The sequence below is a fragment of the Strix aluco genome, chromosome 8, assembly GCF_031877795.1.
Source record: "Strix aluco isolate bStrAlu1 chromosome 8, bStrAlu1.hap1, whole genome shotgun sequence".
NCBI classification, from domain to species: Eukaryota; Metazoa; Chordata; class Aves; order Strigiformes; family Strigidae; genus Strix; species Strix aluco.
Genome location: NC_133938.1, coordinates 9,364,570 through 9,941,285, shown reverse-complemented (window position 1 = coordinate 9,941,285; position 576,716 = coordinate 9,364,570). Strand labels below are relative to the sequence as shown.

General features: G+C 42.7%; 1 protein-coding gene across 2 annotated transcripts; it reads right to left on the bottom strand.

Annotated features, from left to right (window-relative positions):
- Positions 1 to 100,941: 100,941 nt before the first annotated feature.
- TRABD2B (TraB domain containing 2B) lies at positions 100,942 to 396,555 on the bottom strand. Of its 2 annotated transcripts, none has more exons than XM_074832091.1 (7): positions 396,083 to 396,555; positions 395,051 to 395,611; positions 235,974 to 236,120; positions 218,371 to 218,545; positions 150,888 to 150,978; positions 126,404 to 126,673; positions 100,942 to 106,160 (listed from the first exon to the last, which is right to left on the bottom strand). In XM_074832091.1, the coding sequence occupies exons 1-7, from the start codon at positions 396,188 to 396,190 to the stop codon at positions 105,938 to 105,940; spliced, it is 1,575 nt and encodes a 524-aa protein (XP_074688192.1). In that variant the 5' UTR covers positions 396,191 to 396,555; the 3' UTR covers positions 100,942 to 105,937. The 2 variants fall into 2 exon arrangements, with proteins under 2 accessions (XP_074688192.1, XP_074688194.1); XM_074832093.1 differs by lacking the exon at positions 100,942 to 106,160 and adding an exon at positions 123,252 to 123,299.
- Positions 396,556 to 576,716: the final 180,161 nt, after the last annotated feature.

Genomic DNA, 576,716 nt, shown 5'->3' with positions numbered 1-576,716 from the left:
CGTGGGAGGAGGTGCTGGTGCTGTCAGTGCCCACAGGGGAGCAAGGCGCCATCTCACTGACCAATCCATCCCGGGCTGCCAGGTGGGGTCAGAACTGGCTCCATTCAGCGATGGCTGGTGGAGGTTGGGCTGAGGCAGGGGGTTTGAGGTGTCCTTGTGCCCCCTCCTTGAGTTCCTGGCACCCCATCTTGAGTGTCTTGTTTGGGGACAGCCCCTGTTTGGGGGTGGCCTGTCCCCTGGAGGTGACATGGGGTTGTGAGGAGTGAGCTCAGGACATGGAAACAACCACCCTGTCCTTGTAACTATTGTTGTATTCTGTTACCCACATCACAGGGAAAGTTTTCAAAGCTGAGCATTCACTGTGCATGTGCAGGAGCTGTTTCTTAAACATAAATAGCATGACCATTAACTGAGGCTTTTCCTTTTTTTGTTGTTGTTGCTTAAAGGCAGTTTGTATTATGTAGTCAATGTTTTTCAAATTAAACCATTATTTATCCAGAGGTAGCCAAAAATGTAGCCGAAAAACCACCTCTGATTATTTTTGACCTCTCTAAGGCTAATAATCTGCTAAAACGTCTTTAAACCATCTTAAAGAAAACAGAAACACCACTGCTGACAACTCACATACCTACTTTTTAATGCAGTGTTATTTTAAATGGCTGCGTTTATAAACCTCTAAAGACTGAGGTTTGTAATAGAAATGCTGACAGATCCTTAACACTCCATCCCATAATAACAAAGTTTCAAGAAAGAATGGGACTGTGGACACCACTGTCCCTGTTACAGTGCTGGGAATTTCTTTCCCTTTTATTTCTTTAACTCATGTAGCCAGAAAACTATTTCTCCTGTGAGTTTGGGGTGAGCACTGAAGCAAAATGGCAGGACCCAGATGTTGTTATGGGGTGGCCGAGAAGCTCAGCTCTGCCTCCACCAGGGGCTGGCCCCACCAGCCTCTGGTACATGCTGAACCTCTGCCTGCTGCCCGGAGAGCAGCACTTAAGCCAGAGGAGATCTTCAGAAATGAGGAACTGGGCAAAATTTTTCCTTCTACGTCCCTATTGCAAAAAAACCCAAGAAACAGGAGTGAGTCAAAGTGATCGTCTCGTGGTTTGAGGGGCTCTGCACAAAATGGACCACATTTCCAGCTGGTGCACATCAAGCTCCATGGTCTTCTGCCAGCCTATAGCCTGGCATGGAGAGTTCAGGGAGAGGTATTAAGCACGCAAAACTGCAACATCTGAGACGGGAGGCTTCTCAGACTCGCTACCCACATAAGAAGCTCCTTATACGCATCCGGGTGGATCTCTTTTTCCTGCTCTCTCGCCTGTAAAACTCCCTGAAGGGGAAGAAATGCTAAATGAGATTTATGTCCTCAGAAAGCAACGTGATAATTTGTGCTGTGCAGTGGAAAGGGGATGCTGCCATATCATCATTAAATTAAGATGTGCAGGCCAGATGTGAAATCTTGATAAAGAGCTTCATAGGGCAACGTGGCTTGGTTTGTGCTTAGCTTCACAGGCAGAGCAAGGGGAGCTGCGTGAGCTGCAGGCAGCTCAAAATGCCTCTGTGTCCTCAAGTCATCATCTTGCTCTGATCGCGGGTGTATTTGATCTTTGTACCCTGTGATCTCGCCCTTGCTCAGCCAGGTCTCCCATAAAGAGCACCTACGTACTGTGGGAAGTCCGGGCTGCTTAGAAACATGGATGGTGTGTTTTTGTCCATCCCACCATGGTCAGGTTGTTTCTGAGGGCATTCCTTTGGAAAGAAGGCTTTTTGAATATTATTTTTCTTTCATTTTATTTTTAAATCTGGTCATCTGGTTCTGTTTCTTTTTCCTTGACCGAACTGGAAGACGTACATTGAATTTCTGTGGGCTTTATTGTTGGACTATCAGTGTCATAAAAAATAAAGGCAGTGGCTCAGGAAATGCAGGCAGGTATCTTTACAGCCCTTGTCCAGGCTTGCTGTGCATCATTGCATCAGTCTCCAAATTTCTGGTATGTCAGGAAGGAGAGGCAAGTACTTGCAGCACAACACATTTTCTTGTAAAACCCCAGGAAAAGGGACAAAGTTTCACAGACCAGTGGCAGACCCTTGGGCTGCTCCTGCAACGTGCCCAGGTCATGGCTCACGCCTGGGAACCAGCCCCCCCACACTGTGTCTGGCAGATCCCAGCCCCAGTGTCCTGAGTGTTTTCCCTGAGGACCTTTCACTCTAGTCTGGGTTTTGATGAACAGAGCGTGGCACAGATCAGGACAGACCAAATGCCTTTGAAACTGAGGGGTTTTATGCCTTTGAAGATCATAGCCTCAGCTTTCCCCCCATGTTTTCCTGTGAAATGTAAAGCAGCCCCAAAGGCTGCAAACAAGCCCCTGGGTTGGTTTGTTTTGGGATTTACAATGAAGGGAGAAGAAAAAGATAATGAATTAACTGCCAAAAAAAAAAAAAAAAAGGGCGGGGGGGAGAGAGAGAAAAGAGGGTTAAGACACTGGAAGAGATCATTCAGGTATTAACTTGTGTCATTCTCTTACCTGCAAGGACAGCACAGCATTGTCAGACCTGCTTATGAAAGCCACAACACTGGGCCAAATCAGGAGCAAATCTATACATCAACAGTATTTCAATGCAAGTTTTTCCTTTACCATAACCCTTTAAGCACCGAAGAACAGGGAACAGCTTTTAGCTTGTTTTCCTGTAAACAGTGTTATCACCACAGTTGCTGGCATGTGATGCCAAGCTGTAATTTTAAGGGTCTTGTTTATAATTTTGCAAAGTTTTCAGCAGCAGGGCTGTATTTTTGACTATGTCTTTGGCTTGGCTCACCACATTCAACCAGCTGGGATCACTGTGTATGTGTGTGTGGTCAAATTTACTGTGAACCGATTAGGATATTAAACAAAATGAAATAAACATGTAAGTCTTAAAAAACATCTTGGAGTTGAGGTTTACTTCTATAGAAAGAATACAGATGGAAAAAGTAGCAGAAAATTAAAGACATTCCTGATGGCAGGCTTTTTTTTTGCTGCCACTATTTTATTTTCAAGGAAAATAAATAGAAGGAAAATAATTTAAAGGAAAATAAATAGAAATTACACTTTTTATAGAAAAGGTCCTGCATCTCTAAGGAAAATGTTGTGTGGTAGAAAAGCTTGTTTTAAATAATTATATTGCTATATGTATTTGCGTTCTCCACCATGTGATTGAATATATTTAGGCAGGCAGAGAAAGAGAAGGAAGCTTTTATTGATTTTTTTTTTTTTTTTTCATCTTCTTGGTCCCAAAATTTATCAGCTACAGTCTTAGCTGGCCAAGAGCAAAGCACCCCCTAGATTTTCAGCAGACTGACAGGGAATCTGATATGATCTAATCTAATCGATCTACGGATGAGAAAAAGCTTTTCTTTTCATGCCAGTTTGTTTGCTTAGCAAAAATGTGACTCTAAGAATGGCAGAGACCACCAGGAATAAAGGAAATATCCTTGGAAAGTCAAGTCCAGTTCTCTTTTGCTTTTTTGGGTGGCCTGTTAAAGATTCAGATTTAATGAAGTGGTTGGATTTTTAGTAAGACAGCTTTATCAGAGCATTAATTATTTGTGACTTCTGGTGCTCTATAGAGGACAGGTCTGCCCAGCAAAAATTTGAAACTCAAAGTCTGGCTTTATTCTGCTTCTGCAAAATAATTCTACAACTTTTAAATTTCTCACTAAAGGAGGTTTCTAAATCCCTTTTGATCTAGTTGTTACTTTTTAGCCTATTTTAAACTTTAAAAAAAAATATTAAAATGTGGTGTTTGATTTTAATTTTTTTAATTATTCAGTGTATTACATATTATCTAATTACTAGATATATTTAAAAAGGAGAAATAAATTTTCTCCCAAAAGAAAAATCAAAGCATCAATTAAAAATGCTGAAATGAAGGTTTATAATTTTCTCACAACTTTTACTGTTTTGACTTCTCCAAAATAAAATTCCAGCTGGCTTTGGTGGCAAGCAGATACTCTCCCTGCAGTTCTTATAACCATAGATTAAGATTTGCTGAAAATTAATAAAGGTGGAACCTTCTTTCTTCGGTAGCATCTTTTTCTCTGTCTGCTATGCCCCTTCAGGGATCTCAAATTTCTTTCAAGATGTGGCTTTCAAAGCAAGCCAGTGCTTTCTGTTCTCCCTTGACAGTTTTCTGGGATGTGGATTTTCCCAGTTACGTTACATTTTGACAAATTTCTGCCTCAGCTCTGCTCCCTAGTTTTCCTGCCAGATCTCCTCCTTGCATTAGTGCTGTATGAAAGCCCATGGTATTATTTATAAAATGTGTTCCTTGGGGTTTTAAAATGAGATCTTTTGGCCTAGAAATGCCAATGATGGGCTCAGAAGACAACTCTGGGTCTAGTCTACTGCTTTTTTCTTTTCATCTACATGGAAAGCCCTCCCTTACTTGTTGCTACCCAACAAAAGTGGGGGCACCTTTATTAATATGAAGGTATGATGGAATTAGAAAAGACTAAACTGTTTTTGTCACATGTGGAATAACACATTCAAAGTTCCTAAATTTTTAATTTTTTTTAGGAAAAAAGAAAAGATTGTATTTCTTCATTTTTAACCATTGTTAATGTTGGATCCTAAAAATGCCTGTAGGAAAAGTGCAGAAAAGAGATATTAAATTTCATCTCACTGGGTTGTTTATATGAGTTACCTTCTGCAAAGTCTTTGAAGAGAATCTGTGGGTCTTCAGCTTCTAATCTGGTTCCTTTTATGTTCTTGCTGTGTACTATCTTATATAGGTGGTTTTGCTGAAAAGGTCAAAAATTCTGACAAATATGTGTTACTAAATATGTTGCCCTGGATTTGCATTTTCTGGTGAATGAAAATATGCAGTTCAAATTTTTATTGCAATTTTGATATGGCTTTTTAATAGGAACACTTTAAAAAAAAAGGGAGAATATAAAATTTCTCTTGCTATTTTAGTCTGATGGAAAATAGCTTGGTGTGTCAAATATGTGTGTGAATTCTCTTTGAGTTATCTTGGACCTTGTACTTAGCCTTTGGTGGTTCTTTTGCCTTTCTCATTTTCTTTAAAAAAATATTTTAACACCTGACATTTCTGCTGCTTAGCCACTGAGACAGTGGTAACTTTTGAACTTTTTGATATGCTAGACGGAGGGAATTCCTTAAATTTCTTCAGTCTTCGAGTCATTTCATCGCTACTGTCTGTCCATCTCAGAAAGATCTTACGTCTCAGCTATAGCAGTCAGAGTCCAGGAAAAGGAGAAAAGTGAAAGCCTGCACATTGGGCTTGAAGCCCACGGATGTCTTAATAGGTCTGAATCCCATTTTCACTCTGATATTGATCCAGCCTCATTTCCATGATGTCCTTTTCACACATGCTTTTTCAAGAGTAATATTTTGAATATGAATATTTACATGTGTATGCAGTCTTCAGTAACACTTGCAAATGAAAAATTCAGAATGGCATAATATGGAGAAAAGACCACATTTTTTTTCTGGAGAAACTTAGCTCCCCCTTTCTTCAGCCTTGTACATGAATTCTGTGATCTTGCGACAATTTGGGAGTTATTTAAAACAGTCTCATTCAATTGTTTTGTTTTCTTTCCTTCTTTTGCATAATGTCTGTGCTGCTTTGTTCTTTGAGAACCGATTGCACTACAGTGATCTTTTCATGAAAAATCAAACACAAGCTTTAACAGGAAAAAATGATAAAACATACTTTAACAACCGAGGGAATCTCTTGCAGAACCTGATCTCCTGAAATTTCTAGGATAAACTGATCTGGATACATTTGTATAAGTATCCATCCATCTCTCCAATAAGTCACATCTCCCCAGGGAAGTCTCAAGAAGTGTAGTTTGTACTCTGCAAGCCATTTTTGCCAGAACCTGAAGCCCAGTGATGCAAGTTTAGGGTTTTGTTACAAACTCCAATGCAGGTGCACAGGTCAGCAGATGTTGACAAATGGATTAATTTAGCCTCGGTCAATGTTATGGTTTTTCATGGGAATGCAACATGCAGAGCTCTAATGGATGTCTGTGGACCTGGTGCAAGATGTGAGGAACAAAGCTATTATGTCTAAAATAATCTTTTACAATTTAGGCTTGTTGGAAGCTAAAATTTATGCTGACATCCTGGGTGGTTCAGGGCCATGTAAATCAAAAGAGGGGATTTCTTCCCCAAAGGCCAGGTTTGTGATCTGTGAATGCCCGTTTTGTGTTGTTCTGTCATGGGTTCCTCATTTATTAGGTCTGCTCTAGGAGACGGATTTAAAAATAAGACCTTTGAAATCATGAGCATCATGAGTTTCTTCTGAAATAAACTCAGTGCTGTTTTCACTTTGGTTATGTTGATCAACAATGTGTTTGGTATTCTCCATTACATATGCAGTGTCTAATGGACCAACCAGTCCCCACAGAACTAGAGTTGAAATTAAATACGTGAAGACTTTCTGATGAAATACATTGGAAATCTAAACAATAATGCAATAATAGTAATTTCATGCAGAGATCAGCCATGTCAAGCATTTAGATCCAGCTCTGAGCAGAAAATTTGTCTTATTTTGTTGGATGTCCTCTGTCCTCCCATCTCCCAGATCTGTGTTCCTGCAAAAGATAATCCTATGATAAACAATAGACCTAAATATACATAAATACATATGTCCTTACTCCTAGAGAGATCAGACTGTCTTTAGTCTCAAACAGATCTTTATTTCCTTTTTCCCCCCTCAGCTATCCATTCAGATAGATGGATGTCGAAAAACTTAAAATGAATTTATTGCTCTGCAGGAATTACTGAGAATTGTGAAAAATACTCTCCTTGTAATAAAAAATAACACTTTTATCAGCCATTTGTGTTATAAGTGTATGAGAGTGTGTATCAGGTTATTTCAGGGAATGGCAAAATGGATGAGCCAACATCGAGAATACAAATTTCCACTTCTGCAAATCCTGACAGAGTCTTGTGTGCTGTTGGTCAGATCCAGGATAGATTTGGTTGACATCTATTAAAAAGAACAGCAGTAGGTAATAATGATAACAGAAGCGAGACCACATCTCTGCTTTCCCAGTTAGCTCGTAATATGTTTAATCCAGGAAGATGCCATGTCATTGTCTCCCGCAGAAAAGGAAAATGCATGCTGAAAATATCTATTTTACTGTTCTACTTTGTACCTTGTGACCCTGCCACATACCAGAATCCTGTGGCCTCCATTGTCTCCTCTGCACTCCATTGTTCTCTTGCATTCTGAGATGGTGCACACAGCATGGGTTGACACTGTTCACTGCATGACATAATTTAGGTTAATCAGCATCAGTTACACCATATGGAAAGGGAATAGCTTCTTAATACTTCATCGCTGGAAGTCACAGCTCTCTGCATAAAGTGGTCTTCCTTCAGTGAGGTTTACTGGTGGCCTAGAAAACCTCTAGCAGGGAGCTGGTAGACATGCTTCAGGGTTGGTTTTGTGGACTTAGAAAAGTTCAGAAGCCCGAAAGAACTGCTTTCCTGATCAGTGACCATCCTCTTCTCCTGGACTTCACATTTTCAATGTGCTCCTGCTGCCCTGCCTCATCGAGCCCAAACCTTCCTTTCCTCTCCCACCCCCCTTGCAGAATTTATTTGACAGTTCTTGTGTCACTTCATTTCATTAGTAGATTGGGATGGAAAGTTTATAAGACAGCAATAAAAGCAAACAGATTATTACTTTCAGGCAGAATGGGACTTTAAGTGATTTAAGCGAGGAGGGATCCAGGCCCTGGCTCATGCACATTATGCAGATGCTAAAATCATTATCACCATGTAAAAATATATCTATAAGTTTCCACTTTTGCATTTCCTTGCTGCAGTGTACTGTGGGCTGTGATGCCATTTTCCACTGATTAAGAAGTCCAGCAGCTGCTTCATCTCGCCCCACACTCCCTCCCTAGTCCTTTCCATGGCTTTTTCTGCTGCCTCTTGTGCTGTGCTGGGTGTCTGCAGGAGGCCAGGCTGGCCTTTCCTCTTGAGCTCCGTCAGCAATTCATCACGCTGCCAAGAGTTGAGTAGTCCCCAGTGCAATAAATCCCGCTCATCTCTGCTTTCCTCTCCCTATGTTCATGACGGTTTCTTAGCAGCGTTGCTTAATGAATAGACTAAATTAAAGAGTTGGGCAGCGTGAGCAGTGGTACCATTGCTAGTTGTGGCTGTCGTGGTGTGAAAATGGCACATTGAGAGGAAAGGGTTGCTCTGCCAGCTGGAGCAGGCACAGTTGAGAGACCTGGGGGACTGATGAAGCCTTGAATAACTGTTTGGAAAATGATGATGCTTTGCACAGATAATTATTTGCTTAGGGTTGCTTTTTTTCTGGGATATGAGTATTAATATTCTGCTGCTTCTCCATAGGTTTCCCCCTCATTCTGTCTCTTTATTTCTAAAACAGTGCAGGAGACAGGAGAGCAAGAAAAAGCCTTCTCAGTCCTCTTCCATCCTCTGATTTATATTTATTTATTTTCTCCAAAAAGTAAAGAAAGGAAAGAAAAAAGTGTATTAAAAGAAGGAAGGAACATTCAAAGAACAAAATATTTAAGCAGTTTAGTAGCAATGTTGGAACAGTAACATTAGGTTAAATTGTCTCTGTAGTGCCCTTTAGCTCTGGTCTCCTAATTCTGGGTATGAAACAAAAGGTGCAACTGCAGCCAAAGGATTTACATTTCTCTAGGTAAGATCACTCAAAGTTCAGTTTTCAATAACATTGCTCCTGTTTTACCTATAAAGTAATATATGCTGTTAGCCTTGTAAGACACTTAGATCAGGAGCAAGTTGGTGGTGCCCCTGAGAAACTGAAATGTGTTAGGACTGTTTTGAATTGGAAAGGATGACTACTTTAAAAACCTTTTGTGAAAAAAGAAATGCAGTATTGCTTGGAGCGAGTTCATTGCCTTGGAAAACTCTCATATTTTGCAGCTCTCTAATGAATCCTCCTCCCATAGTCTGTCAAAATCTATGGTAAAAAACATAGGAAGAGTTTATCTCTCTAAAGATAGACGTGATGCCTGGAAAGGAATTCGTCCATTGTGATTTTAAAGATGGTTTTAATTATGTGTGCAAACATCCATTTAAAAGTAGCTGGTTTATCACCTAACAGTATCATTGAAGAAAATGCTGTCACACATCTGTGAAGTCACTGGTGAAACATCTTGCGAAGCACAGATTTGTGATTTGCACTCATGCATGACTTGCAGGGATATCCTTCCATGAAGAAAAACAAGAGTAATGTATTGTCACACACATTTGTGGCAGATGTATGATATACCTCTTTGCCACACCTAAAATAGTACCTTAGGAGTTACTAAAATCAGATCAACTTTTATTTTTCATTTACCAACTCTGTATTTCATTGAACAGAAGCTTTCTGTTAAACTGAAACAGATGATGTTTTAAACTAATACTAATTGATTCCATTCCTGGAGTTCACAGTGGTAGCAAGTAAAATAGCTCCCTGACCCTGCCGGTAAATTCAGATTTCAGACTGTGCAGTGCATTTTGGCTTATCTTTTTCTTTTGCAATGTCCACACAGCCCTGTGTTGGCTCCCAGCATCACTCACAAAAACACCGTGCTGCTTAAAGCAGAATGGGTTGGACCGGGATGCAGGAGGTATAGGTCAGGTTCCCAGCCCCACTGGGGAGTCACTTCATCAGTGCTGGAGTTCCACCTTGGTGTAGTAAGGGTAGATATTTTCTTCCTTATATAAAGGTAGGACAAAATCCACTGGTGATTATGAGGGCCTTTGTTATAGTGAGGCCTGTATGCGTCACCTCATATATCTCATTAATAACTGAGGTTCCCTGTCCTACAAGGGAAGGAATTAGGTGCTATTTTTTCTTTTCTCTGCATCTGGTAATATACCCTATGGTCAACAATCCAAAAAATACCACCCAAATCCTCTCAAAAGTGTAAGTTTTAGGGATGCTTGCCTTGGTCTTCAGAAAAGACCTATAATTCTTTAAGCCATTCATGTCATAAAAATGTGAACAGTAATGCTGGGAATAACATGTCCTTGTATTATTAAGGTAGGAAAGTCAAGTGTCTTGCACTGAGAGCAAGTGCTTTGCACTCTCTAGGTGCTATGCACTTACGATGCAGTCTTTAAATCAGTGTCCCTCCAAAAACCCCTGTGCTGGTGTGTGGCATGGGCAGTCTTCTGACCCCTCATTCCCAGTCTGGCTATGGACTAACAGGGCAAGACCAGCCCCATACCTCTGCAGTGCATTTATGATATTCCTGGGCCACCCTGTATTGAACAGCTTCTCTTTTAGGAGAAGCTAGTCATGATCTGGGACAGTGGGAGATAATACAGAACTTCACACTGCAGAAGCTAATGGTTCACAAGGATCTGTCTGGCTGGCTGTCCACGCATCCCTGAATCTTTTCATGTGCATCCAAACTGGTAGTAACATGTCTGCCTTCTATTGAAGCCATGTGCTCTTGAAGCTGTCGATATGTCCAGCTCTTCAAGAAGGGCTCTTTAATGGAAATGTTGACAGCTTACCAGAAGCTCTGATGTCAAAACACATGTTTCTGGGATTGTGCTGGGTATTTTTTTAACTATGCAGGTTGAAACAGTTAAGTGCTGGAGTCAAGCACCATTGGCTCTTTGTGAAAAATGTAAAGCAGATCTTAGCCAAGGAAACCTCTTTGAAAAGCCTTGTTTTTGTTACTGTTACAAATGAATCCCCAAATTATTCTTCACTCCAAAAAGAGGCAAAACCATCTTTCCTTCATGTGCCCAACTTCACTCTACTTCCACACACACTTTTTAACTCACCTCAGGATCTACTCAAATTGGTTTCTGTATCAAAGCCTGAAGTTTTCAATTAGAGATGTTCAATAAAAGAAGAAAAAAGCCTGCCCTTTATTTAAGACAGGTTTGAAAGAGAGGCATGAAAATGTGAGGACCACGATGGGACCATCTGTCATTTCCACTATTATACATCTGCGATGATTTCCTCTACCTGAGGAGTACATGGGGGCAAGCAGACACTTTGCCTCTTAGGAAAGCAAAGTGGTTCATCATTGACGCTGAAGGGGTTGTGTTCTGTTTGTTAGAGGAACAAAGCACCTTTCCCCAGGGAAACAAATTACTTTTACTGACCATGAGACTGACTCTCCCAAAGAACTGAATGGGCTATTCCATCCCTGTGGCTCCACAGGAGTGGGATGCTGCTGGGCAAAGGCTTGAAGGGGAGCACCAAGGGGGTCAGGCAGGGAAGCACCAGGACATGTTGTTGTGGTGCAGAGCTGCTTGTTTTTGTGCCACCCAACACCAGCCCCATCACTCAGAGACTCTCCTTAGCCCCATGGCTGCCTGAGCTCCCACCACAGAGAAGGGGAAGAGCCTTTCTGTTGGGTAACGAGGGAGCCTGGGTGATTACAGCCCTGCTGGCTGTGTCCACAGCTGGGTGGCACAAATCCTATTGAAAGTGTCCTAATTATATTATAATGTTACAGGCAATTAACTTCCCCTCTTCCACACACAGAGATTTCATTGACGAGCCATTTCTATTTCTTTGATGCTCCCTTGGTGTTTGCTTTTGTTCTCTTTCCAGGATGGGGCTCAGATCAGGCCCTTTGGTGTTAAATCTGGCTAGAAAGTCCCCAAATGGATCAAAACAATCTTGATCAGTGGAAAGTTTTTGACATGGAGCTGGATTTTACAGAGTGCATGTGTGCCTGAAGTGTTTCTTCTGTGCAATGTTCAAATAGAGGGTTCATTTCACTTTAAGATCATAAAAAATGGAGTTATTTAATAGGGCCCTTGGTTGGGTAATTACGAAGCAAAGGAAAAGCAGACAATCCGCCCAGGGGGTGTGTGTGTTTTTTCTTCAGTGGTGTTAAATACTATTTGGATTATTCACTGAATAAACATTAAATAATGTAATTTGGAAACCAGGTCCCATTAGGGATTTAAATGAGTAGCCTGTCACTGGTAAAGGATTAAGATATTAGTGTATTAATGTAATATCAAAAGCTGTGGATTCCTTCTGTGTTGCTTAAGTGCTTTCTGATCAAACATGTCTGAGCAGGTTTTGTTTTTTTTTTAAAGTTGCTTGTTTCATGCTGTAATGAAAGAGAGATGGATATAGCACAGTGTTTTAGTTTGCCTGCTTAGCCTGGAACTCTACAAAACTGAGCCTGTAGGTATCCACTGTAGTCTGAGATTGGAGGAACTTGGCAGACCTAGACCTTCACCTTTGTTTACAAAGAGCCTGTCATTCTTTGGCATTGTAAAACTCCCTTTTGCTGCATCTGCCTCCTCCACTCCTGCTCCTTCCCCTACTGCCACGTAAACAATGCTTTATGCTTTTGACATTTCTGCTACATTTCATCTTAGAGGTTTCCTGGGACAAGATGCTTCTACAAGGCACAAACAATGAAGAGTAGATATGGCTTTTCAGAGATTCAAAGGCTTTTGAGTCTGACTCAATCCTATATCGAGGCTAAGACTGGAAAGGAAGTTGAGAGGCCCTGAATGACACTTCAGAAGTTTCAGGAACTTTTTCGCCTACAGCCCATTTTGGAAAAGGGTCTTGTATGAGTTCAGTGCGTGAGGTTATTTCTATCCCTGTGCAGAAGTATGACTATATCTATGCTGTTAGAGGTGGAAAATACAGCTTGATTTTGCAATTAAGTTCTAACATTTACACCCTGGAGAGTTTTCAGATGTTTATTTTCATTGACCATCAACTCCTAGGTGTCTAAAAATGCTTTTTTTTAGCTTGTGTTTATTCAGTTCACCTGAAATGGCCATTTCTGTACACTGGGGAAAACCCAACAGCAGATATTTTGGAGAGGAGTCCAAAGACAGGAGCATGTCAAGACCTTCTTAAGCAATCCCTTAATTATTTGAGCGCTTTGGATTCCTTTCCAAGTGGCAGACACTTTACTGCTGAAGGAGGGTGAAAGTGTGGGTTTGGCAAGTTGGATTTGCTTTCATCCACTCAGGACCTGAGCTGAAGAGTGTATTACTAGGGCAAATATAAAAGAGCGCGTGAGAGAGAAAATATAAAATTATACTAGCAAAAGGACCAAGACACCAATATCATTGGAGACTCTAAATGAGTTGTAATGATGATGTTTTGTGAAACAGAGAGAAGCTACTGAGATTTATTCACCTATGCTTTTTAGTAAAGACAGCTAAGCACAAAATGTGTCCATCACAGAAGCATTCCCTCATGAAATTGCTTTTGTTCTAAACTGAGCACATCCTATTGGCTTCTAAAGAAACACAAAGCTTAAAATAAAATGTATGTGTTTGTTTAAGCTGTGTTAGTGGTGAATCTAACCCAACAGTTCATCCAAGACAAAAAATGTGTGTTCAAAATCTGTAGACAATCAAGCATTTTATTTTTGATAACCAGTCACTGTTTATTGTAATATACAGTCATGTTTTAAAAGGAACAAGTGTGTTCCTGCTCACTGGGTCAATTCCAAGTACTGCATTTCAGCAAATGAAGCAGGAACTCAAGTTGATGAAATTTGCAAACAAATCCCCATGGAACCCTGTCCATTAAAAATTAGCTCTGAATTAGATATTACAAACAGTACTGAAAAATAGTCTCTGTAGCTATTGTCTTGAAAGTCCTTGGTGTAATAAAAATTTCACATTTTCTATAAATGAGGGGAAAAAACCAGAGTTGATGGAAAACACTTCAGTTCACCTAATTGGAAAATATAATTCAAATATTCATAATGATTCCTCTTAAAAATGGACAAAAAGAACATTCTTGAATATTATTTTGGAAGCAAGCCAAAATATGCACTTGTCGTTACTATGGCAATAAGCAAAAAGAAGAGAAAAAAACACCAACAACAACGAAAAAACCCAGGTTTGAAAGCAGCTTGCCATGTATGAATTATTTTTATGATCACAAACCCCTCACAGCAACCAATTTACTGAGTATAAGTGATCTAATTGAGGGCAATCGTTGTCAGAGGGACCAAAAATATACTAGGCCTCCATTTTCATATTAAAATGCCGTGCCTTGGTTTAACATTTCCAAGTGGTTATTTTAGTCCTTTTTTAAAAAACAAAAGCCTGTTGAGGATAGGGTAACTCTGTTGACCAGTATATTATTGAACTTGTTTATCTCTGGGAAATGGGACCACCTGATCTCAATAGAGTTTTTCTTTTTTTGTTTTTTTTCTCCCTCCCCATCCCCCTTAACCCCCCTTCCACCCCCCCCCCCCCCCCCCAATTGCTTGAAACATTTCACAATTAAAGCAGAAGAGGCTTGTTCTGCGGTTCTCACCTTTTGTCCTGAATAGCCTGGAAACAGAGGGACACTTTCCCCGTTGAAGTCTGGTGTAATTTCCCCTTGAATGGGCTCTCATGATAAGAACAGGGGTCACTGGATGGGATGGTATGCAATAAAGCTTGTGATTGCATGGTTCTTCATCATCACAAAACAGCCCAACACTCTGCTTTATGATAGCACAATTGGCACACACAATGGCTTGGGTAGAAAGCTAGAGAAACAGAGAGACGGGTATAGATACTAAGATGGAGATATCAGTCAAGCGATTGTCCCTCTTGGTGTGTTTCAAGTGCTGAAATGTACAAGTGGCTGAGAACAGGGTCCCCAAACATTACACTGAAAAGCAGTGAATGAATAAAAAGGGATGGCAGGAGTGGATGAATCTTGCCTATAGAATGCACCTTTGTGGTCAAATGTATAAGATAATATATAGCAGCTGTGTTATAAGCCAGCAAAGGGAATTGAACTTACAAAGCACAGGCTTTCAATAGCTTCCCTTGTGGGAACACCAAAAGTTTAAGAGGTGGAGGAGGGCTTATTGCTGACTAACGCCCACGCTTAATAATAGTTGTCTTGCATGCTGTGGAACCTATCCATTGGGCCAGTTCCTAAAGTCCTTATTTACTGCCCCTAAGTGGGAACTTTGATTGAGTAAAGGCTGAGTAAAACCTAGATAAAGACTTGGGAATTGGCTGTATGTGAAGTTGGTTACAGCAAGCCAGCATTTAGAGGGTCCAGTCCTGGAAGGGCTCGCAGTTCCCATGGACTTAAATGGGAGCTGCGAGGGCTTAGTGTTAGAGGTGGTTTTAACAAATACTGGAACTTTTTAACGTTAATACTGAAAATGGAAACATTTGCCCCCATTTCTTCTTTCAAAAATTTTTATTAAAAACAAACCAAAGCACCAAAAGCAGGCCTTCAGTTTTTCAGGAAAAAATCTCGCCTTCTTCCTCCAGTTCCATAAATCAGTGATAAATAATTTTTATGAGTTCAGGCAGTACTGTGTGCATCTTGGCTCCACTAATGATTAGGAATTGCCATCTAGGAATTTCATCTAGGATGAAAATCTTACACCATTTTTGTTTTGCAAATCTCCATTCTAACCTTCCTGGAAATCTTCTGTAAGTGGCGAAGGTTGGAGTGAGGTCAAGGGAAGGGTCTGTTAGAAGAGGAGTTACAATAACTCCTGAAGGGAGCTAAAATACTCTGCCTTTGAGTCAAATAGTGAGATATTCATAAAGGACCAGCTGCTTTTCAAGATAAACAATAGAGAAGAAAAAATAACAATGGAGCATACTGCTTTCACACCAAGGTCATTGACAAAAAGAGCTTTTAAAGTAAGTATGGTATATTGGCTTTTGTTCTGAGCAAATCTGATTGCAATAGATATCTACAAAATTAGCTGAAAACTCTTCAGTTTCAGAAATGAGCTGATGGGATGGGTTTGTTCTGGGCTAATCTCAAGACCAAAAACAAGGTCTTGCACATAAGCACAAAATAATACTATTGCTACATCCTATTAACTGCTGTACATAAACAGGGATTGCAAGTGTTTAAAGGCATCTCCTGCCTGGTATATGAATTATGGGCTACTGTTTTGCTATTATCATTTTTGACTGAGTGAAAGTTTCATGGATGCACAGAAACTGTTGAAGGCTGGTCACCTGAAAGAGGATGATTTCTTATTTGGCTCTGTGAGTGCTGAGGTCCTCTGGTAGTTGTTCACCCTTGCAGAGAGGAATTTCATAGTTTAGATTTGGCTTCTGTGTCAGAGATTTGTTTTGTTCTTGGGAATCTTTGTTCTGGACACTACATTTTTGTCTAGCTGAACCTTGAGATTGCAAGATGTCACAACACAAAAAGTGTTGCCTCAGGTAGAGAAGAGCATTTCCAATATGAAATTGTCATCAGACAGCCTGAAGCGACTTCTTTTGGGGTGATATTTATTTGCAACAAACCATAAGCTCCAAAACCTGCAGGTGTTTTTGGAGTAGAAGAGGTTTACTCTGCTCTTTACCATGTTTGTAGCAGATTCTACTTACAGTACAACTGCTAGTTTACAGCTGCAGTGTAGGTTTTGAAGAGTCCCTCCCAGGTATCAATGGTTCTTATGTTGTGTTGAGTGGGAAAGAAACTCTCCATGTCCTTGTGGGACCCTGGTAAAGTGGGCTAGATCTTAGTGGGCCTTCTGACCTTAGCGTGTCCCTAATGAGGCAAAATGTGCCTTCCCCAGGCAATATCTTCCTGTGGAAGAACACATGAAATGTGCTAGCACAGGGGAGGGTTCTCTGTGACCAGCATGCTTGGAACTTCTAGCAGAGGTGGACATGAAGTCAGGAGAGCACATGGTTTGTCAGACTCAGACTTTGGCTTTTCTGGAATACCTGGGAGAACATGGTGATGGATTTTTTAAGAGTTGGTTACATGGTCAAGGATCTTGATGGTTTATTAATCCTCTTTATAATCATAAAGGGACATATAAATTGCCACAATTATACAGTGTGTGTTTGGATGAATGTAACTGCAGGTTAATGTATGATGGATATGTGCTATAGCCCGTGTCTTCAAGAATAAATATCCCAGTCTGAAATTTGATAGGGCAACTGTTATACAACAGAAAGGCAGATCACTCCTCTGGTTTCTGCTATTTTCTTAAACCAATTATTATATGCTTAAAATGAATTAAATGAGGACTCAAAGATACATAATTTCCAGGATTCTCACTTTTTTGGAAGACTTCAAATAAAGGGAATTCGTCTGTGATGTAAAGATTTGTGCAACTTCCTCTTGGAAGTTGTTGTGGTTATCAATTTGAATACAGGTTTTCAGGAAAAGATATCTATTTATCTCAACTGAGTATATTAAAAAAAATCCACCTTGATTTCCCTTGGTTGAGGAGGGAATTCTTCACCGATCATTGTTGTTTACCTGCTGGTTTGCAGCTGGAGAAAAATAATTAGTTCTTCTGGTGAAAGGAAGGTTATTTTTTAATCTCAGTAAAAAGAGTTACAGAAAACACTTCTTCAGATAAGGGGAAAATTTTATATGATACAATATAGTCATTTTCCTAGTACACATTTCATTGGGAAGCAATCATTCGCAGCTATTTTTCTTGCAATCATGGTTGATTGAAATAGATTTCTGAAAACATACTGAAGTGAAAAGAAATAATAATGCCCCACAACACATATAGTATCTTAGGCTTAGTACTTTGAAAAGTACTGAGGTCTGGATAACTTGTGTTCTTACCTCTTTCCATACATTTATTCTCTGTGGACCTGGTCCAGAACTGACAGGGCAAAGTTGACTCCCACCACACAGGTTGTGTTTGCAGCATCTTGTGAAGTCAGAGCACATTATACTGATCTCTGTACCTCAGAGGGGTGTTGTCAAAGCAAATTTCTACCAGTGTAACATTCTGAAAATGAACAGTTCTGAAAATTTTGTTTTCTAAGGCAGTCTGTGGCCAACCCAAGCCAGAAAAGCTTCACAGTTCCTCAAAACACAGAAGGTCTTTGGACCAGAATCTGAGTATGATTCAGCGGAGAAATTGCTACTGGACATGAATCGCTGCTCATTCTGTTTTCTAGAGACAAGTTTGAACTGTGAAAGTTGGCTTCAGACTTCAACTCTTTCAAAGAAGAAGAGCATTTATGTCCATCCCAAATCAGTGTCTGATTATTCTCAAGTTTTTTATAATTTTTATCATGGTAGAAATTAATTAAGGCAGGAAGACTTTGATCTTGTGGAAGACAATCCTTAAAACAACATCAGTGTGATATATGTAATCAATGGCCATGCTGCAAAATAGTAGAATAAATACAGATGCACATATACATGTACAAACAGCATATTTTGTTTCATGTATCATATGTATTTTGTACTCAGAATATATATCTAAACTTGAATCTTAAATAATACAAAAAGCCACAAAAATAAGTTCCTCAAAAATACTTGGTTTCAGTAGAGCCGTTTGTCCAAAACAATTAGGACAAGCAATGAAAAAAGTACTTTGACCTACATGGACTGAATGCAAGAAGAACCATTGCTGGAGAAAGCAATTTGAGTGGAAGATTTTGGGAAACGATATAAACTAAGAGCAGAGGAAGAAAATATGGAACAAACCAAATGAAAATGTCCGCTTGGGAGAGCAGAGTGCTGCCAACCAGACCACACTCCTGGCCAGACATCATCTTAAATAGATTATTCAAACAAATATTAATTTATGTTGCTAGGATGGAATATCTGGTTTAACTGTTAGAAAGCACTGTATTAATGTGCAAGCCAGTGATTAATAACAAATGTACTCCCACAGAACAAAATGTAAAATGGAAGAATGTTGTATGAAACGCTCGCAAAGAGTGGGATGTACTTGCTCCAAACGGTTTCAAAACCAGCCCAGGACTCACAGACTGTGTGGTCACACTGGGTTTGCCTCAGTGCTGGCAATCTATCCAAGGCTGTGAGCATCACCAAAATAGGCACTTTAACTGGCTCAGTGATGAGGAAATCCAGTCTTCTGCTTTCCTACCTTGTCAGGATCTCAGACTGAAGGGGAGAAAAGGGAAGCAAAAGAAAAAAGGCATGGTGTGTGTGTGTGTGAAAGATGCCTCATGATAGAAGGTGAGTGTGCAGGATAAAACCAGTGCCCTTTTACGTATATATTGATTTTTCACTAAACTTCCAGGCACTGGCTTTTGAACACCACTTTATGGTCAGAGGGTGCAAAACTAGCTTAAGCCAAGAGACAAGGTTAGATTATTGTTAGTATTAAAGGCTTCACTCATCCTGTGCTCTCTAGGTGTTGAAATTTGCTGCTGAAACACCTAGAGGTGAATTTTTAGTCCTCTTATGTAGTCTACTTGAAGAACCTAAGCTCTCCAGGGAGGTGATCGAAGTTTCTGTGTCATATCTGCTCTTGAGTCCTTACTCCAAATTACCAGCTATTCCTTCCCACTAGGGTTAATTTGGGACAGTTCATAGCATAAAATCCAAGTGAGGCTCCAACTGGCACCTTTGGACCTGTAAGAAACCCCCTCAACCACTCTGTCACTCTCTTTCCTCACTGAGGAGGAGAAAAAACACCCCTGGGCTGTTCTGACTTAGTCCTGAGACCTCAGACTGGTGACAGGAGCTAGCAGGAACCCATCAAATCCTTCCCCAGCCTTATGATATGGACCTCTTCTCCCTCCTGCTCCAGCTATGAAATCTCCTGTGTGTTTTGTGAGGGAGGCAGATCATCTTTGTCACTGAAGTGGAGCCATCAGGCTGGTGAGTACCAGGTCAAGAAAAATAAAGCATCACCCAAATTACCAAATCTGTGTGTGCAACAACAAAGAAAACCTCTTTCCAAACAGAGGCCCCCTTTCAAAGCAAAATCCCTCAGCAGGGGCATTCAGTATGAAAAGAGCATTTTAGGTAATGGTCCTTAGAGGGAAATGTGTCTGGTTTAAAGCTGAGCATCCCCCCTGGGGTTACCTGATGCTTCCAGTTTTTCTCCCTCCAAATAAAAAATCTGAGCAGCTTCACATACGAGCTTAAAAGAAGAGAGCTGGTGGAATAAACTCAAGAGACACCATGTTGTTTTTCTACGTGATGTTTTATCTGAAGAGTCCAAAAAAGATATCCAAGTTGTTGGGGTTTTTTTTATATCTATTTTTTTTTAAGCTGGAAAGAAACTTCAATTGTATTTCAGTTCCTTTAATTATTTTGTCTAGCAGTGAGATCAAAGGCCTAGGTCTCTGAAGGAATCAGTCCTGGGCCAAGCACTCCAAAGTGGGTGCTCCAAGTTCATAAAAAAATACCATATTTAGTCATCTAACTTAGTCTGCTATTCAGAAATACTTGGGCCTGCTGCTCCCTAGCCAGACATTGTAAGCTGCCCCAAGATTATCAGATGACATTTGCTGAATGAGTACCAAGTACTTGTGAACCTTTTTTTGTGTGGTTTTATTTGGGGTAGACCTAGATAATCCAACAGGGTTGCTGTTTTCTGTTTTTCAGTATCAACTTAGTCTCTTTCTGGTCAGGTCTCTGTAGGGGTGGATGTGAGTGAAGGATTAGAGGGAGGTACGGGAAACAACAATTTCCTCTGTCCCCTCTGATACAGCTCCACTTGCCAATGTGGTGATGCACTTTTCAGATAATGCTTTTATCTGGCTCTTTTTTCCATACCGCCTCTGTCCCTGCATTTGTTATTCTTTGCGAGCATGAATAAACAGAGCCTCTGGAAGGACCTTGCAGAAGGATAATACCGTTAGCAACAGTTTAGAAAATGGAGGCTCACAGAATTGAGGCCAACTTCCCAGTTTTCAAAGTGGGCCTTATAGACTGTAGGAGGGTTTTGTTTTTGGAGCTGGCCATGGGTTTGTGCACTGAACTTCAGGCTGCCACACTTGAAAACGTGGGTCTGTATGACTAAGGAAATTGATAGCAGAGTCGAGATACAAGAATCCAGGTCTCCAGACTCTCATTCCTGTAAAACAGGCTATAAATCTAATGCCAAAATCACCAACATCCATCACAAAGAGCTCATCTCTTGAGTTGCACTGGTTATAAGGAGGACTGCCCTAGGAAGGAAGCAAAGGAGCCGAATTCCTCTTATTTGGGTTCCAGTATTCCTGTCTCGTCCCCATTCCAGATCTCTTCCAACTGGTGTGGGTATTTCCCAGCATCCTGTTCTTTCCGTGGCCATCACTGGCGTCAGTAATTTCCATTTCATATCTGTCTCTCTGGGGTGCTGTTGCTTCTGCAGCCCATACTGCTCCTTCATCACATATTTCATGTCAAGCTCCTTCTGGAAACCCCATGGGTTTTGCAATACTTAGGCATCAGCCGTCAGCCCGTAGTGTAATGAATCCCTTGCAGCACTTCTTTCCCTAAGCAATTGTCTACAAATCCATCATATTGGGACCATATTTTAAGACTTAATTGAAAGTGGAGACAGGAGGGCTCTAGTGTGTGTGTTCCAGGATTGACACTGGTAATGGCCGATAGGGGCTGAAAGGAGTCTCTCTGCACAACCTCTGTGGGCTTGTGGGGGCTAGATGAGATCTAAATGATGAGCCTGTTTGTAAAAAAGCTCTCCCCTGGGGATGTCTGTTTGGCTTTGGGGAGGAGAACCATCTTCATTTGTTACTTGCAGAGCTGAGGATGCCACCACGCTCAGACTGTACAGAACAAGAGAGGAAACATTGCTCCATAAGCTCCAAACTTGCTTCAACTTCCTTCTTGTGTGCCTCAGAAAACATCAGGGTATGAGCATATGATCTCTAGAGTCTGGGAGATGGTGATCTCCAACATCTATAGCAGCATGAGGAACTGCCAGCAGCCCCACAGCCCCCAAGGAGCCGTGGGTGCAGGTTGGTACTGATTTGGACTCCCTGTTGAAGGTAACCATGGTTGAAGGTGACAGATGCAGTTACTGTCCTCACAGCTTGGGGCAGAAAACCCTTGCCCAGAGGCATCCTGCAGCAGATCTGTCCTGCTGCAGCTCCCAGCCTGATGTATTAATTGAAATAGAGACTATTGATACACTGTCGAGTGGCAAGCTCTGGAGGTGTAAAAGCAAGCAGGTCTCCTGTCCATTGACTTCCACTGGAAGGAGCACAGATTCCAGGGAAGGACTGGGACCAGAGCTTGGGTCTAGGTACCTGGGAAAGTAGGTAGGTACCAAAGCCCATAGCCTGCTCTAGTGACAGGGTAAGAAGCCTTGGCTTAGACCCCAAAGAAGGCAGGTTTTGCAGGTGTAAATCTTCCCTGTTTCAGTAAGAACATCCATATAATTGGTGACCATGGTCCAGCCAGGTAGTGGTAGCTCATTGAACCATGTTAATTAAACACTATTCTAGTATGTATTAGCTACTGGACACTGTAATGACTCCCTTAGAGCACTTTCTTCTCAGACACCCTTCCTGCTGTGTGCTGTGCTATCTGCAAAGAATGTCCTGTAGTTTTAACTTCAGGCTGGGATGTTTGGGATGTCCTGTATCTGGGTGACTTTGGAGAACTCTATCACCATGTCATGCTCTGCTAACTCAGTGCTGAAGTTTCTTACCTCCTGATTTGTAAGACTGAATCAGTATTTTCCTCTCTCTTTTCTTCTCATTCCAGCTGTTTCTTCATCTATTTAGTCTGCAAACTGTTTGGGTCAGGTCTCCTTCTCACTAAGACACAGTGGTGTTTTGAGCTTGCCTAGGTCACCTCAGGTCTCCTGTGTTACTCTTGATGATGATGGACTGGGTTTTGATGTATCTTGTGACATTGGGAATCTGTGATAATCCAGCTCTTGTGCTAAGCAACTATTTCTTTCTCTGTTCCCCTGGGTGCAACAGTAAATTAGAAGTACTTTGAGGCAAGGACAGTCTTTCAAATAAACATCAGTAAAATACCCAGCACATGGGTCTCTGATAGACATTCTTAGGCTTTAGTGGATATAAGTATTTTATTAATACTGGCAATAACAAGTGTATTATAATAATAGGAGTAATAATAACACCCACAACCTAACATAAAACCACTTTCTGTCATTTTGAAGCCAAACGACTTAAAAACTCCCTTTTAATGTTTATTTGAAATATGTTTCGCTTTTGTTAAACTGCAGCTGATTTAGATTTCAAGATTCTCAGTTTTTTACTTCAAAATTTTATAGATTGATGGTTTGCAAAAAATATGGAGAAAGGTGAATGCTTTATTTTCAAAATCTAAAATTTCACTAAAATCTTGAAAGCGGATGTCCAGCTCTGTTCTCTGCTTGAACATTCTTATATGTAGCATTTGAATGCCATACGCTTAGTGTGAGAGCTAACATTTTAAATGCTAAAAATTTTCTCTTTATTACAGAAAGTATATTCTCAGTCCACTTCTTTCTATAACTGCACCCCAGAGTTTCCCTTAGCAAAGCTAAGACCTCCACATGCACACAAATTTCACTTACTAGCAGGAGGAGAGTATGTTCATGTGTATGTGACTTTTTCAGGATCACCGTGATTGAGTATGTGTGCTGTAACAACATTAAGTGATACAAGAGTCAACATCTGTCCAGTTACTTTTCTTCAGACACTATAGAGTTGTGCTCTGTATCTCAATTTGTACCAGCATAGTGGCTTATGTTATTGCTATGCCATTTTGTCCTGAGCTGTAACTCATGCCTAAACTTCTCAGGTGGCTCTGGGCCAGACTTCTGCTTCTTGGGTGTTTCAACCAAAGCTTGCACAGCAGGGGCCCAGTCTATGACTGAAGCCACTCATCAAGTAAAGAAATATTGTTGTAGCTAATAAAAGAGGAAGGAACTATCCCAAAGAGGTTGGGAACATTTACGACAACTTACGATGTTCGCTGTCTAGTTGTGTGGAAGTGTTAGTGCTCTGGTTAGATACTGGTACCTTCTGAATCACTTGCATAAGCACCACTGAAGAGATTATAACCTAGTAAAGAGATGTTTCTCCAGTGCTCATTGCTGCAATAACTGAACCTTCAACGTGTTCCAGAAAACATTCTTTCTCCCTGATAGTTTGTTATGAACATATGAAGCTAAGACTACATGCTAATATAAGCATAAGTGTTGTGCTTCCACATGTGGGGATGTCTTTTACTCCATTCTGTTGCATTCTTGAGGGAGCTTTAATCATCTATTCTCTCTGCCTTTCTCTTCTTTTTGTGAAATTATTAAGTAAATTGCTGCATGTAAATAAATTCCTCTCAAGGTCCTGAGCTGCAATTTTCTCATGCGGAGGGCAATGGGTTTCCATGTTACTCGCTCAAAATAAGAGTACTTCTAATTCAAGTCTGTGACGCTGTATGTTCATTTTCCTTCAACACCCATTGACCGAAACTTGTTGAAATTAATTGTGTTGCACCAATTTCATGTCACTGAAATATGAAGGAGAAATATTCATCAGTTTATTAAAAATCCAGCAAATGTCAGAGTATTACCAGCCCTAATTAATATGTGTTTAAATTCTCTGCCCTGGGCCCTCTAGTCTTTTATTTTGTTTAAACTGAAGCTTGACATTTTCAGTCAGCGCATTATTGTCTAACAGCGGGAGAGTGAAAGCTATACCCTTTTCCTTAAACACACCAGGCTGTGGAATGTGCTCTGTCTCACTTCCATTCCCCTTCCATTTGTTAGGTACTGGACACGGGACCCTGACTCTGTCTGAGAGATCGCTTTCCTTTGGACTAAAAGGACTCAAACCTTCCTTGCAGCCAGAGCCCAAATACTGTATTTCAGGGATTCAGCAACAGCAATGGGTAAAATCCTTTAGTGCTGTCAGGAAGGAACTTTTTGCTGTCAGGAAGAACAAAACCACCAATAACATGTATGTATTGGTTCTGAGTTCTTCAAATTTACCCCATAAATCCTAACTAAAAATCTGAAAAAAATTCCCAGGTGATAGCAACTGATGGTTCTGTCAATAAAAATGGACATGAGCCAGCAGGAGTATTTTCATGCCACCCACAAAATATTTTTCCTAGGAGCAATTTGACCTTCTCTAAAATTGTCCCAACCCCACTGTTGCACAGTCCTCACCTAGCGTCTCTATTAGCACTTGCTTTCTCCCTTGCTTTGGTTCTTCCAAGTAGTCTCAAAACTGTGGGGCAGTGGCCTCAGTTCTGGCATCAGGTACTAATTCTTCATGAGCACATATGTTTTTGTCCTAAGCCTGATCTCAAATGGTTTAGCTTAATCCCGCTTTGGAGAAGGGTTAACCTAAACTAGAATAGAGAACATTCTGCCTGGGGCACTGCTGTGGAGTTGTTACTGAGACTGCGTTCATACCCTAACTCTGTGGCATTAACTTCTGGGGATTTCTTTGTGGAGATATGTGTGTCTGTCATTTGACAAGGTGAAATATAGGACATATATTAAATATAGAGATATATTGAAAATAAGACACAGGCAAGTGGGTGTATTATGCTTGTTACTTAATATTCTTCTCAGTTGGCCAGTCCTTGTTTTCATCAGCTGTTTCATTTACTCTCACCAGTTTGTCAACCTTCATTTTCCCTTGGGGAACCATGGATTAATCCTGTCAAACACTCCAGAACAGCATCCTATAACTCACCTCCCCCAACCCCATTCTTCAGTTGCACATTCAGGCTTGTTCCAGCTCAAATAAACCATTATAATGGCTGTATATGGATAGTTGATTGTGATCCTGGGTCTGTGTATGAAAGTAGTTTGGTCCTTTCTGGTCAGATGGGCCATGAGAATTACACCTGGCTCTCCAGGCACCAGCTGAACCTGCTTCTCAACCTCCCTGCTGCTGTTTACTTCTTTTTCTGCTGAAGTACCACTGGGTTTAGATTGACAAGTGTCCTCTCCCTCCTCTCCTCACCACCTGTGCATACTTGGTCCCAAAAGACCCTGCTTCCATGACCCGTGCTGTGCTTCATCTTTACCTTCCAACCCCAGTTTTCCCTGGCTTCTCTTCCTGTACTGGATGATGTTGAAAGAAAAGGCCTCCACTGCTTCCAGCTAGCTGGAGATGGTGCCCATAACTAAAATGTGTTCAAGCTCCTTTCCCTCCTGAAATGGGCACCTTTTATCCAGTGCTACTAAACCTCCCCAAATGTTTTCTAGTTTTGCTGTAACTTTCCATAATCCATCCCCTTTTGTCTAACCTGGCTCTAACACAGTAAAATTTGATGAGATTGTCATCATTCCTCTCCCCATGTGCCTGTCTCCCCATGCATCACACCTATATGGCTCCCACCAGCACAGCACTGAACTGCCTTGTGCTCTCAGTGCCTTACAGACACATTAAAGGACTTGCCTTTGACAAAACAAAAATGTTATGGTAGAGACTGATTTTCTGGGCCATGGGTGAACCACATAACCACAAAAACACCGTTCCTGACACTCTGGTGTGTCTCTGTTTATCATCACACAGGCAAGCGTGGATCACATCCAGTGCTGCCCTGCGTAGCCTTTCCTAGCATGCTCCACCCCACAGCAAGGACTCTGCAGTGTCAGGGAGTGGCAGCAGACAGAAAGGACGTCTGGACTGTGTAGCATCAGCCTGTTCACTGAGCAGCGGGACTTCAGGAGTCGTATGTCCTGCAGCTTTGTGTCTTCTGGTTGGATTCACTCTTGTCCGAGGTTGGGGCACTGTGGGTTTCTTCTGTGCCACAGTTGTTCTTGAGAATCTTAGTATTTTGGGAGATCAGACAGGTAGAAAATCTTACTCAGTCAATCCAGTCATTTTGTAATTCTGTGCAAACTGGTAAATGTGGCAGAGTGCAACACTTAATGGTGTTCAAATAACAGTCAGCTAAAAAGTTCACTGCTGGTTTAAAGAGTGGGAGATAGCTCCCTTCTCACACTCAGATAGCTTTGCGGATGTCTCATTTCAGAGGGAAGGAGTATTTTTCTTATGCTAATGGCTTCATCTACATAGTTTACTTGTACTCTGTGGTTGCTGGAAGCAACATGCTTCATTATGTTTCCCTAGCCATGTAAGGTACTGAAAAAAAACCCCTAGAATCTGAAAACCCTGAATTTTGGGGTGCTTGAAATCCAGATATGAATTTATCACCTTGTGCTCCTTTCTAGAAACAAACCACAAGTGCTGAAAAATTACTTTCATGATTAAAGTCATCCCCTCCATCAGTTCTGCATTTGTGCATTGCTTTCTTGGATGGCTGGCTCTTTGAGGACAAGAAATCAGCTCCACTATTTATGCTCAGCCGTGCTTAGCAAAACAAGGCTCCCAACCTGAAGGCAGCCTCTAAGCCCATCCAAAAAGAGAAATACAGTTTAAATATTCCTCTACTTTAAAGGGTTTGATACAGCCAGCTCTGGGAAAACCTGGCTTGTTCCCTTCTCTCTGCTAATGTTGGATTGGGCTGTTTTCATTTCTTCTCTCTTCTGTTGGATGAGGAATAACCTCCTTTCCCCCAGAACCTGGTATCTCCCAGATCTTGCTTTCCCAGTCATTGCTGAAGCCTATGACACCAGAAAAGTGCCATTTCTTGCACAGCATCGCTCAGGAACAAAAAAGGAAAATAAAGCATCCAACTCTCAATCCCACCTTCTCTATACATGAAATACTTTCAGGAGACACAGAGTCCTTGTTTAGAACTACTGCTACTCTGAGTACTTAAGTGAGGGCTTGTAAGCAAACATCACTAATGGTTTCACTGCAATAACCATCTTGAGAAACCCACTTAACATTTGGTTAACATGGCAGAGAGAAACTCTCCCCCAAGCTTAGCTGAGAGAGATGAGTCATTTCCACCACTGCCTGGGACAGAAGGAGAGTTTATTTAGTGTAGCTCCATTTGATGGTTTTGTGCTTTGTGAGTCATCAGGGCTTTCTTTTCAGATGGTCACCAACAGAGAGTGGCTTTGTTGACAAGTGTGCAAGGGAGAGATGGCCCTTGCCATGAGCAGCTGGCTTTCTCCTCTGCCCCCTCAGAGCAGGGGAGCCCAAGCTAGAACACCCTGTGCAATAGTCTTGTCACACATCTGGTGGTAGATGTGGGATTTATGGAGGGATGGCAACTTGCTTATTTAAGTTAACTATGGTTTTAAGAGATGTAATCCCTCTGCACTGTGATTGGTCTCCCTCCAGCTCCATCTGGTTCTACAGCATGCGGACCTGAATGGCACATGGGAATAGCCTGCAAAACAGATGCTTAACATTTATTTTTAGTGATGAATAAACTTTGTAAGCATCTCATTATATAGTCGCCTGGCCTAATTAGTAACATTCAGACAAGCATTAATCTGCAAAACTGCTTAGTGGTGCTGGGAGTACTCAGTGGAGCTCTGAGGAGACATCTTCTTTGTGGAGTGAGGGAGGACATTAGTGGAAACAAATTAATGGCTGGGGATTTGATGGGGTCTGGTTAGGTGTTCCAGGAGTTTTCAATGAAATGGGTTCTCCTGAGAGATTTAAGTGCAACTCTTTGCTGAACTGTATCACATTTCAAGTGGTTTCACTTAGAAAAGTGAATTTCATTTTGGCCTTATGATTTGCGTCATCATCCTGAAAAGAACAGACCATCAAACAATTTGTATTAATCTACAGTGACGTTCATCCCTCCCTCTGCTGCCTTCATCCCACTGCTCTGAAAGCGTGAACAAGGGAATGAATGCGTAGACAGAATTGCCAGGTCTGCAGGCTCTTAGTCCTATCCCAAGCTCAGCAACCTCAGCAGTCCCTCACACCTAGGTCTCATTGTGCCATATCTTGTGCCTGTGAATGAAACCTGGACCCTGTGAGGAGCTCCATGCCGACAAAGCCCTGGTGTCACCATGAAACCACTCTTTCAGGATGCTGTCCCTCTTGGATATCTATCAAACCAAAAGCTTCTCATGCTGTTGGATAGAAGACGAATACACCGTTATCTTTTGCTGGAGGAAAGCCTGCATTAGAGTAGATCCACAGTCCTGCAATGTACACAACCAGAGTTATTCTGAGAGGTAAAGCAATAACTCTAATGCAAGACAGAAGACATAACAAGCAAGTGGAAATTTTTACATAAAAGAAAATATCTGAGACTACAACAGATATTAATGAACTGAGAAAACAGACAGATGTACGTTAGGGATTTGAGTGATACCTGGGACCATATTTTATTTTATTTTGTTCATATTTTTACATCTGGCACTTTCACCATATTAATGATTTAAGGAATAATTATTGTAAGGTTGAGTTTCCTTTTAAAAACTTTCAGTGTTCCATCCTGGAATTCATTCCAGATGCCGGTAACTAAAACTGAAGAAACATGCTTCAAAATGATAGTCTTCTCCAAGTCAGGATGACAGCAAAATATGTAAACGACCAATGGCTCTTCTAGCCGCTTGGTTCTTTATGAGCTATCTGATTCCCTTCCAGTTTGTTTAAAATTTTTACCATGCAGATGTTCCTTTGGGTGACCAATTTTTATAGTTTTGAAAAGATTATATCAGTTTTCCATGGTATTGTGTTACTGTATTTCTTGGATTTTTTTATAGCACTTGAAAGGCTAATTTCTTAATCAGACATTACTAGTGGAATGTAGAAAGAGAGGTTAAAAAGCCAAACTGGCACTGAGAATTAAACACAGGTTCGTAATAATATGAAAGGAAAACAAAAAGCATCAACTCAAGGATGTTGTTATTGAATGAAAGTTGAGAAAACTGCTAGGAACATGCATTTTTTATTATTATCAAAGGTGTTAAAATATATACATAGCATATGTTTGGCACTGAATTGTTGTTACACAGTTCTGTAGTATTCAGCTGTCTTGGATAAAAACTATCACTTTGATACTGGAAAATTATTATGAAAATGTTAGTTTTGGGCCTACTAGTAAAAAGCAAAGATTGTCTTGCATGCCAGTAAGGTTTCAGTGGAGGGTTTGCACTGTTTCCAGAAACCATCTTTGGCAACCACTGAGTTTCACCTCCGTCAACAAGTCTGCATAACATTTTGTCCTTCTTTATCCTTGTCAGGAGAGCTGATGGGGAGACAAGAGATTCGAGTTGGCTTCACACCCTGAAACTCAGAGACAGATTTCAAACACCACTTCAGGATTATAAGTAGCAGCTGAAACAGGATTTAAGAAATGCTGGTGCAAACATTAAGAAGTGCTCAGAAAGAAAGGAAAAAAAAGTCACACTATAGGATTATTCTGTTTGGGTAAGCAGGACTGCTGTTACATTGACACACAGCTCATGTAGATGCATGGCGTGGGTTTGGTCCAGTGCTACCATGATTGTAACAGTCAGACCAGAGGTAGGTTGTGTTTTTTTAAAAATTGATCCCAAACTCCAGGTTTCTTCAGCTCTAGGTTTTGAGCTGGGCTCATCCCTCCAACAGGTATGCTGTTTCCAAATTCTTTTGAGCGGTATCTTATTTCTGGAAGCTTAAGCTTCAAAATGTGCCGCCTGTTTCCTGCAGAGTAGTTTCCATTGAGTCATATCATGTTCATGGGAACAAAAAAACAAACCAGAACTGTGTTAGTTTATAATATTGTGTAAATGTTACGTAACTTGGCTTCTGAGAGTTTTCTTTGCTTTCTTCTGGAGCACTGGAAATTGGCCACAGCTAGAGGCAGGACAAGGTGCTGGTAGTGTTGGCTCTCCAGCTGGTGTTAGCAATTTCTCTGGAGCTTAGTCAGGGAGTCCTGCTCACACGACTGATACTAAATCATCAAGCTTAGGGTCAGGCATAAGTGTTTCATCGATGACAGAGGCAGGGATCTGTCACCTCTTCTTTGTCTTCAGCCACAGCACAGAGTCCAGGCCGCTGCTGAGCATCACCTGGGAATTAGCACCTAACAAATTCCCTTGAGTTTGCAGGACCCCTAGGCATCTCACTGCCTGTAATCTTTCATGCTCTCCTCCTGTTTTATGTTGTAATTTGTGGCTTTTGGTCTTTTCTGCAGCTTGTTTTAAGCTTTTTACAAGTTTGGAGGAAATGTTTTGCAGCTTCCTCTATGTATGAATGGGAAAACAGGAGCAGAAGTGCTGTATTTCCTACATTTCTATCATTTTTGCAATTGCAGGGGACTTGATCTCACTTTGGTCCTCCATTCCTAGGTAGAGGTGTCCTTTGCAGCAGGAAATGTATCAGTGTGATACAGAAACATTGATCCTTGCCACTCTGGGGACTTAGTGCCTGACGTGTGTGAAAAACCAAGTGCACGCTTTACTTGTTGGATTGGGGATGAGTACAAGTCCTCAGATATGGTTTTTTTCCTAAACTAGTGGGAAACAGCTTTACCACCTTACTTCTGCTCCCTGCTCTTTAAAACACTCCTTAGTGTCGAATAGTTGTGTTGTTGCCCAAAGATCTCTGCCTGCAATACCATGCAAAGGATTTTGGAGCCGATGTGGTGTTTGGACTGAGGAGATGTGAAACTTCCTGGGGGAGCGTCTGCCCAGAGCAGGGCTAGCACTAGCCAAAGTTACTAAGTGCCTCATTTCCACTGCTATGCAATCCATGCACACAGAATGCTGCAAGCCAAACCACAGGTTGCAAATCAGATTTTCCTCTAAAAATCAGCACAGCCCAAGCTGGTGTTTTCTTTTTGATACATTTTATTTCTCAAACTCTTGGGGAGGTGGCTATCTTGACTTCAGCTCAGTAGCCTTTGGAGTCAGAGCAGTTGCCTGACCTCAGATGCACATCCCAAAGGCCGTACCTGTATAGACCTGTGTACTGAGTGGGGGTGATGCTGAGAAGGCCAATAAGAGCTGAACTAAATCCAATACAATTAGTAATAAATCAGGCACTTCTGACCCTTCCAATAAACTTGATCAAAACATAACACATCCACTCCTTTTTCTCCCCCTCAGTCTGAATTAAATGAGAGCATCCATTGGTTCACATGAGGAGGAGGGCTGTGCAGTTTCCATGCCAGACATACGGTCTTTCACTAGATTTACCTGGAATGGGCTTGTTTGGTATGAAAAACTACCATTAATATTATGATCAGTATTAAGTAAAATAAATAGATTGTAAAGAACCCAAAAACTGGGACCTCTGCCACTGAAGGAAGAGGATGATCCAACCATGCTGTACGAGAAGGGCAACAATGACATGTTTCCTCTGATCTGTCTGAATTTGAGGGGTGGTAGCTTGATAGTTTAGGGATATGTCTAGCTCTCTAAAAGGTATTTACAAATACCAGAATGGTATTTCTAGTTGCTGGGCCTGCATTTTAGACCTGGTACTTCTGTTCTCTGCTATTAAGATTCCCATATGCTGGGGTAGAATTGAACTTTTGCTGTGCTGGTCTGTATGCTGTTCTCTGAGGGAAGAGAAATGGGGACACTTCAGGTGGCATTTTGTTTCCTATACAATGGCCATTTAAGTGACAAACCAAGGAGCTGACTTAAGACAGTGAAGGAAAATATGGATATTTCTTTAAGTATAAAGTATCTTGCAAGAAAAAAATTAATTGGGAATTAATGTAATTTTCTCAAAAATTCAAAATAATTTGTATTGAAAGGGTTATTAGGGTTGAGAAAATAAACATTTCCTGTTGTGGTTTCTGCAAAATATCTCCAGTGGCAGTTTTAGAGTCATCTATAATTCGTGTTCTCTAGGGAAATATTTCTGTGATTACATATAGGTCTGGAAGTTACACTAAGTATGTCTCTCCTGGATCAATGCGCCCTGGAAATCTTTATCTTCATTAATTATAGCCTCCATCATTCCAGTGCTCTGAAGAATACATTTAAAGTATCAAGCATAGTCATTATAATGCAATAGGAAATAGTCTAATAAATTATCTGTCCTGTTATTGTTTCTAGGACAAATATTGGATGTAAGAAAGATTTATTAGATGGATATATTTGTGAATTTATCTTATAAATTAATTTTTTTGGAAACTGGGTCTATTCTTCACACCAAGACCCCACAAGGATTTAATTAAAGGCCTATTAGTCAAACTAATTCCTGACATGGCATAGGTTTGTATTACACAAACATATTTGACTTTCCAAACACGCTTGCAAGATTTGGCATTTTGCTAAGAGATACCTATTGATAAACATAATTGGGAGAAATTACTGAAAATAAATTCTGGCTTCCACTGGACATAAAAACTACCTTGTATTACTGGTGCCTGAGAAAAAAACTTACATATTGTAGAGTAATCTACAGCTATAAAATCACTTCTACTAAGACACATGCAGAATATTAGAAATGACCCTTTATTTAGAGAACGAAAAGATAAGGCCCACACACACTTCAAAACCAGACCCAAATTTTCAGGACGTAATATGAGTGTGAAAAATAAGTCTGTGCTGTAACAGCAAAAGCAAAATGTCAAGAGAAGTGCAGCACCGTCACAGCGGCGCAGACCTGGGAGTCGGGACATCAGAGCTCCCCTCCTGTCTCAGTCACAGATTTCCGTATGATATTGGGACCTAAGCCAGGGTCCTATTTGAACCTTGTTTAGGACCTTCTGATTGCATTTTTCCAGGGCTGTAGAGAAACCAGGCTCGGCATGAATATTTCATCAGTCTTTTAAATGCAGAGATACCTCCATGGGATAATTGCAGGGATAGTTGTGTCATTTCACGCTTACCTGTAGAATAGGTATAACAGCATTTCCAGCTGCTTCTCTCTGTATGGTTTTTAGAACAGAGAATAGGGAAAGTTGAAGTCATAATGGGGTTTTGGTGTCAGCTTTGCTTCTGTACCAATAACAGCATCAGTGGATACAGATAAGAGACGGGTAACTGTGTACTGTGAATGAGCCCACTGTCGGAAGTCAGACCTGACAGAAGTTAATAGGAACAAACATAATCATGGCTTTTCTCCTTTCTGTCAGGGGGTTTGTATAGTGTGAGTGGACATTGCTGAGCCTGGTTTAGGTTTAGGCACAGCTGATCTGCCTTGGGGTCTATTCCAGTGCGGGTTTCTTTGACTCTATTAGATGTTTTCACACAGAGGTTTTACAGTGACTGCTGATATATCATATCTCAGCTAATTCAGCAGACACCTTGGTACAATTAGTAAGAAGATATTCCCCTATCGCATCTAAAATGAAGCTTATTTTACAGCTTCTTGGCACAGAAAGTATTTTGCTAACCTCTTACTCCAGAGCCATAGAGGTAGAATTCATCAGATTAACATTTTAGCTTTGTGGCTTCATCAGAAGGGTCTTTTGCTGTCTTTGTCTCCTGAAAGGACAGTGATCCCCTTCTGACAACCATGTATTATCTCTTGAGCACATCAGACACATTTTAAAGGCAGCCTTGCTCTTACCAAGATAATAAATAAGGAAGGATTGCTGCATTGGTTCCTATCTACAACCCGAGACCAAATCTGAGCCAGTCAGCTTCTGCGAGTTTAAATCATGCTGGTTCAGTTTTGGTGAGTATGACACCAGCAGAAGAAACAAACCTTGCCCTCCCACCACTGGTGCGCAGATTGTGCTGATGGTGGGTGAAGGTGCCACATGGTGTGGTTCAAGCCCGCCCTGGTAACAAATTGCTTGTGGAGGAGAATGGGTCTGAGCCAGCACATTTGGCTGGGTGGTTTTCAATGAAAATTTAATTAATGAAAAAGGTTTCTGCAACCATTCTGTGTTCAGTAAAAGTATGGCTTGATTTTTAAAAAGTTTATCTGAAGATACTTTAAAATAACCCACATTTTTATCCAAGCTATTTTTTTTCCTTTACTAAAATCCATATTTTTGAAAACTAAACATTGTAGTTTCCAGATTTTTTTGTGGACAAAGAAAAGTCCTTCTCTTGTCCTGTACCCCTAAAAACCTCAATCCCTAAAAACACCTACAGAATTTCATATTTAATTTCATTTATTTGTTCACATCCGTTGGAACAAGACCAACCTTTAAAAAAAAACCAACCAAAAAATATAGGCTGAACTCTTGTTTGTGCTGCCACAAATCCTGTTGATGAGCCTTCAGTATGGAAAATGCATGGGAAGCAGAGTGGAAACTGGGAAAAAGTATCATTACTTTAGAGAGCTACAGGGATGACTGAAGTCATTGACCATGGTCTTAGCCCTTCCCTAGACAAAAGAATTCCAATTGACTCCCCCTATCAGACAAATATTAGCCTCATCTTCTTCAGCAGGGCCAAGTGTATGGAAGCAACTCCATATACTGTGAAATAAGTGAGGACTGGAACATAACTATCATGAGTAGCCTGGGTAGATGAGAAGAAGTAAAAGAACTAATGGCACAGAAATTGGGAACTCAATGTTTTTTTCAGGCCTCATTTAAGTCAGAAGAGGAAAGCAGAAGATGTTGGCTCTTGTCCTGGCAGTGGTGGTGAAAGTGAAGGCTGTTTCAAGCCCTGCAGTCCTGTGTGAGAAACTAAAGGAAATTTCTCTGCAGACTTTAATGGAAAATGTTCTCTGCTTTTCAGTCTCATTCTTGTCGAAAGTGGAAAATTATTCTAGAAATTAAACTTCAATGGAAAACAGGATTTTTGAAACTTTGAACTCGTCTGTTTTCCAGGAAACCCTTCATTAATCGCCAGCATTAGAGAGGACAGATGAGTCATGAAAACCTCAAGACATTTTAAGCATGAATGAGCAAAAAATGAAAAAGAAACAAATTGTGTAAGAAAGTGATAGAACTTATTTTATCTGCTGTCTAAATGGCCATGATGTGGAAGATTTGAGCCAATGTGAAGCACCTCTTCTGACCCAGAGAATGAGATTAAATTCTTCTCCCAGCCTACTGGGTGACACTCCTTTTCAGTTACCTGCACTGAGCCAGGTCACACCAGCCTGCCATTTGGCCCTAAATCTCAGGATAACATGGTGTTTGACCATAATCTCTCCCTGCACTCTGGCTAGTTTAAGAGCAGGACTTCAGGAGATTATAGTGATCACAGAATCAAGGCAGAATTCATACTATGTGGTTGCAGTGCAACTTGACCTACAGTGTACCAGAAAGAAAATTATACCTTAGTAAAGTTAATAAAAGCAAACGATCTTATTCATTCCTTTATTTTCACCTGACTTCAGCTCAGGGACTAGAATTCATTTGTGGCTGATGCATATAAATCTCGGACTTAACTACAGTTCATCCTCCTAATCTTTCCAAAGGGTTGCAAAATTCTCAGTGAAAAGTCTCAGAAGAGCACTAAATACCTTTACTATTGCAGTCCTAGGTGCTACCGTCATCTCCATCAATTGTCAGGTCTTCATCTCAAGACTTGTAGAGGTGAAGGTGCTGTTGTAAAACGAGAGAGGTCTTCACACCAGCAACCCTGGTGACTCAAAAGGCTAAGGGAAATACACCGATTTCAAAAGGCATTCAAGCATCTTTAACATCACAGCTATTTTGCACCTTTAATGGTCTTCATCCCCTCTTAGGGATTGATTTTCGGGATTAAAATACTTCTTTGTCCTTTGCCAGATGGTTGTGTCATAAATGTTATTTATTTTTCCTGGGAATAATCTGCTGAATCCAAAGGTTGTGTAGTGACTTCCACCTTTCATCCTTATTTTTACTGTGATGAATATTGTCAAAGATATTGCCTTTTACTGCCACAGCCCAGGGTCTTGAGGGCAGCACAATTGCAAGTCTGTTGAAGACTGATCTGGGTATCCCAGAGAAAGACTGCTCCTTCCAAACTCCTTTAGAAATACCAATCAATGTTGCCATCTGGAGGACACACGGCTTTACAGTAGACCCTGTTTCCATTTTATGCTGCTGCTGTGATACCCCTATCATGAAAGCCCAGCTCACCACAAACAGTTGTTACTCTGCTTTTCATGTCCCAGACTTTCTTCAGTTCCTTCTGCAACTGATTATATTTGTTAGTCTTTTTTGTATGTTCCATGAAGCCTATCATTACTGTATTACTTTTACATCTGAGAAATTGTTACTATTATCATTATTAAATAATAACAACCGTATCTGATATCTTGATTTGACAGAAACACAAAGAAACCAACCCAAACCCTGTGTTTCTTTTACCAAAGATTTCTGGTGTCTTGGAAAAAGCATTTCCCCTCAAGTAAGGACTGTGCAGTGCTGCAGACTCCAAGCAGGCAGAGCTCTGACTTGCTCTCTTTAAGAAAGTCAAGTAGCAGATTTCTCATGAAAGTGGATCATGGATATAAAGCACTGGGATAGAAAGGGTTTTTACACTGATCAATTTAACCCATTCATTTGAAATATTTCTAAGGATAGGATATCACCTCCTGGCAGAGGTGTAGATATTAGATGTCTAATATCACATAGACTGCTTCCATAACCTGTATGATGAGCGTGGCATCTCCACGGGATGGTTCATCCAGCTTAGCTAGACATCTGCTGTAGGAAGGAATGAAGAGCTCTCCAGAGGTGTGAACCTTTCTCCACTGACTTTAGATGGGGGTCTAGAGGGGTCTTTTAAAATAGATAGCTGAAGGTAACTGAGGTGAGCACATATGGCTGCCAAAGTTGGGTTAAAACATTTACATACCTTGAGACTCTGACATTACTAATCTAGACCAAGGCAGTCCTTCTTGTTCTGGGCTGAGATAGTGAATCCTTTGTGATATAAAGATAATATTAACCATTATAAAGCTAGAACATTTGTAATTGGTTTTGTAATGATTTTATAAACAGCCTCAAGAATGAAAGAGCTATTCCAGACATGCCTGTGTTTCATACTAGGTACTTCAAAGAAATTCACTACTGCGGTTCACCAGTAATTGCAGTAACTTGTATCACGGAAGTGATTCTGCAGCTGCCCCCCAACATGCACATGATATTCTGATATTACGCTGAAACCTAACACAGTAATTAAAAATAACCCCTTTGGATTTTCTGCTTCTGAAGTGCTTTCTCTTCACTCAGGCTATTTCATGTCTGACATGAACTCCATTGCTCCAAGAGAAGCTTTCTTCTGACCTCCGTGAACCCTGGATGTGGGCTTGTTTCCCTTTCTTGTGCTTTGCTTGAGACTGGCTGGAGGAAATGTGGTTGGTGTGACCATTCCAGCCTCTTGGGTCTGAATTATTTAACTCTGGACGGCATTTTGAGTAAGAACCTTTTAAGAAAGACACTCAAGCCAAAGCACCACAGGTTACTTGAGCAGTATTAGGAACAGACAATAGTGCTGTCAATGTCCATCAGAGGTCATCTTTGTCCACTTCCTGCCTGGAGCATGGTGCAACTCTGTCTAAGCCTTTTGGTCAGATGTTTGTTTAACCTGTTCTTAATGGCCCTTACTTGCAGAGATCCCACCACCTCCCCAGACAACCTCCTCCAGGCTTTCACAGTTCTTCCTGTTTAAAAGAGCTGTTCTTTTTCCCTAACATTTTATCCAAACTCTTTTCCTGCAGTATCAGCCTATCACTCCTCATCTTATCCTCCACTGACTCAAAGTTAGAAATTGCAGAGTCAAGAAAACAGAACAGTGATTTTTCTTTACTAGTTGAGACAGAGACATCAAACACAGTTGTCAACGTCAATTTGGGCAGCACAGATGGCCCTTCTTCAAACATCAGTCAGCTCAGAAAGTGATTTCTGGTTCTCAGTGGAAACAACATCCCCAAGTTGTTGTATCCTGTGAGCTCCCTGGGATAATAGCTTCCAGCAACATATACCACCATGTGTATACTTCAGTGTGCCAAAGCTCCCGTGACCTGAGGGTAATAACTCGAGTAGACAGTGGCAGAGGATGGATATTGCAAGGTTCAGTGGGAGTGGTCCTTGTAAAAATTAATTGATTTTAGAACAGATTGCATCCCAGAAGATCTTGACAGTAGGATCCCAAGAGGAAATGGGCAACCATCCATTCCCATTTCATAACCTCCACAGATTTTGTCAGCTTGCAAGTTAGGTTCCCTGATCCATCGGGTGTTTATAAATCGTATGTAGGAGCCTGTATGGACACATATAGAGACATATGGAAACCTCGTGTTCCCTGGCTGAGGCTCTTAGAAGAGCCAGTGTCCTTCTAACTTAAAGGAATGCCTCTCTTCCTAGCTGGCCTTTGAGTGATTCTCAGAGTATGCCTTCAGGATTCTCATTTTAAAATTTGAATGCAAGTTTAACAGGGACAGTTTTGTAAACAGAATAATATTAATTTCACAGAACTGAAGAATTTTTTTTAAAGACAACAGAACTTCTTACTTAGTGTCCTTCCAAGTGGTCTTGTAACTAATTTTTTTCTCTACTTGATATGGTGGAGTTAAGTACAGTCTTAAGTGCTTCAGTTTCTACTTTTATCTATTAGCATCTTTCTTAGTAATACCAGTTTGTAAATAGTGTGAAGTTGGAAACTCTGGCATGCTCACATAGTTTCAGCCACATTGTGATACCATGTCACTTGTAAATCTCAAAACATGCTATAGCAGGTTTTTCCTGTGGCTTGCCTCAGAGCACTGATGGAAACTGAGGCACAGTGCAGAGATGTGATATGGTCCGACAAGGAGTCTTCAAGCCATGGCAGAGCCATGAAGACCCCCCAGAGCCCTCCTGTACTCCTCTCTGTGCCAGTGTCCTTGCCCAGGGTGCTCAGGGATTTAATGATGTTGGTACCAATTTCATGCTTTTGTTTCTGCCACTAAATGATGTGCTAAATTCAGTTGAAATATTCCAGTGGTCTCAAAAAGCATAGAGAAGGCCCTTGTCTGCATCTCCAGGTAGATGTCTGGACAGGCTGACACACACTGAGACTGCATTAAGAAAACCCTTGGTGGAACCACTTTCTGCTGCCTTGGAAATTGCAATGTTTAAGGAAATAATTTTGTTATCACCACTGCTTTCTTTTGTATCCCTCCCCCAAAACAGAGCAATATTTCACCCCAAATGAAATGGGCTGTCATGTTCAGAACAGCACATTTGACTCCTCTGTGTGACTTTGCCATTTTTGTCTTGTTGAATACTCTGTGTCGGAGGATGATGAATGATTACAGAGCAAAGTTAAAAAAAAAGAAAGACTGAAATCAAAATGTTTCAGCTTTGTTGAAAAAACACATTCCAATTGAGCCAAAGTGGGTTTTTCAAGGAAGTTTCCTAATGGGGAAATTGTAATTGTGAGCAGGGGGAGTTGTAAGCTGCTCCAGGGATTTAGTAAAAATATTTATTTTTGCAAAGGATCTTGCAGAAACCTTTTCCATAAACGACCCCCAACAGAGATGCACTAACCCCTCTCCTCATCCCTATGAGGATCAGAACATTTCTTGTGACTTTTGGGATTCAGATGGGGTTTGGGAGCCTTTGGAGAGGAGTGTGCAGTTCTCACTATGCTCTACCACAATATACTGTATTTATCCAACTTCAGTGTGGAAAGTGTGTCTTTAATTTCCAGTGAACAAAGATTTGGTTTCCAGTTTTGCCTTGTTTTCACCATATATTTTCCAAACACACTTTTTTTTTTTTCATTAATGTTCACCTTTAACCTATTGATTTATTATAAAAACAAGCCCTTTTATAAAGGAAAGGTAAAAGGAAATGAGGGAAAACATAAACACATTGCAAAAGTAAGGATTTCCCAGAACAAACCCACATATAACACAAATATATGATGTAGCTTCTTTTATTAGCACTGTAAAAAAGAAGGCAAGGAAAAATGTGAAAATACATTAGGGATTTTAAAGCCAAGCAAATCAATTAGTCATTACTGACATAAATTTCCCTTTCTTGGGGACGTTCAACCTTCTCATATCCCGTGGATGAACTCTAAAGCACCTGTAGTAGATCTGTTTTCAGTAAAGAGATTTAAACTACTGTAGATGTTTTTCCAAGGAAAATACAATGTTGACAGAATAATGCGTGGAAGAAGAGGCTACTAAGGCAGCTGCTATAAATTGCCAGCGTTGTAATCCCTCTTGCAACACGCCCAACTTCACAGGATGTGCATTTGTTGATGCTCTACATATGGTTTTGAGTAAAAGTAATTTACCCCCCCCCCAACATGACGAAAACTAAGTATGCCCTGCAATTGAAAAGGGAGGGTCCTCCCCTCACTTCCCTCCCCTCCCTGAGCACTGGAACAATGATGCTCATTTTGAAAAGCAACCTCACATTTTCACAAGTATCTCCATAACCTGGACAGATGGCTGTGGCACTGGCATGGGTTAGAACATGAGTGTTTCCAGCTGCCCTGGCAGGTCCTGACCATGTGCTGAGCACTCAGATGGTCCCCCCAGGATGACCAAATTTGCTTGTGCTGCCACCAGAGATGAGTCTCAGGTAGTGTCCCCCTCCACGGACACATGGTGATTTCTGTGGCCCCCTATGTCTGTCCAGGCAAGGGAGCAACCACCTGGGTGAGATGGTGGGAACGTCTTCCACCTTCCTGGTGTAGTTTGGCTGTTGAGCCTTTCCACTCCTACTTCCTTTTCCCCAAAACAATTTTAGCATCTTAACCTTGGACACATTAAGGTGCTTATAAACCCTTCTGCATAGTCAAAGTTGATTCTGTGCTAGTATGGGCTTTTTTTAAAGCAAATGTTCTAATTTCAGCATCCCCAGCCCTTTCTCCTTGTGGATGCACCCCTAAACCTCACTCTTTGTAGCTGGATTCATTTTCTGATGAATCATTTCCCCTGTCTTCTTCATCGTGTCTCTGCAGAAACAGCTGCCCATGGTTGGTTCAGCCTGACTGCTGCTGCTTGGAAAATTATTGCCCAGAGCTTCTTGAGCTGGGATAGGTTTTGGACCCCTCAGGGGGGATCTGTGCATGCTGATCCTAAGCACATGAGTGCTCTGAATCTCTGAGCTTGCAAAAATATGCCCAGAGCAGAACTGTAAAACAGACAGGGGAAAGGGTTTTGTAGCAGAGCCCATTTGTTGGGTGCGGAGTGCATGCACCATGAGTGCATGGGAGAGGAAGAGTAGGAGGATGAGGAGGCAACCTTCACACTCTGCCTTCCCAAAAGTTTTTCCTTCACAGGATCCTTGCTCTGGCTTCTCAGCTATTCTCGTCTCAGCTCCAAAGACTGTTTCTACTATGGCTTGTAATCCAGTAACTTTTCCATGTAAAGTGTTTTAGCAATTGCAGCAATGATCAGCACCCAGGGCTCTTCTCCAGCACCCTTGAGCAGATGCAGCCAAGTCAAATTCCCTTGTTTGATCCCTCAAGATCCCTTGAGCTGTCTCCTACATGACCACACTGAAAGGGCTGGGGATGCTCCCACCCTGTTCCTGCTGGTGTGCCTTCAGGGGCCACCAGTTCGAACCTCTTCCAGACAAGGTGGGAGCTGAGACCCTGATCTCCCTTCTCCAGTGCAAGAGCCCAAATCATGAGACTGGAGTGAGAGATCTGGGCCGTACGATTTGTGGGAGCAGTTCAGAAGCAACTCCCACACCAGTGCTGCTGCATGGGGGAAGCCGAATCCCAGCCACGTCAGTAAGGGAGCAGCTGGGGTTCTGCAGCGAGCGGTGCCCCAGCACTGCTGGGCCCAGCTGCCCACCAGACCTGTGCACTGCACAGCACTGCTGCACCCCAGGAGAGGTGTGAGAATAAGGGTGATAAATTAACTGGCATCAGGCATCAAGAGTGCTTGGCAGGGGAATTTGCATATTTTAGCCAGGCAACAATTTTTTCTCTATTTCTGGTATGTTGTTTTTTCATTACCCCTAAATAAATAAGGATTATTTCCCACAGAAAATAATTTCTGTAGGAACAAAAAAAAGGATATTTTTCACACACACATACACACACAAACCATGCAGTTAGTGTGAATCCCAATTGTCTGTAGAAAAACAATGTAGATGGATGTTTCTGGCTGTTTGCAATGAGCCCCCAAGCCAATGGCTCTGATCTGACCCTCCCCATCATGAAAGTCACAGGGGACTCCTTGCGTTATTCCATTTTGGAGGTGCTGCTACCCCCATAGGTGCTTTTCTGGGAACTTTGGGATGCCTGTGAGGAGGGACAAAAAGCTGGCAGGACCTAGGTGTGGGAGCTGAAGAATCAAATACTCTAGATTGACAAACTATGCATGGCCGGGTTGCGTATGGCAATAAGGCTGCTGCGCAATGCTGTTTGCCCCAAAGTTTGATATTTACCGGTTCACACTTGCTGTATGGGTCTGTGACCTTTTTTTGAAACTTTTTCTTTACGAGTTTGTTTTGGCTGGGCTCAAGCATTCATAAAATTCCTAGGGAACGGGGGGTTTGAAGCATGGCTTGTAAAAGGAGGAGAGGGGAGGTGGAAGAATGGATTGAGGAGGAGAGTTTTCCATTACCCTGTCATAGCCTCCCTAATGTGGGTCTTACGCCTCTGAGCTCCTCTCCAAAACTGCAGGCTTCTGAGAAGAGAGCAGAGAAAGGGAGAAGGGAGGGGAGAAAGCTTCCTTCCCTGTTTGGGAGGCAGGATCCATCCCTAAGTAGATAGGTCTTTCTCCAGTTTCCCTTGTCAGTCATCCTTCTGCAGCTTTTGGTCTTCGCAGCAGGTCAGCAGAGTTGGTGAATAGCTCGGCAAGCACAAGGCATCTGAAACAAATTAGATCTCTTATAGCCACCCAGAGACTGATGATGGATGGAGGTCTGTATTTACAGCAAAACTAATTGGCAACATACACAGACATCCAAAAAAGTATATTATTTTGCCAGACTTTGGAGTCGCTAGGCCCTTTATTTTTTATTGTAGAACATTATACAGCTAGAGATAAAAAAGAACAGTGAAAGTTTTAAATCTAATAAAAGCATTTGACTGCAGAGTAAAAATAACATACACAGAGAAGTTTGATTTGGAATCGAATTTTATTAATGGTCTTTTCTCCGCAAAATGTTTCCAATTAAAAAACAATTCTGAAGTGATGCATTAATAAACTGCTTTCCCCCCCCTGCCCGTCCTTTGGAGGGCCTAAGACTTTTAAAGGCTGAGGTAGATAAAAAAAGCCATTGGATGTTATTAAAACATAATTTAATATAACCTAAATATAGTGCTTGCATACCATGGAGAGAAAGTCGGCTGTATAATTGAATTTGAAACAATGATAGTATGTTGACTTTTCAAAGAGAAATATTATCAGATTGTGAGCTGCTGTTCAAAAGATGGGTCTTCTTTAAACACTGAGGCATGTAAGAAGCAATAAAGAGCAAAATCAGCCAGGTTTCCCTGGACAGCATGTGGCAGATTTAGATTACTCAAAGGCATGAATAGATGTGAAATTGGGAGATGCGGTAGATGAACTGTCTGGATTCCAACAAGTCATTTGTTTGATTTTTAGATGAACGGCACCTTGCTTCAAAAAAAATGAGAGAAGGGAGAATATACAGAGAGACAGACACATAAAATGGATGTTGCAGATCTGGTCTCCAAAAAGTGTTTGACAAAATTGTTTATTTCTATCTGTCAAGCTCATTTGGCAGAGTCTGGCTATGAGTGATGAAAGCTTGTGTAAAGTGTTTTCACCCGGCTGAGAGCTTTGTTCCCTGATATACATATTTGCATGAGAAATAAGGGAGCTCTAGAGAAGGTCAAATGCATGATGAGATGGGAGGGGGTTTTGGGGTGGGGAGGGGACTCTGATTCCCCTGACCACTTACACTTCTGTCCTCTTCCTTGTTTTTGTTTCAAAGTGGGGATGAGCAGAGAGTGACCAAATGATCTGAGTTATCATCTTTCTGTGCTAAAACTCCAACTCTCTCTTTGCTCATCCGAAAGACAAAAGAACAAGTTCCCTGCCCTACCCCAAACACCAGCATCACCAAAATCTCCATCATGAGAAATCCTCCTCCCCAAGCCCAGACAAAGCCAGGGGCTGCAGCAGGCGCAGTGGGACTGGGGAGCATCCGCATCCTGTGGCACTTCTGCCATCACAGAGACGGGGGAAAGGGGTTGTCCTCAACCCCCAGGGCCTCGTCCCACCCCAGCAGGGTGAAGACCTCTCTATGCACAACCATGTCATTTGCATCCACTTCAACGCCCCTTTCCCTAGCAGCACCGTGTGAAGGGATCTTAGTGCAAATAAGAATTAGACCCATGATCTTCCTCCGAAGGATTATCCCTGATCGCCCATTATTACTATTATTACTGTGTTTGCCGGGGCGGGTTTTCTTATTCTAAGCTTTTTTCTTTTTCTTTTTTTGGCTGCATCTGGGAAGCTGTCCTTTGTGTAAACAGCTATCAGAGTGAGCAGGGGTATGTGATCCATTAGCTCTGCTGAAAACACAATCATTGTGTTATTCCAAGCTGATGAAAATGTCCTCTGTAGTTTTCTCTCCCAATGTCCACATGCCAATCAGCGTTTGTCAGTGATATAATTTTCTCGCATAAACACATTCGTTGTGCAACTTCCACTCTGGGTAAATAGATATAATTCCAAAACCAAATAACGCACTTGGAGGGGAACGGGAGATTAGACAGACAAGGAGGTGGAGGGGGAGTGGAGGGGAGCGAAGCTGCAAGGAGGGATCAGCTTTAATTGCAAAGGGGAAAGACGGAAAATTCTCGGGAACAGACAACACGGCTGGTTTATTTCTTCATATGGCAAAAAAGCTTGGGAGGGCGAATAGTTAGGGCTATTTTTTTAATGAACATTTGTGAACGAGGACCACCATGAATTGCTGAAAGAAGGATGGCTGTTGTTTATGGAATTGAGAAAACATTTTTTTTTCCCAATTTGAAACAGAATAGACAATACGCTATAAGTGGGGAGGTGCCTTTCCCCTTTTTACCAGAAGGCCTGCTCAGACATTTTTTTCACCTCCTTGTTCAAAGCTTACATAACCTCTGGGTAATTGTATCTTTGAATCCAATATTGCAGACTTAGGCAAAAGAATGTTTTCCATCCCATATGTTTCCAGTGCATTTGTGTGTGTGTGTTTGTGTGTAAGGAAATCTGTAAAATAAATCCTGTATTTACATGAGTCCCCAGACTTGGCAGAGTATGGCTGTGCCATGTGCATTCATACAGTATCAGTCCATAACTGTATGTAATATATATTTAAATATATACCCTGCCTACCCACTGTACAAAAGGCATATGCGTACATCAGAAAATATTATATGACTGCAGAAAATACGTCTTTCCTTTAGAGGAATGTCTTATATGTGGTCCTATAGGAGAATTATTCAAGAAAATAGGCTGGTGCTGAAGAGGGAAAAAAATATCTATAATTATGTGTGCTTGTGTGCGTATACATACGCCCTTGTGTGTCTCTCCAGGTCACTGCCCTTGGAAATCTGGAGTCTAAAAGGGCTTCTACATGAGACAGGATCTACCTCTTGTCCTGAGACAGAATAAAACCTATTAACCATTTCCTGAACTGATTCACACTGCTGAAGGCATGTTTCTCTGTTCATATTTGTGTGGGCACTTCTCTCCAAATACATAAATTTTAAATTCTCCTCTGCCTCAGAAAACCAGTTGGGGTGATTTCAGAGGCAACCCAACCCTGGTGGGCCAGCAACTCAGTCCCGTGCCTCCCTACTTGGGCAGGCAGATTGCAGTCAGCTGCCTGTACGCACAAACCACACAGGCCGGAGATGCTTTCCACCTCTTTCCATCTGCATGCCATCCCCTCCTCCTGCTGGGGAGATGCTGTGGGTGTCAGCCTGTGCATCCGGGGTGTTTGCTGCAGGATAGCTGTGCTGCAGCACACGGGTTGAGCATCTCCCCATGTGGGAGGGTGAGAGGGGCTGAACCAGGGTCCCAGTGAGGTTTTGCAAAGCTTCTCCACTCACCAGGAGGCAACAATGTCCCTCAATGCCTCCTGGCTGCTCTGTTCCCAACCATGATCATTGCTCCTGCCAAGAGCAATATTCGCTGTCACCATTCTTGCCTGGAGCACCAGCTATCCCAAACCCACTCATGCCCCTCCATTGCCAGTGCCCTGTGCAGGGGGTGCCAGCCTGCACTGCGGGGGGGGGGGGGGACGGGGGGGACTTTTATGTGATCCCATGGGAACTGATCTGGTTTCAGACACAAGCGTTGGATCACCTGATTTGCATTTTTTCCCATTTGAGGGTCCCAGGCTAGGGGAGGGGAGAGCTGAAACCCTAAACCGCTTTGTGCTTATTTGCTTTATGATCCTGTTGGGTGCAGTGTTTACTCAAATCCGGCAAGCATCTGGATTAGATAATTTGTTGGAAATTAGCAGCGTTTGATGGTTATCAGCCCTTGCGTGATTAAAACCCGGCTGTCAGCGTCGTGTTTGGGTTTCAGGAGAGCAGGGACACCAGCTGCATGAATCCCCATGCTCAGAGCTGTGGAGAGCAGCAGGGCCCCAGAAGGGATCCAACCAAGAGCCCCCTGCACTGATGTGGGACTTTCCAGGAGAGACAGAGGTGCAAAACTACTGAAAAAAATCCTTTCAGTCCCCAGGTGACATAGAGGAGGAGGAAGGGAGGGGGTGCAGGCTGCTGCAGGCTGCATTTTCCATCTCATAAATTGTTCAACTGCTTGTCCAAGGTCTGTGTTTTGCTCCTCATGTTTACACCAAAGGTGGGCACAGCAGGAATGCAGAAGAGCTTTGCTGACTTTCTACACTTCACTTTTTATTTCTCATATCTAGGGAAGAATTTGCGCATCCCTTCCTACCCCTGCACCCCCACATCAAAACACAAAGAGCATTCACCCTCTTTCCTCCTCTTTCCCCTACCCTTCACTTTGGGGTTGGATCTTGCTCACTTTAAGCTAACGGGTTTTAAATCTGGATTAAATGGTGACAAACCCAAACCCTGCAGGAGGGGTTTCATCATCACTGTATTAATATGCACATTTTTTACAAGGCTTCACTAAGCAGTACAGCAAAACACCCATGGCATAGCAGAGGTTTTGCTGGTCACAGTGGGAGGATAGTATTTAAAGAGAGTGCTTCATCCATTCATGGCCGGTGGGGGTCAGCGACTCAAGTGCACAAGTGACTTTTGTAGAAGAGGGTCAGGTATGTTTGTACCCTGTGCTGGGGGGAGAACTGTGACTGCTCCCTGCCAGGGCAGCTGGATGGGTGCCCTGCATGTACACTCTGCCTGGTGGGATATTTGACAGCAGAAGAAACCAAGTGAAAGTGTAGGAAATTGGATAATTACAGAGACACCTTTTCTCAGATATACCAGATAAATGATTGAAAAGCAAACTGTATGTATATTTTGCAGGATAGGGAGAGATGTGCATTTATAAGTATATATTATGTATAATATATAGGATTTTAAAGTATCCTTCCTCATACACAGACTCTCAGGAATTAGTATTTCCAGCTATGCACGTATGGATATATTCAATGGATAGTATACAACAACATAAGATTGACCCTATATGCTGTACACATTTGAAGAAGGGAGTTAGTTCTTTCTTAAAGCCTTAAGAGAATGGCTCTGAAAGTATAAAGATAATATACTATATTACTTTGAAAGCTCTGCAGCTTTTTGTTACAGTGTCATAGTAAATGAACAGAGCTGAAATATAAAGGATTTGTTGTTTTTCTTTTTTTTTTTTTTTTAAATATAATGTAATGAGCTCTCTTGAGAAAGGACTCCAAATAATAAATGATCTCTCTGGTTAAGTTCTGAAAGCTTGTTTTTCGTGTGTGAGTACACAGCTGCATTCATGTCAGGGATATGGAAAGCTCACACAACCCTCCAAATGCGCTATTATGATGCTGGCAACAGCATTTGTGATTTACCACCCTTTTCTAAATGCCAGTATTTCAGTCTGGTGGTATATTTTGTCAACAGATAGAATCAGCAGGTAAGAAAAATCATGAAGAAATTTTTTATAAAAACTAAGGGACATTTTGTCTCTTCTTCCAAATAAAATCTTTGCACTAGGATGAATTTTGAGTTGATGCAGCTTCAGCCTGGATCATGGTGGGATACCTCTGAAATCCCATGCTATGCAAGAAGAGCAAAACAAGATTTTGAGGTGACTGACAGCCACAAGACTTAGCCTCCACCTGACTCACCTGAGTTTATGGACTGAGTTTTGGGGTGGTTTAGAGGCAGGAGGTGAGAGAAAATTCCCATCAATCCTTTATGGGACGGAGTGGGGGGGCCCCCCACTGGTCCCACTGCTTGCTCCTAACAGTGTCTGCTGCAGCAGTGCCTGCCAGCTCTCCCTTACGCAAGGGAGGTGGCAGGTTATTTGGTCATCTTTGCATCAGCACAGCGGCATCGCCAGGGGTGTGCCAGTGCCATGGTGGGGAACACACACTGGTGAACCTCGTGCAGACCTGCAGCCTGGTTCAACTTGGGCTTCCAGTCTTGTCCATTCAGGATCTGAGCATTATACATTTATGAAAGCAAACCCAGAAGGAGCTGCGTTATCATCTAGGGATGGGAATTATCTTTCATGTCTTCATTTTCAAACTGTTGTTGTGGATTTAAGAGCCATTTGTCTAGATTTCAGTAGCCAATTGTGGGACCTCCATAGCCCACAGACCAACAAGGCCTTGAACAGACATTACCTGGGTCTGTCTGCAGATATCCCTGCCTGAGATGCCCCTAGGTAGGTCCATCCCATGTCAGTATGTCCATACGGACCAGTGCGTGGCCATGCAGTACCTGCGTCCAGGGCAGTTGGGATATGGGGCAGCCCTAGACCATACTTTGTATGTGTGTGTTCTCTGCAGGCTTCTGGACTAGGGAAATTATCAAATCATCACCCTCTAAACCTTTCCAATCACTACCCGCCCACAGCTTGATTTCTGAGGCCTTCAGATCTCCGGGCAAGTTTGCTGCCTTGCACTAATGAATACCGCGCACCGAGTGAAAACTCTATCTGCACATCTTTAAATTAAACCAAACCACACACACGCACACACAAAAATAATTTCATCCTACCCAATGGGTTTTTGTCTTGCTGCATGTGCAGAATTTCTTATTGATGTGGGAACCATGCAACAGAAGAAACTCCTTAAAAGTGCATCAGGAGTAGTAATTTCTCCCTGTCGCCTGCAGCATGGATTCAGACGATATGATCATGAAAAAGGGAATGATTTCCTGCCCTGTGGAATTTAATTTTATGAATGGAGCCGTGTAACATGGCATAGTAGATTTAAAAAAACACTGTAAAAGACATGACAGGAGAAACCAAGTTATACACTACTCCGCTGTACGGAAAACAAAGCTAAGTTACATGGTTCGCCTTCCTTGTTTGCCCTTTCATTGTTCCTTGATGGCAAAACTCTTGCGTTATGATTTTCAGAAGCCATAGCACAGAATGGTTTATGATGTTTACTTAGCATATAGGACAATAGATGGAAAAGTGCCATAATTTGTGACGCTGACTGCAAAATAAACCTATCATCATGCACACAGAGTGCTGTTCCCTTGGATAAACAGCCACGTTGCTGGTTGGCAGGAACAGACTATCGCCTCCTGGGTCCTCCTCACTGGAGCTGCACATCTTCGGGCCTCAAGCCATTGGTGTTTGAACAGAGATGCCTTTTGACTCCAGTGGGGCAGTGCTGGCACTGCACAAGCTCTTTGTCCTTATTTAGATAAAATAAAGATCCCTGAAATGCTTCCCGGCACAAAAAACCACTCATGTGGCTCTTCACAATAGCTGCCGACATGGGAAAGTTGCAGGGAGACCCCCAACCAACAGCTTAGATGTAAACATCTTGGGGCTGGGAGCAGTTCAGATGTGGAGCCAGGTCTACATTGTACCCTTGTCCCCAACTCTCCTAGGCCTTCCCAGACCCTCAACTATCAGAGTGTCCATGTTTGATTTACCAGGATAAGAAATCTGCTCATCCCCACTTTGATTTATGAAGCTGACTTTAGTGCAACAAGGTGGGTTGGAGTCCAAAGTGACCAAACTGCATGGTGATTTTTCCACGAGACTTTAGGTAAGGCCTTCTTTGAAGAGCAGAGGTTATAGTTAGGAACTGAATCATGATTGTGTCCAGTCAATTTTACATATGCTTGAATTACCAAATTCTAAAAGACAGAGTGAGAAGGGACCTTGAGAAGGTATTGATTTGTCCTCCTCATCCAGAACCTAAACAGTCAGACCTAACCCATTCTATGACACATGTACGTCAAACCTCTTCTTAAAACTCTCTAAAGATGGAGGTACCATAAACTCCATAAGCAACCTCTTCCAGTGCTCCCCTGTCTTCACCTTGAACAGCTTGTCTTGTAATGTCTAATGTCACCCCCCCCCCCTTTGCTGCAGCTTAAGGGCAAGACTTTTTGTCTCCTTCTTGTAGGAGACACAGAGGTCTATAACCTCCCTCTTCTCATTCATGGGTTTGTGGACTGTTAGACTGTGTCCTCTGCATTTTCTTGACTGAACAAACCCACTCATTTTCAACCATTTCTCATATATTATGTTTTCTAGATTTCTGACCCACTTTTTGCGGCTGTTGCACTCCTCTGGATTCAAGCTGCTCCATGCCTTTCTCAAAGACCTCCCCCCAAGTCTGACTATCCCTGGATTTGATCAGCTCTGATCAAAAGTTGGTTATAGACCATCTTTGTGGTTTTGACTTGAGCTGAATCCAAAGCAAACAAATCCCATGGCATTTTTTCCCATTGGTCTCTTGGGATGTGGCAATTTTAAAGCAGTAGCAGAAGACAAACACAGTGGAGACCTTCCTGGTAGTGAGCAGTGGGACAGGCTTAGCTCATGTGTCTTGCATAAGATGCCCTGGTTTATTAATTTCAGCATGAGGCTGAGTTTTTCTCTTTGATATGTCACACTGGCTTTTGATCAGACAGGAGCAGTGGCATAGAGGAGAGGGAGGGACTGTACAAGTGTTGTACTTTGCCCACAGCCTTACTGGAATAACAGCCTTCCTGGTTTGCTTTGTCACGCGTCGTCCAGCTCACGAATAGCAATTTGCCAGACCTCAGATAGACTTTATAAAACCCCATTCAGTATGTCTCATTTGACATGGGTCTGCCAGTGTCCACTCTGGAAGTGGTTTTTAGCTGGTTGTAGCATAAATAATATAACAGGCTATCAGCAAAACTGCTTGCACACACACGGTTGATAAGGACCAGACAACATGGATTTATCCAATCTCGTGTCAAATCAGTCTAGATTTTTCTCCTGACAGGGTAATAAGTTCTTGTGGGCAGGGAAGCTGCAGTTGGGGCCTTTCATCTTGACTTTAGCATCAGCCCATGTGATGTTCCCATAAATATAACAGTTCAGTCAATATGAGTTAAGCTGTACTGTTGCTCTGGGTGTGGAGGGAAGTGCAGCTAAGCTGACTGCTTCATAAAAACCATTCTGAGTAAAACAGACATTGTTCACCTTTTCCAGGCTATTTTATTATTATTATTCAAAGAGCCTGTCTTCTGAGAGTAGGAACTTTCTAGTTGCACTTTAGTGTAAAAAAAAAAAAAAAAAAAAAAAAGGTATAATAACACCCCTAATAAAATAACCAGGAAAGTTTCCTCTAAGAGCATGTCATGATGTCAACTCTGTTCAGCAGGGAAGCATTGCATTCAGTAAATATATATTCGGGAGCTACTTTGTGATCATTGACATTTGACATTGTTCTTGTATCTCTCCCTATTGTCATGTTTCTGTTTGGAGTGTACTTGACCTATTTCAGAAATATTCCTCATCTTTTCCCATTATTTACTGAGCAGCAATAACCCTGGAAAGAACTATTACATTTTACAGGCTGCAAAGTTTCATGGAAACAAGAGGCCCCTCTTGTGTTGCTCAAGTAGCTCGTCTGTGAAGATAAATATATTCCTGGATTTAATTTGGAGTTGCAGTATTAATATTTATGCAGATAAAACTAGGTGGGGAGGGAGGAGAAAGAAGAGGGAGCAATGGCGTAGTTGTAATTGCTGAAATGAACCGACCAATTCATTCTTCGTCAGGGACACTGCAGCCAAATCTCTGAGATCTCTTGCATGTAAAACCTGTTTAACTCCTTGCTCCTGTTGGAGGACTGGGACCAAGTCAGGGGTCCAAAGACACAGCCTGCACCAAAGGCTTGTTTTGCTTCATGTTTAAATGCTATTTTTCATGCAGAGACAAATTTGAAGGCCAAAGGACAGTGTTTTGAACACAGATCCTCTAGGGACTATGGAGAAGGGAATTTCAGATGCTGGAGCAACAGGAGACATTTGATCTATTTTGTCTCACGTTGGGTATGATTTTCATGTGCTGCAATACTCTTCTAGATATTAGTGGGTTTTGAGTCATGAGATGAAAAGTCAAAATCTTCCACTATTTTGTGACTAATAATGGAAGATAAAGATTCAGCCATAGTGCTTGTTTGGTATTAAGATTTTGAAGCTGTAAGATTTTTAAGTACTTTCTCGATATAGTTTTCAGACACCTTTTCATCTCCGAAGTGTTGAACTGGGACATATCGCCCATTTTCAAATTCTCATACACAGAAAAACGATTTGAGTCTGCACCGACCCTTGAAACCCAAAGACAGATCAGGTCTTTCTGATCTCGTGTTTTCACACCCAGAAGAGATAGTAGGAACCTCATGGCTTGGACCTGAGCTATTTTATTCTCGCTCTGACCTTGCGCCTCTCAGTACAAAACTTGGTTGGGAACGGTTTGGAGGTACATAAAACAAGGGAACTCAGCATCCATCCTTTATGAGTGGTGTCATTGTAAGCTTAAATATGAGCATGAAGAGTTCAAAGGTGGCATCTCCCATATTCATATAATGTGTGATGGAGAGTCCTGGCACATCAGAAATTAGAGATCACTTGAGAACACAAAGCTGTGTCAAAAGCAACAGGGAAAACGTGCTCTTTTTCGCTCAAAGAGCAGTTCACCTCTTTGTTCTCCCTTTTGTACCCAGGCTGCACCTGGCCCTCTTTGATTTTAATTATCAGGTACGCTGCTCTGGGGGAGCTTGGGCTGACTGTGTTAGAAAGCATCACCTTCCCTTCAGGCACAGCTTCAGGTCTTTGTTCTGCTCTCATAGGGTAATTGGATGCTAATAAATCAGCTCTCTGGTTCACAATATTTAAAATGCTTCTAGTGACTGGAAAAAAATTTACACTCTTTTCTCTTTATTCCCTTTCCTTGGTTTGGTCTGTGCTTTTCTTTCGTTCTTTCTGTCAAGGTCAACACCTTGTTACCTCCCTTCTGAAGATCAGCTTTTGCTCTTGTACAACTCAGTTACTTTTTTGGACAGAAAAGAAGGTGCTTCAGCCCCAGCCCCTCTCTTCTGCTTTATGTTCCCCTGGGGAAGATACTTGCATCCAGCATGGTGCCACAAGTCTTCCCCACTCCAAGGTCCTACGAGGCAGATGTAGGAAGCTGGAGATGACCACCAGCTCCATGCAAGCCTGAAAGCAGTCCCGTGCCCCATGCCTGCCAAGTGACATGGGGTGTCCTTCCATCACGTGGCAGGACACGGGGCATGTTGCACATATGTTCATCCCCTCCCATTCACTGATTTAGGGGCTGCAGCCTTTAAGTTGCAATACAATAGACCATAATCTCATCCTACCACTCTGCAAAATCTGATGCCAGTAGAGTTACCTGCCTTGGGCAGTGACTGTAACTGGGGGGAATGAAGCTGTGTCCATCCTTAAGAATAGACTAAGCCAGGATGATCCAGACCTTGGAGGGAGCAGCCTTGGCTCCCCGGGAATGGCAGAATCTGGCCATAAATAGTGTGCACCACAAAGACACGCAGGGAAAAAAAAACCCACTTAGCAACAACAGCAACAGTTGCCACTGCAATTATTCTAGCAAATGACAGTAATTTGTGCTGACCACACTGTGGTCTGCCTATACCTTGCCAACTTGTTCCTGCTCCAGCCATTAATATCAGTTTATTTTGCACACAAAGAAAATAGTTCTCATTTAAAGCTCCCTGCGTACTTTGTGAGTCATTAATGAAGTCTCATGATATCTATGACCTAAAAAGAGCACTGTGAGGTACTTTTTCTTGAGCAAGAACCATGATCCGCTGGTTGTCAGAGGAACTCATTTATCACTTCTTGTCCCTCATATTTGTGGCCCCGTTCTTTGGAATAATAAGAGCTTGGCTTGAGGAATGGGCATGAAATGTGGTTGTGTTTAAAAATTGTTTATTTTCATTGTTTTTCTTTAGCTTTGTTCTTGGAGCTTGTACAATAAAGGCAAATAATTTAAAGGACACAGAGGGCCGGAGTTTGGTTTTATACAGAGTGTGGGAGGCTGACAGAAAAGCTATAGCCAAGTGAAGGGATTGCATTCAGTGAAGCCGAGGTGAACTGAAGTATTTAAAGACTCTGGAGGACTTGGAGTTGGAATAACTTCCATCTTCCCTCTCAGCTTGTAACTCACACCCGGCTCACACCCAGGCTGAACTCACACCCGGCTACTGCTGGGGAAGTTACACCTCTTAAGTCATCGGCTGCAAAACTGGCTCAAGCGGCCAAAACCAGCTCAAGTTGGGCAAACTCACCTGCCGAATCATGCGGCCAGAAAGCAACAAGGAAGAGACACTAAGCCGGTATGAATCACTGCTAATCACTCTCTAGAGCTAATTGACACATTCCTAAAATTCCTCTCGAGGTTCTTGGCAGACTGAGCTCCATCGCTTTCTTCATCCGTCAGCAAAGGGAAGGGCATATAGCCGTGTCAGAAAATCTTATATTTTGTAAATAGACACCATTGCTGCATGTGAGGGCTCCAAGGGTTGCATGACAGTAGCCTTACCCCAGATTGCATTTATGAGACCTGGGGGTGATCCTCTGCTCCCCTCAGCTGCTCTTTCCCAACCTACTTGTTTCAGTGCCACTGCAGCTGCTTCAATGCACTTAAATCTGCCCTCACCCAGGGAGGGTCCCATCAATCTTGCTCACCACCCAACCAACAACACAGTGATGTCCTTCGCTTTGTAAAGCTGGTGCCCTAAAGCCCTGAGACCTCTCAGGTGGCTTATGCTGAAGCTGTGGTACAGTACCTCAACCGTGGGCAGTTTCTAAGCTGCTTATTAACATGGAGCTCGTACCATTGCTGGCATTCGGGTCAGCTCAGCTGACCTGTAGAGCTGGTTAACGGAGAGATGACAGCCAGCAAGTGCAAGGAGTGTCCTTGGCTCAGGGTACGCATTGTGAAACCTTTGACTGCTTCAGAGCCAGACCAGACCATGTCTTCTGGGGAAGGACTCATCTTTCTCCTGTGCTTCTCAACCCACAGTGTGATGATCCCAGAGGCTACTATGAGATGCTTTCAAATGCCATCTGAGAGAGGCTGGTCCATCCTCAGGAGTCTTGAAATTATTGTCCTGTCGATCTGCAGGTTCGAAATGTATCAGAAACTGCTTGATTAGTGTCAGGTAGTTTGACTCCCTCTAAAATGAGTGAAGAGGGAGGTGGCTCCTCCAGACAGATGAGAGAGACAAACTGACTTTGGAGATGATGACTCAAGCACTCATTCCTATGGCAGAGTCCCACTTAAGAGTTCCAATCTCCTCTGCAATGCTAAGAACATCTTAAAGTACTGTCCCCCTAAGCCAGCCCACTGAGCAGTGAGTCACCAAGTGAGCATGCAGACAAATGGTGATATTAGGGTTGTACCTGTAATCCTGTTCTGTTTTCTGCCTTTGGGTTTTACACATTGCTTCTGGGAGGGATGCCCCTCTGGAAAACAGACTGAGAGCTGCTTTTGGCTGTAGATGGTGATTAAAAGTCAGTTTTCTGCGGCCAGGCAGAGGATCACTCCTTGCTATTAAAACACATTCAGAGAATAGGGAGGAAGCAGACCTCCATCCTCTGTTTTTATGTGGTATCTGGGTAGTGACTATGTTTGCCAGTGATGGGGAAGGCTGAGGTTCTGTCCCTGCCACTGCTGATGTGTGTCCGAAAGGACTGCTTTAACCACTAGCCAGGGACAGCTTGGAAGCACACACCAAATACTACTGAATCTGCGGTAGCTTTGGAGGAACGCCTGCATGTCTCTCCTCCTGCAGCCCTCCAGCATGGCTTTTGGAGCCAGAAGTTGTCTCTTCATTTTTGTGTTGATGATGTCTTTTTTTCTTCCAGTATTTGCCCTAATTGTTTTTTGAACTGTTTTTTTGGACCTGTGTCAGTGAGCTCTGCAGTTCAACAATGCACCTTGTGAAAAGCTTTTCTTGTTTGTCTTAAAGCTGCTCGTCCCTAATTCTTGTAAACTGGGACGGTTCAGTGTTCCCCATCCACCTTCTCTGTGAGGTCTGGGAGATGTGTACTAGTGTAAGCACACAGGCAAAAATAATTGTTACTAACAGTTTTAAGTTGGTATTCTTCCTTCCTCAGATGCTCTCAACACACATACGTGTAGATTGACCCTTTTCTGTCTTTACTGGCATATTTCTTAACAAATTATTTTATTTGTAATAACTTAACAAGTTATTTTATTAAGATAAATGAATTAGGAGAGATAGGAGATGGTCTAAGTAAGTTTTTAAGAAACCAGTTGATTAAGGTCTATCTAGATTTACTGCATGGGATTCAACCTGATTGTAACTCACAAGCTGAAAAATCGCGTTATATTAGGTGTCCTCTTTCTAAAGCAATGGACAAATTAAAGCGCCTATATTCCCTTAGTTTTTCTAACAACATATTTCTCTCAATGAAACAATTGCTATGACTACACTTCAGCTGAATGAGTTCCGTATTGTCCTTTTAAAAAAGCGCTGAGCTCAGCACAAGGCACTGCAAAGTTGCTTGGTTTGTTTTTGTCTCATTTCAGTTTAGACATATGGCTAATCATGCTTGAAAACCACGTAATCTTATCCAGGGCAAAATTCATATCATTATGTAGGGAGAGTTCAAGTGTTTCCCCCTTATTTTAAAATAATGTTAAACTGGGATTACGCTGTATTATGTTCCTTTTGGACCTTAAATGTCCATGTGCATTCATATCAGCCGTCTGGCTGTCACATCCATACTTACTGCCTCAGTGAGTAACAGAGAAGGAAACCAGCATATTAGCTCCTGGAACAAATGGGGTCTTTTCTTTATAAGAAGATAGCTGGGACATAACTTAATATAACTGCTCCCTGTTCTTCTTAATGGAAAGCTAAGTGACATGACAGATGTCATGTCAGGTGACAGATAAATGAGTATTAATGATCTCCCAGGCTGCTGAAGTTTTAGAATATAAAAACGCATTCCACCCTCTTAAGAAAATTCTCATTGTACATTTCTGAGTTAAAAGATAATATTTTTGAGCAGCACGTTAATGTGATTTTTTTCTTAGATGTAAAAGTAGCCCATATACTACAATAATAAATGCACGGCCATCTGTGCCTGCTCCATCCAGAATCAATTGTCCATTTTTGCAACTGAAATGTATGCACAGAACTATATGAATATATAACACAGACATCTAAACACATAGATTTGTTTTGTCAGACATGCAGAACTATATGTGGTGTACACACATATTCAGCACTATTACTGTGCCCATAGACACACACCTCTGCGGGTACCTGTAGGTAAAGTTGTGTAATTATCCGCATCGAGGTCTCATGGCAGAGCTCTGAATTTTTTGATCTAATTCTCTGTGGAGAGATTACTGGTATGTATCTTTGTGGTGCGTATCTATTTATAGATCGTGCGGTGCATGGTGCGTATGGCAGATTTAAGTGCTGTACTTTGCCCGTGCACACACCTATGTTGGCCAGGACTGGTACGGCAGGTACAGGAATATCTATATAATATACATATCAGTGCATTATGAGGAGCTCATTGAGTTTAGCGCAGTACTCCTTCTGCTGCTTTTGTGCAGTTCATTATAGAAACATACTTGAGTTTGCTCAGTTGCTTATCCCAAAGGCCAACTTTTGATCTTCTCTTGGGAACCTGTCGCACTGCCTTGGTTTCTAGGTACCACAGCCAATGTGTTTACCAACTCTTTTTCTCTTTCTCGCCCTTTCTATTATGCGTCCTCTTTTTTCTGCCACACAAAAGCTCTGTGCGGTGCTTGTGTGTGGTCCCCAAGAGATGCGGGCCCGTCGAGGAGCCGGTTTTCGGCGAGGCGCTGGGCTGGAGGATCTGTGAACCCGTGCAATTAGCAGTTTAGATCCGGGACCCCACGTGTGGGAGCGGGGCCCGCGGTTGTGCCGGAGCGATGGGGACAGCCGCCCTCCAGGCGAGTGCACCGACCCCTGGCAGAAGGGTCACGCCGCGCCGCAGACAGCCCCCGAGCTCAGGAAAAACCCAGAGATCAGAGCTGCAATCTGTAGCGGGGTGTCCTTCCCCCCCCCCGCCACCCCGTGCACAACACATGGATTCAGAAAGAGATCATTTGGAAAGCATTTGCAAACATATGGGTCGTTTTTAAGTCAAGACTTCTTTAATTCACTGTGTTTCCTAGTTTTTTTGGAGGGAGGAGTTTGATGGAGTGTTTTGGGGGGGTTGTTTTGTTTTGTTGGGGGGGGGGGGGGGGGGTGTGTGTGCAGGCTCTCACTGCAAAAAGCCTGGCTGGGAAAAAAAAAAAAAAAGAGGAGGGCTGAGTAGTGGAATAAAGAGCACACCAAAGCTACCCCAAAGCAGCTTGTCCTAACTCATGTCCCTTACACAGAGATTAAAAGAACAAACACTCCGCTCTTCTTAATGATGGCATTACCAAGTATAATTAATTAGAAGGGTAGCAAAAGGAATCAGATCCCTGATGCTAATTACTTTCCTAAAAGGATAATATGCTCTTATGTTACCAGTCTAGATCTGACAGAAATATGTCTATTACTGCTACCACTGCTAATAATCAAGTGGTAAAATAAAATACTCAAGGGAAGTACATGCCTGGGTTCATTTATATGCATGCATGTATACATACACGTGCATATAATGATACACTCACTATATATAAGCATGATGTGTACAAATACACATGTGCTATCACTTCATGTTTATATATTTATAGTTAGAGTGTTTCTTTAGCCATATATGTTGACAGACAGCCAGGCAGAAAGACAAATATTTATGACACCACTTCTCTGCAGCGCTACCGCCAAGGGAGGGGAGCGATAAACAAAAGCTCCCCCACCTTTGCCACCCTTGGCCTGTGCAATTAGGTCTGGGGTAGGAGCGGGGCTGTGTTTTCCTTTTCTTGGGTGGAGATGCGATGGCCCATTAGGCTGGTTCGTGAAGAACTAATGACTGGATGGCATTGATTTGCAGAGGAATTTTAGCTGCAGCAAATGATCGATGTCCTTCAGCCAAAGATTTGTTTCAGCAGGCTGGACGTATTTGGCGTAGCCTGCTCTGGTTACTGTGAAGGATTGCTAAATAAATGGTGGGTTAGCAGTTAAAACACACAGGGTTTGGGTATTCAGTGGGAGACCTGTGTTGTGGAGTTGCTATTATCACTACTTTAAGAAGTTGGAAGGGATGTATAATGCAGCCTGAGTAAAATCCTGGCTCTCAAATGACATTACTGTGTACTCATACAGTGCAGGGGTCTATGGTTGTTACTACATCTACCTGTTTATCTACATCCTTCCCCCACCTCCTTGTTTGTGTGAGCACACAGAGGTGATGGGCCTGGGGATGTGAACATATATATGCACATCCTTCTGTGCACACTCGTACCCTCTGTATATGTGTGTGTGTGCAATACCTGTGTGCACAGATGTGTTTCAGTCTAAGCATATGTGTGCCCAGGCTGCACGTTTGTGTGTGTATATATATGTGTGTGTAGGTGCATATATATCCCTATGCATTTTGCCAGCAGGAGAAAACCCACATATATATAGATCTGTGTGTGTGTGTGTAGGTGTGCGCTACATGCATGAGCATAGATTTGACATGTTATTTTTACTTGTTTCTCATCTTTCCAAATTGCTTCCCAAAATACCACTGTTTCTCCCCATTTCTGCCTCCTGATCCTGCCATTCCCCCAGACTGTGAAATTTCTTCAGGACTTGAGGGCTTTGCCCGCTGCTCCTCAGTGAGCAGAAAGCAGTAAGTGCAATTTAATGTATTATTTATGAGTGGTGGGAAAGTCTAAGGGGGTTTTAATCTCTGCTTCTCCACTTCCTTCCCAGCTGAAAACCATTTCACCTCCCTTCCCAGATATTCAGCTCCAGTGTGCTCCCCCACCCCACTCCCATCTGCGCCTTATTTGTACAAATGTTCCCGTGTCTTTAGAAATCATCTTCAAAAAAAAAAAAAAAAGAGAAAAAAAAAAAAAGAAAAGAAAACCCCTCGCCAAACCCATATTGTACTTAAACATTTGTGAAGATTTTGTTTCTCTCAATATGGAAGCGAGAGAAGGGGCTCTGGGAGGGGCTTTCGTGGAGAAATGTCTCATTCAGTCTGCTGAGCCCCCTCCTTGAAGTTTCTTTTCAAGGCTGTTGGAAAGTTGGGCAAACTGAAAAGCAAAACAATAATTAGAGATAATTGCTTGTGTCCAAACACAGGCATCAAAGCCTCGGGGGTCTCATTTGTGATGGGCCTTGGTGTGTGATCCAAAAAAAAAAAAAAAAAAAAGGGAAAAAAAAGGTGACCCTTATTTTATTTATTGAGTGGGGGAACAGAGAGAAAGTGCCAGATGGAAGGACCTCAGAGCAATCTCCAACGGCTCAGCCCTGCCTGCTTGGGCGAACAGGCACTGAGGCCAGGATAAAAGGGATAGAAAGCAGGGTCAGGAGAGGTTGCATAATTACTAGGGTGGAGGTAAAAGGGGTGAGGGGGGAGACAAGGGTCTCTCTGGCCCCACCATGGGGATCTGTGCAGCCCCCCAGCTCTGTGTAGCTGGTGACTTCCCTTGTACCCAGGATAGGTACCAGGGATGCCACAGGATGCCACATCAGGGGTGGTACAGGAGTCCTGATTTTTAGGGGGCTGAGTCATCCCCTTTCCCATCCTTCAGGCTGGATCCCTAGTGTGGATCCAAGTGGATGCAGACCCAAGAGGCTCTGCCCCAAATTCCTCCCCAGTGGAATGCACTGCCAGCATGAACATGGCCCCAGGTTACCCACAGCACAGAATCCCTGGTGTTCTACCTGAAAACATGTCAGTGGGGTGGACTGGGAAGAGGTTGTAAAAGGTGGGGTGGTGTAAAAAAAATCCACCAAAATGAGTGAAACGATCTCATCCCCTAGGCCTTACTGGGAAGATGAGTTGCCCTGGCTGAAAATCATGCAAGAAGGGGTCCAGGCGAGGATGGGGGTGTTGGATTTAGGGGGACTGAACTCCTTTCGAGGGGGCCACAGGAGGCTGAAGGAAAGCAGCAGATGAGAGCAAACGAGCAGGGGGCATCCCTGTAGGAAAGGATAACCAGGAACTCTCCAGGGAACCCTTGTCGTTTCTCTGGTTTTCAAAGGCCCTGGTTCACATGATAAGACGTGGCCAAGGTTTCTCCTCGCCCCGCCTGTCCCTCGGTAATGGGCTTGTAATGACCTAAACGATTTGCTGATTAGGGACAATAAATCTGCCTTTCCATGAGGGGTGTCCCTCACCTGGGTGGCAGCAGGGAGGGCTGGGACCAAGGGGACTCCCCCGTGCCCGAGCAGGAAGGTGACAGTGTTTGTTTATTCGGGCTGCTGGGAATTTGGCTGCAGAGCTGGAGACATTTATCTCAGCATCTGCCCCCCATCTTTCCAGGGGGGCAATACGAGGGCTCAGTCATAGCCGGGGAGGTGACTGCCTGGGGGAGTGGGGGAAATGCGCGGGGCGGCTTTGCTGGGCTCTCTCCTCCGGAGAAAGGGGAGGGCGGGGGGGAAATAGGAAAGAAACCACGAGTAGAAGCCCCGCCGGCTCTTCCTCGCCCCGGCCCGCAGCGGGCAGCCCCTCCGCGGCCCCCCCGACTCGGCCCGCGGCGCCGCGCGGTCCCGCTGCACCCCCTGCGCCCCGCCGAGGGAAATGCACCGGCCCCGCGCAGCCCTCGGGGAACCGTGCTGCTCTCGGATGCGGAAAATAAATTAAAAAAAAAAAAAAAATGTAGGGAAAACAAACATCTCACTGCATTAGCTTAAAAGGGCCGGATCCTGCAGGACTTTCCCTATCACAACACCCGGTTCATGATGGGTGTCAGGATGGAGTTGCTGGTTTGGGAAGGAAGGGGAAGGGGAGGTGTTTGGTTCCCCCCCGGTGCAGGTGCATGCGGGAAGGCGGCTCCCGCCGTGGCACCGCAGCGGGGCCGCCAGAGACGCCCCAAACGGGGAGGTCTCCGGGCGGAGGAGGGCGGCCGTGCCCTCCCGGCGCTGCGCTGAGGCGCCGGCATCGCCAGGCACTTCTAATTAGCAAATAAAGATGTTGATCATTAGCGAGCAGCAAACCTCCAAGGCAGGCAGGCTCTCCCCAGGGCGCCTCGGAGCCGGGCTGCGGGGCCGAGGGCTGCGTCCTGCCCGCCGTCCCGGCTCCTATCGCCTGGCGCTCAGCTGCGGCTCTCATTTTTTTTTTTTTTTTTTTCTCCTTCTCCCCCTACCCCGTAGGGTTGCTGTAGTTGAGCCGAAATCCGCCTCATCCCCAGTCCTCCCTCAACACCCCGACCCTTTTCACCGCACAGCCCCTCTCTAACTGTCGTTCTTCTAATTTACCATCTTCCCCCCGCCCCCCGCCCCGCTTCCCTTTTAGCATCTCTCGGCCATCCTCCATCTTTCTATTTAGCAACACCGCGGCACACCTTCTGTCGTTATTCTATCCTCCTTCCACCGACCTTTCCTCTCTCGAGCAGAGGACAGACATGTACCTCCGTTCGCGGGCTGGATCCGAAACGTTTTTTTTACACAATTGCATCGGCTGATGCAAAATCATTTTACAAAAATGTCGAAAAACGTTCGTCCCGAGTCAGAACAAACCAGCGTTTTTTTGCTCCGATTGATTTTTGCTGCAAACAACGAGTGGCTTTGGATCGGGCTGGTTCCGCCGGGAGAGGCTGTTGGGGTCCGTTTCTCTACGATTTTTTTTTTTTTTTTTACTTTTTTCATCTTTATTTTAATTTCCCTGCAGAGGTTTGTTTGCAGCTCTTCCCGCTTCCTCCTCCCGAGAACAACCGTGTGGAAACACAGCGTTTGCGCTCTCGCAAGCACCGTTACCTGTCCGGGGCAATCGCGCCAGGGGCTGGCGGGGACCCCGGGGGTCCCGGGACCCTCCTGCCCCCCCCCGCCCCCCAGCTCGGGGCTGCTCCGCCGGCGGGACCAGCGCGGCTGCCCGCGGTTTGGAAATAACATTTCTCCCGGTGAGCCGAGCCAGGCTCCGAAACAAAATCAGCGTGTTTATATCCCCCCGGGTGGGTTTTCTTTGATAGATGGCTGCCCGGGGCTTCTGCCTCCTACTTCGTCCTGTTCGTTCCCCGATAATGTACAAGTTCAGCGCGCACGCACACACAATTATACCTGTGTGTATATATATGACACACATGACAAATTCGTAAATTCATTACACGACACATTTGTGAAGCATACGATGAAATATGCCTCATGCGTGCGAGGCACGTTATAAACGCATTACTTGTCATTCGAAATTGTTGTGTATATGTGTATAAAATATTTCGAAGTAAATTTATGTATATCCTTAAGTATATCCTTCAGCTAAATATAGTACATATATTTAGATTAATTATGCTATTGAATTGGAATGATAAATTATAGAAGTGGTATATTCGTACGATACACACAATCACAGATCTTAACCAGACTTACAACATAGGCGAATACAGACATACACGATATTTCAGGAAGACTTTATCAAATATACGGCCGTTTGCACGTGTATGTCCATATATATATATAGAAATGGCCTCAAAATACATATGTATACGTGTATATTTTTACCTCTAAACGACCTTTGAGCTGTACATAATTACCGAAACGACCATTTACACACAGGTACGCACACAGCCTTGAATGACCCGTTCGCAGCCCCGTGCGCGCACCCACGGACACGCACCGTGGGCGGTGCGAGGGGGGGCGGGAGGGAGAGGACGGGACCCCGACCCCCTCCCGCCGGGCGCCAGCCCTGATTGCCGACCTGCCCGCACCGAAACGCGCCTCTTCCTCCTCCTCCTCCTCCTCCTCCCCGCCCGCCGGGGAGCGGAGCCGCTCAGCCCCCGGGCAGGGTGGGCTCCCCAGTGCTCTGGGCTCCCGTGCCCCCGCCCGGTGCTCCCCCCATCCCCGGTGCTTCCTCCCTCCCCGGGGCTCCCGGGCGGCGGCGAGGCACAAACCGGCCCGCTCCTTCCAGCGGCGCCGGCGGGGAGGTGCCGGTGCCAGCCCGGCCCCCGTTACTGCCACCGGAGGGGGACGCCGGGCTGGAGGAAGGAGGAGGAGGAGGGTGCAAAGCGAGTAACGCAAAGCTTCAAGCTCAATACCGCCGGCGATGCGCGTTAAGCAAACGTTGTTTTAGGGGCGGGGGTCGGCTCCAAGCCCGGAGGCACCGGCTCGCCTTGTGCTTGGGACCTGGCAGGCGAGAGCACGTGTGGGCTGTGGGCTGTTGCTGCTGCTTCTTGGCCCCCGAAGCTCCTTGTGAAAATCACGAAATCATCAGAAATCCCGCTCCTTTTCTCCTTCCCCAAGGATCTAAAGGTGGAGTCAGTGATTGACACTGAATTCAGGTACTTTAGCGTCAATCAGTGAGGCAGAAAGTTCCCACTCAGCTGCCACCCGGGCTGGCTGTTGGCAGTTTCCTTGGCCGACAAATCTGATTTGGCGAAGGGGAGGCAAACCCGTTTAATTTCTGCTGCTAAATGTGCCTCAAGCCGAGCCGGGAGCAGGCAGGCTGCCTGCTGCAGGGCAGGGAAGCCAAAGGCTGTCCCTCCCCAGCCGCTTTCTGGGCTTGGGCACACACGTTTTGCTTTCGCTTGCCCGCCTTGTGTCTCTCCGCTCTAGAGGCTCAGACACTGTTTGGAGCAGAGGAGCAGTGAAAGCCACGTGTAGGTTTTGTTTTAACACACTAATGGGTGAGATTCAGAAAATTTGAAGTGTGACCTGTGTGTAGCCAAGCGACCTGGCCAGAAACCCACCCCGTCTCCCCACTTTCTCCTTCTGCAGGCAGGGAAAGTGATCCCGACCACGCTCAGTAGCATCCTGCCCCTCACACGCTGCGGTGTCACCTGTACCTGCCAGCACTGCTGGACTTTGGGGTTCCTGCTTTTAATGGATATTGTATGCTTGTCATCAGTATGGTTGGCATCCAGTCCTTGCTTATGTACAACTTTTCATAATATGTAATATAAAGTAAAATATGTATTACATGCTGTGTAATATATATAAGAAACACTACACATCATAAAACACCATATTCCGTATAATACTGAATCTGCAGTAATGGGAGGCATATAGTAAGGTGTGGGATATTGCAAGATGCTACGTCTTGTATGGGTCTTGTATGTAAAGCTCATATTAGAAGCTATTAGTTAGGTTGTTTGGTGATCTTAAGATCATTCATAGTCAATTAACCCTTGGGACTAAATTATCCCACACTACTTCTGCCTCAGGTCGATATCGACATAATCTTTCAGCCCTAATACATCAGCTGTTTCTGAGGCTGAGGCACGCAAAAATGATGTGTCTTCTCCCCAGTTTTTATACATCCGTATATGTGTGTGTGTAGTCACAATATATAGTGACTATTTCTTTACAAAGCTGTATTGTGTGTGTGTAGTCACTGTATATGCATATGGATACTCTTTCTTTGTAAAACTGTGGAAGTTCAAGGTTGACAAGTTTTTTTTGTTAGGAATGTGCATGATTTGGACATACACTCAAAGCTGCTCAAGCTAAAAGCTCAGAGGGAAAAGGAAAATCATTGTGGAGTTAAGGTGCAGCTGAGCCAGAGCAAGGCTGGCTCACAGCTTGCACTTCTGGGCTGTGATGCCCATGCAAGGACTGGGCAAAAAGCTGGAGGCTTCTTTTTCCAGCCTCTTCAGCGACCTAGCCCACATGAAGGAGAAAGCTATGGGAGCTAAACCAGCAAAGAGAAGAGCTAGCGTGTCTTTTGGTATGTTGTTAAAGCAACTGTGAGCTGAAGCCAGGGATATGTGTTACAATTGTCCTTAGGAGCTCAGTTTTCTCCATTGTAGCTGTTCAGGGCAGTAGGAAGAAAGTCTTTTAACTAACATCATGGGGTGCTGCTTTAGAGAACTATTTTCTTCTCATCTCTTCTAGTGTTTCTTATGTGATTTTTGAAGAAATCTTTTAAACTGAGAATTTCCAACAAGAGTAATACTAAGTGCATATGAGCTGGCATGTGCATGTTTATAAGTCACAGACAAACACCCACGTGGATCCCACAACCATCAATAGGAAACACGTGTACATCCACAGAAAATCAGTTTACATTTTGGGCAGGATATCTGTGTGTGAGAGAAATACAGAAAAATAGAGTAGGGGTAGACACAAACACATCAACTAGTCACAGCTTTAAAAAAATAATTTGGGAAGACAGTAAGGGAGATCTTTCTCAAAGGCTAATCTATGCAAATTGACAGAAGAACCAATTAATGTTAATGGAGTATCAAGCTGTAAAAACTCATGCAAAGTGGAGTTTATTCTCTGCATTAGTTACATGGTATAATATTTCAATTTCAAACTCTGTAATTAGTTGGTCACTAAAGAGCTCTGTTTACTGCTTGGCCATGGCTCAGAGGCTACATTATGATCTCTGATGTTGGAAGCTTATCGTTCTCTTCTGATCACTGGTAATATTGCATATTTCAAAAAATGCATGAATTATTTTATAATCTTTCCTGCCTTCTCCTCTAAATTTAAAACCAAATTTCCAGCTTTTGTGTCTAGTTTGTACTGAAAATGACTCATACTCATCAGACCAGGCCTACTAATTTACTTGAACTGTTGTTTTTGAAAGGAAAGAACAGAAGTTTCTTTAAAGTACCATCAAGTGTGTTTCTTTTCCGCTCCCTAGTGAAATAGGAAACATTTTTTTTGCCTTGTGATCTGTGTGCAAAATAATCAGAAACAAACTGGTGGAGGGAGAGGGGAGGCAACCAGAGAGTTGTTCCAACCTTTGACTTTGACTTGTCTGTCTTACAAAGAAGGTTTGTGAGAGTGTTTGTGCAGCACCTTGGCTGCAGGTTCACAAACTTTTTGGGCTATTTTCTGCCTCAAGATGCTATGGTTCAGCTACACACTGTAAAGTATTCAATGTTTATCTATCTGATGGGCTCAGGAACAAGGGATTTATGACAAAAACCCTTGTTGGATTACCGCCTTCCAGTCATTTAAGGGCTTAAGGAGTAGGATCAGGAAGCCTGATTTATTCTCCAAACTGTTGTCATCTAAGTGCTTGGAGATCTCCTCTTTGCCAAGTGCAAGCCATAGTCTCTGCTCTACAGTGATTTCTATCTGCTTCTGGTTTCTGCAACCATGTAGTGGGGAAATTGCAGCTTTGACCTTGAGCTTGCTAGAGGAAAATATGCATACCTATTCTGTATTAATTACTTCTCATTTCCCCCCACTCTTTCTGAGGAGGAAAACACCCAGGGCCATATAGCACCCAGAATTAAAGAACATTTACTTGTATTCAGCCTGGGGCTCTGGGGGCTCAGCTCTGTCTGGAGAGGCTCAAGGCTTTGCTCTGTGAGGGTGGGGAATCTCTGTGGAGGCAAGATGACTTACTGATTATATCATTAATATTCTAGCATGATATAGCCTCATCTGAGTCCAAAATATTGCTTTAACCATTTAACCATCAGATATTACATCGCAGGTTAGTGACCCTGTTGGAAAGCAGAGACCTGACATGATTCAGTCCCCTTTGGTCTTGACTTACTGATCATCAGATCAGATAGGGCACATCAGATAGGGCGGGAGTCTATTTTGACACCAGAAACACAGTTCCCATGTCATGGATCAGTCCACCAACATTACTCACTGCTAGGGGCCAGTGAATACCACAGAAATGTTCTCAGGGGCTGGGCCTTTCTCTAGGGTGGTGGCACTTTCCTTGGTTGGAGTTTGGCTCCTGTCTCCCTCCAGCCCTATCAGCAGTGCTGCTGAGCCTTATCTGGCATGGAAGTGCCACTGGCCAAACTCTTAGGCAGTTGCTAATCCCAGGGAAATACCCTGCACCTCAGCCCTGGCTGTTTAATCCCAGTCTCTGCAGGTTTATTTCCTAAATCACAGCTAAGCAGTGTGGCTGGATAAAGCAGCAGTTACCCAGCTGTTAACTGAGCAGAGCCACGGGGAAGCCAATAATGTGTTAGTGAGATCCGGACTTCTGGGCTTTGCTGCTCATTTCTCAGGGAAGCGGGTTTTATTTCTGCATCTGGAGCATGGCTTCCCTCAACCTTTTCTTCCTTTGTGGGTATTGCCACTGGTGAAAATGCAGTTGGGAAATGCACCCTCCTGGCCCCGGCAGCCCCCCATTCTGCTTTGGAGTAAGTACCCCCTGTAATGTACTGCAAAGGGTGTGTGTGCACCCTGGGCTGGGATGTCCCTGGTTTAAAACCTTCCCAAGCTTCCAGCAGAGGCACAACAAAGCATCCCACTGACTTTAGTGAAAGTATGGGACTGGTTCCCAAGAAACAGGGATCCTGCATTGCCCTGTGGCTTTTGGGAGGGATTTGAACCAATGATTGAAATTAGAAAGCTGCCTGGAGTGAGTTGGTTTCACTCCCATGCCGTCCCAATTTTAGATTTTCATCTAAAATCTCATTTTCATTGTGATTATATATTATATATAATCATAATCTGTTTGACAAGCTGGGGTTCTGACTTCAAGCTCTGCTGCCAAAGAGCCATGGATGGAAATAACCAAATAACCTTATGTACCTCTGGCACAATGTAGCGTGCAAACAGAGCACAAACACCCCAAATCTGTTGTTCTGTCTTTGATTTTGATTGACTTCGAAGCAACGTTAAGAATAATAATGAGAAGCTGATGACATCGCGGCCTGAGGAATGCACCACTGCTAGAGAACAGATGGTGCAAAGACATTTTTTGGAAACTGTTTTTAAAAATTAACTTGGCACCTGGGCCTTTCTTAGGATAAATGCTCAAACTTGGAGCAACTGCAGCACTTGGTGGTTGGGATCCATAGAAAAGTATTGATTTTGCTGCAGAAGAATGCAGCTCTAGCAAGATATACATTTCTTTCTTGGTGATCAGAAATATTTCTTCTTTCATGTCTGAGAGGGCTCATCTCTTTTCCTGTATTATAATTGGAAGAAAATAATGTATTTTATTAAGTTCAGTGTTTTCTGCTCTAATTTTTCACTTAGCAGTCCCACAAGCATTTTCAAGTTAAATTAATCTGTAGTAAATTTAATCCTATTGATAGTACAGTGGCTTTTCTCAGTCTTAATTCACTGGCTTCTTATAAATAGTTGCAGCCTCTTAGATGACTTCAGGTTCAACAACTGATGTCATTACTGTTATACTGATCCCAACAAGTTATGCTAGACAAAAGAATCTTGTGAGGAAAAGCATCTGACCTTGGTCTAAAGACTTTCAGTGATACAGTTCACCTCATCCTTTGATCAATGGTTCCATGTTAAAAAAATCTATGCTTTATTGCTTATTCAAATTTGTCTGGCATTTACTTCCAAACAATGAATCTTGCTTGGCATTTCTCAGCTAGATTAAAGAACCATTCTGTACCTGGTATTTTCTTTTTCCAGCTGTACTTGGACATCCTAGTGAAGTCACCTCTTAAGCTTCTTTGTGATAGACTAATCAGATTGAGCTGCATAAGTCTCTCACTAGAAGGCATGGTTGGTTTGGGGTTTTTTTTTTTGTTTTTTTTTACAGCCCTCAAATCATATGGATTTCCATATGGCTTGACATCAGTGAGGATTTATGCTAGCTTGGAATTTGGCTGTATATTTCAATTACTGAGAACATTTTGTGGCCTGGGGTGGAACGCTCCTAAGAGCATGACAAATTATTTGTAACATGCATATCTGTTGAACTTGGTTTAGCAGTCAAATGAACTAAAATTCAGCTGCATGCAGATGATCAGCAGAAAGCCCATGTCCCATTAAACAGTTTTCATGGGCTTATGTTCATCTTAAGTGCAACTGAGGCCATGGGAGCAAAGATAAACATCAGCCATTGAGACAGATGCTTAACTTATGCACCTCATTTTTCATGGCCTCAGTGGAGTTGTGCTGATTTACACCAGCTGAAGACCTTGGCCCACAGTATGCAGCACAAACTGATAAGAGAGTCCAATTCTCAGCTGGCCGCTTATATGAGAGCTTGAATGCAACCTCAGTGCTTGGTAATATCTCATTAGAGCCTGAGTCAATATGGAAAGGGGACATAGTTAAAATAGAGCAAAGCTGCAGCAACTTCACAGAATTCTAACTGCTGTAGGGCTTCTGAGGGGGAATCTGGTCCATCATTTTGGTTATTAGTTCCAGGCAGTAGTTTTCCCCTTTAAATTGATACAGAGACAGAGGTGAGTGAAATCCAAGGGTTCAGCTGACGGAAGTTGTTTGGATCCCATTCAAATGCTTTCCCTTGGTTATGGAAGCCACCCAGCAAAGTCCTGGGCAGCCATGGGACTTGATGACATGTGTAGCACGCTTTGTAGTCCTGGTTTTCCACATATGTTCATTTTCACACATACATTTTGGTACATACATGAGCATATGGGCTTGTATAAATAATGCCCACACAAATCATAGCCATTTATGTTCACATATGTGTTGTAAATATGTACATCTAAATACAGGAATGCATACATTTATATTTTATGCAGAGGGCTATAGATAAGACCGATGCTGTGGATAGGAATGTGTGTGTGTTTGTGTTAAGCTGATGTCTGGTTGTGTACACTAGTATGATCAAGAGAATGTGAATAGAAGCGTGTGTGTTTATGTATGCGTGTGTGGAGCTGGTGTGGGGAAGGGCCACTGGGAAATAAATGATACGAAACGTCTGTACATTCCAGGGAAATGTTCGGATCCCTGAGGTTAAGGGATATGCTCTAGTCATAAAAATAAACACACTGGTGTAGCATGCCATTGATATGTGGATAAACTCACTAAGGACGGGTAAAGTTTCAGCTTTCACCTCCTTCTGATGGTGAGCTAGCTGCTTCCCTTGCTGCCTCTTTTGACAGTTCAAAGTAAAACGACGTTTTAAATAAGAGGTTAAAGAGCAGAGGAAAACAGAGGTTTTCTGCTTGAACCAGGGGAAATTTGATAAACCAGTCTTCCAGAGATGCCAGCGATTTCAAAAGACTCCATTTCCTTTTGATAAGGTTTTGAGAGAGTAATTCAGAGTAGGATCTGTTAGGCAGAGCTCTTAGCTGCTAAAATGTCAGATCAGAGGCTGAGCTATTTCCCCAAGTCTAATGGTTATTTATTGCAATGTATAGCCTATTGTACTAAGCCCCTTACAAAATCTTTGCACCATCATTTCTACCCTGTCTTTAAAATCGCACTTAGATTTGCAATGGTCAGAGGGTTTTAATTAGGCAAGACCTGAAGAAAGGCTCATGTGCTTTAAAGCTTGACCTACTTTTCCCAACTATGTGTGGTCTAATAAAAGATACTACCTCCTCTTGCAAACATTGCCTTGTTCATACCCCCACACCATGATGGCTGCACCATCGGTCCCTCAAGAAGAACACGAAGCAGAGAAACACCCAGAATTGTAGTGGGTGGAAGTTCTGACCTGTCACCATTGGTTGTGCTCGAAGTTCAACTGCCCATCGTTTATCAAGTTTCCATTGATAGAAGTGGTTAATCAGTGGTAGAGAGATGCTCTGATACTGTTCAGATACGAGTAATGTGTTTCATCAGTGGTTATAATCACATTAATAGGAATGGTTATAGCTTGTTAAATATGGTCTTAAATAGGTAAAAAGGGTATTAAACCCATCCTACTGGTGTGTATGAAACAAGACCATTCTATACTTATACTAGTTCACAATAATGTATATCAGCTCAAATTCTGCCTCTAGGTCCCCAGCAAGAAAATTTGGAAGAATGGGACTGACTCACCTTTGAATTCAGGTCTAACAATGGTGTAGATACAACTGGTTTGAGCCATTTTCATCTGTGCACTGACACCTACAGCTCCAACCCCATGTTGGCAGCATGAGCAGAACTTATGTTTCTAAATCAGCAGTGGATAAACTGATCACTGTTCAACTGCACCATGGCTTGAAAACTACCTTTCCAAATAACTTAGAAATTCAGCAGCACCTGGGAACCGATTAGCCCTATCTAAGTCACAAAGCCAAGTTTTACAGCTGAATCAAAAAATATCTAGACTCTTTTCCTTGACCCCAAAAACTTTCAGTCAGGGCTTTGTGGCCATCCAGCTACTTTGAAACCTGCAGATAGATGTTCTCTTTTAGTGGTAACTCTGCAAATCCATAAGGCTTGGGGAACTCTTTTGTATTGCTGGCAGGAATTAGTGGGCATATATGAATATTCCACAGGCCAACAAGTGGATGTTGTTGCCATCAGAGGTCTAATGCATAACTTTTTGGCATAACTCCGGGCATACAGGAACAGTAGAACTGTAAACCTGCTCATGTAGTCAAGCTTGTAGACTATCACAGTGAAAGAACAAATGCATTGGAAGCCTCTTTCATCACTGATCTTCTTTTGGTCTTTAGAAAGAAGAGGACAGCAGTGAGAATTTGAACAGAATATGATTTGCTGTAGCTTTGGGGAAGGAGGAAACCTGACATTTCTCATGCTGTGACACTAACTTGAGGTGACTGTTTTGTCAGTGTTAAAAGGAGTGGCAAGTTATATTATCATATGCTTTTATGCACTTTTCCCAGGATCAGAGGGTGAGAATGGGGGTGTCAGAACACCAGTGGGTTTCTCTGAGTGACAGAGCAGTTATGGCATGGCTGCAAGAGCCAAACTTTTGACCAGAATGGTCTAGCTCACTCCATCTGAAGACAATGGAAGACCAGATACACTAATCCTTCCTCTGTCAGGTGCATGGAAATGTGACCAAACATTTGAGCAAACTTCAGGTGAGCAGACTTCAGACATCCCCATCATCTGATGGGACTAGAAGAGGTCCCCAACAGATCATTCTGCACTACCTGAGGTGTATGCCAGTTCTCAGCTCCTGCTGGGGTTCATGTGTGACCTACAAGGAAACACCTCTCTGTTTTGGCCATGTGCTGAAGGAGGGAGTGCAGGACCTTTTGGAGAGGCAGCAGTGGGGAGACGTTTCTGAAGTGCTCCCTGGAGTGGTGGGTCCAGCCTTGGCCATACCTGAGGATCTTCCTTGGAAGACAGCATCATAGCCCATCGTGTTGTTCTGGTGGAGCATGCCTGGGCTGAGGGGCAGAATTTGGGCAGCTTTGCTGTCAGGTAGAGAGCTGGGTTTGGAGGATGGAAAAAGCATATCCTGTTGGCTGCTCTCTCCCAGGTTTCCTGCGTTACACAAGCCAGTGGCTTCACAGCTCTCTGATCCACTTTCTCCTTGTCCACAAACAACTTTATTAAGCCCTTGGGTGCTCCAATGGTGGCTGAAAAACTTGAATGTGTGTGAAAGCAGGGAGAAAAAAGAAACAGGGCATCCAAAATGCTGTCAAGAAAGAGTCAAACACACAGGTGCAAACCCACCACCCTGAAAACACTGAATCTATCCTTGGCTAGTCTGACTTGTCAAAAATATTAATAGGACTATCCTGATTCACAGCAGCTGAAAATTTAGCCCACCACTCAGTTTTATAACTGTGTGGAATAAGAGATATGCAGGCTATATAAACATGCATCCTATAGATATGCATGTGTGTGAATAGTCTAGGTAGAAAGATAGAGGATAGAAAAAGGTATCTGGCTAGGAAAATACGTATAGCATCTTTCTGTAACAGACTGGAGCATGACACGCTCAAGATCCCCGTTACGGGTGCGACGTACAGCAAAACCCTGATTTTCATTCAGGTTTTCGCAATCACTGCTATCTTAACTCCAAGCCTTGTTAAATCAACCTCAGCTGAACTGTGGTACAATGTTACAGAGCAGATACTCCTGTTCCCCAATGGGAAACTAACTTGGACTCAGGAGCCGTCATTTAACCTTGGAGTCTCTGAATCAACAAGGCAGTTTCTGCAGAGACACCTGGCAGCACACGCATTTTATGCTTTAACATGGCTGGTAAATCCTGGGTGGTTAAGTAAACTTAACCTTCATTTATGAAACTTGCAAACCAAAGGGTAAAATGTGCCTTGTGCAAGTAATTACGTAAAGGTCTTAGAGAGTGGAGTTATCACTTAAAGACGCCGGGCATTGCTAATGAGTTGACTGAGAATTGATCTCTCTGTAATTTAGTTATTTATATGCAGTTCCTGTTTTCCATGCTCAGCTATAGGTCAAGCCCACTTTGAACTGCTCAGAGACCCCCAAGTTTGTCAAGCAAAGTCCCAAAGCCATGGCACAATGATATTTTAGAAAAGTAAATATTGTCCTGAGGGGCTTTAAAAAGGAGGCAAAGCTGTTTGCTTTCTAGCTGGTTCTTTAAACCGGACAACTGCTTCCTGTTACTAAGGGGTCTCTCAGCAGCGTGACTTTGCTTCTGTTAAATAGAAAAGAGCTTCAGGAAAAATGTCAGTACCACCTTCCAGGTATTTTCATATCCCAGTGAGCTGGGTAGGAACAGTCTTGGGTTTCTGAATAGAAATATGTTTGCATTATTCTGCAAAAGATGTAGTATGGGGTATAACAGATCCTGAGTTGGAGGAAGCAATGAAAAAACTCAGTCTGCTAAACATTACCTTCAAGTCTAATTTTATGCCAAATGGCTGTGAGCAATGTTCAAAAACCTGTTTGTTGCCCTATATATGCATGTCTGGGCATATATGGACACATCACTAGGTGTGGGTGTGTTATCCCATGTTTGTAGGTTCAGGTGTGGACTTATTGGTGCTGCTGCTGAGAAGTTCATGCAGATGGGCTTTCATTTTCACAAGGGCATCTTGTGGTGAGGAATAGGTGATGCACCACTATATAAAGGTACATTTCGAATGCCTGAGCCGGCATATGTGCACCATGAACACCACACTCACACTGGAACTGGGTGCCTGTGAGAATGCACATATGCTCTGCTCCTTTCTGCAGACTTCAGCCACAGGTTCCTTCAGTCTGGACAGACAGAGCACATGTGAATTTGAGCACACCTGGGCCCAAGTAGCCGGCATCACCCAGATGACCAACTGAGCTGAGGTTTTTGAATCCAGTATAGCCAAGAACTGTAGGATGCTGCTCATGCCTAAATGTGGTTCTCTATGAGCTGAGCTGCAGACTGGCCATGGCCAAAGTAAAGCCAGCAGCTCAGATGGGGAGCCTGGAAATCACAGGGCTGAGCTTGCTTCAGTCAGTTCTTTACCTGACAACACAGACATCTGATAGAGGGCTTTCGTCCTCGACTTGGTGTTACTGAAAATACTGGTACTTGTGGGTGAGGAGCTGTTTGCAAATAGCTGAGGCTGTGTAAGGGACTCTGGCTACAACGGTGCGAAACTTGCCTTGTAAACACTGGTGACTTGCAAGAGCAGGATATTCCTGGGAGCCAGCTGCTGCTGAAAACAGGGCCAAAATTACCTTCCTCTTAACTCTCTTCCATAGCTGCTGCGTTGGTTTATGACTCATTAGTGCAGATGAACACTTTCAAAATAGTCTTGCTTGACTCACAGCTTCATCTCTCTCAAGTTTTTTTAATTTATGTATTTTGGGTTTTTTTGGGGGAATGACATCTTTGGCTTGTATCCAAGTCCTGTAAATAGAGCATTGCCCTTTCTCATGCTTTCTTAGTTGTGGTTGAGAGACTGAAAGTACCTGGGGGAGCCAAGTCTCCCACTCTGGCAAATCATGAGGTTTGTTCAGCTTTAACAAAGGCAGCCTCTGTGGAAGGACTTAAATCATGTTCTGCCATGCTTCTGCCCCTGTTGTTGCAATCCTGCATCTGCTGACCACCCCTGGGACAGCAGAGGAAGGGTGCCATGAAGGTGACGCACAGCTTTCTACATGGGCAATGCTCAACCCATGGCAGCAGCAGAAGCCTTGCACTGAGACTTCTCGTGGCTGATGGACACTGTCGTGGAGCATTTCTGATAGATAGCTGTAATCTCTAAAGGGTGATTTTTGGCCAAAGAGCACTTCAGGGACTCAGGATGAACTAATGCCTGTCTGTACTATGCTGTGTCCCCCCTAGATAGATTTGAGGGACAATGTGGGTCATGTCAGCTTAATCCTGCTGGTGAAAAGACAGGGAGACTCCTGAAGGTTGGAGGAAAGCTGCAGAAGAGACTCACTGGGATATCTCTTTCCCCACCAGTTCTTGGTAGCTTGTCTGAAGGTCCATTTCAAATCAGGTGAAGAGGGGAGATTCTCAAACATGTGGCACCGTCTTTTAAAGGAGAACCTTACCACCATTTGAACCTTAATAACTCACCCTCCCTTCCCCTGTGCCTTTAGCAGGCTCCAAGTGTCTCCCCTAAATCTTCCCTCAGTGATCCAAGCCCTTTTCTCCATCCCCAGCAGCATCCCTCGTTGCTTCTGCAGGAGCTTTGCGGGGCAGCCACTCTGCAGGGAGGAAGGCAGCCTTCGCCATCTAGTGAGCAATGCACACCATCACCGGCAGCTGCAGCTGAAGGAAGGGCTGATGTAAAACCCTTTTTCGCACTTCTGGAAGAACATACTAACATAACTAGCTGAAATCTATATTGTACTCTCCCACCCACCATCATTAACGTCTTGCTGACAAGCTTTTGTAGACAGCAAATTACTCTTACCTAGAATTTAAGCATTTCACCTCCTGGGAGGACCACTGCTGCTAAAGCATGTGTTTTCTCTCTTGCTCTGCTTGGGATTGCAGTCAGAGCAACGGTAGCACCAAGGGAATGGTGAGACAGATCGGTGTGACATGGTCATTTAGCTATATATGTAGTACAAAGTCCACAGGTGGGCTGTGGCTGTATTAAGAATAGAAACAAAATTCTCTGCGACACACAATGCATGCACTCAGAAGAGATTTTTTTTTTTCCTTTTTTTTTCCTTCTTCTTTTCTGGGATGCCCATAAACATACAGGGTCCAAATTCCCTCTGTCTCAATTTAAGAAATGTCTGATAAATGAACACTTCTTTGGAGGGTTGCTAAAGGTTACCTGACATCTGCTGAGAGATGCTAATGATCAGGAAGCAGGGCAGGAGCTATTGATAGATCCATTCCTGCCTTCCTGTCTGGTTTTCTACTGCCTGTCCCCTATTTTTAGCCTGGTTTCCAAAGGAAACAGGGGGTTGTGTGATTGCTGTGCCCGCATTGGTCTATCAGTCCCTGCCTAATCACTCAAACAGGCAGGTTTAAAACAGGTTTGTGTGTGGAGGAGACTCATATTAGACCCCTTAGTGTTTTGTGGAAATAAAAAGCCAGGGGAGAGGGAAGGACCCCAGATCACTGCTCTAGCTGAAGGGAAGGTTGTTGAATGAGCCCAGCATTTCATCAAGTCCTGGTGAAGCCACATACAAATGGGATTCAGATAACGGGATTTCATAAATTCAACTACAAACTTACTTGTTATTATCATGGATAATTAGTATGTTAATATATAAAACATTTTATATAATGCTATATTATTAACTGTGTTGCAACAACACCTTTACAAACCCTGATTAGGAAGGAGATTCAGTGTGCAGTACAAGTGTGTAACCCGCAGATGATCCCAGTGCCTCCAGCTTGGTGTTTTTTCAGGCATCACATGCCACAGCCACTGTACTGGTTTACGACGCTGTCGAATTCAGGAGCTTGATGCTATTTTAGAAGGCTTATTTTAGAAAAATAAGGAAGGTTTGTATTCATTTTTTATTAGATCTGAAGGACATCATGAATTGGAGCCTGGGCAGGGCTAGAGAAAAGCTCATTTCAGCTGAGGATGATGATATGATACTGACCCAAATGCCTGTCACTCAATGTTGCTGAGACCCTTCAGAAAGAGCTGTTGCAAAGCAGAAGTCATGTGTTGGGCTTAGCCCTCCAACTGCTGTAAACCAGCTTTTAAGTGAGTTACTGTGACCCTTTTCTGCATTTATCCTGTGTTTTTCAGGGACTGGGGGAGAGGTCAAGGGCTATCTTGAAGGTTAGGAGATGTCCTCACAGCCAAGGGCCATTCCTGAACAGTGTCAATATTTGGTCTTACACAGGAGATATGAGCATGAGATAAGAGGCTGCTGGGACACATCCGCTGGGAAGGTGAGGCCAGGCATCTAATGAGGAGGACGAAGGTGGGGGCAGTGGGGCAGGGGATTGCCCATAGCCCCGTGTCACAATGGTGGCACTGCTTTGCAGCTCATTGGTGTTTGTCTTTGCCAGGGCACGTGTAGGTGGAGGAGCCTGGTTGTTCCTTAAAGGAAGGAATAAGCAGCTTAGCCAACGTCAAAAAACAAATTCTCATTAAAACCCAGAGTCTCTGAACTTCAAACAAAAGTGCAACCCATTTCCTCCCAGTGTTATAAATGGGGAGCCCATGTATCCAGATGCAAAGCATAGTGCTCTTTGGGGTGCAGCATGGCAGCTGGTTGCCCATGTACCCTGCAAAGCAGAGGCATGTGATGGTTTGGGACCTAATGGATCCTATATTCATTGGTCACTATGGGAGGAGGGCTCGGTTCCCATAGTTTGAGCAATCTCAGGATTGTTGTTCTGGGAGCTGGAGGAGATCTCAGAGGACTTGGAGGATGGGATGTAATCTTGAGTGTTAATATGGGGTTAAAATCCTGCTCATTTTTAACTGAAGGGGAGAAATCTCTCTTGGCTCTTCCTTTATCCCCAGCAGACTGAGCCTGATGCCTGTTAAATACCAATTATGTAATTACAGTATATATTGCCTATTTAAATGCCTTCTGTCATCTGATTTACATGATTGGGCTATTCATTCTTCCCTTTTCCACCTGTTTCTTTGCACTCCAGAGCACCAGTAAATAGCCTGCAAACTTCACCAGAGGAATAACTGCAGCCCATAGCAAAAGAGCCCCTTGTCTGTAAGTGGCAAGTGGTTTTAAGGTGCTCAGTGGCTTGCAATGAATCCTGGGCTCTGGGAGCCTAACTCCTTCTGAAGACAAAGTTCAATGTGCTGGAAAACTTTGCTAAGGTGTGTTGACAAAGGAATCCTGTCCCTGCACCTTGGCTGTGACTCAGGAGTTACTGAAGTCTGATGGGCAACGGCTTAGTCTCTTGCACAAAGAAGCAAGTGGGCTGGAAATCTCCTTTTACAGTTCAAACGGATGTTTCCCCAGGCTCGTAAAATGCACAGTTTAAGTAGTAGCTATATTTCTAAGGCCTGTCCCACACCTGCAACTACCTTGTAAATGGCACTGGGATATATGGCTTTAAGACTCCTTGTAAAAAGTAAGATCAACACAAGATTTACACAGTTTTATGGAATTGTTTTATAAGCTATTTTGACAATGAATCCTGCTATCAAAATCACCTCTGGTGTTAATCATGGAGGAAGCATTTAGCAGGAGCCAACAAAGATTAATTTAAACCCCTTTCCTAGCTAGCTGCGGGACTGAGCTGTGTATCTCTCGAAACCTAGGACATCACATCAGCAGTGCGTAGAGTCTTGGAGGTGGTGGGCCAGGTCTTCAAACACTGTGGGGGGGTTGTGTTTTTGGATGTTTCACTGTGCTCGGAAAGGGATGGGGACTGGGCAAGGAATACAGGAGGTAAAGCCAGAGCTCAGCCTCAGTCTCCCACCCTCTCCTGCCCAGGGATGGGGAACTTCAGGATGGGCGTCCATGCAGGCAAGGGAGCAGGAGGGGGTACTTCATAGCAAGCCAAGACCAAGAAACATGCTATTGGGGTAGGTGAGGATCAGTGTCTGTGCATCAGCTTATATCAGGAGTGTTTCCCTTACAGGTGTACACTGGGATGCCAGCTCCTGCATATTTGTATTCTACTTGCTGCAGGAGGTGGCGGCCACAGCAGGGGTCCAAGACATGGTCATTTTCCTGAAGCACGTACAGCCAACACAGTGAAGCCACAGGGAGCAGGTCTGCCTCACTGGTGGCTGCAGACCTGGGGAGGTGCACAAGGGTGTCCTGGTGTCCAGACCCCTCCTCATGCCTCAGGTGGTGACATTGGCTTGCTTAAAATCATGGCTCAATCTGATGTTCAAGAGTGTGCTGGCATCAGCAGAAGCTTTTCCATGTGGCATATTGACTGAAAGTCTCTGGGAGGAGTGTGGGTATTTCAAATACTTAAATCTCCTCACCTTAGTGCAGGGCTTTGGTGTGCTGGGTCTCACTGTCACAGGTCTGAGCAGAGGAAGGTTGCTTACCAGAGTCCTGCCATACATTTTGAAATGAAAGAAAACAAGGGGAGAGTCAGGGAATAGAGGTAAATGAGACTTATTTCAAGCTGTTTCAGTGGCTGAGAGCAGGCAATGTGTCTCACTCCCAGCACAGGGGTATGACAGACCTGCAGTGTTTCACCCTTTCTGGGTGACTGCTGGGGGCTGTGTGGGTGAAGGACAGCAAGGGGTTACTGGTTGAGAGGAGAGCAGTAGTACTGGCAGTGGGAAGCAGTGAAGGTGGCCGCTTCCCAGTGAGGTGGGAAACTCTACCTGTCCCATGCACAGCAGCATCTCAGACCTGTGCTGGCAAGCATCCCTGAGAGTCCCAGGCACAGGATGCAGCCCCGACTGGCTGCCAGCACTCTTGTATGGAGCAACGTGCAATGAGGTTTTCATTGCACAACTGTCACAAGCCACAGACTAAACAGAGCCTCACCACTCATTGCTGATGAGTTAGAGCATCCTCCTGGCTGGTCTGGGCAGCCCCTTGGCTTCCTTCTTCTTCCAGTTCACTTGAAAACCCTGGTGCTGAGCCTAACCTTACCCACATTAAACTGAGAGCTGAGGCTCCACGCTGCCAGCATGCTCTCACTGCTCACCTTCCATGTCAGCTCTCAAAGAGAAGAAATCAGGATCAAACTGACACCTGCTCCATGCTCCCAGGATGCTCCCAGTTTTCTTTGTAACTTGACGTATGAATGTACAACCAGCTGTGCTGGGTCACAGCTAGGTCTGCCTAGTGCCATATGCAGGGGTCCTGCAGTAACCATGTGCAGAAGCCTCAGAAAAAGCAACAACAGGGCAAGGACATCTTATTTTCCTTAAGTGCTTTCCCAGAATGACTCTCTGCAGCATGGGGGATTTCCAGACACTGCTGTGGTTTGTTTGCTAGTTGCCCTCGGTGGAGCTCTGTTTTCCTGAAGTTTGTCTAATCTTTCCTTCGCCCTTGGTGGACTTCCTACATCCCCAGTGCTGTTCAGCAACGACTTCCTCAATCCTCTGCCACTCAGGAGCAACCAACTCCTTCCCCTCCTGCTTGAACGTGGCTCCCAAAAGCTTAAGCTGGTGGCTCTCAGTCCTGTGCTGGAAAAGGGTGAGCAGCTGCTCCCTTTCTGGTTTCTGCTAGTGACTCGGGATTTTGTAGTTCTCTGCCATCCCCTGCCAAGCTGTTTCTTTCTTCAGTACTGACAAGTCCCAGCTAAATGCACAGGGACATAATATGTCTATAATAATATGTCTATATTTCTAATTTCTTCATGCTCAGAAGGCACCCAGAGAGAATGGCTGGAGGCTGAATTCGATGCACAGTATTTTGGCATCCTCTGCTGTTTCACCCAATGTAACTAGTTGTTAGGCAGTTCTTGGCCCCCTGCACACAAGGGATGTTTCATGCACAAAATAACTCTTTTGCAGTATATGATATGGCCACGAGATGTCTCTTCGAGCCGTACACAACTCCAGCCTGGTAAACAGGGACCCACACTGGACCTCAAGCTGAGCAGAAGCTTCTGGGGCTCGCAGCTGGCACCATCCCTGCTAAACACCCCCCTGCTGTAGTTAACAGGATTGGAGAGCAAAGCTGAATGTGTAGGCAGAGCTGATACCTTTTATTAGACTTGCAGATATGGGTGAGAGAAACACTCACACACACTCCCCGTCCCCCCTTGCCCCACCAGACCAAACAGCTAAGCTTTCAAACACACAAGGTCTTTTTCACTCCAAAAATAAGAACTGCCATCTTCAAACTAAATCTTAGCTGAGAATAATTGCTCTAATTGGATTTTGTTAGTTATTCAGATTTGCAGGGAGAAAAGTCTGATTGATACCTGTGGAGAAAAGGCAATGACATTAGCGAAGAGAGAAGTGATAAGATTGTTGGCCAAGGAGAGAAAAAAAGAGAGGAGGAAGGAGAGATGCATGGTTACTATGTGTGAGATAATAAAGGCTTTACTGCTGCTGGTTTTAGGGAAATATATGTGCCATAAAAACTAGTGAGTCTATGAGTTCTAATATGCAGCAGATTTTGGAATTTAAACTTATCTTTTAATGATATCTTGTAGGTTTCCAATGAGGCTCTGGACCAGAAATCCAGAACTGGCATGTTTGTTTTGTGAAAAAATGTTCTCCAACTGGCAACTGAGTGCATCAGATGGGTGGTAATACCATGTAACATTCAAATACTAATTTCCAGTAGATTATCTTAAGCATCACAAATAGGCAACAACTTCCCAGCACAAAATTGACACCAATCAAAAACTTGCCTGTTGCTCTGGACACTGTCAAATGACCATTTTACAGTTGAGAAAGTGGTGATGGCCATGCCAGGAAAAAATACTCATCAGCCAGTCTTTAGCTGGTTACCATCCCAACTAGGGACCAGAACCATTTCTGCAAGTAAGTGGCAAAATGTTTATTTGATCTGATAGCTGGAGCCCTTTGTCAGGAGCTCACAATGTGTGAAAAAAGAGAGAAGAAAAGCTCTGGCTCTAATGCAGTTGGAATGAATGCTTTCCTTGCTTGCCGATCAGAGCAGATTATAGTTCACCTGCTGTGAACTAATCTGTCGGGGAGAGGGTCAGTTGTTTGGATAGTGTTGCTAATGGAAGGCAAAACCTTTCTCCACGTTCCCTCCTTCAGTGCTCAATCTGTTTAGGAGATGAGTCAGTCCTGGGTTATTCATCAACTTAGTTAGGAGCTATCCATCCAAGTTCACAAGTACCTCTAAAGTGCTTTACAATTACAGGAAATTATACTTAGGAGCTAATGTTAAAACACAGCTATCTGCTCAGTTCTCCAACACGAGAGGCAGAGTGTCAGATTCGTGGCCTGCATTATTTCATTGTGTTGGAGAAAATACGTGGGAGGAATTTATTCCCTACTGCAATGTTCCTCTTTGTGGACCTGAGCCCTGCAAATGCTGGGGGGTCATTTTCCTGAGGGAGGCTGTGGAGGAGGTGAGGCAGCGCGGTGAGGAACATTTCTGATGATTGCACCATGTCCTTGGCTTGCTGCAGAAGAGCACGTCAGATCAATGATTTGGGCAGGGGGCCCTGGTAGCCTGTCTGGCTCACCAGGGTGCAGTGTGACATGTCTCATTACCAGGGCTCAGCCCCACATCAGGAGAGAGGATGGTGAAAGTTCCCCTCTTGGTCTGCATGCTTTTACTCCCTCCATGTCCCTCATCTTCAGCCCTGGGCTCTTCACCGTAGAGGATTTTATGGGCAAGTACCTTTTGCTTGTTTTATCCATAGTCCTGTTCATGTAGGACTGAGAAATATGCAGGATTCAACCAAAAAAGTCCCTGTGTCAGGGCAGGAGGTTCCCTCTGTGCCCCATCAGTCCCTCTGGCCTGTCTCAAGGTCATGCTCTGGACCCTGCTTGAGAGCCAGGTCCTCAGCTCCACCTTTCCTTTGATTTAGGGTAGATTCAGCAGCAGGATATGCTCCATAGGGTTGTTGCTATTTAGGAAGTGTCCTCTGTGGATCACCCATCTGCACGTGGGGAAGTATTGTTTGGTTGGTTTCTTATTTTTGTATCATTTGCAATGACTTGTGTCAATGCAAGTCAATAAATGCACACATGAACGTCAATTACTCACACTTTTGTCTCAGAGACAGACCCTTTGTTTAGACAGTGATTTTTAACCACACTTTAACCCACGTAGTCCTAAGCAAATGATAGTTTAAAATCTTCTATATGGTCTTTGTAACTGCTTAGTAGATGGTTTGTACTACCAAATTTTAGTGAGAGATGTTTGGAAATAGAGTATTTGTTCAACAATGACTTGCAAGACTTAGTTAAAGACAAAAATGTTGAAAAGTGAAATATTTAATGCTGTTCCTTTTAGCCCTTTATTGTTTTACTGCTGGACTCTGCAACATCAGTGTTAATAGCCAAGGGGTCTCAGGAGGGTGATTTGCCATTGTCGGACCCACCCACCTTCAACTGCCCAGCTTTGAATGTTCAAGATGCCTCACAGGCAAAAGCAGGCTCAAAAATCACATCTCCAGATGCTTCTACCATGTTCCCATGTACTCTGCCCTACAGAGATATACAGAAATACTCAGTTGTGGACCTATTTTTGCTAGACAAGATACTACTTCTAGGACAATGAAGCTTTTCCTCTTCCCCAGCAAAACCAGCTCATCAGTGGGATTTTGGTCATGATGTTACTGTATTTTCTTTCCAAGTGACCAAAAAGGTATTTTGTGTTCAAACCCTTTTTATAGGAAAATTTATAACCATGGGTAATGATAAACCTTTTAGGGATGTACAAAAATGTGTTTTGCTCTTGTGCAGCCATTGAGTGAGATCTGTATTTTATTGCCTTCTGTTTAACCCATCTTTCTCCTTGGGACACCCAGATGCAGTGCCACATAGATATTTTGCCATCTAAGGCCATTTGCCTTAGGGTTAAGAGGAGGTTTTTCAGTGCTTGCAAGACGATCATCAATTTTATCTCCTGAAATTTCTCTGTCCTTAACTTTACAACTTTTCCATAATCTGCCTTTGACTTAGTAGCTTAAATTTGTCTGTAAATCTGTTCTGGGAGTGTAAGAAAACATCTTCTTTAAATCATTCCTATGTGGAGAGACACTTGCAATATTTTTTATTAATATTATTCATTACTTTTATGACAGTGCAAGCCATGGCTGAGGTACTGAGCAACCACACAGAGATCTGAAGAGAAATTTAAAAAAAAAAAAAAAAAAAGAGTGATAAAGAGAGAGTAGAGGAGTCATTGTCAGCTTTCTGTATAGGAAGCAGAGAAACTTAAGACACAAATGTTACAGGTCCTACAGTGTGTATAATACAGCTGGAAATCTGGAATTAAACCTGTATCTTCTTTACCAGCATGCTATTTTCCCCTCCAATGTGACTAAATTTTTAATTTTCACTTCTGTGAAGTGACTTTTTTACCCTTCAAAATACTTGCTTTACTTCAGATTGTCACAGGGACATGAGGATGCTAAAACATCTGTCACAGGGACATGAGGATGCTAAAACATCAGAACAAGTAGCAAGTGTTTGTGCTCTCTCAGTCTGCACTGGGTTTTAAGGAAAAGCTAGTAGTAATTCTAATAGTGTAATGTTATTTTTGTGGTTCAGGTACCACTGTCCCTGGAGTCATGCACAGAAGTGTCCAAAGCTGTTTGGTGCGGTGGGTGCCCTGGTAGCATTTTTATGTTAATAAAGAGCTAATCATGATGAGATCCCCATCCTGTGGAAGCAGGACAAGAGTAATCCTGACAGCCCTGAACCCAACAAAAGTCTTTGCATTGGCCTCAGTGGTGCTTGGCGCATAATATTAAAATTAAGGGCTTCTGGACTAGTAAGCAATAATCATTGCTGGGATATGACCATATAAACCCTCAAACAACATTAAAAGCTGTCCTTAGCAAGCAAAATCCCTTTAATTTCTTTAACTGTCTCTAGATGGCACTATAGCAGTAGAAGTTTTACAAGGAAAATTTGAAGGGAATAAGCCAGGACCCAGGAGGCTGCCGGTTCCTGCCCTCAGCTACGATGTTCCTGGGCTGCAGGGAGAAGAGACAGTATCATTTTTTTTTTGAGTGCTTCACAAGACATCAGTCAAAACAAGTCAACTTATTTCTTTCTCAGGGGTTAAAACTAGTTTTATGATCTGGAGGAGATTAATTTCTTACAGCATCTCTATGTGCTTCATAGGTGGGAGTAGGGCAGAAGTGAATCCATTTCACCTTCACCATCCTTTACAAATTTTCCATAAAGTATTCCCCCCGAGGAAATATTCGGTTTTGTATACTTCTTCCCACCTTACATCAGGTTTTCAGGTGTTATTTTTCTGCTAGTATCAGGTGCTTCTCTGTGACTTTCCCACTTAAACTGTCAAGAGCATGGAGATATCACTGAAGCCTGAATTTCCCACATTAAAAGTTGGCTTAATTAGTGTCCGGGTGGGACAAAAATTCTTCTTCAAGACAAAAAGTTTGGTGGCAAATCATGTTAATGAAGTATTTAAAAACCTAAGAGAGACAATACTTAAAGGGCTAACAATAAAAGGATGACAGTGGAACAGGGAGTGTACAAATAGCAGGGTGGTATTGCATTTTCAGTTTACATATTGTTTTATGTAATTGCAGCATTGTTATTGCATCTATCAGAAAATCACTTATGCTCCTGCCAGAGCAATTGTAATGCTCTGTGAGTTTAAGCTAGCTTTATTGTCTTGCTTTTCAAATGCTGTTTGATTTTTCAGTAGTTAGACTCAAGGGATATTTTCTCCCCAGAACAATGAATTGTTTTACTTCTTTCCTAATAATTAAAAAAAAAAAGGAAGCAATCTTACTTCACAGCTGCTAACTTCAGTGCTGCATGAAGCTGAAGCATAGCCCTGTCTGGGCAGATGAGCAGATGTGTCACAGTGCATTTGTTGCCTTGGGCCTTTCCCTGCAGAGGAAGAAATGGCATCCCGGGCTCAGCAGCTGCAGGACTCACCACTGCAGCAGCAGAGCTGGGTTTAGTTTCAGCACCCTGTGATGAACTTTGGGATGCTGAACTTTTCCCAGGGTGTTCTCACAGCCCAGTTTTAGGAATCTAATTGAAGTATGGCCATCAATGTCTTCAGGTAGGTGCTTCCAGATCGTGAGTGAAAGCATCCAAATTCAGTGTTTTAAGGTAGAAATGGCTTATCCTCCTTCCTAAGTTTAGATTGTCCCAAATTATTTCAATGCCTCCCCCACCTTGAACTTCAGTGGGAGCTATGGACCTAGATCTATCTGAAGAGGTGAGCCTTGGTCAGGGGAGGGTTGTGCCCATAAATTTAATTTCAGCTGAGCCATCAATCTGCTTGAAGAAGTCAACAGCCAGATACTGAAACTGGCATGAAACCCATGAACAGTGAAACAAAGAAGCAGGAACATTTCTTTATAGGGAACATTAATGGAAGATATGAACTCAGTTCACTTCCAGGATATTTATTTTCACAAACTTCTTGATTTTAGATTTTAAAAGGCATTTTTCTCCCATAATGAAACACCTGCAATATGCAGTTTCCCTTTCCAGATATGTTACTTGAGTTTCCCAAGGAGAATGCAGTTGTCCATTCCCCCTTTCAGTGGTGTTGCACTTCTGAGATTCAATTGCCCCTTCAGAGCAATGATGCTTCTGCTACAATGGGGACAGCTGAGGAAAATTAAGATGACAGCTCCAAACAACTGCAGAGCATGTGCATAACATGTGTGGCAGTGGTTGATGCTGTGGGACGTGTGTCCTCGTAAGCCTCCAATCGGTCCCCACCACCACACTGCTCTGGGCCCTGCTGTATGTTAGTTCCTAGGAGCTGTGTTGACACACTATAGGTTGTTCTTATAGCATCTCTTTGTGCAGATGAATTAAGGTTTGGGGTCTATTCAAGTTCTGTTCTCATGGAGGTGTCCTAGAGTGCCAAAATCCTCTGCTTCCCTGCACTTTACATTCATACTCTACTGCTGCTCCCCAGTTAGGGTCTCTGCTGCTCTTCATCCTTGTGGTGGCCTCAGTGCACCAGTGTTCTCCATGCCTAAAGCTACATGTGTTTTTCTTGGTAGAATCAGTCTGCTAGGAGCCATCACCCAGGTCCTGGACATCACAAGTGCCTAATGCAAAGCAAGAAGTCAGTTGCTCAAAAGGTTACGGCGTGGCTTCACTCTCAGGTCATCTGCAGCAATGCTGCTGAATAGGGCAATGAGAATCACTGGTCTTCAGCTAAACTGGGGAGCTGGGACACCATGCCTTTCTTTCAGCAAAATGTGAGGGGAGGTGCACCATGTATCATGCAAAAATTAGTTGTGCCTTCTGACCGCTGGTCTTTGGAAACAGTGTGAGTGTGCAGCAGCTTCAAGCAGCCAGCTGCAATGGAGCCGTTATTATCATTATTAGATAACTGCAGCTCTCTAAGACAGTCTGTTCTTCACTTCTGCTGAGCAGCCACTGTTTGGGATGTAAGAAGAATGTTATGACAATCAATACATTAGGGGGTCTTTCCATTAAGCGATGAGTGAAACCAAAGAAGGAATTCATGCTTTGTACTAAAAATCCATTTAGCCATTAGATCACAGTATTGAAAGCACAAAGGAAGGGTTATTTTAACTTTCAGCTGGCCAGAAAATGCCAGTTGGAAGACAACAGGAGGCTCCCTTTCACAATGTAAGAGCCCTTTCTTCCCTGGATGAAGGAAGCATTTCTGGCTGTGGCCTCCTGCTGCTTGTGTGTGTTTCATTCTTCTTACTTGGGACTGAAATGCTCCTGTCAAAAGGTGGAAAACAAATTTAATTGCACATGACATAAATAAAGTCTTGCTGTATATCAGCACAGTATTTATCTGGAATAATTTTGAAGTGATTATTATGTTGCTTTTGCTGTAAACTAAAGCAATTTCCTTGCAACAACCAAGTCCCATCCTTGCACAAAGCACACAATTTATAGGGAAAATTAATATAATGCCCATCACTGATAGCCAAAAGGATAAATAACGTGTCACAAGCCATGGTATAGATCACATCTGGATCTGACCTGCTCCAGTGCTGGTGCTAGACCCAAGCTGATCAGCAGATGCTGATATCTGCTGTCTGAGTGCTTGCTGCAGTTTGCACTATTAGACCACAAGTGAAAAATGAGAGATGCGGAGGTTAAAAACTACCTGCAGGGCAGTGCACTGGGGATTCAACCTTATTACCTGGGCTGGAGATCCATGTGCTTTGCTGTCCCCCACTCACTTTGTGCCTCAAGGATCCAAATTACCTGGCAGCCCCTGAGGCAACACCTCTCCTGCTCCTGTGCCACAGCCCCCACCCAGCAGCAGTTCTTGACCTGTCTTTGAGCAACACATGCTTGAAGAGCAGCACTTCGGCTGCCCTCTGGAATTAGGCTTGAGGAACGCTGTGGTTTTGGGGTGGAGGATCATCAATTTTCTGTTATTTTTACAAAGGACAATGGGTGTTTGGGATAGCTCTTTTCCCAGTCTTCGGCTCTGCACTTAGCATGAATTCCTCCCCAAGCCACCCACCTACACAAATTGTTGATGTCAGAATGCATTTATGTGACAATATTTAGTCTACAGGACAGAGCTGCACAGTGTAAGCCTTAATCTAGAATCAGGGTGATTTAACTGAGGACTAATTACATTACTTTTGGAGTTGCAATACGTGATAGAAATTATGGACCCAGTGTAAGACTTCCAAGCAAATGCTTTCAGTGATGTGGAAATATTTCACCAGTATATTTTTGAAATTGCGCCATTCCTGAAGGCTGTGTTGGTTGTGTGAGGTTTTCTTCACTTGCTCATCTTGCAATGGAGCACTGGATGCCTAGGCCATGAGTCTGCCCTTAAAAATCCAAGAGCTGATTGGTGCCAGCACAAGGATTTCAACAGGGGCTGAGATGACTCATGTCAGAGTCTTCTCTCAAGCTCTCTTAGTCACTAATGTGTTTCCTAACAGAAAAATATTACATGTTAATTGTTCAATACATACTGGCACCACGAGTTCTTGGTTTAAACTGTAACCATTTATAGTCAGCAATATGCACTGTCTGCTTTGTTGTCCCCAGTGTTCTTTGGGTGAAAGAAGTGACCATCTATTGCTCTCTGGGGAGCTGCTCCACAGGGTAGGAGTGAAACAGCAGATCTCCACGCACCTAATGTCATGTGCCTGAGCCTTGAACTCCAGGCCCTTGAATTCAGCAGGAGGGACCCACCGGGATGGGTGGTCCTCATCTCCACCACACTCTTCCAAGTTTGCGGTCCATCATGTCAGGAGCTCATGCCATTTCACTCACTCATGAGTGCTTCTTCTCCATGGCAGTGTCACTAGGACTAATTGGGTAATGATGTTGCTGGAGTGTGTTTCCCTTCCCCTGAACCAGCTAAACAATCATTGCTTTTCATTGCCACAATCTGGAACCACCACCACCACATCCCTCCCCTGACTGTGGTTTTGGCAGTTGAGAGACTTTTCATTTGTTTTTAAACATAGTACCTCCTTTTTTTTTGTACTACCTCTCTTCTATTGCCGTGTTCTAGCTTCCAGCACCAATGACTTAATTCAAGGGCAGCCATTTAATTGAGAGAGCTGCTTGCAAGATGGAGCTTTCAGTCATCATTCATGGAAAGGGAATGATTCCCATGACAGTGAAACAGAAAAACCTGGGGTCTAGCAGGCTGGTGATGTAGCTCCAGACAGGAATCTGTTTTGTTTGTTTATAATAAAATCCCATCCCTCCTCCTTGCATAGATCAGTAAGACAATAATCAGGTTTTACAGCAAAACATTTCCATCATTTTTTTGCCAGAATTTTGGGTGCAGGTCCAGCATCACAAAGCATCTGTGCAACCTGTTGCTTCACAACTTCTATGTTTTGTAAGATTTTCAGACCTCCAAGCCTAGTCCGTATGATTTTTGCACTCCCTCAGTCTGTCCCAACTGGCATCAGAAAGTTTTCCCAGGGGTAGCTGGTAACCTGAAACAGAGTTGAGCTGTGTCTGGTCATGCTTCAACTCCACCTACCCCACATTGGCTTTGCAAAAGACCCAACTTTTTAAAGGAATCTTTTACTAATGAGTTCATTCACCTCAATAGAAATTACTCTGCAGAGCTGGGGACTAGCTTTCATCTGTCCTTTGAGCTCACCAGCAAAGCACACAATCACTCCCAAAGCAAACACATTCCAGCGTGGCTACCAGCAGATGAAATAGCAGACTCTGTTGGCACGGATGAGGTTACTGCTTGAGAAAAAAATTGCAGGATTGGACCCCTAAGGAGTGAAAGCCGAGTAGAAGACAGAGCTGACAGGATGTTATGTGTACTCTGCAGTTCCACTGTGTCCACTACCCACTACATGGCCTGCTAACATTTCACCCTTGCTTTTTTATGAAACAGTCCGTAAGCTTTCAGCTCAGAAATAGACTTCTTTTGAAGTTTAAAAGCAGTTATGTCATAGCTGAAACAGCTGTTCAACAACCACCCAAGCAAGAAGCAGTTCACTGTGCTGCCTTTTCAGTGCTGAGCTGGCTTTGTGCATCTGTGTGTCCCAGCACACAGAAGAAGCGTGAGGAAGCATGACAGGCTGAAATGGTACTTGAGAGAGTGCCTGTGCATGAGTTTAAGCTCCACAACATGTCCCTGTCTGAAAGCTGGTGCATAGTGGCTATTGCCTGCTTGTGCTGCCCTGTGGTCAGCGGAGACAGACAAGACATGGGCTCTCCCCCACTGTTTAGAGGCCTCTTTCAAGGTGGGAAGAACTGGCACATTTGACCATTCCATGGATTTCAGAACACTGTTTCAACACATGTGTGCAACCCTCGAACCTCTGCACCTGTGCATTCAGGGAATTTAGGACAAGGTTTCTTTTATTTCCCCACCAGTGCTGGCCCAGGGCTCTTGCCTTGCTAGTGTTAGCCATGGCATGGGCTGAGCAACCCTAATGAGGACAGCGTGGCCATGCATAGCCCTTCACATCGCTCCCCAAAAAGCTCAGTCCCAATGCACAGAGACCTCAGAGTAAAACAAGACCCTTATAGAGATCTTCTACAGCTTGTAGCTCCCAATCAGAGCTCACCACCCACTGCTGCCACGCCAGGCTTCATTTCCTGCTGAGAGGCTGGTACCTGGGCTGCCTTTGCACAAGTCAGGCAGTCTTTTTGGTACCTGTAGCATGTTAGCAGCACCTTGTAACTTCACCCGATGCTCTAAGCGTAACTTCAGACTACTCTCATGGAAGAAATTGTGGGTAAAAGAGAGTACAGTTTATTGAAATGAAGCTGGAGATGGTGCCTCATTTCTCCTAATAAAGAGAACAGAGGGGCTGTAGACACCTTCATCTTCAAACACTGAGTCTTACTTGTGAACCTTGTTTTTCCAAACAAACCACAAGCCGATGACCTCTGGCATGTGGTGTATGTGCCACAAGATGTGAATAACAGCATTCCTGCCAGCCTGCTTATGGCCATTTCTCATAATATCTTGGAACAGCACAGAAGACCACACTGAATATGAAGTTTCCATGATTAACCAATGGTTTCCAGTGCTGTGATTATGGTTTAACCAAAGATTATTACTTTGTGCAGCTCAGCACTTCAGCATCATCATCATCAAATTATCACGTTGCAATTACATTTTGCTCCACACAGTGATTGCATTCAAGGCAACATTTGCTAAGAGAGAGAACTGAGTTGAGGTCTTCAGCAGTCTGAAATACGGGAGAATTACAAGAAGTTTTGTTTAGATAGAGCCCATCCATTAGCAATTATTCTTAATAACAGGCCTTACAAGCTCAGAAGGAGGGAGTACTTAAAAGGCCCTAGTTGTAGAGGCCTGTACAAAAGCTAAGCAAAGTCCAATTCCTAGCTTCAAAACCAGGATGAGCAGCAGAATGATACTGCTAGGAGAGGTGCAAGTCAGCAATGAAACTATAATACCAACACTGTAAGCAACATTTTTGTCTAGAGTAGAAACGTTGATTTTTCCATTCCTTGACATTTAAAAGTTTCTGTTGTTTATCAATGACAGATGTATTATTATTCTGGCACTTAGAAATTAAAAACAAAATTGAAAATTGGGTTGTTTCATGTAAGGCTATTTATTTTGTACCAAGCCAAACCATGTTGCTTTTTTTCATTCTGATCTTATAGTATGAAAGCGCATTGTTACAAGAAGTCGTTCCAAGCCAAAGTTAAAAGCTACACATTTCTGTCTTACAGTGGACCATTTTGAGTTTACCTGATATATATATATATATATATATGTTCAATAAAAATGACACCTAAGGTTAGTAGCATTCACTGAATGTCTCAGTATCACTCGGTCCTGCAATTCTGACCAAAATATGTTGCGCGAACAATGATGATGGGCTCTAATTCTAGGAAACGGTAAGTTTTGACATGGCCAAGCTCTGGGCAGATCCTGCAGCGGAAGTGTTTTAGGTGGGGATTACAGCTCATTTTGCACTTTGTCTAAGTCCTAGCTTGCCTGGCAAGTTCTGCCATAACTCATCCCCACCACATCAGAGATATTTTGCATGGTCACAGCAAACGGTGGAGCTGCACAAACATTGAATATAAATCAGCCATTGTTGAGTTTTGTTTTTTTTTTTTTTTAAAAAGAAGTTGGTCACCCTTCATAGGAGACAAACCAAAATGCCTTTGCAAACATTACACATATAACAGCATTCTCAGGGCAGAAGCTGACTGGGACCAAGGACAACAGCATCTGTTAAAATAGCTGATAACAACTCATATAAGCCAGAAATATTTCTCTAAGGGAAGAGAGTCTGGGTGGCACCACTGAAGGAAGCAAGCTTGGGTGACAGCTTTCAGACAGTGCATGGTACGTGAACTGAATCCCACCTTGCATATTTTTGAAGAGAGAAAATGAGGAGGCAGTGGACTTACATGCATTAGCTTTATGCTTTTTAAAGAATTAATCTCATGTGGTTGGAGAAACCCATAATCCTGCAATGCTTGAGTGAACGTTGTGACAGGAACCAGTCCCTGGTTGAACCACTTGACTGGTATTACACAGAAAGACCACTCCAGAGCTGAACTGTAAGGTCAGCCTTGTCTAAGAAAAGATTTTTAAGACATTTAGTTTTTGTTCTAATCCTCTAGGTTATTCCTAAATTTACTCTTTTGGGCAAATTTCACACATTCTGCTTTTATGGAAACAGCTTCTTTAAACACTAAATGAAAATGATGCCCTTTGGTGCTTTTAATTCACTGTCTTTGCAGTAATTCGTGCCAAAAAAAAAAGGAGGCAGGGGAGCACTTATAAAGCTCTATTAGTTGAAATAAATGAGCCATGCTTCTGGAAACAGTGTACCATAGAGGAAGGGCTGCCTTTTGAATTCTGCCTCCGTAGCTCTCCCTTGTGATTTCAGGCATGTCATAAAATCCACTGTCCACCCCATTTTCCCACCTTATTAAGATGGGGCTGAGGTTGTTCTTTACCTGACACCTCTGGGTGTTGTGAAGTCTAACTCAGTGCTTCAGAAGTACTGTGAGGAACTGGAGTTTTATTTTGAAAACCATAGCAAGTACTAGCCTTTCCCAAAGAGTGGCATTTATGAGAATACTTTCATTAGTCCCTTAGTTTTTTCTTTTTCATTTTGAGTCTGGAAAAGTGTGGTGAAAATAACTTCACTGAGTCCTCTGGGAGAAATCAAGTTTCTTGCAGAGTGGGAGCCCTAGGAGATTGCGGAGCAGCAAGGTCAGCTCCCCGAACCCACCAGACAGCAATGGAAAGCCCCCCACTGTCTTTAGGCTGGACCCAAAGCCCCCAACCGGCTTTAGGTTGGACCCAAACACTTGATTTTTCCCCAACTCTTTTATTTGCATGTTCAGGCTCAGAGAAAGGAAAAGGTGAGAAAGGCACATAGAGAAGTATGTGTCTGCTCCCTTCTTCCTCTCCTTCTCCCCAAAGATCATTTCCATCCATCCAACTTTTTTCCCAGATATGCTATCAATTGCTTCTGTGACTAATCTCTGGGCAGGAGAGAAAAATTAGTTTGAAAGTTCAAGAGAAACATAAGCCAGCACATTTATGAATGTTTTTCTCCTTGTCCCTGCCTCTGAATGACTAGCGTTTTATTATTCTTCTTGACTGCATGCTGAGATAGGTACTTTCCTTTCAAGCAGAGCCTGTTGCTGGCAGCAGGCTACAGAGGCTCCAAACCTGGTATACACTTTTGTCTTCATGTCTGAGTCTTCCATTAACACCAATACTTTAGCCTTTTTTCCCCCCCTCCCTTAGTGTTAATGCTCTTGGATAAAGATGGTCCAGAAAGGCTGAGGTTTCAAGGAAAGCTAAGGTAACCAACAAGGTCTCAGAATTTTACTCTCTCTCCACATGCATCATGATCTCACTTCACGTGTCTTTTTACAGGCCTGCTCAGCCACAGGGAAAGGCCCAGGTGTTGGTGTGTCATCATTAAACCCTCAGCAATGGGGAACCAAGCCTCATCTCTAGCCCCAGGCTCTACATAGAGAGTTGGCTCCTCTGCCCTCCATCATGGACTCAGTAGTTGGCAGATCAGACTCAATGCACATTGCCACAAACAGGGTTGAGAAAAAATGTTTGGCTCCTCATGAACTGCTTGCCTTTCCCTTGGAGGAAAAGGCAGCAGCAGTATAAAGTCATTGTGTGGGTTGGATCCTGTCCTCAGGGCCAAGCTTGGCCCATGTACAGCCAGCGAACACAACCAGCATTGTCCACCGTACAACCACACAACTGCTACTATTGTGTTTGCAGTGCACATGTTATCTGAGCTAATGTGTCTTCAGGAGGATGCTTCTGGTTGAGAGGTGATATCACAGACTCTGTGTCCACTTTTGGTCTGGACCGTGGCTAAGAGAATAACAATTCTTGGCAAATTCCTCCAAGTTTGGATGAAGACAGTTTGTTCAAAAAGATGGGTAGGTGTGAGTTTCTGTCTCTTCCCCTTTTGAGAATTATTTTTGCCAGTACAAAATAGAAGATAATAATGCTCCCATTAAAAATGAGGTGAGTGCTCAGGCTGACTTGAGTGGGTGGAAAGGACTTCACATAGGATGAGGCTGAGGACAAACCTACTCTTGCCAAGACAAACAGCTGCAGAGATCTCTGGAAAGAAAAAGGGACCTACTACACTGCTGTTCAAATACTTCAGCCACACAGAGCTAGTTGGGGCTGTGTATCCATCATGTTATAATTAAAACCAATAGCTTTCATATGAAGAAAGAAAAGGTGCATCGTAAGTCACGCAAGAGGACTGGAGAACTGATATCGTTAGGACAACAAACTGATATTCCTTAGGACAATAAAGATATGGGACCTGTGCAAATCAAAGCAGAAAGCTCCCACTTTCCTTCCTGCATCTGTCTTTCATTTGCTTTGCCTCTATCTGCCTGTCGTTGATGTTTTCTCACATTATCTTGATCCCTTTGTTCAAACTGCATTTCATTCCAAGCAGGCAGGGAGCTCCAGGTGTGAATGAGGGCTGTTAGCATGAACTCACTGTCGCAGTTATTATTGTTATCATTCCTCTGAAAATCAGCTTGATGGAGGTTTGGCTCTGTGTAACTTGTTCTGCTGTTTTAACTGTATCCTTGTTAAATGTGGAAAATAGAATGAAGTGCAGTGCTTTGGATGATGGCTTGCCCCCAAAGGTGCAGCCTAACTAAAAGTTCTGGCATGCTGTGGAGCAAGGTATTTGAGACTGCAGGATTGGGACCCGTTGCTCAAGTGAATCAGGTGTTCAGGACTTAATGCAAAGCCCAGGGCAATCAGTGGAAGGCTTTTGACTGGACGTTGGCTTAAACTCTCACCAAAGCTGCACACATAGTGCAGTTTACCAGGTGTTAAACCTGTGGTGAGGGCAGAGTGGTTTGTTAGGTATACAAGCTGTTATGTAGACACAGGTTAACTCATAGATGTACCTGTTGGGATTTTGAGTCCTGAGTCATATTTTTACGACTGCAAAAGTATGGTGGCAATGTCAGGACCCTGGCCTTAAGGTCTGTCCCATCATCCTGAAGTCCTGGCACTTGAACTGCACACAGCAGTGCTCTTGAGACATTCTTGTGCTGAGACAGAGAGCATCCTTAGGTGCATGAGGTGGTGTAGGTGTGGCACATGTGGCTGCCAAGCACCTTTTTATCCCAGCCTGCACATGTTTGCACTGCTGTTACTATCTGCTCTTCCAAAACCCAGTACCTGAAACTCACTCACTAAATGTACAGGGAGATACTAAAAAGCTCTTCTTTGTAGTGGGAGAAACTGTATGTTAAAAAAGCTAATACAGAATTTGTAATGCTCAATAAAGTTTCAATGTTTTATATTTTAAGACCCCAGTGAAATTAAGTAATCATACTCCCACCATCCAGCTATTTAGCAGTCTAAACACATGCTACTTTTTCCATTACTATGGATTCCATTACTGGCAGTAGACTTGTGGGTGTCTGTTTTTTTTTGTCTTTGGACATCCCCTGTAATTTTTGGAGTTCCTCTGGCTCCACTTGTACATCCAACAGGGCCCTGATCTTTTAATGTATTTCTCAGTGGTCCCCTCTGCTCCAGTTAGTGGAGATGCCGTGGAGCTCCTTTGTGTGGCTGTGTTAGATGGGCACATCTTTGGGATGAGTCTGGAGCACAGACTGCCATAACGTTCAGCTAAACTCCAGCTTTCCACCAGCAAGGTATGACTTGTTCAGTTCCTCCACAAATCGGGTGCAGTAGGAACAGCTCTGCCCTGATTCAGTGGTGATTAAGTGCACAAGCAATGATGTGTTTTTCTTCAGAAGTGCTGCCTCAAATACATTTGCCTGTAAGTCATACTGCAACCTCATTTCTAAAACGATGATGGTTATGTGATTGTGGTGTGCTGGAACTGCCTCTTGGCTAGCAATTTTTGAAACTACCTACATGGGGTTGGAGGTCTCAAATACAACAATTTCTAGGAGTTTCATGAGAATAGGCAGCAGGCCATAGATAACAGGGAAGCTCTATTAGCACCTCTGCTCAGGGAGAGTTACTAAGTTCAGTCGTTAATAAATAGTGGTAAATCTGCAGTGGGGTGAACAGGAGAGATGTGCTAAAAACCCCAAAAGACTTCATTAGGTTTGTTGCTCACAGAACAACATGCTTAAGAAAAAAGAGATTGCCAAAAGATGAGGACACAAAGACATTTGATGCTTGAGTTCTCTGCTAGAAAATTACACACACGCCCAAAAGGCAAAAGGTATTTTTCCCCATTTAAAGGTTCATCAGAAAGAGAGAACCAACAACACTCTGTATTATAATTTAAGCTCAAACTGGTTAAAATAAAAATACAGGAATAAGTGAATGAATAAACAAATATGGCAGCAGACTGCCGTTGCGGACTGCTGCATTGAGCTTCTCTGCAGAAGCCATCCATCCTTAGCCTGGGCCAAAGATGAGTGCAGGACAGTGGTGAAAAACTCCACTCAGGGACATCTGCTTGTGGTCCACAAGCCCTTGGGGATCCCTGGCCTAATTCTACAGTTTGTAGTAGACTGAGAAAAGGTGTTCTATACATTATGAGTACAGCCAGGGGTCTGCACTCTCAGTGGAAAATACTGAAAGGTCACAAGCTGAAAAACTTGGAAACCACCAAGCAGACTGAACCATGGAGAGCGTGCTGAGGCTTCATTTAGCTAAATAGTCCCTCCAACCTGCTCAGTGTGGGGAGCACTTGTGGGTGGCACTCAGGTGTTTTGGGACCTGGAAAGCACTGATCCAAAAAGGCGATAGGCTTCTGGATGGCAGTACAAATACTAAGCTATTCCACAAGAAACCCAATCTTCTGCTGCGAACTTTTTTCATCACAGCTTCCTCTCTTCCTGGTGCAAATCTATAAACAGAAAAATCTCAAGTTAGAGTAAAAAGCTGCAATTAGAGTCTAGGAGTACAGAGAGAGGTCAAGGGAAGGAGAAGCTTAAGCAAATGACACCACTGAGCCAGTATCTGGCTCTGCTGACTGAAGGTTTATATCATTTTCAGACCTGTGGCTGAAGAGGACCCTTAGGAGCAAAATGACTTGACAGATTGGGACTGGTCAGAGCCAGGGATAGCTGGCAATGCATGACTGGTTGGGGCGGGGAGCGTAGGGGTAAGGATTAAGACCATGGCTGGACCACATGGACTCTCCTGCAAGTCCATGCTGCAAGTCCAAAGATCGAGATGGCAAGCAACTTTGACTGTCTGGATGGTATTTCAGTAGTGGGCTCATTTTTAAACTATATTTTTAGAGAGGTTGCCTTCTATGTTGCAACAGCAATTCCTTCCTGTGCCACAGTTAGCTCAGTTCAAACCAGCTCAAGTGTTTATACCTCCCACTGCATTTCCTACAGTGGATATTTCTAAAACAGCTTCACTGGTGGAGTTCTCGCAAAATAGTATATTAAACAGCAGATGATTTAGCACATAATTAAGAAGCAAACAATGATGCTGCGATCAGCAAGAAGTCTGCAATGTCAGCTACAAGGCAGGATTTGGATGAGAGAAAGAGGAATATGCCAAGAAAAATGAGTAAATATCTGTGTCTCCGTATCTTGGTGCAGAGAGGTAGCTTCTGCTCCATCCCCAACAGAGACAGTTCCAAGGTTATTTTAATTTCCAGCAGCAACAACAGTGGTTCAAAGGACACCAACTGTTTCCACTGGAGAAAGCCACCAGGAGTGAACGCAGATGATTCATCTGGGCTTTTTCACACACTCCAGCTCGTTTGTGCAGAAGGGCTGGCTTCCAGGCCCTGCTGCCCCTGGCCCCACGTGAGAGCTTCCCAGTGGCAGAGCTTGAGGACTAACAGCAGTGACAGAAATTAGTGTTGCTGGTGTAGTCTCATAGCTTGCAATGTTGTTTTACAACTGTACGGATTTAGTAGCAAGGGAAGAGAGTTAAAAGGGAAGAGCTTGGTTCTGCTTTCACTCAGGCTGACAGTGGTCCACTGACTCTGCAGAAACTAACATTGTCTTGAAGAGGCTGTCAGGGCATTTTCTTGCCTGTCCCTTGCTGCCGGGAAGGGGAGGTGAATCTGCTTGTGGTGTTAAGCCTTGCCACACTGGCAAAGCTGCTGTTCTTAGCCCTGCAGAGCACTTTCTGGCTGTCCATGTACTCATCCTGTTCTGTGTCCCAACCGTGGTCCCACATGCCCCCGTGTCTGGCCCAAAGGCTGTGGGACTCGCCATGTGCTACCCTGGGCAGTGTGCAAATGAACAGCTGTAAGAGCGAAACACCCCAAACCTCTCCCTCTGCTGCCTTCCCCCCAGAAATCGGGTTAATGTCTCTTAAGACCCCTGCTCCTACATTCCCTCTGCCCAAGCCCGACTCAAAACACGCCACGAGTTTAACCCAGTGGCTTCTCTTGAGTAACATGGATTGGAGGCTGAGGTTGCTCCAGACTCGTTACACACCAGGGGCAGCAATTTCTCACCAATGAAAAGGTACATAGAGAGATTCTCTACATCTCCACAGGAATGGACTTGACAAAACCACATCATTTTATGAGGAACCTTCCCCAGAGTATGATTTCCTCCATTCCATGTTGGTCTTGGGCAAAAGAGAAGCAGCATGCATAAACTCTACAAACTGAATGTTCCCAATTTTCAGGGATTCCCTAGCATTTAGTGCAAAGGAAAGAACCTATACATACAAGATTCTTGTGCTATGGATTTATAATAACATTTTATTAATATATTATGCTACAAAAATATTTTGACAAAATAATATTAGAAAGCATCTTTTTATTACACTCTTCAAAACAGTTCACGAAAGCAGGAGGCGGAACAGGAAAAAATATTTGAAATACATTTGAATTGAAAACTGACAAACATGCAATTTAAAATTCAGTGTGGGCATGAATCTGCAGGATAGTTAATCATTCCTGTAAGGTACTGACTACTTATTGGAAAGATCTCTCTGCCTTTAGCTAGATTAACGTGCCTCCTGAAAAGCTAGTCACAGGAAAGGTTGCATTTGGGTTGGAACAAAACATATGCACGCAACACGCATACGTGCACATATACATGCACGCGCGTGTGTGTACACACACGTATACCCTATGATCTCAAAATCAGGCAATTATCTTTCTGCTTCAGCTGAAACAAGCTTAAATTGAAGCTGAACTTAGAACACTCCATGGAACATTGATCACTTTGGAGATATGACAAACCCATATACTTTTTGGATATAATATAGAAATATGGTACTAAGCAAAGTTTGGAATGATAACATTTATGCTGAGATAATAACTTTGGCACTTTGGTTTCTCTAACATAAATATATGATGGGAAATTCCTCCCTAACAGTGGTATATGGTAATGGCTGGGTGATATCATTTGACTAATCAATGCACTAAACATAGATTAACTTCTCCCTCTTTCCATCTCTCTCTCTCTGCAATTGTATATTGAAGAACTTAGATAAATATACAATTCTGTACCTTGGGTGTTCCTAAATTACAGCGGAGCTTGGAGGAATGGGAAGGGAAGTTCAACAAAGCAGATTTTTGACACCTGTATAAAGCATAGTTATCATAAATCATGTTCATCATTTATTGCCAGAAGAGGTATTGCATTATTCAACAGCCCGAGGGATTGCAGAGAAACTACATCAGTCATAAAATATAAAATACCTTCTGTCCCAGCTTACTAACTGGTTCTCCAAGTGGCAATGCATGTTAATATAGCATCCATAGTTAAACATAGGCAAGAAAAGCATTAAAACAATGAAACAGTGGAAGTTAGATCTGTTGCTGGTGGTATGGAATATTTATTCCACCAGGGCAAGAGCTTGGCAGATAATTAGCACTCATTTATAATGTTACAGCTACATTTAATGTGAATTGTATTGGTGTCAGTTGTAGCAGAGTTGAAAAGATGAATCATACAAACATTCAGCTTTGGGCTCAGCCAAAATCACGTCCTTGATTGATAGACATTGCATGACTCCCTTGATTGTGTTTCACAGAGGTAAATAGTATCACTGGTGTTTGCTATTATATATAGCGGGCATGGATATTTTTGTTAGATCTCCTTCCCTTGGAATTTTGTGATTACATGGGAACCTGAGCTTTCATTTGGAAGAAAGAAAACAGTCGGTTCCTACTTTTCTGAGAAACTCACAGAGAAAACTGAAGTCCCGTGAAGCTGGTAGTTAGTGTTACTTCAAGAGCATGTATCAAACCTGATGCACTCTTTTTAAAACTCATGGTGAATATAATCGTGATCCATTGCCATAGATGTGCATAGATCTGTGCTAACCAGTATTAGTGTATTTTAATTAATACTGGGCCGCTGTAGCTGATTACTAAATAATACATATTATAAATCACAGTGAGGGTCTCATTTTCCAGTATTGGTATGCTTACATGGCATGTATTGTAAAAAGTTACCCTAAATTCTACTTTAGGGTAAGACAACAGAATGAAATAAATGGTTAGAGGACTGTGCTGAAGACAATCATGTGGGGTTCCTGAGCTCGGATCTACAGGAAGCTACTTAATCTTGTATTTATTGTAGGTCATGTCTTCTCCCTTAACCAGAGAAAGCTCAGATGACCGAGTGAGCTAGATGCTTTTAGGTGGCAGGAGTCAGGTGTGTGGACCCCAAAGCCAGGAGACACCTCGCTTTGACATCTGCACTGCAGTATGCCAAACACGGGGCACCAGTGCAAGGGAAATTTGGTGAGCTCCAGTAACATTCATTCATTTCATGGAATTACGGACAAAATGCCAGAAAATGCAAATACATTAAAACATACTTTGATATCCAAGCTATTTACATACTGTGATATCCAAACACACCATGATATCTGAGCTAATAAATACTGAATATTACTGTCCAGTAGTGGAGTGACTCAGAAAAAAAACTTCATTAGTGACGAATGGAGTGACTATTCTGAGCAATATGATGACAGCTGTGAGTGTGGAGATATCTGTGTGCTCCTAATGTTAAAAAAAGCCCCAGAGGCTTATGGAGAAAGCCACAGGTTGAGAAACTATAGAACTGTAATTTCTAGTCCTGGTCCTGTTGGTGGTTTTCCTTGCAGTCTTAGACAACTTGTTTCTGTTTTCTGCTCTTTTCTCTCTCCCTTATCTTTATGTGGTCTTGTCTATTTGTACCGCAAGTTTTCCAACACCTGGAATTATTTCTGGGATGGTACCACAAAATCATTTCTGGATTTGATCAGATTACAACACATAAAATTCAATGGGTTTTGGTTCGTTGGCTGTTTACTTTTACTATGTAGCTTATCATCACCCTTAAGATTTGCATACCTTATTTCCAGTTCCATTTTTGTAAATAAGACATTATAATTCAGTTCTGATGTCTGTCTTGAATACAGCAGGAGAACCAATCATCTTTTAAAATGCATTAAGGTTGAATTTGAAGGTCTGTTAAGTCATTATATTCAAATGAAGGCATTTCTAGGCTAATAGCTCAAATAAAATAAAAATGAAAGTTCTCAAAAATATGTTTCCAATATTCAGGCCCATGCAATAAATATTATGCAAGGTGAATGGCTTCTGTCCAAAACTAACATCTCTAATCTTCTGCTAGCCAAAATACACAATATAGAAGTATGCACAGGGCATGCTTGAAGCTCACATTTGGGCAAAGCTCAAAGTTTTCCATTCAGCCTTATCAACTGTTTTGTTTGAAAAAAAAAATAGGGGTAGCTTATAGCACTGTCTGCTGTACCCACTTAAACTGACCACAAACCTATACAACCTTCTGTCAGAAACAGAGCAAAGGCTGGAGGTCATGGTGCACAGTAAGCCAAAAAGAATTTATCTGTATTCTCCCTGGCATTTGCAATGGGTTAGGCTGCATGATGGAAAAGCTCAGTATTTCATCATGGTTTCAAATAAAATTGCATTCCTTTTGTAGTCTAATTATTTTCTAACCTACTTGCCGGAATTAACTGGTATGATGACAAACAAACAGTGAATCCTAAACTCCCTCTCACTGCAGAGACTCGAAGATTGCATGGAATCATCTGCAGTCCTGGAGACCAGGGTGTAGGACTGGTGGGAAACAGACACGACTGTTTTCAGTCAGACTTTTATCACTATTATTATTATAATCATCATCATTATTATCTGATATTTTTTTCAAGGTGAAAAAGCACCACTTTTTTGTACAGAAAAGTTTGCATTGTATTTTTCTGGTTTTTAATTTTCTTTTTAACTAAGATGTTTTCATCACTTATTTTTGATTTTTGGTTTGTAGATGACTTAGAAAGAAAAACACTATTTCAACCAAAATTAATTTTCTGGTTGAAACTCTTGCATCCAAAGGGATTTTTCATCACATTTTGTTGGGGAAAAATATCAACATGCCTTATCAGACATAATAGTTTTTAAGATGGACATAGTTTTTTCCCATAGATGTTGTTCATCACATTCATGAAAAGTAGCTGCTTGGATAGGGGGCAAATTTTTCAGTGAATATAAAGTGTCATAACTTTTCCATCTAAGTCAACAGAGGTACCATAGTCTACAAACGGAGGAATGTTCTGTATGTGTCCATGACACGGGTGTTAATTTGGTTCCTGTGGTCTTGAACAGATTTTGGACAATTCAGCACGGAGATATCAGCTCTAAGCATCATAATAGCCAGACGAAGAGGAATTTGTAGAGGTTTTTGCCCTCCAGGTTGTCCATCTGCATTAATACAACTGGTACAAGGAAGTTCTATAGATTAACAGGATATTACATCTTTATACCCTATAGACAGACCAAGTTCTGTTCTTATTTACACTGGGAAAGGTTGTAGGCTTGTGTTTGTATAAAATAAGGGAGAGAAGAAAACAATTCCAGTGGGATTATTCCAGATTTAAAAGCAAATTTTTTATCAAGAAAAAGGTGTCTTAATTTGTGTTAGCTAATGAATTAATCCCAGGGCAAAGAGGGAATTTGGTAATTTCCAAAGAAGTTAGATAGTTTAGTTAAAGACAACAAGGGAACTTAGAGGGTCATCTTGACTCATAACTTACTAAGTCATATAAAAATAACCGGTATTTTAGGCTGTAGCAGCTAATGAATTAAGAATGCACCTATTTTTCTAATGGGCTTAGGCCACAGAAAGCAGGACCTGCTTATTCAGTGTAAGCTATGCTAATGAGATTTAGAAAAGTAAAATAAAGAGGTTCAGCAGAAATGTACTTATTGGACAGTTGCTGTAAAAAGTAATGGTTAAAGAAACAAAGGCGGCATTCATTTGGTGTCAGTTCAGACATTTGCACAGTTGTCAGTTAGAAAACAAACATAGAAAATATTAATTTATCTGTTTCACCATCGCTACTGATTAATAGGGATGTTATTAACATATACAACAAGAAAAATAAGTTTACCAGTCGAATAAATACAATTTTCTTTTTCTTTTTTTTTTCTTTATATGAACATGTATATTTTACAAAACCCCATAGCACTATGGGAAATAAAGATCCTTCTACAAAAAGAAGATGTAAGTCAGTGTTACAATAAAGCTTTAGAATTTCAAAATGTATCTGGGCAAAGAGACAAAATCAGCTAGAAGGCACTACTGAGTCACTGAGAAGGTCCAGCTTGTAACTGTTGTTGTCTTAACCTCCAATTCATTCATAAATTATCTCTCTTCTCTATTCCAAGGGATTGCACGTAATACTAATGTGGTCAGGAAGGCTGCAGTAGATTCAGGAGAAAAGAAGCTATGGCCACGCAGAGAGGAGAAGTTATTGATGGCCATAAAAGGCTGGCTGAAGCTGAGCTTGTAGGCTGAGGCTGGGATGGGCGATCTGAACGCGGTCTCTGATCCAGCCGGTTTGAAATCCAAATGGGAGGTTTGACTGTGATGTAGCCATTGGTTATCCTGATAAAGGAAGGCAACGTGGTGGTGCTAAAAGAAAACATGAGAGAAGAAAGTTAAACAGGAGAACCCTTATCTCTACTCTGTGAGCTGTCATTCTACATGGTAGTAACAACAGCAATGACAATCACTATTATTATTATCGTTTGCACGCATTAGACACATGGGGAGACCCCAGGGGCTGATAAGTGCAATGATCTGGAAAGAGCTCTGATTCAGGATGTCCCTCAGCTTCTGGCTGCTGGTAGAATATAGCCAAAGGAGGAATTACTCCTGATATATCTAACTTATTGCACCATTTGTTTAAGCATCCATTATTGGCCAGCATCAGAGCCTGTGATAGATGTATCTTTGTGCTGACCCTGGATGACATCATTCTTACGTTCTTAGGTACCTTCTTGCCACCAAAGGTCTCAAAATCTGTCATGTCTCAGAAACAAATCTTACTTACCATGGACTGGATACTATGTCCAGGAAGGTCCACAAAACACATCCTTCCCCTGTTTCACAAGCCATAAAGACTTTCTCAGGATCCCCTTACACAACTGATAACCTTGAGCACAGAAGACCAAGCAGCTTTTTTTCTTCTCCTGGTTTTAAGCCATTTTGGATCAAATCACAATGCCAAAACCAGACTCAGTGTGAAGTTTCCCTGTTTGTGGATTATGTCTCAATAGCGGTGTGATTGCTTACTGATTGTAGCTTGAGTTAGTACTTTGATTTGAATTTGCAGGTTGGAATTCGTCATGATTCCCATGACACTGAAGGTCAAAAAGGTCCATTTACAATTGATTTGGAAGTTTTAAGTTGCAGTCTCCGTTTCATAAAATGCTTCCATTGCATCCATTATTGGATGATCCATAATCCACCAGTTGTGTTGAGCAGCACAACTGAGCATGCAAACTGTGCAAAGTGGATTCTGGACTTAAAGCTAGCATTCTGCTGGGAAGCGAGGAGAAAAAAGACAAGCTCCCCTGAAAATAAGATGTGACACTAATACCTGCAGATTCTCTGTGTTGCTGTCTAAATCTTCCATAAAGGGGATTTGGAGATACTGAAAATGGCCATCAAATATTTTTTTATGGGATAAGAAGCTATGCAGTCCTATGAATATTTAGCTACAGTATCTGAGACCCTGACCTTGGAAGAAAAAGGCTGTGTCTTGCATAATATCAGGAATAAAAGGAACAATACTTTGCTCCAGACTCATGCACAGAAATAGAATTTAGTAGCACTAAAGGTTTTTGTCTTCTTCTGTCTAAGCAGTACTAAGATAGCTTTTAGCTTAGATACTTCAAAAGTGTTGAGTCAATCACAAACTGTGAGAAGATCAGAGGGCACTGGTAAACACACATGTGGGTCAACATCAAATCCAATAGACAATCACTGCACATTACACTTCACCCCAGGTTTTGGGATAATTAATTTCATTTCTTCCCTCATCCTTTATACTGTCACCACATCTTCTGGGTGGGATAGTTGTTCTGTAGCTAGAAGTGATCTTAACTAATGTGCAATGAATTAGAGTAAAAAGAAAAGGCAGTCTTGAATTAAAGACATGGGAATTGCTTCATGGGAGTGGATAATCCATCTAACCAGCATTAGGACAACTTTGACAGTGAGAAGCGGTGCTTGTTCCAGAGGAACAAAATGCTGTAAATAGAGAATTCTGAAATCAAGCCTTACCGGAGAAAGCTCTTATCTAAATTCCCATGGTGAGCAGTTGGTTTATGTCTTGAACTGATGATACAAGACACATAGCTTCAGAGCTTCTGCTATGGTGCATCAAAACCACTGCAGTCACTAAATACAAAGAGTTGATCTGGGATAAGCTAATGCCGCTGTTTCAAATTTGTCCAACTCTTTTGAGCGGTTAATTTAGTGCTGGCAAGAATGATAGCAGATTAGGCACTGTGTATCCAAGCTCCTGTAACATGCGTAACATCAAGTATGAACAGCATTCCCACAGTGAATACAAAGCATCATTAAAGCATACTTCTGACAAAACTAGGTACTACATGCTCTGAGTAATTCAACAGAAATGCAGTCATGCTCTGACTTCTGCTCCAGATCTCATTTATCCTGTTGAGTGATGCTGTAGTGCACAGATCTGGCAACATGGACAGTAGGATCACAGTTTTGGGGTTTTTCCCCCTGTATCAGTTTTCCCTAAGGTAAGTATGGGTAGGTGCTTGTACTCATCTTTTGGTTACTGTTTGTCACTTTACAGAACTACATAATTTAGCCCTAAATTAAATTTTAAACTGCAAGGAGGGTCTGGTTTTCAATTTCAATTTTAAAAAAACTTCGCCAAAATGCACTCAGACTTGTAGTTTGGGTGTATCCTGCTCCTGACACATTCTATGGGATAGATCCTCCAGTGAGATTAAACTGTCCCTTGTGCAAACTGTCTTTCTGCACCTCAGGGATGTACTGTGTGAGATGTCCGATGTGGGACACAGGCTGGCCAGGGAACCCGTAAAGGAATCACGAGTCCATTCATCAGCCAACTATATCTAAGAGATTTCTAAAGCAGTCTTAAATCAATATGTTTCTGCATGATGTTTTCATTTTCTAGTCATTTGCCAGAAATGTTTTGTGGTTTTCTGTTGATTTTTTTTTTCTCCCTTGAAAACAGGTATTTGTTAGGGAAAAAATCCCTACAGTTTACTTAAAATCCCAGCATTTCCTGTCAAAAGACTTGTGAATTTTTGACCACTCTTCTCCTCAGTCAGTGAAGTAATTTTCTGTTTTCAAGACATTAGATTTCTATAAAGACTTCCTTGTTAAGATAAATACTGTTAGGTGGTGTTGATTATTTTTAAAAAATCCTTAAGTGCTTTACAAGAGACAAACAGTGCATTTCCACTAATGTGTACAATGCATGGTAATAGCAAATGAATCACAGTTTATCCATATAAGACATTTTCTTAAATTTTCTAGTCGACTGCCAAGGTGGTTTAAAGATATTTAAAGAGAATGATACCTTTTACCAAATGCTACAAAATTCCTTGTATAACCTCTGGCCCAAGTTTGTAACTAGTCTGTTTCTGTAGTGAGTGGGGAGAGAAATCTCTCCAGGAGGTGGTCCACCTCATTCCAGTGCAGATCTCTAGGGGGTACTTATTCTTGCTCGAGATCTTTCTCTTCCTAGGGGTTACAGAGGGTTAGATTGCAACCTATCTTAAGAGGTGGCCCTGGTGTCAGGAGATGACTTCTCCAAACTCCCTCTGAGCATGTTTGCACATGCACATAGGATCTTACTGACCCCTGGACCTTCCCTAAGGATGAAAGCAACAGCAGAGCCCCTGAACTCAACTGGAAACCTTCCATTGTCCTCAGAGAGGTTTTGATAATTCCTGAAATGAGCATAGAGACTAATAAAAACAAATCACAGATTTGAGGGATAATAATCTAAATTATTATCATGCCTTCTCTTGTCAGCCTAGGATATTCTGTATTTCAGTCTTTCGTGTCTGAGAAAAGTATCTTTAATGAAACATTCCACATGATTTGTGGTGAACAGGCAACCACTGGCTCCACTGTTCATACCTCTCTTTTTTGCTTCTGTGTATGGGATTGTTTTAAAAATTTGGAAGACTCCAGGTATCTTTTAGCCAAATGACCTGCGGTATCATATTCATGAGCTTGTACTTTTGATCAGATAATAGGGCAGTTTTTCAAATCAGTGTATTAGTCATACATTGTCTTACCGTCATTAGAACATGCAAGACTTTCCCCCAAAATGGGGCCTCAGGCACAGGCTGTGTGAACAGACCCTACTGAATGCAATTACATGATTCAAGTCCTCTAGGCTGGGGGCATGGTGAAGCACCTTGATGATTTGGGAACATTTTAAAACTGAAAAATAAAACAAACAGACGTGCAATCCTTTGGGGGAATTTCTGTTCTGGTTTAGCTTGCAAGGACCTTGCAAGGACCTCACAAACTCATTTTTAGCGTGACTTGGTTTATCCATAAAAGCAGGGCTCATCTAACCACTAGTGACAGAACCACAGGAGATAGGACCAGGAGGGACTTTCTGGCCCATCTGTCCCAAAGACAGGAACAAGATCTAAACCCCTCCTGACATTTATGTCTAACCCAGTCTGAAAAAGCCCTACAATGACAGCAATTCCAGACTCTCTGCTGACATCTACTCCAGCGTTTCACCATTCCTGACATCCAGAATTACTGCATAATGTTTCACCAAATCTCCCTTGTTACAGTGCAAGTTTGTGACTTCTCCTGTCCCCATGGACAGGTTTATTCCTTTCCTCTTCTCAACAGCCTTTTACGTGTTTTGAAGACTTAACCATGTTTCACCTCAGTCTTCCCTCTTTTCAACAGACAATTCCCTCCACCTTTCTCTGCAAGTCCTCAGGTTCTTTCCCTCCATCCTTTCTTTTGCTCTTCCCTGGCTCTGCCTATCTAACCAGTGTCTTCTCTGGAGTGAGTTGCCTAAAACTGGAAACAGTAGGTCTAGCTGAGATATTGCCAGCCCTATGCTTTGTGCAGTAGGTACCACTGCTTCTTTATTTGCAAAGCAGAAGAAAGTGCATGAAAAATATGCAATCTCCAGGAAGACGGTCTTTTCATTACTTTTTGCCCCCAAAGTCCAAACCGCCTTTATGGTCCCAGTAACTGTTTTGAAGCTCATGGAAAACTGATGGTGCTCTGAGGGGGTGAGGACCAACCAAATTCTGGTGATACTTCTCTGCATTTTTAGTCTGCTGCCATGCCTCAGTCCCAACATAGTTTCTGTTCAGGGCGGAGGAAGTAACCCTCTTAAGCATAACTTACAAAGTGTTTGGGGATTTTTCTGGATCAAAGGAGCTATATAAACAAATGACAACTATTTTTAATAAATGTAAACAAATGTGGACTCAGACAGCCTTTCTTACAATAGCGTCTGATGAAAGAAGCTTATCAAGACAACGTGCCAGCATAGATTGAACCCTGAAAAAATGCATGGTTCAGTTGAAAACCTAAAGAGCTAGTAAACTGAAAGAAAATTTTTGAGTAAATACAATAATGGCTGTTTTGCATTTGTGATTTGATGTTAACCTTATGATGGCTAGGGTTTTTTTAAGTGATATTAAGCATATGCTTCCTGTTTCTTTTCAAACAAATTTTGCCCTATTTTTTTTCCTTTCCATTTAATGAACAGATGTGAAAGGAGTTGATCACATTATTTTTCTGGTGATCAGAAATAATGTTCTGCTAGTGAAGACAATTATTCTTGGAACTAACCAGACCTATTTATGTCACCAAAATTTATTAATCAAGATTTGAAAAACACATCTGCTTAAAGCGCTGGGATCAACCCGCTGCAGTATGTAAATAAGCTGGCTGGCAAGAACTCTGACCACACGTTTGAAAGAAAAGAAGAGGTGCTCAACCAAAAGGAAAAAGAGCGTATGTTGGTGGGGGGGGGGGATCACACTAGAAATAAGTCACAGGGATTTCACTGTGAAAACCACTACAGTAACCTCTTAAATGGAATGTGAAGTCCCCATGTCCTGAAATTTTAATATTATTATTTGATGTGTTTCTGGAATAGATTCTATAGACCAAAATAGGCTCCATTTCCCTCCATCTCTCTCTTCCTCATTGCCTTCCTTATGGAGACTGTTCTTGCAGCCTGAGGAATAAATCCTGCAGGATGCTGAGTCTCCTGGTTCCAGACTAGCAGGATGCTAAGGACTGCAAGCATATGAGTGCTTCCAGCAAGGCTAGTATTCACATACCTACAACTCAGCACGTCCTAAAGCCCTTTGTGGGATCAAGGCCAAGAGGCTCATGCTTTTGCTAGGTTCAGTTCATTAAAAAAAAATAACCCAGCCTGGATCTGATTAAGGAATCCAGTTTTGGTCCAGAGGAGGCCACTACTTATTTGCAGTAGTGTAGTAAACTGCCTTTGCATGTCTGAATGAGTAAGCAATATCACACACTGGTTTGTGGCCAACAGAGAAGACAGGGGACGAGCCAAAGAGCCTTATCTCTACCATTTTCCCTTTACCCCAGGGTTATTGAAAGCCCAGATCTTTGGCCATTTTCCACACTGCAAGCATCCACCCTCTCTGCAAGCAGCACAGCCACAGTTGCGGGGAGGCAGCTGCAGCCACGCCATCAATAGAGGGGTCAGGCAACAACATTGGGAGTATTTCAACAACCCGTCACTGTCAATCTGAGCTTCCCCTTTGACGAGACTCAAATGGGAACCATCTTTCCACCTGAGAGCAATGTCAAGCTCTGATCCAGCCTTATTTCAGTGGTCTGGCTCCTCAGGAGACTGACAGCAAGCAATTCCCCTCCTTGAAGCAGGCACCTGTGAGCTTCCGACCCCTGTGCAGAGGCAAAGGGCACTGTATGTCCGCTGACAGAGGTCTGTTCCCCCAGCCCTGGTCTTTGTTAGGACCACGTCTGCCATGGATTATCTCTAGGAGAAAGAAGAGGATATCAAGGGAAAAGAGAGAAAGGGAAGCACAAGTTCCACCAGACATTAGGTCTGAAAGGACAAAAAGCCGTGAACAAGCATGCCAGGACCCTGAGCCACACTGTCACCACGTACTGGAGAGCAGGAAGGGTGGTGGTGGGCAGCAGGACACTGCGCACAAGGGTGAGATGCTTGTGGGGGTGAATGGAAGTAATGTGAGGCACCTTCACCTCCTGAATGTGCAGGACCGAGGCTGTCAGCAACACCTGCAAAAGGTGCCATCAAGAAGAATCACAGGCAGTCCTTCAGATGCCCTGGCCTTTAATAGGATTTAAAAGGTGGGATTAATTGTAGCTATGTCAGATGTAGGCTTGTAGCTGGAGCTATTCAACTGTGTTCCCACTACAGTTTGTGGGGAACAAGATGTCTTCAGAGTACAGTCCTTCCCCCAAAAGGCATGTCTCTAAGGCAGGAGAGATGAGCTCCTTCTGAAGATCTCTATCTCTGGAATTCAGGTCTCCTGAACCCCAGTCAAGCTCTTGCCCCAGTAAGGGCTTCGACTGGTAAGGATGGGTTCCTAAACTGGGATGGGCCCAAAGGGTGAGGAAGAGAAAAAATGCTGATTCTGCAGCACAGAAAGCAGCAGCTGGTGGGGACACAGCTCGCCTCCGTGGTCCCATAGTGGCTCCCCAACATGGGCACGGCAGAGCTGCAGCCTGCTGTCCCCTCTTTGGGGTCTTGGCTCTGAGGTTTTGGCATGAAGGAGAAGGTGGCTTACTTGGATCAGGGGCTCCACGGAGGCCATGATGGTGTAAGCAGGAGGAAGCTCAATGTTGAAATGCAGCTCAAATGCTCTGGTGAGTTTTTGGCCCCCTCTCTGGATGGGCCATAGGCTAGAAGCCAGGAGATTTGTTTTTTATCCCTGTGTCACTCACTGAGGAACCATCAAAACCTTGTTAAATCACTTTACTTCTATTACTTGCCTGACTCTGATCTGAGTCAAGACCTTGAAGCATTAGTGTGATGTCACCAGCATTAACCCAATGTGAAGCATTTTGCAGGCTCTCGCTGTGATCTGCAGGTCCCGATTGCCCAGGCCACCTGCAAAATACCTCTGCAATGACAAATTCAGCCCTGGAGTGACACTGGCCTGCAGCAAATCTGAGCATCGTAAAGCCACCGGTGGGTCACGTTGTTGAGGCAAAGTGTATCATCTGCTGTGGGGACAGGGATAGGACAGGAAGGGATGGGGGCCATGGGGACTGCTGCATGAGAGACGGGAAAGAGGAGGAGAGGAGCTTGCTGTCACAGCAATGCAGCCTGAGGGTCCCTTGGGCATGGGGACACAGTGATGAAAAGGTGGGCATGAGGACACATCTAGCAGGGTGGGAAGGAGCAGGTGAGACACACCAATTCCAGCACAGCCCAAGGGCCCTTTTCTGAAGTGAACTTCCAGCGCGTGGGAAAGTTTCCTGCACCTCACGATCAGGTTTAGCTTTCCCCCATCCCAGGAGGAGACTGTGTATGGCCCTTTTCAACCTCCTTCCCTGAAGTCCTTCAGGAAAACCCTGCAAATACAAATCCTGCACCCACACATGTGGCAGCAGCAGAATCAGGCCCACTACTTCTTTCCAGACAACTGCAGAATGGTGTAAAAACACAGAATGTTGTAAAAACCAATAACCTTTGAAGCACACCCTCTGAGTAATTACTCCATTCCCATCTAATGACTTAAAGATGTTATATTGCTCTCTGATTTGGCAACAACAAAGATTTCGACCTTATTAAAACCAGCCCATCAGGAAACTACATGTCATCCTTTAAAAAAAGAAAAAAAAAAAAAGAAAAAAAGAGAGGAAAAAAAAGAAATTAAATTCTTTAAAATCCCTGTGAACAATAATTCAAGATACTGTAGCTGAAGACTCATGATTTGTTGTAGACTGTCTGGGTGGTCCCGAGGCAGGAGATGACAACATTAGCTCTTTCCTTTGCCCTTCTAAGAAATGCTTTGATGATTCTCTAATATCCTAAGCATATCCCCCCATGACTCTGCACTGGGACAAGGCAATCACAGAGCCGGGATAATGCATCCCAGTTTTACCCAGGGCCTGGCTCTTGCTAAGAGGGGATAGCTCAGAGCCCTTTGTTTTACCAGTTCTGCACTGACATCTGAGCCAGGATGTGTTCATGATAGTCTAAATAGTGATGTGGGCTCAAAAACATCCACAAACTCACCCCCACCTACTGCACACATCTGGCTGTGTACCTGATTTGTATGTGCAATTAAGGCACTCATCATCATGGCTCAAATAACCAAGTACTTGTTTCACTGGTCCTTGGACAGATGATGATTGCAGTTTTTACAGCCAAAGTAAGCAAGAAAATCAAGGGTACACAAGCAGATGGGCTTAGTATTGTAAAAACCTTACTAGTGATGCAATCTGTGAAGATTTTTGGGCAACCTGCTGATACACAACATGTAAAGAGTTAATTTGATGGTGCTGCAATCAGGTGGTTTTGATCCAAATCCCAAGCATGAGCAGAACATCTAACTTTTGTCTGTATTTTGCAAATTGCCTGCTCTCACCAACACAGCCCCACAAGCACAACAATTTGTGTTGTTGGGGTGGTCAAAATCATAATCCATATTTTATGTCTTGGGCTCAACCTTTCAATTAATTAGAACCAGAGTGACTTGGTCTGCCCTCTCCTATGTGCACTCAAGTGTTTGTTTGGCATTGTGTGGGCCCTATGGCTCAAATATTTTTTGCAGATGCACAGAATTAACCATGCATGTTTAGATGTGCTTGGGGAACACATACATTCATAGAGATGTATATATTTGACCCTGTCTCCTTCTTGTTAAACACTGTAAAAGATATCGACTTTCCCCTCCAGATTTTAAAATGATTTAGAATAGGCAGTAGTGGGGAAATACCTAAAACATCCTGTCAAATTAAGTATTTTCTCCAAGACTGTTCTCTAAGACACACAATTACTTCAGCTAAGAAGATGCCTGTGCAATATATTAAGGAACAGAATGAACAACCAAAATATAAACTGGCTTAAATGGATGTCCTACATACTGCATTTTTTCCATTTGATTTTAATTTTCTTTTTCCTTCTCCCTGTTCTTTTTCCATCTCCGCATAACAGTTTTTCTCTCCACTTAGTCTGTATCACATTTTTCTCTCTAATTCACTAGGCTCACTTTCCTGCTCACTGCTTGCATTTTTCCAGAATCTCCCTTAGTAAGAATAATTAAGGTTGAGTCAGATCTTTGAACCTGTTATTTGGAGCAGTATTGAATTCAATCTTGTTCCACTGAACAAAAGCACTGGCTTCTTTTTCTTTCCAACAGACTCACTCTCAAAATAAAAAAAAGGTTCATAGGGCATATCTACCAGGCAGAAATGCCAAGGACACTAAATTGGTGCATTGCCCACAAGGTTTGGGTTCCTCCTGTTGCTTGCAAAGCAACTACGATGATACCAGCCACAGCATAAACGCCTTCCCCCCTAGCACTTCCAAACCTCTGAAAGCCTGGAGAAGCCATCGGTGGCTCATAAAAAGCTGCTTGCTGGCCTGCAGGCCTGGAAAGGCTGCAAAAGCTTTCCCTGCCGGGTGTCATAACTTGGACCCTGAAGCGTCTCTGCAGAGCTGAGCTTTTGTGAGCATGGTCTGCACCACGTCTCTCCATGGTACTGCTATGTGAGGCATCCCTGACACCTAGCAGCTCACAGGCAATAGTCTTGGCTCCCTTGCCTACCAGCATTGTGGGCTCAGGCCCCAGGTATAAAGCTTACTTTGTTCAGTTAAGTTATTCAGGAATTGTAAAGAAGAGATCTGAGTGAAATCGGAAGTTGGCCTGGCATTTTCGTAATTGCAGGAACCCGGCTTTTATAGCATTAAAACCATATGAATTTAAATAAATTCTCCTTCACCCCAGTGAGCAACTGGACTTAGACCACAGCTGCCCTTCGGGGTCCTGCTGGGTTTTCAGCATGCAGCGCAGCCTGTGCTGCCGGGAGTGTCAGGGAATCAAATTTCCTCCCATTTCACTCTACAATGAATCTGTCATCTTAGATAAACCCACTACCACAGTATAAATGTGGTTACACCCCTCTTATAAACCAACTGCCCACCACAACAATAATGTCATCTTCCTCCCTGTCATACTTTTCTTCACTTAATATCACAGGGCATGAAACTCACTAGTCAGAAGGGGCATAGCAGGACCAGAAATCAAACCCATATCCCTTACCCTTTTCCTTTGGGCTAGCATTGACAGTGTTGTGTGTTTGCATTTCCACTGAATTTTAAAGACATTTCTTTTTCTTTACGGTAACTCATGTGCCTTCACTGGAAGATGAAGTTTTTTACATTTTATGGATTTTATGCAGCTCTGATAAGTCTGGAACTTTACCTTGAGGAACAGCAGATTTGCAATCTTTCAGGGCTTAGATACTGCTAGATATGAAGATCACTCAAATATGTAAGAAGTCCAATTTAGGGTTGCAGTGTTTGAGAAAAAAGTTTTGTTCTGGCTTTCAGATGGTAAGTGATCTCTTCAACATATCTGCGTATCCCTGGGGCAGAGACGCAGACAGCCATTAACACAGCAGGCAGTGTCCTTTCAGAGGTCCCATCTTCAACCCAAACCCAGCATTTGAGATGACTCTATTAACTTTTCTCCCTGATGGGTGCAGTGCAAGGAGCAGCCATGGCATGGATGGATCTCTGCCGCTTCCATAGCCTGAGTAGTGGGGAAACATCTTGCTCCTGACCCCTACAGCTCCAAACCTCATGTGCACAGGGGTCCAACCTCCCTGCAGGGTCTGTGCTGGCTGTATCAGTCCAGGGAGCAATTCAGTTTGCTCTGAAGAAGATGGAAACAGCCACATTTTGTCAGCTGAGTAGTGCTGCAAGTTAGGAGTCTGAATGTGCAGCTGGCAACCACCCCACTCGATAGGGAAAACACAACACTTGCTAAAGGAAAAACCTCTGTATCAAGAATTGTAATTGAGGGAGTGCAGGTGCTTTACTACCCACTTCAGCGTTTAAGGAATCCAACTCAGCTGGGCATGAGCCCACTCAGCACTTCTTACAGTGTCTGCAACTGCAGTCAGCCCTGCAAGTTTAACACAAACCACACTCTTCACCCACCCCAAACAGCAGGGTAAAAGTGCTACTGTGTATTGAATTTTCTCTGCCTGTTAAACCAGACAACTTCTTTTTCAGCTGAGTGAATGTAAAGAGTTTTGTAGAGCTGCATTAAAGTGCGTTTCAGTTTTAGAAGAATTCCCTTCACCTGAGGGTACTCAGTGCACTTTCTCTTCTTATCTCTTTGATAGGAGACAGAAATACAGTTCTGGGGTTTTTTGTGTGTGATAGACAATATGCCATGAGGAGTCATAGTTAAAGGCTCCAAGGAGCCAATCCTTAGAACATCTGGCTAGTGAAAGCCCTGGATATGGAAAATATAAATGTCAAGGCTCATATTTATAAATTGGAAGGGCCATGACGACATCTGCTAACAAGCTTTCTTCCAGAGCCCATTTGCTGTACATGGTTATTCACAGGCAACAATAAACATGTGCATGGATCACATGTGCGGTCTGCCTTTCCTTTCAGTCGCCGAAGGAACACACGCTCCAACAACACACAAACGCTCTGTTCTCACAACACAGAAATACAAGTGTTTGCAAACCTCAAAGCTCTTGCATAGCAGACCACAGTGAGATACACTGCTGGAACAGACTAAAAATAGCTGGAGAAAAAGCCTTGCATGAACACAGAAGACAGTCAAACTCACTTAGTGTTAACTCTTTTGGTGGAATAAGCACTCTCCTTTTTTGCCTTGCTCCACAGGAGACACTGTGTACTATAGGTCCAGTCCTGAAACCTTATTTTTATGACAGTAGTTGTGGATGGGAATCTCAAGACTTAAATAGAGTCTAACCTAGTCAACCATGGTAGCTTAATATTAACATTAAAACAAGCTGTAGGTAAAATAAACTTGCATTTATACCCACTGGCACCTTTTCTCCAGCTTAATGACAACTGTAGGTGCATTTCTGATGCCTGAGAAATAAAAAATTGATCCAATGCATAAGTGGAAAGGTTTTGCTAATGACTTATTATTGTAGGTATCTAGACCACAGTTCACCCCCAACAAGCCCCCAGCACTACTGGCATTGGCCACCATTGCAGAGACTGCCCATAAGGCTGTCAAGTTGTCAAGGGAAGAAAGCAGCAAGAGCCTGGACTGCTTTATGATGTCTGTGAATTTAGCAAAGAATAAATGGAGCCAATGCTGACTGTCTTCTTCAGTCTGCAGTGTTCTTGACCACACATCTGTGTGAAAATGGTAGGAAAAGCAAAGATGATGAAATAACATGGAGGAGATCTACCTCCTGGTAAAAAAATGAAGAAGGATGCGTAGCTATGCCTCCTACCTACTGCAGTCTGCAGTAATGCCAGATGACAAAGACATGCTAGCTACAAGTGAGACATGCCCCTATCTCAAAAGGGTTCTGCTGAAGGCTGTAGGCTCCAAAAGCCCATGCTTTCATTGGCACGGACTGACTGCAAAGTGCAGTGCAGTGTTTGTAGGATCACAGCCTCCTACAAGGTGAGCTCAGAGAACTGGAGGCGAGTGAAGAGGTCTGGGGATGAGGATGGAGATGCTGGAGGGGTCCCTTCCAATTCCTTCCTCCAGGGCCCATGACTAGCACATGCAGCCAGAGTTAAAAAGGGCAGGTAGAAAGAGTATTGGAGAAAGAGAAAATTTAAGCAGAAAGTGGAAAACCATGGAACTGAAAAGTTGTCCAAAATCAAGAGGAGTCCTGGCACTGGGTGAGGAAATGAGACTGCGCTGGCTGAGAAAGAGTGGAACAAGTGGGGATGTGCATCATGGAGGAAGAGATTATCATCTTGGCAGCTGCTCCTTCTTGAAACTGAATCCTAAGCAAACATTTTGTTTGTGCTGCATCAGACAGATCTTAGGTGGCTTAACAAAGCTAGCAAGGGTAGGGCTATGTTCAGCCCAAGTCACAAATACACCAAACCGGGACAGATACAAGCATATAATATAGACTATCTTTGCTCAACACATCCCAAATGAAAAGTAGAAAACAAGAAAGGAAGAGAAAGCTCTTAATAGGTTCCATAAAAACGTCTTGCATTGTATTTTCAATCTTAATGAGCACTGAAGAGGAAGGAGCAGAAAGTGGTCTTGGATATCCAATGCTGAAAAATACCTCAGTGTTCCAAAATCCTAGCTTTTGTGTGCTCCAATTTTGTTACTTGCTTGCCTTCAAAAATATGGATTTAATATTCATGTTGGATTTAAATTTCACAAAAACAAAACACTAATGCATTACCAATTAAGAATTTAGTTTCATGAAATAAAGTTGAAATCCATATATAAATTACATCTCTGTTTCCAAGAGACGTACATGTTATTTATCTCTAATTATTTTATTTTCAGGTATTTAGAGCTTTCATTAAAATAGAGTTTGCATACTACTTCATATTAATTGTTTGTACTGGTGGTGAGACACTTAAGCAATAGTAAAAGTAAATATGCAAGGCTTTTGATTATTTTTTTTAAAGTTTGTCTGTGTTTGTTTCATCACAGAGTGGCAGCACATTATAGAGAACAACAGAACAAAGTAAAACATACAGATCTTTTTGCGTGCCTAGCAGGTGAAAGTGTGGCTGCACATCTTTTCAGCCCCATCTGGAGGATAACAAATTAACTCTTTGACTTTACAAGGGGAAAGAAGTTATTACTCACAGCCAGCTGACAGGGAGGGTCTATTAGCATGGAGATGCTAGAGTTTTGGACATGAATGTCAGGACTTCCCGTCCATTACTGCGATGCACGAGAGAGTTGTGTGCTGAGCCTAGGTTTCACAGCTTTAATTAATACATTCTGTGCACTCTGACCAACCTGATAATCCAAGAAGCCTCAATAAAAACCATCTAGGGAGGGAGGATATGTCATCACCGTATCATATGTTACAGTCAGGAGATTTACCTCTTATTTATACCGCACTGAGTAATACTGTGCTATTATTTTACTTTCACTGGAGAGCTTGTGTACTTGGGGCTGTGCAAAGGGCATGATGAAAGAATTGCCAACATCAGTGCTTGTTTAAAGGAGGCATCAAGCTATCTGCTCATCTTAAAGGGGGATCAAATGGAAGCAGTAAGAAACTAAGAAGGGGAAAATGCAGTATTCCCCACACTTTGCTCTCTGCTCAGGAGGAGTTGAGAATGCCTTCACAGAAGCAAGAGCGCATGTTTGAGAAAGCCATGCAATGTGGGGAGAGAGAAGGACCAACTGCTTCACTGCTCAAAAAGTCTTCTTCTGGCCCGTGTATATCCACCAGAGTTCGTAAAAAACTGGGCAAACTAAGCAGATTTTAGGCCAGTTCAAGATATAAAGGTTCAGCTTCCACTGAGGAACCAGGATGGAGCACTTGTCCAGGAGAAGTTTTGAGACCACTCAGCGTGACAGAAGGGTCTTGTACCCAAGCTGTCAAACCATGAGATTTTTCTGATGAGTAGATATTTGTATGCCATACCCTGGAAACTGGGGGCAGTCACTGGTAGGGACTGTGATCATGAAAGTTCCTTGGGAAGGAAATCCTGCCAGAAGAGCAGTGAAGGAAACGGTAGACAGAAGTGCTGGAGGAAAGCCAAGGGGCCACACAACACAGTTAAGCCCCAAACAGCAAAGAGGTGGGACAAGGGAGGGAAGGTGGGGCTTCAACACACCTATGCTCCTGCTGTTCCTGGCTGCTGTAGTGGTCCCTTTGGGAGACAGGTTCACTAGAACAAGTTAGAAATGTCCTGAAGCTGCGTCCTCATCCTTGGTCGAACACAGGGCAAAGAAACGCAGTGGTGGCAACTGCTTACTTGGCTGCACGGAGACAGGCTGGAGGAGGGAGTGATCCCCCCTCCCCATGAGCATCAGTAGGCATGTAGTCTCCAAGCAGTATCCGTACCAGGGAGGTGGATAGAGTAATTTAAACAAACAAGGCCCCAGTGATGGAAATGTCAAGCTCAAAGCTGCCATATGGAGGGAAATCATCTGACCACAATTTACCTGTTAGACTTCAAAAGTGTCTAGGTCTCCTCTAAAGAAAAGCAGTCTTTTCTTTAATGAAGTTAAGTACTGTATTTCAGCACCGTGTGTTGTGAAAAGGAAGCAATTTGGATTCATTTACTGAAATTTACCTTTCAGATGCAGTTAAGTGAAATTAAAAGTTTGTCTGAGTTGACAGAGTTCTGTTTTCCATCACTGCATTGTCTTGAAAGAAAGGATAACAGGTTAAGTGCTTAAATTCCATTCAAACTGATAAGGTTCACGCTATACAGGCACACTTAGTGCAGTTTATTACACATTGTCTCCCTTCATCCATCACTGGTATAACTTTTTTTTTTTTCCCCCCCCTAAAATAACTGTTGTTTCCAAAAGAAGTTGGTATTTGTGATGTTATTGCATTCATCAGGGGTTGAATAGTCAGCACAGGGCTATCAGAGAAATGCCACTTCCAACTACAGGGGGAATTCATTTCATTTCCCTCTAATGACAGGTTTTTCAGGGATGAGCTTGCATCTGGGACAAGAATTTATTGTTTTCTCTTCTGATAACAGTTCTCTTCCTTTAATTTCTTTCCTGTGCAATGAAGCATCTGTGTGTCCTCAGCGTCTTTCCAAACACCATCTTCACCCTGATCTCTTCCTTGGCAGTGGGAATGAGCTTCTGAGTTTGCCCATTACATCCTCTCTAATTCTTTCTTCCCACCACTGTATTTCTCTCTTTCACATCTTGCAGCTCCCATCATTCCTTCCAAACCTCACACCTCCTGAAACACCCTCCTATTTACTAACTCGGCTCCCACCCTTTTCCCAGGAGCTTTCCTCCCACCCTGCCTTAGGGCCCCAGGAGCTGTAACGCTTCCCCCCCCCAAGCTGGGAGAGGTTCTCTGTTCTCTTGGGCTGGTCTTGTTTGTAGTCTTAAACTGTTTGCCCACTAGAACAAAGGTGTGATCCTGATCTGGCCTTCACTGACTACTATGAAACGTCACAGACTTTTCTCTACTCTAATTAACTGAGCAGCTCATCATGAAAAGCCAGTGAATGATCTGTAATTAATTATTTATATTACAAGAGGAAGCTTAGCTAACACAGTGTCAACAGGAACAATAACACACTCTGTATGCCAAACTGCAGCCTTCCAGCCCAAGGGTTTTGCCTCCCCTCCCTACTGCCCCAGCTGACTTTTGGCTATGGGAGCTAGCTAGCATTTAAGTTTTGTCTAAGTACAAATTCCTCCCAAACACAGACTTTAGATCTGCACATTTCTGTAAAATCAAGGAGTTAAAGAGAAAATCCTGCTACTTAAAATCTCCATTTAATTTTGATTTTTGACAAACAATTTCAAACACAAACTGCAGCCAGGCAGGACTTTTCCACTTTGTTTAGATTTTGGGGGAAGGAGGCAGAAGGGAAAGGAAACCACACATTTCATCAGCATTTTTTATTTTTTAATAGCCTTCAGTGTAGCCAATTACCCAGGAGATCAGCAAATCTTAGCTCTGTCAAAGACAGGGAGAAGACTGAGCAGAAGCTTTCTCATCCTCCACAGCGGTACTAACCCTCCAACACACAAATCTAAATACCGTCCACTCAGGGTGCCAACTCAAATGCCTCAGCTGTTAAGACAGAATAAAAAGGAAAGGACAATCTCCAGGGTATAACTGAAAGTAAATACTAATAATGATGTGTGACATTAAATGATGACTCATTTTTCACGAGTCCATTTCAGATTGTAGCTATAACCTCAGATCAGACCTGAACGACTGTGTGAGCTGAAGTCTTAGTGGAACCATTAATTATGGATTTCCTGGCTTTTATAGGTTGGAGTCAGACCTTTGATGTTCCTTTAAGATTGTTCTCCTGTGTTCATTTCCTTTGTTTCTGTGTTGGTAGCTTAAAAAAACACCCCAAGATTTCCATGGAAGTGTATGAGATAGCCTAGAAATGCATAGTCCATAAAAGCCCTGCACTTCATGGCTCATAAAGTCCTCTAATCCACGGTCAATAAAGCTTTGGAAAAGAGCTGTATGAACCACAGCCATTTCACAGTTCAATGAGGTTCATACAAGAATCAATAATCTGGTTTAAATTCGCCTGGATTTGTCCTCCACCTGTATATTTCTCTTTGACTTTTCAGGTTGAAAGGCAGCTGAAACAGCTGAATGCCGGAGACCTCGCATGGAAACACTGAGTTTTATGCAGCTTTCACCCAAAAGCCGTAACAGTGACCTAAATCCTTCTACTTTGTCTCAAAGGTGAATAAGTCAAGTTTCATATGACAACAGGTGAGTTAGGAGACTCAAACTGGAAGAAGAACTATTTAGAAATATGAGGCCATAGCTCAAGGTAATGCTATATGCAGAGACCTCAGTCCATATAGAAGACAGAGGCCTCAAATTTAAGTATATGCAAATGCACAATGGATCTATGGGACAGGCCAGAATGTGACCTGCTAGTACACTGATTATCCTCCAAAAATGAGTGCTAACAGTCTCACTGTTGAGTGCTGGTGATTACTGAGGCAACACAATAAAAGTACACGTTACTCTCCTGCGCAGGTAACACTTCATTGCCCACATTATTAGCCATCCTATCCATTTCCTCCCAAGAATGATCACGCTACAAAGTCTGGTGACAGGCACACATTTCTGCTCTTTTCTTGCCAGTCAGAAAGGGACCAGTTAGAGAGAACTCACTGTTTATTGCCTTGTGCAAGGTCCAGCTTGCAATTAATGCTGATGAAACCCAACTGCCAAAAGCACAATATGCAGCAGCTGGTTTATGAAAGTTGAGACCCCATCCAATTTATGGGGAAACCAGAGCTGGTTGTGAGTCTCTGATTGAACTGAACAGTTTGTATTTTTTGTTTTGTTTTGTTTCCAGGAAAACACCAGAAGTTACTCCAGAACTGTAGAAGCACTGAAACCATCTGAAAGCACTAAGGCAGACTTCCCTTCTTCCAGCCTTTCCTCATTTCTAGGCCTGTGATCTCCCACTAATATCTCCCTGGGATCTTTCAGCAAGGCAGGCGACATACAGCGTCTGGTTCATCACCAGCGTTGTGGGAGCGGAAACTTATGTTTCTTTATCCCAATCTCCATCCTTACGAAATGGAAGTAGAGGGATAAAAGGTTTTGATCCAGATGAAATCTCACAGGAGCAGAAAGCGAATAATTTAACTCCGACTTGGGGAACTACCCTTTCAAATACTTTTTCTAGGAACATTTCTTACTGAAATAAAACCAGCAAAAGGCACAAAAGTCCGCCAAAGCTATGCAAGCACCACTGCTTTAAGCCCTCAGCTGCACATTTCCACAGTCATATCAGGCCCAATATCCAATATCCTTTCTGGATAGATAGGACAGGGGGGCAAGAGGATTGTGCCTAACTGCCAGGCTCCCACCAGATCTATTTAAGCACCTCACTAGTATGACACATATGGACCAGACACCCTTGTGAAATGCTGGGACATCATGGGACACCACAACTCAGTGGCCCCCAGGCAGAAGAAAGACAGAGAAGTCCCTTGTCTTCAAGGCAATCAACTATGTTGACCCAAATGCCTCTGAACACACTTTAAGAACAAAACACATTAATCCTTCTTACCAAGACTGGCATTAACCTCCAAAATAACCTTAGTATGTTAAGATTGATATGCACCACCTTAATAACAACCCTTACATCACTCACCCTGAGAATACAATAAACTACAAAAAAATGAGGCAACAGCTCCAATAAAAAGAATGAATTAAAAGAAAAATCCCAAAACACAAATATGAGGAGTTTTTTTCCTTAGCAAAAGGAGAAGCCTCTGAGAGACTCTGACTCATCTTATTTGCAAGGAATTTAGGTGCTATGAAAATATGAATAAGAGTAATGCTCAAAGACAATCATTACACGTATAAGTGAGCAGTCAGTTCCCAACAGATTATTTCATTCCTTTTACTTGTTAGGAAAACTACAAACATTGTGGCTGTTTATCTGCCCACAATTTGGCCTGGATAAAGGCACTAAGAGCTTTCCCAATTTTAGAGATGGGAGAATAAATTGCCTAGGAATCCTAAAAGCACACATCAAGAAGCCCTGGTCAAATACGAAGGCTCTTATTCAAACACCGAATGGGAGTTTTTAACCTTGGACCAAGATTGGAATGGCCACAGAAATGTGTCTACCTCCATTCTCTTCACACAGAGGCCTTTTAGTTAAGTATTTCATTTTGCCTCAGTTTGCTGTTTTCAATGCAGTCTGAGATGTTAAAACATTTCAGTGCCAGAACACACTTAAGAAGATCAAAAGTCAGATATGTCAGAATCTTAAAAACTCCCAGGAATATTCTGCATGGTTGGAAAATGGGCGAGTCTTTGAGTTGAAAACTAACAGTAAAGATTGGAAAATAATTAATGGAAGAAAGAAGGCAAACACAGAATATTTTCCATTGACATTTTTTTCCTGTTTTTACTCTGACAAGTCTTTGTTTCTGTATATTTTAAATATTCTAAGCATTAGGTTTTTTTTGCTTTACTATTAGATCAAATGTGTCTATGAGTCTTCCTCCTAGTTCTTCATTAGGCTCCAAAAACATCACCTCACTCCCTGCTTCTCCCATTTAGTCTTTCTTCAACCCTCCTTATGGTCTAATCAACAAGAGCTGGGATCTGTGAAGGGCAGCTAGCTAGGAGATAGCAGGAAGAGGACAGGGACCATAAAAATTATGACTCACCTGTCTTCTATCCGAACCCAGAGGTCATTGAATTGCCTCTGGCGATAGTGTTTGTGCTGCTTCTTGTGCCATTTCTTCTGCCTGCCAAACTCTTCCAGCTGGCTGATGCTATCTGGCAACAGGAGGTGAGGAGACAGGCTGTCTTCTTCATCCATCTGCAGGGGCTTCAGGGAAGGAGATGTCAGTGGGACCTGCTCAGAAAGCTGGACAGCAGGCAGGGCTGTTGCTGAGGACTCTTCCAAGGCTGGGCTTGTCTTTGTTGTCCTTGAACTGCAAAACATATTTAAACATTTGATGAATAAGCGAGGGATTGTGTTAAAAGAAGTGAAAGCAGAGGACTACACTACTTGGTGGGAGCTCCTAACTGCTAAGAAAGTGTGCAAGGAGACAGGCTATTGCTCTGGGGCAGCAACTAAAGACAGCAGTGGCATTTCCTAGCAAGCTTTCAAATAAACACTAAACTGAAAAAGGGGAAAAGGCAGCTGATACGCTATTGCTGTTTTCTGGCATTTTAATTACTTCTTACAGGTTTTAGAGGCTGCAGTAGGGGTCAACGTCACCTCCCCCTCTGGGCTGAAGGTTAAATGGCAAAACTGTGACTTTCTCTGAGGAAAACAGATACCTTAACAGAAGCTGATATTAAATTAATGAGGTAACACTAGTTTCCTCCTTTTTTTTTTTCAACTTGGATATCATCTGTGGAAAACAAGTCATTGTTTTGACTGCAACAATAATTATGCTTGTTCATCCAAGTTAGGATTGGTGACAGGGAAGCCCAGACTGATGACAGAAGCATGGTCTAATAGCTAGGCTGCTGGGAACAGATACGTGACTCCTGAACTCTAGCAGTTTTTGTATAATGGAGAAATGAAGAAAAAAAGGGGGTAAATGACCTGTCCAAAGCCACCTTGAAACAATGCTGCCAGAGCTCTTCATTCCTTTTTGAAATACTACCACTGCTTGCTTCTGACTGGAACTATGCAGAAAAAGGCCTTTTATTGTTTTCATATTCTAGAGTTTCACTAATTTTAGAAAAAAGTCAATACAAACGCTCTCCTTTGATATGTGGCCATATGAATTTACATTTGTGAGCTAAGATATCTGAAACAAAAATCTAATAAACCAGTAAGGACGCAAAGTGATTTCCCCCCCCCCTCCCTAACTACAGTAGAAATTCCTGTTTGGTCTTAATTGCAAGAGAGGAACTTTTTCTGTCTCTGGGATGGCCCAGTGAGTTGTAAGCACATAAAATGGAAGAGAATTAATAGGCAATATGAAGCTGTGGTCTGCAAAACTATTTCTATTACACGGATGCTATGACTTTTATGACAGAAACAATTAAAGCCACGTGAAAAGTTTTGCCTCCTGAGTGAAACCAGTAAGACATTTTAATGAAAAAGTAATAAAAAATCCTAAACTTCATTGGTGACAATGTACAAAATGTGCTGCAAGTGAAACCACATGTTTCTTTTATGGAACATTTTGTTCTCTTCCAAAAAAGTCACATCTACTACTAATGGCAGCTTTTTTTCTTTTTGATTTTTTTGAAGTCCATTACAATAGCAGTCAGATGGTCATCTCTATTTCCATTGATCATGTTTCACCCAAAGGTCCTTCCAATAGCTACTGAGAATCGTTGCTACTACAAGACTCACTGGCAAAAACTACAGTAACTTTGTCACTCATAGCCAACATTCATGAAGTTCTTCAGAGATCATATGACAGATACAGAGAAGAAGGACACTTGTTTAAACTAATTCTAAAATTCTCTAAGGTTGCTTTCATTAATAAAAGACACAAGAAAACCCCATATTTTTGCTAGCATTCAGACTCTCAAACTCCTTCATACTCACTCCATGCTCTATTTTACATCACAGAGCGATCTGCTGGTTCTGGATTTTTCTCCCCATTAAGGCTTTCTTCCATGATTCATGTTGAGGATGAGTTTTCATCAGTGAAGCAACTTTCTTTGGAATATCTTAGTGTTCTCCAAAGCTTTCAAGGCTTCCTGGGCTGTGACATAGGCTCATGGCTGAAGCAAAGCCATCTCCAGATTAATGTAAAAGGAAAGGCTCGCATAGGTTTGCACTGGGCATTGGGTGGGTCCCTCAGACCACAGCAGAGAGTTCTTAAGTTTTGTGCAACCATGATGGTGAATCAGTGAAGTATCAACATGCAAATGCATCCATTTAGCAGCTTGGAAGATAACACAGTGTGAACTTGGATAGGATGGGTTTGGCAGGTAGGAAGGACCTGGACCAAGCATCTACAAACATCGTGTCGGTAACTGCAGTGGCAATACAACCTGGTTGAGATTGCCCAAAGACAGCTTGTTCTGGTACTGCTCTGGATACCTCTGCTTTTCACTGTGTGGTGTGAATTCACCCAGGTCTTCCTGCAACCCAGCCATCCATCTGCACACCGGGGAGAAGAGCACTACATTGGCCGCAAGGCTGTGGTGGGCAGAAGCATGTTAAGAAGGCAGGAGCATGCAGCAGATGTGAAAGCCCAAAGTAGACAACTAATGTGATCATTACAGCTGGAACTGAGCTGTTGCCAAGATTTCTGTTTCCACTGACTTTCTTCTTGCCACCAAAGCTGTGTCTCATGTTCTGATCAGTCAGTAATTCCTGGAGATGCTGAAGGTAGGAGCAGCCCCCACATCAGCCCACATCTCTCAGCTCAAGGCTGGGGCCGTCATTTAGTTCCTTCAATGGTCTCAGAGACATCTGAACACATACTTTCCACCTTTTAACACCTACTATTTTGTTATATGTGTTTACCTTGCTCTGAGCTCCTAGTAAACTGGAACCAGTAGAGAGGTGTTTTTATGGGTTGAGATTTTAGAAACCACTTAAGACGACTGGCAGCTCACTTCTTATTAAAATTAATGAGTTTGGGCATCAAAATCCCAGTGGTGGCTTTGAAAGCTTCTAGCTTAATTGTTTCCACTACCATCACATGAGCCACAGGTTGTAAACTTGATATTTCAGAACATTCTTTGGGAAGAGAATAAATAAACACTGAAGAAACGTTAAAATGTTGTAACCTAAAGAGGGTTATAAACTAACCGCTTGTACTTTAGAGTCGACGCAGGGGGAATAGCTCCACTGTGGCAACTGCATATTACATTTGGTCGATACTTGTTCCATTATTGCTGTACCACTAATAACTACCCCAAGACCTAGGAGGGACTGTTGAAGGCTGTATGTCAATGTATGCTTGCTTCTTCAAAAAAAAGAAATTTTTTAAAACTGATTGTTTTCAAATGTGATTGTTTTCAGATCTGATCATCATCCTATAGACATTCAACCAGAAGTAAAATCAAACCTTTTAATCCTGCAAAACATGGATATTTAATCCAACTATAATGTAAGAATATTTAAATATTTTAATTCAGAGTAAGGTAGACTTCCTATCAGAAGATAACTTTTCCATTGATTTCAGTAAAAATTTTATTAATACAAAGGACTTGAGTTTATTAATATTCTAGACTTTTTTCCCCCTTAAAAAAAAGACAAAAACCTCCCATCTGCAGTATGATACCTGGACAATAGATCTCTCCATTGTGTGAAGTTTTACTATTTGATTCAACTGATCGTTTCATGGACTATTTCATGATTTTCCTTTGGTCCCAATCTCAATGCACTCTGTTAGCATGGCTGCACTGTATAAAACCATGGGGATGTAATACACTTTTCTTGCAACTCCTTCACTACTGCTGAGACAGCTTTTCAAAATACATAGCTATTTTTAAAGCCACAGAAAAAGCAGGGCTAGTTTTCAGTTTGTGAGGCCACAGTGCCTCTTCTGAAGAAAGAGTGAGAATGTACCACCCAAATATTTTGGTCCACACAAAGATCTCAGAGATTTTTCATTAATAACTTGATACAACTCCAGGCCTAGATGTTCCACCCATTTTTAAATCTATCATTCCCACACAGGGTGGTCTTTGAGCAACTAATAGTATTTCAGGCCCTTAGATGGGTTTTTCTCATCTCTGACCTTAATTTCCTTCTCTGGGATGCACAGTTCTACAAAATAAATTCTCTAAAGTAACAGAGTCCAAATAAGAAAACTTGGGAGTCTCAGCAAATATCCTACGTGGCTTGGTCCTAAGGTACAGAAAACAGAGTGAAAACAGGAAAACATTTATTCTTGCTATTTCTTGAAAATGCTTAATCCACACAGACCCCTGTGGCTTTGTTTCACTTCTGATGAAATTTGCCATCCTTTTCTAATTCTTTTTGAGAATTAAAAGAACAAAACAAAACACGCAAGTAGTTTAGGCTGAGCTGTATGCTCCATTAGGCTGTCTCAGCATTTCTCTCTCTGCCTTGTGGTCTCTAGTGTCGCTCTGTGCTGGCACTGACAATAGCGATTTGACTCATCATTGGGATTTGCTAGGGTTATTGAGTGGATCTGGTCAGAAAAATGACGTTAACATCATAAAGTCCTGTAATGCCTTATTTTCATAATTGCCAGGCTTAAAATTGTCCAGGTCCCACTTTCATTCAACCCCAAACCACCTGGCAATCTGGCCATGCCTTTCTCTCTGCCCAGGCAAGCACCTTCCTAGCCCTCACATCAGGTATCCAATTTCTGCAGCTCAGAGGGCTGTGACCATCTCCAGGCGTGATAACCTCCCTGTAGGGTGTATCAGAGCATCCATGTTTCATTCCCTCTCTGAATAGCCCTTGTGAATAGCCCACCTTTCCCCACAGGTGGAAGCTGTGTGGTGTTAACACTACACCTTGCACCGCACCTCGTCCATCAACAGGGATTTTCGCAACCACCGATTCATTGACAATTGTCTAAGGGGAGCATCAGGCAGAGTAGACCCCACTATTGCTTCTGCCCACTGACCCTGCTGGAGTAATGCTAATAATGTTTGGGGCGAGTCCCATCCCCTGGGCTTCAGCAGGGCCAGGAATCTGCCCTTGCTTTAGCTCATGAGAAAGGACATGCCTTTGCTGACCATACACATCTTCCACACAACTAAATCATCAATCTATTTTTTCAGCAATCTTGCGGTAACATTTCTGTTCCCTCAGATATGTGCAGAATCTTCTAAAATATAAGTTTGCCAATTTGTTATTTGCATCTTGTCTTTGTAGTGCGAGCAATGGAAAACTTTTGCTCAGAATACTGCCATGCTTTGCATGCGCTTCCAAGTACAGCAACATCATCGCTGAGGTTTTCTTGCTTCAATTTTCAGAACTGTCAGACAAGGAAAGATTTTGTTTCATCAAGAGAGAAGCTGTGGTGATAGTAAGGAATGTAGATGTGTCAGCTTTATCCTTATGCCACTGTTCTTGGGATGCACCCGGATGACAGCCAGACACTAAGTTAAGAGCATCTTATTATAGATGGATTCTCATAAATTCCAGTTTGGGAGTCTTTGTCAAGGCAGGAATTCATCAGTCCCTCGCACGCATCCTTGCTCCCCTTGCCACAGGCCACAGAGACATCTGCTTCTTGCTTTTTTTTTCCTTACGCATCTCAGAGAGACCAGTCATGCACACCCACAAGACGGGCACCAGAATGTCCTGTCCCACGAGAAGTTTTACATTTTTTTCTCTTCCATGCTAGGATGAAACTCAGATTTTCAAAGCTCTTGGGAAAGCAGCAAACAAAAGGAAAACAGAAAACCAGGCAGAAATCCTAACCCACCCCAGCATAGCTTACAGGGCCTCTTACTAGTTATGTGAAGTATGGATTAGACCATGGTCTCTCACATAACCAAGGGACACCAGTGCCTATCGTCATGGAGTTCATCTCCTTCAAGATGAAAGCATATATATATGTATGTAAAATTTTTTTTTGCTGCAAAAGAGAGTAACTCCAAAGAAGAGATTGGAGAATGAGATTCTCCCCATACCTAATTTATCTGAGCTGCTTCAGGTAAGTGCCGTAAACTACTGAGGATGAATTTGGGCTCAAGAGACAGCAAAAGAGAGTATCTGTGAAAGCCCTGATTGGCTTAATTATAATGACTTATTTTATTCCGGATGCAGTTGTCTTAGGCCTGTACACTAAAGTTAAAGCATTTCCACTTCTTAACAGAATTTGAAAACAAAGTTTTTTTCATTTTTGCACCAGACTTAACTACATTTCATGAGCAGTTAAATTAGGTGAAGTAGGTAAATTAGATTATGGTCCACCCCAAACTTGGATGGTGTCTCTGGACTCAGAATCCATGTCAGACCATGTCTCTGGGAGGAATCACTGTTGTTCAAGAACTGTGGCCTTAGTTTGAAAGGGAATTTGGTCCTCAGTATGCACACATATATATGCAAACCCTCAAGCCTGTGCATAAATGAAGTGAAAAGCTTGTAAGGTCAAGATATTCCCATGGATGGTGATGTTTTCCTTCCCAGGTTGAGAAACTATGAAATAAGAGAAGGGAGTAAAACTTCTGTTATCTATTCCATTTCATTAGAAGTGGAGTTGTTCTAGGGCACAGGAGAAGAAATGCAAGCTTTCTGCAACTTGAGAGGTTGAATTTGCTGAAAAAAGAGAGGACAGCTGAAACATTTGTAACGTTCCATTTCCACATTTTCATATGAATTCTTTTACTTCAGAAAACTCAAAATGTTCTATTTCAGCACTTTCTGAACAAAGCTTTTAATTTTTCTTAGTATTCTGTTTTCAAAGACTTAAACGCTACAAAGAGGCCTTTTTTGTTTAAAAATTGATCTCAATTAAAAAGAAAAACCCAACTAATAAATAAAAATGACAAACCAACAAAACCCAACCCCTGCCTTCAAAAATGTCCTCAAAATGTTCCACTTCAGATTGCTCCAAACTTTTTCCCCCTTCTCAACTTTTTGGTTCAATTCTTGAACTGAATAATACTTTGTTCATGCATCTTTAGTGTAAATCGTGTAAGCTGCACACTCCTGTCTCAGAAGATGGGCTGTCCCTCCAGAGGAAGGATGGGTCAACTGTCCAGTCTTGCTTCCATCTCCCACATTAACAGCAAATAAGAACCTTCTCTGCTCATGGCACACAAAGCCTCACCTCAGACTCTATTCCCTAAATCTTCCCTGTCTTGCTATCACCATAACAATTTACTGCTAAGCTATTTCTGCCTGGGTAGTTTGGTTTAAGCAAAATATTCATAATAAAGCTGCCTTTGGTGCCTCACTGTCTTACGGAAATTATATTTAAAGCTCCTTGGACAGAATACCTATCCCATAGATCAAGATGGGCTTTTTTCTACTCAAGCATCCTGGTTCAACATGGGAGCACGCAGCTATACAGCTGTCCTGGGACATCTGGTTTGTTCTGGAAGTCTACTTCACAGAGGAGAGAAAGGGCTTCACATTCTAATTTCAACTCCTTTATGTCCACGTACCACTGAAAGTCTTGCCACAGAATGTTAACTGAAATGTTTCAGTGTCTTCTAATAAATTTTTGAATGCTGACTTTGCAACGACTTTTCAATATTTCTGCTTTGCCTCCCTGATTTTGGACAGAAACAAATGTTGGAATATCAGCATTACCTCTGGATTGGAAATCCTTACTTCTGTTCAAATTTGCCAAGAATACACAGGCTTTCTGATGAAATCTAAAGTGATGGTATTACACCACAAAAGAAGACTTTAGGGTTGCATTTTTATTGAACTGGAATATTTTCAAGCTTTATTCCACGCATTTTTTTTTTTTCTGTTATTGCTTGAAAACCATTAGTAACAAGAATAAATATATTACTCTTTCCTTTTAGTAACTTTTTAATAAACACATATATATTGCTTTAATAAAGAACAATGGTGGACTTATTACTGGGCAATGTAATCTCTGTTTCCTCTTTATAAACTCTCTGATCCTTCTATGTTTCTGCAAGGTGATGTCATATTAATTATACACAGCAGACTTCTCAGCTGCTGGAAATTAACTTCCATCATTCAACAGGTTCTGCAAAGCATAAAATTCTTACCCAGTTTGGCCCAATCTGCAACACCATGTTTCTTCAGGTCTAATTGTGACATTTCCAAAGTTTTTGTCTGGGCTTAGGTTTTGGGCCAGTTCTGAGTCTACAGTGCATTTATAGTGGTTTGGGAAGGTCTGAGAAACTGGACAATGGTGACTGAATGCCACCATCTCATCTTAGCAGTTACGAACTCAGACTCCAGTGCCCAGAAAGCAAGTCAAGGGCTGGACAAATCCTTCTTTCTCCCCCAGCTGCCACAATCAAACTAGAAATACTCACCAAAACTTGTCTCCTACTTCCATTTTAAGTAAATAGAGCTTCTGATGTCTGGGGCTCTCTGCTCCTCTCTAGCCAGTGTCAGCTTTTGGGACACTGAGGTGTATGGCCATGCACAAAAGCAGGTTTGCTAACTCAGTTGAAAAACTATTCTCATCTCGTGTTGTTATTCCCAAACCACTCCTGACCTCGGTTTATGCATAGGAAAGAAAGCAAGGATGCATTTGTTCTGTCCCAGTAGTTGCCATCCAGACAAGTTTCAAGATTAAGAAGCTGACTGACAAAGAAAACCCGCAAACTAGCTGCTTGATTTTGACTCCTCAGTAGAATTACAGCTAATACATAACTGTCATCTGTATCTTACTCATCTGCAATCCAAATTGAATTCTGCTTCCAGTTTATCTCCTTTGGGAATTGGTTTTCCTTCTCTGCCTGATCCTCCAGAGATAAGAAACATCTGCAGAAGTCCATATTTTCCATCACATCTTAAAAATAAACTCTCTGTAGAGACATCGACTGAGCAAGGTACCAAACACCTAGCTTGAAGGACTAAAACATTTTCACTGACTTCAGACTTAAACTAAGGGCAGATTCAGTGTATGCCTGGCGCTGTTTCCTGCACTTCCCTCTGATGGTCTTGAAGCTGGGCCCTGGCAGAGATGAGATACGGGGTGGATCACAAATCTGTACAAACACAGCAACTTGTCTTCCTTAAGTACCTTTTTCAGTCCAGGCTCTTACAATTGGAAGATGACAGATAACGTAGGCACATAAGTAGCTGCTATCACTAGGAGAGAGACATGGACCACTTAAACTGAGCAGCAGGCAGAAGTGTGGAACCAAAGAGCCATAAGACGACCATGCCTGCAAGAGATCCCACATCTCTGTTTCACTGAATCCACTTTTCCTTTCTGTAGCTGACAGTGTAAAACATTTGATCTGCTTAGCCATTGATGGCTGCTGAGCTAAAAAAAGGAACACAGAGCCAGTCTGCCTTTCTCCAAAATACTGTTATAGTCCATCAGCATTGTTTTTATCACAGGGCCTGAGTGTTTCCAAGGAAAGAACAAAACAGTTGTCAGAAACCCTATTCAGACAACACTTCAGCCTGTCTGTGGGCATTTTTACTGTGCAGTAATGGACAGAGCCCTTGAAACATGATGAAGGCAGAAGAGTTCTTCCTCTAAACTCCATTTGCTTTAAGTCTAATGCTGTTCTATCAACTCTAATGTTAACAGAATTCACATAAGGTCTCTCTACATATTAGCCTGATTTCACCTGGGTTCCCTCTCTGTATTAACTCATGCTGATGAAACTGCTTGTATCAAATACTTATTTCTGTCTGACAAATCCATCCTTAATTAAAATTCTTCATTAATGAAGCATGCACATTGCTGCTGAAACCTTAAGGAAGAAAAGAAGGTTTTATATTATCTTTTTTGTTTGTTAATTGAAAACCATGAGATTAGACCTTGAACTACAGCTTAAAGATCTAGGAGGCATCTGAGGCCACAAGAAAGATTCAGTTTTAATGAACTCGGGCAAATCTCACTGACTAGTTACAAACAACAAGGTCCAGGTCTTCTCCCCTAAAAACAGGACAATTTGCACTGACCTCAGAAAAATCACTCTCTTTCATTGCAATGTCTATTATTATTTTTATTGGTACATTTAAGAATCTCAGAAATAAACTATGCATGCATCAAAGAGCTCCATCTCAGCAAGCTAACAAGTGAAGGGTATGAGACGATGACAAACAGATACAGCCAGTGCATCATGAGGATATAATGACACAGCACTCAACCGTACAAAGGTGAGAGCCTTTGCAGCCTCCTTCCCTGAACTCTGCTGTAGACCTCATTGCAAAGGAGCTTTGGGGCTCACCTGCTCCAAGGAGTTACCAATACAGCTAAAAATGCAGGAGGAGGAGGGTCTGCATAAAGGCAGTGCTTCCTTCCTCCTGCATCTAACTGGTTAGCACTGGCCACCAGGAGTCATGGAGGTCTACCTAGCTCCTCTACTAACAGCCCCTGCTGAGAAAAGGGGAGGAGAGTGATGGGTCTTTGGAGCAATTTTGGTGCTGGTCATCTTCCAGTGGAGGAAAGGGGGGGAATGTCCATGCATGGCTACCAGGGGCTTTCTGCTGGTTCAGCAGAAGAATTAGGCCAGCTGGCTTCCTTGACCAGAGACATGTCAAGATCCTCAGGTGTCCTTCATGTAATCTCTGCAGATTTAATATGCCAAGGAAAAATAATAAATTAGACTGAAGACTGGCAGTGGTTGAAACCTTCACTGGGTGTGCTTTGTGAACACGAATGACAAATGGCTCTTGTCACAAGCTTGAGCAGAACCAACTCCTACATAAATTGTTTATACACACACACAAACATACACAAAACCAGGGATTAAACTCAGCTCTCCTCCCATGAAGAGAACCCCACACAGCAGTAAGTGAAACACCAGGAAAATGAAAACCACTTGTTCTGCTGCTCCCCAGAGCACAGTAAGTCAGTTAGGAAGCCTCCTCCCTCCATTGTATGTGCATGTGTGTTTTCTTAGTTGGTGTTTATTTATTTGTTTGTTTGCCTGGAAATGCTTTATCTAAGTGCCAGTTGTTTGAGAGGGTATCACAGCCTAGTATTTGTAGCACGCACTACCTACTGAAAAGCATGTAATATCACAAGTCTAACAGACGTCAGAGACTCATTAAAACTATGCTTGGCATCTGGCATGGGTTCTAGCAGTCACGCTAGCTTCTTATCACTATGCAAAGCTGGAACAGTTTGAGAAACTAGGACATCTCCTGAGGCAGCTCAAACTACAGAAAAGCCAATATTCCTTTGCTAGCAGAGGGCTTTTTATCCCAAAATCACTCTTCTATTCTCAGAATAATTTGGTAGTTTAAAGTTGGGGTTTTTTAGTGTACATTATTAAAGTGAACTGTCTTTATCCATGAAGACTGTGCCCTCCTATCAACCTCATGGGATCAGGTTGCCTCTGCACCACAGCCCTGCACTGGAATACACACTTAATTTTCAAAGGGTCTGGAGGAGCAAGGGTTCAACTTCTATGATTGCAAACTTCACTCAGCTTTTGCCACTGCTTCTTAATCCATACTAAGTATCACTCCTTACTAGTTCTCCTGCAAGGACTTCATATTTTAATAAGTAAGGACTCCTCTCTGTCTCAAACCACCTCCCACTGTAAGAGTTGGATTTACAGCACAGGATAGGGATGCTGCCTTAGCCAAAAGGACCCCTAGGGAACTCCACTTTCTGCTATGCTCTCTGCACAGTACAGCTGAATTTATGTTGGTGTCAGACCGAAAGCCCTTGAGTTTTTTTCTGCTGTGCAGTCTACCCTGGCAGCTAAGATCAATCCTGGGTAGGTGACATCTCCATACCACAAGTGCAAGATTGACAGTCACGTATCAGGGGATACTAAGCCCAGAAACAGAAAGCCCATACAAATCCTCTACTTTCATTGGAAGCAGCTCCACACAGGAAACGTTTGTACATGAAAGTGCTGAGAGAAGTGGGTGAATCTCAGGCACTGTGAAGGAGACTCAGATGACCTCTGCATCATGCTCTGCCGTGGCCGAGATATGTCTCGTATTTATTTGGAGCAGCACAGTGCTGCCAGTGCTTTCACAGCTCTCCTGGCCTGAGTGCTGCCCATCAAATCCCAATAGGGGAGGGATCGCCCAGTGGTTAGTAGTTTAACTAATGCTAAACTAGCTGCGCTGTCACATCTTCCCTCAGGGAGTTAAAAAATTCTTTATGCTCCAGTTTTCCATCCACCCATGAAGATAACTCCCCAACTTCACATGAAGATAGTGAGAAGAAATACAGAAAAGACTCAGAGATGCTGTGCTGGTAGGGCCATATGAGCATTACGGACAGATAAGCATGGGCCAGACTGCAAAACTGTCACCTCGTGCTGTTGAAATGCTGCCCACATAAGATGTTTTAATTAAAACCACAGAACAATTCATCTGACTCATCTCTCTACAATGAGACTAAGCGCTTAGGGCTGCCCCACCAGGCCCACTGACACCAAGACGTTAATTCTGAACAGAAGCACAGGTTACTCAAGGAATGCTCTTTCACAATCAAGTGATGACACCCTGTACACACGCCTTCTGTCTCTGCCCTTCTCTAGTAAGACTCAATCTGACAGCCAGTTGTAACTGAATTATCCCAAGTAGCATAGAGATCAAAAAAGAGTGTATGTCCTTATTTATATGAAAATAAGAAGGAAGAGTCAGGCTCTATGAGGAAAGGCTCAGGTATGAGCTCAGCCCTTTCCTAGATACCAGAGTGCAATGATTAGAAAACCCATAGGACCCCTAGACCTCATCAGGTCTGTCATTCACAGACTGACCAGGGGTTTCTTGGAAAGGCAGGGGAAGTAAAGAGCGAGGGAAGTGGCACGGTGCACCCAATAGTGAAAGAAGTAGTAAATAAAATCAGTCTCCTGCTCCATCATCTCATTTAAACCAGGCCTGTGCATTTCATTTGCTGCCTTTCACTGATTTGAGTAGGAACTGCTGACCATTCAGCAATGATTGCTATCAGTATGAATGCTTGAATACATAGAAATCGCCCTAAGTTCATGGCTGCATTTGCAAAATGAACAAACTGTTAACTCTTTTCTTTCAAGTCTATGCCCTTTCTCCCTGAGGGGGATGTTTCTAAAAAAAACAATGTTAAAAACTCAACAATGTTAAAAACTCAACAATGTTAAAAACTCAACAATGTTAAAAACTCAACAAAGTTAAAAACTCAACAAAGTTAAAAACTCAATGCCTCCTAAATGTCAATGGAAGTTGCACTTCCCAGTTTCATTTTCAACCCAAAACCTAATCTACATATGTTTGATGCTCCTGCAAAATTAGCAATCACATGCTTCTAGGGGAAGAAAGATGATTCCTTTGTCACAAATGCAAAACAGGGTTTACTTTGACAAAATGGTGGCAAAAAGCCAGTCTTGTGCATCTATTGCATCCACTGACTGTAGGCCAATGAGTGGAATGACCCGCTGCTCCTGGGAAGAGGTCTTTGGTCTGGGTGGCACTACGTAGAAAGGCAGGAGGCACCCAACAAAACCACATGTGCCCAAACTGGAGTTCGAGGTGAGGACACAACGAGGTACTTCAGATCTGCATCTGCCAGGATGGGAGAAGCAGAGGAATAGCCACCTACTGACCTGGACCAAACCACCACCAGTATTACCCTGGTGTTAGACAGCCTTGATTCTTAGCACTTCTGATTTCAGAAATCAGCTTCTTCTGTCCAAAGTTCATGCAAGGACTTCTGGATCTTCCCTGTGCTGGAATACGATGCCTTGACTCTGTGGGTGTTAGGAATAATTCCTTGAAATGACTTAAAATGCCTCAAATGTAGGCAATGTTACAACCCAAACCCACTACAGCAGCAGAGGTTTACTGCCCTCCTTGTAGACAACCACGTGAGTTTATTTCAGCTAGCAATGTTTTTTTTTCCCCTTCAGAAATCAAGAGGAGACAATACCACAAAAGTATTTAGATCCATGTGAACCTTGTTTAGCCACTGTGGATTGGGATTTACATTCCAGCGGTATAATGAACTCAGAGATGCAAAGATGTGGGCACATGTTATTAAACCCTTGAAGATTATCCCAGTCTCACTCAATAACTTAGCCTTTTCTTAATGATGCTGGCATGTATATGAACTACAGCCTTTAGTAAAGCTCAATGCCAACAGAAACCAGCTGCTCTGCAGAGGCTGAGCAGCAGCCCAGTGTAGTCCTCTGTGTTAAAGCTCTGGACAGGCTGTATCGTTTTTCTTCAATGGAGGGGGAAAAGCGTTTATCTGGGAAGCGTTTCACATCAAGGACAATAGGGAACTGTTTAGCTTTCCACAAATAGGCTGGTATGCAACTTCCGAGCACTCTCCAAGGAAAACTTTGGAACACTGGCCACGTCTTTCCAGCAGGGATTTCATGTAAAGTAGTTAATGCCCCACATCCTTCATCCTGATTTATTCCCGCTTCATCCGTGTTTCAAAGTGCTGCACTCACTTCAAACACAACATGGGGCTCATCTTTCTGAATATGCACTTTGATCGCTGGGGACTCCAGATTCGTATCGGCCGTTCAAACATAAACAGGGATGTGCTGTCTCGACAGAGGTATTTCTGTGACTGCCTTTATTTTTGCAAGAGTAATTTGGAAATGTGAGGCTGGGGTCAGATGACAGGAGATTCAAATCTAGTGGCCAGACAGGGCACTGGATACCAAAGCACTCGGAGCCTGTCTACGACTTTGCAGCTGAATTGCTGCAGGTTAGCAGGAAAATCTTAGTATGCCTCACTTGACACATGTCCTAGGAGTCAGTGGAGAGAGGCTTCAGGGTGCTTTTACCCCCAAATGAGAGCATCAAATTAGGAATCTCTTCCTCTGCAAGCTGTCATCAGCAGAGTGGTACTGCAGAGTTGTGAGCTGATCTGACGTCCCATGTGGCAGTAGAAAGGGCAGACACCTCAAATCAAGTCCTTCTGTCAATGCTGGTCCACTGTAGGACCAACTTTTTTCTCATTGAAATCAACAGGAGTTATGACCATGCTGGGTGTAAATTTAGGCTAATTCTTGGTGCTGATGACAAATTCTGTTCTATGGTGGAGCTACAGATGAGATAGACAGATGGACATAGCCAGGTCCACAGCAGCCATGATGGGGTAAATCCTCCAGGTGCTTCTCCTGACCAACTGGAGTCTCAGAGGTCTGTGACAGTGGCAAAGGATACAATTTTTCCCAGGCAGAACAACTGCTGTCCATGTGGCCACCTGTCTGAACAAGAGGTCAGCGTGGAGACCCAAACAGATAATTTAGTTTCTGTCAGACACTCCCCGTACCCCAGTCTTTCTCTCTAATTTGCACACATTAATTCTGAAATTGCATAACTGTAGTAGCGTAGTTTTAACAATCACGACTGCAGGAAATTGTCTTAATTCAGAATGTTCTTCCATCGTATCAATTGACAGCCACTGTGTCTATATCCATATACGGCATCTGATCCATTTTTCCTCTGTCCTGTTTCTATTCACAGGTCCACTTTTCTTTCTCCCTGGAATGCAGAGCATTTGGGATTGTAGGTGGAAAGCCAAAGTCTTTCAACACCCACTAATAGAAATTTGTTTTATTAATTAACTTTGTGGGAAATAAAAAAAAAAAAAAGAGACCTGATCCTCTGCTCTGAAATCATGAATCACTGCGCAAGAGAAGACATGTCCTCTGAGACACCAGAGGCAGCTTCAGACAGAGTGAGTGACTGAGTTGCTTTCTTGGGAAGTTCTGAGTCATCAAATACAGCAGTTTAATCCCCAGGAAATGGGAAACATATTGGCATGATGTTCACTTGCATGGAGCAGGAGCTCCAGAGAAGGGTGAACCTCCAAAGGTTCTGGAGATCAGTTTAACTTGTGGAAGGATTTTAAAACCTTAAAGCTTCTCTGAAATATACCTGATCTGGAGCTGGGTGCAGTATTCACAACACATGATTTACTGGATGAATTAAACTCTTTACATACTTTACAGATTACATACGAATTTACTTTGACTTCTCATAAAAATGATTCAATGATTATGACATGAAAATGTATTCTGGCTTCTAAGTTATTTACTGTGACAAGTGCTTCATATATTCACCATTCTTAATTTACTAGTCCTGTTATAAGAACTCGTTTTTTTTGGCATTCCAGCTCCTACTACTAGCACTTAACTAGGAAGAGCAGCTGATATACATGCTTCTCAGTCTGACCCTTCACAATGGTTCTCCTAAAGGGACACCCACACAGTAATTCAGACTCAAAGCTGGGTTGCGGCCAGTGTGCAGCCACCTGTCTTGGCTGAGATACCACAAATTGTTAAAAGTGAGACTATTTTGCACTGAAGTGGACAAGAAATGGCACAAGATCGCATATGTATGTTAGAGTGACCTTCTACCTGTGGGGGCAATTCAGAAAGGTTTCAATAAATTTCACAGCTTGCCACAAGAAGATTCACCCACAAGGAGTCATTTGGACATGCCACCAGTCACACAATGTTGTTTTGGAGGGCTTCTAACTGCATTTAAAGTGTGCAAAATGTTCCTATGAACACCTGATCACTCATGAAAGATGAAAAATGTATTTGTCAGTGTATTCCTGTGTAGAAAACTGTATCCCCAACTGTTTTCTTTTAAGGCACTATTCTTGACGAAATTTTAAGTGAAAGTGTCAGTGAAAAAAAGCCATTGACTCCCTTTCTTCCTGTTCCTTTTTTAGGAACTTGTGCATGTTAAAGAGCTCCCTGCAAGCAAAATTACTAGCAATTACACTCATGCTGAATCAAGCAGCTCTACTGATTGCAACACAACCCACAGACCTCTTGCTGAAGGAAAAAAAGTCAGCTCTGGAAGTGGAAAAGCTATCTGTCCTAATGTGTGAGGTCTCTTTGCCTGACAATGTGATAGTGAAGGTAAGGTAAGTTGACGCTGCAAAGACAGAGTGACAGCAAACAGACCACAAACTTCCTTAGATAAACGACATCTTTCAAACCACACAATACCACTTGATACCTTTGTGCCCCTTGAACTGTTACAAAGTGCAGCTGCACTTCAGCCCAGATTGATATCACTTGGGATGGAGGCCATCAATCCACAGAAGTGCAGGCTGAACACACAAATACAAAACTCACACAATCTCACTGTTCCAGTATAACACTGGAGAGGGGATGGTGCAATTTTTCCAAAGGCTTAAATGTGTCTAGTGACACTGTCCGACTTGAACATGGGGTCCAAGTCCTTCAAATAAGAGGGGAATTCATCTCACAAAATGGTTAGTCATCTAAAACTAGCCAGACACCTACTGCAAGCTAGTTGGGACAGCTAAGACACCCATGTCTTCTGGAAAAGTCAGTCTTTTTATGTTGACTATAGTAAGCATCTGCATAACTGTGTGAACATACTCTTAGTTTTCTACTAATTCCCTCATGGCTCCTGACAACCAAAGACAGGAGAGAATCAGCCACAATCTCATATTAACAATGACCTCTAAAAGCTACTAGCACCAATGGAAGCCTTGTTGTTGACTTCAGTGCAGTTTAGATCAGCTTTATCTCTAGCAACTATAGACAATAATTTTCATCTTATACTAATGACCTTAGGTGAAAAGATCTGCATTAGAGTTGGCTGGAAACAGAAAGAAGATGAAAAATCAGCTGCTTCTGTGCAAACAAGAACTCCAAAATTTCACTAGGAAATAAAGTAAGAACTAGCTCTGAACTTTTGAAGTCTCTAAGGTGCTGTAAGTCGACTATTGGATAGTTTATGGACTATGAGACACAGACCTCCTAAAACCGATGGGCTGCAGAGCAGCAAAAAAACCTAGAAACCTTAAGCACTGGCTTCAGGACAGCTCAGCAAGCAAGCTGCCCTTGAACAAAAAGAAGCAAGCCCAGGTTCCCCAGTGGCCCTGTGTGCAAGTTCCCAAGGAACAGAATGATATGGAATATGAAACAATTTTTTCAAAAGAAACCAGAAATTTTGCCAAGGATAAAATCTGATTATAAAGAAAAGTGAATGTCCCACTGGGAGAACTAGTCAAGCACAAAATTCCTGAGAAGCTTTGTTCCATATTCTTTCACCAACACCATGAATTATCTTGCTCTCTCCCAGATTTTTTTGTAGCAAGTTGCTAAATTCCACTCTTTCAGAAGGTGTTCAGCTTTTAAAGGTGGACTAAAGAACATGCAGATGCACTGGCCCTAAGCAAGATGTTGCTCAGGAAGTGACAGGATAATTGTTTCTAAGGCTGGGAACTTGTAAGTTGACTTTGCTTCTCTACCCCATCTTGGAGATTTTATTCAATTTCTTTCCTCCTAAGAGTTTGTTTGACTGCCTCAGACTTTGTGTCTGTAAGGTAATTACACACACAAAGACAATTAAATGAAAAGGAGGATATTTTAAAGGCACATGGGAATCCCTTGAAAATGTAATGTGCATGTTTTCATGACTAAATATTTTAAGCATTAAGTAGTCATATTCTCCACTGTTAGATGAGGCAATAAATTTGCCAATGCATGCAGATGAACCCCATTTAATCTCTATACACCTCTTCTGCAAATTATGCTGTCAGAGAAAACCCCCTAAATAACAGGTTTGCTTTTCTTCTGAGGGAAGGAAGCATGATCTTCAGGCTCATATCATGTGAGAGATCCAAAGGTTTACAACAGGATTAAGAACTGCAGCATCCCAATGGGGAGTTTATTCCACCCACAGAAAAAAAGAAAGTGCATTTTTCCCCATCTCAGAAGAGATGGGGATCCAGAATGGGCTAACATCTCCCCAGCTCTTCTTTTTTTCTCAGTTAACTCAGTTGTTTCCAATGAAAGTTTCACAGCTCTCAATTTTTTTTCACTTGTTTCTTTTCTAAATAAAATTCTACTCATTTCATTACAACTTTTAACATTCTCCCAAACATACCCTGAACATTAACATCTAAGCAGAGTGGAGTAACCCTGCCAGGTTGACATCAGAAAGGCGAAGTTTCTTGGGCATCCCAAGGAAACTGGCAACTACTGGGAGACTCCTGAGGTCTGATAGCATCCATAAGTTTCTGGGATGCAATCTGTTGAACTGTCACTTTTACTGATCTGGGGCTGTGGGAAATGTTATGTCAAACATTTTCCCATCTCTGCATATCACCTTGTGAAGGTTAGGGAACCTGATGGAGTGAAATGGCTGCATCACTGTGTGGACTGGGTGTGGGGAAGAAGAAAGCATTCATAGTGGAGCAAAGACTTCCAGCATGAGACAATGCTGAGTAGGAGAGCCAGGGTCACACCTGTCGGATGCTATAGGAAAAGGTGAAGGAACAAGCTCTTTGCTTCAGAAAGAAGAAAAGGAATAAGTTACAGCAGCAAAGTTGCTTCAACTGGACCAGGAAGTTCAAGCATAAGGAGGAAGGGTAATTAATTTCTACAGCAGCTCTCAGATGGGCAGAATATGGGCAGAAATAAAAGCTTGTCCTGAATTCTCCCATTCTGAATGAAGGTAGCATTGAGCATAATATCAGAAAGAGCAGTCTGATGGAAATGAGCAGTGCTGCATGTTTTTCTGGCTGAGAGAATGGTGTGCAGTACGTCAGGGCTTGGCATGTGGTAGAAGGTCAGAGCTGATTCTGAGAACCCAGTAACAATAGAGTCATCATGGACACAGGTGCTTCCGGGATTGATCTTGCAATTTGGCTGTTTCCAATTAAATGTGAAGCAGCTGTGGCCCTTTATCTCCTCAAGTCACTGCAATCCATCTGAGAGGAAACTTTCTCCCATCTCTTCCTCTCTCCCCACTCCAAGCATGCAACTCTGTTTTCTGAAGACAGAAAGAGGAAGGGACAGCCAGTTGGCAGAAGCCCCACAAAAAAAAAAGTTGCCTTATTTCAGGGCAAAGCAATGAGATACTGATTCAGCCATTCATTTTCCAATGCCTTTATCTGGGGACAAGGAGGACAGCCAGCAAAATAAGAAGCAAGTATGAATGCTGTTGAGGTTGTCAGACAAACAGATTCGGGACACTCCCTCAGGCAACAAAATAAACAAATGAAGCCACATTAGGATAAGTTCTCAAGTGTTTATGGCATTGTTTTGCATGCTGAGTACAAGAAGGTTTCTTTTACAGAAAGAGATTGAGCTTTAAAGAAAGTGTTTTCAATAGTCAGCTGGTGAGATTCTAGAATAGGCTCAAGAAGGTCAACAGTGGGCCAGCAGGCAGATAACTGGAGCTAAGGGATTTCAGAAATCCAGCCAGTGAGAGCTCCCAAATAGCTCCACATCAGATAAATGCACTTTATATAAACTTTTCTTTGCCAGTTCATTGATTCTGGAGCCATCAAACCCCTCCAGTTCTTGGCTATCTCTTCCAGCCTGCCAAGGTCTCACTTTACTTTTCCCCAGTACCTTAAGAAAGGGTGATCTTGGCTCAGATTTATGCCTGTCACAAGACAACAGAAACGCGAGATACTAGGTATTCATTTTGGTCGGCTTAAAGAGCAGCCATTTCCCAACCCATGCTTAGCATTTTGGACAGAGGAAGCCAACAATCTTCGGGCTTTACCCAGCCTGTATGTAACTGAAAGCAATAGCTTTGGTTTTTGTCACCTTTCACTCTTCCCAAGGCTTTTCTGATACACAGGAACAGTACTAGCTATTTTCTAAAAAGGTATTCTCTTGTCCTTTCTGAAACTGAAATGGATGTCAGAGCTTAAATGTCACAGAATCACAGAATTGTCTAGGTTGGAAAAGACCTTGAAGATCATCTAGTCCAACCATTAACCTAACATTGACAGTTCCCAACTACACCATATCCCTCAGCACTATGTTGACCCGACTCTTAAACACCTCCAGGGATGGGGACTCCACCACCTCCCTGGGCAGCCCATTCCAACACCCAACAACCCGTTCTGTAAAGAAATACTTCCTAATATCCAGTCTAAACCTTCCCTGGCACAACTTGAGGCCGTTACCTCTTGCTCTATCGCTTAATACTTGGTTAAAGAGACTCATCCCCAGCTCTCTGTACCCTCCTTTCAGGTAGTTGTAGAGGGTGATGAGGTCTCCCCTCAGCCTCCTCTTCTCCAGACTAAACAACCCCAGTTCCCTCAGCCGCTCCTCGTACGACATGTGCTCCAGACCCTGCACCAGCTTCGTTGCCCTTCTCTGGACACGCTCGAGTAATTCAATGTCCTTTTTGTAGTGAGGGGCCCAAAACTGAACCCAGTAATCAAGGTGCAGCCTCACCAGTGCCGAGTACAGGGGTAAGATCACTTCCCTGTCCCTGCTGGCATCACTATGTCATACCAGACTACCCCACCTATTTATGCTACCACTGCTTCATTATTATTGAACAATAAAGATCAGACTACTAATCATTTCAAGAATAATAATAATAAACATACTGTTCTAGGAACAAAGTTATTAAAGAAAAATAGTATTTGCTTGTTTGGCAAGGCAGCATTGGTAGTAAGTAGGATGTAGCATGAGTGTTTTGCTAAAGTTACTTTCATAGTTTCAAATAATGGGGCTTCAACCTGAGAAAGACTGTCCTTGCAAATTACTGTCAAGAAATCATTGATATTCAGCCAGAACAACCCCCAGTTTCAATATGATATACCTCCAAACATTCTTATGTGCCAGCTCAAATTGTTCCTCCTCGTCCTTCTGTGCACAATCCATCCACAACAATCCTTTTCTGAATTCCCTTGGCCAAAACATAAGCATGCAGCTGCTTCAGTTTTTTCCAACCTTTGCATTTTTTCCATGTGCTGTCCACCCCCACCAATCCCTACATTGGAGTCCAGCTGATCTTCCCCGAACACCATCCAATTTTTCAATTGTCAGGGCCAGAATGCAACGAAGTGGGCTTGACTCCCTTATGCAACTTATTTGGAAGTAAAGCAGAAATGTCTCTTTTGGGTTTCAGCAAAGGAAAGAAATACCTCTTATTTCATGTATGGCTCCACAAGAATCAAGACGAAAACACCTGCATCTCTATAAACCATAAAACAATTTTTGCTTGCAAGCAGCTCAAAATTTGTTGAGCTTCTACTCGTTGATTCTATGTATACATGTGGCTAGTATAGCCACTATCCCCAAGTGGTTCCTCTTCTGGGCCTTTTTAGCTGTTTTCAAATGTTTTCATTTCATCTTTTAAAAAGGAAGGAGGAGAGCAAAAAAAGAAGGGTAGACAAAAATGCAAGGTTCCTTAAGACTCAATTACAGCACAACAATTAACCGGCTGTGCTTTCAACTTTTGTCATAACTGTTTAACTCGACTGTCTTTTGCAGCTCGCCCGGAAATCATAAAATACAAGCTATTCTAAAAAAAGAGAGACAAAATGGTTTGCAGCAGCCTCCTCATTTCTAAGGGGGAGCCCCAAGCACTTTTGATGGCTACAGCCCCTGCTGTAGGACAAAGAAAATACAGTCCCTGATGTGCAGGTCTGGGAGTCTCTTTTTTTTCTAAAGGCAGCAAGCTGTTTCCTGTGAATATATTTAAATTCTCTGTATTTAAACTTTCTATAATCTTCTACTGTTTCTGCACCTTGAGTAATGCAATTTTGTAGCAACTCTGCATTTCTTTACCACACCATTTATTTTTCTTTCTGTATTCTCATCTAAGACTGGCTGATCTGCCTGGATCATCAGACCATAGGGAAACATACAGAGCACCTAATCTTTATGAAGTACAACTATATGCTCTCTCTCAACTCAATCCAGCACTCACGCAAAACAGCATACCCTTTAATAAGGCTTGGTATGTTCACTGTTCAGAACAAACTGCACTGGAATTAGGGTGCTAGTTCAGACAAAGGGACCAATCTGCCCAATGCTCTGGTCTGGAGCTGGGAACAGAAGCTACCAAGTGTAGGATAATTCAACTGAGGACATATGCATTGTTCTAGGCGGCAGGCCAAGTCCACTTGCTTTCAAGTACATTTTCCCCAGGGACTGACAATTTTAGGGAAGACGTCATGAACAAGAGACACTGTTGCCAAGGTAAGGGAATGCATACACAGAGGTGCCCTATATTGCAAGTAAGTCAACATTAAGCAGTGGCTTTGTTTCAAGTTTCTTGCCCCATCACATTATTTCAAGTCTGTGATGACGTGTATAGACATATCCCAAGACCATAAAGAGCAGAGACTATTCTTGAACATCTCTCACACTACTGTATCTTTCTTCTCAAGGGCTTGCAAACAGCTAATAAATTAATAGTTTCACAATTTCCAGTTGAAATACTTTTCATGGGAAGATGATACTTTCAACTAAATTAAAATTGCTGAGGGAAGTGCCTGCTTCCCTGAGAGGAAAGTTTCTTTGTCAAAACCTAGGAACAGTATACCTCAGCTGTTTTGGAATAGTTTGTTTGGCTTTTCTGTTTTGCTGTATTTTTAGACACCGGCATTTTTGTTGATTTTAGCCAAAATTTCCAGCTCCAGTCAGTTACAGTGTTTACTGCTCCTCCCTGTGCCATGCAGACTCTCCTCCCTTGCCAAAGTGCTTCTTAAATCTTCTCTGAATATATGGTCTTCCTTGTGTTTGAGAGCTTTTTCTTTGTCTTTTACCCATTGTTATTTAAGACTGTGCTTTTATTGCTCAACATATTCCAAGAGGCATTTAGGATAAATGCTGTGTCAAAGACACTTATGTACAGTGGAGCCATATTATATTCTATATGAATTATTGTGGATGTTTCACAAACAAGGTTAAATCAGCTGGATTTTCCAACTATATTAAACATAGCTTTTTCAGACATGGTCTATTAGGCCTGCGATAAATCCTCCATATTGAAACTCACCTCGTATTTGGACCATGTCATGTCTGCCCACCAGGGACAGGAGCATGCTGCTAACACTTTCTCCTAATGAGGATAACAATCCTATGACAGAGCAATCTTGACCAATTTTTACCTGCAGAATGCAGGGGAAAGGTTAATTTTGCAAAGCTAGATGGTCTCTCAACATCCCTCACAGTTTTATTGTCTATGATATCTTTAGACAGAGACCTCATCTAAATCACCAGAAAAAAGTCTAGGGGAGGAAGGAAGTCTGTTTCACCAACTAAGGACAATTTTGTGACGTATTTTATCATATACTAATGAAGATTGCCAAGAGCCTGGTAATTAATCATCTTGCTTGCTTTACTTGATCAGATAGATGGAGAAGCTCAGGGAATATTGAATCGCTTTTTACCTACCCACCACACTTTCCAAGGTGCATGTGCTACGTTAAATCTAATCCTTCAGGCAAAACTGAAATTCCACCTGAAGAAAAGCAGCCCGACAGAGAGGCCTGAAAAATGAAGTCGGTGGTAGTCTACTGCCCTGCAATGGGGAAGCAACTAAAACCCCATGGAGAGAAAAAGACAAAACAGCTATAGGGGAAAACGAGCTGAATGAGATATTTCTGGAAAACAGAAAGAAACTGTGGCACTTCTGATCTGGTATAGTGAAGCAGCTGTGACATGAATAATGTCCCCAAGTGAAAAAAACAGTCACTGAGGCTCCATATGTTTCCAAACTCACACAATGGATGCTTTACAATGCACTTTTTGTCTGGAACTTGAGTGGGAAAGGGAGGTTCCTCACTCCCTCATCCACCTCCTATACTAATGCAATAATCTTGCCTAGTCACAGAAAAAGGGAGAAAAAAAAGAAAAGGAGAGAAAGTGATTAATAATCTGTGGGCAGCTGCTTACTTTCCAATTGGTTGTCCAGGAGGGGTGTGCTCCACTTCAAATCCTGCTTGTCTCAGTACATCAATCACAGTGTTGTTACCCAGGAAGTGACCTAAAATACAGGTAGAAAATAGCACTGTCAATCAAACTGCTCCTCTCACTCCAGTTTCTCCTGTTGGAACAACAGGTTTGGGAGGCAAGGTAATTGGAAGCTAGACCAGCTTCAAAAGCAAGAAAGGCATGTTATGCAATTTGTTATAATTCAGACTCAGCTATTTACCATGTAGCCCACTGCAGCCTTTGGCAATAGCCAGAGGAAGAGACAGTGTACAGCCTGATATGGTCTTCTTCCAAATTATTTACCCCTCCCTCCCCTCATGTGGCCAAGGGACTGGGTGGATAAAAGAAAGCCTAGATGAATTGCTGGTCTTGTCTTCCACTGTGTCCATTTTTAGTATGTGCATGGACTAAATAAACTTCTAACAAGGATATCAGAATGACCCTGCAGTGGCAAAAAGATATTACTAGGGCTTTGACTCATGAATTGGAAAAACTTACAACCCCAGATGTCCACCCTGTCCATCATCGTTCATGGATATCTGCTTATGAAGAAGCTCTGAAGCGGCTGTACTGCACGCTCAGCGCTTATCTGCCTAAAATGGCAGTGATTCAGGAATTGCTTCATCAACTGCTCAGCCACCTGCATGGCAGGGATGGGAGGAGCTGGGATGGTAACCTTATCTCTCCCCAAACATGAAGATTTAGTCCTGGAAATCAGGGCTCTTCACTATAAGTGTAAAGGTCGCATTCCTATTCACAGAAGTAACAAAGAGCCCAGTAAGTACTGCAGTGCGTACAGGCCTTGAAAGAGTTTACTTAAGGGAGTCCTATATACTTGAGGTCTGAACCAAATCCCACTGGAGTCAATGGGAGCCCTCAAAGGGCTTTGGGTACAGACTCAATAAGGCAATGTAATCCCTCCAAAGCTTTCAATTTATTGTCAGAGTCCCACATTGTTTTCAGGATGGGTTAAACATATAGAGTAAGGAGTCAAAAAGACCACTAACAGGTTTATTAAAATCAGTGTAGCCCAGTAACTTGTCTCCAACTCTAGCTTGTGGTGAATGTTAAAGGTATATAAATATATACATGAGTGACACTGAGAAAGGACAGAACAATCCTCCTCCATTATGTCCATTAGCTTCCAGCTCTGCATGGCTGGGTGACCCCCATTTACACGCAGGTCATTGCATCTCACTGCCAGCTCTGAATAGACCAATTCACCACAAATGTGCTTAAGCCACTGCCTCCATGTACTTTTTGCCCCATGACATCTTGCAGCAGGGAGTTCCACCACGTGCCGTGTGTAAAATTGCACTCCTCGGGTTTGCTGCTGCTTGGAGAGTGTGTGCTTGCCTTAAGCACAGTGTAAGTGTTTGCAGGAGATGTTTGGAACTGCTCAGCTCCATAGCAGAGCCAAATACTTTGCACAGAAAAAACAAGGCAGGCAGGACATGGCTGAGCCTCTCTCCATGCATGCCACTGTGTAAGGAGCTGGCATAACCATCAGCAGAGTCACCCCTAGGACACTTCACCCATACTGCACACAGTCGCTATGCATTTGAGAGTAATTCAGTCCCCGGTATTCACTAAGTCTGCATCTCTCTGCTCACACTGCCAACAAGGGCGCTAATTCGCATCAGTTGTGGGAATGATGTAGTCTTTTAGTGCAACTTTCAAGCACTGGTAAGAGCTTTTAGCCAAAAGACTTTTCTTTAAATGATTAAACGTACATTTGCAGAGCCCTAGTGTGTTCCAGGATTCCTCCACTTCCTTTTAAGAAAACTCCAAATTTCATTTTCCCCTGACTAACTTATTTATAACAAAAGCCAAAGGAGCAGAGATCAGTCCCAAAAATGTGTTACACACCCTCAGAGATTCAAGAAATGAGACATTTGTGAGTGATTAACTAGATTTGATCATATCCTGGTTTTTTATGCAGTGGCCAAGGCAAACAAAAGTCCCCATTCTGTCACTGGCAAAGTGGCACTTAGGAACCAAAATCAAAGGTGTCAAAGTTAGAGATGTTTCCGAGTCCATGGTACAATGTTCTACTTTCCCTGAACTGGAGTCTTAAATGCCAAGAGATTTCTTAGTGTAAACAATCATCTGAATCCAGCAAATCTTTGACATCATGACAGTACAAAAGAACCCAATTTTAACTGCTTTAAACCCAGGAAAAAAAGTAACTGCAACAGTTCTGATTCCCAATCCACAAAATGGTAGGACTGTCAATGCCAGCTCCTCAGCAAAGCCCGTGAGTCCCTTCAAGTGATGAATGAAGACCAAAACGTGATACCTCCTGGACTTCCCGGTCCTGCCCTCTGTGTGGAGACCATGATGAAAGCTGCTAGCTTTCTGGACTGGTGATCTGCTGTGCACGACAGTAGAAAAACGTAAGTGTGGTGAGATGCGTGTTTCCACAGGGTAAGACACCCTAAGCCCTTCAGTCCTCTGCCATACCTCTTTTTTTCTTGGGAGCTGTCCTCCAGCTGTCCAAGAGTTTGTGTCAGATTTGGACTGCAATTACAGGGAACAGAGGAGGTTTCTATAAAATATAAAACCTACCCATGCGGGGAATGAATGTCCCCAGGACCTCTTCTAAGACCAGGGACTGAATTTCCATATCACAAATCTCCTTACCCTCTGCTCCAAACTTGAAGCTTATTCCTTTAATTTTGCCCTTCCTAAAGAGTACCAGCTTCCACTAAAAAAACCCCACCACACTCCAAATCCCTGAATAAATGAAAAATCTTCACTACAAACCTCAGTGTGAACACAGTTATTTCATTTTAGGTCCACAATTCAACACATACTAAAATATTTTCAAAGCCCCAGTTCAACCAAGAGAAAAGAAATCAAACCAAAAGAAATCAAAACTAACAACTAACTTCAAGCTGATCTCCCAAGTAATTCTCCATTCCACACACATCAACAGAGCCTGAAGCTTTAACAACTGCTCGGAAACAGCATGAGCAGGTCTTTGCAAGGCTTTACCGTTAGATTCTGCTTAAGATTTTCCTGTTTGCATTATCTCACGTACATCTGGGAAAATCACCACCCATCTCACCATCAGCTTGCCCTGTTAATCCATCTTTCCCAACTGACTGCAAGATTTCTATGTGGACCAGCTCTGACTTCAATCTGTTTTACCTTCTCTGCTCAGTCAGAATTCACATATTACGATTGGTTTTGTACCCGTTTATCTTACGTCACAGTAAAACTCTTCTAGACAACTCATTATTTCATTATGCACACTACAAGCAACTTGAAGTCATGCTCTACCTCAGTGATGGAAAAACTGAAAACAGGCATGCTCAGACCAGCAGCCTTCCCACCCAACCCAGACATCTTCCCAACAGTGATCCATGGCATCCCCATGGCAAGGAGCTCCTCAGGATCACAGATATGTGGAAGAGGAAGGTTTGAGTTAAAAGGTGGCACTTAAGAGGCCCAGTGCAGGTGGGTACAGTGAAACATGAAAACACTCTGGTGTCATTGCTGTACTTCCAGGGTTAAGGAATTCCTGGAAGAAATGTCTTGTCCTGCCTCCTGCTGCTAAATCCATCATCGTTATCCTTCCCAGTTTTAAAATCCAGGAAAACTTTCTATATGAGAAATTTCTTACATAAAATGACTCTCCTTGGTGACATACAACTTGAGATGAGCATTCACTTGTTAGATATTGACAATATAATACTTTTGACAGCTTATGGCATGAAACGAAAACCAGTTTAACCTGTGTATTAGAGACAATTAAGGTCAGCATCAGTAAAAAACATCAAATCCCTGCCTCTAGCTGCCCATATGTGCAAACAGAATATGTAATAATTGCCAGATCTTTTTGTAATATCAGCGGATTTAATTTTTATTTATAGATATTAAAAAATGAACTTTATATATATTGGGGGGGTATGCTTCTGTTAAGAACTTTTAAAAATTTCTCTGCCTGGCCTGGAAATTTTGATTAAAAAAAATCAAGGAAGTATAATTATTGAAAAGTTAGTGCATCTAGAGACATATAAGACAGATTAGAGAGACAGGGGAATGCTCTTGCTTCTTCATCACTATTCCCTCTTCAGTCTAAACCTGAATAAACTATTCCTGCAATATTAACCAAATTTACCTTGACAGCTGATGAAAACTGGATCCAAGAGGTCAGAACACCAACTGTGTCAGAAAATCCATGAGAGTATGGGAAGAGGAGAGAAAACAGACATAAAAGATTCTCTAGATAAGGACTTGAAGTGAAAGTCTGTACTTGGGCATGGAGATGTGCAGTACAGCCTCTCTTAATGGTTTAAGATTTAAAAAAAGGTGTGGATGCAGTTGTTTCAGCCTCTAAGGATAAGGGATTTGTTTGAGGACAAGACCCAGTGCTAAACAGAGTTGTTTCGTAGTTTGAACACAAATGCAGTGGAGTGGCTAGTATGGCTCACTGCATGTGGGGGGTGTTTCTTCATTAAATTTGATGAGGCCAAGATTATTCTCCTTTCACTCATGTCTTGTTTTTTTGAGACAGAGGATCCGGAGACACTGGAGGAACATGTTATACAGCATGGTTGCTAACATTAATCAAACACCTTTCATCCCTGTTTTGCTTTTTTATTTTTATTTAAAAACTGTGCTTTGGACTACACAAAGCATATGCATGTAATGCATTTACTTATCTCCCCAAGGTTTCATTTTTTACTGGAAGAAAGAAAGAATAAACCACTTTGCTTTTTTACTAAAAGATGAAAAATACATGGTTTCCTTAAAGCATGCACGTTCACACGCACACACACTGCTGAAAAAAAAATCCATTTTCTTCCTTTCTTAGTGGAATATCCTGAGGCAGAGAGAAATACACTTCTCAGCCAATTCCAACAGTAACAGCCACGTATTTTGTAACTGACCACAGAAACTAAAGCTCTTCTTTACCATTTCAGACATTCTGGTAACCCCCATCAATAGCATACCTAAGCATAAGGTTGCATCCCTCAGAAGTTAAATGAACTTGGGTGTTCCTACACAGAAAAATATAACCTTGATTTGATGACAGAAGCAGAAAAAATGTTTTTAAGCAAATGTTATGTACTTTATCTAGGTCTAGAGATCTACTACAAATTACTTTGTCTCTTCGTTTCACAATTCTTTGTTCCATGGCTTAGAAGGATAAAGGGGTACAAAGGAGCAGGAGATAATTCCCTCACAAAGGACCTCCATTGCCAGAGCCTTTGAAGTTGTGCTAAAAAAGCCTTGCTAGCCCATTAGCTGACACACAGCAGAAACCTGAACTGTTTCCATGCACACTACAAGCAGAGCTATTTTCTGCACAATTAGTCATAAAAAGGGCCAATGTAAACTGTGTCGGGAGGTCTCAATTCTTTACATTCTCCACACAGTGAATCAGACGTTATGTATAATGTTTTGTTGCCATTTAGACCTCGGGCTGCTTTGCAATCAGGAGGCAGCAGTCTCTATTCCTCCTTCTCTCTCACCGCTGATTTTCAAGCCTCTTGGCACTACCACAGTGTTTATGGTAGTTAGGCTTCACAAGAATTAGGGTAGGCAAAAATGCAAATGCCGAAAGCTGCGTGTTCACAGCTGGGGCAAATACTTACTGCTTCCTTTGCTTGCTGCCTCCAAAAGTATGCCTCCATTTCTCTTATTCTAAGAATGGTCAAACTGAGTACTTTGGAAGCTGAATGATAAATGTGTCAAGGAAAGGCTGTAGTAAGGAGCTACAGCAAACAGTTCAGGCAATGAATTTTATCTGAATTTGCTAATTTCTCCATTATAGCATTCCACTCTAATCCAATGGTCTCTGGGTGGCAGCATGAATTTACTGGGGGGAACCACATGACCTCCCACATTACTGTTTCCTGCCATGGCCTATGTCCCAGACCCATGACGGGGAATCAGTTTTGTGGATAAACTCTCCAAATTTTAAATTCCCTTCCACTCTTCCTCCAGCATCATAGCTGCTTCTATCCCCGCATCCAGCTATTCTTTGCTAATGAATATCATCCTCTAAAAATTGGAGGCTCTTTCATCCTTTCCCACGAGGACTCAGATTTAGACTGCTGTCAGTTCCAGAGGATTGCTCCTCCTTCCTCTTAAGTCACTTACTTTCCTGAAATCTCACTCTAGTGGTAGGGATTGCCTTGAATCAGTATCTTGAGTGCACTTTGACAAGGAGTAAACGTTGGATTTGTGCACAGATCTTTCTTTTGCAGGTTGGATCTAGATGTATCTAAGAGTTTCCACCAGTCTGAGTACCCTTCTAATGTGAAGTGTCTTATCAGAGTATAAAGAATGACACCAGGTGACACCATTAGGTGGGTGATATGCAGCATCTAGCGATAAGTATGATGTTAGGACTACCTGAAAATTTTGATCTTAGACTTTACTGGTAACATGAAAAAAATTAATGCTTGTGGGGATCCAGCAGGAGAATTTTCTGCGAATGGCTGGAAGGACCCCAGTGTCCCCCCCTCCTCCCCCAGTTAGAATGAAAAACATGAGCTATACTCCATGCCAGAGGATGAGACATGCAGTTCACATATCATCAGCATCCCAAATGCATCCCTACCCACACCTCAGACAAAACAGATATTAAAAAAACTTCCTAGATGCTGGTATTCAGGTTCAAATCAAGAGCTGCGTGTGGGCTTTCCAAAGAGAAAGTTACACAGCACAGAACTGAGAGTGCCCTGGCGCAACTCTGGGATGTAACATCACCCAAATACTATGGACAACAGACGCTCTGAGAAAGAAGCTCATGGCTGAGTGAACTGGCACCCCACAGAAACTCAGCAGCCTCAGAGACCACCCCTACTAGGTCTGTTGATGCTACCTCAAATATCTTTGCCATAGAAGAGAGTGCTCAGACAAAGCCAGGAACTCTGCACCCCAACTTTCAGAAAAGTCTGTCATCCCAGGTTGCTGGCTTTTGCTCTGCTGCAAGACATGGTTTTGCACTTGGAAATTTCAGCATTATGCAAAAATCTGGGGAGGAGAACATGCAGAGAATGATCTTTCTTCCTCCCCTGTTTGGCAGGAGCATCTGAGCCCAAAGCATGCCTTAAAAAATACTTTGTACAAGCCACATGCAATGGTCTTGTAAAGCAGGCTTACATCATAGCCTCCTTACATCATGCCACCCCTTCTCCAAGGCAGATGGAGAAATCATTTTCTCTCTCTTGTTTGATGTTGTTATTCTCCGCAATTGTGAGGAACTGACTCATAGCCACTTTCGGACAGTCACGGGAAGCAAAGCAATAAAACATAAAAGGCCAAAGTGTGCAGCACTTCGAACATCCAGTGATCCTCCCATGGCTCTCCTTCATTCTTTCCTTGCATGTAATCACCTCTCTCCCCTCTCACCCGTGAGCACTTACAGAATATGCTCTGCAGAAAGGCCACACCGTAGCCAGGGGGAGAATGAAGCAACGAGGGGCCAAAAGTTGAGGGGGTTATTCCAGATTGACGCCAGGGTAATGGAGCACAGATTTGTGTTTCCCTGGGGTGTCTTTGAGATCTGCAGTACAATACTATATGCAGAGCATCTCAGTCTGAAGTACAGACAGACTTCCACAGACTTCTACTTTCTTGCTGCCCCTTGATATAATAAACTCCCCTCATAACCTTCCCCTTCTGCTCTTTGTCTCTGCTCAGCTCCTCCAAGCATCCCTCCTGTTGAGGGCATGGAACTATTCTGGAGGCACCCAAATGTCACACACTGGAAATCGCTCTCTGGAAGTGGCCTGGAGTGCAGTGCACAGAGCCTTCGACAGGCTCAGCATGAGATGGGCCTGAGTTTACCAGTTTGGGACTGGTGCTATGCTAGCATAACTCTCCGCTTTCAGACCCAATACAGAGCCATCACCTGGGCTCAGCCACTCAGTTCTATGCTATCTTTTAAGTCTTTGCACACCTTCACTAGAACACTCGTCCTAAGTATCTGATGAGGAAAACAATAAAATGATTTTTTTTTTTTTCTTTTACAAAAAGCTCGATTTTCTTCAAGTCTAAACCAGCTGTTTCACTTAAGAAAAACAACACTAGCAAGAACTTAAGTGAGGTCACCTCCCAAGCATCTCCTATGGCCTCTGTGTCAGAGCACAGCAATAACTGAGCTGTGTCAGACCAACACAACAACAGGGTTCATAACTGCTTCAGACATTTTAAAAGGAAATGACTAGTCCAAGCTGGTCAGTCTCACTGGAGAGGACGGGCAGCTTCACAAAGCAATTCACTCTAACATCTCAAATATCTGGTTTGGGAAGAACATAAGCCCTCTGTGCAATTCTCGCTCCATTGACCATGTAAGTTTAAATAGTTCCTTTAGCTTCAGCATCTATCAGACATGGCATGACAGATGACCCACCAAGCTACCCTTCCACTGCTCAGAAGCTCCTAAACACTGCACAGAGCCCATCCCTTCTCCCCATCCTTCCCTCTTCTGCCCTGTCCCCCACCTTTCTTGTTGTGCCACAGTTTGCAAGGGAGAGGGACCTGTGTTGATCTGTGCTGGACAAGGTGCTCTGGTTGTTTATGGGGCCTTTTGGGCTATTTCATGTTCTAACTTTACTTACATAGCATTAGAGGAGTCTTCCACAGAGAGAAGGTCCAACAGAAGGTGATCCTTTCAGTATATATTCTTAAAGAAGTAATTCACTGGATATCAGGAATCCAAGTTTAAAGGGCAGAGGAAGGTGGATGAGTATCTCACAGTATCCTATTAGCTCAAACCAGTATGTTTGATGATGAACTCATGACGAACTGAATCCCTTCATGACTATAATAAGGAAAAGGTCTCTTGGGGAGTAAACAACAAAGCCTACAGATTTGAAGTATTTTGTTTCCTAAAATGTATTTGTTGTGTTTGCTGGTATAAGCTTGAACAATTTATCAGGACAAAAAATTTGTAGGAAGAAAATGAGATGGGTAGGGCTGAAGTAAAGGTTCACCTGTTTGGCCCCAGATTTGACTGAGTGAAGACAGGGCTTGCTCAGTCTAAGATATTGCATGGAGGATGATTATTGGCATTTTCCCAAACAGCAGAATGTCACAACTGCATGGATTTTATGCCCCTCCCCCCCCGCCCCTTTTTTTTTTTTTAAGGTGCATGCTCCTCACTGAATCATGTTGTTGGGAACCCACCTTTCTCACAAAGTTGTGATGTGTGACTGGAGGCATGTGCCAGCCACGGAGCTGTGTGACAGGGAAGATGTCTGTGTCCCTCATGTGATCCTCTCTAATGGACAGTACCAATATACAAAATCTTGGGAACTTCACCCATCCCCATCACTGCAGTAGGAGACAAGGAGATGAGTCTGACAAAAATCTTGAGAAAACCCAGCATCTCTAAAAGTCTTCTCAGGGTGCTGAGACATCTCTGAGACTGGCCCAACCACCTAGGACCATCAGATCACCTAAGTGCAGAGAGTCTAGTATGAAACGCACTGTCTTTATGTACAATATTGTTTGCCGATTGTCAACACCTCAAGCAGTGAGGAAACTGGTGAAGAAATGCAGTCTCTTTCCCCCCCCCCCCCCCCCAAGGTGCCTCATTAGTGTGCTTGCAGCCTTGCTGAAGTAGACAACACACTCCCATCTGAACCAAAGTTATCAGCTCTTTTCACATAAGCCACTGCTGGGCCCCCCGGACAGCCACCACACTAAAGTCCCGACAGCTGGCGCTAGGCAGGTAGCCTCTGAGTGAAGTGTTTCATATCCCATTGCAAATCCCCCGAGCCATCCCAAACTAGTCTGGAATGCATGTGGACCTGCTTGCCAAAGCCAGGCAAAGGTTGGGGTAGGAGGGAAAAAAGCTTGTTTCCATACCTCCCTGCTCCATACTTGTACTTTGCAAAGAAGGTAACTGCAAATGGGTTACTAAAACACCTACAGTGACTTGATGGAGTCTGAGCTCAGGGCAGCTTCAAGCCTTGGAAAGCTCCTTGGTCAGCAAACAGCTTTTTGCATGCCAGAGTATCTCATTGAACTCGTGAGGACATTTCTGAGGCATGGCCCAGCAGGGACCTGATCTTGTAGGACCTCAGCTTTTCTTAGGACACAGTCAGTACTATGAAATGCAGCATCTGTGCTTGCCTTAGGCAAAGACTTCTGGCAGGTAATAAGGATGTAAATAGTAGCTTGCTGTAAATAAACAGTGGTGAGGACCCTGGTATATTATCGCAGGCTCTGGGAATCAGGAGCTTAGTGACTTCCAGAGGTGAACTACTGAGTTTTGCCTAATCCCTTTTTGGCCTCATGGATGCATTTGGCTTCCACAATATCCTGTGGCCACAACGTAATTACGCATGGTGTGAAATAGCACTTCCCTGTGTTTATTTTGAACCTGCCTACTGATCATTTCATTAGGCTCTCCTCAGTTCTGCCAGTTTGCACAAGTACAGCTCTAAACTGAATAAAAAAAAATAATTTAATCTTGCTCTCATGTGAGATTAAACCATGCCAGGAAAGTTAGTTGGGGGCGATGTCTGTCAAATCTGTGAAATTACTTCAAAAGACTACAAGAGAGGCTGTCATTTTCTGTTTGAAAATTAGTTTGAAGACCACAAATCAAAGCTCCCAGTTGACAGGACATGGATTCTTGCTTGTTTCTTCTGGTTTTGACCTCGCAGTCAACTATTTTATAGACTACACTGGTTTCTTCATCTTTTCCAGGAGCCCTTTTCTGGTGGTTTATTTGGATTGTGGATGTCTCACAAGTGAAAAACGTGGTGATTCCATAGCACAAAATACAGTGATTGCTCAGCAGATTGCTGGCCCCCTGAAGTTTATGGACACAGGACAAACTCTGTGCTGGAGCAGAAAGTACCGTCGCTTTCTAGCTCGCTTCTTGAGCAGTGTCCTGCTAGCATAGGAAAATAGAAGCCATTTTACCAGACTTTTTAGAAAAATAAAATTCAAGAAAACCAAAACCTAGCTTCCCTAAGTCAGTATCTTTCTAAATATAAAAGCCTCACAGTGTTAAGACTGTCGATGGTTCACGCTTTTCCCAGAAAAATCCAGCTGACCGCTGGATGTCACTGTTGTTGCAGAAAAACACACCAGGAAGTTCACAAATCAGGCTGTGAATAAGGTGAGGTGAAATGGCCTTTTCTTTCAGTTAACCAGCACAGTGCCGGTGACACTTGGAGGCTGCCCTGCCAGCGCAAACAACTGGAGGCAAGGCATGCTCAATGGCACTGAGGTCTCCATCACCATCTGAGGACAAATCCTCTGTGGAGTTCATGGGCCCGGAATCACCCGTGCCCAGAGGTGTGTCCCCTCTTCTTTTTAGCTCCCCTCTGGTTTTGCTGACATGTGTCGCTGCTGAGCCCCTGGGTCTGCACAACACATCTAACCCGGTCTCTAGTTTGGACTCAACCCTTTCTCTTCTGCCATATAGTGGAGTACACTGCAGTGAGCACATTTCGAAGCTTGTCCTTGATCATGGATTAAAAGCAATCACACATAGTTTTGCTCTGTGGTTTTAGCTGGCGCTGCTGGAAGGGCAGTTTAGTGTATCTGCATGACTTTCAAGGTTTGAGCTAATATCTCTATATAATATAAAGCTGGTTTTGATAATTTGCCTCCTATGAATTACACCAGGCATCTCCCCACCACACAGAGGAAACCTGCCCAAAAGACTTTCCTGAGCCTTTTAATTCAGCTAAGGATGCCTTTGCACCATCATGGTGAGCCTTGCCAGTGCAGGCAATGGACTTTAAGGAGTGCTTTGAGGCTGTAGGCTGAGGCCCTTCCCTCTTTCAAAGAAGGAGAAACAACCCCCAGGAGTTCACAAAACCTTTTCAGATTGGGGTCACCAGGTGCAGATGGTGCTGCTGTGGCATTTCAGAAGGAGTAAACTGGGACTTGCTTCCCACCTTACACTCCAAGCTCAAGGCTTGCTGCTTGATTCATGCCTACTCTAACACCAGGAAGCAAACCCACAAAACAAGGCAGATCAAAACAACAAACTATTGCCCCTGAGGAGAGAAGGAAGGCAGGAACACACTGCAGGCATTTGTTAAGCTCCTTAATATAGTGTTGCAAGACCCTCAGATACATGTGGTGTGGGAAGAAATCTAGAGTACCTACATCTGGAGATCTCTCTCTTTTGAAGTGCAAAGCATGCACAGGGCTGTGGAATAACAGAAAACTAGCCTAGAAAGTACCCATTTCAGTCCATCTAAATGTCATAAATCAGGATGAACTCTGCCCAGGCATGATGGATCAGATCAGCTTTGACATCAAGGATGTTGGTATAAATTAGGAAAAGGATCTCCATAGGACACTTTGTTTGCAATATTTTTAAAGCCTTAGGAGATTCCTTGGCTGTGTCTTTTCTTTATTATTTTTTCTTTCTTTAAAAGTAAAACAGAAGAAAGAAGCGCTTTGGGAAGAAGGGACAATCCTTTGGCTAAAGGTCCTGTGGTGGAAGAAGTGGGGGTTTTTAGCCATCAATGACAAAGACTCTCCTAGGAGGGTCAGTAAATCTTATCTGTCAAAGAGACCATCTGTGTAGTGGGAAAAGAACAGAAAACAGTCCTGTGGTATGTGGAGATTCTCAGCTGTAAAGGTGCAGTACGAATACAAACTGTGGCCATTCCCAAGCTCATATGCCACCTCTCCTGGACACCACCTGTCACAACCCAACAGTGATCAGCTCCATCCTGCAAATACTTCCATTCATAAGATACTTTGTGCATGTAAACAGTCATATCAAGCCTCCACATCCCTGTGCACAAAGGATACCTTGCTCACAAATGTTAAATTTAATTGACCAAAAGTAACGGAAAGCCGTATTTCTGAAGTACTAATTTATATGTGTTATGTCTGCAGAGAAGTTCTTTTTATTACAAATGTATTCTTAATTAGACTATCAAATGTGTATCTACATTCCACTCATTATTATTTATCTTTGTGAATTCCACCCACACAGATCTATTCTCAGCCACATGACCAAACATCCTGACTAATTTCAATTTAGTTTTTTTTCCTGTATAAATGTATAAACACACAGATTTTTCTATATACATCCATGTTTCGAGCAAGCAGAAATATTTTATTTGAACCACCATTGCATTACTCTGGTTTTACACTGGTATAAACACTAGTGGTTTTCACTGTTATCTCCTGCCACCCAGCTGTGAACATTGGGGAAAAGGAGCAACAATGCAGATAAGCACAATTTATCTGAATCTCTCTCTTCTAATATTGGCCCAGGGAGCAGACTTCTAGTGAAACCAAAAAGAGGGAGATTCAGTGATCCTATTAGTTTTCTATGACACAGCTGTCCACTCTGACACATGGTCACATCCAAAAGTTGAGTAAGTTATTATGGAAGTTTAGAAACCTCAAAATATACACAACAGATTTTTGACAAACATTGTGGTTACGTGGGTTCAAGCACGCTTAAGGAAAATGTTAAAATCCAAGCAAACAATCTACGCCTTCGCCCCCTTTCTGTTAACACACGAGTGTGTGCACACATCACCAAGCTTGCATTGCAATTTGTAGCTGTTATTCATAGCCTTCATTAAAGAATAACAGCCCCTGTTTGAGTATCACGAGTCAAAATTGTTCACACATGTGGACCAAATAGACACACCAAGGCTGCACCCTTATGGTTTCTGAGTGACAAGCTTAATAAGATTACGCTTGATCTTTCTCTTAATAAAGCTGGATGACATTCAAGCAAAGCCTGGGTTTTGTTTTAATGGTACATTAAGGGAACCCAGAGTCTGGCACAGCTGGAGGCCTGAACCATCGAACAAAACTTGGCACTGCCATCATTCCCTTACGATCTCAGACCTCACATAATGAATATTTATATCTATATATACACACATGCACATATATTAAATACCTATCATTAGCTGGTCAAGGTCAATGCTCTGGGTAACAGAGCTGGATGTAATACCAAGAATGATGATGGTTCTTTTTTTCGTGTTATGAATCACACAAATTAAGCAACCCACAGTTTATAGAGTCTGCAACATGATGGACTGCTTTTAAACCACACATACCAAAAGGAAAGAGAACAACTCCAAGAAATAACAAAAGCAAGAGAGAAGTGTCATCACCTTACTGTTTAAACCTGAACACAGCAGAACACGGAGACTCCTGCTTAACTTTAATAACACCAGCAGCCTTAGCCGACTCCAGGGGAAGCAGTCATTTGCTTGAGATAAGTCAGGGTTCACATGTTTTGAAGCATTATGGGTTAGAAGCTAAATAGTGTTAGCTGAGTCACACTGATTTAAACCATCATTGCAACTGGCCCAAAGATTACAAAAGACAGAACACAAAAGAAATCACTTAGGGAAACAGGGAAGATATAATACTGAATTTTTATTTGAGGGGGGGGAAAAAAAACCCCAACCCTCCCCAATGAAGATTTTACTTTTAGAAAAGCAAAGCTTCCTTAAGGACAAACTAAGCAGTCCCATCTTCTCCTTCCCTCCTCTCTGTCAGCTGTCATACTAAGGGTACAGCTATGCCTCTGCATGAGCTCAGGCTGCATGTCTGTGTGTATGTACCAGTCCTACAGAAAAGTCAACGGGTCTCAGGCATCAACGGGGAGTTCATGATGGAGCTGGGAACTGGATGAACATGGTTTAGACTGAAATTTATCTGCTAAAAAATTCATTTTTGAGATAAACAAAACAGTTTCTAAATTACATTTGCTGAGGAATACTGATGAGGAATTTAAGAGTACTGAAATGCTGTCTTTTGCTGTTTCCAAAACAAAACCAAAAAAATAATCACAGTTTTATTTCAAAGAATTCAGAAATAATTTACTGAAATGTAATATACATACATTTCATTTCAAAAAGAACACAAACACAGACATTAAATTATACAATTAAACAGTTCACACAGCCTGAATTTTCTTCCAGGCTTTTGTTTTGGTGAGAAAATGAAAACATTTTTGTTCAGCATTGACCCAATATAACTTTTCCTTCAATCATCTGGTTCAGCCGACAAAACAAGACATAAATCATTTCCACCACTCTAGATTGAGCCCAGGTCTCTTAACGTGGATGAATTCCTGATCCTCAGCCTCTCTCTCTTCCTCGAGACCTACGGGCAGTACCTTAAAGCCTGAGCACAGTGGTGGGACCTGCCCTGGCTGTTAAGGACATATGTGTAGACAAGTGGTTCATGCTAAGGCCAATTTAATGTCTGACCATGAAGAAGTGGGCCAGGATGGGTGCTTGCCAGAGCCAAAAAAAAAAAAGTTTCTTTATAGAGTCCCATCTTTTCCCCTTAAAGTCAATAATGAGACTCCCACTGAATTCAAGGTGGTTGATCAGAGCTTTGTGCTACAGAAAAAGTATATGAGGAAACTGCTTCGTTCTGTCTTCAACTCGAAGCACTCAAATTCACTTCTGGGGCTATGTAACTGTCCAGCCTAGCTCTTTAGTCTTACAACACTTAAAAGTTTCCCCTTGTGTCCAGTCTGATCAGAAGCTCACTGAAGTCAATAGAAAAATGCTGAGAAGCCATCTCCTGTGCAATCTGTGGTCCTTTCGTCTGGTTTGAAGATGACAGAGCTCCAGAGCACATGTATTTAGAGGTGAGCAGAACGTGAACGGGGGACAGAGGCCCATGTTAATAAGTACTAAGAGAATACGCATTCTTGCAGGAATTCAGCCAATAATTATCCGCTTCAGTAATTATCTGCTCCCTTCACTGGATGAAGCTGAGATCATCCTTGACTGAAATAAGAAATCCACTGCCGGCCCTATTGGCATTTTTTTTGTCCAAATCCTGCAGTACTTTTCATCCCACCAAACTTCACCTATAAAGCTTTCACACTATATTTTGGCTGACTATTCTGGGCTATTATATAAGCCCTTTGGCACTGGCCTGTCCCAGATTTCTCCCAACCTCCACAGTTTTTCTCACAGCCAAGTTTCTGCAGGAAACAAAACACTTTTCATTGAGGCCAATTAGCTCAAGAACGTCAAAAGAAAAAAAAATATCAAAAGGCTTTGGGTCAGTGACAAGAGCAATAGAGAGGCCAAGAAAATGAAAGGGAGTTGTTCTGAAAATGTTTTTTACTATGTCAGAGCCAATTCCCAATGGAGTGAAACAAGAAAAACATTCCTAGAGAGATTCGAGATCTGTCGTGAATTCCCAAGGCACATTAAGAAGTCTTCTTTCCCCTCTCTCATTCCTTTTCAAGGTACATCATGGGGCTCCAGAAAGAGAATGGTAAGTCAAGAGATCTGTACAGTGGTCTCAGGCATTCAAAGTCACAATGGACCAAGGGTTGGGGAATCCTACAGAAACGCTCCAAAATTTCTCTTATTTTTGGAAAAAAAATTGGAATCAAAACTCTGTTTGAAAGTATTTTCTTTGTGGTTGAGATATTGGGACTGCTTCTCTCAAGAAACACTCACTTGGTTTCCTTGCAAAGTAACTGGTCTGTGCCCCTGTTGCCCCATCTTTAAAGGAAGCATGATCCACTTTCCTTCCAGAAGGACATTATTTGTCCCATTACATGCCTGTATATTGATAAAATTACTGACAACTGAACTTTGGAATGAACTTCAGGATACCGTGACCACTGCCTTTCCCACCATTGCCACAATGCTCATCACTGACTTGACATCAAGGACAAGTCGTCCCACCAGAGCAGCAGACACCTCTTTTTTCCATGCTTTTACATGTCAGACCCACAGACTTGTCGGTATTAGAACCAAAGCTCACCTTTCAAATTGTTTGAAGTATTAATTCAAAGGATTACGAAATATCAGTCTTAGAGGGCCCAAGGCTGCTATCAGAGGGAAAAAACATCACTGTTTTCCAGCTGAGCTTTAGCTAATGATAGACTTTGCACTTTCTGATCTCTTTGGAAAATAAATGCCACATGGCATCATAATATACTGAGCAAGGGATAGTCAGGCTTCCAGCAAATAATTCATAATGACATCTTTTGGGTAAGTTTTTATGATGCTCTTTGAAGGACAATGCCATGAGTTGATCTTGAATATTTCACCATGAGAACAAAATATTCCTCCTGACATCTAGCTCTGTGTTCACGGGTTCATTTTTTCTGATGATTAATTCTGAGTTCATGCAGAGTGTGTTCAAGATTACACGGATTCATATTCAGTTGACCATATCTGAGAGGATTATTTTAGTGTGCCCCAGTTTATGGCCCATGAAACATGATCCCTCTTGTCTCTCTGTTTCTCTCACTCTGCCAGCAGTATTATTCTAACAACCATTACTGGGAACTCATATTATCAGCATAACAGCAGAAAACAGCTATTTTGCTCTATGAAAAGCAGCTTTCACTCACAGTGCCTTACACTTGTCCTGTTCTCAGTGCCAACGGCCAAACAGAACCCATCAAAATGCTTTGAGGGAAATGCCCTTTAGACTAAATCAGCATTTCAGGTTTGCCACAGACTTGATCATTTTTGGGTGCACCTAGCACATATTACTGCTGTTACCAGTGATACTGACCTGAACAAGACAAAGCATAGTGGAAACACCCTGATGCCAGCTGAAGACATTGCTTGTGTGTCTCTGAAGAACTGTGACCCACATTACCTACACTGGAAGATGTTTCCATCTCTACCCAAGACAGCTGTACTGGCAGCTCAGCACTGATCCTGGCATACAGCAGGCAGATGTGCTGTCTGATAGTTCTGGCAACATCTGACCATATTTCCTATCATGGTATCATTACCTTGAGCCAACTGCCAGCTGGCCTGAATGGTGCTTGACGCACAAAACGCAGAGGAGCTTTCAACTGACAACACCCTGTAAATTATACATAGCAATATAATTTCCTGTGCAGCCCCCAAAGATCTCAAAGCAGTTTAAGGACAGAAACTAGGGTACAATGCTGTGACCCTTACTTAACAAGTGTGAGCTAATTAGAAAGCTGTCCCATTGAAATAAGCAGAGTTGCTCTCAGAAGTCTGTTTAATGTGCAGCCACGCAATTTAAAAAAAAATTATTTATACTGTGGTTGTTTCTCAAAGCCATAGCCCAATCATATCTCCTGGTGCTGTACAAAAGTAACTGGAACATGGAGCGTTCCTATTCCAGGAAACCCCCATCGCTGGTCAGTAACACAGTTAACTTTGGAACCAATAAATAACCATTTCTCCAGATTTGCAGGCAACAAAGCATAAGTATGTTGGAGGTTAAGTGGCCTAAATTCACACCACACCATAGCTGAACCGGAGCTGCTGCTGCATACCACCTCACCTGAACCAACAGGCAATGCAACTTGCTCACGAGAAAGAGAAGGCTTTGAACTATAACCTTAGAAGTAAAATCCCCATAGAAATGAACCATATTAAGCTATTGTTTTCAGTATCACTACTGCTGTGACTGGAGTTGCTGGGATTTTCTTTTGGTATTATCATGCATCCCTTCCATCCCATGTCACTGTGACTGCACACAGAAAGCAGAGGTTATATACACCGTTTTATTTCAACAGAGAGTGCCTTTCACAACTCCTTGGCAATTTTATTTTTCTTTGACTGATGCTGTCAACACGTTATCTGAAGTCTACCTCTGAGTGCAAGAGCTCGGTGAGAGTGTTTGCATTGCACTTGTGCGTTACGCTACACCCATGCTTGGGCACCCTCTGCCCCATCACTCACCGATCCCGCTTTCTGATCACTTGACTGCCATTTGGATGAAGCCCAACTCCAGCCCCTCTCTGAGTGCAGAACACAGTCTAAGAAGGAAAGATATTTCAGCTCAGTTTTCAGCTGAGATTCAGCAAGTTTTGCATGTATTGCTTCTCTTGAAAATAGAGCTTTTCTGTAAATACTATGCTTACGGGAAACACCAGATCCCACAATTTTTTCACTCATTATGGGGAACTGCAATATGGTCTCTGCAGCATGCTTCTTTTGTAAATGAAGACAGGAATGAGACTATCTTTCAGTAACTAATAAACATATTTTCTTTATCAAAAGATCCTGAGTACAGTACTGCTATGCAGTAGCAAACCAAGCTTCCTTTCCATTACTGTCTCTAAACGTTATTATTATTATAGTTGATATATTCAGGGAACTCTTCAGCTGATCACAGAAAAGACAGCCTTCCTTAACCTTGACTAGCTGACAGTCTATGATGGTGAGCAGCAAGGAATATTCTGTGCATCTGGAACTGCAGGGAAAATGCATTCCATCCAATTTTCCAGGAAAGAATTTGGCCAGGACATCAGAGCAAACGAGTCTCTTTGCAAAGTGTGCTACTGAACCATTAGTCACTGTCCCAGGCTCCTGAATCACCACAAAAGAAAGGACCTCACCGACCCCCGACGGCGTGCGGGGGAATGGCCAGTGCTGATGCACGAGGTAGAGAATTTCTCCTGAGTGCCAACAGCTCCCTCAGCACCTGGTTTTCTTGCCATGGCCTTCTTCCATCTGTGGCCTGTGCCCACAGACAGCAGTTAAAGAACAGCACTAATGAACAGCATTAAAGACCACTTGTCAGCCTGTGCCACTGGGGTGGCAGAAGTAAGATGCGAGGACAGGATTGCCACAGCAGGGATCAGTTTCCTTTCCAATGTCAAGCTTCTTTTCCATGACGCTGCTTTGCTGTATTCAGCATCCAGTACCTTGATCCTGAAAACTCATAAGATTAACAATTCCACATTCACACAAATGCAGATGTACTATATACAGAGATACACAACTATGTATATATTTTCCTGTAGAGGAAATACGATATTTATGCTTTATAAGATGAACAAGGAGAATAGAAACCCAAGAATTCTGGGCTATCGCCCAAACCACACAGCTTTGAAATCAGCAGTGCATTGAAAAAAAAAAAACCCCAAAAAACCCAACAAAAACCCCACACAACAAAAAAACCCCTACGCTTCCTTCCAAGAAAAGTGTCTAAGTTTTCCAATCTGTTTACGACTGATGTCTGCCCACAAGAGACTAAAATCTGAGCTGGATGAGACTGGACTGGCATACAACATCAAAACCTCTCCTTCCTGAACTGGGGAACAATTCCGTAAGTGTCTGTACACAGAGGCAGACCTGGTATTGCAGAACTTTTTCCCCAAACTGTTATATCTGCTTTTAATTTCCAATGAATCAGCGAACACATCTGTGGGCTACTACTCTTCCAGACCAATCCTCTCTATTTTTTTATTCTCAGAACTCATCTCTCTTCCCCAACACCTGCTCCTGCTCCCTCTGAAATATAGTTCAGAAGTACTCAAGTACTGAGAAGAATTCAAATTTCTTTCTCTGAAAGAGGCTCTCAGGCTCTCTTTAGCTCTGGCTTTAACTAAATTGTATTATATGTGATGTAGAAACAGGTGAATTAAAAAATGGAGTAACAAAGGCAACTCTAACTCTCTAACAGAGAAAGTTAGGATGCACAGTGATCTCCAAAGGCTGGAGTTAACTGAGGAACATGATAAATACAGTTCTGCACAGAAACAATACCCAGATTACATAAGTGCAACCACGATATATCTCTAACTGACCCAACCTTTGCTAAGCAGTATCTAACCCTAAGAGTCTCTACCTATATTAGTGTCATTTCTCTGGAAAGCTCAGTTACTGACTACTGCAATGGAAGTATTCCTCAGCATCAGCTAGATTTTTTTGTACCTTCAGCTCTGAGCCTAAGAACTGCGTATGTGAATCCTCCCTAAGTCACAGATCCATCAAGGCATTAGAAAATGGTCCTAAACAAACGCCATCACTTCCCACTTTCAGAATGCAGGCATAAACCCAGAGGCCAGATTTGGAGAAACCCTGGTTTGTACCCAAGGAGCTCTGAGGGAACATCATCTGCTCCTCAGGTCCCGGTACTGTTTCTAAAGCCATTGTGGAGTTGGTTTTCCTCTGTGGCACTGCATATCTGACACCGCAGGTGTGCTGGAGCATCTGAGCAGAGACCAAACTCCTGCTAATGGCTTGTTCTTTCACCTGTGCTTGATTGATGATGCTACTTCGAAAACTTCTTTGAGTCAGGAAATGAGGCTGGGTCTGCATGAAGAAATGAACTGCTGTTTTACCTACCAGTCATTGCTGGGGTGATTACCCAAGACCTTGCAGCCTCCAGGTTAGAGCTAAGAGCTGCTGGTGGGGAGGTGTCCATGGGAGGATAGCATTACTGCTTAGATCACTGACACTCTCTTTAATGCAGTCTCCAAACATTAGTGTGGCATTAATGTTTTTTGCAGCAGAGGAGGGAATTGTACCATCCTTACTTACAAAAGGGAATCCAAAGCATAGAGAAGCTAAACACTTGTCCTGGGACCAACAGGTAACCAGTAGCAGAGCAGGAACATGAATATAGATCTCCTGAGACTGATGCTCGTGTCTTGAGCTCTCAGAGCATGCTTTGCATGCTCAGCTAAAGCATGGCCTGATAACATTATGTATGACCATTTCCCTGCTTACGCTGGGGCCTTTAATCTGTGAGACTTCACAGCTCTCACTGTCCTGTGTTTAACCTTGTGCTAAGCAGATAATTTATGACCATACCAATTCCAAAAAAGAAAAGGAAAAGCTGTACTACTATATTTGAAGTGAAGTCTGGCAAGACGTCCTCCTCTCTCTCTGCAAGCACTTTATGGCAAAGCCTGAAATGGTTTCCCAGGATGTAGTATATCTGGCATGAATCCCTGCCAGGCAAAATCTTGTCTCGTTTAATTAGCTCTCACAAATTTTCACCATCCTGCTTTCTCACTGAGGTCTGAACCACAGCTCCTGCTGTCCAGACAGCACAGGGAGTGAGACACCATGTCCAAGGCCACTGCTGGTGGCCCGCTTGTGAAAGTGCCTGATGGAAACTCATCTCATTAAACTTTCGAAAGATGGATGCTCTGGCATTGGAGCAGCTCTGAGCTCTCAGCTGGAGTTTCTGCTGGCCTCCGACTCTCTCTTTGTAATATTTTAGGTTTTGCCTGCTGGAAAATGACTTGTAAGAATGCTCTTGAGCGCCAGTGTTTGGAACCAGAGCTGTTTCCAGCATTCTCAAATCCTGGGATGCTCAGAGATGATATGCTGACTCAGATCACTCGAGACAAGCAAGTTAGTGAAAAGTTCAATCCAGTGGTAATGAGATCTGGTGAAATTAGACCTCTGTATGATTTATTCAGCATTTTGTAATCAGCGTAGAGTGTTAATGTCATCCATTTGCTCCCAAACCTCTGCTTGGAAAAGAGCAAGGCTAGTCAAAGCAAATGCCTCCCAACCTTCCAGCATCAGCCTCTTTTCTTTGTGAAAGGAGTGGTTCCAGATCTCTGCAGAGGTGCCTGACAGTTCAACCCAATCCTCTGAATTAGCATCTTTACTCCTCTTGATTATAATAACATAATCAGTTCAGCCACATGATAGTTCCCAGCTCCCTGCTAGAAAGACTGAAATTTTTATAAAGCATAACAACAAAACTCACCCAACAAGTTTTGAGATAAAAGTTATTATAATGAAATACAGACATTTTGTGAAAAATTCACAAGTTTCACATGGTTTTGAAGATTCACAACAGTAAATGATAGCATTCGGTGGATCCAAATTATGGCAAATTATCAGGGTTTCCCAGGGCTTACACCCCTTCAGTTGCCTTCTGTACACCAGAGAGTTTTCATCAATAATTCCTGGAAAACACATTCTTGTCTCTGAAACTCTGTGGTCTCCATTACATAGCTTTTTCAGGGCCCAATCTGTCATGTTTAGAATCCAGAGAGAATACGCTATGGAACAAGAAAGCTTATGGCTGTGGTAATCGGGAACATCCTCTAGCACACAGCAAAATACCAGGGATCATAAGGGAGCACCAGGGCTTGCCACAAGTGTACAAGGAGCTAGACATGTTTGTGGATCAGGGAGCTTACACTTTGCCTTGTTTCCTGCAACTCAATAGGAACAAGAGCTCTTCAAAGGACATCTTTGTCTGCAGTTTTCATAGGAAGGCAAAGTTAACGGTGAACGATGATCCCTCTTACTATTCAACAGGCTTGTCTCCTCCATTAAGTCAAAGATTTGGAGCTTCTGCAGTGAACTATCTTATTTCTTTAATTGAAGCCTACACGCCATGCCCCAGTTTTTGAAACACAAAGTTTTATTTTTTTTCCCCTACACTGCTCATGATCAAGCTGGTATCTTTCCTTGCTCCTGCCTATATTGCTAGATGTTTCCCTTGGTTGGTTTTGTTTTGTTTTTATTTTTAATCTGCACTCTACACTTTCATAGGAAAAGAACGACTGCTAAAAAAATCCATTAACATGGTTTGGCCAGAGTCCAAAATTTCAGCTACCAAGAATGTTAAATCCTCCATCTGTTTGTTAGTTAGATAATGTTACCTTTGAGCTTTCCTTTGGCTGCTAAAGACACTTTATCTGCCTTAAATGTTGCAGAAAATTACACTTTAGGTCAAAGCCTGTGTGCCATTAAATAAGGCAGGGGGAGGGAAAGGTTCTTGCTATAAATTTCCACCTTTAGTTCCTCCTAGCTCTTGGTACATTCAGACACAGAGAAGTCCCGAGCTGAGCGTAATCATATTAATGACCTGGATAATTGATGGTGAATGATGGATATGTTGAGCTAGACTCTAATCCACTCTTAAATATTTGCTTGACTTTTTAAAAATCAAGGGAATACCCTGAAGGGAAGGAAGTTCTTTCACAGAGGAGAAGCTAAGCAGCCACGGTGTGCTTGAGCGAACATTTGGCTAAGACATTACCTCGTGCCTCAGCTGGGGATGTAGACTGGGCAGCGAGGGCCAACTCACTCTTTAGTGCCAAGACCTGGCTGTAACATCCATCAGACACCTCCGGGGAGAGGTGACTTCACTGCTTTCATCGACATGCTCCCACAGAGGGCAGGCCAGGAGGTGACGTTGCATAGTCCCTCTCCACCACCATTCATCTGCTCACTTCTTGTTAAAGCTGATGTGACACACAGTTGGCCACCTTCTCCCTGAGGAATGTGTCAGATGTGGAACTCTCAGAATTGACATCCATGGGAGTTCTCCTCATGGCTTCAACCAAAACCTCTTTACACCTGGGATTTCACCAGAGAACATGGGTTGCTCTCAAGTCACATCATACTTTCCATCTGCCCACGACCCTGCTCCACTCCCCTGCCTGATGCAGCAGGTGCCTTCCAGATGAGTGCTGGAGATGAAAAACTACAGCCGCTCAAGCTGTCTCCAGCATTCCCCAAGGCAGGAGCCGCCCCTGCTGAGAAAAGCTAACAAGGAACCACTAAGCATAACTGCATGGGACACTGACAGCTACTTATCAGGAAGGATTAAAACAAGGCCCCAAACCCACAGAAATTCTGGCACTGCATTTAGCAGAGCAAACTCACATCTGCCTCTACTTAGGCCTATTATATACTCTCCAGGGGTGGATGGCTGGACAGGATTGGTCAGAAATGGCAACAAATGATTGGCCAGAACACAAAAACCTGACATGGGATTGGTCAAAATCAGAGGCAACTTGTTTTAGGTCAGCACACGGATCCTCACATCACACCATCAGGAGGACAGCAGTGTGTGCCTGGTCCTGCCAGCCTGACCTTGGCTGGGAGAGGGACAAGGGAGCGGGAGACAGGGGGATGGGGCTTTGAGTCTGAAACAGAAGGTACAGACCAGCCGTCTCTCTCTCTGCAGCTGGGAGGAAGGTTTCCTTCCAGCCCTGTTATGATAGTTTCCCATCATCCAGCCAAGTTTCCTTAGCAGCAGCTGAGGGACTTAATTTTTAGGGCTAGAAAGAGATTTCTAGGCACAGAGCCCCATCTGCAGCAAAGTCAAACTGAACTTGACAGCCACTGTGGGAGGTTAAGAGAAAAATGACTATGAAATAGATGGAGTTGTCACTTCATTAAGCAATAGAGAAAGCACCGATGTAAGCATGAAAGGCATGGAGGTGGGAGGACCAGAGAGATACTAAAAAGGTCATCCTTCAGCTCAAAGTCACAGGTCCAAATCTGGCCTTGTACAGAGGAACCAGAATTCATTAGTCATTGCAGTAGCTTGTGACTGCCTTAGGGAAAAGTCCCTGAGTAATTTCTAATGGAGAGACATCTGCAGAAGAGCAGTTGTACAAGGAAGATAGCTGCCCAGTCCACCTGATTCCAGGGTAAACATAGGGTCTCAATGATTACCGGTCCATCCGAGTATATCAAATGCATGAAAAGAAGAGCAAAGAGAACATGTGCCTAGATTGTTCAAATCCTTTCCTCACTCAATAATAGACCAGCATCATGTAAATGACCACAATCAGTCCTGCTCATTCCACAGAGAAACCAAGCACTGTTGCTACCATTGACCTAGGAAGTGTGAATGAACCGTTTGTTTGGAGAGAGATGAAAGGAAGCGTGCAAATGAAGCTTGTCTCCATCACCAGGACAGATTTACTTCTTTGAGTGGCCTCAAGTAGCCTTGGAAAGGAAATCTGGAATGTTGTAACATTCATAAATATTTGACTGTTCTGTCTTACCTTGAAAACCGGCAGAAACCCTATCCTAAAGAAAGCACTCCCAGATTGAACAGTCATTTTGTTAAGCAGGCCATGACCTGGGGAACTAGGTATTGGTGACGTTTAATCTGTATCCATATCTATGCACATGTACAAACACACACGATAAAATGCAGTGGTTGTCCCAAGAGAAAGCCTGGGAAGTGTTCAAAAACAAAGCTAAACCTAAGCTTGGTTACTTAGATTTACAAATGAAGTTTTGTAAGGTTTAAAAGCAAATCAGAAATATTTTAACATGTTAGAGGAGATAAATCATTATTTCTCCTTTCTTTTAGATACCCCTAGAAAGCTACAACGTTTTATTATTTTAATTAGAGCACAGTGTCCAGTGTCTTAGGTGTCTCCTAGCTGATCTAACACCAATCAGACAGTTATGGCAAGCTCCCACCTTTCGTTCAGACTTTCCACCTAGCTGCCACAGTAGAATTTGAGAAGAAACAAATAAGAAGTGCTTGTGGAGAGGAATGTTGAATAGGTATTTTAAGACGCACCACGTAATGTGATCTGCAATTTAAAATCTGCACCACTGCACAGATCCAACACAAAGAAAATAAGATCAAGGACTTTTCTTCTTGAGATAAACATCTGAACACACTCAATACAAAACCCCCTGCCTTCAGTGGGTATGAACTGCATTTAAAACTGTCAGAGTTTAGTTGCTGAGCTAATGAAAGATGCTTATTCTTTAACTGAAAAAAAAAAAAGTAATTTGGATCCACAGGAGATTTCCCCTACCAGCTGGTTTTGAATGCTGTGGTATTCTCTCCTCTGGGTATAATTAGATTCCTATAATCTAAACAGCCCTTCCAGTCCCATCATTTTAATGTCCCCCAAGGTGGTAAACAGCATTAAGGCCTCATTCCCGTAGCCTCTAGATCAAGAAATATGTATGATTATATGTATAACTTAAATGCTTTTCCTTGCAACCACAGAATGAGCAACAATTAGTTTACTGAAATGAATTGTAAAATCTGACATGCTCTGGCTTAAGTCTTTCAAAACCTTATTAGCACAGGATCCACATCTTACTCCGCATGGTATGGCACCAAGTTCAATGGAGCCATGAGCTAGTTTAGCCTTCATGTCAAGCAGTAAGAATAAAGAGGAATGACAAAAAAAGGAAAATAATTTGCCATATCCCAAGCGCTTCTTGTATGAGAAAATACACTGGGCATTGAGTATCTAAATAGGTGTGCATAGATATTGATTCTTCTTTTTCCAGTTCACAAACTATTTTGGTAAATCAATAAAAAAAAAAATATACTGGTTTGGTTTGTTCAAGACAAACATTTTAAAATGTATTTGTGAAATTATTTTGGATCAGTCAATTGTTATGTGAAATATTTTGTTCTTGGGTTTCTATATTCTTCTTGTAAGATTTAGAAATTTTCTTTTGAAAAAATAATAAAAATCAAGGTGCCTCACTCTGAATACATTGTAACAAAACTTTGGATTTTCTGAGATACATCCCTTCTCCAGTGTTTTCTGTATTTCCACTATTTCTTTGTCACCCTTGACCCAAGTTACTACGTAGCTTTCATTGCATCAAACCAAGATTTTTAGGCAAGAGAACTAGTTCCACCTTTAGCATAATTATGTTATTTGAGTAGCTCTGGGATTGAATCTGGTTACGTTTAGGAATTCTCTCTAAAATAAAGGGAAAACATAAGTTATCTAAAATACTGACGTTGTGCATCAAGGAAAAAAATAACGAGCACATTAAATCTGTAATTGATGAGAATAATGTAAAGACACTTTGGAATAAAAAAAACCCCCAAAACATTAAAAATTGGATAAGCACGCTATTACATTAGTAACTTCAAAAGCCTTCCCTGAAAATTTTAGGATTACATTTTGCTGTTCTGTAGAAAGGCTTTGTTACTGCTTTCCATTTGAGAGGAAAGAAGCAAAACGCTTTTGAAAAGGAGCAAGTTTGCAACGGAGTAATAAGCAGGAAATAAGAACTCTTTTCTTGTTGAGGTTTGGGGTTTTTTTGGGTGAGATACTTGACAAGGTCAAAATATATAAATGTGGGAAAATGCATATCCTGCAACTGTTTTTGCATGTATGTCATTTACACAAACAATTTATGTGTGGGTATAGACATACACACGCACATAAATATTTTATATACATGTATGTACACACACAGAGTTTACAGAAAAGGTCAAGCAATGTGAAGACTGTGCCTCTGAATTTTAATAGCTATTTTTCAGATATTTTCCTTTGCTGAAATTTCACTAGTGAAAGAAAAATCAACTCCTGTTTTCTGCTATTTCTGAGATGCATAGGCAGCAAAGGCAGGAGACTGAAGAAGAGGTAGAAAAGCTTCAGCTGAAGATTAGAGAATGCTATACAGATTTTTCCATCTGAGCACGGAAACCTTTCAAAAATGGGCTGTAATTCAGGTGGAAGTACAGATTAGAAATTCTAGTTCTTTTACCAAAGACACAGCTTCATACAATATTTTTCATAATTAAGCTAACATCCACCTGGTTTTGCCCAGAGCTTCTCCCAGAGGCTTCTGTTTTACCTGAGCCAACTAATGCTGAAAGAGCATCCAGTCTGTCTTAATTACTGGCCAACCTACATCATTTGTTTCTTCTGTTAATACTGGCTTTGAGCTAAAATTGTTTTCCTCTCTTCAGAATCCTCCCTTTTGTGGCAAACATATTCCCTGTCTGTCCTCTCTGCTTGAGGAGAACTTTAAAATTAGTCTTCTTCTAGGTCTTCAGTTTGGTATCTGTCCGAAGATGCTCACGGATTAAGCGTTTCAGCCCTTCACAAACACGGGACTATGCTCCTGCTCATGCTATGCATGCTGCAGGGTTGCAGAGATAGAGTATATATCTTTTCCATGAAGCTGCAAAGGTTATTTTGAGAAAAAGTAACATGGGGAAGATTCATTCCCACCAAGAAAAAAACCCTAACAGTGCCCATTCGGCAAGCAGTAAATTGAGGAAAAGTGGCAAGAGATCTAAATAAGGAATACAGTCCTAGGCTAGGATGCATCTGATGATGAAAGTTCTCCAACCTAGCAACTGAAATTAGGAAAAGTCAGTGCTTGAAGGTGCAACCCATGTTGATCATATTGTTCATTACTAAGAGCAGTTTGTTCTCTAGTGGAACCTAAAAATCATTTACTTTCATACTGTTTCAGTTGAAGACTGAAGTTTGCTGTTCTGCATTTCTAACCTCAGCCTCATTTACAAATAACCCTGCTTGGAGATGCTGAGATGGAGCCATCTGTCCTCCTTCCGTTGCTCTAGCTAGAGCTCCAGCCCACAGTGTAGATGATGGACGATATCTGGACTGTTGTTTCTTATTAGCTACAGGGGAACACAAGATTTATGAATAGTGGTATTGAAGGGACATACAGTAAATTTCACATGGGATTAAAGAAAGTTGGTTCATTAACTAGATTTAGAGAGAGGGAAAACCAAAATGATTAATCAATGGAAGACAAAAAGGAAATAATATTTAGCCCAGGAAACCTATACATATCCTGAAGGCATATGTTCTCTCACTTAAGTAATTTTGCTAAACACTCAAAATTTAATTGAACAAGTGAGAGATTCTGCAATAAATTAGACACAGAAATGAAGATTAAATCCGGATCTGAGAAAAGGAAATGCATTTAAGTTTCAGTTTTCTTGTGCTGTTAAAGTACTTGATATTGGAAAGAAAAGAGAGGATTTGCAATGTCACCTACGGCATTATAGAGTTCAGGCAAGCCAACAAACTGCTCACGATACAGGGGAAACAAAGAAACAATTTCCAAGTTTAAGTCAGTTTTTATTTCAGTTTAGTTGACTTTGGTTGAATTAACTAGTTTGGAATAAATCCTCAAAAAAGAATAGGGATATGGGAGGATAGAGCACTCACTGAGCAGAAAAGATCCTTAGGAAAGAAGATAATCTGTGGTGGTCAATATGACATTAGAGAAAACAGTCATGTCAAAAAAAACAACTTTACTTTCTGAGATTATTCAGCATTAGTTGGTAAAACTGCGTTAATTTACAGTAGTAAACCAAAGGAGATTAAGTTTCTGCTTATAGAACTAGAACTAAGTAACATTCATAGAAAACACCTCAAACAGTTTGAAAACTGACTATAATGGAATCTGACATGACAGTTTTCAAAAAGCAGCTGTAAAAATGGAGAATCATCTGTGGTGGGAGCTTTTTCTAGAAAAAAAATTTATAGGTATTGGTAATGAGCCCAACACTAGTCAACATTTTCATCCGTGATTTGGAAGTTCCTAAAACACTGCCAATAAACTCCACACACACGAGACAAACTGTCAGCATGGTGAATTATGAAGACATAGAGCCATCTGAACAGATTTGCCTCTTGAAACAAGGCAGGCAGGAACACAACCAATGCCCAGAGAGACTTCTGCAGATGGAGGATACTGGCTAGAGCTCTCAGACGATGAATCTGGATGCTCATTGGTGACCACAGAGCCCAGTTTTCGCTGTACTGCTCTCCTGGGCTGGACGTACAAGGTATCTGGTTTGGTATCTGAGTACGGTGAGACTAAACTGACCATCACGCACAGCTCCAGTGACCAGCCTTCAAAAGAAGCACCATCAGGAACAGCGTAACTCAAGAAAATTAGTTTTGGCAGGTCATTCCAGTATGGATTTTTGGATACCTGATAGTGTCTGAGCACACATGCTCCAGCTTCTCTCTCATTAGGGCACTAATAGGATTTCCCTTCTCTTTCTGGCTGCGTATCTTCAGGTAACATGTGCAGCCTAAAGATCTTTAAGACTCTTCCTGCCTTTGTGAAATTAATCAAGGGTTAACAGGGAGGGGGAAAGAGGGGAGCAGGCGGACACATAAATCCACTTTCAGTATAGCCACATAAGCCTTGTTTTCTTAAGAAACCACAAATACAAAGAAGATCAACAAAATAATTCAAGAACTAGGAAACAGGCCTCACAGTAGGAGATTTAAGTAGCTTGGTCAATTTGGTGTGAGACAGAGATGTACTGTGCAGTTATACACATCTTTGCTAGGAAAACTTGTGAATGTGGAAAGATTCATCAGTTTAGCAGGGAAAGGCACAATCCAGTCAGTTAGAAGTTATGAGACATTCAATAGAGAAAGAAGGTACTTTACCTATTTATTTATTTTGCCAGTTACAGGTAAAAACTACTGGAAGGGCTTATCAGAGGGAAGTGGAGAGACATGACTCCATGCCCTTAAGGTGACTCTAGATGCCATGAAGGTACATTTTAATGGACTCCACATTGGTGGTTACATACAGAGCAATAGCAGGTGACAGTGCTCCACCTCATCCTGGTATTTTTTGTGCCATCTGTTTGCCTTAGGGCCACACTTCAACTCACACAGGATGCAACTCCATAGGGGCACTCCCACGGACTCCTACAGGTTTCTCCTTAAGAGCTGGGATACGGGTAGTGCCATGTACCTTCAAAATGAGAAGACAGGACAAGCTTGACAACTGCTGTCTGAACGGGATAGTTCTGCAAGTTGGATTTTCATTGGACCTGAAGGCATTTAGCACCCTCTAAGATTTGGTCTTAGATGCCTTGCTAGGTTTTCCTATCCTCCCCTGGTTCATCCTCAAGTCAACCCAAGCAGTGAAGCGACAGCTTGGGGATGGAAGACGCCTAGGAAACAGCCCCATTCCCAAAGCTCTGTTAATACTCAGTACTGCTCCTGTCAATACCATTAGCTCTTTTTCTATTGTTTCAGTGGGAGGAAGATCAGGTCTACATCATTTTCCCAGGGTAACATTGCAGAAACGCTACTCTGCTAAAGAACGGCTTTGATTTGTCACAGGAAAGGCCTCACAAACTGACAATTTTTGTCTGATTTTCTCTGGGCAGTGGGGGAAGGAACACATTTTCTCCTCCAAAAGCATTCAGCAAATTTGTACTGCAGTCAGCTAATTTTATTACTTCTCATAAATGTCTGTTCCTGTAATGCTCTCAAGGTATTTTCATAATTCTACCTTGGGAATTACAAATCAACTTTCTCTTTGATAAAGTAACCTGCAGTATTTTATTTTATTTTTTATGTTATGAACAGCTGAAAATGTATGACATCCCATAAAATGTCTGGGTTAGACCTTTGAATATTGCTTCTTTTAAGAAGTCTTTTAACATTGAAGCAGAGAAATACAATCCTAGGATTGGAGTCTATTAGGCAAAAAGAGGGAAGGAAATCCTTAAAGCCAATGTCTAGAGTGCCTTTAAAGTTGCTTTTCTGTATTCCAAAGGGATCTAACTTCCATTTAATTAAATTTTTGTTTAAGAAAAAGGAACCTGGATTATTTTATTTATTTATACATTTTTGCAGAAGTTTATGATGAAGTATATTAGGGAGGGGAGAGCGGAGAAGGAGGTGTTCCCCAAAGACAAAGCATATTTAAGTAATGAAGTATTTTACTAGAGAGCCTAAAAATTGGCTTCATGGCCCCAGAGTCAGAGCCACAGCTTCTCTCACATAGCAACAACTGAATGCAGAGGAAAGAGTCCTCTACACTTAAACAAGCCAGGCTGCGTTTTCATTTAGTCACCAAATCACAGGCTGGGGAGCATCGCCAAGGTACTCGGCCAGTTCTTTGTCATGCAATTGTTACGGGAATTTTACAAGGCTAATTTTGGAAGGAGGTTTTTTTGATCAATTTATACCAAATCCCTAGTTAAGGCAGTAACACATCTGTTTATAAACAGGAGAGGCTACAGTATGGAGATAGCCAGTAATACTTTTACTACATTTAGGGATATAAATGACATTTGAATGATATTATATTTTAGAATCAACAAGCAAGCCATTTTCCCCAGCAGCCACTCTAGCCCAGGATCTACAGAGTATGTCTGTGCTTAGAGAAACAGTAGAAAGAACACATATGTCACAGATGAGCATTTCTCAGCATAGTCTTCCACTCTCTCTACTTTAGGGAATTGCTGAACCAGAGGTTACACCTCAGTCATAACTTTAATGAGCCACTGGTGAACTTGTCTTCTACGAACACGTCAAAACTTTCTGTGTATCCACTAAAAAGAGAGCAATTAATAGAAAACGGTTCACCAGTGCACTCCTTCCTTGACACAACTATCCCAAAGCAGTGATGGTCTGCAACCGCATGTCCTCCTCTTTTGCTGAGGTTTGCATAAACAGCACAAGAGGTAAAACTTCAAGTTCTCTTAAAAGGTGGTTGTTCTGTTTAGGTCTCCATAAGTTTCACAGCATCAGATCTGGCAATTGCTCCCTCTTTTTGTCACCTACATTTGGGGGGCTGGTGGTCGGATGTAATTAACTGGTTTCTAACTACATAATCCCACCTCTCTAGCAAAGTTCAAGGATGCTTCCTCACCCATGACGCCTTACCCATCCATAATGAGTGCACTACAGACACAATTTATCAAACAAATACCTCAATGTTCACATTTCTGGTGCAGGACCTACATTATTTAAAGGCTTGCAACTTCCTAAGACTAATTAACTTTAAAAATGCTGTAGATCCATCCAAGCCTCCTTGGTTTAACATCACTAAAATGCACCACTCTGGAGTTCAGAATGGAAAGACATCTCTGGCATTGCACCTGGCTGTCATGGGTCTGCACACTTATAGCTAGAGGAAATGGCAGTGGCCTTTAGTACACGTCTGGAGCAAATGTGAAAGCCAGTCCTCGAGGTTTACAGCAAACTACTGTAACCACTCATGCATCTTGTCTTGGAAATCATTTCAAGCCTGCATAAAATACCTGAAGCCCCCATCTGACCTGTGGAACCAATCGTGCAGAAAGGCTTTGTAATCACACGAATCTGCTGGGTTAGTGCATGCCACGCTTCCAACAATACACACCACGCCAAGCACAACACTCCAGTTTCAGGAGAGTCAAAGGGATTCCTCACACGTTCAGAGTTAGACACGGCAGGAAGCACTTTGCTGAATCAAATCCTCATCGATTACATAGAAAAATCAGACAGCACAAAAGATAAGCAAATACTGAAGTTTGGTTTTCTAAAATCCTTTTTTATCTTGAACTTCAAGCAGTGCTTTGGTAAAAGCATAGTAATCAGCAATAATTCTCAAAGACATGAATACTGCATGAAACTTCTGATGGTCTTTCTAAATACACCTATGCTCTGGGAAGCTAATGTTACAAGACAGTATGTGCAGTGCCTGCTCTGCTTATGCTTGCCCATGCTTTGCAAATTCAAATACGAGGAGATGCCGCTTCAGTGCTGCTTGCAGGGGGTGAGGGAGGCTGCGAATTGGTGCTTCCAGTCCACAGCGAGGACAAGTCAAACTGTGGGGCTATTTTTCAGTAACTTCCCACAGAAATGAAGCTTCTGTGATTATGTTCTCTCCTGGTTTTTGTTAGAGACCTTCAAGTGATTTGGCTACTTCAGCAAAGTTTAAAAACAGAGTAGTAGTCTCAATAACATTAAATATTGACAGCTTTCATCCAAACAGACACATAGGTAGAGAAAAGAGGACTAGTCTGTTCTCTCTGCAGCAACCACCTCTTCTTTGGTATCAGAGAAATCACTACAGCTGCAAACAGAACTTCATTAATTGCTCTCTTCACAGTAAGACTTGTAGTTTATAGATTACATTTGAAATAACTCTCAGAGACTTTGCCAAATGCTGATTTATTTAACCTGAAGATCCTAGCCACATTTTTCCTGCTTCCTGCACTAGTCCCCTATAAAGTTTATAAAAAATAGCTGTAAGGTCATTATGAAACTGCTAACATGTTCCTTCATGATACACAAAAGAGTGACTTCCTTCCTTACTCACCTGGGAATAGTTGCATCGACCATATGAGAAGAGGAAAAAAAAACTGCCTGTTAGTAAAATGTTGATAATAGAGACACTTGGCCATCAAGCAAATCTTTGATCAGGGGATGATCAGAAAATTCCTGAAAGCCAAAGAATTTTGCCATGTTTCAAGAACTCCCTTAGCACAATAGGGAGATCTACAAAAACCAGTGACTAACTTGAGGGCAAACTAGATAGGACCTATGTGGGATAAAGGATAACTCCATGATCATTGAGTTAGGCTATTAATTTGGAACAGAAAGCCATGGAAGAGCTGTGAGCTACAAACTGCTACAGGTGATTTCTCACGCTGGATGAAAACATTCTGTATGGCCCTGAAGTCTTGCAAAGGGTAGCAGCACCCACCTCATTTGCACCACCTACTACAGGTCTAAGTTAGAAAGCCAGTCTCCCACCAGTGGAGGAGAGGGGCTCCTCTGAAGGCAATTCACAGCATCTAAGGTCATCCAGAAATGTACATTTTTCTCCTCCAACAAAGCAGCCTATGCCTCCTCCTTAGTCTTTGGACTAAAAAGGTAAATTAAGGATACACACACATTGCGTTTTGAGAAAAGGCAGGGAAAATCTTTCAACACCCCTGTTTGGAGACTTCCTTTCGGAGGATGCAGACACATGCCTGTGTATGCCAGGCAGGTTAACAGAGCAGTTAACATGACATCAGGTACTCAGCACCAAGACACATGGTTGGGAAGACTTGGTGTAGATGAGAAGCCTGTGGAGCTGAGAAGCCAAGATGCTCTCAAGCTTGCTTTTTAAGAGTGATGTAGACACATCCTGTAAATCTAAGTTAACTCAATAAGTCTGGGGAGTCAGACTCCCAAACTCAGTTCAGGACTAAGAAAGGCTTTTCAGCATTAGCTCATTCTAAACAATCAAACCTGTTTCTTGAAACATTTGCGTAGATTTATGAGGCTCTGGTGGGTGGGAACCCGAAATAGATACCGTGCTCTTCTCTTCAGTGCAAGAATGATTTATGCTGCCAGGCAGCTTCTCGGCACAAAGCCAAAACAGATCTATCAGATGTGACTAACAAATGTTTTAAAACTGAATAAACCAACTGCAATGTGAGCATCAGTTCTCCAAGCACGTGGGCCCCAATGGGGAACAACAGGTGCATAACATAATTACAAGCAAGAAGAAAAACAAGAGGTATGTACAGAGACAAACCTCGCAAAGTTGCATTCATTCCCATAAATCACCGTGACAGCTAGAATACCAACCAGGAAAAGGAAAGGAAAAAAAAAAGGAAAATAAAAAGAAAAGAAAGGGGAGAGATACGTGCGTGGAAAAAATGTCACAGAACATCGAACAACAGAGCAACAGAATTGGAAGCAGCCGTGTTAATCCCTTATGGACTATCTCACCATAATGATTATTTATTCCTTACAAATGGGAATTCTAATCTGCTGATTTTGTGGTTGCATTTTTGTGGCTTAACATTCCACATGTCACAAGAAATATCGGCCTCCCCACCCTGCCTAAATCCTCCTCTGGTTAAATTGATCACATGTGTGGCACACAAACCGAATGGCCACATGCAAACATCTCGCCCGTGATGGACTGAATCTTGCTTGTCCATAAAATAAAAGGGAGTCTGATAATCATATCTTCACTTCTGCAATGTGATTTTCTTCCTGAAATGCCACTGAAATCATTTTGTCCACCATAAAAAGCCCTCAGAAAAAACCCAAGTAAACATTGTAATATTATCCTGGATCCCAGCAGCTATTTACTAAACATTCCTGTATCTAACTAAAGTAAAAAGACCACCAGCACCATGCCTCCCCACACACATGTAAGAGATCTGGATGTGATCTGAGTTGGAGTGGTGCTCCATTGCCCATTGGTTTGTAGCCAGGACAGCACTCAGGAATAGTGACCCAGGAGCTCAGTCTCCTTCAATGAATCCAGAATTTGCCTGCCTACAATTAGACAAGCAGTTTATTAGACTCCAAAATGATGAGAACCGGGTCAGCACCATTTGAAACCTTTGTAGTTTAGTATCATGAGTTGCTAGGAATCCCATCAACCTCACCAAGTCCTACAATGCCACAGATTACTCCATGGCAATTTCTCCTACCAGCAGTAGCCAGGCTTGTCTCTGCATGGGCTGGATGACGCTCAGTGTCCGAGAGGGACCTTACACATAAATTATCCTTTTGTGGCATGGGAAGGCTTCCATATAGTTTGACCTTGAAGATTCAGAGCAAAGCTCACTTGGATATCCTGCTGCTGGAGATGTGACTTGCCCTTCTGAGATGAGTAGCGCAATGCCTGGCTCTACTTTCTCACTCCTTCTAAGGTATAAAAGGAAAATCTCTCTACTGCTCTCAGGTTTGGAAAAACTAGCATAGTAAAAACTAGTTTAATAAAAAACAGTCTCCCAGAATCACAGAAGATCCATGAACCAACTTCCTCAGCCATGCTGCTCACACTTCTGGTCTTTACCACACAGTCTGGGGGCTTTTTCTAAGCTTTAAGTCACGTCAGGTTGCACAAAGCTCTGAAGCCACAGGAAAACTAGCTCTGTGCTTCCCAGCAGGGCTCTTCTTGCAGGGTATGTGTGCACTACTGCACAGAAACTGGCCAAGCAGCTCTCCTGATCACTGTGCACCTCGTCATCCATGCAAGGGACCAGTCAGCTCACTCCCTATTCCACTTTATAGCGCCCCAAGCATGACGGTTGGGCATGGAGGGGTCCGTGCTGGGAACTGCTCCAGAAGGCAGTATCGATACAGTACTTGGTTCTGCTGCTCTCCAATGATATTGCAGCAGATGTTGCACGAAGGTATCCTCTTGGATAACCAGAAAACCAGCACAGCTGCAGCTGACCACGACACAACTGGAGGTCCTCAAAGACACACACCCACTTGATAATCTCCATGCACCAAGCACACGACCCAGCATTCAGACACCTGTCTCCCTGGCACAGCACACAGCATCTTGCGTACCCGCATTCCTGTAAACAAAAAGATCTGCCAGACTGTGATGGAGAGGTCTGACAAAATTGACACCAGATGCACCTCCCTCCCAAGTCAGCTAGGACAAGCTGATGAGATTGCTATCCCATGACGTCTTACAGCTGGAGGCTCCATCAGCATGTGATACTAAAGTACATGTGATAAGAAGGGTGTGCCAAATAGTTAAATTGTAGCCTTCCTCTAACATACCAAATAACAAGGCAAACTCAAGCTAAATTAGAAGGCAAACAGTGGATTAAGCAGTATAACAATTGTCATATGTATTAAATTTGATTTTTTACTACAGCAGGATGTTAGTAATGAAAACAATCCTTTAGCTACTCAACCTTGTAAACCCACAAAAGAAAGTGTGTTCGTCAGATCTCTCTTTCTCCTACCATCTAGGGGATGGTTTGTAGCAGGAGGCCATGTGAAAATGAGAGTAAAGATAAAGACAAGTACAAAGTAGGTTGAAACACTACCAAATTAGCTGTCTGCATTCAGTTACATCAACAAGAACATTTCCAACCCAGCTGGTACTCGGCTGCTACAGGAGGTGGAAAAAGATGGTGAACCAGAATCATAGTAATTTATTGATTAAAAGAGGCACTTAATTAGATCATTCCGCTATTAAATTCCACATTGTCTTTCTCTTACAAACCTAAACAACCATCAATTTTCATAATGTGCATTGAATCTGCTTAATGAAATAATTTTTTAAGCAATGTTTTTCTCCTGGGAAATGCTGTCTCAGCTCTAAAACATTTTGCAGAAGATGTCAGTTTTGACAGAATTACTGATAGGGAAAATACGGTTTCAACCATTTGGACATTGTAATATCATTGGTAGAATTTTCATAATTTCTTTCTAATAGCATTTATATATTTTTTGAATAGCATTCACTTTTGACTGCCATGTTATTTTGAAATTTGAATATCAATGTTAAAATGATTCCACAGATCATACCTGTGCATGATGGCTAATCAGTTGTATTCAATGCTTGACAGGGTTTGGCCATCCTCAAGATGGAAACACAGTAGGGTTTCCACTGAAGTTCATTTTGGAGCAAGCTGGAATTTCTGTTCCAAACCGTTTTAAACAGTGCTTTTTGATTCAACTTAGAGTACAAACACATTTCTTTCCCTGGAAGAGAAATCCTGCTTTTCAACATCCCACATGTGTGGTGATGATAACAGCATTCATTTCCACTGATTTTCAACCACTGTCTTGGAAGGAGTTTAGAAAAACACAAGGAGAGTTTTCCTCTGGTGGCACAGCCGTAGCGATTACTCCAGAATACACACCAAAGCTAATGGACACCTGCAGTTTTAAGTCCTTTAATAAAGCTTCTTAAAAAGGCCTGGCACACCTCCTCTACTGGGAACTTGTATGTAAATAAGGATTTTGCAGCCTTTTAATTATTACTATTACTCTGCTACACCACAGTAATTCCTTGAACCTCAACATAAGATTTTGGATTACACTACAAATGCATGTTCATATCCTGAAGCCAAGGCAGAAAGAAAATATTTCAGCCCTTCTAACAAACGCAGAAGCCTAGGGGTTTACCCAAGGCCTGTGGCCAACACATGAACCTTCCCCACATCACTTGCTAACTAAACCAGCTCTTCATGGAGGAGCATCCCCTTCAGCTCATGCAGTTGGGCACAGGGATCCCAGCACCAGACACATGGGAACTATGGTGGCTTATTCAGGTTATTCACAGTGAACTTTTGCACCAAGTTAGATGCTTCTTAGACATTTCAAAGTGAGGCTCCTCAGGCTTCCTAGTCAACAAAGAAGAGTTCAACCAAGGGCAGCCCTGCTAGACAGGTCTAGATACAGGCGGTGAAGAACAAGCATACAGAAGAATGAGACTTCGCCTCTCGATGAAGCAGTTTCCCTTCATGTCCTACTGATAACCATCCAGGTCATGAAGCCTCTTCAGCTTCGAAGCTGAGGAAAGCACAGTGACTATCTCAAAGCTGGGGACAGCATAGAGTAAATGAAGTTGGGCAGCATTTTCTCGCTCTTAATTCAGACAAGGATGGAACTATCCAACTATCCAAGCTGGAAAACCAAGAAAGAGAACGCTTAGCAACTTCTTTATTGGCTATGACATGCTTTTCTACCATTTCATATGGTAGAGCTGTCATATATGCAAAGAAAAGGTCTGTGAGTGAGTCTGAAAGCTGCTACCCTGATAAGTTAGCAGACGAGTAACCTCCAGAGGAGCTCAAAGAGATCTTTTTACGGTAGTAATGTTGCCTTCATACTGCAAATGCATCAATCACAGTAATTATGCTTTGACATGCCACCTGCTATTCTCTTTATATTGCTTCTCTTTTCAATAATTCACATCACTGGCAGGAAAGAAACATCCCCTGAACAACCTACCCACTGTGAAAACACAGTGCTTGATTATGCAGGAGGAAAATACCTGTAGAGAATATAGCAAAAGTATGGACCAATCTACAAATGGCCCCTTTGAAAGGTAAAATGGTGATAAAACTTATTATCTGCCATGCCATCACGAGAAAAAAAATTCAGTAGAAGGTCTATGTTTTGAAATGGGAACTGTGGGAGGGGGACTGGGTGCAGAATCAGTATGGACCAAATTATAAGGCTGGGTTACAAATAAAGACTAGATACTTGCAAAGGGTAATTTAATACAGCTACAATCAGCTATTTGCCAGAGACTCAAAACTCAATAAACAAGCCTATCTGGATTATTATTAGCTTATTTTAATTTGTTTTTTTAGCCCAGATGTTTTTGTTCACCCATTCAGTCTCCAGCAATCAGGCAAGAAAACCCTTTGAAAAAACACCCAACTAGCCAAAATCCCTTCCAACATTATAAAAAAAGTCCAGGGAGTTCATGGGAAAAAGGTGAAACAAATGTAGAGTCACTGTGGAGATCTGCAGGACCAAGCTGGGCATCACCCTACAAAATTAAGTCCCACTGCAGGACCTTTTCTCTGAGTAAGGAGTGGATGATGGGAGGAACATGGTGTGGTGCAGCAATGAGAGAGAAGCTGCAGAAAGGAAAATAAGTCTACAGCAAACAAACAGCAAGGCTATGAGGAGAAAAAAATCCCAAACAACTAAAACCAAAACATACAACCTTTAATCTGTAGCTGGCCTGAAAATTAATTTTTGAGCATTCTTTAAACAAACAAACATTACCCATTTTTAGTTCCAGGCACAGGTTAGAGTAGGCCATTTTTCAGGAAAAGGTTTTAAGATTTCCCCCCATGAAAGCTTCCCCAAGAATCTTCCCCCAAGTTTCTGTTTTAATGAATTACTGCACTTTTCATTTTTGAAAGGGGAGTGGGGAAAAATCTGAAATATTTGGGAGAAGTTTTTTGTTACATATTTAAAAAAGACAGTAATATTTTTTTTTTTGACAAAACCCCCCAACTTTCTCTTTTCTTTTCCTGACTCGTTCCATGTTCAAAACATCAACTGACAGGAGAGGAAAGCTGCTGTGTAGTTTCCAGAGAAAGCTATGGTTTTATACTAGTGGGCCACAAGATCTGAAAGAACAGAAACAGGTATCCCTGAGCAAGATAAAATATCTGTTTGGTGTCTCACATTCCCATAACGGGCTGCCTGGCAGGTAAGTGACTTCTTTAAGCAAATCATGCACAAACACCTGTTAATAGGGGGGGAAATCACAGCAAACAGATGTTCATGAGGCCTGAGAAAACTTCTTTAAAGCTCTTCTTTTGTACGATTTCCAAGCCCTTATCTATTGTATATTAGATTGTGAGAAGTTGAAGTCACTCATGACATAATCCATTAAAGACCAGCAAGGTAGACTAAGTGAATTTGGGCCAATGACTGTCACTACAAGGGCAATAACACAAGGGCAGATTTTTACGGTTAAGTTGTACAATGTAAAACTTGTAAGTGCTGTTAAAGATTCAATCCTCTGCCTGATGCAGCAGTCAGTGCGACGATGAGCATTCAGAGGTCCTAGGCTTTAGCAAACCCCGCCTAACCCAGAGAACGCTGCTGCAAGACCACTACATGGCTTCCCATTCCCCCTATGAGGAGCTGCCAAACACCACCCAAGAAGCCCCCTTTGACCCCAGGATGTCTGTGCATAGCAGAGCTCACGGTTAATCCCTCTATCACACCACAGCCTGCTGAAAAGGGAGCCCACTAACTCTATCACCAGAGATAACCATACTTGAACATGGATTATATTCTTAAGACATTTGTTCCTGGCAGGATTTGCTCCTGGATTTTCACACAGTGGGACAGACAAACTCAGACAGGCTTGAGGCACTGATATACAATACAGGTAAAAAAGCAGATGCAATGAATGCTACATGTCCTTACAATGAAATTGGGACTTCTTCCCCTCTGGCACCTCTGTAATAGGCATGCAGTGGGGCAGGGCTGAGACAGGCAGTGGCACCTCTGTGTCCTCGCAGGAGCTCTGCTTCCTGGTCTGTGGGGAAAGGAAACACCTTCCTACATTGCTGTGTGTTGGGTCAGGGGTTCACAAACAATATGGCACAGCAGGTCCAAAATGTAGTCTCAAAAGTTTTCAGTCCCCCAGCCCAACTCCCTGATTTTCACCAAACTCCCATTTGCAATGGTAAGGAAGGAATGGAGGATTAAAAACAAGCAAGAACTCTATTAACACATGCAAATATCGGTAAGCTAATGAGATTCCAAAACTACCTCGCTCCCAGACAGAAATTACCCAAATCAGGTCAATCTGAATAATAATGAGATGACATTTTCTCCTCATGGGAGGCCACAGCTGAAGCATGTGAAGCTGCTTACAGCCCTCTTGTCTGAATGACCACATCAACCTAATAAACTTCTGTTACATCAATGTTGTTCCTGTCACTGCATTTAGCATAATTAATTCAGATGCAATCAGGATGGAGAGTAAAACACTCTCTGCAAGTGCCCCCCTCAGTGCTGCAGTCATGCTGGCATTTTAAAAGTGGATTTAATCAAATGTTAATCAGGAGGGAGAAAGTTCAGGCAGGTGCAGCCGCAAATAATCCAACAAGATTAAGGACGTCTCGGTGACTGATTATCCTGCAGCACAGGAAATACACATCGTGAGGAGGATGACAATATGTTTCCATCTTCTCCTTTAACAAGGGGCATTGTAATTGCTTGAATATTTATTTTTCCAACTGGAAGTATCTGAAACATTTTGCAACATGTGACCTACCACCTCTCTTCTCCTTGTCTGTGCAAAACAACCTGAAGTTAGAGTGACCCAGTCAAAATGAATTTGTATGAGTATTTTTCCCTGCAATAACTTATTTGTATTATCATTTAATGAAATTCTATTATTAAATATATGTTATTTTCCCCTTCAGTAACTTACTATCAATAATGTTAAGGCATAGCTGCATCAAGAATTTCCATGCAAGACTAGTGTTTCAAGGAACACTGTGGATACTGCCATACTTTTGCCAGCACCAAGGGAGGAGTTTTTAACAAGTCTGAGCTCCTACAGAGACCAGGGCAAGCAGAGTGGTACATACCGAGCCTGACACGTAGGTTTCAGTCAGTCCCTGGGTCCCTGCCCAATGTTTATCTGCGCACAAACCAGGGCTTGGGGACCTTTTAGCTCCTGGACATTATTAAGGCTGGTATATGTCACCAGCTTTACAGCCTGCTCCTCTGGCTCGTTATCAGTCCAAGAGGGAAATACCAATGGAATAACTCTGGGTTGAGCAAGAAAGGCCCATTTAGCAAAAGCGCCAAGGGAGAGAGGGAGCAGGGATGGTGGGGGCACACAGACAAGTGTTTCCATTCAGATGCCAAAACACATGTGAACAGACAATTTATTTACATTAGCCATTTTCTGGAAGAAGAAGTGGAAAGGGGGAGAGGCTGACTCCACTGTGGATTCTCATGTTCTGCCTCAGCAGACGCAAGCAGTTGGACCCCATACTGTATCCCCTTAGCGCCATGCCACTGTCGGCCGGCACAGGGCCAACACATCCTGAACAAAACATCACAGCCCCATGGAGCCCTTATTTCTCCCAGACCACTTTGCTGTTGGTCTATACAGTCCCATCCATCTCCTTTCACTCAAAGTCCCACCACTGGCCTCTTCGAGGCTGGGCAGGCTGCCTCTGGAGGACTACCACTACCTTCAGCTCAGGGGGAGCTGGCTTGCAGACTCTGGTTCAGAGGCTGTGCGATGTAGAGCTATGAGGCTTCATCCCAAAGGGGTTTTAAATGCTCCTGGTGCACCTCTCCAGGCCATCGACAAGGGAAGCAGAGATGAAAGTGAGCACAGCAATTGGAGGCTGCAGCACATTTACTGCAGGGGGAAGTCACAGGCCTGAAAAGATATCAGCAACCCCATCAGTCACACAGCCTGCACCTGAATGAGTATCAGCAAATGGCCCCAAACTCACACCTGGGCTTCACTTTCAGACATTTCCTTCCCATAGGGCAATGAGACACCTTACAATGCCATTATAACCTGGAGCACCCACTGCATCCCTCAAGGACCACCTATGAAAACAGGAGCTGGCTCTAGATCTTAGTTTCAAGCTTCTCTCAGCTTGAGGGTGCTCAGGTTTGCAGGTCTGAGTTTGGGATTATCTGGACTAAAGAAAGCAAAGCTAAGTCACAGATCACCTTACTAGAGCTCCTACAAGTGGGACATGAATGACTCTTTCAAATGGAAGGAAAGTACCTCTTCAAATGTGATCTAGACAAAAGCGCAGTAGCTACATTTACTGGAAAAACTCCTTAAACAAACCCAAGGACATTGCCCAGTGGGCCCAAGACAGGTCCAGCCTGGAAGAACAAGTTGCATTTCAAAGATGGTGGGAATTTGTGCAATTTTGCCTCTCCAAGGCATGAGCTTATCCTAGATGTATCACAGGAGGAAGCAGCTGACTAAATAGTGTCATGTGGCTGATAAGAACCAAGAAACCAGAGGCATCTCATAGGCCCGGAAGGATGAAAATAGCTTTTGAGGTGCACTTGTGAACTAATTTTTTAATATGTGATGTTGTAAAAATCAAAGTTCAAGACGAAAGATCATTCTACAGTTAACAAAGTAGAAGTGCTCATGTTAGTGTCCCAGTGTAAAACCTCCAACTAAACTTCCTTCACAAAATACAATTTTGCCAGATTAAACCTATGAATAATTTTAATTTTAAGCAAATGACATGTTCTGAGAGCAAATGATTACCTGGAATTTTATGCACCAGGTCTTGTTTTCAGTTTGAAAAAAAAAAACTTCAGCAGAAAAAAAAAAATCCCCAAATTCCCCATCAGACTTTAAATTTAGTATCTGAAACAAATCCAGTACTTTGTGCTCCCTGTCTGATCTTACAAACTGCTGAACTCAGCCCCATAAAACCCAGTATGTCTATTCTTGGGAGAGCTCCTTGTAAATCCTTAGACCTACTGGGGACTGGACAGGTGAGATAAGTAACGACTATGCTTTTTCTATTTCCCCATGTTCCCCCAGCTCAAAATACCTTAGGGCTACAGTCATCTTAGCTCAGACACATGCTAAAGTTGCAGAAGCAGCTGACTGGAGCCAAAGGGAACATCTTGAATTGGAAACCAATGCCATAAGAAGTTCCATCATCCATGGTTGCAGTGAACACTGTGAGCATTCCCATTGCCCAATGACCTGGGGCAAATACTGGCTCACCCCACACCAAGCCGCCCATTACAGCCAACTATACATGTGCTGGCTAAGAACCTGGTCCCTGGCAATAATACGTATCATAAACATGAAATATTCACCAGGGTGACCGGGCTGAGAAGGGTCTATGCTTCCAGCACCTCTAAGCACACTCAGCCCCTTATAAAATCAAGATCAGCAAGTCTGACAGTTTCTTTTAAAAGTGGCGAGAGACAACTTCTGCTATTTAGAAGGACAATTTAAGGGAAGTTTTAGGCACACACCTAAGTCCATTTTTATCCAGCAAAGCCCGTGAGCACATGTTAAATTTTAAGCAACGTTTATGTCAAAATGAAGTCAAGTTGAAGGTAAGCATATGTCTAAAGTGCAGCAGGTGTTGAGGAGTCAGCAAAGGGGAAAGGACATCTGTCCTGGGAGTGGAACATGTTTCTCATTTTATAGTCCTTCCTGACCTCCAGACTAGCAGGTCTTGCCTCTGATTCTAGCTACTCCTCTGCTACAGTTTATAAATGAATAATTGCTAGTAAAATAGAACTGCTGATTTTATTTTTTTAAAAAAAATTTTTTAGCCACAGCTGCATCTATTACCCGAGTGTACAAATATTGTGTTAACAAGATCACCTGATGCAGCTCTGTTTTTTATCACAGCAAGCATGTTACAGATCTATAATCAGAACCACGCTTCTCAATATGATTTGTGGATTCTGTTAACTGTTTATGCTAAAAATAGTCTTATTCTTTTAAATTTAGCAGCATCACAATATCCCATGAGACTGTTGATGTTGGATTCTTGAGCATTCATGGCACTGCAGTTATTGGAAAGTTGAACAAAAGTTTGAATTCATGCTTCATGCTCCTTGATACTCTGCAAGAGCCCACCCAGGCTCTTCTCCCTCTTTCTGGGGGAAGTTGTATTGTCAACTTGTAGCTGATTCCTGGGACATGGAAAGAGTCCACCAGGGTTAGGCTGAGCCCACCAGACAATAAATACTTTCTATTGTAACAACCTAAGAGCAGAGGTACTGGATAACCCTAAAGGTCCATATAAATCATCATCCCACCACTGCCAATGGCCAACACAAATGTCTAGTGAGGAGGACAAACACCAAGGCAGCTCTGTAGGGGTCCTTTCCCCTGATAGTCTCCCAGCCTCCAGCAGCTCAGGGGCTTCCTGAGCCAGGTAATGTCTTTGGATTCAGTAATTCTCTGTGGATTTATCCAACATCAGCCAAAGATGGGTTGGACCTAACAGCCTTTTTGTTAAAAACTGTACATTTCAATAACACCTGACAACTACAGCATGAGGAAATGCAGGTGTATCTTAACAGCAATTTTTATACATGTATATAAAAATATTTTTTATATGTCTACATACACACTGATAACAATATCTTAGAAATATATATTTTGTTTGGAAGGTTTGTAAAACATCAGCTGTGTGCTGCAGCAATGGCATGCAAACAGTTAAGGCCACAACTGGACTTCTGAACACCCACCATCAGTTCCTAAATCTGCCACAGACTTTCTGTTTTGCTTTGGGCATATTAGTTTAGTCTCTTACCTGTCAACTAGGAAGAATTACAATGGTTTGTTCCCCTCATAACATCCTTGGGATGTACAAATTCCCAGCCTAGATTTTGCCTAACTTTAATTAAAGTGCTGTGACTAAATACCTAGAGTCCATTACAGTCAATGCAGAGAGACAGACGCTTTGAGAATGAGATCAATCTCTTAAGAGAGTTGAAGCCTTCTCTGGAGAGGTATACTTCCTACTCCTGAGATATGCATGAGAAATCCTATAATGTCTGAATAACTAATATAATGACCTTGCTCAAGTACCTGGAGTCAGCTACCATGAATATCCAGGTCTCAGCATTTAAAACGATGAGCTAATATAAAGAATACTTCTAACAACAGCACTGAACAACTACATCCCATCTGCTGAGCTACAAACAAGGGTAACTACAACTCAAATATACAGTCATGGCAATGCTTGAGGATAGCAGATGTGAAACCCAAAGGCCAAACGCATCCGGATGCAAAGCACTGGCTTTCCTAGCATCACACTGACTCCCCCACTGATATTCTCATCCAACTTTTGCTCTGCACATAGGTTACAGTCCACGGTTTCTACATCAGTTACATTTATACTATAGTGACTCATTGGTCTAATAGTACTTCTCAATAAGCACTTTGGTGCAGTTTAGGTTCATTCCAGCTTATGTATCTAGTCAAATGCTATACATATGCTCTAGGTGTTTGTTTTCTTTTAAAGTCACCTTTTTGGGGGTGGGGGTGTGAAGGCACAAAAGAGACGGGGGCAGCGAAGGCAAGAAAGTGAAAGAGGAGAATGATGGGATCTAAAATTAGTTATTTAAACATTCCATATGTAACTGAATAGAGGTTTGATAGGGCTGTCAAACCAGACTTCCTCCTATACCTTGAGCAAATAAATAAGCACATAAAGGAACTAAAGGAAGCCCCAGTGCAGCTTGCCTGCACAGCAGTTCCATTATGGCAAGAATGTATCGCAAGAAGTCCTGAGACAGTTTGACTGACACTGCAGCTACGACACTGACAGAAGAATTTGGCATTTGGCTAATTGCCTTTGATCTAAGTTCAGATTGCACATAGTGACTTTCAGACTGAAAAGTCAGGGGCAACTATGAGTACAGAAGAAACTCAGATTAGATGGTATTTTTGGAGAGATTAATCCCACCCAGCATTAGCCATCTAAACATTAGATGTCTAACTTAGATAGTTGTGTTGGCTTTCTCTATTGTCAAAGGGAGCAGCAAAACGCAAACAGAAATTCAGTTTTGGCATCTTAAAGAACTGTACTAGGATGGGTGAAGTAACTTTGGAGATGCCCATTTCTGCTGGCTATTGATGAAACACGTGTATTTTAGGTAACTAACTCATTTGAGATAAATCCATTGCAGAAACAGTTTGCTCAGTTGTAGAGATGAGATCCTGACAGGAGCAAGGAGAAATCTCACTTGCAGTGGACAGGGTGGGGGGACCAATTCTCCACTGCAGTTTCCACCAATCAAGCTATGTTTGTGTACACTGAACAGATACTAAACCCTACAGCATCTCTGCTCCACTAGTTTAAATTTTTAAGTGCTATGGCATTCACTCCAGAGTAGACCAGAGAACCACTTCTGCATTAGCTCAGCTACTTGGTCATAGCAAAGCGAGTCATCTCCCCGCTCCATGGAAACTAGGACCCGTTCAGAAGCCATAGTGAAGCTGTCAATTCAAGAGCCATCCCATTCTCTGAGGCCTCCCACACTAAGGGTGGAGCTAACACATAGCTATTACCAAAAGTCATGACTACAGAACAAAGAGACATGTCTCTGTTTGCTTGGACTAATGTCCTGGATGTGACTCCATCTCAGACCTGGACCCTGGAATTACACAGGGAAGTTAGATAATGAGCAGAGCATGGGAGTGATTTGTTCATGAGTGGTACAAGGCATATTGACTGGTAACAGTTTTACATAAGGTTGAGATTTGGTCAGGTGCATCAATCTCACTCTCAAAACTGAGCTGTACCAGACATCTGGGATGTGACAGTGCCCCACTCGCAGCAGCCAGTTCTGTGCCAGACTGGAAGATGTGCAGTCTGAGTTGGAAATTGAAGGAGAAAGAGTCCTATCCAGCTGATATTTACTCTCACCAGTTCTTAATGCAAAAAGGAAACAGCAATGAACCAACAGCACTTAGAGCCTTTACATGTTAGCTGAATCCACAATGAAATGCAGCTCTGGGGTGGAGTGTTTTGATTTTTCCCCATGTGAAAGATATTTTATGCACCTGTTCCATGGCTAGAAGCACAGAAATAAAGGGTGGCCAGATCCTAATCTCAAAGAGGAGAAAATTAGGAATAACTCCATTTAATATATCTGAACAACTATAGGATGCAGCTGGTAAAAAGACACCAGAAACAAGATGTCCACAGCTTTTATCAAGAGATGAATATTCATTGCCCTAGTCAGCCTCAATCTACACTGCTCTGGCAAGAGCCCAACTACTTTCTGTAAAGACCATGACTAAGGCATAGATTTACTTTATGTTCTCTGCCCTGCTGTTCATCTGTAGCATAGCTTGTTTATCTCTTAGTATATATTTTGCTACAGCCATAAACCTGACCTCAGCAAGAAGCATCTGAGCAGTGCTTGGATGGGGAATTGTAAGCAGGCATGGCAAACAGCAGCCATCTGGCTCACATCCCAGTACTATTCCATTTGAGCAGCTCTGTTCTTTGGTGGCCACTTAGAGTTGTATTTTATTTATTTAGTGCTGCTAAACCTCATCTTTATTTGTTCATGTAAATTGCCTGAGTGGCCCTGGACTTGGAAGGGAAACATTTTCTTTCCTAACAAAGAAACAGATGATCTCACTGGCAAATGAGACACATACGGCATTGTGTTTACTTTAGAGTAAGTTCACTTACAAATCAAGCCACTTGACTTATCAAACTGTCCCCCCTCCCCCCTTTCTATTATGGGGAAATCTCCATCAATGAGAAGAGGATGTCCCTTCTTCACCTCACATCATTTCCCATTCCCCTGCCGTTGGGGTTGCTGCCCTTGTTGCCATGGCAGTGCTCTTAAGTATGGTGCTAACAGGTCACATGCTGAAGAGGTCTGATCCAGCCCTAATGACTGCTAAAATCAATAGGATTCGGTTCCTCCTAATGAAGGCATGAACTTATAAGACAGTCTGTCCCTTTGTGCTCAATGAAGATATAAAAGGTTCCTAAAGCCAGGCTCGCACTGAAATCCAGCCAGGTTTTCAAAACTGCTGTCTAAGTGCTCAGGCCTTCTGAAAATCCAGCCCTCATCAAAGGCTCTGGTTACCGAGCACTTGAGTTCCATCTGCCTAAAAAGCCAAACTGTCCTAAAATTCTGGGTACTTGGAAATCTAGCCCTTGGATCTACATGTACTGCATCCTAACAAAAGCAATGCCATCCAATGAAATTGGCCACGATAAGTAACATGCAATAAGCTGCTATATGATAACATTTCTGGAAAGCTCTTCCTGGGATGCTCCATCTATCACTGTCCTCCTCCTGCACTAATTACATGAAAAGCAAATCAAACACCCAATTCCTTTCATTAACTCAAGAATCAGGAATGGACATGAACTTCTGTTTCCCACACCCCAAATGAATCTAGCAACCACCAGGCAAACAGCTATTTGCAAAGGAAAAAGTGAAAAGTCTCAAGGCATAAAATATATATCTACTATGTTGTGTCATGTGTCTCCCCCTCCCTGAGAACCTGTCCTACAAAAAGCCACCATGAATTGGCATTCTGGAGTGAAGGACCATTTTGTCACAAGGTTGTCATCCAGCTCTTCCCCAGAGACTCTGGCCCATTTCTGGATAATGGACACGTGGCCACCCAAGACTTCACATCCCGTGGAAGGCTCATCCAGCCATTTAACTCCACAACATTTCCCAGCAACTCTGTTCAAAGTTCAGACAATCCTTCCAGTCCACAAAACATAAGGTAAATTTCCAAGTCTTTTTTCCTAAATTTTCTCTGTTGCAGCTGATACTCCTCTGACTTACAGTCAAAGGACTGCAAATAAATCAACCGAATGACAGAGTGGAAGAAATGAAAGACTCATCACTAGTTTGTGCATTAAACAGCTGATTTTCCAAGATGCATGAGCACAGTTACATAGGGAATTGTTTCAAAAATAATTCTCTGCATACAGAAGACGTGACCACAAACGCTCCTCTCCTAATTCATGACCTGTCGCTATGACACTCTACATAACCTCTGTTCTTAGCTGTTATTAATTAACAGGACAGTTTTCAGCCTGGGGACTGCTGCCATGAGTGTTACCACAGCTATGAGCTAACACATTCGTAGACTCAGTTAAATGAATTGCACATGCTACCTGGTAGTACCATTAGAGTCAGGGGCTTTTTACAGCTTTTTTTTTTTTTTTTTTCCCTTTTAATTCTTCTTTTCAAGAACAGACTTTCTGGCAATTGTAGACCTGTTGATAAATCCATGTGAAATCTGCTCATGTGAAGGGATGCAGAGAGGCACTGTTTTGTAAGTGCTTGCACAGCTGCATATACATTTTATCCCTATCTATGTGCTGATTCACTTGTTTATCTGGGGTATCCCAGGCATAAAAATATCTGTGAGCACACAGGAATCTCATGTTTGTTTGCAGGTCAGCACAAGAAGCCTACTAGCAGAGGGGACAGGACCTATAGCTCCCCAGAGCACACAGCATGAGCCAGCTCTCTTGAAGGTACTGAAAATAATTCTGCACTTCTAAACAAACCCTAACACAAAATTTCCCCTTGTAGCTGTTGTTCTGCAACGTTGTGGAGCATTCCCCCGCAGAATATCTTTGTCAGGCAATGTTACAGTCCCTGCAATTCACCCCGCTGCCCTGTATTACGCCACAGTAGTCAACAGAACATGCAAAGAGCAACACACCCTGCTCTTCTGCAGATGAATTACTGTACAACGTCTTGGAGGCAGAGTTCATAACATTCCTTTTATACATCCGCCTCAGCTTAAACCCATTTCTGGTGTTATCTGCATGTTGCAAGGAGGAGCAGTGTGAAAACAGCTATGAGATACGGTTGGGTGCATGTGGGTGAAGGGTGCCTTTCCATGGCATCACAACCAATTGTATTGTAAGTGTGCAAGAGCCCTGGTCAAAGCTAATTAAAGCCAACAGTCAAGTCTTCTCAACCATACAGTTCACCTACAAAATCAAAAGAGCAATCAAGTGGGAACACATTCTGCTGCACTATTTCAATTGTATGCTCCAAAAATCCTGACTGATCTTCCACTCAGGGGAAAAAGGGAAAAAAAAGGAATAAGAAATTCCTACAACATCTGAACTGAATATATAGCTATTGGCAGCTTTTGGTTTTGTATTTCACCCTGGGCTTTCACTGGCAGGAGACAGCAAATTCATGAGCTTTTTCCGAGGAACTCAAGAGAGGAGGGAGTCTGCTTGACAGAGTTATATCTCTGGCGAGGAGCAGTGCTGATAATCACTTTCACTGGAGATGCTGTAAAGTGGCTCATAATTCATTCCTTTTACACAATAAATACAGGACAATTAAATCCAGCTCTCTTCGATACTACGCACAGAACTCCAGGACTATCCATCATTGCCTGCTTATGCACAACAGTGCAGAATTAACCAAAAAAAAAAAAAAAAAAAAATGTGCTTGGGTACACTGTCTCATCACATTTTCCCACAGTTACAGTGATCCAAGGCTGTAGCTAGACTGCACTTAAAGCCCCTTCCCTTTTAAGACTCAAGTTTTATTTTCCTATATTCATTTCCCTTTCTTACACAGCAGGAAGTGATTTTCAACACAATTGTGTTTGTATTTTGTTAATACTAGGCTGGTGCCTGTACCATACTGAACTGGTACCCAACCTCCTCTCTGCTGGCCCCTTGGTGAGACTCAATCACGTATCTCCTTTGTTTCAGCCAAGTTTTGGCAAAGCCTCATTTCATTCTCTGGATCCAGTGCAAGCAGATGAGGAGCTGAGAGCCTGCAGAATCCTAAACAGTTAAGTTTAGTATAAAATAGCATTAAAATACAAGTTTTTTCCTGATCAGTGGAACCAGCAAAGTGTGTTTTCCTACAGACCTGTGTTTGGAGAATGAACTCCTTTTCCAATACCTAGTAAGGAGTGAGTTTGAGTTTACATCACAACCTTTTCCTGAATGGGAACATTAACAGAAACTTCCTCCTCTTGCCAAAGCCCCCTCTTTCCAAATAGGAACATAGTCATGTGAACTTCCACTTTCTATCAAATTGAAGGGAAATTAGCCTATGGGTTTAAATGTTCCTAGTAGAGATGCCTAGCGCTAGGCTAGTCCATCTGATGGGAAACTGCAACTTGATTCCTCCCTTACTACATGCTCCCACCAAATTTCAGAGTTTTCACCTCCCTGTTGTTACACTTCTCATCTTGTCATCTTTGGCCTCCTGTGAAGCTGGCCAGAGCACTTTGGTACCCAGATCTGCTCAAGAAAGCTCTGAATATTAACACACAGTCTTTTAATGGTTCTTTGAGGAAACGAAAGATTTTAACAAAAGGTCAGTCTAAGGCAGTGGTCCTTGTCCAGGATAAGAGCCTGTCAGGGCCTTGGTTAACACTGCCAGAGACAACAGTCTTCAAAAAGATTTCAAACCAGACCTTTTCAAGTGAGACATTTTTGTCAGATCCAAAGAGGGAATATAAATGAATCAGGGCCACGTAAGCCTTCGTGCCACACATGTCTGAAACCAGGCTGACAGGACTCAGTAATCTGGAGATGAAAAGCAGTAATGGCAAACTCACAGTATTCCTGCTTGCAAGCATTTAAAAAAATAAATAGTTTATGTGAACATATTTCAGTCTATGACTTGTTTGCAAGCTGTCAGCTTTGTGTTATTTGCCGCTCCTGGGATGCAACTAGTCATCAGCATCACTTGGCTTCTTGATACTGTGACTAAGATTAAAAGCAAAACCAAAAAGAATAACAAACAGGACAGCAACTAACAAGTAGCAAAAGCACATCCACAAGCCAGTATCTTTGCATTCATTAGACCACTGATGTCGAAGAACAGAACAATTGCTTTCCTCCAAATGGAAATAATCACACTCTTATTATGGATGGCAAGCAGCAAAATACTTTTTCATGTTATTACACAAAAGCAATTCTTCAAGATGTGTTTCTATACCTAACCTATAAAAATGGACTTGCAGATCATTTGAGAAAGCCACATTTGTTTAATTAAATATTCCTCAAGAAGAAATTACTAAAGAAATGATCAAAACCATTTGGTGTCCTCAAGTTGTGCAATATTTACACTACATAAATATTGCAATTTCATTCTAATGTTGTTTCCAAAGAACATGATGCTTACAGGATCCTGCTGTCCCTCTGTGCATATGCTTTTGTTTTTATGATCGCCCCTGAAATATTCTGAACCCATGGGCAAATTTCAAATCTATTAGACGGAAGAGTAGCTGTCTCCAAAATAGTCCTTTCTTATATATTTTATGAAAACATATGGCTGGATAGAGACTCACCAATCTCTCCTGTGGAAAGAAAAGTTGCAGGGTGAGCCTTATTAGGGACATCAGAGACCTATAAAGATAATATGAATGCCCTAATTAATAGAAATACCTCAGCTACAGTTCAAACCTTATTAGACTGCTGGGAATTGAAGCAAATGACCTAAAACCATAGGAGACCAAGCTTCATTAATGTCACTGCTCATGGAAACTGTAAGTGTTTGAGGATCAGAGCTTAAAATCCAAATGGCTCCATGTGGACAGACCTTTAGTTTAGGTGGTTCATTGCCCCAGCCTGGGATCTCACTTACTCTGTGCATCTAATGCATCCAACACAACAAAGTCCTACCTGGGGGTCCCTCTTGGGACTTCTCTGTGAGTGCAACCTTGGCTAAACTACATAAGAGTTCAGAGTTCTCATGGGCAGTACACCAGCACTTATTTCACATAATTTATTAAGGCCATCCTGCAAACTGAGCTTTTTAAAAAAGTTTTAAAAAAAAGTTCAAGGCAAAACTGGGAGCTTTTTCTTGAAAGGGAAAAAGTGGATTCCTCCAGCCATCTTCACCCTTCAGTAAAACCCAGATACACTTTTAAAAGCTGCTTTTTCATTATTTAACTTTTTAATATTTTATGTTCTAGTACTTTATTTTCCATGCCCACACAATACTGAAGGAGTTTAAAAAAAATAAAGGTTACTTGTGACCCTCAGAGGTTTGAACTCAGTTAAAACACACGCTATTAGGATCCACAGAAGAACAGGATGAAATTCCAGATGAGATTGATCTAATGGTCTCTTCTTGCGTTAAAAGTTTTGAGGCTATCTCCTGAGTTTATTTAATTGATTGAAACAATCTTTCAAATATTTATAACTATCTAAAATATTATTAATTTTTCTCCTTTTATAAAAAAGCAAGTGGATGTAGGAGTAAGGAAATTAATCCTGGATTCTACTAAAATATCAAGCGGAATTTTACCAAATGTCAGTCTCCTCAAGCTGCGTGTATTTATTTAAAACATTTTGGTTAACAGCAGACTGAGGGGGCAACTTTCAGGCTAGGAGTTTTGCAAATATTTTAAGTAGAGTTTTAATTGACCCAGTTTGACATTAAAAGCTCTTTTTAAACTCTTGATATTGTTAGCCATTTAAGATAAGTGGCAATAAATACAGATTAATTGTAACACATGAAATGAAATCTTCGAGCTGCGGTGGGCCAGTGAAAAGGCCCTTTGTGTGCTGGGGAGGTGGAAGATCATGTGTTAGGGTTAGGCTAACAGAATACCCCGTCAAGCTCAGCGAGGTTTTTGGTAGCTCATGCTGTGACCAACTGCAAAGACAACAAACTTTGGGCAAAGGCAAGCAGGGTGATTGGCAGGCATTAAGAAAAACAAAAACGCCAGGAGGAAGGGCTCCCTTTTGACAGGAGCACTGCACTGCGCAGAAGTTAAAGGCAAGCCAACACTGGAGCTTTTATTGTGTGGGAGATGATTGAACTGGGAATGTAAATTCAGGAAGACAACTTCTAAGATGCTGGTGTTTCAGGGAGATGCTGAGTAAATACTACAGACTCAGCAAGTCTCCCCTGTGGGGCCACTATCTGGCAAGCCTCTCCATAATATTAAAAAAACAAAACAAAAAACCCACCCACACACCTTCCTATTTTTCCCCAAGTCTTAAATGCAAAAAGACATGTTATATCAGAAAGCTGTTTCAAAGGGTCTCCAGGTCTGAATCACTCCTCACTGACAGCGCTTACGCATCTGACCTGGTTGCTGCTTTAAGAGAACAGTCAAAAAATCGGCACATGGTATGTCAAATTTTTTTTTTTTTTTTTTGGTTTTGACTGCTTGCTTCTTCCCTTGCAAGAGGGATAACTGTCCTTGACCAACAGAAAAAAGAGCCTGCTCTCTTGTCAGCAGTTGTTTCCTTTGCACAGCTCCAGGCAGGTGAGGCTTGTGAATGACTGCACTTGACCCAAAGTGGCTTTCTCTCCCTACAGACAAGAAGCGAGGAAAGATGGAAATGCTTTACCCTTCTGCACACCTGAATCCATCTCTTCTGTGGAATCACAAAGATGGACAGTTTGCTCCAAGCACCGGGGCTCACAGGGGGATCTGAACGCTGAACAAAATGGTTGGTCAACCTTGGGCTTCAACTGTATTACATGATAGGATGCAAAAGGTGTGCACTGCTATGGGGTTGGGGGGTGGGTGTGTTACAGCTCTCCCTCTCCAACAACAATGAAACCTGTCCCTGATGAGTTTTCTGGAGCTGGTGGCAGAGGGCTTTCTTTTCCCCTAGAGTCCATGCCAAGATGTTCTCCAGGGCATGATGGAAAGCAATCCTGTCTCAGTCTTCTGCTTGCAATTTTTCTTCAGGACTACTAAGGCTCTGCCATTGGCAGCAACACAAAACATTGCTCAGGGAGCTCTTAGTACAGCAACTTGCTCAAGGTCAGGTAGAGGTAAGGACAAAACACCCTGAATTCTTGACTCCTGCTCTCAGGGTTCAACTAATCCCACTCATCTGAAAGTCAGGCATCTGTTGGAGGCCAGTTTTCTATGTTTCCTCTGTAGTCAGTGGAAAGATGTCTCCAGAGGGCAATTTCTTCCATCTTAAAATATGCATCTGAGATAAGTGGGAGGATTTGTCCTCTGGGGTTTTGAAAGGAACCTGATGATCTTACACAGAAGATGCACTGAACTTTCAGACACCTACAGTTCAAGAGGGAGAGTCCCACCCCAACAGTTATCACTGTTACCAAGATACTAGATACATAATTTTCAATCTCAGGGAAAGAAAAAATAAATTAAGAACTAACTCTGGCTTGGCTTTTCTGATCCCCATCTGTATCTTGCTCTGGAAAGGTTTCAAGTACTGTCCTCATCACAATGTTTTCTGAGCATCTTCTCCAAATGCTAAGTGACACCCATCCCCTTGTCTGATAAGCTAATATTGCAAAACTGCTTTCCTCCAGGTCATGCTTTATTCTTTCCTTTATTTCTTAATTTTGTTCCTCATTGCCATGAGCTGTTTCAGCTCTCAAGGGAATGACCTTTATTCTGGGGAAAGCGTTCCTGAACTTTGCACACAGGAATGCAGCCCCAGGCTACCTCCTGGACTCATAGGAGTTTCTGATGCTCTTTTCACCCCTTGGCTACTTAAGAACATTTTTGGGCATGGTTGATGGCACACTTGGCCAATTAGCAGCAGTGAGGCTGCACAGTTTGAGTGCCCACGACTCATTAGGTTTATAGAGAGTCCTGGAGCCATGCCTTGGTCACATTTACAAACCTGCTCCCTGATATTGCTCTGGCCTTGAGAATGAACACCTCATTAGAGGGCAGCCCGGACATAACACATGGTTCCTGAAATACTCTAGATAATAACTATTTACTCTAAACATCATTGTTCTGTTCAAACCATGCCATGACCGATATATGTACTACACACTACATCCTCCCACATGCAGAGGAACCAATAAAGTGCAGTTGTCTATGGAGATGTGTCTCACTTCCCTCTCCCACAGGGATTTTCTGAGATCTAATAAAAGTTGAGCTCATGCTGTGCTCTTTCAGTGGATGCGCACTATGAATTTCTTTTTCATCTATCCAATCACTTATTTTCATGAAGCACGCAAGAACTTATTATCTTGGAGACTCTAGCCATCTGTCAAGTTTGGTTATGATCAGCCAACAGATGAAAAATTTAGGAGAGGGAAAGACATATTCACACACACCTATATACACACACACACTCACAAACACCATGATTGCTTAAGTCTCATTTCCTTAGGAAACCAGATTAAAAATAGCATTGATGTCAATAATGAAGTCTTTATTTCTTTGGCAGACTTCTGTTCCTTTTAAACCAATCCTCCCAGTGAGAGGTACTGCAAAATTTTCAACTGGAACCAGACCAGATCGCTAAGTGATAAGAACCTCACAGCAGTTTCGCTGTACCTCAAACACCTCAAGGAAAAACGCAAAGTGAATGTGAATTCTGTATAAATACTGAAAACTGGTGCCGAATTTCATCCTGAGTTAACCCAGTGGTGGCATTTGATTTTTCTCTCCATTTACCTTCAGTGTATAAATACAATTTTAAAAAGTTTGCAAACCTCAGTATTTAAGGTATTTCCCATAATAAAGTACAGAAAAATACTAAAAATATTCAAGTTATTTATATTAGATACAAGTCACATAGGTTTCAGTCCTGCAACATTATTCCAGGAAAGTGATGGAGATTTCACTTTTCAGCCAGGTATAGATCCAAAGCTGAACTCCACCAAAGTGCTGTGTTTAGATTAAAAAGGTGTTTGAAGTTCTCTGGCAGAATAATTTTCAGTTGATGAATAACAGTTTATTGAAACCAAAGCATTTGCTAGGTCTCACTGAATATCTCTCAAAAACCAGAAGAAGTTCCAAGACAGATTCATCCAGCTTTCTGCTTATTCATTTGCCTCCTCTTTCCCACTGCCTGCCTGGAAATCAACAGGAGTAAAGCCTGTTAGTTCTGAAATTGTATTTTGCCATGTTTCAGTTCACAACTCTTTAGCAAACTTGCCTACCAAGAGCTAGACCTCTGGGGCTACCTACCTCCAAGCCAGTCACCTGTGGGCTTCCAGCAGCCACAGCTCTGGAGCTTCTATCAAAAGCAGCACCCCAGTACCAGAACACCAGTGTGCTCCGTTTTGCTAAGAATTCCTGTATTTTCAAATTTTGCTACTAATCTTTTAAAAAACTATTTTGAAACAACATTTTCCCTGGATTGGAGCTCTTCTCACTCCCCATCAGTCAAGACTCAGGGTTTCATTAGGTCTATTGCACAGAGCAGAAAGGGAGCCGAGATTCAAGCATGAACCCAAACTTTTTCCAATTTCAGATGGCAGCTTAGCTATTGGACTTGGGTTTGAGCCCAATTTTAGTTGCCACCAGAGCAATTTTGTCCAACAGACCTCTGTTGCTTTCTACAGGCCTCTATAAAATGGCTGAACAGTGGCAGAGTTTGTGTTTTGAATGTCTAGGAGAGGTGAAAAACTGAAGTTTACGACATCTCTTCTTGGTGGCTGGAGCTCTAATTATTTCCCTTCTGCCTCTCTAAGTAATTCTATCTTCACTTTACATTTCTGATATTTAAATATTTTTTTTGGACAGAGGTATATTTCACACACATTTTCTTTTCCTTGACACATCTCTTCTGATCTACCAGAGAAAATAACAATGAAACTGGGATTTAATAGTCTTATAAAGAGGGCATTGATGTTTTCCAGTAATGTGAAAGTAGCAGCCTATATTAAAGAACTGGAATGACAAATAAATGTTGTCACATGCCAGTCACCTTGATGTCAGTTGCAGAACTACCATTAATTCAGTGAGAATAGGATCTGATCCCAAATCCATAAATCCTTTCTCAGTGAGTTTGCTCTGATGGTATTCCTGGCATAACCATGACCAAGAAAACCTGGAACTCTCACAAGAACGCCCAGTTTAATGAGATTTCCAGTTCCAGTTTCCATACCAGTAAAAATCCTCAAGAAACCCACATAAATTACAGCCAGGCTTTTTAAAGCTTTCAGTTTCACATCTACTTTTGCAAAACAACTAACTCCAGCCAGCAGTCATGCCTTGCCTTTCCAGTGCATCAGGAAGATCACCAGTTCTTCCCCTTATGCAGTCAACCTGCAACTTGGCCCTGAAACTGGTCAGAAATTAGTTGAACCTGTAGGAGACCAACACCACAAGCAGTACAAACTGGTTCCTTGCTCTATTAAATTCCCTTTCCAACTCCTGCTCTAATAGCCTGAGGCTCTGACAGTGGAGCTTCAGGGGATATGGCTATAGTGGTCTAGGATGCCTTGGGACACCCTTGCTCCTCCACTGGAGTAAGCACCCTGGCAGGAGGGGCAGCAGAAAGGAACATGAACCCATATCAACCCCATCAGCTTGCATTAACGTGAACCACTACTGAAGGATTTATGCTAGCATAACCAGCTCTGAATTTAAGGAAATTGAGGAGCCAAATTTCCTTCTGCTCTGGGACGACAACAACATGCAGCAAGGTGACTGGAAGTGCACTCGGGTGCAGAGACATCTTAATCACTGCAGGTAGCACACAAAGGTATCCCAGCTGAGACAAGATCCTTGGGTCCTTTGCAGTCTGTATCCTGTTTGCCTTTTCACACAAGCATCCCACAGAAAGCTCAGTATTAGAGGAACATGGCCAATCTTTGGGTTCTCCACATTGTCCTTTTAAAATCTTCCCAACAGCACTGTTAAAGCTGGTTGGGAATTTTCTGATGAGACAGTTTTGGGATGGAAAGTGATGAATTGTCTGGCATCCATATATTGATTTCAACACTCCCGTTGTGAAATCTAGATTTATATGGGACCTCTGCTGGTCTCCTGAGAGCTTACAGGGTGGCCTGTGAATCTACAGCAAGTTCTTGTGTGTGTGGGGTGAATGTGTATTTCATCCCATGTTTAAGCCCATTCCTGTTCAGCAGAGTGCTTAAGCCTGGGTTTAAATCGGTCATGAGTCTTTGCAGTTCTGAAAAGAGAAAAATTTCCTGAATTATGTCTACATTTTTACATCTCAAATGTTGAAGAGAAATACAGCAAGGGCATAGCCAAAATCTCTATATTATAGGACAGGAGGGGCCAATATAGCTTTCTTTTCTTTGAGAACAGGCAGGCAGAATTAGACTTATACAGTAGAACTTGGCACAGGCATAATAATAAATATGATATGAAAAAGTCAGGGACCCAGAGGAGCTGACATTAATGTATGCATTTCTTTAAACCAAAATCCTACTGCGTACATGCAACTTTCCCCATTCATCACAGGAAGAATTACACCAGAGATGGTAAACATATACACTGCAGATTGCAAGGCCCATTTTACTTGCTTTTAACATTTACTTGAATACCCGCAACTAACAAACATAAAGGCCTGGATCTGGGCTCCTCCAGTGGAGCTACGATGAAAGCAGGACCCCATCGAGCATGATGGATTCTCCACCAGACCACCAAAGGAAGTCCAGGGCTTGTCCAGCGTCCCTCAACAGTTTAGGCGGTGACACACCAGTATAAAAAGCAAAGTGCAAATCCAATTACACAAATCTGTTCTTTCACCTGTTATGTGTCCTGCCTTCCTTGCTTGGTACAGGTGACAGCAGCCTCAAGATAGCTCTCACCATTACATATGCTATACTGTGTTTCTACAATTAGTATCTTGTTATACAACAGGAGTTTTTCTTAAATCAGAATTACAGGAACCAGTCTTCAGGATAGCAGTTCCCTTTTCACAATAGGGTAGTGCAGGCAGGTTTATTTTGGCCTCCATAACTCAGGCACTCTCTATTTGTCGATTTAAGCTTCAGGTGAAAAGCAAATATTCAGGGGCTTCCAAACCTCCACATTATACAAGATCAATATACATTAAAAAAATTTCCCCCCCCTTTTTTTTTTATTTTATTTTAAAAGGCTACAGTCTGGATTTGCACTTGGAACAAGCTTTTCCCTAGTGGAGTATCTCCTGATTTACAGCAGAGTGTCTGAAAAGAGAATCAGGCATTGCCTGTTTAATGCAGACTTTTAAATGACTCAATTACATGGTTTTGGTCAAAATTAGCATGCAAGTCTATTTTTAAAAGCAAAGTGATACTTTGCCTTAAAAACTAATAGTAAAAGAAGTCCATACACAAAAACAGGCCGACCTCACTATAAGCATCTGGATGCCCAAATAAACATGAGCAGAGGGAATTCTAGCATCTGCAAACTGTTAATTCACCCTTTTCTTCTCTTTTGTAGGCTCGCCAAGTTCAATCTCCTGGTCGCCAACTTCTTGCTCCACTGAGACAACCTGTTGATGAACTGTGCTAGTGATGTCAGTAGCACCACTAATCAGTGTTGGACCAGTACGCCTGACCCGGGGGATAAAGTCTCTTTATATTCCAGCCTGCAAGTGTTTTCTTTTTTCTTTCTCCTTTTTTTCTTTTATGTTCTATGAGGATACAAGACAAAGAATGGAAATGGGAAAGAGCTACACAATCCTGGAAGACAGAGGACCGGACTTCCGATGCCAGGCTGAGATCACTCTCAGCAGCACAAGAGTGGGTGTAACTTCGTGCCTGATTTGCAGCAACACTGCATCAGTTGGGAATGCAAAACAGCTATTTGCATATTCAACATCTGTAAATCCCCAGCCCTCAGTGTGCAGTTGGATGGCAGCCTCAAGGCATTTCCCTTTTAAAAAACCACTTTCAAGTAACATATGTGAACCTGAGTGCCAGATCTGGTGGCAGGTGCTAATGGATTTCACAAAGGCTCTCTGGATTTTAATTACTTGTGTTTAAGCTACATATAGTACCCATCACTTCCTTTCCTTTCCCAAACTACTGAGTAGAAATATGGTTTCCAGTAACAAAAAAGTCCCACCTCCACCTCCCACCATCTTTCCCCCACCACCCAAATTCAACAGCCATCATGTTCCATCTCAGTTGTGGTCACCTTCTCAGCCACGGATGAAGCATATTCAAGACAGCTACCTCATCTGGGTATCTCCCCAGGCACGCTCAGTGGTGATCAAGACCAAGCAAGGCCTGAGCCACCTTGGAGACATCTGTCACTCCCTACTCACTCCAGAAGTTGAAGGGTGAGCCTGTTCCTATCTTTAGTATCTCCAGTATCTAAAATGATGTGTGCTGAAATTCCCCTTGGGAATCCTTTGTAGACAGGACAGAAGGGAAAGAGCTAGAACTGAGGACTAGGGGAAGGAGATTTTATATTCTCGCTGTGCTCTCACACCAACCCCATCCTATAGAAAATTTGCACAATTCTCACTTTCCCTAGTGAAAACAGTGCAACCCACTTCTGAGTCCCATTACGAAGAATCACCAATAACATTTCCAAAAGACTTTGGAAACAATATGTAACATGTATTATTTGACAGGTTGGACTAGATGACCTTTAAAGGTCCCTTCCGGCTCAAACTATTCTAGTATTATTGTTAACAGTTTAATTTATGATGATCAGAACCATTACTGATGATGCTGTCTGCCCAGTGCTGGCTCAGAAAACTCTACAGTTTGGTAGAGGGGAGGGAATTCACCTGTTCTGGGCATAGAAACAAAATCAGAATTTACTTCTGCTGTTCCTACTCTGGGACAAACTCCTCTGCTTTCATGGGAGCACACAGACATCTACAGAACCTGTATCTTTTTTTTCTTGCAGAACATCTCAGAAATTTAAACCTAATCCATCAACAAGTAGGTAACTAATCTCCACCACTGAAGCCTACAGATGAGCAAAAGAGGTCCAACTTTCACATGCATCGATCCCTGTTAACACACACTGACTTCATCAGAAGCTGCGGTCACCAGCCCTCTCCGGCTTCCACCACACCATGGACAACAGCCCAGGTCTCCTCTGACCTCTCAGATGCAGGGGGCTGCCTGGACCTGGTTGGAGTGGGAAAACATGTGCTTTCCTCCACTGCAGGTCCAGAGACAGTTTGATTCCCCTCTTGCTGGAGAAGATGCTATGGTACTTGCATTTCAACTCTGTCTCAGCACTAAAGGAATGTTCTCCATGATATATTTACTATTTTAAATAACCAAACCCACTGCCTTAAAGCCTACTGATTTGGCTGCTAATAAACATCATGAATTGGAGCAGCATCCGAATTTCTGAAGCAGTAAATCCAGCTCTCAGCTACAAAACTGACAGCTCTCATAAAAGAAAGAAAGAAAGAAATGCAAGTAAGTAAAACATCCTAAGGAAATTATCGTTCAAATTAACTGCAGACATAAATTTATCCATCTGTTATCATAAGTGTTACTTGAAAATTATTTGCCCATAAAAATGAAATAAACCAGAGTGATTTTGTTCTTAAACATTGACTTCATGTGTATAGTCTTAGTTGCCAAAATATTAACTCTTTTTAACAGCCCATGTGCTCTTGGCTGTGTTTCTCTTGACTGTAAATGGACCTTTATAAGTTGCCTGTATGTATCAGGTCTAAGATGCTGCACTGCTATTACGGATCAATAATTCCTAGTAATCCAGCATTTTTGAAACACAAAAACCAAGCAAACACCTAAATTTTATTTGGAAGTACTCTATTTAGCTACCTTTATTCATTCAAAGGGAAGTTACCATTACCTGAAAAATATCATTTAACTGCACAAACAATAAATGCTGTTTCATTACTTGAGTATAGTTACTGTGAATATAGGTATGGTGAGATTTTTCACATTAAATCTGAATACGGTAAACCCTGGCAGGAGAAGAATGAAGCGTACAGAGCTGCGTATAGAGCAGGGTTCCATTTTACCCAAAGCCTGTATTTTTCTTGGAGAGGAGAAAGAAATGCAAGTAGAAAGAATAAATGGCTATTTTCACTTCTGTGTGTTTTATAAAGGAATAAATTAAAAGTCTGAACTGCTCCAATGCATTAAAATTGTGAGTAATGCCATGGAAGGCAGGGAAGGGGGACTCTATTCAGAAGTCAACTTTTTATTTTTAAAAATGTCAGAAAACTGAAAAGCTCTATTTAGAATTGTGTGTTTTGTTTTAATACAGGAACAAAAACCCCAACTTTCAATAGCATAAAAATGTTTTGCTTCACTTTGTGGATCTAAAAACTGGTTTATCTCAGCTTGCTTGGATATTCAAATGCCTGTCCCCTTACAACTTCCACATCCCCAAGACTTGTCTGTTTAATGTTTCGTAGCCTCGTGCTCAGTTACAGACCAGACTCTGAACCACCTCTCCTACAATGCACCACGAGGGCTGTGCAGCACAGCAAACCAGTTTAACTGAGAATCCTAGTTTACAGAGGAGAACAACGACATGCAAGCACTTGGGATTCTGAACTATGTCTGCAAGAAGTGGACTTGCTTTTTCAGAAGCAAACAGAAAAATTCTGTTTTCCCCAAATGCCCCATTTTCTACCAAAATACTATCAGCTGAAAGATTTTGATCAGCCTTCATTTAAAAGCAAGGCAGGATGAAGAAGGTAGAAATTCTATGTGTAAAATAGCTAATAACCAGGCCATAAACATGCAGAGTTGCACAGGCAACTAAATTAATTGCCTGCTATATTCCAATCAGCACAATGGCCACTGCTTTACTGGAAAATAATCATTCTTTAGAGAAACAGCAGAGCTTTTCCCAGGGTGACTCTTGCTGTACCCAAGTGGCGCTCTGCACCAATTTCCACACAATTTTTATTTGAATTCATGACCCAAGCACAATTTGAACTCATGACCCAAGCCCATACCAAAAAACCACCCTAAAATTCAAGAAGTAGATATAATAATGCAAAATACAAAATGTAGAAATAAAATACACTCTTATAATGCAGTGTGTGGGGGAAAAAACCCAACAAAACAACAAAAATCTTCAGGAGAAAAACTGCATTTGAATCATAAGAGGAAATTAACTTGCTTGCACTTCGGCCACATAAAAGTTTTGGCATTGAAAAATTAGTAATTTTCTCAGTACTTACTGCACAAAGAATAAAACACCTGAGAGAAGAATTAACTGTACTTAAAGTAGGGATGGCCCGCTTTAGTGAGAAAGGCCAAAGGGATGCTGGAACAAAGGACCCAAACCAAAAAGCTTTCCTCAGCATGTCCTGTGCCCCGGTATTCAATAAATCCAGCTGCATATGTCTGCTCTGTCCTGCTACAGTCACTGCTGGGAAAAAGAAAAAAACCCAGCCACAAAGGTGGTTTTCAACATGATAGAAAATGGCAAGTAAAGGACCAAACGAGACTTGTTCTTTACAAGCCAGCTTTCCTGAGTGATGCTGCCGGGGAGTTTCAAGTAGATCTCTGACAGGGACAGCAAACGAAAGCTCAAACTTCCCACAACTTAGATGTGACTTTCTATAGAAAGCAATGTATAATTAGTATCCATTTGCTTAATTTCATTTCTGTTATTAGCACATACACATAGCTGCAGTGGATTGGATCCATGACCCATCTAATCCAAGATCCTGTCTCAAGCTGTGGGCTGTAACTGATATCCAGGAAAAGGTGCAAGGCAAGTGGGCAACAATGCCCAGTTTATCCTCCCAGCTCCAGTATATCCTAGTTAAGGGAATTCCAGAACTGGAGACTACATCAAAACTATCATGTTCAATAATCTCTGATAAACCCTGCTCCATCAGTTAGACAAGCTGTTTTTTATGAACCCCTGTCCAATTATGAACCACCATGATGTATTTTCCTACTGTAAAAACAGTTAAGCAAAACTCCTTGTACAGAAATATCAGGCAAGCTTGAGATTAAATAAACTTGAGAAAATTCAGTCTGGATGCACTCAAAAAATTAATACATCAAAATGCATGTATCTCTGCTAAACCCCACAGTCTTTAATCAAAATTCCCACCGAAGTGAGTAGCGAAAGGCAAGTTGTTGCCAAAGTTCATAGTGAGAGTCATGGGATGAGAAGCAAAGTTCTGTCAAAAATGAGAAATTGTCAAGGAGAGGGAACAGGAGGAGCGGATCGGTTCTCGGCACAGCAATCTCAGGCTGCCTTGAAGTTGAGGGAGCTCAAAGAGCCACTTAAGCAGATACTCAGGATTCTGCTGAACTGGTGCCTGAACAGTTATTGTTTATACTTTTATCACACACAAATGTGAATTCCATTGGAAAGGGAAAAAAAAATAAGAAGGGAGAGAAAGGACAGTAGCACGTACTGTTACAGACTTGCAGAAGTACCATAGACATCTTTGTTCTGCAGACTTCACAGAGAGAATTTAAACAGGCAGAGGGACACATTGGATTTTTACTTAATGATTTAAAATGCTGGTATTTAGCTACACACATAACTCATACATTTGTGCAAGGTCCAAAACCAGCCAGTCTGTACAGACACACCACCAAAGTAGTTAAGTCACCCATTGAGAAAGCCTAACTACAGCAACCCCAAAAGGTTTGAAGCCCCAGTGCAGCACCCTGAGCCACACGCACATGCTTATGGCACAGCGAGGTTTGTACTCCCACAGTCACTGCCATCAGTACCTGGGCTTGCAAATTCAGAGACACTTCAACCATCTCCCACACCTGCAGCCACAAACACAACTGTGATGTGAACATAACCCAAGCAGCTCACAGGCTGAGCCGGGAAGGGAACAAACACAACAGCATAAAAAGCATTAACAGCTTTACATTTCTATAACTGGATGGAAAGCAAAGGAGTGCAGACTGTCCACAGCCTGGCCGGACCCAGACTCACCTCCTACACCAACTCACTGCATTTTATAAGCAGGTTTAGACAAACAAAAGCCCTTCTGCTTCAAAGGGAAGTCCCCTAAGAAATCTTCCTTCAGGACTAGAGACAAAATCCTGAAGCGTTCAAACCACTTCCAATCATAATAAACAAATAAAACAGAAAAATTCATGCCATACCTGCTCCAAAGGCAAAGAAGAAACTCTTGTCTGTGTTCTCCCTTAAAAGTGCCATCACTCTCTTCCCCATCCTCTCATTCCTCTTGTAGATGAGCTCCTGTCTGAAGTAACTGTCTATCTCCTGAGCTGTCACCTGCTCATGGGGTGGGAGTGTTGTGTTGATGAAGTTAGGGACCTGAAATAGAGAGACATTGTTATTCAGGTGACAGCGGTTAAGTAATCCCCAAAACACTCAATGTTCTAATCCAGTGTTATTTAAACCACCTGAACATCACTATCACACACACACAAAAAAAAAAATAAAAAAAAATTTCTCACAAGCCACTGGAGGGTAAGAGCTTGTGGGGTTGCTGGGAACTCCACAAAGAAAAAAATAAATCACCAACCAACACACCTTTTTTTTAAAAAAGTGAAACTAGTATTTTACTAAAATAAATTTAAGTTAATTTTGATTTTTCTCTGTTTCTTCAGCAGAATGTAGCTTTAGGTGTTATGTTTGGGTGAGTTACTAAAACCTTCATTCTCTGCTGGTTCAACACAGTTCATTAGCTATTTAATACCAGAACAAGTCCTGTAATCTGTTCTTGGCCAAGGTCACCATGAACTTGAGTAAGGACTGCAAGATTTGGCTTGGATAGGCTACTTTTTAATAACCTAACAGTTAAAAAAATAGGAAAGGTTAGCAAACCCAGACATAGGAAGATGTGAACAGGGTAAACCCCCTCATCTTTCTTGCAGCTTTAGATGCTAATAGGTCTCACCAGAGAAGACCATGCATTGCAACACATAAATCCTTGAAACATTCCTGACACTTCCAAGAAGGGGATTTCCACAAGAACTGCTCCTTCAGTCTCTGTTTTTATGAGGAGAGACATTCAGAGGCACAGAAGAAAAGCTGAAACCACAAGGACCATTAGAGTCAAGGCAGCAGACGCAGGAATCGGCCAAGACCTAAGCTATAATGGACAGACAAGCCAGAAGTCTCTGCCTATTAGGACAGGCAATTTCTTTTGATACAGTGAGGGTCCAAGGTCTACCATGAGAGTTCAGGAGCCTATGGGCCCTGCTGTGAGAAGTGTTGTAAGTGGGCAGCGTTTGATGACTGCTAACAGGACCCAGGCACCTTCCAGAGATTTTCTGTGCCTCACCACTGGAAAGCAGGTTAAGCTGCTAAATCCAGATTTGGATTTCTGAGTCCCTGGGTACATGTAAAGCTGCCAGGATTTCCAGTGTTAATTTGAGTCAGTGGTAATGATATTGCATGCACAGCCCATAAGGGGAACATCCCTTTCTCACTGTGATGAAATACTTGATGCAAGGACTCTATTCTTTGGTGAATTGTTTCTCTGGTTTTCTACTATACCAAATTCCTGTACTCGTTTTTTAAAACTTGCCTTTAGTCTTTGTTTTTCAGTCCACCTCTTACCTTCCCACTTGGTGACATGCTTTTATCACAACAATTTTTCTCTCTTCCCACCCTCTTCACTCACACTGCCTCTTCAAAAGCTTTCAGCCAGTCTTAGGGAAAGAACTGATTTCCATCTTCTCAGCGGCTCTCCTTAAAGCTTTTTCATTGCAGCCTGAGCTACAGCTCTCCTAATGTCTGGGGGACCGAGCAGTATGCCTTATGCAGAAGGTCAAGTCTGGGCCTTGCTCTGGATTCCCACCAAAGGCTGTACCCAGCGGGGTGAGACAGAAATGGGCACCACATCTCCTGAGCCAGGGGATCTCATGAGGCTGGAGAATCCTGCTTCTGATCGAGACCTGCCCCAGGCCATTGGGCCACATGGACCAGCTGGACCTTTCACTTTCCAAACAACTTCTCAACCTGCTTTGCCAAATCACCACACTTCTCCCAGCACGTCCCTCCTTAAAGGTTCAATTGCATTACCCTGAGTCATTCCTTCCTCCAGGCTTTCCAGCGCGGCTTGGCAGCTTGGCTTCGCCACAGTATCTTGTGAACTCCTCAGAGCATGCAAGTACTTTGCACCTTGTTCTCAGTTTAGCCCTTTGCCAGTACTCAAGAAATAATAAGTCCCATTAAGCTAGACCTATCGGAGACACCAGTTTCCTGTTAATACACAGGGAAACTGCCTCAATGTCTGGCAAGAATGTGCGTTTGTCTCAAAGGGACGCAGGAGCAGCCTGTTGGCGTTGGAGGGGTAAAATGCTGCTGGCTGCGGCAGCAAAGGATGCAGTGGCTTCAAACCCTGGTGAAAGACAGGGAGATTTTTATTGTAGGAATAAAGTCTGAGGAATGAGTAGCCATTTTACACTTGCAATAACCTCTGCAATGCAAAGCTGTAAATCAGTTGGTCCATGCAGTTATCACAAGCCTTTGTATCTCCTCTGTACTGAAGCTCTGTGTTTAATGGGTTGGTGTAGCTGAGCCAGGAGTCAGGGGAGCCTTCAGAGACCAAAATGGAAGGTGATATTTTTTGGTAACATCTGAAGGTTCAACAGAGAAGTGTCTTCTTCCCTGCTTTTGGCTGAAGGGGAGTGAAGGCTGGGAACTGATGGGACCTGGTCTCGAAACACCTGAGATGCTTTGGGGGAAGAAAGGTACAGCATTGCCTGTGAGAACAACCTGCTCTTACACAAAACAGGAGCAGCAATGCTGGGGGATCAAATGGCTTTGTGAATCTCACTCCAACTAGGGGAAAGCTCTGACACTGTAAGTCTAGATAGCCCAAGGACAGAAGTTGTGTTCAGACCTTGACCAAGAGTCTTTGCCAAGAAGGAAAGCACCTTCCTTCAGCTTGTGCAACTTGTCCATCACTTGCAAGCCTACATCCACATTTAACTTAGTTTGTTCCTCTTCTTTATCTAATCTAAAATACAGTCCACAAAATGGAGCCATTTACTTGCCTTTTTTCCCTCCTTTTCTTTCTTCCTCTTTCTGTGGGAAAGAATTTGCCAATGGCAGAGAGATAAATTTAAAATGAAGGACTGGGTTTTGTCAACATTTCTCATGCTTGTCCAAGGAACAAGACAAAGGAAGGCATCTCCTCTAGAGGCACATCATCATCGGCTACAGGTCCCACTACATCTTGTGCATTCCTGTATTTCTAATGACTGCTCCATCACTGGCAAAAACAAAACATGCATGTATGTTTCTGTGTGTGTGTGGCAGAGGACAGAAGATAAATGATTGAAGTAAGTATGCCCGTACACAGTAGTGCAACCACACTCTGAGCTACGACACTGGCCCCATTAATCACCTCCGCTCCTCCTTGTATCGCAGTTCCTTTCCACAGTCGGTGACATACACCATGCCTGGCTTCAAGGAGGCAGCTGCTCCTGTTGATTTAAGAAACCCTTTGGATTCCTAACCACCAGACAGGGATCAGGAAGTCAAGAAACAGTCACATGCAATTAGGAAGCTGTTACCTGCAGCCAGAATTCAAGATTTTTTTTTGAAAAAAGAAAATCCATTGTTTTAAATGGATGGGCTAAATAAAGAGGGATGCACCTTCCTTCTTCCACTTTATCAAACATTTTTGTTTCCATTCAGTGTAAAAATTAATTTCAACATTTTAATGATAGGTATTTGTTGTTTTGAATGGGGAGTGAATGGATGAGACATTTGCTGTGCCAATGAGTGAGGGACTGATCACCTGATAATAGCTGAATATTGTTACTAGTATTTAAATGTATAGTGAGATGGATGATGTGACTGTTGAAAAATCCTAACTTCTAATTTTGCTGTTCATCTAGGAGAGTAGCAGTTGGATCAGCAGAAAAAAAGAGTGCTACCCATCACCGAGGGTGTGCTCACTTTGTGGTGGATACACATGAGAAGTTCTTTCTGTCCAGTCTGCAAGCCATGCAGTTTTCTGAGAATCCAACCAATTCATATATATATAAAAATACACACACTACATATTTCCCATGGAAATTCAATAATATATTTTATTCAGAGGTGTTCAAAAGAAAGAGTATTTTGTTTGACTGAATCAGCTAGAACTCTTCCTTTTTTCTATTCCTATTTATTTTGTGTTACAGCTCTCCTACGGACAGTATAGATAGACCTCAAACTCAGTTATTATGTACACCCTGCATTTCTTAGTTAAGCTTTTGAGATTAAAGGAAGAGAATATGAAATCAAAAAAGAAGTTAAGTCCCAGCCTTACAGAAATTTCTTTCCCTCCACACTGCCTGTGTAATTTTACTTGAGTCAGTATCCCTGATGGAATATATGTGTGGGTAAAGCTCTGCACACACGTCCGAGCTCACAGTGCTGTGGGATGCGGGCCATAATTCTTCATCTTTGAAGTCAGTGGGAGCTTTAGGAAGAAAAAAGAGGAAGGACTGTGGAGTGGTTATGACACTACCCTGAAAAAATGGTTCTGTTCCCATGGGCGAAACAAATCTCTTGTATGATCACAAGCATGACATTTGGGTTTAGACCTTCAAAGGAAACTGAGCACTTAACCTCCACTAAGTATCTTTGAAGCATTTGGCTTTATTCCTCCTGTCTCTCAAAAGTCCATCTGTAAAATGGGGACAGCAAGACATTCTGACTTGATGTTACATACAAGACACTGGCTGAATCTAGCTGTTGAAGGCCCCAAAGGAAGACCCAAAGTCCAAGACAATGCTCAGTGGTAACCTCTCTTCCCACAAATACTTTGTGGAAGGAGGTTGGGATTGTGCTGTAATCATTAGCATAAGAGCTAACAACATACTTAAGCTTAGAAAAATGCATAAGCCATATCTCAAGATCTAGGCTATGTTGTCAGCTTTGTCTACAGAGACAGAGAGAAAGAAATGGAGGGGGGAAAAAAAAAAAAGAGAAAAGCAAAATATATTGGTGCAGAGTCTTTTATCACATTTAGGGCTTACTGCCAAAGTTCAGCTGAAAATTCATAAACACCAGACTACATTTAAGTACATTTTCTTATTTACTATTTTTTAATATTTGGACAAATATTCTGGGCAGAGCCATGATGCCAGAGTTGTGAATATCTATCTGCGAATAAATTTTTTTGGACACATATAACCACCATCAACTTTGGTTAGCATTTTTTTTTCCTGCTGTGGATCTATTGGCTACAGTGGAACTTCTCTAGATTCAGTCCAGTATCAAATCTCAATCAGATGTGTTATCGTTCCTACTCCTATACACTACATTTCCCAAACCTCTGATAACCTTTTTTAGCCTCATTCTGTTCCAGTGATGCTTGCCTATTTCTGGAATGTGCATTCAAATTGTAAGATTATGTCAATGAAAAACCAATACTGCTAACATTAGATTAAAGGGCTGCGTGCCCTTTCTTGCCTGCGTGCAAGCAGAGGTGGTCTTCAACCATAAGTCTATCTGCAGATGAAGAAGAGGAAGCTGAGAGAGGGAAATGGAAAGCCAACACTTGCCATGGAAAATATAATGATTCTAAAACCATTCCTGCCATTATCTTCCTATATCTTGGTCAACACTCTTGGCTTCTGAGACTCATTTCTCCCACCATCTCCTAATCAGCAGATAACTAATTGCTTTGCAGTCTCACCTCCTGTGCAATGCCCAAACTCCAGAGCACCATAAGTGCAGTATCATCATTAATCCTTGAAGGGGAATCTCTTAATAATAAAAATGCCTTATTTCTCCTTCTCTCCCCTGAGCATTCACAGGTTAAAAAGGGAAAATAGGAGGAGGCACATCCAGGGTCACAAGGGACATCTATGGCAAGGTGGGGAGTTGGCCATCAGCTTCCCGAGTCCCAGTCCAGCACCTCAATATAAATCCCATCCATCTTTTGCCGACAGGAGGGCTCAGCCTCCGTGCTAGTAATCCTTATCTCCAGTTGTTAGCAGGGAGTTGTTCCCAGATCACGCCAACTACATTCATTTTTTTAAAAACATGATAAAGATTGGGTTCTCTTTATTAGTCTTCTAATTTATGAGCTTTTCATGGGCAGAGGCTAGAAGACAAGTAAAGGATCATGCTTTGAAGGATTTTCCCTGTACCACGTAGGTCAGGAACTTTTACACGGTTGACAGCACTATGCAAGATAAGGATCTCAAGAGCTGACAACATGGCTTACGGCGGCTGCCAGGGAGCCAAAGCAGCATCCCAAAACCCACTGGCTCCTCTGACAAAGTGAACAGACCTAAATTCACACCAGCCCTTCTCAGGTCAGAGGCTGACATCTGAGCTCGAGTTATCATTCGTTTATGAAGGGAGGATACCCTCCCATTAACCAGTCTTGACAGGGCATTGTGGTTTTTACTGCAGTGCTGCAAAATATACTGCTCTGGACTTGGAAGACACCTGTTTCCCTGGGATTTATGGACCCTTCTGGCATCTGGGAGAGCACTATCCACTTACTGCAGCCTCTGATACGAACGATTCAAATAGCGCAAAGTGAATGGGCTGCAAGAGCAAGCATCTCCCTGACGAGGACGTGGCTGCTGCAGAGACAAACGCTGCTGCTGACTTGACTGGTTCTCCTATAGCAGTCCTGAGCTTCCATCCTGACAGGGACCTTCACTGGCCAAGGAGGGGGGTGTCTGGTCAATCTGATTTAGCTCAAAGCCCAATGTTGGCAGCTGCCAAGAAGATGAGCTTCCAGCTTGTTATGGAAAAAGGAAATCAGGAAGGAGCTCGGCAAAATGGTGTTCAATTCAAGCATGTTGTGATTAACCCATTATTTCTTTATTTTAAGCACCAAAATATAAAGTAATATATTAGAAGCCTGAGTGGACTGTAAAAGGAGTCTTTGATCTTCAGGATAAGTCAGTTCCATCACTCCCTTCCCTTTCCTAGGGCAACTATCTACCCAAGATGGGACTTGAGAATATATTACAGGCACATCCAGCACATTTTGGAGGTTGTAGTCAGGATAAATACGTCAATTTGGTAGATTCTGGGCTGCTGAATGATTTATTAGAAGCATACCCCGACACCAAACTCGGATACAGACTCAGAGTGATGTGAAGTCACAGAAAGTGTAAACATATCCCCAGCCTGTGCTCATCCAGTTTTGTACCCACCCCTTTGAAGAAAGCTGAGCAGTTCACCAGGGACAACTCTCACTGCAGCCAGAGGCACAGTTTTTGAGTGCACATCAAAAAGTCAGTCACACTTCTCCCACCCACACTCGCCCACCAGCCATGCTGGCTGGCCACAGCCATCCCTGCATCCCTGTGCCATGGAGGCCTCCGTGAAGCGCTGCTGGGGGTTGGACCAACTCAGTATTTCCACGGCAGGATTTTCCATCATGCCCCTTGGCTTAGCAGGAGCCTGTAATGTCCCAAACCTCCAAAGGCAGGGAACAGCCCTGAAAAAGGGACAGCCACCTCTCACTCAGTGGAAAGTATGGTCTTGAGAACTGGTGGTTGACCGGAGTGGGGCTTCATGAAGCCTAAACTATTTTCTGGCTTTGATTCATTGCAACTGGCATGAGTTGCTGCAGCTTCCAGCATTTCTGCTCTGCTTAGTCATGTCTAATCCTCTCTGAGCTAAAGGCTGACAACTCCTTTTGCTGGGCTGCTCTGCACTGATAAGGTCCCCATTCATGTCCTTCGGGGGGGTTTTCAGGCTCCCGGAGTAGCAGGTGAGGTTGGTGAGTCTCACGTCCCCATGCTAGCGAGCCCAGCTGCTGTTTTCCAACACATTGTTTCCTCTGTCTGCTGAGAAAGAGACACATGGCTAGTGACCCCAGCAGCCTGCCTGTACCCTCTTCCTTGGAAATAGCAATGAAGAGAAGTCTCTCCTCTCACAAACCCAATACTGTAGGGAATCAGAAACCCACAGAAAATACCTGGATGAGGCTGGAGGGAAAAAAAGGCAAAAATACTTTTTGCTTGAAGGGAAGTGAGGGAGGAAAGAAAGTCCAAGAGCACAAGGAAAGCTAGTGTAAAAGCAAGTACATTTCTTGTGACCAGCCCTGGGGAGCCACTTCTGGCTGTGAGCTAATCCCTGCCCACCCACATTACTGCTCAGGGTCCATATAAGTTGCAGATACATTGCAGCTCATGCCAGCAAGCTTTCTGTAATTGGCCTACCCGATTTAAAGCTAGCTTGGGTACCTCTCAGCATGGCGCAGCAACTGGAGTGTGAACACAGCAGTCTTTGAGTTTCAAATTGGCTAGCTGAGGTCTGTAAGCCACTGGAGGTAAAAATATAGAGGAAAATTACAAATAGGAGATGTGGAAGGGGAAAGCAGGATGAAAGCTAGTGAAGTCGCTATGGATAGTGCATGATACTTTTAAAAAACAACTCTGCAGGTGGCACAAGAGCTGTAGGAGTCATTGCTGGCCTGAGTGTAAACTTGCCTGCAGGCAGGGTGGGCTGCAGCCCCTGAAGAGCCTGGACACCATGTCCCTGCAGCTTCAGCCCTCACTGCACCTGCGTGGAGACCCCTCCTGGGAGCCCCAAACCCGTTCTGCCACTGCTGTCCTCCCAGGTGACACCTGGCCAAACGACAGTCATGTGCCCTGCCTGGTTTTACCTTCTCCTCCCATACATTTGGGTTGAAGGAAAGCATGTTTTAAAAAAAAGGGGGGGGGAGGGGAAGCAGAAAGGCCACAGAGATGGGATGCACATCTCACAAACAGCTTGGGGGGTGATACTTTTATCCCTGTTAAAAAAGACTTTCAACAAATCCGTGAGAAGTCATGACCTCCATGTATGTTTTCTATTTGTTTTTCCACACCAGTTAAATAGTTGCTTTCCAAGCACTTAGGGGAAAAAAAAAAAAAAAAGGCAAGCAACAGCCCCTCCCCCAAGGCCTCCTTCCCCACCCCAACCCCATCCCTGCTCCCCTTGGTAGCGATGCCAAAATATGCAGCCGGCCTCTCTATCTGAATGAATGTTTTGATTAAAGAAGTCTTAACATAACACAGTCAGAACAATGATCCCGGCCCCCTTTCTGCAAGCTTCACCCAACTATGCAGTGTATATTTAGGACCAGATTACAGGGACCTGTTCATTAATTGAATAAGGATGACAAGCCTGCAGTGTATGCAAATAAACGTTTGGGTTTCAGTGGGGAGGGTAAATCTTAACTACCTAACGATACTCCTGCCCCATTTAAAACCCCTTTAACATTAGGATTTTTTTGAGGCCAGCTTTCACGAGCTTGCAAACATATGGAAAAGTTCAAGTTTTTCTATTTCCCTTCCAAATGCTTTGTTTCGTTTGACAAAGAATATTTTTTTTTCTGTTCTGACACTAAAACCATCACCTATTATATTGCCATGACACCCAAGTAAAGATACTGATCAAAGGGCAAAGCGGGGCAATAAAGTGAAAAAACTGGGGCCAGAAGGTTTGGTTTTGGTGGTGGTTTATTAAAGTATTGCAATTTTTTTTCCAAAGGTATTTTTCATTTTGTCTTCTGTTACACAGTGGGAGAACAGCTGGTCAGTAGCGGGTACAAACTCAGGTTTGCTTGTCCTGAATATATATTGTTCAGGGCTCTTCAATAAGTTTCTTCCCATCTCTGTCTAGTAAGATGCTAGGGAAAGCCTGAATGTTTATGTGAAGTTTGCAATATGATTTTAACACAAGGCAAGTGGGATCCAAAAGATACAGTTTGCAAAATATAACATAACTTAGCAAGGAGCAAAAAGCTAGTTAACAAAACAACAGCAGCTGGACTGGACACGAGACCTCTTGAGCCGACACCACAAGACAGTGATGTGAGAAGATGGCCCTGTCCTCCTGTTCGGTCCTAGCAAAACTCCAGGCTACTCCCAGTCCAACCAGCTTAAGCTTTCTCGTTACAATGGCATCTGGAACAAATGGGATGATGACTTTTGAACCAATTTTAATTTTTTTTTAAGGTGGGGTTGTTTGAGAGGTCTAGTACAGGACATAAAGATGCAGAACATCTCCAAGAAAGCATTTAGAAATGGAACAAGGACCAGTCAGGAGAAAAATAAGGAGTAATTCAGATGAAGTCAGTGAAGCAGAGACAAATTAGGTTGTCCTTGACACTGATTTCTTTGCATCTAAGATGGTGGATCTGTATAAGCCTTGACTTCGGGTTTATCAGCAACCAACTCTCTGCAACGTGAGGCGAGGCAGAGAGGAGAGAGAAGAGAGGAGAGAGGAGAGAGGAGAGAGGAGAGAGGAGAGAGGAGAGAGGAGAGAGGAGAGAGGAGAGAAGATCCAGGTCTGAAGTCAACATCAGAGAGCACAACCAGTTTACACTGCAGAACCTGATCTTCGGTGTTTGTTATTCAGTAATGCACGGTAATAGTGTCAGACCAAGGAATGTTGTATTAAGGAGTGCCCAAGAACACAGTCTTTTCAGATAACGTCTAATACTAATCCTACCAAGTAGCCAGGACAACCATATTATCCCCTTGTCCTGCTTTTTTCCTCTCCCTGTCATAATGAGGTGACAAATACATCTTCTGGATAAAACACAAAGGGAGAAAAAGCATTTTGTACATTCAACCCACAAGATATTGTTTAAAAAAACTAACAAGTCTTTTTCATTTCTCTTGAACAAGTCTTTCCAAGAAACACTTCATAAACCAGCTCTTTAAAAAGAAGGGATAGTAAATGCTTTACAGCAAACATACAGCAATGCACAGAAAGCAGCATGCTACTGCCTTGAATTCCAAATGTTTTTACCAATCACTCTTCCATACTCTTTTATAGTTTATTCCCTTACTAATAAATACAGGTAGTCAACAATCCTTAAACGTTTTTAATGTAAATCAGTCCTTTTCTGCAGGTGAATATGTTCCTTTTATAATAACGCAGCAGTCTTTGAAAGAAAAACCTTTGCCTTTAAATGTCTTGTTCCAATTTCTCTCTGTCTTTCTCTCCTCTCCCATTGCTTTCTCCATGGAAACTGGAAAGAGGAAGGAAGGAACTTCCAAGGTAAGACAACTCTAAATGCAAACATGTAATGAAAAATTTCAAGCAAGAACCTGTTTTTAAAACCTATAGCATGAAAATTATCTGGGCATGTTCCAGATTACTAATAAGAAAATAATCTCTGCAGTGTTTTCCCCAGCGCTGTCATCAACAAGTAGACTTAATTCTCACAATCTGGATCTGTAACCAATTTTCTGAAACACGTAAGCCAAACTATAATATTGCTCCAATCTGGAATCCTGTTCTGACATAATATGAAAATTAGACTCTGAAAATTTTGGCTGCGCTTCTGTTTTTTCACTTCCAAATGCTCACAGTATACCAAGACACAAAACTGTAACTCAGGTGCAAGTGGAAAGAAAGTATGATCCCACCACAGCTGATCAGGAGCTCCTCTGAACTACAGGAAGGCAACATCTCTCCAGCAGCGTTCTGTGCTACAGGCCAAAGAAGAGAAGGTGGGAGACACGCTCTGCTCGCTATCGGGGCACAAGCGGCAATGAGCACATGTGTCGCCAAACACCCGTCAGGACTGCCACCCATGTCATTTCAACAAACACTCCTGGAAGCATTACTGACCCTTTGCCTGGACCCAGAATGAGAAAGTTGTGGGACCGGGTCCTCTGGTGCCCGCGACAACCTTGCACTTGCTTCACTGGAAAGCCTGTAATCATTTTCCCTGGAAGAACAAGAGGCTGTGCCAGTTTGCCTGCACTTTGTTACAGCTGAAAACGATAAGATGCTTCTAAAGTGTTGTCTTACAATAGCTAAGCCTTCAGTTTACAGATTTATCTTCCTTTGCCCTAGATAAAACTCCATTCCTTGGACAAATTAGGTCTGCTTGTCATTCAACACTCTACCTAATGGTCTCAGCTGTGTGTTTCTGCAGTTATTGAAGCTGGGGCATTCCACAGATAGTTTTCATTGATTTGAAAAGTGAGCCAGAAATCCAGTTGTATTTTATCCAGAATGAGAACAGGGAAAGTTAATGATGTAATTAGAATTATCAGGACCCTTAAATCTTAAAGGACAGGTTTAAATGCAGGATGATAACATTTTTAAAGGGGTACATAACACAACCTGATGATTTATAAACAGCAAGTGCGTTGTGAAGTGAGGCACTAAACCTTTTTTTCTTTAGTTTAGGGAGGCTGACTACTGATGTGGGGTTAGTGTATAGATCTCTTAATGTCATGTTATCAGGACCATCATATGCTTTTCAGAAGGCAACACCCACTAGCTAAACACTGTATGTCCACATGAATCCATGGGATTTTGAACCACAGAGGCAACTCAAGATACGGGTGACCTCTTTCTACTAAGTTATACAAAAAACTCAGCTGTTTCTCATGGATTCAGCTTGAAGAAGGAGGCTCAGTGATCCCTGAGCACCTGAAAGGGGTTGAGACATGCCTGCAGGCTGTGGTGACCGCCAAGCAATTTCATTGCATAGCTTGCTGTTCTGTGTAGGATGAAGCCAAGACCTTACCTCTCCTGGCAACAAGAAGATCATTGCATTAGGTGAGCATAATGCCCACAAAACAGGCTAGTCACTGGCCTGCCCTGATTTCTTCATTTTTATATCCAGTGATGGCTGGGTCTACTGGGACTCATACAAGGCCTGCTGAAGGCTTGGAAATATTCTCCATTATTTCAATGGGCTTTCAATACAGTCTAAAACACAAACCATAAAGGCTCTCTAGATGAAAGATGCTTTATAAGTGGCAGGTATGACTCTTGCATTGTACTGTTAACCCTAAATGGGACAGGCAAATAACAAGTACACAACCAGTAGAACCTTGCTTGGAGAAAACTGTCTACAAAGTAAGCAGAGAAGCTGTAGGCCTCTGATACGCCAGATCAGCAATGAGAGAAGAGAAACCATCTTCTCCTGAGAGAGAAGCCTGTCCACAGGTCAAGAAAATGGCTGAGGATAAACAATAGCTGGAGACCACAAGTATAGTTTTTGAGAAATGTTGAAGGAGAAAAATCTCAGCCTTGGCTTTTCAATTTTCCTCTTAATAAAGTGTACATAGGAATACAAGGTAAGACAAAACCAGCTAATACCATGCTGGCAAAGATGAATCTGCTTTACAGAATTGTCCTTAAACAAACTGAACACCTCAGAAAGGACCACAGGAAGTAACTGGTGCAAGATATCCCTGAACCCCAAACTTAAATGTTTATGTTTGAATCAAGACCTTGACATCAGATTTAAGGAACAAAATGCAAGATAAATTGTTCTGCACCCTACTTTTTCTTCACCAAGGCTTCAGGTCATTAGGCAATTTCTTAGCTGTCTCAGGTAAGAATAAGTATCCTCTGGAGGCAGATAATTTTCTAATTTTGCACTAACAGATTTTCTGTATTTTAACGCATCTGGACATACTGACGTCAATTCCCTTGTGAGAGCATCAGACAGAATACAGAAGTTAAAGCTAGTGATTTAATCCAATGAGTTTTTTGCTCATAGGGAACTTTTTCCAAAAGGAGGGAAAGAAACTGACTTCTTTGAGGGTAAAAAAGTCTGAAGAAAGAGCAGAAAATACACCTATCCTATCTTTAACTTAGAATACTTTCTCTTCAGTATAATTTTGACTCTCTGCCCAGAAACTCCAACATAAGCCTCTTGATTGCAAAAGTCACAAGAAAATCAAGTGTTTGCAGAAGGCTGTAGAAGAAGGAGAGATGTTTCCTACTCCACTTTTGGGTCATAGTCTAACTGAGTAAACTCAGCCCCTTAAAGTTTTATCAAGTTTAAATAAGGATTTATACATTTGGAAAAATGGTGCTTGGAAACAAAATTTAAGAAAAAGTGTGTGAGAGAGAGAGGAATGAGGAATGTAATATAACCACAGGAAAGCAGAGGTGTTTCCCCCTTTCCCTGTTCTTAATTAAAATTTAAAAAACCCTCCACAGCACTGAAACTGAGAAGGATTTAGTCCTCCACTGTCATCCGTGCTGATGGCTCTGGGAAGGAAAACATCAGGGATGTGGGGCCCTGCTCACACCCCTCCATTTCGGGCACCTTACCCTGGCTAAGCTGGGCTTCCCAACCCCAAGGTGGGCAGCATCTCCCTGCGTCCTTGTCCCCAGGTGCCGAAGGAGCTGTCCTCTGACCTGGTGCCCAAACTCCTGCTTTGGTCTAGGAAAAAACTTTCCCTGCACTTTTCGTCCCAGCACTGTCCCTTCTGTGCACCCCCTTGGCACAGACTCCAGTCTCAGAAGGACGCTCTCCTCTTCTCCAAAACATCATCGGAGTCAACAGGATGACTGGTGCTGAGAAACTACACGTTTCCCAAACTCCCTCAGGGAGGCAGACGAGGCTCAAGAAACTGATCCATAACACCTCAAGTCAATAGTATTAGTATTTCTACTTCTGGTCCTTCTTTCCGCTCCAGGATGAGTTTTGCTCTAAAGGCATCTCAGCATCTGGCAGACAGCTACTTAAGATGCTTTGTCTCCCAAGATTCACGCTAGAGGAATTTAGGAAGTTACTGCACCTAGACAAATACTCACCACCACCGCTGTCCCTGCAGCAGTGTTAGACTTTCCCAGATACTTCCCAGTTCATTACAGTGATCTAAACCAATGGCTCTGAACTGAGGCAACTGATGGACAGGTTCACCTTTGTTCTGCAGTTTCCACTAACCTTCAAGGGATCAGCAGGCACTAGTAACCTTATAAACAGCCCCCAAATTAATCCTCAAAGAGTGAGAGTCACAGCCTTCTGCAGGTCTCCCTGGCCACACAGAATGGAGCTGAATTCCTGGCCTACACCATTCATGTAAGCGTTGAGTCTTACAACTCCATTCCTGATCTTCTGTTGCTTTCTACGCAATATTTCAAAGTTGTATTAATGGTACCAGCTCCAAGGACTTGCCAGACCTCTGAAGAGCTGGGCCAGTAGCTGGATATCATGGAATAATGGGCACACCTAAAACCACTGTGACACTCTTGTCTCCCAAGACTGTCATGGGTACCTGTCCTGAAGTTTAAGTGATGATACATCTCACTCGGAATACTCATAGTTTTTCTGCACTTGTAAACCAATTGTTTGTTGTCATCTGATGAGACCTGCAATACACTCTCAGCACATGATAAATCCCTGTGCCCACATTTAATGTCTCAACAGAAAGATTCCATCGGGGGTGTTTCATGTGTAATATTTAAACCAGGCTAATCTAATTTGGTAGCCAAAATGCAAAGACTGTCTATGGCAGAGAGTCTATCAACCTTGCAAAAAAAGACACAGAATAAACTTTGGAATTACCATAATTGGCAAATGTTGATCTGAATAGGGAGTTTATTTTAGGTTTTAATTTTCTATTTTGTTCTGCTTGTAATTAAAAATAAATGGTATAAAGCTGGTTTATAAAAACACTACCAAACAAAAACCCTCTTTACCCAAATTAAAAACAACAACCCATAAGAGGAAAATACTCCACAACATTTAGAGTTCTACAGGGACTAGTATACATATAGGGATTTTAATTTTCCATGGCCTGTAAGTGTTATAATCTCTATCAACTGCGTGCACTCTGGGACCATGACTAACACCAGTGCTTGAACTCTGATTGGTTGTTGGCTCCTTTCTCCTTTCTTTAACACTGTTTTTAAACTCACATTTGATCCAACAATTTGCAGGGATAAAGAAGTTTTTACAGCAATCTGTTCCTCTCAAGTCTAACCCACCGGTCTGTTATAGGACATTGTGTCAACAAATTACAGATGTCTGTGAGTCAATGCAACCAGTATGAATGGCCACAACTTGTCTCAGGGACAAAGGCTTTATTGCTGGAGAAATTACACTGACAGAGATTAAAAGACGACACAGGACATTCAGATGTCAGGACTGTCTTCATGGTTTTACCTACTAGTAGTTCTTCCTTTGCATCTATAGTAAATATACCACCACACTTGCAAGAATTATTTCTCCAAAATCATTATGTGTTTATCTCATGTGCTGTGCCTCAACATTGCAGGAATAGTTATAACCATTGACTTCTTCAGAATCCTCTAAAGCCATGAGCTCTCCACCTTTTCCAATCCACACACCCATCTTTAGAGTTACTTTCTCCTTTTACTTTTCAGTGCAAGGCTGTCCAGAATGAACAGCTCTGGCAGCTGTGGTACTACACAGACTTCTGTTTCAGTACTGCCATGTTAACTATCCAGTTATGTCCTGCTTAGTCATGCTAAAACAGTGCTTCACTTTCTAGGACTGGATTAACTGGGACAGAAAAGAGGTTTTACCCTATTCATTACTATCGACCACTCTTTCTACTATCTCGAAATGATAACCAGATAGGGAAAAAGAGGAGACATGACCATCTGTCCAGATTTTAAGGACCTCCGATTGTCCAGGTTGGTATCTTTCTGCTCCTAGGACAGGCTAGTTCTGTGATAGGTGACATGGAATTGCAGCTCCGCAGCTGGGTGTCTTTTACATTTCTACCTTGAACTTCTCAGAGGGGCATACAAGACCCCTGGGAAAACACCCATGTCGTGGAGTGTGGCTGGGAGACTGTTACCTTACAGCCAACTTGGGGCCCTCCTCGCTTTCCCAGCTGTGCCTCTGAGAAACAAATGACCCACACAGCCCTGTGCAATTCAAGATAGCGATGGCAAGAGAAAATGTCTCAGAGACCTCTGCCTCAGTCAACAGACTGAGCTTACCCTATCCCAGTTCTCTCCTGAAGTCACATAATTATCCTTGATTTGTATTTGCTAATGGTAAACTGCTATAATGATTTAATAGGCTTTCATTGGCAAAACACATATAATATTGTGGCTGCCAAAGTTTATACAGGTCCCCTCCAAGTAAGTCACTGCACCTGAGACAGGAACATAGGAACATTTATCAAAAAAAGGAGAGGTAGGAGATGACATCCAAAGACCAAGTTCCCATAGAATTAACAGGAAAGGAGAAAGAGGAACCAACATATAAAACAAGAATCTCAGAGTTTGCCACGAACTATCAAACTGGTCTGGAAAGCAGATTTCTGCTCCATTGAGAGTTTTTAATAGCACTGGATAACTAAGATAAACAGAGACTGAAGGGCTGCCTGAGACACATACAAAATTATTGAATTATGACATGTTTGAGAAGTTATTTACTTTATAGAGTATTTACATAAGGTTCACTTCCTCTTCATATATAGGCTCAAATATTACAAAGATTTTTTTCCCCCCCCTTAATGAGGGGACTACATTCAACAGCCCCACAAACATCCATGATTAATTTTTTTTCAGGCACATTCCTAGGAAAGTTTTCCAGGCAGTCCATTCCTTGTCCCAAGTAACACGCGTCAGGACAAGAGGAAATGGCCTCAAGTTGTGCCAGGGGAGATTTAGATTGGATATTAGGAAAAATTTCTTCACCGAAAGTGTTGTCAGGACAGACTGCTCAGGGAAGTGGTGGAGTCACCATCCCTGAAGGTATTTAAAAAACGTGTGGATGTGGCAGATAGGGACATGGTTTAGTGGTGGACTTGGCAGTGCTAGGTTAACAGTTGGACTCAATGACCTCAAATTCCTTTTCCAACCTAAACGATTCTATGATTCTACAATTCCCTAGAGCCCAAGGAATACCAAGGAACCCCCACTCTCTCACCAGGCAAACAAGGCATGTGTGGAAAGAAAACACAGGGCAGCAAAAGGAAGAGGGGAAAGAGGAGATGGAGTATAAAGTGATAAACTGGACGTTGCTATTAAAACAGCTGATTTGTTCTCAATTAGCTGGCCCACCTGAAACACTTTTGCTTACCTGAGAAGTGTCATGGTTGAATATGACAGCATTCAGGTCTCCACAGTTATAATGCTTGATGAGATCTTCAGTGGTATATGGGGCCTGCAAACTACCTGCTCGGAGGCTTTCATGTTGGAGCAGAGTTTGGTTTAGAGCAAACAGCACCTGTAGAAACACAGACAAGAAAAACAGAGAAGTTAAAGATATTAGGAATCAAAGCAGCAAAGCATAAAAGGCCAAACTTTGAAAAACCCTCCTGCACCTGAAGTCTATTGACTCATTCTGGCCCACAGTAACAAGGGCTGGTCTTTAGGCATTCCCAACTGGAAGGGGAGTCAGACACAAGGTCCCCTACTAGCAGAAGACCTTAGTAGAAAAGCCTTGATATTCCACATAAAGTATTTCACAACACATACACGTTGCTCAGAGGTCATGGTCTGAAAACTTTTAGGCTATCTGTGCTGACAACTTGGTTACATGAGAGACACTGGAATGGAAAAGCCCCTAAATTAGGAAACTTCTATTGCCTCTGACTGTTTCCTGTCTGCTAGCTTAAATCCAAAACCCAAACTCAGTTGGAAGGTTTTTGATAAAAATCAGAATCTTCTGAACTTCTGAAGTCACAGTTGTTGTATTGGGACTTTATGCATGCTTCTAGTAGCAGAAACTTTAGGAAATTCATTATTAGTCTCCCTTCTCTAGTCATCCCACCTTCACCCACCCTTTTGGAAAGTGAACAGAGATACTGAATTGTAACACTGTCCCAGCAAACTAGTCAGATGTCCCCCTCCCAAACAAGCAGAAGCACTCTACTCTCTAAATTTAGGTATCCAAAAAAATAAATATCCTTGAAGATTATTTTTTTTCCTTGTATTACCAAAAAGGCTTCTAAATTTCACATGAATTACCACAAATCTTTTTATATTTGTGATAGACTGCAGGAGTAATTTATACTAGTTACTGAACCACCAAGTCTGGGCTTTTCATGTTCAGCTTTCCAAGAACGTTCCAACGAAACTTGATAAAAAGTAGATGAATAAATCAGAAGAATAACCATTAAAACAGTTTGTCACAAATTATATAAATAAGCAAACACAGTTTTCCTAAAATAAAGTGATATGTAGTGACTACAAATTCAGAGTTCTGAAAAATTATACTGATGTGTCATTTTTCATGCATCCCTCAGCCTTGTATTTCACCACATTTTCAGCTTGTCTCATTTATAACAGCAGTGCACTATCCATCCCCAAAGAATAACCATCATATGAAAATCTGGGTAAAGTAACCCATGCTGAGCTCCAGCTGTCCCATCTAGGTTGCAGTCTGTGACAAATATTCTTACTTACTGTCTTAACTTTAAGCAACTGAACCCACTTTAAGAAGTGAACCCCAGAGGAGTTTACAAATAGCAATGTACATAGGCATTTGCAGGATGAAAGTTCTTATTAGTTGAAAATTATGATTCCCGTATGATTCAAGTTTATCTGAAGTAAAGGAGTCAGTCAATTGGATTTACTCCTGCAAAATCTCACGTATATAACAAATATGATCTGAGATTTTAAAAAAATAATAATAAAAGTATCTCCAGGGCATTAACAGCCTCTTAATACAAAGAGGTTACATGCTAACAAACATACACAAATTGGTTGAGGAAAAGTAAACGTTATTTTTTTAATTTACTTTTAAAAAATATAATAATGGTCTTTCAACTGAACCTGTTATACCTCAATTCGGCAATCGGTTCCCCATTAAGGTTCAAGCCTAAAAGATTTCCTTGTCCAGATCTAAGGGTCTCTTCAGGCTTTTCTACAAAGAGATCAATCTTTCCCAGGACCACAGCCTAAAGTTAAGCATCTTCCTAACTTATTTTTTCTCTAATTTAAAAAATCTGCAAAAAATACAGTTTGAAAAATTTCTAACCTTTGAAAGGATCTCAGCTTTTTCTTTTTCCCCTAAGGGCAACAGCTCTAAGAGGAAATGCTTCATCCCAGGATTTCCTGAGGATTCTAAACATTTTGGCTAATAAAAATAAAAGCTTAGAAAAACATTGACAGGAAAACTCAGAGCAGAGGTTTTTCCAAAATGCTTTTAGTAAAATCCTTCTCATTTTTGATTTTTTAAACAATGGATGTTGCTGGATTTTTATATACAAAAATATGTATACACACAGGCACACACATATACAAACCACCAACAAACCCTGAGGATAAGACAGTGTGTTTTATGATAAAATATTAAGGCGATAAACAAATCTTACTTAACTCCCAATGCCTTTTTTTTCTTTATTTTTTCTTTTTTATTCTGGCATCCTGGGGAAACCAGTCCTGTGCATTAATGCTTTGGGTCAGTCTGTCTGTCTCCTCCTAATAAATTTGGAACCTATTAGCTGATTTCAGTCACATTGGCAGGAGGTTAGAGGTCTTAAAGAAAATTGCCTATATGTTCCTTGAAAATAAGTGCCAGGCTACAGAAAAGCCTACTGTACGAGTTCAGTTCTTATAAGACACCAAAGACTCCACATGAGAGAGGAGTTATCTGGAGTTTACAACAGCAGATGGACCCCCATGCACCGGACCCCAGATTTCATTAGTGTCAGGATGTTTATGTCCCTGCTTTCTGCCTCTGAGCAGGTTTGGGACCTGAAGGTGATGCTGACCATCAGCTGACCTCCAGCATGCTGCTACCACTGTGGGGGAGCTCATCACTGCATTCAAACTCCTGTTTGAAAAGCAACTCGAGATTTTATTTTAGGAGGGAAGTTAAAATTAGAAACTCGAACACTTGAATATGCTAAAGGAAAACTGTAACCACTTAAACAGCTTTCTAGAGAAGTCTTGCTTAACCAAGACATAACCACCATGGCTTTTGGTTGGGCAGCTCAAAACAAAGAGAAGTGGGGTCTTGTCACAGCCACCTGCTCGTTGGCTGGATTTGTAGACCGTTTCCTTCAGAGTCAGGTTAAAGCCATCTTAAAACCTGAATTTATTTTTCCTTACTGTTCAGATAATGCCACAAAACCAATGCTGTTTTCTTTCCTTCTCTCTATCTTAGTATCAGTGACCCCATGACCTCCAGCCTAAACCTCTATCTGAGTTAAATCTCCCAGAGGTGCCTGAGATTACTGAACAACTGATGACTTCAAAATAAACACACTTAGAGCGACTGCCTATACACAGTCCCACCTAATAAATATAGCAGACAGTATTTGTTCTGGGAAGTGATGGGAAGTTATGACTTTGGCTCTGGGAAAGTGCATTTTTATTCGCACAATTTATGGTCCTCACATTGGCGCTCTCTGAAAGTCATTTTTGCACGGCTGCCTCTGGCCCCCATTTGCGACTGATCAACCACTGACAATAGAAAGGGGTTTATCCTGTCAGAAGGAAGCCTTTTTATCCGAGCAGTGTCACTGTCTTGTGCAAAGCAGCAGCCCAACATACAGATTTTATCTGGGTGTTTGGAGACACCAACTCAGCCCTTAGGGCAGACCTATCGGTCCTGTTTTACTGCCTAAGAGAGTGCATATGACTAATCCTACATAGTGCCAGGAACCACTGGTCCAGACTTTTTAGGAGCTCTTTTGCACAGACTATGGCCATCTCAAGGACAAGGGGGCTCGAGCAGCCATTTCTGCCCTGGGAAGGTCAGAGGGGATGCAGCAGAGCTGGGACAGGGGAGAGCTCTTGCATCACTGGTGACTTGAATGGAGGGATCCCCAGCAGGGGGTAGGTGTGCAGGAGGCCCAAGTTTCATTTCTTGGTGAACAAGACTGGGCTGTTTCTTATATTCGTGCCAACTGTTCTCATCATCACCCAGCTGTGCTGCTGCCTTGCTTTAACCTTTGCTCTTTTGCCTCTATGACCTCGGACACTTCAGTTGCAACCAGATTCACAGAGACCAGCCTTTGCCACTCATGTGCAAGCTCACTGCAGGCCTTGATTACAGACCAAACGAGCCCAGTGAAGACTGTAGCTAACAGCTTTACTGATTACCTTGACACTCAAACAGTATTTTTCCCCAACATGCCTCTGGATTACAGAGCCAGGAGTCAGACATGAATGGAAGGCATGGGTTACAAAAGTCTACCTCACATATAAATCAACTTGAATGTTTAAGGCGTTTAACTTTCAACTTCAAAAAAGATGAAACATTAGAAAACCTCCAAACCCCTCATATAAAGTGAGCAGACACAACTGCATCGGGTCTCAAGGCTGGAATTGCATAAAAGCGTCAGTATCAGCAGTTGTGCAAGTTGCCTTGGGACAGTTTGAACTTTGTTTTGCAAGCCCATGGGAGAGGCTGGAGCTTTGATTTTATGTGAGATTTTAATGAGACTTGGCTTGTAGGCAAGTAAACCCAATCCGCAGAAACAGATCCAAAAAAGCATTGCCACCTTTTCAAATAGGGAGGTGAAGTGAATAGACTGGGCTTAGGGACACTTGAGCCTTTCCACCAGAAATTGTGTTCTTCATTGGTTTTGGGAGAAAAGCTGGATAAAAATCCCACTTGTTCCAAGGTGCTCTCACAAACATTCATGTATTGTGTTTTATTGTGCCACAAGTCTGCAACTTCAGACTGGATGTTTGAAGGCTCTTGAAGGCAAGGAACATGATAGTGCTGTATGTGATAGCTAAAGAGAAGAAATCATGGCCTTTATATAGGAGAGATTTCTCCTTATTCATCTTATGGGCATTCGTCCCTAGCTGAAGAGAATAAAAAAAGCCCAGAAAACAAAAAACAAGTTAACCCTCATCAAACACAGCATCATGGTCATGCCTGGTTTATGTCAGCTGCTTGTGAGGTCTCTTGGTCATAAGGTCCTGAATGGCATGAAAGAAGAAATAAGATGCTTACTTTTCCAAAAGATGCTATTCAGTACATGGATTCTTTGCCATGATCATTACTGAACATCAGCTCAAGGATGCAGAGTTAGCTGTACCCTTTCAGCTCTATATTTTTAATACTTTTGCATAGGTGAGTGAGTTGACTTTGGTTGATTGTCCTGAATGCTCATATGCTTTGTCAGAAATCAATTTCTGACAAGCTCTGACAGCAGCTTGTCCGTGCCTGTCACCTCGTCTAGGAGGCAATACTATGGATTTCTAACCAAGTGAAAAGGTTGCCAGGTCCACCTCTTCAGCTTGTCTGACTAAGGTCCCAAATGGTGCCACAATGGAAGAACAGCTTCATGGGGACATCTAAGAGACCATCCGAAAATAAGGCAAGGAAACCTTATTACCAGATAAAATACTTGAGTGGTCCCAAACCTTCTTATGAAATATATTGCTAATAAAATAGACAACAAATTCAGGAATTACAACAGAAGAAACAAATTATGTGTTAAGCTGAAGACAAATGGACCTGTGTTCTTCTGGTGTGCTTGCTATACATGAGTCTTGAAAATGAAAGGCAACCCTGAGAAAACTCTCAGGCCAAACTTTGGTGCTCAGACAAATTTCACTCTTATGTGATGGGGGAGAAAGGACTTTCCAGTCCTAAACTTACCAAGGCTGAACTACAAACATTGCATTCACAGGACTCCAGTAGCTGGAGTTACAGGATGACCCCTGCATAGAACCATGATTAATAACAATACCACAAAAACAAGTACTTAAATTTCATACTATGATGTCAGCTCTTGAGCAGGCAACTATTGTTTTCCTTTGCTCTCTCTTTTGGACATGTGCCACCACAATGCAAATACTAAATAAGCATTACTGGAAGTGTTTGAGTGACTATATCCTGTCAGTGTCCAAAGCGCAATTCTGGAAAAGAAATGCCCACCCGCCTGTCTGGTTCAAAACAAACTGCCACAAATATTGAGGTATAGGGTTCTTCAGGGGTTCTTCTTTTGTTGTTTTCCTTCTCTGTACTCAAATAGAAAATCAAATACACAGTTTCAGGTCAAAATAGTGACTTGGGGAAAAAAAAAAAAAAAGAAAAGAAAACTCAAGTCCCTGATTTTCCAGATTAATGAAAAGCAATAAAAGTCTTTGCCCAAATCTGTTCAGTTCCATTGGTTTCCAGAAGACGGGTTTCCCCTTTCCTTGAATCTCTTGTGCTGTTGCTAGGAATTAGTGAGCTGTGAAACTCACCTAATGAGGTCAGCATCAGGAAATAGCTCTGAAAAAACAGGTCCTGAGGGACCTACTAAAGGACTCCCCCAGTGTCCAAACGAAATCCTGGATGCATCGGCACATTGTACAGCTGGGGCTGTGGGAGGAATGCACCCGACTTTGTTGTTGTTGTTCCTATAAAGGGACAGCTAAGGAAAGTGAAACTATTAACTCATCCACTGGAATTTCTGCTCACAAACCGTGCCCCCTGTTAAAGCTCCTCATAAAAGCCTTTCGGCTAGTTGGTTCCATATGTTCCCCAAACCCGCAGTTATTGCTTCTGAAAGGCAGGAGTAGTTAACAGTCTGCGGCTTGGCACTGACCAGGGAGACCTAAGGACCTCGCTTTTTCCCCCTCCCTTTCAAACTGCCAATTAACGAGTTTAATAAAACAGTTTGAATCTGACCAAGGCGCTTGGAGAAACCCCTAACCACCATCTATCCTACCAGCTTCGCCACGACAGTGACACACAGGCATGGCCTGCTGCGGAGCAGTCACGTTACTAACGTGCAGCCCCGGGACTAAGATTCGTTTTCTTGATGCTGAGAAAGCTGCAGGGAGATTGGGGCTCCAGCCTTCAGCCCTGCATACCCAAAGCTCCTGCCGAAGTTCTCTTCCAACAGCTTGACTTCAGCCTCCTGACTTTTCTCTTTATGCAAATCTTCCCACGATGAACTTGCATGTGTGAAAGTCAGATTAGTTTTTAAAATGTTTTCTGTTTTGATTGAATCAAAGCATTCGAAAACAACAGAAACGATTTCTAGACAGAAAACACTGCAGTGTGAATGAGATCACCATTCCCTTAGCCCCAAGTTCCCCAAACCAGAGAAGGGCTCTCCTGGTTGACAGCAGCTCTCACACATTCCCTGGGCTGACCCTCCTATACTATTGCTTCTGCACCAAGTTCCTGGCTTCAGCAGGGCCGGGGCAGGCACACCATTAACTCAGAGCCTGGAGAGCTGTTGTTTGGGGTTTTTGTGGGTTACCTGATAGAACAGGGGAGCTAGCTATAGTTTGTGCTCTTAGGTATGAGTCTTCCCTTGCAGAAGGTCATTAAGACAACAAAGACCATGGAATTAATTTCTGTCTTGACAGCACTTTAGAAACATTGTATCATTCCCAATACATCTACTATAAATACCACACCCACCTTAAATAGGTCAAAACACCCCAAAACAAGGTCTTAAATTTGCAAACTGAAGTCAGCAGCAGCTGTACCACAGGCACTATTGGAAGAAGGATAAGATACAAAACCTTTTCTTCTAAATGCAGTGAACTGTGTTACTTTCTAAAGGTACAGAGTGCAGATTAATTTAGAAGAAAGGGAAGGGGAAAACAGAGCTTTGATAGGGAATTTCCATCCTTTCCCCTTTTGTGTGGTGTAAGTATGTTTTAGTTTCAATGCCCTCACCACATCATCAGCACTGTCTCTTTTGCCAATAACTCAGCTTGATGTCCAACCAGTAATAGTGCAAGCGAGCAGTAACTCTGCAGGATAACTCTCTGCTTTGGTCAATGCCCAGATTTAAGCTTAGGCAAATAAATTAAGAAATAACGGGAGGAAGGATTTGCAACTTAATGAAAACTGAAACACTGGAAGGGATAGAATTACCTCTGTTGAATTTGCCGCCTAAATGTATGGCTTTCGTGGGTTTTGTATGCAGGATTTACTGGCATCCAGTCCTGTTGCACAGGTCCAGTTTCTCAGTTCTGCTGAGTTCAGATGATTAATTTTGATGAGTAAACCTACCTAGAAGGCTAAATATTTGCACCAAAAGAGTTACACCCTGAGCAGTCTCATTCTGCAAGTATTTTTCTGGTTGAAGTGCAACAAGTTCCAGTAACCAGCACCTTGCCCAGCAGTGCTGGCTCGCAGGTCCAAGTGCCACCAGTTAGACTTCTGGACTGCAGTCTTAGCTCTTGTAGACAACAAGGTAAACAGACAGTAAAATCAATTCATACCTCTGGCATAAGACCACACTCTTTAAGGGAGACAATTACTTTTTTTTCTTGTTTATAGCTGAACCAAGAGTCGTTCAGAAGAAAATGCCTTCTCCTTGGAACTCACCTCAGCTATTGAGTTATGTGACTTAAAGGTCTGTTAACCTGCTAGACAACAAACGTATGAAATGCCTACCAGTAATCTAAAAATCCCATATTAGTTTTTAATCAAGTCAGACATGATGGTGTAAATTCTTTCCTTCTGCTTCTTTCTTTACACCCTTCATGTTAATCTGTGGCAGAAGAATAATAGTTCTTCCACGGCTGAGAAGCTGGCAACCGGGTTTGATTTTAAACAGACTCATAAGAGATCGGAAAAACCATTATGGGGACAAAAGGCTGGAGTGCTCAACTGACGTGAATGGACCCAACTCCTCAACAAGAAAGGAAATGAACTGTGTGATACTGGATGATGGCTGTCTAAAGCACCTCCAGACCACGTGAAATCCATAGGTGTAGAGGAAGGCAGAGACATTTCTCACCCAGACAAAGCAGGCAGTGGTCCAGCAGGACAAACTGGACATGGCTCTGCTGCCTGTTTGGTGATGCCCTGGGCCTGACTGCAAGCCTGGCTCCTGCATGCCCCTTGGTCCCCACTCTGTTCCTTCCTGTGCCATGGCCCCAGCCAGCCTGGCACAGCCTCTGGCTCCACGCAGTTATTCCTGTCCTGTGGGCATCTCACCGCTTACTAGTCAATAGCAAACCCCTATATTCAGAAACCCAAATGCTGCCTCAATGTCAGGGAAATGCCCCCACATAACGTAAGAGTTTTGTGCGCACTAGAAGTTTGTGAGAAGGTTTGTGGAGAACAGCGCTCCAGGAGAGGTGCTGCAGGGGCTGTCGCATGTTGCTCCAAAGGTGTCATTGAAACAAGCGCAGTCATCCCAGATAAGTCCAACACCCCCCAAAAGTGTTTGGTAACAGATACTTTGGGAAAGAATGTAAGAAATGAGGTGAGCAGAGGGTGAGCTTTTCTCAGACAACACTTCCCATCTTTTGGAAATCTGCCAGTTGGGGAACTTGTGGTTGAAAATACCTCTTCTCCTATCACCCCTTCCCACCCACCTCCCTGCTCCCCATGGCTTTACCTCAAAATTATCACTGTGCTTGGTTGCACCACTCTATTTAAGAGTAGCCAGCTGCCTGATCTATGCACAGAGGAGGTCACAGCCTGCTACTTTGCTCAGCAGTTGCATTCTCCAAATTGATGCCTGGCAGGATGCCCGAAGGGCAGTGCCCACGATCGCTTTCCTCCACCTTAAATGGGCACATTGTCCTTGCTTTTGGGATCATCACCTTCAAAGGAGGCACATGAAATCCTTCCCAAGAACCTGAAACCACATTTGCGCTCTTGACTTGCAAGTAAAATTGTTACCGGGCCCATCTGGGGTTTCGATTTTACTTTTTTGTCTCTACCGTAACAGGAGGAATGTGGGAACATGCCCTGAGCAGAGCGTACCAGTTGGCCCCGGTGACGAGTGAGCTGCAATGAAAGGGGCACCCTCACAGAAAAAAGCAAAGCTCTGGGGGGTTTGGGGAACTCCCGGTTTTAGGCACCCAGCCTGAGATATTTTTTTAAAAAGGCTGGTTTCCTGATACACTAAGCATCCACCCATTGAAAAATGCAACCTGTCCTGGGTGTATTTAATTTGGGGTTTTATTCATATTACTGCTTAATTTTGAACTGTTTCTTTTTAATTACCAGCTGAAGCTACATAGTAAAATGGACTAGCCCCACAGGCATGTTTTTCTTTCTATTATATTACAGTGAGGCAGCAGATTAACTCCTTCAGCCATCCCAGCTTAACACCTCTCGATGCCAGCACGGCCCCTTTCCAGACTGCTGCTCCTGCAGCAAGAATGGCTGAAGGGGACATGAAGATATATGTCCTGAATTTCCAACTCCCAGCCCTGGGTATCAGCACAAACAGGTGCCAATTTCAACATACGTCAGCATGCTGGAGCATAAATCACAGCCCATCAGGAAGGGGAGCACTTTCCAGCAGGCCAGATGGAGCTACAACCTCTGGCCAAGGACAAACACTTTGGGGCAACAACTGTCTCAGTTTTCCAGTCTCCCTGTGAGCACGACCAAATTGGCAGCTGTAGAAAAGGGAACATTTCCTAAGCCTGAAGGTGACTGCATCCTCATGAGGTCAGCAGGGAAAGAAGAAGGAAAAAAAAAAAAAAGAGAAAGTGAAGATTTGGAACAGCATGAGAAAAGGAAACCTTCAAGAGGAAGCAGGACACTGAACTCATCAGGGATAAATACTTATTTTGGACTGTGGGTTTTTTTTAGCTTAGAATTATCTCAAGTTTGAGCTAATTTTATTATGCAAGATGTTCTTGTCATTGGAGGAAACTGTGAACAAGCATGGGATACCCCATGTCTATTAATAAACACGGGGCTTGCTCTTGCAGCTGGCTCAATTCAGGTCTTCCTCACCTAGAGAAAAACCCATGTGGTTAATCAGGACAGCTGATGGGATCCCACCTGCGCCAGCTGCTATGGGGCACAAGCCTCACCAGAGCTGCCCCTCTTTCCTCCTAGAAATTCATAGATGCATCCTCAGGATCAGCTTCAACGTTGTAATGCAGACCTTGTAAAGCACATAACTTGGGGAGCACTGGCAGCAGCTCCAGCCCTTCGTGCTTTGATATAGCAGCTCTGGGAGAGGGAGAGTGCACAAGGGGTGCGTAGCACACTGCCCATCACACCAGCAGCCCGAGCAAAAGGCTCATTTTCTTAAAAGTATCAGAAGAAAGAGCCCAGCACAAACAGCGTGATTTTTGTGACTAAAGATGCTACAGTGACCAAGTGTCCCTGGGTACAAAAGCAAGGGTTCACCCTGATCCTCCTGCTGACAGTGAGAGGGTTTTTGGGTGCAGAAGCAGCATGTGAGTGAACAGCCCATGCCCTAGGCCACCTCCTTGTCCAGCAAAAAGCAAGCACAATTAGGCAGTGACGTTACAGCCCTGGGTAACAACAGATGGCCACAAAAGTCCTACAGACAACTGCTCGGAGGCGTATTTTATCAAAGCCTGGGAAAGGGCACTGAAGGTGATCAATCATAATTCACTAGGAAGACAAGCAGGCGCTTTGCGGGAGCGTAAGCCTGGAGCTACACCCCCATGCTCCTCAAAGGCAGCCTGCTGGGGTTCCTCTGCGGAGCAGCAGAAAATGACCCTTTAAAATGCTCTCACCGATCCATACGCTGCGGCTGATACATGGATGTTTTAACACAGAGCTGCAACCCTCCCTGCAAGCCCCGCGGCCAGCCAGCACTGTGCTGGAGGAGCAGCAACCACCGGCCACATCCCCAGGTCCTCTGTCGAAGGGGACAGATAGGAAAAGCTACAGATGCAGCCAGGAGTTTAACAAGAAATAAATGCAGCAACTCCTGCTTCAGCTGCCGTTCTGAGGGAGATGCAGCAAAGGGCAAATGTAGAGGCAGAGATGCCCAAGACAAAAAAAAAAAAAAAGTTATTTTGGAGCTCAGCGCACATGGGCAAGAGAAGGAGGCATCAGATCTATACACTGCTGTCCTCATGGCCTGGGGAGTGCTGTATGTTCCCCACGTAGTGTTACAGCCCTGTTGCAGTCTACAGAATTTTGGCCTGGAAGAAGCAAGTTAAATAAAAATTATTCAAAATTCAGCTAGCCAGGGAAGGAAGGTGACCCTACCCATCAAATAACAGCAGCTCAAATTTCTAATATCATCTACGTGTAGCCAAGCACTTGCCTTCAAACTAAGCAGAGGCCAAGAATAATTACTTACTATTCAGCAAGTTATTTACATCAATTATTCAGCAAGTAAGTTCAGCTAACAAATAGCTTCAAGGAAACTGCAATCTATTCACAGTAAAGCTGCCATGATAGAAGAAATTTATAAAATTCATTATTTGTAACAAACTACTCTGTTAACTTTCAAGGTCAGAACGATAAATACAGACACTTTATTTTCTACTATATATTAGGCTCCCTCAATGTAATTCTGTTGCTTATGAATTATGGGAGGTAATCTTTTAAGAGACAGCTATAACTGCTATATTTTCATTATCACTGGAACTAAAAGATCCTGTTGTTTGAAGCTTTTTTAAGCCTGGACTAAACAATCTCCACTCCAATCAGAGAATGCCTATGAAACCGGCTACCGGTGAGGATATGCTGCTAAGGAATTAAGAAGAGTCTTCACAGATTTCTGCTCTCCTCACTAGAGACAAGAATCAGATGTTGCTTTAAAACATTTACATAAATTGGCAAATTCTGAAGAAAGCACTTCATTTAAGTAACATTTTGGTTTTTTCTTCTAACTAGGAAGAAAGGATCTAGAAGTATATTCTTTGCACAGCTTCAAATATTCCTGAAGCTGGGATATCTCCCCACGTAAATAAATAATAATAAAAAAAGGTAATTAATACTGTTTTCAGGCACTATTCTGGTCTACGCACAAAAACAGTAGAGAAAATACCTGAGAAACAGATAAGCCTCAGGTTCACCTTCTACCCCTTTAGCCACATCTCCCCACCCCTTAAATGCACTCCCAAGAAAATCCTTTCCCCCTCCCCTCTTTTTCTTTGCCCATTTAACACTGATGCTCTGTAAATACACCCACATGTAAGCAAGCACTCTCTGTCATCCCCTGAAATGCTCCATAAATGTTCAGTAGGCTGCTCCCTCTACAGCTGTGCTTCACCCAGAAATCCTACAACCATTGAAGACATCACACATGAGTACACAGCTCTGACAAGTCCTGGAGCCCCCAAGGTGAAAAAAAGCAACTCCCCAAAGCAAATTTCTTTGCTGTTGCCCTGTAATTATATAGATAAATAGCTGCCTTTTGCCTAATCATGACTGTGGGGCTAGAGCTCAGGGGTTTCAGCCCACTATTCTATCTCAGGACAGTAGGGAAGACATCTAACAAACAGTCCCAAAGCAGCGGTGTGGGTACTAAGCAGAGCATAGAGGATCACTTCCAGGTTTGATGTAACTTCTTAAGCCTAACTCCTAGGAGCACAATGAGTTTCAGAGCCAGTCTCAGCTTGTGTAATTTAGCATCATTCTGATGATTTACACCCGCTGAAATCCTGCCTGCACGCCCTGGAGGAGGAGAAGGAGATGATGCAGGGGGTAGGAAATGACATCCTCAACAGATCTGTGGGGGATCAGCTCATTTTGAAGGTAACATCTGTTCCACATTTCTTCCCTGCTCATGATCTTTTTTACCCTCCCTAAAGTAGGTAAGATGGGGAGTAGGTTCAGGTGGTTTTATAGACCAAGTTCTTTGCAGATGGAAGTTGGTCAGCTTAGTTTGTCCCAACTGTACTTTGCTAATTCAGTGAATTTTGCCCCATGTTTATATTTTGTACAAAGGCAGTTATGCTTGCCATTTAATTGTTCCTCAAATTTTGATATATAATTATGAAATTTGAAGAAATTTAGCTTGGATTTTGAATAGCAAATGCTCAGGACCACTTAAAAATGAACTGCAGGTCTGGAATTATTCAGTAAATTACTCCAAACCATGAATACATCTGAGAATATAGAGAGGCAAAAATTGAATAGATTGCAAAAGAAGTTACCCGGGGAACATTCTTTACTGAGCTTTGGTAACTAGAAGTTACTGGATTCAAAGCATTAGGATACAAACATTACTAAGACAAAGACTTCATGGAATCTTGTTTAAACTGCAAATTCTGACTCTTTTTTTTTTGCTGATGGGGTGACCTCTCCTCTTTGCTTTTAGGAAGCTAAATTACATTTTAGTTTGCCTGTTTTCATCACATCTTGCTTAGGGCACAAATGACTGAGAGAAAAATCTCTGCTCTTTCTACACTGATAGAAATTGAAAAGGGATTAACCAAAAAGCAATAAACTATTCCCTCTGAATTGCTAGCCCTAAATTTTCTTATTAGTGTCTACCCATACTAGTTTGAAACTTAGCAATGCTGGTTTTCTCCAAAGCTGTCAGCTGAAATAAGCTATTTCTGTTCCTTGTAGGCCGCATTTGCCAAAGATCTTTCTGCTTTCAAAACACGCACTGTCCACCAAATATATCAAGATTGTTGCCCTTTTCAGAATTTCCCATAGGTACATGACGATGTCAAAGAGGGAGTAAAACCAGCATGGTATTTTTCAAGTCATCATCATGGGAATGCTTTGTACACAAGAATGTCAAAGCAAAGTCAAGCCCTGTGCTCAGTGCTGAAGGTAAATGGATGAGCGCATGAGTTGGTTACTTGCAAAGATTGCAGACCTAAGCCATTATAAAGAGTCTTGAGAGGACAGCAAGGACTCCTGATGCAAAAAGATAGTAGTTCTGTGAAAGATCCACAAAATCTCTTTCAATTACAATGGGAGTTGCTCAAGAAAAGCAATCCACATTGTCTTCTCTTTGGACTTGTCATAAGAGCACTGGGAACGGCAGAGCAGAAGTCCCTGTAGCATCATATAAAGTCCCCAGTCCATCCCTAGCCATCTTAAGGCACTTTTGCCAGTCTCCTCTAATAAATTCAGAGGCTCTGCCACCTAAAAGTTTCCAGATGATATTGCAAGCCACCTATTCAGGACTAACTCGAGTTCCCTTGCCAAAGTTGTATTGCGTGACTAAGAGACCAATTCCCAACTGGCACTGGCATTTCTCAGAACTGGTCCTGCTGCCTGCCATGCAGTCTTGGGCATAGTTTGACCCTTTGTATTCACAACTAAATGCTACCAGATGGACGCATCAGTTCAAAGGCTGGTGGAAACAATTAAGATTACAGGAAGCCACGTTTATCCTTCCACCTATAGCACTGAATTAATCACGGCTGATAGGGATCTAAACAGAGCAACAAGGTCTTGCCTTCGTGTCCCACTCAAGCCCCTGATTTATATCACTACCTGTCAAGAGATGGCAGAAGATTGCCCAGTAGCTGCTGAATGCTTCTCTCCCACCAGGAGAGGGAGAGCTCTCCTGGGGAGACAAATATAAGCCAGGACATTCCTGCTCTGCTCAGGATGCCATGAAACCTAACCTCATGTTGACACAAGCATTAGGCCCCAGGACTGTATAACAAGTCACTGACAGAAAGATATAAGATAGAGCTTCCAAATTTGGCTGGCCACACACAGGCAGGCACTGGAGCACAAGTATTGCTGCCTCTCAGAGCTTGCATACCTGTGAAGGAGACTCAGTAGCTAATGTACGCCCACGGGCACAGCACTCATCAACCCATTTCTCAGTTGTGTCTTCTGGTAGGTTCAGTGGCTGATGCTGCTTGAGATTTTTATGGGTTTTATGTTATGTATTTCCTTACTAGGCTTCAAAGGTTGAAATTAATTCTAAACACAGCTATATCCCTATAGTTGCTATTAAAAGCATGATAAAGAAGGGAGTACCAGAACCCATCCATACTGGATGGGACTGGGTGTTTGAATGCCCACATATGAATTTGAAAATTTGTGCTCAAATACATTAAACCTTCAGTGCTCATCTGCCTATTAGAAGTCTTATGTCAAGGACCCAAAGTGGAGTCTCAGTAACTGCGAGCTCAGTGCTTTCTTTGGAAGCAGATCTCCTGAAGCCTGGTTCCTCCCTCTTCCAGTGACACACTGATGCCCACATTTCATGTCAACCATGAAATGGGAATGGATCTGTTACCATATGCTAAGCTTTTCTCCATCCGTGGGAGCCAAAGCAAAGACAAACAAGGAGGCTTGAGTCAACACAAGGGTTAATTCAAGAATTGAGCTTGCTTAAAATAAAAGTTGTCACCAACCAAAAAGAACAAGTAGCCATTGAAGAGGAAACTGTTGAGATTTATGGGCCCCATTCTAGAGACATAAAAGGGGAGTCAATCATCATTTGAAGTTTATTTTTTTAATAAGAGCTCCTCAAACATTCCCTCCACTTTTCATTGCCAGAAACGTAAGCTTGTGGCTGTTAAAAAGTTAAAAATTAGGGGTTTCCTAAGTGGGAGCAGAATGCATGGTTGCTCTGTATGACCCCGGCTACTCTAACAGCTACTGCTAATTCCCAGTGGAAGCATCAATGGCTTGTGAAATAGACTCCTTTCTTTTCTTGTACAAATTATTCCTTTATATTTTTGAACTTCTGAACCTCTGGGCTTAATAACAACTCCACAAGAAAGAAGGAAAATGATTGAGTGTTTATAACAACACGCATCTTTTTTGATTATCATTCCAGGCTGTGGCACTTTCAGTTTAGCAAAACTTAGTCATAGGTGCTCTGCAAAACCATTCAGAAATGGGAGGAGGAGAGGGATGGGAAGGACATCTCTTCCTACATAGGAACTGTGGTCATTGGACACTTTGAAAAATTTCCAAACATTTAGTTTTATGGTCTTCCTCCATTCCCTACACTATAACCTACCCACTTATTACCTGTTTGTGTTACAACCAGAAATTAAACACTGCCCACCCTTGTGAGCTCCAGCCTCGCAGACTGAAAATGAGCTGCAACACATCAGAATGTGGACCATAAAAAATTGCAAAACGAAGCAAGACAAAAACTTTAACAACCCACCCACACATGCAAGCAAAGAAAGAAACAAATCAAGGGAAAATAATAGGAATAAACAGTCTTTAGCCTTTTTTTTCCCAGTTGTAAATGGAAACCAGTGTGACAGTGCTGCAACAGATAACAGTCTATTTATTTTCTCTAAAAGATCTACAGTTGCTGGATTCTCCACTACCTCCCAAAAGGCTTATACAGCTTTCAATTAAAAAAGGCTAACACTAGAAAATGTGTTTTGCTCAATAGAAAATGGCAAGGCCAAGCTCAGGAAGCGCTCATCTTCCTCCAGCAGTCAATTTAACAAGCATTAAATCACTGATCATTACATTCTAGATCCTTTGCTGCCCAGTACCATCACTTTGTTGATTAATACCACGTTAACTCATAATAATGATAGATTCATAATAATAAGCTTGGCAATTCATATTCTGAACTAGATCCCCAGTCAGGGCACAATCCTGTACCCTCTCAGATCAGTGGTGCAGCACAACCCAATCCTTTTAAAGGAAGATTATGACAAACCTTAACAACATCAGAAGAGCTTTGTAAGGACCTGGTCTGTATAACCCAGCAGCACTCAGCATTTCCTTGAACAGGCTCAAGTAAGAAATGCCACCACTTACGCTTTAGCAGAGTCTACCGCTCAGAGACATATCTTTATTTGACTGTCAGCAAGGAGAAATGAAGCCAGATTCACTGGAGCAGTTTCATGTCAATAAAACTCATCTCACACCAATACTGTTTTGGCTGAAATTGAGCTGTGCTAAATTAGAACTTGGCATCCCTGAGGTTTTAAACATTCACCCTTGCATCAGTTACTTACAGGTTATATTTTTTCAGGTTCTCACTGGTATAATCTAGAAGTAACCCTTTCAAGCTGATGGATTTGCACCAAGCTACACCACTCCACTAATTACACCATGAAAGTGAGGGACTCCTACCTCTTTTGCCTATACATTACAAAAATTGACTGAAGGGACAAACTGAAAAGGACCAATTTTAACAGTTTCTTATGGGTGATGGAGATATTTCCTTCAGAGAGTCACATTTACTTACATCCTTCCTTTCTCCTTGGTGGGGGTTCTTAAATGCAGCTTCAGAAATCCCAGAGACCAGGCTAAACCCTTACTAAATTTGCCTCATTAAATGAGGTCCATTGTGGCTGGAACATGTAGATGCTGCAGGATTCGAGTGGCAGCCGCCGCCTGCCACTATCCCAACCACTGGCATTTAAATTGAAGCCCATTCATCACGTGCTTATGGTCAGATCTAACCCTAAATGAGCCGCTCCAACCTTGTTCTAAAATATTTCTTATTTCTGAGTTAGTACATTAAGATGAAAAATAAAAATCCAAACCCTAAACCCAAAACAAGAATCACAACACTTGCATCCCTGCAAAAGGCTGAGCAGGAAGGTCTTGGGCTACTGTTCGCCTATGTACAGGATATGTAAAGATTCCCCTCATTCCCATCAGTGGACATTTATCCTTCAGGCTGTACAAAGTTACTAGTACAAGCTATCAAAAATGTGATGTAAACTATAAGCTTCATTAACTAAACAAGGTTTAGAGAAAAAAAAAAGAAAAAAGATGAAACACCCCTAAGTTTATTTTGATTTTTTTACTTGCTGAAGTAAGTGGATGATTTCCATCATATTTCTTTACTCTCGAAAATAAAGTGTATGAGGCATTGGAAGACTGAAGGGATGAGAATGCATTTGTCCCTGTGTTAGTTCTGCAGCCTTCTCGTTCAAGGCTACTGAATTTATTGCCTGTTCTTACAACAGGTAATGGACAGGGTAAAGGTCTCCAAGCAATTATGTTCCTACAAATCCTGAGAAAAAAGGCGATGAGGCAGAGAAGATGTGAAGGGAAGGTTGAGCAGTAAACTCATCCCTCAAGGAATCAATGTAGGACTTCATACTAGAGACACAAGCCATGGAGAGATGATGATTCCCCCTGCTCTGCTCTGCACAGGCAAAGTGTTTGGGTTTCACAGCTGGGATTGAATTTGAAGCATGGTCAGGCAGGCTGCTAGCAGGTGGCACATTTTGTGTAATCACCCTACATGTAATAACCCAACCAGATCCTGACATGCAAGAGAGCTCGAAACTGCATGGGTGGCCCAGAGCTGCAGTAGGTACTGAGGACCCGTGGTGGTGAAGGCTGTGAAAATCCCAGTAGACTGCAGGATACTGAATGACAGAGGATTAGTCTCAGCTAACAAAAACTAATTACCTCAGCTCAACCACCCATACAATTATTCTGCTGTTCTAGCTTTGTGTAGGTTTGCATAAATCCCCTTTGGTAAGAGGAGGGTGAGACGCAATGAGTTTACTTCTTGTGAAGAGGTGACAGTAAGATGGAGATGAATCACTTGGTACAGCCTCATGAACCCATGTCCCAAAGGACTGTGATGCACCAAAGTGGGAAGAGCCAGTCACAGGGAGGAGCTGTCTTCAGTTAGCATGGTATTTTCTGCCACAGCATCGCTGCTTTCCAGGCCAAAGCCTCAGACACTGCACAGCAATTGGTCATCAAATGGTGGACATCTCATTTCTTCTGAGTACTCAAGTGGGACATCATTCACACCAACTTTTCCACTTTTTTTCTTTTTTCTGCTGAGTGAGAAAACTTCCTTTAGCAAGTACTTGTATCACTTTTCCTCCTCATGTACCGCTAAATATAAAAAAGTCCCAGCCATCGTTTCTCAGTCAGTAACAGTAAGGAAAGAACATTAAGCAAAAAAATCCAACACAGAAAAACACAACAGAAGTGGTTTGTTTCTCATGATATAAATTGTTCTTTTAAATTGAGTGGGCAAAAATCCACAGAAATGGGCCAGAGGAACAGGAAACTTCTGCAATTTAGTCCAATTCTATTAAAGTATATGGCAAAACTAAGACTGATTTCTATGGGTCTTGAATCAGGCCCACACAGAGAGAATTCAGCACTTTCCATGTTAGAACAGAAGCTCTACAAAACCACCTTCCCATAGTTCATACCAGGTTTTGGTTTCAGAGACGTGATCGAGAAGGCTTTAAACAATGTTGAAATTCCCATCCTGAAGTCCAAAGGGGAAAATGAAAAGGGGCTCAAACAATTCCAAGTGAAAAAGCCAGCAAAGTTGCTGAATCAGCCATCTATATCCTTCTCCTGTGCGCTCCAGCCCAGGTTTGTATGTGAGTTGTGTCCATAAAACCAAACTCTATTTGCTACAGCCCTGGTAAAGTCCAAGGGTCATGCTTGCAACAGAAATCGAGATCCTTCATTTATTTTCAATATTGCCTTCTCTCCAGGGTTTGTTGCCCCTAGACCTTGTCTTTCTCTCTCACTCTTTTTCCCAGCTCCCTTTGGGCAACTAAATACAAACCTCATTTTTGTGACTCAAGGCCACGTCCTGCCTCCTGAGGCCTCATTTACAGAGTGCTCTCATTTTTTCAGACCTCACATCTGTGCAAGTTTTTATTCCTCTTCTTCTGTGCTGGCTTTGTGAGCTATGACTGAACGTGTCAAGAGATTGACCCACAGACTGCGTAACATTGATTTCTGTCTCTTTGGGTGGGATTTTGGAGGAGCACTCAGAGTTGGTTTCACAGGGAGCTGAAGTCATTGAGAGTTTGGTTGAGAAGTTCTTGGATAAGACAACCAAAGAGATATTTGGGACACTCTACTCATCCTGTTTCTCAATTTTAAGACATGTTTGCATAAAAGACACTACCAAAAAGCCCCAACCCACATAAAACCCATGACCCAGTTGGGATTATCACTACCGCCACTCTGGAACAGCGTAAAGATAAAACTTTGAAGACAACTTCCAAAAAACTCACTAGTGGCTTCATACTGCTGTTTTCCTACTTTCAAACTCAACCCCACAAAAGTCTCCACCCCCAGGCTTTCAAACACCACAAGACTTCTCGTAACTTCTTAGTTTCGATCTGTGTCATTGCCTTAACCCTGGCTGTTATTAGAGCCATGGTGTCTGGCTATGAACAGCACAGTATTAAACAATACATCACTGGCTGCTTGCGAAACCCTCCTTCCCTCCCCTCCACCTCCCATTCCTTCCAAGTGCCACTTCTACTTGACCTTATCGCAGCAAAGCACGGCCCACCGAGCGCACTCTGTCACGCAGCACAGGGAGACCAGCTCCAGCCTGCCGTACATGCCGGGGTTTTCCTGACTTCCTGACACTTTTGATCTGATGGATTTTGTAGTGGTCTTGTAAATGGGAATTAGTCATGCCTGGAGGGTCAAGGTTGTCAGACCTCATGCTGAAGTGCACATGTATTCCTGAAAGGAAAACTAACAAAAGCAGATTCTGTGCCAGGCTAGGAGAGGAAGAAGATATCAACAAATTGACAGAAAAGAGCTTCTGTGGCTTTCCAGCCCAGCAAGGACCAGACGGCAGGCCTAGGGAAAAAAACAGAAAGAAAAGGGGAGAAGGGGAAAGGAGGAAAAGGGGAAAGGGAGAAAAGGGAAAGGGAAAGGGAAAGGGGGGAAGGCGAGGGGAGGGAAGGGGAGGGGAGGGGAGGGGAGGGGAGGGGAGGGGAGGGGAGGGGAGGGGAGGGAAGGGAAGGGAAGGGAAGGGAAGGGAAGGGAAGGGAAGGGAAGGGAAGGGAAGGGAAGGGAAGGGAAGGGAAGGGAAGGGAAGGGAAGGGAAGGGAAGGGAAGGGAAGGGAAGGGAAGGGAAGGGAAGGGAAGGGAAGGGAAGGGAAGGGAAGGGAAGGGAAGGGAAGGGAAGGGAAGGGAAGGGAAGGGAAGGGAAGGGAAGGGAAGGGAAGGGAAGGGAAGGGAGAAGGAGAAGGGGAGGGGAGGGAGAAGGAGAAGGAGAAGGAGAAGGAGAAGGAGAAGGAGAAGGAGAAGGAGAAGGAGAAGGAGAAGGAGAAGGAGAAGGAGAAGGAGAAGGAGAAGGAGAAGGAGAAGGAGAAGGAGAAGGAGAAGGAGAAGGAGAAGGGAAAAAAAGGAAAAGGAAAAAAAAGGAAAAGGAAAAAAAAGGAAAAGGCTCTATCACTACTCAGTGTATTGACTGTCAGGGAAAGAAGCCTTACTTTGGCTATGGTAATCACATACTAGCTAATCACTCAGGATCCTTTACTAATGAGGAAGGACTTAAAAGCATTGCAAGACTTGATGAGCTCAGACAGTCTGGATAATATAATCCTCTGGCCTTGCAATAATGCTGTTAGCACAAAATATATTGGTAGACAAATAGGGGTGAATATGAAAATACAGCTAACGAAGGAACAGTAGACTTAGTTGGTGCAAGTCACCCTAAGTCAGCTAAACAACAGTCAAAAGACTCTACGATGACAATTTTCCATAGCTCATAGTCCAACTTCACAGCCTCTACTCAAATGAGTAAATCCTGCCCCTGTGAGTTGCACAAATTCACACTGACTACAGTGAAGTTGTGTGAAAAGGGTTTCTTGTAATGTGTGAGATGGAGGAGGGGCTGGGGGAAGCTATCAAAAAATCCAAGTCTGAATTGGCTAATTTGGCAAGTAGTGTGGCCCAACAGGAACGGATCAGGGGAGAGGTGGGGCCTGATATAAACATTATATACATTTCAGGAGGTTTATTTTGGCTTAGCACAAGTCTGGTCCCATGGACTGAATGCCTGTTGAATCCACAATAAGCACCAAGGTGCAGCAGGGGTAAGGCTGAGGGATATATTTCAAAAGCAAGCTCCTAATCCAAACTAAATGGTGATGTGGACAACCCCAAATTTATTTTCATGTGGAGACTAGCTTAAGTCCTCCTATGGTTTATAAGCATTTTGGGGAGGGATGGGGTAGGAAGGAGTCTCATGCGCTAAGAATGCAAACCACAGTTGAAGTTACTGCGATGTAGCGAGTTAGCGTGTCGGATAAAGTGTAAATAGCTGTCTGCATGCCAACCCTTAGCCTGTCACAACTGCACAGGAAGGTAACTTGACTTAATCATCATTTAAGAGCACTCATGCAGCCTGTTAGGGAGCTCTGCAGGCAGGCAGCAACTTACTGAGTTCCCAAAGGTCCCATATACCTGAACTCCTCGATGTTACTTTTGGGTGGGTTGCCAGTGCTGAAGGGAAAGATTAATACGAGAGATCCTGACCCTGCAATAAACACTCAACAATACTTCTTCCTATTAGGACTTAGTTAAACCTATACTGGTTTATCTGCTGAACCACCACATTTGGTGGTCCCCCTCTGAGTGAGGAGATCAAGTTTGATCATGATAGAAGATATGAGAAGGTTTTCCAGATGGATGCCAATTATTCACTCATGGACAGCAAGTCAGAGAAGCTGCTAAAACCAGAGACTTGTTCCACTCAGACATCTCCTTCATGCTTCGTGGTGGGCTGCAATGCCCCCCCTGTACAAATCACAGGGCTGACATACAGCCCCAGAGACGGCAGCAGGATACGAGCTCTTATCTAGTAAAAATACAGAACAAAATCAACACTGTAGAAGCTCAAGATGTCAGACACTGTTTGTCTATGGTGCTTACATGACCTTCACTACCAGCGTTTCTGCTCAGTGCCCTAGCTGGTATTGCTGGGAAGGCTTTGAGGGGCTTTGCTGGCCGGTGCCCCATACATTAGTTATGGACTGCATGCACAAGCCCATTGCAATGTGCAAACTTCAGCTTTCTAGTAACAATATGAAGAGGAAAAGATGATCTGGGGCCCCTTCTCAGAGAAGACAGACATGCTTTAACCCATTTACCCAGAACCACATAGGAAGTCTGTGGCAGACCATAACTCCTTCAGGACTGAACTGACAAATCTTTATTTTCATGGTGTAGCAAACTACAGTCTCAATGTATCTGATTATTCATTTAGTGTTGGTTTTCCTTGTGCAGAAGGATCTATCAGCTTCATCCTGGGAGAGAGTGCCACTTCACTGTGAGAGATGCTGTATATTATCTACATAATGGGAGGATGAGGCCAGTCCTGGACAGAAAGGGTTTTCAAAGAGGAGGCAAAGCTATATAGCGGCTTGATGCTTCTGTGATAACAGTAGGGTACTCAGCTGTCTGAGGTTGCTTTGAACACCTTCCCAGTCATGAACCACCCAAAGAGCTGTCAGAAAAAATCCCAGTCCTCTGACACTTGCTTTCATGCTGATATGAGCCCAGGAAGCTGAAAGAGCAAAATCTTTCACTCTCAGATGTGACAAAACAGAGAACATCACCTTCTCTGGTGGCAACAAAAGGGGCAAATTCAAAACAGTCTCCTGACAGCTCTCACGCAGATCTGCCCTGGAGAAGCAGCATCTCTGTATTTCCTGGAGTATTACTTTTACCCTGAAAAAAGTTCAGCCTAATCTAAAATCAGGTCCAACAAGCAGACCACCACACACTCTAAGAGGGAGACCAAGGTACACATGGGACACTCGCAATCAGAATAATAACAGCTGTTACCCACTATTGCAGAAAGCACCAACCTGCCCCACTAAGATGCCACACTCCCCTTCCCTTTGCTCACAACCAGACTGAAAGGCCTCCTTGAGCCAAGCAATAATCCCAAGCAGAGAGATCTTAAATGCAAGAGGGCCCACCTGTGCCTATAAACTATATTGAGGGAAAGCTGCTCATGCTTATCAGTGGTGATAGTCAGAAGTGCAAGTGAGGCCCTTGAATGGCACAAGTGTTCCTGCTTCGGTCACAAAGACATCATTTCCCTGAATTTTATTTTATTTATAGGTATGCTTTTATTTTAATAGCTTTTTTTTAAGACTGTAGTCTAAGATGGCCTTGCTTCCCCAGGGGTCTCACTAAAAGCCAAACTGCACCCGACTCACCAGTGTAACTTAAAAAGTTAAGCAGTGGTTAGGGACAAGCCACCTCATTCTTTCCAGCCCTGGAATCTTAGTGCATATGAATTTTGGATACTGCTGCAAAAGTGGCACATCACAAATTAGCAACAGTTTAGTTTATTAGTCCCCAAGTGGACTTATTTATGGCACAGAAAATATTGCTATAGGTTCCCTGAGACTGGGAGTGTGACGTCACTGAAATTAAAAGGGATTTCATGTGTAAGGCTGTGCCAAAATGGACTTACTCCTATTGTGCTTTCAACATGTGGTATTGTTTTACCATATACTTCTTCAGCTTGATGCTTTCACACCTTACAAAGATCTCCTGTTGCAGCAGTTGATGGTGGATTCTGCTGAGGTTACTGCCACGGGCATGGAGAGAGCAAAACATAATGAGAACCTGGACTCTTCAGCCCTCCTTCCACTTCTCCAGGGAACAGGCCAGTACCACTTATGACTCTCAGACAAAAATATGGTGGAAGCACTTTTTGCTTCACATAGTTTCTTCTCAAGGCAAAAGGAGTAGACTCCTTCCTAAGTTATGTGGGCACACATAGGAATCGCCCCCAACTTGGTTTCTCACTTGAGACCTCCATCCTTACAGAGACATCAGCACTGTCTGCTATTCACAGCAAGGGTTCAGGACTTCAGGTGCCCTTGACTGCTCAGAGACAATAGGGTCACATAGGTTTGCTAGCAGTGAGGCAGATGGAAAGAGGTTTCCATCCAGGGATTTAGCTTAAGCAATGTCCAAGCTACAGTAATTCATTCCCTCTTGTTAGAGCAATGAAAAAAAAATCCCTTCCCTCTTACAGCTGGGGAAGCTGAGGCACACAGCTCTGCATATGCAGCACTATTCGCTAGATCAATTGCCTCTGATTAAGCAGTATGTCCAGAGGCTGTCTCAATGAAGTTTAGTTTCCCCGAGTTTTCTAAATGAGGAAGCAGCCAGGTTCAGCCACTGTTGTCCACAACCTATAACGAGCAGCTCCAACATATCCAACAGTCAGAACAGGGTCCTTCACCATCACAAAACACGCACCCAGTAACAGAACCAGCTCTGGACAGGTTTAGGAGCCCCTCAAGCAGATTAACTTCCAAGCACAGCTCCTAAGCATTGCAGAGAGTGGACGGGGGAGCCAAGGAGCTTCATCCTCCTTCATTCCCACACCGCCATGCAGCATCCCGTTATTAATGCAACTCTTTTCTGTCAGTTAGATCAGCCCCATGCTTGCCCTGAAAGAAATAAGTCAATATATGAAGTTTCAGTAGCTGGTGCAATTTGATGACATACCTTATTTTCAAAGAATTGGCAAAGAACAACCTGTGAACTCACATCTTCATGTCTGGGATAGAAAGTGATCTGCAGGATTCACATGTAACACCCTTTATTTTAATGTCTTCCCTCTGAGCTGCTAGTATAAGAGGTTATACTCATTAGCAAGACACCACTGTTTATTCCAGCTGTGGCTTGGCCCTTCAGCAACGCAGGTGTCACTTCCCCATCCGACAGAAGGAAACACCGCCGCACTGCAGAGCTAAGTGAGTCTTCCAAGGCCACACATGCAGCAAATGGCAGCGCCAGGACTAGAAATCAGGAATCCCAAGCGCCTGACCACAAACACAATCTGCCGAGACCACAGCTGCCTGACACAGCCAATGCCCACTCTCATGGACTGTAATAAAATAAGTAAAAAAGCAGAGTTTGATTTTAGCGCTGGCTGGCTTTGCTGGACCAGCTCCCAGCTCCTGGGGAGGGAGCAGAGAGGACATCAGTGCTTGCAGGGGACAGAGGGAAGGTGCCATCCCCAGGTGATGGCAGTCCCAGTTTTCTCCATCACTGCCTGTGCAGACCGAGCCCATGCAGTGAGCCTCTGCGTGGACCCAGCGGCAGGAGAAATACAGGGATGGGTTACGATGGGATACCATCAAGATTTGGGTCCCTTTGTAGGCTTTCCTGCAGGGGTCATATGTGTATGAGGCTGGCTGGTGTGAATTCCCATTGCTGAAGATGTTTTGGGCTACCTGACTGTGTCCCTGCCACTGGCTTCCCATCAAGGAGGGAGAAGATGCCGAGCAGGATGGGAAGGTGGAGGTTTTACTCCCTTCCTTTGCTCGCTCTCCTAGACAAGGGTGAAGTTGATGTCAATCTGGTTGTCCCCTGAGGAAACCAAATCTCCTCAGAGCTTCCTCACCCACTGCTGAACTGCAGAAGAGTTAAAGGAAAAATTACTTTAACAGCAGAAAGTGGCTTGCACTGTGTATGCCAGGGCGTGGGCTGTGTAGTAAGGCTCACTTCAACTCCATGGACAGATTTCAGGGACATCATCTTGATCTCGATCACGAGTTGTTACTCATAACATTTTAGGCCAAGTCGTGGCAAAGTTCACACAACCTGTTACCTTCTGCCTGGGATGGCAGATGACAAGATTTGACTGAAAAGTTTGGCTTCATCCCCTCCCACATGAATCAACTGGATGCACTGAATTCATCAGAGTTGCCTCAGTACAGGTCCTCACCATCAGCCTCCTTTGTTTCTGAAACAACTTTTGGAGTTATTTAGTACATCTGTTTCTAGCGCCCAAGGCCAAGATGCTGATTACCAAATTGCTAATTTTAATTACTACCTGGCATGTAGAAAACAAAACCAGCTACATGTGCCATTACCACAAGGAGAAAAAAACTAAATCAAAACTAAACAACAAAACCGAGAACACTGCGTTGGAAGAGAAATCAAAACTCCCTCTAACAAAACAGTTTCTGCGGCATTCCTCCCTTCCTGTGTTTGTGTTTCTCTTTTTCCTAAGGGCTATAAAATTTAGCATACTAGGAATTGTGGGTTGTTTTATGAAGCAAACACTTGGGTTTGCTAGAATAATTTGGCTTGAAAGGGGTATTTCTTTCTGATGGCTACCTGCCTACCCCAACTAGTTTGACACCTGCAATTTATTGATCTTTTTCTTCCCAGAACACATGCAGGTCAAGAGCAGCAAACTTAATTCCTCTGAAAATTTGTGCCTGAACATGCAGTTCTCTCTGTTGAGAGAAACATGAAAATAAAGCTCTGCAACCTTCAGCACCTGCCAAGGAACATCAACTCTTGACCTTTTCTGAATTATTTTAAACCAACGCTCTCTATCTCTCTCCCACCTCCAGATTCTGACTTCTTCCTTGCTTCAGAAATTGGAACCTGGCCTCTTTTTTTCTAGCTTTTCATCAGCTGAGAAGAAAATTTCCATCCAATAATCTGCAGTGTCCTGTTTTGTCTCACTGAAGGGGGTAAATTCACACGCCCTGGAAAAATTAGAAATTTCTTGCAAACAGATAAACGATGTGTCGTTGGAGTCTGCCTTCAGTCGACTTGTTTCTTCCACTTGCACAACCCTCTGCAGTCTCTCTTGATTATGAACTGACCTCAAAAAATCACTGCTGTTTGCTCTCCCAGTCACTGAAACTGCAGAGCTATAACGTCCCTCTGTCTGTCTCTTCACTTCTGCTCTCCACCTCTTTTGTGGCACTGAGTGAAGCAAAAGGAACAGGCAACAGCAGACCACTGCTTCAAAACAGGGGTTTTGGTGGGTTTATTTTGTAACCGGACATGGATCAAATGGATTTGAATTGTAATTCCCACTCCAAGCATGTTGTTTTTTCCAGCTGTTAAAATCAGTTCACCTGAGGGCTTTTTCTCCAGAGATGTCAGTATCATTCCATTGTTTGTTCTCCCTCCACAATGCAAGGAAGCCACATTTCTGCTTAGCTGGAGACCAAGCACGAAGCCTGTCTTCATTCCAAATTGAGAACAAAAACGGCAAGTTTTCAAAATCTGTCCTGGAGCAAAACTTGGGGAATAAAAAGAAACACAACAACAAACAATGCATTTTGAACCTGCTGAAGCATTTCATTTCAGTAACAAGAAAATTGTTTCCTTTTCCTTTGATAGACTAACAACATCTAATTCTAATTCTAATTCTGGAGTATAACAGATGAAGATATTTTATGTCAAAATGAAAAAAAATTAGTCAAATCAATAAAGCTAAGCTTAGTGCAAAGCATTAGTGAAATGAAATATGAAGTCATTCATTTGCCATCAAAATCAACACAGGCCAGCGAATCATACTCAATGTTAATGAATGTGCCTTATTTTTAAGAAAAACTGTTCAGTCAGGATTTAATTGATCAGTTCTCATCACTTCTCAGATTCCATTGGTGTTGACCTATTTGTGTCTTAATGAAATAATGCTAGCATTAATCTTCTTTAACATTGCAAAATTACATGGAGGGTTTAGAAGCAGGACAAGTTTTGTTGGAAGAGACAATATGTTTTCACTACAACAGCTGCAGTACTTTGAAGAAATAAACAAAGCATTTGGGTACCCAAGCGCTTCCTTGGCTAACTTCCCTCATTCCTCCCAGACTCACAGATTTAAGGTCAGAAGTGATTATCAGATTATTTGATCCAACATCTCCTCAGATAGTTAAACCTGAAATAATGTAAACATAAAATATCACAAGTTCTCAGACTGACTGCATTGTTTCAATATGGCCTTGAGGTTACCACCCCCCCCACCCCGAAGATACAGAGGATGTCTCTTCCAGGAAGGCATCGGGTTGAATATGAAAATCACACCCACTCTTGGGTGACTTGTCTCAGAGTGGGTAATCACATTGGCTGTCAGAAACAGTGCCCTTTTTTTTTAATAAGAGTTTCACTACCATCTGTTTGCTGCTGGTGGTGCTAGTTATGTTGTTCTTGGGTACACACAAGTGTCACTTGGTACCCAGTACTTGTACCTGGTCATGGAATCAAGGTAACTCCTCACCTCCAACTTGGCACACTAAACAGAAGGAGCTCTTCACATCTACCAGTATTAAGAAATTTTCCCAAGTTGCAGTTGTTTTGGCATGACTCCTTTTTGCCATCTTAAAATGTTCAACCTCCTTTTTTCAACAGGAATGAAGGATATCAGAAAATCCTTCAAATGAAATTCACATCTCTAAGCAAAGCCAGTCACCGGTGCACACATCTTGTGCTAGACCTCGACATAAAGGACACCTTCATCTCTAGAGCAGGACTTTGACAACGCTACAGTAAAAATGTCCTGTAGGACCCTCTGTGCCTATTCCATATAGATTATGAATTAATTATTCCTCTGAATTGGAAGACGTAATTAGTTATATATTAAGTAGCACATAAGCTTTCAGGTTCAAAACTTGCTATTCTAACCAAGGTGGTTCATCACAGTGCAGTCGGTCAACAACATTGCTCATTATATACAACATTAGGCTTCGTTTCACCTCCTTTTCCAGCCATGAGCTTCACTAGAGAGCAGACTGGGGATGTTAGTTAAGCAGTTGTATTGAGTTCAGTGGGTCTACCCAGATGATAGAGGAATGACAGAATCAGTCATCAAACAGGCGAAATTCCCACTGGTTCCATAAAAATGTCAGGACTATATCATACTGTAAATGTCACTGGCTTCTGCCAATGTATTTTTATTTGCATTGTTTCTAGTATAAATATTCTTTTCTAAAAATGTCAGTGAAAAATGCCAGTTAGTTTCTGACAATGATGACAAAGAGAAGATACATGGGAAGCTAAGTAGTAGAGTTTCCCAGAAAATCGTAGGGGATTTTTCTAATGGAAAATATTGCACTTTTGTTGAAAAATCCCTAATCCTTTGGCCACCCACCAAAGTCTCTTGGAATGAACAATACTAGGTTTGGCCAATGGGCTTTCGATATGGATCCAACTTCTCACAGAAAACAGACACATATGGGTAAAAAGAGAAAACCCCAACAAGTTATACTGTCAAGAACTCAGCTGTCCACTATAAAAGTTTTGATACCATTTTTAAAATGAGCTGTATCGAATATGTCAGCAATATTGACACTAGAGTCAATGAACTCACTCCACCATAAAGCATTAGCACAGAGAACACCAGGGATCTTCTCTGATCTGTAATTCAGCCTGGCATTCTGCTGATGAAGATTTTCCAGGGAAAGCAGTAACCTACACTACTTTGCTCTAATGTTGCTGATTTTTATATATATATAAATAAAACATATATAAATAAAACATATATATATATAACACATATAGATTCTGAAGTGTTTGATTTCCTTTATTTTTTTATAAAGAAGTGTCCCAGGAACAGTTTAATGTGGTTATAAATTTTCATTGAGGATTTCCCTGCTTTTATAAGCAACTATATATGAGATTAGCACTTAAGAGAATAAAAGGAAGCTTTATGAAGAGCTGGATCATCCCCAGTCACTGCAAATTCTGAACTATGAAACTTCCAGTATTTCCTGCCTGTGGTAAAGATGCAAACCTAGATTTACGTAACTTTTAAAAAGTAATTTTATTCTTATCCCATATTGTCTTATTTTGACAAAAATAAGCATGTTTCTGATGATTTTTTAACTGCAAAGTCTGATTTTCTACCTATATCGACTAGAAATGAGTGCAGCATTAGCTACCTACCATGGATTCACACCACTAAAAGTGAGCTATGCTATTTGTGCTGCTATACAGTTTTCACACAGCAAGAATTAAATGTCATATCAAGTCCTTCGATGATGCATATGTCATATGATGTCTGTGGTGTGTGGTATGCCAACCTAAAAAAGAATTTACGTAAATTGAATATTGCTTGTCGTATTTATGGAAATCCAAATGTGGAAAGCAAATTCTTTAAGACATAACTTTTTATTTCAGGGATATACTCTAGAACTGGGTATAAAGGAAAAAAAAAACCCTAAACTATTTACAAAGTACTTGATCTCTAAAATCCTTCTTTTTGCCCTTTTCCATTAAGGCTGAGAGTAGTTGACAGTAATAATGCCTAAAGATCAGGTGGGCAGAAGCAAAGTCAGAACAGCCCTTCATGGTCCCAGAAACCCCATATAACTCATCCTTACAAGTTTTGGCATCATGTAAGGAGCTATTCTGGAAACAAGCTCTTGCAAGGCATAATCCAATGCGTGAACGTATCTCAGCCCCTATGAGGAAAACAACTGCTCCTAGATTTTACCCGAGCATGGATCTGAAAGCCAACAGACAGGGATTATACTCAAAAATCCTCTCTGCTTCTCAAAATCCCCAGTGTTGTCTTTGAAAATCTGCCATTTCTTGGGAAAAAAGCACAGAACTCTGTCCAGCTCAGTCTCAGTAGCACCTCCTAAAGTACCCCAGCTCCTAGGAAAAGCAAGCTTCACTTTCCAAAAGCACCATGTCTACTTTATTTCAGGCTCTGAATCTGGCAAAAAAAGGATGCCTACGCTTCCTAGAGTGAGGTGGAGGCACTGCACCCTCGCTGCTGTGTTGCTGTGCAGAGGGAAGCCTCCAGCATATGGGATCACTCCCCATGTTGAGGTTCCTCTCCCTCCATGCCGAGCGGAGCTGACCCCACGTGAAACCTAAACAGAGCTGAACTTCCTACTGAGGAAAGGTAACTCTGACAAGGTGAGAGCTTAAATTCCCCGTCCTGGTAAAGCCGTGCTGTCCACACCTGCCGATTAGGCTGGAGGCAAGTTGCGATGCCATATTCCCTTGTCTTGCACGCCTGCCAGGCTTTGACACAACTGTGCTCCAAAACCAACTCTTCATCAAAGATGCTTTACATTCAGCTGAAATCACAGAGCCTGAACAGATGTCTCTAAATATATTTCCTCCTTGTAATGATGGCAAATAAAAGCAGTGTCCTCTAACACGTTCTGTACAGCATCTGTAATGCTAGTGCCGCAAAGGGAAATCAAAAGAAATGGGGTAGGATGTTATGTATGCTGTGTGCTCGGAGAATATTTTAAACTCCCTTAGCCTCTGTAATGAAAACCACACTGTCTGAAAGTGAAACACTGCTGATTGTTAACTGTAGGTCTGTTGGAAATAAAGTGAGGGACACAGGGAAAGGGAGTTTCACGTAAATCTAATTTCTTCTGTGTCAAACAGCGCTACTGTATTTCCTTCCATCTGCAAGGATACCCTATGAAATGTGGATGAATGTTATTACAGTCTGCAATAAGTAGAGTTCAAAGCGGGGAAAATTTGGTTCAGATTTGGATTCAGCAGTTCAGAAGTTTCTTCACACTTTCTTCAAACGACCCGGAAAAAAAAAAAATGTCAAAGCTTTGACTTGCCAATCTTATATAAAAACTTTTACATGAATCAGGTTGCTATGCAAAGTAGCTAAGATTTAAGCAAATATTTATAAATTTTGCTTTTTCAGCAGAACTAAACTGGATTATTTTTCAGGTAGGATACTGACTGGGATGAAAGAGAGCTACATCACAGTTCCCAGTTCTGTCTGTGACTCCCTGGGTGACTTTGTGCAAGTTATTGCTTCTCTTTGTGCTCCATCCCCTTTCTGTAAAACAAAGAGCCCACTTTTCCTCCACCCTTTCTTTTCCTTAACGACAGCAGTAGCCTGTGCTATGTGAGCAAGCAGCAGAAACCACATGGGGATGGTGGGCTGGGAAGATCTGATGTCTGCTGGGACCTCTTGCTGTTATTGTGATGGCCATTAATACCAGAAGCAACATAAGAAGAGCTCCTTGTAACAATTTCCACCCAATTCTGACTCTCCTAGGAGATAAGCAAAGGGGAAAGCTAATGTTCACTATGTCTAACTGAACATCCAAATTAAGGTTTGAAATGGGCTTTTAGTTCCTGAAATATGGGCTTTTCTGCCTGTCTCTAACAGAAGATGCTGTTTCCACACCCCCATGACTCTGGGCTCCTTGTCCTCCTTGGATGCCCGGTGGCAAAGTCCAAACAAACACCCCGAAAGGTCCATTAACAAAACTCAAAGCCAAATCCTGACACGCTCCTGGAGCTTCTTTCTTCTTAATATCCCCATTGGCTTTCCAGACTCTTTCCCACACACAGTTCTGGCACCAAAAGTAAAGCATAAGCTGGTAGACATCTTCCTACTAGGAAAAAATTGCTGGCACCTCTGTTTTCATGAGCAATCTTGGCTGACAGCAGAGAGGGTTTTGGAGACAGCCTCCTGTCCTTGTTCCGAGACCCACAGGTCCCAACAGCCCCACCAGCTGTGGCTCCCGGGAGATCTCTGCTCCCTCTACATCCCAAAGCCTTCACCTTGGACACTGGACCTACTCACCACTCAAGTTCCCGCCAGGGACTGCTAACTTTTCTTTCAGTTTTTATTTTTTTTGTCAGATGGGTAGAATAAAGGCCCTCAACACATGTACAGATCTGTTCAGTCCTGAAGGGACTTGGAGCTCCCTCCTCAGTCTTGAAGGGACCAACATATCCCCTTACAAAGTCCCAGACTAAATTCACTCCCAACAAAAAGTCATCTCCCTTTGGACGGGTAAAGTCTACCTTTTGAAATGTCCACATTTTGTCTCAGCAACTCTACTTTATGGCTGTTTACATTGGATAAGAATTGGAACACAAAGCAACATTGAGATGAAGAAAGTGCTCAGAAGTAGTAAAATACTGTGTTATCTATTTTTTTAACTGAATAAATTGAGCTTGCTTTGCATTATTGCTGGCTGTCTTAACCCAGCTCTGAAAGTGAGAGAGAAAGAGAAAGGGAATCTTGAAAGGCAACTCCCAGGAGGACACTAATATTTTTAATAGTTTGTGGGTTATGAAACAAATCTGTGTTAGCAGTATTATATATCTCAGCCTGAACCGCTGGGGTGTTTCCAGGCTCTTTAATGAAACTAAAGCACTAACACAGCATTGCCAAGAAAGTAGATTTATTCACAAAGAAATGTTTGCTAGCAGCAATGAAAGCATAGGCATGAGTGGGGCTGTAGCATGCTAATGCACAGTCTTGTCACTCACATTGCCCCTTATCACACCAGCTGAACTCCGTTGTCGCTGCTGGATCACAGGTCGCACCTTTTCCCCCTTTTCCTGCCATCTGATCTTGCCTTTTCCCTGGTTTTTGGAGTCCATAGCACAGCAACACATCAATATAGGCTGAAACCTGTGCTAACAGCAAAACTTGATCTATAGCCGAGGAGAGCCGAACATAAAAAGAAAAAACATACACAAACACTAGGGACTTTTTTTTTTCATTTTACAGTGTGAAACAGGACCCAAACTAATCAATGGAGCTCAGTGGGAGTGCATAATTATTAATAGGCCCTACATGGGGCCTCAGAAAATATGCAGTTCTCTTGGAAGTTTAAAAGGTCAGTGTGAATAACTAAAACATACTTTTCTTGGTAGTTATTATGCAGTAAAAAAATAATTCATAAGGAAATCAGTTTAGGAAAAAAAAAATTCTCATGTTCTAGCAGGGTGGTTTAGGAGTCGTTCCTATGTCTTCCATGTATCTTTTCTGGCAGGTTAATGGACCATGTTTTATTCTCTGACTTACTTCCTAAAGCTCACAAAGCCCAGTCCTTTTTCATTGTTTGTTATTGCAGAACTTGACTGGATGCTGCCCGGCTGAGAGAGGGAATGAAAAATGGTGTCCCCCTGGAACAACCCACACCGGTGGAGAGCAAGGCGAGATGAAACACCTCTGCATGGTGCTACTGCTTAGCCTTGTTTACTAATTACACAGCAGCCTGAGGGGTCTAGTTATGTACATGCTACTCTTCAGACTGATTTCTGGTGGCGTGTAAAACAGAGGACATGATCGGTATCATTAAGGGTTCAGATCTTTGAAGGAGCTCTACATCATGTCTAGGCATCGGAAAACATTTCAACGAAAAATGCTGAACAAACCCCAAGTCCTCCTTGTAACAGTCTGTGTTTAAAGCTGAAACCAAAGAAGTTATGTTCTTTCAAGAAACCCTGGGAGGTTGTGATGAGGCAGGAGGAGACTCTGGCAGCTCTCCTGGGACACACATCAGGCACATAAGGTGACCAGTACGAGAAGAGCCTCCTGGCAAGATGGATGATGACACGTAAGAAGAGATCCCACACTGAATGGTTTAAACATGCGGCAAGGTGGCGACTACAGCAAAGATCCTGATGGAAGCAATAGCTGCCTGGCATGAGGCAGAGCCCAGGCAAGAACTGCCCAGAGCCAAGACAACGCTGCAGAATATTCCCCAGGACTGTGTAGCCTAGGTGAAAATCACCCCTGGGAGAAAGACTGGCATGGATCTTACAGGGCACGGAGGCCAGGTCCCACCTCAGGACAGGGATAGCTTTCTTCCTCACTTCTCAAATGAACTGCCTTCAGTAATTCATCCTCACACCTTTTTCTGGATTCAGTTCCAACATCTACCTGAGTGATGCTGGAATACAACATACAGAGTTCAGCACAAGTGAATTCTGAATTTGCATGAATTTCAAACAGAAGAAACTGCACCAGTCTGAGGGGACTGTGGATGATATCATGCAAGATGGACAAAACAGGTTTACCCTTACCTCATACCAAGGAATGAAAGCTGAGTCATGTGATGTGCCACAGGGCTGCCACCATGTGTGGACACGAAATGCATGGAGAGCTAAACACAGTGCCACAATACAGTGGTGGAGCACAGTGCCAGTGGGGGCTGGGAGCCTGAGCAAGTAGATGTCTTAACTCTTAGACCTTAAGGGAAAAGCCATCAAGTGATATTTAATACAAGCACGGCCTCCATCTGAGGTGAGCTGCACACCGTCACAAGGTAGGTGGGGATGGGGATGGTGTCTGTGTGTCTACCTATAAATGTGCTTCTAGCCACTGGAAGCTGCACTAGCCAGATCCTTGCCCAGACCTGGTTTGATAATTTTAATCTTGTATTGATGTTGTCATCTGCTCTGTTGGGCAGCGTCAGGAGGTGCAAACAGCAAACGCTGTGACTCGGTACAGGAATACCCACTAACAGGCCAGGTTTCAATCTGAGCATTTTTCTCAGGAGTGAAGTCATTTTATTACTATGCTCTCTACCCAGGCATGTGTAGCATCTGGTTAATGTATTTCTGGGTAGTTCCTAGTTCTCTGAACGCTCCATCCCTGCCATATTGCAACACACACAAAAGGCAAACTTTCCAACACTTTGCTTGGGTACCTGTTCCAGGCACTTACAGACCTGGTTAGGAGTATTTTCCAAGGAGCCAGTCTGCATTTTCCCATGCTTAATTTAGTTATTGGAATGTCTGCCATTTATATGTGTTCTCTTTGGCTCCTGCACAGGTCAGCTACTATAAATCAGCCCAGTATCGCTGACTGTAACGGAGCTACAGTAACTTACAACAGCTGAGTATCTGGTTTATGAATGCAGTTCCCAGAGCTTCATGTTAAATACAGCCCAAGGCTGGGGCATTTAAACAAAATGAAGAGGTTATGAAAGGTACATACGCGTCTTCCAGTTTAATATTGTTTGTCCTAGATACTTACTAGGTGATGAAAGGATAAATAAACAGACCCCAGGCATGGTGATGTCAAACACTGGTTTTGCCAGTGATATTTTCTCTGTAAAAGGAGTGCATGTGAAACAAATGAAGAAACAGGTGAGAGCAAAAGTTTGGCTGCCAAACTTGGCCATAGATAAAACATAATGAAGATATTAACCCTGTGGACTGGAATGTGCATGGAAGAATACCTGGGGAGAGAAAGGAAATCACCATGGCCATCAAGAGTCCTGCCTAAGTACCTGCTGGCAGCTAATGAGGAGGTGTGCAAGGAAATTCACTTCTGAAGCCACATCAGGCATGATCCTTAACACCCTGATCCCACCTGGCGGGGCAAGGAATTTACTTCTCAAATTCAGTTTGTTATGCTTTTCCCCAATCTTGCTCTTCTCCAATTCTGTGTAGACACAGAACTGCATCCAAGTCAGGCTGCACACACCTACATGACAGGAGCTTCATATTCTTCATTCAAAACTGTTTTTCTCCAGCAACAACAGAAAGTAAAAAAGAACAGATTGCCTCCCACTGAAATGGAAACCACATGGAAGACATCTCCATCTGATGGAGTTTTGGTACAGCTTGGTTTTGCTTTGGGTGGGTGTGTGTTTTTTAAACACTGGAAACAAGCATATTGGATTTCTTGAAACTACATAATTCTGCCCAAACTAAACCACTTTCAGATATGGGGCAGGAGCACCCATTGTACTTCCTGCCTCTTTTAACCTTTGCCTCAGACACAAGTGTGAAGGGCTGAGCTTTCAAACTCTGTACGAGCACAGGCACAGAGGCCACCAGAGCAGGGCAGCTCTTGGTGCAGGAAGGACACTGCAGCTGGGACTTGGAAAAGGCTCCACACCTATTTGTGTGCTGCCTCCCTGACCTGGGAAGGCACTTGCCACCAGGACAGCCCCCATCTGCCAGACCTTCACAAGCCCACCAAGCCTGACCTGACAGCCCCATGTGGGGAATGTCCTCCTGAAGACGAGATACATAGAAGCATAAAACCCACTACCTGTGACTGTGATTTGAAATCAGCTGCAGGATTTGACACAGCTAACCTGAGCCGGGAGAGACCCCAGCTGGCAGCTCTGCCCATCCTAGTGCTGCAGGAGTGAGCTTTCTGCTCCAGGTGCCTCTCTCTGTCCGCGAATTAGAGAGGGAAACTAAACGACCGGCTTAGACCAGACATCTAATGACAGCGAGCGGGGTAACTCCCATGAGAACTGGAAATACTGTGCTAACTTTCCTCAAATGCAGCAAGAAGCGATCTCTTCCTGCAGAATTTACTATATATTAATTAGAACAGCAAGTTGACATATCTCTGGCTGGCACACATTAAAACAACTCCACAAGTATTTACCAGCTGAGGTCTAGGAAGACGGGGACTAGAAAGAAACCTAAAAGATTAAAAAAATAATTCAGCAAAGTGGGGCTGTGGCAAATTGCCCTACCAAGCACAGCTACTCTGAGAAGCTCCTTCTCCCTTCTGCCCTGTGCAGCGTTTTCCACCACTGACAAAGGTGCAAAGGGCAAACTGTGCCAACCAATTTCAGCCTAGAATAATGACAAATAAGGAAAAGACACCCTTAAGCTTGTGATCAAGAAGGAAAATATTGATATGTGTGGCTAAAATACCTTCCATCTTGCAACCCTTTAGTTATTCTGGCGCCTGACATTTTGGGAGCAAAGAAAGGGAGCAGGACAGCATTCTTCACCGGAATCAAACAGAAACAATATCAGCTGTTTCTTGCCTATTAAAGTAATGTCACCAGTGATTTCACTTTCTAACTTACTATTTCTGTCATAATATACAGAAAGCATCTGGCAAACTTTGCTTATGAATTTCCCAGAAAAGAAAATGCCAAAGCTACTTTGGCAAATGTAACCACAAACATTCTCCTATGTTTTAATAAGGATAAGAATAAAAGGCTCTTTTCTAAATCAGATGACTTTGCTTTAAAAGGCAAGTAAGAGTCTAATTTAGAGTTACTTATATTCAGACATCAACCAAAAATCCTCAAATAATCTTCTGGTTATTATTTACAGCCTCCTCTCTCCCCCTTCTTTTTCTTTCTTGTTTTCAAAACGGACTTTAATGATGATGAAAAATTTAGAGCATTTATTGACAGATCAAGTATAAGCAATACAAGCACAGAAGATGGCTGTCTCTATATTTAAGGTTTTGGCAAAGAAATTGGGCTTATGTGTGGCTTGGGCACACTACTTAGAGACACGTTTTCTGTCAGGGTTTCCCAACCACACTGGTTCAGCCATGCTTCTGGTGTCACCAACCTGATTTACAGCACAGCCCCAGCACAGACATGGCAGGATGAGACACGAACGATGCTCCCGCGGTGTGGATGGAGAGGGCAGGGACGCCGGCAGTGAGTGCACGGTCACAGCCTGGCCTCCACCATATAAACACTGCCATTCCCAGGATATTTAAAAGCTTCGTCCCTTGATACTTTTGAACAGTTACGCATTATTTTTGCAAAGAGGGTGATAAATTATAAAGGCTGATTGATTTACTACATCAAGGTAGCAGCAAGTGATTTCCCCCAGAGCAGCTGCTCTGCTGTAATGCCAGCAGAGCCAGAAGAAAGGCACACATTTCTAGAAGGCAGCAGAGCACCAGAGGCTCCTTTTCCAGAGCTATTTCAGTCTCCTGATGACTGTATAATAGAGGTAGAACCAAAGTCATCTGCTTTCCCATTTTACGCAAGGTGACTAAGAAAGTCTTATTTGGTTTGAATAGATTTCAAAAGTGTACATATATATATTTATATATATATGAATAAGGCTCTTTCATAAGACTTCATGAATATTTCATGGCTTTCCCCTCGGGTTTGTAAGTACCTGGTTTGCATGCTTTACTAAATACAATTTACTGCCACCTGGGCTCAGGAACAGAAGATTTCCACTGGATTCTGCTGTGTCCATCACTAGCCACCATGTAAGGGATACTATGATGCCAACAGCTCCATAATCCTCTCCAATGATATAAGAGCCTTCTTCAGACTTTGTTGGAACAACCAGGTGACAAAATGACCTCCCAAGATTGTGTAGCCCCATAAGCTACCAGTCAGTGTTGCCCGGTGGGTCTTTCTTTCCCTGGTTGGCTTTGAAAGAATGTTTTCTTTACCCCAGTGCTTGCCAGATGCTGTCCAAAAGGAGCAGAAAGTACAGGATGACCTGTGGAATTAATCTCTCATTGCATCCCTCCACTTTCCATGTATTTTTTAAAAATGTAAGCTTGGATAGACAGGCCAGTTTGCTGTCATATCTCCCCTGTGCAATTGCTGACAGTCAGATGTTCTTGCTTACTTTAAGGTTTGATTTATTGTCTGCAATTAGGCTAAAAATGGATTTAAAATATCCATTTATACAAATACAATATACAAAGGAAATCTTTGATTAGTTGTAAAATGTAGCAAAAATAGAGACAGGAGAAATTATTTCTTTACCCAGCTTGCCAGGCATGAACTCATTTGCGTTTTCATCTCTGTGAACCTGTCGGAGGGTTCCCTCTACTCACGTCAGGGGTGCTCGTCTTCCTGAGCATCCCATCAAGATGAATGAATTTCAGCTCAAACCATCATGAACTGAAGTTTCTGCTAATCACTGCCCACACTGGAAACACCCTCAACTCTAACTGGTTCATTCAAAATGCTGGCAGAAGCTTGGTGGTTTTGATGGGCCTTGGAATCTGCTGAAATCCAGGTCTCAAGTGTGATGCTGGTGAGATTGGTGCAAGAACTGTGGCATGGACCACTGTGAAAATGAGAATTCAGCTTCCCAGAGCCATCTGCTGTGAGATGCTGTGGCCAAGTGATGCAGCCAGACCTGGAGGGATACAAATCAAAGCCGAAGGCTGGGGTGGGATCACTCCAGCTTCCACCGGTTCCTCAACTGTATCTCAACATCCACCTGAACTATGCAGCCCACTCTGCTCTCTCCCACAAGTACAGGACATCACATGTGAACCAGAAAGGTGTTTTTGTGCTATCAGTGTTTGATTTATTCTGAGGGAGCAGATGAATCCAATGTAGCCACCTTCTTTCGGGAAATTCAGAGCACATTCCAGCAGAGCAAGAGTGAGTACAAGCACCATCTCATGTAATGCAGCTCATGGCCTTAACATGCTCCACCTGCATAAGTGCTTGGCAAAGGCTGAGACTGAAATGCAAAAGGGTTTCAGAGCATAAAGGCCTTCTAAAAATGAAGCTGGATTTAAGTAGCCAGGCAAAACCCTTGCATATAATAAGGGGCATGAGAAAGGTTATGCCTACTTCACAGAGCAGATTCCAGCACACAGATCCCTTTTCTTGGCCACCAAAGATGCAGGACTCTGTGCAGTTTGGTGTTTATTTATACGAAAATAGCCTTCATTTCTGTTCCATGCCTTGGGGCTGTGCAAACTACGATAGGAGAGGCATGTTTCCAGCAGTGATAAGCAGCAAAGGGGCAGTATTTTGTCCAACATCTGTTATCACACCCCTCCCAACTTGAAGAGAGCAAATTAAAATTATCAAGACATTAAAGAATTAACACTATAAGCATTTATGACCAGTGTCAATCATTCACTCTCTCCTGGAGCATGCATCAGGGTGAACAAGTAATGCTGTACTCCAGGGATTAATGGTACATGACTTAAGTCCTGATTGCTGTGGGCTGTTTAGTGGTGAAGCACATTTTCCCTCAGCCAGGCAAAAGGAAGTAATGAGCTGAAATAAAAGAAACGGGAAATATGAGTTGGATAGGAGAAAACATCCTAACAAGCTGCCAGGGGAAGTGCTGGTTCACCGGTCGGGTCATTTCAAATTGGACTGGATAATGCATTGGAAAGCATCCTGGTTTCTAGGAGGCTGGGCACTGAATGCAAAGGATGAAGGGGTAGAGCACATTTCTGCCTCTTTGACATGGTGTCTTCCACGATCTGCTCTTCAAATAGCTCATGGTTCAAATCGAGCCCAGGCTTATCTTCTACCTGCAGCACAGGGTAATTACTGAGGAAAATAACAAATACGCTCACCATCCATACCTGGTATTAGACTCCCCGGGTAGCCTTCACCTCCTCCCCGTAGCTGCAGCATTTCAGAGTCCTCCACAGCAGTTCCAACTAACCCATTTTAATCCGCACTTACCACAGACTGGCAATGCCAACGAGCAGTAACAAGCTCTCAGTCACTGGTGTCCATGTGAACAACCTTGGGACAACACAAAAGACCTACTCAGGGTTCTCCACAGACTCAGCTGCCTCTAAGATTTTCCTCTCCAAACTGCTCGACCTGTTCTTTAGGTCAGCAATACCCAAACTAGAGCTGGGACCCCATGGGGCGCTAGCGCAGTTATTAATGGTGTTATGAGCCTTGCAGAAATATAATTCCTTGGACAGGTATTCAGGGATCACACATATTTTCTACTTGGAGGTCGTCTGGCAATCAGAAAAAAAATGTTGGGGGTCCTGCTATTTTATATCCCTTTTCCACCAGAGAACAAGGAGGCAATATTCATGCAAGGTAAGCCCCCCCCCAGCCTCTGCAGGCAATGAGAACTCATTTATTTCTATGCTGATAGAGGGAACGGTGGTGATTTGGGAATGAAACTCAGCCAGCTTGTGACATTACATGCCCTTTTCAAACAGGAGCGATACTGCTTTCACATCTGACATGCATCATTAAAAAGCAATCACTTTAAGCAAGGCTCGTTTTATTTATCACGAAAAGAAATGGAATGGGAAAAAGTGAGAGATAATCATCATTCAACCCTTTCCCTCCTGAAAAGTGAAAGCCTGTGTCCAAGGAGCAAGACCACCCATCTCGAAAGGGTTTTGTAAGATTTACACTTGGCCAGCGTTTTAAGAAGCAGCCATTCCTATGCCTTGCACACACGTTCAGGGTGATAGTCCTGAGAGTCCGATATCCTATCTCAGAGAGTAATAAAAATCAGATGCTTCTACGTAATAGATAATGATATAACAGTATGTCTATTGAGAGTGCTCTGTCCTACCTGTAGACAGTTAGGATTTGGCTTATATCCTGGACAAATAGTGTTTATACCACTTACAAACGTTTACACAATGTCATGTAAGTGAGCAGAGCTATGTAAATGTCCAACTTTCCTTGCCTTTTCCCCTGTTTCCAGAATGTACTTTTAACAGAACAATCTTGCAGAGATAGCCTGGAAATGCTGAAGCCATCAGCAATATTCACCTTTCTGGCAATGTTTTACAATTTTGGCAGGAGCAGGAAGCCTGAAGGCTTGCAATGTGGTGGCACTTCTGGGTGGAAAAAAATTCAGCTACCTCAGAAAGTGATCTTTATGTTAATTTGATACATGAATTGTATTTCTGCTCATGTGAAAGGCGTAGGTTAATATGGTATAAGGGAAAAACTCCTAATATAAGAGCTTGGAGAGAATTTTTTCCATCATCAGTTAGGAATTTTGGCCTAATGTGCCTTTGCAGACTAAGCAGGTATTTTGACAGCAGCTATGCAGTGTAAGCGTTGCAAATCTGGGTGCAGGGAATGAAAAGATATCTCCCTGGTCAGCCCATCCCCAGTGCTTCTCCCTCCCCTTCACTGTCTGAAGCCTGGGACTCAAGTCCCATGAGCCCTGAGGCACCTACACCCCAGGCTTACGGAAAGCACAGCAGTGCCTAGAGGTGACAGACAGGAGCTTCTCAAGGAGTTCAGCAACATCTCATTGATTTCCATTTGCTTCCAGATGTAAAACTAGAGGTTCAAAGATGGGAATCAATTTTCTAGGTGCCATGTGAACCAACTTTGCAGCAAGGGAACTTCTTTTTATCAAAGATACAAAAATGAACAAATTGGAAATCCTAGCAAAAGATCTGATCTTGACTATGAGATTAAAAACGTCCTCCTTAGTATTGCTCCCATAGAAGTCCAATCCCACCTTGCACATTAAATTACCTCTGAAATAAGTCCACCACCTTCAGTGGTGAGATTCCTGGTCTAAAGTTGAAAGCAAACTGTTGAACCTGAGGGTGATGCTGAGGTCTGGTGCTGCTCTCAACTGTAACAGTAGCAGGGTCCTAAATTCAATGGCTTAGTCTGACCTATTCAAATAGTATTTTCTCTGCCCACATAACTGATCCTTAATGAAGCTATTTATGTAAGGAAATTAAATTAAAAAGGAATGTTAGTCACCTGGGTGTTGCCACATGGCTGTAATGCGTGTCTGGGAGACCTGAGACTCATAAATTGTATGCAACACACTGAATGAAGGTCTTTAGCCTGTATAATTAAGTGGCAACTAGTTTCATATTAAAGATATTACACATACACAGAGGCACAAACAAAATGTCATATTCTCCATTTCCTGTGTATAAATCTCTGCTCACAGCAAAGCCGAAGAGCGTGGGGTAGGAGCGAGGGGGTTATGATACCAAGGGAAAAGGGTTGGGACTGAAGAGTGACCTATGACTTTGCGCCCACAGCTTTTGGGGCTGGAGGTAAGAGGCAGACACCAATCCAGAGGCACAAGTCATTGCGGCCACAGTTACAGCTTGCATCTTTAGAGACTCAGGGCAAAGTAGGGTGCTCAGCATCTCCAAAAAATAAATCATCAATTGCCCAATGCTATCAAGTACAGACCATCATATTAATGGAGAGGGGAGATTTTAATGCCAGATTATCCTCCCTTTCAAAAACCTGTGGCCAAAGATGCAGCAGCTGCAGGATGAGAGAAGGCAAAGAGCCGCTGACTATCAACTCACATTGGAGCTGGCTGCTACAACCAGAGCTCAAGCTATACATGGCTTGCCTGGGAAACACATACACCATCTTCCCTAAAATATAAAAAGCAAATCTGTGTACCAAAGCAGCTCAGATACCTCACAAAACCTGGCTGTGTACTACAGAGCTTCACCATGGCTCTGCAAATGCATCTTGACTTCAGACTGGAATAGCTACAAAATACATAAACGCACACAGCCAATTCCTGAGCACACCTATGCTGCCAGGCAGGAGCCGTTTTGAATCACGGGTGAGGACCCCAGTCTGGCTCTGCATAAACACAACACAGACACACAGGATTAGCTATCCAGGTCCTACCTCCATTCAGCAAAAAGCAAACCTACCTTTAACATGTCTTAGATATGTGGACTATATACATGCCTCCTCTACTTCACTACCCACTGAGGAGCCGTTTCAACTGTATTAGCTCCTAAATGGCTGAAATCAGGTGAGATACAGTCCCCTTTCACCCTACCTGTAAGCCTAAGCCACAGCAAGGCTTCTAGACACCTCTGTGACCAGCAAACTCCGAGCCCAGGGCCTTCTCTCCTTCAGCACACTGAGGGACCTACTCGTCATCCTGCAAACAGCCACAGCTATTGCTAATCCCCAGGAGAATACAGCCTCACTTAGCAGCCAGTCATCAGTTTACACATGAACACATCTTAACCCCAGCAATCACCGCAGTACCAGGCTCCAAGCACCCCAGGAAAGACAGTTCTGGTGCGAAAAGGTTTGTAAGACACAGGACTGCAACAACCCATTTGCCTTCCCAGAGCTCTCTGCTGGCACGTGGAGCCTACGCTTAATTATTGTGAGTGATTTATTAACTTATAAAGTCAGATTAAATGGGTATTTGGAGCTGAGCGGTTCAGAGGCTTTGAAAGGGGAAAGTGATTCATGCTATTTATCCAGCTGAGACAAAAGTCACGTGGCGTGAGCCCACAATACTAATTTCTCCAGATTAAAAGTAATACATTTCTAGGAATAGGACATCATTAGCATTGAGCAGATGTATTGATTAGGAGGAATACCCGATTCATACAGGCACACTGTCCACATCAATTTCTAAACAGAGCAGAGGACATTATTTAAGAACCTATATCTTCTCTAAGGCAGTTTTGCTTTTACTCACTGATTGCATGGGGTCTGTGGGGGCTTCAGACCCACTCAGGCTTAACTGAAGCTCCAGTGGCTTCTAGAGCAGATCACCATCACTCAGCAACTGCATCCATGCCCAAGACAGGGTTCTTATCAACATGTAATTTCTCCCTAATTGAATAAACAACCTAATAGCCAGAACCTGGATAAAAGTCCTCCCTCTTCCAAAAGGAAACTTTGGAAATAAAAAATGGGGAAAGCAATAGAAAGCAATATTTATGTGTTCCTGCCTATCACCCAGTTATTTTGTTTTCTGTGATGCTTGTTAGTGTGGGCAAAGCTTGCATCATCTTATGTGTTAAACAGACCTGTGACTAGATTGCAGTACTAGCAGGGTACACTTCTGATATACAGTCACCAGGACCTGGGGAATTGTACAGAGCAATTAATGGTGCCCTTAAAATTCTTTTCAGCTTAACTGTATGTAGGGAAGCTTATCAAAGAAAGAAAGAAAGAAAGAGAGAAACAAAGTAAACTCTCAAGCTGACCTTGGGCCCATGGTGGAAGCGTTCCCACAGAGATATGAAGGACACAGATCAAAGGATTTAATGTTACAGATTTATGAAACTAGTGTTTCTTAGGCCAGGTGTTCCCTATTCCCCACCTGCCTCTCCCCTCTTTCACTTGATCCCTCAGCATCCTCCTGCGCAAGGATGGAGGCACCAGGCAAAAGACCTTCATCAGCTAACCAAGCACCTGCTTCCAACTAACCTCATCCCAGGAGGGAAAACAAAAGTGTGTAGCTATAAAAGGTTTCCCTTGGTATTACTAAAGGTTAGGGCTTTGATAGAGGCAGGACCATGTTCCCAAAACAAAATTGTAATTTGGGGGTGGCTTTGATTCAGAGGCTGCTTTTGCAGGGATTTTGTTACACTGCACATGGGATTGTGTCCAGGAAGAATGGACAGCAAGGTGGGGTAAGGCAGCTCACTTGCAATGTTTGAAAGGCCCTGATATATAGGGCCCAGAGGCACACAGCAGTGAGCAAGGATGGTGGGTATACAGCATCATCTCAGGAGCAGTGGCAGAAGATACTGAGATTCACAGATGATGCACTGCTTTTTCAATTTATGGGTGGAAACATGTGGAAATGAAAAGAGCATTTTGGCTCAACCTAGGCTGACTTTGGAGGAGATTTATGGAGGATCCTCAATGAAATGAAAACATAAGCAAATTTTTCATTTGAATCAAACTAAATTTTTTGTTCAACCCTACAATGAGTACTTGGGTGTTGAAACTTTTCCTTTTCTAAACTTGTTTAAATTAAAACTCCTCTGAAATGACTAATTTCCAATGGGAAACAAAAAACTGGAAGGATTTTCTTTTGAAATGGCTGAAACAAATATCTGGGGTTTCCCCCTTCTTTTTTGTGACTTTTTTTTCTCCACAGAGCAAAGGATGTCCTTTGATCACCAGGTGAGCTTTTACAGCTAAATTGTCTCACCTGCCTAAAACTGGTGGGTTTGTATCCACTGACACCAAGATACTCACAAAGTCATGGTGAACAGGGAAAACAGCTTGCTCCCCTGCAGCAGGTGTGCTCACCTCCCTCCCCACCTGCCCCATCCAGTCGCACAGCACAATTAAGACAATCTGATTCCTGTATTAACAGTACCCAGCGAAGCGATACTGCAAACAACGTATCCAACCCCCTTTTAATACTCAGATGCTTTTACAGCTTATTTTTATCTTTGACAGGAGACAGAGTCCAGCTTAAGACCAGGGCACGTACTCGTGCTTCTGGCTCCGCACTGAGCTTTTCTAACCACTTCATCAACACACCCTCAGATTGGCTTAAACGGGGAGTAAATTTCTATTCCTCCCCACTGGCCAGTGAATGAGGAAAGGTAGCCAAGTTCCCCCTTTCCTCCTGGCCCACAGATCCCCACTTTCCCGTCTCCCGCCAGCAAACAGCGATGCCACACGCCTGGTGTGAAAGGCTGCATGGTGTGAAGGCTGTTGGAAACGCAGGTTGCTGGTTCCTGGCGTGGTCCAAAATTCAAGGCACAATCAAACCTATAGAGAGTCACTAGCAAATCGTTCAAGCTATTTTTTTATGAGACACTTTAGCCAGCCCTCTTTTCATATCCTTTATGAGGCTGCCTTCAGCCCTACTCATAGTAAAAACTCCAAGTTATGGAAATCATAAGAAAGAAATTATGTATGGAAAAATCATTACGTTATAAATTGGTTCCACTGTTCAAAACATGTAGGAAATGGGGCATATAAAACTCAGATGGTGTTGCAGACTTTGATACAAGGTTCATTATTACACCGTGACACAAGTGAAATATGTGCTAACATACTGCCAGCTAATTTGCCTTTATTTACAATGCAGACCCATCACTGGGCAACTTCATAAATTTCATCGACCTGGGTGATTTCTCTGATCGAATGTGGCAGCCCGCACAGAAATGTGCATGCAGAAAAGTGCAGATCTTGTATCTTCAGGGCTGTGCAGTTCTGAATATATAATAGTCTCCCTTTTTTTTCCTAATCTTTTTCAGATTTCATCCCCTTACTAGACTATTATCCAGTTATACACATATTGTTTGTATCTCTGTTTTTTAAAGACCTAATTGAAGTAGGAGGCAGGAAAACTGGACAGGAATGTTTTTGACAAAATGTTCTTTGTTAGAAAACACGAATTGGTTAAAATTGGAAAATTTCCACTGAAATGCATCAGTTTTCATTAAACTTTCATGACAAAATATTGTGAAGCCAACAAGGGAATTTCAACAGCCACAGGCCAATGCCTGAAGCTGTTCCTTGGGAGAAGGGACACCCAAGGAGATCTGCTTAACTGCGGTGGCTATGCAGGATGCTTCCCTGGGAAAAAAAAAGGAAAACCAAGGGATGCCACTGAGCCACAGTTGTGAATTAGATTTGATAAGAAGGGGAACAGCCTAAGAAGACAAGAAACGGACAGAGTTGACATAAGGTATCAACTGAATGTCTAGTTTTCTTTAGAAAAACTCTTGTTTTAATTAAACAGTATAAAAATAAAATAATAGTCACTATGAAAATATTTCTTTATTGGAAAAATTCAGGGAAATATTTTTTTTAAGATTCATATGGTCTGTTTCCATACTTCCAATAAGAAGTTTGGTTTCTTCCTGGAAAATTACTTTCTTTAAAATAGACTCTATGTTCTATTAAATTATAAGGGGTTGAAATCTGAATGAAGTGCTTTGAATATATTGAAAATATTTCAAATGACCCAAAAACAATTCTGCTTTTTTTTTGTTCCAACACGAAACAAGATTTCTTTTGCTTGCTTCCCAAAACCTCAACAAATTGGAAAATCCATTTGCCATGTAGTTCTACTCACAGCAAGGATGTCAAGAGGTCTTGTTCATTAATGCCTAGATGGTGTCTGAATCGAAGAAGTGCTGTCAAAATGTAAAGCATTATGAACTTCTTCAAATCTTCAGTTTGGTTTTGCAGAATGAAGGAGCCTGCTTCTTGGTTGGGGCAAATATCTCAATGTTGCCATCATCAGGGAGCATTCCTATTAATAAAACCTCGGACCAACATCCAAACTTCTCTCTGCCTACCAAAGCTAACCCCTGATTTTGAAGATACTGAATTTGTTGATTCTCAGGTTACAATACTATGCCCATGATGGTCTTTTGTTTTTTTTTCTGAGGGATGCTGACAGACTGGAGGGCTTTACATCTTGCTGTGCGTATCTTCTTTCACATCTTTCACCGTTGTTTTAAATGAAATCACGTACTCAGTGAGAGGGAAGAGGGGAGGCAGCACAGGGTGGTCGAGGAAACCCTGCTAGCCTCAGACGATGCTTGGGGTATATGATGGACCTGTATGTGAAATGACTTTTCACTGAGGTCTTATGGCAAAGGACTGACAAAACCATTACTTACAGCCTGTAAATTGGTGGGGAAAGTCTTTAAGACCTAGAGGTTTGCATGGGCTGACAGGCCTCCATGTCACATTAAAAATACAGATTAAAAAAAGCAGCTGAAGGTAGGTGGGATTAGAGTTTGGGGATTTTTGCTCACTAGAGGACTTGAGGCCCCACTCACACTTAAAGAAGCTAAGATGTCTGGCTACTATGGAGGTAAAAATAAAGCATCCTGCATTGCTCACACCACGTCAAGGACTTGCCTAAAGGAAAGGTGCTTCTCACCACCTCTGCTCATCTGCTCACTGTCTTGCTTGCCACATCCAGAGGCTCGAAGCTGGTTCACTCACCAAGACAGCAACCTGCCTGCCTGCATTTGGCGTGGGATGGAGAGCTGGTTGTTGGTCTGTCCTTACAGACTGTGTGCCTACTGAGGAAACCTGCCAGGCAAAACAGCTCCCTTGCCATTCTGAGTTAGCGCTCAGCACAGTCCTGCCTTGGCCGCACTGGTAACTACTCTGCTCCCAAACCCATAATGGTACCCAGCGACTGCTGCCAGGAAGACTGGGGGTATTTTTCATGGGGCACATTTCACCGAATGGGAAATCCTCTGGAAAGAGTTGATCAATTCACTGCAATTCCAGTAATTTCTAAGGCCCTGCAGTAGATGCACAGATGACACAGCTCTGGAGCGACGGTCAGGAGCAAGGGAGATCTGTTAGCTGCTGGGGCACTTCCCACCCGTGCAGGGCCTTCCTCGGCAGGCAGAGGACCTCCCACAGCCCGTGTGCAGGCAGCCTGTGGGGAGCCTGTCCGGGCATGCCTGAGAAGGCACTAAACCACTTAACCTCCCACAAACACAACGCAGGACCTCAGAGAGGATCCTGCAGCAGAACGAAGGCTGGGCTCGCAGCCCAGCTCGCCAGCAGAGAGCCTGCAGCCTGCTGCCCCCGTCACACCTGGAGCCGCTCTGCTCGGCCCCACCACATCACCTGGTTTTGCAGGCTGATCGCTGGCTTCCGTGGGTTTCAAGACATGAAGTGCATCGTTTGCACCATAACTGGAGCAAGCAAAGGTCTTGTGTGCCATCACTGGTCCCGAATCCCACCTTCACGTGCTTGCTTTAGAACAGTACAAGTCTAGCATGGTTGCAGTGAGCACATGGCCCTGAATTTGTATGATTTCCTTTTATTTTTAACTTTGCTTTTACAGCACCATTTAAATTATAATTATTTTTTTTAAATAAGGAAATTGCATCTTTAACGGAAATTAATCTCCCAGTCCCCCTCAATAAACCTTTTGAAGCTCTCTGTATGACTATGACAGAGGTAGGTATTTTTAGAAGGACCGTGTGGTAATTTTCTCTACAGCATTCAATAATTTACAATATCATAGCCAAAGGTAAAGATTTCCCTTAAGTATAATTTGGCATTAATCGGGCTTTCACAGGCGTATTCATTGCAGACAGGGCACCAGCCTAGAACACAACTTTACCCTAAGGATTGCTGGGGGACTGCTGAGCTGAATAATACAGCCTTATGCAAATTCACAGCGAAGTAAAGCCAGGACAAAGCTCCCCATCTGAGATGCAACAAGCTCTCCCCACAGGCCAGCATCTCTCTCCAGGTGTGCCCAGGCAACACGGGGAGATGTGTGCAAGCAAGGAAGAGCCACACGCTCACCCCAAGTCGATATCGCCACTAAAAGCATCCTTCCTGGTAGGGAGGCATGGGGAGGAACTGGTCCACAGTGTAGCTAACGCAGCTGTGGTATAGTGAGACAAAATGATCTGCGATACATAGATTTATGAGGTTTTTTAATGATGCCTTCTGGACCCTCCCTTCTTTTTCCATATTAAAGGATGATATTTTGAAATAAGACTGAGAGGACTTAAATACAACCAGTGCAAGGCTGTGTACTGAATGATGGTAAGAACAAAATTGTACATAGGGTATGAAAGAAATGCAAGGCAGAAGATGTCTGATTTACAAACTGCTCCTAAAATGCATGTGCTATGCATGATCAAATACACTTCTTTACCAGAATGTCTCTCTCTCAAGGTGAATGCTCCTCAGTACTTTAAAGAAAAGCCATCTGAATCACAACACTACACTCAGAAGGGAATAGCTAACTATTTTCTTACCTGGGCATTATGTCATGGCAGCTTAAAAAAGTTGAATTCGATATAGATGTATACAAGCAATACACAGAATTAGTCTTACTTTTTCCTGTGTGTCAGTTCTTGGCTATGGTATCTGCAGTTTCTCTTCTGAATTTTAAAGTAATAATATGTTTACAAGTTAAAGAATGAATTTTAACTAGCACCAAAAAGTCTGACAAAGGGATAAAAAGTCCAACAAAACTCCTTTTTTAATAAATCAATGGACATCACTGTAAAGTGAGGAGGCTGAAGCTGGCTCTTACCACCTGATCTCTTATTCCCATGTACCCTGTTAGCAGTTCTGCGCACAGTGGTGGCTATCACTAAAATTGCCAGAACAGCGAATTGTGTGGGAAATGTCAACATCTCAGAGCCTGCGTTCCCAGGAACCGAAATTTCTCAAGAACAGCAGTTCTGGAAGTTTTTTTGTTACAAATGTGTATAGAATTACAGGCTGTTACAACATACAATAAAATATTACTAGTAGGGAAATACAGAAAAAATATATAGAAAATAATTAAAAAGGAACAATTTGTTAAACTTTATATTTTAAAATGAACTTTTCTTTTTCAGAACAAAAGGTCACAATTGCTCTGCGATGAAAATCTCCCAACTGGCTTTTCTCCTTCTGAGAAATCTCATCAAAATGGGCATGGCGTGGAGGAAAAAGCTTGGTTTCACTCAAAAAAACCCCAAACCAACGGATAAACATGAAATAATAGTGTTTGGCTCCATCTGAGCTGCCGGGAGACACGCTGCTGTTTATTATGGACACGCACGGACCCGCAGAGCCATGGTCCCGTGTCCCGCTGCGCACCAACCCTTTTCCAACCACAAAGAGCATCTTAAACCAGCCTATATCCTCCTGCTTTCATTTTACACATGTATAACTTAATACGTGATTACACCGCGGTTTAAACTAATAACTTCTGGACCCAGAAGACCTTGGATGGTGGCTGGCAAGTGCTCAGGCAGAAAACATGGAAATAGAGGACTCCTAAATCTGTGACAGTGGGCGCATGTGTGGTGGAAACGCTCCCACCTCTTCTGCCCCCATCTGCTCAGGATCTCATCACAAAGACTGTCGTTATAATAACTTTATTATGGACCTTCTGGGGAAAGCGAGCTCCCAGCAAGGGTTTTGCTACAGCAGACAGGAAACTCGTTTGCTCCCTGCTAGAGTAAAGCCCTTTATAATGAATGCTGGGTAAATAAAGCGCTCATCTGTAAACACTTTTAATTAGAAATTGGTTAAACCTAAACCCCCATGACCACATTGGCCAGGGGGATTAGACGCATGTCAAGCTTTGCCCGATCAGCAAATAAGAGGCCCTTTAGTATCCTCAATTCCTGTGCTGTGGGATCTCTTTCAGCTCCTATCACACATCACTGCGCTGCTCCAGCCTGCTCTCCAGACTCAATAGAGGATCAATATTTGTCTGTACTTTCTGAGCAAAAAGCCTCCTTGACACAGGCAGCATCTGTGTTTGAACAGTTACTTGCTAACACATAGCAGACTTTCACCAAAGAGATCTTGAGCCCGGCAGGTCAAGCTGGAGTGAGGGTCACCGAGCACCGCCAGTGATTTCTGTGTTTGCTTAGTGTGATGCTCAGAGAGCAGACACCAAAAAGGGCTCGTGCGAATGCTGCTCAGTGCTCCCAGGGCAGAATATACATTTCAGAAAAACAGTACACGGATAGGAAAAAAGAAATAAAAACCCCTAACCACCTATATTACTGTTTTCTATCCCTGTAGATGAGCTGTGCCTGATGTCTCTAGTCTCCTGGTAACATTGCAGGTTTTCTACCAGTGTGCCTGATAACATGCTATCAGATTGCAGGGAGAAGGGACTTTCTCTTCTGACTGTGGCCACCCTGCGTAGTCCCAGGTGTCACCTGTGTTTAGGGACAACAGCAGAAGTATGCAGGGTCAAGGGAATTGCTTCCAGCAGAGATGGTTCTTGCTCTGATCAGATGGTGCCAGCCTGACAAAATGTATGCACTGCAGTGGTTTGTCTCCATTATGGAAAAGAAACAAGCGGGCTCTGCTGCAAATGGCTCTGGAGGCACAAACCTGCTCTCCCCAAGACAGCCAGCACAGCACTGACCAGTAGAAACGTGTCCTCTCCTCTCTACCTGCAGGAACACCGATTGCCCCTGCTGCACACTTTCCTCTGCCCCCTTGCCCAAAGTCGTTCCTCATGGAAGAAAACTCCCATCCATGCCTTTATTCAGATGTATTGCTGCTGATCTCTATCCGACAGCTGAACCTCCAAGTGTAAGTCAACACCAAGCTTTATTAGATCTTCCCCTTGCCTCTGCTGCCTGGGGCCTGACAACTGTTTGAGCTGCAGGAGAGGTGAGAGGTTCTGAATGCCGTGAAATGCAAGGCCCCAGTACAGTGTGAGTGAGCACGCACAGGAATATCACCTGGGTGTTACTTTTAGAGACGGGAAAACTGAGGCACAGGAGGTCAAGGTGATGCACCCATGCCTGACCAGAGTCAGAAACCACTTTTGCTGAGCCTCAGCCCAGCGTTGCCCCAGGTAATGCTCTCCCATGCCTCTCATCTTCTTTGTTCAACCTTGTTAGCCTCTTCCTAAAAAAAAAGGAAGAACCTTTCTGAGCACAAGATGGGATTTCTCCAGCAGAAACACTTCCTCTTCCCTGGAGGCCATCAAGCTGTGCGTGGAAGTGCAGCTGGGCATGGGGAAGCGGAACATCAGGGCAGTGCTCATGGAGAGAAGCATGGCCAGAGCATGCCACACCAGAGAGGTGACCTTGCCTACTGGATAATTCCTGGCCTGTGACTCCCAAAACCTCTTTTATTTCTATTCCCAGCTCTCTTATGGACTTTGTGTGTGTTAACTTGACTTCTCTTTTCCCCTTCCACATTTTATTTCCGTGTTGGGAGTTTAACTCCAGTCCCTGGAAGGCAGGGGTGGTCCCAATGGCTGTGCTCACTTATTCCCTTCCAGCTGCAGCTGCTCCAGCCAGAGATGATCTCCTTGCAGATGCACAGCCACGCTGCTGGAGATGGTGCTGGGACTGGCCAGCTCAGCTGTGCCTTAGAGCACTCCCAAACCCATTGTTCTCCAAATGTGCAGACCTAGCACACATCCACTACTTGAAAGATAACAGAGCTTACTTGGACTGAGATGAACCCAGATGCTCATGGGAACACATAGAAGGGTTGTAACTTCAAGGCTGGCCCTGCTTTGACTGATGGATTGGACTGGAGACCTCTGGAGATACCTTCCAAGCTGAACTGTGCTGCGATGCTGAGGGGATTTCCACCTTTGTCTTACATATGGATCATCTCCAGCCAGCCTGGCTGCAGTCTGAGCGAGATGCAAGCTCAAGTTTTTGCTGCATTGGTAGCTGTCAAGCAGCTCTCTCCCCCCATAACTACACACTTCAGAAAGACAAGTTGCTCCAAGGGAAGCCTATCCTGAAGTAACTTCTGTCTTGCCACCATCATCACCTGTGTTTTTGCTTTCTCCCACGTCCAGCTGGAGGCAAGGTCCAGCTCTAGCAAAAGCCAGACTTGTTGTTAATGATGCCTTAGAAAATAAAGCCAAAACTACTCTATAGATCCCTAGCTGGCTTCTGATCAGAAGGCACTTGGTGGCAGCACATCAAATACACCCACGTGCAGTATAGCTGTCTGGACAGACATCCCTCCCACCCAGTGATCCATTAGGAGTCAGGAAGTGGTGTTGGCTATGGGTATCTTGTGGGATGGAAAGATTTTTGGAGACGTGGAATATGCCAGTCTTCCATCAGATACCCCGTCACAGTTCCCAAGAAATTTTTGCATGACAAAAAGCCTGGCTACCAGTGCAAAGGAGCCTGAAATGTCAATCCCACCCTACTGGCCGTGAACACTGAGGTTAGATGTCTCCTGAGTCCAAGCCTCATCTTTGGAACAACTAAACTTCCTGGAATGTTAGTTACAGACATTCCCAAATTCAGCCTAACATCATCTGTCCTCCCCAAGTGGCCTGAATATAAATGGGCATGTGTGACATGTGGCTGCTGGAGCTACCTTCATCTGGGAGGTGGAGCCCACCACCTCATGTAGGACCAGTAAGTCCACCCAGGCATGATGCCCCCAGCTTCTTATGGAGCTCCAGTAATGCAGGATTTGACTCTTCATTTGGAAATGCCCTAAACCAACCTCCTAAGTGGGGGTGGCAGCATGGACATAGCTTTCTCCAGGGATGGCTTCAAGTCCTTCTCCCAGCCAGAAGTGAGATTTGAGGTTTTAACTGACAACCACCCATTGCTGCAGTAAAGGGAAGAATAAGTCGCTGGGATGCTTGTGGTTTCTGCTCTCCTCTCTCCTAGCAGGAAGCATTTTAATTTTTATTTCAAATGCATAAACTATCCTCTGATGAAGAAAGGCAACAGAGAAATTTTCACATGGTCAAGAGTCCCACTCCAAAGGCCCCTAATTTATTACATACTCTCCAGATGTATTATTAATCTGGCTATTATTAGTTCTTTTTAAAATCTTTTTGTACTCCCAGTCCAGTAAAATAATTGAGCGTCGGCCCCCTCAGGCCTGTTGGTGAACAAAAGGGAACTTTGCCCATTTGGATTACCTAAACCCAGCAAGAAAGCTTTGATTTAATACCCGGGCCTGAAGCTCCCAGCCGCCGCTCCGCTGCCCTGGGATACAATGTCATCGCTGCTCCCTGCTAGAGGGATCAGGGGCTTAACGGGATTTAGGGTGGAAAATCCAAGCTCAGCCTGAGGTGTCTGCAACATAGGACTTTGCAGAGGAAGGGGGAGGGAGCCAGGTTTCTTCTTTCCCTCCTCTTTCATCCCAGACCTGCCTCATTTCTCTTGCTCAGGTGTGGGAGGAGAGAAGGTAGTGTTATAGTGTCTGTTATTAGTGTCATTATTATCCTAATTGCATAATTATATGTCATACATGCTTAAATGATAATAATACCTTTAACAGCAATTATGAAAAAATAATTAGTCTGCTTGCTAAAGAAAGCAAGAGCCTGGGTGCAGTGACGGAGGAGATCTCTGCCCGTCCTGTATGCCACAGTCCTGCCCCAGGAAGGTGAACCATGGAAAAAGAGGTAAACCAGTGGAAAAGGAGGATGTGGCCACTCACAGTAGGAACTGAGCGCCTCCAAGGACTAGTCCTGCATCAATAGTGATTTCAAGAACTGCAGAGACTCAACCCTGTAAACTGCTGAGTCATCACTCCTGGAACTACTGGGCTGCATCGCCATGAGTTGGCAAGTCCTGGCTTTGCCACTTTGCAAGGCACAAGTCAGCAGGTTGCAGAGAGGCAGGTTGTTCCCCAGAGCTTCAAAGCCAGCCTAGCTGCTATTGTATTCTGTGTGGAAGGAAGGAAGGAAGGAAGGAAGGAAGGAAGGAAGGAAGGAAGGAAGGAAGGAAGGAAGGAAGGAAGGAAGGGAGGAAGGGAGGGAGGGAGGGAGGGAGGGAAGAAGGAAGGAAGGGAGGAAGGGAGGGAGGAAGGGAGGAAGGGAGGGAGGAAGGGAGGAAGGGAGGGAGGGAGGAAGGAAGGAAGGAAGGAAGGAAGGAAGGAAGGAAGGAAGGAAGGAAGGAAGGAAGGAAGGAAGGAAGGAAGGAAGGAAGGAAGGAAGGAAGGAAGGAAGGAAGGAAGGAAGGATCCTCCATGCCCCATCCTTCATTCATGCGAACAACTGAAATCACTCCGTTTACATGGGAGTAAAATTTGGAGGGGAGAAGCCATTCCTTTTACTACCCAATATTCATGATGCATCTTATACAAGGAGCAAAAATTGCACAGAGCACACGCAACATTCATTTCTTCCCTAAAGTGCTGGCTTCAGCGTTCATCCAAAGGCAAAATCTAATGCTTTTGATCTGACCATATTTTTACAGCTCTGCAAACACACAGGGGTGCTTGTATTAAAATTAATTACCATGAAAGCCACATAAGTTCACAGGATTATTCCCAGGCAAACCTCCCTTACAAAACAGACGTTCAGGATGTCAGGCATCCTTCCCAAAGACACAGAATAGAGCTTTGGGTGGCAGAGAGCTGAAGCTTTCAGACCTCTGCTGGCAACACTTTCAAAATTCAGTGACTGCCCCACATTGCAGAATCCTGTTCTCATTTGTGTTATTCAAAGCAGAAACTTGATGTACATATGACAGACACCAAAGTCAGGGCCAGATTCTTGACAGGAGCAATTGCAGGAGTGATTTTATTATGCCAGTTAAAGACAGTATGACTCATGGACTGTACAGGCTAACACTTTGGGACAAAATGTCTCAAGTCTGCGTTCTTCATGAGACATGCAGCTAATCTGAACGGCCAGGGAGTTACTGTCTTGTGTATTTAACATCAAAAAATAAATCCAGGGAGCAGATATCTTTTTGAGAAAGCACATTTTCACAGAATCACAGAATCACAGAATTGTCTAAGTGGGAAAAGACCTTGAAGATCATCCAGTCCAACCAATTTTAAACCAACTTCAGTGCATCAGGCTGGATGATCATCATGGCCCCTCTTGCAATTGAAATGACTGTCCCTGTTTTCCTTCTCATCTCTCATGGGGCTGAGTAGAATGGGGTTATCTGGACTCACTCTGACATAGTCTTGTCTTAATCCTGGTCCTACTTGCAGTGAATGGATATAACAATCCCTTCTGTTTCAGGACTTCAGATGTCTTCAGGATCAGGAGGGATCTCCTCTCCCCATACACATGCACACCACTGTCTAGAGGTTATTTTTGCTCTAGACTTTCTGTAGAAACACCAGAAGCTGTAACAGTGGAAGAGGAGAGTTTGAGCAGACTAGATTGGTGCTGCAGGCTGGCTATAGAAAATCAATGTCTGACTGGTATGCAGGGTTTAAGTGTTCAGATACAATGACCCCCCTCTACTCCATCCCAGCCAGATCATCTGGGATGGTGGAGAATGGTCTGTTAGGGTTATCTAGGTGTGTATCACCTAAGCAGTCTTCTGCTGTTGTGGGAACCATCACCATGATGTCTGCTGGCAGCCTACAATTTAGTCTCCTGGGATCTGTTATACAGAGATACCTTTAGGACTAATATGGAATCACAGAAAATAAGCCAGTTCTTGACAGATGCGTGACTAATCTCCCCTGAAAAATCTCTCACGGTGGAAGCTCAGCATCTTGCCCAATCTATCCCCCCTCTCCTGCTAGAAAAGACCTCACCAAGGTCAAACCTGACTCTCCTTGGCTGTCTGTAAAGCCTAGCACTTCAAGTCCTGTACAAGTGGCAACAATTTGCCTCTTTTTTTTTTTAGAGCAACTTCCACATTTGAAAATGGAGATACTAAGAAAGAGGTTTATCTGGGCAAAACACTCCAAAAAGTGATTGCTGTCTGCTGTCTTCTTCCTGCTCTGTGCTTCTCTCCCCAGCTCAGGGAATGAACTGGAGGCTTGAAGGAGCTCATCTGTACACCACACCCACAGGTCTCCATCTCCCCTCACGGTATATTGCTCCTGACCTGAACCATTTCTTGGTTCTCCAGAATTCCCATCTTCTTTTGCGCTTTGCTCCCTGGCCAGACCTGTGCTGCAGTATTACAGGAATAGTGTGATGAGCTGCCAAGAGCAGTAACAAGGGACTCATAAACTTTCCCTCTCAGCCAGGAATAATAGCCCAGGACTTGGAGTCCACTTGAATTGCAGACAGGAGGAGGGAAGGAATGGGGAGCCTATTCGCTTGTTTTGCTGTTTAAATAAAAATGTGTTCTCCTAGCTATATCCACGCACTGCTTGGCAAGCACAGGAATATTAACCGACTTTGTTGGAAATGCTGACAGCACGACCCTGCAAGACATTCCTGAGCATGTGAAGCGTGCAAGACAGGAATCTGGAAATGTGCATGTGTGTCTTTGTGTCTGTATGTGCAGAGATGCCCTTTGGGAACTTTTGTGAAGACACAGCTCAACTTTGGACTCCCTCCCATTTCCTCTTGAGAACACGGCAAGGTGAAAGGGGTGGCTCAGCAGCATCCAGAGAGCAAAAGAGGTTCATGCCTCTCTTTGAGTCTTACGATATTTCCATCTTGCCTTCCTGGTTTGTGTTCACTTCTCTCCTTTGCCTGTCCCCCTCTCCAGGATGGAGCATTTCAGAGGCTCTGTTCCAGCTGGAACAATGTTCAGCTGAGCTCCGCGGTTTCTCGACCAGGCAGAAGCCAGGTCCAAGAGGACTTAGGGCTTTCCTCTAAGCCATTACCAAAGTGTTAATATTACCACCCAGAAACTCTTAGATCCACTTTTTGCTGCTGGATGCTCATTAGGCCTGTAACCTTTTCTCCTTGGGGAAGCAATGGCTTCACACCAGCACACCAGCTGGCTGCCCCATTAAGTTCAGGTTCCTTGTATTCTCTCCCCAGAGAAGAAGATGGAGGGCATCAGCATCTTGCTCAGGCAGTTTAATGTATCAACATTGCATGGTGGTCATGAGAGCAGGGAATCTGCAGGATCATTACTATTCCACAGAGGGAGGCATGTGGAAACAGAGAACCATATAAATATATACAAATAAATATATACACACTCAAACCCCAAATCTCAAGTGTCTTAGAGTCTTGGCATTCCTTTAAAGAGATTTATTTCATCCATAAAATTCCCTGCAAGCTTGTGTTCTTGTAAATCTGTAATACAGACTGTCAAGTCCTTTCTACATGATTAAGGGAAGAAAATCTGCCAATGTCATCCGAGGGCAGTCATTAGCGGCAGGCAGAACCTCATGAGTCCACCTGGCTTTGTCCAAGGGCAGAAGCCTCTGGCATGGCTGATGCTGTAATGCTGCTTCTCCTGGTCATGGCACAACCTGTCAGGGAATGAAGCTGGGAGTGGAAGAAGCATGTTTCCTTCCTTGTGATAAACCAAGCAAATCACACTATACCACCCCTAGGGAAAGTACCAGCGTAACAAGCTTCAGTAGTTTTCAACTAGAGATCTCAATTTACTGAGCAAAAGAAGGGAAAAACCATCAGACTTTCTATTAGTGGAGAAACTGAGGCAGAGATTTGCACAAAGGTTCACAGAAGAAAGCACAAGCAATAGGGAATCCTCACTTTTTGGCTTCATGGTCTAGGAAATGAGACAGAAAGCCAGGCTTGGCTCTTTTGCCTATGACTGGGGTAAGGCAACTGGATTTTTACTTATGGCTATGCCACACCTTTCTTGTGTGACCTACTCTTGCTACAACTGCCCACAGAGTCAAGAATGAAAAATGATCAGTGCCAATCAGGTAGGCTTAGTTTCATGAGGGAGGAAAACAAAGTGGTAAGTACAACACCACTCTGTAGTGGAAAAACCTCATAAAGACCTGCTCTTGATCATAGCAGGATCTGGCCCAGCAGGGTTGTTATCCTGCTTCCAGCAGCTGCTGCTTCCAGATGCTACAGGAGAAGGTGTCAAAGCCTCAATCTGCTGTGAGTGGTGTGATTTCTTCCTGACCTCAACTGTTGTGAGCTTATGCCTGAAGCACGAGAACTGATGGCCCATATGATTTTATTTTCACTAGTGTAACTGCAGATGGTATTTGCCTTGCTAAAAAATAATTGACCACAATATGAGAGATGTGTTGAAAGCCAAAGGTTAGCGTGGCTAAAATGTGTCAAATTCAATTACCGGGGACAGAAAGAACTATTGCTACAGGAAGAAAAGGTGAGTTGCTTATGAAAGCGATGGATAGTGGTTTTCTGCTCTCTCTCCATTCCTTCCTTTTGGGTTTCATTGCTTTCAGGTGGTGTAATTTGACTAGCAGCTGCTGGGAAAGCCAACCTGAGCTACTCAGAGACACTTCAAGATGAAGTTGTCTAATATTTTTTACTGTTGGGAGTGGTCTGACCTATCTGTTGCAGATGTAGCCTTCAACTCAGGAAGTTCTCAAAATGCCTGTCTGCCCCAAACTGGCCAGAAACTCGTGGGAAAAGATTGCTGCACTTACATGCTGAATATTTACCACCAGCTCCTGTCTGTGGCTGGGTGGGATCTCACCCAGTTCTTATGGACTAACACCATGATAGTGGCAACATACCCATTTCTGGGTTAATGAGAGACATGGTTTGCTCAAGGGGCAGGGTGGGTGCAGGATGGGCCCACAGCTAGAGAAGCTGTGAGGCTGAATAATGAATGTGCACAACATAGCACTTGTATTTTCGGCAAACAGCTTCACCCACTTCTCTTCTGGAACCTCAGAAGGGTGCTCTGAGACACAGAAATACAGCAGAAAAACCATCACGCTCACTGGTACCAGCTGCCCATTGCTGCCAAACTATTTCTCAGAGTGATGAATGTTAAAAGAGGAAAAAGGGAATGTTTCAGGAACTGACCAAGGAAATGAAGAAATTAAAGGGGAAAAAAACCTCAGATAAGAAAACACACTCCATGCAAACTTGAGAGGATTATATAATGCACTATCTAAGCCAAATTTGGCTTGGGCTGGTTCACTGCCATTGAGGATTTGTATGGCCCAATAACAGCGTCTGTAATCAATCCATCTCACCATAAAATTCATCCCAAATACTGCAAAATACCTTGTGTCATTCCCTTTGAGTTCTCTTATCTGTCACTTCATCATTTCCCCTGCTCATAGAGGAACAGGGTTCCCCTTCAAATCCATTTGCCATGTGGGAAGGGTGCCTGGGCTGCATCTGCGCTGTGGCATTTTTGTATGTATTGGCTGATGTGGAGGGACGGTATTTCTGTTTCTTCAGCTATATGAACCATACCCAGAATCAAATGCTTCATCAAAATCCTAAATTCACTTCGAAGCATTAGGAAATTTCTTTCCTGGGCTTGTTAGTGGTGGCCTTGTTTCAACCCAAAAAGCAGATTTTTGATTGAAACAAAGACAGCACTTATGCAACTTCAGCATTGTGGGGAGCATTCCTCAGCAAATACCAATGCTCTTTTTTTCCCATTTTGTTTTCATTTCAAATGTGTCTTTCTCCTTCCTTCCCACTTCACACAGGAGAGGCTCACAAGGTCTGCAGAGATGTAGCATGCTGAAAATCACTGCAGCCCTCCTGGTTACAAAACAACAATAACAATAAAAATAAAATATAATAAAATAAACCCTGGAATGGATGTGGCTAACCAGCCGTTGAAACCTGAGGTTGTGCTTGACTGAGCCATGATAGAAAAAAGACCCCCAGCTACTGAGCACACTAAACAGCTCCATATCCACCCCGCCCTTCTCCAGCATCCTTGTCCCACATCCCCATTCACAAAATAGGAGCAGTAGATCATTAGCCTGGGGGCTGTTTGTTTTCAAAGGAGTTTTCTTTTGCTTGTAAAGCCCTAGCCCACAGCGTTAAGAGGTTCTCTGCAGTGTTGTGGTTACTCCCCTCACAGCCATCTGTGGATGGAGCAATGCTTTTCCAGCCTGCTTACACACACATGCACACACAGATCATTAGCGCGCTCCCATCCTGGCTGTAGACGATGTTCATATACTCCGGTTCTAGATGATGTTCATATGCCACCGGTTTCAAGTAGAAAGGGAAGTTTGTCTGAACACCTAAAGGATGCACTGGATATGGACACGCACTGTCCAAACCTCCAAAGGGCCACCCCAGTGACTCTGTACCTAGAGGGATAAATCCACTATAAGCAACTATGTCCCCAGCCAGGATCCAAATACAAGCACTTTGTCTGGTGGAGTTGCAACTCCTTGACTCCAGTTAAATTGCAAATAATTAAAGTGCACTTATGGGTAGCTGAAAGCACTCATATGTCAGGAGAGGAAAGTCACTTGGATTTCCAGGCTAAAGCCTCAGCTTAGGGAGGCACTGAACACCCTCACCTCCTGCAGACTCACTGCACAAGTGAACCCTACCTATAACGAGTAAAGCCCACAGAACAAGGCCCTGGGAAAGTTAATCAAACGGATGGGTTTTGGTTGTGCATTTGTATGTATGGCCAGGATCTCTCAGGTGGAAGACATGCTGGGGCTTTATTAGAGTCACTGATGTGTGTGAGGAGAAAATCTGGCTCCATCAGCAGCCATGCTGCCTGCACGACACGGTCCCAGCACCACCCATTTCTGCATTTCATTTGGGTTTCATGAGCTTTTGCACCATTTCCATTGACTGTAACATTTGCAGTTCTCCTGGGGAGAGAGACTTCAGTACTCCAGACTTCCCTGGTTTTAACATATATTACCAAGGACAGCAAAGCACTGATCCTGCCACAGTGATGAGACTCATCTTGAGACTCAGTGCAATTCCCACCAGCACTTGAGAGACGCTCTCAGCATCAAGGGCCTGTAGCTCCCATTGTGGCTTGTGCTGGGTATGGACCTCCAGTCATATCCACTTTTGCCGATATCATTGTATACTGGGATAAAGACTATAGCAGCAGCCTCTCCCTCTCTACCCAAGATGGATTTCATTAGAGTCCTTCTACTGGCCATGGGTCTTGCAAGTCCCTCTGAATTATGAAAAAGAGATGTTTCAACAGACAGTAAGTGAAAGTGAATCAGATTTGGAGAGGAAAGTGCATTCTTCAAGAGTGCAATAAAACATACACTGACTAGGGATTTTGTTTATAAGGGGAACTATTGTGCCTTGGGTTGGAAGTCCTGTGAACACTTACTACAGCCTACAGGGCATTGCTTACATATCATAAACCTCAGCGCTTCTCAGTAAACAGCCTGTGCATGTGTGTAACCATGTCAATAATTGTATGCATAACTGCATACAGAATGTAGGTTAGATACTTAAACATAGTCTTAGAAGTCCTTAGAACAATAGGTTGAACCAGATGGTGGTGTCGTCCCGCAGGAGAACCTAATGCAGAACTTCTGGCAGAAGCAGCACAGTTAAGAGAAGGATAAATCTCTTACATTTAGGCATGATGCCTAGGCATTAACTTTCCTTTCTTAAGTGAATAGCTTAAGTAATATTTATTTTGTGAGGTAATCTTCTTGTTTCCTTTCACAAACCTAGGTATAGGTCTGCTATTATCATTACATTCTCCCAGACTGCCTTCTCCAGTGTGTCATCCTCCTTCATTTAGTGGCCCTGGACCTGGTGGTGGCCTGCACAGCCCTATAATCACCCATTAAATTTGCACTGTTTGGCCTAACAGAGGCAGAAGTTCTCCCTTCCAACCAAACCATGGATTTGTCTTCTTCTTGCTAACTCCTGTTGAGAGCTTGTGAGAAGAAACCCAGGTCCCTTTCCACCCAACTTTAAATGGTGGAATATCTCAGGAATTTCCTTCCGCATTGGGTCGGGCAGTCATATCTTCATTGTATTTATGCCTTTCCTTTGATCACTTATATGAGGGGAAAGACCCCAGCTTGCACCACATGAGCTGCAATGAGAGTGCACTATGGATAGTATGGCTGGTTTCCACTTCATACATGGTACATGGATTTTATTAAAGCCTATTTTATGTCATCTCCTGCCCAAATCTACTCAATTAATTTTGTCATTCTAGGGAAAAATTACAAGTAACATGTTGCAAGGAGTTTTGCAAATGCAATCTCTTGATCTAAACTTTTATATAGTTTCTAGCAAATAAGAAACAATTTTGTGCTTCTATGTCTGCTGGCTAGAAATTTGAGAAACTGTGAACATGGCATATGTTGTATGGATCTATTTAAATGATCGTTATTTAAATTATTAACACTTAAAAATTTTAAATAAATTTAGAATTTTCACTGAAGTGTTTCCATGGAAAAAGTAAAATTATTTAAAACATTTTGCTACAAAGGCTTCAGAATAAATTATTATACATTTTTATTTCTCAGACTGACACATCTTAATAACATGTTGAGTTTTCAAAATACTCTACAATTGTTTTTGTCAGAAGTCAAGGAAAATCTTGTGTTCCAAAAATCGTGTTTGAATTAAAGCAATTCGTGGTTAATTTCACCCAGGATATGAAAAAACTTTTCATTTGGAGTTTACCCCCCAACTATTTTATTTTCAGTGCTGGTAGAAATCCAGCACGAAATTATTTGCCTTTGTTCCAGCTAACTCAACTCATGGGAAGCAGTACTAAAAAGATCAAATTCTAGTTTTAAATTCTAACTTTCTCCAAAACTTCAAAGATCCCAGAAAAAACTGTTATGCATTGTAAATATAAAGAATTTCCAAGAAAGAAAAACACCATTTCTGAAATCAAGCATTATATCTGCTATCACCCCTGTTTGTGCAGCTAACCAGACTTAGAGATGCTTAGAGAATCTTAGCATCTGTTTAACAGTCATAAAGCTAAAGTAAATGAAAAACCCACCTTTTTTTTACCCTCAGCTAAGCTCTGCGATCAGCTGCATGGCTTGAAGGCTTTTATTGCTAATACTAATCACACTAAATGCTGGTGGATCACAAACTAGCAAGAGACATAGTACAATGAAGGTGTTGCACATATATTAAAATTGCTAAATCTTTTCCCCAAAGTATTTTATTAAGCATATCCTATGACATAATTGGTGAGGTAATAATAAAACATGTGACAAGTTCTGGAGAGTGTTTTAGACAAGAAGATGAATCTTCTAGTGATGGATGCCCTAACAAGGACAATCGAGGGTTCACTGGGATGTGGTATCGCTGCAGTCTCACCAAGCTCACTTTCTAAGGACCGCAATGTTATTTTACTGGGTTTTAGTGATCCCTTGCGCAGCCTTACACTGATCAAACTGAACTCTGTAAACTTCCCTTCTGGTGCAGCTCAGCGCTGCAGCATGTGCTCAGGAAAATTAATGCCTTATTCTTTGATACACAGCTACTGGGAGGTATTTCGGCATTGGTAAAGTTTGGAAACACATGTGCCCTAATAGACTCTCTGCGGCCCTGTTCAACAGCCACAAAGCTGCTGAATTTCACATCACGTTATTTGCAAACGTGGAAAAAGGGTCTCCTGCCAACCTTCCTAGTGTTCCCTGTAAAACATGTCTGATTTTCACTTACAGTATTGCAGCCTGCTGACAATAATCAACACCTCTGCCACAGTGCAAGGGAGCATTCGTGTAAATGTGCATCAGGCCCCCAGGCTTTACTAAACTGAACTGAGAAGCCATCCTGTCCTTCCAGACATGGTATTGTCATAACTTCCCTCCCAGCAGCAAACTGTGCCTGGACTTACTCCAGCCCTGCAGAACAGCACAAGACCCTTAGCTCATTCTTTGCTGCTTAAAACATCTAAATCCATTGCAATTCCTTAACTAAAATTAATTGTAGGTTTCCAGTTCTTAAATCCTTGGAACCTCCAGACTGTCCCACACCTTTTCCCAGTGCTATATTGAAATATGCAATAAACTAAACACATCTATGCAGAAAGAAACTGGAGAAAGGAAAGTTCACAATGCAGTCAAACTCTGGGACGTCTTTCATTTTGCCTGTTCAGATTGCTTTCCCAGTATTGTGTACACACCAGTAACTCCTGATGACTCCTATAGACATGGAAGTGATTTCCAGCATTTGAGAAGAAGGGATATATGTCACTTCTCTGCACTTGCTCCTGGTACCACTCATCTTCTACTTGGGACATCCCTCAGCCACTGATGGCACCTACTCTGGATCAAGTCTCCGTTCAGTGTCCTCAGGGCTAGCAGACCAGTTGGCTGGTGAATTATGCCAACCAACAGAGGATCTGATGCTTCTTTGAATTTTATTTCAATAGTATATTGGAAGTACAAAGTGCTTTAAAACAAAATCAAGGATTACAGGTTGAGCTTTGGAAGAGTCTGGTATACATGCCATAATCAATCTCATACCACGTAGTCACCTAAATGGCATGTTTTCGCAGACCATGTAGTAAAATTTAACAAGCTATCTGCCTTCAGTCTGTCTCTGCAAGTGAAATTCATAATGCCTATGCACACTTCAGGTTTTGTTTAGGCCCTTGACATCTGCTTGCTCAAAAATAGCTTTGGCACAGACTTCCTCAAGAGCAAATCTACTTACACTTAAGAAAACATGTTGTTTGTTGTTATGGTGCATTACAAGTATAATTCAGAAATATTCACAGGGAAAAAAGAGAATGATTTAGTTCTGGTTTTCTGGCATCCAGTCCCTCTCTCCTTTTTTTTTTTTTTTAACCACAACATTTTTCTAAGCAGGTTTATCTTGATGGAAAACCATACATACACATACACACATACAGAACCTGCACATTGCAGACATGCAAAAATAGTTAATAACTGTAGTATCTTTTTTAAGAAGATTTTTTTGCTTTAACCCCTGCACAAGAAGCATACATCAGCAAACAAGAAAAGTTAACATCAAGGAGTAACACAAGAAAGGCCAGACAAACTCTGCAGTAATTTTCTTTTGACATTTATGCTTTAATAGATTCCAGAGCCTCATAATTTCTAGGCAGTCTGAAATGGCCATTTGACAGATTTTCACCCTGATGAAAAAGTCATATACTTCAGAGAAAAAATGCAAAATAAAAACAAACAACCTTCCCCACACACAACACAGTGCCCCTGAAGCACGCAAAATAAAGACTGAATACACCAAATCCAACTCACAACCACCTACAGCTCTCCTCAGGCTACAGGGTTGTTCAGTGAAGAGGAAAATCTGGGCAGGAGCCTGGATCCTCTGCTCTTAATAGCGTTAACTCCCTGACTCCCTGTGGCTTGGAGGTGAGGGGCTCTACAGCATTGCCCATGCACCACACCCACGCCTGTGCGGGTGCAGACACACCTGGGTCGTGCTGGACCCAAAGCAAGGGCACGCTCCACCATACAGGCAGTACCAAGGGCAGGTGTCGTCTGCAGAACGCATTAACTCCCACACTTCAGGTCAGGCATAGACTTTGGTCCTTTGTGGGTGTATGCCAAGTCTCATCTTCTATACTCACGCTATACTCATGCATTAGGCTATGCTGCCTTGCTACCAGACAGTGGAACCTCGTATCTGTGTCAATCAGCACTAAGCAGCTCTTAACTGGAGAGGTGTTGAGCCTCAGAGCCTGGAAGCAGAGATTTCCAAGCTCTCAGGCTTTCAGGTCAAAACTCAGCTTTCTCCTGCTCAAGGCAGGATCGTCTCTACAGAAACCAGAAATGATGCCAACCCTCTCAAGATAGTTCCACTCTGGATCCCCATCCATTTCTGTCACAGTGAATTGCTGACAGCCTGTTCCCTGACTTAAATGACTTCCTAATGAGAACAAACCTCCCCATTTTGGCCTTCTTGCCCTCTCCCTTACTCCACGCTGCCCTTGGCAGAGTGGCTCGTCAACAAGAGTGGCACAGAGAAACGCAAAGGCACAACTGACTTTTAAGCACTTCAGCACTGGTCGGCACTTGCTCCCTCTGAAACACCCTGGCAAAGTACTGGGGCAGAGTGCCCGTCCTCTGCCAAATGACTTGCAATGATTTCTTTGGATCTCGGGGAGGCATTTTGCATTAATCCTGACTGTGCCACATCTGCACTCTGGATTAAGAGAGGCTTTTATTTTCCAGAGCTGTCAATGTGGTATTTTTCCATGCTCAATAAATTTACTTTTTCTATAAACAAAAAAATAACAAAGAAAGAAGATGACGAACTACAAGACGATTTAGTCCTGAAATTTCTGGCTGCTTTTCCTTTCCTAGTGAGGAATCAAGACATACTGCTACAGCTTCATTCAGCAAGGTCTTATGGAAATCTCATTTTGATACTAAAATGATGTTTCCAAATGTATGTTTTGCTCATTGAAGAATTCACCCTCATTTATCTCTCCTATTGGACAGAAAAGGAACAATAAATTATTCCAGCCCAGAAAGCAAATAGCCAGTGACAAAAAAATACAAGCAGCAGATTGCCACTTGCTTTTCACTTATCTGTCTAAACATTTTAAAATATCTTCTTATTATGTAAAATATGTCTGGCTCAGCTTTGGATGGGGGCCTACTGTGGCTGCATCTCCATGGCAATAGTAATGAGAGATGGCAGCCAGAAGTGTACAGCCTCAAATCTTCCTTCTTTTCTCATAATTTCACTGAAGAGGTGTGGGTTTCTCCTGCTACAAGACTTGATAACAGAGTGATATTAGGTGACCCATTCTCTTTTTCAAGTGTTGGTTAAAGCTGGAGTTGTCTTTCCTTTGGATGAAGCTGGTAACCAAGGACTCAAATAAAAATTCAGGAAGTACTTCAAAACTTCATTAGAAGTAAAGCTGGCATAAGCAATGCCAGCTGGGGGCTAAAAAAGCTTTTTCAGGCTATTGGCCAGACAAATAGACTTTCAGAAGGTGGTGCAAGCACCACAAAAAGGAAAACCATGCTTTTTGTTTTGCGAATATTTTTTCAGCAAGCACAGAGGATACTCTTCATGTTGGTACACCGGCTGACATACCCTGCAAGGGGGTATGATGTGATTTGGCAGTGTAGATGAAAAAAGACACCAGCAGAAGGGAAATCAGGACAAGGGATTTGTAATGGAGACTGGCAAGTTCCAGGGACTCAATTTTTACTGACATAATTTTAAGGAAATTCCACACTGGATATCACAAGATCACAGAAATGCTGGTTGGAAGCGATCTCTACAACTCTTCAGTCCAACCTTCCACTCATAGCAAGACTATTGCTGACAGTAGGTCAGGTCAGCCAATGCTTTGTCTAGCCAAGTCCTGAAAGCCTCCAAGGACAGAGATACCATGACAGCTTGGGTAACCAGGAGTGCTTCCAGTGCTGCTCCACCCTCCTCAAGAAAAATTTTTCCCTTATGTCTAATTTAAACCTCCCAAGCTGTAATTTGTTATTGCTCACTGCTCACTGTTTTATCATGTGGGATTCCTTACAGTTTGACACTGACAGCTTTGTAACGGCCTTTCAAATAGCTGTAGGAGGCTATTTGATCACCCCTGCACCTCCTCTTCACCAGTCTAAAATAGCCTGCATCCTTCACTTCTCTCCAAAATACGTGCTCAAGGCTCTTGAATATCTTGTCTGCAAACACAGATGGCTCTGATCAGCACCCCAGTGTGACAGCCCTTGGGTGGAGCTTGGTATGGCCACACTGATCTTCAACCCCCTTTCAACCCAGATAATTTCATGTCCCAGGTACCCTCCTAGAGCAATGGGCTCTACTGCTTAATGAATGACATCTTACATGGAAAAGACAATTCTCTTCATTATTTTTCAACCCAGTCTTGCTTTCCCTGAATATTCCTGGGGCTTGGAGCAAGGAGACTGAGCAGACCTTTACCAACCTTCACCCCAGCAGATACATATTTCACTGTATTTCATCATGGCTTCCCTTGTTCATCTAAGATAAGTATCAGTAAAATAAACATTTATTTAAGACAAAGGTCTGAAACACTTTGGCTTTTTAGGTTTGTTTTTTTGTTTTGTTTTTAATTCACTGCATCCTTTTGATATTAAGCAGAAACAGCAGATTACTCATGATCACAGAAGTGAACGTGCCACCCCTGAAAACTGGGCTGACTCACTGGTTCAGCCTTGACTCAGAAGGAGAAAACCCGCCTCTGCAACCTCACCAGCCATTCCTCTGGCACCCCTGATTCTTCTTCACAATCCCCCAAGCGAGGACTCATCATGCCTGAGCTTGATTAGCTGGTGAAGTAAGGCGAGCACACAGCCCAAGTGGTGATGGCTCTAGGCCAGGGAGAAGTCACATGTGCTAGCAAAACCAACTCAAGTGATTTCAAGAGAAAAGAAAGAGTAGCAGAATCTGTTATTCCTTAAGAATAACACAAGTAAGTGTCTACTGCAAACACAAGTCAAGGTTCCTCCTTAAAGCTGCATAAAGATTTCAGGTAATATTTTCATTGAGGATTGAGATCTCTACTCTTGACTTGTCCCGTGAGCGGGAGAACAAAGTGAACAAGGAGAAAGGAGTGCGGGGTTCTCATCTGGTCTCTCCCACTGACAGAGCAAACTCATGCAACTCACTAAGTTTGGTTTCTCCTAATACTAGCTCTTTATTTAGCAGTCTCCACGCTCTTTAGAGGGCATCCCTTAGTATGTACGTATATCGTATCCTCTACAGTGAGTCCTGATCTGATTTCAGAACTTGATACTGCTGATAATCAAAGCAATTCTCAGGATTACAGTATTTTCACAGTATTTGTAAATGCTGAAGATTTGTCCATGTCCTGTCCTCCTCCTTATGCATTTGGGACTAATTGCTTTTGGATGAAAAGAGAAAGTACTGCATTCATTATTTTTTTTTCTATTATGCTTGTGATGATTCAAATTTAAGAACTGGTTTTAATTCTCTATGATACTCTCAATCACCTTCAAGTGCCAAGTAATTCAGCTGAATCTTTTCTGCACTAAGAATACCCTAAGTTAGCTGCACAGGGATCAGCAGAGGTGGGATGGATTTTACCTGATTTCAGCTATCTGACAGCTGCTTCATCTCTCCAGTTTGGCTCTTTCCATCATACTGAGCCAAGAGAGACAGGAGCATCCAGAGAAAGACGGCCAGAGCCAGTAGTCTGAGACAGCTGAGCTGAACTGCCCTCCGAATGTGTCCATGTTGTCCTCTGATAAAAAAGTGAGCCTAAATAATGAGATACCAAATCCTGAGATTGTTAACATAGGATGAGATGAATATCACCACATCGGTCTGATTCAAAGCCTAATGAAATAAATGAGGAAATTCCTGCCGAATGCCAAGAATCAGGTTCCACCCTGCAGTAGGATTATTAACTAGTACATGAAACTGTCTCTGGGTCTGCTCCAAAGCCCACTGGAGGCAACAGCGTCTCACTAACCAATGTTAACAGGCACTGGATTAGGGCTTTGCTGGCATATCAGTAGCATACTAGCGCAATATCTTTTACATTAAACATGTCTGGGTTTGTTTGTTCCAAGCTCAAGATACAGTGAACTAAATAACTTTACCCTTTAGAAAGTGAACCCAAAGTCCCACAGCCTGAGCAGGGTCTGGCTCTTTTTTCTTTTCTCTTTTACCAAATAACCACTGCCAGTGCTGTGGAATGGAATTTATTTGGAAGACAATTGCTCAAAATCAAATTAATTATTCCTACTCTCTTAACTTACAAATGCATACGCTTAAAAGTAATTCCAAGAAGTTTGGATTTCACTAGTGATGGAGAGGCACTGGGAAGTGAGGACTCTTCTGCTATATTGTTACAGAGCAAATGTGATTTATTCCTTTGCCATAATTTCTTATTTTAATGTAACAGTATTTTTCTTAGGGAGACATCTTTTTCTTTTCATCAACAGATAATAAAGAGAAAACCACTGTGTTTAATGTGGTGTACAATTGTTTGATTTAAACAACAGACTTTCTTCCCAGTTCTACATTCAGAAAATATTTATTGGGAAAATGACAGTAGCTAAGTGAGTGAGTTATAGAAGGCGTAGCTGAGCTGAAGATGAGTTGATTGCTTTTCCTATTGGCTAAAACCAAGCATATAATGTCACTTTTGTTACAGTGCTTTCCCAGTCCCCATGTTTGTCTTGCACATGGTCCCACATTCAGACACAAATGGGCTTTCATAACTAAACCAATTATGGGCTGTCAGCTGAGCTGCCATGGCAGGCTGCATGCATGCTCTTAGCACAACTGGGAAGTAGGGTGTGTTGGTTCAAAACCATTTCTGGTGGTCAGACCTTCCTGGTTGTAACATGGGTACCACAGCTCAGTGTATTAGTGGCTAGCAGGTCCTTTTTAACTGCACAGATGGTCTGCTGGGCTCCTCCAAAGCAGCAGGCTTCAGTACATATTCCAGTATTTCTCACACCTTTATGCAGCATGGCCTACCTACCAAGACTTTCATGACTCCTTAGCTTTCCAGCAGTCAAATGAACCTGTCAAGTACATCAACATAAACCTGCTGTGATCCTCCCAGTCACCAGGAACCAGGAGAGGTTGGCAGTGGAGGACCAATGAGCCGAGTTTCTGCACCAGCACACACCCACACGCACCCTTCCTCACTACATCCAACAGCAAAACGTCAATGAAAACTGCCACCTCTCCCACACAGAGGGACGTGGGGGAATTTAATGGCTGTCACTGGTTGATCAAAGGCTCTCAGTGAGGCTGACTCAGTGCCGAGCGAAGGCAACGGAAAGCCCTCCCATAGACTTCAGTGGGCTGTGGATGAGACGCTATATTCATAGACTATTATTATTATAATTGATTTATATGAATGCCATGTGTGCTAAAACAATACAAAAGAGCAGAGCATTCAGAAAAATAAATAAATCTTAATTACATCTTTTCCAAGTAACATGTCACAAATTTCTGGTAATCTGAAAAACTGCTGGTCCAGATGTCCGCTCTCTCCTTTTCCCTCGTGTCAGTCTCGCTCCATACAATATTTGAGGTGCAACTAGAGGGAAATTACTGCATTATTCACTGTCCCTCTCCACAAATGTATCTTTTTCTCTTTACTTCCCTTTTCTCTCAGTACTATTTCTTTTTCCTGAATCACTGGAATAATTTAATAAAGACAGCAAAGAAGCCAGATGTTTCTGTTGTAAAGGCAAGCTCAGTACCTGTAAGTCATGGAGGGGGCTTAATAAACATGAAGTGCCTATTCTTTAAAACGTTCCAGAGTTTTGTATTCAATTTTCAATTTGAAATCCACCAGAGCTCTTCAAAGATTTTGTTACTTTTCAACATTGCAATGTTCCTATCAAAGCAGGAACTCATCAAATCCATTCAGTAACAAAGCTACTAATCCCAACCTTTTCTTCCAAGACTTTTTTTTCCGTGTAATTTCATAGCATCAGGATGTCCTGCCACAGTTTAAGAAAGCAAGCCAAAATTCCATGGGATATAGCTTTTTCTAAGTCTGCTTTACCCCAGCTTGCCAGTTACAGAAAGATCAATTGATTTCTAGCCATTGAAAAACAAAATAAAATTAAAAAAAAAGAGACCAGAAACAACACATAATTCTAAAAACAGTCACCTTTTTAGGGATCTGTAAGAACTTTGCCAGACCATCATATTCATAGAATAGCAAAAACACATGGAACTTTGGTATAATAAAGATGAATAAATAGCAGCTTCATGACAGATACTGTTGAATGGCTTGAACCTTCCCCTGCATTGCTGGCCAACCAGTGGATACTAAGAATATTTTGCTGTCTGCACTGCTTTGGATGTGTATTGCCCAAATAAAGAATCCAATCACTGCTTCCAAATCAGGTTGTATTTCCTAGGACAAATACCTGTATTTTCACTGCAGGCACTGCAAGGTCTATATCCAACCTTATCACACATCCTTACATATGGGATGAAAGTTAACAAAGACAGAAACCCTTCACAACATTTAACTTTATATACCTGTGCATTATGTGCGCACTACAAGTCAGCCTAAAGCTGACTGCTGCTGCTCAGGAGGACATCATCAGCTTTAGTTTTCTGTAATTTAAAACAAAATCGACCCTATATCACCACCCTCACCAAATCTCTGCACAACAGCCTGCACTCTCCCTTAATCAGTAAGACACCTGTAATTGATGTTATTCAACCCAAAGATACCAGTTCCACCACCACCCTTCAGGGAGACATCCATAATTCTCCTGCCCATCCCTCGGGACCACAGCCTGGGTGGTGTCCTTATCTGTTGGACCTCTGTGTAGGTCCAGCTTAGATCAAAGTCTTCCACATTTTTCCAGCAAAGTAACCATAAAACATGGCCTTCCTTTCCATCCAGACACTTAAAAACCCTGCCTCTCTCTACCTCTTTGAGCTTGAGATACACAGTTATTCTGGGCACATATCCCTCCAAACTGTTGCTACAAATCCCATCATTTTGGTGATCTCACCTGCATCTCTACTTTGCTCTCTTTTCCTCTTTGGCTGCCAAACCAAAACTATTTGTCCCCACTTCAAGTACAAACTCTTTCTACTGATATTCTCTCATTTGGTACCAAAGGGTTAATTTACATTTCCAGTTGTCCCGCCATACCTTCCTCACCCCTGGTTACATTTTCAAAGAAATTCACTCACTCACTACTGCCTTTGGTAATTGTCTTAAAACTCTCCTTCACCTAAAATAAAACTGGGAAGAGCTTTGGCTTGCAGGACACCAAGTGGCAAGTCCACTTTCCTGATCTTTCTCTGCATGCACTCATCATCTCAGTGGATGCTCAGCTGGAAGACCTTTGAGGTAGTGCCTGCCTTTCTCATTTACAAATGCTTCTGTGCATTTGTGATGGATGCTGCTGCATTACAGATCTCATTTTACAATTAATTCTTCTCCTATTCATCACACTTCTGTTGTCCAATCAAAAAACAGAGTCAACATCAGATGATTCAAGCAACTAATCACAAATTAATAAATAATGAAAAGCATGTGCTAGCAGTTTATAAATTAACCTGTGGCATGGTCTGCTTTCCCATAAATTGTCCACCGAACAGTTATGAGGAGAATTAATGTAGTTACAAAACAGTATTTTTTGTAATGAATAATTTGACCAGCTTAAGACAACAGTTACGTCTGGGCATTTACTACATCAAATACACTCATTTAGAAAGCAGACATCCAAAACCACTTCATAATTTGCAATATAGCAGAGAGGAGTTAGTGGTTATCCATCCAAACAAAACAATTTCTTTTAGCAAAAGGGGGAATTTATTAGAAAGGAGAACTTGGAGAGCTCTTATGCATTGATAACATATATTAGTTTCATAGCTCCTAAATACACAAAGTGAAAAAATATGATCATATACTAAAAAAATGCAGTCCTATGCAGTAAATTTCAGAAAATGAGGTATCTGGTTTTTAAAGACACATCCCGGATATTTGAGGATTTTGTTAACTTAGACTGTCAACTCTAATGCTTGATTATGGACAAGGCAAGTTTTACAGGACCACTGCCTATCTGTAAATTTCAATATATACTTAAATTCTTTTTTGATGTACATAAAAAAAAAATCTTTATGCATATTGCGATGATTTTAAGTGGATTTGAACAATAAAAGAAGAATGTTTACTGCCTGCCTGGGAAGCCTACCATTGTGTCTTTAAAAGGAAAAACACAAAATGCTGAGCAAAAAGCAGTAAGAAAATACTACCAGAGAGTGATAAATGTCTGGTATTTTAACTTGCATTGGCTGTGAGGGGTGACTGAACACAGCAAGATAAAAGTAAGAGGGGACCAGATGGAAAGAAATACTGAAATGACAGTACAATGAAACTGAATGAGATAGGATAAAAATAGCTCTTCTAGACTTGATCTGAGAAATACTGCATGGATGATAAGAAAAATATGCAAAAAGGGCAAATTTTCTAGGAAGCAGAACTAGCAAAAATATTTAAAATATTAACATCCTGCATGCTGTTGCATTTTTTTAAAAACAGGTATTATCAGTTCTAAGAAACCAGGGTAAATATCACTGGTGCAAAAACTGTTTGTTTAATCAGTTTTAGGAATTTTTAAAACTCAAAATTTTGAAGTAACTCTGCTAGGAAGGGAGGGAAGAGGTCATTCAGTAACTCTGCTCTATCAGCTTTTCAGCAAATCATCCTTCTGTATTCCCAGATTGCCATAAAATGTTACGAGAAACTGTCCCCTGAATTTTTGGGTGGATCTAGGTGGAAACATGAAGGGTGGGCTCCATCAATGGGAACACACACTTAGGATCCTGCAAGCGTCCATATTTTAATTACTAACCCAAACTTCCCCTACAAGTGTTACCCATGAGGTTGTCCTACCCACACGGTGACTTTAGTGAAACACCACAAAGGATAAGGCAGTGCTCATGGGCAGTAAGAGTGGGCAAACCTTGCGCAGAGACCGTGCACTCCCTAGGCAGGGCTCTTTTTTTGGCTTTTAGTTTGTATGGCAGCTAAGCCATTTGGATCTCAGCCCACGATTGCCTCAGCAATTTGCTAACACAAATAAATAGTAATAGTGAGGTACACAGCAATGATTTCAATCAGCACCTTGTGAGTTCGGTAGCACCACCCCAGATTTCAGAAATATTGGTGATGCTACTTCCTACTCAGTGTAATTTTTACAAGCACGGTAACCTCCCCTCCTCTTCTTTCAAATACACGCTGTCCTTTAGACCTTTGCCCTTGTGGAAGTCCAGGGGAGTCTTTTCCCCTTCTCTGACTGAGACTGGATCAGGCCTCAACTTGGCAAGGAAAACACTCTGAGCACACACAAAAAATGTACAATTGAGAAGAATCCTGAGTTATTTTCTTAAAGAAGAAAATTCTGCAGAGCACAGGACAGGAAATAATGTGCTCACGGGTGGTTTCCTCCTCCAAAGCAGCTCATACGCTGCAGCTGAGACAACACATACGGCGGCACTGGAGTGGAGTTTCCCCACATCCCTCAAATATGGGTTTCTCAGCACTAGGAGAGCTGCAAGCTGGAGGTGAAGATGGTTTTCCAAGGTGTGTCTGCTGAAGGTGGAATACTTCAGTACTCTTCTTCATAAGCTGGAGCTGGTTTTCTCAGTGGGATGTGCTACTGCTTGCTCTCTGTTTTGAGAAGTGATAAGTCTGCTTTTCAGTAGGCTATTTGATGTATTTTCATTCTCTGTGGTTTCCTCCCAGAAACCAGACACAAAGCCAGTGATGGATAGTCCCACACCAGAAGGCCATTTCAGCAGCCTATGTGGCGATGTTGTACCGAGAGGAGGATGCTCAGCCCATGAAGTCAAACACAGCGCTGAAGACTGATCTCTTCTGGAATTCCTGTCTGATGCAGTGACCATTAAGTTATGCAAACATGCTAATTCGCAATGCAGAATAAAGCAACTGCCTCCTGCCTTTACAGGAATGTTTAATTTGGGGCCCAGCAGGGAGAAGACTTTCTGTTAACATGAACATTATGTTAGTTTTAGCAACAGAGAATGTAAACTACAATGGAAAAGTAATGAATGAATATTGAGAAGGAAGCTCAAGGTTAAAAATTGTGTCCTTCAATAAATCAAAATGTGTCTGAGAGGTTAGCAACACAAGCACACGAACTTTAAGAATTATTTTATTCTTTTGCAATAGTCTGAAGTGTGCTAGAAGGATTATTTGTGGTCCACTGTGTCCTTAAACCCAGATCTCCAAAGTAAGCAGGAGCTCTTACTGAACGGGAATTTGGCACCTAAGTATCTTGGAAGATTAGAGCCTCTGCTCGCAACTCGCTATGGCATTGTACCTATTGGCAGGTACTCTACAAACTCAGATAGAAAACAACAGCTGCTCAGAAGATCTGATAATTTCAATAAAGACTGGATGAAAGGAAGTGTTTGCACTTTCTTGGGGCTGCACTCAGACCACTGAAGGTGGGCCAAGATGATGCAGGAATTTCCAAAGGTCATATAGAGTCTGTGGCAGACCTTGGAGAAACTTACACTCATTCCTTTCCCTGGCTCAATGTCTTTAGCACTTTGTCCACTTATAAAGGCCTTGTCCCTAAAAACAGTGACTGTATCGTACGATCACAGCTTTTATCCTGGCATCTAATTTGAGCCTCCAAGAGAAACAGCGGCAGAGGGAACACAGAAAAAGGAGGGACACTGGTGTCCACACAACAGAGCTACCAGGACATTCATCACCCCTGTAGCTTTCAGTGAGAACAACCCAATCCCCATCTCCTGTACTTCTCAAATCTACAGCGCCATGAACTCTTCAGTCACCCGATGATTTGCTAGTGTGCCTCCAGTACCCCCAACATCCTTTCATTTCCCAGAACCAAAGTGCAGCAAAGAGCTCATCCATCCCACTCTCCGGATTACACCCCACTTTTTTCTCCAGCAGAGGCCAAGCGTTGGTCCCTGCCCGAGAGGCTGGACTGGTTCCTGTTCTCAACTCTCTTTGCCCCCACCCAGGCATACACTGCCAGCACAGCCCACAGCACTCTGCTTACACAACGCAACCAAGGTGAGAGGGGTTTTCCCTTCTTCTCTCTTCCAAAACTGTCAAGTGCTTTCTGCGAGATCAAAGGAGAAGCAAATTAGTCAATTACCCCACTAAGGCAGCAGCAGCGCGTCAGCTTCCCAGACTGGCCGTGTGCACGCTGCCAGCTAACCGCAGGTGTAACCTACTTCTACAAGCAGAGCTATCCATCATCCCCGACACAAACCATCAAGCTTGGACAAAGAGGCCCCTCTAGCCCAGCTCTGGAGTCTCTGGAGCAGAAAAGCCACAGTAGACATGATGCCCCAACACCGCACTGGTTGGCTCATTCCCAGCTGCGGAGCACACAGCCGTCACTGGTGGGTGCCCAGCACGGTTTGGATACCCCACGCTGCAGGAACATGGGCAGAAAGCACGGCAATCCCGCAGCTCCATGGTATCACATATACACCGTGCTGGGCAACTTTCTTGAATGGTGCTTGGCATCCCTGCCCCACTTTCTCATCCTATCTGGACTTCTGGCTTTGCTGGGAGTGATAACAACCACACTGTCATCTGGGGCAGCTGCTCTGGGCAGCAGTGCAGCCCGTGAGTCCTGGACTGCCGCTGCCTCGTGACCACATATCAGTCAGGGCGTGAATTCTACATGCCTGTGTACACCTCTCTGGCCAAAAATACCTTCCTCCCTCCCCCCTTGTCTCCTACTAAAGCTTCACAGGCCTGATGAGTTGGTTTTGGTTAAACTTCATAAATCATTTTGTTATTTCTCTTCCGTGTGTGTGAACACAGAAATAAAGTGACGTGAGGGGCAGGAAATTCTTCTGGTTTACGTCTTCGGTGTTCGGCTGGATGTGCAAAGTGGGTGAGAAGGAACTTAATCACGGTGGTTTTGAGGTTTTGAGACTATGGGGAACAGACTAAACTGCTTCCTGACCCTGATTTACATTAGGAGTTGAATCTAATAGTACAAATATCTATATAGTGATGAGCCTCCTCTGTAGCTACAGCAACAATCAATTTGGCATCTTCCCTCTCCTTTCCCCAACTGCTTTTATAGCAAAGACACAGTAACAAAACAGACATCTTTTTTTAATAAACAGACCTAACTCCTTGTTATTACACGATAACCAGCCCCAGGATGTTATCAAAACAGAGCAGCACATGTTGCTAGCAGCAGGCACACCATCTCCAGCCCTGCACTCGAGCACTGACAAACACCCTTCTTCTTTGGAGGTAGCAAAGAGCGTGAAACCACTTCTGATCAGCCTGTGTCCCCAGCTCACATCAGCGTGCCTAAAAATAAACATGTTGCAGCCTGACAAGTAATTATATCTTATTGGCACCCAGCACTGTTCTCACAGGGCGGAGGCAGGAGGCCAAGGAGAGGGGATCTGCTACCAGTCCATCCTCCCGCAGCTTCCCAGCAGCGAGGCAGGAACCGGCAGAGAGGAGGGGTACACCACACTAGGCCAAAGCTGAGCAGTAATTCTTAGCTCTCTGCTCACACTCAGCATGAGTTAAAACAATTCTTTGTCATCTTTGCTCCTTGCTGGAAGAGCAGCATTGTTGTGCTGATGCCAAGCAAGCCCCTGAAATTGCACTCTGGAGAGGATCTGTCCCTGCTCATCCTGAACCTTATGCCTTTCAGGGCACTTAGAGTCGAGCTCACAGTGCCTAAAACAGGTATGCAAGAAAAATAATCCCCCCTGCCCCCTGGTTCTTTTACAAGCAGTTCAGGCCAGTGCTGCTGATGGATGCTCAGGCGGTTGCTTTCTGCAGAGTAAAGCTCAAGTGGCTGAATTTGTGTCTCAAGAGCAGAGCAGCATAAAAAATGAGAATTCTCCTACAAACAGGCCTCTGCTGCAAAACACCAATTGCTCTTGGCCAAGAATTATTGTGAGTGGAAAGCTCAAGTGGAGTTTGGTTCAAGCTTAATGAATTATGTTCATTTTCCAGCACATTGTTTTGGCTGATAAATCACAGCTTCATGCACCATTAGCATGTAATGATTGGAATATTTAATCAAAGTCCAGCTTTTTCTATCGTTTACCTTTGAGAAACCAGATTTGCTCTCTGGAACAGTTTTGAACCATTACGCATGCTTATCAGCAAAAATCTTTGCTTTATATCAAGTGTTGCAATATTTAAAGCCCTTACAGCCAAGCAAGGTTTGGGAAAAATGAGTGGCTCACTTAGCTTGACAAATGCAAAAGGATTTGTGATGTTATTTGAAAGGATTGCAGGAAAATCAAAGAAAAATTAGAAGGAGAACAAACAATTCTGCGTTTACAATCAATTATTATAAATGCTCATTTGTTTTGGGTTTGGATCTCCAAGTAAAATCAAGACCTTTTTGGTCTAGATGCTGTAAGACATTGTTTTGAAGACAGAGAGTATATATTTATTTTTTTTCTCAGAGGATGCCTCTCTGACAGTAGTCACCTCTCTACCCCAGAGACACCTCTTTGAGTCCTGAGTCCACACCACAAGGCTGCCCATGATGCAAACAGGAGCCCTCTAGCCAGAAAGTGTTTTGGTGCCTGATGAGAAATCCAGTCCTTGTCTGAGTGATCAGGACGGATCAGATGCGGAGGGGTTCAGCTGCTCTGCAGCCTAGGTCATCCACAGGGAGCCTAAACTCACCCTTGCCTGAGAGCGGCAGTGGACAGAGAGAATCTTCCTGTGCTCTCTTTAACTCACCCTGTAGGCAGCCATGAAACAGCTGGCAAGAAGGCTCTCTGCACTTGAACATACTTTCCCTCTTGTATCTATTTACACTTGAAAAAGGGGAGGAAAAAACCTCACTTGTTTCTGCCTCATGGTCTCATAACCCTGATGAAAAACTATTTGGAAATGGTTTCTCAACAAAAGTATAGAGCTATCAAAGGCTAAAAATTAAAAACACCTCCTACAGAAGGGTGAATCAAAGGTATGTAAAACTGAATACAAATCTGAACTTAAACAGGGTTTCGTAACTCCCTCCTGAGTACAATTTGTGCTCCTGGATAGGAATGAAGTCTCATATTTCCAGAGCAGTGGGTGCTTTTGTTTGCTTCTTGCAATGCTTGGTTGAACAGCAGTGCAGAGCTGTAAAAATAGGTTTATTTTAATGTGCTTTATGGGTCTGATTGTTAACAGAAAAGGCCCGAGGGCTGTGTGAGTCTGTGCTTGTCCACTTCTGCACTAAACTTTTATGTGTGTGATCTCCCACACTGTGTAAATGGTGTATGTGGCCACATGAACCACTTGTTGTGCCCCAAACAAGCTTCTGTTCAGGCACAGTGACAACAGCCACAGTGTCAGTGTGGTGGCCACTGGTACCACGTGGTAGTGGATCTCCACCTTCCAAAACTGAGGCACTAGATACCTAGAAGCACAGGTGAGGTTGTACACGTGTAGAATATATTGGTACAACTGAAACAACATTGAGCAATGAAAGAGTAAATGTTTCTACCTGTCATTCCCCTTCTAAGTCATATTTTCCTTGATTCTGTCTTCCCCTGACTGCTGAAGAGCCCCTTCTCTCCAGTTTTTCCTGCCTTTAAATCTATGGTAAGAACCCCAGATGTGAACTCCCAAACTTTTGGGGTTTCCAAATCCATGTACAGATCCAGTCTGGATCCAGTTAAGTCAGATCTTTTGCTGTGAGTCAAAATTAGAAAGACCATACTCAGCTTCCTGATGACAGCAGCGCTGTTAATCTGGCCCTGGACCTGATTTCTCTGGTTCAGTCCACTCTGCTTATGACCATTTGCCTTCCAAGGCAGATGCAAAGAGATTTCTTCCCAAGCGAAGAAAAGGAGATGAAGCCCACTTGAAATAGCAGACATTGCAATACCAGATCATATACCTTCAGCCAATAGCTGCATGTTGCCACTTGCAAATGTGTCACTAAAGGGCTGTCATCCCCAGTGGGTCTGTAGGTCTGCATGGGTCTCCAAACTACCACATGTGGTTCCAAAGACATCAACAGAATAGTCAAAAGCTAGCATCCATCTCATGCTTTCTTGATACTTTACATCAACATTATTATCCTTAGCACAGTAAACAGATTTGTCGGAAATGAATGGTGCTTGGCACACAGAGGAGAAATAAAAATACAATTAATTTAATTTTTTCCATGATGACAGTTCTCCAGCTCACCCAAGTTGAGTTTTTCAGAAAGCTAAGTACTTTCTATCATAGTTGTTCTTGCTGGACTATAAGATGGCAATGTCTTTCTTTTCTTATTCAAAGAAAAAGGAATGGAATTATTTCGCTAAAGGCTTCCAGTTCCTAGAGGGCAGGCATGCTGATATGCTTTCCAGACTTTGTCACGGTCTCCTTATACTTTCCCTGGAAAATGTTTTCACCCTGACAAAATCTCCTGGTTCTGAACCCTTATAGGAGGGCTTGACTAGAACCCAGAAGCCACCTACAGACAAGAGACCTCTGACTTGTGCTCCATGCTCAAAGAGCCATGGAAATCCACAAACACCCATGTCCTAAGTCTCCAGAGTTTCTGATCACAGAGTCTAGAAGACGGTCTCTAAATTGTCTTCCCAGTCCTCTTGACGGGCCAGTCATCATCTTTGTCTATCTGATCTGTTGGTTCTTTCTTCCAAATCCCCTATCAAGGACACTGCTAGACAGAAAGCAGATGATGACAGAGACTCACATGTAACATACTCAATATGACAGGCAAAATGAGATTCACATTTTACTGAATCTGGCAATCTCTCTCTTTATTGGTTTTGACAACAGTTTTATTGGGAAGGTTCCTCAGGGCCAGGACAATGGTTTTCTTCACAGTCAGAGACAGGGAAGCCCATCCTTCAAAATACCTAGGGAATCAGACACTCTAGCTCAAATCTGCCTGGCTCAAAGGAGGTATCAAAAAAGCCCTACAAGTTGTGTTCCCCTCTGAACTTGTGTGGGATGAACAGGTCTCTCATTTTGACTGATCAAAAATTTCATCCTGAACTAGAGTAGTTTTCCCAGAGCTTTATCTAAATCAATATACTTCTCCCAAAAGCTTCCATGTTGAAGAATGAGTGTTTTCCAGCATCATCAATGAAAACATTTTTCAGCAAGTTCTCTCTCATCTCTCTGACGTTATGTGCATCTCATTCCCACATTTCTATGAGAAAAGCAATGAGGTTTGCATCTCATTTTGTGGGTGGACCGGGGAGCTCAGGCAGATTGCTCTGTGACCTGCTTGGTGACAACGGCAAAGAATTTGTGTCCTAACTTCACATCACTCACTCTGAGTCCTTAGATATACTTGTTCACTAGGGAACTTTAGCCTGAAACGTCTAACCACAGACCTGGAAATGATTTTAAATATATTATAACAAATGTTGTTAATCACACCCACTCTCTTATAGTATGGCCTGTAAAACAAGAATAGAGAGTGAAGAGGACTTCCTACTTCACATATACTGGCAGCAAATGCATTTCCTGTGTTACAGAGCTATACATTTCACTGGGAAGGGATGCTCTCTAGTGGTTAGAGTATGAGACTGAAAAAATGAGATCTTAAAAATTTCACTTCCTGTCTCTCCTACTGGTTATGCTGTGTATGAGGAGGCAACTCACCCCATCTCACTGTGCCCTGGTTTCCCTACACATCTGTGGCTCACAGCAATCCCTCTGCTATATGGGGAAGGCTTCAATGATGTTCGCAAATGTGTGGAGGGGAGGTTTTAACTTAAAACTAAGCACAATTGCCAACTTGCATTAGGTCAGAGTGAACATGGGAAAAAGTGAAAACTGGTACAAAGAAAGAGAGAAGGGTCTGAAATGCTCCTCTCAGATCTTCGCCTCTTTTTAAGTCACGGAAACTGTAACTGTTCTTAAACTTGATTGCTCCTTATCTTTACCTAAGGCATCACAGATTTTTATATAATTAAAATTTCCTTGCCAATTGCCAAGGATTTACAATGTGAAATGCTTCAATTTTTCTTATATTATGTCTTGGCATCAAAGAATCTGCGCTCGTTTCCTAAGTATGGGATAAAGATGATTTCTAGTGGGAGACAAATGAATCAAGACCTTGACACCCCTATTTTTTTTCTTTCTCTCTTTCTTTTCCTTTCCTTCTTTTTTTTTTTAATACATCTGGTTATTATTGAACAGAGGCTTTCATGTTTTAATGATAAATTGTCTTCTCCCGCTGTAACAATGTCCCCAGACGGCTTGTCTTGGCTGAAATGTCTTCTAAGAGCATCTGCTTTTGATCTATAGGAGTTTTAAATCTTTGGATCTAATCTCTAGCCTGACTGACTTGAAAGCTGATTTCCACAAAAGCAGAGTGTGAAACTTGTAGAAACCCTTTAGTGGAATCGCTTGAAATTGTTTAAAAGACTGTATTGACAATACTCAGTATGTCCTCATGACTTTTTTCTGCATATTTACATATATACACATGTATATAAAAAATATAAGAAAGAGACATAAGAAATGAATTTCTTTTAACAAATGCTTCAGTGGTATTTCCATGTAATCTGCATATGTTGTGGCTTAATACTCTAATAAAGGAGGACTGGAAGCTTTCCAGAGCACAATATTTATGCCATGTATATCAATTAAGATAATTGCCAATTATATTGATATGTCAATTGAAGTCAAGTGACTTTTAAAAGAGTTATGCCTGCTATTAATTTAGTTATATGCACACACTGTAAGTGTATTTATAAGGATTGATCTTAAATTTCTCAATATTGTTCACATCCAGTACATCCAGCACATAATCACCATGTTCATTTTGCTCTTTCTGGTCCACTTTAGGCTGCAGTTCACCAAGCACTGTAAAGACAGAGAAGACAAAATCCAGCACAGAGCTCTCTCCCTTGGTGGCATGGTGTTGGCACACTGTCTGCCTTCATTTGAAGCATGCTGAGTAGATTTTGATTTCACCCCAGCACAAATGAAAATAGGAGCTGGCTAGTATATGCATGAGATTTCTGTGGCTAAGTAGAAACCACTGTGGTCAAATGAAAGAGAACCTCATAATACTGCAATATATATATATGTATATATACACGTTTGTGTGTGTTTGTGTGCGTGTATGATAAATATCCTCCAAGAGTCCATTTGTCTATCAAACCCTACACAGGATATTGTAACACATTAACAACAGTGACAGACAGACCCTAAAGGGCTGAGAGTTTAGGTTTTTCTGGGATTAAACTGAAGTTAGGACAAATTCAGGATAGTTTGAGCAGAAAAGCTCTTCTGCATGAACTTTCTGGTTAGAGCATAATGGAAGCCAGATCCCAGCCTCCCTGGCTTGAGGTTTGCAAAACCAAATCATAACAACTGATGAGGTTTTGCTAAACCAAAGCACCCCGTTTTCTCATGACAAAGATGAGATAAAAGGGGAATCTTTATTCAACCTTTTACTCCTTGCACCTTAGCAGCAGTGATGAAATAGAACCAAATGAAGCTGTATCTCCATTATCTCCCATTTAGAGTCTGCATTTCCAAAGCAATAATCTTGCTAATCAACTTTGAAAGCCCCAGAATGCAGCCTCTCCCAGGCCATCCATAGATTTCCCCAAAGTTCATGGCTGAAAATGAATTTTCAGAGGCTCCACCAAAACTTCTAAATATTTCCGTGGCTGACTGGCCAGAGACATGACAGAAACAACCATTTCATAACCTTTCAGCACTGCTGCTTCTGTCCAAACCCAAACTCCAAAGCAGGGATGGGATGTGAGAAGCAATCAAAAACACTGGAAAAACATGAATCCATCCTAGTAGTAAGGCTCAGCTTGGCTTTGGGTTTGGTCCCAAGCACGAGGAAATATTCAGGGAAAGTGGAGTTATTTCCTCAGATTCATTTGCCCATTTCTCATTAGCAAAGCATTTTGATACTCTGTAATCCAATGCCTAGCCATGGTTTCTGACTCTTTGAAAGAAAATTGAGTGAATTATTTCTAGGATGTTATAAAACTGGACTGATAGAATAAATATGCAGGATGGAAATAGGCAAGAAGCCTTAAACTGAGCCAAGAGACTCACTTAGTCTAGGAAATGAGCACTGTGTAGCACAGAATTTCTCTCTCCCCTGCAAGATGATCATCAAGTGATAAGATTCTCCCTGGACTTGAGTGTTAAGTGAAGCATCTTGCATTAAGTGGATATTTTATGGGGAACTTACCAAACTGAACCATTATCTGCAAGTTATTCTGGTGTCACAATTGTTGTTGCTTTGACCCAAAAAATGTAATGTCTGAGCTAACTGGGGAGCCAAGAGTTCAATTCAGGATCCCCTCCCCAGGCGTACTTTCTAACATTTTTGCTACAGCTGCTACTAAAGGGTTTAGTTTGTGGGGTGATGAAGGAACCAATATGAAGAAACGCCAGCCATCAAACAGAAACGACAATACAACCCAGCTTTCCTGAGCTAGTTTCTGGCAGAGACATTAGGAACTGTTACTTGCTGTTGCTTTGCTCCAGCCAACCCTAATCAAAGGGGAGATTCAACTACACGTGACCCTAAATTCCTCTAAATTCAAATTTGAGCCACTGAGTTGTCAGTTTAATTGCTTTGCTGTGGATGCTGCTACTTTTATCTGATTGTAAATCTCCATGTCACTTAGGGTATCATGTAAAATGTTTTTGACGGTGCATGTGGAGCCTTTGCTCTTAAATACTACAGCAGAGAAGAGGCCCAAGCATCTAAGATTACCCCAGTGACAGACAGAGCACACAGAGATAAAGAACAAGGAGACAGGATGCAAGGGGGCTCCCTGGGGCACAGGGACAGCAGAGGATGAGACACTCGGTCTTTCCCCTGGACAAAACCATTGCAAGGAAACGACTGAAAAGTCTGTCTGTGGCACCAGGGAGGAGGAGCCCAGTGCCTTCCTTACTCTGACAGATGATTTTAGGACCATCTGTAGTCCTTCCACCACAAGGACAGGCCAGCCAGAGTGGGCGTCCACAGCCACGTGGCACAAGAGGTCTCTGGCTGCTGCACGGGGTCAGCGTGGGGCACCCATGGCTTAGGCGGGGAGCGCACAGCCGAACAGCCAGCCACAGCTGGCAGCACGCTTATCCCCTCTGCGCTGCGGTATCACTCTGCAGATTTGCTAACTCTCCTGTTGAGTGCAGTTATGCATTAGAACTGCTAATACGCAGTGATTTTGCCTTAAGCTTGAAAGCACCAGAGGTTAAACAGATTTTGATATAAGAGCCTACAAGGAACACTCTATTTAAAAAGCCTATGCATCACTGGCTACAACTGAAAGGATGATGAGTGGTAGGAGGAGATGAAAGGTGGTTCAGACATGGGTATGATGACAACAGTAAAGGGAAATTAAATACACTGCAGGGAAATAGAAGTCATAATCATCTTGGGTTTGCAGCTCATGAACAGTGAAAAGCTTATGTGATGAAACAGCAGGTAGAAGTGCCTTGAGACTCAAGTTTTAAGGCCCCAAGAGTTTAAACTTGACATTCAAGCCTTTTAAAGTTTTATGAGGGCATCCAATAATTCCTCCTGCTCAGCCCCCACCCCCCCACCTGATGTGCTGGTTGTTTGATTTACACACCTTCCTGAACGTACAATGAATTCCAGGGAAAGCATGCAGAAACCATTGTAGGTCTGTAATTAAATAGCCTTCGTGCAGCTTAATGTTCCAATAATCAATGTCCAGCTGCAATTCAAAAGGCCACTACACCTTCAGCTGGCGAAAACTGACACAGCCCTGCCAAAGACTACAGGATCCAGGACAGTTTTTATCCAGAGAAGTACAACATGGTCATTCCCAAATTATGCTGTCTGATGGATGCAGGCAGGAAAATCTTGCTAATCCACACAGGGCCAATTTATATGCTTGAGCATCCTCCCATGAAAATTATTAGCCCAACAACACACTCTCTGCCAGCAAAGACTTCACAGCAGGGAACTACAGCTGTATCACTTCCACTGCCACCCTCCACTGGTTCCTCTGCCATGCAAGTACATGAGCTACCCACCAGAAGCCACCTGAAATGCAAAATGACAACAGCTTTACCTTCCACATCACATTAACCAACAGTACAACAGATCCTGTACTTAAAATACCTTTGTGCTAATTTTATACATGTTCTAATTATACTAATGGCTTTTCTAATTACAGCATGCTAATTATACTGAAATTAGACATGATTATGTTAATTATCTAGCTCTGCACTAATGCCACTTTTATTAGATGCAAATCTCTTTTTTTAGTCTTAAATAAAACTAATGATTCTTTAAAAATTATTGAAACCAATGAGTCCTCTTTCTTTCCTTTTCCCTGCCTTAACCATTGTTTCTTTTTTTGTAACTCCAGAAAATACAGATGGTCAGTGCTTTCAGCCATGGCCATTAATTTGAGATCCTCAGTCTGATGAGCGCAGTTTGAGAGACCTAGCAGCTACATCTAGAACACTTCAAGCAGCTTCAGACTGGCCATAAATCCACCACATCCTGTTCCTTCCCTACTGTCATCACTCACAGGGCCAGGTCAGATAGATAGACTCTGGGAGATGTTTGCAACGTATACAAACATTTGGAGCCTAGAGTGCCACAGAACACAAGTGTCTATGAACTCTGGAGAAATCACAAAAGACAAAATCCAGTCTTCAGGGAAGACACAGGAGAGCTACCGTGCCTCAAATTGTGAACACAGACTCAAGAGCCAATACTGTGCTCAAGGGATTATGGAAGTTGTCTATGACAAGATCCCATTCATTTAGCAAAAATCAAGGGAAGGTTGCTTTGTTCCTTCTGTGCAAAAAGATAGTCCAGGACTAAACATCCCTTGGAGCATGCCTGCCATTTGGATGAACATGAAGACAGGCAGCATATAATCTATATCTCATCCATTATGGGTGACCAGTGCATGGGGTTAGGGAGAGAAATCCAAGCTCTGGAAGGGGACAAAGAAGGAGCATTTTGTAACAGATCATTTTTGAAAAATGGCAATGTTTGAAATAGTACATATGGATTATTAGGTATAGAAAGAGGTGAAGTGCATGTTGGACCTGAATTCCTAACATGCTTCCACAGATGTCGCATCAGCTTGCAGTCAAGAGTCAACATTGTCAGACACATCCCAGCATAAGACCTTGACTGTGTTTTGGCAACGCTCCGCCAACTTTCAACAAATCATACTGAAATTTTTTTTGTGCAAGTGTTTTTCCCAGACAACTTGAACTTCTCATTCAATGCTCTTTATAGCCTAATTTCCTTTGCCCTATCTAACTGTGCTCCCTTTGGATCTACCTGTCTCAGTAGCTCCTGGTAACTTTTCATTCCCTAGGCCATTCTCCTTCAAAATGATGGGAGAGTAAGGCTACTAACTCCTACATCTTTCATGAAGAGAAATAACCAAACGAGGGAGAAAAAAATCTGCTAAAAATCAGTAAAGAAACAGCATGGCTGCAGCACAAAATCAACCCTTACCAGACACTGAGAATCCAGCCAAAAAATAACTTCTGGTAGAAATTTGGTCACAGTGGATCAAACCTTCAAAGAACCATAACAAGTTGATACACAACAAAAAAGTGATAAGGATTCTGCTGGACACTTACAAACATAGTCCTGTATGGCTGTGTATAGACACACCATGCCGAGGGGAGAGATCTTAACAACCTATAACAGCCATATGGCTCCAAATATCAGGTCTGATTCTGTATGATCCATTGAAACTATACTTTTTTTTTTTCCCAGGTGTATCCTTGTCACAGCTCCAGGCACTTAGGATGTCCCTATAAACCTATTTCTGATATCTCAGCTGCCTAACAGCCTCGCTGCACCCATGAGACGTGGGTTTTGCCTTCCAGTGTCAACACACCCTTAACATGCCCATAAGCTCAAGTGCTTCAAGCACGCAAACTAGGAGAAAGTCAACAAACAATAAGGGCCATGCTTCTGCTCTTCAAAGTGTGAGCCAACTCTGCCTTTGATGCTATACACAAAGTTTCCTTGTTCTTGTTTTTCTAATTCCTGCACATCTGATTGCAACATATGGCCAGTTTCAGCAATTGACAAAATATTTCCTTTTCTATGTTATTTACGTCACAGCTTTCTGGAGTCACAGATCACTTCGACCTAGCAAATGACAACTGAGAAGCAGCAACATGCCCTCTGCGTTTAAAAACAAAACACAACAGCAACAGCAGAAATTCAGCTTCTCTCACCCACAAATTTCCATCACTTCATGCTGGATGGCTGCTGCGTTGTTTTATTCTGGTTTTGATGATCCCCTTTTCACTCATGATCTGGCCAAGATATAGACAGATACTGGGAGCATCTGAAAGAGATTACCACTGTCTGCTGCTCTACGAGAGGCTCCAGATAACTGACAGACAGGGCAGAGGAAAGGAGCTGAAAAGAGACAGCACTCATTAATAGCCTGCATACTCACAGGACTGTATATTTAAACCAAACTGTGTTAAAATCTGGTATTCACCCCCCCACTGACCTATCCCTAAAACTCCCCAATGGGAGGTCCAATCTAAACTCCTACTGCATGTATTATCATAATTTCCTAACTCTCATGTTATACTTTCCTCAGTAGATTTCACAGCACTTCCACAAAGAAAGTCAGTAATTTTCCCCCATTGCAGAGAAGCAGCGATTTGCCCAGGGCCACCAAAGTACATCAGTGGCAGGACTGTAAATACAACCCAGCTCTCATGGGGCACTCCTTAAACACAACCTGGGACATCTCACATACCGAGAACGAGATTTACCAACTGGCTGCTGCCTCTCACAAGACCATAACTATGTGTTTCGTAGATACACACGCATGTTACACATCAGCGGGGTCACCAGCCGCATCAAGAGAGGCTCTGCAGGAGCTAACTCCTGAAGAATAACCTGGTGACTTGTGTTTTCAAACTTGGACAATTTGCAAGCACAGGATGGAATACTCTTTCTGTTAGAACCAACACAATCCCATTGATCTTAATCATGTATTTCATGTCCCTCCAAACAAGAGGCAAAACACAGTTGTAGTGGCCTGGGGATAGAGGAAGAGAATGTTAATCCCATGTAGAGTTAATTGGAAAAGAGTCCTTCTGCAAAATTAAAAAAAAGAAAAATAAAAAAAATCTCATTGCGATGATTGCTTGGGTGTGTTGTGTTCCCTTTTTCTCCAGAGACCAAATTCCCTACTTAAATCGTCCACAAAGCACCAGGGTGGTGGTTGCTTCATGAGGCTCTATGGCCAGCAAGCCTGAGGAGAGGTTTCTCTAGCTGGGAGCTCGACCCACAGAGGTTAACCAAACTACAGCTCCAAAGGGGATATTATATAAATGTACCCAAATTGAAACATTACTCTTTTTTTTTTCCTTTTTCCTGAAACATCCTCCTTTTCAGGATTTTTAAGACAAACTTCTCCCCCCTCCCCCCCCGCCCCACTTCCAAGAAGCCGACCCTTTCCCACAATAAAAAAAAAGCAATCAAAAACGTGTTTAGTTTTGCCATTTTCGAGGCCTCTCTCTGTCTCTGGGGAGCGAGGGCAGCCCCCCTGCGCGGGTCCGGGCTGGCCGCCGCGCACAGCCTCCGGAGCACCAGCCACAGCTATGCTGGCCCGCGCCCAGGCTGGGGAAGCCAAAGCTGCTGCTTCTCCGAGCTTCCCTTCCCAGCCCGCTGCCCACGTGCGTGGGGTGAGGAATGCAGCAGCTCTGTGGCCTCTTAGTGTGGGTTGCCCGCACTAGTTTGGCACACCATTCGGGCAACATACTTATACATGAACCCTTTTTTTTTTTTTTTTCTTTTTTCATAATTCACGGAAAAATATAGAAAATTTTATTTGACAGAGCAGCAAGTTTTAACATTGTGGGAGCTTTGTTTTTCTTACTCCCATAATTTTCCCCTGCTGTGGCAGTAGGTGGGGGGAAAGGAAGGAGAAAGTTACTTTTCAAATTGCAGTGAGATCTTTCCAGATTCCATCACTCCATTTATTCCCCTGGCATCCTGAAAATGAGACAGTGTGCAAAGGGTTTGCCATGCAGAAAGAACTTCAACTGGATTTGCTAACAAAAGCTATGGAAGTTTCTTAGATGGGGATAAAAAGTGATTTTTCATTGTCCTTGACTTTTATTTTTTTCTCTTTAGGCTGGAATAGGAAAATCTTACTCATTCTCAAGAAATTCACTGGGACTTCTTGAGATAATAAAGACTATGATAAGCATTAGGCCTCTGTCCATAAAGTAGAAAAAGAAATAAACGGCAATTCATTGGAGAGATGTATTGGAATAATCTCATCACAAAATCTTGGGGACTCTTTTCCCCAAGTGATAGCGACTGTGTTTTTGTTTTCTGTTTGGAGAGCACCATGTCCAGGGATTTTCCAGATCCAGTTCCAGGGAAGCAGATTTCACTGGGGAAGTCTAGAATTCAGTGGAATTTTAGGAACTGCCAATGATTTCTTGCCAGAATCTTTTAAAAGATTTTGTGATTTTTTTATTTTTTGCTTGCTTTTTTATTGGACAGAATTTCCTACTTTTTCTTCCCACTATTTTTTCCCTGTCACCTAAAGATAGATGTGTTTTTCACAACATTTTATTTGAAATGTCTTTCTCTCTCCTGAAGAAACAGTAATAGTCTGAATTTTTTTAACAGCTGTAATAAGGACAGCCCACATCAAACCTTCAGAGTTCAAATATCAGCTGATATTGTTGAAATCCAAAGCCATTTTTCAATAGGATAAACCTTCACTGATTTTAGATGTGCAACAATAAGTCAGATATAAAGCTCTATTGAGAAACTTGCTGCCTTTAAGGTCTTGTTGTTCAGGAATAGTAGTTCTACACCAGTAAACATCACAGGAACTACCTTCTCTAGTGTTTTAGGACTTTTTTTTTTCAAAGTGAGCTCATAACATGTACTGCCACTATTCCCTTCACCTTGGACGACTGAATTTTGGCTGAATAGTTACATTCCAGGTAACTATTGCTGCCCAGTACGTCGGTCTTAAATCTAAGGTGGACTTGTATGTTCTTCCCATCCTCACTGGAGAAAGACAGACCTTGCCAGAAATTATTCAGGCCAAGGGTGGGCTCAGCCACCTATCTTTGGATGAAGGAAGCTCTACTGGGAGACATGTATTTCTCTCCCTTGATTATAGGAGAAAGAAAAAATTACTAACTGTGAATAGAGAGACTCCACCTTTCTACAGCTCAAGTTAAGACAGATGTATCTAGAAGTGTCACTCCTACTAAAGTTGCTGGAAAGTCTCCACGGAGGAAGGCACAGAGAAGTGGCAAAATTCCTACCCCTGGAGATTTTCAGAGTTGAATGGGCAAGGCCCTGAGCAACCTGACCCGACTTTGAAGTCAGCCCTGCCTGGAGTGGGGTATTGACTGGAGATCTGCAGAGCTCCCTGCCAACCTAAATTATTCCATACATTTATGAAAGAAGCTTTACAGGAGCTGGCATTACAGAGAGATGTGCACAAAGTGCCCCATCAAAACATTTTCCAAACCACATAAAACAGGTATCATTACAGAATTCACAGAAGAGCACATGAGTTGCCAGATCAGGCCCTTCCAGGTAGTCAATCAAATTCATTATCCTCTTCCTCCAGTGGCCAGTGGTAGAGGCTTCAGAGAGAAGTGTGTGGAGCCCCACAATAAATGGCTTTAGAATAACACAACCAAAGGAGAAATTCCTTCCTAATCCCAGGCAGCCAGTAATGGGTTGATGCCCTGAAGCACATGGGTTATTATCCTCATTAGATTTGCACCTATGCAGCGTCACTGCGGATGTTCTCATTGCCCATGCCAAGGACATGTTTTCTTGGCACACATCTGAGGTGATACAGAGCTTGCTCAGGCCTTTGCTACTCAAGCTAAGCTACTGCATGCCAATAAAATCTTTACACCACACCATCTTGCATTAGGCAATATATATTTATACAGTCTGTGTGGTAACAGTAAGGTTGGTTTTTTTTTAAAAGGCAGAAGTATGTAATAAATGACATCCCTTCAAACACACACAGACTTTACATTTCAGCACCTTCTGCCTTACAGTCCTCCTACAACCTCAGCTCCTATATTTTGTTATGAAATTTATGGGTTTATGCATACCAAAATTGTGTGTGTGTGTGGACTGTTACCGCCAGGGTGGTCTTGGAGAAAAGAAGCAAATAAGATGCTCAAATTTGATTACAGGATATAATAAAACTCAAGACTTCTTCCAGCTCATTCTCATACAGTCCCTTGAAATAAGAAGAAAATGTCTTTCCTTTTTTTAATTTTTTTTCTTTTTCTATAAAGGAACTGCTTTCTCCCCACCCAACAGAGCTGGCAGTGATAGCCAATTTTCCTGTGTTTGAACCTTTGAGTATGCACTTCAGAACCTCACGTGGTGAAAACTAACCCCAGAATACCCAGGAGACAGCTGAAAAACCCATTTCAAGGGCAATGCTTTGATTTCTTCACATACACAAAATTGGACTTCTCTTTTTTTCAGTCAGGGAAAATCTCCAATCTCTGAGTGAAGGGAAAACTGCAGCGATTACTCCTGCCTTTAGATGGCTGGATAAATATTTACCCTATAAGACCATATATTAAGGAATGAGCTTTTTCTTTTTTTTCTTCCTCAAAATACTGTTTCACTGTCTCAGCAGCTGTGAATGGTCCTGGTGTCTCTCCCAGTGTGGGCAGCCATTTTGCTGATGCATCATCTCGCCTTTGCTGGAAAGGGATTAGAGACCAACACCAGTAGCATCAGTGGCAAAATTCCCAGGCATTGCTTCACTGTGCCCTACGTCTTGTGTTGTCACTTTATGTCTGAGCAAAATAAACAGAGAGTGGTCAAAATATACCACTAGTACAAAATGAGAACTTTCTGCACCCACCTTGCCCTTCTTTTTCATGGTTATAAATGACTAACCAAGGGGCCAGGCTGTGATGTCTGAGACTTGACTAATTTTGGTTGTGTAGGACCTAACACACAAGGGGCTTTCCAGACCAGCTACTGAGCCAGTCCATCACCCTCCCTCTTCACATCAGCTTCGGAGTTAGTCCAGGAAACTCTGCTCCCTATTCAAAACAAGTACATGTATATAGAAAAAAGCATTTCAAAGCTGTTATTTAGCAGATTCTCTAATTGTCTTAGTCCCTGGAAGAGTGGACTTTTAATATCTCTTTGCACAGGGAGGGCCAGATTATCATAACTTCACTGATGTTGTATAGTGTTTTACCCCACAAGAAGTCCCATTGGAACCCGTGAGTAAGAAACCCATCTGGTTCAAGGAGAACAAAAGCAAAAAGAATGGAGCTGCCAAATCACACTGGTTGTCTTCCCCCAAGATTTTTCCCAAACCCAAAAAAAGTCCTCCATCACAACAAAACTCTTTTGTGATATTATTGTCTGCCTGCTGCTGAAATAAATAATGAGATAGAATACATGCAATATCTATAAGAAAAATGCAAAGCAATGAATTAAGCATTGTTTTCTTTGTTTTCTTGGGAAAGATTGCTGTGTGGAAAAAAAATTAAAAATGCTTATGTGTTGGTGACAGCTTGAACTAATTTAGATAAAAATACAAAGTTTTGAAAAGCAAAATCTGAAGAGGAAATAAAAATTTGCAAGGAAAAAAAGATACAGTAGATGTTGCCATTTCTGCAAACTCTTGAAAAGGAAACTGAAGTTTCATTGAAATGTTGTACAACTAATTTCACGGTATTTACTTCTTCCATAATAAATTCCCTGACAGTAGTGGATACAACATCACACAACACTGTTCTGAGAGGTGATTTCCACAGCAATCTTTACTGGTAAGAACTAATGCTGCTGCGTAATATATGATGAATCATGAAGAAAAAAAAAAAAACAAAACTGAAAGAAAGAACAAATTGTTTTATCACAGAACTGTTACTACAATGCTAAAGTAGTGCCAACAACAGCATTTGCTGATGATGAAATTATTATTTCTATCACAAGAGAAGTTATACATTGTGCATGAGAAAGCAAATTCTTCCATTTCTGGGCTATTTATCCTGGGGATTAAATTATGTTTACCTATACTATAAGCTTTATTTAGAAAGCACTATGGATTTCAGCACAGCCTCTCTCTTTTGCATTCATTCAAGCAGCAGTGATGTTGGGTGACAGAATGGCATGTGTACAGGTTACTGGAATGACAGAGAGGGAATCTTACCTAAGCTTTCTTTCAGTTTTCTCCCATATACTTTGCATTCTTGCATTGAGCAGAAAGATTGTAAGCACTGTGAGACAGACAGAGAGCATTTTTCCTTTTTTTGGCCAACAAAGTTCCTGCAATATGTGTTGTTCTCAGAATAACATCTTTCACTCATTAAGGAAACCTGGGTTTTCTCAAGGTGAATTTTCCTTCTCTCCTTGCTTCCACTCCCCCTACCCTCCTCAATCCCAGCTTCATTCATCAAATGAGGGAAAAATGAAGCAACTTTGGTTCACCATTAAGTGCCACAGGTCTCCAGTAAGAACATAGTATAGCTACTATGTTCAGTAAGAAGGAGTGAGAGAGAGAGACGACAGAGCGATCCAGTTCCTTCCAAGCACAACAAACATGACGTTGAGAAATGCGGTTGGAATAACTCTGGATAAGCCTCACCTCTGCTCGGCAGCCAGCTCCCCATAATTTCTGGATAACAAATGCAGCATTGGATTAATAGATAAGGCAGGAGGTCTCTCATCCCTTTCATCTGAACTCTTCCCTCCAGTTGCTAAGCCAGCGTTTTGGCCTCTAGACCTTGCGTCAGAAATAGTCGTTCATCAGCCCAAAGTACATGCAACATCCAAAAAGAATTAAATCAAAGACACAGACTGCGCTCATCTTGAAAAGGGGGGGTCACCCCCAACATGCTGAGGACACGACAGCTTCAAAACAAGGGAATATAAAATAGGAATTTTTTTGGAGCAATCCACCATCTCGGACTCCTATGTGCTTGGGACAGTGATGAGACAAATTTCTGAGTGAAACTAGTTGTTTCATTAACCTGCACTCTGTTATGTCAACAGAGATGCTATTCCCATAAACTAATTATGGGTAAGCTGGTTTTGAACCCCTCACATCTTGCCTGATGCCAGTTCCCAGCAAGTTCACTACAACTGAGTATAGGGAAGGTTATACACTTACCTAGGGACCCTTCTCCATTTGCTATCAGCACCCTTCTGCATAATACCATGCTTCTCCCTGCATTCTATGGCATTCATGCATGGTACTTAAAAGTAAAATAAAATTACTAGATGGCTACAGTTATACCACAGAATTGGTTTTCAGAGAAGACATCTAAAGCTGCATGCACCACAATGCAAGGAACACAGTACAGCTTTATAGGCCTTCCACTACCCCCACAGGAGCTAAGGATCTTTGAGCGTCCCTGCATCTGTCAAGTGTGATGTTTATTTCCTATGTGGAACAAGCTATCTTTATGAAATGAAATGACTGCCCTTCACATATTAAAATAACACCTCCTTAGGAGAGGCTTCCATGGGCATTGGCTATAGCCCACTTCATAAAGGGAACATTTACACTGCAGAAAACTTAAAAGTCATCTCAGGATTGGAGCAAGACCAATTGGGAAGCATGGGACTTGGACGTTGCGTCTTTGCTATGAAATTATGTACCAAGCAAAGGCTGGACTTTGGTTGTTTATTGTCGGGGATTTTTTTAACTGACTTTTCCATGTTTCAGAGCCTCATTGCTAGAAACAAAGAAAGCTTAAATGTGGATTTTTAATAGTACTGTTAAATTTAATAGACATTTTGTGCAGCTTTGTGCTGAAATTGTTTAATGGTTTATATACGTGGCTGGCTTCATACCCTGGTGCTTTTACTTCATGCTAAACTATGTAAACCTTCTGCTGGAAACACAACTACTTTTGTATCCAGGAAGCAGGGCTTTGAAGCATAATGTGTAAAAGTGAGTGGGATTTCAACACACGATACTTAAATGCCATTCTTCACCCCATATAGACAATGTATTTCTTGTCAGTGAAATGAGTTTGCAGAGAAAACAAGCAGAAAACGTCTTTAGATATTAGTCAGCTAGTAAAAGCCTGAACTTTGGAGCACTGCATTAGGTAATCAGCTGCATAAAACGAAAGCATTTGGGTGCCTTTCTTAAATCTTCAGTGTACATAATAAATTTTTTCCCCAATGCATTCAGAATGAAACACCTATTTTTTCATATGCCCCTTCTACCGCTCACTCTTTCGACTTGGTGTCCTACCACTGAACACTCCCTTTGCCCATGTATAGATGATGCTACTAACTCATAAACTACACTAGATTAGCCTGTATTTCAAACTCTTTTTTTAAACCACTTACAAAATATGGGTTAGAGGTGTAATTGAGGGACTCCACACTAGGATCAAGAAACTTCAGTTTAATTCTTAGCTTTGCCAAATAACTCCTTGGTAACCTGAGCAACCTTAGCGTCAACGTTGAACTTGACTTTGAAGTTGTCTTTCATCTGAGTGGTAAACTGGACTAGATGATCTCCACAGGTGCCTTCCAACCTTAATTATTCTATCATTTTATGATTAGATGGAGCCTACTGGTATACAATGAGGATTACACTTCCCTGCTGCCATGAACATTGCTGAGGAGAAATCATAGAGTGACTGAGAGCAGTTTGTGCTTCAATGATGATGGAAGCCACAGAAATAGATGACCAAATTTCTCACTCTTCCCTTCTTGATTTGCACTATGTATGTAACTGAAACTTTAAACACCACACAGCTTTTGCTGAAGTATTTTTGACCTCAGTGAACCAACAAAACCTGAATATTTTATGAGCAATATATACTGAAAGTAAGTAATATCCTCTGAGTATCTGAACTTTTAAAGACACTCTCAAAATATGACCTAAAAGCACTGATCAATTCTGAAAACGCTTGACTGACAAAAAAATATGTTCCTCAAAATTCTTCCATCCTCTTTTGCAGACTCAAGGAGCTTTGATATAGCAGGGCTGAGTTCTGGTCCTACAGGTGTGTCGCTTCACTTCTTTTGAGTATTTGCTAGGTTAGAATTGGTGAGCACATTAGGAATACAAAAACACAGGAGAGAATTTTGAATTTATTCAGTGCAGCACTAGTAATCAGTATATCAGCACAAGAGCACATTCTCATGGCAATGATCCATTCGAGACCTATTACCCAATGCAGAGCACATAATCTCTTCAAAAGACAACAGCTTCCACCTTTTCTGAAAAACTGAGGATTGGTACGTCCTTCCATAGCTACAGGCATGAATGAGTAAAGTTGAATTAAGGAGTCATAAGCCCCCTAAATTGAAATTGCTTACTCAAAGGTTATTTACACAAACAGACAGAACAAAACCCGATGCGATAAGACAAAGAGTGCAGATGGATGGTAAAAATCCTTATGTCTCATACCAATCATCCACTTGTGAAGCATCCTCTTGATGTGATGAGAGCTTTGTGCTCTACACACACTGCTGGGATTGCCCACGCTATTTCTAAAATATCTGTTATTAAATCACTCTTAATACTCTTAGTACCATGACAGCATCTGAGAAACCTTCCTCCACTTCCATCAAGTGACAAGACAAACACTTAGCCCTGGTGAGTCACCCTTTCTTCCCTTACTGAATGGGCCAGTCATTTTAGAAATTTTATTTTCCCTTCTGGAGACACTTAAAAATACACATTTATCAAGTGAATATATGCTTTTCTTAAGTATATCTTGTCCCATCCAGAACAGGATACATCAAAGGATTTACATCTCCAGCCTCCTTTTGGAAAAAGAAAAAACAACAAACAAACAGAAAACAAAACCATTCCTCAAAGCGATTTCTTAGCTAAGTTTTTGAAGGATAGAGAGATTAAACATTGTATGTGAGAGTTGTTACCACGTTTGGGCTCCTCCACATGCAAGGGAAACTTAGGCAAAGAGTTCTTGTAGGTACAAGTATCTCATCAAAGAGTCAGGAATTCACCTGGAGTGCAGTAAGCGCTTTGCCACTGCTTTCATATGGGAGCGTTCAGCTCTCATGACAGCCAGCAGCACCACGCTGACAGATCAGCAGACAAATGGAAGGACAGGTGTCTGGTTCTTCAGACTTGCTTTAGGAGACACGATGGACTGTTTCTGCACCACGAGCTTGCAGAATCCCATCACCTACCTGCTTTCCATCCATTCCACTAAAATCACATAAATGTTCCTACCTACCTATCCATACTTTAATCTTTCCCTTATAGCCATAGGATCACTTACACACTATCAATACAAGCACAGCTAAGAGCTTGTAAGATACTTCTTCATTTCCTGGTACGAAACATGGAACAAAACCAGCATTATAATGCTGTAGCTTATAAAGAACATCCTACCTAAGAAGTTCAGAGAGCAGAGAACTTGTAGACCCATAAATTAGGATTTTTTAGTTCATGAGTTTCCAGAAATTCCAAAAACAAGTGTAGGATAAAAAGTATATATATACATCCAAGAAGGAGCTTTCAGGAAAATTCACTTTGTCAGAATATAAGCATCTAGCATGGGTTTTGACCAAGCTGAAGCAGCCTACCCTAGCTCTCAGGAAACAGAGATGTTGAACTAGTCCACATCCTTCTTAGCAATCCCAGCCATGATGCTCACTCCCCATTCCACCTGGCCCATGATGCCAGCATGCACTCCTTTTATATTTTACTTAATGTGTAAATTTAAGCCAAGAATCACCTTTTCACTGAATACCATGAAACCTATGTCTTCCCTAAAATTTCTGCATTCTCATGACTAAAAGAATTAACCAATTCCCTTGTGATTCCTATCTTATACTCCTATCTTACACCTACATGTCCACTCATTTCCATCCATTGGACAGAATATACCATTCTTCTTCTAATTCAGTGTTGGAAATTTGATTTCTTTCTGAAATCCATTACAGCCAGTTTGGCAAGGAGAATCAAAGCTAGATTTCACAGGCTGACCATGTGCATTTAAGGATTTCAAAGCTTCAGTTTCCTGCTCATAGAAGAAACATTTTCTTTTTAACTCACTCTCAAGAATGCCAGAGAAAGCCAGGGGTACCTGACATATTTTGGCTTGTTGTAACTAATACTTCATGGTCTGATGATAAACATAATAGGCCGTAAGCTAGGTATTGTGCCGAAATTGTGTATAAGGCATTAATTGTTAGGAGCTGGAATTGAAATCAGATGGCCCACTTCAGATTGACATAACCCAACGGGTTGTTCTTCACACCTGAGTGGCAAATAAATCAGTGTCGACCTGAAAGCATGTGACATTGTGCTGCTTATTACAGCAGTGGTGCAAACGGATTGGAAAAAAAATACACACACATATGGGCACACACACACATACATAAATACATGGAAATTATTCAGGCTCTGTGTTTCTGCAGCTGCTAAGCTTTTACATTAGGGACTATTTTAAAGCTCTTTAAAAAGAAACATTTTGTCTCAGCTTTAATGTGACCGAGCAATTGCAACTTTCCTTGTGTGCCAACTCACTTTTCCTTTCTCAGGATGTCTCCCTGAGCTAAAAAGAGCATTTCCAAACCCTGTTGTACAACTCAGAAGCTTTACTAACACAACCAGAACAATGCCACACTGTCAAACGTCAGAGCCTTTATGCGAGTGCTTCACTAGGACAACTAAGGGAATTAGTACTGGCTAGAGCCAACTGGTCTGTGCATAGCTTAGGGATGAAGGAAGCAAAAGTTAAAGGACTGAAAGGGAGCAGGGGGAGAGAGAATTGTTGCTGAAAATTATTTTTGGTAGAAACAGGATTGCTACAACAGACTTTCAGTGTTAGAAAAGGCATCATTAACATGATGGAACATACTTTTGAAAGCAAAGAAACTTGGGCAATTAAGATGGTTATATTAGTTCAAATGGTGTGTGGGAGGAGGTATCATTTGATTGACATTAATTGCTTCTATTAGGGCTGTGTGTACTATACGTCAGCCAAGCACCAATAGAGACATACAATCCACGGATTAAGTAGAGGACAGTGGCTCTTTTGTAGCTCTTGGAGTGCATGTGGAGCTGAATGACAGTCCTTGAAGCATGGAGCTGGACTGCAGAGAAATCCCAATGGAGCTTAACATCACAGGTGGAAATATTCTCCTGAAAGGTCTTGCCACCTGCTCTAATTGCTGAGTTTAAATGTTTCAAGGCTTTTGCATCTGTATGCAACCCTTCTCTTAGATGTAGTCTTAGGGAAAGGTCCATCTGAGCTTCTCTGGCCTATTGGTCACCTTAGCAAATGTCTCCCAGCCAAAGATTCATGAAGATGGTAACTGGTTGGCTTCCCTTTCAGCACTCAGGACTCCCCAGCCTCATTAACCATATATCCACTAAAAGCAGATGGCTAGAGGAGCAGCATTTCTCACAGCTGCAGCACAAAGTCCAAATTCACATCTCAGAAGTCACTACTCTACCACAGAAGAAATCAATTCCTGTCTTTTCTTCCTCCCCTGATAATATGGCTCAGAAATTTCCTTGAGGCAGAAACAGCCTCCCTGCCCACATTCCACAACCCCAAGAAGATCTAACAGTGGGAGAAAATCAACTACAATGTAGCTTTAGATAAGCAGCTTAGACGAGATGTCTAATTTTTAGATAACTAAAATTAGATGAGATAAATCAGTCTCTCATCATTTTCCCATCAAAACAATAGAGGTATTAGCACTTCCCTGTGAGCACATTCTGATGAAAACATTGTGAAATGCTCAGATGCGTTGTCATAGCGAGACATGAAAAGATCTTCAGAGATGTTCTTCAGGCAACACATCTGTAATTGCAGGAGTTGAAGAAAGACCTTGATAAAGATACCCAATAGCTCATCCCAAGGTGGGTGAATAGTTGACTTTTTTTTTTAACCCATTGTCAGCGGTAATGGGAACTATTACTTTAGGTTGCCTTGAGAAAACTTTTATTTCTTTGTTCCAGTTTTCTTAGTTTTAGTGAAGTAAAAGTTTTTGTTTCAGGACTCTCAAACTCAAGTGTCTTAAAGACACAATCTTAAAGATTTTCCATCTCCTAAACAAAACCCTTTTAAAGACAATTAGAGATATACAACTTTTCAACAAATTTCAAAATTAATTTTATGTTGAAATAAGGAATCTAAATGTTTCTTTCCGAAAAGATTAAACCAGCACCTTTTCCCAGGAATGGAGTGTGCGAGGGGAGGGCAGGGATGTCACCACTCAGCACAGATTTCCAAACACTCTCAATTAACTCAAAAACGTCTTTTCCCAGGAAACAACCTATTTTCCCCCATATATCTAACCTCTACTGGGGGGCAGGGGGACCCCAGGTATTATCTGTAGGGGGAGAGCCCTGTGTTGGATGTACCGTCCCTGTGTCATGGAGATGGTTTTAACTGCCTGTCCCGTAAGGTTTACAGACAATCATAAAAAGGGAAGTGTAATTCTTGTAATTACATTTGAGGAGCAGTTTTAATGAATATTAAACAGCTTTAGACATCAAAGTATTGACTGAAGTGGAAAAACAGTATCTTTACTACCAGCCCTTTCCCCTTGCTAAAAGAAGACGTGGGGAGGAAGGGAGAGCATGGGTTTTATCGGGGATGTCAGGAACAATTTATAGGAGCTCAGTGACCTGCACTTTGAACTGGGCTCTCCACCTACAGTCTATAGCATCCTATAAAAAGATAGGCTGTTATCTCCTTCGTTGCAGCCAGCCATGCCGACAGGAAGGGCAGGCTGCCTGCAATGCCTGAGGAAACACTTGGGACTATTAAAGGCAGACAAAGGTCCTCCTTTTTATTTTTTATTTTATGTGCACTGTTTGCTGCACAGGATTTCTTTACAGTATCTCAGGAATAGCAATTTGGGCCTTTTGAAAGTCAGCACTAGCTGTAACAGCTATCCAGAGGAAAATCTGAAAAGGATTGTCAGCATTGATGCAGTGATTTATTTTGGTCTTTATAGATGAGAGGAGAAAGATGCCACAGTCAATCTTCACAGCTGTACCCTGCCTGAGGTCCTGAACCACAGACAGCATCTAACCCACACCTCCTGAAAGCCTTTAAGCACGAGGGCTGCTTCAAGCGTGCAAATCACTGGAAAGGACATGGCATGGCAGCAAGGGCCAGCGTGTCCGAGCTGTGGTGGGATCCCAGGACACTCGCATCCCTTCCCCAGTGCTCTCCATCTCAGGGGGGTGCCCAGAGAAACGCTGCCTCTGTCTGCTGCTGAGCCAGCCGAGCACCCGCCCCTTCCCTCAGCTCTCTGAGACTGCAATAAGCCCTGTGGCTCATGACCATGTAGAAAATTTGAGGATCCTGCAGGAAGGCTGGCCACTCATATCTCTAACCCTGATCTAAGCCATGTGCAAAACTGCAGTCAGTAACAGGGTCATCAGTTTAACTGGCAATACGTCATCATCGTGGCTAGATCGTGACACACCCTTGTGAGATCAAGACTCCTTCTGTACATGATTACTATTTATTTATAGCATACGATAAAAATTTACAGTAAAACAGGGAGGCTAGAGCTAAGACCAGGATAGGAACTGTAAAAAGATCTTATCACTGAGAATAGTCAGTTTTGCATAAGGAACAGTTTTATACGAGAAAATACTGATACCAGAATGTTTCTCAGAAGTATGCTGATATTGGCAAAATTTCTAGCAAGGAAAATTATCAAAATCTTTGACTTCAGCAAAGTCCAAGTTCTTTATTTCAACTGCCTTATGGACAAGAAGAGAGAGCGGGACAATGCGAGAGGCAAGTCAGTCTTAAACAATTTGATGTCACAGAAATGGTCCTGACAAGTTCACTTCGCAATTTCCTGAACACATTCTTCCAAGTTTTTGTTTCACTGGAAATTTAGCCATTTCAGTTTTCACTCTGACTAGCGAGGAAAAGCCTGGCTCTGCAGTGCTCCCAGTGGGAGAGCGGTCAGACCCCTTGACAAGCTTCATCTGCACCGCCCATACGTGACTGAGACTGACAGCAGGGAGCAGATCAAAGCGATTCGCCTACGAGAGTCCAACCTTTCCTCCGAGACCAGCCCCAGCCTCTCCCCAGGGAATGATGGCAACATCCAGATGAAAAAAATGTGCCAGGTGAGCTCAGGAACGAGCCTGCACCTCTCTGCAGACTGATGGTAGGAGCTGAAGCACTGCCCACAGGTCTGGCTGCTCTGAACTGCGTGTGTGCTCACATGGGCATCTCTTTGCCTATAGTAAATGTATGTTTGGCTCAAGGAGGAAATTATTCAGCATGTTTCATATGGTTTTTGCTGTTTAGTTCCCCATTCCCACTATAAAATCCATGATAAAAGAACATAAATAACCAAACTGGAAACAGCTTCTCTAGAAATCATCCAGAACATTTCTGAGCCATAAATATTCTGTCACTGCTGATTTAATTTCTAGTACTCAAGAAAATGCAATTATGAGAGACAAATGGTGATGAATGCTGAAACCAAGGGTATGTATTTGACAATGGAAGTCAGGACTGGCTCTCTGTGAGTTGGTGTCAGAGGCACGCCAATACTCATCCGTGTTCTAGCACTGCCAGCTTTCAAAATGCCACAACTGCACTGAATGCTACAATCGGCTACAAGAAATAAATTTATGCAACTGCTCTACTGAGTCACTGCATTGCCCCCTTGAAAGGGCAGATGTCCAAATGCTGGGACAACATTTATAAAGAATCTCATCAATGAATCTGGTAAGAATAAAAGTAGGCAGGATAGCCCCAATTCACAAAAGCACCCAAGTTTGGGTTTCCCTTTGAACTCAGCACATCCTTAAATACTACACTGAATGAAGACAAGCATTTCACACAACCTGAACAGCTCACGAGATCTCAGACCTGCAGCAAAGACAGACTACCATTTACTTGCCCCAAATGGGAGAAGCTGTTGATCATGAAGAACCCCATGCTGTCCTCCTCCACTAAGGCCCAGCTCCAGCGACAGGAGCACACCTCTGCATGGTGGAGGGTGCTGTGCAAGACCTTGGGGGCTTTGCTGCAGTCATACCCACGCACAGCAACCTCACTGCCCACCCGCCGGGCGGACCATTCAATTTGCGTGACGCTGTCTTCTGGTTTTTAGATCAGCAAACTAATGAAAATACTAAAGGATGGGGAAAAAATGGTGACATTTCAAAGCAACTCTTTAAGCTAAAAGCTTTCTCTTAGCATTTCTCCCTGAGAGATGTCTCACTGAATATCTATCATATCATTTCTTTCCTCTCAGATATCTTCCACTGTGTATTTAGGCCATGCAAAACACTTTACTATGTTAAACGGAAACTCAGGGCTCTGCATTTGCTCAGGGATTGCATTCTTTCCCTCACGTGAGCCCGTAACCAGTGTAGCTCACCGAAAGCTGACTGCACAGTAGATACCCATTAACGCGCATAGCGCTGATAAAATCCCTCCTTCCCACAACACCTGGCTGCTGCGCGGTAGCTGCAGGGGAACGTCAGGCATTTTGGTTAGAGACTCATCCCAGCACTGATCTATCTCCCCTCAGGGGACGGAGCTGCTAATTATTGAGCAAATAACCAGACTCTGCTCTTTTTTGTTCCTGTGTGCTGAACTACAATACAAACTCCTTATGGGGTCTGATCCAAAACCAATCTGAGTTCGTGGGATGTGAATCAGGCCTGTCACAAACAGTTCCCCACACACCTCCAAGAAGACAACTGCACGAAGGGCAGGTAACCGCAGGGAGAGCCTCCCTGCACAGCTTCAGAGAGGTGGGAACCCAGAGAGAAACCCTCTACATGCAGATTTCAAGCCTTGCAGTTGTCTTCTCTCCCGGGGCCAAGCCAGTGCCCTGGCTTGCCCCATGACAGAGGACCTGCCTGGTTACCACCAGGTGGGACAAGGAGGGACAAGGGCTGCTCTTGGAGAATGTGACTTTTAGTCGCCTTTTTCTGAGTGGCAATCACCCAGAGGGGGAACCTCCATCTCACCTCCTAATCCCAGTTTCTGGTGGGAAAGAGGCTGAGAAACCAGAGCTGCATGAGAGCCAGGGAGCTTGTGAGGGAGCTTGAGGTGGAAGAGTGCTGGGAAGCTTCATGCTTGACAGGTGAATCATGCCTAGCCTTAGGCAGAGAAGCTGCCTGAGATCACAGCCTCAGGGCCACCACAGAAGGATAGAGCCCACCCTGTGGTCCCTCAGGAGGATTCACTCGCACGGTGGCTGTCCTCGCTGTGTGGCAGAGGTGGGACCAGCCACTTTGGGCTGTGCTGCAACATGCAGCACCAGGAATGCATAAAACTCCTTTTCTTCAGCCTTCACTGTGATGGCCCTCAGGCTGGTCCACAACAGAAACCCCAAGGAGGTCAGAGGACCTCAGGAAACTTGGGGGAAAATGTTCTGCCAGGACCCCACACACTCCATCTTTCCCCTAGATTAATTCAATCTGCCTCAGCATCCAGCCAAATCAAGATATGGGCTCATCTTGCTAAATATAGCTCTCAAGTAATTTCCTGCATATTGGGACCGAGTCATTTGGCAACTGCTAGATAATGTGTAACAAAAACATGGGGCAGCAGCGGACGCCTGTGGCTGCCCATAAACCATTAGCGGCAAGGTCAGCAGCCTCCGACCCTGATTGTGTAACCCCGAGCATTACCATTCCTCGGTTTATTTTCTCTTCCTCTCATGAGGACGGTAGAAATTTTAGGAACAGGGAAAGGGCATCCAGCACGATCTGCCTGCCATTTCCCAGCAATCTCCCTAATCCTACTCCTTTCCGTAAGGCTGCTCTTTTCCCAAGCCCCTCCTCAAAAGAGAGATGGAGGTGTCCCTTGAACTTAGAACATATCGCCTTAAAGTATCATCTTAAAGTCTTAGTATAATGTCTTTACATTGCTTGCCATTCCCCAGTAACTTATTCCATATGCTTAAGTACTCTTTGAGCATAATATGTCTGCCTTATTCCCATTTAGCTTCCCCGGGTTTTTCAGACTATCCGCTGATTCCTGAACCCCTTGCCAACGTGATTCATCTGCCTTTCAGGAATTTCTAAGTCCTCTTAAGTATATAAAGATAAAAACAAAAGAAGAATCAGAGTCTACATCCATCTAGTTAACTATTCTGTCTTCCATGGTGACTGAAACAGTGTAAAAGAAGAAGTCACACAGAAAATGGTCGCTTTCCATGGCACGTCCTCCTGGTGTCTGGAAGTCATCGCTTCAAGGACTGTCTGAACTGGAGGTCGCATCAGGACTAGGAGCTGCTCACGGACTTACCTTCCATGAACGTGTGTACTCCCCTCTCATATTCATCTGTACTCTTGGCCTCCACAATATCCTGTAGCAATGAGCTATTTAATTACGTGATATATGCCACAGTTCTGCAGTCCCTTCTCACTAGGTGAGATTAACATCCTTTAAGCATTCCTCACGGAGACTGTCTATCACCTCATTATCCCAGACAACTGCTTCCAAAAGCAATAATGTTTGTCTGTGGTCCAGCGGCCCCCGGTTGGAACAATGTTGCTTACGAGGACAGACTGAGAGCCAGAAGCCTTAAAAGCATCACCCAGGGATACTGCATCACATCAGTAGTCAGCCTAGTCCCCTGTTTTGTGCCTGACTCCTGGAGATGCCAGCACTTCCAGAGAAAAACTGCGAGCAGTAAGCAGTTCCAGTATCCTTCTCAGAGGAACGGAGTATTAACCCTGACGATTCAGAGGTGAATTTATGCAGTGAAGCAGAACTGTTGACAAAACTGGATATTCTTGTTATCCATGGAAATATCACAGGTTTGGGGGGGGGGTGCGTTTGTTTATTTTTAATTCCTGCTAAGTTTCTGATCTCAAAGACACCTTGAAGCAATGAGCTCCCCTTTTTAATTACGTACCCTGTGAAGAAGTATTCTTTTATTAGCATTTCTTTCACCACCTTTCTATTTTAATCAAATGTCCCCTTCTCCTTTCATTATGAGGCAGAGCAAATACAAGTTTCTGATCTCCAAACTATGTATTTTCTTCTGCTTACTCATTCCAGCTCTCACAATTTACCTTAGGAGGTCAGCAGCCATTTCTGTTCTACAGCTTTGCCCTGGGCTGTTTCAACAATAACTTCCAGATTCATTTCCTGACAACTGTTGCTTTTAGCCCACATTTCCTATGCTGGCTCCCACATAGCTTCAGCCCTGCCTCCATTACACTGCATGTTTGCCACCTGCAGCTTCACTTATCTCAGCGACCTGCGACACTTTAAACATGGTCGCACTTACTATTTGCTCTGTCTCCACTCCAAGATACGGATGAACTTTTGATCCACTCACAGAAAGCACAGACACTCATAGGAATATTATGCACGGGGATAGAAAGAATCCAGTGATGCAATGGTGCACTGACTTCCACCATGGGCAAGTCAGGTTTACCCACTCTCATCTTCCTGAGCTGGGGAACTCTACGTATGGGATCACCCATTCTTCTGATTTATCACTGCAACCTCCAAGGAAGGTTAACTGTGGTTAAATTCAGTCAAATGATTCAAACTGACTTGTACCAACTGAAATTGCATCAAATGGTATCATACTGAATCGCTGTTCTTCATTAAGGTCACTAATTTACCACATTAAGAGATGTTATACCTAAACAGTGATGGATGAGCTTTAGGAAGCACTGGAAGGTGGTTTGGAGGAAACATTCACATCTTCAGCTGCTGATTTCAGCCTAAGCAATCCTGCTGGGATCAGGGTCATAACTAGCTGTATGGAACCATCACACTTCGCATGGTTTCCAGCTGGAGACATAACTCATTCAGGTCAACTGCAGGTCAAGCTCATTCCAGTATTCATGTGTCCAAATGGACTCAGGTTTGCTGAGAAGTTCATGGGACCCTGAGGAACCTCGCCTGAGATTCATGTTTACAAGAGAGGATTTCCCTGCTGGAATGCACCTAAAATACCCTTAACTAGTGAAATGAGAAGTGAATGTCTCCTCATTTCCTGACCAAGCAGATTTTTCTTTTCCTACAGTTGTTTTGGTTATTCTTGTCTAATTTTGGATCGGGAAGCCCTGCTTGTGAAACATAAGCACCTTTCCAGTGGAAGTAAATCAAGGCTACATCCCTCCCACCAAGTATCAAAATAAAGTGCAGGGAAACTGGTGTTGGTGCTTTTCAAAGTCCACATTTTTCACATTAATTTCACAGAAGCTGAGTAACAAACTCTCCTAGTAGCTTTTAAAAAAAATTCACATTCTACTTATCTTAGCTATCTAGAAATGTTGCGATCATTAAATTACACCTGACAAAACCACAGATGAGCCAAGGAGGAGATAGGCAATGTAATTTCACTGAAATATTTCAGTGAAAATAGGCATTTCTCACCAAATCCTCATACATTGTGAAAAAGTTACTGTGACAATTAAAATCAGTAATGAAAAGCAAATTTTCTAAAAAAAAGGTTCAGGTCTTCATCTTTAGAAATCAAATTATTTTAAAAGAAAAGAAAATAGAAGGCCCTTTTTCAACTGAAAAGACAAACTTAAAATCAAAATGATTCCTCAATTTTAATAGCAACGTTTTAGAGTAAATAAAAGTGATTCAATACCTTCCACAATAAGTAAATGAGCATTTTTTGGCCATCAGTACTCCCAGCAAGGATGGCATCAACTTTTGCCTTTTTCAAGATTAAGTATAGAAGTTCTCCCTTCCACTTCCCTCTGATCACTTCTTCACATGTACATGATACATTTTTTCATATGCAGTTTTCAAGTGCTCTATACTAACTCAGGCTTTCCCCACCATATGGGGTAACTGATAAAAATTTACCTTCAACAGACTGTGAGACTATATTAAGGTACTTAGAGATTTTTAACAGATAATACATATCTCCGAAAAACCCTAACCAAAGACCAGGCTGTTTGCCATTTTCCCCTATGAGGTGATGAGTTCCGTACTCTGAGCGTCCCTGTCTGACCTTGGGGAGTTACACTGCTGCAATGCACTGCTGTATTTTTATTGCACATAAGTACAATGTGTGAGTTATCACTGGGTAAAATCATGTCCCATTATGCCAGTGAAGAAACAGCAAAAAAATAGTCATACCACTTTTACGGTGAGAAATTCAAAGAGCCTAAGAAGACTGAGTTTGCAACCCCACCCTCAAAAACTTGGAAAGACTTCAGATACTACAAAGATGGGGCCAGACAGACTTTCCTTCGATATTTCAATAAACAAAATTCCCAGGCCAAATCCCTGGTCTTAAACAAATGAAAGAGAATAAAACTTCCCCTTCAGTGTTTTGGTGGAACACTGTTTTTCAATGAACACAGTGTTACAGTGAATGGCAAAACTGCTTCGGTAAACTTGTAGGGATTCCTCTCCAGATACACAGCCCAGCCCAGACCTCAAGCTTGGCTTGCAACTACTTCTTATACTATCCCTGCAGGGAGGGATTTAGAGTCTGACAGTACTAGTGCAGGACCAGAAGGTATGAGGAGCTTGAGGACATGAAGACCACCTTAAGCAGAAAAGGACCCTGGAAGGTATCGCTAAACAGTTCTGGGGTATTATAAAACTTCCCATATGAATACAACAGAGATTACTCATCAGGCTTCTCTGCTGAATTCCTTTTTGTTGCTTAAATTGATGAGAAGTTACCAGGCACTGTTTTCCACCTCCAGCAGCACTGTGAACCTCTCCTTCTACAGCCTTGGCAGGCTTGCTCTTCAGGAACTTCTATCACTATTGTAGAGCGTTATTTAGCAGTTTGCGAAGGGAGATTGCAAGACGCAACAGCAAAAGGAAAAAGGGGCAAGGCAAAGCAACGGCTGCAAATTAAACAGTGGCAACAAAGTCATGAAGGCAGAGCAGGTGAATGTCTTTCTCACAAAGAATGTCCCAAGACAGGCTACAGATCTGGGGGCTGGTGCTCCAGGATCCCCTTGGGATGCCTAAAATAAATGCCCAGTTTGTGGAACTGTTGGTCCAACTCCCCCAATGCAGAGATTACGTGACAGCCCGCCGATCTAGCCTGAATGACTGGCAGAGACCCATCGGAGGCAGCAGAAGTCAATTAAGTCTCTGCTTACACACAGCCTTTCTGAGCCAAGCTAAATTTTTATAACCCCAAACGTTCTGTTTCAAATTCTAAACTCACACTTTCACATCCCTTCCAGTAGAAAATATGTGAATTAAACACATGTGTAACAGACAGACACACACACACACTCACTCAGAGCACCTTAGGAGACCCCGACAGTTACCGGGGGTGGTGGGTGGGTTGGTTTTTTTGGGCAGGGGTAGGAGGCATGTTTTGTTTTTAAAATGAGCAAGTAGAAGGACTTGATGTGATGGACTGTGTTGCGTGGCTGAAAGCCCAACGAGAACGAAAGAAGTCACTGCCTTTTAAAAAAGCCAGAGGTCAAATCAATGCAAGGGCTCTTCTGATCTCCAGGAGTTAAGCAGGGTTGCAGCCATCCCATTGTGGTTCTCCAGGGCCCCGTCCTGAGCAACTGCCTTAGCTCACGTTTCACCTTTTCTAGGCATTGCTTCGTGTTTCTTTCTATTAACTACTTGTGGTTGGACTCAGCACAGAAATATGGGGATCCACCTGGTAACAGCTACCCTCAGAAAAGTTCAGGCTTCAGGCTCTTTTTCCATAAGCAGGCAAATGTTTAAATTCTTATCCAAAAATACAGGTACAATCTGGCAGTACAGCTCACAGGAAACATCCCTCACGTGGGAGTTTCAGCACTTGCTGTTTCTAGAGGTGCCAGAAATACTAGGGGCGGAGGGAGTGCTTTTCTAATAGTATTTGGAATATTTCTCACATCATTATGAATGTAACTGGGAGAATAATTTATAATGAATCATTTTATTTTAATTAATTTCCCTGTTTATTCTTTGGGTGACTAACACACACCCTCAACTGCCTTACGTGTACTTAGAATTTCTTCCTTAGTAATCAGGGCCAGGAATAATGGGAGAGAGGCTTGGCTAGAGGAAGTTTTGGGGTTCATTTTACCTTTGAAAATTGACATTTTTCAATGGGTACATCTTGTGACTCATATACAGCGATTCTGCACCGTGATGAGACGATTGTCACCTTTTGGCTCGAATTTTAACACCAGCAGGTGTCACTTCAAATCGGGAAGCGGTTATCCACAAGCATCTTGCAACTGTCACAAACTTTGCTGTTTTAACAAAGAGACTTGCTGGTAATCACAGTGAACCCAGAAGTGGTTCACACACTCTGAAGGGTTAATCATCAACTGTAACAAGATGACATGTATTTTTTACAGTCACACAAAAGCAACGCATAAAAGAAAAAATATTTCCTCATAGATGTGGTTTATTTCACTGCGCGTGTTTATGGAGGAGGCAGTTTCACACCAAGAAACAGGGATCTGAAGACATCCATGGCCAATTCTTCCTTCATGAAACTAGGAGACGACAGATAGATTTCAGTAAGTTGAAATACCTGCCCCATATCTATGCAATATAAGGACAAATCCTTTACGGGTGAGGGGTTCAAGGCCTCTAATTACAAGCTGTTTTCCTTAAAAAAAATCCGCCCTCTTCATCTGTTGTCATCAGAGTGCTTGGCTCTGCTTTCTGCTTCAAGAGAACAGACTCAGCCCTGTCGCAGCCCTCTGAATGTTTCACCAGGGTGGTGACAAGCCTTTGTGCTGTTTTCTCAGAAAAGGACCATGATACTTGAACCATATGTCATCACTTGAAGCCCACATGAGTTGTAGGACTTCCTCTCCGTGTTAAGTGGAAGATATATTCTTTAGCAAAGTCTTTTATCTGCCTGAATGCAATTCAGACAGCCTGAATTTCTTCTAAATGCCTTCCATCTGCTTTTGATTTGACTCTAGCAGGCTTTCAAGGTAGATATATTCTTCTGTTTTGTTTAATTATTTCATCACAGAGATACCTTGCTGTGCCAGGTTTACTCTGCCTGCTCTTCATTTCGGGTACAAGCTGAGTACCCGCTTTTCTGAGTTTCATGAATTTGACTAGTCTCTACCCATCTTACAGTGTTCAGCAGATGCTAATGAGCAGCACATACCTTGCCTATATGAAGCTGACTCCCAGAAAACACATTTCAGCAAGCTACAAAGAACAATTTGGAAGCACCACAATTTGCCAGAAGGTAATTATTTCTGAGTCTGCATACACTGTAGGGGAGGACTGTGGTTTTTTTCTAACCTGTGGAAACACAGGAAATGACAGATAATATTGCAACAGTGGTGCCTCTAAATTCAGTATCTTGTCGAAAGCAGTATCAGTTGCTTCAGAGGAAAAAGCAAGGATTTCTATAGTGCTCTGTTAGCAGAGAGTATGATCTGAATCAAAATTATAACTCTCCAAAAAGCTCACTGACAGCCTTCCTCCAAACCCAGGTCACAAATGCGATGCCACAAAAGCCAACGGACGCTTTAATCTAGCAGAAGAGGGAGATACATTTTTTTCAAAAAAAAAAATTTAAATAAAAGTTTTATGCCTTGATCTCATCCTTCAAATCCTATCCCAGCACTGTGGATTTAAAGGTTTTCCATGAAGTAAGACACTATTTTTGTTAAGCTCTCCGCACATCTCCCACATGCAACAAATCCATCCCTCTTTTCCTACCTATGACAGTTTGCTGTGCTGGGCATTCAGCTCAATGTCTTGCATTTTCAACTCACTAAATGAGATCTGCCAGCTGGTATAAATGGAAAACACACTGGAACCCTTGGATCTCTGCCCATATACATTTTTATTTTTTTTTAATTTGCAAGGAAAACTGGATGAGGCCTTGATATCATAAAGGGAGCGCTGTGCGAAAGAGATTGTCAAAGCGGATACAAAGTTTTTCCAGGAAAAACAGATGAGAACACTTCATGTGGAGGAAGAAGGATCTCATGGTCAAGAGACACTCTACATAATAGAAAAGGTCCTGTGAGGCCGAGGCGCAAGAGAGATGGCGAACAGTTGTAATGGATGAAGAGCGATCGCTAAAGAAAAATATGCTTTGCCCATAGGTGTATATGGGTAACTTTTGTTCATAAGCATCTAAGAAGAACTAGCCAAAAAAGAAGGTGCCCCAAAGACAGCTATAGCCAAAGATTATCACTAAACAACACAGGCATCAGAAATCCAGCCTGGCAAGTGGGACTAAAAAAAACCAAAAGCAGTCTCTTAATCAACATTTTTTTTCCCCCTGCTACAAAATGTAAGCCAATCTATTTAGTTAGAAAAACATGGCTTATTGCAATCTAAGTAATTTTTCTTTCTTTATATACCACAAGATGTAAACTAATCTAGTTAGAGAAACATGGTTTCACTGCATTCTGAGTAACAGCCCCTGCTTTTCTACATTCTGATATGTTTTTGTGATGCTTTTACCACTTTCTCAGCAAGCCTAATGGGTTTCACATCGCCTCGAAACCTCTTGGCCACTCCCTTCTGGAGACCACTTGGATTTCAGAGCATATGTTGGGGGTGGCATGAAAAATCCTCAATGCACTGCAGTGGAAAAACAATTTGTAACAACATTTCCTGAAGCAATAGGTTCCAACCCATTGAAACTCTATTTACCATATGCTTGAAAGACTCCAGGAACAACAGAAAGTCATGCATGGATGCCTCTGTGCAAATGCAAGTCAAGTAAAAATAGATCCTTCTGACCACCATCCAGCTGCACTTGAGGAGGCCATTTTTAGCTTTTCTGAGTACGTACGCACTCCTCAATGCTCATAATTTTGTACCTAGGAAAGAGTTGCTCTTATCCCATGAAAAGACAATGGAAAATATTAGGGCAAGTTCCCAGCTGATTTCCTTGAGGCTTGTAGGCACATACACCAGCAGAGGAACTGCTCCTGAGCGCTCAGGGCAGAAGGGTGAAGTCTGCATAGAGAAGAGACACGCATAAAAATGCAGACATGCTGCAGTGCCATATGCCAAGTGGGTAAACATCCCCACCCGCCAACCTCCCACATGTGTGCAAGTGTCTGGCTGGGCTAGTTAGGTTCCCCTTGCTGAAGCAATCTCGCAAGTGCTTTAGTGCCATACGTATTTTCCATACACAGACCTAAGTGTGTGTTTGGTTTCTGCAAGTTTTTCCCCAGAAGAAGGGGAAGGTTGACTTCCAAAAGCTCTCATTTTGTTGCCGTTCATAAAACAGCAACTCAAGCAAGTTTCCTGAAACCAAAACTGCCTAAGAGAGAGATGTGGCCAATGCCTGCACAGCCAGCTGACCACTAACGTTTACCAACACCTAGGACCTCTGGTCAGACAGTTCTGGGTTGCAAATATTGCCCTTAGAGGTCACAGCTTAGAGAGGTCACAACTTCTGTTTGGTTAGGATTAGTATTAGGGAGCATTTAACCTTTTTTTGGTTTGGAAAACACATTAAAAACATGAAGGAATGGATTCATGAAAGGATTTACTATTGAACTAACTCTGCTCTCCTGGAAATTACTGATAAAACTGCCAATGCTGTTTAATAAGTTGTGTTTGTTTGGTTTGTTGTTTGGGTTTTTTTTTAAACCAATACAAGCTACTTCAGTGAGATTTTTTAAAATATTTCTTAGTTGAGTACCCAAAAGCAAAGGTAAAGAGAGAGAACTAACCACTGCCCAGAAAGGGGTTATAGAGAAGATGGAATTGAGCTCTTCTCAGAGGTGCCTGGAAAAAATGACAAAAGGCGATGTACACAAATAGCACAAGGTAGGTTGCAACTGGGTATCAGGAAACAAAAATGTTCACAGGATGAGTGGTCCAACACTGGAACAAGGGTCCAGAGAGGTCCTTGTCAAATCTCTCCTTGCAGATTTCCAAACCTCAACTGGACCAGGCTCTGAGCAGCCAGACCTGACTTTGAAGTTAGCCCTGCACTGAGCAAGAAGTTGGATTAGAGACCTCCAGAGTGCTCCTCCAAACCAAACCATGGTCCAGGAGAAAACTAGTCATATTTTCTATGCTGTCATCATAAATGTTCTTCGTACCTTCCCTCTTTAACCTCTCTGTGTGTGTCTGGTCTTATTTCTGAGGAAAAACAAAACAAAACACGTAATTGCACTTTAAATTATCATTTTTAAGGTGTATGTCCAAGATTCTAATAGTCACGTGCATTTCAGCACATTCTGCCAGTGAGAGTTTTCATTTACTCAGAAAACTGTTTCAATATTTTAGAAGTAAATATAGCCAAACTTGAATAACTCATAGGATATGGACCCACTGGTTCTAGATATCGTGGTCGGATGCAGGTCACATCACTAGGGCTCGAAGATTTTTCCAGCTGATGCCCATTCAAAGGATTCCAGGAAATAAGCTGCTGTACATACACATTCATGCCACAATTTATACCAATTAGCATCTGTGCCTGGAGTTTTGACAGTAGGGATAGCCGAAATGTTTTTAATCAAAATATGTTTGATGAAAAGTGGGGGTTTTGTCAAAAATTAACACTCCATGGGATTAAAATAAATTGTTTGCATCAGAGCTGTCCAATCCATCAAAAAGGGACTGAAACCAGAATATTTATTGTAAAGGAAAAGAGGTAGAGGGTGTAGAATGGAAGCTTTTTAGTACTTACCATATAATATGTACACACAGAACACATCCAACACATATTTTTTACTTCTTAATAAATAAAACTATCTTTTTCTATAACTACTTTTATTTCAGTTTTTTGTGAAAAAAATTGTGTTCTTGGCCCAGTCCTCCCTAATGGAAAGGCTGAGGGGAGAGATACGTGGGAAAAGAAAGGCCTCTTTTCAGAGGTGACCTTCCAGGTAAGAACTGAAGCTTCTTATACCGTTGCCAATGAGTTGCTTGATCTATGAATAACGAATGAGAGAACACGAATGTGTAAGGCTGCCTGGTGAGTTAGCACCTCTGGACAGTTTGAATTCCCCATAAATATAAAGATTAAGGCAGTTTTTGAAAGAAAGTGCAGTAACATTTACTTGTCTGTGTCCAAATGAATGGAGAAGACAAAGAACCCCTGAACTCAAGCACAGAGATCTCCTGGTTCATCATATGCAGCCCCTTGCAGTCAATGTATAACAACATTTATTCAGAAAGGTCCACCAAACTTGACTCCACATAACTCTACACACCACAAGCCACAAAACACTTCCATGTAATCTATAACAACTTAAAATCTTTAATTTGAAAAACCAAAAGCCACAAAAAAATACAATGCGCTGCAGGCAGAAAGAAGAAATCCTAAGTCCCTGCAAGAACAGGTAATTTGTTAGGCAATAATGGCTACTGGTCAGAGAAAGTGGCCCATATCCCATGCTACTTAGGAAACACACAAAAACAGAAGGAAAAGAATGGGTTGTGTCAGTCTAATTTAGGAAAAAATTCTTCCTGACCCTAAGTCAAATGCTAGTTTTACCCTGAGTGCATGAGCAAGACACAGCCACAAGGCACCTGAGCATGACACCAAAGGGAGCAAATGGATGGGGTCGCTTCTATTCTCTTATCTCCAGGGATTCAAGAGAAAGGGGGAAAAAAAAAAACAGGACCAACAAAACGTTCAAGGTTAGAAGGGAAGACAAAAAATAATAAATAACACATAAATAAAATCCTTCCCTTCGGCAGCTAGTAAAACCAAGGTACATCAGACAAGGGCAGATACCATGAGCCTACAGTCCCGCCCCAAGAGCAACTGTTAACTGATGTTGATGAAGGCAAGACCCACATGCCCTGGCCTACCCACCCACTGCAGGAGAGCTAAGGAGCACTTGCCTTCGCAACAAGCTGCCTCGCACCCTTACCTGAATTTGCGGTTTCTCAGGTAGTGACTACAATGAGAAATGAATACATAATCAGACTACTTTCTGAAAAAGAAAGAAGAAAGGTGTGGGAACCTAAAAGCCTAAGGTGTTTTACTTGTCTTCAAGTAGGTTCTTGCTCCTCTGCTGGAAGTGGAGAAGAAAAAAGTGGGTGTAATCTCTGTTGCTAAGGGCAAAGTCATGTACAGTCAAGGTGGATAAATGTTGAAAGGTTTGGTTTGGATAAGCACTCAGGATTTGGGGTGCTTATCTACATCTTAGCTTATCTGAAGCACTTCGATCAGCAGCACTGAGCCAGGAATCATGCCACAGTGTGATCTTTGGGCTCTTCCCAGAAGGTTCCCAGCACCGACTCTCACCACCCTGGCCAAGTCAGGGATGTCCAGAGATTAAACACTCTGAGAGCAAACCAAGGCTCCTGCATCCTCATCCCTGTGTGAAACAAGAAGGTTGCTTGTGTGGCAGAACAAAAGATATATATAGTTTGGAGAGTGAAGGGGATTTTCATCAAATCCAAGAAAAGATTCTGTTCAAGTTTGGGCAGGAGATTCAGAAATGTTCAGATTTTTATCTAATTGATTTGCATGCCCCTGTTTATAAGGAGATTCCAGACGTGGAACTATAGACTGTTTATTATTGCTTGCACAACTGTCATTTTCAGACAGCTTAAATTCCACCCAAAGTTCCTGGGGGTGAAATTCGCCTCCCATACCATTAGCTGCCTAAAATTTAGGCGCCTATTCTAAACTCTTTGGCTAGGCTCCATTGACAGCCAGTGGAGAGAGGCTGGCACCTCCAGGGAGCGATTCATCCCACATATCTCAGACACCTATCTTCTGTGGAGATGAATCACCCACCAGAAGGGCCTGTCCCTCCCCAGCGATTGTAGAGAGAGGCTGGATGACTTGCTAAAACTAGCCTCACTGTCTGGAGCCCCAGACAAATGCCCTCATGCTCCCACCAAAGCAGGCAAACGTACTCAGTTTCCCAATAAGCCAAGGGAAGAATGCAGTGGGAAGTAATCATAAAGACCTTTAGATGTCTAACTCCAAAGGGAAAGCAGGGCACCTAAGCAGGAATAAGAATCTTAAACCAACTTGTGGATTTGGGCCTGAGTGACGTCCCTCAAGCTTTCATACTAATTTAAAACACTACTTTTCCACTCATGCTTATGATTTTCCCCTGGCTGTGGTCCTCTTTGAAGATTCTCGCATCAATCCTTTACTGAAAACATCTCTAAACTCCTGGATAACTAGGAAAAAAATTTATAAAGACAGAAACAGAAATTAGCATGAAGGAAAGTCTCCAGCAGCACTCACAAGGCATCCTGCTGCACAACATTTTGCCAACAAGGCAAACAAAAGCTGTGAGGCCTTTTCTCAGCCGCAGGCTGGAAAAGCGATCGCTCACACCAACCTTCTGTCCACTGCCCCTGAGTCCGTGAGTCCCACCTAGTGACCCCAGAGGAGAAAGCCACCCCACCCTCCACGCTGAGCCCCCTGCAGCGCTTCTCCCCATCACATCCCATTTAACTCAGCACAGTAGCCCATAAGAATTGCTGGGTTTATTCTTATGTTCCTTGCTGAGAATGAAACGTTTTTATTGACATGGAAAGATTGCGCCATGTGCATAATTGCTGCATACAACAAGATGGAAACCACAAGCAATAAAATACTCCATGGGTGATGACTCGTGTTTACAGTAAATAGGAACGATGCTGCCAGATGTCAGCAGCACCAAATCATGTGTTGCTTATCCCAGGTCTCCAGAAGAAGGAAATAAAACCCCACCATGGATATTTTTATTTCTGGCGAGGGGGTGACTGCTGGGTTGATTGCATCTCTAAAGCTCTGGGTAAGTGGCAGAGACAGGAACTTATTTTTGTTTCAAGAATTCTTGTATATTATAGTGGGAAAATGACTTTAATAGTTTTTCAAATCCCAAAATTTAGAAATACCATGTTCCTTTGTCTAGATCTGCTAGTGTGCTGAGCCTGCATTGAAGCTCAGGGGAGCAATTGAACACAGAACATTTGTTCCATATGCCACCCCTCCCCCAGGCCACAAAACAGCTCCCAGAAACCTATAGTTTGAGACTCTGGTGAGACACCAAATGTCACAACTGCAACTTGCCAGGAGAAGGAAGTAGAGGAGATCAAAGGCGTCACTGCTGTCCTGGAAACCAGAGTACATCCTCCTTCTAGCAAAGTCTTTCAAATCAAGGCTGCAGTCTTTCCAAACACTCTGCTATAGCTCAAAAAGAAGTGATGGGCTTAGTTCCTGAGTAAGGCTCACCAGTTATCCAGAAGGACCAGAGAGGTCTTGATGGATTATAAGACCTATGAATTTCTGCAGCTCCAGCCACTCATTTAGGACCCACAGGATGGATTTTACGACTACATTCCTGAAAAGAGTATAGCCATTTTGAAGTGCTCCCTTTAGGATGCCTTAGAAGTCCTGGTTTGAAAGAAGTGCTGGGAATCAGCCTGAAAAAAAAGAATCAGGACTTCTCTAAAAAGGATTCAAGTTGTCCATTACAGCTGAAACAGCCAATACAACTGGCCATTTCTGGAAGGTTTTGCTTCAACTGCCTAAACATGGGCATTCAGTTTTCAGTCTCCCTGCTTTGGTCTGCTATACTTTGTATGCCCGGTATAAAGAATAAATCCCAAACCCTATTTTTCAGACTGCAGTGTCACAATCTACAAAATAGAGTTGTCTCTGGGTATGTGTAGATGGAATTTGCCAGCAGATGTGGTCTTGCAGTTCGTTTATGCTCCAAATTTGCTAGAAATGAGCCAGCTCCAAAACAAATGCTGGCTGTGAGTATATAGCTGGGCGTACCATGCTGAAAGCCATCATGCATTGTCTCAAGCTCACAGTGGAGTTAATATGCCTATACAATGTCTTTTCAGGATGACTGCAAGCAGAAGAGTCTGCATCTGTTGAGCAGAGTGACAAAGTGAGTTTGCCTGCATCTAGACATACCCCAGTGATGCCAAAATTTAAAACATAAAATTCTCTCAGGACCAGAAATGTTTGTCTTAAATGAACAGCATCCAATTAAACCAGTTGGATTTGATCCTTAATGTCAGTATCGGAGATAGCTGCATTCAGAAATCAGGCAATTAAGGAAAGAAAAAGATATAGCAATTACACTAGAAATGGGATGTCTGTAGACCATCATTTTTTAACTAGACTGATAGCCCACTGACTGCAAAATCTATGGCTGTCCATCACAGGGTTCAAACTGTCCTCTGAGCCTTCCCTGTCAATTCATATAACTCCTGGTAATGGTCTCTTGGCAGCTTCACCCTGGAAACTAATAAGCAGGCAAATTACGCACTCTTGGACTTATTTCAGAAATACAAGTACCTGATCTCATTCAATAATGCATGACGCTAACAGTCCTTCTTGCAGATGTGATTATCCTGGTAATGATGTATTGTGGAGACCACAATCTGGCGTATGACCTCATCCTTATCTGCAGCTGCAAAGCACTACTGGATTCAAGGTTTAGGCTACAAGTGGCCTCAATTCAAATATGTCCAGTACTCTGAGTCTCTCAGTCCTAAATCCCCCATAAGACCAGACGGTGACCTGATGTCTGAGCCAAATTCTCACCTAGTGTAAGTAAGCAGGAAAAACATAAATTTCCAAATTGTATTTTTTTAAATTTATTTTTCTTATCCACAGCACTGAAACTAAAATAGTTCCAAATCTACTAGTCCCAGCAGACTGGCATGTTTCATTAGCAATTGTTGTCCATATAAGAATAATGTTATTGTGTCAAATCTGTGTTTCACTTATGTTGAATACACTGAGCACAACTTTTCTAACTCAAAACTCTCCTGAAATTTTCATTTCACTGCATCTTCCACCTCCTTGGCAAGTATTTTGATTTCCTGCTCTTATTAGGAAAGTTACTTAGAAATACTGATATTCCCTGTGCAAGGAAAAAAATCCAGTTGTGAAGCAATGCATTGTAAAGCACCCATAACTAGCAAAAAATTTCTTGTAGGACACAGCACACTGGAAAAGTCATGACCCTCACACTCACACCCAGAGAAGCCCTTCTAAATATCCTTGCTCTGCAGCTTTTTTTCAGCTCAGTATCAGGCCTGTGTCCATTACTCAACTCCTGGCACACGTGTTCCCACTGCACGATCCCTGGATACCCCAGGTAAATACCCCACATCATGTGGCTCAAACCTTTGGCTGATTCCAGTGCAGTAGTCTGTTTTCCTGCTACTTTCTACAGACCTAAAAACTTGTTTGTCTTCTGTTAGTTCACAATGTTCAGAAAAAGAAGTCCTCCCAGCTGCCGCTTTCTTTGCTCAGGTCTGAGGAGCACCTGCTATGCATCAGAAAAGCTTCTCGTATCTCTGGCAGCCTTTCCCTGTTTGTAAATCGCTCCCTCCATAAACAAACATGGTCTCGGTTTCATACTGTCAGAAAACATGGGGTTTTTTTTCTCCTGTACACAGTATTTGCCTTGTATTCCACTGACCTTTACTGACTGTCCTGTCTAACCTCAATTTTGATACAATGGGGTTTTCTCCACATGTCTGTGGCTTCAGGGTAACGTTTTAGCACACTCATGAGCTCCAAGTTGGTTACAGCAAAACCTCAGTTACCCCAGATCTCAAATACCTATAGCACTCCGCTACTCTAAAGGGATTTGTGTTCCCTCAAGGTCAGCCAACAACATTGGGCATTCCCTCAGTTAGCCCAGACCTTGGCAGAACAACGTATTTATTGGTCCTAATTCACACAGTTGAAGTTCACAGGGATGGCAGCACCCCAGTTTACCTCTAGTGAAAAAACATTTCTGCTTGAAAGTCAGCTGCCTGTATTTTTCCACCTTCAAGGAAATTCTCCATGCCATCAGCTGCTTTCATCCTGACTTTGCCTGCCTGGGGTCCCCTTAAAATGCCACCCCATAGCTTCTAAAGCCTGCAAAATCTAGACAAGCATCATAAGTGTAAATCTGAAAATGAGGGTGTGATTAACCATTCAGTTCCAAAGAGAAAAGGTGGATCATCTTTTCATCTCTTCAGAATCAAGACTGGCTGACTCTCTGGAAAATATGTTTTGGCCACCCAACCACTATGGGTTTCTCCATTGGAATAATGAGCTGCCATTCTCAATGACCTGTGATAAACAAGGGATTGGACTTGTTGATTAATGGTCCTTTGAGTTGACTGTAGAAACCCTTCCACACACAAAGACCTGTAACCAGAGCTCCTCACACCTCCAAATATCCCTGCCCAGCCAGAAGAGTACCACTCTTAATGGCAAAACCTTTCCTGCCATTTCCAGCTGATCTACATCTCATTCAGCTGCATCCCCATCACTTTCTTTTAGCACTAGCTAATTAACACAGTCCTGAACACCAGTCAGTGCCACACTAAGTGCTTTCTCCTACATTTTTTCCCCTTTATCTCAATTTCTTTAACTCCCCATCTTTCTCTATCTCACTACATATTTTAGGCCTGCTAATCCATATATAAATGCTTCCTCTTTTCCCTTCTTCCTGTCAAGATATATGTGCATCTACAGCCAAACCAGTCCAATTTGGTCTTCCAACCATTTAGGAGAAGCCAATTAGTCAAGGGAAACTCCTACAATAATGCAAGAGCCAATTCCTCTAGTGCTTTGATTTTTCTGCCTTAGCCAACTGCAGAAAGATTTTCATAGCCCCTCCTCAATCTATAATGGCACGTTTATTGTTCACAATAGGAAAGATAAATTGCCAGGGCACACGGGATTCTTCTGGGGGCTTTTCTGAGAATAAAATTACAAATCCTTGCCTAAATTACAATTAAATGAACAACAGCACTCTCTGGCTGTATTTCCAGGGCACAGCACACACCAAGGATGTGCTGCATCCATGGCTCAGGTTCAGGTTCCCTGAACAGGCTCAGCCCCCATGGGCAGCCTGCACAGGAGTGACTCACAGATCAAAACGGCACACTGTGGATGAGCCACTTTCTGCCTTGTGCCTGAGCTGCTCTGCTTGGAAATCCACTCCTGTCACTCCTAACCAGGAACAGCATCAGCCAAGAGGAGGCCTGGACATTGGGGACACCAGTCATGGATGTGAGCTGGAGGCTGGATGTGGCCCATGTGGTCATTCCAGACAGAAATAACTCTTCCTTTTGAGCACCAGAACAGCTGGCTTTGAGGACAATCCAAAGGTGGCTTCTTGGGAAAGATGCCCCTAATTTAATAGTTGTAGCCCTTCTAAAATGTCTGTCCCCTGAAGGCAGACTGTCAGCCAAAGGATCCTGTATTTCTGTCCTCTCGCCAGTTCCCTGAGGAGGATCCATCCCTCCACAAGAAGTCTGTCTGCACAAGATCCCACCGAACAAGGCAGCGGCCTGTTCTGCCCATCACTCACAGCCAGAGGGGAAGCCCAGAGTCACTGCCGAGGCTTGTGTCAATAAGCACCGGCAGAATGTCCTCTCTGTCTCCCTTTAGCACAATAAACTATGCCTCCCCCCTTCCCTCATCTCTTTCCTCCGTATCCAGACGCACACACCACAGGGATGGACCCCTGCTCTCTCTCACCACCCCCAGTCCCTCCCCCATTTTCCTGTCTCCACTCCTTAGGAAGTGTCTCTTACATACAAGGGCAGTATACAAGTAGCTTTAACTAATTTTGCATGGCCAATAGGTAACGGTGGTATGAAATTCCAGCAATATCCTGGTGAGGGCCAGCAAAGGACCCCTGCAACTGCTGAAGTGGAAGATGTTGTGAGCCCTGCTTACAGACCTCAAAGCTAGCTAAAGAAATAGGGAAGGGACAACACATTAACACAGAAATATTGACTTCATATCCAGGAAAACATCTGATTAAAAAAATAGGAAAAGTCAACATTTTAGTCTTTGAGTAAGGATTTGTAAAGTACTAAAAGGTCTAGGTTTTAGACCAGGATGTGAAAAAGACATCAATGTCTCAAACTGAATTTTTGCCACAGCTTTCACAGCTGACATCCTCTTTACATAAATCAGATTATGCCCTATGGCCTACACAGTTCAAGCACATATACCTACTTCTCTCTAATATATAATTTTTTAACCTATCCCCACTATTAGTATGTTCTGCTTCTTACCCAGTATGGAAGTAATTGCAGAGACTATCTCTGTAACAGAAAGCCAAGCATCATTTTTGGAGAAAGCAAGCAGAACACCTCTCCTCCTTAGCCCTCTGATGGTTAACATAGCAAGCTAACTACAACTAATAGCAATTAAGCCCCATACAGATGTTCATCTTCAATGAAGATGCAAACAGACTGTCTGTGAGGAAGGTGTACTTAAACCCTCACCTGGGGTGAATGACTCATCCAGAGGAAGTATAAAAATGAATGTCTGTGGTTTTCTTGGGCTCTGGGGGTCAGAGTCAACTGGGAGGGGGAAGAGTGCTCACTCATGGGAGGTGCTTTACAGGGCTCTGGGTGAGTGTTGACTGGAGACAGGCTTTGGAGCTAGCCTCTTTGTTAACCTCTCTAATTAGATGGAATTAGTTTTTCTCCTTCATTTACCTTACTTTTTCTCTAGTTATTTTCTTTTGTATGCTTCATTCTACCTGTTGCACAGAGATTTCTTAGCTAGCTCTCTACTCTGAGTATGTATCTACACGCCTGATAAATGACAGAGGGAAGGTATGGAGGGCTAATAAGAGGAAATTAGCCTTAGGGCTCCTAAAATAGTATGGGGAAGAGGGGCTGGGGGAAGCTTTCTTAAGCCCTAAACTGGATTAGGTGTCTAAATGAGCCAACAGGTCTCTATAGAACTACAGTACTAGGGCAGGAACCAAGACTTTCGTCTTCTGAGCTCTTAAAGTTCTCCTCATGTTCTCAAGGACAAGGAGGAAGCAGCTGTGAGAAGAGACTGTGGAGCTGTCCCTTTGGCTCCTTTTTCATTGTCCTACACTTAATCCTATCTGACTTGAAGGGAAGATCCAAAGTTCCCTTCCTACTGGGCTTTAAGATTAAACTTCTTGGATGAAATGTGGTGGGGAACCCATAGCAGATGAAGCTTGCCAAGGCTGCTGCTTGTCTTGATCTCAAATCAAATGGAACTGAGCTATTTTTTTTGTAGCGAACAAGCAGCTTCTTATGATGTCCAACAGTGATGTTCAGGGCCTTCCCTGCCCAAGTGACATGGTTATTATACTTTTCCTACCCTTTGAGTACGGGTCTGCCTCTTATACTGAAGAGGAAACCCTTGCTCTCCAGCATTCTTCATGTGCTTTCTTCTGAAAGGGAAAAAATGGGATGAGAAAGGGACTTGATCCTTGGTCCTGAGTTTCTTTACACAAACCTATAGAGATCTTTCTTTTCCCCAATATGTTCAGCATATTTAAGTCCTTTCTTTCTTGTCTAAATGAAAGGCAACTTACAGTAGGATGTTAGCTTATGAGCTGTGAACTGAGGGCACCACAAGTGAAGTGGTGAATAGGGGATGCCTGCCACTGTGGCCACATCCCAGTAGAGAGGGAGACTACAGCACCCTGGTAATCATTCCCTACCTGACTCTTCTCCAACACACTAGGGAGGCATCATGACTTGCCTCAGCCTAGTTTTGTCAGGGCTGCTGGATTCACTGTGGCTCAAGACAACCTCAGCTGGTCCATGACTCTTTCTCCCCAGCTCCGGGCTTGTCATGAACCACAGGTTCATGAGAGATTACCTTGTGGTGGCCCTGTGAGAGAGGCTGGCCTGCCTACTGTGTACCTCAGTGGTCTCATCACACACAATAAAGCACTTGCTGCTCTTAAGGCATGGCTGGATGAAGAGCTTGGCTGATGGAGCTGCAATTTAATACTCTGCTGCTATTGGGGGCAAAGGGCTTGATCTCCACTATAAAGCCATGAGGCTGTTTAAATTGGTGGCCCTTCTGGAAGCTACAGCCTTCCTAACGACCTTAGGCAACCTATTCTAAAGTTTTGTTTTATATACCTTTATACACTATATAAACCTTATACTTTTTATACAATAGGAAGTCTCCTGAATAAAATCATATTCTGTAGCTGACTTCTCGTATCAGGCAGCTTGAGATCAGACAGGATCAGTGAATTGAGGCTTGCGCCTTCTTTTTTGGTGTCTTCCTTAAAGGATTTTTCAGTGAGCTAGTGAAGCCTGTAACAAAAACAGACTTTAAAGAAAAAAAGATCTGAAGTTCCTTCCAAATTTCAGCTAAGTAATGGGCACAGGAACAATTTAGTTCTCTAAAGCCAACGGAGATGTAATGTAAAACTTGAAATACCAAACATGGAAGCAAATGGTACTGGACAATGGATATGTAACACTAACAAACTCAAAGGAGCACTTTGCCAGTAAGTATAAAATAAAAGTAACATGAAAAATAGCTATGGAAACTAGAACATCAATAAAGCTTAAAAATGAAACTAGATTTTAGCTGGGCTGTCCAAAACTTGCACTTGCTTTCTGAAGTACAACCTTATGCCCACTGGTTGTTTTATAACCCTCTACAGTGAGAAATAAAAGGAGATATTTTGATTTGTGACACAGTGTCTGGAATGAAAATCTCAAGTAACAGCCCTGACCATTTACACTGCATTTTTTTAAAATCTGTGGATCACAAAGCATTTTAATGTTCCTAACTAACACCACGTGCATCAACATAGAGTAGCACAACTCGCCTCTGATGTAGGCGGTATTATTCCCATCAGACAGGTGAGTAAACAAAGTCACAAAGAATTAAGTGTTAGGGTCCGAAAGGAAGTCTGTGGCTGAGCTGGGAACAGAACTTGTCCCTTGATACAATCCTCTTCCTTAACCGCAGGGTAATCCTTCCCTGACCTATGCATGCAACAGTAGATCACAACTGGGGTATTTTTTTCCTATCCAAAACATGAAGGTTTTCAATTTTTTCTCTTCTCCCACATCTCCCCATGATGGCAGGCTGAGCCCCTTCCTTCAATGGGCAACTGTCTTGTGGCACATGGTTAAAGCTTGACAAGGTGAAAAGGGAAACCAAGCACAGCTGGCCCAAGGTTACACGGCCTATTCATGGCAGAGAGCAGCTGGATTTCTTCCCTCAGAACAATATTTCACCCACTGGCTTGCATAGCACTGACCATCCCAGGACAGATGGATTTAGATAGACCCTCACTGCAACAGGAATCTTTCCGTAATAGTGTAGCTCTGTAAAATCCAAGGAAAAAACCCCAAACATCTAAATAACCCTAGTGCAGAAATGCCTTTCAGGCTATCTGCAACCTTAGGAACAGTAGCATGAGGTTGTCCCTTCAGCTTATGTGTGACACCTCCTTTCAGTTGCCGCAACTTCATCTCTGGGAAGTGGAGGAAGCATCTGTGACACCAACGCAGACAAGAAACAGAGCTCAAAGCCTTTGATCACTGATTAAGTTCTTAGTCAACCTCTGTTTTTACTGTAGATTACTCAGAGAACAAGACCCATCCTATTATTTTTGGCAGTTGCTATGCATGGTTATGATCCGCACACCGCATGTTCGATTTTGGTTTTCTCTTTCCCATCACTTCAACCTCCAAAACAACTTGACCCATCATACAAAAAAACTCTACATCAAATTCCCTTGAAGTTTCAAGCACTATGAAAGAAGAGGAAGGACCAGTCCTGCTCACCTGGCCAGAGGACAGCTTTTCAGTACAAAGCTGCCTCCATGCTTCTCTGGAGACTACTTGCTTCCTCTGAGCCTTTCGCAACCAGAGGCAGTGCAGCCTTGACAGTATCAAGAAGGGGATGCTAACACCAGGCCACCACGGTCAATACAATGGGAGATGGAAGGATGGAGGCTTTTAGTCCTCTAGTAAAGCTGTGCCTGCACCCAGCTGTACTATACAAGCTGATTCTCAAACTGAGCCAAGTCATCACTGGCAGATACAGGGTACTGGATTTATAAGGATAAGTGATCTGATCCGTTACGACAAACCTTTATGTTCTTTGGCAAATGTTGTGAAAAGACTCTCTTTTTAAAGAAAAAAGATGTAATAAATGCGGGTATTAAAAAACAAACCCCAGTAAATTGTACTTAAGAGCAATTCTCAGCTACGAAGCTCATTCATCCCTCAGATTACTGGGAGATTTAAGAAAGTGAAACAGTTGTTATCACTTGGTCTGTGGGATTTTGTTGGCTTTTGCAGGCTGATGGCTGTATTTAAGGTAGAGCTGCTGTGTCAGACTCCCTGTGGGCCAAGAACAATATATTCCAATTATTGACATCCCATATTTATCTTTTTTGAGGCATAGGGTATCTCAACTAGCTTCAAAGAGAGAAGAGGCATGGGACCCTGAAGAGCTTAGTAAATCTGGCAGGCATTGTGCTACAAAGGCACTTGGAAGTAATTTGAAGATGTGATCTCCTTGCCTGCAATCTCCCCACATAGTGGCAGTATAACTACCATCCATCACAATTCAGAGAGTTCCTCAGTAAGCAAACAAAATTTGAAAGAGTTGAAATGACTTGCCCTGGGTCAGCCAGCACACCAAGGACAATGATGAACCACTCCTGAAACCGTGAAGTCCCAAGCCAGCACTCAATCCAGTAGACCCACAATACCTCCATCCAAAACAGTATTACGTACAAAGTAAGGTCCTCCTTGTTTCAATGTTGGGATCTCTGAGAAAAACTAACGTTCTGTCACCAAAAGCAAACTTAATGAAGCTCACTTCCGTTTTGCACTGAACCTTGAATCAGCAGAAACTCATTTTTATAAGGTTTGAGAAACACTTTTTATTAGTTTCCTTTCCCTCAGCATGGATTGTACTCACTTTTTTTTTTTCTGGAGATGTTTTTATCTTAGCTCATTCTGAGAGTCAGCCTGTTCACACTCCCCATACATTTATTAAGGCTATTGAAGAATTCACAGTTTCTTGGATGCAGATACATTGTGAGCCATCTTAGAGGATAATCAGCAGATCTTTTAACTGGAACTCATTAGGTTTTGTATACTCACCACCTCTTTGGAAGTGTTTCTTTCCAAACTGGAGTATTATTCCTAATGCTTACAGAAATTATCTGTGATAACAAAACAGCTTCTAACTTTGTCCTGTTTTAGAAGCTAGCCTCCAACAACTGGCTTGCCTAACAGGCTTCTTACAACAGCTTAACAGCTGGCGGTGACCTTTCTTCTTAACGCAGAAACATTAAGCACCAAAATACTTCAGAAAACAAACATCAGCCCCAAACTCATCCTGGTAATGCCCAGAAGCTCTTGAAATACATCTCAGAACATGAAACCAAGCCAAATATTGGACTCCCCATCCCGGACATGCTTTTAAATTATACAGAACAAAAGCCTTTAATTTATATTTGAGTTTAAAAGTCTAAGAGCAACAATAAATTAGGCAAATAAACCTGTTGCCCAGGATCAAATAAGCTCTAAGAGTGCCTAACTGGGAACATGACCGGCAGTTAATCTTCTAATGATCAGTAGAAAATAGGCCACTGAAATCCCCCCTCTTAGAAGAGGCTTTCTTTAGTTTCTTTTCTTCTGCCATTTTTTCTTAGCCAAATCGCTTACTGAGCCTTATTTTCTCGTGTTGTGAGGTCAGTCCAGCTCTGCTCCTCACACTGAGTTACCTCTGTGGAGGAGTCATGATCCGAACTCCCAGCTCGCCTTCAGCAGAAGGCTTTGCATGAACCATCTGCCCCCTTGCAAACACCCAGCAGAGCAAGATTCCCAGCTGTGCTCACATGCAGAAGGAGGAAAACAAAGAATGAGATAAATAGCTTCTTTTGTAGATCTGTTTTTCCAGTTTCCCTCAGCATGTGTGTTTCTGTGTGTACATATGCAATCAAGCTGTGGCTATTAGTAACTGACTTCTGAATTTCATATCATCCAAAGTTAAAACCTGGCAGAGCCTGACAGACCTTAGGGATATGAAATGCAGAACATTGAAAGAACTTGTATATTTGAAGCAACCCATCCACCTTGTAGTCTATTTCTTAAATACATCATGCGCAAACCCTGACTCAAGATTTTACTTCTACTCACATACCTGTGATAATCTAACCTCTTAAAAGCAGAATCTATCAGTATAGATACAATACTATGTACTCTCTGTGTCATGGAGTCCAGTTACTCTGTAGTCTTATACATCAACTGCCATCTAGGGATAAACCTGCTCTTACAAAGAGCTCTTAGTCTAAAAACTAGGGCAAAATGATAAATACTAGTAAAGGCTTTTTACAAGGGCATGTAGAGATATGACAAGGAGTAATGGCTTGAAACTGAAAGAGGGTAGATTTAGATTAGATAGAAGGAAGACATTCTTCCCTGTGAGGGTGGTGAGACACTGGCACAGGTTGCCCAGAGAAGCTGTGGCTGCCCCCTCCCTGGAAGGGTTCAAGGCCAGGTTGGACGGGGCTTTGGGCAACCTGGTCTAATGGAAGGTGTCCCTGCCCATGGCAGGGGGGTTGGGACTAGATGATCTTTAAGATCCCTTCCAACCCAAACCATTCTGTGATTCTATGATATAAGAGAACTGAGAGTACCCCCTAGTTGTCCAGGTTGTCAGAAACCATTTGGAGCTCAGCATCAGGGAGGGGGGTTCACAGAGGTATGAGTGTAAGGAAAGGTATTTCTGTACAGAGCATATGGAGAAACCAGTTTAGCCCAGGCACAAATGCACAAGATCTTTCACCAAAGAAATTCCTCTCTGAAGCATCTGTGCCTTGTAATTAGTCTCCCTTATTAATTTTGCAATGCCCTGACCAGCGTTGACAGCACTTGGGAAAAACCGGCAGCTTCCTCTGGTCTAAGCTATGCCATTTAAACCCATGATAGCTCCTCTGTACACGTAGGATGGGGATAGCCAGTAGCTGGAATGCAGAGAAGCATCTGCTCAGTGCCACAACCAACTTTGTTTCCCAAAGGTAAATTATGTTAAAATGCATGGTAAAAAAAGTAGAGGAAAAGCCAATATTGAGCTAAAGCAAGTAGGTTTTCTGTGGAAAGACTTGGAGTAACTGTAACTGCATTTTCACGTTCAGATGCTGATCTGAGGTTACCTCAGAGGTTAAGAGGGTACCAATGAGAAGAGACCCGAGAGCAGCAATATTCCCGGCCTATGTAAGGACTTAGATAGTGGAAGCACTGTTCAAGAACATGCAAAAAATATCTGTCATTCACAGATTCACAGGGTCTTTCTGTCCCTTTTTAGGAATGGCTCACTAATCAGATTAGAGGTGTTCCCACTGTGACTGGTTACCAATTATACACCACTAGTAACAGGAGAAATTAAACATTTCCTGAATGAGCTCCAAATGCAAAAACTGTTCTCCTAAACATAGCTCACAAGTCACAGAAATAAGATTTACTTTCTTTTTTGGATCTTGAGCAGGGCAGGAAAATAGGGCTAAAGCTCCCTGTAAACATTCTTTTCAACCAGCAGTTGACCCAGAAGACCCTAGCAGGGATATCTAAATACTGGATAAGGGCAAACCAATTCAGATCACATACAAACTCACCTCAATTTGTGCTTAAAGTGCTGAAAGAAGGCAGAAATAAACTTAATTCATTTCCTCCTGACAGCAGCAGCCAGTATCTGAATTATCTGAACGCACAGTTAATGGCTGTATTTTCTCAGCTTTTGTAAGCACAGCAAAGTCCTGGTTCAGGCTGAGCCCTGCTCCCAGAGCTTGAGCAGTACTTCCCAAGGGGTTTCTCTGGTCCCAAGGAGGACAGTGCATGGTCAGAGGCTTGAATCTCAAACCTCACACTTGTAGCTGCAAAATTCTCATGGGTATGTAATCCCTCTGTACCTCTGCCATACAGTTGCCACTAAAACCTACTAGTTTGACCAAAGAGATTAAAGCTACTACATGTCTAGACATGGTGTGTTTTCCTCCTCTTCAGGCAAACCTGAAACCAAAATCCCAGGAGAGTGTCTTGGGAGGGTGCAGAAGACATGAATTTGGGAGGGTACAACTCTAAAAAGAAACAATTTCCCAGATATATGCTGTTGGTGTCTTTTGTAGAATATGACAACTTCTGGAACATTTTTAGGCTTTGGCTGATTTTTCGTCACCACACTAATTCGTAGGGGATGCACAGTACTGTCATCTCCCACTGATGATCACTTCTTATTTAACAACAGGGATTAAAAAAAGGCAGAGAGATACTTGCTTCGAAAGAAACACATACATGAAGGAAAGTAGCTCTCCTGCCTACATGTGCATATTCACAGTTTATTCAGGTTAATAAACTATTCACACATTTCCCCCCTCTGTCTCCAACTATTAGTGCAATGGTATTATCTATACTTCTCCACATCTAACACAGGAGCTTAAAAACCCAGACAAATGTAATTCCAGAAGCCACACATCATTCCTGCATATATGAAGCAGAATTTAACCCAAATCTCCTTCTCTCCATGTAATAACCTTCTGCCTCAGATTTTTATTTAGGTAACCCAATGCTGTGGATTACACATGACAGTTTACACCAGGACTTGAGAAGAGACACAGAAATATGTGGCATTGCAAGCTCTTTCCCCACGGCGTGAGATGGATGAAGCAAGGCTAAGAACACACAACCCATGATGAGAACACACAAACCCTTGTCCTGAAAAGGACAGCTAGATCAGTTGCCTGGCCATTTAGAGGGGAAGTATCCTCTCTGTTTCACAACTTCTGTCCTGTCCAACTCAGGGGCTCTACATCAAGCAAAGACTGGGTTTTAATGCGGTCCTCCATAACGGCACAAAAAACCAGCATCATTGTTAGATGACAGTAGTTCATGTGCCCCATGAATATATCTCTCCATGACGTGCCCTGGTGGGACTGGACATGTTCCAGGTCAACCAGTCAAGTGCAGGGAAGACCGAATCAGAGCTCTGCTCGGCTACTCTCGGCTTCAGGCCTGTAGTGAGTATGGGGCAGTATCAGAATTAGAGCATCCCTGCAGGAGCTCTAAGCAATGACAGGTCCCTCACAAGAACCCAGGCAGCTGCAGATTACAGAAAAATGAAAACATTGCTCCCTTTTACTCACTTAACCTATAAATGAAATTAGCTTGCCCCCTTCCTCTGTCTAGCCTGGGGTAGCACAAACTGTCTCTGTGCCTGCACAAGCAGGCCGTTGTCAGTAAGTGCCTTCTGCTCTCCATGCAGATACAGAGCACTCTGCAAGCTGCGAAGGATGGTGGTTCCTACCTCACATAAATGAGGTGGAATGAGCACCTCTCTTCTTTACTTCACCCATGCAAACCCAGTTTGTCTTTATCATTAAATCAATCTCAACCAGAGCAGTATATCCCAAACCTTCTGAAATTATTCGTGTTTTGACATCCTTCTCCTTTTTAACTTGCTTTCACACTTAGAAAATGGAAGGAGGTGGATGAATTCTTCTATAGCTCATGTCTCTATTCCTCCTTACCCCTGTGGGATGACAGGATGCTGTCTCTCCTCTCAGCAGAAAGGGGCAATCAAGAAGCATCTTAGGTCACTATGTTACTCCTCTGTCAGTTCCACTGTGTCTACAGCCACTAATTTAGGACCATCCAGTGGTCTGCCTGCTGGCTACCTCCAGCTCCAGTCAATGGACATGCAAACACAGGAGCTTTAAGGTCATTCTCAGACTTGACTTTTTGGAGGTGTTGGTACCTTCTGGTTTTTGGAATGGTAAATGACTTGGAAAGTTCAGCCCAGGTGCACACTGTGAAATGCCAACAGGGTTTAGGTTTTGTTTTGCTTTCCAAGCCTAGATGCCTCTCCCTGAATGACTAAATGGAATAATCCTGTCTCAATTTTGAGAGCGTTGCTCAGGTGGTAGGAGAGCCAGGAGCGCATTTCAGGAGGTTATTAATCTTTACCGGCTGATTGCAAACTACAAACCAAGATGCTTTGAGAAAACTGCTGTTCTCTAATGGCTACTGAGGGACACACCAAACTCAGTCTCCAACCCTCCTGTCTCCTCTCCCGATGAGCTGGAAAAGCCAAACCTGCAGGTGGTTTGCAGGCCACTGTGAGGGTGCTGGTGGCCTGCACAGCGCTGCCTCCATTTGTAGGAGAGGAGCTGTGTTCAGGGTGCTTATCTAGGCAATGACTTTCTGCGATCCCAACACATCATAAACATTACCAACATCAAGCCAAGAGGGAGCTGAGCTGTATTCCCCCTGTCCTGAGAGAGAAAGAAAATAAACCAGAAGTTAAATTTGACCTGGTCTCTGCTGGACTAGAGAATTGGTCCTTGCTGTCCCAAAGTCCCAGGTTAAAGCCCTAACCACTCCACCATTCTTTCCCTCTGGTGTGCCTGCCTTTCAGCTAGCTGGAAAGAAAGGGATTTTTGTCCTGCACAACTCCAAGAAGCCCCTCTGAGCCCTCACTCCTCCTTCCCCGTGTGTAGTCAGTGTACTCAAGCCTTGCAGGTCGGTTCCTGAATTTGGCCCTTTATGAATAGATCACTATGCTGGCTGCTCACAGACGTACACAGCCAGTTGTATGTGGGGGAGAATCGTAAGCAAGGGCAGGAATGCTTGTTTGGCAGCCTTTCCTGGCCTCTGAGTATCTGCTGACTTCTCTTTTTTTTTTCTTTTTTTTTTTTTTTTTTTTTTTTTTTTTGTGTCTGCCACCTAATTTTTAAGCCGGGTTTTGATCTCCTCTGCCAGTGTGTATCAGGAGAGTCGCTCCAGACTGACATCAAGTGGGCATGTGCATGCTTCAGAGTGCTGCTGCCTAACTATCTGGTCATCTTGCAGCAGATGGGAGTTGGGATAGGTGACCGCACATCTCTACCTGCTGTCTTATCCCCTCTCTGGATCAGCTGGCGCCTGTTCAGTGTCTGTTTAGTCAGCAGTCAGCTGAGAGAAGACAGGTCAATGGTGAAGAAAAGAAACAGCTAAGAAGCCCTGCTATTTATATATAATCTTCATGCTCTCATCCACTATTTCCATATATATTATATCTTGCTCCTGCAATTAAAACACATTACTTAAGGAGAAGATAATATTTCAAGCTGAAGAGTAAATTGGAAAGCTGTGTTTTTCATTTACATGAGTTAAACACACAAGGGACAGCTGGAATGGCAGTTACAATTAGACTACCCATTAGGATGCATTAGATGACATTAACCCAAGACCTCTCAGGTCCACCACAAAGCTGTCGGGCTGTAAGGCAGTTTTAAAAGCAACCTAGAGCTTTAAAGTGACACTCATGTTCAGTGCAAACATTGAAAGGGATTTTTTCTCCTCTTCGTGACATGGCACACGATCAGTGTTGCTGCTTCCAGACTACAGGGGCTTGGCACTTCTTTTAAAGCCTTTATAAGGTTGAAATCAAATGCTGCAATAACTCTTTCACTACTGCAGAAGTATTCCAGAAATGCTATGCAAAATGCACCAGCAAGCACAGCCAGACGAGGGTGTGACCAATCAGACACCCTTCTCAAATACTGCTTATTCATCTTTCCCATGTGTGGTCGTTAAGACTGGAAATTATCCATCTTCCTCATAAAGAAAGAAAAAAATCCTGAGGCATCAAGCCACTGAAGAGCTACAGAAGCACTACTGCTTTTGCAATATCTACCATGGCTACTTATCTAAGCTGTGATTTTTCTCCTGGGATCCAACTTCATGAGTCACCAAAGACAGACCATGAAACACCATTCAAATATTAAGAGACTCATAGGAAGCTCGAAATGAACTTAAACTCCAGAGCGCCTGCAACTCCAACTACCTCCTGAGACTTCACTCACATAATAACTGAATTATTAACTAAAAAAAAGAGTGGTGTGTGGAAAAATGAAGCCACTAGCTTGTACGTGGCTAGAGATCTACAGGGATTAAGAAGACATTTAAAAATACCAACCTTTTTCCAAATGTCTCCTTAGTTATTAGAGACTTGCCAATGGGAGATCATGAATGCTTTAAGGGAAAACAATTATTCACAACCAGATGCACTGCCGAGACATGTTTGAAGTCCCAGAGACCCTTCCCAATCTTGCTTGCATCAAACTACCTGATCCTCTTGAAATCACTAGCAAGCTCCTGTTTGTAAAGCTGCAGAAAATCAGTCATAGCTTTTCACAAAAATGCTGAGTTGTCCATGTCAAGAAAATTATAGAAAGTCAGGCTATGGGCAGGAGGGGGAGAGGGTTAGAAAAAGAGAGCATTGTTTATGGAACATGAAAAGCTCCAGCGACACAATATATGGAATTCGGAGGGAAACAGGCCCTCCTTTCTTTCTGTACAATTCAAATAATTCCAATGGCAGACTGGATATTCCCCAAAACGAGTTAGAAAAGCACAGGGCTGTCAAAGCAATTTAGAAAGGGAAAGTTGAAGTAAACATGGTGACTTTTTTTTTAAGCCTTAACGCTTGGAAGACCTGAATGTTACCCTACATAGTGTATGTTTTTCATAGAACAGAAAGAAGTATTAGCTGGACACCTAGCCCAATGCAAGGAGACTGCATGGGCTTTTAAGGAAAATGTGTGGAAGTACCCCTAGGTACGGTCTCAGCTCAAGCATGATACTCAACACACACATCTAGCTCTAACCTTTTTTAGGCAGTCTTGGGTTCTGATTAAGGCAAAAAAGTCCTCATGAAGTCCTGCTACTGACTTGGAGTTGTCATCTTCTACAATGACGCTCTCCTACTCCCCTGAGATGCTCTAAAAATCAGACAGGCAGACAGACAGTTTTTACTGCTCTCATGCTTATATCTTCATGAAGATGGGGATTGACCATTAAGAGTAAAATGCCCTGAATTCATACTTTCCGTAACTCTGTCCTTCTTGCTACTGTTTTGCCTCCTTACTCCAGCTGTAAGTAGGAATTAACCCCTGAATTTGAGGGACTCTTTGGATATTTTAACTAATTTCTCCAGGAAAAGCCTCTTCCAGCCTTGTAAAAAGCACATGAAGGACTTTATTCTTCTTTCTTATGGAAAGAATCATTTTGCATGATTCAGTTTTCACTGAGAAAGGGAGAGGTACAGAAATGACAAATAGTCCATTACTATTTCCACTTCCCTACCTGCCCTTTTGATTTTTAAATATATATATATATAAAATTGTGATTTGATTATGATATAATGTGATTTTTGAATAATTGGATCTAAACATATAAGACTAATGAAATCACAAGGCCTCTATTCAGCTGGGTCTAGAGCAATTATGTCCAGTAAAACTGCTTGGTTATATACTTTATTCCTCTAAGGGCCTCTGTTCTTTAAAATACCACTTTCATGGAAGAGTTTCTATCAAATACAAGAAAAGCTGCACACTTTGCCAGTTGAGGGAGATAGTGGATTCAGTGTCTTGCTCACTTAACCATTTGGAAGACTTACTGCCTGGTGACCAATCTTACCAGGACTCACTTGTTTAAATTATCTATGTTAATGGATGACCTGAAACCTAAAGAAGTCAGTCTAGCTTTCTTTTGCATAAAGCTTACTGTCTAATTCACTCCTGACTTGTGTGTTTGAAGGGAAGAGGGCCTGGTTTTCTGCTTTTCTGACACTGACTATGTGGCTTTTGACTGAGAAGCTAAAATCACACCAACGAACTGCATTCATGCAGTCTGAGCTGCCTGCATTACTTCTACAAACTGGAGTATGGGAATCTAGGAACTAACCAAAATTTTTTTATCTTTAAATAGAAAATTTCCTTTGATAGTTTTAATTACACTCAGGCAGACAACATGCTGCTGTTGTTATAGGGGGGGGGGGGGGGGGGGGAGTAATTCCACTTTTAGAACAGATTTGCTTACTTGTTTCCATCAGAACAGAATTTAAAGTATTTCTAGCTTCTAATTAGCAGGTTGGCAGCCTCCCTCATAACTCTTTCACAAATGACTCTGGATGTTAAGGCTTAGTACAAATCAACCTGACATGATTGTGATGCGCTCTGTAGAGTTCCTGACAGCCACGAGGTGTCTCTACGAACTGTCCCAGAAAGGGTGTGAGTCTTGGTTAACAAACAAGACAAAACTGAAGTTCATTCTCTGCAGAAGCCTGTTTGTTTGTCTGTAGTTGTAAAAATTTTCTTTAATAGATGACTCCTAAAAGAGAGAACATGATCTGGTGTATCATGACAGCTCTATCCAAATAACTGAGCAGTACTAACACCAGAGAAAATATATTTACAGAGTCAAAGAATGGTAAAACAAGGGACTACATCTGGAAGTAGTAAAGGAAAACCTTAAATATGTTAGGAAAAAGTTCCAACAGTGGAAGTCACTTAGACAAAGGAATACGTTGCTAGTTGAGAATGCATGAGGCAACGCTAGAAAGAGGTGCTTCAGAGATGAATTTTGAATTTTATCACAACAACACTATTTGGCTGTGTCATCAAGAGCATTAAAACCCATGTTGATTCTCAGAACGTGAAATCTCATAATCCGAAACCTACATCTGCATTTGGGCAGCGGCAAAGCATACAGTAAATGATTTCTGCACAGAGCAAGTGATTAGGACCTAGAATACTATTGAAATATAGGAAACAGAGCCTATGTCAGGCAGACGTCATTGTCCCAATAGTCACTGTGTCCAAGGAATCAGCCAACACGGACTTTTACTGACTGACTCTTTTAAACCTTACTCTGCACTTACCAGTCAAATAAAACTACACATAACTGAAACAGAATGGGGAACAGATACAGAAATTGCTTTAAAACCAAGCAGCAAAGACAAACAATCATTGCAAGCAGAAGGCTAAACTTTTAACTCAAAAGCTGAACTAGACAGCTAATCTCCTTAGCAACAGAAAGAAGACACTTCTGGGAGCAAAGGAAAAATGAAGGACTGAAAGTCCAAACCACCTCTTCAATCTGTCTCTTCAAGTGAAAGGATAAGTTGGTTGCCTGTGGTCAAAGGGTAAAGGCAAGAGATTTGGGTCATCTGAGCTACCAAGAATGAAGTCCTGGAGCTGCAAGATCTGTACTTATACTACAGCCTATGTGGCCTCCATGTATGTGATTTTTATTTCTGAAGTGAACTTCAAGCTAAGACAATCCAAGAGAGATCTCCTTGATGAAAAGCTGAGGTGAAACTGCCATGTCCTGCCCCCCCATTTTGATCCAAAACTACTTCAAGAACAATGACTAGTCACAGCATGACACTACTAAACATGAGCAGAGATCTATCTGACCTGCCGGACAGCAGATGAAAATACGTATTAAGTCTCCTCTGGTAAGAATAACTCATAAACTGTAAAGCACTATAACTTTCCTGATGTCTGTAAAGAACATATTCTATAGAGGTAAAGCCACCCTATTTCAAACAACCTGCTAGTCAGGCATCCTGGAGTTGCATTAGAGACCTCCCATTAAAGAACCATCCAAGGACTTTCTCCTCTGTTAACATATTCATCCAATGCTGCTAAGAGACTTCCACCTCTGTTGCTTTCCACAGTTCAGCAGGGAACAACAATTGTATCTCAAGAACAAAGTTAAGAATTCAGTCTTTTCTATCCTTAATGTGTTGTTATGAACTAACAGCACAAAAATGTCCATTTGGGTCAGTCACCAGACTGTTGTTTTGCTGATGAGACTCCTGGGTTTTTCTAACTTCACTTTAAATTTGAAATTGAGACATTTCAAGGAAATTTTTTTCTCCCTCAAATACAGATAATTACATGAGCACTGTTTCTGTTTAAAAAAAAAAAGCATTTTCCAAAAATAAATAGCTCTAATATCTTGCCCATCTTGCATGCAGAGAACTGAAACACAAAGGACCACGTCAGGATTGTCTCTGAGGCCCCAGCCAAGTCTTGTCTCCTGCTAACACAGCTCGCCTGCAAGCACAGCCCTTGATAAGCTTGGATTAGTGCGAGCAGAGCTCATGGGATCCAGGTCTAGCATGCTTCATGGATCATGTGAGGTATATCCTACATATGGAGAATGAGCAGGAGAAGAAAAAGTGATGGGCTACTGCTCTTTCAGAGACTCATATACCTACCAAATCTTTGACTCATCCCACAACATTTTTAGACACTTCAAATTGAATTTTCCTGGACTCTGTATACTGTTACTAATTACCCATTGCGCAGGCCACATCCAGCTGCTGCTGTAGCAGCTTTGCAACTAGCCTACTGCACACTGGGCAGAGCAGCCACAGGAGGTTCCAGGAGTCTGGTGTAACCGTCCCTGTTTTCCATTCCCTCTGCCTTGCAGCATTGTCCACTGAATCCCACTCCTAAATCTTGGGCTGTCACAAGAGTCCTTGAGTTGAGTTTGCAGCTCTCCACTGCAGCAGACTCCAGACTCAATGGTCTTATCTTGCTGTAGATTGAGTGGAGGCACTGCTGGATGAGTAGACAGCAGCATTGTGTAAGGCACAGGTAACAGAGCCCAGAAGGGAACCACAGAACCTTACTGGGACTCACTGGCCACGCCAAACACTAACCTCCCTGTAATGCTGAAGGCTCCCAAGAGAGGGCTAAAGTTTGAAGCAAACAACTTTTCTTTACAGGACTAAGGGACTGGTTTGGCTTTATGTTGTCTAGAATTAGCCTGGTCTCATTTTCCAGGGTTGCAAATGGCTCATACATGTTTACACGTTTATCAAGAACTCTCGCTCTGTCTCTAAACTGGGGTTCAAATCTGATAATGGCCAACTCAGTATAATAAAGAGTGACGACAGGTAAACTGAATCACTGCTGGCTAATTCTTTACAGCCTGTGGCCTGAACTAAGTGTGAATCAATGGCACCTCTTGCATTTGGCCAAGCTGAGGTAACCCAAGTTAGCTCAAAACACCTCATTCACTTCAGTCCTCTGTGTCTTACACTTGGACAACCCTTTCCTCTTCGTAGACTCCTCATAAAGTACCATGCCTTACACTACAAATCCACAAGGCAGATGGGAGTCAACATTACTCTCTCCTTACAAACTAGGGGTCCTGTTCAGTGATGCCTGCCAAACTGGTGGATGAACCCAGTCCCTGAGGCAGATGAGCTTTCTTGAAGAGGTGAAGAACTAGACAAACAAGACTAAGGACATACTCTTCCATTGATCCCAAATGTGGCAGGGAATTCAGAGAGCTTCAGACAAGAGGAAAGGCACGTTTGCTGAAATAAAAACAGTATTTTTACTGTTTTGATAAGCACGATGGATGATAAAAGGTCTTGGAAGGCATTTACTCTACTTCACACTGCAGTGCTGCTAAAGCCAGCATGGCAAGAGACTATAACCCTGTAAACATATGTTGTGTATTAGATTCTGATCTGGCAGCTTGCCTTAATTTTGTTTTTTTAAGGCTCCAGCGAGTTCCAAATACACTTCCATGTTTGTGTTCCAGCAAATGAGCAAAAGGCAGAATGCTTGAGTGACGGGGACCCTGGAATGCACTGGACTATAAATTAGCAAACAACAAAAAAAAAAGGCTCCATTAGTGTTGGCACATCAGGCAGAGGATGACAAAAATATCAGCAAATTATTTTTTCTGTCCCTTTCTCCCAGCTTTTTCTGTTTCCAGTGTGCACTGCACAGCTGCTGAGAACTGTAACAATTTTAGTCTCCTCTATTATATCTATCAACATGGACAGAGGTGACAACAGAACACCTTTCTAGACACTTTTGTTACTTCCAACTCCCCACCAAAAAAAGCACCCCGCAGAGCATCCTCTCAATAGCAATTAGTCTGGGTCCCTGTAGGCACAGACGAAGAAATTCTTTCGAGAGGCGTTTTAGACTGCTCAGGATTGAGAGTTCCGGCTCATATAAACAAATACTGTTACAAGAGGAAAAGCTGATACAGATTTATGCAAGGAATGTATAGACTGAATAAGCAATCTGATAATTAATGGAGTTGACAGGCACTTTCTAATAGTAAACAAGTATGTGCAGACTGAATGGTTTCATATACTTGCTGAAGCAAAGACAGTACTATGTTTTAACCCATTTTATACCTAATCACTCGGATGAAGGAAATACATGCATTTTTTTCCTCTTGGGTATTAATCTTGACCCTCCAAAGCCTGATTATTGGGAAATAGATCCTTTGCACTTACTACTATTGCAGACAACAAACCCACAGATGTCTTATACAGGATGATTTTTTTCTTAAAGACCATCTGAAGAATGAACTTTTGATTACTTTCTAGGCATTGATTACTTCTTTTATGTCCCACAGCTTAAATGCAGCACTTTTGCTCTTAACAAAGAACTGAGAGCTTAGCTGCACGAGTTTGGGGAATTTCTGACAAGACCCTCTTGGCTAATATGGAATTTTTTTTATTATTGGTTTCCAAGCAAGCCAAACCACTGCTCCTACAAGCCCAGCTGCAGAAACTGAAGATGCTTAGTAAGGTCTTGAGCAAAGCATTGTTCCACCTGACAGAAGATGATGGCAATTCATTGTGCATGGAAGATATTGTGACATTTTGAACTGGATGGGGAGAAAGGAGTAGTACTGTAACTGTTCCCACACATGAATGAGAGAATGTTTTCTCAGTCTGTAGCAGGTTAAGAAATTAAGCCTTGATATGCTTAACAACTTCACCCCTCTTATGATCAGGAAACAGGCATCCAACATAATTGTTTTATGGCCTCATATCCTAGAAAATAAAAAAATACTCTAAAGGTTGCCCCCACGATAACCACCTATGGAAACAAGATTTGGTCAGTCTTTCCTTACCAATACCCTCCTCTCTCCTTCAGCGAGGAAATCAAAAGCCCACTTTCTAGGACCTACGTCCTCCATAAAGGCACTGAGAGAACAGAAGGGGCTATACGGAAGCACATTGTCTCCAGTCATATTCAAGCTTTAGGTAATTGAAAAATACCTATTAAATGACCTCAGTTCTTCAGCAAGAGGCAGATGAACAGCCATATGGAATTAGATCAGAGGTGTTTCAGGCCCATTATTCTGTCCAGCCAATAGCCAAAAGCAGATGCCTATGGAAGAATATATTGAATATATCCCCTATTAAAAGACTTGTAGATGGGACACAATTCTGCTGTCCTGTTGGGAACCCAGCAGCAGGTCAACTTGCTACGACTAATGAAACATCAAATGACACATTGCTGTGTGCTAACTACCCCCTACCCCAACCCCAGCTGTAGCTGCCTTTGAAGAAAGGTGCAGTGCCTTCTGCATGGATGTACACACCGAATAAAGTCTTTTAAAACATGTGAGAACGAAAGCTGTCATCAAAATGTACTGAGCAATTATGGGTTGAAGGTTGAACTATTATTACTTCATGCCCTCCCATTCCCCTCCCCTCCAGGGTGGGAAGAAGGGGGGAGGATTATTCATTTGTATTCAAGCACTTCATTAATGTTTATAAGAGAATCCAAACACGCAAGCAAACCAAGGACAAAACACTCGCGCCAGACGTGTGATGCGATAAATGTCACTGGAGCAAATATTTAGATCTGTTTACAGAGAGGCCTATTAAGTCCTTTTTGAAAAGCTGTGCAGTGTTGTGGCTTGGTCTCTGCCTAGCAGCTTCAGCGTAAACAAATGGAAGATGGCTAAGTCTCTCTCTCTCATTTTGTTATGACATCTGGAAACCTAAGGAGGTTGGGAGAAGCCAACTGGCTGCCCTACTGCGATGTCTAGCAACAGGGTCTGCCTGCTGAATGATGGCAGGACATGCAAAGTGGAACTGCTGAGTTCTCTAGCCCATGCCAAAATCAGTGGATTTTCAACACAATAATCCCTCAACAAAAGTTGTTGCAACACAAAAGCCTTTGGCTCATTGCTAATGATGCAATTCTATGCTCTCTGCCATTTTTAAAGATCATTTGGGTTTGAGACACTCAGTTTCATTAGGGACTAAAATAGGGTGCACTGATGGGTCGAGCTGCTCTAGTTACCAAGGGATGGAGATGTGTCCCATAATACATCACCTGAAGAACTGCAGGTTCTGGAGTCTGCAATCAGCCTAGAATTCTGTAGATGTCCCCTTCACATCACCATCTCATTGACTCTAGTCCCCTCACATACAAATACTTCTTTTTGTAAGAGAATTAAAGAAGTTGAAAGGGATAAGAGAAATTTATAGATGGATAAATCACAGTCTTAGCCCCAGATGTAATAACATATTTGGGATATTTCAGCTTCTGAAATCATGCTTCAGTTTCCAACATGTTATGCAAGGCCTACAGATATAAAAGTGCCCTCTATGTATACATTAACGATCAGGGTTCCTTATTCAGACACCCAACTTGCTTCCTTTCTGTTCGGGAGCAATGGTGCTCAGACACTACAGATGTAGAGGACTCTGTATAGTGATCTCTAGCAGTGCTGGCTGAACTATGAAAGGGAAAGCTCAATCAAAACACTTTCAGTTTGAAACTCCTTCTGACTTGGTGAGCTTAGTTCACTTTTTTCATGGCACCAAGGATTCAACATGAAATCACAAGCAACTCCACTCAGTCTGCTTTTTAAGCCTATCTAAATCACAAATAAATTAGAATATTGACTTTTTTTTTCTTCCAAATTCTCTTAATGAATTATTTGGCTACACAAAACTCCTTTCTATATAAACCAATGAGAGAGACATGTTGCCCAGTTTCAGGGACCACAGAGATACAGTTTAGGGGTCCAGATTCAAGGACTGTGTATTTGTTTAATTTGTTTTAAGGGGAACTACACTGAACTTTACCCCAGAGAAAGGAAGAACGGGTGCCAAGTCTTTTGGGATTCTCCCATTGGTATCTTCAAAGCTATACTGTCAGGTCTAAGCGATCTCAGCAAAACACACCCCTTCCTTCCCTGACTCATAGGGATGATGGATTACTAGACATGACAGTTGCTAAGCTTGTTTTACTTTTAAAAATATAAGGAGGCTCTGATGCTTTGGTGTGTTGGAAGAACAGGAAAATGCATGTGACCACCCAGTCAAACAGTAAATAAATGTTGGTTGTCCCTACTGTATAACAGGGATCAATCTTTTCAGACTTAAACTTCCAAGAGGAAAATTTTCTCTGGATGAATTCCTTTTTAATTAGTCTCTCTGACTAATTCTTGCAGAAAATGCATGACAGCTTAGTGGCTTGGTCTCAAACCATGGTCCCTTCCAGGCTGCAACATTCAGCTGTACTCCCTGCTCTTCATGTGTTTTACTACCTTTAATATACCAGACTCGTTAGGAGTGCCAGGCCTTGAAACCTTGTCAGCAGCATGCTGAATGTCCACAGGGAAGAGAGAGAATCCCTCCCCTTATTTTTGTTTAGCTCCCTCCTGCTCCTCCGCTTTAAAGCTAACTCTTGGGGTTATTTATGCTGCATGACCTTGAGATAAATGGCATTTGGCAGGCTGCCGAATGACTTTGTGTTTCAAATCAAACGTTCTCAGTTTCTCCCAGTAACAATGGGAATAATTCCTGAATGTCTTTTTGGGGGTATTTCTTCCCATCTCATTGCCTGCCATGGAGTTCTTTGGTAACTACATCAGGGTTGGTGAACTTTAGTTTGACTTTCTTGTTAGATGCAAGTACGAAGTGGTGTGTGTGGTTTTCTTCTGTGGTTTGGTGTGTGTGTGTGTTTTCTCTTTGTCCCAGAGTGTCTGCACTGCTGGTATTAGAGCTACAATTGTTCTATATAAAGCAAAGATCCTGTGAATGATCTGCCAAAGGCTTTATCTCTGAACAATCTTTGTCTGTACTTGCTTTGCCGTTAACCAGTTTTGACTCTACTCCATAATGGCTGGAGTTGCTTTGCCTTAACTGATATAAATCAAAGAGAACTGCTAAAATTAACTGCTCATGAACTGTGTCCAGGGTGTTAGATTAACTCATCTAGAATCCTTCAGTGAACAAACTGATTTATGATGTGTTATGACATTGTTACTTGATGTGTTGCACAACAACTCAATTTTAAAAAATGAAGAGTGCTCCATTAATTAGAGATAAATCTTTCCAGTGTAATTCAAATGAATCTGCAACAGCTTTAGAGAGAGCATGATAAGGGATCTCGTGTGGGTTTTGGTGATTGTGTTTTGCATTCCTAGGGATATCTTCCACTGGGATCTCTTTGTCAGTAATGACAAAATCCATCCAGAATACGACACCTTTTGGGAGATTACAGCTCTTTGTACTTCCCAAGACACAAAAGGGTACTACTACAAGTGATTCTAAACAATTAATACTTTCAGGTTTGAGAACGTACACCAAGCGCACCCAGCTATGCTTGCTTTCAACTTCAGAGCCATAATTTGCTGAAGTCTCTACACGGTACGTCCCTCACAGGCTTATCCAGTCATATTTAACACACAGCAAGTGTTCAATGCAGTCAGTTTCTTTCTCAGAAAAAACACACCTTTATATATTAAGATATAAATAGAGTATTTTTTTAAAGCAAGAACTATTCCATTACCGGAACATGAACCAGTATAAATGCTGACCTTAAATTATTAAGTTTCTGGAGTGTGTTTCAGATGCATACATGTTAAAGGCTCAGGTCTCTCTGGATACCCAGCTTCAACAAAAATGCCTTTGAAAGTGAGCTTGAATTATATACTGTACAGTAGGTCTCATTTCACAGCCAAGCCACTTGAGTTAATAAAGAAAATCCTCCCTGGCCTCACACAATTATCTGGGTAAAAAGCTAGTCAGTGCAAGTCTGCATACAGCGACAAGCCAGTCCATAAAGTTGAATAGTGTTTCATGCCTGTGAAGGCCTGCTGCCTTGACCCTCTGAACTTCATCTTGCCACCAAAAGACCTGGATTATTTCAGGATGGTATAATCTGGTTTTATGGCCTGATGCTCACACCAGGGAGAAAATATCTCCCTGGTATTCTGCAGAATGGAAAGGAGAAATGATGAAGGAACTGAGCATCCCAGCTGTTTGAAGGCCAGACCATATTAGAATTGTTTTGGCCATAACTTGGCAATAGAAATTTGACTTTACTTGATTCTATGTCTTAGCGAGTTATGTTCTCCAGCAAGCAAATAATGAGCTTTTTTGAGAATGTTCTTTCTAATCAGGAAAGAAAGTCATTATGAAAAAGAAGGGCTTTCTGTATACTTAACTCTTAGAAAAACAACCAATTTGAGACCCTTTAGCATACTTGCACCTCTCTTGCCCCTGAGATATCCCAAAACCAAAGAATTATGTTAGCTTGAAAGCAAACTACAAGTTAGCATCCCTGTTGGCTCCCAGTATGTCAGGACCAGCCCTTCACACAGTGTAAGGCTTAGCTCTCCTGCAATTAATAGTGCTATGATGATTTTACCAGTGCTTTAGAACCAATGGGACACATTGGGATGTCTCCCATCACATTTGACTGCTGGAATAACATTCATTTCAGTGATAATTTATAAAATTGTAAATCAATCAAATTGTAAATCAATCACATGCCAAAAATACAAAGACCTTCAAAAAGTTGGGCATGTTTCTCAAATCACCCTTTTGCCCTCTCCCCCTCTGCTGACTCTGCAACCTCCTATACTGTGAGCATTTTGTCTCACATTTAAATAAATATTCCCCATCACTATTATGCTGTCACCTGTAATAGGAAAAGCCTGCAAGGAATCAAAGGAAAGCAAAATTTGTGCGGTGGCAGAAAGCGTACAGAGAATAATCAGTCTTCATTGTGATTGTTAACAAGTGAGGGAGCCTAATGGAGACCTTGGATTTAATACAGTCTTTAAAATATTGAGGGGATACTTTCAAGACATAGCATCTCCTACTTTAAAGAAATATTTTCCCTGTGTTCCTCGTAAGTTGACTTTTATTAAAATAGAGAGAGGTTTGACAGTAACTTGAAGATTTCTGTTTCCTTTTTCTCATTCCTTGGCTCACAAAGGGAGCCTGATGAATATCGCTTTGCTCTATGAGGCAGCTTCTTCTCTGTTCTATGTATTGGGAATATCTGTGTCTCCCAACGGGTGCCCCAATACAAGAGTTAGGGTAGAAGAAGCAAGTTTGAAGCAATCTGGGGAAAACGTAAAGCATTTACTGTTATTCCCTTAATTGTGCTGTTACAGCTAACGTGTTGGCTGCGACTGAATTGCTAGCTTTTCTCCATGCCCATCTCAATGAACTCTGTCATTTTGCAGCGATACCCAAGCATGAAGAACCTCTGAACCGGAATTCATTTGAAAGGTTTCATAACCTTCATGTTAACTGAGCCTAGGAAAAGAAGAAATCAGAACACTTTCTTTTTCTTTTTTTACAGTCCTTTCTCTATTTGCCAATAGAAGTTCCTGGGAATAGTTCAGCGTTATCCCTGGCTTCAAGGGACACTCTGGAATAAGTACAACATATAGGATTTCATTCATACTAACGGCCTTTCGCATCTAACACTGCTACCCACTGGCATGGGTTGCAATCCTGATTTTGAAGAAGTCAGTAATAAAACTCCCTTTTGCCATCTGCATGACTCTTCAACCCTGTGTTGTTGCAGTGCCTGGACAGAGGTGATCAGCAGTGGTCCACTGATAATAAATCTAATTACAATATTTCAGGGATGATGATTTCTTCAGACATAACTGGCCTATGGAAATCTACGTATGATGAGAAATAGGGTGTCTAGGCCTACGTTAAATGACACTGAGTGGAAAACCTAGGGTCTTTGATCTCATTCAAACTAAAAATACTTTTGCTAATGAGCCTCCTCAAGTCATACAACATCCATCCCAGAATGCTGAACACATGGTTTTAATTTACAGTTTTTAGCAAGTTTCATTTATATTGTGCTAGAAGTCCTGAAATGACTTGCAGCAGAAGCTCTAAAAATTGGAAACCCAAATAGTAAGGACTGCTGTTGGAATAACTAGTGATAACATCAGCAGTCATCTGTGCTAATTCCTGCTTGAGCTCCTGACACAGGTATTAACTGTGTCACTTCTAATTCTCTGTGCATTTAAATGACAACTAGATCCAATAAACAATAACGATAACACAAGGCAGCTATATTGTTCTCTTGAACACCAGAAAAAGCCAATCCATGGAGATGAATGAGACACCATAATACTAGCTGTTGTGATGAATACAACCAGCCACACATTTTAGTTGCATGTCTGCTCCCACTCTCCAGTGAGTATAGCCTTGTTCCAATTCCAGTCCAAGAACCGAGATATTAAGTTCAAACACTGGTATCTGCAGTTTATCTGCCTGCTCTGCAGGCACCAGTTTAATTTCTGGTGTCTCAAGTGAGCTGGAAGCCATAATGCTTTATGGGTTACAGAAAGAGTATTGGGTTCAAAAATTGTTGCAATGTTCAGAAAAATGTCTTAGTGACTGCAACCTATAAATAATTTGAGAGGTTTAGAAAGATACTGAAGTGTTGTGATCAACCCATAGTGCTTTCTGCAGATTTTAAATCTGGTAGCATCTAGGATCTGAATTGCTTGTCAGCTTGAAAGAGGGATTTAGGAAAGTGTTTGGCCACAAGGCAGATATATTTTCCTGCAAAATAGGGCTCTTCTAACACTGACTCTTGAAAGTTAAAAAAATGAAGTTAGCAAAACACTGGTCATTGCTGAAAATCTCCATTTTTGTGCTATCCTAAACACTGTGCGCTGAGGAAGTAATTTTACAGTCCCTCATCCAAGCATGCAGGGAACCCCTCTAACAGGGCCAAAAGATGAAAGAAATCACACCAATTTCATGTGGCTCAAGCAGTACCTCTGTGATTTCTTCTGCCTTTTACCTGTCTCATCAACTCCTAATGACAGTGAAGAGATTAATAAGGGTTTGCAGTGTAAAGCCTAGCACAGAGGAAACCTGTTATTTTACAGTACGCTCCTCTGAAGTTCCCAAATATGCTTTGCCAGGAACCCTGCCACCGATCTCCGTCTCCGCAGGAGTGCAAGGTGAATGAGTGCCCTTGCTTAAGATCATTTCTGGCCTTTTCAATACAGGAACCTCTGACTAGCCTGAATGATGTGGGCTGGCTTTATAACATGGATTGCTACTCACTAGGGAGCTGAGGGGAGGCTGTTAAAGACTTTCTGAGGACTGTAGGTTGCACTATACTTGAAGTTGAGGTTTTTAAGGTCAATGGTTCGTTCTGTTTATAAGCAAAGCACTCTGGGCCCAGTGCAGGATCCTGACTGCTGTTGCAACAGTATCAGAAACTGACAGCAGACAACAAACAGAGAAAATTATTACTGTGGAAATACCATTTATTGAAGAGGAGGGTATTTTGCACTTATTGGTTGAGCAGCTCAGAGGTGGCAAACTGCTGCAGGGGAGATCCAACAGGAATTTGAAAGCAGCGTCAGTGCCTAAGTACGGGGATGGATTTGGGGTTATCTGTCCCTCTTCTGATCCCCTTCCCTGAAGCAGAGCTTGGGGAGTGAATCTCCTCCCAGGAGCAAAGCACATGCCTGGGTGCTCTCTCACGCTGCAGCAGTACCAGGGCTGCTGCTGCCGAGGCCAGGCATTGCCAGAGCCAAAGAGGCCACGCTCTGACCTCACCTCACCTCGCGCCACACACACAGGAAAAAATAGCACAACTCTGCAACTTGACTTCTATACATTGGTAATGTTCAGCCACCTCAAATACAGCGGGGACTCCCCTGAGTGTCAGGCTTGTTTGCTGCTGTTTTCTGGGGGTTTGTTCCTGTTAAAGCCCACCTTACAAAGATGCAGTTCCTGCCTAAAAACCATCATAAGCAGCACCCATAATTTTGCAAACAAATGAAGCAGCAGAGTCCTCTTCAGATCTGTCATGGGAGGCAGGTACACCTGTCCTGGGCTTGGATCTTACCAAGGGAGGTGTGAAGGATCAGAGGGAAAGGAAGGACTTATATCTAACCTGTTCTACAAACACTTCTTGCAGTTATATACACAATAAATACAATAGATGAATTGCCAACTGCCCCTCGAGCCATCATTAACTGAGTGGCTTTTTTCTTAATAAGCATCAAATGCCAGGGTGGGCCTTTCAAGGGGGCTGTGGTGAAGAAGCACAGAGTAACTGGCTGTAAAGAGCAACACGTACAGTTAGTTACAGCTATAAAACGTCAGCTGCTGATCCTTTCAGGTGTTACTGTGACTACAGTAGTTTTAATACCTGCATAGTTTCACCCTCAACAGTTCCCCGGGTAAAGACGTAAAGCAGCTCCACTCGTATTCATTAGTTGAATTTGGAAGGATTTAGTTAAACGGAAGGATTTCTATGTATGAATTTCTACACCAAGGTTAATTTTACCAGGGGAAATTTTTTTATCCTGGGGTGCGGGGAGGAGAAGGGGGTGATAGTTTAATTAAAGACAGCAAGCTGAAAACTATGTGCGTTATGTATAGCTATGTATAAACAAACTTTGTAACAACACTTCTTTCAACAATATTCAGCAATCAAAACAGATGATACTAAGTTATTTTTGATGATTCTTGCCCTTTTCACGAAGCCTGAATTTTTTTAAAAGCAAAAAGGCACAACTTCTGTTAGGCAAAAACCACTTTTCCTACAAAAAATAAAATAAAATTTAAAAAAAAATCAGTAATAGTCCCTCAAATAAACTACACAGACTGTCAAAAGTCAACTAGCTCTGAAACTGAGCCCTTTAATCCAGTTTGGAAAACTTTGAGCCTGGATCTTTCATTAGTATAAACAGGTAAATTTCCCTTGAAGTCAGCTATACCAGTCCCTGTCAGCTCTAAGAGTCCCAGCTTTGTGATCACAGAAATGTATAAGTTCTGAAGGGGACAGGGAAGATGGAATAGCAAATCCAGGCCATGGCCCTGTCTATGTACTACTGTCTCCTGCTGTTTTGCCACTGAAGGTCCAGCTCCAAGACTGCAGATCTGTCAGTGACCAAACATGATGGACCACCCATCGGCCTTTTATTAAACAGGACTTGTTCCCCCTCTAATCCTATCACTAGAGTAATCAAAGCTGCCATGTCCTAGGGTTTGATGGAACAGCAGGACCTGGGAAATGAAGACTGATTTTGTTAACAAAGTCATTCCTGCCCCTTGAATGCTGTCTCATTGGTAGAAAGCAGGGAGACGAGGTTTATTTGTGCAGAGAATGAGGCGGCAAATAAATGAAAGGGGAAGAATGGTGAAGTGTGAAGTTTAATCTTGCACGGTCTAAGGTTTCTTTCTTTGAGGCCGTCTCTGATCCAATCAACACTGGTTTGACATTTAACATCTCCCCCTGCAGTTGGAAATGATACCGGCCGGAGAAGACCACAGTCAGGGCTTCACAAGCCCCAACCAGTGGAGGAAGAGAAAAGGGGGTGCCGGCAGTTCCCCTCCGGCCTGACGGCTTCCCCCACAGACAAGGCAGGGTGAAGTCAGGCCCTGACACAGAATTCCCCTCACGAACCTTGGGATTCAGGGCATCTGATGCAAGCTGAATGTAGATTCTCCCTGAAGAAAGCAAGCTCTGGATGAGATGGTAGAGGGATTTTATTTCTAACTTGGAGGAAGGGATATCAATGCTGTCTCGGTCCGGGCATCTTGCTGAGAAACCAGATAAAACACAAGTGAGACCTACAATCCACGTCTCTAGGGCAGAGCGGCTTGGGTGGAGGAGTAAGACCTTCCCCTTGCTGACCGTACAGTCTTTTAGTGGGGACACGATGCTGCCTGAGGGTGCTCACCCCTGGGGCCGAGCTGTGGTTCCACCACAGCCCTGGGCGATCAGGGTGGACACAGACAGACCTGAGCAGCTGCAGGAGCCACCATCACCGCCCTCCTTACTCCAACAACAGCGTATGTCAGCCTGGGGAGAGCTTTTCACCACAGACCCACATGAGGGTCCCAAGGAGGAGGAAAAGCTTAACCCTCTCCCAGGTTAGCCCTCGGAGGACACACGGGCAATTCCTCACGGCCTGTCATGGCACCAGCTGCAGATCATGGCGCTGGCTGCAGTGCCTCTGAAGGCCCTGAATGCCATCCGCCCCTCACCAGCTCTTCTCAGTCCTGGCCCACTTGATTTTGCACTTTTCTGGCCACTCTGTAAATAAACATCTACACTGTCAGACAGAAAAGTTGTCTGCTTCCTTTTCTTTGCCTGCTTCTTAGCTCTCTCTGTTCCACCCTGAAACTTTGTATACCAAGCAAGGAACAGTGAAATTTCAACCTGACCCAAACCTGATCTGAATTCCCCTGTTGCCAGGCTCCCAACACAGGCTTTTGCTGTGATTCAGACACCTTGCCACCACCTATACAATACCTGGGGCACAGACTGTGTGACCAGCAGCTGCCAGAGTCCCATGGGGAGTGAGGATGCTCCCTCCGGGAGCCATGAAAGCAGCCAGTCAGCAGGAAAGCAAGGGGATCGGAGCAGTGCCCACTTGGGAGAGCGGCATAAATAACTGAGCAGAGATTTCAGGGAGAGTGCAGCATCAAGCTACAACATTTCTGGGTTTACAATAGAAAACAATGTGCCCTGCTCTACCTGCAAGAGCTGGCTCTCCAGGAAGCAGCTAATTATATGAGCCACCTTAATCTTTTCATCCGGCTAAAACAATCAACATTTCAAAGCCACGCACAGAACGTTTCAAAGATCGTTCCTGGTCAAAAATGCAAGTGTATCCGCTTTCTTTCAGAGCAGATCAAAACCAAGTACCACACCGGGACCACTCCTAGATTTCCTCCTCCTCACAGTATCAGATTAACAGATTTGGTACATGTAGTCAGATTAAATATTTGTAGTAGCACAAAGCTGCCTTTGAGGGGAAGAAATTAAAAAAAAAAAAAAAAAAGCAGCTTTTTTTCTCTTTTTTAATTTGCTTAGTGCAAAAATACTGGACTTTGGAGATGGGGGAAACAAAAGCATTGACATGATTCAGCAAGACACAGTTTTAAAACCTGAATTCTGAATGCAGAAATTACGTGCAGAATTCCCGTAACAGTAATGCTGAAAACAGGTAAAAACTGCTGATGCCCTTAGCAGATTTGGAAATGTAATTTATCACAGATGTTCTCATCAAACTGTGCAAACACCCTACAAGACAAAAGCTGCTCAATTTCTGATTTCCATTTTAGTGTGTTTTAATTACGTGTTGCTTAAGGAAGGCTCCAAGACCTGAAATTGGGAGGTGAAACCTACCAATAGTAATCCACTCCACTAAATTAGCACAGTAATACACCAAGCAGTAGGACTGCCAGACGGTGTGATAACATTACAAATTACTATTGTTAAACAACTAGCCAGGTGTCAGGATGCATGAAATCTAGAGGAAGCAAGAAAATAAATATCTGGTTTGTTTTAATTTTGTCTCATGTTGTTCTGGTGGCCTTGTTCCCAGAAAAAGCTTCAACCGAGGAAAAATCCTCCTGAACATTGATCTATTTTAGAAGCAATATCAATTCTCTGTAATAATTAAAATGTAATGTATTTTTTTAATCAGCACAAACACTTTGCATAAATGATTGTCCTTTACTTGCCAATAGCAGTAATACCTTTGCTGATTTTTTTAGACTAGATTAGTATTGTAGCAAAAAGAAGGGGAAATTTTTGTTGCTATTTAAAATTTAGAGAGAAAACAGAATTATGGTAAGAGCAGCAGTGAGTTTTGTACTTTGTCCCTTTTCCTTTCTCTGTCGCTCGCTTGCTCTCTCTCTCGAAAAAGAAGAAAATGTAATATGATTCACATTTAAAAGGCTTCCAAGTGGTACATTTTTAACCAAGTGCTTTCATGTGCTTGATTCTAACTGCCATTTTTGACCTAATACAACCAAATTCTATTGGATGTCTGGAATGGTTAATTATTTTTACCTCACCTTAAAGAAGGCGTTCAATAGAGAGGATAGGCACTTAAACCTTTCAAACAGAACAGGGTAAAACGAATTCCTTGTTTTGCATGTGTGTTAATTAATGCAAAGGTCCTGAGGGGCTTTCTTCTAATTATTTTTGTTGATAAACAAGAAACTCCCTCCAAAAGTGTATGCAACCAATCTTCTCCTCTGAAGGCTGTATGCAGAATTAGACTTCTAGTTGAAATATCAGATGAACCAAATGTTAGTGAAAGCCAGACTTTTCCCCCTTAAAACAGTTCCCACTAGACTTCGGGGGAGAGGGGGGTGAAGGCACTCTAAGGACATTTTAATCACACTAAAGATCAGTCTTTAATCCTTATTCCCACATCACCAAGAATTTTTTTGCTCAAACTAGGACAGTAAGATAAAGCTGGAAATAGGCTGATCCGAAACTAATGAGGAAAAGCAGGTTAAAAACGAAATATCATAGCAGTAACTGACACCATCTTAAATTTCCCCTGGATTATTTGTTTTCTTCCACACACATTCATTTCCTGAATTTCTAGTAAATCTGATTTCATATAAACAGTTTCACAAAGCAAAGTCAATAGCTGTGACTGTGTTCCTGATTAATCCACTGAAATGAAATAGATCGCATGGCTTAGTATTTGGTTGTTTAAAGCTAAATCCACTGAAAGAATTCTGGAGTCCAGTTACACCAATAACTTTAGTTTCTTAATCTATGTCCTTTTCTTTTTGCTGAACTTTACCTGTTCTAAAATGAAAAAAATCCATGCAGATTGCACACTTAATTTCCCCCAGTATGAGGGCAACTTGAGCACAGTTTGTTTTGCCCTGCAGTGACTACTAAAAAGACGACCGACAGTTTGCACGTACTTAAATCTATTTGAACAATGTCGAAATTCTTTTTTTCATTGTTCATGCTTCATCCTCTTCCTGACAAGTACCACAGAGCTGCTTGACTTAAAAACAAACAAACACTTTTTAAAAAGCACTTTTTACCCAGCTCCGGGACAGGACGGGGGGCATGAAAGTTTCCCTCACAAGTGGCAAACCAGTGGACACACACATTCACACCCTGGACATTTGCCTCTCAAATAAATAATACACACGATAAACGCGCAGCACTCGCTGCGCACATCGCAGGTTTTTCGCAGGCAGCACAGATCGGCGTGATGGAGAATGGGCAGCCCGACGCAAAGGCTGCTGAGGCCCATGAGTGACCCACCCCGTTGCAACAGGCCTGGGGTTCGCCCCCACAAACCAACTGAAACGCAAGGAGAACGGCCCCCACCTCCTGGGATAAGCCATGAGGCCTGGGAGGCTCCTTACCTGGGAGAAGTTGAGCCCGTTCAGCGGGTGACACTGCTCCTCCACCCTCTCCACCGCACCCGTCGTCTTCTTCATCCTCTCGGCCTCCTGGGCGAGGTAGAGATCGAGCACCGGCACCCCTCTGGAGCGGATGTCCGTCTCCGTCAAGGAGTTCACCATGAGCATCACCCAGACAGGCCTCTTGCGCTCCCAGTTGCCGGCGATGGCATTGAAGAGGTAGTCAGCGTAGAGCCCTTTGCCCCGCTGGTCCGGGGTCATCCAGTGGGGCAGCATCAGCTTGATGTAGTCCAGGTGGCGTTTGAGGCGGCGGTACAGCTCCCGGGGCAGCACGTCCTGCAGGTTCTCCCCGTGGGGCAGCATCTGGCAGCTGGCCAGCCCCGAGATGGTGTAGGGGTCGGTGAGGTCCAGCTCGAAGTAGACGCTGGAGCTGGCGTGGAAGGCGGCCTTGGAGTTGTCGGGGATGAAGTCCCACACTCGCGTGTAGGGCACGTGGATGGTGCCGAAGAGATAGGCGGGGGGGTCGCGGCGGATGGTCCAGAGGAAGGAGTTGAGCTCTCCTTGCTGCGGGGAGGACAGCGGGGGGCTGGTCAGTGGCGGAGGGGCAGAGGGGCAGGAGGCAGCCCACGGTGGTAATGCCGCCCTGGGGGCTGCAAGGAGGAAGGAGGCGCGGGGGTCCCTCTCCCCCACCTCCCTGCACAAGCCCCCTCCACGGGCATGAAGAGGCCCGCGCGGGGCAGAGCCCCGCCGTGACCCCCGCTCCCCCCCACGGGCGCCGGCCCGGCCGCCGCATCCCTGCGGAGGGGGCCCCGCCGCGCCGGCACACCGCACCCCTCGCGGGGGACGCGCGGGGCAGCGCCACACCTGCGGGGACACGCGTGTCCGCGCGGAGAGTGGGGTCCCTCCCCCCCACCACCCCCCCCCGCCACCCCCCTCCCACGTCCGCGCCCCGGCGGCTCCCGCGGAGCCCCGCGGCCAGCCGCGCATCCCCGAGCGGCCGCGCCCCCCGGCCCGGCTCGGCCCGGCCCGGCTCACCGAGCGGGGCAGGTCGCACTGCCCCGTGTCCATCTGCTCCCGCCGGGCCGCGGCGTCGGGCAGGAACCCCCCGAAGACGAAGCAGATCAGCGTCAGGTTGAGTTGCATCCCGCTTCCTCTCGCTCTCCTCTCTCTCCTTCCCAGATGAGCCTTTTTGGATTTCTAGGATCTTTTTTTTTTTTTCCCTCCCCCTCCTCCTGCTCTTCCCCTTTTTTTTTTTTTTGGCTTTTTTTTTTTTTTTTATTCAAACAAACTTTGCCAGTCCCATCTGCATCTGACAAGTGCAGGGGGAAGGACTGGCCGCCCCCTCCCTCCCATGCTCTCCCCCCTCCCGCCCTTTCCCACCCCCACCCCCTCTGGCTCCGGGCTTGTCAGAGGCGCTGGATGCTTTGGGGAGGACGGTTCTCATCGCCAGCCTCCGCCATGCTTTGATTTTGCAGACCGGAGAAGCTCCCTTCCCGCCCCGCCGGTTCGGGAGGAGGTTGGGGCGGGCGGGGGCGGGGGGGGGGGGGAAGAGAGAATCGCCAGAAAAATAAAAAAGTAAAAAAGAAATTTTTTTTTTTTTCAAATTCGGCGGCCAAGAGGGGCTCCCGCGGCGCCCCGGGACGGGCGGGCTGCGCGGGCGGCGGCGCACACACCGCCCGGCGGAGGCCAAACTCGCGCTGCGGCGGAAAGTTTCGCGCAGCCGCCCCGGCCCGCCCGCGCCTCCCGCCGCCCCGGGGGCCGCCGCCAGGGGGCGATCGCGGCCCAGCGCAGCCGCGCGCGGCGGCTGAGGGGCGGCGGCGTTCCCGCCTCGCCCGCCGCCCCGCAACGGCAGCGGCACCTGCGTGGCCCTTCCTTCAGTGTAAAGACCAACAGCAGAAAGCGGGGAAGTTTCGACATTTCCGCACGCAAACAATGTGAAAAAAAATCACACGGACGGGGCTCGTCTCGGGAGGGAACTGCGAGCGGCCGGCTCCTGAGGGGATGCCCTGAGGCGCCCCCCCCTCAGCCCGCCGCCGGCTGCTCTGACCCCGCTCGACTCCCGGGCGTGAGGCGACGTGTCCGCCCAGGCGCCGCCTTCCCCCGGTCCCTCCGAAGCCAGGGGCAGCGAGGCCTGGCTGAGCGCCGGGGTGGAGGGCAGGTCAAGGACGTGGGCCCTGCGTGGCGCGGGCGGAACCGTGCCCCTCGCCTCAGCTACCCTTGCCGGGATGGCGGCCGCAGGCGGGTCCCCCGCCTCAGCCTCACAGGAGGGTGGAAGGAAACCTGGCGGTGTTTTCACAGTGTGCATCTGTCCTGCCCGTGCCGTTAGATATCCAGTTTCCACTCAGACCGAAAAGCCTCAGGAGGAAGCATCTTCCTCTAACAAGAGCTGAGCTGGTCGTTGCTGACAGGAGCACATCCAGGATCCTGAGGGGCCGGAGCTTTCTGTGGAGGTTGTTGCAGCAGGTGCTGGACTCCAACAGCTGTAACTCAAGCCTCCTCCCGAGTGTCCATCTCTGTTAAAGCTGCGGGGTTTCAGAACAGAGGACATGCTGACAATGCCTGTCACTGCCAGTTTCAGGAACTCCTGCCTCTGGATCCATTCAGGCAGGGACGGGGCTCAGGGTGCCGGGCAGAGCCCCTTCTCCCTGCAGGACACCTCCCTGCCCCGCTATGTTGGTGGCCCCGGGTGTCACTGCCACCCGGTCCTGCTGTATGCAGTGCGCTCAGCGGAGCAGATCTGGATCCTGACTTTCCCACCACCTCCACGACTGCGAACCCTTTCCAAAATTGGGAAGTTCCTCACTGTAATGAGAAGAATCAAAACTACCAAAGTTTACTTGATGAAACACAGTCATTATTAATGAGACGGGGTCCTTGCTCTGACAAAACTCAGAGTGGAGCCAGCAGGGCTTTTGCTAAGGACAGTGGCAGACTCAGGCCTAGCTGGCTGTAAACGTGGCTTCCTGACAGCCGTGTGGAGACTGAGGGACATGACTGGCTGTGGTTACTGACAAATAAACTCAGCTACACAGGCTACTGAAGGGATTTTCTAACCGCCGTGTGCATCCTGTGGACTCTGCTCCTGGCCTCCAGAGGCAGGAGAGCACTCCACTAACCATGGCGTTGGGACCAGCAGCTCCTAAGTGAGGACTCTCATCCTCTTCTCTCTCCTCCCAGATTTTCCAGACAGGTAAAAATCATGCAGAGGAGCAGGGGATTGTTTTTCCTCATGATGTTTCTAGTTCTTGCAAAGAAATACTTAATTTTCTGGTTCAACCCTGAGGGACAAGGTTCAGATAAGGGAAAGACACAGAGGGACAGAAAGAGGCAGAAGGTTTTTTACCCACAAGGTGTCCAATCACTGCGGCACAGGATGGTCCGGTGAGACAACCAAGTCATGGCTGCACTGGGTGCTCGTGGCCTGGTGTCACCCGTGGCCCCATGCTGTTGGGACATGGGGTGGCAGCAGGTGGGTGTGCGCTGCTTTGAGCTCTCCTGGGCCCATCTGCCCTTGGGGGACACGACACTGGCACTGCCAGTGTGATGACACAAGCCCGCAAGGACAGGGAGGGCAGGGCCTGGCTCCACGTGCCCACGCCACCTCTCTCTGGAGCAGCCCCACCTTTCTCCCATATGTGCCTCAGCACTCTCTCCCAGCACACCCGCAAGCGTGTGGGGTGCTGGATGGTCACCGCAGGTGCCTGTGCCCCCACCTGAAATGAAGTCCAGAGCAGGAAGCATTGTGCAGTCTGTGTCCCAGATGTGATACCACAAGGGCTAGTTCCAGTCACAGCACAGTATCCTGTTGTTTTTCCCTAAGCTGCCACAAACTGTTGAAAAGCTACAGGCTTGATGCTGTCGTGACACTGTAGCATGGAGGTGCGCTGCCTTTGTTCGCAGCTGGGCCAGACTGCGTCCTTGTGTTCAGCAAATGCCACTTCCAAAGTGACATGGTTGCGCTTGCCTGGCTTAGTGGCTTTGACTTGGTCCACCCTTCTTCTAGCTCCTTTCCAAAGTAGTGAAAGAACAGAGGGCCCTTGTCAGAAGGCTGGTAGGGACATCTCCAGTGACGTGACCCAACATCTCATGCGCTGGAGAAGACGCCTGGGAGGTCTATAAGGAGATGTGAGGCCCTATTCAGTCATGGGTGCCGTGTTGTGAGGTAGGATGATTACCCTCATCGATGGCATACATATCAAAGCACCCAGGGCAAGAATAAACAAACATCTTTGGCACTGTGCTCATCTGCCATTAGCCAAAAGGCAGGTGTGTGTGTGTGTGGGTATAGCAAGTTTTCCAGCCGTTTCCCTGAACTCAGCCCTGATGTTGCAAGAACTGCCTAGCTGTGAAAACACAGCCTCGCCTTGATTTATGCCGCTTGTGGGTAAGATGACTAAGAAGAAGAAGGGGAAAAAAAAAGAGCAGAACAGGAACAGAAATCCCAGTGGGAGCGCAATGCGGGTGTGTACCGATTTGGTGGGACAGTCAGGTTGGGGAAACTGCAGCCAGAGCTTCAGGCGGTAGGAAGAGGAGACCACATACCACATGATATTTATCACGATGTTCCACCTAAGATACAAAAGCATGCCACAAGCTTTTATGAAGACAACTCTTTGGTAACAGCAAGGGAAATTAATTCTTTTGTGTAATTGTAACATTTTTTTCTCCTTCAGATGAGTTCCATATGTCCTGGTGATTTTTTTTCCTTTAAACACAGCAGTTTAGAACGAATCTTAAGTAACATTTAGCCTGCTTCTAAAGTAAATATTTACAAAAACATTAAATAATGGTTCTGATCTTTGGAAAATGTATATTGCTCCCTACCTGCTACTGTTTTGTGCCTATCTGGAGTAATAGAGAAGCTTTGTAATAAACCCCAGGGCTGTAAAAGTAGTATAACAATGCGATTAGCAGTAATCAGATGGGAAAGACTGACTATTAAAAACTGTGAGGAGATAAGAAGGATAAACTGCAAAGGGAAGGTTACGTTATTTTGTTTTAACAAATTTCAAGAAATCTAATGGGGAAATAGGCTTTTAATCTTACAAAAGCTGTATTGTTTTTTGGAAGCATAATAGTGTTAGCTGATATTTATGTCATGTATCATCTTCAAAGAGCTTTACTAAATAAATATTAATCATTTCACCAACCACTTAAAGGCAACCACTTCAGGGGTGCGGTGAGGCAACAACTTAACAAGTAAGTTGTACTAAGACAGGAAGTGAAGACAGCCAGATTCAATAAGGAGTCCGTGTGGGTAGAAAAAATATTTGTGGAGACTTTAACAATATCTTTAATCAGGCAAAACAAAACCCCATGGAATAGAGGGCAGATTTCTTTGTTAACGAGAAGCTGGCATTGGAACTTGTAATTACAGTGTGTTTCCAACAGGTAAAGAAGATTATTAGATCTGAGAGAAAACAGCTTGTGAGGGATCAGTATTTGCACGCAGGGAAGCGTAACACTTTTTTATCAGAACGTGCTCCTTACAGGGCTAACTACCCTTTTGCCTCTTCCTCTCCTCTCACCTTCCTCACAGGAAAAAATACAGTATTGTTGGCCTGCACTGTATCAGTATTTCCCTGTCTCTGCCATGCTGTACTTTCTTTGAAGAATTTCAAAGCACCCAGTGGATTTTAGTCTCTGTATTTCTTATGCCTTTCCTGTAACAAGGAACTCTGGCTGACCCACTGACTCTCCCAAAAGCTGTCCTATGTCAAAACTGGAAGAGTAAAACCCAGCTTTTCCTTTTTCTATGAATGAAGCTGAAGGTGTTTTCTGCACCTGCCAGAGATGGCAAATGAGACTCAATCCTTCTGTATGCTACAGATCATATAATAATTTAGGTTGGAAGGGACTTCATGAGGTCTCGGGTCCAAGTGCCCTCACTCTGAGCAGGGTTAACTTCAATGTTAGATGAGGTTGCTCAGGTCCAGTTACGGATTCTTAATTAGATTTCTGTGCTCTCTTGTGCACAGGTGACATTATATGTAGCTGTCCTGGACTGAAAATTAATAAGCCTGAAGCAGTTGCACTGCTAGCTGTCATGCCACAACTTGCTATTTGCCATGACACCTGTGCTGTGATGTGTCTAGCAAATACAGATTTTCCTGCAGAAGGCTGATTTTGATGTTAGCAGTTGTATTCACATATAACATCATTGTTCAGTCGTGCAATTTGTGATTTGAAACATGCAGTTGTCAGAGGAACAAGCCTCTACTACGTAAGGCTGTCACACTGAAGCTGCTGAATTATCACAACTGTTTTAACATTTCACATCTTTTTTTTTTCCCTGTGTGTTGCAACCAATACAATGTAGTCACAGCAGTCAGTCTTGTATTTCCTTGCCTGCTTGTCCTCCTGCGTCCAATTCAGTGTCTTTTGTCTCAGCGTTCCAGAAACAACCAATCTAGTTCTTGAAGAAAATCCCCTCTCAATCCTAACATCCTCCCTTCTAAGGACTAGGTATGAATTTTGCAGACCAACCAGCATTAAAAGCTTGTATTACATTTTGCAAAGTCTCACCTTGTGCTGTGGCCTCTGCAATGACAGACCACATCCTGCCTGAGACTAGGCGTGTAAATACGCTGAAGAAAACCTTTCCCAGTGTCAGACTCTGGTATGCATTCTCCCTCTGTATAAAGTTTAGTCTGCGCTTGTGTATGTATATAATATTACATACGCACACGCCTAGGAAGGTGTATGTATCTATGTGTGTGTGTGTTTATATATATTAGTGGGTTTATATATACATATGCATATATATACACATATTCATACACACACACACAAAATGATGGGATAGGTGAGTGCTATTAACGCTCCATTATAGGCTTTTCAGTTCTTTTTCCCATCCTCTCAAAGATATTCTGGATTGGAGCCCATGGAGGCAGAAGCCTGTCCTCCTCTGCTGTCTTTCTACAAGTATGGTAGATCCTGCCTTTTCGAGATCTTCTGTCTGCAACTTAAGCAGAACATTACTGTTCCATTCCTAAAACATATGAGATCAGAGAGATGGTGAAAAAAAGGTCTGAAAGCAGCTCATCCACCTGAACAGGAGTAATCTCCCTGCTGCATAGCAAAGGCTGGAGCTGTTTCTTTAGCACAATAGATTATTTCCTTGAGGCCTAATAAGCAAAAAGATTTCTTCCTGCTCAGCATAGTTCAGTGTGCAGTTCCAGAAGCTCCACTTAATTTCATAAACAGTTCAAACCTCTTTCATGTCTGGAGAATGATTGAGAGTTCAGCTGCTCAGGAGTCCTCTAAATGTTCCACTCTTTATTGTCATTCACTATGTTTTCTTTTCCTGATTTCTAGATTGCCATTGATTTCTACAACCTTGGTTCATTGACATTTATTAATAAGAATCATCATGTTCATTGGCATTTATTAATGAAAATCCTGAGAGGGTTTTGTAAGTGGGATCAGTCTTTATTATAAAACAGCTAAACCAGCCCTCCAAAACACCTCTTTTGAAAGAAGAGTCTATGCATGACTGTCTTTCTCCCAACCTGGAGCAGAATATTCCAAGCAAATGCAGTAACTTGGTGCATATGTCTGAAGTAGTTGATCTACCAACAACATTCCTATTCCAGGGACTTTGAACACACATAATGGACATGCAAAATGTGCCAGTATTTTGGTAATTTGGTTTAAAAACTGCTGCTTTTTTTTTTTTTTTTTTGGAGGTGGTAGAATATGGCTCCCATTTGTTGCATGTGTGTGGGCCTGCTCCTTATTAAACTCATGGTCCTTTTTTTCCAGTAACCACTTCAGTGCTGTGAATCAACATAACCAGTTCAGAAAAACACCATCTGTCGATTGGATAAACAAAAGTCTAGTTAGTTGGAAGTTTAATAGATCACAAAGTCTCACCAAGTCCATTTTTATGTTAATAAATTCCACCATGAAGTATTTTCTGATGTCACATGGCAAAAGTGCCCTAAATAAATAGCAGCTGAAGCATTTTCCATTATTTATCTTAGTGTTTTGCGAGCTTAACAATAGAAATTGGCCAGGATCTGATCTTCCCTAATCTCAAAGTTCCATATGGGTCTGTATGTTGGGTTTCATGAATCTTAGGCAAGTAGGTTTAGAAGGGATCTCATCTAGCCTGGCCAGAGTTGGGTCAGATGGACCTCCACTATCATCTCACTTAGGAGTGGGGGCTGAGGCTAGTGCTCAGTAATAGCCACTGACCTCATTTCATCCATCCTGTGCCCAAATTATTCTTTCCCATATTATTCCTGGATAGTGCTATGGTGTGAGATGTCTCATCTACCACCTGTGCTTGGAAAGACCTCCTCTGAAAGTCACCTATTTATTTCCCTGCCAATCCAGTCTGTTTTTTAAAATTTCCCTTGGTGGATATTTAATGCATCAGCAAGTACAACTCAGTTGGTTCTTTCATGTCCTGTCCCTATTTTCCTGAGCAGAAGATTGGGCCTACAGGTGGATTCTAGGAAAGTTCTTCCAACAGTAGCCATTTTACCTTTCTGAGCTATGGAGTTTGTCAGAGATGGTCTAGGTGATCTCGCCATGAAGGTAATTAGACTCTTCAGCTGCCAAGTTTCACCGAGAAGCTTTTATGTCTTCAGAGAAGGGTCATTCAGGCTCCCTACTGTTTCAGATCAAGCACAGGCAACACTTCCAAGAGTATATTCAAGTCCAAGATCCTTCCCGAGTGAGACTATGGTCAAGACTGCACGAGTTTACCAGTTAGTACAGAAAGGAGTGATATTGCCTGGCTACCTTTTGCGTGGCCACCAGATGCCTTTTTGGTTCTGGTCATCTGCACACTGTTTTTTAATAGTGGTCCAGAACAAAGCATACTCTTGCTCCTCTGGACCTGTGTGCAAATACTTGATGAGACCTTCCAAGTCATCCTAAACCCATTAAAAAGGCTGAATAACAGATTTGCCTAAGAAATTACAAAATTAGAGAGGAGATCACCAGACTAAGGAGGAAGACGCTGCTTTAGGCAGAACTACTAGTGCTGCTGAGAGACCCTCAGGCTGGAAGTTTATGCCAGCACTGCAGCGATGCTTTTGCAGGGTGATCACGGGGATGGTATTCTCTCTCCATGCCAACACAGCCCATGGCAATGTTTCCTGATAAATGGGCTACTGGGACCGCTGCAGTGGGTATCTGCTACCCTCTCTGTACAGAGTCTTCTAGGGCACCTGCTGCAGGAGAAATTTGACTGCCTCCCTTTATGAGGAAACCTGGTGGTAGTTATCAGAAGGGGATCCTACACCTCTTCATGCTGTGTCCCTTGTCCTCTCCCACAGGAGGTAAATAACAGGGAGCTTTTTCAATACCTGTAATTTTCATGTAACACTGCCAGTTCTCTGTCCAAATCACCAAACATTATTTTGCCCTATTTTTAGGAAGCCTCAGGTGAGTGTACATTGTACACCCCCAGAAATAGTGTGGAGTCCTACTTGTTTCTTTCTGTTCCCTGGAAACAGCTTCTGCTGGTTTGAGTAAAACAGGTAAATGTACTTAATCATGGGAAAGAAGCTTTAGCATTTCAGATCATAGTAATCTTCCCCTTTCCTCCCTCCTGTGTAACTCAAAGTGGCTTATATATTTGAGATCCAGCTGTGCATGCTTGGATCTGTGCTACTCAGATTGTACTTTGAAGCTACTCCTGCCCTGAAATCACACTGTGTATATCCATTACAAGCTGTAGGGAAGAATTAATCAAATAAAACCTGATGCTATGCTATGCTAAAGCACATCACAACTTACCTATCTCTTCTTACATATCTTCTGATTATTGCAGAACTGTAAAGCTCTTCTCTTGTTTCTTTGAAGCAAATTTACAATAGCCCCAGTAATCCTTTTGCACTTGAGAAAAAGTAAACCTTTCACACTATTGCAAGTCCCTAAAATGCCTCCAAGGGCTCCTCTGCTGAGCAATGTCCTTCTGGGCATCAGATGTTAGCTGTGAACTGGAAGACTGTGGCTGGGTCATCGTTTATCTATGTGGTAGGATTGCAATGTCAGTTTATCACAGAAGCTACTATTTTGAGGGGTTTTTAGAGTGTGCTCCTTTCAAAACATTTTCAGCAGACAAAGAGAAAATACAGTCTGTTTTGAAAGCGTGTTTCTCGTGTACCGTTGGTCCCAATTTCTATCTACTCTCTTCTAGTCTGCCTGTATGAGGAGTTAGGCGAGTCTCTCCTGTTGTTAGCATTGGCCATGTGAAAAGCACCAAGAAAGCAGGGAAAAAAGAACAGAATAAGAAAAATGCCATAATTTGGCAAGAAGAATGAGCTCTCCACACTTTTTCAGAAACTAGCTTTGCTTTCATATGGAAGTAAATCTTGAAGGCAATGTAACATGTGAGCAGTGCTTTCTGAGCACATCCTTTTGCTGCATCTCTGTCTATAAATGCCTAGCCCTGTGATGATAGCTGTTCTATAAACATGAAACAAAAGGACGGATTATGTATGTATTTTTGTCAAGAGCGGAGAAATATAGCCACAATAAACCGAGAAGTTTGCAGGGCAAAGTAAAAAGGAGACTTTCTTTTCGGAAGCAAAAAGTTACAATTATTTGAATCTCACTGGGATGATGTTCATTGGGATCATCAGTCATTCTTTTTGTTGTTGTTGTTGCTAACTTACACATGCACACAGAAACTGCCTTTCATGGATGAAAAATGTCTTGCTTATTCACAAGCCCTGTATAAATAAACATTATTTTATATATATATGTACTGCTGGCAGTGAGGATTTTATTTTTCATGCCATGTGCCAAGCTTTCATTAGTCAAAGTGTGAAAAAACCCATTTGCTGTGTTTTGGAGAGTTCATGTTGGAAACATTTAGAGAGCAATTCACTGATCTTTCAATCACTGGAGAAGGGATCACCCTGGGAGCTGGCCAGCCACATGGGACTTGGGGGTTGTGCTTTAATCCTCAGTTTAGTAACCCACCCTTTTCCTGACTTTGGGCAAATTGCTTCATCTGTCCACATCTTGGATCCCCAATGACAAGGATCAGACTTTCAAGTCATAAATTTGTTCAGTAGTATAAACGTAATATATCTCAGATACTAATATGGTGGCAGCCACATGGTCAGACTCTTCAAGCTAAATAAGCTTGATAGATGGAGGTAAGTCTGGGTCTGAACATAAGTTTTGGAGAAGCTCCAGAGCACAAACAGCATGAATCCTTGATTTCACTCTATACCGTCACACAAAACCAAGCACACTTTTCTGCACGCTTGGATCTCTCCCCCTGCTGAAGTCCAGGTCCTGGTCTCTTCGGCCCAAGCCTGTCTCATTTCAGGGCTGCTACAGGGAGATAAGATCCCTGCAGTGTCCTTTCTATGTGAGGTCACTGTGGAGACAGAAAAGGATCGTGGAATAAGTGGAGCTGCCCAGGGAATGGCTTTAGCTTGATGGATTTAATTCCATGAAGCTGTGTATGTACCCATGAATATGTAAACTGAACAGAAGTTTGAGGCCCTGTTCCTACCTGTGCTGGTGAACTGTCTCTACTGTCCCTACTCCTCTGTGTAAAACAGGAAGAGTGTAAGAGCCAACATGAGTAAGATCAAACCCTCTGCTTATTCAGATGGAAAGTATTGCGTAAGTCCCCAGGGTTACATGAACTAAACCTAGGAGTTTGCTTGCTTTCTTAGAAATGGTGTTGCCAAGTTCTGGACAGAATTTACAGAACAAATCTCTTGGCATTGTAATTCATAGCAAAGGAGACCTAAGTTTATCAACTGAATTATAGATGATGGAGCCTTATAGCAATTCTCTGTGTGTCCTTTTTGGCTTCTTTTTATATGCCTTCTCTGTCCTCATCAAGATGCCCAATGAAACACTTAAATCCATTTTCACCCTCTTTAGAGGCACCGACGATATAGCAAATGAAATATTATTCTTTCTGAGTAGTAAATTTATAGCAGGCAATAACAAATCCATGAGAATTTATATGGCCTTTTGCCAAAGAAACCAAGGATTTGAATCCATACCCTGAAAAATACACGCATATCTATTCCGGTGTTTAAGGAGCTGTGGGAAATCCATTTTTTTTAAGTGAAATGAGAGAAAAGTATCTCAAATCACCTATGACCCTCCTTTTAAAGCCTGAGTGTCATCAGAAGGTTAAAACTTTATTAAGACTTTCTCATGCATTTAGCTCCCTGACATAGCTAAGGGGATGAAGGTATGAGAAGAATGAAGGCATCATACCATCAAACAGCCAAGCTTCCCATTATCCATGCATGGGACAATGTGACTCGAGGCTCAGGGTCAGTGTCTGCCCACTGAGCTAAGGACTAGAAGCCTTACCAGATCCTGCCCTGAAGGAGCCATGGGAGATGGTAAGATACTCCCTTTGAACTGAAGCAACATATACCAGTGTTCCTGAAATCAAACTGCATCTGGTCTCCTGCAACCTCTGTTCATTATCTTTTGATAGTTGTCAGCTTGCTGCCCTTCTCTTAGCTAACCCCCCCAAAAGGCAACGTGTAAGCTCCATGTTCACTGGCTAACCACTCTGCTGGATTTCTTTTACTCCTCCCATCCTCCTCGGTTGCTTCTCTCGTGCTTTGGCCATGTTTGTAGGAGGATAAATGAGATATCAATATCAAACCAACCTGGAGCCCACTGAGATTTCCTCCTCCAATCTGGGATTTGAACTTTCTGTTCTGAGAAACCTCTTGAGAATGACTACCACAGTGTCTTGTTTGCTCAGACAGCTCAGGTCTCCATGGTTAAGGCAATCTACCATATCTCTAGATGGGCATTTCCCAGGCTGCCTACTACTAGTGCACAGTTGTGGATCATGTCTCCCGCAGAGCTTGCTTTAATATTTCTGGCAAATCTCACCACGTCCTCACCAGTCCTCATTTGGCTATGCATGTGGAAGTCTTCAGACATGTCTGCAGTCGGATGCTAGTCGTGTTTTCAATCAACACGATTCAGTTTTAAATTATAGCTCTAAGAGCTTTTCAGGCTGTGCTGACAAGCCTGGTCCTTAAAAAAAACCAACCAAGCTCCAAACCAATGTGCTTTGGGGAGAAGAAGGGAGGGAAAGTGACATCCATTATGGGAAGGAAGAAGCAAGAACAACAAAACCTGGCACCCTGGTCTGTGTTTGCTCTAATGATGCATCTCCATGTGCTTCGTGTCCTTTGGTAACACTGCCCTTTCCGTGCCACGTCGTAGATCGTCAGATGAGGAAGCTTGGCCCAAAATAAACGCCAGGCTGCTTTTCATCTCAGGGATTTGTTTGTGCCAAGCGAACAAAGTGACTTCTTTGTGGCTGTTTGCATTTGTCGTTCCAAGTTGTCTGAGCACTAGGTTATAAATACACACCACCAATTGATAGCCTCAATATGTCCAGTCGGACAAGCTTTGTGTGCTGGCAAGAAAAGGATTTGGCTTGCCTTAATTATTTTTGTTTTAATACTTTTTTTAATGTTTGCTATAAATCAAAGATACTGTACATACAACTCAGGCGGAGGGGGTTCCTTCCTTACCCATTTTGTAGGCTGGGTTTCTGACCAATAATTTTAGGTAAATTTTCTGTTTCATATTTGTATTCTTTACAGTCACGTATGTAAAGGGATGCTGTCACATTACGTACGTAATTTAATGTCATCAACATTTTAAATTGTTTTTAATGCAGAAATAACATGAAGTCAGAATTTTATCAACTTACCTCCTCTTAGAGGAGATGCAAGGTATGAGAGGAACGTGAAAGGCTGAGTTGTTCTGAGCTCTGCCTTAAGAGTGCTAATGGTAAGCCAAGACCCCGCTGTCCTGGGTCCGTGACAAGAAGGCCCGTTAATCAGCGGCGACTCTGAGCAGTCTGAGCTAAGCCCCGAGTCTTGGGGACTGTTAGCCAGATCCTGACTACTTCACTGGGGAATGTTCAACCTTCTAGACTGCACCCACCCTCAGCCCCCACCACTGAAAAACAATGCTGGTGAAAAATGCCTCTTTGGAAATTTAATTTGTACGGAAAACATTTTATTTTTGTTTCCAAATCTTCCAGTCTGTGTAGGGTTTTCCATTTGCTTTCATCAAAGACTATTTTTCACTATTTTTCCTCATCCAAAATTCTTATTAAGAAACTGAATGCTTTTACCAAAAATGGGTATCTTTTCCTTCCCCTTCACCCCCTTCTCCAGTCGCAACATCCCCCAGACCCCTGAAAACAAGCTAATTGAAAGAAAGCACATTTATTTTAAAAATTTCCCATGGAAATTATTTTGTTGTGGTTAATGTCTGCTTTGTCTCTCTTCTGTCTGGGGCTAGAAGAAAATTCCTCGAAAACATTATCAGCCAGTGCATCTCTACAGCCCAAGTGAGGTTCTAAACATCTCATTTATTCATTTATACAATAATCCAGTAACCATAATTGTGGTCACTGGCTTATTTGCAATTTGTATACTGAAATAATTATGCACAGTCGTTTGAAAACTGGATCCCTTTTCAAAGATCTCTCAGCTTCAGACATGTTTCAGGAAGAATGTGCTTACCGGATGCTGTGTGTTTTTATGTATACATGCATACTTATTTTTTATACAAATATACATACAGATATATATATAAAAAATATGTACACATGGTTGGAAGGGAGAAGTCATGAGATAAGCTTTCTGTGCCTGATTTTAGTTTTGTTTTGAAACAAGCTCTTCCAGGGTGACCTGGAAACAACATCCATCCAGAGCAGGAGGCAAATAGACCCAGGTCAGTTTTACACAGTGGTTAATCAGTTTCTCTTTCTGGTTCTGGTGCCAAAAGAGAACATGGTGCCCTGTGGATGCATGACAGCAGGGGAATGTACATGCTGTATATTCGTGGACTGAACTGGCCAGTTTCAATCTGTTCCAGGCATTCTAATAGAGAGTGAACGAGCCTTCATAGAGTCTGGTCCACAACGAAAAAGCATGAAAGAAAATAGACGTGTGGATCCATGGCCCTTTGTAAATCCAGTTTACAGGAATGGGCTTCTTACTTGCACTTATTCCTGTGTGTGTAAGTTAGGAGGCGTGTAATATAAATTGAAGCCTAATTTTTTCTTTGAAGCTATTAACACCCACCCACAAGCAACAGGAAACAGACTTCAACTTTAATTAGTACCAACACATTCAAAATTCACCCTATATTTGCCTTCAAGTGCAGCAAAGCAGCTTCAAAGCTAAAAGCTTCTTCACTTTCTAAGTAATAATGAGGTATTAATGAGGCAATTAGGGGCTTGTAAACATGGTGTCAAAGAGATATGAACTAATCACCAGCAACAGGAAAAAGACAGATCCCTCTGACTTCAGTGCTCTGTGCTCTCCCTAGCCCCCTGAGGCATTCTGTGCTTGTAAACTAATCCGCAAAAATGTTCTAGATTAATTCAAAACACTATCCTCTTTTTAATTCCCTGACTGTCTTCAGGCTTGTTTCTGAATAGATGCTCTGTGTGAAGGCTTTTAAATACGCACTTTTGTTATTGCAATAAAACCCAGATTGAAGTTCTCTTGCACTAAGCTGTCAATTTATATTTGGCTCCCTTCTTAGATACATATGAAATACTTCTAAATCATTTGTTAGAATATTTCTTCCAGTTTATTTCCTTTTAGTCTATTTAATTAAAAAAATAAAGCATATAATTTAATTAGAACTGACGAACAGCACTTTTTTTTTTTTTCTTGAATGTAAAATGTTACTGTTGAAAATGAAGGATTAAATACACCAGTTAAATCTTGGAGTGAGGCAGAGAGGGCAGGGACAAACATTCCCCCTCACAGATTTGTTAGCTGGAGTGTTGGACTAGGATTAGTGCAATCTGATCACCCTAATTTGCTGCAGGATTTTATGAGAGTTGCTTTTATGATTCTCATTTCCTTGTAGCAATACAGTTCAGATCTGATCTAGCTAGTGCCTGAAATCAACCTGTCATGCTGCTTTCTGTTGCTAAAGTCAGAGCAGATTTATCCACAGTAAGATATTAAAGGTGGTCCCACCTTCGTGACGCATTTTGAAGTTGTTCCTATTAGAAAATATGATTCTGAAGAACTTTTTATTTTCTAAATGAAAGTAGAGGAAAAAAAAGAACAATAGAAAAAACATCTCAGATATTGACGAGACTCCAGGTGGTGAGGCTTCAGGAAAAGCATAGACTGAAGGATTTCCTAAACTGGGAGCAAACAGATCCTTACAGCATCCCTGATACATACACTCCAAATCTTCATGTGACAGATGAAAATTTGACCTCGCTGCTTCCTTCGAATTATCTCCACAGATGGTACTGCACCGCAACTGAAAGTACTACTGATTTGAGAGAGGATTTTTGGATATGGCCTGTTGTCTCTTGGAGATTAGGGTGAAACTCCATATCCTTTCTCTGTGTGATCTCATTACAGTCACCTCTCTAGGGGTGAAAAGCGAGTTCACTAAACCAACTTATTGTGAAAAAATATTTTGAAACATAACACATTGTGGTTTGATCCTGCACTCTCACAGGTATATGTTGGAAATCATTTGGTTGAAGTCAGTAACATGTGTGTTAAGCTCTCAGAAGTGAAAACAGAATGGAGGCCCTAATAGTTTTTCCTACATCAGGAATTTGATCTAATCCACAGGAAAATTGTACATGAGTACAACAGTCCAGCACTTTGTCTAGTAGTGTGCAGTTGATTACAACTCTGGAATTGCCCCTTCACAGACCCGTTAAAAATGGTCTCCAAACATTTTGAAGAAAAATTCTTAAAGAGATGATGCTGGTGAATCATGTCTGCAAATGTGAAAGCCAGTACTGGCCTCTCCAGAAATTCAGCTTATCATTTGAATTTTCAGCAGTATTTCACTCTGGACATGAATAACCTCTCATAGCAGCTGGTTATGCAGGTTATGCACAAACTTTATGTGTTGCAGTAGAGATTCATAACTGTTCAATACTATCACAAATGGTGCTCTTCGAGAGGTTAGCTAGCAGAACTTCATCGAGTGTCGCCTTCACCTAAGCCCGTTTAATTTACGGCGATTTAGAAAATTTCAGTATTTATTAAAACCTCTGCACAATGAAGAATCAGCTACACCCTGTGCTCTTGTGCAGTCTAATAATATCTATCCCTTCAGTATTAATACTTGCAAAGCTTTAGCCTGTACTTGGATATGACGAATTCTTTTTTCTGGACATGAGATTTTGTTATGGCATCACTGGCCAAGCGAAGCAGCTCTTGGGTATCCCATTGTGTTTGTGGTGGCAGGCTTTGGGGAAGATACCACCCATTCCATGTTGCATGTAAACTCCCAGACCACAAGCACACGCACTCCTGGCTTTCACCCAGAGCTTTGTGCCTGGGAGCTTATAGCCATGTGAAGATTTTGGTCTGTGGTTGTAGGGCCAGGAAGGTTGACACTTGGGTGAAGATTTCACGAGCTCTCATTAAGCAAACACACATAGGCCAGTGTCACGACCTTTCCAGTATTTCTTTCCGCAAGCATAAGAGCCAGTATCTCTGATCATGTTAGGAAGAGACCATAGCTACAGACATCAGCTGCAAACACGTCTTGGGTGGTTCCTTCCAAGCAGACAAAGTGCCTGAAACCTCTGACTCCTACTGGGAATTTAAAGGAGTTTGGGACTGGTGACCCTAAATGTAGCTGGTCAATAAATCACAGGTCTGGCCCAAAGAGTCCCATAGGGGAGGGGAGCGCTGGCGTCCTGCCGTGAGTGAAGCAGAGGCTGAGGTGGAGCGGGGTGGCAGCCAGAGCATCCCCATTTCAATGTGTGAGACACAACAGACCTGCCTTGTTAGCTCAGAGCTCTAGTGCTTGGGACATTACCTTTCCTTCACCCCTTTTCTTCCTCTCCCCTTGTGTTAATACTACATAACTCTCTCTTCGCTTTCCATCTGGGTGGGGCTCTTAAAAGACCCCTACAGTTCTGCAGGGCCTCTCCTGTTTGTGTGTAATAATACAGGATGGCTGGACCATTAACACCTTCTCTGAGCACAGCATGTTGGAGTTGCAACACTTTCCGGCCTGGGCTCCTTTGCCAAAGGGTATTGTATGTGCATGCTCAACTCTTCTTTTAAAATCCCAGATAGGGTTTTCTTTTCTCTTTTCCTTCCAGTTTGTGTGTGTTTTTGCCATTGGTATCCATGGGACTTTTCCTCTTGTGGTTCCTTTAGAGGTAACAGAGTTTGAGGGTGTTGTTGTTTGTTGTTCTCCTTCTCTCCTCCTCCCCACCATACCACCGTTTCTGGGAGGCAGGTAACTGAGAAGGAGAGGCTGGGTGAGTCTGCGGAGTAGTAAGTGAACGTGGAGCCCTTTGCTTTGAGGTCATTAGTTCAAACAGAGCTGAAGTAAGTGATATTTGCAGGGTTTTCCGATCTGAGAGCTGGTAGCTGGATTTCCATCACAAAAACATAATGCAGGCAGGTTACTAGGGATTTATGACTGAGTTGGATTCTCTGGGATATAATAAGGTGAGTCACCACTGAAACATTTTTCAGGATTGAGACATTCCTAGTATCTCTGTCACATACATACTCTGGGGATCTAATAAGGGAGCACTCAAATCTCAGCTGTGCCTCTGGATTGTCCCACAGCTGCCTGTTGGAAACTCAAGGCCAAGGTGCAAAAGCTTTACAGAGAAGGTCTGAGACAAGTAAAGAAAATGTTTCATCTGTTTTACCTCAAGAGCACAGCTTCCCACATTCACACATAGATATTGTAAACATATAAACAAAGCTCTGTGATTGTATCGAAATGGGGACCCAGAGATAGATGGCAAAGAATGATCTGTAAGTCCATGTGAGATTGATCTGAAATCCAGGTAAGCAATAAGCAAAAAGCATTCTGAGGGAGAGGTACCTCTACAACAGAGGTGTTGCTACCTCCCTTCATGTTAATCCCCTGCCAGTTAGTCACAGCAAAACCAGGGGTGGGGGCAGGAACTTCAGATTGTCAAGGGTGTGTCTCGTGGTTAGTGACAACACAGCTTTGTTTCTAAATAGATGGGCACATCTTTGTAAGAATCAAAATTTGACTGCATGCCTGTAGCTTTCTGAGGTGAAATCTTGCTCCATCAAAGCTTGGACTATTCCTCTTCGCTTGGGTGGGTATGCAAGTTCTGTCTCCTCCCTTAAATAAGGAGGGTGATACAAGTCACTGTCTGGGATAGACCAAAAGCATCTGTAATATAGCACTAGCAAGAGAGAGCAGTTGCCATGAGTGATCTTGTCCTCTGCACTGCAGAGTGGTTGAGATGATGTACCCAGAAAGAGGTTAACATTTTGTTAGTGACTTGGGAGCGGCAGTGTAGTCTTCTGTTGAAAGGCCGCATGTGCCGTCTGTCCTGATGCCCAGGAGTGTCAGCTCCCAGCAGGGTAAATCTGCCCTGTACATGTCAGGCCAGTAACCCTCCACCTGAACTGGGGCCTGCCCTAAATCACACGGATGGTTATTGGAGCTGTAAGGCTGGAGCACTGCTTGGGTGTGAGGTTAACAATGAGCTGAAGTGCAGAACACCATTGATGGATGACTCTTCCGTGGGTGAAGAGTCTCTCAGGGATCTCTTCATGTGTCAGAATGGTCACCTGAATCCCCGTGAGAAATGACCAGGCTGCTTTCTTTAGCATCAGTTAAGAGCTTTGTTCCTGCTCTGATCCGGGCTCCTGCAGTGGCTGTCACTAAACCGCTTGAGTTTTCTGCGCTGCAGTTCCCTGGCATGGGAACGGGTTAACGGTCTGTTTAGCTGGTCTTTTTTAGACTACGTGCTTTGTGTATGTATATGCTGTGAGAGATTTGTCAGAGCGTTTCCTGGAATGGGGTGCTGATTAGCCAGGGCCTCTTGAGAACTTGTAATGGTAATCAATATAATGATTGTAATAACTAATGATAACAAAGTCAAGAATGGCAACAAAAAGCTTCAGAGTACAGTGTCCTTTGATTTTGAGGCTTTTGAAGAGGTATGGAAAAGAATGATTTGGGGACATAATAAAGGAACCCCCTCCTTTTCATAGATTGCCTCCTGGGAAAAATATTTTATTGAGAGAGGGTATGTTAGCCAAAGCAAGACATAAATATTTTACTTATTAGAGCACAGGCTGTTTCTCTTCTTGTTGGCTCTGTTACCAAGGCTGGCCTCAGACAGAAATTTGCAGTGTCCATTTCTGTACTGTGTGGTGGGGCAGCCGGGGGGCATGGAGACCCAGGCCATGGATTGAAAGCCTGCCAAAAAAAAAAGAAGAAAAAAGCCCTTCTTACAACAATTGTCTTGCTCATAAAATGTGACATTTGCATGGCAGCTGCCAAGTCCCTGTTTTTTGTCTTCATAAACAGGGCTTTGGAGCAAAGATGTGGAAAGCCCAGTGTGGGCTGAATTGGGCAAATGGACCAGGTCTCAGCAGCCAACTTGACAACAAAACCAATTACGCTGTGAAGGCAGAACACATACTGCCACCTTCCCAATACACACCACCCTGTGTGAGTTCTCTGATGTCTAATATGGCTTAGACTGAGCACGCTTTCTCTCCCTGGGAGAGCTAATAAGATTTCATTCCTCTCTACCTGCCTATTTTCACAAGATGTGGAGAAATGTAGCTTTACATCTCTGTTGTGCTTCATTGAATCAGACAATGCTTCAGAAAGGAGATAGACTGGAAGGCAGAGATGCTCAGGCAGCTGAACCCATGTAAAGACTCAAATCATAAGTGGTTTTCCCTCCCATTAGAGTTGTTCAGTCACTTTTTAAATCCACCAAGGTAAATAAACATCCATCTTTGGCTCAGAGTGTCCTTACGCTGCAGATTGTAAGAACCTGAGTGGCAGGGGGCGTTGCTGAGAGAAACAGGGCTGTAGTTTTTTCTTATGCTCCCTCTTTTAGCATGAACAAGCATCTGGTTCTGGCACAGGTGGATCTTTGGCCTGACCAAATGTTCTTATACCCAGTTTCTTAAGGATTCTGTCTACACTGGTAGTTTAGAGCAGATGTCCAGGGAAAAGTGTAAAGACAAGACAGATACTATCAATACTTCCCCAAGGTGTTCTCTCTCAGCTTCTGGAAAATTGTGGTTCAGAGACTTTGAGCCAGAAGTCGTATCTGTTGTGTTTTAATACCTCTGCACTTGATTTTTCTTTCATGCTTTTGTCTAACTAACTTTTGAGCCTGTGTAAATGGCTGACATGTGGCAGAGAGCTTCCTAGTTTGACTGCCTGTGCAACTGTGTAAAGACCTATCTCCCCTCTTCTGTTCTGTACACACCTCCAGCTGATTCCAGGTGATGAGGATCCTGCAGCTCTCGGAACTTGCAGGGTACTGTTCATCCCTCATCACTCACTCAGTGTTTCCCCTGTAGTTTTATAGACCTTGAGCATATCTGTCTTTTTTTCCACCTCCAAGGATCTTAGCCTGTTCTCACACAGAAGTTCTCCAGCCATTCTCTCCCATACCTATACCAGTTTTACTATATCCTTTGATGTTTAGTGAAAAAAGCTGGATGAAAACTGCCTATTTCCCAGGACTGAGCCAAGGATTGTTTGGCTTGTAACATCACTTAGAGCAATTTAGGGTTTGTTTCATGCTTAAATTTCTACTGGTGAGCTCAAAGAGGGCAAGAAAAGGTGATCCAGAACCAGATATGGCTGGTTCCTACTCTGTTCTATCAGGTTAACTCTCCAGCTGCACTGTCAGGAATGAGAGCAGGTTCAATTGAATTAGAAGTGGAGAAAGTTTGTCAGGGAGTTGGCAGATGAATTTTGCTTTATACCATGGAAACGGATATGGTAGTAGAAATCCTTGCCAGTCAGCACACATTCTCTCTAGCTCTATTTGACAGTGAGAAGATACAGCAAAAGCCAACTTTGTTCTTGCCTAGTATTGCATTATGAATCTGCTTAACCACATATTCATTCCCTGATCTGTGAATACTTTTCAAATTGAATATCTGTTGGTGAAAATAGTTCTGAGGTGACTGGTTTCTTTTTAACCCTGGAAACTGCTTTCAAAAAGCTTTTTGCAGATGCTGCATTTTGTAGCCCCCTTTCTTCCTGCCCAGGGAATTCAATCTGGGCACAAGGGTATCTGCTATGGGCTTGAAAAAGGTTATGCTCCAAAGCTGAGCATGTGTTTTTATGAAATGCATGAATAGCTTTGACCACACTGAGGGAAAATGCACTCTGTAAAACTTAAACCATTACAAGGCAAGCTGCGAAGCTGGAAACATTGTGCTGTCAAGAAAAGACAGTTCCTTTGGTCTTCCAAGGTGAAATCCTAGCCTTTGCCTAACTATATGAAGCTGGTGGCAAATTTCCCAGATTTCAACAGGCCAGGGTTTCACCTACAGTTGTTAAGGACTGCAGGGGCTGTAATGGACTGGACAGAGTTAACTCTGATGTCATCCAGACATCAAGATTTTTCCCAGTGTTTTCTGCATGTGGGTCCAGGAACTTGCTACGGAATTAGAATCTGTCTAGGAGGAGTGCTGGTAATTGCAGAAACAAATCCCAGGGGTTGCCATTTAATCTACAAGCTCAGTTTTGTTTCAATTAGCTGTAAAGTTGGCAATGAGCACAAATGGGGAACCATGAAATGAAAGCTCCTCCAGTGAACACTATGTCCACAAACCCTTCAAATTGCTGACTCTCATTAGAGAGCCAAGGGAGGGGAGAAAATAAAACCACAAACAGTGAGATCCAATTATGATCTTTCTCTTTTGTTCTTCCACCATCTGGAAATGGCTGTTTTATGTTCTAGAAAAGGGTCATGTTCTAGACCTGGTTGTGCAGTCGCTCTGCAGCAATGTCCTGTGTGTAGACTGAGAGACAGCTAAGGTTTCATTTACATGGGACAGAGGGGCTCTCCCATTTCTTTGCCCAGGATTTCTGTGCCCATGTAGGCATAATGACAGATTGTGCTCCTTCCACGTGTAGAATCAGCTTCAAAACAGAACTTAAGCCAGTTGATATTGTGTCCAGATTCCTCCAAAGAGCAGACCCTAACCTCAGTATATTTGAAGATGTAGGATCTGAGAGCTTTCCCCAGTGACATTTACTTGTTGAGCCAAACTGAATGTTTAATAAAAATGAAAACTTATCACCCGGTTTCTCCACTCGTAACTCCTTCTGGGCTGTCACATGCTGCTTGTCCCTAATATCAGTGTGAGGCCAGCAGACAGAGTGCAGTCAGGCTGTGCTCAGAGCCCTGTGTTTGGCACTGACCATTCTTGCTATAGTCCAGCTTTCAAGAAGTATCTCTGTTTTGCAAATAGCAGGGACAACTTGCTCACTTGACCAAGCCCTGAGCTTGGGCTTCATTAAACCTAGAACTTTTCATGTCAAGTAGGATTCAGGTAAATACCTACTGAAAGCTAAAAAATGCTGCTTCTCTGGCAGCTTTTACCTGACTTTGTTTCAAGAAAAAGTTATGTTTTCCAGGTATTTTATGTCAAGCATTCAGTCCTTCAAGCAGGACTAAATATACTCCCAATTAATACAATAGGTTGTATTTTCAAAGATCACTCATAGAGATTTTCATCAGTACATCTCAAAGGACATTTTCAGATGAGGGGAAAAAGAGGACACAGATCTAAAGTGAATTGTCTGAGGTGACAGAGCAAACCAGTGTCAGAGCTGGAATCAGGATTCCTGACTCCTGGGAAGTGTTTTATCCACTAAACACAGATCTCTCTTACTGCTGCTGAAGATGATGATAGCATTTTCATTAGGCAATTCAAAAAGATCAATTGTTCTATTCAGTGTTGTACAGCAAGAGAATGTATATTCAAAACGGAGCCAAGGCTGTTAATTCCTTGTTCCACTGGATGTTGCTGCCTTATGAAGACACCTTTATTAATTTCCCTAACAGGAAAAGCAATAAAACCGTCCTAATCATCAAAGATGTTGCTGTTACAGTTCCCAAAACTATCTCCATTGCATTATCTTTCCTTTTCCTCTAGACAGATCCTGGTGGAACCCATAGAAGTCTTGTGGCATGAGTTGGACCAGAGACCTCCAAAGGTGCCGTCCAGTCTAAATTATTCTACGATTTTACAGGCTATGGGTCATCAAATCAGACTCTGTGAGAAAGGTCCTGTGCCAGAAAATACTTATTTGGGAATACTAAAATCTGCAGGGGCAAGGTTTATCTTTGTGATTGCCAGAAACTTGGCTAGAAACAGTTTACCACTATGACTTTTTAAAAAGTTTTTCCCAGGATCCTTTGCAATCATAAGCACCTTTTTTTTTTTTTTTTTTCTTTTTTTTTTTTTCTTTTTTTTTTTTAAATTCCATTTGCAGGCTGTTTACCCAGTGCAAAAGTGGTGGGTGAGCTCATGTCATTCCCACACCAGGTTTTCAGAATGAGAAAGCTGTGTGTTACCTCATGTTCTTGTGGCTTTGACTGAAGCAGCAGTCTCTTGACAGATGTTAGTTCAGAGATCACAGGGTACAGAGTGACTAAAAAAATGAGGTTCAGAATAGATTTACCACGTAGTATCTCAGATGTAGCAGTAAGACTTAGGGGGCAAAGAACAAGTGGCAGTTGCTGAGAGACTGTTAAAAGTAGTACATCTTTCATGTGCCCTCACCTATTAATGCAGATAATGCTCAGAGAGAAATAAAGAAACACAGAGAATTCCCAGAGCTTTGTTTCAATTGATTATAAGCTCTTATGACTTCCATGGTATCTTATCTTTACCAGGACATTAAAGACAACCTAGTCTCTAACACTTTCTCCTTGCTGCATTCCTGTGTAGGAACACTGTGAAACCCTGCCCATTTTACAAATGAAACACTGCAGGGTTGAGAGACTGCCTCAGGGTCATGCAGGGAACCAGTCTTAGAGCAGAGAATTAAACAAAGGTCTCCCAAATCCTGATGAGTGCCTTAACCACTTTTGCCTCCCTACCTTGCACGCTTCAGCACACAGAGCAAATTTTAATTTGATGCTGAGATAGACATATGCACCTCAGGCACTGTGTAAAGTGGAGCATGGGAGTCCTTTCAGAAAAGTCATTCTCTGGTGACTAGTTACTCTTTCAATCCCATTGACTTCCAACAAGCTCTGGTGTCAAGGATGGCTCAGCACTGGCCTTTCTCCATAAGCAGTCTCATCGGTCAGGAGGACTATTGTAGTTAAAATGCTCTGGAGAGTAAGTCACAGGATCAGAATCTGGCCCAAGAAAAGAGAAAAAGAGTGTCAGCGCTTGTCAGGGAAACTCATCTGAACACCTCTAGCAATTTAAGGAAAGTTCTGCAGACATGCCAGCAAAACATTTCACTAGTTTCCATTAAATAGTTATCACAGATCCTACTTGCAAGCAGATTCATTTCTTAATATATAAAGCAGTTTAGCCACAACCATTATGTATTTAAAAAAATAAAAATCTGTGAGTTCAGGAGCACTTGAGCAAAGCAATAAATTCTCCTTTGAACCATTAACATTTTTGTTAGGCAACATCATAGTGCGAACATCACCTTGTCTTCCGACAGTGGATTAGTCCCCCAAGCCCTCCTGTGCTCTTCAGGTCACTAATGAGCTATTCAGCCCTCAGTAAATAAACTGTGCGGCAGTCCTCACCCAGGAGCCTCCATGCCCCTTTCAGACACATAAATACCTTTATTCCAATTTTATAAGTGCGATAACACAGGTCAAGCTGGAAATAGGATTCTAGTTTCATTAATCTAATTGGACAGCAAGGTGGATTAAAGGATTAAACTCATAAATGGAGATAACCAACTTTTCAGCTGTTTTGGACTGGTGGGGCAAGTTCATTCGAACATGGCTTAACCCTGTAAGCTACATTTTTACCACCTTGTATCCCTCTGAGCTGATGGTTCTCTGACATCCTGCAATGCCATCTCGGGATAGCTCTGCTAATTCGCATGCCAAAATATTAGCTGCCATCCTCTACAAGTTACTGGGTCTGAGCCAAGAATCTGTCAGCGTAAGAGAAGCAAAATCAGATGGTGCAAGCCTGATTACAGTCCGTTGCTGTCTCACCCAGCCCTCCCCCTGGTTGTTTCTCAGCAGACTCACTGCTCCGCCAGATTGTTCTCCTGCCAGTTCATCAGTCGACGACATTAATAAATGGTTATAAAGATAAGTTCCATCTTATCCTGAAGGCCTGCAGGTGATGGAAAAGATCACTGCAAAAAAAAAGAGATGCAAGAGGTGGTCTTGGCTTGGGGCTTTTTTGGTAGGGCAAAAGTAGGCAAGACCTTGCTGGGAAACAGTATGCTCCACAGAGTCAGAAGCAGTAAGTGAGGCTGTAATGTCTGATCTTAGTAAAATCCCTGCATCTCTGATTTTTCTCTAATGCTGGTACCTGTATCCAGTAAAAGAAGACTCTCACACACTGCACAGCTCCCCACTTTCCTTCTGAAGTCTTTGCTGCAGCAGAAAGGGGGATCTGGAGCAGACTCAAGCAGCTTTTTCACTTTGCCATGTACAAGTGCCCTTGGTAAACATGGCTTTGGCAAAACCTGAACAAAGTTATTTACATACCATCACATTTACACAGGATTTTAAGATCTTCGCCCTTTGAGTGGGGCCCCTGCGTGTTAAAGTTTTCTGAGCTGCTCCCAGACTAAAAGGTAGTGGGATCCTTGGACTACGCAGGCATCATCACACAGTTCCCCTCTAAAACAGGACTGTGCTTACCTTTACTGGTGGCTGAGGTAAAAAGGTAAATAGTGTTGCTTGACAACCTGGCTTTTCATCACAAGTTTTTTGCTGTATGGATGGTCTCTTTTTGAGACACAATTTTCAGTAAGTTAACCATACAATTCCCACAGAACCCCCTCCTCCTCCTACCCCCTCTAATTTGTTCTGGATAAAATTAATTTCACCTCCCACATTGGCCTTTCTTTTCTATTCCTAGGAGGACTCCTAGGCTCACACTGCCCTTCCTGACTGAATGTTCATCCTTATGCATAAGTCAACATTTTGGCCCATGGTCCCATCTCGGTCCTGGAGCAAAGATGTGCCTTGTAGCATTCTCCCTTTCTGCATATCCAGTCACTGGGGTTGGGAATATGAGAGGAAGGATGATGTTCCTGCATCACACCATATACAGCTCCACATTCACTCTGCTCTTATGTTGGGCCAGTGGCCAATCCTTCTTATAACTGGCTGATCTTGTAAGCCAAAGAGTCTTGGATCTGTCTCATTTCTGGGTGGGACCAGATATTGAAGATACCAGCCAAGGTGTCATGCCCTAATGCCAGACCACAGGCATAGAGTAAGGCTTAATCTAGTCTGATTGTCATCACAGAGCTGTCAGACTAGGAATAACTCTGCTTACAGGCAACACATGGGAAGCTTCCCCTGAACCCATGTGGGAAATATTCTCCCAGGCAGGACCCATTTCAGCCAAGCTGTTTTTAAACAAGCACCTCAGGAAAAGGCTGTAGTCAAAGGAGAACCTCCCCTAGCTCACCATAAGATTGGGGAGGTCTAGGCAGAGACAGCAGAAAGACTTTCATTCCCAGCTGGCAGAGACACTGCCACAAATTTCCCTACAGCTCTTGGAGCAGAGCTGAGAACAGAAGCCAGAATATGGTGGATGTGAACTCTCTCCATGGCCTTGGCAGAAGAGACATGCTACTTTGTCAAATTATCCGAATTTGTGGTGGAAATGACCTATTAAACCTCTTTGCTCTTCTCACTGTCGTCACCCTGCGTTCTTCCTTTCATAGATCTGTTATGCTTTGTCAAAAGGCAGAAACACAGCTTTGACATAAAAAGCTGGTGTTTACAGTTGACAGAAAGCTTACATTAAACTGGGCCACCTGAACCCCCTCACCCAACATAAACAGAATCTATCAACACTGCTTAAGCCATTAACCCTGACAACTGAGTCTTTCCAGGAAAAGGCCTTATCAAAAGGGGGCTGCAAATGAAACCCAGTGAGAAAAATCCTCATTGCCCCAAATGTACTCAATAACTTCCATGAGAAGATGCGGATGAGCCTTGTTAGGCTCACCCTAATCCCTTTGACAAGCCAGGGATTCCTTCAGGTTGGAACACAAATCCTCCAGGAATTTGAGTCTTCAGTTTCCTCTGCTCTCCATTGCGATGGCAGTTATAATTTTTTAAAGATCATTATCTGATCAATGTTGGATAGGAATGTTTGGAGTTGAGCGTCTGAGTCATTAGTGGAGAGGCCCTTCCATACCCAGTGAAGTCTGTTCAGAGAAAACTCCCCTTGAGAGCTTCCCACAAGGTTTGTGACCCCTCTCTTATATGTGCCTGGACACCAGTAATTTCATGGAGATGGCTTGAGAAAGGGCTGTCTGAGGGAACCCACATCGAGAATATCTCCTGAAACTCTTCCTTCTCATGAGTGTTTAAAGCAAAGGGTGAGGCGAAGGGAAGAAGCCTGTAAAGAAAGCTTCACATGGGCTTTCCAGATGTGATCAAAGTCCCATTACCTCAAACATTTGGCCCTTGTTTGTAAGACAGAAGACTTCTGGAAAAAAGCATTTTCCAGCACAGTGCTGAGTTTCCATCTCCAAACTGAGACTCTAGAAAAAGCTGAAAATTAGAGACAACAAATAAAGAGTAAGAGGAACTTCTTCAACTTTGTGATGAGTCTTTAATTGTATCCCCACAGGATTTCCCAAGGATTCAAGGGAAACAAGGTATTTTCTCATTCCAAATGCAGAAATCTTTTTCCTCTTAATTCCCTCAACTGTGTTAAGATGGAAACAAAAGTGAGTCATAAGTAAAGGGAATCAGCAGATCATATAGCAAATATTGCAAATAGTTGTTTAGATGCATGTAGAATTGCTTTCTGAGCTATAGATCTTGCTTCTTTTCCCAAAGGAAATCTAGCACACATCTACCTCCACCTGCTGGAAGAAGATTAAAAATGTTAATGATTATGATTTTCAGATTACAGACTGATGGTCTTCTACATATGTTATGAAGCTTGAAGGGGGAAAAAGATAACTTCTTATAGTGAAGGGAAAGTATACACAGGCCACAGTTTCTGGATTTAGCAAGTCTTCAATACATGGCAATAGTTAAATGTCCAACATTGTACTGAGTACATTTTTGACTCACTTTTCTCCATGTTGGATAGATATTTAGGGAACAGTATTGACCTCACTGGACAGCAGTGGAAATCCAATGGAATTTAGCTCAAGGCAGAACCAGGCCATTGGTATGTGAACTGTGCAAGGCAACCAAGCCTTTCCCTCTCTGCAGATGGTAAATTCACAGACATTCAGGACAGAAATATTCTCATCTTGATGCTTTCACTGCTGGCTGAAAAAATGCAGTATGTTTAAATCACAGAGCAATCTTTGTGATTTAGGTCTGAAAACCAAAAAATTTGCCTTTTGTAGTATTAAAGAATGTTGGAATTCTCCTGCCTTTTTTTTTTTTTTTTTTTTAACCTGTATGATTGTTGTTAAGAATATCAGATTGGTCATGAGGAGGGATTCTTCATGATAGTATGCTAGCCTGGAGTTTGGAAGATTTGGTTTTGAATCCATAGTTCACCATTGATTTTTCCCTTGTGGTGCCTGTAAGCATTTTATGAGAGCAGTGACACTTTTAGCAGAAATATCTTTTTCTCCCAAATTTTCCACAGGCATTTGAACTAAAGGTGCAGAATGGTAGAGATTATCCAGTTGACTAACAAAATAGTCTAAAAATAAATTTGCTAGTGCTGTCCCCAAAATTAGGATTTTATAACTCCAAGAACATGTTTTCAACCTTTTAGATTTGTTTTGAACCAGACAAGAAAGGTGGGCAGCCTGGAATACCTATATTGGTAATTACGGGGACTGTCATGTCTTTTATCTTGACAATAACCCTTTGTTGGTAATCCCAACAATAAGAAAATATGGACCCCGAGGGAGAAGGGGAAGGGGCTGGCAGTATAACAGAGCTGCTAAGTATCATTTTCAAATCTTATCTCTGCCCTCCGCAGCTAGACTTTTCCATGCACATTACCAATGGAATGCTACGTTTTTGCACAAAGCATCTATGGGTCATTAACATCTTCTTTCCTCATCCCAGGAGGACACATGGAGAAACCAGAAATCTGACAGATCCTCCCGAATCTAAGGACTCTCCCACCAGATGGCTGGTCCACAAAGCGCAATGTCCCACCACAGACGCTGAGCAATTCAGAAGGCATGACAATGGAATGCTGCTATTTTATTGCTGCCACATCCCGCCCTGCCATTTTCTTCAGAATCAGTTAAACATTGCATCTGTCAAAGCTCAGTTTAGGTGACCTTGAGTATCCATTTGAAACTGAGGCTTAAAAATAGTAGAGAGAAAGTGTGCATGCTTTTTTTTTTTCCCCCCTTCTTTTTTCTTGCAAGTCTCCAGAGAATCTTCCACAAACCAAAGTGTGTTTTCTATTATGGTTTATATCAACAAGCTGATCTTGGGGACTTCTGTCTCTGTGTGTTTCTGTTACTGATTTTTTTGTGTGTGTGTATATGTGTGTGTGTGTCTATCGTGGCCCTTGTTTCCTCTGGAGAAAGGAGACAGTAAAACCCACTTGAAAATTTATACACACAGTGTCAGGAGCCCAGTTCATTCATCTGAAGACGCTCCTGCTGTGTTGGGTAAAATGCCCAGAAACATTCAGAGCTGTGTTAACCACAATTCTCCGCTTCCACGTTGTGTCTGATGCCATATTTGGAAGCTGTGATTCCTTTGCTCCATGTGGCTGACTCAGAATTTGCATTTACTTGATACCAGCATTGATTTCCCGTCCCTTTGGGTAGCTGTAATGGATGGAGTGGCCACAAAAAGTTCAGCAGGACAAGCAGAGAGAGTTAGTAAGCTTGGTGGAGCAGTATCAAATGTCAGCCAGTGGCTGCTCAGATGTCAGTGATGCAGATTCAAATGCTGGAGTCTGGCAGACACATGACCCATGGGTTGCAGTGCGTTGTTAAAGAAATGAAACCTACCCAAGTTATTCATACTTACTGTGACATATTGCTATTGGCAGCCTCATGCTGGGTCTACCCTAATCACTTGCCAGCATAAGTTAAGAATGTGATTTCACTTTTAATGATACTTCTAGCAAAAGACTTCTCTGAGGGAGTGGCCTACTTTCCCAACCCTCTCTGCCTCACAGCAAAATCTTCATGTAGCCAAGAGCCGCAAGACTCAAAGTAGATCTCTCAGAAAACAGGATTGCTTCTCAGCAAGAGACAGTGGCTCCCTTCAGAGTCCCACTGGGAAGTGTCTTGAAGTAACCCATCTTTTTCAGACTCAGCTGTCCCTGCTGGCTCATTTCCTGCCACAGCTAGGAATTTGGATTACCCAGCAGCTCTCACATGGAAAGCCGCACTTGGACTGCTTACACCCTAGAAGCATCTTGAGTCACAGGATACCATCCTTGTCCTGAGACAGCACTAGCAGAAAGCTTTTACCTGTTTTGGGCTGGGAGTATTTAGTGCAGAAGTTATATGGCATGCTGATGCTGATGCAGAAGATGGTTTGCCATCATGGTAATACTTGTGACTACATCAAAAATGTTTTCCAGGGTAGGCGAAGTGAATAACAGAGATGAAAGCTGTGACTTTGCCTGCCATTGAAGCACTGGTGCTACCACATAGCTCATACCATTTTGTCTGCTTTCAGGACTTCTAAGGGCTTGCGTCTGATGGTGGGTGCAGAATGTAGTGCAGAAGCCAGAGGTGCTGGGAGCGAGAGGTCACATGTAACTTTTGTTAGCATTACTAGAGCTCTCAGAAGTCCTTGCCCCAGAGAAAAGCTAACTTTGCTGGTGCTATGTGATGAAGGTACTGTGCATAAAGGCAATCCCTGCTCAAGAGTGAGATGAGACACAACAGCAGATACAGCTGATGAAATAATCTTTAGTTGTTTCCTCATCATAAGAGCCACCAGCCTCAGTCTGTCAGTCTGTTATCAAAGCTTTTACATGCATTGCAGCTTTGAAGGAAAGCAACAAGTTGCCTCTATGGCTTCCTGGGAATGCCCTCCCTAGCATGATCGCAACACACTGAAAAGACAAAAACCATATTTCATAGGTTATAAAGGCAAAGACCTGTGACACGGACTATGGAGAAGAGTGCAGATGGGATGTTAAAAATCAGAAAGCTATGTTTAAAGTAGCAAGACAAAGGAAGGCATTAAAGGAACACAGAGAGAAGGGCTGCATGTTTAAAAAGTATGTGCTAAGAAAATGGTTAAGCAGTCTGTGAGACTGCTACCCATAAGGCTGGTAGTTCTCTTTTACTCTAGGACAAGTTTGGAGGTTCAGTTTCAAGCCATATTTTTCCTTCTGTCTTTTTGTACCACAAAACTATACATATAAAGTTGCACTCTTCACCCAAGTGTCTTCCCCCCAACATCCACAACCCGTATTCCATTTAGTAAAACTTTATGCAGGTTGCCATGGCAATCTGCCTCCAGATCCCTTTCTGGGTCTCAAAATAAATGGGAAAAACTATGAACACGTCATAACATTTTCAGGCTCACCCAAGATTGGAAAGAACCTCTGAGAAAGAAATCCTGAAATAAAGGGAAAAGCAACATTTTATCACTCTTGGCAAAGAGACTTCCAGTTGTACGATAGCCTGTTGGGCTTTGGTTGGGGTTTTTTGGGTTTAATTTTTTTGTTGTTTATCTTTCCCAGAGCAGCAGTATGATAAAGAAGAGAGCAAGAGACAAAGAAAATGGCTAGTATGTCACAAACACATCTGCTGGAGATGCAAAAAACCTTCTGGAGCAGATGGTCTTGAAAGCCTCTCCCTGCATTTTGCATAAGCCTCAAAACTGTTAGCTGCTCTGCCGCATTTGCCTCTTCTATATAAAATGTTTTAATTAATGAAAATATCTTTCCATCCCACACTTATATAAGCCTAACTAGCCATCCTGTAATGTCTGATAAAATTCAGGCTCTGCTGTACGATGTAGATGCAAATGTTTTCCACCGCGCTGATGAATGTCTCTCCAGATAGTCAAGAGCGGTGTCTAGACTTGAAGAATGAGCACAGTGCACTTCTGACTCTGTCGGAGTAATTGCAGCTTTTCAGGGAGACTGTCTTCTCTCTACAAGGGGACAGCAGGACAGTCAGCAAATATCCTTTCTTCTTCTGTAACTCTGCACAGGGCTTTAGATCAAAGGTTGTACAGGAAAAAAAAGTTGTATAAGAAGAAGTAACCATAGGAAGAAGGATGAAAGTGTTGGAAAGCTGTTGGGAACTGCCTCTTCCATCCAGTTGTCAAATTTCCAGCTCTTTGTCTCACTTTGTCTTTACAATTAAGTATGTTCAATTAATTCTTTCTCTTTTTTTACTATTCCTGCACAGTTTCAGATTATGAGGAGGAAGCTAAGCTAAGTCATTGACAGCTAACAGAAGAAATTGTATTATTTCCATCAGTATCTGTAAAGGTCATAAGGCATAAAAATTCATGTGTGCTTCTTGAGAATAGTCAGGACTTCCAAGGAATCTGCGTTATAGATCCTTCCAAACTTGAGCACACTGATCTGTATCAAATATTAACCAAGCTTTGAAACACCATAAAGAAACAGTTCTTCCCTGAGAGGAAAAATTTGTCCTCATGTGAAGAGCAAAGATAAAGCATGACACAATGGCAATCCTCATATGGTTTAAGAATTCAACTTCAATAGCAGATAAATATCTCAGTACTTCTGAAAAACATCACTAAACTGAGAAAGAAATGGGCCTTTTCAGAACGCAATTTATCCCATCCTTAGAAAGACATCCAGAATAGCTCAGGGAAGTCACAGCTATAAGTGTTCATTTCACCTTGTGGAAAAAGTGCAGTTAAGTATCTTTCATTTTTGGTATTTCATTCTGTAGCTCTCTGCAGCTGGCAGAGGCAGATCTGACTCTTGATGTTCTTCATCATCATTAAGCATTTAAATGCCACTACAAGTCTGATTCAACTTTTTAGGTAAAGAGCAAAAGGGATGTTTTGACAACCTGACTGCTGAGCAAACACAATCTTTGTTTCAGTCTTAAAAAAAAAAAAAGACATTCATCAAATGGCATTCATCACAAAGAAACAAAGTTTATATGTAGAGATTTGCACACCCTAATCTCAGCCAGCCACATCCTGATTCTGCAGTAGATGTAGCTTCCTGGCCTTGAAATCAGAGATTGCTCCACTGTAATTAGGGGCAACTGGGAAGAGTGGTTGATCTCGGTGGTTTCTGCAGCAGTGCAAGCCTTCAGTCCTTGTTCTTCTATTCCCTGTGGAAGTCCAAATGGTCATCAACAGAACTGAGGTGTCTGGGTGTCACCTGAGCTTTCTCACGTGTAACAGCCTTTTGAAATCAACACACCCATGCCATTTAAACCAGCTAGCGTTCTTACCCAAACGGTCGATAAGCAAAATATTCTCTTACTTTCTCTTATATCTACTAATGTATTCTTTGTGGTTGATTTGCAGTCATGCCTAAACTGCACAAGGAAGAGCTATGGACAAAAGACCTGCTTTTTTAAGTCATGCCCCGTAAGGGAAAGCATGGGTGATACTTTCCAAATAGCAGCTGGGAAAGCAGGGCCAGAAAATGGCTGTCAGGTTCCTGCGAGCTGAGAGCAGGGTTTGTCCTCTCTGACTCCTTAATTCCAGTCTGCCAGAGTAATACTACAGAGAAATGTCTTATTCCAGAAGCTGTTCGTGCATTTAATGAGAGGCAACCACAGTCCCAGTAGCCAAGGCTGCCTTTCTTAAGGTGATACCCTGGCAGGTTTCCCACGGTAGTTCAGTAGCTTGGCTATTTCTTTTCTAAATTTACAAGCAATCTCCTGTTACATAGTGGGGCCAGCTTCTGGGATATCAAGTGGTTTTTCAGGTGTTGTATTACAGTGGGCTGGAAGCTTTTATTTGCCAGGCTATGCATGTAACCAGTGTATGTTCAAATGACTGTCTCCAGTGTTTCTTTCTGCTCTAATTCATTGCTCAGCTTTGCATCTTCCATTGCCCCTGTCTCTACTTCAGGTTCCCATCTGTTAAAAAAAAAGCGTGTGTGGGGAAGAATAAGGCTTAGCTTAAAGAAGTGGTGTCCCACTTAATCACAAGTCCCATGAGCTTCTCAAAGGGACAGCGTTGCAGAAGGTTTTAAAACTGGTGGCACATCCAAGTTCCAATTTATGATGAGGGAACTCAAAGTGTAAATGTAGTTCACCAGACTGCGGATTAGTGATTGGTCCAGGGTGATGAAGAGATTCTGACTAAAACATTTAGGACTGCTCTTGTGTTGTTAGTATCTGTCTAACTGCTTAGTTGAATTAAACAAACCATTTAAAATGATCAGTGTCCCCCCTCGAAACATCACTGTTTCACAAAAGAAGACGCTGATTTACCAAGGATTATAACATATACACATGTGTTTTATCTCTGCAAGATGTTTTCAAGAGGTTGAATAAGCCAGTCTATGTGCTGACGTGAACTGTAAGCAGAAGATCAGCTTGAAATATTAGGCCAATAATATGGATAATATACATCCAGTTGCACTGCAATCCATCTTACTAGGTGACTTGGGTCATGGTTTTGCCAACTGAAGTTAAAGTGCACCATCTGGCATAATCCCACATTTCACATGTTCTTGCTTTGTTTTCTCAGTGTTTTGGAGTTCTTTGTAACCCCAAACTTTGACAAAGTTGCACCATCACCGTCTTTGGGAGGAAGACATTAACTGGGCATTATCCCAGCTTGGTCATTCCAGCACTATCTAAGGGTCAAGAGCAGCTGAAGAAAGAAATCTCTCCCCAGAGCTCTCTCTCTACATGGGTAGCAGAGATTCCTCTGCTGTGAGGGTCCCCTGGCTCTCTCAGCGTGTGGTTTGTATTTACTGTCATTGTTTAGAAGACGACAATTTGTTTCAAAGGCCAGTTCATTTAAAACATGTAAGAGCTCTGCAGGTACCGTTCACTGTTCCTGTCGTCCTGTTTTCATTCTGCCACAATCACGCAGAGTGAATACCGTGCCCCCACACTATCCTCATTCTAGTTTACAAGAAAGATCAGATAAATCAGTGTAGACTGGACTTCATCCTTGGGAACTCTTGAAGATAAGGCTAATTGTGCATTACGGGTTTTTTTCACATGAGTTCATGACAGCAGGCCTGTGAAATAGTTCATGATCTGGCATCCACTTTCAGTGTATCTATGGTACAGAGAAAAATGAAGTGTTATACCCATGACCTCTAACATGGTAGATAATTCAGATAAAACTTGTAGTGAGGAGAAAAATCTCATTTGTCATAATTCTGGCACAGACTCCATAGCAGCAGAGAGGCTGATGGGTACAACATGAACATATTTAAAATCTAATAAATTGTAGCAAGGAAATAGTTGAGTCATGTGTAATTCTCCCCCCCCCCCCCCCCCCCCCCCCCCCTTACTGTCAGGAACAGTCTTTATTTCTTAAGCATATCCTGTTAATGTGATGTTCAGCAACCAGTTGCAGAAGGGACTTTTAGTTTGACCAAAAAAGCAGGGACCATTGTGGCATCTTTCCCTGGGTTACCATTGATCAAGCTTCCAAGCTACTCTTGTTTTCTAGCAAAGCTCACTACAGAACTGGACAAGATATTTTTGACAAAACTATAGGCTATTTGCAGCCACTTAATGGTCGTTGGTCTGCAATCAACACTGAGCTGATTGAATTAAAGGTATGATTATTCTCCTAATGGATTTAATGTAAAGCTTGTGTGGACAGACTTACATAAATCAATTTCTGGTAATACCAATTTAAAATAGTTAGGAAAAGATTTAAGATCAACAAAAGTAATTTTTAATTTAACTAAATACTCATTGTATGTGGTTTTCTGCTAATTTAGTAAGTCACCTTAAGAACTCAAATGAAACGCTTAAGAACTCAAATGAAACTCAAGTGATTTCTCTGTGGACAGGTTCCATTCAAGTCAGGGAGGGAGTATTAGCTGCTAGATAATCCACAAAACTGCTTTGCTTTTCATGTCCCCATGAAGAAGAGGTTTGAAAAAGGCAAGACACTTTCTAGCATCATCAGTGTAAAATATTTGTCTCATTTAAATACACTGCCCCTTCTGTTACGATTTCTGCCCAGAATGTTTTGGGCCACATGCAACCAGAGCAGCTCCTGGGAAAGTCACTCTCCAGTAACTCAGCAAGCTGCTCCACAGCTTCTCAGTCAGGATTTTTCCTGGATTGTTTGTCCATGGAAAGGTTTGATAGTGAAACTGAGAGGTGGTCTCTCTTCAGCTTGGACTATAGCACGTGTTCTTTAGCGAGCATCTTTGGAGAAGCTGGATCCTTCCCTTGCTGACATAGTTGTATTTCAATATTTTACATTAATAGACTGGGAAACAAAACAGTCATCACACCTTCCCTGGTGCCACTGGAAGTCCATCTGGAACTTTATGGGAAGATAGTGTACTTGAAGGAGTTTCCTAGCTGAGTTTTGGAAATGCAGGTGAAGCTACAGGTTGAATCTTACCAGGTTTATAACTTAGTGGGGTGAATAATAGCCACTGATAATCAACTCTGTTACTGCAGGACCAGGAGGACTGTCCAGCAGCAAGTCTTTATTGTACTATGCATTATGTACAGCCACTGAACACAGACCCTGCTCAGCCACTTCTTTTCAAGTATCTTGATAATGGGGAACATGCCTGAGTAAACCCGACAGACACAAGATCTATCCAAAGCCACAGAGGAGGCCAGTTACAGAAGTAAGGTTAGAACCGTTAAGTCACCAAATTCCCACCTCAGTGACATAGTCCCTAGGGTTGAGCCCCTCATTCCCAGCCAGCATGAAATAGTATACACCTTTTGTGACCTATTGCAGGCAGACAGGGATAAGGAATAAACACACTAAGGATTGACCTAGGATAAAAATATGTTAAAAGGGTGTGCATTATTTATATTGATATGTTTCAGCACTGGTGTCATCCATGGATTGGTTGGCAGGAGGAACCTTTTTTCCTTTGGACACAGTAATATTTGGGACTCCTGTATGGGCATGAAGCAGTCATCAGTGCTATTGTCAAAAGTAAAAGAAGACCATAATAGGTATTATTTGTATGGGCTCAAGAAGTATGTTCTGTAGCAGATGCTAATGAAGCCCCATCTCCAATGGCAATGGTGAAGGGGGAAGAGCCCTAAGCCTGTTCATCTCTCTATCACTCAGAATTAATGGCAATGCAGACAGCTAACCGTTAGCATGGGCTGAGCAATTCTGTCCCTTGCAGACCCTTTCAGCAGAGGTCTGAGAGCAGAGGTCACTTTTTGGTTAATAGCTGCAGATGGATTCCTCTTCCATGAATTTGTCCAGTCATTTCCTGAACCTGTCTGTGTTCAGGTCAGATCCCTTCTGCTCCAGTCTGGGCTTCTGTCCTGTCCCCTGATGATGAATATTCTGATGCTGCATCACTCCGCTCTTCTGCAGGGACACAAAGTTTCATTTCCCGGAGCTGCCACAGTAGCATTAGCCTCCAAGGAAAAACACATTTTTAAAAAGGGACGAGGAAGAGTAAGAACTGAAGGAGCAACAACCAGCAGCTTTTTCCTATTTGGTGTCCCAAAATTGTAGGAATAGATGAAAACCACAGCATGCAGGTGATCAAATGGAGTACTTTGCCTCCTAAATCAGCATAGGGAAGAGGGACTAGCTGGCATTTGTCACGCCCGCCAATTTGGTTGAAGTGGAATTTGAACCACGCTGCTGGAGATATTAGACAATTTTCTTTCATCTGGTTGTGGGTCGTGTCACATGGTCACCATATGTGTTGTTCCCCAGCACGCACACACACACCTCTCACTCTATGCAGCTGTCAAAACAAACATCAGCTGCCTTTTTTCAATCCAGGAGAGTTTCGGCTCTGGAAGCAGTGGAGACCATAGGCTTTTCTAACAGGATTTCACATTGCAGATTATCTTTAATCCAATTCATCTCTGACTGATACAGTTTTTGGAAGCCTGTGGCCCATCTGCAGAGTTTGCTAGATGGAAACTTCTGTCAGCTGTGCAGAAACTGCTTTCTCTGCTGGGCTGTAATAACAAGGAAAATCCTGTAATGATCTTCCTCAACTATGGAAGGGCTTTGTTGTGGTCATGAACAAATCTGAATTTACAGCAAGAGCATTAGATTGTATACAAGGAATAGATTTTACTTGACCTCTTGAAGTCTTGCATGTTAAATTGGGGTCTTCTCAGTTCTTCTAGAAATGAATGCCAGAAACATACATTTTTTATTTTTAAAGTAGTGCTTAGCCTTAAGATTGCACCAAAGATCTGGAAAGCCCAAGGCAAAATGTTCTGTCACAATGCAAAAAAAAATAAGATCATTCTAATCTGTCAGGACAGAAGAGCAGGTCACAAACTGCTGTCTTGTCCTAATAACTCTAAGAAAAGGACCAGTGCCACAGTAATGGCACTGAGAGAAGGGCTGGGATGCTCGAGGATGCTGTTCTGATTCAGGCCACTATGGGATGTAAAATGCAACAAATGTCTTTTTTATTTTCTTTCTTCTTTCTTTCTTTTTTTAAAAAAATTTTTTTTTCTCTTTTGAGGTAACAGCCAGCTACCTCAAAAAGAAACCTGACCCCCAAAGTAAAAATACTCTGGCTGGAAGTTTCCATTCATGTTGCAGTCAAAGCAAGGGAAGTAGCCTGGGCTGATGAACGAGGTAAGATGCTGCTGGGCAGAAACAAAAATGGTATGTGCTTTAGTGCAGTGGCCATAGCTGCTCTGTTTTCAGTCCTAGCACACTGGCTGAGTTCACGGGCAGGGTTTCTTTGGGGTTTGCTTCATTCATTATTGGTGTTTCCAGACTGGGTACAGGATTCCTCCTACCTGCAGTGGGCCTGTGAGCAAAACCACAGCAATTGCAGGAGTGCCGGGGGAAGGGAGATTTAAGCAGTGCCAGTAAATGACACATTCCCTTCTGCCTGAAACCCCACCTCCTGTTTTCCAGCAGGGTATTCAGAGAGGAGGCAGGGAAGACAGAAGCGTTTGTCTTGAGATGCTACAGTCTCTTCCAGATCCTCTAAAAGCCAAATTTTTCCTTATGTTTTTTCCTCTGTTGCCATGTAACATTGCCTGTTCACTCCATAGCCACAATCCCCATGAAAACACCCATGCTTCCAAATGCTTCTTGTTCCTTTACAGCCATGTTTCATGCCACCCTTATCACCACAAAATTTTAGACTTCTGGTAGTAGAGGTGACTTGTGTCCATGACACTGTTTGTTCTCTTCATCATGTTATGGGGGTAAATTATCTAAAAGCAGTGAACTGCTTGTTTTGATAGGATTTTATCATACAAATGATGTATGTGGTTTGTGTGTGTGGGAGGGTGTATATATATGTGCTGATCTAAGTTTGTTTTAGAAGAGGCCCCCAGTTCAAAACAACCCAAAACTGCTGACCTGCAAGATATGGTGTGTAATCGATGGATTTCCTCAGGGTTTGGAAGGGATGAGGAGTAGCTGGTCCTATGAAGCTTTTTCCTTGGCAGCAGGGCTGAACTCGTGCTGCTGGATTTTGTATTACTATGGCTGTTTCTTTACACGTGAAGCCCACAAACCTTAGACAAGCTCTAGTACTGTGCAAGGTGCTGTATAAACCCATCCCAAGAAGAGATAACTGTGCTCAAATGAGCTGGAAAAATGATAGCAACACTTATCTTTTTATTAGTTCATTGTATTTTGACTTCAGAGATTTTCCTGCCAGCCACGGTCATGTTTCTACTTAAATCTTAGTTTTCATTAGAATGAAATAAGATAGTAATGGGTAAAAACAGCTAACACTTTTAAAGGAAAATATGATTTAAAAGAGGAAAGGAAAATCTTAACAGTTGCAAGGTAAGGAGAGAATATTGGCATAAATTAATTCAGTAGTTTATTATAGAACTGTGCTAACAATGTAAGAATTCAGTTTCTAACAATCACAACATTTAGACAGCAAGAGAGACTCTTGGTGTGATTATTCATCCCGCTCCTTACAATCCTGGGGACTATGGGAGCCTTCCAGAGGGTAAAAGTTTTCCCTATAGAGTACATCACAGACAAGGTAGGCAATTACATTTATACAGGAGGAGCAGAAGCTCAGATACATTAAAGGTGAGACATCTGAAAGTGCTCAAACAATGCCCCCTTTGAAACATTCTTTGACACCATCAGAGTTAGGAGAAGTAACATACCCTTTGAAGATACCACTTAAAAAGCTTTCCAAAATCTGTCAGTAATTTGAACCTCTTCTGCCCTATCTCAGACCACCGAATTCACTCATTCCCTCTCTGGCAGTGTCAGCAGCATATGAGCTACTTTTCTCTCTCCTGTTCACATGGCCATGACCCACAGCACTACGGTCAGTGTGCGCTGTAACAACCCCAGTAAGTGCTTTTTCAGAGCGAGGTTTAGGATTCTCGGCACAGGCTGGGAGATGTCTCATCCCTTTGACAGCATTGGGCAGCAGGAGAGTCCAGGTGGCAGCTGGAGGATGGTGAGGCTGGGCCCTGCTGACATAGAGGCCGCCGGCTGGCAGCCGTTCAGAACCAACATCGTTGGCTTTTGTGTAATTACCCTTTCGTTCCAGGGATATCTCTGAGCCAGAATGGTATGAGAAGCCTTCTTCCCCCAGCTGCCTCCCTCCTCCAGCCCATCCAAGGAGGGTTCCACATTCTTTGGTTGCTAAAGTGGTGTGGGTATGTGTGTATGCATATATTCCTGTGCTAACAGATATGTCAGGAAAGGAACCTCCTGTTAAGTTAAAATGCAACTGAGAGAGGCTTCCCTGCAAGATCACATATGTTTTCCTTAAGATAAGGCTTTAGAGGGATAATATCATTCCCCACAAAAAGATTTTTCAGCTCGATATCATCTCCAAGGCTAAAAGGAAAGAGCCTTCTCACATGCTGTACCAGGGGACTCGTGATGAAGGAGTTTTGTTCTTCCAGTACTGGGATTCATTCTGCTCTCTTCCATTAATGTAAGTTTGCTGATGTGAAGGGCGTTGCACACTGAGAACATGAAGAGAATGAAGCTTTCTCTTGTGACAAGACCTGGAGGAATGGGAGATGAAAAGTGTTCCCTGAAAGAACTGAAAATCTCCTTTAGACACAGAGAAATTGCTTCCATGTCAGCCTTGCGCTCCTGTTCTCCTCATTGAATGGTATTAGTTCCCCACATCCATTTATCTCTCGTCTTCATCATAGCCTCTCAGCCACTCCATGCTCCAAGCTTGACTTGTTGCTCCTCCATGGGAGGAGAGCCTCAGGCACAGATTCTTCTCCAGTCTCAGCTCATATCACTGCTGCATTTAGAGATGTGGTCTCAAGCCAATTCATCTGTTTCCTTCTATATAAGATGTGCCTGGAAATGGCCTTCAACTCCTAAAGCATTGCTTATATACTCTGCTCCTTAGACTGCTCTTGTTCCTATCACCACGAAGAACTTCTGTTCTTCTTCCCTGAGCTTTCCAATATGTGAAGTCTCTGTCACCCTTTTTTATTTGTTATCCAGACTCAAAGGATCATTGCATGATCGGTACTCTCAGACAACCCCCACAATTCTTCCTGCATTACAGGGTCTGATCAAGCACCATTCCTGGGAGAAGCAATACCTCTCTGAATGGGTGACATGGTACATGTTTAGTTAAATAATGGTACTCCTTGCCCTGTGAAGCCATAGAAGCAAAAAGTTTATATGGGAGTCAAAAACTTAGGCAAATTCATGGAAGAAAAATCTTATCAAGTCCTTTTAAATCCAAAGACACTATCACTGGCTGATCAATTGCCTGAATTTATGATTTCTGAAATTTGGAGAAATGTTTGCTTTGGTCCTACACTACCTTGTAGCTCTCTGCACCTGGGTACCCTGGGAGAAAGCAGATGCTAGTAGATTGGCGCTAGGCCTGACTGGTCCCACATGTTATTATATCAACCTGGAGTTTCCTTTGCACAACCCTGCCCAAATCCACCTCGCGCTCTCTTTACCCCACTGACTTTCAGTCTTCTTTACCAGTCCATTACAAGAACCTTCTTCCCTACAGCCTCCTTCCAGCTTTCTGCTTTCCTTCTCAATCAGACATCTCTCCCCCACACGGTGCTTAATAGCTGGGGGAGAAAACAATTACTTATCCTGTAAATCTGCAAAACCTTTTAGGGTTCAAGACAATTTACATAACAGAGGCCGTGCACCTTAAAGCAATACCAGTCCCTCCGGGGGAGCTCACGGAGGAAGTTACTCATTTTGTGGTTCAGTCTGTTTGCCCAATGATTTCACATTTCAATCCACAGTTTGCTAACCTCTCCTTTGGAAATGCTGATGAAAATCTCGTGGAGTTCAGTTTAAGGTTTCTGGATTGTAGTCCCTGCAGGTGACTTTTACTTTTCAGTCTGTTTGGCTACTCCTTTTCCCCGGGGGCTGTATTCTTCCCTCCCCACCAGCCAGTTGTGCAACACAGGCTGCAGTTATTTACAGTCTCCCTTTGCATTGACTCACTCAGTGGCTGGATTCAGGGCTGAGGTGCAGGACACTCCCCGTTGTTTGCCAGGAAAACCTATCCTTCACAACAGTTGCAATGCCGCCGAGGGAGGGCTGATAAAATCACTGCATTGTTCTTCCCTGGGATCCCTAAGGATAGTGTTTTGGGGAGGAGGTCCTGAAGGTATCTTTGTATCTTTTACTAGTGAGTAAAGCAACTTAAATAAAAGAGCCATGGAAGCTTCTGCCTAAAACTCAAAATTCAAGTTTGCATCCCTCCCCGCCCCCCCCCCCCCCCCCGCTTTGTTTTGGAGTTGATTAAACATTTCCTTTTGGTTTCTTGTTGTTCAGGATGCTGGGGGAATAAGGAGACAGGGGTCGGTCAGTTAAATATACACTTGAGCCCTTTCTATTCGCTTTTATTTTCTTTTTGCTTTCCTTTTTTCCTAACTTGGGACAGGAGCTGTCTGGAACTGGATTTCTTGTCTTTTTTCTCAGAGTGGACCTCTAAAGTTTTCTCAGAGCAGCTAATACATGTATAGCTGTTGATGTATACTCAACCCTACAGACTTTTAAACATTCACCAGTTCTTAGTGGATATTCAGTTATATTTCTTATTACAAATACAGTTAATTTCCCTTCAGATGCTTTTAAAAAAATAATCATACTAATTTCAGTAACTACATTTAGGTCATCTTTCACCTGAAAAATCTTGCAGCCAGAGTTCAGGTTACAGGTATCTGCTGACAGCGTACATGTTAGATCTATCAGGAAGTCTACCAGAAATTCAGCTACTATAATGATGCTAAACATTTAAAAAGTGTAATATGGCATTAGATGATAATTTTGACAGTAGCCAGTTTATAGTGAAGATCTGGATCACCTGGCTGGGAGAAGTTATGCTTGCTAAACACCTACAAGGGTTCAAAGGATGAGTGGACAGGTCTATGGGGAAAAAATCTATTAAAGACTAGGCTCAGGAAGCCCTTGGAGGCTGGGGGGTTTCAGAAGTGTTGCTGTATATTTTCTCTATTCTTATTCTTTTTCTAAGACATCCATTGTTCCCATTTGCCTTCTGCTTAGAAATGTCACCAACCAGCCCAGCCCTAAAAAAAACTAAGAGCAATACTTTACAAAGGGGGTTTAAAGAAGGAACTGAGGAGAAACCAAACAATTTTAGAGATAATAAATTAAAGAATGGGGCAAAATATTATTTCTTTAAAAAAAGCTAAGAACAGGGATGCACAGAGGGACACTGAAGGGGACACTCCTTACGAAGCACCAGCCACTCCCTGAAGTTGTCCAAGGAGCCACAGCGGCAATCTAGGGCTGGAGATGGGTGGGACTTGGCAGAAAACACTGGTCTGACAAGGCAGATCTTCTCATGTCCATCCAGCTGAGCTCATCTTCCTGAATATTTCATGAGACTCCAAACTTCAAACTCATTTTACTGGAGGGGAAATGTGGCTGGAGGACATTGTGATTGAATAACTTATTTCAACCTGTGACTCATAGGTTGTTTTTTTGTTTTGGTTTGGTTTGTTTTTTTTTTCCCTTCTGCTTTTCCTAGAAGACCAGCTTTGTGGAAAACATCTTTTCATCTGACACCAGTTCCAATGTAATTTAATTTTAGTTTTGTTAAGACTGACCTCATCCCATGTTTGTCCAGCAGTACTTGCTGATTTAAGGCCCCATTATCCTGAACACATTCACATGTGATATGCACTACAGACATCTCTTAGCCTAGAGCAGGAACTTCATTAATGGCAGGAAAAGCCTATAGGCTTCCAGGGAGCCATTTTCACAAGAGATGTTTGCCTAAAACTTATTATCTGCTTAACGTCTGTCTCCTGCGTTTGAAAACATAGCCCTGAATGTAGGTCTTTATGTGGTCCTTTTGATGTGTGCTGGTGACCTGTGAGCCTCACCTCTTGCAAATGAAGGGGTGTCTGCACCTGCACGCCTGGCAGACTTGTTCAATAGGTGAGGCAAGTCAAAGGGAAAGCACTAGACCTTGCAAATGCAGCTGTTTCATCCAGGCACTGGTTCAGTGTTGTAGCTTTGCAGTAGTAGGGAGATGACTTGGCTGAAGAGACCTGCAGCTCTACTGCAAAGATGGGAGAAGGACATAGTGTTGTTTCTTGCACCCAGTTGAGCCAACTGATGGAGAAGAGGTATGTGTGTGAGAGCACTGGGGAATGCAGCTCAGTGGCACTGCTTTGAAGGCAGTGGCTGTGGTTCTGGTGGACTGGGTGGGAAGAAAAGGGTATGCTGAGGATGGGTAAATCAGCAAAGCAAGCCTACCTGCTTTCCCTTTCCACACATGCTTAAAGGTCTGCAGCTGAGCAAAAAGGTGAACACTCCTAACTGAAGCCAAAACAGAAAGACTTGAAATAGGGGAAGGTGGTGGAAGAAGGATGAGTCAGTCTCTTTTGAGGGATGTCATAGTGCAGTGGTTCCCAATGTGGAGTCCATGAAGCGAGTTAAGTTGGAACAAGTGCTCCAAGACATATAAGTTTTGAATGACTGTAAAGTGTCCCTGGGTATGCAGAGAGCATGCTGCAGGAGGGGGTGGTGCCCACACCCTAGTACTCACTTCCTATCTGATCACCTAAGCATAGGTCATAAGAAGAAGATATAGTACAAGTTCACTACTGCTTTAAAAGTAGAATTCCTGTGCTGTTTCCCATTGTCCTCAGCCAACCCTCTAAGCAAAAAAAGGTTGAGCTATTGGAGGGGACAGGTAGGGACAGCCTAAATGGAAAAGAAGTAGAGGAAGCCAAATGAGAAATAGAGCGCTTCGGAAATTCAGCCAAGTTCCAGAGAAATCCCTGGCAGAAGGTTTGGTATTGGCTCTATTTGAAAGGTCTGAACATCCTGAAGTTGAACAGTCTGAAAAAGTCATCCAGAATATCTTAGTGCAGAACAAGGTAGCAAAATGAAGGATGCAGGACTGTGATTACCTCATTAAAGTGCTTTCAAATGACTGTGGCCTTAGTTGCACTTCCAGACCAAAGGAGGTATTAAGACCTCTGTATATTTGGAGTTTGTGCAACAGGGAGAGTCTCTGCCCTGTAGATCCACTATCTGGAGACTGAACATTTATATGAGGGCTGAGGAAAGATCAGCCCAATGCCAGGAAAGACTCCACCAGCGGGAGCAGAATCAAACAGTCTCCTGGGAGAAGCTAGGTTATGCAACAGGGACCTCTGAGAAGATCTTGAAATTGAATCCCAGGGACTTTTGCTCATCAGCCTTAGAAAAAATACTTCTGTTGGAAGGCTCTGCATTTAATTGCTGGGGAAACTTGATCAGAGCAGAAAGGAGATTCCCAGCCTCTGGCTAAGCTGTTGGCTTTACTCAGTGGTTTCTATCAACCACGTGCTTCTCAGAAAGTTCCTTTCAGGTGCATCTTTCCTGAAAGATTAAATGCCTCTGTGCAGATTACAGTGCTGGGGATTAATTGCCCCCTGAGGCTGAACAACTGATCTCTTAGGCCATGTGCACAGGATGCAAACCATGTATAAAGCAGGAAGCAGAGAGGGTTTGCCACACAAAACAGTTGGGAAACATATTATTTAAGGATAATCTAATCTCTTACTTAAGGAAGAGAAATGGGGGAGGAGTACAGAGCAAAGTCTGTCCCAGGCAGTAAGAAATATTTGGACCTAGAAAGACACCAAAATTCCAGTTGCTGCAGGAATCTGGGGCTTAATCCAACTGCACTAAAATTGATGAAAACCTTGTGAAGGTTCCATCTTCCATGCTGCAAGAAGTGAAGAGACATTTGAAAGATGGCAGACAAGGGGGAGTAAAGCTTGCTGAAAATAAGAGAGAAGCCTGAACTGAGAAATTCACAGAAGCAAGCAGTTTTCAAACCTGGGGAGACATGGAGGGTCTGGAATTGAGGATACTAGTTTGGACAGTTACCAAGAGAGAGGAACTGCCACAATATTTTGATCATAATCTTGCTTCCGAGTCTGGTGTTCCTGCCCTCCCTTTCCCAAATTTATTTAGGTTTACTGGGAGCTACTTCCTAGATCCTATCTGTTTAAATAGCTACATCCATGTTTGTGCAATGGTAAGTCCTTATGCAGCTCTGTCTAATATCTCAGTCTTGGTAGGTACTTCAGATGCCCTGTATCATAGGGTGCGTCAGGCTGTTGCTGATGTGGGACTGCCTGAGCTCCTGTTTACTCTGTCAGATGTGGAAATGAGCTCCAAAAAGGCTCTGCCTGTAGGACAGAGATCCATGGGCTGCAAGATGGGAGCAGATGTGTTAGATGATATCTAGAGTTCACTCACAGATTAAATAAACCATTGTGATAATATACCAGGACTTGTGGTTATGGCAGACAGCACACTTTTCACATGAGAGTGAGTCACACAGTGGGTTTGTTTTCTTCCTGTTCATTTACCTCTCATTTATCTCTGGTGGTGGGTAAATAGTGAAATGGGTTTCTCAGACTGTGATCTTTACAAAGGCCACTGAAATGCTTCCTCTGGAGAGTGATGATTTGAGACAATTGGGACTACAGGGGGAGGAAATGTCCCGTTTGAACTTTTTTGGTGAAAAATGCAGATTCAGTGACACCAAATTGTAAATTAATTTCATTTTCTGTTGTAGAAGGGGAAAAAAATTAAGTCAGAACAGTTCTTTTTGATGGTTTCCAGATTAAATGCTTGAATTTTCCGATGTGAAGAGACTTTTCATGCCACAGGTTATTTTTTGTTTATTGTTTGAATTCTTGAAATGGAAAAGAATATTTTAGCTCATTTTTCCCCATTTCATCAGATACTTAAGAAAGAAATTTCAGATCAAGCCAACATTTTGTTTTAATATTTAATTTGGAAGTGGCAGAAAATTGAAATACCCATCATTCCAGCAGTTCGGATTTTGAATTCAAATTTTATATGTCCATGGAGCTCCCACTCCTCATCCCAGGAGTCGCCAGCCCTCTGCACAGTTACTGGGGAGGACAAAATAAGCACCTGGCCAGTGCACTGAAAAATGAGTGTCTGGTGCCCTCTATGGTCCATACAAAACGGTGGGCCTGAGTCTGACCCACGTATTTCAGCCTGAAAACCAGATTTAGGAGATTGTGAAATGAACAGATTAGCCCCCAGACCAAGACAACATCGATGAATAGCTTGCAAGTTCGTTTTGGAAGAAAATTTGAAATGGAGCTTTAAAAATGTGTCTTTTGTCCCAGAAAGCAGGAGCATGATTTTTTTGGAAGACAAGAACTGAAATTTTAAAAAAAAATAATTCTTGGCTCTTAATCAGGTCTAATGTGGCATGAAAGAAATGTGACAGGTCACTCCCAGGGATAGAAGGCAGCAGTGTCTGGCGCAGGACGTTTCCCTTAAACTAGACCTGTACTGCAGGTGAGGGTGCAAAGTCTCTATGTCTGCGTACCTAAACCGGCTTAATTTACTCAGCTGTGGTAGTACTAGTGACAAAGCTGACCTTTTGAACAGCCTCTGCTCAGGGGCAGCCTTTCTTATTTAGCAACTGGAGTCAATAAGCTGGCTGCAGTACCACCAGACCCCAAGAGATGCTTCAACCTGACAGTGCAGAAACAGCCCTCATTTTCAGTAGACTGCTCAAGCTGGAGGGAGCTGAGAGGTACGCTCTGCTGAGGGACTCCTAGGGGTTTTTTGCAAACCAATTTACAAAGGTGCCAGAAATAACATGGAGCGCTGGCTGGGATGAGAGCAATTTTTGGTACTGAGACTTCCTGTGCAGTGCTGATAAAATAAACTCTACTTACCTTTCCCTGCTTCCCTACACTGATGTGGCTTGTTGCAAAGTTCATCTCTCCCACTCCTTCTTTCTCATTTGTTTCCTCCAGTGAGTATGAAGCTGGCATGGGAAACTGGATTGACAGACTTGAAAACTGAAGGTCTCTATGCTCAGACCTGGCAAAGCCCAAATTACAAGCAAGTCTAAAATCTCTCTTCAGCTTTTCAGTTGTGCTCACAGAACTCTTTCAAAGGTGATCTAAGGCCTATGCATCTCGCTGGTACCCTGCCTCTTCAGGGTGTGTGGGGTAACCAGGCTCTTCCAAAATGTGGGTTGTGACAAGATAATGAACAGGATGCCAAGGGCTGAGGGTGGACCTGAGCTCCAGCAGGAGAAAAGACAAGACAGCACTGGTGGTGGGACCAGTGTCCCGGGCAGACAGATGGTTCCTGCGGTGGCTGCTGCTTCCTGAGTGAGTTGTAGCAAACCCGACTGCTGCACCCTGCCTCTCAGAGTAGAGTGACCCAAATCCCCAAACTCTTGATGGCATCTAAGCTCTGCCAGCACATGGCAATCCCGTTGAATTTCTGTGGCCACAGCCCATCTCCATATTGCCAGCAGCACCCTCCCATCATCCTGTGCCTTGCCAGCACCAGTCCTGAATGGAAGAGATTGTATATTCACGTAGAATTGAATTTTTTTCTTTGACAGAATGCAAGAGAGGCGCATATAGAGTCAAACTTACAGGGCCTGATTGATTTGAAAAGAGAGGGAAGGAAAAAAAAGTCTTAGGTGCGGTTTACCTTGTAAAGTATGTGTTTCCCTGCTGGTAAGGTATGTATGTATATGAGTTTCCCTCCAATTCAAAGCAAGCTCTGTTCATCTCTTAAGCTCCTGTGTTGCCAGGATGGGCGCTTTATGAGGGAGCAATCCATTCTGCGAGTGGGAGCAAGGAAGAGTGAGGCTGCAATGTGCAGCTGACCAGAGACATTTTCCTGCCGCAGGTTACTGGGTCAGATGGTGTGGCTTATTGCTAGGTTTCTTCAGCAATGCAGAGACCTTAATGCCAGAAATGGTTTGCAACTGATTTGATCAGATCCCTTGTGTGTCACTGACTGATGGATCCCACCTTGCGCTGACCTGAATCATATGGGAATTCACCACTTCCCCTGGTAGTTTGTCCTAAAATTAATCATCCTCTCCGTTCAAAATGTGTCTTTTATTTCTCAGTTTCTGGCTCTGCCTTTCAGGCACAGACTGTAACTATGCCTTTCTTTGCTGGCTGAAAGAGTCCATTCACCTGTGGTGTTTTCACTGGGTGAAAATATTTTTATTTCTTCTAATTCTGATAATTTCTTCTAATTTTGATAACCAATAAAGCTCTAAATTAATTGTTAAGAAGTGTTTTCTCTATCCCTTTACTTCTGGTATTGTGTTTTTTTCCCCCCCCAAAACTCCTCCAAACTTTAGTATGTATTTTAATTATTCACACAAGAGCTGGTCTTGGTATTGTACCAAGACTACACAGAGAGCACCACCTGCCTACACGGCTGTCTGTTCCTCCATTGATCTAGTCGAGCAAAAGTCATATACTTAGTTCCTTTCCCGTTTGTCAGTTTGTCCTCTCTAGAGTCTTCTGCAGATCTCAGATAACTAAACTTTGCCTAAAACATGCCTTTATTGATTTGTTATAATGTCAGTTTGTATGCAGAATGTTGTATTTTGCACAGTGAGATACATACCCAGATTTCACACACTACATTTACCAACCATCTATCCAATTTATATCAGGTTTGCATATCAAACTCAATTTTCCATAAAACTTCCTTGAGTGGCATTCGTTTTATTTTCAGCCTTCCATTCTTTCTTTGCCTTTCAGTTGAATCATCTATCAGCTTTTCCATTTTTTTTTTGCCTGTGCTGGTTTCAGGCTCCCTGGATTAAAATCAGCAGGGTAAAAAATGCTTTTTCTTTCTTAAACTCACCCTGTATTTACCATGTGCCAGTCCTCTTGAATTTCTCAGCTTTTTAGGACACGCTAATCATCTGCTGACATTGGGCTAAGTCTTTGGGAGTTGCACATGCACATACACCAGACTGTCTAAGGTGAAACATCCTTCTCCATGTTGCTATCCTCCTTTGTAAGTATTCCAAATCCAGAGCGAAACCACTTGCTGAATATTTTTTCTTTTCTCAGTTGTCTCTTATCAGCAATTTTACACTATCCAGTTAGGTAGAAGACAACTGTAGTTGTTAGAATTTGTGTTATTACATTCTTGCTTAAGCACTTGTCTTTGGCTTTCACTCTGCCAGCAGTAGTTTTCTTGATATCTTTTGCCTCATTTATCAGTTACCTGCAGTTCATAGCTTCTAACTGATATTTAATGCTATCTATTCCTTCTTTTTAAAAATGGTTTCATATAGCTTTTTCTATTACTGTTGCCTTGTGTCGGAGCTTGGCTTTTAGCCAAAGCTGTCTTGTTCCTTGATTGGGAAATTAGTGGCTTATTAAAATATAAATAAATAAAGAGGAGGAGATGGTTAATGATGCAAAAGTTGGCTGAAATGGTGATCCCCTTTAAAAATAAAACCTGTTCCAAGAAAAATATGCAAAATCAGGTCAGAAAGACCCAGCCTCAGTAACTGTGTTAGGGGAACATGTGAACATACAGAGATAAGAAGTTATTATGCATCCTAGGATGTTGAGGGAATAGCTTAATAAACTTACGCCTTTGATGGGAGGTAGTGAAGGAGCAGAGGAAAGCAGCACAGTCCATCTTCAAGTTCAGAAAAAAATTTGTAAATGTTGCAATTGCTTTTCCAGTGATCTGTTCTGGGGCTGCCATAGCTGAAGTGGATCTTCTTGTCAGATTGGTTTTTTACTTTTATTTTAATCATGAACATCAGCAGTATAGGTTTATAAAAAGGCAATCTTGCCCAGCAAACCTGTATGTTTTTTTAACAGGTTACTTGGACTTTAGGGAAATATATAATCACAGTGTCTTGCAATGAAACCCACTTAGGTCATCAATGCAAAGTTGTCTTGGAGAGAGGTAGTGTTGCAGGGCTGAAAACATTCTCTAATACAGTAATGAAAACAGACAGCTTTAAGATGCAGGGAGGTTTTCTTTTTTGGTGGGTCACTGAAAAGATCCGTATAGATCTAGGTTCTTGGCTTGCAGAGCTGATTTTAAATGAAACAAAACAAATTTCAAGAGCATTACATGTTCTTGGTCATGAAATCTGCTACAGTCTTTAACTGGGAGATGGCTGATAAAGACAGAGATGGGTTACTAAAAAGAAAGATAATGCAAGAGGGAGAGAAGCAAGCAAGCAAGAAGATTGTGGAGAAAATAAATCTGAAACTAATCTGTTTCCTAGGAAAAGGAAGCTTATGCAGCGGCAAGACTGGGGAGACATAGGGGTATTTCTGAGATCATTCTAGCACATAAAATGATTCAATGGAATGCAAAAAAACCCCACAAATAAAGTTTTGAGGCTGCATATGTAAAAGGCATCATCTTAAAGAGCAAGGAAGTAATAGCTCCTCTGTTGTGGCTGTACCTGGCCTGTGGGGCCAAACACTGAATTCCTAATATTGACAAATTGGAGACAGTTCAGAGAAGAGCAAGAAAAAATAAAGATTAAAGGAGCTAACGTTGTTGTTTTACATGACGAATAGCCTGTGCTGAGTCCAGTGGAGTTACTGTGCGTTCACATCAGAGTGAATGAGACCAGAGTCTGGGGCTCTCCTCTCTGCATGAGTGTTCTTTAGTTCCATGCACAGAAGACATTTGTAGGCCCATTTGGCTGTTCCTATCTGTCCTGGGCCAGTGTTTCAGTCAGTGAAAATCCAGGCCATTTCCCTTTGTCAGCAGTGCTATAGAAACCTCCACAAAACCAGCTACCCTGGGAAAGTAGACACTCCGCATCCACAGATAAGAGCGTATCCCCAGCAGCTGGAGGACAGGGGAAAGTCATCACTGAATGCTAAATCAACTTGCAAAGGAGCACATATAGTTGCTTTGACCCTGTCATCACACTCCCACATTGGACCTGCTCTAGTAGGAGCAGATCAATTGCACGCAAATTTTGGGACTTACTAGAAATAGTAGGATACAATTCCCGATTGCCAAGCAGGCAGCACAATTAGGACATTAAATTACCAGCAGCAACACTAGCTGTCAACTACTGAAGAAGTAATCTCTGTACAACTCTTACTACGTGAGTCATGGCAGTGAAATAACCCATTTGAGGAGCAAAATGGTACTTGAAGTGTGAAAGGACAGTAGCTCCCACAGGAGCACAGTGTGCTTGAGAACATGTCACAGCATTACAGAAAGATGGGCTACAAAGGCTATTCCATAGGAAAGGTTCCTGATAGCAGGATGTATTCAGGGGATGGCTATTTTTGGAAAAAAGGGTGGAAGGAGTAAAGGCCATCATAAAATTGCATGATAAGGATCCTGAGTTACCAGGATAGGTTAGTGGATCTGTCCCATCTGCTTCTGTAAGCCATGCCTTGGCACCACTCAATCTGCAGGTCCCTAAAGAGGATGGCGGTTTGTACTTACTGACTGGTGTGCAAGGGCTTGAGAGTAAGTGTTGAGTGGCCTTATAGGTGAGAAACAAGACTGTTTTATAATCTCCCAAGACAGCAAATGCTGCAGATTTCTGACTGTCTTACACCTGCTTTCCTGTGTCACTGTTCATATTGCAGTGTATCGTTAGTCTTCTTGGCCTGGGACAATTTGGGATGTCTTCTGTCCTAGCCAAGGTTGTCAGCATTGTGCCCCAGGGCTAATGGTCTGCCTTAAGCAGAGGTTGATAGTGTTTCTTCAGAGTCTTTCAACTCTCTACCCTGTCAGAGTGGGCCATCGGAGATGGCTTTGAACTTGCTGTTAACTGACTCGTGCCCAGATTTTCTGAAGAGCAGAAGAGGATTTGGCAATACTCCGAGATCTCAGTTGTGGAGATCTCATCATGCCCTTCTGTACCAGCCAAGACTCGGAGGCATTGCGTGAATTGACTAGACCGCTTGCCATGACAGCTATAAATTGTCCCGTCTTTTCAGGCATACAAAAGAGTAATGACAACCGTGTTGTAGACATTTGCTTTTGTGTGAAGTCGGATGTCGCCTTCATTCCAGACACACTATATTAATCTCCCCAGGGCTACCCTGGCTTGTGCTCGGCAGTCATGCCTTTCCAACACAGCACATTGCCAGGGGAGCAGAGTTTCTTTACCGATGTCAGTACTGCATTGTCAACTGCCTTTATATGCTTGCCACCAAGGCATTTTTTTTCCTAATGTTGGCATTTGGCCTACCTAAGCAACTAGTAATGACCAGAATATTTCTGAGTGAGTGTACAACCAACAAATGATTGTTAGAAAATGACAGATTGCACGCCAGCAGCTCTGTGATTTTTTGCCACGGAGAGCCCTGTGAGAATGGCCGTAATGGACCAGACCACAGTTCCATCAAACTCAGGATCCTATTTTCAGTTGTGGCTGAGAGTAGGGAATTAGCAAAGGGTATAAGAAAATGATAAGTGCATACTCTAGCTCTCTCTGATGCATTTCTGACCTCTAACCATTATCTTTTTGAACTGCTAAGGTAGGCACAGGCTGGTGGCAACCTCAGTGGACTTCCCTTCCACAAACTTGTTCACTCTCTCCTTGAGCCTGTGTAAATTCCTAGTGTCCACAATGCCTTGTAGCCTGGGCTTTAGCAGCTCATCTTTCTGGTGTATGCAGAGACACCATTTTTGTAATTTTTCTTTGCTCTTAATAATGACATTTACTGTCCTTTAGTGTTTGTAGTGTTGTACTCCACTGGGAAGCAAGTCAGACTGACACATCGATGACCTGTACCTGCAGAAATCTACTCTAGGGTATCAGTGCTTACTTCCGAGCTCACCCACTTAGTAGAAAAGATTACTGACTTCATATTTGCTAATTGAGATTTGCCAGCTATAATAGTTCTTCAAGAAACTTGTGTAGCACTGTTCTAGTGACCACAGTCATAAGGTAGAAGGCATCTAATTCTCAAGTCTGAGATATTCCTCAGGTTCTCACATTGCCTTCTTGGCTGATTCTCCCTGCAGTGTGCATGCCATCATTCTGCAAGGGAATAAATCTGAAGTGTTCCTCAGGGTTGTGGCGAAACACCAGGAAGACAACTGCACAGGGCATTGTCTCTTTTTTTTTTTTTTTTTTTTTTTTTTTGTGTAATCTTGAGAACACTTTGTAATTCTCTTTCAAATAAACAAGGGCAAATGAATGGCAATTGTGCATATTGTGTTAAATATTTCCTTGGTTGAAGCATTCATGGCAAGAGATGGGAGTTAGGACTATGCTGTTTTCATAAGAAAATTTTTAGTAGCAGTTTGCTGAATGTTTCCTGACTTATCTTTAAAGAAACCAGAGAGTACCAGATCCTTACCTTAGCTATGTGCATGCCGGTGAATCACTGCCAAGCTTTATCAGCTGGGAATCTAGGCCAACTCTTTCTACCTTTAGGTATTGCTTACTTATGTCCTTGAATAGGTCAATCTAGAAACAGACCTTTTTCAAGAAGAAAACATGAACTTTTGTTTCATAGTCTATAGAGTTCTTGTATTGGTCCATTCAGTGAGCCTTCACAAATAGTTCAAAGTACAGTACAACCCAAGCAATAGAAGCAGTAGGAGGACTGACATTTATCTCCAAATTCTATCAAATGACAATGAAGATATGTCTGTATGGGGGTCATGGAAACACAGCTTGTTCTAGTCTAGCTAAACATGTCTACTGATAATCTAGTTGCAGACTATGCAGCTCAGTCCAAGGTACATTAACTATCTTATCGACTTTCACGATCACAGTGTAGCTGTACTCTGTGTGTGTGCCATGTCTCTTCATAATTCTTCTAGAAAGAAATAGTTCATTTAATGAATGCCATGATCTGCTTCATAGGCAGTATCCTCATGGTTTGCTCAAATGTCATCTTCAGTCCTGGAGATTTTATTTGTTCACTCAGCTGGATTGCTCCTAGCAGTGCAATATTTGAAATTTGAGCTGTGCTGTGATAAGCATATGATGTCACTTATCTTCCCTGATTAAAGGACTGTAATTCTCAAGATCTGATTTCTGGAGTGCATAATACATTTAAAATTCACTTCTAGGGTCAAAGTCTTAGCTGGTATAAATTGATGAGGCTATGTTATCTTAAATATATAATAGACAGCCAGGATATACCAGATAAATACAGCACTGTCAACTAAAATAACAATAGTTCCATGAGTTTTAGTCCTCCTTTTAATCCACAACTCTAGTCCAACATTTTGCTGTGATTTTTTCAGAACCATATGGGTTTCATTTTCTTTTCACATATACTTCTTACTTACAGATGCAACACCACTGAGTTCAATGGAGTTATGTTTTGATTTAAACAGGTGTCAGGTCTCAGTCTAGCAAAGCACTTAAGCATGTGCTTAACTTGAAAGCAGGAATGTGCTAGTACAACTTCTGATTCTGACCTTGAAAACATTCACTATCTACTTGAATGCTTACTATCATAAATGAGAATCAGGAAAATAATTACTTTGTTTCAGACACTCAAGAAATCAAATAATTGCTCTAAAATCATTGCCCTTGATCCACAAGGAAAATGGTTGTTTCACAAAACAGTATTAATATTTGGGGTTAATATAAACTGGTTTATATCATTTTTTTTAAAAAAAAATTCTCCTCAGGAAGGAGGAAATGTACTCAACCTGGGCAATTTTTCAAATGGCATGTTTTACCTTTTTTGATATTTTGGAAATGACATTTCAGTTTGAATTTTAATGAATCTCATAATTTTCAAAATTCTGTTTCTCTCCCTCTCTGGCAAACTAATTTACTTTATGGTACCAGAAATGAGTGATTGTCATGGTAAGATTTTAAACTTAGCTGGGTACTGCAATATGAAACAGCTAGAATAGAGTACTACTAATATGGGTTCTCTTCTGAGCATCTCCAGAACATTCAGCAATACCTAACCAAAACCTGCATTTTGTTGGGAATTTATAAATTAGCCATGCAAACTATGTCTTCCTTTTAGTTAATCCAAGAGCTTCCTATGTGCAGGGTAGAGGCTAGAGGTATTTGCTGATTCAGTCTCCACATACCATTAGCAAAACCTCTGTAGCAATATAAATATAAAATATTGAACAAATATAAAATACAGCAATTGCATAAATCCATAAAGCATAGTTGAATTCCAATATAAAATTCAGAACTGAGGTGGATCTTCTCAACATATGAGGCAGAAGATCCATCAGACAGTTAAAAAAAAATCTTTACCTTCTCTTTTTCCTGAAAAATATGCTTAAAGAGAAAAAAATCCTAAAAAATGTTTTCAATGTGTCTAAATTTTAAACATTAATGGTTTTATACGGTGGGTTATTTTAAAATCTTTTATTTGTGGAGTTCCTCTGTGGATAAAGATGAGACAGTTTCATTAAGTTTACCATTCTTTTGGGTGGTGAAGGTCGGGTTCAAGCTAGTAACACCAGCCTGATGTTCTACAAAGCTCTCCATAAAGGTCAGCTTTCTCAGTTGTCTCTCTCAGCTGGCAAGCTGTTTTGCTCCTTGTTCTGGTTCAGGGTCTTCCTTGCCCAGACAGTCACACTGCATACACATTAGCTCGCACCCAGATCCACACACAGAAGGATCTGAGTGGTACCCTTGCTGAAGAAAGCCAGACAATCAGTAGAGACTGGATTGCTCAAATGCCATGCTCTGTATTGGTGGGAGACATTTGTACCAACAGTTTTATGATCACACCAACAGGGAGGATAAATTCTCCAAATTCTTCATCTATCTTGGTTTAGGCTGCCTTAGTTCTTGAGATTTTAGAAACATCTTTTCTCTGTGAAGTCTATATACCACAATGTTCAGGGATCCTTCTTTGAAACCAACAGTTGATGGGCACTGGCATCTGCATATGCAAATCCCATGTGTGCAGAAACGCAAGGATTTCTACATGTGAAAATAGGTAAAGGAGTATCAAACTGTCTCTTCAAATCCTTGTTTCAGTTGGTCTGGTGCCAGCTGTTGTACTGCACTGAGCAGTATTTCATGCAATTCTGCTTGTCCAACAAAACAGCTTAGGCTGAGTCCATGAAGCTGATCAACATAAAATGCTGGTTCAAAGTTCTGATAAAGGTGTTAGAAGCATGTTCAGTCCCCTAGTTCATCATCAGAAAATTCGTAACACTGAACTGCCAGTTTATAGTCCTGACCATAAATCTATAGAGAAAGCAAAATGAAAGCCCCTGCTCTGGAAGAAGCTCAATACCCTCAAATCATGACCATCACTAAGGTTTCGCCTTGAGTTCTGTGTGTGAGGAAGCTCCTAGTGTCCCACTGCATTTTGTTGGGGGATGAAATGTAAGGAAGGAGGGACAATTCACATGACTCAAACACATCACCACATTTAGGGAGCTTGTGTACATAGGTGCTGTCTTTAGTCACTGAAGAGAGAGGAGTTAAAGAGAATAATAATTTAAATATTTAACATTGCTTACCAGAGCTATTACACTAGGGGTTACCTTTGGCTGATGGGAATATCACCTGCAGTTAAAAAGGCTCCCCCAAATTACTAATGTAAGCCTTTCTACTTTACTGTAGCAGGTGTATTTTTGAGCTTATAGAAGACGATTTGCTAATTGGGGGGGTGGAGAATAGATGCCAGATAGATACTGCCATGCCATAGGAACCTGGTCTGACGTGTCCTTGCAGCAGAATATCCTGATGCAATACTCACTCAGTGCTTCACAGGCGGGGGAGCAGTCTCTGGGTAGCAGTCAATAGGTAGGCACAGTAGCAACTACAAGCATCATTATGTCTCAGTGTAGACTTTCTCAACTCCTGTTGCTGTGCTGTGCTGTGCTCACCTGGCCTCAGAAGTCCTCTTCTTTTACATTGACAATTCAGATCCTAGGAAATGGGAAAGGAGTGGATATTGTATTTGCGTAGTTCACGTATAGTCACAAAGCAGGATGATTTTGATTTTTGTACTGAAGTCCTTGCTGTACGAACATCTAGCAACAGACATGACTCTGCTTCTATGTGTTATAGTGCAAATGAGACAACACAAGGAGTATTTTCAGGGGTGGCTTGATGCTCTTAGCACCTTTTGGACCTTCTGGTTGGTTTCTGCAACCCTTGACTTGTTGGCAAGCCCATGGTGGCCCAAATGGTCTTTACCTTTGGCCTCCCCTCCAAGAAAGGCAAGAAGCCAGCTCCATGTGCCAACCATTAACCTGGGAACCTGACCCAAGGAAAACATGTCCCATTTGTGCAGTTCAGTGCAACAGGAAAACATCTGTCCATCATGTCAGGTGAGATAAGGTGATTTGTGAGTCCGTTTACCTCAGGTGGATTCAATTTTTGATCTTGGAAGGAACCCAAGCCAGAGAAAGCTGTCTGCATACTGTGCTGTCCAGCTCGCAGAGCACGCACTGAGCAACTGGCTGCTGGAGAGATCCTGTCTCCTAGATGCTTTGTGGAGCTGCTTTGAGACTCCCAGCCCCTCCGCACCCTCCTCTCATCACTAACAATAACCAGATACCTTTGTTTTCCTTCAGTATCTAAAAGAAGAGACCTCAATTAAACTGAATGTTTCCCATTATTTAGGCTGATATGGAAGTTTCTGTTGTTTCAACCTCATCATGATTCATCCGTGCAATATTTTGTTTCTCATCATGGGTTTGTTTGTTGATTTTTTTTTTAAATCTACAAAACTTTTGTTAATTCTGCAATAGCACTCTGTTTTAAGGGAAGCTATATGGAAAAAGTGAGCCAGAGTAAAACCAGTTCCAATCCCAAGCTCACACACGGCAACCAGACAGGGATGAAGTGCTGCCATATACTGTTCATGGCCAGAAGACCTTGCAGGTGAAATTTTCATGTGTGCCTTGCTCCCTGCTTTGGCCTGACTTAGTGTCTGTGGTAGCCAATGATAGTTTTATCACTGACTTCACGCCAGCAGAGTTAGGCAGCTCTGTGGAACAGTGCAGGCTCGTAATCTTAACATGTGAGTTTCTGGACTGTGGTTGACAGTGAAGCACTTGTGTTCTTCCAAGTCCTGACCCAGGTTTTCTTGAAGAGCAACAGAAATATGAGGGAGGAAAGGGAATTGTGGTATTGCTGGGGGCAGCCAAGCATCTCCTCTGGAGGATGCACGTTAGGTCTGAGATGTGTTGGGGGCTTACTGTGAAGGACTACTGAGAGACAGAAGCACGAATAAATGTGTCTGCAACTGTACATAAAATCTGAATTCCCCTACCCAGAAAGGTGTTCTTAAAACAGAAGCCTGTAACTCTCAGCATCTTAATTCATCTAGAGACAGCTTCCCTTCAACTGCTTAGTGGCCTACAACCTTAGAAATTTTAAATGTCAGGATGCTTAGGCAATTTAGGCAATCAACAAGACAAAATGATGTGGGAAGAAATATACCCAAAGATTGTTCCTGTTGAAGATATGTCTCCAAACAAAGACAAACAAGAAATGGTCATTTCTAAACTTTGACCGCTGCTTTAATTTAGTGCAACCTTCCGCAGGCACAGCCAGGTAGTAAAAAGGGACAGGCTACACTTTCAGAGGAATAAAATCCTCTATTGAATTAATCCTCTTTAGTAAGGATATATGTTCAAGCCCTCAACCTGCCTTACACACTGGGGTGCTCAAGCTGTCCTCGCTCTTTCACAATTGACATCAAAACAAGGGGAAGTGGGAATAAAGGAAGAAAGCACAGCTTGGGGGGAAAAGGAGGCAGAATATGGAAAGGAAGAAGAAATACAGAGTGCTGCATCTCTGCCAAGAGGGTGGAAAAATAGGAAATCTAGGAAAATACCACCTGTAGCAGGATCTTTTAGGCCTAAGAAAGAGCAAGAACAATCTCTCTCCATTTTCCACCTACATACCTTGAATCCTTTGCAGAAGTTAGTGTAACAGGGACAGAAGGCAACTTCAGATTAAGTGGACACTGTCTTTTTCTGCCCTGCATGGGCTTTTGGCCAGGACTGAAGTAATTCCCTCCAGATCAAAGTCAGATATGAGGTCAACCTCAGACTCAGGCTAAAAAGCCACTGGAATGCCTTCAAGACACTGTTACTAATGGGGGCTCCCTGCAGTAAGGAACTGTTTATGCAGGCTTGCGCAGGCTCAGATTGCCAGCACAAGGAGCAAGGAAGAAGGGAATTTGGCCATAATTTCCCACTCTTACTTCATACTAGGCAGAGAAATTCAGGAAGCCAAACCCACTAACAAAACAGCCATGTCTCTGAGCATCCTGTGTGCCTCTGTAGCCAGAGGCACTGAGCACAGAGAGCCTGGGTACATTTCTTTCTCTGGGGTCAAGGAACTTTTGTCCAGCCAGATCTCTCTCTCTCTATCACCAAGAACAAATTTTATGGAGATTTAGAGTACATCTTCTTTATGTCTCACTGACTGAAACATCATGAAATCCCATTGCCCACCTCATGGCACATAGGAGATGATTGTAGTCCATTTTCATCAAATGATTCACCAGGGATATTATAATGGGAGTCAGCCAAGGAACTGGATGAACACACAAAGGCTCCAGGCCTTCAGAGCTCCACCAAAGTCCCTGTGGCTTTGAAGCAAAATATCTAACAGACCAACACCCCTAAAGCTGCAGCTCTTGTCTGCCTCCCCCCCACCATGTGTAGAGAGGTGCAACTTACAGGAGCCTGGAAGTTCTTGTTCTTTGGTGCCTGGACTGTTTTTGCCCAAGAAGAAATGGTATTTTCCTCTTTAAATACCCTTCTTCCCCCTTACACCCCAATACACTGGATGATGGAGAAATCAGAATTTAATGATAACTGGAGTTCACCCTGCATTTTGATCTCTTTCTCCCTAAAGTATGTTGTACTGGGCTCCACAGATGTGTTTATGAGTGGAACAGTGGGAAATTCATCCAATACAGCAGAAAATTTGGTGCAGTGCATACACCCGGTGTGTTGAGTGTTCCCTGAATGTGAACTCCTATATGATGGGGCTTTCCATTCCCTATTACAAACTTCAACCTCTCTCTTAAACATGCCAGACTCATGTGCCATAGTTCTCCAGTGTGATCTTGCTATTCCTATACATCATAAGCTACTTGTCATGTAAACCTTCTCAGGGTTAGATTACCTAGCAAAGGAGGGTGTGTTTGCTTGTTCAAGCACAGGAAGATGATCTCTTTAAGAAGAGGGGGACACTTTAGTGTAAACTGGAAATAGACCCCATCTCTTTAGAGCAGGAACCATAAGCATCATCTCTTTGGAAATACCTAGTATAACAGGACCCCACGTTGTTTACTGAGACCACAGCAAGTGTGTAATGTTAACAGCTGTGCTCAGATTACATAGGTAACAGGGTTTTTTAGCCCCACTCAATTGTATTTGCAATCATAATCAGCATTGCTCCTTTGCAAATTTGTGTTGACAGTTTTTAGAGCTGATTTTTCTGCCAAATCCCAATCATGTTGTTAATTAATTCAGTATCTGCTCCAATGCCAGAGCATTGGACCATGGTTGTCGTGCTTCCCTGATGAATGAGAAAGGGAGAGCTAGTTTTGTTTTACTGTCTGCAGATGACAGGATTTCCCAGAAAGAACTCAGATTTGCTGACCTGAAAGGAGAAAAACAAATATGGAAAAACCCAGTAACTTCAGCTACAGACAGCTACCTTCCCTATGGTGCTCTTTTCTGAAAGCTGCAGCTCACAACCCACCCATACAGAAGCAATACAGCAATACCCACTGATAAAGATTGAATTGTCTTTGCAGCTTCCAGGTATTGGGCTGCTCTGAAGGTCTAAAGTACTCTCTGGCATAGTTTTCACCCATCAAAGTGAAGCTCAGTCCACTTCCAGCAATAGAAATTGATTTCTTGGCATCATGCTCCATAGCATGGTGCAGGCTTGAACTCTGGGGGCTTGTGCATGAAGAGATGTGGGGGAAGACCATGTAGGTCAGTAATTTTCAGCCTGTGAAACAGGCTTCTAGAAATGAGGCAAAATCAAGCTGTACTGTGTGATACAGGATCCCACATGAATTTTGTAAACATTCTTCATCCTTACTGGGAAATTTTTTGGGCTACTCAAACAGAAAAAGCTTGAAAGCTTCTAGTCTAATATAATGGAAACAATTCATATCTCTGACTCTGTTCCTACCAAGCCAGAACAGAACTTTTTCTACAGCAATAATAATTTAAATTGCATTTGATCATGGTAATGCTTTAGTCTCAATAACAGGTAAAAACATGTGATTATTTTAAATCTGCATTGCTAATTAAAGTAAGACGCTATGGTACCAATGAGACATTTTACCAAAGGGCCTTTTATTCTTTCTTTTTATTACACAGAGGAAAAGGAAATCCCTGTTTATAGCTTAGAGAACAGAGAAGTAGAAAGAAGGGTTAGCAAAAAGACATTTGAAAATTTATTTCAAATGCAGGTTCAGTTATCATCCCTCCATCAAAGGATCTCAGAACTTTTAAAAACTGCTGGCAACAACCCCACAACTTACCTTTGCTGTAGGCCTTATTAAGCCCTTGAGAAGCTAAGGTGCAGGCAGTGGGTGACTTTTCACTCAAGGTTATTCTGTGTGTCAGGAGCAGGGATAGGCAGATTATTCTGTACATGCTGTGTGCTTTGGAGAAGAATTAGGCTACCACGGTAACGCACGTAGGAGAAGACATCTGTGAACTTCAACACAAGAAAGGTTCCCAGCATCATGGGACCCCAGGCAACACAGAACAAATTCCTGATCCAACACAAAAACTGAGAAAACTGAATCATGGCAATTGTGTTGTTTCCTCCCATGTGTTCAGTCCTTGTATCATGCATTCTGATTTGTCTGAGCTTATATATCATTATTTGGTTTTGATTTTTAATGAACTTTTTTCTTCTCTTCTATCTCTTGTCCAAACACAATCAAGCATATTTGTGCAATGATAATATGAGTTACAATGGGGAAACAGTATTGTCACAGTGGTACTATAAATAATGGGCAGGTTCAGGTGGACGTCTAAAAAGGTGGGCTTTTAGATCATTTCAGATCATTAACATCAGCCCCACTGATGTCTCTGAAACAGGGAAACCTGGAAATCAGGCACCTCAGCTTCTAGTGGCTTGGAAATTTACTTGGCATATACTTTTTATGAGAAAGCATGAGAAAATGTTCATTTCTGTCCAGATCCCCTGTAAAAATCTGAGGTAAAAGAAGCAGTGCCAGCGCTGAAACATCTTCAAAGCTGAAATGTATGTTTGAAGTTTTAAAAAAATCACAGAGCCACTGGTTTTCAATAAAAACACTTACTAAATTTTTTTTTTTTGCAAGTATTTAAAGAAAAACCATGGTTTTGTAATAAAAAATGACAGCAAGTTCTAGACACACAGAATTAGAAGCCATTTCTGATAGCTGGGGGCTGAGAGCCTTTGGAAGATCAACAGAAGATCATGTGGCCACTGCTGGAAGAGATTTTGGCTACCCAAGCTCTCAAACATACAGTGCCTTCATCAGAAGAGAGTCATTTGTCACATTGGAAGATGAAAGGTGAATATCCTATTGCACTAGCTCATTTCCTCCCTCCTCCCAAGAATTTATTGTTTCACTAATTACATGACTGCCATTCACATTTTCAATGCAGAAAGTGATTATATGTGCATCTAATTGAACAAAAGTAGCTTTTCTGAAAAAAAAAATCTGTTTTTTTAGAAGGGCTTCACATTTTGGGCTACGCATGTAACCTATATTAAAAAATCCCAAACAGTAACATATGTAGAAAACAATTGTTTTACAATCCTCTCCTGTATCTTCATTGCCCACAGAACACCACCTTTTGTGAGTCATGCAAATGATTCAGCACTCAGGGCAGCAGCACAAATCCAGTGGTGTAATGTTTTCTGTTCACCTGCAGATCAGAGAACATTATGTACTTAGTTTCAGAGGTATCAACCTGCTAAAGAATGGCTTTTCCTCAGCACATGCTGACGCCACTGAATGGTGAATGCTGAGACCTGCCCACAACATGTGGAGAGCGAAGCAAGTTGTCCCAGAGTAATTCTGATCTTTGGCTGCCTTAAGGGGATGTTGTGAAAGGGAATTATTCTCGCTTTTCCTCCAAATGGGCTCCCCACCCATGCTCCTGACTGACAGCTCAACTTGAAAGAGTTCACCCGCAGGAAACTATTAAACTGATGATCATTCTTGTGGTTTATGCATTGATACAAAAATGTTTCATTTCAAAAAGAAAAAAATGCTGTGGTAATTTTCATAATAACTTTTCCCTCCTCTTAAATAAACTTGGGCAGGATCCCAATGAAGGTGGTTGACTGTGTTGGATAATTAAAGGATAGATCTTTTTCAGAATAACAGATTTGTGAACATGGTGTAAATATGCATTTAGGCAACTGAAGGATTGTGCCTCACAGCATAGTCAAAAACACGGACAGCTGCTTTAGGATAAGGCCCAGCTCAGCCAAAATGAGTGCTAGGATTCAATGTAAAATGCTTTCTGTCCGGCCTTTACCAGTGTCAAACACAGCTGTGGCATTTTGTTGAAATCTCCCTGGAACCAAAGTTATCTCACCTCATCAGAAGGCTGTGCGTTGTATCTGCTTTCCCAAGCTCTTTCCAGGGGAATAGGAAAACAGCAGGGTCAAGCTGAACAATTGGGAACTTCTCCCAAGAGGAGAGGAGTCAGGAAAATGTTTGAGAATGTGTTCAATTGTATTTGAAGTGCGGCAGTGGCATGAAGCCAGGGGCACGATGCTCTGAGAGAGGGAAAAGACAGTCCTTTCACCAAGCACATTTGGCTTAAAAAAAGCTGATTCCAAATTGGACCTCTTTGGTCTAAGAAATGAGCTGGGCAGCTCCCAGGAATTTCCCTGGAAGACTCCCACCTACCTCTGAGCCGTGGCCAGGTTAGAGAGAGCGAATGTCTTTTCTTATCAGTCAGTACCTTACTCTGGCTCCTATTTCCTCTTCCATCTCCCTGTGGCTGTTTTTGCTTTTTCTTTCTGTTAGAGAGTGAATTGGCTCTGAGTCTGGACCCAGACCAGTTCAGATGACAGCTGAAAGGGCATTTAGCACTATTAGACTGGGAGGTACAACAATCACAGACAGATTGAAAATCACTGACTTGACCAACAAATTTTCAGAAGTTTCCCATGGCCTCATTTTCCCCTTCTGGTTTTCCTGTTGGTTGTCCCTTTTCCTCTCCCACCTGCAAAAATAGGGCTCTGCCCATTTATGTCTGAATTGTTCTCTAATGATTTGGGAGTGGATTGGAGGTACTGCTCAGGAGTAATGTTGTTAGACTGGAAACAGTGTGCAACACACAGCCTCTAAATATGGTCCACATGTTGGCTGTTGACTTTAATACTGTTCTTTGCTCTCCTTCTACTCCTCCTGATGTATAGACCCTGCAGGTGCTGGCACAGAGCTGGCACCAAGATGCCATTGGCATAAGTGATCCACTACTGACACCAAATAGTGGGAGGATACCACAGAGGTGAGGCAGGCACTGCCAAGGAGAGCTGGCTGACATGGGAATCGGAGAAGATGGTTTCCATGAAAATAAAATCTCCTGGCAGGAGTTTGTGATTCCTGCAGTGACTGATCAAAGCATCATTTGGCTGATAAATAATAAAAGGCAGGATCACATCTGTCTTGCTACCAGCCCTGTCCTCTTGCACACTGGTTAACTCTTCCAAGGACTTCCAAGGAAAGGATGCAACAGTGTGGTGATTTGCCTTTCTAGTAATATGTAATCTTATTTCTGTTTTGAGGTTAAAGTGCTAGTATGTAGAAAGTCCATGTGAAGTCTTTCTATGTCAGTTTACTCTTTTCAGTGCCAAGTTTCCTCTTTCAAGAAGGAGAAGGAGAAAGCTTAAGACGTTTCAGGGTCAGGACTGACCTTGGGGATAAGAAGTTGAACCATGAGGAGGTAGAGCTAGGCAACCACATCTGCATCCTGAGTACTCAGAAGAGGCCCTGAGATTCAATGGCTCACTCAGACTAGAGTCTTAAAAGAAAAGAGACTTACAAATCAGACAGAACCCTACAGCAAGGTCTCCTAAATGTCATGTGAATGTCCAGCATTCACAGGCAGATACCATGAAATGTTAAAACAAAGAAATAAATACTATCAAGACAATTATGGACTCGTTGTGCTTGACCAATTAATATTTAGCAATCCACAGCTTGCATCAAACTTGGAAGTGTTTTGCAGTGTTAGGAATCATTTGTTGCTCCTGATGTCTTGTTTTGCTTTACTTGGGGAAATTTAATCCTTGGAAAATATATGCAGATTCAGTCTGCTCTGTAAGTCACATCCTAATTTCACTGAGCTAGTTTACAAACCTTTGATATATAGCTTACTCTTAATTTATTGATAAAAAACTTACTGTTTGAGGGTATGTGTGGTTTTGGCTTTGGTTTTCTCTCTTAAAACCAAAGTGCTCCCTAGGAAAGTGTTGCCAGGTAAATTACTGATGTGTGTCTTGCGGTGACAGTTTCAGGAATGATCCAACTCTTGTCTTCCTTTTCTGTATTTTCAATAGGTTAGTCAAAAGATGACTTGAAGAGGTGGAGTCTGAGATAAAAGAGAACATAAATCAGATTACAAAAGTATATGCAGGGCCCTTTCCTTAACTGTTCCAATTCTCTAATATGTTTAACCCCAGGAAGTAACTTGATGGGTAAACCTTAGATCATACTCAGAACCACTAATTTTGCCTGAATCCGGTGTTGAAAAGGGGAATTATCCACTCTAAAACTTTATTCTCATCATCTGACTTGCATTTTAAGAAGTAATTCATCTTTTTCTTATTCTACCTCCAACAAAGGTGTTAGTTGTTGTGTAGTTTAAGGGGCTGGATAGAGATGACTCATAAAAGAGCAATAAGCTGTTTTTCTTACTTTTCTTTAGTAAGGGGATTTTCTTGACATTCAGCTCACCAATTAAAACTCCACTCCAGCAGAATGTGGTAGGGCTCTGCCATCTTTCTCTTTTAAGATTGGTTTCCTAAGGAAGTGAGAAACATGCCATTACATGCTCCATATGTCTGTTTCTCTCTGTCATCCCCTCCTGCCCTCCCCGCCTGCCCCAACAGTGTTAAAATCTGCTGATTTATTTTAACCACAAGTATAACAGAGGAGCGCAATTTCCAAAAATATCAAGCTGTTAGAAATGTCATGGAAATCAGAGCCTGGGTAACATGAAACAATATACAGCACAAGCTTACTCTTGTTAGACAGCAAAGAAATTTAGCCTTAGACACTCATTTGTAGGAAACCAAGCTTTGCTAGTTCTGCTACTCCTAGAAAAACATGTTTATTTCTTTGATTCTGAAGAACAATTATGTGCAGAGATCACATTTTGATACATGCATGTGTTTAAAAGTTAACTCAAACTGTTGATGCTTCAATCTGCACCCAGAGACCAGGAGTGCTAAGACCTCCTCTCAACAGCAATCTACCCAAATTCCTGGTGGGTGTTTCTTCTTCATTTTTGGCTACAACACTATGCAGGTTTTCATACAGCTTTTGTCATTCACAACACATTTTGCCTTGTCATCTCCTGCTTTGGATAACTAACTTTCCCCAGGAAAGGTTTTCAATGCCTTCTCAACAAGAGCAGAGGAATTATGCACATTGTATTTGGCTATTTGGTTTATTTGTCCTAGAAAAGCTGCAGAAACTTAGACTTATGCTGCTCAAGTACTTGAGCTGAATTCCAAGTTTTAAAAGGAAGTTCCTTCTACCATGTCTCAGAAAGACACTGAAGGTGGCTTCTGAATGCTTAGTTCAAGATCAGAAACATCCTGGGCTTTTCCTGTCATGTAGAGCACTGAAATGATTCAGGTTCTCTCTGTTAATTCAAAGAAATTCAGAGAAGAGATTTTGTCCAGGCAGATGCTATGACGAAATGGAGTAGACAAATCATGTTAGACTCTATCTAACATTATTCTGATTCAGACTTTGTCTGTCTTCTTGCAGCGGGTGTACTGCCAGGTTAAACATCATATTGTGTGCCCATGTAACAGTGAATTTGTATCTGTTCTTCATCAGAAGTGTTGTTTCTGGAAAATCTAGTAGTGGGCACCAAGATTGGTGGAATCATGGTCCTACTAGGCTTTTTGTCAGCTACATCTCTGCTTCTGAAGTCCTCCACTCCAAGGAGTGACTCCTGGCTCTACACAGAGAAAAGCGGTTTGCATCCATAAAGTTCAAAGCTACTCCTTTCCAAAGTAAGTGGGCCTTGCCCAGTGATTCACAGTACTTCTCTTGGTCCCTTCCGAGCCACATGTAACATCTCTAGGGCTTTGAGATGCAAGAAAAGTTTATTCGTATGATTATTTCAGGTAGTTTTGTATGGAAAAAGCTGCAGACTGTGTCATAGCCTGTAACAGTAGCCATGTTTTTGCATTAAGGTTATGTTTCACATCATGGGGCTTGAAACAAGCGATGTGTTTTACTGTGATAGTCTTCAGGGAGCTGGACAGCATGATCGTACCTTCTTAATGGCAGGGGTTGGTGAAACAAGCTGCTTCTAGAGATGCACAGAGATTCCTCTGAATGAATTATCTTGTCCACTCCCAAAGGGATCCCAAGGGAAAGCACCATAGAGAACTGAAGAATCAGGATCTGATCTTAAACCAGGGAGCTCAGCTATTTGGCAATGTAGATGTTCTTACTGCTGTTATTTTCAAACCAAATCTGTTCTTTGTTGTGAAGCAGTGGGAGTTGACTCTGGGCATGCTGCTCCTGTTCACAGCAGGGCTGTCTCATAAGTGCAGTGAGGGAAGTTTTAAGTGATCTCTTGCAGGATTATTCAGTTAATTGTTATTGAGGACAGCTGGGTGACTTAGGTCCTATCACCAGGAAGCAATGTATGGTTTCACTGTGCTAGTAAGCCAGGCACTTTGCACTGTCCTCATGGTGAGTCTGCAGTGATATGATCACTATTTTGCAAGAGACAGCAGAAAATGGTGGGAAATACAAGATTTCCTGCAATAATGCAAGGAATGTACAGATTTTAGTGAGATCAGGGTGAAATACTCCTTGAGACCTATACCCAAATCAGATGGCATGATGGAGATGTCTTGATCAATTGCCTCTAAACTTCAGCCTTGACCTGAAATGGTTATTTGGTCCAAAGTGGTTCACAAAGGAATTATACAGGGAGTGTCTTAAATACAATCAGATGGTTGTCATTCAAAGCCACAGTAAGTGGACTTCTACCACACAGACTCAACCTGTCATACAAGGACCTGCCTTCTCTGCCCTGTCTTAGGTGAGGTTGATCCTAGCAGTTGAATTCCCTTTTGATCAAATGTGTAGTGGACCAAATGTCTATTATAAAGTTAGGGCTAGATTTAGGATTTAGGACATGAGAATGCTCAGAACCCGCATGACTCAGAGGCAGATTCAAATGCAGCTTCATGCCAAACAGTTCAGACCATCTCCCTCAGTCCAAGTCAAGTCATGTCATAACATAGGGCATGCCCTTCTCTTTTATTTGGAGGGGTGGGGGTGAAAAAATATATCCTGCTGTCTCAAACAGCAATATGAATGCCATGAAAACTTACTGAACCCTGATGCTATACATTAAAGCCAGCATAAACCTTGCAGAAGAATTCCGGCCTCATGGGAAATATTATATACAAGGATGTTTGAGAACTAGGGCTGAAGGGTTTAGTTTGATGTCTTAATTGGGACCTGATGCACAGCTGCCACTGGGTTTCTTTGCTCCCTAATCTTCATTTCTTTTGCTTGGCAGACACCCTTGCAGACAAGCAAGCCTTCAAAAGCTGAAGAAATGTGTTCTAGGTGAGGGTCTAGCAGGTTATATCCCAGAAACCTCTGCAGGATGTGCACAGTTAAACAGACTTTCCCACTGAGCTATTAGCAGTGTAAAGCCAGGCAGAGTTTTCTTTGGATGAGGCATGCATTTCTGTCCCTCTCCTGATCTCCAGGCCCAGGCCAAGAACACTTGGGTACTTTTTTTCCTTTTACAGAGTCCTGTGACCTCCAGGAGATTTATAGCTGCTGCAGAGAAACAGGTGCCAGAATGACCATGGTATATTGGGAAATTCCATTCCACTGAGAGAATGCAGATCCAGAAGATGGTCAGAGCTGGTCCAGGACTTTGAAGAGAGCACAGTCAACTTGAATGCCAACTTCTTTATTTCTCTTTTTTTTTTTTCTCTTTTTTTCCAGAAAGCTTAGGAATTGATTTGGAGAGTTCCTTATGTCTAAGTAGTGATGATAAGGGAAGGAATACAGAGGACCCCTTGTTTTTGCCAATAGTGTAAAATTATTTGCATCACGAATGATCAATAGCTGTCTTGTAAGAGGTTTTTCCAAGGCTGGTTTTCAATCTCCCTTCAAAATGCTTGCCCTTGCCAGATTCACCACTGAGCCCGACACCACCTGGATGTCTCAATGATAAATATGGAATGTGGAAATTCACCTGTTCCAAAGTCACTGTGTCTAGGTGCCACGTAAGTGCAGAAAGGTTGTCAGATGGAATAAACCTCCAAAGTGGAAAACCAAAGCAAGAAGTTTAGAGGAAAGATTATTTGCCTATGAGCTAGACTTATCCTAGAGAGATTCTCTGCTTACAGACTTGACATCTGGCTGCTCTAAAATGTTGGTTTGGGGCCATTTTAGAAGTTGTCATCCTCACATTGTGTATTCCTATTTTCCCCAGGAACATTTTTCTGCCTTGACTATTTTGGTTTTACCACTTCCTGGGGTCATATTTTCCCAATGACTTGTGGCCTGGTCTCCTCCTAGTTCCTCAGTGTCAAAATGGAGATCAGAAGCTTGGGCATACACTGCATCTCCCCACAGTACTGTTGGCTTTGTGTCCCTTGGAGCTCTTTCATTCATCCAGGAGGTAGTGATATTTGCTTTTGCCTTTCCTGCCACAAAAAATGACCACCCCAGAGTCAGCTTCTTCTCCAAACCAACCAGACTGCTTTATGAAGTCCTAGAAATCTGGGCCAGAAAATGCCATCTGGCTCAACCAGCTGGGTTTTTCTCTAAATCTGATTTGTTCTTTTATACCATATCTACAGTAATGTGTCTGCCCTCTGTTCTCTATTCATTGGCCTCCTGTTATACTGGGAAAAAGAAATTTAACAAAACATTCTCTCTGATGGACTGAATTTCTTTTTAATTTATTCTTTTAATAAAGTTGCAGATGAAAATTTTGGGAAACAATGGTGAAATGTGTCCAAAATGTCAAACCATGGAGCAGAATGAGATGCCGAGATCCAGCTGTGAAATTCCACAATGGATCTCCTCTCAGAGATCTGCCAGAGAGGAGCTGGGCTGTACTACTTGCAGCTTCAAGTTAACTCTACACTGAAAGTTGGCACAAAGAGGAAAAATGTCCCTTTTTCTTGCACTTCTAGCATTTTCCCAGCAGGGACCAGTGGCCGGTAGCCAGGTTTCAAAGAGAACTATGATTGATGGGTGAATATGTAATGGGGAAAATATCTTGCTGCTTCCTCATGTCTAATTCCCACTGCTTTTGCAGGCTGTATCCCAAAGCACTGCTGCGAATAAACAAACGAGTTTCCTTTCTTGGACATCTTGATGCTTATGAGATGGACAGTTCAATGTGAAATCAGTTCATGCTCATTAAGTGATGATTTGTCATTCGTATACAAAGGTACATAATCAGAGCTTCCCAAATAATCAGAATTAATAAAGACTCATTGTTAATTGGGGAAAACATGGCTTCCAGTGATCAGATCTACTGTGGGTGGAGATTGATATAAGAGCTATACTGTCCTCCTAATGTCACTGAAAGTGGGCCTTCTTTCATTCCTGCTGTGGCTAGCTCCACTGTGAGGTCACTAACATGATCCTTGCAGAATGCCAGGTGGGCATTTAGATAGTTTTTGCCAGTGACAGAGAGGATAGTTTTATTGCATTTTGCATTTTTTTGTGTGGTTAGGACTTCTGCCATGGTGAACACTATATTCTACATTGGGTTTTGGGAAAACCTACTCTGAATTGTAGGAGTGGACATTTTAGGACCAATAAATTGCCAAGTTCAGACTGCTTCTAACTTGGAAGAGTGTTTTTAGCATGTATTTGCATGGTGCCTATCTCACTGGAAGGCTTGTTTGTGTGCATCTTCTACAGGGGATGACAGAATGAATGAGTGAAATGTCTGAATAGCTGAATGAGTGGTAAAAGACAGAACCCAGAAGTATAGGCATCACACAAATGAAAGCTTTCTTGACGTTCATCTAGAATAGTTTGTTGGGTATGTTTTGAGGGCAGTTGGTTGATTGGTTCTCTCTTGAAAAAGGGAATAAATTTCAATGATTTCACCCCAAATCATTACATATTCCATTACTCAAAAAGAAATGTCAGGACCCTGTGATAAGTGAAAAAATATACCAGTGGCAGGAAGGATCTATTAAGGGTTTTTTCCCCCCACATTCCAATTTCACTGTTTCTGCAGTGATTATTTGGCCATGCAATTTCTTTTTAGCCTTCAGATTCATTGAGTGCCAATGATTAGTTGTAAAGTAAAAATATCTTCAGATGCCTAGATAGTGTTCTGCAGATGTTATCCATTGTAAATGATTCTGTCTTGAGGTTAACTACAAAATAATAAAAAACCCAACCTCAGAGAGAGTCAGAGAGCTCTTGGGAGTGGTAATGCAGTACAGAGCCTTTCACCCTGAGGTCAGCAGGTCAAACCCATTCCAGATCAGGAGTGACCAGCAGTTATTACAAGTCTGCTTTTGGACTCACAGAGAGGATTTGCAAAGTGTTGCTTTTATTAGTGCTACTGGAAGGCCGTTCATACACCTATATTGCAAAACCTGCTGATCGATGGCACTCTTCCTAGACAACATGGGAATGAATACTTTATAAATGTCCAGAAATATGGGCTTATTTACAGTACAAAAATCATCAAATGATGACATCAGAGTTGTCATCATTTGCCCTTTTGTGGACCAGCACAGTAGAAAGATCAAAGATGCAATTGACCGCAATTAAGGACTTTATTCTCTTACCTCTAGATGTGGCCTCTGGGGTCAAACTCCGAACAATAACAGCTCCCACCACAAAGCTAAGTCATTCTTCATGGGTATTTCACTAGAGATGTTTATCATGAAGACGTGTCCAAGAATCTTAAATCAGTGCAAATAAAACTGCACACAGATCGGTAGAGCAAATGCAATAAATGGATTAAAAGAGAAAAGCAAGAAATAGAAATTAAGAAAAGAAAAAGCAGAGAACGTAAGAAAAACTCATCAGTCTCTGTAAGTCTGTTAGGGGCAGTGCTGACACACATGCTCACCGTCCACAAGAAACATAGCTGCAGGCAGTACATTAGACATGTGGAAGGAGTACTGCATGAAGTCAAAGAAAATCTAAGCTTCTTTTCCTCTGCCATAAATCATAGCGCATGTTTTTTTTTCCAAGGCAAGGTGAAAGATTGATTTTTGCACAGTGTAGGGCTGCATATATTAGCTTCTGATTTTCAAGGAAATGGCACCATTTCTGAATTACGTGACATGCATTATGTTGTCAGATTCAACATGTGCAGTAATACCTAAACCTACTCCATCCTGTAACCCTGTTCTCTTCTCTTGTGCACCATCCCTTCTGCCTGATTGCTGCTTTTCTAGCAATTTCTCCTAAGCAGCTTTCCTTCTCGCTTTTCAACTGAAATTTGAGGCTGTGAAATATTAACTTATCTGAGGCAGATGAACGAAATCCACCCCCGCCCCCACCCCAGATTTAGGAGGCCAAATGCTTTGGCCTCAGAGTATATCTGCAGGAGAAACGGACATGCAGACGATCACACTGTAATTATGCAATGCCCATTTTATTATGCTGGAGCAAGCCTTTTATAATGCAGGTGAAAATCACATGATACAATCACATGGTATAATTCTTTCTGATTGGACAGTTAGCTTTGCACATGCTCCTTAAGCTCTCTTCTGATTGGATGAGAACTGCCACATCGACATTGTACAAACTTCTTTCTGCGCCCAGACCCACACCCTGAATTGTTTATCTTCCTGGGTTCTTCCTCATTCTTTCAGGGTTGTCTCCTCGTCACATCCTCATAGAAGCTGAGGCTTTGCCAGTCTTGCTCATATGCAGGATTGTTCACATGCCGATTTCCTCGCAGGAAATCCTTTAGAATCCCCACATATATCCACACCATACAAAGCAACACTGTATAGATGTACTCAGGATGGCACTGGCCTAATGAGCAGTCTAACTGGATCAGACTAATTAATCCCTCTAGAAGCTAAGCATGATGTTGACTTTGCATCACAGTGAAATCTGGTTTTGAGGACGGTGCATTGCTTTACCTACAGTAACCGATGCAGAAGGATAAGGGGAAAATGAGTCTGGAAGAACAAAAAATTAAAAGAAATAACTGTAGAGGTGAGGATGTGAGTTTTTAGGAGGAAAAGGAGAGGGACTGGAAGAGTACAGAGGACATGGAAATCCTAGGCTTCATTGAACCTTGAACAGGGGTGTCTATTGGTCTTTCTGCCATTAAACCAGTGGTGCTGATGGGCCACACTGTACTGTCAGTTCCCTCTTTGCCAGTATTACTGTAGGGGCCCAGAATTGTAGCTATTTTGGTGGCTTTATACAACTTATACACTGGTGTTTGTGAGCTCTTCCTATAGCACATCTTGCCCAAATATTGAGCACAAACTTTCATTTATTATAACAGGACAACAATGATGGAATTGCTTTCTAAAGTAATTTTCATTGAAAAGTAAATAGAAACCATCTTTCTCTATCTCAAGAGTTAAAGCCATTCCCTTGAAGTCAGTGGTGCTCTAACAGTTGGGGCCTTGAGTCTATGCCTAAACCACCTGCCTTTATTAATTATTATCATCTATCACATCTATTAGGATAGTCTCTACAGGCAAACTTCTTGTGTTGGGTACAGACTGATATGATTAATGGGAATCTCCAACCCAAGCAGTGGAACTCTCCCAAGTTAATTTCATCCATTTCTCCACCTCTGCATAAACCGCACTTTAAGCCAAGCTTCACTATTGCCTGCAGTTTGCATGAGGCAATGGTCTGAAACATTTAGAGACTTTCAAGCGGTTTCATTCCAAGTTGGCTTTCTCTGAATCCACATCAGTTGGGAGCTGGCTGTGCCACAGAGATGGTATATAAAAGAATTGTTTAATAGAAATCTATTTTCCTAGCTGATCTGAAGTGAATTGGGGTTCTTCAGATCTATTTTTTTCTCCGGATCAGTGGATCAGTCTCTGCCACAAAGCTAGGCAGAATCCAGCGCACAGGCACAGAGGAGCCTGGCATCCAACATTTAATCTGAAATTTCTCTCTTCCTGATTGCTGTCCCACCCAACCTGCAGCGCTGCTGAACTGGCTGTGTGAAAGCTGCCCCTTCTCTCAAGCTCTGCGAGCCAGTGCTGCCTCTTAAAATCTGGCAGAATGAGGTGGCTCATATGGGGGCTCATATGCCCATTTTGCTGTTCCAGCCTCAGCTTTGCTTACCTTCCCTCCTTCTGCTGCTGAACAGCCAGCTGTTTAAAGAGCTTTTTAAATTGTGAATTTAAAGAAACACAGACAAAGTAGAAACAAGATTATGAGGTCACAGAGGTGAGGGGAATTGACCCCATCTGAGAATGAAGGAAATGTGAGCACAGAATATAAGCGGTCTGTGCTCTGGAGCAGTGACCCTGCCCTCTGAACTGTCTGACATGAGGCTGCCCAAGAGCACGTCGTTGCAGCTGATTTCACTTCCCAGCTCTTGGGTGCCAGTGCTATGAAGATGTACAGATTTTTTTACTGCATGTTACTCAACCCCTAGGTTCCCTGTTTTCTGATAGAGGGCTCCTATGAGCTCTAGTAAATGTGGGAAGCAAAATCTTTGTGAGCCTGCTTCTTTGTGGCTGTTTACTGTAATAGGCATTTTTTTTGCTTCGAACTGGATCTGTACAGTGTGGCAATGGTTGTGTTTGGTTATGTGTTGTGTTTGTTTTTTTCTTGTAAGGCTTGGAAACAGAGCAAAGAGTATTTAAATACCCCTTAGCAGGAAAACCTGATCTGCTTGGGTGAAAATTCCATTAAAACATTTCTGTTTACACAAAGGGGCGGGGGGGGTGGGGGGGTGGGGGGGGGCAAGGGTAAGTCTTACTTTGTGTCTCGGTTAATGATGAAATTCATCTGAACTAAGAATTACATGTTAAGTGATAACTAGTTGCTGCGGTGACTTTCTTCACAGTAGTAAATTCTCCCCTAACTACCCATTGGATTAAACTCTTCACAAGGAGAAAAAATTAATTTAGGAGAACCACGATTCTCCAAGAAATTGAACTCATATTTTCTTTGAAGCTTCATGAAATCTGCAGAAAGAAGTCACCCTGAGCCCAACATGGAGAAGATCTCATTAGAAAAATTAAAATTAGTAGGAGTGCCACAATAAAACTACGTTGCATAGAGATAGACTACAATGCTGCCATGTCTGTTCAAAGGATTGACCCCTATCCTAGGACTCTTTAAAAGGAGAGATATTAAATTAAATGAAGATTGCTGCCGTTATTCCAGTTATACATTACTCTTCCCATTCTGATTTCATTACTCTTGCTTCAGAAGGGGGTTAGAGAAATTAATTCTTGATATACTGTAAGAGAGGAAATCTTGTGCTGTAGTTGAGGGCAGGGTGACCTGAAGAGTTCCTTCCTCCATGCAATAAACATGCTTCTTATGGTCAAAGGGAACTAAATCTTAGGTGGATCCCAAACATGCAAATGGCAAACAACCCCCCAGCTCCTGAGGCTGGACCCTTCAGAGTCTTTTGTGGTTTAAAAATAGAAGAATTCGTTTCCCAGTTGCAGGCTGTGAGAGAGCATATCTGTTTGTGATGGATTTCTCTGGACAACCCGAGATATCTACTACTTAATTTCTGTTCATGGACAGATACAGCTGGCATCTACTGAGTGTATTTCAAGACTGTAAGCTATTTTACTGATACAGGTGTCCTTTTCAAAGCTTAGCAGTTGTTTAAAAGACTTTCTTGGCTGTGGACTTGAGCAGGCAATATTATATCCTTTTCTGCTGCTCTAGTTTATCTGGTAGTGACAGCTCTATCCTTTGCAAGGAAACTATCTGAGATGCTCCTTTTTGTGTCTTTGGGTGATCATCTCTCCATCCTTCTCCATTTTACTAAACAAGTATTTTTTAGTACTTAAACTCTGAGTTACTGTTTCTCTGCTCCACACTGATACTGAGAGACAGGGCTTTTCAGCTTGTAAGGATTTCCATTTTTTTCTCCTTCTCCCCCAAATATTTAGCTAAATTGGACTAGAAACTATTCTCCTTTTAATTCTTAATATACCAGAAGTTCCTCAGATCCTAAAAGTGCTCTGGGAAATTATCATCTTTTTAGTTTCTGAGCAAATGGCAGCAGCAGTGCTGAGAGGAGTATCATTTTACAGAGCAGCTTCTTTGGGGCTTTGCTGGTCCGCTGTCTGAAGGGCAGACCCATTAACAGAAGGGCTACAGCCAAGGATCAGCACATCTAAGGTCTCCAGCCTCAGCAGAGACCCCCAGGAATCTGGGCAGATTTCCATTGGAAGCTTGCCTTGGAATCAATAAAATTTCATTAAACCCCTGCTGTGCCAAATGTAGCATATAAGGCTTAATGAAAAAAATTTCGCTGGCTCTCATAATTTTCCCAGTACAATTCTCTGGCCCATACTTTCTATTTCTACTGCCCCCCTGCCCTTCATAGTAAAATTAGCTATTGCAGACAACAGCCATAAACAAAAGGACAGCTAAACTATTAAACAAAGGCCACTAACTACTGCAGTGAATCAAAATAATTCACAAATAACTCTGAAAAATTTATAGCTCAAACAGATTTTACCATAATTGTCAGCTATCTGTTGTAGAGTTCTCTGTACTACATTTTTAAGATATATCAGTTGATACTAGTTTTCCATTTGTGACTTTTAGTGCTAGAAGGGGAGGTGAAATATGCTGCCTTCACAATATGGCTACTACTTTGGGAGATCCCATCACAGTCCCCATTTTTGTCAGCAATCTTAATCAAAACAATGGAGGCGCAAATATTAATGGCAGAAATACAGTGATAGAAGGCTGGAAAAGATATAAGAAAGAGCAATGTTGGTCTGATCTAGAGAACATTCTTTAGAAAGGGGAGAGAAAGGGTTGGGTCTTCTCTGAAATCTTTTCTGAAAATAAATGACTTGATCTATAAGCTATCTAAACTTTCTTTTTGATTAACTACATGGAATAACTGCTTTATTCTACAACACCACCAACAAACCCCCTTGCTAGATCCCACGAGTAGAAGATGCAGCTTGTCAAATTCAGTCTAAAAATAAAATGCAGAACTTTAGTTTTGCAGGTAACTGCAGAACTGGAATAATGCACCTGAAATCATTGGGAATTGTCTCTAGTTTTCTGTCTGGATGTCAGGATTTGTATCTTGCAATTTTTTTTCCAGCTCAGATAGAAATTGTAATTGTAGTGCAAGAATTCTTGTGGCGTGCAATTTTTATTTGGCTGGTGCTTTGTAGAAGGTGCAGATTACAACAGTCTCTTCTAAATTAAAGATTTAAAGTCTATGAAATGTTTGCAGCACCCATGTTATGCAAGCTATTTCATGCTTACATATACGAAAGCCCTGGGGAAATTCAGTCCTAACATTTCCTTACCTATTTACTTTGAGAAACACCATGATCACACCAAGAAAGGTAGAGAGGAATAAAATAACAAAGAAGGTACAATGCATAAAATGAAGCTGTAGTTAATTTCTCTTTGAGTTTAACTGAATAAAAGCAGTGAATAATTTTATTTTTACCAGTAGATTTTTTACAAATAGACTTAAAATATTTCTCTTTAGATTTGTGGCTCCAACAGCTGCAGCTGAAACCAGCAATCAGCAAAGCCTCTTGTTTTTATTGGAGCTGAAGTGGCTTGTTGAAAATGGATTGGATTACGGGGATCAATCAGCAGCAGGTCGAGGATGCAGAGGGAACTCTGCCAATGCAGTGGGCTGCCAGGAGTAGTGAAAATCCTTGGGCTAGTGGCAAGTCCTAATGTACTGGAAAATCCATTGTTTTACAAAGAGCTTTGGAGATAGGAAGTAGATCCAGTTGCAAAAGAATGCAAAAATAATAATAATTGTCTCCCAAGTTCCTTTTGTTCCTTTGCACATGACTGAAAGGAAAACAAACTCCATGGAGATGCTGCCTGAGTGTATGTCTAGCCAGTGCCAGGAGACGCTCAGAAATAGGACAGATGCTAAAGCATCATCCCTGAGTCATAATTTAGGAAATGGAACATTTCTGCATTTCAATAGCAGTCATAGTAGAGATTTGAAAGCTGCCGTATGGTTCTGTCCTGTGCAGTTCTGGATTCTCCCAGAATGGTGATGATTGCTGTTGCTTTCCATTAAATTAGAGTTGAATAATCTTGTCATTGTTCTGCAGATGGTCAGTTCTCGGAGTATTAAGCCTTGGTTAATGTCAGGATGAGCTGACACCCCTTTGTGTCCCCAGTTACACAGCAGATTCATTACACAACTTGCTCAGAATATTACTAAATAGACTAAACCCAGAGTAATTAATAACTTCTGTATTTGACTCATTTAGACTTCAATGATGGTTCTCTACTTGTCATTTATGAATTAGCCCCCTCATTCAGTTGGAGCTGTCTCATAGCCATCTGAAGTCTAAAACCGCAGATGGCAGAGAGATGGTCATGAATCCTGCCTGGCCTTGTTGACACAGGAATCAGAGTTTTTAGATGAAAGACAGGCATTTGCTGATCTACATTCATGAGTATTTGGGAATATCGACCTCCAGCTGGATGCTGAATAGAACAGTAGTTCACAATTCCAAGAAATGTTTGCAGTGTGTGGCTCATTCTCTTGAACTCTAGTCACATGGTGAGGTAACAGAGATGTTTTCCTCAAATATCACCATTAATAAAAACAGGTAGCTGTGCTAGAAGAGCAGAGGAGGAATGGATCTATCTGATGACAACATCTATTCCTGTGTCAGTGGCAGGATATGGTTCCCACGAGACGTGTGTCAGATATTAAACTGATGCTATGCTTGAACTTAGCCAAATGTCTGGCATGAAAGGGTTAGAAAATCCACTTCATGAGTAGAGTTTATAACAATAATAAAAGTTCTCCAAACTTGGGAGCCTGATGAATATCCACATAACAATCCAAGAAAAGCTGAACAGTGGAAAAAGTGAGGCATTTGAATATTCTCCCTCTTTCTGTGTTTGGGCTCTGGTACACTTGGTGGGACTGATTCTTAGGTGTTGAAGAACTGCAGTTCCCCTCAGAGGAATGTTCTCCTCATCTGCTTTCAAGAGACCAGATTTTACATTGTAAAATCAGGCTGAGAAGAAAAAATTTCAGAGATTTGTTAATTCTGATTTAAAATAGAAAATTCTTTGTGAAAGAATTTGTGGAGTAAGTTTTTTAGGGACAAATGGAAGTATTCCATTCTGAGGAAATCAGCATGTCTGATTTCAGTGCTGACTCTTAAAACCTTGTGGGATGCAAGATTTTAAAAATGTCAGAACAACATGGTACTTTGAAAGGAAGATGTGAAATGTTCCTTTCTCAAATTTGAAGGCTTCTGAACATATCTCTCCAGAATAAAGTGCCAGAAAAATGTAGGACAATTTTTCCTTATTTTCCTTATTTTCCTTATTTTTTCCACCAGTTTTCTCTATTGCTTGTTATTCTGTATTTGGGACATAGATGATTTGGGAAAGCAATGTCTATTTCTATTTGCTCAGTAGAATGCCTGAAACACTTTCAAACATTTTTTGACAGTATGATAATATAATGCAGTTCAGAGATCTTGGGATATAAGGTTTAAAGTGCAGTGGATTATTTCTATTTTATGTAATGTCAATTTTCCAAGGTTGTGATACCAGTGTCTCTCCCAAAACATAAAATACACACAAATAGGTAAGAGGTCTATGTTCTGTTGCTTGTTATGCTGAAGATAACCATAAAATTGTTATTTTCCAAAGCTTTGCGGTAATGCTGCCAGTATAAGGGAGCTGTGCCCCCTTTTTTGGAGGACTGTCTCTCAGACTGTATTTCATTTGAACTGTTTTCTCATCCCAAATGCTCTGGGGCATCTTCTGGAAGGAGACACACTTCCAAACAGTGAAGTACCTCACATATCCTCCGACTATACAGTGCACAAACAGTGGACTTCTGCCTGCTGCCAGGACTGGCTGCTCATTTATTTTTCACATTCATAATACACTGTGGGCATCACTGGCTGTCAGAGAATATATCAGGACCTCCCAGGTCAAAGCAAAAATCTCTGCTACTTGAGCTGACAAAAGTGCTAGATTGTTATCCTTAGGTAAGGAGTCAGGAATACAAAGTGTGTTCTATTTTAGGCCCTGAGTGAGCTATCTGTAAGTATGCATATAAACTGCCAAATCCTGTTTACACCTGCTGATGCAAAAGCATCATGTACCTGTATCTCATTTAGAAAGCTGTAACCAGTGTACATGGATTTCATCAGTTAATATTCCCTTTGCATTTCAGGCCTAAACAGCTGAACAGCAGAGTGATTTAGCCATTCTTCTGCAAAAGTCTGTGAACATGTAAAATACATATACATATTATTTTAATTTTGCAAACAAAGGCCACTTTATGTTGAAAGATTTCATTCGTGCAGCAAGTCTTTGAATGGAAACATAGCTTGCCTATGTGTGGTAGGATGAATAGCATTTTAAGTGACTCTTCAATGGCTCCCATGACATCCTCTTAAACAATCAGAGGCACAATAAACTGGTGATTTAGATGAATAAGCTTCTTGGTGGAGAAATAGATCAATAGAATTTAATGGAAAAAGTCACTAATTTTTACTCCAGAGTAAACACTGATGATGTGACTGGAAACTTGATAGTTCCTAGGTTGGATTCTCAAGGACCTGACATGTTCACGTACAAGATATTATTCATCTTTGTTCTGACAAGGATCTTCCTTTCTGCATTTCCCCCATCTCTCCCAGGAATCAGGTTTGGCTAGCAGGCATCTACCTAACTTGAATTTCATATTTATCTTGCTCCAAAGCAAGACTCAGCTTTGTTTACAGTGACCAATTGATAAAACATGTTTACCAGTGCCTTTGTCAAAGAATAAAGACTCTGGAGATTTCATGGTGGTAGAGACTTTGTGTGATAATTAGGTGTGTGCCCACTTTTTTCCACATCTTTCCCTAGGCAAAGGAAACCTCTGAGTTTTCAAAGAGAATGAAAGTAAATAGAGTACAACTATGTCTATGTCTTTGCACTACTCTTTACTCAGTCATCTTGCAATTTATCTTGCCAGCTTTCCAGAGCTCCTGATGCTTTCCCCTTTATCTGCACAAGCTCTGGGGATTTTCTGGGGTTGTTTGTTAAGTCACATCACTTGGCAGTGTGTGCTGCCCGTGTTATACCAGAAGGATGTAAATCCGTCCTGCTCTTGCCTGGACAACAATGTTCTTTGCAGCTACTTTGAACAGTAAAACATCAACAACACAAAGTGTAAATAGCCTCAGCTGGCTGCCTGTGTCTGTGCCAGACCTGGCTTGTGTGTCTGTACGGTCACATTGGTGCACTTGGGGCTTCGCTGAAGCTGAGAGTCCTCCATCCACCTCCTGTGCTCTTCCCAGCACCAGTAAGGCACTTCAGGATTGCCTCCTTCTTGCAGCAAACCTATATGCCAGATGGGAGATCTTTGTGTCCCCAAGGACATGGTGCTGTGCTGCTTCTTGCAACAGTTGCTGGAGGGGAGAACAGCCTCTGCTGTTTTGCCTTTGGGATTTAACAGATGTATCAGCCAATGTATTAGTTTTTAGGAGTTCAGCCTAGCATGAATTTGGCTGCTAAATATCTGTAGAAGCCATGAACAAGCACACGGGAAATCTGCATTTGCTCTGGATCTGGGTGATATTCCACATCTGTAGGGAACTCAGAGACCCTGTGTCCTTAGTAGGATTTACTACATGACAGGCTGAAACATGAGGAAAGTAGATTGTCTGTGTTTGCCCTGCAAGGCTGACAGAGAGCTCAAGAGGGGTCATAAACATACCCAGCTGTGATGTGTGTGCTCTCTGTTGCACTGCTGACTGCTGGTCTGGCTGCAGCATGGTCTCAAAGCAGCCGCAGCTGCATGAAAGCTGCTGGGTCTGGGCTGTCTCCTTTGAGCCTGCTCTCAGGTGCTAAGGGTGTTCAGGTCTTTTCTGGAGAGCTCTGCAGCTCAGGCTGCATCCTGAGCTCACGGTTGGTGAGAACTGGTTTGGGCCTGCGTTTTCAGATTCTGGATGCACAGTGTGTGTCACATGCAGGGTGTGAAAAAGTTTTAATATTTCTATGTGGGGAAATCGGGTCTACCCTGGACAGTTTTGGTATTAAGAGAAAGCTGAGATCCCGACAGCCTACTGGAGTCCTTGGGAGTGCAGTGCTAAGCAATGCATACTGATAATTATTGGGAAGGCCAGTGCAGAAAGCTAGAGCTGATAATAGAAGCTGGAAAATGGCATTGCATCCCAGAAGAGCTGTGAGAGAAAAGGGTGACTTAGAGGTCAGTAATAAATAGTGCCCAGATCTCTCCAGGTAGCAAGGTCATGTGTACAGCCTGGCATCAGCCTGCAGCTAAGCAGAATTTGGTAAATTGCTTCCATTTTATGGCATGAAAATCAAGCTAGGGGCACAGAGAAGGCATAAAACTGGATCTGGATAAAGGCGCTGTCCTTTTCCATTATTTTCCCTTGAAAAATTAAAGTCATTGAATTAATAAGGTCAGTGTTGGGATGGTCACACAGGAGCTGAGGATCTGAGGAGTTCAGTTTGCAGTCCTATCCTGAAATGAGCATCTCAAGCAGGAATGACAAGACTTTTGTTGCTGCTCCCTGCAAATGAGCTTTGATGGTTCCTTTTCACTCGGCAGCTAAGGGACCTCTGAGGTTCCAAGATTTTACATTTTAAGATGTATGTTTTAACTGCTCACTCATATAAAGCTCAAACCTGGCTGGAAAGAAAAACATTGCAATCTATTATTTGTTTTGTTAATTGATTCAGATGGCCAGCAGAGAACTCATGCATGGGGAGAACCAATCTAAATCACTTTTATGAGCAGAGATAGTCGGTAGGGAATTTTGTTTTTACTGTGCTGCAGTTGGATATTTGGTATCAGGCTTCTTAAATGGACTTAATCTCAAGATTATAGTTCTCTATGGAGCCATTTGGGTCACTTTGTAATTACACAGCTTTCCACACTTTAGGTGATGAGAAGGACATGCATGGGAACAGCATTCTTGTACTCATTTCATTATAGAAGGGACCTTTCCAGAAATGGAGGAGGTGCCAGTTTGCAAGTACTGGGATGAGGAAGAAAGACCAAAACACACACATCCATGCATTTTTAGAAGTCCTGATAATTACCCCTGGGAACAGGATATATGCACTCTGAAGTTGTCTTTCTTGTGTATATCACTGTGATCTCGTTAGATTAATTAAGACTGTGACTTCCTCATTTAAAGCCATCACTGCTAAGCCATGGACAGAAGGCCTAGAACAGATAGCAATTTTTTAGCTGACTGTGATCAGCTAGCCTCAAAATTTATCTCTGGGAAAGGATGACAGCAATTTAGACTGCACCCAGAAGGAACATCTAGCATCAGCTTTGCAATCTAGCTTTATTTCTGTGGTTTAGAAGCTTTGCTGTATCCTGAAGTAGTCTTTAGGAAAACAAACAAACAAAAAACCCCAGAAAAACAAAATACAAACCTGAAATAACAGTGGAAAAATCAAACCAGAGTTTGGATCATGGTTTCCAGTAAAACATGCAAACAACATGGAAGTTCAGTTATACAGCAGAAGTTGACAGGAGACAAACCCTTTTAGCCCCACAGATCAGATGGAAAGTACATATGGGGTAATTTTAAGGCTCTAGCTCTCTAAATGCTCAGGCTTCCTTTCGTTTTTCTTTTCTTGGGTCTCATGATGTCCATGAATGTGAGAAATGGTTAGGGAGGCCATAAGCCGCAGCACCAGTGATCTTAGATTTGCTTTCACATGGACCAAAATAGACCAAGGAAGAGAACTAAACAAACTTGCCCTTTCCAGAAGTAGGGAGGCTCCTCCTTGATGTTTAACTGCAGCTCTCCATGTTTTGTTGGCTGTGTCTATGGGCATCATACAACCGAACTGTCTGGGAGTTTAACTGAATGAGAAAAAAAGCACAGGAACCAAAAGTGGAGGGTGATCTATCAGAATGCTTCTGCCCCATATCATTCACCTGGCTGTACACACATTCTCAAGGATAAACTTCTTTAAAAGTGTTTGGGCACATTAGCAGAGAAGTTCAGCACAGATTGTAAAACATGATTTATCCGGAGGCAACTTTTTGCTTAAGAAGACCATGAACTGATGCTTACTGAGAGCTTGAAGGGTAGAGGGGAAACTTTACAGTAAGTTGCGTTCTTCTGCTTCTTTGCACACTGGCTACTGGCTGCTATAAAAGGCAGTGTACTGGACCAAAAGACCTCTTTTGGTGACTCAGTATAGCTGCTTGTGTCCTCTGTATCTGGCCTTCATAAGATTTTTCTGGCAGACATAGGAGGTTGATCTTTTGCAGAAGAGGGCATATATGGGTATGTTGCTGCTTGTTTAATAAGGCATTCACATCAAGAAGAAGAAAAAAAATCTCAATTCATTTCATTGTAATGTTTTCTAAGTGAAACTTTTCTGTGGTTGACTCTGAATACTTTCAAATTAAATTTGTCTGAGTTGAATATTAGAAAAATTAGTATGGAAGAAAATTGATGTCTGAGAGGGGTTGAATACATTGCTCATTGTGAGCCTTCTCAACAAAATTAATAAAGCAGTTATCACTCCTCTCCTATGTGCATATGTAACGTTTAGATAGTATACTTAATACCATTAAACATATTCATAGAAGTTTATCTGTTAATACACATTAAAACATGTTACACATGTTAAAAATGTATGTATTTATGTGGTTAGGTAACTCAAAATGTTAACTGCATAGTTTAGTCCTGTGTACAGTGCCCTCAAACTAGATAGAACTTCAGACTGTGCAAGTGCGTGTAACTGCATGGCTTTTTCTGGTTATACACTGTAGGTGTTATTATACTTCTGATGAGTGATCTGCATTTTTGGAGTGAGGATTTCTGAGTTTTATCCTGATTGGTGACTCTGAAGTTTGCACAAATGTGGAATTGCTGAAAAATTAAAATCACCATTGCTGGAATATAATCTTATAGCCAAATCAAGATACCTCTTTCAGGTCTTTCAGAACCTCACTCAAAAGGCAAGCTTCTCCCAGGAGACCAAAACAGAAAAAAATAACCAAAGGAGATGGAAGTTACCTCTGCGAGTTTTCAGAGGGGTGGCACTGAAGTTGGTGTGTAGATGGTATATTCCCATGAAGTTGTAGAGGATAGCTCCATAGAAGGCCATTAAACTTGCTGGTTAAAATTCAACCTCTCCAGTAAGTCTGTAAACCAAGAACTGAGAGGCAAGACGAGGGGAAGGATTACGCTACACTTGCCCTATTACACTCTTTGCTAAACATCCACTGCTGACTACTGCCAGATGCATCTTGTGCTAGATGGACCTTTGGTTTGACCCAGTATGGTTGTCTCTGTGTTCTGCTGCGATCTATGAAAAGCATGATTACAAGTGAGGTAGTGTTGTTACTAAACAGTTCTTGGAATGGCAAGCCTGTCAGCAATTTTTAGAGCAAAATTTTTACAGAAACCTTTTGAGTTTTGTTCTGTTTTGGAAGAAAATTAGTCCCCAGGTCAGTCTGTGAGGTCACTCAATCACTCAGCACTTCGATGCAGATAGCCTTCCAGAACACATTGCGAAAAGCACTAGCAGAAAGCTGGCTATTCGTTCGTGTTTCACACCTCCTTAATTACCCACCTGTGTTCCTTTTATTATCAAAGCTTGAATAGGATCCCTCATAAAACAGAGGCCGAAAGGAAATTGCTGGTTTGCTCAGATTGCATCAGCAGCGTAAAATGGAATCATTTAATATCTGAACACTCTGCCCCTTTCATTTTCATTTTCATTTTCCTTTGTTCCTTCCATGCCACTATGAATCCTGCCCACCCAACACCTACGATACACTGAGCAGCACATGCCTATTAGGGAAAGGGAGGCATAATTTTACAGTTGTATACCTTTTTTTCCCAGTCTAACACCTAGATTTCACACAAATCGCCATTTCAGTCCAATGAGTTACTGGAAAAGTAGTGTCGGGTCTCCTCAGCTATAAGGAACTGCTCACATATCCATTTCCAGTCAAGCTGCTCTATGAGAGGTATTTGAACAAACCAACAGCTTGGATTTGGAGATGTGTAGGATGTCCAGTCTGTCCTAGTAACGAGTGGCTTCATTCTTACCAGTTCATTTCTAGAAGTGGAAGAGTGTAAGACATGTGGAGTTTTTAACCAGTGTGTAGCATACCTGTAACCTGGCTGTGTGAATGAAGCAATCCAGTCCTATATGGCTTCTTATATTACAAAACCCTGTGCAATTTTATAACTGAAGTATGTAGGAATAAAATGATGGATATTTTCCCACTGTGCATGTTTTACTCAGTTCAGGGGATTTGTATGCTTATCTTCCGTGATCTTGAGGACTCTGTGTTGCTTTCACTCATCATGTTTTCCATTTACATTTATCCAGAACTGGCTTTGGCTAGTCTGACCTTTTGGTATCTTCACTAAGGGCAAAACCCTGACAGTATGGAGAACTTTTTCACAGTCTAAATCTGTGTTAGTTTAAAACAGTTTGTGCCATGAGCATCACTTCCAATGACATCCTATGAATCAGTGCTTCAAGTGTGGCACACTAATGTGGATTTTCCAATGGTTAAGGTGGAAATATCCATGCAGTCCTTCTACGAGTGATTTGCCTCTGCCCAGTGACCTCTGTTCAAGAAATTCACAAGAACATATTTTTTTATTCTTCCACATCTGTGCTAAATTTGGCTGAAAGAAGTGGACAGTCTTAAAAATTATTGAGAAATACTATCATGTATGTCATGTCATGTACAGAGACACAAACAAGACAGGCTCACAAGTTTCATTTCCTTGCAAAGCCAATCTAAAAGTAAATCCTTCTGACATTATTGTTGGGTTTTCCTTTACCCAGCTCCCCTTCTGAAGGTGGTTATTCAGTTATTCCATGTTAGTTTGGAAGTGTGGTCAGTGATGCCTTCTTGTTTCCTGACCTCAGTTTTCACCAAGGTGATCTCTTAGTTCTGTGAGAGCTGTATGTTGACTGTACACTTGACCCACCTCACCCAGACCCTTTTGTCCTGCCGCTTCCCTCCTTCACACCAGAATGTTGCTCTCATTCCCATTTCCCCCAGGGGTTACAGGTCCTAACTTTTACATTTCTTCCAAGTAGCAGAAGATACACAGTTTCTGTGTATGATGGAGGGAGATGCAAAAGATACTAGAGATATAAAAATATCGTTTAAAATATTTTTAATCCATGCCTCTGCCAAACATAGTGCAGCAGAAACAGCAGCATGATCTCACCATCTGTGTCTATGACAGGACAGCAACAGTTACCTTTAGGGTATAATAGTTGTTCATGAATCTGGCTCCGGATGTTAAATCAGGGTCAGCTTCAATGCCAAGTAGTTCCTCTTGCGATGGTTTCTTCAACAATGGTCTTTGGAGAAATTTCCCCTGGAGGGACAGGAAATGGGAGTTTTTCTTAGAAAAAAAAAAATGAAGAAAAGAGAAACAAACCATGTTTTCCTGGCACAGTAAATGATGAGCTTGAAGCTAGAAGGCAGTGACCTTAGGGTTTTGTCTGCTTTGCTTTTTGCTCCTGTTCTTCTTGCCCATGCTGTTGCATCCAGTAATAGGTCAGGAAGGGAACATAGAGGTTCAGGCTGTGCCTTCACTGGAAGAAAACAGCGTGTTCTTCTTTGGGGTTCACTGTCATGAGGCACCTGGCCTGAGGTGAAAACCTCGTGGAGACAAGTTTGTTGTGTGAACAAGTGTGAGCAGGCCACAATAAATGTTATGGGGAGAAGCCAACGTTTACCTCTCACCACATACTTTTATGACTGCCGCTCCATCTTCACCGGCTTTGTCATTTTAGTTCCCATACTGGCAAACTCAAAAAGACATATGCCTCTTCCCTCAGTGAAAAAAAGCCTCCATGGCTTTGAGAAAACACTTGTGTAACATAAATCCTTGCAATTCTGCCCTTTGCTATTGCTTTTCCTATGGGTAAAGCCAATGCTTTTCCTTCTCAGCTGAGGGCCTCACAAAATTTCTTGAGATGCAACATAAGAGTTGAAAAGAGTGACTGTTTTCCAGCACAATGCCATAAATGCCAAATTACATCTGTCTAGGTGGCAGCAGATCCAGAACAGGTCAACTCTCTTAACTCAGGTACAGTAACAAAGGGGTGAAAGTCAAGAGTGTGGGCTCTGGCAAACTGCAAAGGACAAAGCTCTGGTAATGGAGGGTGGAGATAAGAATCTGGCTCTGTGCAGGTTTTGGCAGGTTTGTGTCATTTTATCCATGCAGGGCGAGGGAATAACATCACAAAGGGGACATGCAGCAACAGGGCAAAACTGTTTTCTCTTTCAGACTCTTCCTGTGCTATTCTTCTTGTCCATTTTAACCTCCCACTTTCATGAAACAAAAATGATGGAAACAGATAAGAATTGACTTCAATTAAGGCTGATTGTTTCTTCTCCTTAGAGAGGAATCCAGGAAGCTCTCCACAGCCTTCTTTCTCTCTTTGAAGTGTTGACTTACCATCCTCCTTCCATTAAAATATAATGGGCTAGCAGTAGGTGTGCTGGGATTTGACACCCAGTGGGGAACTGCACCTAATCCTACATGATCACCTGATCTGGTTTAGCTTATTTTCACAAGTCACTGACCCCATCTTCACCATTCAAAGCAGAAGAGGGGGAGGACCAGAGAATTATTGTGGAGGACTTAGACCAAGCCAGCCAGTCTCTGCATAGGTGTCACAGAAGAGGGTTTCAAACATGGCTGCGTAAGCAGATGCCTGCAGGAGGGACTGCCTACAGGCTCTCCCTGAGGAGGAGAGAGGGAGGGAGGATTTTATCAGGTGTCTGGGTGCATTTGATCACACAGTGCTCCGGATACTGCCTTTATCTTCCCAACTGCCGTGACTCACCCAGTCACTTAGTGGAGTGGAAACAGCTTACGGGTCACAGCAACAAACAAACAAGGAAAGGAGCCAGAGAGACAGAAGACATCTGCTCTAACACCACCGGGCTTATCTCTGTCAGTGAGCTGCGTGCAGAGCGCCTTGGGTCTGGCCATGTCAGCCCTGTAGATAGCAGAGATTTGGCAGAGCTGCCATGAAGCTGGGGGGGGGCAGGAGGGAAGGATATGCAGGGAAGATGGGCTTTATGCTTTCACGAATGGCTGTGGCTTCCTTAGGAGGCAGACAGCTGTTATTGCCTCTAGAAACCTTCCTGTTTCCCAGAGAGATGTCTTGAACGATTTTGTCTGATTGTTTTTCCATCTGAGCTATGAACAACACCTGAGCAAGGATTCACCTTTGGTTTCAGACTTATTTTTCTTCACCAGTGGAAAGGCAACGTGAACTGTGGTTGTCATACCATGCACAGATGCACTCTGTGCACCTATTTTCTGGCATGGTAAAACTAAGCATATCACAGTGCTCACAAAGGGCAGTCCTATAAACCATCTCCTGTAGAAAGGAAGGCTGCTCTTTCATTTTACCTGTTATGTGATTGGCAATGTGTTTTACAACCCATCTACAGGAGCAAATCTCAAATATTACACAGGAGATAATCTGCACAGAAACACATCTGCTTCACTGCTTCTGACCTGCTGGCTGCCTTGTCACATCATCCAGACACTTGTTCTGGTTGCAAAATAGGGCTGGGACCGACATTGTTCTGTGGAAGTGTAAGAGTAAGAATGAAGAAGATACGAGGATTTTTTGAGCAATAGCTGTTTTCCCCACTTCCCTCTTTGCCTGCTTTTGCTTAATTTTGCTGGCCTAGCCCTGGATGTTTTGGGAACATTTTTTCCAGCTAAAATGGAATTAATTCACTGGAGCTGTAGACATTGCAGTCACTCGTCACTACTTGTTCACAGATGGCGAAAGGAAGGGCAGAGGCAGGTAATTGCAGGCATTTGGCATACCTGGGCTTTTCCCAGGCCTGTTTCTTCTCTCTTCTTTTCTTTGTCCAGTCAAAAACAAGGCTGTGCTGTTCACTCAACACAGCCTCGATTTTATGATTATGAAAACAGCAGCAGGCAGAAGGTTTCCAAGAAGAGCACAGTCGCGTGCACGCCTGTCTCGTATGTGAGATAATCTGTAATGATTTTGGCTTCTGACAGTGGTTGTCTGCAGTTGCAGAGATCAAAGTCCATAAAGAAACTATACCTAAATACACAAGACTGACTGGTAAGTAACACCGACACCTCATGAAAATCAAAGTAAAATGTTTGGATTCTTCAGTTTTTGCAGGACTTTTCATTTCAAAGTCAAACTAAGAAAACCAGAAGACAAAACATAATGTATAATTTGTGCTAGATCATAAGACTCAATCAAAAAATGTAACAGAATTGGGGAGAAGAAATTCCAGCTGGTTCTAGCTAGCACAATTAAAGTGCACCAGCCTCCCTGGCCAGCCATAATCAAGGCACGACTAGCATTTGTACTGGGCTGCCTCTGGCTCCCCAACAGGAATAACCTGATGTCTCGTACACCTCTGTTAACAGGGGACAGCATTTCATAGCAATCCAGAGCAAGGCGCAAACTTGTATCTCTTGAGATATGGCAAGACATTGGGATGACTCTTTCTCAGGAGCGTTTTGTCTATGTGTCTGGGTTTTATTGTTGCTGCTCACCTTACTGTCTGGAACACAACATCCCAAGCTCCTCTTTACCTTTTTTTTAACCAAAACTGAGAGGAACTCAAGTCCAAGCATGTTAACATATGCACATCAGCAGCCAGAACTGAGCTGGAAAATGGGACACCATTTCTGTCAACCTGACCTTTGTTATTGTTATCTCTTTTGGTGGTTTCAGGGAAGTGCTTGCCACCTACAGGTTGTTTCTTGCTTGTTTTAGTTATGGTTTCTCCCTAATTAGTTGACCAAAGGTTTCTAAATGGAAGACTGACTACGAGTGACCATGACATTTCAAAACAAGTTTCTACCAAGTAACCATTTATGCCAACGTCTTTAAAGCTTTCTGAAATTATTAATTTTTACACAAATAACGGATTTCATAATAACTTCAGCTAACATGACATATTGAATAACAGGGAACTGAAATCATCAAGAAAGTAAATCTGTTATGGACTCAAACCAGTCATTATTTTAGCTGAGTTCTGGTCCAGCTACGTAGAAAGTTTTGCTCTGTTGGTTGGGGTTTTTTTGAGTCCCACATAGTCTTCAAAGTAAGAGTGTAGGTTCAGTTCTGGGTTTGAAAAGAAACAACAATTCAAATCAGTTTTCAATTTGGGTTTGGGTTTGATTCAAAGCTGTCAAGTATATTCACAAAGTGATTAAAACTGTTCCAACATCTCTGGCCATGAGGAAACTAAGGCAAACCCAGAGGACATGCAGATCTGGACAAGTATTCTTGTTATTAGCTAAATTTTTCTGTTAACTAAATGTTCACACAGACCAAAACCCCATTGTTTTAGGCAGGGCAAGAAACAGGTAGTAAGAAATTACCCTGGCATAAAAAGTCTTCCAGTCTAGAGCCACAAAGCTGGTACAAGATGAGAAAAAAAGAAGTGATATCTTCTTTCTCAGATGAGGAACTGAGGCATGGAGAAATGAAGTGACTTGGCAAAGACAGTGAAGGAAGGCTGTAGCAGAGCTGGGAGGTGCAGCTGAGTGCTGTGAGCCCCTCGCCGCAACCGCAGGCTGTCCTTCCTGCCTCACCCTCCACGTCTGCTCGGCCGCCCTGTACAGCACCCGTTCAGATCTCCATAAAACAAGACAGAACAGTGACCCAAGTGGCTGGGGAAAGAGGGGAGAAAGAAAGCCCGTTTATTTTTCTTTCTGCTACTTTATCTCACTTCAATGGGAGCAGTTGAAAATGTCAAGGATAAATGAAAACAACTGTTGGGCATCAGTCCAAGTGGTTAACAAAGAACCCCAAACTCTTTTAAGTCCTACAACTAAAAGGTGCTGGCATAAAAAGAATAGCATTTTTCTTTGTAGAAATCATTTGTTGAACTCTCTTGTTCTGAATAGGACTTCTTGCCTTCTTCGCCCTCACTTCCCCCACACTTTAAAAACAAATTACACAAAAAAATCATATCCCCCCTTATATGCTATATTAGATGTTTCCCGAGAAGCACTGTTTTGTCATCCACATGTGACATCAGTCTAAGGTCCTGCCTTAGATGACATTTGTTAAAAACCCAGTATGAGGGGCCCCCTCCCAAAATCATGTTGGAGTCAAATGCCAGGGCAGGTAAGTATTTTCATCCTCAGCTGGACAGAAAATCTCCTGCTTTTTGGGGGTCTGTAGTGCATCAGAAAGCACCTGTCCATCCCCGACAGGTAGGAATGCAACACCAAAGAGGGAAGACAGGTGGGTTCAGTATGAAGTTTCTCCTGATATGGTGAAAATACTTTGGAAAATGAAATAAGAAGCCAAGGGAAAAGGTTGGACATTTGGAAGGAAATTGCTGATACAGTAAAGCAGAACAGACAACCAGAACAGGTTTAGTAACCCAGTAAAGAGGCTGACCCATGTAACTTGGGCTGTAGAAGAGGTTTGCTTGGTGAGAGAGACTGCGCTTTCTGCAGCACAGGGAACATACTAGGTAGAAGTATGCAGGGAAAATTTGGCCTTGAGGCTTTGATGTCCGCAGTGGGGAGATTTCTAAAATGAGGAGTCAGCTGTGAATTTTATCTTGGTCTGCATGGCGAGGCTGAAGTTGTGTTTGTGCCTTCAATATTGTTTGAGGAAGTCAGTCTTTCACCTACCCTGTGGTTAGTACAGGTCAGGGGGAGGAGCACAGCTGTATTATTAGGGTGGGCCAGACCTTGTTGTTGCAAATCTCTGTTTTCACCTGTTTGTAATGTAACTGAACTTTGGGTTGAAATCTAACAAGTTGGGTGCCAACATGACCTTATTGCAGTAAACAAAAACAAGAAAAAAATCCCAGAATATGTATAGAGGGGAAAATATTGTTTTGCTTGTGCAAAACACATAAATATTCATCTCAAAAAGTCTGAAAAGTGTAAATTCGGGGGCTGTTGTTTGGAGTTGGCACATTATGGCCTGTGAATACCTCTGCCATCTCCCTACCTCTAAAGCTTCCCCCTTCCAGTTATAGCATGGTGAAAGAAATAGTTAATTTGACGTTTCTAATTCCTCTTTTGTTCTGAATTTCTGTCAGGGGGAACAGAATGAGGAAAATGGAGATCTCTGGAAAGAATGGAAAGAAGAGACCACTTACACCACCTCACTTGTATACAAGCTTAGAACAGGGCCTGTAATACCTGGCTTTTCCCATTCCTCAGCTGTCAGCAGAGACCTCAGGTCCCAGGGGCAAACTGTCTTTATTAATGTGCTCTGCTGAGATGACAACTCATGGACCTGGATGATCTGGCCTTTGTTCAGATGGCTGAAGTCTGCCCCATCCAGATAATGCAGTCTCTGTATTTCTTTTGTTAGCTGTTTAATAATGAAGCCAAATGCCCCTGAAAATGTTAATTCAGCCTCTTTTTATGACAGTCTTTACTGTCTCAGATGACTATATGCATGATCCTCTCAACCCCAAATTCTAGTCCTTTTTTTAGTGCACAGGAAAGTCTCACTCTGCGTATTGAAATAAGTTATCTTCTGGATACGTGTGCCTCTGCTGCCAGCAAAGCCCTACCTGGGAAGGTCAGAAAAACCCTCCAAAACTACAGTTTTGTTCCCTCCACGGTGCCAGGCAGCACTTGTATGAAAAGGAAGAAGTAGTGAAAGAGAAAGCAAACTAAAATGTTCATGAGGTCAGAGATTCAGAGCGGGATTTCCATAGTATGGGAATCGGGACCACATCCAGTACTCCCTAGGAGGTTCCAGAGAACCAGTAGATGACACCTGTAAAGCAGGCATCAATTTTCTTCTCTACAATCTTAGAGATGCCTATTTTGGCCATGCTGATACAGAGGTCTTGTAACACTGGAGGTGCAAATGTGAGAAGGGGGCGAGGAAAGCGCAGCCAGAAGCTCAGCCTGCGGTTCTGAAGGAGGCAGAACATGCTACCATGTTGTGACCTGGCTCTGGGCAGATCTTTAAATCAGTTTCTCATAAGGAGTTATTTAGATGAATCCTGGCTTTGCAAAGCTTGGTTTTATGGAAATCCTGAGCTTTCACAGTTTTATGTGGTAAAGGTAGTCAGAACATAAGCAATGAGCCAGGATGCACTATCAGCTGAAAAATCAAATCACAGGCAAATTGAATTTCTCAGGCTTGGGAGAAACATGGATCTTAATACATCTGCATGACCCATCTGTAAAGCAGTGGTGACACCAGCCAAACTAACTCCTCAGCAGCAAGCTGTGAAAATAAACCCATTATCATCATCATTTATGAAATGCTTGGGTTCCTTTGTGATAAATGACATAGAAGACGCCACAAGGAAATGAATAATCCCAACTTCAGAGCAGAGTTTGAGTAATGTGCTGAAAAGAGATGACCTGGGACCACATGTTGATCATAGATGTTAAAGTAAAATATTCAACATCTGCATATTAGGCTAGCACTCCTCGCAGGCTGTTAAAGGAGGCAAAGATGATACAAAACCAAAACAAAGCAAAAACAAATAAACAAGGATATTTCTCAGCCACTGACAATTCCATAGCTGCAATAATATCCTTCAAAGTTTCTTGACTGGCGTATGTCTAAGCAGGGTGTATCTAATGGAGTCAGAAAACTAAGAGGGTGAGCAAACAGGCCCAAATGAGGATTTACATGATCATAGTGTCAGGGTAGCAAAGCCCACCCATTCAGTAGCATCTCTCTTGCTCCCTTCTGTGTTCAGACATAGAGTATCTCATCCCTTCATTGGTCTGAGTGGTTCTTTTCACTCTGCTGTGCAGGAGGAAGGGGAAGAAGAAGCAGCAAAATCAGCTGGCCTGATTTCCCCTTCTGATTTCTCTTTCTGATTTCTCAGACCAGAGTAATTCCACCAAAGGGACCTGAATTCAGAAAAACAGTGAGCGAGATCAGAATTAGTCTCTAAACATTTATTTAGAATTCTCTGAGGATGACAGAAGGGAAAAACTGGGGATGTGCTGAAACATTGCCCCAGGCGCATTCAGCAGTTATTAAAAAGAATTCACTTCCATGCAAATTGTATTTCATCAACTAATTAAGAAGGTATTTATCCTCTGCTTTAATTAATATCTTGTATCTTCCTTCCGAAATACTTAATCATGGAATGAAATCATCGTAGAAATATTGCCCTGAAGTTAGCATCGGCATTTTATATCTCAGCAAATCTCACGTGTGTGTGTGTATGCACATATATATATGCATGTGTGTATATTTTAATAGCAGTAATTATAAACTACTCTGCCAACTTATAGGGCTGCTTTACATTTCTGGCTTGCTGCCAGGCTTTTTTTTCCCAGCGCCTGATGAATAGCAACTGTTGTGTACGCTAGATCTGTGCTCCATTTAAGCAATATCCCCAAAGAAATCAGTCTTCTTAGCCGTTAAGCACAACTTTGTTAGGCAGTGCCTGGGGCAATTGACAAAACCCATTTGTTAACTAAAAACTGTAATCAGTGGTTTGTATATCAGCAGCGTATACTTTCCGTAAGGCCACATTATAATAGATGGAAAATCGGTTATTTCCTGAGCAACAACAACCAATTTTCCACCAGTTAGGCTAGAGATGTATATCCCAGAGGTATGTAGGAAACAGAATTAACTGGTGTCAGCTTTAGCATGGGAAAGATACTAGCAAAACACATGGTAGTAGACTTTCTAAACAAACTAAATAAAGCATGCTGGAATATTGTTATTGCCACCTGTAATTCAAGTGCAAGTTACAAATCTTGCTAGACTATTAATGTTGCATTGAAATGGAAGAAATTTTCTGGGAGAAGGTGCAGTCTCTGTCATTTGGAATATCTCAAGCCAGACTGCTTACAGTCCTAAGAGAGGTATAACAACTCAACAGAAGTTATGGACTTGAGGCAGGTGATGCTGAACCTTTGCCACATAGGAGACCAGTTCAAGGATAATAATCCCATCTTGTCTTAAAAATAAGTCTAGGAATTTGTGAGATGAAACCTCACTTCCTTAAGCAAGCCTTACTCTTGCCATTAAATCAATAGGCAATGTTCAGTCCATTCTGCCAGTGGAGCATCATTCACATGAGCGCTGTCTTCCCATTCATCTTGGAGACATTCCTTGCCCAGAATCCTTGATTCAGCTCAGATAATCCATTAATATAAATAAAAACAAACACCAGCAGGATGTAGCTTATCAGTTATTTCTGAAATGTTCTTATCTCTTCTAGAGTTGCTCACTGGGAATAATGTGCAAACTTTTTTTTCCCCTTTCTGCCAAATGTATGGCTGGAGTGTGCTACAACTGGTAAACTGCAAACCAACAGTCACAAGACTAATTGGAACAATTCACTCACTTCAGTAGTCTTAGAGATTTTGTGGGATTTGAAGAACTGGAAAACCAGGTCCCAGATGCAAGCGATTGCACGTGTCGTCAGCCAATGGCACAGAGAGGTCACAGGACCCAGGTTTCAAACCTTTAAGTATGGGGGGGAAATCTCACTGTGCTAACAATTCCCTTCTTTATTTCTCTTCTTAACATGATAAAAATGTTAGAACATTAGTAAGTCAACCCTTTGTTAGAGAGCATGACAAATCCCTAACTAAGTGAAAGCAGGATGCCATTGGACTGAGTGGCCTGTGGATCTTGCTGTTATAAAGAGAATAATTGCAATTCCCTGTGATGTTTTTCACTGAAAAGATGGATTAATAGGCAGGCATGTGCTGGAGCTGTAAGTTACAACTTATCTCAGAAAGTTTTAACTTTATGCCTTTGCATGCCTAAGAAGTCATTTTTAAAGGCAGCTTTAGCCTTTACGAGTCCCTGTGGATCGCTGCACAAATCTGTAGCTGCAAAGACTGTCCAGGGTCTTTGATGAGGGCCTGGGAGTTCAGACAGGACAAGAGGAATCATGACTCAGTTTCTGTTCCTGAGAGTGTCACCAACTCTGGCTGTGCCACTAAGGTTCTCCAGGCTCCAGCTTTCCTAAAACAGGCATAGTAAGGTCTGGAGTATTTTAATGTTTTGTAATACTTAGAGAACGGGTTGGCTAAATGGCATCATCAAGAAGTATGAAGAAGTGTTTCAGATCAGTGCTGAGTTATGGGCTGCCTGTCCATGCCTTTGTCTTTCCCCTAGGCTTGTTGCTGAAAACAACACTGTAAAGGGCTCAAAGTCATGGTGGGGTTGGTGTGAGGCCTGATGCAAGGAAATTTAGGGGCCCACTGTCTAACCCACCCACATCTGTGCCTTGTCCTTCTTCTTCCTCCCCTTCGGAGCTCAGTTCATGATGTCCTCTGGTCAATGGGTCCCACACCTTTTATGCTGACTAAACAGTTAAGAAAACCATGTCTCTAATTCTGTGCCCATTAATTCTATTTTCAATCAATATGATCGAGTTCACTTTAATTCCTGTATCTAGGAATTGGTATTTATTACACAGGAAGAGTGTGAACAGCCAGAGGTTCATCTCCTTGTCTAGGACAGATGGGAACTATCCAAACATTTTCATCTGCCAAACTTAGGAAGAAAATAATGAGAATAAGACCAAAAATAAGAATTCTTGTGATTTATCCTGGGGACAGACATATTGACAGATCACCAGGATAAGCCCACCACCTCCCAGCCCTGGAACAATAGAGTACTTCAGACATTTTAAAGGCTTTCTTGATTTGTTCAGGAGTCTTTTCAGATTTGTCTCAGTTCTTGTATTATCTGATCTGCTTCACCCGATCAGTCCCCTCATTAAGCAGTGGAGACGGATGCTGCTGGGAATTTTAGTAGGAACTTAGGATGTGTCAGACATTGATTGTTTTGCTTTTGCTTTTTCAATCACAAAAATTACATTCAAGCACCAAGGAAGAAAAGACATGGACATTCAGCCATGTGATTAGAAGGGCTGAAGCAGAATACGCATGTGTATACAGAATATATCTGCAAACCAGGCTGTGATTTACTGCTAGGCTTAAAAATGCTTTAAAGACTTCTAAGCACAGGAAGAAATATGCTGTTAGTAAAGCTTCCGTGTTATCAGCCCAGCTAAATAATGATGTGCAATGTGTCATGTGTAAAGAATATATTAATGCTTGGATAAATATTTTCCTAATGTCTGCTTGGTTGATATCTCCTTGGCGTATAACCAGCGGATAGTAAATAACACTCACGACTCCGTTTACTTAAGGTCTATTTTCTCTCTTGTCTTTTACATTGGCAATAATTTTGGGGGCTACAGGGGAGGAAAAGGCAGAAGGAACTGGAGCCTTATAAAATGTTTGTTTTCCTTACAGATTTCACAAGAAATAAACTGTTTATGCTTTAGTGTTTCACTGCCATGGAAATGTTAGATGATTTTGTGTGACCATCGAAGTGTTTAATGCGTAGCCAAGCAGTAGCATTATAGGGGGTGGGAGGGGAGGAAAATGAGAAACTGAAGGAACACAATGAAAAAAACAAATGAGTCCACTTTACCTCGTAGCTCCTAGCACGTTATTTTTCCTTGCTTGTGGGCATGACTTAATGCTGGTTACTCCCCTTGGCTTCAAACTGCATTCGTTTTAATCATCTGTTTTGACAACTTCTTTCCCCCTCAGGCTCATCACTAATTGAATTTGTCATGCAATCCTCACCTTCCCTGAAATCATTTGTACGGGAGAGAGGCTGGGTGGCAGCTGGACCCAGGTTGGTTTCTGTAGTGTTACCTCCAGAAATCAGCCCATTCCAGTCCTACTTTCGGAGCTGAGAGGCTTGGCATTGTCTGGTATCCCACAAATGTGGGTGTTGTACCTCCAGACCTAATCTGATACCTTCAGACAGGGCTCAGTGGACTTCTAGTTCAGATCCCTACCAACTCCTGCCCTTCTCTGATATTTTCTATGTCACAGGGTAGACATGCTCTTAACGAGCTATTTATTTTGAGAATCAATTTCTCCCTGCACTCCCAAAAATGCAGCTTTCTGGCTCAGTTTTGTCCTTTATGACTTCCTTGTACATTGAAGGATCTCAGTAGGGTGCTGTAGAGTCTCCCAAGCAAGGATGCAGACCTGAAATACTGTAGTTTTATCAGGTATACAGGCATGACAGAATTTGGCATGTGATGTTTAGTGAGGCCCCAGCAATGATTTGTGCTAGTGGTCAGGTAGGAACTTAAGAACAGTATTTCTTAATTTTTCTCACTCCAAATGTCCTCAAGCCTGTCAGTCTCAAATACTGTGCTTTTATGCTTAACAAAGGAAAAGAACATTTGAAAAAAAACAACCTGAAGGCAAGTTCCCATGCAGGTACACGTTTTCTGTATAAAGAATTGACTACCTTTTTCTCTTTAATTCCACAATAACAAAATGAAATCCTTCTCATACCCCAAAAAAGGTTTGTTTGTTTTATAACATTTCTGTTGCTGAATTCATCTGAGCAGTTCCACCCTGCAAGCTCAAGCTGATCGTGTTAGACATGGAGGGGGATTAACATAAGAACACTCATCTTGTTCCTTAGCATAAGTGGAGCCATCATGTTGTCTTCATCTACTCAAAAGCGCTGTGTTAACATGTCCCTGTAACAAAATCGTTCATGGTATCTAGATAACACACGTCACGTGTTTGACACACCACCGTGTTATCTCAACTGGCCAAACACTAAAGATAAACAGTGTCATGGAAGTGCACACGTGCTTTAGACAAGGTTTGTGATCAACTCAAATTTACAACCTTTATATCTGACTGCAGCATAAACAAAAATATGACAGACTTATATTGTCTACATTTGAAAGATAACCTGTAGGAAAAGTTGCATTATAAAACCAGAAGTGTTACACTTAGGAAGTCAGAACATTTCCCAGCAGAATCTACAAAATTTCCTACCTCTCCCTACCGGGTACTTAAGTGCAAAAGAGATACTTACTAGTATTTTAACTAAATGCTAGTTAAGTATTTGTTTTGCTTCTAAAGGCATACACCTCCTGAAGTGTATGTCTAAAAACCATCAAAGTAAATTTCTTTCATTGTTTTCAATAGACTCTTTGCTTTGAACAGCAAACCTCTCCCTCCCCACTTTGACTGCTCCTAAGAAACGACTCCTGTTTTTCCTTTGTATTGTCAGACTAAAAAGGAAATACTTTTAACCCTCCAAAACTTTGCTGTTTCACTGACGAATCACAGAATTCAGTGATGGGCTAAGGAGGTTACTTTTCCTGCAGCAGTGCAATCTAGAGTAGATGAGAAATCAAACTGCTTATGGCAATGCCATTGTAAAATGGATAAATATTTCCAGGTAGTGGGTTCCAATTCGATATATTATTTTCTTTCTCTTTCTTATATGAAGATGATATGAGGGCCTTAAAAATAAAGGATATAATGTCAAGGGGATAGAGGTAGGAAATGAAGATTAGTTTCTATCTTCACCTCCCAGGGAGAAGTTAATTTTGGCTGTGTTCAGTCTGAGTTCACAGAAGGGAGAACACTAAAAATCTTCTTGTAAAAGTCCATTGCCAAATTAAATGGAAAGAAGAAGCAAAAATAAGGATAATAAAGACTGAATTTGAATCTGGGGGGAAAAGCTAATATTCTCTCCAGAGTTCAGCTCTCACCCCTTTGGCATCTTTATTTGCCAGCTCATTAGGGAACATCTTCTCAATATTTTGCTCTAATTTAAGTGGACAGATGCTGTTTCTCCACAAAAGGAAGTGGTATGAAGAAAGCTTGTCAGAGTTAGTTTGGCATTTTCTTTTGTTGCATTTTATGTTTATTGACCATTTTTTTCCTTCCCACAAATAAACTCAATAAGATAGACATGAGTCCCTTGGCAACAAGGAAACAGAAATCACTCTTGTAGGCATATGCCTTGGTCTACAGTCTCGGAAAGCTTTGCCAAGGTCCAGGTTTGACAAATCAACGTTACATATTTCTTTTACATGCTGGCAACAGTCCTTTTTATTTAGGATAAACTGAGTACTGAGTAGGCAGAAATATTTGGGCTTAACCAAGATACAGCATGGAAAGCCATGGCCAAATGATATTATATGTACACTCTGGTCCAAAACATCTGAAGCCTGTGGGGTCCCATGGTTGTAACTGGCAGGAAGTCCAGTAGAAAGCCAGCCAGCCCTGCTCTGAAGGCCTAGCCTCATTCCCCTCATCTTCTTGGCCCACTTCCAGGAAACTGGAGGTTTATCGACTCAGGTTTGCAGGCGGTCAACCGAGATGCTTGTAAGTCCCCAATGGACTCGAAATCCAGCAGAGCGGGACTGGATCTGGTTCCCATGGCTCTGCTTACTGGCTGTTCTGAAAATTAAGTTCAGAAGCTTCCAGAGCAGTGTAGGCAATAGATGTCTTTTAGCTCATGTCTAGCCTGGATAAATATTCACTCAGAGGCTTGCATTCACCACAGCCCTCAGCTCCAGAACCTGGGTACACCTGCATCCAGTTGGAAACCAAACAAGATTTCCCCATGCAGAGGAGCAGGGAGGGTCTCCAGTGCACACTGAGTATTGGTCTGAATCCCACATCGCTGATGTATCTAATTACCCCCAAAGTCACTCTCCATTTATCTATTTCTGTCACTTTGATTCGACCTGTTCACTAACACTGCCTCATGTGCCTGAGCGCAGCCTCGCTGAAATCACTGTTCTGCATTAGCAGGCTGCTGGAGCGTAACGGCCCAGTCTAAAACCCGTCAAAATCAACGTTCGGATTCCCATGGGCTCGCTGGGGCTTTGCGATGACTTCTAAACATATGGCCCACTTTTCCCTCTGCAGCAAGCTTATGAAGTAAAGCAGCACGATAGAGCTCGTTTGGAAATTGCAGCCAGCAATGACTGACATGAGCTCATCTTAGTTGGACATCAAGGTAATTGCCAGAATCACTGCTGCGAACTTCACTGACTGATTCCTGTCAAGGAGAGCTGAGCTGTTAACCCGAAATGTCCCCCTGAGCCTTCATACACACTGTTTGATTGTGTTATGTAAAACAGTGGTTAAATAAACTGCCCTCATCTACTCCATGTAAAGGAAGAGCAGTGCTTATCAGGAGAGGAGAGCCATGGATTTGCTCCTTACAAGGTTATGCTTGTTCTCAAAAAATGCACATATATCATCTGGCAGATCACAGCCCCAAAAGGCCGCAGCAGAAAGCGGCAGAGCTGGGCATTTCTTTCTGGGACAGACACGAGGTGGTGCTCTTATGTATGCAAGTCGTGGCCGTAGGGGTGAGGAGCAGAGCTTGCAGCTCCTGCGCAGCGTGGTCTGCCAGCATGGCCGAGGAGCAGTGCTCCGCACGGCTGACACAGCATCACTGGCGCAGTTCTCTGTGTGCGTGCCCAGAACTGGACGTGAGGAGTCGGAGTTAAGGCAGTGCACATGCTGTGGGGTGTGATGAGGTGATTCGGAGCAAATAAAGCTTAATTAGTGTACAGTGACCCTTAACAGTAATTTCCTGTGTGATGAAATACCCACTGCCAGTGATCAAAACTTACCACTTAATCACATAGCATTTTTCTTGGAAATACGCATTTACTTTGAGCTTTCATATTTTCGTCTTTTTCCACAGGGAAAGAGTAAAACATACTCTAACACAGACTTGAAGCTGCAGTTCCCCTCTCTGCTCTTAATTCTCATAGCCAGCACTGTTTTTTCCTGTCTCTGATTTGCAGGTTTGACCCTGAGAAGTTTTCCAGTGCTGGGGGGAGAGAGCAGGACCCAGCTCTGGTTCAGATGACTCCTTGATAAGGAGTGTGTGAGCATCAGTAAAGTGTGCTGTGCTCTTCAGCATGGTCTGAGGGACCATGCGGGACTCCTGAAGCACCCTAAGGCGATGAATCTAGTAACCCTCAGTGAGTGATTCCCAGAGAAAGAGGCACCCCACAGTGGAGATCACAAATTGGGCACCAGAGTAGCACAGGGAAATTGCTTCCAGCCTTTGTGTCTTTCCTTCTCCATTTTCCACCTTCATAACACACTGAGTCGATAGGCCCAGGGCCCATGGTGCAGAACATGTGGGCATGGACCAAAAATTTGGCCGTATCTTCCTTTCCATCCCTCCTGTGAAGTGGGATGACAAGCTAGGATGAGAAATGGGAAAGTACAAGATGTGTCAGTGCTGCTGCTTCACAAGGGAGAGCAAAAGTCACTGGTTAAAGCAAGATAGCCACAGGGCTCAGTGACAGAGTGGGAAGAGACGATGTCTCTGTGTGGGTGTTGGCAGGATAAAGGGTTTTGAGAGAAGGCCTTGATGGTATCTGGTGTGCAGAAGCGTCTGGAAGAGGGACTTGGACAAGGAGTGCAGTGAGGTCCACCAGGCAGTGTGGTCAGACGACAAGACCTTGCCTGGAGGTAAGGTATCAAGTCTGGGATGGAAAGAGTTAGCTGGAGAAGTCTGAGGCTGGTTTTACAAGAAGGGGTGGGTAGAAGGAGACTAATGCTGATCCTTATATTCCAGGAGACCCCATGTCTAATTGGTGAGGCAGATATTTGGAGAGGGTCAGGGAGTAGAGTTGTGCCTAGGTATGGAATTGCATGAGCTATTGAGAAAATGAAGTGAGCAGATGACTCGATCACAACATTTTTAAGTGCTTCTATGCTGGATCATCCCAGAACAAACCTGCATGGTGACAGTCTTGTCAAACACCACATCTTCTTTCTCGTCCTGCATCACTAGAGCTGATTAATGAAACACACATACCTGCTCATCAGCGTCCTCAGCCATTTTCACCTCCCCTCACTCGCTGGTGTGCTCTGGCCCATATCTCCTTTCAGATTGTAAGTCTGTGGAGCAGAGACTGTTTTTCAGTGCAGAGACTCATGTGGTAGATCTGGGTTCAGCCCCAAGCCCTACTCCAGTGCAAAACCACAGCAGTCCTAACGCACCAGGAGTCTGGGTCTCTGGGTCCTCACACTGGGTTCTCTGATGTATCTAATAAGATGCGAACTCAAGTGTTTTTGCAATTGGGGCCCTTGGACTCCTCTCAGGGGACAGATGTTGTCTCAAGTACATAAAAGCTGAGATTGCACTGAAAGTATTCTCCCAGGAGGGGCATTAAGCACTCTCTCTTCTATCCGTCTGCCCTGTTCTTGTGAGATGTAGGAACATAATATGCATAAGACTTCTCTCCTGTGTCCAGTTTTGTTGAAATTGGCCCACGTGTTCAGATGTAAGGGATGAGGTGGAGTAACAGAAAAAAAGAGCTGGGATGTATGTGTTCATTAAAAATTCAGCTGCAAAATAATGCTAATTGCACAGTCCCTTACTGCTGTAAGAACTGGGGTTTCTGTTAGCAAATTAAATCCACTCCCAGATGAGATACACCACAGATGAGATTCAGCCACAGCTCTGCTCTCTCTCTCTTGAAAGCTTTTTGAATATTGCTCTGTTCATTTCCCTTGCTGACAGGGCCTCAAACGACAAGGGCCGCAATTGCAGAAGAAGCTGCAAGAGCTCGCTGACAGGTGATTAACAGCTCCTGAATGCTGTGAGCCTGACCACACTTCTGACCACAGGAGCAGTTAAACAAATTATCAGCAGAGCAGTTTTGTGGTTAAGTAACTCTTTTCTCTAAAAAAAGTCTGCTAATGACGTTCCCAGGCCTGGCACCCTTATGCACTTCTGAGCCAGGCACTGTGTGCTGAGACATACTGTTTCTCATATCTAACAGATTCCTTTAAAACACAACAATAACAACAACAAAGACTAAACTGGAAGGCTGAAAGAAATCTGGACTCTCAGTAACATGCACAGCAAAAACTGAGTAAAGGAGTGCATTTTAATAGACTAGTTCTTTGGGGAGCCTTTCAGCTAGATGAGGAAGATAGATATTTTTTGGCCCCCTTTATTTCAGGGCAGTATTTAGCCAGAGCTTTCTGTCAGAGCAAATACTCTGCTTTCCATCCCAGTCAGGGCCTGAGAGAGTGGGGTAAGTCCCTGACATTTTGGAGGACTTGGGAGTCAGAATCTGAGAAGTTGGCTGAGATCCTAAACATGGGCAACAATTGAGCAAACATTTCCCCTTGCTACTTGTCCAAAGCCCTTGTTTGGTGAAGGGACAGGGGGGTCACACCATGTGTGCAGTCAGCACTGTGAAGTGTTGACTGTATAGGAGAGGGAATGAGGCATCCACTGAAACCCCTCCAGGGTCATTGTGGGCTTTGTAGAATGGCGAGTGCAGAAAGCTTCACAATAAGTCACTCAAACAAGGTTTGATCGCAAATAAAAGTCATTGCTCTGAAACATAAAGGAGACAGGTGAAGATGGGAGGTGGCATATGTAGGCCTATGGTCTGGGGATTCTCAGAGAGGAAGATTTCACCTGGAGTAGCTGGGTGCTCCAGAGCTGCTTCTGCCTGCTGCTTGAACTATACTCATCATTTGGCATGAACTCACATTTATGTTGCTGAGAACTATTTAATTCTCAAGCCAAAAGTCTTCTCCAGGTTGGTTGAGTTGCAGCTGTCCTGAGGGATACACTAAGATCCTCTTAGCTCCACACACTGGGTGTGTGTTTGTTTGCCATTCCCCAGATAAATAATAAACTCAGTATGTCACAGGGGTTTGCTCTACCATCTCACCTTCCCCTCACACATGAGAGATCCCTTATACCTGAAGGCATGTCACTGAGGCTCCAGCACCATCTTGTAGCACTATGGAGACAGACTACTGTCTACTTTGGATGCCTCCCTGCTGTATCTTACTCACTCAAAGTTATATTTGATCAGCAGAGCTAAGGGTGGAGAGGAGCTGAGGAGATTCCACACCCTGGGGTGGTTCATCTAATCATGTTGACGTTATCTTTATGACTTTGCAGAGGCTTTGGGTTCTTGGCACCTGGGTATCTATGACTGAGAGTTTAGTCTCCTCAGAAAAGGGTGCTTAGGGCTAATCTCAGTCTTTGCACTTCATTTAGAGGTATCTGGGTGAAATTGAAGACATGATGATGGAGGACACAAGAATACCCTTCTGGCTTTAATCTTTTAGTTCAGAACTAACCTGTGGTGATGTTTTGGGAGGTTCCTGTCATACAGGGTGTCTTAGAGCCAGTTCTTAGGAAGCTGTAGTGATCCAAGGTATAGAAACAGCTCTTATCCTAGCTCTACTGAAGATCCAAGTAGTTTTCAAGAAGCCAGGACCTCCAGGACTGCCACTTATTTGGACCTCCACATGCTTCCTGGGCTTGTCTTTCCCTGAGACTGATAAGGGAAGAGGATGTTCAGGGATCTTCAGATCATGTCATGAGGGTGTAGTGAGGAACATGTTGGGTGCCACCTTGATTGTTTTGGGTTTGAGGAGACAGGAGTTGCCAGGAAAGATGGAAAGTTGTAATAACTCAGGTAGTGTGTCCATTTTAATTGTAGCCTCTCTTGTCTTTCCTCCTCTTTTGTTACAATGTAGGCAAGGAATCTTTGCCATGACAATGAATTCAGTAGCTCTCCAAGGAATAAAAGCAGATAGCTTCACACCCTTACACAGTGAATTGTTTAAGTGAGTCATTAAGTGCAATCACCGGCGAGGGGTTTTCAGCTCCGGTAACTCATTGAGGCGTGCATGAAGAGCACAGAGTGAGTACGTGCTGTATTTAGGCAGATAGTGCTTGCAGTGAAAAACATTATGCGAACCTGCCTTTTTTTTCCTTAGAGCTAATAGAAGCAGGTGGCTGTGCAAAATCCAAGCCTGAAGTGCTTTTCATTTCGAAGGCTTCAGGATACAATGCTTTCTTTTTCTCCTTGGTGCATGAATGAGAAGTTAGGTCTGCTCGCAACCTGGCCTAGCCTCTGCATACTTAACCCTGTTGAAAATACTGCCTATATTTGTTCAGAATTGAGAGGGAGGAAGAAAGCAAAGCCGATGTTATATTCAGGCTCTTCAGAGCCTCTTCTGCTGTGTCCTGCCACTTTCATTTCAGAGAGAGTGTTACGCCTTCCAATAAGGCAAATAATGTGATTTTGAAATCATGCAGTGGCTTATGCAATTTATATAACATCTCAAATAGCTTTTTCCTTAAACAACAGTTATTAATATTTCTCTAAGTGGCTTTTTTGTTCTGAAAAAATGGGTGAAATTAAAGAAAAGACAACCTGGGAGAAGCTGTTGCCTTACCTCAAACAGTAGCTGATCCTACTTCAGGAGTAAAGACCAGAATAAGCTGGAGCAGCTGCAATGTCTTCCCTACTGGAAAGAACACATCAGAAGCCTTCTCTGATTTATCTAGGTCAAATTCTGACATGGAGAGCAAGTGTAGCATCTGTTTCTTCAGATATTTTGGAAGACAAAAACCTCACTGTCTTGATAGTACGAAGAATGAAGAATATTTGTATTGTTCTTCTTTGTCTTCTTACTCTGGCATTCTTCTAAACTACCTTCTCTCTGCCAGTCTTTCCTCCCACTGGGGGGCACAGGTCCATGCCCAGAAACAGTGAGGGATAGTAGCAAACCCACTGCTGCCATGCAACTCAGAAGAGTCCTTCTAAGTTGAAGGCTGATTCTCAGCTTCCTGGGTTATGTTAGAGTAGTGAAGTCCTTGTACACCTACTCACTTTTTAAAGGCCTTCTTCCCATCACAGAATTCAACCCCCCAGGGCTGAAAAACCCTCAAATCTACCCCAAAATCTACCTTCTAAGTAGGGCACTACTAGTAGGGAGTATTTGATTTCCTGCCCCACTCCAAATTCGACCATGCGACAGGTGGGTCTCAGGATCTCCTCATAAGGAGAGATACCAATTTCTGTTCTCCAGCAAATCTCATCTGGACTCTCTCTTTTTTATTTTAAAAGAAAACACCAGAACAGCAAGTCACCTCCTTACCCAAGAGGTTCTTCAGGAGACCTTCAACCTTGCTGTGTGGCACCCTTCTCTTCTGGTGAAGCTTTGCAGGGGGGAATCCAAGACTGATGGGGCTAAAGGGCAAAAGAGAAGTGCTGTTGGGCTGTAGCAAAACTGCAGGTGTATGGGAAACTGCCAAATCTAGAGAGGACCCTGCCAAATTCTAAAAACCTATGGGTTTAGGTACCTGTAGAGTTTTTGGACTGCAGTTTTGGTCTTAGCACCTAAATCCTGTTTTAGCTGTTTCCACTCTGTGTTTTAACCTTTGTGACTGGTTCTAAGTCCCTCAGCTAGAAGCTGGATGAAGCTAAAATTTATAATGTGAACAAGGCACTAGCAGGGGGAAGAAAGAGCTGTTTTTACAGTATAGCCTATGCCACTGACATGAAATAGTGAAACCATAACTGAAGACCAGCTGTCATGTTATGTGATTTGGAACAGCCCTACAGTCTCTCAGAAAGTGTCTTTTCTTTCCAGTCCTCCTGAAACCTGTTTGCAGGGCATCTTGTACCTCGAAGGCCTCCTTTGCAAAAGACATTACGTGTGTCTGCTGACGGGTGATTAACTGCACCAGGACATTACTGCCTGACCATACTTCTGACCACAGGAGCAGTTTAACAAATTATCCGCAGGGCAGGTTGGTGTTTAACAAGCCCTTTTGTTATAAACAGTCTGCTAATGAAGCAGCGACTTGTACTGCTGCTTTTGGGGAAGGGAAAGAGAAGGAGAAATATTTAAGGCAGTTTTGTTACTCCTTCCGCATAAGAGTGCTAATGAAAATTGAAGGCTAACGAAAAGGAACAGAAATTGCCATCTCCTCAGGAAGGAATCCGACAGATTTCTTCTAACCAAGAGAAAGGGCTTTACCGGGCCTATTTTTTTTTATTAAAAAAATATGTGACCATGATACTCAGTGGGTCTCAATAGGATTCAGCTGCGTTCAGTGGCATAAGGTACACCTGGGGCTTCCAGCTGCCATTCAGATAATTGTGGGTCTCCCCTAGGTCTTTGTGATGTCTGTCTGCCCCATGAAGATGCTTTAGATACCATGGGAAATCTCAAATGTCTTGTTGACTCAATTATTCAAAACTGCTTTGGTTCTTTTTCTTTTCATCACAACATTGTTTCAAAGTGTCCCCTAGTTTTGGAACGAACCCTAGCATTTACACACAAATTATCCTGAAAGAGGCCAAGTTGTCTACCTGCAGGATTCACTGAGAATCAGGGCACTGCTGGAGAATGAGGGAGTTTTTTAAGAGAGAAATTTTACAAGGGCCCTTGGTTTCCAAAATGAAAGCTTGACCAACCTGAGGGCTCTGTTCCTGAGATAGGAAGGGTAACAACCCTTAATTTGCCCTAATTAGCCCCTAAAGTCAAATGTCTGCTTTCTCTAAGACAAAGCCAATGCAAAAGTCCAATAAAGACTGGTGGTAATTTTAAGTAATGGATATACTTTTTTTTTTGGTTGACAGTGGGTTTTTTAACGTGTTTAAATGAATAATAATGTGCAAATGCATAATTACTAGCATGCTTTATGAGTAAGGCTTTTTAAAGCAAAAAATCATGTCAAGAAGTGTAAGAATTTTTTTTTTCTGAGTTTTCCTGCCCTCTGATATGTTGTTACAACTTTTGTTTTCACTATGTTGGAGCCATGGGTTAGTTTTGCCAAGAAAAATCTACAAGTTCCTGTGTGTCTATAGAGCAGTCAGAGCAAGTTTCTAGGATTTTGCTTGCTTTTGCAGAGAGATTTGTTAGCAAACTATTTCTGTGTACTATAGAAGGACCATGAACAAAGAGCATTTCTGGATTAAACGTGTTGCTTTCAAATCAGCCATAGAAACATGAGGTCACTTGCAGGTGAGTTTATCAGTCAGACCTGCACAAAGAATGGCTTTTTTTCCCCCCAGTGGTCACAAGGAGAAATTAGGAGAGAGAGGGAGAGAATTGTATTTTTTCGGACCAAATCATGGTGTTGTGGGTCATTTGGTGAAAAAAGGAAAATAAAATCAGTCAGTTTGGGCCACTCCATTTCACTTTCAGGTTATTTAACTCTAAAGCTAATGACAACAGTTTTCAAAGAACAATATCAGAACTAGTAGAGCAGACTTCAAAAATGCATAAATAAAGAGGAAAAAAATCAACCTGCATGGTCAGTTCATAATTGTGTGTTGCAGAGACGGCACGATTTAAGGACTAAGTTTTTCTCAAAGTTTTGAAAGCCAGGCCTCTTCAAAACAAGGTGAAAGCACTCCACCTTCCCCCCCCCCCCCCCCGCCCCCCGAGTATGTGAATTCACAAAGGCTTGTAGAGCAGCTTTTGTAGCACTTCATGATGGGCTTCTTTTTATGCTTGAAGTGGTGAAACCAATAAAAAGCAAGGCCTGAGGGCAAGGAGCAGTTTGGAACTACTGTTTCAGGCTCTCTTCAAACTCAGGTTACCACTGCTGCCTTATTATTGCTACATCTATTATAGGTTTTTCTTACTGTATATACTATAGCAGACAGTGTTTAAACCCTATAGGATAGATATAAGCAAACAGGCAATATATGTAGCATCATAGGTTATACCTTCCTTTTTCAAGGATATCTTCATAAAGTTATTAGCTAGGGCCTTAGGTGCTTCACTTTAGGTGTATTTAGACAGCCACTTATTTCTGAGAATCTGAGACTATGAGTCTCTAAAGCAGCTCTTAAGAGGCCTTCCTGTTTTCACCCTTTCCTCGTATCTCCCCACACCTAGAATCATAAAGTATTTTGGGAATCACTGAATTACACCGTTTATGTGAGGTGCTTGTGTTTCAGATCCAGCACTGCTCTTAAACCCCTTGTGACCTGGGGCTCTTCACTGCTCAGTGCCTGAGTTTCCTCATTTTTGGATATCTAATAATGAAGCACTCATCCCACACTTGCTGTAGTGGCTAGTGACTGCTGATGAGGTGCTTAGACCAGTGGCTTTGGGAAGCACTGCTGAGAGAAAAGGCTTATTTGATCAGTGCTGAGCTGTGAGATCTGTGTGTGGCACAGAAGCTGTATTATCAGTAAACATCTAAAGGAAATCTTTATTGGAGAGAAAATCCCAAAACAATCAACTGAACCTCTGCATTTTGTATTTCTAGTTCCACAGACTGTCATAGGCATCTCCCTTGAATTTCCTGTTTTACAATTACTTGTAAAATGAATGACATGCCTTATAGGCAGCTGTGAAATGTGTTTCAATGCTACTGCTTGCTCCTAGGCAGCAGTGGTGGTACTTTTGCAAGCAGCATGAATCTCTTTGCAGTGATGAGGGGACATCTCAGAGGGACCAGCTTCAGCAGTACTTGCTTCAGCTCCTCTGAGAGGGCAAAGGCAAGCCTTTAAGGCTCATCACCCCCAGTTAGGCTGAGAAGGGCTTATGAGCCTGGGGAGGCATTGAAAGTCCTTCCTGGCACTGTGGGAGCAGGAAGGTTCATGCTGGTGTACTTTCCAAAGGATGCTGCCTAGGGTCATGGCCGCTTCCCAGTTCTTCTACTCACACACCAAACCAAACTTTTTCTGGAGTGTTGAGTCCTTATGACAGAAGTTCCTGAATTGCAGTACCAGAACGTACAGGAGCTACAGCAGAGGAGTTTGCCTCCCCCACATAATTCAGCACATCCATATTACATGCTCAATCCCAGGGGCAACACTTCCTCCATTTGGCCACTCTGTCCAGCAAGCCACAGCCCTGGGAACCCACACATTTATGCTTGACTGCAGCAGATTAAGCTCTTGTTACGAGTCAATGGCCAGTCTGTTTTCCCAGCTATGTTTTCTAAGAATTTTCTTCCTCTCCCCAGTCCCAACACCCCTGAAACCTTTGCAAAACATTCTTTTTTGGCTTTTGACAATCTCGGTTTCAGATTCCTTTTGCTGGCTAAAGGATTTCTGGGCAGGTTGACAGACATAACATCTCCCTCTTTTAAAAACAGTCCATATACTGGAGCAATGGGCTGGGAGCTGTATTTGTCTTAACTCAAATTGCAGAACTATCACTCAAACTGGGAAGGTGTCCCTCTCTCAGCTCTTTCTGAAATTAAAGACCACCTGCCTTCATCTCTATCCAGGTTACTTTAAAGTTGCTTCTGCATTTGTGAGGAGCTCACCTGGATGTATAAGAGAGCCTTACTATGAAGAGTGACTTTTATAAAACATACTGATGGCAAAGAAGTAAAAAATATAGCTGAGAGAGAATCTTTATAGGCCATGTCAGCAGTGCCGCATTTCTGGGTGACTTGATCTGAGCTAACCTGTGTTATTTTGCGACTGCAAAGAGATTTTTGTTACTTTCTGGGCAGGTCAAAGCAGTTTTAAAGGCCTGGTAGATATTTGCATGTGACTGTACATGAAGCATTTCATAGAAGTCTCAATGCTTTAAGCAAAATATCTAACACCAGGGATGGGATACCAGAAGCACTTTGTTTCTACTTACTGTAAATGATCATAAATTCTACTGCTACTTTATTGTGGTGGCTGTAGTTCTTGGAAGAGTAAAAGGGGTAGGGAACCAGTTCCCAGTCAGTTTTATAAAGTACAAGGTTGCTTGTATTGGTACCAAGTCCAAAGTGCAATATTTCAACTATGAATGATTGGATGTTTTCCCAGATTCCCATAAAGTCATTAAAAACAATGTAAAGGGTCATCCATAACATAACTAAAAGATCTGTGCATGCAGAACTGGAGCAGACTGTCAAGACAGCACAGATTTTCAAGGAGGTGAATACACACTTTTAACTGCATAGCCTTGGAGGTAGCCATCACTGTGAAAATGGGCCTTGTAAAGCATACTCTGGTAAGGTATCTTTTATAGCTCACTGTGGCCTCTCCAGATACATCTCATAAAAGCAGTGGTCAAAAGCCAAGAGCTCTTCCATCCCTAGGGAACTTGTCCCATGTGGAACTTCCCCTTGAAGAAATCTTCCCTGAAGTAAGATCCAATCTTGGATCAATTCCCAGTGATCTTCCCAAACTGAGAATACAGTAACCCTAACACTTATTTTTTTGAATGTTTTTGTGGCAGAGTCTCATCTAAAAGAATAAGGATGATGCACAGAGGATCTACATATGTTATTTTAGAGCTCTCCATAGAAGTAAGAGGGAATTGGGTTGTCACCTATGTTTATTGAACCATTCTGCAGAATTTGATAGCTCTTATGTGATTTTTCTACTAAACTGTATGGCTGCTCAGCAAACTAGTGGGGAAATCATTATTTTCTAGCCCACTCTGGTAGAAGGTGAGAGCCTACCATTGGCAACCGCTAGAGGTGTTCTGCCTGAAAAAACAATGCTCCTACAGGAAGAGCCCTCCAAGAAAAACTGCGGAGACGTGTCATCAGCCAGAGGGGACACTGCTAAGCATTGGGATGTGCACAGCAGCTCAGCAGATGATTGGATTTATGGCTTTCTGATCAACTTCACCAGTGGAGGGTCTCCCTCAGTGCCTTGAAAGTCCAGGAGTGCTGGCTCAGCAAAACTCTTGGCTTCCAGTGGTGTGGGAAGGAAAAGATGAGACTGGGAATCAGGTCCTGGTTTCTCTCTTAGCAATGCAAAGCGTTACCACTGGAGCAACACAGGTCACCATGCAGATTTAAATGTTCATAAGAGTTTGTTTTTCTCAGGAAGTACTCAGTCCAGGATGGAAAATAAACTTCTTTAATTTAGCTTTTGACGTCTGCTATAGAAACAGCTCATTATGAAGCTGCACAAGAGGCACTTCCAAATTGAAGCTGAAAATATTGGTCCATCTGTGACACACAAAAAGCCTGTGCAGCCCATTTCATCCTTGCTTAGGGCAGCAACAGACATGGAAGCAGAAACTGGATGCAGGGTTGAACTTTTCACAGTCCTGGATGTGTTTGGGTAAAGACTTTGACTCAGTTTGTTGTGCCAAAATACAAGCAGGCCATGAATCTGAATTTTCCCAGAGTTCAAATGCAGCCGTATTCAGACTCCTCATACCCTTGTTTATTTGGCATGTTGTGACATTTACACACATACACAGGGACTCTTTAAACCATCCAACTCAAGTCCTTCTACAGTCACAAACGCATAAAATTTGAATGCTTTTTTTTCAGACATTTTGGCTGAAATGAAACTTTTTTACAGTAATAAATAACAGAATAATTATTTTTACTTCCTACACAGGAACTCAAATGTTTGATTGATTTTGCTCTTTTTGGCAGAGCTGATAGGTCTGAAATAGTTTTCCCTGGCATCTCAACAATAACAGTTCCCATTAACCCTGAAGACTCCTGATGACCTAAACTCAACTTCAGGATATTTGATTTCTCCTTCTCCCTCCTACCACATGGCAATGCGAGAAGAAATGTAACACAACATAGTAGTGATTAGAGCCTAACTTTTCTTTTTGCTGTCCCTAGCATCTGTGCAACAGCTTAAGGTAACTTCACATCTGTCTTTTCATAGACAGATGCTTATTTTCTACTTGGCAGTCATTTTTGGTGGAATCTGAGGATTTTTGCTATTGGTCTAGGGTTTCCTTACCCAACAGGCAGCGCAGAGAGCTACTATGCAACGCTTGAAGGAAATAAACTGATCATACCTCCATTACATCTGAAAATCCCAACAATTTCTGGTGCCCACAGCTCGGTGGTTCCTGGAAGCTCTGGACTGGCTGTGCTCACACTGTACAGAAGTGTGCAGTAAGCCATGTATAAACCAAAGATGTTGGTCTTGAGGGCCTGCACCAAGTAGCTGTATGGCTTGATGCTTCCCAGAAACCTGAGTCTGAGTGTGTGTGTGCAGCACACACTGTCTGCGCACATACCTCTGTCTGGGAAATGCCAGGTTCCACTCACCATTGGCAAATGCTTATGTTTAATGAGAACTACTGTGCTGACAGATCTTTGGCTGCTTCAATTACATGTGAACGGTAAAGACATTATTGTTCTCACTCGTGTGACTAGACCCACATGCTTGCCTGCCCTGGCTTGTTCTAAGCCACTCCAGTTCTGGTGGCCTGCATGGCACACATTTGTTTCATCATTCATCTGAGCTAATTCAACTACCACCAAGAAAAGCCAGCCCATACCCAGTTTAATCTCTCAAGCGCTGGACAGTTTTATTATTCATGCACCCAAAATGATACAGTAATCTCCTTTAATCTTCTGGGTATATTTATATATAGAAGAAGGAAGTAGAAGAGTAGACTTTTATTATTTTAACCTACTTTAAATAATTTGTGAAGAGCTCATAAATCAGGGAGCTCCACATGGAAGAGACGGTGGGGTGAAGCACAACACTGGAGGCTTTTCCCAGTGAGCACAATTGTGATGATACGAGTTTAGAACTGCAGAAAGCAACAGGGAGCAGACTAACATGCTGAGATAATGTTTGGAATATGTTTGGTGTCTCTACATTACTGATGGAGTACTCTTGGATGTGTTTGACCATCATTCTATGAGCAAATTGTTCCAGTTTCTGTGGTCTGGAATGCTTAAGAAGCAGAGGATCTTTTTCATGTTGGAGAACATCCCTCTTCCCACTGTGCTGAAATGTACAGCAGAGTAGGTATTTAGCTAAATTATTGTTCCACCAATGGCTATGTTTTCTCAGCCCTCATCCTGTCAGCCAACACAGTCCCTCTCCTACATTAATCTTTCCAGTTTGAACTTTCTTTTTTTTTCTTTAACTGTAGACACCTTTCACTTGTCTTCTCAAGTGCTCTAGAAAAGTTGTATGAAATGAGGCAATAGCAGGCATGTGTTCCCTGATCCAAATCAGATCTGTAGATGGGGATCCTTGCAGAGGAGACAAAGAGACAAGGAAGTCTGGGGGAAAAAAATTCACTTATAGTGGTGACTTTAACTTTGTTTGGACATATATATGTTGACATCAACTGCTGAAACTTTTGTGCTTTACTGGTTCTGCAGGGAACCAGTAAAGATTCCTGGAAGTTTCTGTTTTCCGCAGACAGCTCAGGTCTTTGGTGGGCTTAGACACCTTCTGGACATACTGGTTTGTCTTCACTAACTACAAGGACCCCAGGGAGACACTGAACTGTAGGACTGTCTGCATCTAGGCCAGCGTGTCTGTGTATCAATCTGTTATGGGGAGACTGTCACTGGTTTACCCATATAGTGTCTGTGAGGATAAATATCTTATCAGAGATACTTAGAAATGGGGGGCTGGAGAGGCATATGTGATAGAGTCGCTGATGTGTATGAGTAAGAGATTGTCTTTGTGTGTGTGCATAATCTCATTCAAATTATACAGGCAGAATCCAGCATCTGAGAATCATTTTCTCTAAAGATCATAATTGTAAAGTTTAACCAAATAAATATTGAGAGACATTATATAAAACTCCCACACAGGGCCCTGCAACCTGAAACAAAATATACATGCAGCAGATTCTGCTCACCACAAAACTATGCCAGGAATATAAGAGTATCTTTTTATACAGATTGGCTTGCATCCCATTCCGGGGTCAGAGACATGACGTCCCAATAAACATTCGTGGATCGCTTGGAGATCACAGCCATCTATGAGCCCTTGTCTGCCCTCCCTTTTTCAGCTGAACATTTAGTGCTGAGTCGATAAAGTCCCTCACTTCTTCCTCATCATTCTCATCTCCTTAATTCTACCAAGTAATTCATATGGTGCAGTTTCACCAGCTAAATCATTTTTAAATAGTTAAGCCCCTTTTGGGGATTTTAAAACAGCTGGCTGTAGGACTGACTCAAAGTCTAATCTGTATCTCTCCTGAGAGGATACTTTTTTTCTGCCTCCCACTTTCTTGATGACTGCAGGACCCAATAAATACAATACTTTTTAATGTTCTAGTTGCTTCCTTGCCTTCTTTCTCACAGATGGAGCCACTGTGCTGAGAAAACAACAATAAGATAACTCTATAAATTCAGTCTTAACATTCAGAGCCTTGTAAAACCGACCAAGGCATGAATTCCCACAGGCACTGTGCTCCTCTGTAGCGGTGTGCAGAATAAAGCCCCCACCATCTGAAGCCTCATGTCATGTGATGTGTGCTGGCAGGCTCCTAGCAGCACCCAAAAGCCACTTGGGCCTTTCTTGCTTTGGAAATTAGTGTGAATTTCTATTTTGCACCAGCTAGTGAGCAGAGAGGGGACGCAACAGCCACACCTAGTTGTCCACCCCTTTCATGAAGGTAGTTGGTTGGCATTTGCAAAGGCTGGGCATTAGACAGCAGTCAGATAGTCTTTAGGCCTGCTATCTCCATGGTAGCTGGTCATCTTTCTATATCACAAACATACAAATGCATATTTGTCAAGTTTCTCCCACTTGTATCTCCCATGAATAGAGAAACTTAAGAACTCTTCATTGATATATCTCCAGTATGGGGAGATCGCCATTTACCATGGAGATAACAAGGTCTGAAGACTAAGCTAGTGCTAAAAGATAGAGGTTCAGACTCTTCTATCTAATGCACTTGTTCTACCTTTGCCCATCACTGATGGTTAGATAATAAAAATGTTATTTCATCCTGAGTTACCTCTGTGGATTACAGACACATGAATAGACTCCTTCAAGCTACAGTAACACATGAAAATTAAAACAATATCACTTCTCACTGAGTGAGGAAAATGACAGTATTATGGGAATGGGTGACCGGAGACAAAAAAACTTCTATGGGGTAGAGCTGGAAGACCAGATGATGTTTTATTCATTCTTTTGTATGACTTCAGCAGAATTCACCAACATACAAATGGGGACAGGTGTCCAAACAGCTATGGAAGTGATGCACCTGCATGAATAGAGACTTGTACTCACATAAGTCCATGCTTATGAACTATTTCAGTACTTTTTATTAAAGGAGTGTTAGGGAATGCCTTAGAAGAACTGTTATATCACTGCCTGTGTCTGGTGATTCTACTGGTATGAAACAATCCATTCTTCTTGCAGGCAAGTCTCTCATTCAAAGGAGGTAGGTCCTACAAAGGGTGGGGACAACTCCTCTCTGTAGTGACCTACACAACACTTGGACGGACCAGTACAGTTTGCTGAAGAAAAGAGATGAGAAAGTTATCTGTGTGTAGATGGGCATGACCTGTCTTCATTCACATTTCTGGGAATCAGAATGGTTTCAAAACTTTAAAAAGTGGTCTTCAATCTGAGTGTAAAACAAGGGCAGGCAGGTCAGTTGGTTGTGTTGGGCATTATTCTAAGAGCTTTTAGGACAGATAGGCTTTCAGAGACAGAAACTGAATCCTGAATTCAGTGGCTGTTGTTAGATTTGGTTAAAGATCCTGATGTGCTTAGATCTGCCTTCTGACTTAACCATGTGCAGATCTGGGCCTGTCTGTTGGAGCACTTGGGGACCCAGTCCTGAGAGAACATGGTTATGCAAACCCAGCAGTAGCCCAGCCAGTGCAAAGCAGTTGAATGAGTCACAGGATTTGTGGCATACAGAGGCTGCAGATGGAGATTCATGTTCACACCGAGAAATGCAGCCTCGTTCTGTACTCGCTGCCATCTGGAAACAGAGAAATCAAATACAACTGGCATGTGTTAAAAACCCTCCACCCTTTTGTATGGTTTAATCTTGCAAATTGCATTTGTTTAGCAAAGGAAAAATGTATTAATTGTTCTGCAAGTGTGACTAATAGTGGTTAGTCCTATTCTACTGTCAGGAAAAGGGCTGCAGTTGACTGCATTTAACTCCTGCTTGAAGCTGCCCTGTTTTATGCAAAGTTTTCAGACTTTTGCCCAGTTCAAAGCTAGCACTGTCCATCCAAAGCACTCTGGACTTAGCAGAAAGACCTGCTGACACATACTGCATCATACTCAAGTTCAGGAGCTCTAGAACTTGGAGGAACTCAAGAGGTCTGAACACAAAACAGTTCCCTTCTAAATGAAAATATCTGTGTTTCACACCCAGCCTGCTGAGGCTGATTGCTGACTCCTTTAGTGATATTCAATGATAGGAGCCTTCATAATTTCTGGATTGGATGACAGTAATATGGCCTTTATATCCAGTCTGAAGCTGGTAGAGTGCCACATTTTGTTTCTTAAGTATGATAACTGTAGACACATGACATATTTGTGGCTTAGAGGTTTCAGAGCTGAAGGTCTGATCTGTACAAATTATGTTGGGATCCCCCTCATTGGTCAAACTATCCCCGTTTCAATGCAGAGAATTTGGAAAAGGCATTTTCTACAGTGCCGGAAATGTACAAATAATAAATGTGTCTGCTGAGGGATGAGGAAATGTTGGGATGTCAAATCTATCTACAGTTCCATTTCACATTTATTTTTTTAATTCTCTTGCTTCCATCTCTGTCTATGTCTTGTAATGCATTCACCACCACAGTCGCATGGTGTGTGGCCAAGAGCACATAAATGTGGCTAAGAAATGCCACATAGAAATACAATGTTATCAACATTAATGTCTGTGGGTGAGTCCAAAAAAACCCACAGGATGAAGATGGGACAGTGCATGCATGCAACTCCTTCTCCTCCTTATATGAGATGTCAAATAAAAATCCTGTTTAAAAGGAATGATTTCACACAGTCTGAGAAGGTGGGATCAGTGTAGTTAAGGAAAGGAAGATATGGGGACATAGAATAGCTTAACAGAGAGATCTGTTAGTGGGAAGGTCTCAGAGAAGCGGAAGACTTGTCTGTGCGGCCTTTGAAATTGAGATTACCGCAGCACTGAAGAATATTCACCAGGGCACAAACATCTGTGATGAGAACAGAGGTGAACAGGAATAAAGAGCTCTTTTTCCCCAACAGTCTTCATACAGAAAGAAAGGCAGATAAACAGCAATTCTCTCTTTTTCTAGGAATTCCTTTACCCAGAAGTCAGACTGACTACTGTATGTGGAATGTTATCCCACCCTAAAGCCACCCTCAGCTTCATTGTATTTGTGCTACTACCGTTATTGCTGCCCCCTTTGCCTATAGAATTGAACCAAGAGCGCAGAACTGGTAAATCAGAATTGACAGCCTAGGAAGCCAAGTAGTCATACTTCAACATCAGTCAAGTGCTTTCTCAGGGAAGAATTTGCAAAGTAACAAGTTCACATCTTTTTTTTTGGCATAGTCCAGAAGGAATAAGCAAACAAAAGGAGCAGCATGTCTTCTGTCTGCTCTGTAGCAACTTACACAGATTTTCTCAGTATCTCTTTAAGGCATAGAAAGCTGTCAAGGTGGAAGAAAAATAAAGTCCTGAAACAACTTTTGGCCTGCTTTATCACTGCCATAGAATTTAGGATCTCTTTGCAACTATCCTCTCAGGACTGCCTGAGATAAGAGTAACCCTCTTACTGCCGTTCTTTCTATGAAATGGCTATGCTCAGAAACTTAGGCAGGGTTGTGACCCTTCTGGGTATGCCACAGGCCTTCCTTTATTTTCTCCTCAACTTGCCAGGCCTTGCCTTTGTACCACATGCACTCAAACTATAAAGACAGCAGAGCTCCAAATGATGAATCTCAAGGGTGCGGCTTCTTTGCCATGGGCAACAGAAGCACATTGCCAACTTTACCGCTTTTTCCAGTGATCATATTTAGAAACAGCAAATTAGGGACTGATGTGAGTCAATCAGATCATTGGATTTCTTCAGATCTGTGTTACTCCTACCATTTTAATCCGTGTTCCCTACACACTAAGGAATGTGATAACTGAGTTCAGAGCTACCTGCATTTTGTCAAGCACACAGTTAGCCTTGAGTCTAGTCCAGGCCTGACCAGAAATCAGCTACTCTTTGTTTCACCTTCATGACCATTGCTCTGTAGACTCTACCATTCACTCATTCTGTATTTTCTCTTACTGTAAAGGGATTAAATTAAGGGAGAAGTGATTAGAAACAGAAGGGAACTTGGCTTTAATGATCTGTACTTTGTTCACAAAATAACTCACAAACCATTCAATGATACCTTTTGATTTGCAGACCTTCCTTGCAGGCCGAGTCAAATCAGTGATCCAGAAGAGCTCAGAAAGGAGACATTTTCCCCCCTCGAAGCAATGATATTGGAAAAAGATGGGCCCTCTGCAGCTGTCATGATGTTTGATATCCAGCTACATGTTGTTTCCATATTGCATAGTGAACTGTGAGACCAGATGATCTCCATAAATAATGCAGTCTTGTGATTTCCTCAGTTACCATTCCAACAGAAACTTCCAAAGGGTTGATGTACCAGGGAGCACTCATGAGCACATGGGGACACCTAAACTTTTAGAGTACTTGTGAGCATGGATGAGAGATGTCCCATGCGAGAGGCAATCTAGACTTAAGCATCCGATCCTATACAGGGCTTTGACACTTGGAAATAAACCTAGAATAATTTGCATTCTGGAAGAGTATAGTGCTGGGCATTGAGAGTTCTTGATGATTAGCGTTGTTAGGATGGTTCCTTTTTCTCATCTGAGGCTGTTTTGCATGTGAGATTTCATTCTCAACATGATAAATTGTGGACATTGACTATGAAGATTCCTTTATCAACTTTTCTAGAAAGTCCTTCAAACCTCTTTACAGAAAATTCCCAGGTGGAGCTTTTTTCTATTGTGATATCATTGCAGTTGTAACAGAAACTTGTTAGATATTTTTCTACTACATAAGAAAGCCCCTAAGAAGTCCCTTTCCCAAAGAGCACTCAGTAAGAAATCTTCCCCCACCAAGACATTGACCACAGGACTGAGAAGCACATATGACTTACTAATGTCTTTAAACTAAATAAAATTAAATATAATAAATTTCCCTTTTCCCATCACAAATTTACACCTTTGTGCCTCCTCTACCAGCAGCTGTAAATTAATTTCCAACAGTCAGACTTGTCTGGACTCCAAAAGCTCCTCTTTCCAATGAAAGACTACATAACCTCTAGAGTCTTTACCAGGTTAACTAAAGGCATTCTTGAAAGCCTGAGCCTTCTGAAAGGACCTAATAGGGTATAATGAATGGTCATGTTTTTAGAGAAACAGCACAGCAGGATGTCAAGACAGACAACACTGGCAGAGCTGAGCAGATGGAAGGGTGAGCTGAAACAGATCAGTTATTCACTCAGGCCGCAGCTGAAAGTTGATCATATGGAAAGTTGTGTGTAAAGTATTTATAGTTCAGCCTCAAAATTCAAAATCTATTCCAAGTAGGATTGTTTACATAGTCAAATAAATTCCCATTAATTACCTGTATTTTCATACTAAGATGCTTTGGTTGGGTTTGGGGGGGATGGTGTTTTTGTTTTTTCTAAAATATCTGCTAGTTACTCTTAGACAATGTCAACCTGTGAAATGTTCTTACTGAAAGATTGAAACGGTCTAAAAGGAATGAGAATTCCCACCTAACTGGGAACAGATTTATGCCTGAATTCAGCCCCCAGTCTTGCCTCCCACAGGCAGTTCCCAGTGGAAGAAGTGGTTAGGTTTCCTTCTTTTCCTTTCTGAACCCTAGATGCCACATGCACATGGGTGCTTGGTAGTAGTTATGCCTTTAATTTGATGCATGGCATGAGAGCATATGGTGCCATAAACCCACCAAACGTAGCAACCCAATTATTGGCTGCAAAAATCACAAAGGACCTGGAAAGCTTAGTGATAACAGTTATGAGAACCTGTACAACATCTGACTGAAGGGTAGATAGGTCTTCTCAGAACAAGACACAATTCATGTACACACTTCCCAACATTTATGTGTACATGCATGTGCTCAAAATAGACACTACATTCAAAATTGCCTTTTGTAGTCTGGTATTACAGCTGCATTTAAAGCAGCCTGGGAACATGATAGAAAGTGACAGGTGTCAGATCTCTCTGTCATACCTTTTCTGCAGGGTTTTCACTTTGGTACTTTTCAATCACGTTTTGGCTGATATGCGTCTGTATTCACACACATAGGCATATCTGCATGTACATACAAATATTTCTTTAAAAGGGATATGTTTCTTCCATATTTCATTTTTCTCAAACACTGTGGTCTTTGGAGTCCTGGGCCATACCTTCCCATGTTCAGTTCTTGCATACAGATAAACATATTGTAATAATTCCCCTAATTTCCCACATGTCTAGAGCCTAATTTATAATGGTTTAAAATGAGGGGAGAATGTCTTTTTCTTAGTGTGGGTTTTGTTGAACTTTCAGGAGGAACTTTGCTGCCATGTGACCTGAGACACAGAAAATATTGATACCAATAAAATTTTAGCAGACCATGCCAAGAAAATCAGCATTTAGTTTACCTAGGATATCCCAGAGGAAACATACAGTTAATACTAAAGTTTAAAATATCTTAGCCTTGGAATCTTAAAACTCCATCAGCACTTGGAAGAGGAGGAAGAGAGAGTAAAAAAAATCCTGTAGCAACAAGGAGGTTAAATACACACATATGCAAAAATGTAGCACAACTCAATGGATCACTTTTAGCAGCTATGGATTTTGTCTGACACGGGTTTTGCTCTTGATCTCCTCATATTTGTAGCATTGCAGAAAAAAAAATTAATAAAACCTTCCCCTTTCTGAGAGTACCTTATAACGAAAACAAGAATATTTGGAAAGGAAAGAATAGGAAATGTTGACTGGGGTGTCCTGCTGCTTTCTAAGTAGTCCAGCTCCCAAGATTTATGTCAAAAGCAACAGAAGGTTGGAAATGAAAGAATACCGTTGAAGTTATGCTCTGTAACTCAGCGAAGCGAGATGGCTTTTTCATTTACCTTGTCGAAAACCCAACATGGAAAAAAAGGTTGGAGATAAAAATCTTACACCATTACTGGAGATTTACAAATGATGTGACAAAATAAAAATGTGTTCCACTCATGAGAAAAAGTGCTCCATTCAATGATATAACAGCTCCCCTGCTCAAGATAGGTGGTGCTTATTTTTAAATCTGCAGAGCATTGACTTGAGTTGCTGAAGTTGTACTCTTTTGGTCTGAAGCAATTCTCATAGATGGGCTCTCAATAAGGCTGGGGAACTGGCACAGTTCTGCCAGCCTACAGAGACAATGGAGCTCTTCCTTTGCTGCCCCTGATGCTCACAGATCTTATATCATGATTTACCTTCTCTGTGTTTGAATTTGACATTGTCCCATGCATTCCATTGTCCCTGCCAGGGTAGGTATTTCTGAATGTGAAAGCAGACATTGGTAGGGTTGATGCTATGAGATTAAACAGCCGATAAGAGACAGCAATAGAAGTTGAGTAAGTAAAAGGGAACAAGGCAGCTGTGTGAAGAGTGTGCTACTGCCTGTATTTGGTTTGCATGGCAAGGTTTTGGTAGTAGGGGGGCTACAGTGGTGGCTTCTGTGAGAAGCTGCTAGAAGCTTCCCCTGTGTCTGACAGAGCCAATGCCAAGATCGGGCCCATCGCTGGCCAAGGCTGACCCCATCAGTGACAGTGGTAATGCCTCTGCAATGACATATTTAAGAAAGGCTGAAAAAAACCTGTGGGAGAGCAATTGCAGCTGGGAAGAGGAGTGAGGATATGTGAGAGAAACAACTCTGCAGACACCAAGGTCAGTGAAGAAGGAGGGGGAGGAGGTGCTCCAGGTGCTGAAGTGGAGATTCCCCTGAAGCCTGTGGTGAATACCATGGTGAGGCAGGCTGTCCCCCTGCAGCCCATGGAGGTTAATGGTGGATCAGATACCCACCTGCAGCCTGTTGGGAACCCCACGCCAGAGTCTGAAAGAGGCTGTGACCCCATGGGAAGCCCGGGCTGGAGCAGGCTCCTGGCAGGACCTGTGGACCCATGGAGAGAGGAGCCCACGCTGGAGCAGGTTTGCTGGCAGGACTTGTGAGCCCGTGGGGGACCCATGTTGGAGCAGTTCATGAAGAACTGCAGCCCGTGGGAAGGACTCATGTTGGAAAAGTTCATGGAGAACTGTTTCCCGTGGGAGGGACCCCACGCTGGAGCAGGGAAAGAGTGTGAGGAGTCCTCCACCTGAGGAGGAAGGAGTGGCATAAACGACGTGTGACAAACTGACCACAACCCCCATTCCTCATCCCCTGCGCTGCTGTCAGGGAGGAGGTAGAGAAAATCAGGAGTGAAGTTAAGCCCAGCAAGAAGGGAGGAGTGGGTGGAAGGTGTTTTAAGATTTCTTTTATTTCTCATTACCCTACTCTGATTTGATTGGTAATAAATCAAGTTACTTTTCCCAAGGTGAGTCTGTTTTGCCCATGATGGTAATTGGTGAATGACCTGTCCTTATCTCTACCCACAAGCCTTTCGTTATATTCTCTCTCCCCTGTCCAGTTGAGGAGGGGGAGTGATAGAGTGGCTTTGGTGGGCATCCAGCAAAGGTCAACCCACCACATGCCTGAGACAAGTCTCATTTGTGTACAAGTGTGAAGATGTCTCCATTGCATATTTCAGATTTTGACCCTTTAAGCACCCTTTGGCACCCTTGAGTCAATGGTATCAAAAGGCTCCCATTGGCTTCAATTGGTTTTGAACTTGTAGTGGTTTTTTTTAATAACAGCAGGGTCCAGAAGTCATTGTGTCAATGATGTATTTTTATCCCATTGGTTCAGAAAACCCACTAAAACCTGGAAGCAGCTTTCTTTCCTTGGGAACTCAGGCCTTCAAGCCTTGATCAGGCATGCAAGAAAGCCCACATTTCAGGTGCAGTATGAGGCAGGTTGTGCTAAAACACATGGATCAGTAGTTAGTTTGAAATCAATTATTAACTGAAGGCTGTGCCATATGCATAACATGAGCACTTTCAGTAGGCTGAAGTGTGCTGTATAATTCAGCCTGCCCATCCTCAAACTCATGATTATTTTTGCTCTTTCTTAACATATCTGTTTCTCAGACTACCTGTGTATGATAGTAACACCCTAAAGGGCTGCAGTAATTGTACAGACCTTTGGCAGGGCACAGGTGAGGGAATGACACATGGTTTCTACATTTAACTTCCATTTGAGCTGTACCATGTGTGAGAGATCACTTTGGTCTCCAAGAGGTAACTACTGTACTGACTTAATGCATATGTAATTCACTATAGAGTATTGTATATGTATTAATGCAAGACAATATCTAGTGTATCTAATTTAGACACCTAGAACTTACCATTTCAGCTGTACTGAAATTTTCATCTTCTGTTAATAATTCAAACCTTGAGAGTAAACACTCAAGAATCTTCTGTCAGTGTAGAGTGGCAGATCCCTCTGGGTGCCTGCAGAGATCCTTCCACCAACACTGTTGTTCACCTCCCTCCTTGTAGGTTCTTTGACAGTAGGAGACCAATATGCTATGAAGACATCTCCATTCAGGATACAGTTTGTTAAGTCTTCTTTCCACCAAGATTCCTAAACAGGGCTGGTTCTTGTTATAAAACAAAGCTATGGTAACAATCTTGTGAACAGAATGTTTGACCCAGAGGGTGGATATAGGTTCTAGGGTTACCTTCAGGAAATCTGAACTACCACTGCAGGAGAGGTCTCATCATATTCGAGTTTGCTGTTCTTAGGTCTAGTCTCCAAGGCTTTAGGTAGCTGTGGCTGCCAAATCACTGCAGAGTTCTAGATGAGAGATAGGTATATCTCCATAGACAAAATACTTCTGAGTTGTGTTGTCATCTAATTCCAGAGTTTGAAAACCTTCAGGTCAGTGAAGGCAGTAACTAAGGGCTAGACGCTAATGGATTTGCAAATTCTAAAAAATAGGTGAATTACACAGTAGATTTTAGTGTGTACATTTTACATAGCCAAATCCCAATTTTAGAGGATTTGAGGCTGAATGGTTCTTAGACTTGCATTTTTCTTCCCAGATAACTGTTCAGCATTTTGTGATCTTTAGCGTCACAGAATCTAAATACCTGTTACTTTAAACAGATTCAATCAACGTAGCTGTTGTATGTGTAATATGACTTCAGTGCTTGATAAAAATAGAGAAATGAGAAGAGGCTAAACACTGCCCTGAAAACACACCCAACCAAGTAAAAGGCAGAGAATAGATATGAATTCCAGTTTACTTCCTCACGTCTCCCTCTGTAATGGGCCAAGCCAAAAGCCTTCAGTCCAAACAGCCCTGAACTGTGAGGAAGTTCAGATCCAAACTCTTACAAGCCAGGCCATTTCTAATTATTTTTATTGCCTCATTAAATTTATTATGTTGTGCCATTTCTAGTGACCTCATTAACTCTCTGCAAAGAGTTTGTCACGTACAATCCTTAACAGATGTCTGATTTCAGGCATTGTGAAGTCAGTCATCTGGCCCTTTCCCCAGCATGCATAGACCCTTAGCTCTCCAATCCTATGTTGTACTCTTTTTCAAGAAGGATTTCATTTTGATGATGCTGTATTACTGGGAAATTTGCTGCAGTCCTGCTTGGGCTAGTTTTTATGCCTTCATCCTCTAGCTATGTCCCACATATTTCTTCTCATCTGCCTTGTTTCCTTCTGCATTGATCCAGATGGGTTGTATACCAGAATTGCACTCTCTCCTGTGGAGAATATCTTCTGGCTTCTTGAGTCAACCAGGGTTTGCAATGCCCCGTTGGGGTTAGGCTGTAAAAACCCTCTATTATGTGTGCAGCTGGGCTCAGAGAGCAGATTTCACTTTGTTCTTTCTTTATCCATGATTTAAATGGCTTGGATAGCATGATTATTAAATGCTGGGGTTCTGGACCACAGCCTTGAAGGATTGTCAAAGGGATTTTGAGTCACTCTGCAGCTGAGAGCAGGATGTGGGACTGACAGGATCAACAAGGAAGGAAGGAAGCTACCATGTGAACCTGAGACTCAGCCAGGTCTCCTACAACTGGCTTGCCAGGTAGGCAACATGCAATGCCAGACATCTGGGGATGAACACAAGTCAAGAGTCATTTCTGGTAGAACGTGTGGATTTTGCAGTCATACCCATTCCCAGTTCAGGAGATGCAGACGTTGCCCCAGCAGGTTGCATCCCATGCATTGACATAAGAACAACCAGGTGTGGGCAGGCCAAAGGTCAGCCAAGCTCTGTCCAAAGTCAGCCTACATTGAATGTTCAGGATAATGGTCCAGGGACCAGGCAATATTTCCACAGAATGCCCCTCAGGCTTTGGCATAATATGGTTCAAGTGACATCCTATATTGGAATATCAAACATTTCATGATTGATTTGGGCTTTTTCCCCAAAAAAACTTTTTGAGCTCTTGTAAATCTTTACTTTCCACAATCTCCTGTGGCAAGCATTTCCATAGCTTAACTACATGCTCTGTGAAGAACCACCATTTTTTTTTAACTGTCTTCACCTTTCCAGTTATTCTTTGCTGATTTTGTGTTGGAAGAGAGTGAATAATTATTCTGTTTTCCTCTTCTGCAGGCCAGTCATGATTTTACAGACATCTCTTCCTCCCCTTCTCAATCATCTCTCTTCACATTGCTCCTGTATCAATTTGACATCTTACTCCTGGTGGGTTAAGAACTGTAACAGGCTGAGGATCAGGAAAATTTTTTTGTAGTTTCAGGGGGAAGGAGAAACAGGAATTGGGGAGGGACCTGGACAGCAGTGATTAGATTACATGTTTTGTTATGAAGGTGGTACAGCTTTTTTTGTGAAAGAATATCTAATTTTGTAACTTAGGTTTGCTAAGTTTCAGAAGCTGTAAGCATATAAAAAGGGGAGGACAGGAATTTATGCAAACCTTCAATTTCCACATAAAACATAAGCCCATTTCTCCTCTTGCCTTTCATAAAAGTTGGTCTGTAATGTGGTGTTAACTTGAATTATTGCAGGGATTAGAAGGTGAGATGGGTCCAGTTCTTAGTTCTTCTCGCTTCTGGGTTTTATAGAGGTGAAGCTTTCCTGGATTTATATCTGATTTACACCAGGACAGATGGGAGGAAAGTCAGGCTATTGTTTTTACACTCTGATTTTGACAGTGCTGAGAATCTTCATGCTATAAAAGTGTCTGCGCTGTGCCATCTTCCATCTGTACTGCATATATTGTATCTGTCATGCTGGTTAGGAAGAGCTGATGTTTTTGGCAAGCTTTCCTTCTTCCACATATAGCACCACAGCATAAAAAATAGCAATGGATGGGGAAAAAAAATCCGACTCATGGGAAATTCACATACTTGTTTTATCCCATGTCAGAGAGGAAGATGAGAGTACCAATTTTTTCCCCAGAGGAATGAAAGGTGTTACCAGATTTTTTAGTTAGTTCTAATCCAAATGTGAGGAGTATCCTGAGGCACTGGGACACTTCAGTCATAGGAGGCTCAGATTCATTTCTTATAACTGTAGTTGTCTATAAGTTTTCTTCTAAAATGAGTGAAAGAGAGGGATGAGCCTGTCTAGAGTGCAAGTCATTTTATCCTGAACACCACAACTCAGATGATACAACAGATCACTGCATGTTTGGAGATACTTTGATCTCTGTACTGACTAGATAAAGAACCCAGACATGCCATTTGACTAACTGCTTGCCCTCCAAATTTTTTTTTTTTGAGATAATGTTCAGCTGAGGAGAAGACAAGGTCATGTCAAACTTGAACTGTGACTTCCATGAGGAACTCCCTGTCTGATACAGAGTGCAACACTGATGGGAAATATTTTATCTTCATTTTCCTGGCAAAAAAATCCTTTACAAATCAACCATTTCCTAGGGAAGACTTGAATGAGATGATGCCCTGTCTTCTCATGGGAATTTTTTTCACTCAGAAATTAAGAAACATCTTCAAGAAGTTAAAAAAATAGTAGAAAGTTGTTTGCTAATGAAACATACAAGTGGCAGCTGATAGATTGAAAGCCATAACATTATCAGCTTCCATAGCCAAGATTTATCAGGGTCTTTTCTTTCACACTAACACCGACTTTACCCATGCAAAATTTAGACATCCTATCTAAGCAATGTTTGAGCTCCTTCCATGCTCAATGTAGAAACATGGGCACCTCTAGAGACAGACACATCTCACTGGTTTTATAACTGTGTTAAAATCTGAGGAATTTGGATGGCTGTGAGTAAGGAAGATGCATCGAACAATGTATTTGCACCATTTTAACTGTTAAAATACTTGAGTCATTCCCACCATCAGTTTATAAAGATGGTATGAATGATTAAGCTACCCAGCACAAGATGTGTTTCCCATCCCCAGAAGAAGGGGTGGGAAACACATCTTTATCCCTAAAGATTTTCCCGCAAATTAAGAGGTCCAGGGAGAGACAGCTAGAAAGGTTCTTGATTAGATCCACTAGCTGCAGCTGATAGAAAGGTCCTTAAGTATAATACATCAACATTACTTGGTTAAAAACCAGCTTCTGGCTCCAGACATGGTGCAGTCTTTAATTTCACTGGATCAAATTTGGGTGGATTTTCATGTGACAACAAAAGGCTACACCTAAAGACATTTTCCAGCCAAGTTTCAAGCCTTTATTTCAAAAGAAGAGATTCACTAGGAGTATGGAGAAAGAAGAATGACTTCATTTCAAATAATGAATGTCTGGCAAGGTCAACAGCAACTGTATGTTGTGATGGGAAACACCCAGTGATTTTCATAGCAGCACTGATGCCAGTCTCCTGATGGTAGCAGTCTAGAGGTTGGACAATGCTTCTTGGTGGCTGTACAGTTTCTCTCAGCTTATAAACCAACCCATGTGTCTAAAGCATCCTAGCACAGGATGAAGAGGGGTGACAGGAGGGGACGCTGTGGACTTGTAGACTCATTTGTAGTATGCCAAAGGGGAGAACAGCAGTGAGGTAGGAATCTGAGAAAATAAGCAGTAAGGCAGTCTGATGTTTGTCCCAAAACACTGTGCCTGCTTTGTGGTGTCAGAAGTAGAAACAGATAAAAGACAGATTCCTAGATCACTATTGATCCTTAAAAGGGGTTAGTGTGCCACACCATGTGCCCCCATTTTATTAGCATGCTAAGGAGGAACATGCAGGAAGGATCTTGTGTCCTTGAAAGATGAGTTTTCAGTAAACACTGATTGCTACCCTATGACTGAGATTAAGAGTTTTCGCCCTCAGTGACCCATAAACACATGCCCTGGGACCTTTCCCCAGAGGCTTTCAAATGACTTTACCAACTGACTTAAGTAAAAATGCAAAGAGGTCTTATGCCTTCAAAGCCTGTGAATATGTTTTCTACCCAAAGCAGAAAGTTCAGGCACTGTTTATCCTGTTCTGCCCAGGGCTTGCTCTTTTTGTTTTGCATGAATTTCTTTCCTGTTAGACATTGTTCGCGAGCCAAAGTTTTCTTTGGAACAGCAAATGGGAAAGGACCACCTGGGTTAGGAATTCCTGTCTTCTGGAATTGCAGGCTCTTGTGCCAGTTTCATAATTTTTTTCTCAGAAAAGAAGAATGTAGTGCTGGCTGGGAATGTGTAGAGATGCTCTTTCCTTTTGCTACTATTTGTGGATGGACACAGGAGGTAACCTCCTTCCAAAGGAAAATATATTGTACTGTAATGGCCAAGGTCTCTTCCTATTCCTACCAGTATCAGTAGGCGGCAATAAATAAGTTAATGGTAGATGCACCTAATCATGACAAGGCTAGGAGGTAAGTCCTACCAAAGGCAAAAGAATCAGTCTGGTATTCAACCACAGTCCTCTGTAATCCCAAGGAAAGTAGGTGGGTATGAAGGAGGAGCGGGATTAGATCTGTGGCAGTGTGTCATCCTAGGGGCCACTCCTGGTGGGCATATGGAGAGGGAGCAAGATGCCCATGTGAGCTGCCATGGTCATGTCTGTGTCTTGTCAGAGCCAAGGAGTGAGGCTACAGCACAGGCATGTCAAACACATTGTCAGAAGGCGCTGAAGTGGCTGGGTTTATTTTAATCTAGAAATGTGGCCCTTGCTGCCTTTTATGATGTGCCAGTCTAAGCTGCCTCTGGCAGCTGTGAGAATATTGGTTTTGGCAGACAGCTGCAAGGAGCAGCAGACTGGAAGGAGTCAGCAGCAAATGTGATAAAAGGGGAAAGTTGCTGACGCCAGGAGGAAAAGCACAAGGTCTTTCTGATTACCAGAAACCCTTCAGGAACTGTGAGGAAGAGGAGGTATCCTCTGACACTGGGATGGATGGACAGAAAATGGCTAGCCCTCTCCCCTCGACTTAAGTTGAATTGCCCCACTGCACATGTAAGATGCCCCACTGGCTGGAAGGGAAGGATGCTCCAAAGCAGAAAGGCAGAACTGATGGAAGATGCCAGTGAAAAATTTCTGTCTTTACCTGGCATTTGGCTGAATTGATCCTCTTTGATAAAAAGGACTGGGTCCTGGCCACCAATAAACCATATGGATCTGTGGGAGCTGAAGATGTCCAAACTAAAGGCTAAAACCATGTATGTAACCTAGTCAGTGCTATATTAACAGGTCCAGTATTCCCTAGTACCAAACCAAAACCAAACCCCATCTCTGTCTTACAATTACAACCCTCCTCCTCTGTGGTTTCAGGAATGGGCTTTTTTTTTTTTTTTTTGCCAGCTAGATAACAAGCTCTTTGGGACCATGATTTTTTTAATGTGTTTTGTGCTCACAAATTGGGTGGGATCTGCAAAAGGTCCCAAAGCCCTTGTGAATGTTAAACAGTGATGATAATAATATGAATGTCAGTGAAATTCCCAAAGTTCCTTCTCTAACCAGCTCATCAGAGATGGTCTCTGAGAGTGGATCACTGGAAGGAGGAACAGTTTAGATGCCAACTTGAGGATCCAGCCTGCTTTTTATCACTCCAGTTTCCAGTTACATCCAGAAATGAAAGGAGTTGATTTTTCAGTCAACCTGCAGCTCAGATCACCTCAGGACAGGAAGCTTTGATGCAGCAGGTACAGCGCACAAGGCTGCCAGCTGAGAGGGGGTATTCCCAGGCAATATTGCTACTGATGCAATGAAAGGGAACACCTCCATGAGGCAGGATAGGATTCTTCAGAAAAAAAATATAAAGGGCTGTGTTTGTTTGTTTGTTTGGCTTTTTCCCAAGGCCTGAGATGCTCTTTTTCAACAGAATTTATTTTTAGTATGAACATGGAAGAGTTCTGTTTAGAGAGTCATACCCAGCAAAGCAAAATGCTTATCTGAAGGACTGCTTACTCTGCGACTGCCTGGTTTGTGTGAGTGCCCAGTGTCTGCATGAGCCCAGAACTGAAGGGTAGCAACTGTCCATAAGCTCACTGTAGCCTTCCCTGAATATACCAGTGCTCTGACCTCTTTTGAACTACAGCAATTGGTGGGAAAGGTGAACTAGTCAATATTTTAGCTTTATTCAAAAACAAACAAAGGGCAGAATCTCCTTTGCTGTCAGCATGCCCTACAGAGGGGCAAGAAAATGCAGAGATTGTCACAGTTACCCTGCTGTGCATGATCTCCTGCTCAAGGATAGAGACTTAAATCAAGTTTCTCCTGGATGGACCCCAGTCACTTGGGTTTGGCTAAACCAGGTCCACTGGGATACTTTGCCCATAAAGTGTCCATAAAGTGCCCATGTGTGCCTTTTTAATACACAGTGGCTCAATTTTGCTTTCTATTGCATTTCCTATTTCTGATCAGGGCCAGCAAGAGAGAGCTGAAGGAATAATCTGAAATGCTGTTCTTCTAATTTCAGTGCAAGGAAAAGTAGAAAAAAAATCAGGTATAGAAGCTTTTTGTTGGAATACTTCTAGATCAACTTTGCAAACTGAAGACCTTTAGGGGAGAGCCAGATAAGTCTCTGAAGCATATATAGTTTGAGTAAAATAAAAGTGCACTCTGAATCTATCATCTGAGATATGCCTGTGACTAGCTTTCAGAGGGTAATTTACAAGCCTGGAACAGTTTATTGCCAAGACAGCTTTCCAAGAAATAAATGTAGGAATAAATATTTACCTCATTTCTCCAAATCTCCGTACTAAGACTCGTGCTGAAATAATTATTTTCCCTTTTAAGTTGTATTTATTCAGAGATCTATGCAGCATGAAAAAGCAGCCCAGATTTATATAATAGACACCTTGTGTTGTTGTATACAGAGGAACACCATAAATGTTAGTCACCCCTGGCATGTTAGATCTGTCACTTGATGGTGATTCTGGGAATCATATTTAGGAATATAATAGATGTGGTAAAGTTTGTTGCTTATGATATTAGATCAGAGTAGTTTGGAGGTTTGTATTGCTGAAATGTTTGCTAATGACCCAGATGGAAATAACATTCATACCAAAAGTTAAAGATCTGGTTGGTGGTTTTCATAGTTAGGCACACTTGCCAGGCATCCCTTTTTCCCAACAATTTCAGATTTTCAAACAGTTGATTTTAATAAAGTAAAAATCATTATTTTGACCTGACAAGAAAACTATGTCCCCTAATATTTTTCAAAGGAAACCAACTTCCTGAGAAATTTCCTACATCCCAGTAATGTTTTGCTTATAGTCCTCATTCTAACATTTTTTCATTAAAATTCAGAAAAGAGAAAAGAAAAGAAAAGAAAAGAAAAGAAAAGAAAAGAAAAGAAAAGAAAAGAAAAGAAAAGAAAAGAAAAGAAAAGAAAAGAAAAGAAAAGAAAAGAAAAGAAAAGAAAAGAAAAGAAAAGAAAAGAGAAAAGAGAAAAGCCTTTCATGCCCATGATCAGCTTGAGCTGACTACTGTTACTTAATCTCTCCATATTTCAACGTAGAGCCCTGATGTCTATGACTGAGTTGATGTTATGTCAGTAAGTTCTGGTGATCTGGTTCATGGCATGCTGTTGTTATTTACCAGGGGTATAACAGCAATGCCATAATACCTCAAGTTTGAATTGTGCCAGCTGGTATGTGTGCACCTGGAGAAAAATCATTCCAGCTACAAAGATAAAACCAAGAAGGTAGCAGAAGGAAGACAGTGTGATGGTGGCTACATAAAAGAGAATCCAGTGGAAAATGACAAAGATGATGAGAAGCACTGAAAATAGAACTTCTGTGGAAAAGATTGACAGGACTTGGATTGTTTAGTCTAGAAAATAGACAAATGTGAGACAGTCGTGATAAAAGTGTTCAAATATGTTAAAGACTGCTTCAAAGAGGGAAGTAATGAGCTCTTCTTGATATCCACTAGGGATAAGGCAAGAAGTAATGGGCTTAAATTGCAGAAGTGGTGGTTTGGGTTAGGCAGGAGGAAAAACTTTTTAAGGGGAAGGAAAAAAACCACAGGGATAGATTTCCTGGGAAGGGTTTGGAGTCTCTGTCACTGTAGGTCTTTAAAACCAGGATGGAGGAAGACACGGTTGGTAACATCTCTCAAGGTCTTCAGCTCTATAGCAAGCTTTATGATTTTCCTGGTAAAGATCTTAAGCACAAAAAATTGAAGTGACTTGCTCACAGCACAGTGGGTAACAACCTAAAGCAGGAGCAGAAATCAAATATCCTGAGATTATCAGCTTACTGAGCAAAAAAACAAGTGTCAGGAAATAATATTAAAAGTAAATAATTACCCAACTGCATGATATCAAATAAAAAACAAATTGAAATTGATCCAAATGTTTACATTTTGAAGATTTAGGAAGTTTGCTCATAGGGACTCTTAATGGCAACTGGCCAAAACCCCAAAATTTCCAGTCTGCAAAGAATTCCAATATTTTGAAATATCTTTATGGAGAATCAACTTCAAGATAATATGTTCCATTCAGTGCTGAAACATAATGTTAACTATGAAAGGATGCACACATTAATGTACTGTAATAACTAACGTGTACTATATGTTCAAACAGCAAATCAGAACTTTATCACTGCTGCCTAACATTTTAACATTTAAAGAACAAAAGGAAAGAAATCAAAATGATTAGTTGTTATTCCTCTTATGCCAAAAATGTAGTTAGTATCAGAATTCTTTGCTGAGCCAAGCTGGATTCAGATTTGCCTATTTCTAACATGAAACTATGTACTGACATTTTCTGAGCAGCTCTGTTCATGTATTTTCCATTATTCCTATTTTCTCTCTCTACTAGAACAAAATCAGAAGGGCTAGAAAAAACCACAGGGAAAAGCTGCTTTAACTGGAAGCTGGATTACCTGATATAACCCCAAAGGACCTGCTCCCTTCACATTTCCAATCAATGAAATTACTGAGTTGTCTTGTGTTTATTTTTGTATCAACATATTCAATGCAATGAAGTCAGCTTAACCCTCTGAAAAGGCAAAGAACTGTGCTGGTATCCACTAATCATTCCCGTTTTAAAACGCATGCAGGAAACATGATAATATGAGCAGAAATGTCTGTATGTGGATGGTTCACTCATATTTATCTGGGGGGGTTTCATGTTGTCCATGTGTGTAGTATCTTGTCCTTCACAGACAATCACAGAAAAGCTAATGCACTATGGGAGTAGCATTTTATCTTAATGTTTTTTATCTGTCCACGTCTTCAACCAGATGACAGAGTAGGCCATTAAAATCCTGATTTAAGAGAAATGCTTTGTACCAAGGAGTGACAAATGCTAGGGTTAGTAAAAAAGATCCAGACATTCCCATGTGTACAGGGCCAAGCACTGTAGTGCAGAGGGTAAGAGCAGGAGATCCTGAGGACCAAAACTAGAGGTGTCCTGCCTGGACAGTGCCTGGAGAAATCCTTCACTGACTTTGCTCATGCAGTAGCTATTTTGCAAAATAATTGCATTGCTCAACCAATACCTTCCCCAGCCATTAAATCCACTTCAAAATGTTTCCATTGTAAAACACGTACCCCACATGTGGCACAAAATGTACAACATGCACAAGTCCTATGTTGCTATTACCGCTTCAAGGGTCTGACTGGCATATTGTCAAACATTTTACAACCTAACAGGTTGCCAAATACCTTCTAATTAAACAAAACATTCCTGTATAATGCCAAACATTTAAACAAGTTTATAGTTTTTAATCTAACACTGCATCTGGTTTAAAGGTCTGTTTTAAATATCAGAGTCTTCTGATCATCCAGTGGCAGCTCACAGCTGATGATGGAGCATTTCACCCATCCATATTGCAGTGTCTGGAGAATTCATGTTTCTTCTACTTTTTTCCTCCCTCAGTGTATTGATGACAAGTTGTGCACAAAGCGTTTTATCACCATGACTAGGTTTGGGCAATCACTTTGACTACTCAGGATAGATTAAGGTTCCTCATTATTTCTGGAGAGTTTCTCCCCAGAGATTATGTTTAGGAGCAGGATTTGTTGAGTCATTCACTTGAACAAGGGCCGGCACCCATGGCCATCTTAAGGACCAGATCAGGAAGTCTGAATATAAGCCTAGCAACTAGGCTAGGCTTGAAAAGACTTTCAGTGTCCAAGGTGTTCCATCTGAATTCCCGGGCTCTACCACATCACTATTTCTAACATCTGGGCCAGACCCCATCAGAGGAAAAGAGAAGAGTCACTGAAGCTCTCTGGGGAGCTGATGTGAGGAGGGAGAGTGCCTCAAAAATGATCCTGGATGAAAGCTGAAGATTATGGCTTGCACCTGAACTATGGACAGAGGTGTTCAGCCAGAGCTCAGACCCACAGTGGTCAGTAAAATCTGAATTCTATTGACACTGGGACCATTTATAACAAATTTCACAGTAGCCAGTGGAGGGACTGAAACAAGTTGCTTTTCACATCTATGGTGACCAAAGGGTCAGGTTCAGCAGCATATTTCTTTAGTGAAACTTCTCTTTGCTGTACTAAAGAGCTCCAGCAATGTCTTTGCAGTATAGTTACTTTCTATTATTACTTGTCTGTCTTTTCACAAAGCTAATCACTCAGGTAGAGGTTTAAGTCAATGTGGAAGGCAGGCCAGCACACCAAACCATAAAGAAAACAATGGTTGGTATAACAGCTGGGCATGTAACTGGAAGAGACAATGCCTCTACAACCAGCCAGGCCCAGCTCTATTTATGCAGGTGTAAAAGGGCTCTTGCCATTGGAAATAGTGTGCACTCATTGTATTACACATTCTTTCCTCTGTCGGCATCCTGTTTAAACAGGCTGAGTGCAAAGGGGTGTCTGCTATTCATTTGCGGATGCCTTGTGATGATATGAAACATAATTGTATAATTTATGCTGAATAAACCAAGAAATGGCTGCTGTTCAAGGGAACTATCAAGGCCCCAAAGTACTTGAAATATTGGAGCAGGCAGAAAAGATAACAAAGCCTGATCTTTTTGCTGCTGATTTCGTTAGGGCTGCTCTTGTACAGGGAGAGAGGAAACGGTTAGCAAAAGAATGTGATTCAGATGTGCTTGGATATTGCTGGAAGTGAGAGAAGCACAATGTCTCTGCAAACCTATTGAGTAACTCCACCAAAGCCAACGTCCTTGCCCTGGGAATGAATATTGGCCCCTGGACTCTTCTTTCTGTGCAGTGCAGCTTTTCAGATGTTTGTCAAAATGAATGTGCAATTGTCTGTTTGTTTAGAGCCAACAATGTCAGGCTGCACATTATGGCCCTGCTGTGTTTGGCTTGTTCATGACTTCTCTGCCTGAAATAGTTTTTTTTTATTTAGCTGGAGGAGAGAGGAGGTTGTTGGGGACTTTGTTTTATCTTGTAATGCATGATTCAAGCCTTGAATGTTAAATCTGGGGCTTGGCTCTAAGGCAGGTTAAAAAAGAATAACTTGGAATAAACTGCTGATGTGAAGCCTTACTTTCTATGTAATGGCAGGATGTTTTCATGCTATGAAGCTATGAACAAGTCCTCTAGAATTACTACAATCTTACCTTCCAAAGAGATTTTCTGGCTTAAAACTAAGACCTCCTGATTTTGACTTCCTGAGCAGGAATGCTATCGCTACATCGAGGTAATAAACTCCCAGGCTTTTCATGTCAGTGTTCTGATTCAGTTTACAAGAAATTTTAAGCTGGGAGAAAATAGTCAGAAATGAACATGTGAGAAGCAAAGTGTTTCAAACTGGACTTGATATGCTGCAATTCTCTCATTCTGGCTCAGTTCTTGTGAGACAAAACTTACTTTTTCTTACTGCTCAGCAGCTTCTGCTAGAAAACCTGGCTCATTCAGTGTTTCTCCATTAATTGATTTCAACATAATCAGTGTTGAATTTTTGTAAGAACACAATGTTTGTTCAAGATGCAACTCTGAGCTGAGCAGAACATTAAGTGTTTAAGAACAGTGCACCCAGCATCCCCATTAGTGAAGGGCAAAGACAAATGTGTGAAAGTGCACCCAAACCCACCGTTTGCTCAGCTGGTTCACTAAGGGTCCAGTCTGGTCCCATCTTCTGCTTGAAGTTGGGTTTGTTCAATATCTTTGTGTGAAGGATATTCTGAGGATATTCACTGGGTCAAAGCAAAACCTTAGTTTGCTGTCTTGAAATTTGTGAGTTTTTTCAGGTGAAGATAAATGGCTCATTTTTAAAGAGCTCCTTTGGTACTTTCCAGGAAACCTAAACTTCAGGCCCTTATCCCAGTCAGTCTCCCTTTTCCTGAACATGCAGCTCTGTAGCAGTGCACTATAGGATTTCTTCTGATTTATGAACAAGAAAATAATGGGGGTTTTTAGTATTTACATCCTGTAAGAATTTAGGGTTGGTTTTTTTTAATCTCTTTGCCGCTAGTTGAGGATGAAATCCAAATGTCAAAATGGCATTTTCCACAGGGACAGAATTGGCCTTTTCCAATCAGCTGTATTAATGAACCTCATCAGAATGTGATGTCACTTGGCAAAATAAAACTCCATGTTCTTGCTCTGAGAAATGTATACATATTGAGGCATAATCAAAAGCTGACATTTTCAGAACACCATAAAAAGGGCATTTGGACTGTTTTGCAATCATGAGAAATGCTGACACTAAAACTGCCCCAAGTTTTTATTATGGAAATATGGTTGCCCTAAATAATAAAGTCCTTTTGTCCGTTGTCTCAGAAGGACCTCCAGACAGTAATTTCTAAACCTTTTAACATCCCAGGGAGGTGGAAAAATGTCTTGCTAGGGTGAAATCTGTTGCATTAGGAGCATTCCCAGATGTGCCCACAGTCACACAGTGCGTTGAGGATGGAGTCAGAGACCAGAGTGAACACTATGGATCTGTCTGTCCTGACTGGTTGTATCCTGATCTAAACATCGTTTCTCTTTTTAAATTGGACAGTTTAGCTAAACCTAGACTGAGTGACTGATCTTTGTGTATTCCTTAGATGCCATAATGTAATTTAGGTTGGAAGGGAACTCTGGAGATTGTGGTCCAAAACTCATTTTGAAGGTCGCTCAGGGTACTGTTGATTCAGGTGCTGAGTAGGTCCAAGAATGGAGATTTCAAGGCCTCTTTGGCCCTTTTTCATTCTTTGACTACCCTCATCATTACTTTTTCCTAATTCTTCTAATACCAGAATTTCCCTTCTTGCAGCTTGTGCCAATTGCCTCTTGTCCTGTCATTGTGCCTGTCTCTTCCCTATAGATCAGTAGATAGTTGAAGACAGGAATAAGAACCCCCAATAGCTTACTCTTCTTAAGACTGCAGCAATCAATCTTCAAATTTTTCTGGGAAAATATCACTAAACCATTGCCCTGCTTTTATTTCCTTTTCAGAAACCTAATGTCAGGTCTGCTGGGGAATGAATGCCAGCCTATGTGGACCATTGGTCTTACCCACTATTGCAGTCATGTAGGAAGGACATACCTTGACTCAAATCCTCAAATCCTTTCTGGGAAACACAGCTTGTGATTGCAAGTAAGCAAAAACATTTGACTTCTAGCAGTTGTTTTAGACATTTAAAATTTCCTGATGTTTGAAAGCCAGTGCAGTGCAGATGCTTTTAGGATCAGGTTCCTTGCATACTGAATTGCTCTGACATCTGCAGGGTGATTTACCTCTCAGTGTCTGTTTCAAATTGAATAAAATTTACAGTAGCCATATCTGACCACAAAGTGTTCCTATCAACTGCTGTGCAGTCCTGCAGCAAACCCCACATTTCCATATTTTTATTTTCACACAAAAACATTCAGCACGTGACACAAGGTTATGGAACAGTGTTATAAGATGCCAGAAAACAAATGCAACAGAAGGAGAGATAAAACTCGTGGACTGTTTTTTCTGTTGCTAACTTCTTCCACTCTGCTGGTCAGATAAGCATGGTAAAGAGGTCTTCATTATAGCAGTTCTGTAGATATTCTGGAGGGGGAGTTGACTTGGTGCAACACTCCACTTTGCTTAAAAAACTGAAACACAAGTCCTGCAAGGCATCTGCCAGTACAATGGATTAAACAGCAGCAGAGCACTCCTCCACTTCAACCAGCCCTCCCCTCCCCTCCCCTCCCCTCCCCTCCCCTCCCCTCCCCTCCCCTCCCCTCCCCTCCCCTCTCCTCTCCTCTCCTCTCCTCTCCTCTCCTCTCCTCTCCTCTCCTCTCCTCTCCTCTCCTCTCCTCTCCTCTCCTCTCCTCTCCTCTCCTCTCCTCTCCTCTCCTCTCCTCTCCTCTCCTCTCCTCTCCTCTCCTCTCCTCTCCTCTCCTCTCCTCTCCTCTCCTCTCCTCTCCTCTCCTCTCCTCTCCTCTCCTCTCCTCTCCTCTCCTCTCCTCTCCTCTCCTCTCCTCTCCTCATTACAGGGATAGGAGTTGCTTGATCATGTTGCTGGTTGGACAGCAAAAGTTGGGGCTGCTTCTGGAAAACATTTTGGCAAATACATGAACTGTTATGAAATATGTGCAATTTTTACCTTGTTATCCATGTATATATGTATGCATGCTTATGAAACATTTATTGTCAGGTAGCATTTCCTCTGAGCTGTGTCACTGAATCAGGTCTCAAGAGATCTGGCTGTATGCCACTAGTTTACTGGGTGGTGCTGTACAAGCCCCTGCCTTTCCCTGTCCTTCATTTTCCCACTCCAAAAAAAGACTCCAATTTTCTTTTCAAGGCACAGATGGGAATTACTGCTTATCAGTCTGATGGTTATTATTAGTAGCTAGGAAAAAGAAATGATAGCAGCAAGTGAAGCAGGGAAAGGGCAAATGTCCCAAATAATTGCCACTGATGACTGTTCTAAGCCTGTTGCTCCACAGCATTTCTCTATAACACCAGTACCAATAAGCAGGTGCTTTCTACTGCATCAGCCCTGAAATCAGAGAAGGAAAGTTATTGTTGTTACCTCCATAACAAGGCATATCACACTCAGGGTGAAAACTCCTGCCAATAGCAGGAAAGGTTTGATCAAAGGTGTCAAACTTTGTGGCTTCACCTCCAAACCTCTTGGTAATCGGGCAGGAAACTAGAGAACATGTTACTGCAGTTAAATTTCTGCCTGATCACCAAACAACCCAGCAATTTTGTGAAAATTGCCCAGCCCTTCCACATGAAAAAAAATTCCTCTCTCAGCATTAACAGTTGTAAAGGGTCAGCAATTTTTAATATCCGGTAATTCCTTTTCTCTCTCTTTCTGCACTTTTCTCTCTCCACCATGCATCTCTTTTCACATTGCAGTGCCAGACCAGAGCAGGGATGGCTGCTGAGGACACCTGACACCGTATAATTCATCCAGAACAAAAGGGAGGGTCAGCAAGGGAAGGCCAGGTGTTGGAGAAAATCCCTTTTTAAGGAAATGCTCCAACACTTAAAAGTGTCTTCTCTTGGGGGAGGGGGAAGTGGGGAAGGGATAAGGAAAATCCTTCTCAGCTCTGAGCTCTTATGCATGAATTTTGTGGCAGAGACGAACAGAAAGCAGGTGAAGGAATAGATGTAGTGAGAACAGAAAGCATATGGGTAAGGAGAGCTCAGCACCTTTCTCACAAATCTTTTTCCCAGGGGAATGAGCTGCTGATGATTTTTGCTGTCAGCAGTGTTGGGATTTACAAGGTGCTGCTGGGCCTCCTCATCCTAAATCGAAGTGCAGGAGGCAACAGCATACCAGCATCCTTGTCATGGCTTAATGAAAGGATTGGTTAATTGCCTGATGCAGGTACTTGTGAAAAAAGTGTTTGCCTGCTTTATGGTTTGCATTCTTTAAAGAAGCAAAATGCTCACCTGACTTTCTTGGTTGGGGAGAAGGGACAAACTTGCATTAAATATTTTTTCTTTAGAAAAAGTGCTAGACAGAGTTAGGCTGGACTTGGCTTATTGGGGTTTCCCTCCATTTCTGAGCTTAATTCAGCACTGAGATTTCTGTTCCTTTCAGACCTGACTAGTTATCAAAATGCCTGCAGGGTTATTTTCACTGGTGAAGAAGTGGGTGCTGTGTATGTCTATTTATGAGGAATGTCCATATTGCTGTGTTTTCCCAAGCAGAGCTGAAAACAAGCAGATGGAAACAAGCAGCAGGAGATGGTTTCTTTGCACATGGCACTGAGTCTCTTTCTGCCTGCAAAGTCTCTGTTTTTCTTCCTCAAAATGATGCTACTGACTCTTTGCTGGTGGTCTCTGGCACTTCTCCCATGTCTCCTCTGAGAGCTCCTGGGGCTGTTCTGCCTCTTTGCTTTCAGATCCACCTCCTGCCCTTGTACTAACCATCACCTTCCTTGGAAGTGCCTCCTGTCCCTCAGTGCCCCAGCCTATATGCAGTTGCATGCTTGGGAGGTGGTTTTCCCTTGTCTCAGTTATCACTAAGCACAGATAATTTAAGATTGATTAGTTTTATCCAGGATGGAAGGTGGCTTTCATGTCCCGCAGCCTCACTCAGGTGGTAGGCAGCAGGAAGCAGACTGATGGCGTTCATCTCTGTTGAGAGATTTTTGGAGCTGAGAATGAGAGATGGACTGCTGCTCCATGTGGCAAAGTACACAGAATTTCACCCACCTCCTGCATTATCATAGCCAATGTAGTTCCCTGACTAATACTACCCTGTTTTGAATGGCAAGCGAGTGTCCTGCTCACTCACAAGCCCAACTCCACAGCAAGAACTTCTTCCCTTCCACTCACAAGAAGTCATGTGGACAGGGATGCAGACATAAGCTGAACAGGTTGGTGCTGTAAGCAGGGATCAGGAGCTGGAGATCGGCTGCCCAGTCCCAGGCTACACTCCTAGACATCTTGGTGTAGCAATAATCAAGGTCCCTCCTGAGATAAGACTCCTTTTACATTTTCTTGCTTCAGTCCATTAGACCATGTTTCTCAGGGATGAAGGTCCCAGTCATGCATTTTATACCAACTCTCTATTGCACCTTATTGTCTTATGTGTCAGTATTTTCTGTTATGACACACAGGCAGATTTCTTGTCCTGTAGCTGCTCCACGAGTCCAATACTGTGTGCTCAAGTCTACTGGAGAGGAACAAAGACAAATGAAAAAGGGCAGAAGAGACATCAGTGGTAGAAGACATCAGAGGGGGTGGGCTGCAAGGAAAGACAAAGTAGTTCAGAATGCTCTGAGATGCTGAGGTACCACGGAGAGGAGAGAGTGGGAGGTAACACCAGACTCAGGCAACAGAAAGGCTGTAAAGTGATTTGAGTGCATTGGAGAAGAAATGATGTGCCAGTTGTTTTCAGTTTCCCAGATGTGAGAGGCTTCATGAATTAATTGAGAATATACAAGCAAAAGATGTGAGTGTACTCTCATGCTCTTGACCAAGTCATGCCCCTTCTCTCTTCCTGCCGTTGTTCAGCTAATCCTGAGCTTGCTGGGCTGGGACTGCTTTTCAGTACATGCATACTCTCCACCTCACACACCAGGATCCTCCAAAGAGGGCTGGTGAGAGAAATAACAGCTTGTGTTAAAGGGAAAATGGTCTGGGGAATGGCTGAGGCACAGCCACAGGAGTAGCTGTGATGTCCAGTGAGGGGTGCAGCAATATGCACCAACTCTTTCACTGCCTTCATTTCCTTGAAAAAGAAAGGAAAAGAAAGGCCCCCAAAACCCATGAGGCACAAATGTGTTATTTTTCCTTTTCTGAAAACAAACGGTCTTTTCAATTAGACTGATTTGTCCCTGAGACAATCAATCTGAGGTTTATAAAAGCAAACACTTGAGTAATTAGTTCTATCCAGGAAGAATATTAACTCTGTTTATCTTTGTGTAATTAATCACTGACCCTGCCAGCTCTACGAAGTCTCCTTTGCACAGATGGGGCAGTAAAGGAGGCGAGCAGAGGGCAGGAGCGAGACGAGTAACATGTGATATACAATGAGAGCATGTCAGGATGCTGTAACATACATCTTCCCCCCACGCACCTGAACAAGTGCCCACGTAAATTCTGTGAAACCATATTCCAGCCACAGAGCTGTGGGGCTGTGAAGGGCTGCTACTTGAAGAAACAATAAATAACATTTTAATATATAATTATTTATATTAATCTTTTAGCTGTGGGGACATTCAGCTCTTCACTGTGGTTCTTTTCCCTAACTGATAAAGCAGTTGCAGTGTTTCCCATGCAGCACTGCTGTAACCAGGGCCCCAGCAGTGGCAGGTGAACTGGCACTCAAACGCCCTCAGCCAGAAATCGCAGCCTCTGGTCTGGCTGGGTTGAACATTGCCGGGTGCCACCTCGGAGCCAGCTGCCTGTCAGTGGCTGGGGTTACAAACTAGCTGTGGTTTACTCTGATCTCAAGTCTACAGGGAATGAAGCAACTTCAAGTCTCTTCCTCTATCCCTGACCTCCAGTTTAACTTTGAGGACATGTTTGGATTTATTCAAGTGTTTTTCAACAGCATGAAACAAGATCAAGGTCTGTTTACTTCTTCTCTTACACCCGGTATGATTGTACAGACCATCTCTCCAATGCTGCTTCAGTAAGATTTTTTTATTGATTTCACAGCAGCAGCTGAAAACACTAGAATGAAATAAAAGGTGACAAATATGACATCTTGTCATGACTCAGGTTAGAGAAGACCAGACTCCTTGCTGTAAGAAACAGTCTCAATTTCTGACCATAGTCTCTTAGCACTTCTGTCTGTCCTGGGTATGAAATTAGAAGATGAGATGCAGCGCTCTGGACTCTTGACAGAGTCAGGGGACAGATAGGGGACTTGCTTTGTCTGCCAAGACCTTGGTGATCCTGCTCATGGCCACTGCCGTGGCTGATCGCATGTCTCTAAAATGGGTGTGCAAGGCTGGCTGGCAGGAGTGGGTGCATCTTGCTCCTCCAGACCTCCCAAACAGTCTTACACAGGTTGACTCATGCTGTCTTCTTTCACTAGCTTGGATTTACCAAAGGGCATAAATCCAAGAGGGCTGATTTCAAAGGAAATTAAATCTGCTGGGCAAAACACGGTGTTAGACACTGTTTCCATGAACGTGAAACATGTTTCAGTCCCTGTTTTCACCTCTGTGATGTCCTGGAGTTTGTCTTATTGGCCCTAGCAGAGTGGACTGTGTGTGTGCTCATGTGTGTCTCTCTGCATGTCCACATGTGTGGAAGCAGGGGACATTTTTGCACTGATCCCAGTGCTTCTCCTGGTAGGATTTTGCTGTGATATGCAAAACACAGTTTCACATTCAGATCATTCCTGCTGCTGGCAGCTTGTGAACAGCCCTAGGCCAAGCTTTTCCATGAAGGAAGAAAAAAGGGTCCCCCCCTTTTCTCACCTCCTTTATGCTGAACTACCTTGCTATCTCAGCCACTCTTGGTTGCATCCAAAGAAGTTGAACTCCAGGTCAGGGGAAATCTGATCATCCTCTCCCACCTCCTACCCCGAGTTGCTGTTCATTAAGGTGAGGTATAGCTTTACCTTCACGGGACACTCCTTTTGCTCTTTATCAGCCCCACTGAACACTAAGCAGGTCACATATGGCCTCTGTCAGCTACACTGCAAATCTTTTGTACCTTTTAATGAAAACATTGCCAGTGTTTTCCTTCTGTCGCTGTTGGAACCCAGCCGCATCTCAGTGATAAATGGTGCCTATTGATGAAGGAATGCTTCAGCCAGACCCACAACTCTGCAAGGACACTGTGCTGATCTGAAACTGCAGCCAGAGGTTGTCTCCACCAGCCCTGGGGTGCAAAAGGGGTTTCAGCCCCTCCCTGCAGGTAGGACAATAAAACCCCTCTGCCACTTCTTTTTCCACTGGGCATTGGGAAAGCTGAATTTCTGTACTAACTCACATTGTTGTGATAGCGACTAAATTATGACATTGTCTATCATTGACTTCAAAACACAAGCTGAACAATTTTTTTTACAAAAATCTCTCAATTTTCAAGTGTCAGAGGGCTTGTTTCAGTTTGATAATGGGCTGTACTTCAAAGACTCAGTGCAAGAGTGAGGATTTATGGAAATCCAGTGAATGGCACTGCATCCATGTTACGTACAACCAAAGACCAAGAAAACAAGGTGAAAACAAGGGATGAGAAAGAGACTTAAGAACCTGGGGGCCAGTTTCTGTGCCTTCTTTCACACGATCTAACTGCTGCTCTGAGGAGACAAACCTGAGCTCCTTCTGTTGCTCCTTCTGAGCTCCCACCTGGGTCACACAGGTGGGGTATGAGTACCATTCCTTGGTTTGGTAGTTTCTGTACAGTGTAGATACTGACCTAATTTGAGGCTCACAGCTCTCCAGCGCTTTCCAAAGGTCCATCCCTGCGGCCCATGAGGAGACACCGGTTCTCCCACAGTTTACCAGGACCTTGCTAATGCCATTTACTTCTGTGTCCTTCTTGTGGTGACATCCATGGTTGTGGAAGACTCAGACCTCTTTGATCCAATTTACAACCACCCTAACAAGAAGACATTTGCAATTATTTTTTTTTAAGCCAGATCACCAAACAGATTCAACTCCCCATGAAACTATGTGATTGCTGATGGCAAAACAAAAGGGGGAGCAGGTCCATATGGCCAGGAGCTGGAGAAAGGAGAATGCTTGTAGCTTTCTTCAATGATCTTAGGTCACTTTAAAGCAGCCATTAATCCTCTCCCATTAAAGAGACATGATTTCAGTGTTGGATAATCTCAGGTCAAGCCCAAGAGGCTGTCAAGATGGGTGGTCATCACAATAAAATATAGGATATCAGGATGCAACTCAATTTAGCAAGTAATCTGCCAAAGTCAGTGACCCTGTAATTAATGTCTTAAGAGAAGGAAAAGAAAATCTTTTCTTACAGGAAGGGAAAGACATTTTAATGTCTTCAGGGGGTTACACAACTGAGTAGTGTTCTGTAAGTAGCTGGGGAAAGGAATCGCTCTCAATTTCTGATTTCAATACTTCACTCACAGATGCATGAGATTTGAGAAGTCAGTGCGCTTCCTCCCTGCGATGTGGACTCCCAGTTTCCTTAAACCACTTGTCAGCCTAATGATTGTGGGTTCAAGCATATTTTTTTCCATTCAGTCTGAATGGGCTTCTCTGACCCTTACTGAGAATTTATCACAAGAGATCTATGAGATACATCATCAGCCCTTGTTATTTTTCTTTTCTGTTTCTTTCTTTTGTTTCAAAAATACGATGACTTTTCCAAAGACACTGTGGCTGTAAATCGAAATTCCACTCGGACACTGCCTTGGAAACACAGCACTTCAGCTCTTGTGTCTGCAGCCTTGAACGTGAAGGGTTTCTGGGAGACTCAGGAAAAATGGTGAAATCATGCACCTGTGTTTCACTTCAAAACAAGGCAGCTGGATAGGGGTCAAATTAACCTGATCGATAGTCACATTTCTGCCTTTGGTTTAAAACAGCTCTTGCACTGCTTGAGGCACACCCAGTGGACTTTCTGCCTGGAACACCCTCCATGTAGTTTGAAAGCATTTGCTGGTGGAGAAAAGCAGTTTCCTTAGCTTGAACATGTCCTGCACAACTGGCTCCAGGCTCTTCCATGACATAGGCACAGCTGCATTGCAGTGGTCTGTGGATGAGTCTGAGGCCCAGGGGGAGGAGAGAAGTGGCAGGAGTGGGATGAGAGGGCAGAGAAGCAGAGGGAGGTCCCTTGGGCTGTAGATTGCTGCTCCTGCTGCCAAAAGGATGGAAAGAGGAAACAAAGATGAGCAAGGTGCTTGTCTTCTTCATGAACCTCCACTCCGGGGCAGCAGGCCACTTCTATAGAAGCATCTGGTTATTCCCTGCTCAGCTGCAGTTAGAGTTTCCTCGTACCTGATGGCACTGATGGGGCAGAGCACGCACAAGGAGTTTGTGCAAGGAGTTTGTACAAACTATTAATTTCTCCCTTATGTCAATTAGATACAAAACACCAGTTTTGGAGACTTCTGCTTTATTTAAAATTCTTTACAAGACTGGTGAGGAACTTCCATGGTTCTTTGACCTCTCCTGCACACACACAGGGCTAGGTATGAATTGTTCACCAGTCCTTGAAACTTAGGTGCAGAAGTATAGTAGAGCTCTCCTTCAGTTAGCTGATTACCAGCCATATCACCTGTCCAGCACGTAATCTCTGTAAATTATGGGAAGATTTACCAGCACTTTGACAGTCCTGGCAAGACACAACTGCAATAGCAGAAAACATCCGGAAGCAGAGCTGGCCTTTGAGGCCACAAAAACACTGTGCAAAGGGATGAGCTATTTCTCTTTGCTAGTGAATTTTGGAAGATGAATAAGAAGGGGATTTATCAAGTGGTTTAAGGAGATTGGGAGTCCACATCGTGGGGAGGGAGCACACATTTATGTGAGAAAACATGCCTGTTCCCACAGAACAGAGAAAGAGATGAGAAAAGCACTTCCCCCAACCTGCTGTCCCATTACCCATTTGCCTGTGTATGAACTGCTGTGTGACTGAAATTAATCTGACCTTCAGAAAGAAGAAGCAAAATGTTACTTTTTATTCTACACACAGCCTTTGGGTAAATGCCTTGGTGGTCTGATACACACTGGCACAAAGGAGCCATTAATGGCATGGGGAGTCCCCAAGGAAGCAGTGATGCCACCTAGGAAGGCACTGCGGTTGTAATTCTCCCAGAGGCTTTTTGCTTTCTTTCCCACCTGCTCCAGATCAAAGGCCTCAAGAAAAATGGATTTTGGGAGGTGGAGGGGTTAGCTGTTGTGAGCATATGCTTGTGTGTTTTACTGCCATATCCCAGCGGTTGTGCAGCTCCGGTGAAAACCGGAGCTCTATTATTCTCTTGTATCAGTAGAAAGGAGCAGGGCAGCAGGGTCAAGGGAACTGAAAGAGGCCTTGCAAGGCAAGCAAAAGAAAGCATTGAGGGAAAAGTAGCACTATCAACTCTTGTGATGTGATAGCAACTTTCACCATCCTTGACCTCTTTCTGAAAAACTATGCCTATCAGAGATAAATGACTGTGCTGGGAAAGCCTAGAAACTGGATTGGAGAGCAATTCAAAAGGTTTTTTAAAAGCACTGGGGGAAAAAGTAACTACATGTTTTATTTAAAAAGTGTAGGTAGATTATAATGTCCGTTATATTTCTGAAACAAGAAATAAGACCTATGGTAATTGATGATATTAAAATGAAATTATACGAAGTGATCATAAGCTGAAATGGAACAGTCTAAGGATTCACAAAAATAACCAAAGATATTTGAGTACATATGCTATTGAGAAATTATATATTATTTATATATAGTGATTATCTGTAGAATTATTTAGGTTTTGTTTTAAATATAACCCAATGTGTAATCTAAGCTGAAGTGTACTCTTTTGTAAAACGCGTTGTTTAAGGCCATGTCCCTGGCCATGAGACAGACAGATGAGTTCTGCTAGGGACTGAAGCACACAGGTGGTGGCCAGCATGAAGCTCTGCTGCCTGCAGTGTGGAGTGCATAGACCAACAGAGCTTCTGGGACACACCACCTTGTTTTCACTTTTAAATGCTAAAGAAAGGAGATAATGTCTCGAAGTCATGATCGCAGTGGAGAAGAAGAAGGAAGTGCATCCTGGCTTCAAACGCGACCAGAGCAGCCTTGCCTGGGGCCAATACCCCTTGCAGTGTAAGGAAACATGCCTGTGGAAAGCAGCAAGGTGTTGTTTATTTTCTTTTCTGTTTTCCATAAAAAAAAGCCAAATACAGAACTAGCACAGTTTGGATGCTGATTTATATCCAATGAGATTCCCATCCCCTGTCACTTGAGCAAACACTGAAATCTTCATTACAGAAGGTCACCTGTGCAAGTATTTTTCAACTGTGAAATGCTTCATTCCCTGCACAGGTTTTTAGGATTACTGTTAGACTCGGTGCTTTCTCTGGGGGAGGAAGGGAGAGAGGAAGCTATCTGTTTATCCAGGTTTCTGTGAAATTGCTATTAACCTGTGACACGATGCAAGGCTTGCTGGCTCTACCTGCTGGCTGGAGGGGAAACCACACTCCCCTCACTAGGATGTCCTTAAAGCATTAACAAACCATTTCATGAGACAGTGGATTAGAGATAATAGAAGAAATCAAAAAGCAGCTGCTACCTGATAATTTTCAAGCTGTCAGGTATGCCAGCAGAGTAAGACTGATGGTCCGGAGCAGTGGGAATTGATAACATTTCTCTGCTTCCTGTCAGGCTCTCAATAACTGAGCGATGAGAAACACCAGCCCGGAAACCAGTCCCACTGCAACAGTTTCATCTGTGTGAAGATTAAAGCTCAGACCATCATATATCCCGCTGCAGTTCAGAGAATTGGGGATCGACTCCATTTCACCTCAATCTCATTCTGGTATAGGGCACTGCAAAGCCACAGGCTGCAAGGAAGGTTTTCATTACTAATTTTAGTTCCGTGGTCTGAGCTCTGATGGAAAAAATGAACAGCTACAAAAGCAAAAAGGGGCTTGTCTGTGGTTTAGCTGATCCCTTTTTATTTGGCGTATCGGCAGGAATGAAGTGAATGGCCTCTTCTCTCAGCTTTTTCTCCAAATAACAATTGCCTCCAAACAGCAACTCTTATGCAACCAGTATTACAATCTTGACATTGTAATCCTTTCCTGAACACATTTTCAAAGTTGACAGTAAAGAATAGAGTGATTTTTCCTTCATAACTGCCATCCCAGCCTGGGTCTTCATGTCAGCTTGAGCTCTTCTGTTCATCTTGTCACAGGCAATCCAAGGTATGCCTCTCCAGGAGCCTTAGGGAGCTTGCATGCCAAACCCAGAGATGAAAATCAGTGGGTTTCCTGTGGAAAAAATGCTCAGAAATCTTATCAGCCCAATAATGTTCATTTCCAGACATGTCTAATCCTGAGGGACTTGCCACTGGATTTACATCTGGATTGTATAAGTTTCACTGAAACACCTGCATTAGGCTCCCTCTCCAGTCAGCGGAAAAGATCATCAGGGTTGATAGAGTCCTCCTGGAGGTACTCTGCTCTGCTGGAGGCTACAGCAGGAGCGTAGGGTGATGAGTCTCCTAGCTTGGACACCACAGCAAAGGGCAGAAAATGACAAGGATACACTGGAGCCATAGCTAATAACTTTGTTTGAGTTATCAGACTGGAACCTAGATCCACTGTTTCTGGAACAAACCCCGCATAGTCTGGTTTTATCCCTCAGAGGAGTAGCTGAGCATCAGCACATGAAAGGCCTGTGTCTCTGGAGAAAGAAGAGGTCATCTTTAAAGCAGAACCACTCAGCAAGGGAAGAATTTTCCCCAACTCTTGCCTCATATTTGCCAAAATTTCGTCCCACTGGGGTGAGGACTCAGCAATTAGATCACCCTAGGTGGCCTTTGAAAGCTTATGCTATTCAGGAGAGGTACCTATGGGATTTGCCTAACACCGATCACAAAGTTTTTATTTTTCTCTCTTACTTAATCCCTCAAACTTTTGTCTCATGCACACTGACAGCATCTTGGAGAGCTGATGTCCTCCCTGAGAGACGTGCTCTTCTCCCATAAGCAAGAAATTAGAAGTGGGAGTGCTCAGCTGGGCATTTATGGTTCCCTCTGGGTATGAACTGGATAGACATATTGCAGCTGTACTGTCCAACTATAAGGAGTTTGGATCCCAAATTGCTTGCCCTAAATTTTCTACCACCACCGAGCACAAAAAGCAAGTACATCAAAACCTCATAGATCAAGAATGATCTGTCCGCTGTTCTGGTGGAGCTAAACCATGACATGGTCCTTTTGTTGTTATGTAGGGTGAATTCTGAGCAGTTTTCTACTGGGAGATAAAATCTTTCTGTGGGTTTTCTAAAAGATGCTCTGAAGCTTGGCTTTTCGGCTTTGTGAAAGAGCAACAGAGGTGACTAGAAATAGTTGTTGTCTCTTTAATACATGCCTGCCATACTGATTGCACACTATGTGGACAGAAAAGTAGCAAAATACCCATAGGATTTCTGAAAAGTCTGCATGAGAAAAAAACCAACCCAACTTCCAAAAGCTGCTTTGAACAAAGTGATGTCAAAATGCCCTAAATAAATACCATGTTCACAATAGTTCTATTAAGACAAGGATCCCATGGTGCCTAGTACTGTCACAACACAAGCTAAGAGTACCCTTACCCCAAAGAATTCATGTTCTTCAGATGAGAAAATAGGAAAATTAATTTTCTTCACTTTACAGGTGGAAAAGAGTAAATGATTTGCCCAGGGTCACACAGGAAGTCTATAAAAGAGGCAGAAACACGACCCGGATTTGCTGAGCCATATTCTAGAGCTGTAACCACAAGGCCATTCCTCCTCTCCCAAAGCAGAAACTGGTTCGGGCTGCTGCAATTCTCAGTGAGGGGATTTAACTATCATTTGAGTCTCCGTCATGTGTGGGTGGAGCTGAGACAAACCTCACCATTAACCCCTACGAATGATGGTATTTGTAGAATTGACCATGTGGATGTCCCTGATGCCCAGAAGAAATTCATTATGCAAACGACCGTCCAAATCAGCCCATCATTTCAAGTTGCTAATGGAAAATGACTCTCCCTAAACTGCATATCCTAAACATTTCCTCCAAGCAGCAGGCTTTAAAATATATATATGCACATATATATTTTTTATTTAATCGGTATTGTATTTCTCTGACAGATTGGGTCAGAATGCAGAGGGAAGGGAGAAGCCACTGGAATGTGGTCTAAATTAATAGTGAATTGTGACACAATCCAGAGCACTCATAATAATCAAGTTAGTATGTTTTACGTTTTCTCTCAATGTGTTTTGCATTTTTGCTGCATTGGGAAGGAGGCTTTAGATATTGAAACAACATAATGTTAAACTTAAAAAATGACAATTCAAACACCAGCTGCTTTAAATAGTTTATACCTTGATAGTCTAATGCTGTGTGCAATGTACACATGGCTTTGTTAGGGACCCCTTGAATAAATATAGATTATTTATGGTTAATGAATGAGTACTATTATAGATTGAAAAAACTTCTGACCGCTGCCTTGCTAGCCACTCAGCAATGTTTTTTTCACACATGGGCAGTAACAAAACTGTAGTAAGGAAATGAATGAGTATTTGCTTCTATTGTTCCTGACTTTTACCTGGGACTTCTCCCAAGGCATGGAGGATATGTCTCCATGGTCACTGAAATTTTGTTTAGTGGTACCAGAGAGATATTGTTTCTGCCTTTCCCAGTGCCACATCCTGCTTCCTTCTGTTTTCTCTTCCCATCTATGTTAAACATTACCCTACATTCATCTTATGACCTTGAGGAAAGGCTGTCACAGGGGTTTAGGCAGCAGGGTTATTCAGTGGGTCTGGTTTAGGAGTCAGGTAATTTGGCCTTTCATTCTGTAGTGAAAGGGTGAAATTTGTTTCCTGTAATTTCAGTCTTTGAAACAACAGGTATCTCATTTGAGGTCATTGCATAATATCTCATCCATTTTCATCTTAGCTACCTTGGACATGATAGACGAATCAGAACAGAAGATGCCAATCTCTCCCAATTCCTGCAATGGGATTCTCCATAAATGGCATAGTCCAGATACCAAACTTTGAAATGACTACAGTTAGGTTAGAGGAATCCTGCCATGAACTGTCCCATAATGAGAGAGTCACATTTTAGGCATCATGGCTAGCACAGCTGTGAAACTCAGCTCAACAACAGGCAATTCAGGCTGAGTGAACAGCCCAACCGGAGGTCTTTGGGCAGGAAACGGAGAGCAGCAGCCATGGTCCTAAAGGTAACAACCCACAGTGTAGGGTTAGCACATGACTCTATGTCACTTCTCCACTTTGGTTTGAAAATTCCAGATATTTGTATTCTTTCATGTATTCAGTCTGTAAGTTCTCCATGGCAGCAGAATCCTCCTGCTCAGGGTTTGTATGGTTACTTGGACCACAGAGTCACTTAGACTTTAATAAGGGCAGTTTCTCCTGTAATAAAGTTCATCTCTTCCTTAGTCCACTTTCATATATCCACAAGCAGGCAAGTGTGGCATAGGAGATGGCTTGCTTTCTAGTCTGATTATGCATCAAGAGGTACATAATGTCTAATCAAGTCAGTTTGACTATTGATTGACCTAAACAAGTTTTGGGAAGCTAATACTTTTACTCTCTTTTCCTTTTGTACAGATAAAACAGTATGGTACCTCCAACAACAGTGTCTTGAGAACAACACGGCAAGTATATAAATTTTTATTTTATTTAGGCAAAACAACATTTAAAAGACTTCTAAGGGAGTGCCATCTTCTGTGCCATTCTGTGATATGTATTTCCCTTTCTAGGACTGATCAATAACAAGTGATTCCTGTTGGTCTGATAATTAATTGTACATTTTAATGGTTATACCAAAAGGCACTTTTAGTATTCTTTGTATGTGTGTTGCTAGCTGGCTAATCAGGTTAGACCTGTCTAATCATTGGCAATAGGTATATTAATTATGTCTCCTATCAGATTGATTTCTAAGTCAGAATTCAAGATCACATTGATTGCCTAAATGACAGATGACTTAAGTCAATAAATGGTTCTTGGAGAAAGGAAGAAAATTGAAATAAATTGACACAGAAAAATGCCTCAATATGTGCATGACTTGGGTTAAAAAAATTAAAAATCAGCTCATGTGTGTCATCTTTACTTAATTTTTGAAAGACTGTTTACATCCTGTGGTGATGGCTTTGATGCCTAAATGAGATTCTGAGAATGAGACTGACACAGTTAAGCTGGTCCATTATGTGCAATAAACAGTCCTATTGTAAATTTGTTTTTTGTACTAGAACTATGTCGTTTGAGGCTCCCCATCCCCATGCTGAGTGCTAGCCATGTCTACAGCAAGACACAAACCTCAGTGCCAAAGAACTTCAAGCTAAACAGAGCAAGCTGGAAGGGCAAGAAGATTTTCCTAATGTCACACAGCAAGTGTCTGGAGGAGTAGAGAATAGAGCAGTTGACAGTGGGTAACCTATGTGATGATGGCCAACTAGTCAAACCAACATCCTAATTAGCATGCAACTCAATGAGAGTTGAGAATAATATTTTAGACAACCTTATTTGTCAATGTGCCGTGTTAAATTAGCTCAAATAGTTCAACAGATTAACAGGAAGAAAAAACCCCATGAAAAATACAAGGTGATACAAGTTCTGACCATGATTCCCATCATCTTCTCTAGAGTGCCAAAAAAAGAAAAAGAAAAAAAAAAAACAACAAGAAGGACTGATGCCACTACCTTCTTGTACAAGAAAGAAGTCACTATCTAAAGATCTTCTAGTCAAAGACCGGAGCATTTGTGAGCTTATTTTCCTAGGAACATTTTGAAATCAGTTTTCTGATAAAGAAAAAAGGACGTCTCATTTATGCATCTAACCCACTGACCTGGGTTTTCCTAAACTCACTGTTGCTCTGCTCTTCACAATCAGCTTTCTTAGCAATCAGCCAGCACCTCTGCTTGCTGTAAAGGATAATGTTGGTCTACCACAAATTAACCAAACAGGACACAATACAAGGATTGTTACAAACATGCAGTGTTTGTAACTCAAACTACTGCACGCCCTCCAGATGCAGCTTTGTTTATCTATGATGCACATCAAACAAACTCAACCTTTTTGAGTCCCAGTGAGCTGTTTTACAATCTGGATTTACTTAATCCTTTTTAGTTTGATTTTGTAAGAAGGTCAGCATATACAAAAATCTCAGCTATCCAAGAATGAAAAGTGGGTTATTGTGATGGAGAGAAAATTTCAAAAAGACACAAATCACAGAGTGCATCTTCATTAGCTTTGCAGCTCACAGAAATTTATTATTGAATACTCCCATAAATTCATTTCTTACTCATATCTAGTCACCAGATATTAATTTTTAGCAATATTTGTTACCTTCAGTCTGCTCATACCAACTATTCACTGATCTTTGGACATGACTGCTTATTTATTTTGCACAGTATCGCGTTCTGTTTTCTTATTCAATTCCTAATGCTTTCTGACTTCATAATGGCATAATATGACTCATAAGAAGCAAATAATGAAGAGCAATTAACTGTTGAAGTCCTAGCAACAGTCATTACCTACAGTCTGGGCTTCATGGTCCATCAATAAGTCTCCAGACACTTTCAGCAAAAGAGTAATATGATGCCACTCCTCAGAACAAACACATTTGCCACTTGCATTCACAAAATATTGTCCCCAAATCAAAATATTATGGTACAATATTTTGGAACCTTTTTTCAGCACTAACAGTGCTAGTGAAGTTGTTAGCTGATGAGTGTCTTGGCAAAAGAGATAGCTGTAGCTTTGTAAGTAGAAAGTCTGTGCTACTGATGCTACTCTAGGATATGTACCATTTAAGACTGATCCAAATTGTTCTATGTGACAAATGGTTTCTCTTGTTTGATATGAACCACTGAAGGTAGAGAGAAGATACTACTGACTGATATGAACCAAAAAGATAAAATTTTTGTCTGAAGGAAGTGGAACACTAATCATGCAAGTTCTGCATCACGTCATATTATGGGAGTTGTGTGCCCTGTGGTTTCAAACCTTAAAAAGACCCAAGCTAGAAACATATCCAGTGGTAAATACCTGTGGGAGAGAAAAGCTTTTTAAACCAAAGGACAGTGTTGGCATAGGAAAGAGGACATGAAGAATAGGATAAAATCTGGCTGTCAATATAAACTGGCCATGAATAAATTGAGGCTGAAAAATGGGGAGAAGGGATGTGCAGTCTTGTAACACTCTACAAGAAGAGGGGGGAGGACAAAGAAGAAAACAGCAGAAAAAAAAGATCGGAGGCAAGTTTCAAGATGGAACTTGATGAAGTTGTGTTTTGGATGTAGGTCCAGGAAGTCCTTCCAGATCTATGTCATCTCTCAAAGGAGTACTCCACCAGCATGAAAAGGAGGTCAATAACGTGACACTAACCTTTAACTACAGAAATTTGTGGAACATAGAAAGCCAATCCCAGTTTACAGTGCTGTGCTTCTGGTATCTGTCATTGTTACATTAAAATCACAGTCTACTTTCTGTTAGAGCATAGGTATGGAAGCTATCTTGATGCAAAAACAGTCCCAGCAGCAGATCTGGACAGTGGCAAGTTACTCCCGTGTATGTAAAATGTGGTTGGAGAACTCTACGTACACTTTGTTACTTGTCATGGCAGTTTATTTCTTTTCTTTCTTCTTTAAATCAATCATTTGACTCCCCTCAGATAATGGCCTTTAGATGCAGAAGGCATTTATGCAGGCAGGCTATTACTGTATCCACCCAGACCTCCACACTGATTGTGCAGATTATATAAACCTTTTGGTTACATTAGCACCTGAATATGATTTATGAGGGCAGACGGAAGATGGTGATTGACCTGCTTTCATGAAAGCAGCCTGTTTGCTGTGAAACAGCTTCCGGCATAAATCATTTTAGACATGCTTTTACACCAGGACTGAATAAACACTCACTTACCCCTGGTACCTGCTAATATGTTAACAAGTAATGTCCTCAAACAGCCTCATTATTTGATAACATCCGAGATTGGGGACTTTGTGCTGTTGCTTTCTCCTCGTGCCAGGATCTCACGAGCCCAGACACATTAGCTCACTTGAATACAGAAAGAAAGTGGGAGTTTTATCAGCTTTCATTATCAACCCACCATAACAAAATAGAGCATAAGGGCATTTATGATCTCATGGCTGAGGCATTATAACTCAAATGTCTTAATCCCTGCAGTTCTCAACAGTGCTGTTGCCATGTCTTTGGGTCAGTAACATGGTGCAGGGTTAATTAAGAAAGACAAATACGGTGGAAACAAGGGAATCTGGAGGGGTGCCTTGCATCCCATTCCTGCCTGCACTTGTGACCAGTGTGCGCTTGGCCTGTGAAAGATGTGCTCTGTTGCTGCAATCTGCACAACATACCCCTCTTCAGCAACAGTCACCGAAGTGGATCATGGCTGTGGGCAATCCTGTGTACCTCAAGACAGAGGAAGGTAATCACCCAACATGAAGGAGAAGCAAACACACACACACACACACACACACACGACTGTTTTTATCTCAGGTGCAGACTTCAATTACTAGTGTTGCTGCTGAAGTAATGCTGATCACCAGCTCAGGATGAACTTACCCAAAACCACTGCATATCTGCAGGTAAACACCCCCATGTGCATGCAAATACAAAGTCAGACAATGAAGCTGGGCCTGCACAAACCACAGTTATCCTAAGTTATATCACTTTTCTCCTTTCATGGTTCAAGAGTGTCAACATTGACAGATGGACTCACTTATTCTATATAATATCATTATTTTGATATGACTCTGACATGTTAACAGGCCTCATGAGCCACTTTGGGACCAGACCTTTTGTTAACATGAGGCTCTTTCCATCAGACACATCAACATTTCTAGTTGTTTTTCTAGGCACTGAAGGATGTTGTAGAAAGTGCAGGAACTCAGCTTATACAGGGCAGAGGGAGAGAAAAAAAGATCCATGAAATAAGAGAGGGAAACAGCAGCCTGGGAGGTACATGATTATGTCCAATATATGGTGGCAACCACTTGTTAGCATCAGCCACCAGAAGCACCTTCAGTGATTTCAACAATAAAGGACTCCCCTGTGCCACAGCAGCTGTGACCTTATAAGGAGTTATTCACTACCCTTTCAGCAAAATCAATACATTTTTTGTAGTCTATTAAACCACACCTCTGTTATCTTGGTCAAGTGAGAATGCAGGCCTCCATATGGCACATTTGGGAGTCCTCAGTGGAGGGGAGAAGGTGATCAAGTGGGTACCTCCATATCATTCAGGAGTGCAGGTGAGGAACCAGGCTTCACCTGGAAGCTGTATATCCTACTAATATGGACCTGAAGCTAACCCCATGTAGACACATCCCACCTCCAGGATTTGGGGACATCCTGGTACCACAGAAACTGCCTTCTTAAAACACAAGGAAAAATCCATCTTGACATTAATATCTGGGCAGATATCAATGAAGGTTAACTCAAGCTGATAGACACACAAGAATGCAGAGTTGCTAAAAAAAGAAAATCAGGCCTGTAATGCCAGGAAATTGTCCCCATTTTCAACATAGTTATCTGAGCTCAGAAGTTTAAAAACTCCATTTAAGTTATCACTAACCAAAAGCTTTAAACTTTTGTTTCCTCAACTCTGGTGGAGCCGTGACATGCTTTACAATAACATGCGGTTATCCCTCGCAAAGCCTACAGTAGATTTAACAGACTTCAGACTCAGGAAAGCTTCCCACCATAGGAAAGTGTCAGAAGTACGTATAAGTCCCATTGTAGTGAAAGGAACATAAACACATCCTAGAAGTAAAACACAGGTTTGGATCTTTTACTGAATCAGGCCCTTAATGTTTTCCTGAATCAGGCCCTTCACAAATACATTAAGCTCCAGATGCTCCTTTACCTAGGATTACGTTTTTCCCCAATCTTTGCTAAGAAAGGTTAGCAAAACTGATAAAGGTGAACACTGAACAGACACTATTTTTATTTTATTAGATTTACTTTGCACCTCACATTTATCGTGGCTGTCCTAGCAGTGATGCTGTCCTAGCCATGATGTAATCTGCAATTAACTAGTCTCCTTTTGTCAGCCTGCATCATCAAAGCCTGTTTTTATGGAGTGTTAAGTCTAATATTTACAGTGTTAAATACTTGGACAATATTTAAATTGGTTTCATCACGTACTATATTTAGTTGGGGTGATATTGTCTGGTTAACAGCAATGAAAACAATTCCGTTCTTTTGGGTTTTATATTTTGAGTGGGTATTAGGTAACTGGAAAATATGGTCATTATATTTGTCTAACATTTCTGCAAGTTGTAACATGGCATTTCAATTTGGGCTTTAACTCATGAATTATCCGTACGCAAAACTTTTGAGAAGTTTCCAGGTTCAACATCCAAACAAGCGCAGAGTTCAGTGGCATGTCTGAAAGGAAGGCAGTTTAATATTTATACACATATATAGAAAAGTATGAAGACATTTTTCAGGACCTTTTCTTTCCAGCAAGGCTGCTGTTACACAAAGCCTGCTCCAAAGGTATTTTTAATGTCAAACAAAAATCACAATTAATGTGTGACCTAATTCCACTCTCATAGAGACAGACATCGCTACATTTCTGTGTACTGTTTCTTAGAGTTTTTATTTGTGTGTGTGATTCGTGTTTGTCTCCACTTGTAGCTTATAGGGGCAATCTTGCCCATATTTTCCTGAGTAATTTTGTCCTTTGAACCAAAGGCCTGTAAGGCATTGCAGCTGTGCTGACTCCTCATCTCCAGCAGCAAAGACTTCCTTCTTCAAACAATGAAGATGTCTCCCTTTTTCAAAGTAGAGATCTCTTCTAGAGGTTTGTGCTAATGTTTATGCATTAGAGCAACTGCTATAAGAAGTTTTTCTTCCAACTGCAGGGAAAACCTTTTACCTTCTTCTACATCTTTAGATTTTCTTGCTTTTCCTAGTGTTGGTGTTAAGACATCTCATCTCAGCTATGTTATTTCTAGCTATTCCACTGAGTTAGCCATTCCTCTCTTTGATGATCATAGCTATGGTCTCTGGGCCAGAACAATACCTGCACCATATGTTGGCTCTTCTCCACCAGAAATTACTGCTCCAGAATTGTCTATAGTTCTATGCAAGAGTCAGAACCACAAAGGAGCATGGCACAGAGGATTTTCTCCTGACTCTTAGAAAGGACTCTGCTCACAAAACCATGACTCTGACTCAGCTTTGTTGAGCTAGATCTCTATGCAGAGGATCCAACTAAGAAGAAAGAGCTGTAATCCCTTCAGACAGCCCTTTGAACTGCCCAGGAGCTCTTTGACAAAGCCTGATATAACTTCTGAAGCACTGGAAACTTTTAATCATCTATTTTATTCATTTTTAGCAGATAGAAATAGATTCTGCAGAAATATACAGTCAGGCTATAGAAAACTAAGCACAAATGAAGTAATGTTTTAATTATTTTATGAAATGAAAATTCATGTGCTTCTTCTTTTGATAAGTCATAGGATTTTGAGATTTGAAATCTGCCTGGTTTTAGAGACTTTCAAAAAAACCCAGTAAAGTCCATTTCTCTCTGTGAATTGCAGTTTCTCCTTAGCACTGCAATGTGAGTTTGTTCATAGGACTTAAAATAAATTTGTAGTATGGAAGCAGTTCTACTTCCCCTTCTGCTAAACTTGTACCAAAGCCTTCACAGATGTTACAGAATTTTGGCTTGTGCATAGCTGGCTAGAAAGGGGTGAGGACAAGGAAGGAAGATCCCATCTATGGCTTGACTTGATGACCAAAGTCCTCAGTGTGTGTTTTTAAAAATATGTTAAATTTAAAAATTTAAAAATGACAGTGTGTCATCTGCAGAAGCTCCAGATTTCAGAGTGTCTAAGTCAAAGGAAAAGTTATTCATCCAATAAATAAATGGATAAAACCATCAATAACCAAATAAAATATGCTTGAATCCACCATCCTTGGTAGATCACTTGGGCAAGGCTGCAGCCTACCTTTGGCTCCCTCCCATTCTCTCACTAGCTAAGTATTCCTGAAGGAAGCATGTCAAACAAGTAATCTTTGCTTTGGCTTGAATGCCAATGTCAAATTGTCCAAGGCTAATAGAGCAACCTGGGGAACATCAGAGCCCCTGAACAGTCATTTCCAGAATGTGGAAAGCCTTGACAGTATTTATCTGGTTTCTTTTCTATATGCATATGAACCATCCACTCTTACAGAGATGGACACCTCTGTAAGACAATTTCTTTTCTACAAGGAAATAATGTGCTGAACACTTCTTCCACAAACACTGATCTCATTTAAAACATGCTTGAGACTCTTAGAAAGGGTTTGAGTGGCCAAAGTTTAATTTTTTATTTTTATTTTTTTCATTCTGTCCTTGCTTTTGCAGGTTGGACCTCAGTATTCAGTGCCTAGAAAATACGCTCTTCAACTGCAGTTTGGAAATCCCTGTTGAAAATGTCACAGAATGCTGAGGGGTGGGAAGGATAAAGACCTGGTGGTTCCCAGGTATCTTTGCATCTTATTTCCTATTTTCCACATGGTACCATGTCATTTTTGTATAAATTGTTTTATATAAATTACATAAAATATATCATCTTGCAGCTTTCACTTAGTAAGACAGTCTCTTGCATATTTTTTTAGGGAAAACCTCTTTCTCCAACAATCATCAGGACAGTTTGTGAAACTTTCAAAATATGATTGTTTGTACAAAAACAGAGTTTATTTCAGGCTTTGCTAAAGCATTTGGCTGGTCTGGGAAAATGAAAGGGAAAGGTTTAGTCATATTTCTTAATGAAGCTGTGTTTTAATTTAAAGATGTCACAAATTTTATGGCAGCTTTTATTTACTTTCGCTTAGTCCCCAGAAAACAAGTATGACTTTCAGATTTGCTACAAAGCAAGTAAAAAAGCAGGAAATGTAAAAGAAACTTTGATTAAGCGCCTGATTCTGCTGATTAAAGTCAGTGGCCAAACACCTTCTGACTCCAGAGATCAGATTTGAACCTTTACTGCACTGGACCTGCTCCAAAACCCACTAAAGTCAATCAGAGTTTTTCTTTTGAGCCCAGTCACTGGGTGCCTGTCTGCCTTTTTCTCTCTTAAATTATAAATCACCAAGAGGAGTTTAATCTTGCAGTTTTCAGTGCCAGCATGACATTTATTTTAACTTTGGCTGTTGACGAAGCACCCTGCATCCTGCATTTCCCTGCTGGCAATCACATGTCTATTCTAACTCACATGTTACTTTCTGTCAGGGATTTTATTTTATTTGTTCTCTGCTTATTGCCATCCACTTCTCCAACCCTCCCTTTTCAACTGTCCATCACATTTGGCAGTAAGAAAAATGGATCTATTTTGCAATACCAATTTCAGTGCCACTTGCCAGTCCAAATAAGAGTTGTGTATCTAACACACCATACAGGGTCTCAGTTTCTGGATTTTGTCACAAGAGCTGTATTTTCTCAGCAGCTTATTAACAGCGTGTGTTTGGGGTGAAAATTAAGCAAATGGAAAAAGGATGTCACAGCAAGGAGCTGTGTTGCAACACTTAGGTTATTATATTGCATTAAGTTAAACAAAGACTGTTTAGCCATGTTATGACTATGATTCTCATTCATTCCAGTCCCTTAAGAAAATGTATCTGAAAAGAGGCAACTTTGCTCAGTCAATTTCCCTTTGGTCAAAATGCTCCCAGGTGCCACTCTTGTGAATTTGACAGGAAAAAAAAATTGTTAAGGGGGAGTAAATATTGGGGTGGGGGGCAGGGGGCAGATTGCCATAACTCTGCTGATGCCAAAATAAGAAGAATAATGGGGAACCGCTACAGATCGGAAACTTTCTTTTCATCATTTATCAAGCCCATATTATTTTCTCATCTTTCACTGTCTCTGTAGCATGTGTGTCAGGTGAACAAAAAAAGTTACAAGAAATCTTGAATTGCACTCCACTTTCCCAGAAAAATGTGCTGACCATCCATCGTGTGCCTGAGGTCAACCATGCAGCTCTTAAACTGCCTCTGGATCCATAATAGCCCTTGGACACGGCTGCCAGTCAGCTGAGAAGGCTTTGAATTTCTCATTCAAGGAAGGGTTGACATAGAGTTGCTCAGCACCAACTCTTTGACTGGCTCTTTCCCACATCTGGCCAATGACTTTGTTGCCTGAATGGAAGCTGAGCAATTCTGGAAATTGGACTCTAAGTAGAAAACATTCCCACTTCTGCTCCATCAGTTGTGTTGGTAGGGAAATAAAGCACTGTGACGCTTTTACCATATGTGGATTTCAGAATCATTCTAAATCTCCCAAGCCTGAGACATAGCTTGCTGAACAATTCCCATCAACTACTGTTCCTGATTAGGGTGGAAATGATAGAGGTGACTTTGATAAGATGAACTTCTTGGGTGACCTAATTTAAACACAGCTTTCTACCTTGCAAATGCCTAGCCACTTGGTGGGCTTTAACTGGAAAGCTGTCAGTTCTCAAATGAAAGGGACAATCGTGTCTGCCAGGTCATTCTCACAGACCTCTGCAGAGAAATCATCCCTCTCATATGTTGCAACAGCAGGTGCTGTATGCTTTCTCCTTGTAGAATTTCCCACTTCAAGGTCTTGCTTCCAAGTCTTCGCATACAAATCACTGTCTGCAAGTCTTTTACTTACCTGTACTGGGCATAAGCTGTTCAAACACTATTTCCACTTTCCTGACAGGAGATGCTGCCTTCAGTCACACCGTTCTCTACTGATCTGACAAACACATTTTGTTCCCTGCTGTCTTTCATTCACTACCCAAATTGTGCCCATCTTCTCCTGTTCCTGTTCACTCTCAAAAACCTCACTTTTTTCCGTAATGCAGACAGCAACATGTGACCTGTTAACAACCAGGCAGGTGAGGAGCTGCGTTTTGGTTCCTAAAATGCACCCTGCTTGTGGCCTACAGATAATTGCACATCTGATCACGACAGCCACATTATTTCAGACTCCATCCACCCATCCATCCTTTTCTCATGTGTGAGCTGGATCCAGGGATGATCTTGAGTGGCATCCAACAAAGAAAACTCACCCAGCTTCAGGATATGAAAAAATGGGCAACACTAAACAATACGTGTTGTTAAGCTGTGAAACTGCTTGCCACAGGAAACTGTGGATACAAAGAGATTTAGAATTAGCTGGATAAATTCCTGGAAGCAAAACTCACCAGGGGCTATTAAATACAAAGACACTATGTCTGGCTCCGGAAATCCCAGCACCACAAATCACTGGCCCTCAGCCATGATCTGCATGCCCTGTTCTGATATCCTTCCTTAAGTACCTACTACGCCTGGCTGCCACAGACAGGGTACTGGGCTGGATGGACCTCTGGTCCTAACCAGTTTGCTGATTCCTGTGTTTTGGTATTAATAGATGAGCTGGGACTGAATATCACATTTGGCACTAATGTCTCTGCATTCACCCAGCAGCATTTCTATCACCATCACTCTCCAAGCTGCTTCTGCCACGACATCTGGACATCACGTAGCACCTGAAGCACATTAAGCTTTTTTCAGCAGGTAATAAACCCCTTGATAGTGTGCGGCTGGAGAGCCCCAGTCTCTAAGTACCCACCACGGACATTGCTTTCTCCAGCAATTGCCGAAGCCTGGTTTAGATTAAACTACTTCAGACCAGCCACTGCACAAGGGCAAAGCTAGAAAAGGAAGTCTCTCTTGTTTTGATGGGCTCTTTTTTCCTGCTGATTGGTTGTTTTGGGCTTGTTTGTTTTTTGGCAAGTTATTTAAAGGACAAATATAAGGCTAGACAGCTGAATGCATCAAGAAGGTCAGCCAATTTCTCAGGCTACTGTCTTTTTCCAGCTGTTCCAGATGACAAAAAGGATCAGGCAGCGCTGTGTCTCCCTGGTTGCTTTCCACAATGTAAAGTAGTCTTCTTTGATATAAAGCAAGGGGTTAGAGAGATTAGAGGATGCTGGGGTGGTGGCGATGCCACACAGGACACCAGCAAGACCCCTCTCCCTGTTGGACAACTGCTCTTTTCAGAGCCATTCCCAGTGTCATATATCCAGGACCACTGTCCGTCAGAGTCCTGAAACAGAGCTGTATTGTTCAGTTCTGGGTCTGGGAATGCTATGGACCTGGAGCCCTCCTTCAGCATCTGGCTTCCCAAACTCCACGTATTATAGGGAATTCTGGGCCACAGCAGTGGAAAACTCCTTGTGAGAAATGAGTTGTGTGAGACTGTCCCCTACAGCCCTCTCTCTGGAGGGTACCGTGCTCAGGTTGCCCAGCCCCACCAGCACACAACCCAGTATATGAGCACAAATGTGACAGACCACCATGAGCAGGGGAAGGTGAAGCACAGCATCCTTTTTGCACATCATATATGGGGGACAGGGTTAGCCTCAGAGGGAGGTGACACCTCCACTTTAGCTGGGTCTCCCAGAGATCCCCTGGCAATTATTCCCCTTTTGTCTTGTTTCTTGTCTGGAAGTGGGGCAGCTTAACTTGGAAAGAGTTGCATCAAGCAAGTTGATATATGAAGGAAAGAAGGGAGGAACGGAAGTGAGAAAGGAAGGAGTGAAGGCAGAAAGAAAGAAGGAAGGAAGGAGAAAGAGAGAAAAAATAAAGAAGGAAAAATAAAAAATTAAAAAAGAGAAAGAGAACGAGAAAGAGAAAAAGAGCAAGTATGCATTTCTGATGACAGCTGCACAAACGTGCCTTATTCTGGCAGATCTCTCAATTAAAATCAAGCCACCCTAATTTAAGGGGAAAATAAACAAAGGCCTGATGTTATGTGCTTTGCTTTCAAAAGGAATCAGCCTGAGGAGAGGCAGCAGGGCCCTTCGCTTGGGATGGCTGGTTGTAAGGGAGAGGCAGATCTTGCTTCACCAGCTGCCACCTCCCAACACTGAGATGAGGCTGAGCAGCCGAGCAGCCGCTTACACCCCTGCAGCAGCGTAGGGGCCTGGGGCAGAAGAGCCCCCACCCTGCAGTGGCTCTGGGGGCGAGGGGAAATGGCTGGTCTCAGGTCTGTAGCGCTGAAAACTGGGGCAGAAAGTTCAGTGCAGTGAATCACTGCTCCTTTTTGCCTGAGTCCATATCAGCCAGAGGCCACGAGGGAGAGGTCGGACAGTCTCTGCCCTGACACTGTCCCTTACAGTGAAGAATTAGGAAGTTCAAGGCACAACCATATTTTCTCATGTTTTCCTTCTCCCACAATTTTAATTAAAAATGAGGGCACTTTCTTTGCACACAGCTATTCTAAAACTACTGGTGAACAACATGAGGGGCTGCTTTTTGAGCAAGCAAAGCTAAGAGTGCCATTCACATGGAATCTGTACCGTTACTGTAGTGCTCTGGCTCTACTGGTGTGCTCCTGCACTCCCCAGGATGGGAAAAATGAGTGCTCCCATAAGTGCTTGATGGCTGCATCCCCACCTGGGAGTAGCAAAACTTTCTTAAAAGCCCCTGTTCATCATTCTGCTGTTGTCTTTTTTCCCCTTCTCACTGTACTCAGGATGGAATAAAGAATCACCATCCACCTTTGGATAAGAAAATAGCTAAAATCAAATGAGTTAGCTCACAGACTGAGTTCCCACTGTGTCTCCCGTGCTTGCCTGATGAAACTATTCATGGAACTACAGACACTCGCTGTGCCACTTAAGGACCAGATAACATGGCATAGGCAAACCTCTATGACATTCTGGGGCTCTTGCAGACCTCCACAAGCCAGGTACAGCCCTTAGCCTGCACAGTGGGAACTGCTACTGTGTTGTGATGGAAGAAACCGAAAACAGCAGCTCCGGGATGCAAAGGTCCAAGGGTCTGGGGAACTGTAAAAGGGTCACTTGCCCAGGCTGGACATCTAAAATGCCCATTTGCTTCACAGAAAGAATCTGCCTGAAGTTTCAGAGGAGAAAAAAGAAAGAATTTAAAGAGTGTAACAACAGGAAAAACATGCAAACTCTTCAGCGTAAGCTATCATGGATTTTGCTCTGGATTACAGAGGTTCAAAAGATCAAAGCAGTAGCAACCAGAAGGGGCAAGCCAGAGACAGCATGCAGATAAAAGAAGAGATGAAAGCCAAAGAAAGCTTGGATAGGAGGCTGATGCTGGTAAATGAGGAACTGGGGTTGGATTAAACCAGTAGTGCTTGATGTGTTTCATCCCTTTTTTGGCTCCATTGATTTCTGCAGAACTGAAGCTTTGGGGGTTGGTGGGAGTGAGGGGGGAGAAAAAATGAGATGTCCATTTTTTGTCCTTGCCAAGAAAAGCTTCTGTGTGTGAGTCATCTCTGTGCTGCCTGTGGAAGGCTGTGAGAAGATGGGACAGAAAGTATCCTCCTGGGGGTAAAACACTGCTCAGGGGGACTGTGGACCCAGATTTAGCTGTGTTACAGGCTCCCCAGAAGTCATCCTGGTGGGACACACCACCTACTCTTTGTCTTACATGTTTGTGCAGGGGCCCAGCTGATGCACAGTGCTTCCTTACACCCTGGGAGCGGGTGTGGATCTGGCCCTCAAGCAACAGGGGACTTTTTTAAGCAGATGGGATATATCTGGGAATTTTATATAATTTAATATAAAGTGTTCCTATTGCCTGGCCTGAGAGGGTAACCCAAGCAGTTGCATTAGCAGAGCCCATCATAGCCTCTTGACAGAGGATCAATTATTCAATCAATGCATCAGGGAATGAGAGGAACCTCTCACTTCTGCAGCTCCTCAAAGAAAGCTCTTCTGGGTGAGCAGGTGGGGCTGATCCCTTCCCACAGCTGCTCTGTCTGAGCTGGGATTTGCAGCTCTCCCTTCTGTGTGACAGCCCACCTGGGCCACCAGCTAGGAGGAGGAGGAAGAAGAAGAAGAAGAGAGAAAAGGAGGAGAACAAGAATGAGGGTGTCTCAGAAGAGGATGTGGAGCTGGAGCATGCTGCAGTGAGATGCTTCTGTGGTAGGACTGACTGGGATGAAGGAAGGGACCTTTCTGAGTGGTGGGGCCTGAAAACCAAAGGAGCAAGTGATAATAACAGGTTAACGCTAGCTTCTGGGCCTGGTGCTGTGGGGAACTGCTGCAGCCCAGCAGCACGATGTACTGTGGGTGAGGCTTTGGGGTGGAGGGGGAGCAGAGATTGCTCCTGTACTCTGAGTTACTCTGCCCAAAATGCATTTGGGGACTGGCTGGGATCTGCATGTGCAAGTCTGAGGTAGGATCAGGTTAGAAAATGAGATCTAAATACTCTGTGGTTTGAGAAGTCGAGCTTGGGGTGGAGGGAGGAGAGATGTGGCCTCCGAATTGTTTGATTTATTTTTTCTTTTTTTTTTTTTTTTTAAAATTCTTTTTCCGATGTGTGGAAGAATAAGCACCGTGTCCTTCCCAGCCTCTTCTCTCTGTCCTTGCTGGGGCTCCTAGTGCATATTCACCCCCTACTCGGGGTGGAAAGCGGGAAGGTCACACCCCTGCTCGGTGGTGCGGCCGTGCCTGTGTGAGGTCACCCCGTCTTTGCAAGCTGCACTTGTAAGGGCAGAGAAACCCCAAATTTCCCTGCGTGGCGGCGCGGAGCGGCACCTCAGCGATCTCCAGCTGCCATCTGGTGGTGACCGCGCCGTGCCGGAGCCGGGCACCCACCGCCCCCCCGGGGGACCAGGGACCTGGGTGGGAGCCGGCGGCTTCCCACGCCAGCCGGGGCAAAGCACCGCGGGAGGAATGGCAAAGAGCTCCCTGAACGAAAGGAACCGTGTTTCAAGGTGTGTGTGGGTGAATCGATCCCGGCCTAGCAGAGCACTGAAGGGCAAGCAGGGCTTAAGTGCTGCAGTAAACTCGATGATTTATTGGAGACTAATTTTTTTCTGGAGAGATATTAAACCTGCCTTAGGGAGGCGGGGAAGAGGTGGGAAACAATCTGTTAAAATATGTTTCTGCTGCTTTCTGGTCACTTAAGCACAGAAAAGCAAGTTAGCAAAAAGTGGTTATTGAGAGCTTGGGTCTTTGACTAATGGGGTTTTGGGTTCAGGTTTTCCTGCTTGTTTTTAATTGAATTGTGCAACTTCAGAGCTGTTCTACTGCATATTTGCCAAAGAAGATATGTGTCAGACAGGTCCCAGGTCTATCACATGAATACTCGCTGTCCTTCACAGCGTGCACAGTAGGTTCATGGTGCTGTTTGCACCTCTGTCTGGGCTGGAAACAGCCTCTCCCTGCCTGCAGCCCCTGCCTGCAGCCCCTGCCTGCAGCTGCCTTTCTTATCTCAGACCTTGTCAGGTATGTCACGTAACACGGTGGCCAGGCATGGCCTGTTGTGTGACCTGCTAGCAGGCGTCCGTCCCCTCTGCGTACAGCCCAACACATCACCCCTTCTGCTTTGGGTTATAGCACAAAGCTAATAGGTATGTAAATGTCCCAGACAGCCCCAGCCCCTGTGACGCCGTTCCTGCCTTCCCTGCATGCAGGACTCTTGTAGGTCGGAGGCAAAAAGCCATAGATACTGCCAGAAGTGATCTGAGGAATTTATTTCCCTGGATTTGGAAGGGGGATTTCCTGGAGTGATCACAGGGAGGAGGAGGCAAGGGTCCGTTGGTCCTTGTGAGCATCACATCCTAGGGGATGCATTGGTTAACACCAACTAAATGTGGTAGAGAACTAGTAGTTTTGAATATGTGAAATTCTTACAAGGTTCATGAAAATAAATGATGGAGCAGAGGAGAAATACCCTATCAGTCCCACCAGCAAAGGAAAAACTAAAGTGTGAGCCGTAACCTTCACTAGCCAGGAGAGGATCCACAGCGGTGTTGTACTATGACCACCGAAATGGATGTGTGAAACCTCGCGCCTTGCTCTGACACCAGAGCTTCCTATTCTGGGATGTACATCCAAAGGAAAGCAGGTTTCATCAGTTTCATTGCTCACAGAAGAGCTTGTTTCTTGGGGTCCTCTTGGAGACCCGCCCTTGGGGCTGTAGTTGGAAGGCTGCACATTGAAGAGCAGAGACTCTGCTGGGAGAGAGGGGGAGTGTAAGAGCGGGGCCTTAGCTGAGCACCAGCATTGGCAATTCTCCTGTGGAACTGGTGAGGTTTATTGTTTTCCCTAAAGTCCCAGTTTTTGGAGTCATGGGAATGCAGTAAGTATCCTAAATTTCATGCAAATACGAGACTCGCTACTAGAACCCCTTGTGGTGGAGAAAAGTATAAAAACACGCCCTCAGGGAACAGAAACCAGAAGGAACAAAAAAAACTTCACTGCTAAAAAGGAAAAAAAAAATCCTCATGATATTGAAGCCAATATCATTCAGTTTTGGCCCCCAACTCAAGAATTTTTAAGGCTTGGAGTTGGCAGTAACAAAACTCCAGTGATGCTTTGGCCAAGAATAAGGGCATTATTGCTTATGTCCTGGCCAGTGTCCCAAACCAGATGATTCCCTTTCCATGTACTCAAAACCCTCCCCTGGAAATCCAGCTCCACATGGGGCTCTTTATCACATTTTGTCCTCAGCTTCTCCAGGGCATCATGAAACAGCAGCATCCTCCCACGCTAAGTCTCATCACACTGTGCAAGTTGATAGCAGTAGTTTATCAAGTCTGATGTATTCCTCAGGATACAAGCTGCTCGACTAAGGTATAGGAGTCATATAAGTTGTTATTATTATTATCACGGTGAAGATTAGCATTGGCAATATTGCTGGAGAATGTGATAGTCTTTCTATCTCAGTCTAATATTTTTTTTGTAGTACAACTAGGTTTGAAACTGGACCGAAGAGACTTTTTATTTTTATTTTAGTTTTGTTTTAAGAAATCTCAGCCCTGGAGGGAGCTGTCATTTTAGGATGCTGATTAGCTTTTGCAAGTTGACAGGGAGCAAGGCGGCTTTCTCTGTAGTGATCCCAAGTTCTTTCGCCTAATCAAGCCAACACTGCAGGCTCTGTGTGGAGGAAGTGTAACCCTATCTCACTGCCTGACAACTCCTTCAGTTCCAGACTTTGTTTCCTCAGTCTCCACAAACTGTAAGAAACCATTAAGTTTGATCCCACACCGCCCCCCTCCCCATTCTTTCAGCAACCATTTTGGCTCAGCCTTCCTTTCTGGTTCTTTTCCTTAGGGATAGTAACCATGAAGACTGTACTTGCTTCATATATATCCTTCATCCTTAGAGCTTTTTGACATCTATTTTATCGACTAGTCAAAGGAAATGCAGCATCCTTCAAAAAATCTCCTTTCTACAAAAAAAAGTTGTATCTTATCTGTCCAGTTTGCTTTGAAAAGTGTTCCAACTAGGAATGTATCGACAGGCTTTGTAGAAAGCTCTTGCTGAAGTTAAAAAGAGGGTCTTGCAGCTATAGGATTTGACTCAAAAACCATGGATTCCATTTCCATGAGAGTCCATAACACAGTGACTACAGGGAAGTGACAATAAAATATAATTGTCTTTCATTGAGCCTGGATGTGAAAATAAATTAGGCATGTTCACAGACCACTCACTGGAGCAAGAGGAGCTGCCTCCCCAGACTCTCATGACTGCATTAAAGGGAGGGTCAGCAGCCAAATCATGCTTGCAGAGACATTTTCTCTGGGGCTCTAATGCAGACGTGGAGAACAGACACTGAGTGAGGGAGCTGCACATGAGGGAGGGAAAGAAGGAGCACAGCAGATCATGGGGAAGACCTTGTAACTTCAGTAAAAGCACTGCAGATCTCTGGGACAAAGTGCCAGCTGGGAAGAAACCTTTCCTTGATTCCTTCTGTGGGACTTCTGTATTTCTAAAAATCAGGTTTGTACCAGACTTCACCTCCTGGTGAGAACAACAGCCAAACCCCCAAACATTGACTCATCTGTCACAAGGGAGAATGTCCTTATCCTGCCTCCTAACTTTAAAATGAAGGATCTAATTCTTCCTTGCCATTTTTTCCCTGACATGAAGGATTTTCTAAATAGTCACCAAACAGAGGTGGATCAAGCTGCCGATACCTGTCCGAATCTGCAGTTCCAAAACATCCAGGCTGTTGACATCTGTGATTTTTGTCGTGGGGCATTTTCTCTTGAAATAGGCCACACAGTGAAAATTTAAATGCATTAGATTGCATTTTAGTTGTGTGTAGAGTGTGCTTTTTTTTTTTTACAGAGCACATATCAAAATTGTTCAGCAAAGACTGTTTTCTTTCCCACTGTATGATATGTAAAAGGGTTGTGCAAGGTCATACTGGGAAATGGAGACAGGTATCCTATTCCCTGCCCCCCAGGAGCTTTCCAGGTGATAATGCACCATCTCCAGTTTTACCAGTCTTGGCCTAAGTTCCTAGTGATTCTCAGACAAGGGATTGCAGGAGAACATCAAAGGAAACTGGTTGTTCCTGTAGTACTTACTAAACATGCCCTTTGCAGGGGCTGTGAAGCATTACTTTACGTGCTTTGCTGTGAAACATTACTGTCCCAGGCAGCATGACTTGCCTCCTGCCCTCCCCCTTGGCTGGCTGTCATCTTCAGAGGCATCCAGCGAGGATAAAATGAGGTGGACATGTTCTTACTGCAACTCCTCTGTCTCTTTTGCTTGTTGATTCATTATTACTGAATCTTCATCCTGCTGGTGGTAGCTAATGGTCACAGCTCACAACAGCCGCATTGTGGAGCATCACCATGAACACAGCTCAGATCATAGGGCTTATGTGGCTTTTACTTCCTTGGTGTTTCTCAGACTATCATTTCATTTGTACTCCAAACCTGAGACATCTTTCCAGACAGGCAATACACAGAGTTCTAATACAAACTACAAGTAGATCTCTTCATGTCTTAAATTCATTAAAAATGCTCTTAAAAAAAGATTTATTCCCAAGGCTTTTACCCAGACTTCTGCATGGAGTTGGCAAAGACATTATGTAATAGCTAAATCTTCATTAGTTATATCTGTTTGCTTTGTGCCTTCGTGACAATGATGAAAGCTGTAAATAAGTATATTGTCCCATCTTAACAAGGATAGCATATCCATCAATAAGGACACTTACTCTGCTGAGATCTTTGCAAGGCTGTACAGGGGAGTAAATTAAAGGAAGAACAACATCCTTCATCTAAAGTGTCCTTGTTCTGTCACTTAATGTTTCACCCTTGCTAATATCTTTCAAAGTCTGGCTGTTAGTCAGAAAAGTCACTCAGTAAGTGTGACATATTTTATCCAGCCTAAGTCTACTCAGTCCTAGAATGATTTTTCTAGGCAGCTGTGGCTGGAAGTGCGGAGAAACTCCTCCTGTGACTTCTCACCTTAGTTTCCCAGCAGTCACAGAAGTTTCCCGGTGAGGTGCATGAGAATGGAAGGGGCAACCAGAGTAGTTGTGGCAGCTTAGATGAACAGGGAGGCACAATCCTGTGTTCGGGGTGACAGATGAGTCATCTGGATAAAGGCAGATGGGGTAAGACTCCACTCAGTAATGTTCACTTCAGCCTAGACTGCGTGGTTGGTAACGCTATGCTTAGCCCAAGGCATCTCCTCTCACTTAACTGTCCAAATTAAGTGCAGCAAAAATTGTAACTGATGTAATCTAGTTGGACTTGTGCAAAGCTTTTGACACTGTCCCACACGGCATCCTTGTCTCTAAATTGGAGAGATGTGGGTTTGACAGATGGACCACTCAGTGGATAAGGAATTGGCTGGATGGTCGCACTCAAAGAGTTGCAGTCAACAGTTCAATGTCCAAGTGGAAAGCAGTGATGAGTGGCGTTCCTCAGGGATTGGTGTTGGGCCAGCGCTGTTTAACATCTTTGTTGGCTACATGGACAGTGGGACTGAGTGCACCCTCAGCAAGTTCACCGACAGTGACCAGGAGCTGGAGTACCTCCCCTGTGAGGACAAGCTGAGAGAGTTGGGGGTGTTCAGCCTGGAGAAGAGAAGGCTCCAGGGAGACCTTAGAGCGGCCTTCCAGGACTTAAAGGGGGCTACAGGAAAGATGGGGAGGGACTCTTTATCAGGGGTTGTAGGGATAGGATGAGGGATAACAGTTTTAAACTGAAAGAGGGTAGATTTATATTATCTAGAAGGAAGAAATTCTTTACTCTGAGGGTGGTGAGACACTGGCACAAGCTGCCCAGAGAAGCTGTGGCTGCCCCTGTGGCAGTGTTCAAGGCCAAGTTGGACGGGGCTTTGAGCAACCTGGTCTAATGGAAGGTGTCCCTGCCCATGGCAGAGGGGGTGGAACTGGGTGATCTTTAAGGTCCCTTCCAACAGAAATCATTCTGTGATTCTATGATCTCTGATACACTAACTTGAAACTGCCCTGTATGTCAATGATATCCTTAATCTACACACAGATGGCAGGGTCATGGGTCCACAGTGCTCAGGCAGGAGCTACAGGTGATCTTCAGGATAGAATGAGGGGGCAGTAAGCGATGGTCAGTGCTGCTGGCTGGGAGAGGTTCATGCTTGTGGCTCCCAGCTGAGGGGAACACCCAAACTAAGCACATCCCATGTGAGCCCACCTGTCTCTGCACCAGCATTGCATGGCTGAAATTGAGCAAACGCATCCTCCACGGGCTCTCCTCTGCCCCAGGAGCAGACAGGAGTGTTCTCCAGTGCATGGAGCTGTGAGCTTTCCCCCGGTATGATGGGTGCACAAAGGAGCCTCCCAAGGTACTGAGGTTCCCACTGAAACGAGCACCTTCCCTGGCTCTTCTGCACGGTGTTTATACCACTGCCTTCACACAGCTATCCCTGACTCACCCCAGTCAAAGCTGGGGTTAAACAACAACAAAAAATAATGCAAGGAGACTTGAGGTGACGGACTTGTTCCAGGTTTTTGGGACAGTCCAGGAGTGAAAATCAGAGTGTGGCCTGCAGAGGGAAGAAAAGAGCTGTGGTAGCACTGCCGTGGCTTCCCGGGGGTCTGCTCTTCTTCCTGCTGCCTTTGCCGGCTCCCCACCGTGCTGCTCCTCCGGAGCAGGCTCTGAGCTGAATAGGTTGCCTTTAAACATTAAATACATTTAAAGCCCATTCATATCAAACCGAAATTAAACTGCTGGATTTCATTCAAGAGTCATTCCCCCGAGAAAGGGCTGAGAAGAAAATAATGGTTAGCTGAATGCCTCACCCATCCAGCATGCAGAAAAAATCCCCTCCAGGGGGTAAGGTGAGAAGTGAGGCTTGGCTATCGCCTTGCCTCATTGCATTGTTATCTGTATATAAGCCAATTTCTCAAACCATTTAGAAACTCACTAATTGTCATTGGAGCTATTTGCTGACGACTGTGAAGTAGCTTCATAATGAAGAGGAAGTCCATTTGTTCGTTAACATTTGCGAAAATAATTGCCTGTCACTTAACCGAACATCCTTTGCCCCAGAAACACTTGCTCTTCAGCACTTTTTTTTTTTTTTTTGAACTGCACACTTTGAAATGCCACTTATAATTTCCAGTCCCTGAAGGGCTCATTCTCAGCAGCAGTGACGTGAGGGAGGGAGCACACTCCACAAGAGGACACTAAACATCCTGTCACTGTTGCTGCAAGGAGAGGAGAGCGTATTAACTGTGCTGCAGGAGGCCTCTGGCAGGCAGGTTGCAGCTCCGAGGTACTGCTTAAACTGTGTGGTTTTACAGGGCTGCTGCTCCTCCCCAGCCTGCTCCACACCTCTGCTGGGCATCGTGGTGGTGCTGGGAGAGGCTGTGGCTGCAGGGCTTGGTGCCAATGGGCCCATGAAGTAGCCCCAGCCCTGTCATCTGAGCTCCAGAGGCTGTCTTCTGCCTGCTGTTCGCTAGCCCTGCCCTCAGCCCTCATGGAGACAAAAGAAAGACTGCATGAAGCCAGGCATGCACCAGGGAGTGAGTCCTGGAGGCAGGAGGAAAGGTTTTTTGGAGGTAGAGGAGTGATGTCTTAGGAGGGGAATGGGAATGGAGATCTGTATTCCTCAGCTCAGCCCTCTGTGCCCATTACCTCCATGAGTGCAGCCAACACCTCCACCAGCAACTGTTCATGCCATGGGTGACACCCCCACAACAGCTTTGTCCCCCGTGCTCATCAGCTCATCCCTCCCTACACTTCCTCTGCCACCACCACCGCTCCTACCAACACAGATAACATAAGCCAACCTGTCCCTTAGCTTTGGGAAAGTAAAATTCAGCTTTGTCTACGTGACCTAGAGGCTTTGAGATTCTCTGCCGGCTGTGGTAGGTGGGTTTGCCAGAGCAGTTACCCAGAGCATTCGAGGTGCCTTGCCAGGACCCCCGGAGATAAGCGGGAGCAAAGGAGCGTGCCTTCCCCAGAATCAATAGAGATCTGTCCGCTGGCACCTGCTGGCCTTCTGCTGCTGTAATATCTTTCACTCCAGTGGCTGCTTGTTTGTTTGTTTGTCAGCTGTGTTGAATTTTTATTGTTTCCTGGGCATGTGAATTCCCCCATCCATTCCCAGGGCAAGGCGTGCCACGTCTCCTGGGAGTGGATAGCTGTCAGTGTTGACTTAAGAGTGTGTGGAGTGGGAGATAAGCGCTGCCCTGCTGCTGGGGCCCGGCAGAGCCATGCACCTCGCACCCTGCACTGAGCTTCTCGCCTGGGGCTCCTGCCACGGGGCTGGGAGCCAGGACAAGCGTCACGCAACACGGACATGCGTCATCCCCTCAGCTGTGGGGAGGGACGGTGGCCACGTCCCGGGGGGAGCACAGGAGGAGCACACCTCCACGGCCGGCCCTGAGGAGTGGTGAGCAGAGCAACTCCTGCCTGAACAGGACCAGAGGCAGGAGGGCCACGAGGCTGCCGAGCAGCAAAGGGCACCGCCGCAGACGCACTCAAGGTATTGTCCACATTGGAGGTGCAGCCGCTGCAATCCTGCCCGATTGCACCAGCAATGAGGTTGGCCACTATGGCTTGGGATGATCCAGTCGGTGTAGTAACACTTGACAGGGTCCTGCCAGCATAAGCCAATTCATTCTAGTGAGTCAAATGGACTCGTGATAGCTCACAGCTGCTAGGAATGGCTTATGAAGGTGTATTTAGTTTTCAGGGGTGCAAGCTTTCAAGTGTTTGCAACTGTTAACTGCTGCTGGTACAGCACCTCGAGAAGGTGAAGCCCTGGGTTGGGCAAGTACTTTGGGTTGGGTTCCCCATGGGGAGCAGGATTCCTGCTTTGGGAGATACTGGCACTATTTGCTTCTTTGGCAGGAATTCGATGCATTTCAAGATTAGGCGACTGTCTTTTTGCTTTCAGGTGCTGCAGTGTTAAGAGGGAAGAGTGTGTGGGTGAGTGTAAATCAGCTCTGCACAGGGAGAGCTGCCTGTTTACACTTGGGGATTTAGGCTTCCAGGTATTTAATTTCTGCTAACTGTACTTCATCTTGTTGAAACATTTCAGTCTTGAAAAGCCTCTTGTGAATAATGAGACTATGGGGAGGTGCCGCTCCCAGAGAACCTCTGACGGTGGAGCAGGGGTGGACGGGGGTCTTGCTTTAGCAGTGCCATTAATGAGCAAATAGGTAGCCAGCATTTGCAAGAAAATGGTAGGAGAGGGTGATAAAACAAAATGAGAGAAAGGTTTTGTTGCCTCCCTTGAAACCAAGAACAAGCAAAACTCACCTAAGTTCAGAATATCCCACCTGATATGTTATGGAGTGTGGGACAACAGATGGCTGAGGGTGAGGGAGGTAGGAGATGGTTCTGCTCTGAGGGCCAGGGAACTGCCTGGAGAAGTCTTGTGCCCTGCAGCCAGCTCTGTAATGGCTCTGCAAACCCCAGTAGGAGCCTTGGGTGACCCTCCCAAGCTGTCTCAACAAAGGAGCAGATGGGCAGTGTGACCCACACCCTGTGCCCTGATTCAGAGGGCTGGTGGTGTCAAGGAGAGCTGGGCTGATGCTGGAGGGTCCCTGCCTTGTC

Bases quoted from the DNA above. Each gene is read 5' to 3' on its own strand.
- TRABD2B (XM_074832091.1), bottom strand. From the start codon at position 396,190: ATGCAACTCAACCTGACGCTGATCTGCTTCGTCTTCGGGGGGTTCCTG. The intron at 395,612-396,082 runs GTGAGCCGGGCC...TCCTCCCCGCAG, and splicing joins AGTGCGACCTGCCCCGCTCG to CAAGGAGAGCTCAACTCCTT. The intron at 150,979-218,370 runs GTATGGCATGAA...CCTGTATTTTAG, and splicing joins CTTCTTTGCCTTTGGAGCAG to GTCACTTCCTGGGTAACAAC.